Source organism: Chionomys nivalis, chromosome 13 (genome assembly GCF_950005125.1).
Source record: "Chionomys nivalis chromosome 13, mChiNiv1.1, whole genome shotgun sequence".
Taxonomy (NCBI): Eukaryota; Metazoa; Chordata; class Mammalia; order Rodentia; family Cricetidae; genus Chionomys; species Chionomys nivalis.
The window spans coordinates 13,800,124-14,376,839 of record NC_080098.1 but is presented as its reverse complement, the minus strand read 5'-3'; the positions used below and the strand labels follow the sequence as shown (position 1 = coordinate 14,376,839).

The following is a 576,716-nucleotide window of genomic DNA, read 5'->3' as shown; positions in this document are numbered from 1 at the left end:
TTGAGGGGAGGTTTTAAATGAAACACAGATCTCATAACTTTTCAAGTATCTCTAACTTAAGTTTCAGAAATCCTAAATAGCAACCACCCATATAAAACTCTTGTGGATAGAATGACAATTCAGGGAACAAAATACTCAGAGGCAAACTTCTTCAGTGGAGAAAGCAGCAGGCAAGAGTGAGGAAATAACGAAAAGAAGTCAAAGGGTTTGATATACAGGTCACAAATAAGTAAATATGATTGAAAAAATAGATTCTCTAAACATTGTATTCACTGTATTACCAAAATATCATAAATCGTATTTGTAGTAACAATAGTCAAATGGCAAATCTTCATGGAAGGAATAAACACATCATCCTTATCGTAGGCTGTTTGTGCTGATACAACACCATACCAGAATTGGGTATTTACAGGTAATAGAAATGTATTTTCTTGCAAAGCTGGATGCTGAGAAGTTCAATATTGAAGCACCATCAATTCTGTTGCCTGGCGATAGACCCAGGCTGTTGTGGAATATTAGTTTAACTAGGCAAAAATGTGTTACATTTGTTTATACTGTAGAATATTACTTGAACTATATGAAGGTGTGTTACATTTGTTTATGCTGCATTTGTTTAGTTACGTAAATATGTATTGTTTTTGTTATACCTTGCATGCCTAAGGTAACTGATTGGTCTAATAAAAAGCTGAATGGCCCATAGCTAGGCTAGAGAGGGGGAGGAGGGGCTGACAGGCAGAGAGAATATATAGGGGGAGAAATGTAGGAAAAGGGGAATGAAACAAATGAGGGAAAAAAATAGGGAGACACCCGGGACCAGCCAGGCAGCCACCAGCCAAAATACAGAGTAGGACATAGAAAAGGAAAGGTAAAATTCTCCATGGCAAAATGTAGATAAAGAGAAACAGGTTCATTTACGTTAAAGAAAGAAAACTAGCCAGAAACAAACAAAAGCTAAGGCTGAGCATTCACAGCTACATCTCCATGTCATGATGTGGGAGTTTCTCAGATGAAGCAGAGTGCTTGAGCCTGGCCATCACAGGGCAAAATGTCAAAAAGATGGAAAGGTCTGAAGGTTTCCTGCAGTCCTTAGAGTCTTACCTTACCCATGAGGATAGGGCCCTTAGGCTTAACTGTCTCTCTCCCTCTTCACACTGCTGCACTGGGGATCTGGAGAAGAAACATGAGCTTTAAAACCCTAGCAGTGATGGTTATTAGGTATTATACATTTTTGTTATAATGTCTGATACAATAAGAAGATAAGCATAACAATACACAAGAAATAGATACTTGGAGAATCACCAAGCAATGGGAAAGATGAATCTGTACAGAAGAAAGACAGCAATGTGAATTTATGAATATCTTCCCTATGTTGGAAAATGAGTTTGGGGTAACTTGTTACACAATATCACTTAATACATGATCCTGGAACCAAAAACTCATTTCACAAGGAGTGTAGGCTAATGTAAAAATCAGTTGAAGATGTATTATATTTATTTATGCTGTGGAACATTTGTTTAATGATGTAAAGATGTGTTGCATTCTTTTATGTTGCCTTTGCTTAGCTCTGTGAAGCTGTGTTAAGTTGTCAGTCTAAAACACCTGGTTGGTCTAATAAGGGGCTGAACTGCAAATTGCAAGGCAGGAGAAAGGACAGATGGGGCTGGGGCTGAAAGACGGAGAGAATAAATAGGAGGAGAGATCTGGGGAGATAAGATCTAGGAGCCAGAGAAGAAGGAGGACATCAGAGGCCAGCGGCCAGCTACACAACAACAGACAAGAGTAAGTGAAGAAAGGCATGGAAATAGAGATAAAAAGCCCAGAGGTAAAAGACAGACAGGATAATTTAAGAAAAGCTGGCTAGAAATAAGCCAAACTAAGGCTGGGCATTCATAAGTAAGAGTAAGCCTCAATGTATTTATTTGAGAGCTGGGTAGCAGCCCTCAAGAACAACAACAACTACTACTACACGTTATCATTGATATAAAATAGATTTCCTTTGATCCAAATCCGAATCCTAGCATCCTTGTGTCTAGAATATGTAGAAAAAGCATTTCAGTTACTTAAGATCATGTCTGTTCTGCCTCAGGTAATGACAGAACTTACAATTTTACAAAAACTTGGGAAATAAATAATTTCTGCTACTAGTATTATAAGATCTGAAATCTAGATGCATTAGTCAATTGACTTCTAGAACACAGGAATCTCCAAATATTTTTGAGTCTAACACTTAAATTTTATGAATTATTTTCTATTAAACATTCAAAATTTCTTGATATTGAGTAAAACAGCTACATCATCATGATCTAGTCATTTAAATATGAATGCCTTGTAAAAATAGGTAAACCTCATTTTATTTTATGGAGGAGAGGATTATGTCACTAATTTTTATAATGAAAATTGCAAGCATTGATTTCTATGCGGTTGTATGATGAGTACTCTGGTTTCCCCACTGCCGAGTACATAGAAGATCATTATATAGCAACTTTTCATCAATAGTTCACAGAAAATTTAATAAAAATCAATTTTCTTCTTCCAATACAAGAGATTTATGTGCTAAAACTTCTGAGGGAGCCCATCTCATATCACTGTAATTCAGTGTTTAAAGGAGTCATTTAAGAAAACAAATAATGTTTGAAATGACCAGAAGGATTTCATTGCATGTGGAAGCACTTGACACAGATCAAAACCAAAAGCTTTACATAAGACTAAAAAGAGTCAGTAATATTACAGGATAAAACATACATGCTCCTAAAGCCTTCTTTAAAATTAATTTCTGAGCAATCAGATCAAAGTACTCTGCATCATTCTTCAGTTACATGTTACTTTACAATATTTTCAATCCTTGGTTCTCGGCGTCTGTATACATTTCCTTAACAAAGGCTGAAATAACTGCTTGTTTATACCATTTCTTGAGGCCTACTGATAGGTTGTCAGCCGGCCTCTGTGCTGCTGCACCGAAAATAAATGACTACAGCAATGCTTTCTATTTCCTGTTTCTCGTCACATCCATCATAGTGAAGGCAAGAGCCCTTTCCTTCCTTTCCGTATGTGATCTTGGTAAAACCTTGGAGGGCAAGTGTTTGCTTCTCCACAAGATACACCTGGAAGACAGTGAAGTTCACAGTCGACACCTCTTCATAGCTTGAATTTCCTTACCCATCCATCTGTGTGGTGGACGTCTAGTACTTCCTGTGATAGGCACTACTTTATGCTTTGGACTACAATACTGACTGAAACTATGTGGTTTTTTGGTGCAGGAGAATTGTCTGTATTCTGCCAATCATGTATTTTAATAAAATGCTGATTGGCCAGGCAGGAAGTACAGGCAGGTCAACCAGACAGGAAGTAGAGGTGGTCGATGAGAACAGGAGAATGCTGGAAAGGAGGAAGCCCATTCCTCCCATTCCAGCCCAGACTCTGAAGAAACAAGATGTGAGCTGCCCTGCTGAGAAAGGTACCAAACTATGTGGCTAGCATAGATAAGAACAATGGGTTAATATAAGCTACAAGAGTTTACAAGAAGCCTGAACTAATGGGCCAATCAGTTTTATAATTTTATGGAGACCTCTGTGTGATTTTCTTTGGGGCTTGCCAGGTGTGGGGTACTGGGCAGGACATAAACCCCAACAAGCAGGCCCCCTCATGTTACAGTTTTTAAGATTTATGTATGTGCATGGGCATGCATATATGTGTAAGTAGACATACATGCACTGTATATTACATGTTATATATCAGGAAGGAAATATAAATTCTACAATAAATTCTATAAAGAAGAAAACAAAATGGAGTAATACTTTATCTTCTCTAAAGATATAAAATATCTGAGAATTATTACATTTGTTTTTCACAATAAAAGTGTGCCTGTGTGTGTGCCTGTGCACACATGCCGTAGCACATTGACGAAATCAGAGGACAACCCGTGAACATTGGTTCTATTCTACCACCTTGTGGGTTCTTAGAAGTGACTCAGGTTTTCAAACCTGGAGGTAAGTTCCTTTATCTGCTGAGTGACCTCATCAGTCCTCTAAAGGGCAATTATTAATTCTAGTGGAATGTTATTTTAAGCAAGATGTTAAATTGTTAAATGTTAAAACATACAAATAGAGCAAATGTTGCTAAATGAATAAGGAGGGAATTCCAAAGAGGGAAAAGCACCCAGGATACAGAAGTATCCAAAATCCACTGACATCTAATTTTCTAGTACCACCATTTCTCCCAACATTGATTCAATGTTGGACCCTGCTAGGCATTTTGAAAATAAAAGAAGCTGACAGGGCCTCTTCTCTAGCCAAGCAGTTGTATAAAACAGAAATAGGAGAGATTTGGAAAATAAGAATTCTTCAACTGTTTCATTACTCTTATCTTTTTTGCCTTTGACATCTTTTTATATTACAGAAAGGCCTTTTGAGAAAAAGTATAAAAAACTTTATCACTGGCTCTTATACTAGAGACAAAAAAAGAGTTCAGGTGAAAAGGATCCTGTGCTAAAATAAAGCTTAACCACATCAAAATGAAGATTTCAACAAAGATGTCATTTGAGGTGGAAAGTCACATGAAAATATACTTTCACTCCACTTAATTTTTTAATTAAATATTTTGGTGATTGGCACCAGAATGCAATGTATTTTGATCATATTTACCCCACTAGCTTTTCATCACCCTCTCCTTCCACCTCCCAAAGTAGTCTCCATCCCATGTTCACATCTTCCTCCCTCCAACAAACATGATTTCTTATTGAACACTTTTATACCACTGAGACTATTTTATTAATTTGCTCACATCTACTTGACACCCACTTTTTACATTTATGTGTTAGGGAGGACAAGGTGCATACTGTGTCATTCCTGTAGAGGTCAGAGGACAATTTGTGTATATCTGTTCTCTCTTTCCCACTACAAGGGTACCAGGATTAAATTCAGGTCTTCAGCCTTGGCACCAAGTGTTTTAGCCACCTAGCTGTCCCTAGCTCCTGTTTTGACCTAATGTCATTGTCACCTAAATGGAATCCAAGTAGTTTGGAAACATACAAGACATTTCACTGAAATGAATTAAAGAAAAGTTAGAACTTCTGCTGATATATATTCATTTAATATATAAATATTATTAAAATACACTTATAATATTCTGAATATGAAAACAACAGATATTAGAGTATACATTTTATGTAAAGATGAATTTATTTGGAAACTCACTCAAAACGTGTTGCTGGTTGATACACTACTTCAAATGTATGGTGACCAGTAAAATAGAAGGTTTCTTTATGCCTTAAAGTTATTTACAAAGTCCCCATCCCTTCATTGTTTGTACATTGACACAATGACCCTTCTGCCTCTACAAGTCTTTTGGATCTGGCAACAGACATATTTCCAGCTTCACAATGACTCTTTGTCATGCCGACCACTGTGCAGCAGGTACCCATCTACATCATTGTGTTGTCCACTGTGCAGGAGGTAACTATCTATGTATATCTCTACACATGAATAGTGCTGACCAATATAAAACAGTAGAAAGTATGGCCTGGATCCTGTAGAGACTTCTCAAGTGGACAAATGGTGTGTCTTACTCTACTTTTGTTTTCATGAGAGAATTCCTAGGCATATTTTTACTTTAAAAGCACAAAGTCTAGTGCAAACTCTCTCAACATGAAGTTCAGGGATTCCTGAGGGATCCTGTATATATTCAGAAGATGAATAGGTCTATAGAAATCTCATTAAGCATTTTATAGGATTGTATATTTATGTAATTCATTGGGGAGTCAATTGTAGTGAGTAGGGGCGGGCTGCGTCCCGCCACCCAGTTAGCTTTACCTGAAATAATTACACGGAAACTGTATTCTTTTAAACACTGCTTGGCCCATTAGTTTTAACCTCTTATTGGGTAGCTCTTTCATATTGATCTAACCCATTTCTAATATTTTGTGTAGCACCACGAGCTGGCTTACCAGGAAAGATCTTAACCTGTGTCTGTCTGGAGTGGGAGAATCATGGCGACTGCCTGACTCAGCTTCTTTCTCCCAGCATTCTGTCTGTTTACTCCGCCTACCTAATTTTCTGTCCTATCAAAGGCCAAGCAGTTTTCTTTATTAATTAACCAATGAAACAACAGATAGAAAGATGACCCTCCTCCATCAGTCAATTCATGGCTTTAATAAAATTTTCATAGGACCCAGGGACTCTCTAAAAGTTAATGGAATACAAGGAAGTTTTCAAAGACTGTATTTAAATATCTCCTTTCAACAAACTCAATTAACTAATAAATTAATGATGCTAAAGAATTAAAAATTAAAATGGATGATTCTGTACAATAAGGATAATAATATTGTTGAAATCTACACACCAGATAAGAACAAAGAAAACTGTAACTTAGGCCTTTACCTTCACCTCCTATTATGTTCTCTCCTTCTTCCTCTTCCTCCTTCCCTTCCTTCCTCTCTTTCTACTCCTATTTCTGTTTTTCTTTCTATCACCTTCCCACCTCTCCTCTTCCTTTTTTGTTTTTCTTCCTCTTTTTCACTCTCCCTTCTTTCTCTTGATTTAATTGAGGATCTTTTAGGTCTTGTTTGTCTCCCTTCTGTTTTTTTCAGTGGTTTCCCTAGAGTTTACAATTTACATTTGTTACTATTTAAGACCATTTTAAATAGCCCTGTATAACTTCACAGGAACTGCAGGTGCCTTCTGACAAAGTACCCTGAATTCTTCTACCTTTGTTTTGATCACATTGCTATTATTCATTTTATTTGTCCACATCCTATCACGACCCAGTATGTTAGGGCTACCATTACTCTGAACAGATGTCTATTAGAAAACTTAAGGATAATAGAATAATAGATTTCTATTTGATCTTCATATTTCTTCTCTAAGAAGAAACCCTTGACATGGGTTTGCATTTATGTCTATTAGTCATTTTCCATCACCAAGACAGAAAATAAGCAACAGGAATACCCGCATAAATTCTCAGGGTTTTAATCCATGATGTGCTGTTTCTTGTGCTTTGGGACCTGTAACAAGACCACATATCATGGTGGAAGTATATGACACAGAAACTTTATTGTCAGATTATGCTCTTTGTATCTGCAAACTAACAACTTCTAATCTGCTTATTCTTGACATCTAAAGTCAGAAGTAGATATGGGCATCATGGGTTCCTGCAGTGTAGAAAGACTGAAGACCTTCTCTACTCATTCTGCCCTAGGGCATTCACCATTGAAAGGTCCGCCTCTCTCTACCTTCTCTCTTCAGTGTCTCCCAACCTCAGATAGGCCCTGGGCTCATGCTATTGCAGAATGGCCAACACAAGCACTTAAGCAATCACACTAGCCATGAGGTAAATCCCACCACAGGGTTAATGCTTCTATTTCTACCCATTAGGCAGAGCTGCATAGGGAAAATAATGAGGAGGTTGAATGTACCTTAGTACTTTTCAGTTCTACTTTCAGCATCACCTTCCACAATGTTTGCTGACTGCATAACAACTTGGCATGCTTTCTTTTCTTTAAACTATTTATCATTTTTATTTATTTATTTATTATTATTACTATTATTAAAAATTTCCACCTCCTCCCCTTCTCCCATTTCCCTTCCCCATCCCTCTACTTCCCCTCCCCCTCCCTCTCCAGTCCAAAGAGCAGTCAGGGTTCCCTGCCCTGTGGGGAGACCAAGGTCCTCCCTCCTCCATCCAGGTCTAGGAAGGTGAGCATCCAAACAGACTAGGCTCCTACAAAGCCAGTAGGATCAAAACCAAGTGCCATTGTCCTTGGCTTCTCAGTCAGCACTCATTGTCAGCCACATTCAGAGAGTTCGGTTTGATCACATGCTCCATCAGTCCCAGTCCAGCTGGCCTTGGTGAGCTCCCATTAGATCAGCCCCAACATCTCAGTGGGTGGGTGCACCCCTCATGGTCCTGACTTCCTTGCTCATGTTCTCCCTCCTTCTGTTCCTCATTTGGACCCTGGGAGCTCAATCCAGTGCTCCAATGTGGGTCTCTGTCTCTATCTCCATCCATCGCCAGATGAAGGTTCTATGGTGATATGCAAGATATTCATCAGTATGGCAATAGGACAAGGCTATTTCAGGTTCCCTCTCCTCAGCTGCCCAAGGAACTAGCTAGGAACATCTCCTTGGACACCTGGGAACCCCTCTAGAGTCAAGTCTCTTGCCAACCCAAAATGGCTCCCTTAATTAAGATATATACTTAATTTTGCATGCAAATGTATGGAAATAGAAAACACTATCCTGAGTGAGGTAACCCAGACCCAAAAAAGATGAATATGGTATGTACTCACTCATAAATGGATTCTAGTCATAAATAAAGGATATTAAGCCTATAATTCGTGATCCTAGAGAAGCTAAATAAGAAGGTGAAACCAAAGAAAAACATAGTTATCCTCCTGGATATTAGAAGTAGACAAGATTGCCAGGTAAAAATTGGGAACTGAGGGGTGGGGTGGGGGTAAGGAAAGATGGGGAGAGAAAAGTGAGAAGGGGAGGATGGGGAGAGCTTGGGGGAATGGGAGGGTTGGGATGAAGGAAGGGTAGATATCATTTTTATTTTATGTGCATTGTTTTGTCTGCATAGGCACATTGCATGCATGCCTGCTGCCTATGGAGGCCAGAAAATGGCACCAGAACCCCTGGAATCAGATGGTTGTATGTCACCACGTTGGCAATGGGAATTGAAGTCAGGATTCTCTCGGAGAATAGCAAGTACTCTGACCACTGAGCAACCTTTACAGCCCCCAGCATACCTTCTCATTAAAATCCAAAGGGGCCACAAGGTCAAACAGTATTTGGGTTTCAAATATCTATTAGAATAGTTTTTCTACTTTTTTTCCTGAGATCAAATTCCTCCAATAGAAACAATTAAACAACATCAAAGAGCTTTGAAACTGCAAGTTCACAAGAAGGGGCATTTCAGAAAGCTTAAGGCTAAGTAAGACCTTGGGTATCAAAATCACTACAATGTTGCCAGCTGCCTGAAATCCAAACACAAGTCAATAGAATATAAGAGTTCAGGTAGGTGAAAAAGATACTCATGCATATTTAATTCAGACAGGTATTAACCAAAATCCACAGAGAATATCATAAGAATTCGGAGAAAGTAACAGTTGCTTTAATCTGAGGGAAATCAGTGCAATAGCACTCAAAAAGTTTTGAGACACCACTTAAGCTTCACTGGAACTTGTAGAAGAATATCAGGAATGTAAGAGAATTCTGAGGCGTAAGTCGAGAGGTAAGCCAGATTTTATTATTCTTGAAGTTCTTAGAAAATCTCAGACAAACTGGCTATGTCAGCTCCATAATTGAGTCTGCGTCTATAGACACCAGAAGAGTCGGGTGCATGATGGAAACATCCATTCCATTCAGGACCAGTCATGGTGACAAGGGCAGGACATTGTTCCCAGATGGCTGGCTAGCCTCATAACTTATTGCAGGTTTTCTAAGCCTTGTGGTTTTATCTGCACAGTGCCCATGTTCAAGGTGCTCTCGGTTCTTATGAACTCATTTTCATTTGTGCGTTAAGAAAATGGACTCTGAGAATGATTTCACAGAATCTGTTATAGAAATCACAGCCTCTTTAACCATTGGCGAAGCCTTTGCTAAGGCCCAAGGCTCTTGCTTTAGAGTTCTCTTTATTAAATATTAAATGGCCATAAATTTTTATTGCTATCTTTATAAGTCACAGCACCATCCCACGGTTATGTTTGGCTCTTTAAAAATATATGATTAATTCTGGATCTCTCATTCAGGAGTTTGTTATCCTTATCCCTATGTTATAGCTGAAATTTATAATGCTGATAGAAAAAGGAAACATTGCTTTGGTGTCTTTAAGATAAAAACCACTTTCCCTATAGAATCCTCTGATTTTTTTCCTTTAGTACATTGCATACTCTGCTACTGATACAAATAACTTTATTATAACCAAGACATAAGAACATGAGCCAGGTTGCCAGGGTATATTTACCATTATCCTTGCTTTTCCATGTCAATCACTGTATCCATTAAGTAAAAGCACCTAGTCCATGTCGGTTGCACATCATGGAGTTGCTTAGTTATGTTTCAAAGGTATTTAGCTATCTCATGTCTCATCCCATATATAGGTGAAGGACTGTGAGGAACATCTAAATCCAGCCTCTGGAGTCACATGATGTCAGCAGAAGCTAAGCTGTTTGTTCCCACACAGGACATACACACTTACTTGGTAGTTTTCTAACTCTTCATAGAAAGTATCTTTAACCTAGATAAGGAAGGAAAGTTGTCGTATTAAACTTCTTATATAAAATAATTTCTATGGAACAGATTTTGTAACATTGTGATAAATATTTAGATCTTCCTGCCCCCACAGTATCTTTCCTTCTGTCTTGAACTTTGGAACTTTGGTACCTCACATGGGTCAAATACAGAGGTGGCTTCCTAAAGCACCTACTTCAAATGACCAACACTTATTAGTTTAATATTAATTTAATATGAACACTCATTATTGGTTTAATTTTTATAATGATTCAGAGTCTTTAGTACCATTTGAATAAACCAGTCTGAGATATTTGAAACAGTTTGGGACCAACGCAAAACATTATCTCATTTAAACTTTTAAAAAAATGCCCTCCCAGAGAGAGATTTCAGAAGTATACATCATATACATCAAGTAGGCCCTGTTTCTATCATTTCTAGAAGTTTAATTTTTGTAAGTTCTCATTAAATAATACACATGAGATTTCCTAGTCTCACAAATGCAATGGGAACATTAGAAAACAAAATCCCACTGACCTCACTGACTTTCAGGTCTTTGCCTCCTTAAAACTGAGGACTTTCCCAGTCTCTTTTCAATGGCTTTGGCCTCAATCAACACAAGCACAAGTTGGTTTATGATGGTCCAGGCCAGGCAGAAGGCAAGGAAAAAGGTCTTGCAAACCTTCTCCCACAGGCCCCTGAAGCAGAAAGGAATGATATGATGTACTGTGGACTGAGAAGGAACATAGTGTTATAGCAGGAACCCGAGATCAGATGATTTTGGAGAACTTAGGTAAAAAGAAATGTTTTCAAAACAGGTTAAATTTCTATGCCAGAAACCAACTTCTCTGTTAAGAATTAGATATAAATGCTCTTCACAGGTTTTCAAATGACAGAAATGAGCATAAATGACACTGGCTTCCTTCAAGACAAGAGAGTCTGTGTTTGCTAAACCCAAGATCAAAAACATTCACACACTACAAAAAAATGTTTCACATGAAATATAATCCAGTAAATATGAAATCACCATAGACTTGTCCTTGTAGGACTTTATGATGTTATTGGCTATTTATTCATGCAGTTGCTTAGAAACAACAGGCTTAATTCAGTTTACAATTTAGCTTTGGCTGTTGAGAACACTTTCATTTAAAATTGGGCTTACCTTGAAAGAGTGGACCGTGGCCAGGTGTATTTGCTGAAAAGTGTCCATTGTAGCTTCTCACTTGCTGAACAGCCGGGCTCTAAAGACTGGCTTTTTTACCCATCCTCTTGGGTTCCCAGCCGCAAGGATTCCATTAACAGGGCTTTCTTATGGAGTAATTGAACTTTGTGTTTCTGTCTTTCTGTCTTTCTCTTCCTTCTTTCTTTTTTGTCATATCCTTCTTCTCTTGGCATTTGATTTGGTGACACAGGTGCAGTTAAATAGTCTTCAGGATATGGAAAAACTGATACATGATGGTCAGTTGTGTTTTAGATTTTTTACAAGACATGCCTAGATGTATTATACTAGCACCATTTTTTAAAACAGACTTTGAAAGTCTGTGTGATATAAGTTTCAAGTGACAGTCCAATGAAGCTACACCTTCAGCTAAAACGTATGAGGAAAAGCAATTCATCATCTACAGAGTCTATCAGTATGGGTGACTAAGAAAAAATCCTTCCCTTTCCAAGGGAAACCTTCCCTAAATGCACTGTTGTCTGCTCCAAACCTGTTCAATGCTTATGCATACCATCCCCAGACATGGAAGCTCTGTACAAATCTTTCTTTAACTCAGTACTTCAGGGCTATTATTCCATTAGACACCATTTCCAACCTCTGGGGTACATTTTGAAGAATTGAGTGATAAAGTTATTTTCCAAGAGACACATACTATAAAGTTGGCTGGCCTGTGAAATGCGTGTAATTCAAGCTTTGGGCTCCTGGACTGAAAGCTTATATGGTAAAAGGGTATCCTTCATAAAAAGTAGTTGCAGAGATAGGGCGTGGTTTAGTTGGTAGTGTGCTTGCTAGCGTAAATGAAGCCCTGAGTTCCATTCCCAACACTGGATAAACCCAGGTGGTTATGTGCAGTTCTGTAATCTAGACATTGGAGAGTAGAGGCAGAAGGTTCAGAAGTTCAAGGCCATCCTCAACAATATAGCAAGACTGAAACCAGCCTTGGCTACATGTATATGCTTGGCCATACAATAATTATAGAAATTTAATATTATGTAGTACAAGTATATTTTTATATAAGAGCCAAGGGTGGAAAAAATTTAGGAAGAAATATGTGTGGAAATTTTTCCAGCTTTACTGAGATAAGTTGACAGCTTAAACTTCTCAAACTTTTTAAAGTACCAATATTGTGAAATAATTACCATAATCAAAAAGTTAACATCCATTCCGACATGTAATTAACCTGTTTGTGTTTGTACGTGCATGGCAAGAATATATAAGATATGTGATGGGGGAAGGTCATTGGTTAATTAATAAAGAAACTGCTTGGCCCTCAGATCTCTTGGCAAATTCCCAATAAATAAAGCAGAATTGTTTTAATTGTTCATTCACTGTATCCTGTCATTATGTATCACTGATGGGAGGAACTTCCATCCTCGTCACACTTGTCTTCACACTATCTGAGAAAAGAACACCAAGCAATAGAACTGGATATCCCGGCATCTTCCAGCACAAGCATCTATGGATGAAGCAATGATCCTGGAGATATTCTCTGCAACCACAGGGCAGCTTGGGAAGCGAACAAGCAAATTTCAGGGAGCTTAAGGGAGGCCTGTGGGCTTTATCTCTGATGCGTGAAATCAGAGCATAAGCTGAGGGTAAATGACAGCAAAGTTTCTACCTCAAAGATAATTGGCTAAAACAATCTTCGAGTCTCTTGTCAACACTGTCAAGGAAAGGGGAAAGGTAAAAGGGGGAAATGAGGTTGGCAATGGTCAGGAAATGTAAAAAAAAAAATCTCTGAATTATAAATGTTTACTTTATGTCTTTTTTTATACCAGAAAAGAAAAGTAAGATGTTATAAAACAGGCCCTTACTGTACAATGTGTGGAAGAAAACAATATTTTGACATATACATGCATATACACATCCATAAAGAACTAGAAAAGAAGTGTGAAAAGAAATGTCTGGAGGCACTGCACCAAAATTCAGGACAATTGCTTTTTTTTTAATCATAGACTACCATGTGCACACAACACACACACACACACACACAGAGAGAGAGAGAGAGAGAGAGAGAGAGAGAGAGAGAGCTACCTTACCCTATACTAAATATTCGTACTCCAGGAAATAAGAGAGAAATAAATTCCCCAATGGGAAGCTTGGTTTGCAGAATTAGACCACAAAGGTAACACAAACATCTCTTGCTATGTAAATAGTTGTAGACTTCCTGGCACTGACTTCAGTTGCTGGGCATGTACAAGTCTTGCCTCCCAGCAAATTCCAGTTTGATACGTCTGTGCCTTACACATAGGTCTCCTCATCTTCCTTTGCACCTAATGCGGTGTTAATGACATAACAACTTAATACAGGATTAAGATGAACAGATTAAGTTCAATATAACAAGTGATAGGAAATAACAGGAAAGAGAAAATTATATATTTAGAAAAGAAAAATCCCACAGATAACCATCTTATCTCCTCTTTCCCACGCTCTGCTCTCAGAATCACAGTAATAATTTGACTTCTGCAATGTTTTGACCTAAAACATTCTAGGCATATACTCACAGAGACCTTCCTGGATCCACAAGTCCTGCCTCTCCTTCCTGACCATCCCATGCAAAGGACACACACTGTAACTACCGGGATAGTCTTTGGGAAATGTCTTAAGAACAGATAAATGGGAGATATTGAGTTAGAATTTCCAAGATCTCCTTCATCTTCCTTAGAATAATATTTAAAAACTTGCTAGAACTAGGTTGAAAATGTATGTGATCAGGAAATAAATTACTAAAGAAATAGAAAAATTTAAGAGTATAGGGGGAATCAGACTGGGTTTTACCAACTGTTGACAGTTCTCCATGGCATGAAAACTGATACCACCATCAATGTAGTTCTTGAGCGTTCTTGTGTCTTGCAATGCATCTTTATGTGTCTTGTTGTTTGGAAATAGATTCCTCATCCATAATAAAGTTAGTTCTCTTGTTTCTAATGATTTACACGCCTCACAGATTCTAAAAATTCATAAATTACAGCTAGTATTTGGAAATTCTTATACAAGTCAACACCATCTTAGATATGTGTTTATTGACCACTAGAGTTTGATCTTATGAATTACTTATTCATAATCATTACCAAATTTATTCTTTTACTTATTACATCTTAATTAATAGTACTGATATTAACTGTTTTGGAAACATTGTGATAAGCTAGGTCTGAAAACAGACTTCAAGGAAACAGTATTTTCCGGACCCGAGAAGACTGGTGTACATGTGGACTCACAGTCTGTGGCAGCAGGAACACAATCTGCACCAGCTCAAGTCAGACAAAATCCCAGCACAAAGAAGAGGAAAAGGACAGGAAGTCTCACCCAAAGATAAAAAGCTTTTTGCAATTGATAGCTACCGGGAGAGGGAAAATCTGTGTTCTTTGCTGGAATCTGACATTAGGTATACCAAACACACTTTAGAACATACCCCATGTTTAGAAAGTTATATAACACAAAACTGACCCCATTTTGTGTGTGTGTGTGTGTGTGTGTGCGCGCGCGCGCATTTGGTTTTCTGTTTGCTTGGTTGGTTTGATTTTGGTTTTCAAGAAGGAAAAAGAATATAAAGTTGCATAGAGAGGTTGCAATGATCTGAGAGGAGTTGGAGGGAATAATATGATTAAACTACATTGCTCAGAATTCAAAAATAAATATGAACATTAAAAGTAGTATATATGTTTATTTTATGGATTTTTATTGCACGAGTCTCTCATAATTACAGAGTACAGTGTACCTGACATTTTTTTTCTTTTTGATTTTTCTTCCCTTCATGTTTGTCCTGTAGTTTTACATTAGAGGAAGCCTTCTGTTGTACAGAGGTGGGGATGCTAGAACACTGTTGAAAGGATGAGGGGCAGTGAGTCAGATAAAATTCATCAGGAATTCCTTGACTTTTAATCAGCACAATAGCATTACTTTCATAAGCATGTCACAGTCAGTGTAGCAGGAGACAACCTCACAATACCACAAGCAGTTTGGGAAGTTCTCTGAAACCTTTAGGGACCCTCATTTAGATAAATCTTGATTCTTCATTTCACTGAAGAAACTAATTTCAGGGCAAGACAGAATAAGGTTGAAAGTTGGGTTAAGATTTATTTGTATTATTTTAATAATATGTATACGTGTGTCTATGTGTGAGTGTGTAGTCATGAGTGCAGGTACATTCACAGTCCAGAAGAAGATGTCAGATTCCCTGGAGCTGGAGTTACAGTTGCTGGTGAGATGTTCAACATGGATGCTAGGAACTGAGCTCAGGAGCTCAGGTCCTCTGAAATCACAGCAGGCGCTCTTAACCACTGAGCCATCTCTCCAGCCCCCTGAGTAGCAGTTCAATGAGAAGAAAGTTCAGTCTTTTTCAAGAAGAATATTAACAGAAAGAAAGGTATGCAAGAAAAGAATCAGATGCACCAGAGAGAGAGGATGTAGGTTTCTTAGAGCAGAGACACATTTAAGAGTCCATGTTGTGACTGCATATAGGAAGCTTTGGGAATGTCATTGCTCAGAGAGCTTTAAAGGGATCTTTTCCTTCTCTCTATTCCTCTATTTCATAATTGAGATCATAAGGTTGCTTCTTCATGGAATTATAACCTGATGTTTTAAAACCTGGAGCCAGTAGGTTGCAAAGGTAGTTATGCCATGTCCTTTTATGTGATGGGCTTCTGGAAGAAGAGAAAGACTTTAAGCAAGTGTCATTAACTGTGTTGGAATTCTTGATTCAACTAGTGAAAGTCCTCAGCCAGACTCTGGGGTGAGAAATCCTCTCCCTTCCCATGCATCCATAATTTTCCTTGTTTTCCTATCCTGTCTCATGTACATATGTCAATTTCTATGTCTTGCTTGAAACAACTGAAGAGATGATCTAAAAGTCATGTACTTTCCCCAAGTATATTAAGACAATGAAGATACTACTGAAGGCTCTAATACCTGCATCAACCCTTATCTTGTTACATTTAACTGTCTTCAGTTTTAAGTGAGTCTATTTATAAAATGTGGAAAAACAGTTATCTATTCAAAAACACCTTCCTTAACTTTATCTCCTTCTGGAACACAGTGTTTAACATGAGTTTATAGATCATTTACTTAGGTTTATACATGATATATTGATCCTTTGACATTTATTGTGAGAAAGTGCTCAAATGAAATTTCTCTTACACATTTTATTCAGCCCATGTGAAACTATATTATTTTTGTCTATTATCTGGTGACATCTAAAAGTCTTGTTAATGGGCACAAGCAGTACAGCAATCAGAAATAATTGCAACTTATAAAGTACCTTTTAGCAGTGTTATTTAAAGCAATTACAATTTCTGTATACAATATTTTGATTGGCTATTGTATTTGTCAGCTCATTAAAATTCCATTCACATTATATTCTCTGTATCAGAGTGAAATAATATACCAGGAAAAGACCTCAGGAACTGGTAGGTAGGAGGATATTGGAAGAGAGAAACTATTGCTCAGAGTTTCTCCGTAGCCATACTATCACAGTCGAGGAGTGAAAGCCTGGTCAGGGGTACTTCTTGCACAGGGGTGCAACTTATGAGGAGTTGCTGAGGAAAACTTGAAACTTCTGCATGTTTTACACATGAAAAGGTTCCAGTGATGCATGAGGGGTCAGGGAAACAAATGCCTTATGACAATGTGTTCAGGTATTCAGACACAGTGCTCTTATTCTTTATAGCATTAAAAAAAATACTGTTTTAAGTATTCTGAATGTAATACAATTATTCTCCTTTATTTATTCAAACAGAAATTCATGGTACCTCTAATCATAAAATTAGTACAGCAGATCTGTCTTTTATGTTCATCTCTATCTAAACAAAATCTTCCATACCCATGGGCCTACATTCAGTACAACATTTTTGTTGGGGTTCATTCTATTGCCAAGAATCCATGCTCTACTAAGATCTTGAAATATTTCATTGCTTAATCCCCATTCTATTTTATATAAATAGAAATATATTTGTGAGGGAATGACATTTTTAAAAAGTTTCCCATGTAGACTGTCCATAAATTACCTGATTTTTCATAAGTGAGTCTCCTCAGAGTGTGTTTTCCTGTTGAATATACTACACTTTTGTGAATCTTCATTGGAAACAGCAAATGGGGGTGAGGTGGTATCAAATATAAGAACCTAACAGCCTTCCCAAATCCATCTGTATTTCTGGCCAGTACTCTAGTTCTGAAGAAAAGACCATTCAATCCAGACACAGAAAAGAAAGAAAGCTGAAATGTTAGTGGCAATACCAGAAAATTAGCAAGGAAACACGCATTAGGCAACAACATGGTTTTGCTTCTTACAGGCTCCCAGGGGGGGTTATTTCAGTAAGAGGATCAAGATTTCCATTCAAGTAACTAGAAGAAAAGACATGCCATTTACTGGAGGGGAGCAAGTTTAGGGAGCAGAAAGAATTAAAAGTTCAGACCCTGGCATTCAGATTCTGAAGCTCCTTAATGGGTATGTCCTACAAGAGGAAGCTTGTAGCTGGCCAGTGGTTTTCAGGTGAGAAGATGAGAAAGGTGAAGAAGAGGAAACACAGTTATGATGGCTTGGGTCTGAGATATCTCACATTGTCCTGTGTTTTGAATGTTTGGTCCCCAGATTGTGGTGATATTTTGGGGGCCACGGAGTCTTTATAATGCTGGGGAAAGTAAGTCACTAAAGCCAGAAACCTGGAGACAAAGTCATCCCTAGATTTGGTTGATCTCTCTGTTTCCTGTCCACCACCTGTCTTTGCTGATAGTAGAGTATTGAAGTCACCTTCTGCTTTTATGTTGAGGTCGATGTATATCCTAACCTAGCAGTGTTTGTTTCGTGCAGTTGGGTGCACCAAGATCTGGCATGTTTGTGTTTAGAATCTTATACAGCCTCGATGGATTGTTCCCTTAATTAATACAAAGTGCTTGTCTTTAGTTTTTCTCCATCTGTTCCTTTTCCCGTGCCATTTCCTTTTCCTTTATTTTAGCCAAAGGTCAGATATCATGGGCAGGAATAAGAGAGAGCTAGAGGTATTTGAACATCTTTGTTGATAGTTACTCACAATAAATAAAGTCTGGAATAAATATAGGTGGTTATCAACACTGACTGGTAAAAAAATGGTATATATTACAAAGGAGTTTTATTTAGTCACAGAAAACAAATGTGATGTTCACAGGAAAATAAGTGAAAATGGATAATATATTAAGAAATATAAAACTCAGAAAGACCATGTTTCTATCATTTGCACAATGAATATGTGCCAATAAAATGTGTATAATTAAAAAGACATTGTAATGCTAGCCTCAGTGTCCCTCACTCATATGGAAAACTCTTTTTAGGACCTTAATCCTTTAGAACCCATGCCAAATACAGTTTCAAATGGGGCTACGATCTCATAAGGCCTTTGGAAGAGGATTCTTTGGGAATTCAAGTCAAGTCAGAATGACAAGTCAGAACTCAATAACAAATGAGCCTCAGCATGTTTGTGTTACCCATACTAAAACATGTGACAACTTAGGCATGGCATTGGTACCCATCAAACCAACATTCTTCTTAAAAATATTCATTACATTATTTATATGTGGATATGAACCCCACCCCCATGTACAAAGGCCAGAAGAAAGTGTTGGGTATCCTGGAGCTAGAGTTAGAGGTGGTTGTAAGGAGCCTGAAGTAGGTGCCAGAGACAAAACATAGGTCCTGTAAAAAAGCAACAATCACTCTTAACTGCTAAGTCATCTCCCCAGTCCCAAATCAGTGTCCTCTAGCATGTGCTAGAAGATAAAACATCTTCTTTTCTTAATTGCCTAAACCGATTATTTGCAGCCACAAACTTACTGATCTACAGAAACAGAAGCCCTGTGGTTCTATTTTCCTGAAAATGTACCTTAGGAACATAGTTATTGAATCATAGATCTAGTGTAACTAGGATGCAATCTTCTTATTTCCCCCCTTTTTTTTCAATGAACTTTAACCTGGTATAAAGGCACTCACCTATTATGTCAGCATTTGCAAGACTGATGCAGGTGGGTAGTAAGTTTGATGCCAGCAGGGGTTATGTAGGAAAACTGTCTCAAAAATAAAACAGTCTCACTCTGAACTTTAAAGAGTAGACATTAAAATAAAATTGATTTGGGTTTACGGGGGTGATGATCAAATATTCATACTCAGAGATAACTGTGGCCCATGGTCTGTGTTGAAGGCATCTCTTTGTAGTGTGCAGATCTAAACTTAGAAAAATATTATGGGTCCTTTTTTCACTGTGCTAGCATCTAACAGAACCATTTCACGTCCCTGGAAGCCCACTGCACTCCACACTCCTCTCTGCTTTCCTTTTGATGTAGTTCACAAAAGTATTTCTTACAGAAGTTATCACACTCTGGATATCTTTAGTGACAATTTATTACCTGGGGAGGACAAGTGACCAGTTGGACCAGTAATCAGCTCTTCACTGTGTGGATGGCTACATTAGAAGCTTCTAATTCAAGCTTATTGATGTGGACTATAGAATTTTACACTCACAATTGGGAAGGCAGCTAAATATAGCCAATCCCCCAGAGCTAAGGTCCAAGGGGAACAAAAATGATGATATTCAGTACTGACAAAGACTTGCCAATGGCATTAATCACCAGGCATGCAGAACAGGAAAACAGTACAAGACGAGACACCAACATCCGGCAAAGTCAAGTTAGCAATCACATTCGTTTTCATTTTACTGAAGTCTCTTAAAAGAAAGTGGGGCTTTTTCCCTTTTATTTATTTTTTTAAAAAAGAAAACAATCTTTTTTTCATTATTTATACCAATCCAAGTCCGCACTCCCTCCCCTCTTCTCATTCCCTCCACATACCCTCCCACTCCCTCCCCCATCTACAATCCTCAGAAAAGGAAAGGCACATTGCTTTGGGAAAGGTCCAAGGCCCTCCCTGCTATATCTAGACTGAGCAAGGTATCCATCCAAAGAGAATAGGTTCCCAAAAAGCCAGTACATGCAGTAGGGATAAATCCTGATGTCACTGCCAGTGGCCCTTCACACTGACCCATCCATGCAACTGTCAACCCAATCAGAGGGGTTAGTTTGGTCCTATGCTTGTTCCTTCCCAGTCTGGCTGGAGTCTGTGAGCTACTATTAGCTCAGGTAGACTATTTCAGTGGGTGACTCCTTCATGGTCTTGTCCTCTTTACTCATTCCTCCCACTCTTCAGCTGGACTTTGGGAGCTCAGTCCAATGCTTCCCTGTGGGTCTCTGCCTCTGTTTCTATCAGTTGCTGGGTGAAGGTTCTATGATGATATTTAAGATATTCATTAGTCTGACTACAGGGCAAGTCAAGATCGAACCTATTGCTTAGGGTCTTAGCTGGAGTCATCCTTGTGGATTCCTAGGAATTTCTCTACAGCCAGGTTTCTTGCTAACCTTATACTGGCTTCTTCAATCAAGATGTGTCTTTCCTTGCTCTCATCTCTGTCCTTCCTCTTTCTTGACTATCCCATTCCCCCAAGCTCTTCTCACTCCTCCCCTTCTCCCTTCCTCTTCCCCTCCCACCCCCTTTCTCCCCACACCCGCATGCTCCCAATTTTGTCAGGTAACCTTATCCGTTTTGACTTTCCAGGTATATATATATATTTTTTCTTAGTCTCTCTGGGTTTATGAATTATAGGCTCAATATTCTTTGTTTATAGATAGTATCCACTTATGAATGAGTACATACCATATTAATCTGTTTGAGTCTGGATTATCTCACTCAGGATAGTGTTTACTAATTCCATAAATTTGCATGAAAAATTCAAGATGTCATTGTTTTTACCACTGAGTAGTACTCTAATGTGTAAATGTTCCATATTTTCTTCATCCATTCTTCGGCTGAGGGGCATCAAGGTTGTTACCAGGTTCTGGCTATTACAAATAATGCTGCTATGAACATAGTTGAACAAATGCCTTTGTAGTATAATTGAGCATCTTTTGGGTATATGCCCAAGAGTGGTATTGCTTGGATCCTGGGGTAGGTGGATTCTAAATTTTCTAAGAAATTGCCATACTGATTTCCAAGGTTGTTGTACAAGTTTGCATTCCCACCAGCAATGGATAAGTGTTCCCCTTACTCCACATCTTCTCCAGCATAAGTTATCATTGGTGTTTTTGATCTTAGCCATTCTGACAGGTATTGGTATCTCAGAGTTGTTTTGATTTGCATTTCCCTGATGGCTAAGGATGTTGAACATTTCTTTAAGTGTCTTTCTGCTATTTGAGATTCTTCTGTTGAGAATTTTCTCTTTAGTTCTGTACCCCGTTTTTAAATTGATTTTTATTGAGCTCTACATTTTTCTCTGTTCCCACCCCTGTGTCTTCTCTCCCCTTCAACCCTCTCCCAAAGTCCCCATGCTTCCATTTTACTTATGAGATCTTGTCTTTTTCTACTTCCCATGTAGATTAGATCCATGTATGTCTCTTTTAGAGTCCTCATTGTAGTCTAGGTTCTCTGGAATTGTGATTTGTAGTCTGGTTTTCATTTTTTATGTTTTAAAACCACTTATGAGTGAATACATATGATAACTGTCTTTCTGAGTTGGGGTTACCTAACTCAAAATAATGTTTTCTAGCTCCATCCATTTGCCTGAAAATTTCAAGATGTCATTATTTTTTCGGCTACGTAGTACTCCATAGTGTAAATGTACCACATTTTCCTTATCTATTTTTCAGTTGAGGGGCATTTAGGTTGTTTTCAGGTTCTGGATATGACAAACAATGCTGCTATGAACATAGTTGAGCACACGCCCACGTAGTGTGATTGAGCATCCTTTGGGTATTTAACCAAAAGTGGTACTGCTGGGTCTTTAGGACGGTTGTTTCCTAATTTTCTGAGAAATCACCACACTGATAACCAAAGGGACTGTACCAGCTTGTACTCCCACCAGCAATGCAGGAGTGTTCCCTTTTTCCAACAACCTCTCCAACATAATTTGTCATCAGTGTTTTTGATTTTGGCCATTCTTACAGGTGTAAGATAAAATCTCAGAGTTGTTTTTATTTGCATTTTTCTGATAGATAAAGATATTGGGCATTTTCTTAAATGTCTTTCAGCCATTTTAGAGTCCTTCGTTGAGAGTTCACTGTTTAGGTCTGTACTCCATTTTTTAAATGTATTATTTGTTCTTTTGATGACCAATTTCTTGAGTTCTTTGTATATTTTGGAGATCAGACCTCTGTGTGATGTGGGATTGGTGAAATTTTTTCCCATTCTGTAGGCTGTCATTTTATCATGTTGGCTGCATCCTTTGCTTTACAGAAGATTTTCGGTTTCAGAAAGGTCCCATTTATTAATTGTTTCTGTCAGTGTCTGTGCTGCTTCAGTTATATTTAGGAAGTGGTCTCCTGTGTCAGTGCATTCAAGTGTAGTTCCAACTTTCTCTTCTAAGAGGTTCATGTGACTGGCTTTATGTTGAGGTCTTTGATCCATTTGGATGTGAGTTTTGATTATGGTGTTAGATATGGGTCTATTTTCATTCTTTTACATGTTGATATCCAGTTATTCCAGCACCATTTGTTATATATGTTTTTTCCATTTGATTTTTTTTTTGCTTCTTTGTCAAAAATCAGGTGTTCAAAAGTGTGTGGATTAATATCCAGGTCTTTGATTCAGTTCCATTAGTCCTCCTGTCTGTTTTTATGCCAATACCAGACTGTTTTCAGTACTGTAGCTCTGAAGTAGAGTTGGAAGTCAGGTATTGTACAGAATGTTTTGGCTCTCCTGGGATTTTTGCTTTTCCATATGAACTTGAGTACCATTCTTTTGAGGTCTTTGAAGAATTTTGCTGGGATTTTAATGGACATTGCATTGAATCTGTAGGTTGCTTTTGGTAAAATTGTCATTTTTACTATATTAATTCTACCTACCAAAGAGCATGGAATTTCTTTCCACTTTCTAGTGTCTTCTTCAATTTCTTTCTTCAAAGATTTAAAATTCTTGTCATACAAGTCTTCCACTTCATTGGTTAGAGTTACTCTGAGATATCTTATGCTATTTGTGGCTAATGTAAATAGTGATGTTTCTCTGATTTCTTTCTCAGACTATTTATCATCTGTGTACAAGAGGGCTACTGATTTTTTTGAGTTAATCTTGTATCCTGCTACATTACTAAAAGTATTTATGAGTTGTAGAGCTTCCTTGGTAGAATTTTTGGGGTCACATGTAAACTATCATATCATCAGCAAATAGTGAGAGTTTGACCTCTTCTTTTCCAATTTGTATCCCCTTGATCTCCTTTTTGGTGTCTTATTGCTCTAATTAGGACCTCAAGAACTATATTGAATAGATATGGAGATAGTGGACAACCTTGTTTTGTTGCTGATTTCAGTGGGATCACTGGGAGTTTCTCTCCGTTTAGTTTGATGTTGGCTGTTGGCTTGTTGTATATTGCCTTTGTTATGTTTAGGTATGTTCCTTGTATCCCTGATCTCTCCAAAACCTTTATCATGAAGGGATGTTGTATTTTGTTGAAAGCTTTTTCTGCATCTAATGAGATAATCATGTGGTTTTTATTTTTCAGTTTGTTTATATGGTGGATTATGTTGACAGATTTTCATATGTTGAACCATCCCTGTATCTCTGGGATGAAGCCAACTTGATCATAGTGGAGGATGGTTCTGATGTGTTCTTGGATTCGATTTGCCAGTATTTTATTGAGTATTTTTGCATCGACGTTCATGAGTGAAATTGGTCTGTAATTCTCTTTCTTAGAAATGTCTTTACGTGGTTTGAGTATCAGGGTAAATGTAGCCTCATCTAAAAAGTATTGGGCAATGTTCCTTCTGTTTCTATTATGTGGAACACTTTGAGGAGTATAGATATTAGCTCTTTTTGGAATTTCTGGTAGAATTCTGGACAAAAACCCTCTGGCCCTAGGATTTTTTGGGGGGGGGAGGTTTTTGATGACAGCTTCTATTTCCTTGCAGTTTATAGGTCTATTTAAATTGATCACCAGGTCTTGATTTAATTTTGTTATATGGTATCTATCTTGAAAATTGTCCATTTTTATGTTTTCCAATTTTGTAGAGTATAGGTTTTTCTGAATTTCCTCAGTGTCTGTCTGTTGTTATATCCCCATTTTCATTTCTGATATTGTTAATTTTGATGTTCTCTCTCTTCCTTTTGATTATTTTGGGTAAGGGTTTGCCTATCTTGTTGACTTTCTCAAAGAACTATCTCTTTGTTTCAATGATTCTATGTATTGTTTTCTTTGTTTCTATTTCATTGATTTCAGTCATCAATTTGATTATTTCTTATCTTCTACTCCTCTTGGCTGCATCTGCTTCTCTTTGTTCTAGAGTTTTCATGTGTGCTGTTAAGTCACTAGTTTGAGCTTTCTCCACTCTCTTTATGCGGGCACTTTAGCACTATGAACTTTCCTCTTAGCACTGCTTTTATAGTGTCACATATGTTTGGGTACATTGTGCTTGCATTTTCATTGAATTCTAGGAAGTCTTTAATTTTTTTATTTCTTCCTTGACCAAAGGGTGGTTCAGTAGTTCACTGCTTTAGTTCCATGAGTTGGAGGCTTTCTGAGAGTAGCATTGTGGCTAAATTCTAACTTTAATCCATGGTGATATGATAAGACACAGGGATTTACTCCATTTTTTGTATTTGTGGAGGTTTGCTTTGTTACCGAATATGATCAATTTTTCAGAAGGTTCCCTGGGGTGCTGAGAAGAAGGTATATTCTTTTGTGTTTTGGTGGGATGTTCTATAGTTCTTTTAAGTCCATTTGATTCATGACATCTGTTAGTTCTCTTATTTCTCTGTTAAGTTTCTGTCTGGTTGACCTGTCCTTTGGAGAGAGTGGAATGTTGTAGTCTCCTACTATTAGTGTGTGGGGTTTGATGTGCAATTTAAGTTTGATGTGAAAACACTTTAGAAGTGTTTTTTTACATATGTGGGTACTCTTGTATTAGGGGCATAGAAGTTCAGGATTGAGACTACATCTTGATGGATTGTTCTTATGAGTATAAAGTGTCCTTCTTCATCTCTTCTGACTGATTTTAATTGAAATCTATTTTGTTATCTATTAGTATAGCTACACCTGCTTGTTTCTTAGGTCTTCTTGATTGGAAAATCTTTTCCCAACCCTTAACTCTGATGTAGTGTCTGTCTTTGAGGTTGAGGTGTGTTTCTTGTAGTCAGCAGAAGGCTGTATCCAGTTTTTGTATCCACTTTCTTTGCCTGTGTCTTTTTATGGGTGAATTGAGTACATTGATGTAAGAGATATAATAACCAGTGGTTGTTAATTCCTGTTATTTTTCAGTAGTAGTGTTTGTGTGTTTCCCTTCTTTGGGTTTTGCGGGTGGGAGAGTTATCTGTTTCCTGTGTTTTTGTGACTGTAATTAGCATCCTTGGGTTGGGTTTTCCTTCTAGAATTTTCTGTAGGGCTGGGTTTGTGGATACATATTGTTTAAATCTGGTTTTGCATGGAATATCTTGTTTTTTCCATCAATGGAGATTGAAAGTTTTGCTGGGTATAGCAGTCTGGGATTGTATCCATGATCTCTTGGTGTCTGTAGCACATCAGCCCAGGACTTTCTGACTTTCATGGTTTCCACTGAGAAGTTGGGTATAATTCTGATAGGTCTAACTTTATATGTTACCCAATCTTTTTACTTTGCTGCTCTTAATATTCTTTCTTTATTCTGTATATTTTGCATTTTGATTATATATAGCAAGGGAACTTTTTATCCAGTCTATTTGATATTCTGTAAGCTTCTTATACCCTCACAGGGATATTTTTCTTTAGGTTGGGAAAGTTTTCCTCTATGATTTTTGTTGAATATATTTTCTGTGCCTTTGAGATGGAGTTCTTCTTCTACCCCTATTATTCTTAGGTTTGGTTTTTTCATGATGGCCCAGTTTTCCTGGATGCTTTGTGTTAAGAATTTGTTAAATTTAATATTTCCTTTGATCAATTAGTCTATTTCCTCTACAGTATCTTCAACACCTGAGATTCTCTCTTCCATCTCTTGTTTTCTGTTGGTTATACTTGCCTCTGTAGTTCCTTTTCATTTACACAGATTTTCCATATCCAAAATTCCCTCAGTTTGTGTTTCCTTTATTTCCTCTATTGCAGTATTCAATTTTTGAACTGTTTGCTTCACCTGTTTTCTTGGGTTTCTTTGAGGGATTTATTAATTTATTGATTTATTTAATTTCTTCCAATTTTTGGTTTGTCTTTTCCTCCATTTCTTTAAGGGAGTTTTAAATTTCCTCTTAAAGGTCTCCATCATTTTTATAAAGTAACATTTAAACTCATTTTCTTCTGTTTCTTCTGGGTTAGGATGATCAAATCTTCCTGTTGTGTGACCACTGGGCTCTGGTGTTACCATGGTGCTTTTTAGGTTGGATGAATTCTTGTATTGGCGCCTATCCATCTCTTCCTTCAAATGAGGCCAGCAGTGTCTTTGTATCTTGGTCCAATCCTTGCAGTTGCTGTCTGGGTGTGTTCAGGAATTTTTCTGGGTCTGTTATGTACTGTCAATGTCGTGTCTAAAGTAACCTCTGACCTCTCTATGTCAGCTCTCCTGGTCTTCTATCCTGGTTCACTCTCTTGATCCTTTCTCTTGGTCCCCTTAGTGTTGTAGCAAATTCTTGGTTCCCTTAGTATTATATAGCAAGCTCTTGATCCCCTCTGTATTGTAGCAAGCTGTTAGTCCCCTCAGAATTGTAGCAAGCTGTGTTTCAGAGTTCTGCCAAGGTTGCAGGAGGATAGGTGAACTTGGGGGAGGAATGAGACTAGTAGTTTGCAGTGTCAAGTGGATGGGGTTGGGTAATGGGGGAGCTTACCTGCAGGAAATCCTCCTGCTGCCTGGCTAGAAAAGCCAAGGGAGTTGGAGGAGGGGCCCAGGGTTTTGCCCCACTGTGGAGGTCCTAGAGAGGGGTGTCCCACTGTGTGGCTGTTCACTCACCTCTTAAGTCCCCTCAATATTCTAGCAAGCCCTGTTTCAAGGTCGGGCTTTTCTACAACCTACTTTGATCCCTTTAGTTGTGGAAAATTTTTCTGCAATCATATTCAAGGGATGCAGGAGCTTTTTATAAGATGCAGGTTAAATTAAATGGAAAAGATAGGTCAGTACTTCAGAGTACAGAAGTTCCCCAAATTGCTCAAGTTTGGAATATTCTGTGCCTTGTATTTTGAATATCATGCTTGCAAAAGACAGAGGGAAGAAAAGGCAAACTAAAACACAAGAGCTGGAAAAAATCAATAGGACACAAGCTTTTCAGACTAACACAAAACTAAGAACATAAAGGAGACACATTACTATGAACTGTTTGGACAGTCATGTATTCAGAATCAAGCTGAGTTCAAATCTAGCCCCAGTCAGTTAGTAACTGTGTGACTTTATCTAGTATGAAAAGCTTACTAAATCTTAAGACCTCCATATTTCTTCATCTATAAAATGAATAAAATAATAATTGCTAAGTTAGAGCAACCATAGAAAAAATTTGGCTCCTATAAATTAAGGCAAATACCTGAGCTATTTATTTTTGATGAAATGGAAAGCAACCTATTATTAGATAGCCTGTTAAGTTAGTGTGTATTTTCTTAATCTTTTTAATAGAAAAACTTCAATAATCTATTATCTCTTTATAGCACAGTATGTTTTGTGTAGGACTGATTGCTCATTGTGGCTTGATGAAAAATAACTTCACATTTTAAATTTGATTAAGCTATTCTGTTGCAATAAATAGGCAGCAGGTGGAGAAATAACAATTTGTCTGTCATTAGCAAAAATGCCTTTCACATCACAAACTTGAGATGTCTTTCATGGTTCTTTGCAAAAAATGGCCCCTGCAAGACATGACAATAATGCAAGTGCAGATATTTTGGAACTAACAGAACAGGAGGTTTAGACTTTAAGCTTTGGAAACAGAAAAGGCAAGCTGATAGCCATGTGCCCTTTTAACCACCTCTGTTTCCAGTGTTTGGATCTTAACCCAACTTTTCTAGAAGACAAACAAAGAGAGGTCTCACTGCAATTTTCTGAGAAACTAAAAAATCAGTTTCATGGCCCATCCATTCCTCCTTGTAGAAATGGTGACTGAGTAATAATTTTTCCACACCAACAATAAACTTTTAAAATTGATTAGGAGATCAAAGAGAACTTTGAGATAAAACAATAAAATTATTGTTCCTGAAGGAGCAAATATTTTACAAAGAACAAGCAAAGACATGCAAGTTAAGAGCAAAACATTTCTTATATTATTAACCAGAGCTCAAAACCCAGAAAAATTAATTTTAACAGTTTCTTTGACTTAAATCAAAGTATGTTTTAACATTATTTCAAACCCCTTTTCTTTGAATGTTGCTGTCATGGTACCTCATGTCACTAATTTGTTATTTAAGAAAACCCAACTTAAACTTGTACTGTTTCATACAAGTACAGATATAATAGGTGAGCTGACACATTGCCAGTCTGTCCAAAGTTGCATCTAATTGGTTGTTTACATGGTCTCCATGAGCATTCTTTTTACAACATTTTATTTTTGTACTTTAGAAATATTGGAAATGATGATACGCTGCAACTAGATGATTATGAACACAACCAAACTACTAGGCTAAATGATACTCATGATGAGAGTGGTAGTCTCTCATCACCGTGTGGCCAAGAGGCAGAGGAGAAAAAACTGCCTCAATCACATAGCTTTGAAATTCACTAAGGAAGACCACAGTGAACAAGGAAAAGAATGATGGTAGTATTTGAATCACAGCAAAATATTGCAGTCATGCTGAAGGATGTAGGAACCTTGGAAGACTGCCAAGAGGCAAGAATTTGCTCTGGTCTTGGGGGTAAGGGAGTGTTTTGCTGCTATGTGTGCACCATAAGGAAATTAGAAGAGATATTGGCAAATGAGATGAAAGGTCTTGACAATGGTGACAACTGCCTTATAGAATCAGATTTAGGAAGGTAATTTGAAGGTGAATCTGACAATCATGGGAAAAGAAGAGTCAATGATGACCCAAATTCATTTTTTACTAGAACATTTACAAAATGTTCTTACTGAAAGAATGTGTGTGGGGAAGGAATGAGTTCACATTCTGGGAGTCCAGATTTAACTTTTGAACATATTATAATTATCTTCATGGACATTCAATAAGTCTCAAGTGCTCACTTAAGTACAAAAGTTAGAAATCAGAATTATCTATTACATGTTGGACACATTAGCATATTGGCTGTATTTGAAACCATGTGACCAAGTTTTGTATGCAGCTCAGTGGTACAGTGCTTCCTTGCTCGTACGCAGTTCTAACTTCTATCTCTAGTAATGTAAAATAGATAAATAGGGTCACATTGTGATCTGATTACCCAAGAATGACTTCAGGTTGGAAAATAGACTCCACAGACAGATATAAGACTTTTAAATTTTTGGTTTTGCTTATTTTCACACTTTTTTTATGAAAAGAATATGGAAGTAACAGTTCTGGAGAAATGCCTATAAACTCCTTCCTTGGGAGTCACTAGGGAGAAACATGTCTTTGAAAACCACAGTGACCCTTCATAGAAAAATAGTGCTGACATAACTTAATAATCAAAATGCATCTTGTTTTCTACAGCCCCTGAGTTGATTTGAAGTGTGTGGTCACTACCCAGTCATATTGGTTCTTGGGGTCTCCTTTTCTCATTTGTAAAATCTATATTCTCTAAAGTTTTCTTCAGGCCTTTGATTCTGAGGACAAGCTGCATTAAATCCTATCAATTTCTGTGTTACATTTTAATGCTTTATTAGCATCACTGTTCTCTTGCACTTCATGATTCAGAAAAGCAGAAAAAGAAAATAAATGTGCTAGGTTTATAGTGTTGGTGCTAATTTTAGGATTAGACCTAGTAAGTGTCTATATGTTTATGGTTTTGTGCCCTGACTAATGATATCATCTCTTCCAGATTCCCTTCAGTCTCCAAACCTGGACCACATGATCCCCCCCTTAGGTCAGACAAGTTGAGATCTTTGATCCCTCAGTAGGCAGAATCTAACTTCCTTGTAAGCCGTGAAGAAATTCTAGAAAATGGATCATGGCCTTAAAATTAAGGGACAAAGGTGTTTGAAGGGAAAATTGAGGCAGGGAAAAAAGACAAGGGGAAAATTAAAAGATCAAGGAAAAGAAAAGAAGCCAGTCTCTCTGGAATTTGATGTTTTACAGCCTAGGAGTCAATAGTTTTGACAAAAAATTCACTGCAAAGATTTTCTACAATGAGATACCATGTTTTGTTATCAGAGATTTTTCAAGTAAAAACGATGAAGGATGCTTAAGACTTAGAGTATCTGACCTATGAGTTTAACCTTCCTTTCTAGCCTGTAAACCTATATGTTTCTGAGAATCTCGTAACTAAGGCGATAGATGTTGTTTACAGTAAAAGCTGTAAAAGTAAGTTTTAACTCCCTCGTGACTTAGTTGGGTAAGAATTGCTTTGATTTTCTTTGGGTTCACCTTCTTATTTAGCTTCTCTAGGATCATGAATTATAGGCTCAATGTCCTTTATTCATGGCTAGAAACCAAATATGAGTAAGTAAATCTCATATTCCTCTTTTTGGGTCTGGCTTACCTCACTCAGGATAGTGTTTTCTATTTCCATCCATTTGCATGCAAAATTCAAGAAGTCATTGTTTTTTACTGCTGAGTCATCCTCCTGGATATTAACCTTCATCAGGCGATGAAAGGAGACAGAGACAGAGACCCACATTGGAGCACCGGACTGAAATCCCAAGGTCCAAATCAGGGGCAGAAGGAGAGAGAGCACGAGCAAGGAACTCAGGACCGCGAGAGGTGCACCCACATACTGAGACAAGAGAGATGATCTATCAGGAACTCACCAAGGCCAGCTGGACTAGGTCTGAAAAAGCATGGGATAAAACCGGACTCGCTGAACATAGTGGACAATGAGTACTACTGAGAAGTCAAGAACAATGGCACTGGGTTTTGATCCTACTGCACGTACTGGCTTTGTGGGAGCCTAGGCAGTTTGGATGCTCACCTTACTAGACCTGGAAGGAGGTGGGAGGTCCTTGGACTTCCCACTGGGCAGGGAATCCTGACTTCTCTTCAGGCTGATGAGGGAGGGGGACTTGGTTGGGGGAGGGGGAGGGAAATGGGAGGCGGTGGCGGGGAGGAGGCAGAAATCTTTAATAAATAAATAAAAAAAAGAATTGCTTTGATGTTCAGGAGACCTGTGCTGTTATCTTATCAGTTTCAACTTCTATTCAACTTTGTTTCACCTTACAAACCACCATAGTGATCTCTTTTCCCTAAGGAAAAGGAAGGCCCATAGAAACTATTTGAACACTGTACCTTCAGAAGCTACTTAGCTTGTGCATGTCATTATTGTTAGGAGCTTGAACATGTGGCTCTTAAGAAGCCAACACCCACATTCAGGTAGTGATATTCCTTTCCTGAGCACATCTTCCTCTTTTCATTAACACCCGTACTTAAATGCACATTAAACTTTTTCTTAACAAAGTTCAACTTTTCTTTAAAAATCATTCTAATCTCTTATATTTCATTTTGTTGTATTTTATAATAGAATCTATTTCACTGTTCCTTGAGAGAGTTAATAAAATAGAGATGTAGACACTCATGCACAGCAAAAGAGAGAGAGAAGAGAGAGAGAGAGAGAGAGAGAGAGAGAGCATTACAACATACTGGAAAGAGGAGTAGGGAACAATGGCATGAGAGAGACAGTAACAGTTTGTCTAACCCAATGCCACTCCCCATGTTTTATTAATCATATTCAGTTTGAGTGAGTTCTCCCATTATCCTTCACCTAATTTTCTGAATGTTGGCACAGTTATAGATAATCCAACCAATTAATAAACTTGTGTTCCTTAACCTGGCACTCTGAGTCCAGAATTTAGAAACTCAACAGTTGTAACTATGATCTGTTCCTCTGCAGAACTTAATGTCTACACAATATTTTGTCCTGTAGCTTCTTTCATCAACAGCATGAAAACACAGAATTAGATGGACTACAACTCCAAAGGCAATTCTAAGTTGTGCTTTATTCTTATGAAGTATTCAGTACTGGTTAAAGCACCAGAGAATCAACATCCACTCCATCTCCTCCCTCAGCATCAGAACCAGAGGTTCCTGAGGTCTTGAGCAGAAGATCGATAAATGTAAAGAATGGTTCAAGTAAATTAATTGCAAAACTCATAAATATAATGTATTAATTCCTCTTTAAGAATCTGAGTTTTACAAAGCATGTTTAAGAAGGAATGAACAAAGTTAAGGTAGAATACATGCATAGCATATGTGCAGCCCTGGGCTGTATCCCTTTATACACACACAGACACACACATACACAGACATACACACACACACACACACACAATGAGGATTAACAGCAGGCAATTTGTTTCAAAGAATTTCTAATCCAGATCAACCTTTTATCTAAAAATACAAAGATTTTCTCTTTCACTTAGTCCCTACCTAGAGTGATTTAATATATGACCATCTACACACATATCTTTATGGTGATGTAATATGTGTTATTAAAGCAGAAACTATGAAAGAAAATATTAACTAACTGTACAATGGAAATAAATAAAGTTATTTCATATAATGGAATATTAAAATAGGCAGTCATCAGATATCAGACTTTGAAAATTATATAGTGCTATTAGTAAATGTTTTTGATAAAATGTTGACTGAGAAACAAATGTACAAAAACAATAAAACATGAGAGTCAGAGAAGTAGCTCTGTTGGAGAAGTGCTTACCTTGTAAGCATGAGCCCTTGAGCACTATCTTCAGAATTCACATTAAAAATGAATAAACCAGGAAAAGTGTAGTGGTGCACACTCAGTGGAGACAAGTAGATCCTTGGTGCTCACTGTCCAACCAGCCTGCCCTGCTTTGGGAACTCATGGCTACTAAGAAAAAAAGAAAGTAAGGTGAACAGCACTCAAGGAACAAAATCTAAGACTCTCTGGCCTTCATCTTTGTCAAATAAGTTTGTGTGTGTGTGTGCATGCATGCATGCGTGTGTGTGTGTGCATGCGTGTGTGTCACACACTCATGCTTTAAATAAAAATGAATGGGCATGGCACACACACATGAACACCCATGTCACATACATTTACATACATATACTTACAAAGCAACAGTATAATCTCCTTCCTTTGCAAAGAAATGTATATTTCAAGTCAATAATGATTTAAAAGCAAAAGATAAATCTATCTAAATGATGGAAATAAAATTTTTATTGTAGTATATATGTATTATTTTATATTGAGAAAATGTTACTTTGGATCAGAAGTGTAATATAATTTAAATAGTTGAATAATGTTGTAAATAGCACTATAGAGGTAACACGAACATTTTTACCTGTCATATTGTTTTATATTGTAGCATGCCTAATATATCTCTATTTACAGGTAAATGTGTTTTATGATTATGTTCACTCGGCTCATTTCCATGGAACCCTGACTTGGGTCAGCTGTCGTGTTTCATGGGTTGAGAAGAGTTGTTCTCAACCTTCCCAATGTTGTGACACTTTAGTGGAGTTCTTCGGGTTGTCGTTCTTAGGTGGCCTTGTGAAGGGATTAAATGTCCTACAGTTTGAGAACCTCTGGTCAAATGAATAAACTTCAATTCTTAATCACTTTACAGCAGACAACAGGTAATTTCTGTGTTTGTTCCTCAGTAAAACCAAACCAAAAGTTGAGAAATAAACAATTCAGACCCCATGAGACACAGATGTGGAAGGGACTGCAGAATCTCTTTCAGATACTGGAAACCGAAAGTTAATCTTTGCAAGCCCTCAGATTTCTTTCTCTTGTCTAATTCTGTTACATTGGGATACTAAATGAACATGATTTGATCTTCCTATGCTCTTATTTAGTTTTCTTTAGTTCAGGCATTTACTTCATGCTAGCCCTCTTCTTTTTCAAGTTTTAGGCCCCAATTTAATTTGAAGTGTGTAGGACTTAATAGATTCCTAGCTGATGTGGAAGGTGATGTATGCTGTAAATGTGTTTTATTGCCATCAGTTAATAAAGAAGTTGCTTTTGACCAATGGCTTAACAAAGTAAAGCCAGGATGAAAGAGATATAGGGAGAGAGTAGACGGAGTCAGAGAGAAGCCACCAGAAGAAAAAGATGTGAGCCATCAGCTGGAAACTTTGCCGGTAGGCCATAACCTCATGGTGCTGTACAGATTAATGGAGATGGGTTAGTTTCAGATATAAGAGCTAGCTAGAAATACGCTTAAGCTATTGGTCAAACAGTATTGCAAATAATATTGTTTCTGTGATTAGTTTTGGTCTGGGCATCTGGAAACAAACGAGCAGCCGCCCCAACAGCTAGCTGTAAAGAAAGCTGTAATTATGAGGTGATACCATGATGATCTCTTTACCAATGACTTTAGAAAAAAGCAAAGAGAGCTCACCTTGCAATTCTCAAACAGTTTCACTGAGATACTTTATCAGTTGTTCAAATTAACTGGCATGCCCTTTAGAACAACCCTTTATAATTAGAAATACACAGACAAGAGGAAGGGCAACTAATACCTTCCCTCCAGGAGGCTCTTAGGCAATTCTTAAATTTACAAGCAGGAATTTAAATAAGTAATAAATAAAATCAAATTCATCCCAATCTATCAAATAACTTCTTTGACATCATAAAAGTTAGCCAAATAAATCAGAATAATGGTACTTTGACAGAGCAAGACATTTATCTATTTCCAGAGGAACATTTTGGTCACACAACTTATAAATTGAAGGTGGAGATTCTCCATCCATCACTAAGATTTCCATCTTGTGACAGGGAAATAATTACTGTGTGCCCACCATGTTTGCAATCTTTTGGTTTGCCAGGACATGAAACAATGCGTTGATGCAGCCTTGGTATGCGGACAACACCTGCATGGTGGGCCAACACTTGCTTCCCACTAACAGCAGCTAGTTTTGCCCCAGCAAGGGTAGAATCTTTACCAGGAACTAATGCCTTGGCTTAGAAAAAGTTTCACTGAGCCTTCCCTCAAAGACGGAGGCCTCACATTGGCCTCTGCACATTCTAGCACATCCCTTTCCCACTAACTCATGCAGAAAAGATGTGCCTCTGAATATTTAAAAATAAATATATACAAACCAAAGAAACCAACAGGTCAGAAGCTCTAGACTGACCTCCAGTCTACCGTATCTCTAAAATTTAAAAATGGAATGTTTTCTGACCTAAAACCTTTAAGCATCTTTTAGCACTAAATGTGAATGTTTGAATAACTGAATAAGAGAGTTGAGCATCTACTTCTAAGATTTGCATACATCTGTGTGAAATTACATGTTATACATATATACACACAGGTATACGCCATAGTGAAAGGTGAACTCACCCAGACAGATAAGACTGACAATCAATTCAGACTGAAAAAGAAGCCAGGTCCCCATTGCTCATCAACTGTGGAGAGTGGATTCTGAAGTCAGCCATGTGACCTAACAGCAGTCTGTGCTTCTCCCGGGTCATGACAAACCTCTTTGTAAGTGACAACTGCTTCACCAACAGTGACACTCACAGGCACACTTCACTCAAGTGTTACCTACTCCTAGGCACACACAATTGCTAAATGCCTTCCCCTCACTACAGAACATTATTCCAAGTTCATCTTCTTGATTCAACCCCATCATCACAGGAGCAGCAAATAATCCAGAATGGCTTCCCACTGGTTTCTGGAAACACTGCTCAGAAAGAAGCCTTCCTAAGAGCCAGACTTTTCCAGGCCCCTTCCTCTTGGCACATTCCCCTCGTTCTTTTAAAGAGCCCACCCTCTAGGCAGTGAAGCCATGAATCTGATTTTATCAGGCTGCGGTTTTATCCCCAGTGGTTTGTGGCTAACTCATTAAGTCCACAAGTTGTAGGTCTTATTAAAAGTTGGCGAAGACTCTCATTACCTAACTCAATAATCGTGGACACATTTGAGACCACTTGATTTTCACATCTGAAGGTGTCTGTATCTCACAATTGCATGAGATTTATACTGAAGCTGATGCAATGATCTCTAGACTCCTGCCCCATATTCATTTGTTTAGTTTATTCATATCTGTATGTCTTGGTTTATTTTGGATGACTGGAGATTGAACCCAGTGCTTTGTGTGTGCTAGGTAAACAGTCTATTGCTGTATTACAACTCTAGGCCTCTTCTTAACTTTCTATTACAAGCTCTCATGAAGTTGTTCAGCCTAGCCTTGAGCTCACTAACCCTGAATGCACTCTATAGCCCAGACTAACTTTCAATTTGTGATATTTCTGCTTCAGACTCTCAAGTTGCTGGGCTTTTAGGTTTGTGACTACAAGCACAGATCTTGTCCACTCTAAGTCAACATTATCTCCTCTGTTCCAAGGTCAGGATTGCAAATTTGACTTGATCAGACTATCATTTTATTGATGTGGTGTGGGACAATGGTCTGTATTCTGTCAATTATATTTTAAATAAATGCTGATTGGCCAATAGCCAGGCAGGAAGTAGAGGTGGGGCAAGGATAACAGGAGAATTCTGGGAAGAGGAAAGCTTGGTCCACTGTCCTGGCCCAGCCACAGAGCAAGCAAGCTGTGACTGCCTTGCTGAAAAAAGTACTGAGCCGTGTGGCTAACACAGACAAGAATAATGGGCTAATATAAGTTATAAGAGTTAATAAGAAGCCTGGGCCAATCAGCATTTATAATTAATGTAAACCTTTGTGTTATTTCTTTGGGACTTAACAATTGTGGGAACCAGGCAGGACAGAAAACCTCAGACAACATTGGTGTAGGGTAAAAATGTATCCATACAGCTTATAATATATAAATATAAGTGTGTATAATATATGTATATATTTATATATTTATTTTTCCAGTTTGAAGGCAAATCATTAAAGTCAGGTAAATTAAAAGAAAATACTTACTGTTTAACTTCCCATTTTAATTTTAGTTATTTGATTATTTCTGAGAAGATAGTATACAGGAAATATGAATTTTAACTTAAAAAATACAAAGAACTCACAAAAATATGAAGCATTAAAAAAAGAAAATATACATATATGCAAAAATGAGAATAAAGAAAGAAAGGATTCTTGTGATTTCCATGTGAACTGATCTTGGAAAAGAGTTTCTGAAGAATGTTATCTTTTTCTGAAAAATCTTGATCATCTTTACAAAATAATGGTTATTGTTTTTTTGCTAATCGCTGCTTTCATGATTGTGTAAGTCATACCTGTAGCCCCATTTAACTGTGAGGTAACTTCCTTTGTCTTAGAATCAGGTAGGAGCAGAGAAGAGTAGATTAGCAGACTCTTGTTTTCTTTCAAACTCAAGCTCCCTGAGACGAGAGCCCTTTGATAATTTGTGTGCTATTTTTGGATCCACTTTCACTGTGCCACCGGCTGAAGCATAAAATGAGCTAAAATAAACTGAATTGAATGTAACTGAACTGAACTGAAGTGAAATAATGTGATTTCCACTAAGTCCAGTGCCTTTAGAACAGGGTAGAATTCCAGCATCTTCTTCCAAGGCCTCCCTAGTACAGTAGGCACCACACAAGCTGTGGTGGTTTGAATAGAAATGGCCTCCATAGGGTCAGATATTTAAATGCTTAGTCCTCAGGGAGTGGCACTATTTGAAAGGATTAGAAGAATTAGGAGGTGTAGCCTTACTAGAGTAGGTATAGTCTTGTTGGAAGAAGTATAACACTGGGGGTAGGCTTTAGGGTTTTAAAGTCTCTGCCAGGCCCAGGAACTAACTCTCTCTCTCTCTCTCTCTCTCTCTCTCTCTCTGCCTATAGATCAGGATGGAAAGCTCTCAGCTACTGCTCAGCACATTCCTGCATGCCACTATGGTCCTCTGAAACTGCAAGTCCCCAGTTAAATGCTTCCTTGCATATGAGCTGCATTGTCATGATATCCCTTCACAGCAACAGAATAGTGACCAAAGCACACCCCATCCCGAACTCTCCACACACCACTGTGGATTTTCACTAGCAGTCATCCACACCCCATGTAACCCAACTCTGACTTTCTGAACCTTGAAATCACCTGAATTACATTTAGAGACAGCTGTAAGATAATTGCCAGACTCCTAAAATAATTAAAATGTATTTGTTATTACTAACTGCAATGAGAAAATAAAATTTAAAAAACAAGGCAGGAAGAAATCAATGAATGTAAAGGCCTTGACTCCACATCATTAATTCCCATGGTTTACTGATTTACCTCCTATTTCTCTAATAGCTCTATACCTATATATCTTAGTTAAGGTTTCTATTGTTGCAATGAAACACCATGACCAGAAAGCAAGTTGGAGAAGAAAGAATTTATTTCTCTTACATTTCCACATTGTTGTTCACGACCAAAGGAAGTCAGGACAGGAACTCAAACAGGAGAGGATCCTTGAGGCAGGAGTTGATGCAGGGGCTATGGAGGGGTGCTTTTTAATGACTTGCTTCTCCTGGCTTGTTCAGCCTGTTTTCTTATAGAACCCAGGACCACCAGTTCAGGGATGGCCCCACCCACCATTGGCTATACCCTCTACCACTAATTAATAATAGAGAAAATGCCTTACACCTGGATCTCATGGAGGCATTTCCTCAGCTGAGTCTCCTTCCTGTCTGATGATTCTGTGTCAAGTTGACATATGAAACCAACCAGTACACTATCTAGTCACTCAACACATACTTCTACCTCACACACCATCCACCTGCCTCACCTTCCTCCATCTAGGTAGTATTATCTTACAATTTAATTGAAACAATCACTCTGTAATTCTGTGATGGTTAATCTGGATTGTCAACTGATGGAGGAAAGTCATTGGCTAATAAAGAAACTGCCTTGGCCCATTTGATTGCCCAGCCTTTAGGTGGGTGGAGTAAACAGAACAGAATGCTGGGAGGAAGAGGAATTGAGCTCATACACCTTAGCTCTGCTCTCTGGGGCAGACGCAATGAAGCTCTGACCCAGGATGGACGTAGGCTAGAATCTTCCCGGTAAGCGCACCTTGGGGTGCTACACAGATTATTAGAAATGGGCTAAATTAATATGTGAGAATTAGCCTAGAAGAGGCTAGATATAATGGGCCAGACAGTGTTTAAAAGAATACAGTTTGTGTGTTGTTATTCCGGGGCATAAGCTAGCCAGGCGGCGGCTCCCCACAGCCCGCAGTTCCCCACAACAGTCAACTTTATGGGATTTTAAATCACTATGGAAACAAATGTCTGGGCATATCTGAGGGATTTTTCTAGATTAAATTAACTGAGGGTGGAAGACTTTGGTGGTTTGAATGAGAATGGCTACCATAGGATCATGTATTTGAATGCTTAATTACCAGGGAGTGGAACTGTTCAGAAAGGATTAGAATGTGAGGAGGTGTGTCACTGAGCATGAGGGGTTTCAAAAGCCTAAGCCAGGCCCAGTGTCTTTCTCTTTGCCTTATGGCTATGGATCAGGATGTAAAGCTCTCACCTACTGCCCCAGTTCCATGCCTGTCTGTTTCCAGGCATGGTAACTATAAACTAATCCTCTAGTACTATAATCATGCTCCCAATTTAGTACTTTCCTTTATAAGAATTGCCCTGGTCATGGTGTCTCTTCACATCAGTAAGATGGTAACTAAGATAAAGACCCACCCTAAATGTGAGCAACACCACTGCATGAACTAGGATACAAGAAGAAAGTGAGCAGTGGCATTCAGTTTATCTGTTTCTTAACTGTGGGCACAATGTGACCAGCCAGGTGTCTCACACTGTTGCAGTCCTGACTTCATTATCATGATAGACTGTAACCTCAAACTGTAAGCCCAAATGACTCCCTTCCCTCCTTTTTCCCTTCTTTCCTTCCTTCTTTCCTTCCTTCCTTCTTTCCTTCTTTCCTTCCTTTTATTGCCTTTGTCAGGTATAGGTATGTTGTCATAGCAACTATAAAAGAAACTAATATAAATTACAAAGACAAGAATTAGTTCATGAGATAGTCTATAACAAAGTTAATAACACCTTTAAGTAATATTTAACAAAATAGAGTACATTATTGCTTGTACTATTTTAACTTTAAATATCTGAGAAGACAGGCATTTATCAGTAACTTCCCTCCAGGTGTCTTGATGTACCTAGGCATGTAACATATGCATAAAGCTGATAAAAATTGGACTTGTTTCTTAGCCATATAAACAACTTTCATGTAAATTTTCACTTGGGTTTCATAAGGCTGAAATGTTTTCTATCTATCTTCCATTATGGTTGCTATTAAGAGAGCACATTTATATTCCTGATTCATCAGGTAAATTGATACACAGAAGCAGAAAATCCTTTCACGTCATATGTGTGTGATGTTGTAGGCTCCAGGGTAGAAAGATGGAGCAGACTGAGTGATATCTGAAGATGCCCCAAGATGATGAAGCTTCCTGGAGACACAGTACAAAAACTAATTTACTTCTCTCACACAGCAGATCTGCAAATCATTCTTTCTTTACAAATCATTTTTGCTAGAAAACAATTTACTCACCAGAAGTCCAGATAATGCTCTAGATAACATTACCTGAGTGTTCTTCTTTTTCACAGAAATGCATTAAAAATAAATCTTAAAAGATTAGCTAAAAGATTAATGTCAGATTTCTTAAAGAAGAAATCACTTGGCCAGAATTTTAACTGAACAACATGTGTAACAGGTCTTTGGACTGCCAGCTCCTGAATAATGACACAGAGACCTTTTATTTATTATGAAAAGCTTGGTCATAGCCTAGACTTCTTCCCAATGAACTCTTAAAACTTAAATTATCCTGTTTATATTAATCTATGTTCTACCACGTGGCACATTACCTCTCCTCAGTACTATACGCCCAACTCCCTCTATGTCCACCTTCCTGTGCATCTAGCTTGTGAATCTCCTGCCTCAGATTTTTTCCCGAGAGTTCCTATCTCAGCCTGGAAGTTCTTCCTATCCTTTTCTGCATCACTGTGGGTCATTCAGTTCTTCATTAAACGGATCAGAAAGTGCCTTAGGCAGGTGAGGTAAAACAGAGACACAATTTTACACAGGGTACAAAAAGATTATCCCAACAAACATGGGCTTTGTTAGTGGCAATGATCTTTTATGCTGCCTTTTTCAATTTAATGCTTGAATAATTTTGTTTTGAGACTAATTGACATGGTTTCACTTGTGGAAATGAAGATTCTATCTCTTTTTAACTCTCTGAACTCAACTAATTTCCCAGTATCATGTGTATTTTGCTATAATATTGTTTAATACTTATCATATTATGTGTATGTGTTTACGTAAATATCAGGTGCTATGTAATCTAAAATAACCCTCTCTTCCTTGTTGAAAGATATTTTGGGTTTCCTTTGACTTAAGAATTACAATATTTCTGTTTAACTGTATGTTTTACTGGTTCAACTACAAACATTTCCCCAAGCATTTAAGTTTCTTCTCAGTTATCTCAAGTACATGAAGTGCTTACATTGCTTTCATCTCAATGACAGTGGTGCTAGCAGGCTGTGCCCTTATCCTAAGTCCCCCTCTACTGTAGGAAAGAGTCACTTTCAGGCTATGACTTGCCCGGAGTGACTCCATTTTACAGAACAGTGGTTTTCCTCATTTTGTGAACAAATATTGAAGCATAGTGATTCCTTCCTGCTTTGTGCCCATAAACAACTACCGTCTGTCCAATACAAACAAGAAGGCACAGGTTGACAAATAACTTATTTGTGAAAATAAAATACTACTGTCTGCAAACTTAACAATTAAATCAGGAACGTGCAGATATAATAAATGTATCAAAACAACATCAGAAAAAAATATTAACTTATCTAACATATCAGATCAATAAAGGATAAATGCCCCCCCCCCAACTTTACCTGGCTCATATAAAAAAGGGACTACTGACATAGAGGTGTGTGACAGTCACCAACCAACCTATCACCTCACCATCTGGGACTGATGGGTGACAAACTCCTTGATGTCCCGATGGCTTCCACTCACCAGGATTTCCATTTAACACGGCCCACTTGAATTACCATTCATATGGATCCAGCTTTCTGCCTTAAAACAGGCCTGCGCCTCAGAACAGCTCTGTGACTGACTTTGTTATATTAATACCCAACCACCTGCAGTGACTCCCTTTGAATCTGTATCAGCTTTCTTCTCTTACCTTCAGTAAGGTCTCCATAAGCCTTTATAGGCATTCTGTAACACACACATACACACACACACACACACACACACACCATGCCACTTTGTGAAGTATAATGTGTGATCAAAGATTAAATATTAGCAATTAAAATAGCAATTAAAATCTGTGGTTGCCAATGGCCATGTCTACCAAGTGCAATCAGTAGTCCTTAGAGAATTAAAGCAGAAAAATTGACATGGGTCACAAATTTATTATTATTCAATAAAAATCTGACGTTACACAAAGGCACAAATGTATTCATTTATGTTTCTGACATGACTTGCTCATTATTCTGACCTATCCAGTCTGAATAAGTCTTTTCTAGACCCCAGATGACTCTTAACCTACTTGGACCTGGGACTCCTGTTCTAACATCTGATCTTCACTGTTCATTTGCTCTTTCATTGTGGTGGAGCATATTCTCAGCAGCAATTTGGAAGTTAATTTTCCAAAATCTTAGTCTAAATATGTCTTTATTTTTAACTGTAAATGTTTCTCCCATGATGGTAAAGGCTTATCTCACTTGTTAAAGGTGGGAGGGTTGAGACGAAGCCCCGCTCTGCCATTCTCATCAACCTAAGGAGTTGCTCTGCTAGGAACTTTGGCTGGGGCCAAACAGATTTGTGGCTTCAATGCCAAAAGGAAATTCAAGACTATCCATTATGCTGAAGCAAAGTTGGAGGGTTAATTGAGTATATTTTAATATAGGCTTACATGTGAGGGTTTGGAGAAAAGGATGGTGCTCAGAAATACAATAAGATAGACCCAAGCAATGTAATTTGCTCTTCAAGGGAAAGTAGGAGACTGTAAGACAGACCCAAGCAAGGGCACACACTTTTTAAGGTGATATCACAGTTCATTGTCTTAGCAATAGACAGATAAACCATTTTGATGGCTCTCAAGGTTATACCTTGAATGGTTAAGAAACATCCCCTCCCCTGACACAATCTTTCACTCTCTTTTAATGAAGAGATAATACGGTAGTTCCAGGGGAGCCTTGGATGGAACTGGAATCTGATAAGGCAAAGAAAGAGGCACTAGGGGTTCACAAAGGTGTTTAGTATGTGCCTTTCTTTTCTCAAGGAGGTTTCTGGGGAGCATATTAGAAACCTGTATTTTCACAGTTGAAAAGGATAAAGACCTTACACAGGTGTTAACTGCACCAGACTTCTTGCTTCTCCGCAGGCAAGAAGCTTCCTATCAGATTCCTGCATGAGGGGCTCTTTTCTTTCTCCTGTCTCCAGAATTTCTCTTTTCTATCCTGCTACATATTGACTTCTTGCTTCTGATATTGTTTTGAAGTAATCTAATCCTTTCAGTGACTCTCCTGCTGCCTGGAGCATCTGGAAGCGTTCAGCACTTGTCTTGTCTCTTATGGTGGAAATTCACAATGAAGTATTTGGTACGGCTTTATTTTTATAGATTCAGCTGGACCACTCAATAGGCCTTTGTATAGAGGAACATAAAACCTATTTCCTTTCCTTGCATTCCTATTATGCTCAATTCTCTAAAAACATTTGGGGAGGGAGACATATCAAGCAATTCACCTCTTTAACAGACAGCTACTGGACATGCTACAAATCAATTCAGTTCTGACATTAACCAGTGTCAATGAAGACACCACAGATTATGGGCTTAGTCCCAGAGGACTGACTCCACTTCAGAGGCCAATCATTAGTAAGTCCCGGGTTACCCACAACTTCTGACCTGGCAAGAAATCAAAGGCTCCCATGCTCCCAGACAGGGCTTTGATGATTTGCTGGAGCTCATAGACTTAGGAGAGAGCTTTATTGATACCTAATTATCACAAAAGTTAACACTCAGGAATAGCCAGGAGACTATGAGGAAGGGACTTGACCCACCTTGGTTCTCCAGGTACACGAGCCTGCCAGCATTTCAACCCCAATGATCTCTAAAATCTGTTCTGTTTTGAGACTGTTGTTTTTTATGGAGTTTAAATCTTGCTCTAATTTACTTAGATTTGGTTGATCAAGTCATTGCCAGTTTAACATAGTGGGATTTTTATATTGGATCAACAAACTCATTGCCTAATCATAAAGCAAGACTGTGCACTTGAATCTGGTCAGCTTGAGTACAGACTAGGCAGTGACCAGAAACAGCTTTTGAAGAGAAATATACTTGATGATTCCATACATTTTTTTTTTGTTTAAAAAAGAGTGAAATGACTAGGTGTCCTGGAATTCTCTATGTAGACCAAGGGGTCTTTGAACACCCAGAGATCCATCTGCCTCTGCCTTTGGAGTGCTGGATTAAGAGTGTGTGCCACTATACCTGGCTCAAACTACCCTCCAGTAGTCATATTGAATATTTCTTTCCTCTTACATCTTTTGTTCCTTGAGCTCTTCTTGGTTCTCATATTTCTGTTTGAGCAGAATCTGTTCTTATTGCATAATATGATGTCTGGGCTTGTCTTCCTTCTAAAATAAGAGTGTTGTTTCTTTCCTGCCTGATCCTGGTTTCTCAGGCACTTTTTTTTTCCTCTGAATGTTTGGTCCATTTCCTTCTGAGAGACTTTTTTTCAGCAATATCACCAACAGAAGGAAACAGCTGGGCTGATCTCACTGTGAAGCCTGATGCCTTCCCTCCTTAGGGGCCTTTGTTCAGGTGTGACTTACACCACAACAGAAAAGAAATTCAGAGGGAGTCAGTTGATGGAAGTACTGTGATTTATTAAGTAAAGATAAGTACACACCCAAGGGGTAGGTGTGGTCCGCTCAAGAGAGTTGTGTTTAAATCTCTAAATAATAACTCTATTTGTATAATTTTGTCAGTTTTGAAGATAAACTTCAAAGATGAAAGTTTTAAAATTAATCAAAAACAAGAAAAGCTGGTTTACTTATTTTTCTTGGCTAAACACTTCTTCCCTTTGTAGTGTAAGATGGTTTGTGGGGTGAATTATTTCAGTTTATAACTGAGAGATGATGGTGAAATCAGGTAATATTCACATATATCTTGGCCATAAGCATGGTCCATGACCTATTTTAACATTCTTTTTTTCAGGATCTCTCAGAAAAGCAAGGATTGTGTCTGTGTGGGCAGTTCACACAGCAGCTTTTCCACTTGTGTCAAAATGCTTCTCTCTTGGTCACCAAGAGTGAGAAATATGTACCAGGTCCTGGTGCATCAGGGTCTTCTTTCTTTGCCTCTTGATTTTTCCTGACTCTATCCTGCTTTGGGATGACTAGTGATCTTAAGGCATTTACATTTTTCTTATAAACTTATTGTGCCACTATCCATATGACTACCCAATTCCTTCTTTGAGGACACAAAAATCTAGAAACCCATAGTTGTCCAACAAGCCTCAGTATCTGCCGATGACACTTTTATTTTCAACAGCATCTGCACCCACAATTTCTCCAAAAGTCTTTCCCTGAAACAATCTTCTGTATTCTCAGTCCTAGCAGAAATCTGATAGTGATTTATATTTGGATCTTAGAAATAGTTTACTAAAGTGACCCTGCTTTACAAATGTGTGGGCAGAAAACCATAAAAGGGTTGGGTTAAGAATACTGGCTGCTCTTCCAGAGGTCCTGAGTTCAATTCCCAAGCAACCACATGGTGGTTCACAACCATCTATAATGAGATATGGTGCTCTCTTCTGCCCTGAAGGCATACATACAGAAAGAACATTCATTGTACACATAATAAATAAACCTTAAATAAATAAATAAATCTTTAAAAAAGAAAAGAAACCACAAGAAACAGTACAGAATGTCGTGCTCTTGACACACATAAGCCCAAGAGACAAAGGCAGCAAAAGATTAGTTTAAAAAAAAAAACTGCAGGAGGAACCCCAAGATGCCAACTTATGAAGAGCTGTGACCTTCAGCAGGGAGATAACCCTGCTCCAAGGTAACCTCATGGCCACAGAGAAGTTGGAAGATAAATACACACTGAGTGAATTACTTTTTTGCATACGTGTTTGGTGTGCCTGCAGATGTGTGCACCTGTTGACATGTGTGTGGGTGTACATGTTTGTGTGGGTGTTGGTGCCTATATGAGTACATGCATGAGTCTGATATTGTATGCCTTCCTCAATTGCTGTCTGCCTTATACATTGAGACAGGTTCTTTTGATGAACCTAGAGACAAAAGACAACAGTGCCTCTTATGACACAGAGGAAGGATGGAGAATATAATTATAAGAGCAAAATATTTAGTACCTTTCTCCAGCTAGAAATTTTCAAAGCTATGTCAGCACTTATTCATTTTCTGAGAAGTTCATATATGTGTGCAATGTACTTTGATCATAGAACTCCTCCTACTCCTTTTCCAACCTTCCCAGACACCCTTTCCATAACCCCCTTCCAACCTCATGCCATCTCTTCATAGTCCACTGAGTCCCCAATGCTATCTGTATGCATATGGTGTAGTGCTACCCACACAAGCATGGGCACCTATAGTGGTCCTTTTCCCTGGAGAAGGCTGACTCCCTATACTAGCAAGGCACCTTTCAATGACAAAGCTCAACTAACAGTGAGACTTCCCAGACCTCTCCCTATCCATTCTGGAGTTTTCCAGGCTTGATCTTGTGTAGGTCTTATACAAATAACCACACATTCCATGAATTAATAAGTGCATAGTCCTGTCATGTTCATAGGTAGTGTCTCATAGCACTCCTCCTCAACTTTACAACTGGTCTCTCTCCTCTTCCAAAATGCTTCCTGAGCCATGTGGGAGGGATAGCATGTAGATGCCCCATTTAGGGATGAATTTTCCAGTGAGTCATTTTCTGCCTTGGACCAGTTGTGAGTGTCTGTATTAATCACTATCTGCTGCCAAAAAAGAAGCTCCTGTAGCGGTGGTGGTGGTGGTTGAGAGTTGCACTAATCTATGGGCGCAGAGATAAATATTTAGAAGGCACTTTGAACCTATATTTGCTTTGCAAAATAATAGTAGTAGGTGTAGTATGATTAATTAAAAACCCAGAGACAGAAATTTGGGTTCAACTTGAATGTCAGAAAAGCAAGTCAGCTACTGGCTTTTACCTCTACCTCAGTACGAAATGGCGATCCAGGAATCTCAGAATAAGACTATTAGTGAGGGCTGTCTCCTCCCATCTTATATTCCTCTCTACAGCCTGGTTTCTATGGCAAACTAGTGTGGCTGCTGGGATTAAAGGTGTGTGTTACTACTGCCTGGTCTGTAAGGTTGATCAGTATGACTCCTTTACTCTCTGAACTTCAGGCAAGTTTTATTTATTAAAATACAAATGAAGTATCAGTACAACTAGGTGCTTTCCTAGGATCTACGGTCTCCTCAAAAATGGGTTCTTGGTCATGTTAACAGTATGAATTGGTTCTGTGGAGTGGTCCTTAAATCTAAGCAGAAAGTTACTCCCATAAAATTCATGCCACTAACAAATCAATGGGCGTATCTTGCTGAGTTAGTTATGATTGTAGCTTTCCAGTTTCATAGTAGTGTAAAAATGTTGAGTTTTCTTTCTTAGTGCTCATATAATTCTTTCCAGCACTGTGAAAGCAAGTCAGTAGGGAGGAAGCTTCCACTTCAATACTAGCTTGATTTCTGCATATCCTGTGATCCGGTGTGTGTTCTCTTCAGCAGTAGGTTCCTGCCGTCTAGTTTTAGTGGGTGAGAGAACAATGGCAATAGACCTTTATTTCTCTTTCAAAGAAACAGGGCTTCTTTGGGCAACAACTCAAAGGACAATGTCCCACTCTTGGCACTGACTTTTTGTTTGATAATCATATCTTGGAGAGGCATTATCTCTCTCCATATAGAGTGAATCCATTTAAGCTTCTTGAAACTTTTGAAATAATATGTTTCCATATGACTTTGAGAAATGTCCTTAATGCCAGTTATCCCCACCCAACCTTACCCCACCACCTCTACCCTTCCATCACAACGCCTTCTCTACTTAACTTCACATTATCCCCTTTCCTCCTTTATACACCCCATGTTTTACTATCCTCCCTCCGTTCACTAGGACTTGTAAGGAGAAGAGGTTCACATGTAGAGTCAATTCACCCTATTGTAACAGTAATTAATAAGGCTTTGATTATGATTCCCTCTCTTACCCTTATAGACCCTGTACAGGTACATAGATCAGCAGAGTAACATAGATCATAGAACAGAGAGATACGTCTCATAACTAATAAAGAAATTGTAACTATAGAGACTCTCAGGCAATATCAACCATGACAATAAAATAGAACTATTTCTAAAGTGAACTTTGTTAAAGGCAAGAAAGACAACTGCCACATAACTGTGAAATGTGACTTTTTTTTAACAATGTGGGATTTTTACTGAAAAAACAAGAATGACTAGGTTAAGATAGAAATGCACATCACAGTCTAGATAGGGTGTCCAAAATACAAGAAAATAAAATTTTAATGGGAAATATATTTTTGGTCATCTACTAATTAACATTTGGAGAAGAATAAGTTTTATATACTTAATTTTATTCAGAAAATAAAACAATCTACCTAGTCACTTCACTATTTTTTAAACCAAAAAAATGTATGAAATTATCAAGTATATTTCAAGCTTATAGCTCCTCTCTTCAAAAGCTGTAGTCTGTACTCAAGGTGACCAGGTTCAAGAGCACAGTCTTGCTTTAAGACTAGACAATGAGTTTGTTGATCCAATATAAAAATCCACACTATGTTAAAGAATGAGATAGTCAGTATGAGACTGTGGAACTCATTCTTTAATCCACCAAAGTAGAAATACAATTCCTAAGGAGGTCCCAGAGAATATTATAAAAGCACCTAAGAAATATTTACTGCTAATTACTGAAGTGCTGTAGGCAAAATATTCTGTCCTGTCAGCCAGCTCCCAAATAACCACATAGATACTTATTATTAATTATAAATGTTTGACAGATAGCTTAGGCTTGTTTCTAACTAGGTCCTACATCTTAAATTAACCGATATCTTATCTACACTCTACCACGTGTAAGAATCTTTTTATTTCATCACAGCATATTCGTCTTGTTTCTACCAGCATCTCCTGGCAACTCTGCCCTTCTTCATCCTAGAATTCTTTCAGTCTGGCTCCCCCACTTAAACTCTTTCTGCATATTAATCCAATGGATGCAATACATCTTCACAGTGTACAAAAGGATTGTTTCATAGCAATGTACAGATAAAACAACTCAAAATCACAGCACCTGACTATCAGCTCCTGAAGTTGACTGGAAATGACCCAAACTCCAAGTTCATAACAGCAAAAAGATCACTCAGGATTCATAACCAATGTTTCTGTTAATTTTGGATCTATCCTACAAATATGTAACTTTTCTATTTTTTCCTAGAGTGGTGCTTTCAAAATGATTCAAGTTTATCACTTAGATCTTTCAAACATGTAAAAGCAATTCATAGACTACAGTAATAGATCTAAAACCTTTATTTCCTTCCCTGACCATTTTGTTTCCAAATGTAATCTCTCCTGAAAGATAGGAATTATTAGCTAAGTGAAAAATGGAAAATATAGCTGTTCAGAGATAATATGGCTGATAATAAAACTTGCCAATTTCACTCAAAGTTACTCAGGTAGCATTACAAAGCTTTTAGAGGAATAGAGGACATAGAGAAGTAACACTCAGATAATCATTCAGTGGCAGGTGAATGAAGAAGAGTCAGAAGAGGATGGGGAGGAAGACAAGGGAGGGAGAGAAAGGAGATGTGTTTTCTGTGATTTAAAATCACTGTGGTTAGCTAGTATAATTTCCTGCTTTCACAACACAGTATTTATTGTGCTTAAATTTCTGCACAAACACAAAACTCCTGGGTTCACATTGTGCCTTAATGTCACATTTCATCCATAAACCAAGAGTAACAGTGCAGATAGTAGCTTTTTACAGCTCAAGCATGCACCACTCAGGGCTAACCACAGCTTCTCTTTAAAACTTCTGTTTCGCCGGGCGGTGGTGGCGCACGCCTTTAATCCCAGCACTCGGGAGGCAGAGGCAGGCGGATCTCTGTGAGTTCGAGACCAGCCTGGTCTACAAGAGCTAGTTCCAGGACAGGCTCCAAAGCCACAGAGAAACTCTGTCTCGAAAAACCAAAAAAATAAAAAATAAAAAAAAAAAAACTTCTGTTTCAGCACATAGAACTCAAGACCATCTGTCTAGAGTTAGACCTTCCTCTTTAATATTTAGTAAGAAATGGATGCATCAAAACTCTATGGTATACTTAAGTAAGAAGAAGCTATGTGTCATCACAGCAGCAGCAGCAACAACAGTAGCAGCAGCAGCAGCAAAAATCATGATAATACATTTCAAAAGTTCCATTAAGAAAAGGACTTTCTTGACTAATTTTCTTCTCCAGTAAATTGCACGGGACCTGACTTACAATAGGTGCACAATGACACTTGATGACTGTATGTCACAGAACAGCAGTTGAGGTAGGCTTCCTAAGACCCTTATTCTGCAGCAAAATCAATAAACTGAAAAATAAGTTGAAAGAGAGGGAAAGATGGCAATAGAGACCTGATAACAATGTCTTATCACCATGACATCTACCTATAACTATCACTAAACTTTCAAGCACAGATTATACCCTGCCTTTTCACCAGAGGAAGGAGTTGGGGCATGCAATCAAAAGACATTTGGCAGAGCTCAAGAAAAACCACCGTGCAAATGACAAGCTGTAAAATACCAGGCCCGGGGAGCCCTTTAACCACCTGAGTTCTGTAGCAGGGGTTTATGGCCTAAAGTTTCTACTACTAAAATATGTACAAGTTAAATTTTTTCTTATGCTAATTTGCTTTCCAAGTTTTATCAGAGTCTTAGGAAACAGGGAAGCTTATCTGCCTTGCGGGAAAGGGGCTTAAGAAATATTATAACAACTTTTGTGCTAGAAGTGAAGGCAGATGGGCTCAGCCAAGGCAAGTTGCGTGAGGGTTATGTGAGGCTTGTCAACTGAAATACGACAAAGAAGGTGCATGTTCAAATGTCCCTTTCAAGAAACACCTATTCGTTTGTTAGTTAAGCTGTTTTCCTTCACTTAAGCCCAAACTACCTCATAAATTCTGTTTCTAAAAGTACGTCAAAATAGCACATTTTACATGAAGATTATTATGTAATAGATGAACAATTTTAAGTTATCAGCCTATATGAAATTATAAGACTGTCAGTTAAACTACACATATTTGAAGAATATTGTTAATTACTATTTTGGTTGTGAGCCTAACCTTTAATGGCTGACCTATCTCTCCATCTTAGTTAATTACTATTTTGGACAGATTAAAAAAATCTATTATAAACTTCCAAATAAATTTACAGTAAAATCAGTAATCTAGGAGTCAAAATGCTTGCCAGTCATCAATTCATAAAACTCACAAGGGAATTTATTTATAAAAGAAAGTATTAAATGTAGCAAAACTCTGTATTTTAAGAAGCTAAAAGAGTTTTATCATTGTCTACAGAGCTATTTTTATTTAAATGTCCAAGGAATTAATGAGATCAGTAAGTACAGGTGATGAGGGACATCTTAAAACATACTGGTGTCTTTTCAGTGACTATTGGTACAGTGAATAACTAAGACACAAACTAGAAAACACTCTACTCATATCCTGCCAGAAAGAGCATAAGTTAGCCCAGCTTTTAAATGGCACAGCTTGGTGGGAGAGCATTTCCCTAGTATGCATGAGAACCTGAGTTTAATCTTTACAACTATAAAAAAGGAAACATTAAATTTTAAAGAACTGACAACATTCATTCAATTATTCAACATAGAAGTCAAGAAAACTAATACACTTACCAGTTTTCTGTGAGAAATATACATGACATATCTTTGCTTCCAAGAATTTATGAACCAGCTAGAAGCGAAGAATATCAACCACACAATAGCTAAATATAAAACAATAATTTAATTGACATCACAAGAGCAATGCATTGTTATTTACAAACTGTTTGCATAATCACAATATTTCTCTTTCTTTGGGGCAGGTATATATAAAATCCAATTATTTTTATAGTTAACTCAATGCCAAGTACTGCATTATTGGGCTCGCACTACAATATAAATATTAACTTATTACAATACAAGATTCAGAACACAGTCAGACTCAGCAACACAAATAATTCAATAAAAGGAAAGGAATTCTTCATCTCAGAGCCATAAAAACCCTACAAGGGATTCATATTTCTTTTGGCAAGATGAATTTTCAGAAGGCTTAAACAGGCAAGTATAAAATTGATTCTGAATATGACAATAAATATTTTAATGAAATGATTAAGTGCTAATCACTGAGAAAATAAGTGATTCAGCATTCCTTTAGATTTGCCTCAGAACTTGGCTGTATGCGGCCCACAAGGAAAACTGATCACAGCAGATGCCTTCCTTTGGGCTGATCTCTCCAGCCCTGCCAGGTGCTCTGCTAGTATTCCATGACTATGAGTAGCCTTTTCCTTCCTGCACTGTTCTTCTCAAAACTCTACACATCTACTTGAAAGCTGCTCTGCGGAGTCACTGATCAATTACGTCACGTGTTACACTGGGAGACCTGCTCTTTCATTGCCCTGCTACTGTCATCAAAATCGACCACAGTAGATCACATTTTTCCCAGAATGCTCCTGTTAGCGGACCCTTGGTTTGGTTCTTTTCCAATCTCAGTGGGCCCTTTGCTAGTTCTTCGTCCTTCTCTACTCCTTACGTTGGGTACTCCAGGGCTCTGTGTCTGACCTCTTTTCTGCCTCCACTCACTCTTAAGGTGATCTCATCCCCTGTCTACAGTTTTCAATACCATGTGTGCATCTCCACCTGAGAATAAATATTACCTGCTCAAAAATAACTTCCTACCAATCTGATTCTCTCTATGTGATGCCCATGGCATTGTTGAACCCAAACTATCCAAACAAAAACATCTCACAGACATAGAGACTTCTTCAACATCACTGATGGAAGTCAGCCAACTACAACTGCATCACTTGGGTTTCCAGAGCAGATTCCAAATGGATTTCACCTCTCCTCTCTCAAAATCAGGAGTGTGATTACTTTCAAATACACACAGACTTGGGTTGACATGATACTCAACCAAAAAAATCATTGGTTTTCATCTGGATTGATACACTGCCCCCAAAAGGAGGCTCCCTGCTCTATTTTTGCATAGCCAGGAGGTTTCAAACATCAATCCTGCCATGTCATCCTTCTGTTCAAAACCCTGAAGTAACTCCATATTTGAGAACTGGAAATGTCCCCAAAACCCAAGGTGGAGTCAAGCCCCGAGGTGGCCTCTCTTGTAGCCATTATTCTTGTCCCTCACTAAGATGCAGAAATGTGTCCTCCTTGTGGATTTATACTTCACTTCATCATTGAATCTTCCTACTAAACATAGTGTAAAAGCAGTGTGGCGGTTTCTCAGGAAAGTCGGGTTCAACCTACCTCTTGACCCAGCAATACCACTATTGGGAATATACCCAAGAGATGCCCAAACATACAACAAAAGTATGTGCTCAACTATGTTCATAGCAGCATTGTTTGTAATAGCCAGAACCTGGAAACAACCTAGATGTCCTTCAATGGAAGAATGGATGAAGAAAGTATGGAATATATACATATTAGAGTACTACTCAGCAGTAAAAAACAATGACTTCTTGAATTTTGCATACAAATGGACGGAAATTGAAAACACTATCCTGAGTGAGGTAAGCCAGACCCAAAAAGAGGAACATGGGATGTACTCACTCATATTTGGTTTCTAGCCATAAATAAAGGACATTGAGACTATAATTCGTGACTCTAGAGAAGCTAAATAAGAAGGTGAACCCAAAGAAAAACATATAAGCATCCCCCTGAATATTAACCTTCATCAGGCGATGAAAGAAGACAGAGACAGAGACCAACATTGGAGCACTGGACTGAAGTCTCACGATCCAAAGGAGGAGCAGCAGGAGAGTGAGCACGAGCAAGGAACTCAGGACGGCGAGGGGTGCACCCACACACTGAGGCAATGGGGATGATCTATCGGGAACTCACCAAGGCCAGCTGGCCGGGGACTGAAAAAGCATGGGACAAAACCGGTCTCGCTGAACATAATGGACAATGAGGACTACTGAGAACTGAAGAACAATGGCAATGGGTTCTTGATCCTATTGCACGTAATGGCTTTGTGGGAGCCCAGGTAGTTTGGATGCTCACCTTAATAGACCTGGATGGAGGTGGGTGGTCCTTGGACCTCCCACAGGGCAGAGAAACCTGCTTGCTCTTTGGGCTGAGGAGGAAGGAAGACTTGATTGGGGGAGGGGGAGGGAATGGGAGGTGGTGGCGGGGAAGAGGCAGAAATCTTTAATAATTAAATTAATTAATTAATAAAAAAATCAGCAAGGAAAAAAAAAGAATTTTATTAAACGTCTTCTGTCTTCCTATCTCCTTATTATCTCTTTTACTCATTTGCCCACAATTATTATTAATTCTCTGACATATTTTAAATTTTATTTGTGCTTGTTTTTGTTGCCTTTTCTTTTAGACAGCACCCAATTACCCAATATAATGTGTACCACAAGTCTGTACTTAATAATTACTTGAGAAAATAATGAATAATTAACATTAGTCAGTGGCTCAGACCAAGGAGTCTCAGCCATCCTTGATTCTTCACTCTTCTATGAGCTATTCAATCCAGCAGAAACAATTCTATCATTCCTGGTTCTAGGATGTAGCTAAATTTATCTGGAATTAAACTTCTCTGTTGCTGAACTGTGAGCCAGGCACCATCTTCTATAGCAGGTGCCCAAACAGAGCAGCAACATTCCCTTCGGTTTCCCCATACCGCTGTTCTCCCGTACAGAACCCCTTCCACAAAACAGACGAAGAAACTTGTGGTCCTCCTTGGGCAGATATGAGCCCCATCCTATTTAGACTCAAATTCAAATCCTTCCAAGATTTTTGGGGCTTCTTAGGGTTTGAATCCTATTTCTGCAAAAAGAAAAAGTCACTTTTGCCTTCTTTGTCTTCACTAGTTGAGTTCTCTCTGGCAACACTGACATTCTAGAAATTACTCAAATAAGGCAAATTTAGTCCTGTCTCAAAGCCTTTAAACTTCTTCCTTATTCTTATGATTCCTAGAGATTTTCAGATCATCCCGTGGCTCACTCTCTTCTTTCACTGAATCCTTTCCTCAGATTACTACCTAAGTTTTTGCTGACCTGACCCCCTCTTTTTCTCAATGTTTCCCTTCTGCCTTGCTCCACTCTTCTTCATATTATGGAGATTACATGAAAACATTTTGTTACCCATTTATTTAATAATTCTTTTCTCCCAAATATAATCATTGTTAATATAAAACTTTATTCTGATGACTGCTCCAACATCACTACCTAGAAGCGTCCTGGCATAGAATATACACTCAATAAATAGTATATGAATAATTGAGAAATTAAATATGAAGGTAGTCATCCTAATTCTTTATCAGGATATATAAATAAATGGAAATGTAATACAACTTATTGGATTAGTAAATACAAGACTCTAAGCACCAGATTCAATGTCAGTCATCAGAATAAATTTGAGGTCACTCAAATAATCACTAGTGGATTCCAAATTTTATACAAGATAAATAGATATAATTTAATATTTAGGCATTAAACTTGCTAAATATATTTATAAAAATATATGACCTCTTTCTAAATATAGCCATGCTTGCCACTTCCATCCATCCACTACCTCATGTAGAAGTTCCTTGATATGCTCAGAGCATGCTTTGAGATTAGATCCACAAAGCATAATCACTTGACTAAGGTCCCATCTCCAGATGTCCAACCAAAAGATTTCCTTCTAGGTTTTCCCATTAAATATTGTTTTTCTCACAGATAATGTTTTAGCAAGTATTCATGACTGCAGGAGACAGGTCCATCCATGAATGGTAAGATTTTATTTATAAAGCTTTTATGTGTTTTATTTTCTTTAAATGTACCATCCATCCACCTAGGTCACAGGCAGGAAAATAATCATAGTGATGGGGATGGAGAAGTAAAAGAAAAGATATGTACAGACAGGTTATGTTTTTTGATCCTGTTTGGGGTTTAAATTTGGCAGTGTTTTCATCAATGCCAGTGTGTAGTGGAGCTTCCTTGAATAGCAATCTCCTTCCCCAGGCTCTATCTAAAGGAGAACCATGTGGAAATAATTACAGTGTACTTTATGCATACATGAATTGTTTTATTAGCAGAGCATAGAGACATCTTTGAGAGTGGACTAAAATCTCCACAGTGGCATATGCAGTAATCCCTGGGCTCTTTGCTAAATATTTGAGCGAACAGAGCATTGTTTATTTAGTTCTTCTGGTCCCCTGTGTGCATTCTTGGGATGAGGTTGTAGGTCTTCTGCTTGATATTAGGGACAGCCACAACCAAAACATCTGAAGTCTGCATTAGAGAAGCTACAAAATAATACTTAATGTCTTTTCTCCCTGGGATCCCTGGACTGTATCCAGTGTCCACTCTAGCTCCATGGGACATATTATGATGATCTTTGCCTTTCTGGCCTCATCCCTTAATGTGAACACTGCACAATTCTAACGTCATTTTATAACTGCTGGAAGGGGTGTTGATTTGAGGATTAAAGAGACTAAAATCATGTGTTCCCTCATAAAATGGTCTTTCACACAGCTGGGCCTGAGAGTCCCAGGTTGTCCCTGCTCCTTCTGTCTTCATTTGTAAATACCGTCCCCAGTTCAAAGTATCAAAAGAATGTTGTATCTTGCTTTGTTTCCCTTTAACAGAATTGTAAAGAACACCAGAGCTTTCAGAATCACAGAAAGTACTGGATGGATGTGAGATTCTCTAGTACATCTCTCATCTTGGGGCTGGATCATTATGAACACAGAGTGATAAGAGTATATTAAAATGCTAAAATTAAAACCATCACTTTAAAAGATACCTTTAAAATGAATACATAGATGAATGGAAAAGTAGATAGATGATAGATAGATAGATAGATAGATAGATAGATAGATAGATAGATGATAGATAGATGATAGATAGATAGATAGATAGATAGATAGATAGATAGATAGATAGATAGATAGATAGATAAGACGGAGAGGAAGAGGGAGAGGGAGAGGGAGAGGGAGAGGGAGAGGGAGAGGGAGAGGAGAGAGAGAGAGAGAGAGAGAGAGAGAGAGAGAGAGAGAGAGAGAGAGAGAGAGAGAGCCTGTTGGGAACTAAAATGGTCACATCCAAACTATTCAACCCATGTGATTGTTTTATAGCCTGGGTCTCTGAGAGAGTCATATCCATAATAGAAAAGTTCAAAACAGAAAACTTTTCATGAAAGAAAATTCTTGAACTGCTTATTTAACCAAGATGCTGGTAGTATTTTATCTTAAATCAGTGTTCATATTTCACATTAAATTCGGTGTGTACTTGGTATATTGCTCAGTGGTAAAGTTCTTGCCAAAGGAGCATGAGGACTTGAGTTCTAATCCCAGGAACACATGCAAAGATGAGCACGATAGAGAGCATCTGTAATCACAGTACTTCAATGCCAAGATGAGAGGGAGAGACAGGAGAATCTTCTGAAGCTTTCCGAGCAGTTAGGCTGATGTACTCAGTGGTTGGGAAACTATTTCCAACAAGATCGAAGATGAACACTGACACTCAAGGCTGTCTTCTGACTTTCAAATATAAACCCTTCCCCCTAAATAATTCTATAGCCACAACAGAGAGACAAACCAACAGATACAGAGAGACAGATGGAAAGACAGAGGCAAATACAGAGACTTTTTAAAATAGTCAATATGAAAGCTATGCTCGTGAACCATATTCGTGTGTTTGATTTTTGAGATGAGAACTTTTTGTTCAGTGGGGAGCATTCAAAGCCTCTGCCATGAGGTTTCCACAAGCCATTTCAAGAAGAATATGTAAATAAATGAGAGCATTGAAGCAGAAACATCAGGAAGATTAGAAGGTGGTCAGTCAAATTATGAATATGGAATTTTGCTAATGAACTTTCCAGATTATTTCTCAAAATAACAGTAGTATATTATTACTGTTATTTTGAGAAATTTCAAATTTTAAGAATTTAATGTTTTAAAGCTATCAATATAGAGATACGTAAGTAAATGAGTTTTTCTTTTACTCTGGATAAAAAACAGCTTTTTAGCACTAGCATTTCCATTTGATACATGACTAGTTTGTGTCTTAGGAGTGAAATAAGGGAAGAAAAGTTAACTAAGCTATTTGATTGGAACTAAGGATACTTCACTCTTAAGGTACTTTTAATGACATCCAGGTTTTCAGAAATTATAATGCATTTCATACTAACTTGTTTAAATTTCACCTTTTCTTGTTTCCTAAATCTAATATTCAAAACTGTAGTTACAAAGCTCCACCATTTTCTTTTCTGTGTCACGTCTGTATAAAAAATGGGTGGTAAAATCAAATCAATCAATACATGGGCAAATGAATTGAACAGACGACTCACAAAAGAAGAAGTAGAAATGGTTGTTATATGCATGAAAAATGTTCACTTTCGCTATCCATCAGAGAAGTGCAAATCAAAATGTCATTGAAATTCTATCTCCCCACAGAACAGAACGACTATCATCAGGAGAGAAAGAACAAATGCTGCCAGGATATGGGGGAGGGGTATCTGGGACACTTTTATTCATGCTAGAGGAACTGGAAATTAGTGTAACCAATATAGAAATCAGTTTGAAGTTCCCTAAGAAACTAAAGCTAGAAGTATCATGATTCAGCTCTCCTGCCCCTGGGTGTGTGCCTCAAGGAAGCTAGAGGTATCCCGATTCAACTATACTACCCCTGGGTGTGTGCCTCAAGGAAGAATCTAAGTCTGAAGACTACAGAGCTAATGCACACTCCCTTCACCATGCCACAATTCACAATGCTCAGACACGCTGTCAGCATGGACGTTTATCAACAAAGGGATGAGTAAAGAAAATGTGGTCTGTATACACAATAGAGTAAATAAAGAAGATGAAAATTATGTCATTTACAGAAAAAAATGAGTAGAATGATTAATCATTATATTAGGTGAAATAAGCTAGACTCAGAAAGAGGTTATCACATACTTTCTCTCATATTTGTGTCAGTGAAGGAGAACAGTTGGATGTAAGAGAAAGAAGCAAGAGGGGGAAACGGTGGTAAATATGAACAAAGCACTTGGAATAGATGTCTGGAAATGTCACGTCAAACCCATCATTTTAATGACAAATAGCTGTTTAGGCTTATAGATGCTACAGGACTACGGTGTACAAAGAGAATTTTGTAAGCTTTGTGTTAACTGGGAATAACTAACCATTCAAAGATCTTTTATAAAGCATTTAAACCCCTTCTTCTGTATGTTGGAAAGTTCTGTGATTTCACAGGGTACATGCACGTTTGTAGTTTATAACCCACTTCACCCAAGTTCATTGTTTCTGGTCATCTCACTGACCTACATATGCTGGCTAGATTTCCCGTTGGGGCACTAGAACCACAGAATTTCCCCCACATTGTCTACCCCCACCCCATATTTTCACAAAACAACTATTCACACAAAATAATGGGTGTGGAAATCTTTGCTGAACTTTTGAAAACAACAGACGTAGCAATGATGGCCTAATAATGTTCTTCAATATGCATACAGGCATGCAGATATGTGGATACATAAATACTAACATGCAAAAATGTATGCACACAGAAACCCCTCCACACAGCACACAGAAACCCCTCCACACAGCACACAGAGATTTGAAGTTAGACCAGCAGCACACATGATTTTTATTTTGTTTTCTTTCTAACTAAGGAAGAGGTTTGCATAGTTCACAAATAAAAGCCAATAATAAATCACTTAACTAATAGACCCTGCTTTGTCTACCCACCTACCAGATGTGATTATAAGCTATCTATATAATACTTTCAGAATTTATACAAGCAAATATAAGTTTATATACCTGTAACATGTTTTGTTGGTTGTGGTACTAAATATCAAAGCCTGGGCCTTATTGACTCAAGACAAGGACAGATCTACATTCCCGGGCAATATTTGTTTTTGTTTTGTTTTGTTTTTAGAGATAGGATCTCATCTTGTACCCCAGGCTGGATTTGAGCTAGATATCCTTCCATGTAACCTCTGGAGTGCTGGGATTATAGACACAAGTCAACATGCCCGACTCTAATACACTCTCTTAAACAGTATCGTACCGTAGACATGTTTCATATCCTTCTGTTTTTATTTAGTGGTCTATTCTGGATAACTTTCTCAGCATTGGATCCCAGGCTTCTCCACCCTTCCCTACTGATGCAATGCTCCATTATGCAGATGCACCATTGATTTTCAGCAATCTCCTATTACTGGACAATTTCCAGACACATTCAAAAGGAACATAGGTAATTTCCAGTCTCCTCTTATTATAAACACTGCTGTGATGAGTAATCTTTTATATTCTCCATTTTGCACGTACACAGTCACATTTGTAGGATAAATTCCCAGAAGTGGAATTGCTAGGTCAAGTGGTAAATGCATTCGTAATTTAAATAGATGCAAGCAAATCCTCTTTAATGCTGGCATTGTCTTGCACACCACTAGGTGCATTTGAGTGCCTGTTTCGTCACAGTCCAGGCAACAGTGTGTGCTGTAAAATTTTGGGATTTTTCAGTCACAGTGCACAGATTTCTAAGTGCAATTTTAATTTATATTCTTTTATTTAAATACTTATGTGAAATCCAGAAATACCATTCTGGCAAAATGTGATATTGAATAGATGGAAAGAAAGCTACAGAAGAAGAAGAATGATCATCATAAAGTCCATATGAGATAAAGGGGTGATTAAAAATAAATTAATAATAAAGACAGGAAATGAAAAAAACCACAGGATATATTGTTCTTGTTCAGTGAGGAGTAGTGTTTGATTTATTTTGCTTTGATGAGGCAACTTAGGCATTTCTAATGTATGAGTAAACAAGAAGACAAAAATAAGAATGATTGGAGCTGGAGAGTTGGTTCAGTGGTTAAGACACATAGTGCTTTTTCAGATGGCCTGGGTTCAATACCTAGTATCTACATGGTGACCCACAGCTGCCTGTAACTAGAGTTTCATTTTATGTAGTACTCTCTTCCGGCCTCTTGAGTGCTCCTGCATACATATGCTGTGCACAAACTTAGACAAAAACACATATACACATAAAGTAAATAACAGGAAGATAGATTATAGATAGAAATACTTTTTAAAGAATAATTCCTAAGCTCTGGTTTGGGAAATCTTAGTGATAATAATGTGTTTTGCTATAACAGATTAAGTAGAATAAAAGCAGATTTGGTGAAAGGGAGAACATAAAGTAAGTCAAGGAAATCAAGGAATCAAGACATCAGCTAGGTAATTTGAAGAAACTGAGATTGTCAGTGTATATATGTAATCCAGTCAAGGGGCTGGATATAAAATAGATGAAGAACAGAAGGCCCACATTCTAGCCATAACGAATATTAACATTTGAAAGTAAGGTAGAAGGATAACCACAGACAAAGCAAAATCCTACAAATGTAATCTCATAGGACCCCAAAGCACTGTTATAAAATCAAATAATGATCACCATGTCTCGTGTTGCTGAGAGCTTAAAAATGATGAGGACATATGTCAACAATATTGGGTGACTTAAAATTAATGATTTATACTGGTAAAAGAATAATTTTTGTGGATTGATGAGCAGACTAAAGATTCTATCTAAAGAGATAAGCAATGAAAGGGAGGTGAAGGAAAGGCATGATGTAAAATTATTTGAAAAGTTGGCCGTGGATAGAATCAAAGAAACATTAGATAATCATGGAAAGTTCTGATACTAATTTGTATGCTACCAGATGCAAAGGTTTATTATAAGGTTTATGAGTTTTCCTAATTTCTTCTTTGGCTTCAACTAGCAGGGCTTTATCTCTCCCTTCTTACACTACTGTCTTCAATTTGTCTAAGGAATAAACTTCCTGGCATAGTATAGTTGCTCAGGAAGAATCCATCCAAAGACTCATATGTTAAAGGCTTTTCTCCATTTGACACCACTGAAGAGTTGTAGGATTACAAGGGCACCAGCTTCTATTTTCCAGCAATGGATTAGTCCATTGAGTTCAATCACCTGGAGATTGAAGGAGTTGTTTAGAAGTGGGTCACTGGAGATGTGCATTGAGGGGACATCTTGTCACTTGGACACACATCTCGAATATCTCTACTTCCAGACTTCTAAGAAGTGAGCAGTGTTTGGATCACTTCCACCATTATATTTCTGCCTCACCACCAACCTAAAAGAAATGTCACCATCTCACAGTGGATGTAAACTTCTAGAACCATAATCAAAAACAAATCTTGTCCTTTGTAGTTGCTTATCACAGATACAAAACAATACCAGGGAGTGGTAGAGCATGCCTTTAATCCCAGCACTAGGGAGGCAGAGGCTGGCACATCTCTGTGAGTTTAAGGCCAGCCTGGTCTATAGAGCTAGTTCCAGGACAATCAGGGCTACTTAACAGTTGTATGTCTGGGGCAGACTGCAGGGTCACTGGCAGTGGAACAAGGATTTATCCCTACTGCTTGTACTGGCTTTTTGGAACCGATTCTCTTTGGAGGGATGGATACCTTGCTCAGCCTAGATATAGTAAAGAGGGCCTTGGTCCATCCTCAAAGCAATGTGCCTTAACCTCTCTGAGGAGTGCATGGGGGAGGTGGAGGGAATGGGAATAAAGGAGGGAGTGGGAATTGGGATTGGTATATGAAATGAAAAAGGGGGGGTTGTTTTTAAACAAATTAAAAAAGCAAACAAACAATAAACTCACTGGCTAACATAGCTTATGGTTGATCCTGATTTTTTGCAAAGTCAGTGAACTTTGGTATTTTACTTTTAATATATTGTATAAAAATAATGCTAGCATTGACTCCTTAGTGCTGCAGTAAGTTGAGGATTGTACAAAATTAACATAATAATACTAAAAGGTAGGACCAATTATGATTTTCCAATCTTATAAGTCAAGTAAATGAGTCTAAGTTTGCTCTCTATGTACGATTTAAAAAGAAATCAGCTATTCCAGAACCTCTATATAAAGACAGTATTTTTAGTCATTTAAAAACATATATATGGAACTAATCAGAATACTATATAGGGTAATAATAGTTTTTTTTTTATTTTCTATGTGTATGGATGTTTTGCTTGCATGCATGTCTGTGTACTGCCTGCTCACAGTGCCCATGCAGGCCAAAGGAGACGTCAGATTCTCTTGAACTGGAGTTATAGATGGTTGTGAGCCACTATGTGGGTGCTAGGAAGTGAAGCCAGCCTCTCTGGCTAAGCAGCCAGTGCTCTTAACTCCTGGTCTGTCTTTCCAGCCCCAATAATATTTTTAAAGATTTATTTAACTTTTAATTATATGTGCATGCATATCCTTTCTGTGTGGTTATATGCACACCTGAGTGCAGGTGACTGCTGGGGTCAGAAGAGACATCAGATGCCCTGGACCTGGAGATACGGGAAGTTGTGAGCCCCCTGATGGGAATACTGGGAACCAAACTTGGGTCCTCTGAAAGATCAATATGCACTCTTAACTACTGAATCATATCTCCAGCTCCAATAATACATTGTTTAAAAGGGAAGAATTGGAACCTAGAATTTCAGTCTATGCATCTCCCTTTGTCCATTTGTTTTTCCCCCATCCTGTCCCCTGAGGAAACCCTGATAAGATTTGACGGGAGTCTAGATTTATTGTACAGTGGGCCCAGCAGTGAATTTAATTTCTGAAGCCTGACTCGAATAATAACATTTAATATATTGATTTACATTTCACAATCACATCCAATTTAGCATGAATCTTTTCTCATCCAAATGTCTTGTTTTTGTATTTATAATTTTTAGTGGCAGGCTTCGTTGAACTAGTAAGGGCATGTCTCTAAATACAGGCTAGTATTTTTGACATTTTCAGTACAACTTTTCAGAAATGGATAGAGAAGCACGCTTCTTGGAACCAGTAATTTCCTTTTCTAGTAAACATTGTGCAGCAAAGGTTGGAGACATCACTTTCCAGCAAAATACAAGAACATCGAGCATTTTCTCCGGTCTTGTAATGATCATAGTGTGTCATCACAATCAGTATTGTCTAATTCAGAATCTGAAAACATAAAGGATTTTGTTAAACATTTTATTAGTTGAAAGTGTTGACAACATAGTATGAAATGATTTTCAGGAAAAAAATGAGTCACTGTCAATACAAGAATACCAGCACTAAATATTACTTTAAATATTCAGTTACTCAAAAGAAGAAAAATACCATATGCAAGTAGAAAAATGGATGAAAATAAATCTTTATTTCTAATTTCTTATCCCCAGCCATGCTTACTGAATGGTGAAGAATCATTTATCCATGTGCTCTTAGTAACCTCTGACAAGCGACCACATGCGGGTTGTCGCATGAACATGAATTTGGGAAACTTACTGCATCTATGAACAAACAAATTGATTGAAGCAGGGAAGGAAACCAGCCAACCAAATAATTAAAGAGGTTATTCCACTGCCTTAAGTACCTCAACTGTCTCAGAAAAAGTGGAACTTTTGCCAAAAAGTGTCCCCAAAATAATTACAAGTCCCTGTCCTACTTGAGTGCTGCTCATGGAATCTGATGAGAGTAAACTTCCCCTGGGCATCACAAAACAGAGAGAGCATATAGCTTTGATTGAAAGGTAGTCCAGGATCTAGGGTTCTTACTTATTTTTTCAGTGCTGTATTTGTGGGAGAGGGCACATGTTCATGTGTACGTAGGGACACATGTCTGTAATGGTGTACGTCATCTCAGGCATCGTTCATCGGGCGCCATCCATTTGGTTTTATGAGTCAGTTTCCTGTTGGCCTGGGATTTGCCAATTAAGCTAAGTGAGATGGTCAGTGGGCCCTGGGGATCTGCCGGTCTGTGCTTCTCCAGTGCTGTGACAATGAGCTTGTACCACTATATCACCTTTACCGTGGGTACTAAGGATTGAGCTAGGTCTTCCTGTGTGCATAGCACACACTTCACTAAGTTGTTTCCCCAGACCCGAGCTCAGATTTTATTAAACATATTTTCAGACCAGGTCAAGTGCAACTGACCTGACACCTGTGTAGTGCACAAGGGTCCTTCCCATTCTTTGGGCTATGCCACTGAATTAGAGAAACCTGATTGACTTCTTTTCCATCTGTGGGCACTGCTCATCTGCAGGGAAAGCTGCTGATTCCACGCTTCCCTTGTTTGCCTTTCTCCTGAACACCAGTGAATGTGCTGGTCAATGTCTACATTCTTGATAATCTTTACCCCGGATGTTAATCTTTGGAGAACGGAGAGAGTTCTTACACAGTTTCGTATAATTCCAGAAAAATGAGCATCTTTTCCCTGAGTTTTGAAAGGAAATATTATCATATAGGGCAAAAAACTAACCAATTGTCCAAGGCTCACAAATAAATCCTGTCAGGCAACTGTAACTGATACACTATTTGCTGCTTCTCATACAACTTTATCGCTATGATTTTCTCAGAGTCTTGAAGAAGGGAAGCATGCTCAAGTCACCATAGGCCAACACAAACATTGTAAAGCCAAGTGTTAATCCACACGCAAGACACTCAAAATCTTTCTTTTTAAAAAGACACATTTATTCAGCGTCAGGATCAGACTTTAACAATCAACAGCATAGATAAGAAAAAGGCCTACAGTAAAACCCTGTGTTAGAATGCTTTATACTTTCCGATGAACAGAAACTAAAATAACCTGTTATACAATTAGCTACAAATACAGTCCTGGAGGTTTTCTGCCCATACACGTGAGGATCTTCTAAAACATGTCTTCTTTGTAGCCAAGCACCACTGTGCTTGGCTGAGTTCACAAACCTGTTAATCTGTAGCTTCCCTGTCACTTCTCTGGCTTTCTTTTCCTGCTGAGCTGTGTGTCCTGGCTGTAATTAGAACCTCCTGCCATTCCCATAGCTGCTGCTTCTGCTGGAACCGCTATAGCCACCATGGTTTAGCAAAATACTGATCTCCACCACCAGAGGCCAGAGTTTCAGCCCTATGGTCCAACATTTGAAGACTGATTATTGTAATTGCCAAAATCTTTGTAGCTTCCACCACCTCCAAAGTTGTTTCCATCATACCAAATCCATTATAGCCATCCCCACTGCCACCATAGCCACCACCACCACAGATGCCACTGAAGCCACCATAACCACTGAAGATTCTCTGTCTAATAAAAATTGTCATTGCTGCCAAAACCGCCTCCACGACCACACCCAAAGCTTCTGGAACCACTTCTACCTCTTTGGCTGGATGAAGCACTAGCCAGCTCTTGCTTTGATAAGGGTTTTCTTACTTCACAGTTGTGGGCATTCACAATATGGTATTTCTGAATAACAGTCTTGTCTACAAAGTCACGGTCATTAATAATGACAAAAGCAAAACGTCTTTTCTCCACTGCCTGTCAGTCACAACTTCAATAACGTCTTTTTTCCCATAGTGATCAAAATAATCTTTCAGGTTATGTTCATCAGTGTCTACTTTAACACCACCAACAAAGATCTTTTTTACAGTTAAGTGGGCACCTGGTCTCTGAGACTCCTCTCTTGACACGGCGCTCTTAGATTCCACAGCTCTTCCATCCACCTTATGGGGTCTTGCATTCATAGTGGCATCCACTTGCTCAACAGTAGCATATATAACAAACCCAAAGCCCCCGGGTTGCTTGGTGTTTGGATCTCTCATAACCACAGAGTCTGTGAGTGTTTCCCATTGCTCCAAAATGGCTCCTCAGATTCTCGTCAGTTATTTCAAAGTTCAACCCTCCAAAGAAGAGCTTCCACAGCTTTTCTGGCTCCTTTAGAGACTTGGACATGATGGCAGGGAAATGAGAGTCTTCAGTGAGGCTTTCTCAGCCACAACTACAGGCAGAAAGGTTACTCTCAAAATCTTTAAAACTTGGTTCAAATTGCCAAACTCTTTTTAAGGCTACAATTACCCTGATACCCAAACTACATAAAGACGTTACTAAGAAAGAGAATTACAGACCAATCTCACTTATGAACATTGATGCAAAAATACTAAATAAAATATAGGCAAATTGAATCCAAGAACATATCAGAACCATCATCCACTCTGATCAAGTTGGCTTCATCCCAAAGATGTAGAAATGGTTCAACATATGAATATCTGTCAACGTAATCCACCATATAAACAAACTGGAAAATAAAAACCACATGATCATCTCATTAGATGTTAAAAGAGTTTTCAACAAAATACAACATCCCTTCATGATAAAGGTCTTGGAGAGAGCAGGGATATAAGGAACATACCTAAACATAATAAAGGCACTATACAGCAAGCCAACAGCCAACATCAAACAAAATGGAGAGAAACTCACAGCTGAAAGAAGGAACAAGACAAAGTTGTCCACTCTCTCCATATCAATTCAGTATAGTTATGAGGTCCTAGCTAGAACAATAAGACACCAAAAGGAGATGAAGGGGATACAAATCAGAAAAGAAGTCAAACTGTCACCATTTGCTGATGACATGATAGTTTACATAAATGACACCAAAAATTCTACCAAGGAACTTCTACAACTCATAAGTACTTTCAGTAATGTAGCAGGATACAAGATTAACTAAAAAAAAATCAGTAGCCCTCCTGTACACAGATGATAAATGGGCTGAGAAAGAAATCAGTGAAACATCACCCTTCACAATAGCCACAAATAGCATAAAATATCTTGAAGTAACTCTAACCAAGCAAGTGGAAGACTTGTATGACAAGAACATTAAATATTTGAAGAAAGAAGTTGAATAAGACACCAAAAAGTAGAAAGATCTCCCATGTTCTTGGGTAGGTAGAATTAACATAGTAAAAAATGGCAATCTTACCAAAAATAATTTACAGATTCAATTCAATGTCCATCAAAATCCCAGCAAAATTCTTCAAAGACCTTGAAAGAATAGTACTCAACTTCATATGGAAAGCAAAAAACAGGATAGCAAAAGCAATCCTGTGCAATAAGAGAGCCATCACAATTCCTGACTTCAAACTCTACTACAGAGCTACAGTACTAAAAACAGTCTGGTATTGGGATAAAAACAAACAGGAGGACCAATAGAACTGGATCAAAAACCCAGATATTAATCCACACACCTTCAAACACCTGATTTTTGACAAAGAAGCAAAGAATATCAAATGGAAAAAAAAATCACTGATGACAACTTTTGCTGGAGAGGTTGTGGGGTAAAGGGAACACTCCTGCATTGCTGGTGGGAGTGCAAGCTGGTACAGTCCCTTTGGTTACCAGTATGGCAATTTCTCAGAAAATTAGAAAACAACCTTCCTCAAGACCCAGTAATACCACTTTTGGGTATATATCCAAAGGATGTTCAACCGTACCACAAGAACATGTGCTCAACTACATTCACAGAAGAATTGTTTGTCATAGACAGAACCTGGAAACAACCTAAATGCCCCTTGACTGAAGAATGGATAAGAAAAATGTGGTACATTTACACAATGGAGTATTACACAGTAGAAAAAAATAACAACATCTTAAAATTTGCAGGCAAATGAATGGAGCTAGAAAACACCATTTTGAGTGAAATAACCCAGACCCAGAAAGACAATTATCACATGTACCAACTCGTAAGTGGTTTTTAATCATAAAGCAAAGAAAATCAGCCCACAAATCCCAGTGAACCCAGACAACAATGAGGACTCTAAGAGAGACATACATGGATCTTATCCACATGGGTAGTAGAAAAAGACAAGATCTCCTGAGTAAATTGGGAGCATGGGGACCATGGCAGGGAGTTAAAGGGGAGGGGAGAAGCAGGAAGGGAAGCAGAGAAAAATGTGGAGCTCAATAAAAATTAAAAAAAAATAAAAAACACTTGGTTCAATTACAAATCTATTCCTTAAAATTTCAGGAAAGATGGTGTTGACTTTATTTTATATTGATTCTGTACATTTGTCATATTTCAATTTTTTCATAAAGTAAGTACATTTCTTTTATCTTAAGTACAGCCTTCTTAAATATATGCCATTGTAAACTAGTAATTCCCTTCATCCATGGAAATAAAACGTCTCATATCTCAGATATTATAACAAGATATTAAGGCTTATGTAAAACCTATACACACCATCTGTGATCTGTGGATGACTTCATGTGATACAGACCCCGAACGTGGCTTGGTAGGTTTGTCCTCATCTGTACTTCTGTGATCTTTAGATGGCTTCATGTGGTATAGACCCTGAACATGGCTCAGTAGGCTTATCCTCATTTGTGCTCTGTGATCTGTGGATGGTTTCATGTAGTATAGACCATGAACATGGCTCACTATGTTTGTTCTCAGCATGCTTCACTTAGAAATAGGCCTATACTAATAGGGCTTAGTATATTTAAACAAAAAATGTTCCCATGAGCTATGAGTTTATCTTTCCTCCCTTCCTTCTTTCCTAACTGAGGTTCTCTCCTCTCAGATAAATTTATCTTATGTAAGGTGACTTAAGACTGCACACCCTCCTTTCATCATTCTCTTCTCTCTTTTCTCTCTACATTTCTCATTCCTTCCAAATATTTATAAAGTTTTTGGTATAAATCAATTAATATTTGGTACATACTAACTGTTTGATAATATTCCAAAACCTAATTTATAAGTGGGTTCCAACAAAAATATAAAACCTTGACCTTCTCCAAAGCAGAAAAACATCTTGAATCTTTGTTATAGAAAATGCATACATTTGTGAACATACCATACAGAGAGGGGGGGGGGGGAGAGAGAGAGAGACAGAGAGAGAGAGAGAGAAAGAGAGAGAATTAACTAGGGAATGTGTAGGAAGGTGTCTGATCATCACATAGCAATAATTTTGTTATTTGTGCCTTTTGTCACTATGACAAATACCTAAGAAAAACAACTTAATGGAAGAAAGATTTACTTTGGCTTATGGTTTCAGTCCATCACCAACTGCTTTTAAGCCTATGGAAAGCAGAAGTATCATGGAGGAAGGGCAGGGCAAAGGAAACATATTTACATGATAGCAGTCAGTGAGCAAAGTGTAGCAAGAAGGAGCCAGGGACAAATATACCCTTCAAGTGAACCACCCAGCAACCCTCTCTACCTAGTTCCCACTATCACAAATAGTTCACTCAAACACTGAATCCTTCAGTGGAAGAAATCATTAGCAGGCCAGAGTTCTCATGGTGTGATCATCCCTGAAATTGTCTAGCTGAAATGACACCCCCAGAGATCTGTCTTTCTAGGTTTTTGGGCATCTCTCAGTCAGGTTAACAAGAATGAAAGGACAGATAGCTTGACAGATTATGCAGCCTTGAAATTTCTTGTTCTTCTGTTTTCTTCCTCTTACCAACTTCTGGCTAGTACTACAGATCAGCATCTGCCCACTGGAGAACTTGAGGACAACAGAAAGGAATGTTTTCCTTCTAAAATAATAGCACAATTCTCGATTTCCTAAGAGAGATCCAGGAGTTGACCTAGGGATGGTGTGTGTGTGAGAGGCAGGGGAGATGGCATTCGTTAGCCATGTTCTGCTAATTATCACAAAGTGTGTGTTTGTTTGCCTTCCATACAAAATTTCTCTGTTGATAGTAATTAACTTAACCTTTGGAACTGTAGACCCAAAATATTCTGAAGATTTTCCTAATTCTTCTTTTTTCATTTTTTATTGATTTTTATTGAGTTCTACATTTTTCTCTGCTCCCCTTTCTGCTTCTCCCCTCCTCTTCATCCCTCTCCCAAGGTCCCCATGATCCCAATTTACTCAGGAGATCTTGTGTTTTTTCTACTTCCCATGTAGATTAAATTCATGTATGTCTTTCTTAGAGTCCTCATTGTTGTCTAGGTTCTCAGGGATTGTGATTTGTGGGCTAGTTTTCTTTGCCTTATGTTTAAAAACCAACTATGAGTGAGTACATGTGATAATTGTCCTTCTGGGTCTGGGTTACCCCACTCAAAATGATGTTTTCTAGCTCCATCCATTTGCCTGCAAAATTCAAGATGTCGTTATTTTTTTCTGCTGTGTACTACTCCATTGTGTAAATGTAGCACATTTTCCTTATCCATTCTTCATTCAAAGGGCAGTTATATTGTAGTACCGGAGGTTTTTAAGAATTCCAGTATTGATTCGGAATGATTTCAATTGATTGTAGTGATTTCAGTATGGGTTGAAAGTCATGTACCATTCTCTACTTTTACACTCCGTGTTAGGAAGTTCACTTAAATCATGTGTCCAAGTGGTTGGCAAATTTAGAAATACCATTGTTGTAAAATGTTTATAACAAGAAAATCTTCTCCTCTTAAAACTTCTCTGATTTCATATTTTTCCTTTTGAGCTTCTCCATTGTGACCATAGGATCCTCACGCTGACCCCTGAATTCATGTCATGGATTTCTGAACAATCCCTGGAACTATGAACATCAGTGGCTACTGCTCAATAATAAGTTTCCTTACATCATTGCAGTGTAACTGGCAAAGGTTTTACCTCTTCTTAGTCAGAGTAATCTCAGATCCTAAGAAAAGACTCAAGGGGGCTGGAGAGATGGCTCAGTGGTTAAGAGCACTGCCTGCTCTTCCAAAGGTTCTGAGTTCAATTCCCAGCAACCACATGGTGGCTCACAATCATCTGTAATGAGGTCTAGTGCACTCTTCTGGCCTGCAGACATACACACAGACAGAATATTGTTTACATAATAAATAAATATTTAAAAAAAAAAAAAGGAAAGACTCAAGGGCAAGCACCATAGATAGCAATGGATCTCTCATGAAGATGGTGGGAAACTAACCTTCTTCAGTCTACACTTCCTTATCTTGACCAAAGAATTTCCCATATCCCCAAGGACAAAAAATTATTCCAGCATTGAACTACATGTGAAACTAGGCCTTGAACTTACCTTCCACCAACAAGACCTAGTAAGTTGCACAGAATGAATTAAAAACATCTTGCAAGGTCGGGCGGTGGTGGCGCATGCCTTTAATCCCAGCACTCGGGAGGCAGAGGCAGGCGGATCTCTGGGAGTTCGAGGCCAGCCTGGTACAAGAGCTAGTTCCAGGACAGGCACCAAAGCAGCAGAGAAACCCTCTCTCGAAAAACAAAAACAAACAAAACAAAACAAAAAAAAATCTTGCAAGCCAAACAAAATATCATTTGATCCTTCTATCAATGTTATTTTGATTATTAATGCTTTCCTTGCATCTCTAAACCTTTTCTATTGGAAGGAGCTTCCCATAAAAGCAAAACAAATAAAGCAGTTCATGTTCTGCTGCGAGTTCTTCCAAAGCCTAGTTGATCAGCTTGTCATCAGGAGAAAGAAAAGAATAATTTACAGTCATGCTGAACACGAGAGAGCCAGTCTCAGCAGCTGCCAGCCCCTGCTTCATCCTGGTGTCTCCTCCAGGACACTCAATGACTTTTGAGTTTCCACTTAGGCATATAATGTTGGGAACGAGTGGATGAAGAATGAGGAGTGACATGATCACATTTTAAAATATTCTATTTTTTTATTTAAGGAGACAGAAAAGGGTCTAAGCAGAGACATAATTTTTGATCTTGATGAATTGTCACAATTACACAAGCTGACAACATGTTAGAAATGAATCTTCTTGGCACTGTTCAAGTGTGAAAAATTTACACACAAAATAAATGTTGGATTTGGAATTAGAATCCACTCTAGCAATCATTTTCCCCCTGGTTTAGTTAAACAACACTATAAGTCTCAGCACCTTCATTTGTAAAATAGAAACAATAATCGTAATCGTATCTCAGCATTGCTTTGTGTGCTACATGAACCTAGAAAAAATTTAACAGAGTGGATAATTAAAAGTAAAGCCTCAAATCTATTAGTTTCATATGAAAAAACCAAACATTAATAAATAAAATAGTCTGTGGATGAGAACAATGTTTCCATAAAGGTAAACACCAAATATTTAAAATCTGGATCAAAATTAACTTAAAGGATAATACACTTCATAGAGCATTCACCAAAGAATTATGGTTAAAAATACACTGAAGAAAAGTGTCAAGGTGACAGCTGTGTCCTAGAATTGTATACTAAGACATTAGACGAACCCCAAGAAGCTTTGAGATTAAACCTTGTTGCTTATTTCAAGAGATTATGGAAAAAAACATTCATGACTATCTCACAAATTTTCTAGCATTACTATGGGAGAGAAAAGAGCTCACTTGCAGTGTGGCAGCAGAAGGGAGATCTGCATGCACAGGGAGAGAAGTTTAGTAGCAAAATGTTTGCAGAGAGTGCTGAGCTCGACCTGTCTCACTATATCAAAACTACTTTCTGAGGATCTCCTTCATTTGGGAACATCCAGGTTATAAAGCAATGAACAAAACCAATGTCAAGAAGAGAAGACAGCCATCTGGGAAGCAGTGTTCCAAATGGCTTTTCACCATCAACTGGGGCAGTGACACGGATGGAAAGAAAATGACTCAAGACACCATAGGAAAGTGGAAATTCTTGAGGGTGGGATGCACACGGTATCTAGACAAGAAAGGTACATCTTGAAACCTAGGTAGTGTAGAGTGGGGCTGAATAGACAGCTCAATAACTAGGAACATGTGCTGCTCTTACAAAGGGATTAGGGCTCAGTTCCTAGTACCTCTGTGGCAACTTAAGACTATGAGCAACTCCAGCTCTTAGACATCCAGAACACTCTTCTGACCTTCACAAAACAAGTATGTGATCCACTTACATATATACAATCAAAACACTCAGACACATAAAATAAAAAGAGGTGATTCCTTTAAAAAGAAAGAATGTACAGTTACTAACTTGGGAGGCTGTATAGAAGGAAGGAAGTTTCTGGAACAGCGTACACCAATGAATGCTATGTGATAGAAAAGGTTCAGTTTATCTGAAGCCAGCATGGCCAAGAAGAAAGAAGAATCAATTACACAGTTTTTTATTTTCAATTAATGTAAAGGTATTAGAGTTTAAATATAAAATGTCTTCCAGAGACTTAGGTTGCAAATATTTAGTCCCCAGATGGTGGCACTATTTGGATACTCTAAAATCTTTAAGTGGTGGGAGCTAAATGAAGGAATTAGGTTATTGGGGAGAAGCCTTAGGGATATCTTACCCTGGCCCTTTCCTCTTATGCTAGGGATATCTTACCCTGGTCCTTTCCTCTTATGCTCTGCTTCTTGTCCATAGATGAAATAAAAAAGCTTCCACATTCCTCCTGCACTACCCTTTTCTGTCCAACTGTACAGAGATCAGCAATCAAGGACTGAAACCTCAGAAACCCTGAGTAAAAATCAAGCTTTCTTCCTACAAGTTGTTTTTATCAGCTGCTTATTTGGTCTAGAGTGATAACAAAAGTTAATAATACAAAAGGGCCTGGGACTCCTAGCTGAGAATTCAATTACAAGATTTTGTCTGGGTGTCGGATAAAATTTTTGACACAGCTCTTTGTTGACAAGCCAGTACTTGGATACTCTTGGTATTCATGAAACAGAAATATTGGTAAAATCAAATACAGAGAATGGTGAAAAAGCTTAATTTCTGTCTTCCTTTATTCCTTTTCTACCCTAATAATACCCTTAAGGTTTATGTGTTCTAGAAGAAGGTAAATTCATTCTCTTCCTAAACTGTCATGGGGTCCCCAAGCAGGGACAGTTTGCCTGCAGTTCAGCAGGTATTCTCTGCAGTCAGAGAAGACTTCCTGAACTACTGTCATCCAGCACAGAAATTAAGGGCTTATATTGGTGACATACAACCACATTTTCTCCCTTTGAGACGCTGTTAGACCAACTGCCTATTGTTCATTTATAAAAATGTCACCGGAAGCAGCATGCCTACTAGAGAAGGGGCATGTGAATGGGCTGAAGACTTTAAAGCTCTTCTCATTCCTTATGAATGGCAAACTAGTTCAAGGAAATGATTTGAGACCAATAATTACTGACATTAATCTTACCCACTTCCTGTGAGATCATAATTTTTAGATGTCTTGGGGCCCTGTGAGTGAGTTTCTAGACAGATTATAACAATCTAGATTGGAAAATGAAAAAATAAGAAAGATGAAAATAAAACAAAGCATATATAGTTATAGAACAGGAAAAGAAAAAAAAGGTGAATCATGGGTAGACTCTCTGTCACTAACATGGAGGCAAAGAGTTTATTTAAGCCATTATAAATTTGAATACCCAAAGAGCATACTGTTGAGTTGCCTAAAAGCAAATGGATTTTGAAGGCTAACACTTGAAATACAGTTTGAAGATTCAGGTTACCTTGATTCGAGATAATGACATAACTAATTTCTGTAGAGTGAGAAGATCCAGGAGTCTGTTATCTGGGAGCCCACACAGAAGAAGGAACTCCAAGAAACAATGTCATTGGAAGGAGAGAAGAAATCATCAACAGTATTAAATCACCAAGAGTGTTTCAGTGAGTCAAGGCATGAAAACACACTCATTGGATGTAGGAATGAGCAAGTGTTGGTGGACACAGTAAAGGAATGATTTTGGCAGAGTGGAAGGAGCAGAAGTTTGATTTCTGGGGCCTGAGAATAGACAGCATGCATGAAAATAGAGTTGAGAGTCACTGCCTGGGACTTGGGGATCCACTGGCAGAATAACTGGTTATGATTCTCTGAAATATGGAGGGATGACACACCACCTTTTGCTACCCAAGATGCAGAGTCAGGGATGGCAGGTTTTTTTTCCGCCAACACAGTAAGCCAGATCAAACCGAATTGCAAAAGTAACAGTTTTGAATACTTACCCCCATCCATGGGACCCTGCAAAATACTAGCCTCATTACACCCCCAAACTCATCTAGCCTCCTGCAACCTCAGTGCAACTCTGAAACACAACTTGCTACAATGCAGAGAGGACCAAGGGATGAGTGACCAGTCACCCAGCAGGACAACACCACTCTCTAGGACCTCCATAGTGAGGCAAAACCTTGGATCCTTCCCTCAACTGCCTTGGCTTCTCTACCCAAACAGCAGGAGAGCTTCCTGCAGGTAGGCTGCCCCAATACCTACTCCCATCCACCAGACCCTGCAAGCTACTAGCCTCATCCGACACCCAAACTTGCCTACCCTAGAACTCTAAAACACAACTTGCTACAATCCAAAGAGAACCAAGAGGTGAGTGACCAGCCACCTGGTGGGACACCCCACTCTCTAAGCCCTCCAAAGTGGGGCAAAATCTCAGGCCCCTCCCCACCTTCCTTGGCTTCCAGCTTCCTGCTGAGAAGTGTCTCCCTGAGGCACAGATATTGACAGTACAGCAGCAGACCAAGAAAAATTCCCAAAGACTCAGACAGCCACTGCAAGGATTGAACCAAGAAGCAAAGACCTGGCCAGCATCAACTGAAGGAAAAGATGGGTAGGTGCAAACGAAAGAATTCCTCCAACAACCTAAAAAGTAACATAACACTAGAACCCAGTGGTCATACAACAGGAAGACTTGATCATCCTAACCCAGAAGAAGCAGAAGAAAATTATTTTAAACATAACTTTATGAAGATAATGGAGGCATTTAAAGAAAAAATGAAAAACTTGCTTAAAGAAATGGGGGGAAAGACAGACAAAAAATTTGGAAGTAATTAATAAATCCCTCAAAGAAAACCAAGAAAAAACAGGTAAAACAAACAGTTTAAGACTTGAAGACTGAAATAGAGGCAATAAAAAAATACAAACCAAAGGAATTCTGGATATTGAAAATCTGGGTAAACAAACAAGAACTACAAAGGCAAGTATAAGCAACGGAATACAAGAGATGGAAGAGAGAATCTCAAGTGTTGAAGATACTATAGAGGAAATCGATACATTGGTCAAAGAAAACATTAAATTCAACACATTCTTACCACAAAACATACAGGAAATCTGTGACACCATGAAAAAAAAAACCAAGCCTAATAATAGGGATAGTAGAAGGAGAAGAACTCCATCTCAAAGGCATAGAAAATATATTCAACAAAATCATAGAAGAAAACTTTTCCAACCTAAAGAAGTATATCCCTATGAAGGTACAAGAAGCTTACAGAACACCAAATAAACTGGATCAAAAAAGTCTTCTTACCATATAATAATCAAAAAACAAAACATACAGAATAAAGAAAGAATAAAGAGATATAACAGAAAAGGTCAAGTAACATATAAAGGTATACCTATCAGAATTATAACCTACTTCTCAATGGAAACTATGAAAGCCAGAAGGTCCTAGGCAGATGTGCTATCAACACAAAGAGACCATGGATACAAGCCCAGACTACTATATCCAGGACAGCTTTCAATCACCATCAATGGAGAAAACACGATATTCCCATGACAAAACCAGATTTAAACAATACATATCCACAAACCCAACCCTACAGAAAGTATTAGAATGAGAACTCCAACCCAAGAAAGCTAATTGCACCCAAATAATCACAGGAAACAGATAACCTCCCACCAGTAAAACCCAACTTCCTGGGACCAGGATTTATCTAGCAATCACCAACCTCAGGTAAAGATCTGATGGGAGTAGGTCACCTCTTTCTTACTGAGGCTTTCTCCTTTCTGTTGCTGGAATGATGGATGAAATGGGGCTCTCTCACACAGAAAAGATACTCTTGCTCTAGATAATTCAATTTGTTTTGGGCTTTAGTAGCCTTATATAGGTTCCCTGGCACCTTCTATGCATTAGGGTTTTCTAGGCTATACCTTATCACAGACTGATTTTTTTATCCCAGATGCTAGTTACAGATTAGATTTATCAAATGGCATAGGTAAAGAACCTCAAATCCTTTCACATATTTGCTGTCCAAAGGAAAGGGATGCTTGTTTCAAAGCTAATATGAGTACATATAGAAATTGTGAAAGTCACATTCTTGAGTACATTTTAGTATGAGCAATAATAAAGATAAAGGAAGAAGAATAGAGGAGAGAAGAGAGAAGGACAAGGAAAAGAATGGAAAGGGGAATGGGAAGGGAGAGAAGAGGAAGGAAGGAGAGAAGAATCTTTGTTAGTTACTTTATTGTTGTGATAAAACACCATGATCAAGACGACCTATAGAAGGAATGGTTTATTTGCATTTACAGTTCCAAGGGGATAGAGTCCATCAGGCAGAGAATCATGACAGCAGGCAGGAATCATGGTAGAAGGAACAGCTGGGAGTTCACATCTCTCCAATGTGGCCTAAGCCTCCCCAAACAACATCTCCATCTGTGGACCAAGTATCCAAATGCCCAAGACTACTTTTTTTTTCTGAGACAGGGTTTCTCTGTAGCTTTGGAACCTGTCCTGGAACTAGCTCTTATAGACCAGGCTAGTCTTGAACTCAGAGATTTGCCTGGCTCTGCCTCCCAAGTGCTGGGATTAAAGGCATGCACCACCACCACCTGGCCCCAAGACTATTTCAAATTACTCTGTCTGTGGTGATATGGATTAGAATAAAATTGCCTGACCTAACCCCAAGCACATAACTTAGACTTACTCTCCCTTCCCCAAGATCTTAGGAACATATGTGCATGCGAATATAATTTCTCCTCCTCTACTCGTGGGCTGAATGTCTTAACTAAAGGTGGCCGAAAGCAAATTTGTCACAAACAGTAGAACCATTGCTAAGGCCCAGACTCTGTATCCTCCTTTCCTCTACAGTGAAATTCTAAAGCCAGACAGCTTGAAGGCCACAGCATTGACCACTGACAGTCTAAGAGAGCCAAACTCCAACCCTGCGCTTGCTGCTGGAGACCTCCTGTTTCCCTCAGGATGTTTTCTCGGCTGTGGAAGGAAAACACTGAGCTGTGAGAGTAATCACCATGTAAGTTTGGTAATGGTACCAGTTTTTCATATGATAGGCACTGAATTACTATTCATAAAATCTCTTAAGAAAATGAAAGAAATTAGAGAATGGTTTTTGTAGTTATCAAGTTTATCTGAGGATTGTTTTTTTTCCTCAATGCTGTGTTCTACTTCAAAGAGATAATAGTAGCCACTCTTGTGGTTGGGATATGCAGCACTCACCCTCCTCACACACAAAGAAGCTCATGTGTTAAAAGCAAGGTTGCCAGTTGATGATGATTTGGAGACATTGAATTATAAGGGCTCTGACTTCATTAATGGATTAATTCATTGAATCAGTCGCAGCGAAAGAAATTTTAGGAACCTACATCCCAGTTTGGAAGAAGTAGGCACTGGGGGAATGATATGGCTTATCTCAGACTCTCACTTTCTTCTACTTCCTTATTACCATGAGGGAAACATTTCTGCTGTCTCTGCAATGACTCCTGCCTTATCTCAAACCCAAAGCAATAGAGTCAGACAACCTCTGAAAAAAACTCTAAAACCATGCCTAAAATCTCTGAAATCATGAGCTGAAATGAGAATATTTCTCCTCGAGTAGTTTTCCTTGGGGATTTTGTCACAGTGATAGAAAGCTAACTAGCACATGCACTTCTGAGACTATCTCAAGAAGGTATGGGCAAGGTCTTTAGTTGTGGTCTCAAGACTGTAGCAATCTCTGTGGGGTCTTGTCATTGGAAGGATGCTTCAGTTTAAATGCCTACACAACTATGCAAGGCAGTAAATCAAGTGGGCCACATATAATACAACAGGGCACAGTGGCAACTTCAGGAAAGTAGACAGGAACTGGTTTTAATGTATACAAAATTTAGTTTTATTTGATTGTTACCTTCTAGGAATTCAGGTCTTGTGCTATTGAAATTTTTACTATAAAAGCAGTCAGAAATTGAGTTTCATGTAAAATCTCATTCTTTTTTAAATTTCTAGACAAATAGAAATATTAAAACTATCCCACTGACCTTTAAACAAAATTAGACAACCTCGGCAGAGTGAGTGAAAGACAACCACAGTCCAGACACGAGTGGGAGGCATTATGATGAGCAAATACATGGTGGTTTAGTAATGAGAAAGAAAGAGAGAGGGAGAGAGAGAGAGAGAGAGAGAGAGAGAGAGAAACAGACAGACAGACAGACAGACAGACAGAGCAGTTCATGTGCTGTGGAGAGAAGCAGAACTGAAAGAGCGAAGACAGTGAGGAACAACTGGCCTGTGGCCACTCTGGGCCATGTTGATGTTTCAGCCCAAGCTGCTGCTGGCCATCTCTGGGTCCATGGTCTTACTGCAGTTGGGATCTGTGTTGATGTCCATAGCCCATGTTGCCCTCAAAACCACACAGATGCCGGGAGTCTGGACTTCTGCCTGCCGTCCTGTTGGTGTCTGAGGATCGTGCCTCGACTGGAGCCATGCAGATCTGGGTGGCCTGCTCTGTCACCTGCGGCCATGGTGTCAGGGTTTGTGCTGCACCTGGGGTCTGTGTTGATGCCCATGGCCTATATTACTACCTGGGGCTGTACGAATCATTCATGTTGAAATCAGAGGGCCATGCTGAGCCAGGCCCACCCTTCACTGTCCCTGCCTGGCTGCTACAGTTGGAGAGCTGGCCTCACACTCGGAAGAGGTGACCCCATCCCTCTCTCTTAAGGGGGTTGGTCCCAATGGAAGCCCAGACTGACCAACTTAACTACCACTGAGGCCCACATCCAACGCTTTGAAACAGAACCAACGTCTACCCTAGCTATGACACGCTGGAACACATGAAGGGGCTGATGCTGTGAAACCATAGCCACGGGTTCTCCATGACTCAGGGCAATCACAGGATATCTGAGAGGAATTCTGGTGATGATGGTGTACCAGAAGTCAGAGGCCTTGAACCACCAACAACTCATTGCAATGAGCATTTGCAAGTAAAGCTGTTTGGACAAAAGGGTAGACTGTGACACACTGCAGTTCCCAACCCCACTAAGATGACTGAGGAGGTGATAGGCAGGAATGGACGACTGAAGTGTTGTGTTTTGTCTTGTTTAATTGCTATTTTTTCTGGGGGAGTCACTGCAAGGGCAAAGGGCAGATATGTAGACTAGGAAATGAGTGGGATTGGAGCATATGATGTGAAAGTCCCAAAGAATCAATAAAAAATCATGTTAAAAAATTAGACTTCAAGCTACTAATGTACAAACAACATTCTAGGATTATTTCTAGCTGATGATTCCAAACAGCACAGAAAGATATCCAAGTTTAATAAATGCACCCAAAAGACTCTAAAGTGTTCTGATGCCTCCATTTAGTTATTCAGCCTTGAAAGTCTTGGCATATAATGAGTTCTTGCTATATATTCTGTAATGAACAGATACACTGCAGCACTATTGAGTCCGGTCATTTTCAAGCATCTTTAGCATCGTGTTTAGTTTGCTATTTTTTTTTTCCTGGAAACAGACGGCTGACGGCAGTTGTTTGGTGGAACACTCAGGAACTACAGCAGTAAGACAGTAAAGATAATAGTAACTGGCGAGAGGAAAGAGGCCTCGGACAGGCCCTCTGTTCTGAAGCTGACCTGTGAAATCGTTAGGCAACACTTGTGAGAGCTGGCCAAATGAGTGCAGTCCCTCCATCTGCAGAGGAGTCAGGTCTAGACAGCACACCACAGCATCCATGCTTCCCAGCTCTCACTCAATCTGTGGAAATGCAGAGGGAAATTCCAGCTAAGGCACAGACAAGTCAGCTGCCCTGGTTATAAGTGGACTCAGCATCCTCCTTCCCTGTCTCACCTTCTCCATGGAAGCTTTCAAGAGCATCAATTCATCTGAGAAGGAATTCATGAAGGAGGCCTCAAAACCAGCTTCCCTTAATCTCCAGGAATCCCTGAGAAGCCCCACTGAGATGGTCTCTCCCTCATCAAGCTAGGGACCAGTACTTCTGTGTCATACTTCCCTCCTTAGCCATGAGAAACTCACCTCTCCCTCCTAACACGACTCTACTCTTGAAAGAGAGCCCCATGTCCTAGAAAACTGCTTATGTGCACACGTCACCTCTGAAAAGCATATTCTACAACAGGAGTGAATTGACCTGAGATTCATGGTCACGAGTTCTTTCATTTTAAATGATTCCTCCCTGTAGAGATAGTTCAGGCTTTCTTTCTCAGAAATCTGCACAGCACACTTGCCTTCCTCTTTGAAGAACAATATAATTATCGTGAAGGACAGAGAACAGCATGCAGATTAAAATCATAGGTTCTTGGGCTTTCTACAAACCTAGTGCTAAATTGAACTGCACTCAGATGCCCTTTAGCTCACCTTCTAAAATAAGCTTTTTTCAAAACTGGGAAGCTATCAAATCAGGTACATACCTGACTGAACTCTTCTCTTTTCACTTAACCACTTAGCTCCCGTGATTTATGCTAAGGAGCTCATTAAATTACCTTCTAACGTCTTTATTTTCCTCCAAAATTACCTCTTTGACTCTTCCACTGAGCTTCTTTGATATCTTGTTTGAACAGAGAATAATACACTGTAGCCACTATTAAGATTTAAAAATGAAACGTGCCTGGCTCCTTAGACTAGTCCAAGCATCACACCACACTTCAAAGACTCCTTACACAAAGTGAGGGCAGACTTCTAATGATCATACTTCTCTTCGATTCTTCCCTGCCCAACTCTGTGCCTCTCTGCATCTTCTTAGTCACCCAGTTAACCATCACACATACTCAGACCCTAAAAGCAAACCTTAGCAAGATATAAGAAATGCGATAGTGCTTGCTCATTATTTTTCTTAACAACATATATGGCTGCATGGCTGCTTATTACCATGCTGACTCAGCTAAAGCAAGTAGGTTAGGAAATGCTCAGCTACCTCATCAAGAAAGGGGCTTCAGAGCAGTACTAGAGAATGGAGACATCTTTATTGAAACACACTACAGATACACAGCCTTCTACAGTTACGTACTGTGGTTTCTAAGTAACCTGACACATAAGTAAGGGGAGTTAGATAACCTTTGATCAATTGTTAAAAGTAAAATGTGACACATAGCTCATAAATACATCTCTCCCCACTCCCGTGAAGCAGGCACATTTAACAAGAACTATAGAGGGCTGCCATCTTGTCTGTCAGATACAATGTTCTTGTACGTTTTTTGAAAAGGTAGAAAGTGATTGCTTATGTTTCTAAGGCTTGTTTTCTGCAAAATACCACCCAAAGGGATTGATCATTTAGATGGGATAGTTTTTTAATCTCCATAACACAACCATTTATGAATAATGTGGTTTCCAACTGTCACTGTCTCCAGTTTTCTAGAGAATCTGTTTACCTTCTAGAATAATGTTAGCAGAATCAACAATGCACATCCTTTCCCTATTCCTTGGTGAAGCCCTTTAACAAGAATCATTCAGTGAAGGACCACAGCAACAACTGCAGGCTGGTCCAGGATGAAGCATCTTCCCAACATTGTAATCTCTTTCCCATGTGGGCTGTGTGAGAAAGAAGTTTATTACTTAGAGGTGTGAGTTAGTCAGAAAATTCTCATGTCCTACATTTCAACCTTCATTAACAGTAGAGATTGACATCACTTTGGAGAGAAGAGTCACAGGCTCATCTGTGTAGCATCGTCTGTCTTAGTAACTGTCTCTGTTGCTGTGATTAAAATACTGTGACAAAAGCAACTTCTGGGGCATGGGGGTTATTTTGGATCATGGTACATTCCCACTCTCGTTTTTACATCTTTCTCAATTATTTTCTTTTGCTGTATTCATTAGCATCAACAGCTCATTAAAGCTATGTAAGTGGATGCCTTCTGAGTTTCCTGGTGAAGTGGTTGCCAGGCCTATTATCTGGAAATATGAGAACTCCTTTTTAAAGGAAGAGAGATGGAGATCAGTTCTTTTGTCTGACAAACTCACTTTACATGAAGGCATTCGTGAAATGGATGCTGCATATGGTGACATACTGTCTTGCTGGTGTGTCTTATATGCCACAGCTATAATCGGTACTTCTTATTTCCTTCTAAACTACTTTGTAAGAAATGGAATAGTAAAGTAAAATTTCATCTTGTCTCCTACAAATTATGAATAGAAAAATTTAACACATGAGGGAGCAAATCGGCAACCACATCTGCAATCAATACAGTAAATTAAAGAAAACTCTAGTGGCCCAGCTGGAAAAATACCAAGTGTGAGACTAAAGGATAAGGGACAAGTTTGTGTTGAATATGGAGTGCTAAGCATTGATGATCAATCCCGGGCACTATCTCCTCATTTTACCAAAAGGAGTCTAAAAGAATAAATAATAAATGTCAAGGCTACTGATGCCACAGTACACAGAAGCTATATAGAAAATCCATAAATCTGAAATGTACAACCTATAAAAGATAGTTCAGGAAAATTACCTTTTGATATATAAACTTACCCAGCCGGTATAAGGTGGAATACAGCTCGTAGTTCTCCAAAAAGCAAGAGATTGGAGGGGGAGGGGTGATATGGTCAAAATACATGATTCCTTGAAGAAACCATGTTTATGCAGTCAGACACGATACACAATGAATATGAGAACAAAAGAACCTTGAAATCTTTAATTATAACTCTAAAAGAAATAAAAATAAGTTTAAAATGGGTGTCAAAAACGTCCTATGCTCATCTTCATTTTATAATCATAGAAAACCATGAACTTGTCACCACAACAGATTACCATGGAAAGATAATAAGACTTAGACACTGGGCGAGCTCTCAAAAAGTAATCACTATAACCAGTGTCCTGAAGGAACCAGAATTCAAAAGATAATAAACTGAATAGTCTCCAATTATTTATATTTCTTTGTATTTTACTGAAACATTACAGAAAGTATGGGGCAAAGGAAAAATTAGAAGGGTCCAAGCTATGGGTTCATTTTGTTTTTCTCTATAAGCCTCTGAGGTAGAAACAAAGTTCAGAGGTATATATTTTTTAAGCATTTGAAAGTGTCAACTAACTATTTTCCTAAGAGGAATCCAGTGGCCTTGTTGCTTGCTTCAGATAGGTTCTGCTGATCCTAGTGGCTTTTCAATGTTGGTTTTTATTAGGATATCTAAAAGGTTTCCAGAAAAATTCACTAAGTGTGTAGATCATTGCTATTAACCAAGGACAGGAAGAGAAGGTTAACTGTTGAACTTACACCAGCCTCGCTACACTCCTGAGCAATGAGTTTGGGTGAAAGTAACTTGCTCCGGAAGATTTAAGTGATTTGGAGAAAATTTGGAAAAATACTAAGTTAGGCTATATTTCCCTCATAGAGACAAAAAAGAAAGGAAAACCCTCTCTTTTTTCTCAGTTTTGACATTGGTTGATTTAATTTTATTTTAATTAAAATTAAATTTAATGATCATATAGAGATAAAGATATATGGATAGGCTGACAATAAATAATATTTTTAGACTAAGAGGAAATGAATATTCATGTTAAAGTTTTGTTTAATTTTAAGTTATGTTTGAAAATTTTTCATTACTAAGTACTGGAGAAGAAAAAGCAGTTGAAAGAAAATAATAGGCCAGGCAGATGGATCAGAGGCTAAAATGCTTGTATACCAGTCTGAATGTGGATCTGCAGAACATACTATGTGAAGCCAGATACAGTAGTAGGGATCATGCAGTCTCTGTGTTTCTATGGCAAGAAGGGAAGTGGAAAGAGTGGAAACCCTAGATCACCACAGGCCCACCAGCTTGGCATACCCAGAGATTCTCTCTCAGAGTGGAAGGTGAAGACCAGCACTGACCTTCATACTTGAGCACACACACACACACACACACACACACACACACAGAAGGCAGAGAAGGCAGTGAGGGAGAGAGCGAGGTAATGCATGCATGCACGAGAGAGAGAGAGAGAGAGAGAGAGAGAGAGAGAGAATGATTACCAAAAAAAAAAAAGACAAACAAACAAAACAAAGGCTTATAAGGCTTATTTTGCCAACTACAAATCAAACCAGACAGCAACGAACTTTCCAATGAGTCTGCAGTGAATGATTGGCTTCTATCGCATGGGCATGTCAGACCAAGAAAACTGGTACCTAACTGAAGGGGATTTGGTAGCTATTCAAGGTCAATAAAGTGAACTAATGCTTATGAAGACTTAATATTATCCATTTGAAAGATATATTTCCTTTTGTTGTTGTTGGTTGGTTGGTTTTTTTGTCTTGTCTAATTTTTTTATTGATTTTTATTGAGTTCTACATTTTATTCTGCTCCCCTCTCTGCCTCTCCCCTCTCCTACAACCCTCTCCAAAAGTCCCAGTGCTCCCAATTTACTCAGGAGATCTTGTCTTTTTCTGTTTCCCATGTAGATTAGATCCATGTATGTCTTTCTTAGAGTCCTCATTGTTGTCTACGTTCTCTGGGATTGTGATTTGTGGGCTGATTTTCTTTGATTTATGTTTAAAAACCACTTATGAGTGAGTAACTGTGATAACCATCTTTCTGGGTCTGGGTTACCATACTCAAAATGATGATTTCTAGTTCCATCCATCCATTTTCCTGCAAATTTCAATATGTCATTTTTTTCTACTGTGTAGTACTCCATTGTATAAATGTGTCACATTTTCCTTATCCATTGGTGTAGGAGGTTCTTCTGTCTATTTGTTGCTTTCATTGGTTGAATAAAGAAACTGTCTTGACCTTTTGATAGGGCAGCACTTAGGTAGGTGGAGTAGACAGAACTGAATGCTGGGAAGAAGGGCAGACAGAGAGCCACCATGGAGCTCCCAGGTCAGACATGATGAATCTTTCCCAGTAAGCCACAACCTCATAGTGAACACAGATTATTAGAAAAGGGTTAAATCAAGATGTGAGAGTTAATGAACAAGAGGCTAGAGATAATGGGCTAGGTAGTGATTTAATTAATACAATTTCTGTGTGGTTATTTTGGGTGTAAACTAGCTGGGATGAAAAGTAGACCCTCCATCCTCCCTCCATCAACAATCCATTCTATAGTCAAGGGACATTTAGGTTGTTTCCAGGTTCTGGCTATGACAAACAATGCTGTTATGAACATAGTTGAGCACATGTAGCAATACAATACCACTTTTGGGTATATATCCAAATGATGTTCAACCATGCCGAAATATACATATCTTAACCTAACTGCAAAGACTACATCTTCAAAACACATGAAATATCCAGGAGACCTGATGATGTTGAAAGCTGAAAGAGGGCAGACAGATGAAGGTCAGTTAGGACTATAGGGGTGTCAACCACACTCATCCCCCAGGGACTTACATCTCAAAATCTCATTCTCTTGTCTCTTTACCAAGGAATGATGAATTCTATCATTTAAAAGTATGGCATACTGCCTCTCTCTGCTTGTCCCACCCAGCTTGCATCCAGAACCCTTCTCCCTTCTGCCCCCTTTCCTCTTTGGGCACATAACACCATCCAGCTCAATCTGTCTGGCGCTGGGGGCAAATACTCAGGGCAAGTAGGCAGGTGAGACTTCCTTTGTTTCACTGGCCTGCCTGCATCAAGCAAGGTACGCGCTTTGTTTACGAACTACCCAACCTGCACGGAGATCTGATCTCGGCACCAGGAGAGACAGCAGTGGGGTAAGTTTGTGACCAGTGGCGGCGGAAGCAGCCCTGGACAGGGAACTCTGAAGTTCCTCATCCCCCACCCTATACTCCCTGGGCTCCCTGCAGGGGCTCTACACCCTGCATACTGCCTCTCTCTTCTTGTCCCACCCAGCTTGCATCCAGAACCCTTCTTCTTTCTGCCCCCTTTCTTCTTTGGGCACATAACACCATCGAGCTCAGTCTGTCTGGCGCTGGGGGCAAATCCTCAGGGCAAGTAGGCAGGCGAGACTTCCTTTGTTTCACTGGCCTGCCTGCATCAAGCAAGGTAGGCGCTTTGTTTACGAACTACACAACCTGCACGGAGATCTGATCTTGGCACCAGGAGAGCCATCAGTGGGAGAGCTAATCTGGGTACCAGGAGAGCCGTCTTTGGGCACAGAGATCTGATATTGGTACCAGGAGAGACATCACTGGAGCACCAGGAGAGCTATCACTGCAGGGTGCCATCACTGGGAAGGTACATCAGTAGGCAAGGAGACCTGATCAGGTAAAAGAAGATCCATAGGGGAGCATTCGGAGAAAGAGATGGGCAGGCGCCAATGCAAGAATTCACCCAACAATCTGAAAAACTATATGAAACCAACAGAACCCAACGACCTCACAACAGGAGGACATGAACACCTTAATCATGAAGAAGTAGATAAAATTGACTTTATGAAAGTGATTGACGCCCTTAAACAGCATGTAAAAAATGCCCTTATAGAAATGGATGAGAAGTTTAACAGAAAGTTTGAAGAATTGAGCAAATCAGTGAATGATACCCTAGGAAACCAAAGAAAAACAATCAAACAGATAATGGAAACAGTTCAAGACTTAAAAACTGAAATGGAGGCAAAGAAGAAAACACAAACAGAAGGCCAGCTGGACAGGGAAAATCTAGGTAAATGAATAGAGACTACAGAAGCAAGCATAACCAACAGAATACAAGCGATAGAAGAAAAAATCTCAGATTCTGAAGATACCATAGAGAAAATAAACACGCTGATCAAAGAAAACAGCAAGGCCAACAAATTCTCATCACAAAACATTCAGGAAATATGGGACACAATAAAGAGACCAAACTTAAGAATAATAGGAATAGAAGAAGGAGAAGAAGCGCAGCTCAACGGTCCAGAAAATATATTTAATAAAATTATAGAAGAAAACTTTCCCAACCTAAAGAAAGATATACCTATGAAGGTTCAAGAAGCATACAGAACACCGAATAGGCTGGATCAAAAAAAAAAACATCCTCTCGCCATATAATAATCAAAACACAAAGCATACAGAATAAGAAAGAATACTAAGAGCAGCAAAGGAAAAAGGCCAAGTTACTTATAAAGGTAAACCTATCAGACTTACACCTGACTTCTCTATGGAAACCATGAAATCCAGAAGGTCCTGGATAGATGTACTGCAGAAACTAAGAGACCATGGATGCAAGCCCAGACTACTATACCCAGCCAAGCTTTCGTTCACTATAAATGGAGAAACCAAAATTTTCCAGGATAAAAACAAATTTAAACAATACGTAGCCACAAATCCAGCCTTACAGAAAGTAATAGAAGGAAAATCACTAATCAAGGAGTCCAACAATGACCACAATAACTCAGACATCTAGAGACCCTTTACCAGCGCAACTCAAAGAAGGGAAACACACAAAATCTACTACTAAAAAAGTGACCGGAGTTAACAACCACTGGTCATTAATATCACTTAATGTCAATGGACTCAACTCACCTATAAAAAGGCACAGACTAAGAGATTGGATACGAAAACAGGATCCAACATTCTGCTGTTTACAAGAAACACACCTCAACCACAAAGATAGGCACCTACTCAGAGTAAAGGGTTGGGATAAGGCTTATCAAGTAAATGGACCTAAGAAACAAGCAGGTGTGGCCATACTAATTTCTAAGAAAGTTGACTTCAAACTAAAATCAATCAAAAGAGATGGAGATGGACATTTTCTACTCATAACAGGAATAATTCATCAGGATGAAGTCTCAATCCTGAATATCTATGCCCCTAATATAAAAGCACCCACGTACGTAAAAGAAACATTGTTAAAACTCAAGGCAGCCATCAAACCGCACACATTAATAGTAGGAGACTTTAATACTCCTCTCTCACCAATGGACAGGTCAATCAGACAGAAACCTAACAGAGAAATAAGAGAATTAATGGAGGTAATGAATCAAATGGACTTAACAGACATCTATAGAATATTCCACCCAAATAGGAAAGAATATACCTTCTTCTCTGCAGCTCATGGAACCTTCTCAAAAATCGACCACATACTCGGTAACAAAGCAAACATCCACAGTTACAAAAAAAATATTAATAACCACCTGTATCTTATCAGATCACCATGGATTAAAGCTAGAATTCAGCAACAATGCTAACCCCAGAAAGCCTACAAACTCATGGAAACTGAATAGTCAACTACTGAACCATACCTGGATTAAGGAAGAAATAAAGAAAGAAATTAAAGTCTTCCTTGAAGACAATGAAAATAAAGAAACAACATACTCAAACCTATGGGACACTATGAAAGCAGTCCTGAGAGGAAAGTTCATAGCACTAACTGCCCACTTAAAGAAAACAGAGAAAGCACACATTGGAAACTTAACAGCCCACCTAAAAGCTCTAGAAAAAAAAGAAGCAGACTCACCTAGAAGGGGTAGAAGACTGGAAATAATCAAACTGAGGGCTGAAATCAACAAAATAGAAACACAGAAAACAATTGAAAGAATCAATGAATCAAAAAGCTGGTTCCTGGAGAAAATCAACAAGATTGATAAACCCCTATCCAAACTAATCAAACGGCAGAGAGAGAATTTGCAAATTAATAAGATCAGAAATGAAAAGGGGGACATAACCACAGACACAGAGGAAATTCAGAGAATCATTAGATCTTACTACAAAAGCCTGTATGCCACAAAACTGGAAAATGTAAAAGAAATGGACACTTTTTTAGATAAATACCATATACCAAAGTTAAACCAGGACCAGGTGAACAACCTAAATAGACCTGTTAGTCGTGAAGAATTAGAAGCTGTTATCAAAAACCTCCCTTCCAGAAAAAATCCAGGACCAGATTTCAATGCGGAATTCTACCAGAACTTCCAAGAAGACCTAATACCTATACTCCTTAATGTATTTCACAACATAGAAACAGAAGAGTCATTGCCAAATTCCTTTTATGAAGCTACAGTAACTCTGATACCAAAACCACACAAAGACCCAACCAAGAAAGAGAATTACAGGCCAATCTCACTCATGAACATCAACGCAAAAATCCTCAACAAAATTCTGGCAAACCGAATCCAAGAACACATTAGAAAAATTATCCATTATGATCAAGTAGGCTTCATCCCAGAGATGCAGGGCTGGTTCAACATACGCAAATCTATCAATGTAATCCATCATATAAATAAGCTGAAAGAAAAAAACCATATGATCGTTTCATTAGATGCTGAAAAAGCATTTGACAAAATTCAACATCCCTTTATGATAAAAGTCTTGGAGAGATTAGGGATACAAGGGTCATACCTAAATTTAATTAAAGCTATATACAGCAAGCCGACAGCTAATATCAAATTAAATGGAGAGAAACTTAAAGCCATCCCACTAAAATCAGGAACACGCCAAGGCTGTCCACTCTCTCAATACCTCTTCAATATAGTTCTCGAAGTTTTAGCAATAGCAATAAGACAACATAAGGGGATAAAGGGGATTCAAATTGGAAAGGAAGAAGTTAAACTTGCATTATTTGCAGATGATATGATAGTGTACATGAGCGACCCCAAAAACTCCACCAAAGAACTCCTACAGCTGATAAACGCCTTTAGTAATGTGGCAGGATACAAGATCAACTCCAAAAAATCAGTCGCCCTCTTATACACAAAGGATATGGAAGCAGAGAGGGAAATAAGAGAATCATCACCTTTCACGATAGCCACTAAAAGCATAAACTATCTTGGGGTAACTCTAACCAAGGAAGTGAAAGATCTATTTGACAAGAACTTTAAGGCATTGAAGAAAGAAATTGAAGAGGATACCAGAAAATGGAAGGATCTTCCTTGCTCTTGGATTGGGAGGATCAACATAGTAAAAATGGCAATTCTACCAAGGGCAATTTATAGATTCAATGCAATCCCCATTAAAATCCCATCAAAATTCTTCACAGATCTTGAAAGGACAATAATCAACTTTATATGGAGAAACAAAAAACCCAGGATAGCCAAAACAATCTTATACAATAAAGGAACTTCTGGAGGCATTACCATCCCTGACTTCAAACTCTATTACAGAGCTACAGTAATGAAAACAGCGTGGTACTGGCATAAAAACAGAGAAGTCGACCAATGGAATCGTATAGAAGACCCGGATTTTAACCCACAAACCTATGAACAACTGATTTTCGATAAAGGAGCTAAAAGTATACAATGGAAGAAAGAAAGCATCGTCAACAAATGGTGCTGGCACAGTTGGATGTCAACCTGTAGAAGAATGAAAATAGACCCATATCTATCACCATGCACAAAACTCAAGTCCAAATGGATCAAAGACCTCAATATCAATCTGAACACACTGAACCTGATAGAAGAGAAAATGGGAAGTACCCTACAACATATGGGCACAGGAGATCGCTTCCTATGTATAACCCCAGCAGCACAGACATTAAGGGCAACATTGAATAAATGGGACCTCCTGAAACTGAGAAGCTTCTGTAAAGCAAAGGACACTGTCATTAAGACAAAAAGGCAGCCTACTGACTGGGAGAAGATCTTCACCAACCCCGCAACAGACAAAGGTCTGATCTCCAAAATATATAAAGAACTCAAGAAACTAGACTTTAAAAGGATAATTAACCCAATTAAAAAATGGGGCACTGAACTGAACAGAGAATTCTCAACAGAAGAAGTTAAAATGGCCAAAAGATACTTAAGGTCATGCTCAACCTCCTTAGCGATCAGAGAAATGCAAATCAAAACAACTTTGAGATATCATCTTACACCTGTCAGAATGGCTAAAATCAAAAACACCAAGGATAGCCTTTGCTGGAGAGGTTGTGGAGAAAGGGGTACCCTCATCCATTGCTGGTGGGACTGCAAACTTGTGCAACCACTTTGGAAATCAGTGTGGCAGTTTCTCAGAAAAATTGGGATCAACCTACCCCTGGACCCAGCAATAGCACTCTTGGGAATATACCCAAGAGATGCCCTAGCATATGACAAAAGCATTTGTCCAACTATGTTCATAGCAGCATTATTTGTAATAGCCAGAACCTGGAAGCAACCTAGATGCCCTTCAATGGAAGAATGGATGAAGAAAGTGTGGAATATATACACATTAGAGTACTACTCTGCGGTAAAAAACAATGACTTCTCGAATTTTGCATGCAAATGGATGGAAATAGAAAATACGATCCTGAGTGAGGTAACCCAGACCCAAAAAGAAGATCATGGGATGTACTCACTCATAATTGGTTTCTAGCCATGGATAGGGGCCACTGAGTCTATAATTTGTGATCCTAAATAAGCTAAACAAGAGGGTAAACCCAAGGAAAAACATATAGATATCCTCCCAGCTATGGGAAATAGACAAGATTGATGGGGAAAAAATTGGAATCTTGGGGGTGGGGTGGGATGCGGATGAGGGGTGATGGGGAGAGAAAAGTGTGAAGGAGAGGATGAGGGGAACTGGGGGAATCGGGGTGATTGGGGATAAAGGAAGGTGGGATAGGGGAGCAGGGAAACTCATACCTTAGTTAAGGGAGCCACCTAAGGGTTTGCAAGAGACTTGAACTTGGAATGGCTACCAGATGCCCAGGGCAATGTCCCCAGTTAGTTCATTGGGGCACCTGAGGATAGGGAACCTGAAATGAACCTATCCTATAATCATACTGATGAATATCTTGCATATCACCATAGAACCTTCATCTAGCGATGGATGGAGATAGAGACAGAGACCCACACTGGAGCACCGGACTGAGCTCCCAAGGTTATAATGAGGAGCAGAAGGAGAGAGAACATGAACAAGGAAGTCAGGACCATGAGGGGTGCACCCAACCACTGAGACAGTGGGGCCGATCTATTGGGAGCTCACCATGGCCAGCTGGACTGCTAATGAAAAAACATGGGATAAAACTGGACTCTCTGAATGTGGCGGACAATGAGAGCTGACGAGAGGCCAAGGAGAATGGCACGGGAACTTTCTTCTGGCGATGGATCGAGAGAGAGACAGAGACCCAATTTGGAGCAATGGTCTGAGCTCTTAAGGTCCAAATGAGGAGCAGAAGGAGGGAGAACATGAGCAAGGAAATCAGGACCACGAGGCGTGCACCCACCCACTGTGACAGTGGAACTGATCTATTGGGAGCTCTCCAAGGCCAGCTGGACTGGGACTGAATAAGCATGGGTTGAAACTGGACTCTCTGAACATGGCGGACAATGAAGGCTGATGAGAAGCCAAGGACAATGGCACTAGGTTTCGATCCTAATACATGAACTGGCTTTGTGGGAGCTTAGCCTATTTGGATGCTCACCTTCCTGGACCTAGATAGAAGTGGGAGGACCTTGGTCTTCATGTAGGGCAGGGAATTTGGACTGCTCTTCAGTATCAAGAGGGAGGGGGAATGGACTGGGGGGAGGAGAAGAGGAGTGGGTATAGGGGGAGGGGAGTGGGGGTAGGGGCAATATGTGGGAGGAGGGGGAGGGAAATGGTAAACGGGGAGCAGTTGGAAATTTTAATTAAAAAAGAATAAAAAAAATGAAAAAAATAGTATTTGGTAGGGGCCACTGGGTTCAGAAAATGACATAAATTAAAACAAAACAAAACAACAACAAAAAACAAGGCTTGAGAAACCTCAAATGGACAAGTACCTCTTCAGGGAGCAAGGGCAAGACCTACTCCAAATTCAACTGTCTCTAGAACACAAAGTCCAAATGGGGTTATAAATTGAGCACAGGCCAAAAGTAGTGTGACTTTAAGTCTTCAAGATGGCTTTGCCTTATATTTCAACTTTTAGTCACTTGGGAATAAAAAAAGATTTGGGCACTGTGATGGTTTGAATGCATTTGGCCCCATAATCTCATAGGGAATGGCACTACTGGGAGGTATGGCTTTGTTGGAGGAAGTATGTCACTTTGGGGGTGGACTTTAAGGTTTCCTATGTGCAGGATATCACCCACTGTTTCAGTTGACTTCCTGTTGCCTGCAAGACATAAGATTCTCAGCTCCGGCACCACCTCTGCCCTCATGCCGCCATGGTCCCTGCAATGATGACAAAGGACCAAACCTCTAAAACAAGTCACCGCAATTCAATGTTTTCCTTTATAAGAGTTGCCAAGGTCATGGCATCTCTTCACAACAATAAAACCCTAACTGAGATAGGAATATTTATACAGATAGAGAAAAAACCAAATCCCACACATGTCAATTGTTTTCAATCTTATTGACCATAAAATCTCTTTGCACATTTAATAGCTGCTGTGAGCCCTACAAAGTGGTTTATATTCTTTAAATAATTACATTGGAAATTAAAGTAAAGAAGTATAAAGGTATTTATTTGCTTTTTACATATTTTTATTTTAGACATAGTAACATAAATACTATCTACAAAACAATGTATAGTCTTGGGAAAACAATGACATTCACCCATGAAAGAGAGTAGAGAAACAAATACTTTATAATTATGAAACTTATTTTGAACCTTGTAGTCTCTCCCAAAGGGCTTTGTCCCCTTATCCACACTTGCATTAGAACATTCCTTAGCAATGATCAGCCTAGGGAGGCTTCAAGTGCCCTACAAGTTGGTGGGTACTTCTTTCCTTTTCATTCTTGCTGATTCTCAGACTGGATTCAAGATGTGTGCCTACCTTGCTTATTATTGTGATGCCCAAACTCTGTCTCTCTTCAAGAATCCCAGAGCATTTAAGATATAATCCTTCTGAGATGTTATAAAATGGTTGTGATGATTTGGTGATGAGGAAATATACAAGATAAGGAAGTACAAAATAGATTATGGTAGATTATGATGCTGCCTACAGAAAAAAATGAATCAAGAATCAGAAGCCAAATTACATGCTAGGGGTAACTGGAGAGACTGATTTTAGGGCAGGTTTAGAAATGATTTCACTAAGAAGAAAGTATCCTGGCAAAGAAATTCAGAGATACAATGCTGCCTACTAGGCTTAATCCCCTGGGTTCTAACCACAGCATAGTTAAGAATGAAGAAAGAAGGGAAAGGAAGAAGGGAGGAAAGGAGGGAAAGATAAAAGGAGGGTAAAAGGGACAGAGGGAGGGAAATGGTTTAGGAGGGTCTTCTATCTAGGTGTTACTTTCATTGGTTAAATAAAGAGACTGCCTTGGCCTAGTTGATAGGGCAAACTCGGGTAGGCGGGGAAGACAGAACAGAATTCTGGGAGGAAGAAGACAGTGTGGCAGACGCCATGGCTCTCCTCTCTGAGATGGACGCTGGTTAGACTAATGCCGGTAAGCCACAGTCAAATAGCGATATACATTAATGGAGATGGGTTAACAAATATGTAAGAGTTAGCCAATAAGAAGTTAGAACTAATGAGCCAGGCAGCAATTTAATTAATACAGATCTCTGTGTGATTATTTTGGGCATAAGAAAGCTAGGAGGAATGGAACAAGGGGCCAGCACGCTCCATTTTACAACAGGAAAAAAAGACCTAATGGATGAAAAGAGATGTGATATTATTATAAGATAAAAACAAGAAAACAGTAAAAGACATCATTTGGCATGATGTATATATTACATAATAACAATTATTATCTATGTGAAATTTTCAAATTTCAGACTTTTGTAAAGATTGGTAATTTAATATTATCAATTGTTTTTGCATCATTAAAGAGTCATAATTTTACTTGGTTTGTTAATATAATATTTGTTTGTCTGTTTATTTGTTTATTGTGGTGTTAATGATCAACCCAGGGCCTAGTGAATGCTTAAGAAGTACTCTATCACTGAATTATAACCTCAGCCCAACAAATGTTCATGTATAAGAAACATTTCAAAAGGTTAAGGACCTAGCTTAATGAGTACAACATGAGGCACAAGAATTAGGACCTGAATTCTGATCCCGTGCATTCATGTAAAACCCAGACACACCAGTATATATGTATAACTTCAGCACTACAGTGGTGCAGGAAGTCCTTCTGTATATGTGTTGCTTTTATTGATCAATAAATAAAGAAGCAAATGGCTTAACAAAATATAGCCAGTCTAGAAAAGCTATAGAGAGAAATAAGGCCAGAAGAAGCCATGTAGCCCCACCAGAGAAGTCATACTGGATGTTGGACGGAACTTTTCCTGGTAAACCATAGTCAGGTAAATACACAGATTAATGGAGATGGGTTAGTTTAGGATATGAGTTAGCCGGAAAGATGCTTAAGTGATTGGCCAAGCAGTGATTTAATTAATATAATTTCTGAGTCTGAGCAACCAAGAAAGAACATGGGACCTCCAACAGAGTGGGGCAGAGACAGGTGGACCTTGGGGTCTTATCAGCCAACTTTCCTTCCTGCAAGAGGTACACAGGTCCTGTGCTCACAGATAAATTCTAGGGTAACCTAAAATGTTAGCACACAGGGTTGTTCCCTCAAGGGAAGGAATACTATACCTGTTATCCATCCAGAAACATGGGAGTGGACATGCATGTTAGCCGGATGACCTTTATACTATCTATAGCCAAAGAGGAGACAATATCATATCCTCCCCGAGACCCTTATTGTAAGCTTTCTTTTCTCAGTCAATCTACAGAACCTATTTACATAAAAGATATCTCATGTAGTCAATCTATGGAACCTGTCTTATGGAACATGTCACATACACTTTGCAAAGAGTTTTGATATAGTCACTTCCAATCTTTATTTAGCTTACTTTATTCCTCAAAGAGATTATATATGCTTTATTGTGCTGATGTGATTTAGTTCATGATCACCAGAAAAGTTTTTACAAAATGGTGCTGTGCTTAAATATTACGAAAAATTAACTACTCAAGGTCAGACTCTTAAAATTTGAGCCAAAACTGGCTACTTAGTTGTGTTGAACCAAACTGCTTTCCTGCCTCCCAATGATCATCACTCTGGTGCCATGGAAATCTTCAAGACCTCCACATCTATGCAAAACAATGAACTCTGGGTTCAGGGAGAAGGTATTGTAGAGACTGCCTCTACCACGAATCCTCCTGGGGCAAAGATAAACATGTACACATTCACTTCAAGGCAATTGTCCCCACTGTCTATCTCATGCCCTGAGAGAGTTCTACTTTATGGCCTAAAACACTATCTTTCAGACTTCTGCAAATCTCGTGTGAATTTTTCCATGAGATCACAGAGTTGAGGAGCTAAAGGATGTCAAGTGGTGACATCTTTTGGAGTTTCATTTAATTGCCATTGGATTGTCTTCATTCTCAACAGTATGGGTAACTTTCCTTCCACTGACAGGTAAGGCAATCAAAGCCTCTTTTGTTACGACAATATTAAAAGACTTTCATGCTTTTCCTATCATAAATCATATTATCAAGTCTGAAACTTGGAGCAAGATTTTACTCCTTAGTAAATTTCTCCACTGTGAGCGGTTCACCCTGCATGAGTCACCATGTAAAACCTTAATGCTGACCATTAAAAAGTCTGACTCTCAAATAGCGTAAGACCTTCTCACTAAAAATGAAAGTGGAAAGTGTTATTTGTATATTCTCAATCATTTTGACCTCTATATTAATTCAAATTCCTTCTAATACTCAAGAGTTCCTAGTCCTGGGTCTTAAATTTATATTCTGTATTCTTGTAGTGTCTTAATTTAAATTTTTCTCTTTGAATGGGCTGATGGATGGGTTGAAAAAGCTATTCACCTGCATTGTGCTTCCTGAAGATTTAAGAATCAGTACTCATATTTTTGGACATTCTCTAGTATCCTAAATTACTCAATTACTCAAATGTAAATAATGGAATGGTTTTACACTATGTCAACAATCTCCTTATCTGTTCTCCTTCCTTAAAGAAAGTCTCAAACTACCCAATACATACTTTAAATTTCCCATCTAACAGGCTGTCTCCAAGCTTGTGACCTAATTATCTGAAAAGGCATGATACCCTGGGATTTGTTTTAACTCCAGATAAAAGAGATCTTTTGACTGGTGTATTCCACCACCTACACCTTCCAATTTCCAGCATGAGAAGATGGCTTAGGGCTTTTTTTTTTTTAGACAAACAGATTAGTAGGGGTTTTGGGTTCCTGGATATGGGTTTCAGGTTTCTGGATTTGGCTTTGTGTCTAAGCCTCTGTGTGGCTCTTCTTAAGAATGCACTAGAGTACACTTAAGAATATACTTTTTAAAAAAGCACTACATTAAGAGCCCCTTTGCTAAAGGCTCTGTCTTCTGCTTAACAGGTGTTAAGTTTACACTCTGACCACAGCTTAACAGGTCTTTTTAACTGTGTGTTACTGAATGCCAAGGTATAGCTCTGAGAGTTCTCACCCAGGCTTTTGGTCAAGCTCACAAACTCTGAGTTGGATAAATACACACACACACACACACACACACAGAGGGGGAGGAAGGGAGAGAGAGAGAGAGAGAGAGAGAGAGAGAGAGAGAGAGAGAGAGAGAGAGAGAGAGAGAGAGCTTGGTTTGGAAGTCTAAAAGTCTTCTGGATGCACGAGATGAACATCCTCAGCATCTACAGGGTAAGGGATTATTATCAAGGTTACATGTTGACTGAATATTTATTATTACTCCAAAATCTGAAAAATTCAAAGCATGTCAATTCCACCATCCCATTCAGTGAATAGCTATTAAATTAGATTTCTGGATTTTCATGGAGGAAATGCTATGCTTATTATAATCCTAGCAGCGTAAACCTAGCAGTGTTCCTATTAGTCTTTAGGTCTTATATGTTTACCTGATTCCTTAATTTTATCTCCACCAGTTTACACATGATCTTCCTTCATGGAAATGTCTCTAAGACAAAATCTGGATTCCTTCAACAGTCTTCCAAGGCTTCAAGGTAAGCAAGAGTTGAGAAAAGTAAACCATTCTTCACCCATTTCAGTTGGAGATAGAATGATTAACTGAATGCTCATTCCCTAAAATAGTCATATGATTCAAGTTGGGGTGCGATGGGGTTGTTGGTGGCTATTTTGATGCAAGGATGGAGCCCCATTCATAATTAGCAGCTTCTAAAATGAAGAACTGCCACTACAGGACTCTAGTTGATGGTCAAAATAATGAGATCTGAATTCTATCTCTGGCTCTGAGTAGAGATGTGACATTTCAAGTCACCCAAGGAAAGTCATTAATAGACACCTAGGTTACCTTTTAAAATTACTAGCTTTTCTGGAGGCTATTAAATGCCAAGGACTTACTATTAGCCCCTCTAAAAGAGTCAATATAAATAGTCTATCCATCATCTGGACAGAGAAGAGTCATAGGAATAATGGTCTGCTCCAGAGGCTTAGAAACAGTATAAACTCTGCCTAAAATGTAGGTCATGCAACAGTCTCTGTGGTCATTTTCTCCCCTCAGTTCTTAAGAGTGTGCTCTTCTCTGCAATAACCCATCTTCTACAACAATGTGTGGTGTGTGTGTGTGTGTGTGTGTGTGTGTGTGTGTCGAAGTGTTCATCAGTCAGCAAAGGGAGCAAGAAGTTCTGTTTGTTCCATTGTTAGTCATCTGTCATCTCTAAGTCGTGTCCCCTCATCAATAAGGACTCCAACAGTTGCTATTGTGGCTGGTGTCATCACAACTCCGATGATTCTAATATCCAGACAGATTTCCTTCCATTTCTTTGTCCCTTTGTTCCTTAAACCCATTTCTCTTTTTTCTTCTCTTCAATTTTACTCATTCTCACCTCTAAGACCAGAGCTCAGATTTTATAATTCTCAATAATCCACCTTTTGGTAAATCAGTTTGAAGGGTCTCCTCTCTAACCCCACTAATTTTTCCTAGTTACTTTTCTCTAATTTTCTGGCTAGCCAGTCACAGACTCCACTGGCAGGTCCTCTTGTCACAGTGCCTCTCATGTCCTCACTTCTCTGGTTACCCTACTTAGTGTCCATGATCCTTTATTATACCCATTCTTCTATATAATCCTAAGGGAGAATAGTTCCTCTTTCTTTCTATTTTACTTTCTTATTAAAGGTTTAAATTTTGGGAAACTCTGGCTCTCTACTTATTCCATGTCTTTATGTATTGCTAAAACACAAAATCCCGTAAACCGACTTAGTTATATTCTTGGCCACTAACGTGTGGTATACTTTTGTGCTGTCCAATACACCTCATTTAGGCACCCATGATGCACTGCCTCTTCTCTCTTAAATATATGAATGCCTTCTCTTTAATTTTAGCTGTTAACCTTGATACCTTTTCTTCTGAGAAATATAATTACTTAGAAGAGAACTGTCTAATCTTTTCCCCAACTGTATACACTAAGCTATACCGTCTATACTCAGGCAATATGGTCCTTCTTTAAGAATGTCATTAGTAAAGGTCCCTTTGTTGATTTAGGTCAATTTCTTCATTTGAACTATTGGATGCTAACCCCTCTTGCCTATGCCAGGACGCACTGTTGACTGCTGGCCTCCATCCTGCCTACAGCCTTCACTCTTTTTTGTATTATTCTCATGAGCAGATGTGCATACTATAAAAATACCTGCCTTTACTGAAAACAAATCATTTCTTGAATGCATAATTCCCTTCCAGGTATTGCCTCATTTCTGAGAAATACATTACAGAGAAGATCCTCATAACATATTCCATTTTCCTTTATGAAGTTATCAGCAGCTTTGAGCATATATGCATTTACAATTAAATGTTCATTCCTTCTTGAATTTTTTCTACTTTCAATCCTCCCCTTCCCATTTAATCTTCCTCCAATGACTGTTCTATCTCCCACCTCAGTGAATCAACTCTGGTCGGAGCCACCAGTGATAACCTCAATTATTTCAAAACCATTGGTCCTTTTCAGTCTCTGTCTTTTTTGCTGAATAAGCAACATTTGGCAAGGTTTATCGCTGTTACTTGCTGTGAAGGCACTCCTAGAATTGCCTGCTGAAGCATCATTCTCTCTCGGTGTTCTACTGCACTGGCTGCTTCTACTCAGCCTTTTTTCTTTGTACTCTGTAGTGCCCCAGCACTAAAATCGGGGCTATCAGAGCTCTTTATCTATATCTACTCTCAGCATCATCAAGTCTCATGGATTCAAATGCAGTCTAGTTGGTAACAATTTTCAAATAGAGTCCACTCTAGCCCTTTTCTCTTTCCTCAATGTCTATGATCAGGTATGCCCTTTCCAATACTTTGTATCTAATAATCTTTCCCCCATGCTATCATCCCAGAACTGTGTGTGTCTTTATCTAGGTGTCAGCCTGAGATTTATCTAAAGGCACGTAATGAATAAAAGAATGAGATGCACTTACCCTGTTCGAGGGGATAAACTGAGAAGCATCATAAAGGGAGGGGGAAGTGAAATAGTTTTCTTTTTAAAAAACCCATCATGGAACATACTGATTCAGAAAACCATTGTCGGAAGCATGTAAGAACTGTCACAGCTGAGCTCTAGGGTCAGGCAGTATATCCTGAGAATGCATCCTTATCTGCTGATTCTTTCATTGCTTATCTTCATCCGCTAGCACATAAGCTTCCTAGGACAGGTACCTTACCAGCATTATCTATTGGTTTGATCCCAGCTCCTAGAAAATTACATGAAGCATAGTAAGCAATCAATAATAAAAAAAAATTGCTGGGAAGATCTCTAAGAGTCTAGACTCTTGTTTCATTATTTTAATCACCTTTATTGATTCTATGCAACAAAATAAACAGATTGATGTAGTGTAGATTTTGATGTATTTTGAACAGTGTATAAAAGTAAAAAACACATATATCGGGTATTGGACATTTCTGACTCCTCAGATTCCCATGCCCCTTTCTAGTCATTCTTTCAGGTGACTACCAAGCCAATTTCATTTTGCAATAGTTGGTGTGTACCTAGAGCTTCCTCTCCAGATCATGCATGTGTGCTCTGCTGTATTCGACTTTTTTCATTAGTCTTTGGGGTTTTAAATCTATGCATATTGTCATCTATATCTGGAGGTTATTCCTCTCTGTTATTGGTTATTACTTATCTGTTGGAACATATTTAAGTTTCTGGCTTGGAGCCCATAAGAATGAAGCAAAGATGACTTCTGGGTGTATGTTTCTATCTCTCCTGGGGTAATATATGTGGTAGATCAGGGTAGATGCACTTGCATAAGAAACAATCAAATCATTTCTACTTTTGTAACCTTGAATCAGTCTGAGAAGGTAACATTTGACTGACGTTCACAATGGTGTTTAATGCCTATAGTTTCTTTATGTTCTGTAACTTCGAGGGGCAGGAAGCAGTAACTAATTTAATGTGTATTTTCCTAATGGTTGATGGTGTTGATCATCATTTCATATCTTTACATGCCCTCTGTATATCTTATTGGCTGAGTGTCTGCTGTTCATGGTTAGATTGTTGGTCTTATGTCTTTGAGATGCAAGAGTTTGTCTAGCTAGCCAAGAAAATATGGTTTCTGTTAGTAAAAATTAGACTTAAATATTTTCAAAATAGAGTTATGAGTGTTTGAGATTTTCACTACTACTGAAAAGACTCACTTGTGTACATTTGTGTGCATATATGTCTGCATGTTTGTATGCATATACATTCTATGTATACATATACATATACATACATACAAAATGTGTGCACATATATTTTGCAACTACCTATCTGAATATAAATAAACTATCATGGGTTCACATCGGTGTCTCAAGTTCTAAGGTGGAATCAAAGAGATTATTCTTTTTTTTTCCCAAGTCAAGGTTTCTCTCTGTAGCCCTGGTTGTCCCAGAACTCACTCTGTAGACAAAACTGGCCTCACACTCAGAGATCCACGTGCCTCTTTCTTCCAAGTGCTGGGATTAAAGGCATGCGTACCACCACCCGGCCCACAGAGACTATTCTAAATCCTTTGTTTTCATATTGTATTTTTACTCTAACAGTAAAAAACTTGGACTTTCATGGTCTAACTTCAAACTATATATTAATTCAACAAGCATGCAAAAACATTTAAACATTAACATCTTATATCCCAATTTTCTGACCTATGTGAAAATTCTTGTAGTTTTATTTATTTAAATAATAAATAGCCTTTAGCCGGGCGATGGTGGCGCACGCCTTTAATCCCAGCACTCGGGAGGCAAAGGCAGGCGGATCTCTGTGAGTTCGAGACCAGCCTGGTCTACAGAGCTAGTTCCAGGACAGGCTCCAAAGCCACAGGGAAACCCTGTCTCGAAAAAAAAAAAAAAAAAAAAAAAATAGCCTTTAACAGTACTTTGCAATATACATATTAAAGGTCCATTTAAATATTTCTTGAAGCTAGGAGTACAGAGCGCCAAGCTTCCACAAGACTCTTGGTCTGCCTTTCTGACCTCGAGCAAGGTAAATAAAAACTAAAGTATATATCATTGTTAACTATTACATGTTTACTCTCTGTGGTTTTCATTTCTTTCTACATATTCTGGCTACAATCTGTGCTATACACATACAGACACACACACATACACACACACACACACACTTCAAAGAAATTTCTTAAGTATTTCTTGTGATTTAGGGCTACTACATAGAATGCTTTCATTTTCATTGTTAAAATGGACAGCACATATTGTACGTAGCCAATGGGTTTAAATTTGAAAAGAAAAGTAGGGAGGTATTGGTGGATTAGGAAAGAGTTAGGCGGAGGATCTATCTGTAAATATGATCAAAATATGTTGTTTAAACTCTCAGATAATTAATTAATAAAATAGTCATTCTTTTAAATGTCTTTCTTAATCTGGGTATGGTAGAACACACCTACAATCCCAGATTTTGGGAGGGTCTGGGGTCTGAGGAAGAATGATCATACATTTGAGGAGAAGCCTAAACATTCTTCATTTTTAAAGTTATCTGGGGTTTTTACCAGGTAAAGTGTTCTAAGTTAACAACTGGCTTTTGCCAAATGTGTGGTATTAGGGTGCTGGCCTACACTGCCAATAGGAAGAGGTCAGCTGTCATTTTTATTTTCTCTTTGTGGAGAGAAGTCTGCTTTAAACACTTTCAAAATCACATTTGGCTTCTAGACATTTGCCTCCAAGGATATGGTGTTCTGATGTGTCTCCATTTATTACCCATGGTATTCATCACACTTTAGTTCCTTCAGGTTGGTTATCTTTGGTTGTTACTTTTGATCAAATTTGGGCATTTTCAGTGGGTGATACTTCCAATCTTCTGTCCACCCTGCTACTCCACTTTGTCTAGAACTCTAATTGCACATCTGCCTTAGTGCTTCGTGCCAAGAAATTATTTTACTGTTTGCATGCATTTTTGTCACTGAGTCATCAATGGGTAACTTCTATAAATATGTTTACAGATCCATTCATGCTTTCTCCTGTACCCACCTGCCAAGTCAGTCCAGTGAATTCCTTCAGTTTCTTTCATCTGATTTCAGCTCTGAGATTTCTATCTGATTGCTTTGCATTTTCCACAGTTTCCTTCTGAAGTACTTTCTTGTCTGTTTTCTCTTTGTCTTCATTCTTCTCAAATATTCTCTAAACACCATGGGCACTTTGAACTCAGCTGGCTCTCACACTGGGCTATGAATATGAGCACCAGGAATCTAAGATGACTCTGCTTCCTGAATATCCTGAACTTCTTCACTGTCCCAGAAATGTTAGTTTACCATATTGTGTGTTGAACTGCATGGGACTTGTTTGCAGCTATTTTGGATTCTGATCACATTTACATTTGCGCTTTGAGGATGAGCTCAAGCCTCTCCCTCTAGTGGTGCTTTGTGGCCACACACTGGAGACTTCAACATTTCAAGTGGGCCAGACCTTGTAGACTTAAAGCTACTCTTTTAAGATTCTTAACATCTCAAGACTGTTGGAATGTTAACTCAAGAAGGCAAAAAATTGCAGGCTCAAATGCGGGAGATTTTAAGAATTTATAAATTTAAAATCACGGAAATGAAGGCTTTCATGTTTGTCTGTTGGGGGGGATGTGTATGTATGCAGTGTATGCACACATTCGTGCGCACAGGCAGAAACCACAGCAATAAAGACAATATTCACTTCTACCATACTATGCCTATTCCCTTGAGACAGTCTCTCTTACTGAACCTGGAACTAGGCTGGCAAACAGCAAGCCCTGGGAATCCTATGGTCCCTCTGTCCCCTCAAAGTTCGGGGTTACAGGTAAGAGCAGGTAACCTCTTCTTAGTTTTGTGTGGCTTGGGGTTTAAACTCGAGTCCTCATAATTGTGCTGCAAGTACTCTTACCCATAGAGCCATCTACCACCCCCATATTATTGTTTTGATTGGTCATTTTTATAAAAGCTTTAGGATCACAGAACAATTGAGCAGAAAGTTCTTTCTGTATATCCCTACCTCCTCCCTTCCCACACCACTTTTCTTAATATCAACATCATCCACCAAGGTAGCATATTTCTTACAGTTGCTGAACCTACATTTGCAAATCATTATTGCCAAATGTTCATAATTTATAGGACGCACTCTTACATTCTGTGGGTTTGAGTAGATGGACAGAGGTATGTTTCTTCTTTTAGAGGATCAAATACACTACTTTCATTACCCTGAAGCCCTCTGGGCTTTGTCTCCTCCTATCTTCCTCTCCCTAATCCCTGGCAAACACAGAACTTTTCGTTGTCTCCAGAGTTTTCAGTTTTCCATTTTTCCACCATGCTGCCACTGCTGCTATGGAGGCAAAGTGGTCCTGCAAAGAGAACAGTTTCATGGCAAGCCTCATCCCAAAGACTCTGGAACTGTCTGTATCAAAATCCGTCTTATAGATTGGTCAAAATCCAGTTGCTCTTCTCTGTATGGAGTAAAGATAGCAGGTTTTGGTGATAGGCCTTTTCCAGTCTCAGAAGCTCATTCCATAGAAGACAGTACGGCTTGCCCGCCCCATCCTTAACCTTCATATCTGTGGATTCAACAAGCTGAAAATCAAAGATAGGCAGAAATCCACATCTGCACTGATGCTGTGCGAGCAATTTCCTTCACCATTATCCCTTAAAAAATACAACAACTATGTACAGAGAATTTACATTGTATTTTAGGCTTCACAAGGCACACAGAGCCATGTACAGTTTTTAAGTGATAAGCATATATGTATTATACAAATACTGTACCATTTTATATAAGAAACTCGCATATGTACTTATTTTGGTAGCTGCAGGGATCCAAAATAAATTCCCTGTAGATATAGACAATTGTTTCTTCTTTCCCTTGCTTACCTAAGAAGTGTTATCTTTAAGGAATACAGTTCTTTTTATTTCCATCCCTAGGCAGATTTTGGATTTAAAGAAAATGATCACACTTGGCGTTGCTATCTGCTAATGTGTTTTATTGTGAGTATAGCTTTTGCACACACAGCTACATTCTAACCCAAAGTGAGAATAGGCTAAAAATTTAGCATAGGGAAGATGACATACAATTCACTCTTTGTGGCCTCATAAAATGACCAAGTATGCTTCAGTCATCACATCTATTTCCCCCAAAGGGAGAGAAAATGACATATGGTGCTCTTTCCAGAAACATAAAGAGGAATAAATGCCGCCTTGCACTCTAGTAATTGAAAAATAGCTTTGTTGTTACTGCTGACACCAGAAGTTCCCTATCATCTGTCTAAAGTAGACACCTCTATTGTTATGTATTAGAATAGCATTTACTATAAATGGACCTGCTTATAGACAGTAACTCTTTATAATCAAACTTTCATGACGATTTTGGAACAGTGAAGTGAAAATAAACACAGACACACAATGACTGGAATAAGCTCTCAAACTTTATGATCCATCTTGGTCAACATTCTCCTTCCTTAGCTTGCATTAGCATCATGGATTTCCATATAAATGCTGTGCTGTTATCAACCTAGCAGTCTATTTTACAAATGGATCAAGACACTTTATGGTTTAGAGATATTCTGCAAGAGACTGTTTTCTGTGTAATTTGCCAGTGTTAGAACCAACACTGGAGTATTGAGGGCCAATCACTCTCAACAAGGAAAATACAGGTTTTCATGATTGTCATAGATGGTGATTTTATTCCAGAATGTTTGTGTATACTATATGAATTATTTTCATAATTTGTTACTTTAAGTTTACAATTTTGTTGAGAATAAAGTTTGTATGTGTAGGTATTTTGATCTAGGAACTGAAGTAGACAGAATTTCCATCCTCAAAAGTTCACCATTTTAAATGGAAATTCTTGGCATAGGATAAAAAATATATATAAGAAAAGACACATTCTCTTAACTTTAGCTATTTATAAAAGTAGAGTCTTTTGCTTCAACTATTCCCCATTGATGTTCCATCCCAATCCAGGCATGCCTGCTTCTTCTCAGTAATCAGAATAGGAAGTGGGAGGGAGGGGCAGTACCAACACCTACATCCTAGATGAGAAACTTAATTTGAAAAGCCAAGTCTTTTCTCTTAATCTCCTGGTCCACACTTCAGTCTCTGAAAAGAGTTTAGTGGGAAGTCATACTGTGAATACTAACAACTCCGTTTGGATTTCTTTCCTAACCAAAGCTGAGCATGCATCTAAATGAAGGTTGTTGCCCAGAGAGATGTCCTCAATGGGGCAGTGAGACTTCTCACTGAGGCTAGAACCTTTGATGCCCCATCCAACAACAGCAATGGTGAGAACTTTGGTTATTGAAATCCTACATCAGAACATAATTTGTGTTTAGCAAAAAATGTCTTGATAGAACATGTGTAGACAGAAAGACAATTTGTGCTGTATGGCCTGTGACAGAATAAATTTATTTTAACTCACAATCACTGAAAGCAACATGTGTTACAACATAGTGGACTCTACTGCAAAATTTCATTTTCTACAAGAAAACTTGTTTTTCTTCATTTTATTCTGTTTCAGGTTTTGAGAATTCTTATTTCAAGTCAAGTATAATATACTGAATGTTGTGTCCCCTTCAAATGTGTGTGTGAAAACATAAATCATCAATGTGGTTGGATTTGTGGATAGAGTGTATGGAAGGAAATCAAGCCACAAGATAGGGTCTTCATGATAGAGACTGAGACCTAAGAATGAATCTCCTAGCTCCCTTCAGCCATGCAGGAACACAAGATGTCAGTCTGCAATGGAAGCAGGCCCTTGTGATGCACTGAATCTACTGGTACCTTGGTCTTGGACTGCCCACCCTTCAGAACATCGAGAAGTAAATATCTGTAGCCCATAAGCCCCACGCCCAGTCTATGGCATGGGCTCTGTTTGTTTGATTCATGCTAACCTGAATGGACTAAGCTTTCAGGAAGTGGTATAAAGAGCAGCTTGGAAAGCATCAGTCTATAACAAGTCAATAAGACAAAGACAAAACTGATCTTCTCAGAAGAAAGAAGAAAAGGGCATTTGAGAGTAAGAGGAGGAAAAATATTGGAGCCAAGGATCATTTTAGATTAGATGCTAGAGACACAGGCAGGTAGAAAATTTGAGTGACAGAATGCTAGAAAGCATCTAAGGAAAGGTTTATACTCTTTAAAGTCTCTGGGGAAAGGGACTAAAACAGTTCCCTCGACCACTACAAAACACGGCAGCTGGGCTGCTCCTGCAGTCTCATGCCTGCCACACTTTAGAAAGAGAGAATGAATGAGTTTGTTGTATTCGTAGGAGATGAAATGAAGGAGGTACCTATGACAGAACACAGAAAGCGTGCAAAACAAGCCATGCAAATTGTTAAATAGAAAGCTCACAGCCCCCAGGGACCATGTAATGACATCTTTTCTCTCACAGCATTCCCCCTTGGGAGGACATTTCAAGAAGACTGTAAAACTTGTACGGTAGAGGCAAGTCTCCATTTGTAATCTTGAAAGCTAGGGTTGATTGCCTACTGCATCCAGGATGACATCTTACCATGTTATTCAGAGACTAGCTAAGTGACAGGAGTAAGTTACAAGCTGGGAGGTCTGGGGTAGAGACTTTCACAGAAGCATCCTGCCTGTTGGCCTTTCTATTACAGTAGCTCACACCAACTGGAGACTTGCCTCCTTTTCTGCTTTGCTTAGGTCCTGCATACTTCAGAATCAGGTCACTGTTCCAGTCTTAAGAAGACAAATTCTGCATCCCTGCCTTTGAGCTCAAAGAAATAAATCAACAAGTCTTCGCTTGTATTGACATGTGTGTACTTTCTTAGGTAGAAGTTTGGCTTGTATACTTGGTTTCTAGATCTGACCAGAAAGAATCTCTTGGAGTCAATATTTATTCTTGTCTCCTTGGTCCCCAGTGCTGGTTTAACCCATACAGTATCTGCTTTCTAAATTGCTCTGGACCAAAGCAAGCCTACGATCCCTAGCTTTGCTCTCCCAGCTGGTGCGATTGAAAGGATTCCGATTGTTAGTGAATTCACTATCCAGGGAAACTGGAATGGACCCAGGTTACCAACTTGCCCATTGCTCCTTGGATACCAGTTAGCCTCGTCTCCGTGTTCATACGTTCCTTTCAGAATAAAGTTTTCCTAGACCTTCCACAGTTTGAGGATCGTCTGTGTCTGCCCGATTTCAATTACTATAACAAATACTGAGATACTCAATTTTTAAACAGAAAAGTCTCGCTTTGAAGGTTCCGGTCTATTACTGATGTTTCATGCTTAGGTCAACGGTGAAAGGCAACAGCATATCACAGCAGGAACACGCGCAGAGCAAAACACTAACGTCATGACCAGAAAATGAGGCCAGAATCCAAAAATCCTATTCTGGGGCATATTCTAAAGACTTAAATACATTCCACAATGCCCCACCTTTTAAAGGCTAAGCCACCTTCCCGCAGGAAACAATTCTTAACACATGAACCTTTGGGTTACCCAGAAGAACCAAACTACAGCGCCACCTACTGGAAAAATCTAAATCCCTTCACTCACACCAATTCTCTAGGCAACTCCCATCACCAGAAATTGTCACTCTGATTGACTTTGCATAACGCCCCTTTACCTCGCTGCAGGTTCTCTACAAAGATGCTTTTTTCACATTTCTTTGATGCAATCTGTTTTTATGCTACCATGAAATAATGCTTTTGAAAGAAACACACTGGCCAACACTGGATTAAAGCTTATGGCTGGCTCTCTGTAATATGATTTATCTTGAACACTGCTCACCATTCTATGCCTTGCATTTTTTTAAATACAAGTATATGTGAATTAATTTTAATTCAAGATGTCTCATATCTCCAATGTATTTAGAGACTATTAGACTCTTGGAAAGGGACTAAGCAATGGAAAATGATAAATATTTTACAACCATGTGATCAATCATACCCTCTGATCTGAGTGATCCACACAGGGTAGATGCTGAAAACTCTCTCTGTATCCCAGCTCCCATAGTTACCACCCAAGAAAGGTCTTTTCTGCCTCCCAAAAGTTGATCGCCAGTATTTAAAAGGAGACAACAACTCATTTTCTAAAACAAAGCTGTGAATTGTAATCTTTCTGTGTGTGTTTTAGTATGTGAGCATTCATGTGTGGGTGTCAATGCACCTGTGTATGTGAGTGTGAATGTATGTGTGCAGGCATGTGAGCCAGAACGCAACCTTAGGTGCTCTGCCTCAGTCACCATTTTCCCTATTGTTGGGCACAAAACCTCCCATTCACCTAAGTCTCATCAAGTAGAGGAAAGTGGGTGGTGAATGGAACTCTGGAATTCATTGGTTTCTATCTCCTCCACATTGGAATTGCAAGCACATGCCACCACACTGTGCTTTTTACTTGGATCTAGGGAATTGAACCCAGATCCCTTATGTTTGCATGGCAGGCACTTTACTGATTGAGCTATAGCCAACTCTTTTTTTTTTTAATTTGATAAGGAAAAGAAAAATCACTGGTGTTTTAAATTCCCTTCTCTAATCACAGGAGAAATTGAAATGGAATTTATAATGGTAAAACATGATTTTCCCCCAAAACTTCCTTTCAAAATTAAAGAGGCATATTACTGTCAATCTCACTTCAGCTCTCTTCCAAAAACAGCATCATAGTTCTCAAATACACTTCTGCGGGAGCCCCTGCTGCTTCAGTGTGATGAGTCTGTGCACCAGGCTCATTTCGGTGGCAGCAATAGAAACGCAAAGCATCATTCAACTACCAATAGGCAGTGGAATCTTTTCTGCTAATGTTGACTGCTGTTCATGTGTCAAAGCCACTTTCGTGAAGTGTGTGCTATTAAATTTGTCATAGGAAAATGAGTTTCAGTGTTGGGAACTATTTCTGAATCTTAAGAACAGGTGATAGAATTTCATATCAGTGCAAGTGTCTTTGGGGAATTCAACAGAATTAAAGGCATCATGGATTAAGGGTTTGTGTTTTCAACACACTTTTGTCTCTGAGGAAGCTTTGCAGCTTGTCAAAGCTTAACCTAAAAAAGACAAAGATAATAACCCAGGCAAAAGCCATGGCTTCATGGGACTTCTTCCCCACAAAGGTGTCTGGAATAAGATTTCTTCATCGGTCCCATGAAAGAAAGACAGGAAGAGCAGACATACAAAACAAAATTGGGTGTCCTTTCCTCTATTCAAATAAAGTATAGCAAGATGCACGTTAAGATTTCTCTACACAGAGACTTTTCGTAATTTTTGATATCTTGGCTGGTTGCTTCGAAAGTTCCCACAAGGTTAAATCTACCTTGATGAATTCACTACCACCCTAAGTGTGGTCTCGGGCTGGTAGGTTAAAAGGCTTGATTTTATTGAGTACACTGAAGTAGCTCTGACATCCCTCAGAGGCAAACTTGCCTTAATCAAGTTCACAGTGATTGAGAGCTTGTTTATTACTGTATAATGAGAACCAGGTATATGGGAAGCTGGGTTATTAGCGGGCTGCACAAAGAGCACAGAAGCTGAACACAGGCTCAGAAGGGAATCTCCCAGCGCATGCTACTGTGGCCTCTCGCACCATCCCAGGACCAGCTCTGGGTTGATCTCTACTATCAGCTGTTGTGCCAAAGTCTTGCCTACCTGGACAGTGCTTGCACGGCTCAGCATTGGTTTGGGTTAGGGTGAATTTTCTTTTGTCTTCACTTTCATTACTGGCTAACCCATTTGGCTTCTACATTTCAGAATAACATTTCAGGTTGTGTTTGTTAGCAACCACAGTAAGGAACCCTACTTATGACGTTCAACTTCCAAGTCCATATGATGGTTTTCAGTATATGCTGTGCATATACACAGGGCCTATCTACTACAACTCTCAGATACTCATAGCAGTAATTATATCAATTAATAATTTATAGAGAAATCACCCTAGAACCGATATTGAAGACTGCGGTGGTTTGAATAAGAGTGATCTTCAAAGGCTCATACACTTGAATGCTTAGCCATCAGGAAGTGATAGTACTTGAGAGGGATTAAGAGGCGTGGCCTTGTTGAAGTAGGTGTGGCCTTTGTGGAGGAAGTGTTTCACTGAGGGCAGGCTTTTGGGTTTCTGTGTAGGAAGATGGTTGTGAACATGTGTGTGTATCTACTCCTATGGGGGCCGGGGAACATGGGAAACTTGTGCTCATGTGAATGAGTGAATGAGAAGATTCTAAGACAACAAAGTCCTTAGCTCACTAAAGACCTTGGACAAAGAGCAGTTTGCCTAGAGGGTGTTGAGTTGAAAGATGGGGGACATGGAAATAAACGAACTTACCATAGCTTATGAGACACAGCTCAAGAAGTCCTTGCTAGAGTTTGAGTTTTACTCAGAATGAATAGGATGGTGACATTTTTTATGCTTTGAAAATTTACCTTCATCATCTACATGAAAACCAGGCTTGAAGGATCTGAAGTAGGAGTGTAGAGGCAACAGATGCATAGCTTTGGGGAGAACTGAAGGTGCCTTAGACTGATGCATGGTACTTAGAAGTAGTGTATTTAGGCTATAGTTTGAGTCCTGGATCCTAAGTGTGCAGTGTCTTCAACCTCGGAGAGCCAATAAAATCCTGCATCAATACTCTGTATTGCTTTGGGAGTCACTTGAACTACCATGACCACCATATGAAGGAACATTTCTCCAGCTTGCTACTGGTGGGGATCACAATCAGTTCAAGTAGCATTAGCTTTATTTAATATATATTATAGGGATATAGCCCCACCCATTGGGGGCGTGTTCGCCTCGGGCTAATGTTTACGGATAAATCTGCCGGGCGTGATCCCAGCAGCCTTTTCTTTTGCTCCGTTTTTCCTGTTCTCCGCGGGAACCTGTGGTCCTGTAAGTCTATTTCCTTATTAAAGCTGTATATATCTATATAATCTTCAGCTCGTGGTACTACACAGAATATTAAAAATGGGTTAGATCAATATGTAAGAGCTAGCCAATAAGAGGCTGGAACTAATGGGCCAGGCAGTGATTAAAAGAATACAGTTTCCGTGTAATTATTTTGGTTCATAAGCTAGCCATGTGGGTGGCTGGGTGCCGGGGACGCAGCCCCGCCGCACATATTACAACAATATATTAATATATAACATAAACATATATTAGAACATTAATATATATGTTATTAATATATAACGTGATATTATATTACATATATTGATACATTAATAACATAATAATACATTAGTGTATTAATATATAATGTGTACATTTACATGGACTGTGTATAATTTTAGTTAAATATAAAATAATATGATTCCTTGGGGCTATATCAATCTTGGTGTTATCTATCCCTTGTTCCTTCTTCTTTGTTGACCCCTCTCCATACAAGAATTAGATAATTCAAGCCGGATCTAACTGGAAAGGTTCCTTTCTGTGCTCTAGCTTCCCATGGTACCAGAAAACACTATGGAAGCTGCCAAAGGAGGAAAGAAATTGGTATTCCTACCCAGTTGCCACACCTGTGAACCACAGTAATGACTACTATGGCAGTGAACGATCCCTTAGTGGCACTTACATGGTGGGGGTAACCAGTAACTGTCTCATTGGACTTAAAGCCCACTCAATAGAAGGGAAAGCATGTCTGGGGCTAGACACCTAACCACCTTCTCAGGGTTAGTGAAGTCAAGAACATTAGAAAAGAATCTACTAGAGCAACTTTGAAAACCAGCGTAATTCTTTAATGTATATCCACAGCTGAGTACAGTTACCATCCCTCACCAAGGAAGCCTCTCTTTGCAACAAAGATGCCACCATAGAAAACCAAAACTGCATACAATGCAAAGATCAAAGGATCATGAGGAACCCAGCCCAAATGGATATATCTATATCAGAGCTCTGGCATTTATAGTTCAGGAAACATCACAGAAGAGGGGGAGAAAAGACTGTAAGAGCCGGATACCAGGAAGTCTGTGTGAAACAGTCTCACATTTGAGCAGTCTTGTTGATAAGACAGAGTTGTGGAGCCCAGTCCCAGTGGCTATTTCTATACATCTCAGGCTCAGGGAATACATCAGGAAAAGAGGAAGAAAGATTATGGGAGCCAGAGGACCAGAGGGTTTGCTGTAAGATTGTGTCTTATAGTAGCATAAGAAGCCATATCCATAAAGTCTCATTAATATGACCACCCAAACACAAGTGTAACAAGGATGATGCCAATGAACATGCCAAACTCGACAGCTTCTGCTTCTATGAGTAAAGAACATCACAGAAGGATAGAAAACATTCTCTCCTATAACATGACTGCATAAACAAAGTAATAATGGGGCCCCACCCTTAGGCAAATAACTAAAGGCAACTTATGACTATTACAAGAGGCAGTAGCAGAATGAGCTCTCTTGTTGCTTTTCTTGAAAGGAGCACTGTGGACAGGACCAGAGGCTGAGGACTCTATGTGAAACAAAAGAGAAGACCGAGCATGTGAGATTGGAGCTAAGGTTTCACGTGGATGATAACAGCTAAATGACCTAGCACTCCAAAGGAATTCCATGGGCAAAGTTATGTGAACTAGGTACTACATCTCAGCCAGATATTGGTGGACAAAAGTGAAAACCACAGGAATAAGACTTAAAGTATAATTTGGAGAATCTAGACATCAGAGCCCACACTAGACTTCTCACAATGGCTATGACAGTCACTGCAGAAGACATTGGGGAGTTGCTTCTGCAATATCTGCCATGAACAGGAATGACAAGCAAGTCCACAATGAGATATAAATCACTGTGTTATAAGGCATAAGAGAGGAATTGTGTTCAGAGCACCACATTCAATCCACCTAGAAATTGGCTTTTTTTCCCAGGAATTTGAAGAGAGACTATGTATGGGCAGGACAAGTGGTACAGGAAAAGCCAGAGCAAAACACAAGTACTTTTTTTACTAGTTGGGGGGTCAGTTGTGCCACAATGTGTCTATGGAGGTGAAAGGACAAAGAACAACTAAAACTTTGTAGCGTCGTTTCTCTCCCCCCACTTTTACCTTCCTGTGGGTTCTGAGCGTCCAGCTAAGGCCACCAGGCTTATGCAACGAGTGTCTTCACAAGTCTATGAGTTTTCTCATTATTGTCATTTTATTCCTAGGAAAGAGTGGCCAGAGGTAAAGGGAGAGAGTTTTCTTCTTCACTCTAACTGGCATTAATGAAGAGACTTAAATATAATCCTGGTGTCAATCACTATAAAGTCAAATCAAATTGGGAATACATGTGCAAACTCTGATTATCTGGGACATTTTAACTGGTGAGTTCACACCATTGTTGTTTAAAAATCAATTTCATGAGTGAGCGCCTATGTGCTAACACCCTCACCTTATCTCAGAAAGCAAAGATATGAATATATGATATGCCTGGAGAATTCTTAAGACTATGTCACGTGACTGCAGGATAAACAGCCCAGAAGAGAGCAGATAGACAGAAGCAGGGGGGCAGCATTCGGAAAGAAAGCAAATGGCTGGATGCCATAGCAGTGAGTAGACCAAACGTAAAGCTGAACCAGTAAAAACCAAAACAGCAATTTAAACATGTTTAAAAGCCCCATGGCACCCTTCCAACTTTTCTAACAAAGTAATTTGCCTTTATAATAGGAACTACCTCAGCTATGATTCTGTGAAGGTTGAATCTCAGGAAAAGTTGCTCAAGATCAAATAGGTTATGAAAGGAGAGACAAAATGATGCTAAAACTCTTGAATTCTATTTCCTTGTTCTCACTCAAATATTAAGTGATTGTGTGAGTCCTGTGCAAACTCCAAAAACCCAAGGTAAACTTAAAACTATGACACAGCATGAGATAGACGTCCTGTCTCTGAGTATAAGATAGACCTTCTTTCTCTGAGCACGAGAGAGACCTCCTTTCTCTGAGCATGAGGATAGTCCTCCTTTCTCTGAACATGAGATAGTCCTCCTTTATCTGAGCAGTACATAGACCCCTGTTTTCCATGTGAAAATTGCCTTTCCTCACCAGCAGTGATTTTTTTTCACCATTATAAATGATCCCCATATTCCACTGTGGCCAAACTCATGAGACTAGATTTGAACTGAATTTAATATCTTCTGACTAAAAATGGATTGTTGTTGTTGTTTTGAGGAACTTTTTTCTTTTTTACCTTGGATCCACTGGGTTTGGATACAGCTCCCTTGTGAGGAAGCACAATTGGAGGCTTACAGTTACACAAAGGGGTATGGGACAAGATGAGCCATGGTACCAGGGGGGCAGAAGAAAAGACTGTCACTCAAAGGGTGCTGGCTGTTTCTAGATGCATGCGTGGTATGGGTGGAAAGACAGAAAATATTGACCTGGAGCATGGATGTTCTTGGAATATTGCACTACTGAAAATGGACAGAACCCTGAGATCAAAACCCCTATAGAATACCAACCATCAAGAGTAGCCATCTTTGAGAAGAAATGCAGAAAGTGTGCTCATGAATTCTGCTTCAGTACTCCTACTACTTAAAAAGAAGAAAAAGCTCTTTTTGTATCTTTTCTTTGCAGATTAGAAGTAGTGTGTCCTATGTTAATCTCTGTAGATGGGTACTGTGAAAGCAAAGGTAACTGAAAACAGTATTAGCCACAAATGCCACCTCTCCCGATGCCAGGGGAACCTTCCCTCACCTGCTCTCTTCCATTAAAGCAGAAACAGAAACAGTTGCCATTCCTAGGGCTGGCAGGTTGCAAAGGTCCTATTGTGTCACACGGGGCTGTCCTAGTGCCTGCATACACACATCTTCCCAACAAAATAAGAGTGGTTGGTAACGCCTGTCCTGTGTGCCTGCCCTGTGTGCCTACATACACACATCTTCCCAACAAAATAAGAGTGGTTGGTAACGCCTGTCCTGTGTGCCTGCATACACACATCTTTCCAACAAAAGAAGAGTGGTTGGTAACACCTGCCCATCACAGCTGAAGATGGGGGCTTTCAGTGACCTGAGACATAGATAACCAAAGAAATCCCTATCATCTCTTCAAGGACCATGCCATTCCAGTGCTATTTCTTTTGTTTATTTGTTAATTTGTAATGCCCTGTGGGAAATTGATAAAATCTCTGGAATATGACAGAAAGCCCTGAGGCCTTTTTTCTTTGTTATTCTTTTGTTCTTACCTATATGCAAAGGTTTCTTAAAATGTCAAGAGCTTTTAAAATCTGTATGTATGTATGTCAGTCAGTTTCTACATGGGATAATGTAAGACGAAGTCTGGAACAGGACTCTCCAAAAGAACCAATAAAATGCAAATGAAATATTGAAATGAGATAGAGATCGACCCACCCAACCTTGCAGAGATGCCATGGATTTCTAACAAACAGTAATTGAAAGAGTAGACACTGACATCAGCATTGTTATAATATGGCGTGCCTTCCCCACAGCTCTATTTCAGTTGGCCATTAGGTAAATGTTATTCTCACTTCACAAATAATTCTATCTCAAATAAATACTGCAAACTTTCTATGGTTTGGTATGCTAAAGAGATGTGGGAAAGATTGAGCTCATTGTCAGTATTCTTTTGTTTTTCCCACAATTCCTAAATTTTTGAATACTGGCAAAATAATCCAGGAGGAACATAACAGCTTGGTCACAACTCCAGTAGCCAGTTTGTCTTTGAGACAAAATAACTTCTCAACTTCAGAATTCTGCCTTAAGTTAGCATCACTGGGTACGAAAAGAAGGAGGAGGATTGGGAGGAAGAAGAGGAGTAAGAGGAAGAAGAGAGAGGAGGAAAGAAAAAATTTTCAAGCTTCCATGCGCTACTTTTTTAATTGTTTTTTAGAAACTATTTGGTAACCATAAAATCCTCAAAAATGAAATTCTGAAAGTTCAAAGGAACTTTTGAAACCAGACACCAAAAAGACATTTTGAATCATCTAAAATTTTAAACAGCAATTTTTGAATCGTGCTCATTAATACATATCCTCTACTAAAAATTGAGCAGCCATGGTTGAACTAATGTTCAAGTGATCTAACAACCCAGAAGTCTGGGAATTTCTTGCTCTTTGCTTTCATCTCTGGGCAAAACTATGAGCTTTCATTAAAATGAAAATCAAGCTTGAATGAATAGATTGGACACACTCAAGCTGTGAACATCAACCGTTTGTAGCCACCCGGGGAAGATCTGTCTCTGTGGGATTTTCTAAGGGGGAGAACGGGGTAGATGGTTAGATGAGTGGACAGATGTTCAAAGAGACCTCAGGATGGCAAGACAACCTCTGCCAGTTCAGCCTCCTGAGAGACAAACAGAAAGGTTGGACAAATGCCCCGGAGCTACAGAAAAACATGTGAAGTATGGGCTTGTAAACAGGCAACTTAAAAGCAGTCAATAGTAAATCTTAGGAACAAAAACATCGGTGGAAAAGAAGGAAAAGTCAGGAGTTCATGTTTAGTGAATCTGTAACTACAATTGAGCTTCGAACAAGAAAGAACTGAAGCTCGAGACAGTTTCTCACATCTATTCATTCATCTCTGATACAAAGCAAAATAACTCAGTCTTCATGAAACCATGAATAAAAAATAATGTGTTCTCTGTCTTTGATCTTTGAAGAAATATAGGTAATGCTTTTCTACCTCCAATGACTTGCAAACGCATATGTAGAAATGCATGTATGTAAAGAATTGCTGGAAGGTTGTATGAAAACCAGCAAAAATGGAGAGAAGAAAGTCTCAGGGAACCTTTTAATTTTCTCACACATGACTTTCTTAGGGATCTTTCTCACTGAGTTTTCATACATTGGCCTTTAGTGTGCCTGAGTATACCAGCGGCATTCACAGTAAGTTCCCTTGAACAGAAAAACAAGTGACCATGACACATAAATATCATATATGTCACCCACCTAACTGGTATGACCATTTCACCCCTGCCTTCATGGAGTCTACATTTACAAAGTTTTGACTTGACTGACTATTGCTCAGAGGTAAGACGGATGGCTTAAACTCACCTCATACCTTGATCAGGCAGCAATGACATCAGTTGAAGATGGGTCACACTGAGTCACCTGGTGGCTTTCTTGGCCCCTTTGATGTCTTGCCTCTTGACTTTCTTTCATTTAACCTCACACTTTCCTTAACCAAATTCTGATGGTTTTCTGTCGGCTTAATGACTGAACATGAATCTACTGATATTTTCATTTTCCTCTGCAGCCCCACACCTGCCAGCCACTCAAGTCGTGGCCCTTGCTCTGCCACAGTGGTGATGCATAGGTTTAAACCAAGTCTTTATTGTTGTATTTAACAACAAAGACTGAGGAGTCAGATGTCGGGGTGTAAACCTGCCAGTTCAGAGAAGCCAACCAGCAACCAGCAACCTTGTTTTTTGGTCAGAGATCCAGTAAGAGAAGTATCTCTTCACTCATCCCAAAATCAAAAGGAAGGCCAGACTCAAGTCCCGGCCCTTCATTTCTGTCTTCTCTATTCAAATTGTTGGTCTCTCTACGGTCACTTCTGGTTAGCTAGTTGCTATCTCTGCCCACCCCCATTCAAGGTAAATTTTATTTAACAGTCTCAGAGTGTCACAGTGTTATCAAAATTCCCACAACAAAAATCTACTCGCAAATTATGTTTTACCAAAATAAATCTTTTAAACTTATCTGTTAATTGAGAAATAAAGGGATCAATTAATTGGTTTTTCTGGTCTCCTTGTTCCTTCGAGGTATTTATCAAGTGGGTTACTTGTTTCTCACTTTCTTAATTAAGCTGCTACGAATTTGTTAATATGCAGAGTCTTAGCTGCTCTTAATTGACCTAAGTTCCTGTTGCATCAAAAATAAATAAAGAGACTGGAACAAAGGCTTTGCAATTAAGAGTACTTGTTGCTTTTGCAGAGGGCCAGGGTTTTCTTCCCAGCGCCCACAGGGCAGCTCATAACCATTTGTAATGCCAGTTCCACGGGATCTGACACCCTCTTCTGGCCTCTACAGGCATTAGACATGCATGTGGTGCACAGAGATACAGGAAGGTAAAACATTCATACCCATTAAGATATGCTGAAAAATGAAATAAATAAATAGATAAACAAATAAATAAATTAAATATGCTTACATAAAAATCTACTGGTGAGTTCTGTAGACAACAATTTTGTCCACAATTTCCTCAAAGTATGATGATTCTAAATGCTACCCTGGTTAGTGGGCAAATTATCTTAAACCTACAGAGAATGTGGCACACCTCAGCAGCAACCTATCCCCTAGTGACCTTGGGGGGGCTTAGATAAGCCTCAAAAGCATCACTTCATTGAAAGGAGCAGGATTCAGAAGATTACAAATCATAGGACGTAATTTGCATGACAGACAGTCTAGAAAGTGCAAGACTACAGGAGCGAAGAGAAATCATCAATGCTTGCCAGAGGCTAGTGAAAGGACCAATCACATAGAAGCATGAAAATTTAAAGAATATTGGAACTGCTCTGTCTTTTAATTAATTATACAGCATGCATGCAATTATTCAACAGTGACATTTTCTATACACGGTGTATAGATTAAAAATAAAATCAATTAATGACTAAAATTTTCAAATGAAAAATACAGAATAATGGTGAGGTCACATGAAAGAAATATTGGTGTGGGAAGTCCTTCTGTATATGTGTTGCTTTTATTGGTTAATGAATAAAGAATCTGCCTTGGCCTATGATAGTGTAGAGTAGAGCTGGGCAGGGAAAACTAAACTGAATGCTGGGAGAAAGAAGGCAGAGTCAGGAGAAGCCATGGAGCCACCAAAGGAGAAAGATGCAAGCCACCAGTAAGCCACAAGCCTCGTGGCAAAATATAAAATAATGAAAATGGGTTAAATTAATATGTAAGAGCTAGCCAATAAGAAGCTAGAGCTAATAGGCCAAGCCATGATTTAATTAATAGTTTCTGTGTGGTTGTTTCGAATCTGGGTGGCTGGGAACAGATGTTTGGCTTCCTACAACAAAATATGATGCATTATGAATGTGAATTTATTGCATCCAGGTCTCCAGATTCAAAAACATTCCTAATGAAATCAAGAGGTTGCAAGGAAAATTAAAGAAGCACTTAACAGAATAAAGTAAATATAGTTTCTACCTTTTTCTATGTTTGTTCCCTAACAGTGTGTTCTAACAGCTTCATACAAGACTTTTATAAAGACAGGCAAATCTCAGTTATAAATGAGCATCCTCTCATGGCTTCTACCAAGGCAATGAGAAGTTATCATGCTGCTCCATCCATAGTTACCAGCAAAATACCATAGAATGGGAGCTGTGGGATGCCATCTTCCACGTAGGCACAATGTGACCAGGCATGCCATGCATATTATTTGTCCTTGTGAACATTTCTATTATTACACATAGAAGATGTGTACAAGTCTAGCTACCTTAGCTTTCTGTCATGGAGTGGGGAAAGGCTCATAAGACCTGTCCCCTCCCCAAGATTAATGGACAATCAACATTAATGGCTTCTGAGAAAGAAATAGAGATTTTATTTTTCTTTAGTGGTGTAGCTGCCTATAAGTTGCTCATACTTCTGTAAAGAAACTCTCACCTACTCTCCTGTATGTAATCCTAAATAAACATTTTTTTCTACCAAGTTTTACTTGAATGTACTTGTTTCTTTGAATCTATCTTTAGATTTTGTTTCTAGACATTTGTTATCTCTTCAGACGTTTATATAGTAAATAGAAACTAATTGTTCCCATTTCTGAAAGCTGGTTAGTCCAAGTCTAAGATGCCAAGCTGGGCTTGGTTTACAGGTCTGTAATCACAGCTACTTAGGAGGACAAGTTGGAAATTTTTAAATTAAAGGCATGAGCTACACAGAATGAGTTCAAGTATACCTTGGATAATTTAGTGAGAAATTTACTTCAAAAGTAAAAAGAGGGTTGTGGATTGAAGCTCATGCATAAGGTCTGAGGCCCCAATATGATTAAAGGGAACAAAAAACAGGATCCAACAGATTTGGTATCTGGTATGAGCTCTCTGTTCTTCAAAATGGCAGGTTCTTGCTATGTCCTGATGTGGTAGAAGAGGTGATCAACTTCTCTGGGGCCTTTTTCTGTAAAAGCACTACTATCATTCAAGTCACTTGCCTAAGGCCCCACCTCTTATATTATTGTTTTGGAGATTGGTTTTCAGTACATGAATTTAGAAGCTGATGACACAACCATCCAGTCTATAGCAAACGGTACAGAAATGTTACAACTAGCCATGGCTTTCTAAAGGAGACTCCGAAGACCTGCCAACTTTTAACTCTGGTCAGAATGAACTTTTCAGCTCCAGCTAAGAACATTAACAAGTGACCACAGGTGAATGAAGAGAGCTGGAAGCTCTGGGTGGACTTGTCCTCCTTGCTACAGAGCTGTCTAGGTGTTTTTAAACAGATGCTATCAATCTTCTGCATGCCGCCCTTCACATGACATTCTTCCCAGTCTCCTAGCTCATTGTCTTAGATGACAGTGGCCTTCAGTGAACCTCAGTACTCAACAGGGGGACTATTTTCAGTGCCATGGTTCTCATCATTGTTCCAGCTGGATTTAGAGGAGAAATGGCTTAAGGAAATATTTCAGGACTGGGGACTTAGCTTAGTGGTAGAGAACTGTGTAACATGAGTGAAACCCTACTGATGGGTGAGGGGGACAGGGATCAGTTCACACTAAAGCTTAAACAACTAAAGAACTCTTGGCCATTCTAGAGAGGGCTACTATTAAAATAGGGATCACTAAGTCAAAAGAAAAAATGAAAACTTACTTTAACATGGTTATTTTGAGTAAATTTAAACCTAGAGTTTCGTGCCCAAGAAAAATATATTTCAAGCCTAGTAAATCATAAAGATTAATAAATACAAAACAAGTTTAAAAGATGATTTTTCTATGATGGTATTAAATCAAAATATGAAATAACAGTATAACTACTGTTAAAAACAAATTATATATTTAGTGTATGTAAACAAAGCTCTGGACTGAATTAATCCCTGTTGTCCTCGGTTGTACCACTTCTGTAATTTTTCTGTTCTTGCTTTCCATCCTGACAACAACTACATAAACAATGGAGAGGAATTTACATGTTTCTTTCTTAACACTTGCAAATGAATGCACAGAACAAAACTGCAGCTTTTCTTTTGCATTCAGATCAGTGAAAACCTAGAGTAAACTGGTTGTGCAATTTTTCTTCAGACCTCTCATAAGTGCACTTGGCATTGTAATTTTTGCCCTCACTTAGACTATGCACAAATATGCCCTTCAAATTTTTATTAAGTTGAAACTTCATTAAGAAGAAAATATATAAATAATTACAAATTAAATACACATGCATACTCAAAAACACACACCCACACACAATACCAAAATGAAAAATGATCCCTGCTGCTAGTCAGGTATGGATTGAACAGAAAAGCAGCTACATTATTAACAAAACACCTATGAAGTCACAGAACAACTGCTAAATAACCAGTGAGTCTTTCTCTACACTTCTTGGGCTATTTGGCAATTCCCTCTCCTTTCTCGGTTTCCTCTCCTCTCTCCCATCTCCTAATGGAAGTTCTTCAAGAGACCCATGTGCTGAAAGACTCACCCAGCCTGAAAGTCACTTCCCTTTTGTCCTTGACTAGCTCTCCAAGGCTGCTGCAATGAAGTGTCTGAACTGGGTAACATCTCACAAGAACTCTGTGCCGTACTCCCCCTGATATCTCCAGGAGAGAATGCGTCCTTAGAAAACCTCCGGTGTGATGTTTGCTAGAGGCACTTATCGTACCATGCCTTATCTTCCAGGGGCTTCACTCTAGTCTCACAGACACCTTCTCCCACAGGGTCTTCACAGTCTCTTCCCTCTGAGCATGGCTGCCTCTGTGTCTTAGTTTCCCCTTCTTGCAAAGAAAAAAAAATCATTTGAGTTAGAACCCACTCAGATCACTAATTCTGACTCAATTACACCTGCAAAGATTCTATTTCCAAATGTAGTCACATCTTGAGATGAATTTTGAGGGGCTGGACCTTTCAGTGGGCACGGAAACAGCTCTCTCTATAGCCAACTCCTTTTGGAATCATTCATCACAAACACAGACACCAAGGTAGTGACTCACAAGTTCCTCTTTAGGTCCATTCTAGTCCTCCTTAACCTGTCCATTCCCCTTCATTGCTACTGCAAGCTGAGTTCCTGTAGATTGTGTTCCTGGTGGTCTTTGGCAGTTACACTACAAAGGCTATAATAGGATTTTTTTTTTAGAAGATTTACTTATTTTATTTTAAGCATATTGGTATGTTGTTTCTATGTATGTCTGTTGACCACATGAGTACAATTCCCATGGAGGCCAGAAGAGGACATCAGGGCCCCCAAATTGGAGTTACAGACCATTGTTAGCTGACATGTGGATGCTGGGATTTGAACCCGGGGCTTCTGGAAGAGCATCCAGTACTCTAAACCATTGAGCTACCTCTCTAGCCCTGTATCAGCAATTTAAAGTATCAGAGGTCAGTATATGTGCCATGCTTTGTGAAATTGTTCTACCAATCCCAACCTTAGCTCAGTACAACCATACACCCAACTTTCAGTTGGAAGCATCTCTATTGATCATTGTAAGTTACAAATATTTATATACTCCAATCATTTTAACTGTAGGACAAAGTTAAAACAGTGTCACATGTGGTGGGATGTTAAGCTCAGCACTGGCTGAAGCCTGGGGAGTTGCCCTGAAGGTCTCTCCTTGGCTGCTGGACTTACACTGAAGAAAACAGTTTCATGATGAGTCAGAATAAAGCGAAATTTGGGTGTGTTCAAAGCTAAAGAACACTGGAGTTCTAAGTGCAGGCAGACAGGCAAAGAGAAAGAGAGGGAGGGGGGAAGAAGGAGAGAGGGGGAGAAGAAGCAAGAGAACATTTAAGTGGTCCTAAGTTGATTGTATGACTTTAGAAACTGCATTGCTCATAGGTAATTTACAACAGGTTCAAAGGTTAAGCAAAGTTTTTAAAATAAAGTTTAAAAATGAAGTCAAACTATGAGCTGCTTTGTTAATCAAATAAAAAATTTCCCTTCATGGGCTGATGAGATGACTCAGCTGGTAAAGGCCTCTCTTGCAAAAAAAAAAAAAAAAAAAAAGACCTTAGTTTGATCCTGTAAACCACATAAAGATGGAAGCCATGCTCTCACCTCCACACATGCACTCTGACACATGCACACACGCACACAGATACACACAGTCACACATGCACACACACGCACAGAGAGAGGGAAATGATACATATACACACAATAATAGTAAAAATAATTAAATTAATTTCCCTGTGTAAATGAAACTGTAAGATGGTTTATAAGGTGCACTGCTCAGGGTTTGGAGTAGACAGGCATCTGGTAAATCCAGTCTCAAAGTTCACTTCCAGTTTTGCCTAGAGTAAGATTCATTCGTCATTTAGTATACCTGTTTGAGTTGCCTCTCAGAGAGAGGAGTATGTTTCTCGACTCAGTCTCCTGCAGAGTTACTTTATCTAGTCATTGTGTTAAAACACTTGGCTCTCAGTTTGTGAGAAAAGTCGATTAGATTATAGATGAGGGTCTGATGAGTGGCTTTCTTCTCCTCCCCACATCCTCTTCATCCCCCCACTTTCTTATCCTGCCTCTGTAGCACTCACCTGGATGGGAGAAGGATTAAACAAATCACACATTAGAGAAATAATAAAAATCGAAGAGATATATCTTATAATTTTGTTTCCTTCTGCCATTTCATTTTGAATAGTACTTAAATTTAGAAAACTGGGGGGGAGTTATGTTCAAGGATTTATAAAGTTAATTATAAAATTTAATTTCATTCATTTACTTGGTCAGGTGGAGGAATGAGAATAAATGGCATTTCAATATAATTCACTTCTAAAAACAACTTTATTATGCTTAATTTAAGCAGAATTGCCACTAGATTTTTCCTTACCCACCTTCAGTATAATTAAGTCCTCCTACTGAAGATTTAACATGGATTTTGAAAGGAATTGTTGGAGACTAGAATCAGATAGGAAACAATTCATCAGGTTGACAATGAGACAGCATTATGGTTTGTATCTAGAATGTTCCTCACAGGTTCATGGTCTGAGTACTTGGTCCTCAGGCTGTGGAGCTGCTTTGATGATTGTGGAGTCTTCAGAATAGAGGGAATAGAACACAAAAGTAGGTCACTGTGGTGAGCCTTGGAAAGTTGTACCTTCTCTGAGGCACAAACCTAGGCTCTGCTTTGTGCTCCCTCGTGAGAACAACAGCCAGTATACTTTCCCTTCCGTGCCTTCCCTGCCATGATGGTCTGAATTCTCTGAATTTATTAACTCAGATCTGTCTTTCTTCCTTTGTTTTGTCATGTGTGTTAGCCCCAGCAATATGAAAATTAACCAATATGGAGAATGACTGTGACTTTAAAAAATTCTCTTGAGATCCCGACTGGGCTGCTACACTGACTTCTCAGCTTTCCATAGATGCAGAAGGCAGCCCAGGCTCCAATGGTTGCTCTGACATTCTATAGATCAGAGATCACTGTAGAACTTAGTATTTTTATATTTTCCTCAAATTTTAATCTAGGCACTGACTTCATAGTGAGTTCTCATTTTTGTAAATAGAGATTGAACAATTAGCTTCAGCCTGAGCTGTGCTGAGTGAGAACTTCGTATGTGTGATTTGTTTAATCCTTCTCCCATCCAGGTGAGTGCTACAGAGGCAGGATATAATTCTTAGCATGCTTATTTTGCTTCTTGGCCTTGCAATGTCAGAACTGAGTCAATGCAAAAAATTATCAATGTCCATAGCCTGGGTATCTGGTCTGATTTTCTAGAAACTTCTCTTTCTTCTCTATTGATGTGGGAGTGTCATATCAATCTGTTGATTTCATCAATTAATTAGTAAAGAAACTGCTTGGCCTGATAGGTTAGAACATAGGTGGGTGGAGTAAACAGAACAGAATGCTGGGAGGAAGAGGAAGTGAGACAGATGCCATGCCTCTCCTCTCCAGGGCAGACATGATGAAGCAAGCCACCAGGTCAGACATGCTGAATCTTTCCCAATAAGACTGGTGCTACACAGATTACTAAATATGGGTTAGGCAAGATAAATCACCACCTCATGGTGCTACACACATTAATAGAAATGGGCCAAGCAGTGTTTATATGAATACAGTGTTGTTATTTTGGGGCATAAGCTAGCCAGGTGGCCAGGAACCGGACAGCAGGAACGCAGCTCCTTCTACACTCTATTAACCTTTTCTCCATGTCTTCTAATCTTATATTCTTTCATTTATTATATTTTTAAGACTATCAGCAATAACCATATATTAAGAAAATTGAAAATAAAAAATGGTTACTAGCTGGACTGTATCTGCTCTAAATTCAGGTGTCAAAGCTGTAACCCTTAGTTTTTCAAAAAGTGACTGGTTTTGGAGATAAGGATTCTGCAGATGTAATTAAATTAAAAGGGAACATTAGTGCAAGATCTAATATATTGGCTGCACCCTCATAAGTAGAGGTGATTAGAGCACTAATGATACAGACAGGGGCAGGCCCTTGAGGACACAGAGATGGGAGCCATCCACATGCCAAGAGAAGCCTCAGAAGAAAATAGCCCCCCCAACACTATTCTTGAACTTGTGGCCCCCGAAATCATGAGAAAGTAAATGTTTCTGTGTTAGTCATCAACCGTGTGGTATCTGTTATGACACTGTAGCATACAAATAAAGATGTGATCCTTACACTAAGGGGCTTGCAACTTAGTAGATGCCAGTAGAGAACAGAAAAGTAGAGTGTGATGATGTCTCTGACCCATGGCAGTATAAGAAAGAAAATTGCATGGGTTGAGGTTGAGTAGGAGACATCAGAGAAATCATCCTGAAGGAGAAATTACCAAGTCTTCAAGAGCAAAGAAAGAGCATCTCCCTTCCTCACATCTAAGATAATGACAGAGGCTAAGCACACAGGGTGTTTGAGAACAAGCAAGATGCTTCTTTTTTTGTTTTGTTTTGTTTTTGTTTTTGTTTGGGGGGTGTTTTGTTTTGTTTTGTTTTGTTTTTGCAAGATGCTTCTTTAAGAAAGTGTATAAGCAAAATGTGGATGGGAAGAGCTGGAGAGTAGAATGAAGGAAGGGTGCAATACAAAGCTGGCAGGTCTTGTTCCAGAGGATAGTGGAAACCAAAGGAAGACAAAACATGAGAGGGAGGGTCAACACAGAGGTGATGAAGTGTAGTGATCCTAAAGCAAATTGACCCACTACAGGACAGGAAACAGCCCAGAGGAGGGATATGGAGGTGTGAAGGAACCAGTGGTACCATGGAAAGACAGCCAGTTGGATTCCATCAATAAGGAAGGTGTAACTGGACATCACTGGCTAAGAACGGGAATACTTAGATTGTGTGTGGGAGTGGGGAGGCTGTGTTCTGACACACCTAAGCAGTGTGAAAGTTAATCAGGCCAGTGAAGCAGATGATTGAAGAGACAAGTCTCCAGTTCAGGATAAGTCAAAGACAAGCAGGATTCTAAGTGAAAGAATCTAGACACCAAAGGCCACGTATGGTGTGGTGCCATTGATACGAGACATCCAGGAGAGACAACTCCACAGTAATGTTAGGAACCTGAGGGATGGGGACTGAGAACGAATGCTAATAAGCATGTAGTTTCTTTCCAGACTGGGAAAAGTTCCTGAAATTACACAGAGTAATAACTGTATAACCATTGCAAACGATTTTATACTTTAACAGGGGATGATTTATATTTGTGAATTCACCTACAGTTAGTGCTATGTAGATTACATTTCAATAAAAATGGAATTATGGCTATAGAAAAAATTAGTAATGAAACAGACATGATTATTGAATTCGTAGACTTCAATAAGTCTTCCTAAAGAAAGTGTGGAGGGTTGTAGTGTGATTTTCCTGTAAAAACCTCAAGATGACCTTAAAAGAAACCAACATCAAAAAAACCATCCTTCTTATATCTTTTGGAGAATGTGAACTCTCAAAATGTCTTTTAAGCATTTCATAATTGATTATGAGAATCTTGGCTAACATGAGAGACAGCAGCATACAGAACCAGGCTTATAGCATCCAGCCCTCACTCTGCCCACAAACTTTGCCTGGTGCTTTTGGGGTTGTAATGTTCAGCTCAATGCACATGTCCATTTGTGGTTGGTAATTTGTCACCTAGTGTGCATCCTATTTTGATGCAATAATATATTCGTTTAATCATTGCTTAGGGGCTGTTATCACCTCCCTCCAAGACTAGGTGTTAAGAATCCTCATTGTTTATAATGATCCTCTAGATCCTGTTAAAAATGGGTTTTAAAAGACAGTGGGTGAGAACTAATTACACAACATAGAAATCCTGTAGCTAGACTTCTTAAGGCCGTAATTCTGGGAAACAAGTATTTATTATATGTACATTAAAACAGTGAATTTTTGCCCACCCACCATGCCTGGACATTGGACAATGTCTAAATACATTTTTAATTGACAAAGATCAGGTAACTGACATTCTCTATAGTGGTAGAAGCCAGAAAAGCAGTTACAAATCCTACAATACGCAGGACACTTACCCCTCATGAACTATTCAAACCACTGTATCCATAAGGGTAAAGTTGACACATACCAGCTGTAAAACAGAGACCATGAGTGTTTCAGGATACTACATGAGTTAGTCTAACATAATGGTTTGTTGTAATGAGACCAAATTGGGCCAAGACTTCCTCTAACTCTTTCCCACTCTTTCCAAACTTTTTCTTGAAAATGTTGACTTTCATTCTTAGTACTCCAAATTGGGAAGTCTAATGATGTGAATCTCAGCATTTGCTGCTGTGTCTCTATGCTCTTGCTCTCACGTTCTGTTTTTCCACGCACATCACAGATTGTAAAACACCAGGGTTGAGTCTGGCGGTGGTGATGCACGTCTTTAATCCCAGCACTCGGGAGGCAGAGGTGGATCTCTGTGAGTTCGAGGCCAGCCTGGTCTACAAGAGCTAGTTCCAGAACAGGAACCAAAAAAAAAAAAAAAAAAAAAAAGCTACGGAGAAACCCTGTCTCAAAAAATCAAAAAAAAAAAAAAAAAAAACCCACCAGGGTTGGAGTGTAGAGGAATTCGGAGGGCAGCTCCTCTTCTGCAGGCCAGCACAAGATCCTTCAACCTGGGCAGCCCAGTCTGCACACAGCAGACAGTGACAGTCCTAGGGTTTCTCCCCTCTAGTTGTTCAAATTTGAAAGTAGAGACGTTGGTCAACTGAATTTCTGCCTTGTCAAAGTTTGGCACATCTATAAAAATGTCACCTCATAATGCGAGTTTTACGTGAACAAGGAATCAGCCTAATTAATCTGGACTCTCTGACCTATAAAACTTCTTCCCAACAGAACTACCATAAAGCCTGTGGCAGACCAGGCTGCTTAGCTGTCTCACTGCCTTCCTCCTAGGACCCCTGACTCTCTGTTATTTCCTCCTTCTCAGTGAGGAAGACTGTGGAGAGTCATAAGCAGTCAGATGACAGAAATGAGCTCAGTTTCCTGTTCTGTGAAAAGAATCCATGCCCATGGTTTCTGCTCTTTGAAAGGAAGCAGCCTCTCTGCCTTCCAGTTCAGAACCCAAGGGGATGTGAATACAGTTCTCCAATTTTCTCTCAACTGGGACAAGCTGTGGTGTGAATGTTGACAGTTTTAAGATTGAAGTCAAACCCTTCTTGATGAGTGAGCTACATTTCTGAACTTCCATTCCTCTCCAGGACCATGTGACCGGAGCACTGTTGCCTTTGGGACAGAGTAACAGAAACATAGGTGGTGACATTGTCCAAAGAAGGAAAACGCGATTGCTGTAAGGGCTTTAAGCGCTCTGTGACATTTTTTTCTTTTTCTCTTTTGCTTTTTTGTTTTTCATTGTCCACATGACCAGGAGCTATTTAGCACATTGCTTTATAAATAAAAATTAAAAAAAAAATAATAGAAGATTCTGCTCACAGCAGGCATCATCAGGGCCCAAATAAACTGGAATTCAGTTGCTTATAAATATAAGCACACATGCACACATATGTATTCAAAAAGTTAGTTGCTAAATATATTTTAAGATAATCCAAATCCCCCGTGCCAGTTTATCTAAATGAATAACCTGACAAATATGAATACCTTTAGATGTGAAAAAATCCTGAGATTCCTTTTTACATTATTCAGTCATCATTCCAAAACCATTCTAGAAAATCTACCAGCTGCCATATATTCTGGTAAATTCTAGAAAGCAAAAGATAAAGTGATATAATCTCTGTCCATTAAGAGGATACCATTTTGCTTGGAAAACAAATGTAAAGTAAGTAATTACAGTTGTCCCTCTGTATCCATGGGTTCAATGTTCATGGACTCAATCATCTGTACACACAAAAAAAAATTGAAAAAGAAAATTGCTTACCAAGTGTAGACATGTTTTTCCTTGTGACTGTCCCTTTAAAAATATGCTATAAAACAATATTCGCTTGTGTTTGCACTGCATTGTGTAACATACAAGTCTAGAGAATATCTGAAGCACAAATTATTGCATGGTTTCTATGAAAGTGTTACATTTTACCTAAGAGACTTACGCATCTCTATATTTTAGTGTCTTGAAGAGAGAGTCTGGAAACATTTCCCATAGAAGCAATTGTATCGTGTGAAGGGGGGAGGGGTTAAAAATGAAATAAAACCTCTCAGCTACCTTCCCAGTTCACGTAATGAAGACTAGGGCACATCACATGGAACCAGTTTGCTTTCCAACAGGATCCATTTGCTTCTGCCAAAATGATCTGTGGCCACTGCTGTTACTCAGAACTTTACCCTGAAGCTGGAATTTGTTTCCCTTCCCTCCCATCAACAGTTGGCCTTCTAAATCCATCCCAAACATTATTTTTGTAGAAAATATTCCGTGAACACTGTTTTCCGTGTTACCTATATAGCCTTGGTTTTGTGTATTATGTTTTAGTCATATATTTGTCTTAGTCAGTGTTCTACTGCTGTGAAGAGACAACATGACCAAGACAACTCTTATAAAAGGAAGTGTTTAATTGAGGGCTTGCCTACAATTTTAGAGGTTTAGTCCATTATCATCATGGTGGGAACCATGGTGACACGCAAGCAGAAATGGTGCTGGTGCTGGAGATATAACTCAGGGCTGCATTTTGATCCGTTGGCCAAGAGAGGGATTCTGGACTTGGAATGCAATTTTGAAACCTCAAAGGCCACCCTTAGTGACACACTTCCTCCAACAAAGCCACGCCTCCTAATCCTTTCAAATAGTGCCACTCTTTGGTGACCAAGTATTAAAATATATCAGCCTATGGGGGGCGCATTCTTACTCCAACCACCACTACATTGTACAGTGCTATTTCATTTGTCCCTCCAGCTAAGTCTTGAATGCCTAACATAGACTATGAACAGTGAATGAATTCAGAAAATAAGGAAAAAAGGTGAGATGTCCTACAGCATTGAAGTTGTATCTAAAGGGTAGTGATGGGCTGGGGATGCTATTCAGTGGTGGAACACTTGCCTAACATGTCTGTCTCTAGGTTCAATTCCTAGTGGAAGGAAGAAAGGAAGGAAAGAAGGAAGGAAGGAATATTGGAATAGAAGGAAGAAAGAAACAGTAGGAAGAGAAAGAAAGGGACGGAGGAACCATGGGTCAGGGTATGTCTAGAATTCTATCTACTCTGAAGGATAATGGTTAGGACAGCTATTTCAATATATAAAGACACTATCCAAAGAAATATCTAAAGCATGGCAGGGTTTGTTTATTTGGATGTCAGAAAAGTGTCCTTTCTCCTACTTCCAGATGGGTGGACAGAAAGGAAGAGCTTTCAAGCAAGGTAGATGCAAGTACGAAACAGACCCTGCTTTTGTAAACCTTCACTAGATGCTATGGGCTGCATAAGCTGCCTTGCTAATATCTCATGAATACTCACAACAGCAAAGAGCAAATAGCATTCATAAGGGGCAGCACTTCTCTGGTGTAACCAGGCAAATGTGTGGGAAAAGTACTTATATACCATGCTCTGGACAGGTGGTTCTGATGAGGAACATTTCCAGCCCTTAAGGAGCATTTGGAAACGGCATTATAACACGGAGCTAATGGAGCCTAAGCACCTGACCACTGCAGGGCAATCCTTCTCTGGGAAACTTTGCCTTGCTGAGATGTCATGATGGGTCGAAAGAGCTCTTCAGTATTCAAAGTCAGGCTAAGGATTTGGAGCATTATTCTGTCGCGAATGGGAAATGTGGTCCTTGCTTCTCACTCCTCTACACAGTGCTGTGACGCCCGGCAAATCCCATCAGGGGCAGCCACAGAAGCAGAATTCTCACTTCTGCAGAAGTGGAGAGCAGAGAACGCTAGCCAACAACTTCTCTGGAAACTCGTAGTGTGATATTCCCTCGGCTCCAGAGCTGCTGTGTGAACACATGGAAGGAAGCTCCACAGAAGTCAGCCTCCACCCTCCTTAAGCTTTTCCGGAAGATGGAACTTGACCTTTGAAAGAAAAAAAAAAAAGTAAGAAACAGCTTGATTCCTACTTGAGATTTAAGACGTTTCATTGTTTTTGGAAAAGACTTCAGAAAAGCCAGGGTTCAAAAAAATGTATCATAACACAGGTGTTAGAAGCAGAACCCGGTTTCAGGGATGTCACACGGGGATGCAATGATTTTTGCCTTTGCGGTCAGTCCCACACGCCCTGCCAGGAAATGCAGTCCTGAACCTTCAAGTGAAAATTCCAACAATATTGCAGGCTTCTGCCTGACAGAAGAGCAGGGCTCTAAGGATGCTTCTGAGGGAACAGTAGGCTGAGCTTTGGCTGTCCACACAGCACTGAGTGTCTCCGGTCTCGGCACTTAATGGTGGAAAGTTGAAAAGCAATAGCTTTGCCCCTCTAACTTATGACTCAGAAAACAGGCGTGAACACGAGAAGCAAGAGGATAATTTAGTAATCTGATCACTTTGGTAGGCAAATTTATACCTCTGACTGGCCCTAATGGCCCATTTTTGGCGATGCTGAGAAGTAATATAAACCTCACACATCTGTACATTGCAGATACCTAATGTCCCATCTGGGGACCAAAAAATGGCAGGCACTTCATTCCGAACCTTAAACCACAGAGTCAAGTTTGCATTTGCCTAAATGACAGAATTCTGTTTTCAACTCTGTTCCTTCCTTCTCTGCATCACCTGCTGGTGCATATTTATTTACCTGGGTTTGGAAAAGAACTTTGAAAAGTTGGAAATGTCCTTTTATCCCCACCTGGATCCTGGTAACAGCAGCTGGCTCAGCCAGCTGCAAAATATCATGCACTAATGACTTGTGTTGGAGGAAGTAGGAGAGGATTATCTGATATGTCACATTTCCTTTTTAGGACTCTTTCAGTTACAGGCTTCTAATCTATTTGAAAACACCAATAACATTGTATTTCTGGGATTCTGGGTGTCACACACTGAGGACTCAATTCTTTGTTCAAAAGTTCAGAGCCAGAGAAGGACGTAAAGAAAGTGGACACTGGTTTGAATCCAACTGCTTAGTTACATTAAGATAAGCAAGAAAAATGTAGTTACATTTGAATTACAGATGCGCAGCATTTTAGCATCAAGTATTCCCATGCAATGTTTGTCTAAGTGCTATATGGCACCTACTTAGACTCAAAAAATTATTCATTGCACATCTGCAATTCAAATGAACTGATAGCTTGTATCTTTGTTTACTAAATCTGGTGACCCTTCTCGGGATAGAAAATGGATGAGCAGAGATAGCCATTCAATTCTCAAATTCCACTGCATTACAAATGAACAGTCACAGTGTTACTAATGACAGCAAAGTCACAGTGTTTCCAAATTTAGCTTGGAGGTAAATTTGGATATTTATATTTGAACTTGTGTGTGGAATTCACATTACTAAACATTGTCATGTGGCTACAGAAAATGTTGCAAATTTTGTTCATTGACTCTAGCCCCCCCCATTCGACTCTCTTCCAATTAACCGTGAAAGAAATAAATACAGCCTCCTCCTCAACCTAAGAGGAAGCAGAAGCCTAAGCTGGAGGCACCTGTTCACCAGCCTTTCCAGAATTTAAAGCTGAGTTAAATTCTTTAATTGTAAGTGGGAATTTTCCTCCACTTAAAGTCTGGTTCAAGTAGAGAAATAGGTTGTGAGTAGCTTGGGCATCAATAAGTATAGAGTACCACAACTGCCTGTATGAATTTGGAAGGAAAAGAATAAAAAATATCCTCGGGTACTTTGAAATTTCAATATCTTGCAGAAATGAAGTGTTAACTTTGGTCTTCAGCGATGCACCAAGTAGCTTTGTGCTTCTAAATAGAGCAGCAGTAAAAATTCTATCACCTACCAGAGACACAGTGCATTTCCTCTCTTATGTGCCAGTTGGTTTATAAGAATCACAGAACAGCATACATGAAAAGCAGCAAGCACTGTTTTGAAATCTTTCCAGAAAACTCTGAAGATGGACGCAAACATCAAGACATCAGGTTCATGAAGCAAGAGCGGTTATACCAGAACCCTGTATTGCTGCAGGTCCTGCCTCTTGAGCCTGGCAACTATAGCAGGTGCAAACCATAAGAATTGTTGTGTGTCTATAGTGAAGTGATATGCTTCCAAGACAATTAAACAGGATTAGATCCACAATGCTACCTAGACAGTATTTGCTAGCCGTGGTCCTCATGGTATATGGGACCAAGCCACATGTATGCCTCTGAAGGAAGCTGAACTAAAACTTGGAACTATTAAAACAAGGTTATGTGATGTACAAAACTGGATCCTGGGGATTTTGTGTAAACTATGATAGAAGAGTCACAGCCAGAGACTAGAAATGAGCGTGGGAGCAAGTGATCTAAAGCAATGGAACTAATACACTCCACAGATGCAGGGATGGCGTTTCCATCTCAGAGCCTTGACTGGCTCCTTACTGGGCAAGGGAATGGCTGGAAAAAATATTAGGCTTTAAAAATCCACCAAAGCAGAGTAGGGGTCAAAATGATGTGCCAGTGATTCAAATGCATACCTCAGCTTTATGAAATTCTGGAATTTAGTAAGGTTTTAGTGAATTACTAGATCCGTTATAGGTTCCTTTCTGAGCTGTCGGCACAAATATGAGGAACCCCACCTTCTGCCCTCAGTCTTTTAGTTTCAGGGGGACATGCAGCCATTTGAGAATTTGAGACACAACTTAAAAACGGACCTAAAGAGAGTCCTGTCATAAAGGGACCGGGGAGTTAAATTGGGAAGTTTGCTGTTAGCTTTGTCTGGGAAAATAAGGACAAATCGGTCCTCCGGGTTAGTTCTCAGAATTTATCAGCAGGGAGGTCTTGCTGGGTCTTCAACAGCCTGCTTGCAGAGACTGCGGTGTAGAAAATCCTAAAATAAAGTGATTTTACACTTTGACTTCCAACATTTAAAAACTAAAAATGTGGGGGCCTATGAAGCTGTGATAAAGTCCCACAACAAAGATCAGCTCCTCTCGCCCTAACACAGTGTAAGAAACATAGAGACAGCTTTGCGCATAATGGCCCGGGGGGAACTTTTGTAACATGAACTGGACTGATCAGTTTTCGTGTGCCGTTTGCACTCGTTGAGAGCAGTGGGGAGGACTGTGCTATCCCAGACTCGAGCAGGTTTATTTCAAGTGTCCTCTAAAACTCTTTCTTCTGGGTCAGGCTCTCTTCCTTCCCCCATGCCTCGATAACAGGGCAAAGGCGGAATAAAGAGCCAAGGGTATTAAAAAGCACTGCACCCTTGAGGACAGCTATAAGGTAACCCATTTCCAGCAGAGGTTACTGCTGTTTATCTTCCCGGCATAAAAAAACGCCTATGGTGGGATCCAGATGCTGGGAGCTCATCCACAAAGAGAAAGCTCTAAGCCTAGATGGATGCTTTTAGCCAAGCTTCCCCAGCTGTTTCTGTTAGAAACACCCAATTTGAGAAGCACCCAATTTGATAATGGTCTGCTATCAGCTACTTGCTCTTTTACTTGGAAGCGGCTCCTAAGGGGACACGCTGCTCCCCACCCAGGACTTTCAGTTACAGACTCCAGCTGGCTTCCTTTATGGGGCTATTCGAGTCAACTTTTGATTGTTGTTGTGTCTGGCTGGACGTTTGGCTTCCTATCTGCTTTTTAAACTATTTACTGCCTTCTCATTATTCATTTATTTTTGCTCGTTGTCTCCTAAACTCACTTATTCAAAACTGAAAATATAACTCTTGTAGATGTAGCTCATTCTCTATACACAATACCTCTGTGACTGGGGAGATGGCTTAGTCTGTAAACAATTTGCCGTGCAAGCATGAGGTTCTGAGTTCAGTCCTCCAAACCCACATAAAAGCCAAGCATGATAGTGCACACTTGTAATCCCAATGCTGAGGAGTCGGGGATAGGTAGATCCCCGGAGCTGAGAGGCTGGCTAGCAAGCGTCACCCTCTTGATGACCTTTTAGGCTACTGAGATACCCTGTCCTAAAGACAACAGAGGAAGTTGACTTCTGGCCTTCAAACATCTGCATGCATACAGAGGCAAGTACACCCACACACACACATTCATATGAACATGTACACACATGTGCATGAGGACACACACACACACAAATGGCCTTCATCTAAGGGAAGTGCTAATAAACTAGATCTGCTGATATTTCAGCATAAGGTGGAGGACAAGCAGAATCTCAGACCGATGGTACATCAAGGCCATGGGGAAGTAGACGGTGGAAACTTACAGGGGCCAGTGGGAGGCCAGATGTAAGAGGAAGACGTGACTGCAGAATTGTAGGCCCATATTTCTGTATGGCACAAGAGCCATAAGCCCGGTCTGAGGTGGTCACGAACTCTGCAGACAAGCGGTCTCTGTTTAACAATAGCCAGGATGTGCTGCTCCTAGTTTCTTTTGTTATAAATGTAGATTACCTGAGAAGAGATGTTGGCTGAAGCTGATGACTTAAGAGTTAGGAGTTTTGGTGCTTCCTTCCTTTGTAATTTGGAGGATGTCTTATAGAGATGCTAATTCATGGCCTACGTGACAGCTAGCATACAGGTAGATGCAGACGTGACTAAAAGCCCATTCACCTGCTTACCTAGGATACAGCCTAATGTGTTTTCCCGCTCATTTTATGTGATGATATATAAGGTGTTTGGAGAATAAAGGACAGATCTTTGGAGAGAGATCTTGCCCTTGAAGGAGGACCGTGTGAGCTGCATTGGTTTATTCCTTGCGACTCCGTTCCAGTCCAGTTAGGGAATCTGAGTTAGACCCACACGGCCTCCAACACAGAATGAAATGACTTTAGTAACTAACTGCCCACCAATGGATCCCAAGACGCTTAGAGACCTGGGCCACGTTCTTCAAAGCTCAGCTCGTAGATAATAGAACCTCCCTACCTGTTAGCCTAAGGAAAGAAAACTGGGAGCTTTGGCAGGCAATGTAAGTAAGTGGCAGTGGCCAAAAGAGAATGGAGTGGGTAGTAAAACATGATTGTGAGTTAAGAAAAATAGCTACAGTTCAGCCGACTGTGCCATTTGAGGGTCATACAACTCCCCGACACGTGCCAATAAGGACTTTACAAGTTTCTGGCATCACTATCCTTCTCCCAGGGTGAGTCTGGATTGAGATATAGAAACTCATCCAGCCATCCCTACTTACTACATTAATAAATATTCATGAAGTGCTTTATCGTAAGCCTTGCAAGCTCTCGCACTGTAGGGTAATACCATTAAACTATCCCTCAAGCCTTCTTCCCTAAAACGTATTATAATGTGCATTGTTTATGCCCTGTATGCTTTGTAGCTGAATTTCTTACCTGCAATGTTTATAGCTTGATTCTAAAAGGAGGTGCTGCCTCCTACTTGAGATCAAGATTGAATATGGAGTGATAAAGGACACTTGGGCTTCATGCAGAAAATATATCAATAAACCACTACCTCAAAGGATCTGCAGCACCTCCTCAGCGCCTCTCCACTTCTGATCTGTACTGAAGAGCTGCCTAATTGACTTTCCTTCTGGTAGACACAGAAAGGAATTTTTAATCAAATACAAGTCTACACAGCCACTTCACACAAGGAGTGGCATTAGATTTGTCTTTATAAAGGGTAAAATACATGCAAGAACTTGATATCATAAAAAATTTCACCCCCATCAACAAGAATATCACCAGCAAGAAATGTGCAAACTGAGGCACAGCTTAAACCTACATTTCCCCTGCTTGTTCCTTTGTTTGTGTCTCCTGTTTGAATCGTTCTTGCTAGTACTTTCTCTGGCATCCAGTGTTGTGTGTGTGCTCACCTGGTTTCCTTAAGTTACCATGTTGTGAAGACGAGGGAGTCTTCCTCTCTCCGTTTTTTCTTTTCAGAACTGATTCTGAGCAATAAATGGTCTCTGTGCCAAGTTTATTGAATGTGGTGTGTATTCATGCACGCCAACTGTGCCTGGCGTCTGTTTCGTTGCAGTTCACAAATAGTATTTCATGCCCACTGTACCCTGTGTCTTGCCTGGCTCTGTTTCAGCTACAGCACATTTGCTCACTGCTGTGAGGAACTCAGAAGAAGTCGATCCCAAGTCTGTAAACAGGTGGCATTAAGTCAGGACCCTTTGCATTTATTTTTAAATTTCATTTCTATGCTTCATTAGTCCAAGGTTTCCAGGTGGTTCTGCAGAAAAAAAATATTAGTTGACAGTGTTGTCTAGTGTAATTTTGACGGAGTGAAGATTCTTCTCCACCCCTTCAAAAAGGAGCGAAAGCATAAGAAGTGTTCTCAGTTCTCAGCAAGGAGAAGAGTAAAATGGAAAAATACTGGCCTTTCCTCTCACCCATTACTTTCGATTATTTCCCTTAGCTCTCGACATTTCCCAGTGCAGCAAGTTCTAGTCTCGCCATAGCCTCTCCAGCTGACCTGTCCGACCTCTGGCTGTCCCCTTGGAAGAGTCCAGATAAATGCACTCACCCTTCCACCACTAAAAAGTAAGGCCTCATCTCAGAATACTCCCTTAGTGGAAAATACTGAAAAGACTTATTAATCAGAAGCAATGGATCTCTAATGAAAGGATTTTAGGCATTGCTGGTAACTCTGAAGGAAACCTGTCTTGCAGCAGAAGGAAGTTTCCTTGAGCCTTTCAACTTCTTGATGTTTCTTAGTGATTAATATTTCTTGATGATTTAAAGTTTCTTTGATGTATCATTTCTCCAGAGTGTTATATATATTATAAAATACACAATGTAACAAAAAGAGGTGATGAAAACCTGCAGATTTCAGAAAGGTTAAGTGAGTTACACAAAGGTGTCGGCACTAGAAGTCACATCCGGTAGCAAATTCCACAATTCTTAGGACTTAGACCCTCTAAACCGACCACTGTGCTTTCTAAGGCAAAAGCAAAGAGGAAACACAACTGGCTACAGACTGACCGAGTTCATTAGGATAAAACACTTGTTCAAAAGGAACCACATTCAGACGGTTCTGATTCAGCTTTGCATGGGGTTTATCTGTATAAAACACAGAAGAATTAAACACTTAAATCTACACAGAATTGTACATTTCCCCAACATTCTTGACAACCACCCCAAATGGGAAACATCTCAAATGCCCATCAAACTGATAAACTGTGACCTGTGCAGTGGGTAGAACACTGTCCAGCAATAAAGTAAAAGAAAAGACACGTGAGTGCCCAAAATTGGCAACCTTGAAGCTGTTGTGATGATAAAAATACAAACATGAAGGCAAGTACAAGATACAGTTCATGAGTCTAGTCACATGAAATGCTAGAAAACGCAAAGTAATCAAGAGTGACCAAAACCATATTAGCAGGTGGCTGTAGACATGGAATAGTGAACTGTGCAGGTCAGGAGGAAGCTTTAACAATGATAGACATGGTCTGTATTCTAATCAGGGTAATGGTTTCCTGGGTATATACATCAGTCAAAACTTATTAAATTATATACTTTGAATGTTTTACTTAAAAAATAACTTCTAGAAACATTTTTTTCTTTTTTTTTTAATTCTTTTTTACTTAAAATTTCCAACTGCTCCCCGTTTCCCATTTCCCTCCCCCTCCTCCCACATATTGCCCCCTCCCCCCGCTCCCCTCCCCCTATCCCCACTCCACTTCTCCTCCCCCTAGTCCACTCCCCCTCCCTCTCGATACTGAAGAGCAGTCCAAATTCCCTGCTCTACATGAAGACCAAGGTCCTCCCACTTCTATCTAGGTCCAGGAAGGTGAGCATCCAAACAGGCTACGCTCCCACAAAGCCGGTTCATGTATTAGGATCGAAACCTAGTACCATTGTCCTTGGCTTCTCATCAGCCTTCATTGTCCGCCTTGTTCAGAGAGTCCAGTTTCAACCCATGCTTATTCAGTCCCAGTCCAGCTGGCCTTAGAGAGCTCCCAATAGATCAGTTCCACTGTCACAGTGGGTGGGTGCACCCCTCGTGGTCCTGATTTCCTTGCTCATGTTCTCCCTCCTTCTGCTCCTCATTTGGACCTTAAGAGCTCAGACGGTTGATCCAAATTGGGTCTCTGTCTCTCTCTCGATCCATCGCCAGATGAAAGTTCCTGTGCCATTCTCCTTGGCCTCTCGTCAGCTCTCATTGTCCACCACATTAAGAGAGTCCGGTTTTATCCCATGTTTTTTTCAGTAGCAGTCCAGCTGGCCTTGGTGAGCTCCCAATAGATCGGCCCCCCTGTCTCAGTGGTTGGGTGCACCCCTCATGGTCCTGACTTCCTTGTTCATGTTCTCTCTCCTTCTGCTCCTCATTATAACCTTGGGAGCTCAGTCCGGTGCTCCAGTGTGGGTCTCTGTCTCTATCTCCATCCATCGCTAGATGAAGGTTCTATGGCAATATGCAAGATATTCATCAGTATGATTATAGGATAGGTTCATTTCAGGTTCCCTATCCTCAGGTGCCCCAATGAGCTAACTGGGGACATTGCCCTGGGCTTCTGGTAGCCATTCCAGGTTCAAGTCTCTTGCCAACCCTTAGGTGGCTCCCTTAACTAAGGTATGAGTTTCCCTGCTCCCCCATCCAACCTTCCTTTACCGCCAATCACCCCGATTCCCCCAGTTCCCCTCATCCTCTCCTTCACACTTTTCTCTCCCCATCTCCCCTCATCCCCATCCCACCCCACCCCCCAAGATTCCCATTTTTTGCCCATCAATCTTGTCTATTTCCCATAGCTGGGAGGATATCTATATGTTTTTCCTTGGGTTTACCCTCTTGTTTAGCTTCTCTAGGATCACAAATTATAGACTCAGTGGCCCCTATCCATGGCTAGAAACCAATTATGAGTGAGTACATCCCATGATCTTCTTTTTGGGTCTGGGTTACCTCACTCAGGATCGTATTTTCTATTTCCATCCATTTGCATGCAAAATTCGAGAAGTCATTGTTTTTTACCGCAGAGTAGTACTCTAATGTATATATATTCCACACTTTCTTCATCCATTCTTCTATTGAAGGGCATCTAGGTTGCTTCCAGGTTCTGGCTATTACAAATAATGCTGCTATGAACATAGTTGGACAAATGCTTTTGTCATATGATAGGGCATCTCTTGGGTATATTCCCAAGAGTGCTATTGCTGGGTCCAGGGGTAGGTTGATCCCAATTTTTCTGAGAAACCGCCACACTGATTTCCAAAGTGGTTGCACAAGTTTGCAGTCCCACCAGCAATGGATGAGGGTACCCCTTTCTCCACAACCTCTCCAGCAAAGGCTATCCTTGGTGTTTTTGATTTTAGCCATTCTGACAGGTGTAAGATGATATCTCAAAGTTGTTTTGATTTGCATTTCTCTGATCGCTAAGGAGGTTGAGCATGACCTTAAGTATCTTTTGGCCATTTTAACTTCTTCTGATGAGAATTCTCTGTTCAGTTCAGTGCCCCATTTTTTAATTGGGTTAATTATCCTTTTAAAGTCTAGTTTCTTGAGTTCTTTATATATTTTGGAGATCAGACCTTTGTCTGTAGCGGGGTTGGTGAAGATCTTCTCCCAGTCAGTAGGCTGCCTTTTTGTCTTAATGACAGTGTCCTTTGCTTTACAGAAGCTTCTCAGTTTCAGGAGGTCCCATTTATTCAATGTTGCCCTTAATGTCTGTGCTGCTGGGGTTATACATAGGAAGCGATCTCCTGTGCCCATATGTTGTAGGGTACTTCCCATTTTCTCTTCTATCAGGTTCAGTGTGTTCAGATTGATATTGAGGTCTTTGATCCATTTGGACTTGAGTTTTGTGCATGGTGATAGATATGGGTCTATTTTCATTCTTCTACAGGTTGACATCCAATTGTGCCAGCACCATTTGTTGAAGATGCTTTCTTTCTTCCATTGTATACTTTTAGCTCCTTTATCGAAAATTAGTTGTTCATAGGTTTGTGGGTTAAAATCCGGGTCTTCTATACGATTCCATTGGTCGACTGCTCTGTTTTTATGCCAGTACCACGCTGTTTTCATTACTGTAGCTCTGTAATAGATTTTGAAGTCAGGGATGGTAATGCCTCCAGAAGTTCCTTTATTATATAAGATTATTTTGGCTATCCTGGGTTTTTTGTTTCTCCATATAAAGTTGATTATTGTCCTTTCAAGATCTGTGAAGAATTTTGATGGGATTTTAATGGGGATTGCATTGAATCTATAAATTGCCCTTGGTAGAATTGCCATTTTTACTATGTTGATCCTCCCAATCCAGGAGCAAGGGAGATCCTTCCATTTTCTGGTATCCTCTTCAATTTCTTTCTTCAATGCCTTAAAGTTCTTGTCAAATAGATCTTTCACTTCCTTGGTTAGAGTTACCCCAAGATAGTTTATGCTTTTTGTGGCTATCGTGAAAGGTGATGATTCTCTTATTTCCCTCTCTGCTTCCATATCCTTTGTGTATAAGAGGGCGACTGATTTTTTGGAGTTGATCTTGTATCCTGCCACATTACTAAAGGCGTTTATCAGCTGTAGGAGTTCTTTGGTGGAGTTTTTGGGGTCGCTCATGTACACTATCATATCATCTGCAAATAATGCAAGTTTAACTTCTTCCTTTCCAATTTGAATCCCCTTTATCCCCTTATGTTGTCTTATTGCTATTGCTAAAACTTCGAGAACTATATTGAAGAGGTATGGAGAGAGTGGACAGCCTTGGCGTGTTCCTGATTTTAGTGGGATGGCTTTAAGTTTCTCTCCATTTAATTTGATATTAGCTGTCGGCTTGCTGTATATAGCTTTAATTAAATTTAGGTATGACCCTTGTATCCCTATTCTCTCCAAGACTTTTATCATAAAGGGATGTTGAATTTTGTCAAATGCTTTTTCAGCGTCTAATGAAACGATCATTTGGTTTTTTTCTTTCAGTTTATTTATATGATGGATTACATTGATAGATTTGCGTATGTTAAACCAGCCCTGCATCTCTGGTATGAAGCCTACTTGATCATAATGGATAATTTTTCTAATGTGTTCTTGGATTCGGTTTGCCAGAATTTTGTTGAGGATTTTTGCGTTGACGTTCATGAGTGAGATTGGCCTGTAATTTTCTTTCTTGGTTGGGTCTTTGTGTGGTTTTGGTATCAGAGTTACTGTAGCTTCATAAAAGGAATTTGGCAATGACTCTTCTGTTTCTATATTGTGAAATACCTTAAGGAGTATAGGTATTAGGTCTTCTTGGAAGTTCTGGTAGAATTCCGCATTGAAACCATCTGGTCCTGGACTTTTTTTGGAAGGGAGGTTTTTGATAACTGCTTCTAATTCTTCACGACTAACAGGTCTATTTAGGTTGTTCACCTGGTCCTGGTTTAACTTTGGTATATGGTATTTATCTAAAAAAGTGTCCATTTCTTTTACATTTTCCAGTTTTGTGGCATACAGGCTTTTGTAGTAAGATCTAATGATTCTCTGAATTTCCTCTGTGTCTGTGGTTATGTCTCCCTTTTCATTTCTGATCTTATTAATTTGCAAATTCTCTCTCTGCCATTTGATTAGTTTGGATAGGGGTTTATCAATCTTGTTGATTTTCTCCAGGAACCAGCTTTTTGATTTATTGATTCTTACAATTGTTTTCTGTGTCTCTATTTTGTTGATTTCAGCCCTCAGTTTGATTATTTCCAGTCTTCTACCCCTTCTAGGTGAGTCTGCTTCTTTTTTTTCTAGAACTTTCAGGTGGGCTGTTAAGTCTCCAATGTGTGCTTTCTCTGTTTTCTTTAGGTGGGCAGTTAGTGCTATGAACTTTCCTCTCAGGACTGCTTTCATAGTGTCCCATAGGTTTGAGTATGTTGTTTCTTTATTTTCATTGTCTTCAAGGAAGACTTTAATTTCTTTCTTTATTTCTTCCTTAATCCAGGTATGGTTCAGTAGTTGACTATTCAGTTTCCATGAGTTTGTAGGCTTTCTGGGGGTAGCATTGTTGCTGAATTCTAGCTTTAATCCATGGTGATCTAATAAGATACAGGTGGTTATTAATATTTTTTTATAACTGTGAATGTTTGCTTTGTTACCGAGTATGTGGTCGATTTTTGAGAAGGTTCCATGAGCTGCAGAGAAGAAGGTATATTCTTTCCTATTTGGGTGGAATATTCTATAGATGTCTGTTAAGTCCATTTGATTCATTACCTCCATTAATTCTCTTATTTCTCTGTTAGGTTTCTGTCTGATTGACCTGTCCATTGGTGAGAGAGGAGTATTAAAGTCTCCTACTATTAATGTGTGCGGTTTGATGGCTGCCTTGAGTTTTAACAATGTTTCTTTTACGTACGTGGGTGCTTTTATATTAGGGGCATAGATATTCAGGATTGAGATTTCATCCTGATGAATTGTTTCTGTTATGAGTAGAAAATGTCCCTCTCCATCTCTTCTGATTGATTTAAGTTTGAAGTCAACTTTGTTAGAAATTAGTATGGCCACACCTGCTTGTTTCCTAGGTCCATTTACTTGATAAGCCTTATCCCAGCCCTTTACTCTGAGTAGGTGCCTGTCTTTGTGGTTGAGGTGTGTTTCTTGTAAACAGCAGAATGTTGGATCCTGTTTTCGTATCCAATCTCTTAGTCTGTGCCTTTTTATAGGTGAGTTGAGTCCATTGACATTAAGTGATATTAATGACCAGTGGTTGTTAACTCCGGTCATTTTTTTTAGTAGTAGATTTTGTGTGTTTCCCTTCTTTGAGATGTGCTGGTAAAGGGTTTCTAGATGTCTGAGTTACTGTGGTCATTGTTGGACTCCTTGATTAGTGATTTTCCTTCTATTACTTTCTGTAAGGCTGGATTTGTGGCTACGTATTGTTTAAATTTGTTTTTATCCTGGAAAATTTTGTTTTCTCCATTTATAGTGAACGAAAGCTTGGCTGGGTATAGTAGTCTGGGCTTGCATCCATGGTCTCTTAGTTTCTGCAGTACATCTATCCAGGACCTTCTGGCTTTCATGGTTTCCATAGAGAAGTCAGGTGTAAGTCTGATAGGTTTACCTTTATAAGTAACTTGGCCTTTTTCCTTTGCTGCTCTTAGTATTCTTTCTTTATTCTGTATGCTTTGTGTTTTGATTATTATATGGCGAGAGGATGTTTTTTTTTGATCCAGCCTATTCGGTGTTCTGTATGCTTCTTGAACCTTCATAGGTATATCTTTCTTTAGGTTGGGAAAGTTTTCTTCTATAATTTTATTAAATATATTTTCTGGACCGTTGAGCTGCGCTTCTTCTCCTTCTTCTATTCCTATTATTCTTAGGTTTGGTCTTTTTATTGTGTCCCATATTTCCTGAATGTTTTGTGATGAGAATTTGTTGGCCTTGCTGTTTTCTTTGATCAGCGTGTTTATTTTCTCTATGGTATCTTCAGAATCTGAGATTCTTTCTTCTATCTCTTGTATTCTGTTGGTTATGCTTGTTTCTGTAGTCTCTATTCGTTTACCTAGATTTTCCCTGTCCAGCTGGCCTTCTGTTTGTGTTTTCTTCTTTGCCTCCATTTCAGTTTTTAAGTCTTGAACTGTTTCCATTATTTGTTTGATTGTTTTTCCTTGGTTTCCTAGGGTATCATTCACTGATTTACTCAATTCTTCAAACTTTCTGTTATACTTCTCATCCATTTCTATAAGGGCATTTTTTACATGCTGTTTAAGGGCGTCAATCACTTTCATAAAGTCAATTTTATCTACTTCTTCATGATTAAGGTGTTCATGTCCTCCTGTTGTGAGGTCGCTGGGTTCTGGTGGTTTCATATAGTTTTTCAGATTGTTGGGTGAATTCTTGCATTGGCGCCTGCCCATCTCTTTCTCCGAATGCTCCCCTATGGATCTTCTTTTACCGGATCAGGTCTCCTTGCCTACTGATGTACTTTCCCAGTGATGGCACCCTGCAGTGATAGCTCTCCTGGTGCTCCAGTGATGTCTCTCCTGGAACCAATATCAGATCTCCGTGCCCAAAGACGGCTCTCCTGGTACCCAGATTAGCTCTCCCACTGATGGCTCTCCTGGTGCCAAGATCAGATCTCCGTGCAGGTTGGGTAGTTCGTAAACAAAGGCCTTACCTTGCTTGGTGCAGGCAGGCCAGTGAACCAAAGGAAGTCTCCTCTGCCTACTTGCCCTGAGGATTTGCCCCCAGAGCCAGACAGACTGAGCTGGATGGTGTTATGTGCCCAAAGAGGAAAGGGGGCAGAAGGAAGAAGGGTTCTGGATGCAAGCTGGGTGGGACAAGAAGAGAGAGGCAGTATGCGGGGTATAGAGCCCCTGCAGGGAGCCCAGGGAGTATAGGGAGGGGGGTGAGGAACTTCAGAGTTCCCTGTCCAGGGCTGCTTCCGCCGCCGCCAGTCAGGTCACAAACTCACCCCGCTGCTGTCTCTCCTGGTGCCTAGATCAGATCTCCGTGCAGGTTGGGTAGTTTGTAAACAAAGGCCTTACCTTGCTTGATGCAGGCAGGCTGGAGAGACAAAGGAAGTCTCGCCTGCCTACTTGCCCTGAGGATTTGCCCCCAGCGCCAGACAGACTGAGCTGGATGGTGTTATGTGCCCAAAGAGCTAGAAACATTTTTATAGAAAGTGAAAGCTGAAAGCAAGTCAAATGTCCATCAGCAAGCGAACAAATGCACAAGAGGTGACATATCCTTAACCAGGAAGGTCACACCCCTCAACAGTCAACAATAACAAAGCAGCTGTCTGTGTGGCACCAGTGAGTCTTAAAATGAGCATGTCAAGGAAATTCTACATGACAACATTAGCCACAGTGACAGAAAAAGTATCAAAAGTGTCCTGGAATGAGGGTTCAGTTGAGGGAACAGAAAGACTTGAAGATCATTGACTGGTGGGTTCATGAGTGTAGACTATGCCCAGACCTATTAAGCTGTACACTTAGATATTATGTATTTTATGTTAACAATATTCAATAAAATTGTTTAAAAATATGTTTTTCTATGCATATTCTAATTCTCCGCATACGTCATTATGTGGCAGCACTTGACATTTTGGTTGTGAGCCTAGCCTTCAATGACCACGCCATCTCTCTTGTGTGTAGCTGTGTATAATACGTGTGTGTGATGTGTATGTGCGCACATGTATGTGTGTGCAGGTGCACTGTACCACAAGCACATGTGGACATCAGAGAATAATCCCAGGTGTTGTCCTGACTTTCTACCTTGTTTGGTACTGTGGTGTATGCCCAATTAGATGGCTCTCGAGTTCCTAGGGATCCCCCATCTCTGTCTCCCATCTGCCTAGGAGCACTGTAATTATGGATGCATGCTTCTGTACCTGATTTTTGACACAGGTTCTGAAGATTTAAATTCTGATCCTCATACCTCCATGGTAAGCACTTATGCACTGTGAAGTCCTGTGTGACAGTTTGATGTTGTAACTCTCTACCATTGTCTACAAGCTCTGGTAAGGAGGGAGTTATGACACTTTAAATGTGCACCGGCTCGAGCATGGCCTGGCTTGTGAATAGCACTTGAACATTACTGCAGTTTCTGTTGGTAATGGTTAGCATTTCTGATGTCTTCTTGCCATTGTATATCATTTTCACCTGAGCACTTTGGGGCTGTTATAATAAAATACTATATTCTGTGTAACTTATGGACACCAATATTTATTTCTCACCAGTCTGGAGGCTTGGAATTCAAACATCAAGGTATTGCCATGCTGGATGTCCAGTGCAGGTTATGTTCTTGTTCATAGATGGCACTTTCTCAGTGATGGAAAAGACAGAACAGCCTTGGGGTGTCTTTCAGAAGAGCACTGATGCCTCTTGTGAAGCCCCCAATCTCATGACCTAATTATCTCTCAATAATTACCTTCCTAATATCAGTCACATTGGTGCTCAAATTTTAACATACCTACTTGCTGCATATTACTTACTATATCAGTTATAGTTAGATAGATAGCAAGACTGGAAGATACCACATTGTAGTTCATCACAGAGAGATCATGGCCTACTATGCCATAGTTGCTGATGTTAACTATATGGTTGGATCCAATTTGTAAAATTCGGTTTGTGTGAATATAAATACATATTAACTTGGAAGCCCAAAATGGCTTTGAAGAATAATTAATAGTAGTTTCATATTTGACATTGAAATTTTAATTGTAGCAGAGCTTTTCGGGAAAAATAAATAACTTGGAAAATTGAGAACAAGGTTACAATAAGTCAAAGGGATTAAGATAACATATTTAGAGGCAGGGGCTTGAGAGTTGGCTTAGCAACTAAGAACACTTACTATTTTTACAAAGGATGGGAATTAGGTTCCCAGCACCCACATGGCTCCTTACAACTCCAGTTCCAGAGGATGCAGCACCCTCTTCTGGTCTCTGTAGACACTGCATGCACATAGTGAGCATGCATGCAGGCAAATGCTCATATACATAAAATAAAATTAAATAGAATAAAATTTTTTGAAGATGATAGTTCTTATCTATAAAACCTACAATGATGTTTTCATTAGGCTAAGAATTGCTATAATGAAATACTATGGCCAAATTATGTTGGGGAAAAAAGGGGTTTTGTTTGTTTGTTTTGTTGTTTTGTTTTGGCTTACACTTGCACATCATAGACCATTACTGAAGAAAGTCATGACAAGAACTCAAGCAGGGCAGGAACCTGGAGCTGTTGCAGAGGCCATAGGGAGGGCTGCTTTCCAGCTGCTCTCTTAATGAAATCAAGACCACCACCTCAGGCATGACACCACCCAAACTGGGCCCTCCCATGTCAATCATTAAATAAGAAAATTCTTCTCAAGCAGGCCGTGCACCTCAACAGAGCAGCACAATAGAGCCAACCCCGTTAGTGCAGGTGTGTGTGAGTGAGGCCTGAATATATGAGCATGGGAGAGCCGTCCCGTTTCTCATCTGTTCTGTGGCAGCATGGGCAGGGGAAAGAACCCTTCCTCCTGTCCACCAATGCCTGGGGCAGGTGGGGGACCTGGTCCCGTGGTCACAAGAGTGGGAGAGCTATCCCAGATCCCCACCAGCTGCAACATTCGAGAGAGCAGCCTGTACCGCACAAGAGCAGCACACTATATCCAACCCTGTTAGCAGAGATGTGAGTGAACCAGCCCCAAAATCATGAGCATGGGACAGCTGTCCCCATTTCCCATCCTGCAGGCCAACCCTACAACTTCCCAGGCCCAGACCCAGGGTCTGCCCCAACATCCTCCTCTTCTATGATCTACTGAAGCACACGAAGAAACCTAACCCGCCCACCAAAAACTGCAGGATTTCCACAACACAGGTAGCCAATGCGACATCCAGGACGGGTCCTAGTGGGGGCCAGCAGAGAACCTGTAGGAATAGTAGAGACCAGGGGACTCGGACGGGACTCGAACTCCTAGCAAGGAACACTTGAAAGTAAAGATGCCTGGACCAAGGAGTATACGGTGTGACCTATTGGGTCGTACTGCGCATCCATGACGAGATTTTTAATTTCTTCCCTTTAAAAAAATATTGTTTTATTTTCTTCATATTTTTCTCTTGAATTTTGTTTTGTTTGGGAGGTTGCAAGGGTGGAGGGCAGATGTGAAGGGACAGGGAATGAATGGATACATAATATGAAAAACACATGGAATAAATAAATTTTATTAATTAAAAAAAGAAAGAAAGAAAATGTTCCTCGGGCTTGCCTACAGGCAGATCTCACGGAGGCATTTTCTCAACTGGGGCTCGTTCCTCTCAATGACTGTAGTTTGTGTCAAGTTAAAATAAAGTTATTCAGCCCAAGTGCTCTATTTCTTCAGGCATTCTTTGTCAAATGAGTTCCAGGAGAAAATGAAGAGGCCGTTGTTTGTAAGGAAAACACTGGTGGAATATATAAGTTGAGACATTAATATAACTTGAAAACTATTAAGTTGAGGCATTATCTCAAGATTGGTCCTAACATTTAACATGAAAGGAAGATACTATGGTACAGAGCATTTCTCAAAAGTACTTATCATACACAAACATTTCTTGGTTTAAAATGTTAAAGTCTACTTGGCTGATACTGAGACACATTTAAAGATAAAAGCCATGTGCACTAGTGAAGACGATGCAGTTTTTCAAGTCACAAGGCCCCGATGAAAATGCTAGCCAAACATTGATTCATTGTATGCATCTTTTTTTTTTTTTTTTTTTTTTTTTTTTGGTTTTTCGAGACAGGGTTTCTCTGTGGCTTTGGAGCCTGTCCTGGAACTAGCTCTTGTAGACCAGGCTGGTCATTGTATGCATCTTTATTCTGTAGCATCTTCCTCTGTAAAATGAAACAACAATGAGAAGAATGTATTCTCCTGGTGGCGTGTGGGAAATAAAGCACTATGCAAATCAGAGTTAATTAGATTAGGAAAAATTTCCTATCTGCTTAGTCCTTCTAATCTGTGCATCAAATAATTCAGTTTGGGGTCAGTAAACATTTCACACTAATTTTTATAATATATTTAAATTTCTAAGTCCTTAATACAAGTTTAAAGGTTAAAAATGTTGACATTGATTTATTTGTTTAGTGTGTGCAAACACGTGGAAGTCAGATGACAGCCTGGAGAGGACACTTCTCTCCTTTCACCATGAAGGTTCTAGGGGTTGAACCCAAGTTGCCAAACTAAGGAGCAAATGAGTACCTTAACCTGCTGAGCCATCCTGCTGGTCCCTGTTATGCAAATTTAAAAGCTATTTACCATAGCCAAGACAAGAAAGAAGGAAAATGTGCTCATTTTGGGACAACATGAAGTCAGAAAAAAGCTTAAGGCAGATTGCTGTGGGATGACCCTTCTGTAGGCTGTGAACATATGTTGCTTTCATTAGTTGATGATAAAAGTTGCTTTGGCATATAGCAAGGCAGAATATAGCAAGGTGGGAAAGCCAAACTGAATACAGGGAGAAAGAAGGAAGAGATGCAAGCCAGGTGACCAAGGAACAAGATGCCAGCAGACTGGTAAAAGCCATGGCCACGAGGCAATACACAGATTAATAGAAAATGTGTTAATTTAAATTTAAGAGCTAGTTTGCAATAAGTCTAAACTATAGGCCAAACAGTTTGTAATTAATATTAGGCCTCTGGGTGATTATTTAGAAGTGGTTGTGGGACAGGGCAGGACAGAAAAACCTCCATTTATAGCAGATTCAGACCCTGGAAAAGTAATGAATTAAATAAAGTTATATTTGCTTTTTATCTCCCATGAAACCTGTTTGTGCCCAGAATCTCTTCCTTTCTCATTTGGGTCATAATTCAGACCCAAATATCAGTGACAAATAAAGCTATATTTTATTTTTTTTAAAGTTTTAAGGAAAAGTATGTCCAGAAGTGATTTAAATATTATATTTAAAAGTTTAAGAAAATTACAAATATAATAAGATATTTTTAATACTCAGCCTGATTATGTGAAATCAATACTTATACGAAAACATGTTTGAATAAACACATCCTCTCCAAACATTAAAAGTTCCTGAAGAAAATGGTGAAATCTCATTTACTACTGAAGCTCTTGATTATCAGAAAATGCTCCTGCTTGGAAATCTTGTTTATTCCGAAGCCACAGAATAAGACAACTGAATTCAAACCACTCAGCTCTCTGTCATGTTGAATAACAACAGAAAACAAGAAAAAGCATATGTCATTGTTGTCAGAAGAGAACAACAAAGAGGTTCCTGAACATCAGCCTTGTCCTGCTTGCTGTGTTTTATACATACACATAGCTAACTCAAGTTTAAATGACTTAGATTCAACTCAACAAACTGAGATACTTAGGCCCTGCTTATTGGACTGCCTATCAGTAAACTATCCCTAAATGTATGAAAACTGCCTGTCGCTGCAAAGGTAGATTTGCTTTTTAAATCCATATGATAATCAAGTGGTAATCATCAACTGGTTAACTGATAGACTGATTTTGTCCCATGAGCAGATGACTTGTTTAAACTAGGATAATCTTAAGAATAAAGAGAAACCAAAACATAAGTATTAAAAGTAATTTTGGTTGAATATTATTTATGTTAAATAGACTTACAAAATGGCTTTAGCTTTAAGAAAATAAAATTATTCCTAAATGTTAATGCCCTAGGTGGATGGTGCATGCCTTTAATCCCAGTACATGTAGGGCAGAGACAGACAGATCTGGGTGAGTAGTTCAAGACTAGCCTGACCTAATAGTGAGCTCAGGGTCAGTAAGGGAATCATGGTGAGGCCTATCTCAAGGCAAACAAAGCAATAACATCATTAAATGGTCAGTGAGATGACTCAGTGTATCAGGACAGCTGCTGCCAAGTTTAACAACTGAGTTCAGTTCCCAGGATCTACTTAGTAAAATGAGAAGCCAGCTCCCAAAAGTTTTCCTCTTACTTCCACACATACAGTGTAGCACCTGCACACACACACACACACGCACACACACACTCACATAAAGAAACAAATGCTACAAATCTTTAAGTTAATGCTTTCTACATGATTATATGAATGTTCGAAAATAAACTCTGTATACATTTATCAGTTTAATTTTAAGACTTACCTTTTTAATTGATCTGCCGTGTGTGTAGATGCATGTGTGTATGGATGCCATGTGTGTGCAGGTTCTCACAGGCCAGAAGATGATGACACATCCCCAGGAGCTACAGTTACAAAAGATTGTGAGCTGCTTCTTGTGAGTGCTGGGAACCGAACTTGGGTCCTCCAGAAGAACAGGAAGTGCTCCTAACATCTGAGCCATCGCCTCAGGCACACCAGTTTCATCGTCACACTTGTCTACTTCGTCTGATAGTGTTTGCCACATCAGTTTCTTATCATTATTCCTTGTAAATCTGCATGTTTCCTTCCTTTTATTTGCAACTGATATGTATGTATTTAAACTCCATGTATATAGTATGCTCTTAGATCTTGTTTTTTGACATTGTCTAATTATTTCAATGTGTATTTAAAATAAACTCCATGCATATAGTATGTTCTTAGATCTTGTTTTTGACATTGTCTAATTATTTCAATCAATAATTGTAATTTTAATGTGTTTATATTTAACTTAAATATTGACATGATTGAGCTCAATTTTTTTTTACTTGTCTACTACTAATATTGTATTTTTCTCCTATTTTTTATTCTCCTTGTCTCAGGTTGCCTTCAGTAATCCACTTGAAGTTATCCATTGGGATTTTAGCATGTACTTTCAGATATCATTGGTATTTTCACTTGGTATTAGAATATAAATACTTGACAGCTTAGAATAGTCTACACACACACTTCACTAATTTCAAAGATAGTTTACTATTCTCCTTATCAATCTTCTCATGGTAATAAGACACCAGAAGCAATATGAAATTGTGCATAATGCAAGTACTGAGCAGAAATCTTCCTAAATAATGTAAGTTTTCCTTTCAATCACAAATTCTATATGCATTTACTCTATGTGTGAAAGAAAGAGAGACTCATTTGTCTTTGTGCAATGTTCACCATTCCCCAAGGTTGTTCTATACAGAACACCGCTTCTATTTCTCACAAGACCCAGTGGTCTTCTCCACTTTGTTTTGGGCTTACTCAGAACTGAGGAATTAATGAGTTAATTTGTGTGGACTTCATTAAATGTGCGCTGATAGGAGGCAGCAGTTAAGCTCTGAGAGACTCAAGTAATTACATCCACTTTGAGTATAATGAAACCAGCCGTGGTATTAGCTACTTCCTGAACTAAGTTGACAATAACCACCCCCTGGCCTCTAAATTTAGAACTGCTAGGTACTTCTGTTCTCTATAAAGGGCCTAAAAAGGGCTCCTAAAAAGGGCCGTCCTCTACCCTCTGGATAGGGATGTGAGAATTATGAATATAAGGAAGGGAGCTGCATCAGTTCTTAAACATGGCTTTCTAAGACTGAAACCAGCACTGAAGAGCACAAAGGAGGGAGAAGAAATGTTGCCTTGAGCTTTCCCTCTGGTTCGAGACAGCATTTGCTCATTCTCACCCTGTCCCAACCAGTTAGATTCTCTCTCTCAAAGACTTCAAGATATGACCAAAACACGCATCAATTTATCTTCCCTCTACAGTATCAAATGCATGGCTAAAAACAGGCTATGAATTTCACCTTCAAGATCAGGAAACAAATGACTCCATTTCTGGATTTTAGCCAGTGTCCCAATGCTGGTTCTAAAATGAATATAATAAAGGCCATGTTGTTCTAGCCAAGCTCTGTGGGCATCAGCAGGGTGAGTTAGCCAGTGGATCCTGATAAGTAATTTTTTTATGAAACAGAGAATTTAAAGTAACAGAAAATATGCCTCATTAAATATGAATATTGTTTCCTAAAACATTTATTTAAACTGTGTGTGTGATAGGTTGTAATATAAAGTGTGTTTAACATGATTAACAAACTTTTTAAGCTGCTACGTTGAATAACTCAAGATATTTATTGGAGGAAAGTAATACTATTTGATGGTCTGGGTATAAAAAAAGAAACTTATGCTCCAGGGAGTAATAAAATTAAAGCAGAATATGTAAGTTGCAAAAAACACTCTTTGGTTCAATGAAAGAATAATTCTTTCCCAATAACAAAATGAGGAAATGGGGGTTTTACTACAGAAGTAGCTAGTCCAGTGTCCCTGGGCAAACGCTGGGAACAGGCATTCTTTCAATGGGAACAGTGGGGTGGTGCCCTTTAGGGGTGTCATCTCAGCAATCATTTTTCTACACAAACCCTCAGATCCCCAACTTGATGATTTTTCCTATTGAGCTTTCAATTTTTAATGTATTATACATGTGTTTAAAAAAACAATTTTTACAACAGGGACCTTTTCCTGCACTTCCTTATAATGCCTCCTATTTTAAAATAGTACTTTCAGGGTTTGGGACTGAGCAATTTTGAAATAGCAAAAAGTAATGGCTTTAGATGATGCATAGTCCAATCTATTTTATTTCCCTTTCTTTATTGTTCAAAAAACCCCATGTTTTATAAAATGGACAAACCAAATAAAATAATGCCAAACATAGCAAGAAAGGGTTATAAAAATATCTCTGCTTTTCCATGGATGATTTCAGCATATTTTAAAGTGTGAAATATTTAAAATACAGACCTGGATCTAGTATCTGATTAATAAAAGTTGAACATCTAGATTTAAAACAGAAAAAAAATTGGGATAGGATAAAATTTCATCCTGAGTCTGACAAGCCCATTTGGTAAAGAAACATACAACTAGAGTACAGCTTGAATGTTATCACATGTTTCTATGTGAAGAAGGCTTTAAAAGAATGGTTGGCTACAAAGAAATAGGGTAGAAACACTGGTTATCTGGTCTACCTCCTTTTCAGCTCTCTAGTCATTTTTATTCTATTTAAATTCATAGTTCCTAATAGTCAAGAAAATTCAAATCATTCATGATCTACAGAGAACCTTATATGGTACTAGACTTTCTGCAAAACATATGGAAACAAATTTTACCCTTCCATGAAAAGCCATGGAAGATGTTCATATGGGCACAAGCTTTTAAAGGTCACCATTCATTTTTACTCTAAAACAACTTGAAAATTAAAGTGCAAAAATAAACTATGTCAATTGATTCTATAACCAGACAAAGCAGGTAGTCTTCTGTAGTTTTAGTCCTTGGTGTTAGAAAGAAGTCTAGACTAATTTATTCAGGCATGGAAGCCTACACATCTCCCTGGTGGAGATGCCCAAACAGCTACTCACTCCGGTTTGGCATACACAATCAAGTTTTCTTTGTAGTTTAGAAAGAAATTTGATGACATAATAAGCCATATCTTTGAAAGCTAGAATATTCTTAGTTTTGTTTAATTTGTTCAGCCAGATAGAAGAAGGTTGTGTTTCTGTCACATCAAAAACAGAATGTTGGTACAAGATCCACGGTTCCAGATAGCTCTACTATGGGAATCCTCATAACTAACTATAAGCCATTTTCTCCCCCATGTGTGTGACATCAGCCATGTGTCTTTGCCAACAGGCTCAGAGATTTTCAAGCCTCACAGACCTCCCTTCCTGTTACAGAATTTCATTATTTCTGTGATTTTAGTCTATTTTGTTTTGACGACTTCGTGTGTGTGTGTGTGTGTGTGTGTGTGTGTGTGTGTGTGTGTTGGTCATATTCACTTCCTATCCCCAATTAGCTTCTATTATTCCCCTCCCACTAATCCGTTTCCTCTGCCCAACTAGTTTGCCTTTACTTCTGTGTCTTTTTTGTTTAACCTACTAAATTATATGGGAATGAGGAGACAGCCACTGGACTCACGAACCAACAGCAACTGTGATTACCCAAACAAGACTGGGGTCTCCAAAGCTCTGCAATGGAAGGAGAGAGACTCACTAGGCCCATCCCTCCGTGAGAGGGTATTGGCAGGCAATGGTTGCTGCTGGAAAGGCTGCCATTTTGTTTTGTGAAGCAGCCACTGTTAAGTCATCTGGTATTTCCATAATTTTTATATTTTCTTATCTGTGCACTTGGCTCTTTTTCCCTGCAAGAAAAACACTGTTAGTTTAGTGGAACTTTCTGCCCTTGTGTTTCACGTGTCTCTAGCTCATTTAAGCCTCTGCTAATTGAGAGACACCTCTGGTGCCTCCTTGCAGTCAAGATTCCTTTCACAGCATTTGCCATTTTACATTCTTTTTTGATGGCCCTTAAACTTTCTGGTATCTTTTCAGAAAAAAAGTCCTTTTCATTTCTTTAAATCCCACAGTCAGCTCTTCGGGTCATGCGTACATTTGACTCTGGCTGCTCCCTGACTAATGAATCTTGCCAGGCCCTTGCCTCTCTAATCTCTTAGGCCTCAATAGGATTTTCTGAGGCTCAGGCTGAAGTAATGCAGGCCCACCCACTCGTCTTTGCTTTTTGTTCAGAGGAAGCAAGTCTGCTGTGTTTAATTATGCTGTCTCTTAGGGTACTCCCAAGTTCCTACTTCACTCATGAATTTTAACTCTTCTTTCTAAAGCACTAAGCTGCTTCCACATCTAAAACTCATTTCCAAGAGAACTTCTACTAAGTTTAACAACTTTCTTCTGCTTTCCACCAAAGCATGTTTATGCAGCAGCTCATGGGCTCTTGGGTTTTGTTTTGTTCTGTTTTTCTTAAATATAATTAAGATTTTCTGATTTTTCTATCTCGTCTACCTGTTAGTCTTAAATCTGAATAATTGCCACCATTCCATGATTGGCATAATTAATCCCATGTGTTTAATTTCTGACCATAATATATCATGTCAAAAGGAGAGGAGCAGGAATCAGTGGTTAGACGCTAGTCCAGGCATCCCTCTGCTCTTCCGCTGGGATAGACAGACATAGGCAGAGGTCCCTGTCTGAGGAGATAAGTCTGATTCCAGGACATTTCTGGTAGTGTGTCCTGGTAGTGCTCTCAAGATTAGAAGGCAGTTCTGAGTCAGATGCTTGGAGGAACAGAAGCAAATAATTAACTTTTCAGATTCCCACTTCCTGTTAGAATGAAAAGGTGCCATGGACTCAAAGTCTTGTCACAGTTAACTATTCTTACTTCCTTCAGTAGTAGATCAGCATCTCATATATTTATGAGAGGATTTTGATGTTTTAGGCACATTTGGGGTAAGAACAACTTCCCTGAGTTTTCCCATAGGAACCTTTATATTTCTGATACTTACTATGAAGTAAGCCACTTAAAAGACAGGAATATAATTCAAACCAACCAGTGGGACAGAATCCTTGTTATTCGGAGTAAGTTTTTTGTTTCTGCAAATACAAAAATCAATAATTATTGTGGCTAGTGCCAGAGAAAATGGGAAAAAAAGAGATGCTGCCTTCTGATTCTATGAGGTTCAAGGTAATCCAGAAAACCAGACACACACACACACACACACACACATGATCAATGTGTAGGATGAAATATACTAAGAACCTTCAGAATGCAGGCTGGAAAATATCAGAACTGTAGTTTCAGGCACTGAAAATTATTAATTAAAATAACTAACTCCAGAAATTTTATGACTGGCACCATAAGACAAAACTTTTGAAATATACTAAGAACCTTCAGAATGCAGGCTGGAAAATATCAGAACTGTAGTTTCAGGCACTGAAAATTATTAATTAAATAACTAACTCCAGAAATTGTATGACTGTCACCATAAGACAAAACTTTTCTAAATATAAAAGTGGGTCATCTTTTCCTCCAATCAGTAAGCTGCTTCAAGAAAGAGCTGGAGCAGCCGGGGGGTGGTGGCTCACGCCTTTAATCCCAGCACTTGGGAGGCACAGGCAGGAAGATCTCTGTGAGTTCGAGGCCAGCCTGGTCTACAAGAGCTAGTTCCAGGACAGGCACCAAAAACTACAGAGAAACCCTGTCTCAAAAATAAAAAAAAAAAAAAAAAAAAAAAAAAGACAAATAGAGTGAGGAGGATCTTTCCCCTCCCAAACCCCAACAATGGGAGTAACTCATACACAATGGAGACCTTGTGATACTCCATTGCTTGCCAGGAAGCAATCTTATCTGAAAGATTCCTTCACCATTCTCCATCATTCACCTCTGCAAATACACTTCTTCCCTTTAGATTGTTGTCATCTCTTCTATTAATCGATGACAAGACACCAATAGTTCAGACCTCAGCATATCTGCTTAGACCAGAAGACCAACTGGAAGGTGAAGAAAACACAACTCCTTCTTCTCAGATAAGCACCTTCTCCTTTGTTAACTTGTCTTTGATTCTAAGAAACTCTATGGCTTGAAAAAAAACCCTCTTAAAATCTTCATATGAAAGAGAATGAAAAAATACCAGTACCATTCACCAACCTGGAGCAATATATCCAGCTGTTATAGAACAAAGACAGAGAAATCTGCACTGAGTTGAAATTTCATTATCCCACCGGATATTAAAATCCTGATATCATGGTTGTAAACATTGTGATAACAAATACAGGCCTAAAAGCAATTGCTTCTTGGAACCCATCTTTAAAGATCATTTATAATTCAGTAATATCCCTACTACCCTGGCTGTTAATATTGATTAGCAGCCAACTGCATTAATCAACTGCATACAACAAAAAGCTGAGAAAGAAGCACAAACACAAGAAGAAGCCCAGAGCAACCTCAGCAGAACAGTTCATGCCAAAGGGAAAAATGCTTTATTTTTTGTAAACTTCTGTTTTCAGTAATAATAACAATGACAATAATAGTAAGGATATAATTTCAATAGAATGGAGACTTTACTTTTTTCTTGTAACTTTAGTGAGAAAACGCTGTGATGACATTCAAGCTGTAAGACAGAACTTTCTCAATGATTCCGACATGTATTTTTCATGCTGTGGAAGGCAAAATCCATCATTACTGAAGCCTGAACAATGATAAGTAATGTCCCACACTTCTTTAGGCTTGAGATGGGTGAAATATGGACTAGTCACTTAGGGGCTGCTGTGTATGCCTTTCTACAAAGTAAAATACAAGCAAATGAAGAAAAAGTCTATAAATACATTTCTGTTTGTGAAAAGTGACTAAGCATGTCCCCCACGACATCTTTCACAATGACTTCTAATGGCTACCACACAAATAGTTCAGCAAACCCTAGGATATCGATGTGTATAAAATCTAAACAATTCTATTGGCCATTATTATGAATTTATACTAGTTTTATCTTGACCAGCAAATTTCAATTATAGACCAGGAATCAAACATTACATTTTTATTTCTATAATGTTTAACTATGTGTATGTGTCTGTGTATAGTGAGGGAGAATTGTCTATATTCTGTCAATTAAATTTTAAATGAACACTGATTGGCTGATAGCCAGACCGGAAGTATAGGTGGGGAAAACAGACAGGAAGTAGAGGTATAGCAATGAGAACAGGAGTATTCTGGGAAGAAGGAATTTCTTCCCTGATTCCTTCCCAGACCACCGAAGAAGCAGGATGTGACCTGCCCCACTGAAAAAGGTATTGAGCCATGTGGCTAATATAGATAAGAACAATGGGTTAATATAAGTTACAAGAGCCAATACAAAGCTTGAGCTAATGGGCCAATCAGTTTATAAGTAATGCAGACTCTCTGTGTGATTTTCTTTGGGACCTAACAACTGTTAGAACTGGGCAGGACAGAAACTTCCAAAAAGCAAGCTCCTCATGTTACTTGTGTATAGGCATGTATGTAAGGATGAAGATGCCCATGGAGGGTAAAAGCATCAGACCCCACTAACACTAGAACTACAGGCAGTTGTAAGCATCCCAACATGGGTGCAGGAATCAAACTTGAGTCTTCTGCAAAAGCAGTAAGTGCTCTTAACAGCTCCCTCTCCAGCCCCAAGAATGAAGTCATTAGATCAACAGCAGTTGAGTCACCAGAATTCAAGGATGGCTGGTAACTGAGCACCACTTGTTCCTGTCACTAGGCTGTGTTCTGTGTTTGGTCTAGAAATGATTGTGATTTCCAACTGTTCCTTGTCTCAGAGTGGGCAGAATGCTATTTAAACAGAAAATACTGTCCACTTTCCACCCTATGTGATGAATAATGGGAAAGGAGAGCCTATTTGAAAGGAACTGACAAGGTGCTAGAAGGAAGCTGAAGAACATAGAATGTGGCATACAGTTCATTCAGCCTAGTAGACCAGGAGTCAGGAAGGAACTGCTCTCTCTATCTCTTCTTACTTCTGAACTCTTAGGGATTCTTCTAGTCTCTTCTGACCTCAGGGTACAAGGAGTCTTCTGTAATTTTCTAATCCAGTAATTTGATGACTTCTGACGACTCCACAGGAAAATAAAGTTAATAGCATTTTTGAAAACGTTAAGGAGTAGATTCTTTCCTTAGGACCAATGTCAAATTTATTTGCAATCTTTTCTTAAAAATCAACAGCAAAGGCAGTGGAGAAATGGCTCAATAGTCAAGAGCTTTAACTATTTCATTCCCAGCACCCACATGACAGTTCACTGCTGTCTATAAGTCCCAGGGGATCTGATACCTTCTGGTTTCCATGAACACCAGATATACATGTGGTGTACAGACATACATGCAGACAGAACGCCTAAATACATAAAGTAAATAAATTAAAGATTTTGAAAACCAACAGCAAAGAGGGGGCAGAAAGATTGCATGAGCTGGTGAATGCGAAAGGGCTGTGAAATGCTGGCTTCTGCATTGGCATGCACAAACCCAGAGCAACTGTGGTTGTTATCTGCACGAGATCAAGCCCCTCACAGTCACAGTATGTAGGGGGCCCTTTGAACTTGTCTCCTTGGACACTGGTGACTGACACTCACTGGATGAAGTCAACAGATGAGTCACTTGCTAGTGTCATCCTGATAGAAACAGAGAGAAATCTAGGAGCCTTTCTCTGTCTATGCTTTTATCTGAGAAAATGAACACAGACCTCAAGGACGTTTCTCTGGGCTAAATTTAACTTGAAAGGGACACTGTCCAGGGTTTGCCAAAGGTTAGGTGATTCTGACAGGAAGAAGTATTAAGTTCACACTGCACAAAAGTAAGGAAAATGCACTAGTAAAAATATATCAGGAAATTTTAAGCCAGAAATACCAGGAGCGTCTAAAGAAATTTGTGGTCGTTATTAGTTGTCCAGTGTTATGCAAAATAAGTACCATCAAGTTTTCAAAACAACACAGGCTTATTTTTCTTACGGTTTTTTTGGGCCAGAAACTAAATATGGCTTGTCTGCCATTGGGTTGAGTTGTGCCCTGTTGTTTTTTACTCTTTTTAGACTTTACTCTTCGGGGGCCTGTCACCCTGCTCCCAATAAATCATGCACATGGAGGCTTACTATTATATATAAATGCCCAGCCTTAGCTTGTCTTATTTCTAGTCAGCTTTTCTTAACGTAAATTACCCCCATCTACCTTTCGCCTCTGGGTGTTTACATTTCCTTATTTCTGCATATCTTACTTTTTTTCTTACTCCACGACAGCTATGTGGCTGGGTGGCTGGCCCCTTCTATTTCACTCCTTGATCTCTCTTCTCTCTTTCTTTTTTTTTAATGCTTTGAATATTAAGTACCTGTATACCTAGTAGTACCTGTATACCTAGTATATGTTCAAGACCTGGTGGCCCCAGTGAATTATCATACCAACACTTTGTGCTCATCATTAATGGTGGTGAACAGATTAGTTGAGGAAGAGTAAGCTAGTCCAAAGCTAGTCCACCTTCTGATAACTCATAACTGAGAAAATATTGCAGTTCTCAGGAAAGCATGTACAAGAAGACCAGGAAATGTTATGATTTTAACAGAGAGAATGACTGTTCCAGGTGGCCATTAAACACACATTCATTGGAAACCTGAGGAAAACTATATCTTTTATATAAATATCCTGCAACAAAATGATATGTACCCTCCAGATTTTCCTCATGAAATGTAATTATTAACATTGAGTTCAGTGTCAGACTGAATAGATTTTTCTGGGTCATGAGGCAAGCAATAACAGCTACTATTCAGGATATTTTTTTAAGTTCAAGATATCATTTTTATATTTTTCTGTACAGTGGTGTTTGGCCTGAATGTCTGTGTGAGGGAGTTGGAACTTGAACTGTCTATAGACAGTTATGAGCTGCCATGTGGGTGCTGGAAATTGAACTGGGGTCCTATGGAACAGCAGTCAATGCTCCAAACCACTGAGCCATCTCTCTAGTCCTTCCATATATAATTTTTAAGATCAACAATGTATTCTGTTTGTGGTTAGTAATATTAAAAATGAACACTTTAGACTTTAAAGCAAATAGTATTAAAAATTTTAACGCTGCAACTGCTCAATCATCTGGAAAAAATAACACAAAAGAAGTCATTTACATCTCGCTTTAAATAATGCAAGCCCTCTCATCCCGAGATGACAAATGGGTTATGAACAATGTCTCCGATAAACACTACACAATTACTCCCTGTTTGAATATAAAAATACATGCTGCACATGGGTCAATAGCCTTTCTGCCATCAGTGAAGGATGAGCGAAGCTAATTTCCACAGCACAGTGTGGATCTCTCCCGACTATCACTGAGTAACCGCCATGTGCTGGTTCTGTGAGTTTGCTGCCTAGCTGCTCTTGCAAATTGCAAAGCATTGTATTACTAGGACAGATTTGATTTCATATAATTTATGCTCAGCCTTGATTCTCCTGTTCATTCCTCCCTCAGATGCCTTCATTTTTTTTAATACTAAAGATCCTATAAGATATTTCAGCATATGTCCAGCAATCTCTGCAGATAGCACAAGCCTTCTATAGGATGGGATGCTTTTGAAGGACTAATCCTCAACCTTTCAACATTTTCCAAGCCATCATCTTACACCCTAATGCCACGTGCAGGAAGATGGGAGGTACATGTTTATTGCCAGGATTGCTCGGGTCTCAATAGCTTGATACCAGGGCATCCTCTGGCACCCATCACAGAGGTGATGGGGCTTGAGCTGCTACTCTTTACTGTTACCCATCTTTATCACCCCACATCCTTTCAGAGCATCCTCCATATTCAGGACAAACGCCTGGCAACCCATTATTTTGAAAGCTGAAAATTTACATTTAATGTTGGCTCATAGTAGAAGCTGGAAAGGAGCTAGTTCTCAAATCCATTTGTATCAATCAAAGATCTTGAAAGAAAACAGCAACAGCAAGAGAGAAAGAAGAGGTATTTATTTTAAAGGGTTGCCTTACACAATCACTGAAGTCAAAATTTCCAAAATCTGTAGTCAGCAAACAAACTGTAGTTGATAGTATAAGGGGCAGTCTGAAACCAGAGATAATGTTTCAGTTTCAATGGAAGACTAGATCACTACCCCAGCTCAAACAGCCAGGCAAAAAGGGATAGCCTTACTCTCAATATTATACTTTTAGATGGATAATAAATAGTACATGTTGATAGCAAACAATAGCTAACTGGCGTTAAGGCTTATTCAGCAGAAGGAAAACCATGCCTGGGACTGGAAACCTAAACCAGTTTCCTGGGTTAGTGATGTCATGGACATGAGAAAAGAATGCCACTTTGTTAGAGCAGCATAATTTCTTACTACATTCTAGATCTCATTCTTATACCCACAGAAGATTGTAACTATCACCCTTCAACAAAAAAGGCCTGTCTTTATAGCCAATCAAAACAATCACAGAAAACCCAAACTAGACGCAACACAGAGATTGTGAAAAAAACTCAGCCACAGTGGATGTGTCTACATCACAGCTCCTGCACCTATGGCTCAGAGTATACTGAAGGACCCAGAAAGACCCAGAATACCAGGGAGCCTTCTTTTAAACAGTCTCCTACAAATGGCTGCATAAACAAGACTGGAACACTGACAATATCGATAGATGTGATATTGCCCATAGATTTTTTTCCCCATAGATTCCAATTAGTTTGATGTAAAATGCCCAGTATAGATAGAAAAATGTTTGATTCGATATCTGCAAGCTCTTTGACTAAATAAGTTGACACATAATTAGCCACACTTTGATTTGGAGTCTAGACTGTAAATTAAAATCATTGGAGAAGTATTTTTTTGTGTCGAATTTGTACCCCAAGATAATTAGTAAAATGTAATTAAACCAGACAAAGCTACTTTTAAAGTACACATAAACAATTGCAATGTAAGTTCAAGGTTAAGAACCCTGCCCCCAAAATAAGTTGAAGTAGAACGGCCTTGTTCTCTGTGTAGTATACCATCTGCATGACCGTGGTGGCTAAAGCATTCATACACAAATTGCGTGGCGCTTCTGCTTTTGCTATGAATTGTAGATGACAGAAGAGGTATGCAGTTTAAGCAGCTGGAGGAACTGAAAGGCAAAGGTCCCAGCAGAGAAGTGCATGTTGCTGGCAGCCGTTGTGGCTGCTGTAGAGCAAAAGCCACATCATCGGCATTTGCCTTGGATGACTGATTCTTGAGTATTGTTCTTTGGAAAGGGCCTTCATCTCTGTGCCAGCCCTCTTCCAACTAGGAGGGGCATCAGCCCCTCAAATAAAGCTGTTTTCCTTTCAGCCAAATGCCCTGACCAATCCATTATGAATCCCATGTTAAGATTGATATTCCTCCCGCCTGTCCCTAATGTTTTCTTGTCTGTGTTTCTAATGTATTAATTGTTGTGCCTGAGTCCTAGGACCCCCCCCCCCCAAGAAGACTACCACAGAGCCACAATTCTGAATGTAAAAGCAAGGTTTCGTTTATTAAGTACAGGCTAGCACAGGTCCTCTGCCTCACAGTTTGACACAGCAGATGGAGGGAGAAGGACCCTGTCTACTATTGAAAGGATTTATAAAGCCAAATCCACAAAACAGTCACCATATTACAGTCTCAAACTACAAAATTATGTATTCTATATCATTATTGGTTAAAGATTAGGTAAAGCTCAGCTGTTAGTTCCTGATAGACTTATTATCTAAGGGGGATAGCAACGGTCCCCCTGGTTCCATCTTCCAGTCATCTACTGACCCTGTGCTAACCACAAAGGCTGGTTGAAATATTTCCAAGCTGATAGGGAAGTTGGGTGGTCAAAATTCTCTGTATGACTGCGGGTGGGGGAATGGGCTGCAGTCAGCAACTTTGTGTAACTTAGGTTTCTCCATTAGCTAATACTTTCCCTAAAGAGGGGTCCTGCAGCCTTCAGCTTATCCTGGGAACTGGGCTGTTGGCCTTCAGCTTTTCCTGGGGGCTGGGGTGTAGTTCAAAGTCCCAAAAGAGTCCAGCACAGAATGTCTTCCAGCCTTTCATCAGTCATCAGCTGCATTACATTAACAAGATAGATATGTAAATTAATCTGCTCTTATCATTTAGTTTTGAAAAATTTACCATTTTTTTCAGAGCTCCTGGTGCTCTGTCTTAGAACTTGAGCTGAGTTGTGAGAGAACAAACAGCCACATTCAGAATCCATCTCTACATCTTCTGACCACCAGTGCCAGAAGGAAATCCAGCTGTGCCAAGAACCAGTCTACAAAGCAAATGAACTGTTCTGTAATCCCAGTTCCTCAGGCTCAGATCCCTCCAAGTAAAATTATAGAAATTAAGGAACAGAAAAATGTCCCCATGGACCCCTTCCAAATTCCAAACCTATAGAACATATAAAATATATCTGTCTCTAGGTTTTCAAGAAATTTTAATATGATAGTAGTATCAGGGACATGAAGCATGACAATCATTTTCTGCATTGATGTCCATTAGTAAGATTCTGCTATTATTTGCCGAGTTACTGTTAAGGTATTCTGAGTGGGGAGACAACTCCAAGCAATATGCTTTATAGCACACTTCTAAAGAGACTGTTCACAGATTCCATCAATGAGAATATATTGAGTTCAATATCTTGACAACATAGCAAAAATATGCCTAGAAACCAAACTGGATGTCAATTAAAACTTAAGAGCTGACAAGATTGCTCAGTGGGCAAAGGCACTTGCTACCAAACCTAACAACCTGAATTCTACCCAAGGACTTACATGGAAAAAGATCTATGCTATCACACTGTCCTCTGACCTCCACACATGGTTTATGGCACAAACACAGAGACACAACACACACACACACACACACAGTACAGATAAGTAAAATGCAGCAAGAAGTCAAACTTATGTTACTTTAGCAATCTCTGAAATGAATTCTTTAGTGGATCTAATGTGTGCTAGATCATAAGAACGTTTTAATTACTTCTGATATTTGAATGACTACCACAAAATTGAAAATAGAGCAAGTAATAAAAGGAACCAACACCCTAGATTTCTGTGAGATATAACACTTTACAGAAAAATAATTTTGTTACTCTGAAATACTTTCTCTTTTATATTTTATTCCAACTTCAAAATAATAACACAACATCTCCCTTACAGGCTCAGCTTAGTGGGAAATGCAGAGATGTCGCTTGGGTTTTCCTGCTGACTTATTCAGTACATGAAGTCATAATTCTCCAGTCCTATTGAAGATAACTTTATAGAACACCTACTAGAAATAGGGCAGCAAGCCGGCTCCATTTCCTAGACTCTTCATTTCTCCACACAGTCACTTCTTTTTATAGAAATGAGAAGTGAAAAGGAATTGTCATGATCCAAATGCAGTGGTATAGCCACTGGACCGCTCCTAAGGCATAGGCACACTGCTGACTCTTTGAGGGTCCAGCCCCTGAAGTCAGCACTAGGATATGTGGGAAAATCCATGAATGAACAATGGTTTAGGAAGCATTCTTATTTATCTAATAATTAGGCCTTTTTATCTGAAGGAAAAAATAAACACAGATGCCTTCTCATGGTAACATCTCTTTTCCTTCATCTTAAATACTCTCTGAGAATTGTTCTGTCTCCACATTGCTACATAATTTTCACAACTTCCTAAGTAGCCCCAAGTAGTCTCTACTTAAAGGTCTGTTCAGTTCATTTCTTCTCTGCCCAGTTCTCCTCCTGCTGCTCTCTGCCCAGTTCTTCTTCTCTGTTCTTTTTGCCACACTCCGCTGTCTCTTCTCTGCACTAGCCCTATTCTCACAGCCAAGGTCTGGATAATTACAGGTTGTTTATCAAGGCCCTACCAACACTCAAAACATAAGTTAAGTTGCGCAATTTCTCTCAGGCTAGGAATGTCACAATGACCCACGCATATAGATCTAAGCTGGTGAGGGTATCCAGACAGAAAATGACACTGGAAATCAAGGCTTAACAATAACAATTACTATGCTGGACCTTGAGTGGTAAGGAGTATGTGCCAACTAAAGTTACTTAGAACTCTGGCTTTGAGTCAGTAAACAACACCTGCAGAAATGACCTTGTGTACGTGTCTCTAGGAGCAACCAGCCTGCTTTGAATCTGCCAACCTCTTGGCTACATGTGTCAAAGTCTGTCTTTGTAGCTGAGAATTCACCTAAGACAGTCTGAGTTATGAAAAATAGCCTAGTATTATTTCTGTTCATCAATATTATATAACTTAAGCAGAATCATCTTCTAAATCATCCACAGCTAAAGGTGTGCCCAATAGATAAAATGTATACATGAGATAAACACACAGGCAGTGGGAATACACCCAAAGCTGTTATTAGGGAAGAAATAAAATTCTTAGGAGAAAAATGAAGTGACTCCTGAGATAAATTACAAACAGGAACACCTGGTTTCCACAGCCAGTGACCCCACGGCTTTTCCAGGTGGGGCTCCGCACCAGGAAAATGTGGGTCTGATTGGTCAGCCTGCTGGACAGTAATTGTCACCTGCTGCATACTCCCACAGCAGCTCTCTACATAGTCACCTCTCTGGAAGCAATCAATGCAGACAAAAAATGCAGCTCTTTAAAAGAGCCTGCAACATGAGTCTGGGACTACCAAGGGAGTAGACCTGAGCCACAACTTCTACAGGTCTGGGTGAGAGTCTAGGACCTCTGAGAGAGAAGATTGGAGTCAGAGACCTCAGCGGGACCAAGCCCAAGACAGGGACATCCACAGGACTGGACCCAGACAAGGGACATTTGCAGAAACAGGACTGAGCCAGCGACCTAGGCAGGAGCAGGCCTGAGACAATGAACTCCACAGAAGCAGGTACAAGGAGCCAAACACTGAAAGAGTTGGCCTATGCCAGGACATCTGTGGGTCCAGACATGAGTCTGGGGCCTCTGAGGGACTAGACAGAAACCAGAGACCTCTGGAGGTATGGGGTACAAATCCAGAACTGCTGAGGGAGTAGGCCCCAGCCAGTACATCTCCTAGAGCAGGCTCTAGGCAGCAACCTTAGCAGAAAGAGCCCCAAGCAAGCAATCTCTGTGGGTGCAGGCCCAAACAACCCCTGGAATTGCAGAAAAAATAATTTTAGGAGAAAGTTTGAGATCCTTAAAGAAGAAATGAAAATTTACCTCAAAAAAATAGAAGGGAAGACAAAAAATTTGAAGACATCGACAAATCCCTTAAAGAAAACCAATAAAAAGAAATAAAACGTGAAACTATTCAAGACTTGAAAACTGAAATGGAAAAAATAAAGAAAACACAAGGTGAGGGAATTATAGAAACAGAAATCATGAGAAAATGATCAGGAACCACAAATGCAACCATAAACAGCAGAATACAAGACGTGGAAGAAAGAATCTCAGATGCTGAAGATACAATATAGGAAATAGACACATTGGTCAAAGAAACATTAAATCTAGCAAAAGCTTAACACAAAATATCCAGGAAATATGGGACACCATGAAAAGACCAAACTTAAGAATAATAGGTATAGAAGAAGGAGAAGTTCAACTCAAAAGCACAGAAAATATATTTAACAAAACCATAGAAGAAAACTTTTCCAACCTAAAGAAAGATATGCCTATGAAGATACAAGAAGTTTACAGAACAGCAAATAAACTGGATCATAAAAAGTCCCCTCAACACATAATAATCAAAACACTAAACATACACAATAAAGAAAGAATATTAAGAGCTGACAAGAAAAAAGGCCAAGTAACATATAGAGGCAGACCTATCAGAATTACACCTGACTTCTCAGTGAAAACAATGAAAGTAAGAAGGTCCTGTTCAAACATTATGCAAACATTAAGAGACCATGGATGCCAGCTCAGACAACTATACCCAGAAAAACTTTCAATCATCGTAGAAGGACAAAACAATCTCCACCCTACCACTCCCCCAAGCTGTTGCCAGTCTTTCCCTTCTCCCTTCCCTCTCCCCTTCTCTCCTTTCCCCCAACCTCATCCCCACCCCTACCCCAACCCCCATGCTCACAAATTTTACCCTGAAATCTTGTTTGCTTTCAATTTCCAGGAGGATCTATAAATATTTTTCTTCAGGTTCACCTTGTTATTTGGCTTCTCTGGGCTTGTGAACTATAGGCTTAATGACCTTGGTTTACGGCTAGAGTCCACAAATGAGTGAGTACATACCATATTTATCTTTTTGGGCCTGGGTTATCTCACTCAGCATAGTGTTTTCTATTTCTAAACATTTGCATGCAAAATTCAAGATGTCATTTTTTTTACCGCTGAGTAGAAATCTAATGCATATATTTTCCACACTTTCTTTATCCATTCTTCCATTGAGGGGCATCTAGGTTATTTCCAGGTTCTGGCTATTACAAATAATGCTGATATAAACGTAGTTGAACAAATGCTTTTGTAGTATGATTGGGCATCTCTTGGGTATATTCCCAAGTGTGGTATTGCTGGATCCTGGGGTAGATCGATCCCGAATTTCCTGAGAAACTGCCACACTGATTTCCAAAGTGGTTGCACAAGTTTGCATTCCCACCAGCAATGGATGAGTATTCTACTTACTCCACATCCTCTCCAGAAAAGGCTATCATTGGTGTTTTTGATTTTAGCCATTCTGACAGGTGTAAGATGGTATCTCAAAGTTGTTTTGATTTGCATTTCCCTGATCGCTAATGAAGTTGAACATAACCTTAAGTGTCTTGGCTGGTGAATATAGGAGCAGGGAAGAAGATACCTACATTAAGGGATCCATTTTAGGGTTGGCAAGAGACTTGGCTCTAGAGGGGATCCTAGGTGTCCATGGGGATGTCCCCAGCTAGGTCCTTGGACAGCAGGGGAGAAGGTACCTGAACAGTCTTTGCCCCACTATCACGCTGATGATTATCTCAAATATCACTATAGAAGCTTTGTCCAGCGACGGATGGAGATAGAGACAGAGACCCTCATCAGAGGAACAGACTGAGCTCCCAAGGTCCAGTTGAAAGGCAGAAGGAGGGAGAAGACAAGCAATGAAGTCAGGACTGCGAGGGGTTGGTCCACCAACGGAGGCAGTGTTCTAATGGGAGCTCACCAAATCCAGCTGGACTGGGTCTGAATGAGCATGTGATCAAACCGGACTCTCTGATTGTGGCTGTCAATGAGGACTGGGACTTGATAAAGGCACTGGGACTTGTTTTTATATCATGTTCTGGCTTTTTGGGCCCCTAGTCTATATGGATGCACAGCTCCCTAGGCCTGGATGTAGGGGGGTGGGTCTTGGACTTCCCACAGGACAGGGTTCCCTGCCCTCTCTCAAGCAGGGTGGGAGAGAGAGGAGGGGGTGTCAGGGAGCAGGGAGGAGGGAAGGAAGTGTAAATAATTGAATGGAGAAAGAAAGAAAGAAAGAAAGAAAGAAAGAAAGAAAGAAAGAAAGAAAGAAAAAAGAAAGAAGAAAACAGGACAAAACAAGATATTCCACGACAAAACCAGATTTAACCAATACCTAGCTGCTGGGAGCCGATTCGAGTGGCCACCATTACAAGATGGCGCTTGGCCCCAGCCTCGCTTGGTGGACAGCTCCATATTAGGCAATGCAGTGGAACCGTGCCTCTCACATGTGCAGTGACGATGATGTGCTTAGGGCCAATCCCATGGCCAGGAGCATCGGCAGGTGCGCATCGGCCAATCCAGGCACGACTCGTTCCCTTACCCCCTATATAAGCAGCCGCCGCTTGGCACTCAGGGGCCCCTCGCTTCTGCTCTCCCTTCAACCAAGAGGCTCCAATAAAGCGTGATTTGGGAAGAATCCTCGTCTGGTGGTCATCTTTTCCTGCTGGTCAGGGAGTTCGCCGCACCTAGCCACAAACCCAGCCCTACACAAAGTACTAGAAGGAAAACTCCAACCCAAGGTAGTTGGCTACATCAACAAAAACACAGACAATTGATGATCTCATAGCAGCAAATCCCAAAGAAGGGGAAAACACACAAAATAACATCATCAAAAACAAAAACTAAATTAACAGGAGATAGCAAATCACTGGTTATTAATATCCCTCAATATAAATGGACTCAACTCACCTACAAAAAGACACAGGCTAATAGACTGGATACAAAAGCAGACTCCATCCTTTTGTTGCATACAAGAAACACAGCTCAACCTCAAAGACAGACATTGCCTCAGAGTAAAGGATTAGGAAAAAAATTTCAATCAAATTGACCTAAGAAACAAGCTGATGTCACTATCCCAATATCTAACAAAACAGAACTCAAACTAAAATCAATCAAAAGAGATAAAGAAGGACATTTCATACTAGTCACAGGAAAAATACATCAAGAAGGAATCTCAATACTGAACATCTATGACCCAAATACAAGGGTACTCTCATATGTAAAAGAAACACTTCTAAAGGTTAAATCACACATTTAAACCCACACACTAATAGTGGGAGAATGCAACACTCCACTCTCATCACTGGACAGGTCTGTCAGACAAAATAATTAACAGAGAAATAAGGGTAATAACAGATGTTATGACTCAAATGGACTTAACAGACATCTATAGAACATTCCATCCAAACATAAAACAATATACCTTTTTCTCAGCACCTCATAGAACCTTCTCAAAAATTGATCACATACCAGGTAACAGAACAAGCCTTAACAGATACAAAAAAAAATGGAATAACCCAATGTATCATATCAGATCATCATAGCTTAAACTTAGAATTCAACAGCAACACTAATTCAAAAAAGCCCACAAACACATGGAAATTAAATAATGCTCACTTGAAGCATCAATGGATTATGAAAGAAATAAAGGAAGAAATTAAAGACTTCCTAAAATTCAATGAAAATGACCACACATCACACCTAAATTTATGGGACACAATGAACGTAGTGTTAAGAGAAAAGTTCACAGCACTAAATGCCTACATAAAGAAGCTGTAAAAATACCACACTAGTGAATTAACAGAACAATGAAAACTTTAGGACAAAAAGAAGCAAACTCACCCAGGAGAACTAGACGGCAAGAAATAATCAAATTGAGAGCTGAAATCAACAAAATAGATACAAAGAAAACAATACAAAAAATCAATGAGACAAAGAGTTGTTTCTTCGAGAAAATCAACAATATAAACAAACCTTTATCCAAACTAACCAAAGGCAGAGAGAGAATATCCAAATTGACAAAATCAGAAATGAAAAGGGGGACATAAGAACAGACATGGAGGAAATACAGAGAAACATTAGGTCATATTTCAAAAACCTGTACTCCACAAAATTGAAAAACTTAAAGGAAATGTACAACTTTCTGAATAAATATCACTTACCAAAATTAAATTAAGAGCATATAAGCAAATTAAACAGACCTATAAATGCTAAAGAAATAGAAACAGCCATCAAAAGTCTCCCAACCAAAATAAGCCCAGGACCAGAGGTTTAGGCTCAGAATTCTACAAGATTTTCAAAAAACTAACACCAATACTCCTCAAATTGTTCCACACACTAGAAAGAAAGAACATTCCCAAACTTTTTTCATGAGGCTACAATTGCCATGATACCCAAACCACAGAAAGACATTACTAAGAAAGAGGATTACAGACCAATCTCATTCATGAACATTAATGCAAAAATACTCAATAAAATATTGGCAAATTGAATCCAAGAACACATCAGAACCATCATCCACCATGATCAAGTTGGCTTCATCCCAGAGTTGCAAGGATGGTTCAAAAACAAAATTCTGTCAATGTAATCCACTATATAAACAAACTAAAAAATAAAAACCACATGATTATCTTATTAGATGCTGAAAAAGCTTTTGACAAAATGCAACACCCTTTCATGATAAAGATCTTGGAGAGATAAGGGATACAAGGAACATACCTAAACATAACAAAGGCAATATAGAGCAAGCCAACAGCCAACATTAAACTAAATGGAGAGAAACTCACAGCAATCCCACTGAAATCAGGAACAAGACAAAGTTGTCCACTCTTTCCATATTTATTCAATATAGTTCTTGAGGTCCTAGCTAAAGCAATAAGACAACAAAAGGAGATCAAGGGGATACAAATAAGAAAAGAACAATTCAAACTCTCACTATTTCCTGATAATGATAGTTTATATAAGTGACCCCAAAAATTCTACTAAGGAAATTCTACAACTCATAAACACTTTCAGTAATGTAGCAGGATATAAGATTAACTCAAAAATATCAGTACCCCTCTTTTACACATATGAAAAATGGGCTGAGAAAGAAATCAGAGCAATATCACCATTCATAATAGCCACAAATAGCACAAAATATTAAAAAGAGTATCTCTAACCAAACAGGTGGAAGATCTGTATGACAAGAACTTTAAATTAAATCTTTAAAGAAAGAAATTAAAGAAAACACCAGAAAATGGAAAGCTCGCCCATGTTCTTGGGTAGGTAGAATTAACATAGTAAAAATGGCAATCTTACCAAAAGCAATCTACAGATTCAATGTAATGCCCATAAAAATTCTAGCAAAATTCTTCACAGACCTCAAAAGAGCAAAACTCAACTTCATATGGAAAAACAAAAAACACAGAATAGGCAAAAAAAAAATCCTGTACAATAAAGGAACTTTTGGAGGCATCATAACTTCAAACTCTAATACAGAGCTACAGTATTGAAAACAGCCTGGTATTGGCATAGAAACAGACAGGAGGACCAATGGAACTGAACCAAAGACCCAGATATTAATCCACAGACCTAAAAATACCTGCTATTTTATAAAGAAGCAAAAAATATCAAATAGAAAAAGAAAGCATATTTAACAAATGGTACTGGCATAACTGAATATCAACATGTAGAAGAATGAAAATAGCCCATATCTATCACCATGCACAAAACTCAAGTCCAAAAGAATCAAAGACCTCAACATAAAGCTAGTAACACTGAAACTCATAGAAGAGGAAGTGGGAAGTATACTTGAACACATTGGCACAGGAGACCACTTCCTAAATATAACCCCAGTAGCACAGACATTGAGAGAAACAATTAATAAATGGGACCTCCTGAAATTGAAATACTTCTGTAAAGCAAAGGACACAGTCAACAAGACAAAACAGCAGCCTACAGAATGGGAAAAGATCTTCACCAACCCCACATCAGACAGAAGTCTGATCTTCAAAATAGTTAAAGAACTCAAGAAATTTGTCATCATAAGAACAAATAATCCAATATAAAATGGAGTACAGATCTAAACAGAGAACTCTCAACAGAAGAATCTAAAATGGTTGAAAGACACTTAAGGAAATGCTCAACATTCTTAGTCATAAGAGAAATGTAAATCAAAATGACTCTGAGATTTCATCTTACGCCTCTAAGAATGGCCAAGATCAAAAACACATATGGTAACTTATGCTGGAGAGGTTGTGGGGTAAAGGGAACACTCCTGCATTGCTGGTGGGAGTGCAAGCTGGTACAGTCCCTTTGACTATCAGTATGATGATTTCTCAGAAAATTAGGAAACAACCTTCCTCAAGACCCAGCAATACCACTTTTGGGTATATATCCAAAGGATGCTCAATTGTGCCACAAGGACATGTGCTCAACTATGTTCATAGCAGCATTGTTTGTCATAGCCAGAATCTGGAAACAACTTAAATGCCCCTCAACTGAAGAATGGATAAGGAAAATGTGGTACATTTATACAATGGAGTACAACATGACAGAAAAAAAATAACGACATCTTGAAATTTACAGACAAATGGATGGATCTAGAAAACATCATATCGAGTGAGGTAACCCAGACCCAGAAAGACAAATATCATATGTACTCACTCATAAGTGGTTTTTAGATATAAAGCAAAGAAAAATAGCTTACAAATCACAATTCCAGAGTACTCAGGCAACAATGAAGACCCTAAGAGAGACATACATGGATCTATTCTACATGGAAAGTAGGAAAAGACAAGATCTTCTGAGTAAATTGGGAGCATGGGGACCATGGGAAAGGGTTGAAAGGGAGGGAAGGGGAGGAGAGAGAAGAAGAAGGGGGCAGAGAAAAATGCATAGCTTAATAAAATCAATTAGAAGGAGGAGGAGGAGAAGAAGGAGGAGAAGGAGCAGGAGGAGGAGACTGAACAGCACATCCATCCAAATCAACCTTTGGATTCATGACTTTACAAGGTCTCCTCATTGTTTCCTTACACTGAAACAACAGACTGGCTATTTGGGTACTGGGCAAATCCATCTATTCCATTCCTGTCGTGTCATAGATGAACTGGTTCTGTGTTCATTTACAGTCTTCCTAAGCTAACAAACAAAAAAATTATATCACAGTATTTAAACTTTTAAACTATTGCTATCTACACACAGCTCAGAAACACAGCAAATTATTTGTCTGGTTGTCAAGTCATCTAGACTGAGAAATGCCTGAATTAGTAAAGCACATTCTGGGTATGTTCATGATGGTGTTTCCAGAGGACATTTGAACATGAGAACTGTGACCTGAAAAATGATTTATCCCCTGGATGGATTGCAAAGTTCAATGAACTACTGGAATATAGAAGTTCAATAAACTACTGGGGAATATAGAAGGTGGACTCTAATTGAAGAAAGTGAATCCCTGGTACATTCCTTTGGAGAGTGTACCCTGGTTTCTTCTGTTACTGCTTCCTGGCTGTTGTCAATGGAAGTTTTTGTCCTACCTGGTTCCACAGATATTCAGTACCAAGGAAACACACAGAAGCTTATATTAATTATAGATTTATATTAATTATAAATGGTTTAGCCTTTTAGTTCAGGCTTATTATTAACTAGCTCTTACAACTTAACCCATAGTTCTTATATGTTTAGCCACATGGCTTAGTACCTTTTTCCAATAAGGCATTTTTATCTTTCTTCCTCTGCATCACACCATTTCTCTGCCTTTCCTCTTCCCAGGATTCTCTTAGTATGGTCACCCTGCCTATACTTTCTGCCTGACTACTGACCAATCACAGTTTTATTAAACTAATGGGAGTGACAAAACTTTACAGTGTAAAAGAGCATTATCTCACAACATTTCCACTTTTATTCTTTTCAAAATGCTTTGTTTAGCATTTTTCCTGGCCATATTTATAACAACCTGTAACTGACACACTAAACAAAGACAAATATCCATAATATAATTTTTAGGAATGTGGGCATAGTTTTCTATGCTACTTCCCACTGTTTGGGGGCACTGGTAATCTTATGGGGACGCAAAGATAATTTAGGATTATGGTCAAGTCCTGACTGGAGTATTCTGTGAGGCTGGATCATCTCAGCCAACAATCTTGAGGTATCCTGGATATTGATGAAGAAACTACAGCAGAGGTGCTCTGAAATGTTGGCTCATCTGGCCCATCTGCTCCCACTGGAGATTCTTCAGGGAGTTTTTCTTGATCAAACCTTGCTTTTCTTAACCTAGAATAAATCCACAGCTTCTCATTTCCTGTAGAATCCAAAGCAAAACCTCTTTTCCAAAGTAAATCTTTTGATTTAAATTATAAAGTCAAAGCATTTTCAAAATATATAGGTTGGAATTATATATTTCCAAAATATATAATCCAGCAGCATTTATAATCAAATGTCTTTTAGGAGCTGTTGCTCCTTCCTCAGCAGTCAAACAATTCAGAGAAAGCACAATAATATCTAGTAGCATCTAGATTCTCTGTGTATTTTCCATGTTTATGTGACTTTTTTTCTTATTCTTTTTTTAAGAACACTATCCTTTTTCTTTTCTCTCCCAAGCCTATCTATATTTTTAATCACACAGCAAACTGTTTATAGTTTAGATAAAGGTGGTAAGAATGATTCTACTCCTTCATCCAATGTCAGGAGCCATTTTCCAGGGATGATGGTGGGGACCATTGTCCTGGGGATGTTTGCAGAGAGCCCCACACCCCAACTGTATTGGGAACTGTTTGTTGGCAGAGCCCACCCCACACCCAACTATCTTGAGAGCAATCTGTTAGCGGAACCTGCCCCACATTCCAACTATCTAGAGAACTGTTTGTGGTTGGAATCACAAAAGGAATGATTCCACTTGCATAGAGAACACTAGGTGTGTCGACTCGTGACCTCCTGACTGACGACTCGAGACCTCTTGACTGACTCGTGACCAAGCGTCAACTCGTAACCATTGCTGCAAGATCCCTTCCTGGCCTTGCCATGACCCTGCCCCCCATCCCAACCCAAATTCCTCATCCAGGGGCAATATAAGCCACAACCATTTCGCCAATAAAGTGAGGCCTTGACAACAGATCTTGCTTGGCCTCCTTCCTCTTTCCCGTCCATGTCTTTTCAGATAGCTCCTCTTCGGGGACCCTGGAATAACTGACCCGCCAGGTGGGTTACAACCCTAGAATAACAATCGCCAGGCAAGTTACAACCCTAGAATAACAGTCGCCAGGTGGGTTACAATCCAATTATTGTTTTTGTTCTAAACTGATGATTCTGAGATATTTAACTATGTCATTTTATTTAAATAAATGTATTCTTGCTTATAAGTCTGGTTGTTAACAAATATTATAAACACCAAGTTAAATTTTAAATTTACCTTTATTATTAAACCTTTTATAGGAGTTTCTATGCATATGTATATGTGTTCATATATGCACATGTACACATACACATGTGAGTGAACATGGATGTGTATAAATGCCGGAGGAATGTTGGATGCATTCTCTAGAATACTGTTCATCTCCTTTGGAGATCAGAGTGTCCCATTGTGTCCTGGAACTCACTAATTAATCCACATACACTAACTGGCCTGCAAGCTCCAGATATCATCCTGTTTTGATGTCCTTATTACTAAGATTGCAAGCAAATGACACTATGCCATTTTTTACATGTGTGTTAGGAATCAAATTCAGGTCTTTATGCCTTAAAAGCAAGCACTGTACAGACTGAGCTTTCTCTCTAACCCCAAATGATAAGGTTTTTAACTTCTGATCAAAACATTAAAAAAATCTAGGCTAATCAAACCTTAGACTTCTTAGCACTCAGGGACTTTGTTTATATCTATAAAATTACATTTACTGCATCTTGTGAGTAAGAAGCTACATTGAAGAGGGAAATGGAGGAATTGGTTTTCATTTTTATAAGTTTATTCTTTGACAAATTTGTACATATGTAAAATTCAGTCTCATTACTCTCTCCCCACATCCTTTTTTATCCTCTCCCATCCCTCCCAACACCTCCCTACTGGTCCCTTTCCCAGATTCATAACTTTGGAGTTAGTTCTGTGACCAATTAAGTTTAACCAGGGCCATCTTTTGGATTGTACCTCTGCACTGGATGCTGGTGAAGTCACCAGTGGGTACACAACTGAAAACAAGAACCCCTCCTTCCTGCATGTATCAGGAGCAAATGGTTATGCAGTGAGGCATAGGAACCCCTGAGTTCCTCTTCTATCCATGCCTGTTGGCAGCCCCAAGCTCATGCAGACTAGTGCAGGCATCCATTGCTGCTGTATTTTCAGGATGGAAATGGCTGTGCCGTGCTTAACAGATGGCATTTGGTGGCATTTCTTCTTCTCTTCCAGTTCTCAGATTATTTCCACTCCATCTTCCATGTTCTCTGAGCCTTAGAGAGTGTCCTGGTTAGTTGTGTTGTTAACCTGACACAACTGGGAAGAAAGAACCTCAATTGAAAAAGTGCCTTTTTCATAATGGCCTGTGTATTTGTCTGTGGGATTACTTGATTACTCATTGATTCAGAGACCTTTGCCAACTATGGGCAGAGCCATCCTTCAGCAGGTGGGTTTGGGCTGTGTAAGAAAGACAGCTGAATGTGAGCCTATGGGCAAACCAGTGAGCAGTGTCTCTCCATGATTCCTGCCTCTGCTCCTGAGTCCCGACCCTGATCTCCCTCATGGATGGACTGTGATAGGGATGTTTAAGCCACAAAAACCCTTTCCTCTCCAAGCTGCTTTTGGTTAGTGTTTTCATTTTAATAACAAAAAGCAAACTGGGATATAGAAGATGGTAAAAGTCTCTAATTGAGGGCTCATATCTCATGTCACTTGTTTTTAGCACCAGTACAACCATGATTTTCTCCATTAACTACCATTCATTGGAAAAGAGACTTTTCTGATGAAGGCTGCAAAGAGCATTTGTCTATGGGTATACACATAAATATTTAGAAGGTGGTTTGGTGATGTGTCAATTTAGTTAAACAACACCATTCAGTTCCCTGTAAAGTCTATGACCATGCCTCCATGAGATTTTTTTGGGTTTTGTTTTTGTTTGTTGTTTGTTTGTTTGTTTTTACCAAGTTTATAGTACCCGGCATGGATTCCCTCCTGTGAAGTAGATGGACCTCAAATCCAATCAGAGAGTGACTGGGTACCCCCACACCAGTGGTTCCTGTATTGCACAAATGGGCACCTTTTGCCTGGCAGGGTTATCTTAGAGTTCATAGGGTTTACAGCCACATAACACCATGGATTCCCTCCTCCAATAGAAGACTGCATAGCACCTTCTGTGGTTATGGAAGCTTCCAGGACTCACTTTTGCTCTGTTCATTACTGTAACAAATGGCTGCTATCACTTCTAATTGCTGTGGTTCTTCACCAGGTTTGTGTTTCTGAGTTTTCATGATTTGATTTGAGAGATAAATATATAAAATAGTATTTATCAAATTGATAACATCTGTCAAGCAGCTAATCTTATTCTGAAAAAAAAAAAAACCAACGTGTTTCAAATTTTCCAAGTATTTCTATGGGATGGAGATGACTTTCATGGGGCCATGCAAGTTATAGAACAAGACCTGGGCCTCTGCCAAGGCCACAGAGTTTATTTTTCTACTCTCAGAATATTGAAAGAAGCATTAACTTCAGTGTGGTGTTCACGATTAAGATACCTCAGCAGGCTTATTTGTATGGGCCTATATTCTACATTATTGACATGATTGATTGCTCATTTCATTTGGTTGGTGTGATATAAAGATTCTCATTAAAATGATCATTACTGGGAGTAGACAGAACTCAGCAGCAGAGTAGATGTGAGAAGCCCTGGGTTCAACCCTAGCACTCTCAAAAGAACAATTTCAATGAAATACTAATTGCTAAAGAGGAACACAAAAAGCAGCTGATTATGACTATTTTCATTTCATCTCTATGCATGCCTTATCTTTTCAGGTGCACATTTCAATAAATGTGCATGTAAAGGTGTTGGGAGTATTCTCATAAAGATATTTATTTACTGAGTAGTAAGGATGCCAGGATGTTCCTGAGCTGTCGAGCACATGGCCTAGGATTTCCTGATAGAAACAAACTATCTCTCTACAACTGTTCACAAAGAAACCACTCTAACTGAAGAAAAGAGGCATAGGAGAAGGTTAGAGGAAATTCCCACTAACTGACCACGGTGGTCATGGGAGAAAAGTAATGGAACTGGCTAAATGTGGCCAGATGTCTTACAAAGAGGAAAAGAACTTGCAAAAATAAAATGGATGCTTCAAGGTTCCAGTTTTAAAAAGCAAATATACTCTCTCAAATTGTGTCTTTGGAGACAGGGACAATGTGTAACAGATAGGCAGATGCAGGAAGCACAAAAAAGAAAACCACTAAATGTGCTCAGCAGTGTGTTACCATTCCAGACCTAAAGGGAAAGGGGGAAGAGAGGTCATGGGTCACGCAGGTAGAGAAAGCTACAAACTGGCCTCAGATGCAGTCACTATAGTGACTGCACTTAAAGGGAAGCCTAGACTCAGGAGTATGCTCTACTGCATCCTTCTTATCCGCTACTTTCTGTTGGCCACATCCAACCAGAAGCCAGAGGGCAAAGGAACATGTTAACACCTTTGAACAATCCAGATTCCTAGCTTAGGAAAAATATGGAATGAATCTGATTGGGCAGATGGAAGGTAGTCAGATGGGGGGGGGCTGGCTTTATAAAATCTCCACAGATGTAGGGAAGAGTTAGACTGTGCCTTGTCATGTGAAGCCATTTGTCAACTCAAAAGAGCAAGAGCAAGGCTACAGAGATTCTGATTGTTTGTTGAAGTAGATATCCTTCTCTGCAGAGCTCATAGAAAGGCTTTGCTTTTTTGAGAAACAATACAGAGGAAATGATAACCCACTTGTGCTTGGAGGAAGAACAATGATGCATTGTAAGCCCTTTACAGACTAGAAAGAGAACAATGTGTCAGAAAGGCAATGTTCCCACCATCTCCATTCATACACGAAGAAACGCTTCCAACCAAATTACCAGAGCAGAGAGGAATTTGTGCAATCATGTATTTAAAAGATAAAAATGTAGTTACCCAAAAACTAAAAATAACAATTGGGGAAAAACTTAAAGCAAACAATCAGACTACAAAGAGTGAACCATTTTCAATCAACCTTTAAACAATGTCAAATTTTAAAGGTTTTATTGTTTCATAGAGTTTAACTAAAGTCAGTTGGCACCAGCATTTCCCTCCCTCTCTCAGCTTGCTCGGCTAGACCATTTTCCTCATACTCTTCCTTAACCTACCTGCTTAGCCGCCTACTAGCAAGTCTTGACAGTAGAGGGAGCAGGACTTCTCTATGAAATATAATTTTCTCATGTAAAAAGATATATACATTATATATCTATATATATATATAGAGAGAGAGAGATTAGATAGATGATAGATGATTAGTAGATAAATGAGCGATACAAAGATAAATGATAGATGATAGATGGATGATAGTTGACATAGATTAGATAGATGACATAGATAGATAGATAGATAGATAGATAGATAGATAGATAGATAGATAGACAGGCAATAGATAGATATAGATGACAGATAGATGATAGATAGATAGATAGATAGATAGATAGATAGATAGATAGATAGATAGATGATAGACAGACAGATGATGATGATGATAGATAGATAGATAGATAGATAGATAGACAGATAGATAGATAACAGATGACAGACAGAGATAACATGTTATTCTCACCTAAGAACTAAAAAGTGCCTTGTAACATTCAGTTACACCATCATTAAAACCCTGTGAAGTAGGCACTTAAAAACTACTTTTGTTAAAATGTATCAAGTCCTCACTTGGGCCCATAGGATAACAAAGACATTTCTGCATTCCTTCATTCTGTCTTATTTGTCTGTCTGTCTTCTTTACTTTGTACAAAGATGCAGCCATAAGTCATTATCCTTAACTTTTCCTCGTGAAGCCCCTTGGATTTCAGGAATAGTGGAGAGAGGCAAGACAGACATTTCCCACATCAGTTGAAGACTATATCCAATATGGTGGAAGCAAAACCTTGGAGAAGTGATCACGATGGAGGTACCAGGCTTGTTACCTCAAGTGATGACAGATATAAGGACTTCTGCAGACCACTTTGCAGAAACAGGACTGAGACAAAGAATAATGAGGATCACACCTTGACCAGGTCAGTTTAATTCTCCCATTTCAGCTTAAAAGTCATGGCAGGACCCCAGAGACAGGCCTGAGGTCACTGACCTACCTCATTTTATCCTCCTCCTAATGTAGCCACAATGAACACATCTTTCCCCGCTTTTTATCATTATTTGCCTCTTTAGTTTGCACCTGGGGGAAAGGACAGGGACCTAAGCCTAGCCTGTCCAAGACTTTACCTTGCATACTCCGGTAACATCAAGAGGAAAAAAAACAAAATCAAAGCAGGACAGCTACATGCTGTAACGGCAGCACAGGGTCGAACCCCTTTCCTGGAATACCTTCTGGCTGCACTAGCCTGGCTGGATAGATTAACTTACCCAGGATGAAGTCACTTGGTTGCTATATATTTTCTTGGCTAAGGAGTTCCTAAAGTCTTTCCCCACATTTAGCATATTATTTTTTTCTATGATACTGCTACTGACAGTATTCCTAATTCAAAGTGTTGGGAACTTTTCCAACCTATGCAACAGGACAGTCCCTTTCAGTATTCCTCAGCACACCAGAACCTATGGCCGAGAAGATTCAGAACAAGAAACAGCTTGTTGGCTTTTAAAACTCCTCTTCCTAGCACATCCCAAACAATTTTGTCACTGGGATTTTCTTTACCCATATTCTTCCATATTTACATGGATTTCTCTATGGTACTTTTTCCAAAATAAAATTTTCAAAACGTAATCAAAAGTGGATTCAGAACCTGAAACTTTCCCAGGCACTTAGCATCCGAGAAAATATAAAACTTGGCAATGCCCAATCACCAGTGGTCTCTGACCCCAAAATGTCAGTCAGTTCTTGCTCTCTTGATTCCATAGCCAATTCAACTTGTATCCAAATATAACTCACTATTTATCAAAATCAAATTTGAATGTTGAAGGATTTTTTTGGTTGCTAACTTAAATTCATAACAGAAATCAAAATCTCAGGTAAAGAAAACACTATGAAGAAAAATTTCCATTATGGATTTTTTTATTAAATCAAGCTAGCTTACATGTTATATACTGTTAGTGGAGAATGCCTAATACCTGTTATTAATCTCAGTATTTCTCTGTCATGAACTAGGAGCTAATATAAAAGAAAATCACCCAGCAATATCACTTCAGAGAACGTGATATATATATTTCAGCAAAGTCCTGCCAAGGGAAGCAATAAGGACAGTGGAAATCATGACACACTACTGAGTTTCCATTCTCAGTCAGTTGTAGCCTGTGTGACACCATTTCTCTATCAATGGCCCTTGTTCATCACTTCTCAAACATTTTTTCATTTTGTATGGTCTATCCAGTGGCCCTTTCCTCATTGGAGTGTGCTGACACTTTGGTGAATATCAGTCAAAAAAAGTATAGAACTCTAGACTCTCTTCTAGTCTGTTGTTTATGGTAAGTTGTAATAATGTTATTGTCATTACCTGCAAATTTATTATTTGACAAGGCTATTTTGACTGGTTTAGAGTCTCTGTGTTTTTGCTCAATTTTTATGATCAGTGTGTTGGTTTCTGTCTCCAGAATATTATAAGTTGATTAGACTGAGATTATAATACATCTAAGATTCATTTTCACAGAATTGAGAAGCGCCCAATCCTTGAGCAAAAATATTTTATTGTTTGCAATAACAAAATTTTGGTGCTTTTGTTAAATTTATTCCTAAAATTTAAAGTTTTTAGGCCACTGAAAATGACTGCTAAGGTTTTGTTAATTTTTCTCATATTCATTCATTTCTGTGTCACACATTTTTCCCACTTGGAACTCCTTCTCATCTCCATAAAACGAAGTTCACCAATTCTCTAGAGTCCAGACTATAACTCCTTCCTCACAAGGATCACCCATCCTCCCAAGAGTACGTGATAGGATGCAACTGGTCCCATCTTTAAACTTCTTCCCTATAGCACTCCCTGTCTTTGAGTGCTTCCTCCTTTCTTCGAGAAATAAATTATTTGATGGAAAGCTCTCTGCCTAATTTTAGCCATACTGTCTCAGACCTAGGATATAGTGATATATAATATATGGTAAGTTAGAGTAAACCTTTTTATCTCCTTACGTACAGTAAACATATCTGTCCTATATCTGATCATGACTTTCTACCCTTAGGTTCTATCAAGTCAAAATTTTTCAATTCACCACAAGCCTTTACTCTCAATACAAAGCATCCTAATCTCAACAGCAAAGATATAAATACTCTTCCAGAGCTCTATAAATCTTTTTCCTTCAAAGAAGTTTCTAAACATCCATTTGACTGAGCCTACACCAAAGACATTTAACTACTTTTCTAGTTATATGGCAACAACACACTTACTGAACTATGTTTTTCATAAATTTTAACATAACTCAATGTTTATTTGTGGTGCCTATACATCGATAGATCCATATTTTATTATGGACAGAGGCAACTAACCTTTGATTTTTTTTTTTTTAACCTTAATGTACTAGACGATCAAAGTGTTTGGAGTTAATGGTGTTTCAAAGTCCTGTCAAGACCTGAAACTCAGGAAGGGAGCAAGACAATTGTAAAACAAACCAGGCCGCAGGAAGTGCTGCTTAATGCATGGCATCTGTCTGCTAAGCATGAGGTGGTCAGAGTGGGCTACAGTGAACCAAAATGGATTTTCAAATCTCAGCATGCTATCATTCAAGATGGGAAGATCTTGAGATTACTGCATCTTCTTTTAAAGTGTTTACTTTGAAAACACAATTGAAGAAAACTTGAAATAATTCTCTTCTGAGATGGAGTCTTAGCTAGGATACTTGATTTGGTATTAGGGGTCATTCTCCACAGACTTGCTCAGTTTCTATGCTGTCCACCTGTGTTGGTTGGAAGAAAAATGGCTCCGAAAGGGAATGGCACCATTAGGAGTTGTGGCCTTTGTTGAAGTAGGTGTGGTCTTGTTGGAGGAAGTATGTCATTGTGAAGGAGAGCTTTGAGGTCTCATACATGCTCAAGCCATGCCAAGTGAGACGGGTCACTTCCTGTTGCCTTCACATTGTAAAACTCTCCGCTACCTATCTGGCACCATGTCTGCCTGCACACTGCCATTTCCCATCATGATGATAATGGACTGAGCCTCTGACACTGTAAGCTCCCACCTCAGTTAAATGTTTTAATTTATAAGAGACACCATGGTCATGGTGTCTCTCACAGCAATAGAAACCCTAACTAAGACAATACTCATGATGGTCACAGTCTGGAAAGGTAACTACATCTTCCAAACAATGTGTTCATTTGAATGCATCCATGAGTGATAAACCTAGAATCACTAATAATGCATAGGTATCACATTAATAAAAATGAATTACTACTTCCTGGAGTTCTTTAACAGAGAAACAAGCTCTGAGTTCTCCACCTCCCCTCCCTTCACTCCCATCTTCTGCCATCCCATCAGTTTAGTGATTCTCAATCTGTGTCTGCCTGAATGCTGTCTAGTAAATCTGCCCCCTGCGTCCATGTCTGTGTCTGTGTCCATCTGTATATTCATATGTGTGTGTCCAAAAAGGAAAATTTTCACTGTATTTATGAAATGGTACAGACAGCATCACATGGAGAAGGAAAGAGGGTACCTCACAGAAATCTGTAACAGAGTTTTAGAAGGGATTAAGTTACTGACTCCAGACAACAAATAATGTAATGTAACAATGTAATGTAATGTAACAATGTAATAACGTAACAAATGTAAACAACATTACAAACAGACTTCTCAGACTATATCCATGTTATATCCAACTTTACAGTATATATTTGTTTTCTATGATGGCTTTCAACTTATTTACTCATTACGTCATTTATTACCATAACATACAGTCACAAATGCAATATTCTAGGTCAGGGGCATGGAAGAGTACATAATTTAAGATTACGACTATGCTTTAGCTTAGGTTGTGAGAGTTGATTACATGAGAAATCCAAGAAAAGTAAGGTAAAATTGGTTGTTACATTGTTCTAAAGGCAGCTTAATCAAACGGGCCGAGTACACAGCAGGATGGCAGTCTTAAATCTTAAGTGACCTCATGGTGTACCGCTAATTCTGGCATGGAGATCCGTCTAGTCTCGTAGAAAGTAAGAGACATTTTCATATATTGTATTACCACACCGAACATAAAATCGGCAGCCGAGACCTGGAACTAGGGTGGCCTGATCTGTATGAACAGCGGCAGTGACAGTCACAGAATGAGTTCCACCCACTTTGTCACTCACCAGCTGTTTCATCTTGAGACAAATAATTAAAATCTTGGTTGAGCAATTCTCGTAGCATAAATAAATCTTTGAAATCTATGGAGGAAGTTATATTCAGATACTCTCAATATCTGATATATATAATTATAGTCTGATACTAGCCAGGAGTATTAGATCAGACATGATTTTTCATTCACTTTTGTTTTATGTAACTATTCCTTAGCAGACTGGCTTAGGAAACACCAACCTATTCAGGTGCCACAGTCAAACAAATTGCCTGAGTTATCAGCTATGGAACATGTTATAATATTAATATTCATAAAGCAAATGAATATTTATGAACAAGAATTGGATCACAAAGGGCTCAGGTAGCTACACTTTCTAGGGATTGGTTATTGTCTTTGTAATTTGCAAATCAGAGGGAATTTTATGAATACGAACATTCCAGATATTTTTAGAACTGAAGTTACAACCAGTCAGAGCAAGCAGAAGAAAGCATATGGTTGTTAAATATGAACTGAAAGAAAGCAAGTAGATCCAGTGACATAAAACACTAAAAGGAAAAGATTTAGAGAAACAAAAATTAAGTCATCTTCTTATGCCAAGTTCTACACAGAAATCAAGTGTGTTTACCCCTTTGGGAAGGCAGAAAACCATGGCAGATAAAACAGACGTGAAGTCAATATCAGTATAGGCTAGGTCAGGCAGTGGTAGAGCACGCCTTTAATCCCAGCACTCGGGAAGCAGAGGCAGGCGGATCTCTGTGAGTTTGAGGCCAGCCTGGTATACAAGAGCTAGTTCCAGGACAGGCTCCAAAGCAACATACAACATAGAGAAACCCTGTTTTGAAAAACAAACAAACAAACAAACAAAAATCCTAGGCTAAAGCTGACCTCAGCTACTTACTATAGCTGTGGAAAAGGCTTATATCTACGCTGGAAAAGTAAAGGCAGACCTCTAGGCCAAGGTAACATCTAAACCAAGACCTAAAAGATTTGTAGAGGTTAACCAAAAAAAAGGAAAAGGAATTTCTAGATAGAAGGAACAACATCATTGGAGACCTAGATTGATGCACAGCATGCTGGAGATCCTGGCAACCTCTTCCTCTGAGAGGAATGCAGAGTTAAGGTAAGACAGTAGGAGCAAAGGAGGCTGGGAAGGAAACTAGATCTAAGAAGATGGCTTCATCCCATATTAAACTTTCAAGTTTGTCTCCATACCTGTGTGCTAAAGTTTGGCCCAAAACAACCTCCATCCAGGACAAAGCAGACTGGATGCTATTTGTTATAGACCCAGATTGTAACCTGACTAATGAGGGTCAGTCATCAGCTGCCAGATCTCCAGCCAACAAGAAGCCAAAAGTTGCCAAAAGGTGACCACATTATTAGGCGAAGGTTGACAGTGCCCTATCTGGTTGTTTATGTTGCTTCCCTCTCCCTGGCTATACATATAATCTGTACATGAGGAGATGCACGAGCAAGTCTGGATGGACTTGGCTGTGGCTTTCTGGAACTATTTGCTTGTTTCAATGAACTTTGTTAAATTTATTTTATCTCAGATTTTTCTTGGTCAGTGCAAAAGGCAAGAGCTTCTCAGCAGAAGGAAATGGAACCACTAGGTTTTGATCAAGGAGACAAGTTTGCTCTGAGGACTGTTAGGCAGGAGAGCAGGGAGAGGGAGGAGCCAAGAATGGGCTCCATTCTTGTGGATGAGGCAGACAAAGGAAGGAAAGCTAATGCTGAAATGTAAGCGAGGCACCCAACAGGCAAAACTATAAACAAAGCTCAACATCACTCTCGGATTCCCCAGCAACAGCTGCAGTGGCAGGAGAGGCAGAAAGAATCACAGAGAAATAAGCGGTCCTCGACAGCTCATCAAAATCCTTAAAGAGGAAAAATGCTGGCACCAACCCTGTGTGGAGTGCCACGAAAATTAAGTTGTGTCCGAAAAAGACTCTAGTCCAGGCATCTAGAGAATATTACAGCATTAAGTACCATTTTCTGAGCCAAATGTCTGCTCTGCCCTCTTACACAGCAGAGTCGTTAGGCCTGGAAAACTTTAGTTTCACCAGAGTGTTGCAATACCTAAAGGGTGGAAGTCATTGGAGGTAAGAGAAAACCTTCAGGGCGTGTTAGGCTCATCCGTCACGCAAAAACGACTCTCAACCCTTCCAAACAGCCATGACACAGTCTAGAGGGACTACAGTTTCCACGGGGTATGAGCTTTAAGGAAAGAGCATATTTTAAAGCCTGTGGAATTTTTTTCTCTCCTGTGACTTTTTGTTTTAACAATTTTAAGATTAAAAGTTTAGAAGTCCCCAAGCACCCTCAGATCATACTGCTTCCTTGATTATGTGTTTCAGAAACAACTGCCTTTGAAAATTTAGGAAGATTGCAAGGTGATCAGACTCTCCATCCTTTACTGTTTTGAATGACGTTTTTGCTGTAAATTCAAGGGAGGCTAGAAAACTTGAAGTCCAGCCCCAGGCACAGTCCCTGCACTATTTCTGAAGTGCATAGTTTCCTCTCTAGTGAGCTGCCCACAATTCTACCGTGGGTTTTGCATTTTGGTGCTCTTGAAGTTCCGTTATGTTTCCTGTTTATAACACTCAGGATTATGTGGTAGACGTGAACACCTTTATCGCAGGGCCATACCGTGAAGACACGCGCAGGTTTACTTCTTTCCCTGGTTCTGTGTACTTCTCTCGCTTCAGCTCTCACTCATGTTGCCCCAAGCTACAGTCCCATCAGATTACACGAGTTAAAAAGGCAAGTCATTCTTCAGTCAGCACAGATTCTGCAAAAAGTTTGGATGCAATAGTATGCATTTATGTATCTTCATATATATATATATATATATTTTTGTGTGTATGTTCATGTGTATATAGGTAATGCACATGTATATAGAGGATCATGTGCACATTTGTGTGTGTGAGTGTGTGTGTGTGTATGTATAGATAAGAAATCATTCTTCAGGAGTCTCCCCTCTTGTTTTTTGATACAGAGTCTACCATTGGGACCTTGGGTTTGTCAATTAGGCTAGAATGGCTGGCTAGTAATCTCCAAGGATTAGCACATCCCACTCCACTACCACTATCTATCCTATCCCCGTGCTGAGATTCTGGGCACATTTTGTCACATGCAGCTTTTAAATGGGTGTTAGGAATTGAACTCGGGTCTTTCACCAACTTTACCAACAGAGCCACCTCCCCAAACCTTAGTTGACACTTATAAAGCATAAAGTCACACTGAAGGAAGCATTATGTTTTACATTTAATGAGTTGGGGGAGAGGGTAGTTCAAACTTTATTGCTGTTTGATAGAATTAAAGCCGGGCAGTGGTGGTGCACGCCTTTAATCCCAGCACTTGGGAGGCAGAGGCAGATCTCTGTGAGTTCAAGACCAGCCTGGTCTACAAGAGCTAGTTACAGGACATGCTCCAAAACCACAGAGAAACCCTGTTTCGAAAAAGCAAAAAAGGTAGGTTGATCCCGAATTTCCTGAGAAACCGCCACACTGCTTTCCAAAGTGGTTGCACAAGTTTGCATTCCCACCAGCAATGGATGAGTGTACCCCTTTCTCCACAACCTCTCCAGCAGAGGCTATCATTGGTGTTTTTGATTTTAGCCATTCTGACAGGTGTAAGATGGTATCTTAAAGTTGTCTTGATTTGCATTTCCCTGATCGCTAGGGAAGTTGAGCATGACCTTAAATGTCTTTTGGCCATTCGAACTTCTTCGGTTGAGAATTCTCTGTTCAGCTCAGTGCCCCATTTTTTAATTGGGTTGATTAGCCCTTTACGGTCTACTTTCTTGAGTTCTCTATATATTTTGGAGATCAGACCTTTGTCAGTTGCGGAGTTGATGAAGATCTTCTCCCAGTCAGTGGGTTGCCTTTTTGTCTTAGTGACAGTGTCCTTTGCTTTACAGAAGCTTCTCAGTCTCAGGAGGTCCCAATTATTCAATGATGCCCTTAATGTCTGTGCTGCTGGGGTTGTACATAGGAAGTGTTCTCCTGTGCCCATGTGTTGTAGAGTACTTCCCACTTTCTCTTCTATCAGGTTCAGTGTGTTCGGACTGATATTGAGGTCTTTGATCCATTTGGACTTGAGTTTTGAGCATGGTGATAGATATGGATCTATTTTCATTCTTCTACAGGCTGACAACCAGTTTTGTCAGCACCATTTGTTAAAGATGCTCTCTTTTTTCCATTGTATACTTTTAGCTCCTTTATCAAAAATCAGGTGTTCATAGGTTTGTGGGTTAAAGCTAGGGTCTTCTATTTGATTCCTTTGGTCGACTTCTCTGTTTCTATGCCAATACCAAGCTGTTTTCAATACTGTAGCTCTGTAATAGAGTTTGAAGTCAGGGATGGTAATGCCTCCAGACGATCCTTTATTGTATAAGATTGTTTTGGCTATCCTGGGTTAGAGATGTCTTATCATACAACAAAAGTATATGTTCAACTATGTTCATAGCAGCATTGTTTGTAATAGCCAGAACCTGGAAACAACCTAGATGCCCTTCAATGGAGGAATGGATGAAGAAAGTATGGAATATATACATATTAGAGTACTATTCAGCAGTAAAAAACAATGACTTCTTGAATTTTGCATGCAAATGGACGGAAATAGAAAACACTATCCTGAGTGAGGTAAGCCAGACCCAAAAAGAGGAACATGGGATGTCCTCACTCATATTTGGTTTTCAGCCATAAATAAAGGACATTGAGCCTATAATTCATGATCCTAAAGAAGCTAACTAAGAAGGTGAACCCAAAGAAAAACATATAGGCATCCTCCTGAATATTAACCTTCATCAGGCGATGAAAGGAGATAGAGACCCACATTGGAGCACCGGACTGAAATCTCAGGGTCCAAATCAGGAGCAGAAGGAGAGAGAGCACGAGCAAGAAACTCAGGACCACGAGGGGTGCACCCACACACTGAGACAATGGGGATGTTCTATCATGAACTCACCAAGGCCAGCTGGCCTAGGTCTGAAAAAGCGTGGAATAAAACCGGACTCGCTGAACATAGCGGACAATGAGGACTACTGAGAACTCAAGAACAATGGCAATGGGTTTTTGATCCTACTGCACGTACTGGCTTTGTGGGAGCCTAGGCAGTTTGGATGCTCACCTTACTAGACCTGGATGGAGGTGGGTGGTCCTTGTACTTCCCACAGGGCAGGGAACCCTGATTGCTCTTCGGGCTGACGAGGGAGGGAGACTTGATTGGGGGAGGGGGAGGGAAATGGGAGGTGGTGATGGGGAGGAGGCAGAAATCTTTAATAAATAAATAAATAAATAAATAAATTTTTTTAAAAAAAGAATTAAATTAGGTAACAACCTAATTAAAGGTAATATTTGATTGCATATGTTAAAATTCATACAATAACTTTTTATCAGTGATCAGCAGTTTCTTCCCCTCACCTCTCATGCCCAGATGTGCTATCTCTATTGCATCTGGTAATCAGAGTCACACAGAAGACTCAAACCATGGGACGTGAGGATACACAGCTATTTCTAATGCCTCAGAGGCAAACCTCAACAAAACAATCAGCTCTTTAAAAATCCTCATTCATTAAAAAAAAAAAAACGGAGTCTGCAGTAAATCTACAAGCCAAGGACAGATCTACATTAGCAAAATGAGGCAGAGAATTAAAGCAATTATCTGAATAATTTATCATGAACCCTGGTTGAGTGACTGAAATGAGTATTTCAAGGAGAAAACGCATTTTTGGAAAAAGGCCTTTTGAAGATCCTCTCTCAGTTCACGGCATGTAGAACGGGAAACTGTTGTAATGATGAAGTCCATGTAGAAAGGGAAGCTGCTGTGTTTGCTGTGCTTTGAAAATGAAATTGCTGGAAAGTTACTGTGCATCAGAATCTGTGGAATTTCATCAACAAAAGTGAGGTGGGCCAAACATTTTATCTGCTAAGGCAGCGGTTCTCAACCTTCCTGATGCTGCAAACATTTAAGTACAATTCTTGCTATTGTAGTGACTGCAACCATAAAGTCATTTCATTGCTACTGTATAACTGTAATTTTGCTGCTGTTAGAAATCACTGATATAAATATTTGATACACAGACTATCTGATATGCGACCCATCTGGGCATCATGACCCACAGGTTGAGAACCACTGGGCAATTGATTCTTAAGTCTCATCATTCCTTTCCTGCATTTCACATGGAAGCAATCGAAGAGATTTCAAGTGTAACTCCTTCCCCTCACTCATCCTAGGGGAGAGAGACAGGGAGAGGTAAGAAGGTGCCTCAAGGGGGTAGGTAGCTCCATTTCCTTCTGTGCAAAACAAAACTTCTAACTTAAGGCATTGGCATTGCTGATCTATGATTGTTCTAAAGGAGGTGGAGGGATCCATGTCTTCTACACTTGCCAGAAGGTCAAAGGGCAAAGGGCCAGGGGTGGGATTCTTTCCAAGTCGATCCTCAGTAATAGCAGTTACGAGGCTTATCCCCAGACCCACATCTCCAGCATTATCTGAACACAATACAATGCAGGCTCACAGCCCACCCAGAGTTCACCAGCTGCATCAGAATCTGAACCAGCTCTAAAGAACACAAGTTTGTGAAGTACAGTCATCAAGGACACAGGGGTCTAAAGACCAAGGGAAGAAGTTTTAGCAAACTAGCAAGGTAGAAGAGAATGGATTTTGTAGCTTCGTAGACGGCTGCAAAATGCCTGCAGGAAGAAGCAAAAACTGTGCAAACAAACACCATTGAATTGTGAGCTCAGAACCTTGAACTCAGCCCCCGATGTTTCCAGCCAAGTGTCAGCACATCTGGACCACAAATGTGACTTCTCATAGCAAAATATCCAAAGGCCTCCTCATTGAACCATCACCTTAAGAAGGATACCTGGATCCCTATCGATAACTTCCCAAGAGACACAGCCCCTTCTACCCACAGACTGGCAATTTATACGGAGGATGATGAGCACCTTTAAACTATGGGTGGGAAGGATGGAGTGAATTGAGAATAGATGAGAAAGCCCTACTTTAAACCATTTCCTCTCCCAGGTTGAGCATGATGAAAACATGCTGTTTCCGCAGTACATATCATGTTAGCTTTGATTTAAATGTGCTATTGCTGTCATTAATTTAATTATTTTATTGACTGATCTCGCAGAGTTTGCGTCCTAAGGGCATATTATTTTATGAATAGAAAGCTCACTTCAAAATGAATGTACAGATTCCACATGTGCCTGCCTGAAACCTATTTCCTCTTGTTTTGTCCTCAGAGAAGATGGAACACAGCTGGCTGGCTTCTCCTGCTTGCACTCAAAGGGCATGACTAGGTCAGATGAACACACTTTTAGCTCTACAGCTACAAGGTCAAGGTTTCTTGCCAGTGATACCAATAAATAGCCCTTTATTGAGTGTTAGCTCGTATAGAGCATCATACTTTCAATACTACATCATAAGTCTATACCAGATTCAAATTCCCACTGGATTTTAGCCTCCTTTCCGTGTGTCTTACCATCAAACTGCCTATACCTTAATTCACGTACCTGTAAAAATGGCAAAGCTACCTGTAAGAGTTTTGCCGAGAATTTTATCCGAGGATTAAATGGCAGCACCCATGTAGGAGCAGCACCCGAGCAGGGGGATTCAGGATCCTCTAGCGCTTTAGCATCCGCTTACCATCTTCATGCCTTTACATAAGCTTGTGTGCAGGAACTGGAAGCAGGGCTGTGCCTTATACTGAAAAGCAAGGAGTCTCTTCTGACAACTTCCTATTGTGGTTGGGCTACTGCAGAATGTACTGAGCCAAGACTGTCAATCCATTTCATTATCTGTTGTTTATATGCACATGGGCTAGTAGGCAGTAGTTTCTGCTGCCGAAATGAATTACATTCTCGCTCATTTTTAAACTTGCCAAAGTTTCTACTTGAGTCCAAACCTATTAATTCTTCACAGAGTTGGCCTCATGCCCCATAATAGACCTTTTGGCAAGATTTTGCTAGAGTCAGAGGGGTTATATCACCCCCATGTACTCAGGTACCTCTTCACTCATCAACAACATGACAGTTTAGTATATTTGAATATTGGTTGCTCTATGAAGTCTAACTGCACTTTAACATAGTTAATTAATACTTCCAATGCCCCAGGATAAACTTCTAGACACCAGATGTGTGTGTTTAAATAATAATGGCCCCCACAGGCTCACACATGCTAAGGTTTAGTCACCAGGGAGTGGCAGTATCTGAAAGGATAAGAAGGATTAGAAGGTATGGCCTCTTGGAGAAAATGTGTCACTAGCAGTGGACTTTGAGGTCTTAAAAGCCCATGCCTAGCCTAATGTCTCTCTCTCGTGGCCTGTGGAGATCAGAATGTAGTTCTGAGCTACTGCTCCAGGTCTACGGGTGTCACCATGTCCTCACTATGAGGATAATGGACTAAATTTCTAAAACTGTAAGCCAGCCCCAATTAAATGTTTTCTTTTACAAGAGTCATGGTGCCTCTTCATAGCAACAGAACAGAGACTAAGACAGAGATTGGTGACAGGAAGCAAGCTATTGTTGTGAGAGGCATGACCACACTTTTGATGGAGGAATATGGAAGACTTTGAAACTTTGGACAAGAAAAGTGATTGAATGTTTAACCTGGGTTTAATGGGACATTCTAATAAGAGCATGGAAGACAGTAGTACTGAGAACAATGTAAATCATAGTGGCCCGGCTCAAGAGGGGAAAGAATGGTAATGGAATGGTAATGTATATTCTCTGTCATGGTCTATTGAAAGTATGTGATATGCGTTTTTTGATACTGATTTTACAAAGGGGTACAGTTGAGGTATTGCCATGAGTCTCAGAAGAATGTGAACTTTAGACATTTAGTCAGTGATGAGAAAATGAACTGAATGCATATTTGCATTATGATAGATTACAGGCCCGTATGGGATAGGGAGTGGGATGTGGTGGCTTGATAGGAATGGCCCTCATTGGCTCATAAATTTTAATGCTTAGTCACCAGGAAGTGCCACAATTTGAAAGGATTGAGAAGGATTAGGAGATGAGGCCTTTTTGGAGGAAGTGTGTTACTGGAGGTTAGCTTTGAGTTTTAAAAGCCCATGTCAAGCCCAACAGCTCTCTTGACTTGTGGGTCAGCATGTAGCACTCAGCTACTGCTTCAGCACCATGTGTGCTGCCATGCTCCCTGCTACTATGATGGCAGACTAAAGCTAGGAAACTGCACGCAAGCCCCTAATTAAATTTCTCTTATGAGAGGTGCCTTGGTCATGGTGCCTCTTCACAGCAATAAAACAGTGACTAAGATACCAGATGACCTTTCTAGTGGTTTAAAACTTAGAGTCACTGGAATGTTTAAGTACCAGCTATCCAGCACTCAGTGTGAGCTGTGCCTAACATTCTATGATAAAGATGATCTCATCTTTACAATAAATCAATGTTAAAAATCCCAATTCTACAGCTAAAGAGGGTCAGGGAAGCTAAGTGACTTACCCAGATCATGGAAATACTTAGAAAAACTGAGGTTCAACTCTGGAAGTCTCACTTGGATCTCCAGAAATGGCTCTACAGTGCTACCTACAGTTACCATGAAGACAATGTAGAAGAAAGCTTTACAGAGCTCTAGAGGACAAATGGCACATTCAGCATATCTCAGAGCTTTGCAAAAGTGCTTTGAGATGTTTAAGGGGGATGCCATTTGTTTGATTTAGCTGAATATCTAGTTTACTGTCGCTACTTCATAATAGCACAAAACAGTGGAAGGACAGCAGGCTCTTCTTTACAGTTCTCATTCAAAGTGACCAAGTATTGTTTCATATTTGGCAAAGATTAGCATATTTTGTTAGGCTGAAAGAATTTTTGGCTAACAGGTTTTGTTCGGATCTACAGTTGTTAACTATTAGAGATATTGAGAAGGATCAAATATTTGGGTAGATTGGAATATTTGACTGATGTCTGGGGTCAATAGATACTAAAAATCTCCAATCTCTACAAATGCAGTAGTGTCCAAAATTTCATGAGAATTTCATTTTGGCTCACTCCACAGGACATGTAATCTGTTGATGAATTTGTCCTTTCTCTTCTGAATGTACAATCTTACTGGTTTAGATTCTCTTTATCATTTACAGAGAAACCTAAATTAGCTGTTTTATTTAGAACGTTCCTTGAGCTGCTGGTGATAAAGATGAAAAATAACCATGCCTTTATTTCTTCTTCACATAAAGGAGCTCTAGAAGTGGTCTACTTAGAACTTGGATAACAGCTCCACCATGTCAACCCAGGCTCCATCTGTTTGCCTGCCAACCTTCCCAAGTATCTTCTGTTGTTAATAAAGTTTCTAGTTTGTTGTGGTTACTGGAACTTCAACCATCATGTTCACATCTTATATAGGGAGCAGGAAGAAGTTTCTCTAGATTCAAAAGAAGGCAAAAATACATCTTTTGGTCCTAAATAGTAAAAACCTGAGTTTCTTTTATTAGAAAGACTGAATGAATATTGACTAGTTGACCCAGAGCCTTTGTGAATTACTAAAAATCAAGAAGTTCCTTGCTTATCTGGAGCCTCTTTGGGTGAGTTAGAATGATGAATTCAGTATTTTAGATCAGAAAAAGATGAAAGCTAAGCCTACCAAATGCCTGCATTTTAAAGTTAAAGTATCTGTTGGCCAAAAAAGCCACAGGATTTGGTCAAGATAGTTCATGAGCCATAGACTTCAGTCTGGACATGGAGCCTTGGTATTTCCAACCTGGAGTAACCTGGAGCACAAAATACACCATGCACCCTATGAAGTTCATTTCACAGCCATGCTTCCTCCTTTTGTTGGAGTTTCAGGACATCAGTATGCAGGATTCCTTTCTTCCCATCCTATTGAGAAATGTGAGGAACACAAACAGAATGAGAGTAAATACTGACTTGGTGGTGGTAACAGTGACCAGGCTGTGTTGTTAGGAAACAGTAGCTGAAAAAAAAAAAAAAAAAAAAAAAAAAAAAACTTCTCTTTGTTCTGTAATCAATCACTCCAAAATACTGGATCCAGTGACTTGAACAGCCTTGGGCTTCTGCCACAGGCAAAACTTTGGAAGTGGACTGATAGAATGATACATAAGAACACTCCAGAACTCATGTCAGTACAGGAAGAGTGACTCAGAGAGGAAGAGGTGGCTGAGCCTCTTTGTTCCTTCCTTCCATCCTAAAAACTTCTCAACCCTGTAAGGTAAACACAGAGTTGTTGCATGATATTTTGGTTGTGTTCTGACAAATAAAGCTTGCTTAGAGTCAGAGGGTGGAGCTAGTCACTAGCTGATCTAAATTAACCATAAAGGTTTGGAGGACTATGGACAGAGAAGAGACAGGAAGTAGTAAGGCGGAGTAGAGAGATAATCTTGGCCCTTTGGACAGAGGAATGGTAGAGGTGACTGGTGACTGATCCCTGCTTCTCTGATCTTTCAGGTTTTTACCCAAATATCTGACTCCTGATTCTTTTATTGATAAAAATTAATTAGATTAACACTTCACAAAAGTAAGGAAGGACCAGGAATGACTAGCTAATAGATTCTTATGAATGGAACTTCCTCTTTTAAGAGCCAGAGAAGGACAAACCCCTCAATGCTTACAATATGTTCATACTATGTTTCTTCTCATAACATTCTAACACAGAAAACTCACTGTCCGCTCACTAACTTACTATGATTATGTGGCTTGCTCAAAGGCACTCAGTGTTGCTTAAAGCAAGTTAGAGACAAAATTAAAACTAGGGCTGAAGTGTCTGGAGCCACATTCCTGGATACTTTCTCTACACACTTCCACATGTCTGTAAGCGGTAACCAGAGAGGACACAAAATGCTCACTATCACCAGGAACCTCTGTTAAATGAATATAGTTCCGCTAATGCAACAAAAGTCCTTGAATGGAAGGGTTGATTTAGACTTTGGAATCAGCTAACAGGCTAGAAGGTAAACTCAAGCAATCTAGAATCATTTTTTAAGCTTTTTTTTATGTGCCAGACTATTATCGGTGCAACATGAAAAAAATGACTAACTTAAAGCTGTCAAGGCCTCATTGAAAACATTGAAAAACACAGACAAGCATGTGTGAACAGGGTGCTACAACAGAGATGGGTGGCTTTCCAAGAAGAAAGGACTCAAATGTAAAAGAGTTTATCTGATAATTGCAGGTCACTTAGCATGGCTATTTCGCAGGGTGCCGGTGACAGTAGCTGATGGCATAGAAAGGAATGACCTCTCCCAGGGTCACAGTACTGGCTAATGTTGTACCTACATTAGGCAAGCATTAAATATATCTCGGTGTGATGAGGTCGCAATAGATGCTTCTGAAGTCATCTGTCATCTGAATAAGATTATACTTACTCTTTTTGAAAATTATTTTCCTTTGAAGACAATTCAACTATTCCAACAAAAGAGGTGCTAAATAATTACTACCACAATCAGTATGCTTGTTGTTTGGATTGGTGCTTTTATTGTTGAGGGCTATCTAGAGGAACAGAACTGGTTAAATGAATATATATTAAAACGAGGATTTACAGATTGACATTGATGATGTTCTCTGGGTAATACTGTAGTTGTCTTCACCCTGAGGACTGAGAGTTGAGTAGCTTCTCAATCCACAAGGCTGGTTGTCTCCAGAGTCTCAGTCTAGAACTGAAAGCCTAGAGAGTTCTTGTAGAGCCAATGGTCTTCATTCAGTTCATGCTGAAAGACTAGAAGAAACTGGGTCCTGATGTGGACAAATAATGGGACCAGTAGCAAGAATAACTCATTAGCAAATGGCAAAAGCAAGCAATCAAACAAAGAGTAGTAGCTTTCTCCCCAACCTCCCTACATCTTGGGCCCTGCTAGAATGTGCCACTCATATTTAGGTTGGGTCTTTTAACTTCAGTGAACCTAACTAAAAATATCCCTTGTCAAACTGTCTCATGGGTGATTCCAGATTCTGTCAAGTTAATAATGTCAAGCATCCCAATGACCAAGCCAGTTGTTTTCCTGTATGTGAGCATACATATGAACTAGGGAGTGGAGCTTATTTGCTTCCTTCACGTGGACTCTTTTATTGAGTTTTAAGCATCTTGACCTTTGTTCGGGGCACTGACTCATTTCTGAAGGAGGCCAGCTGGAGTCTGACGGGAAGTCCAACAGCTTTGGCTCATTTGAATGCAGGAAACGAGACAGGTCGAATTGAAACCAGTATTGCCTCATTCATTTTGGGTCTCTTTTTCTAGGTTTAGAGTTCCCAAGATGGCCCTGTACTTTCTGTCTTTCTAAAACATTTAAGCCATAGCTGTGCTTTCAGAGCTCACAGGAGCAGGTGGTGTCTATTTTTCTGCAGCTATCCTCCTCTGACCTTTCCTAGGAGACCTGGAGACAACATGCTGATCTACCACCACCCTGGGAAAGCACAGTAAAAGCCACTAACACCCACACTAGTTGGAGCACCGTTACTGTTCCAGAGACTAGAGAGTGCCTTTTAATGGTACTTTTGGCACCTCTCATTTGCCAAGACTGTGGGCGTGCAAGGCAAATGCCCAGCTACCATGACTCCCCCCCCTCAACTCTTCAAGTTCATTTGGGCAAATCATCAGGGAGGCGCAGCCCTGTAGCTGATAATCCAGCTCCAAATCCATCAGACTAGATATAATCATGGGATCTTATTTGCCTGACATTCCCTTGAGTCAAGGGCATGCTTATTTTACAAACAGGAAATACAACGCAACTCCTATAACTGCTCTTTGTATAACATGGCTTCTAGGCTTTCTCGTATCTGCCTGGATAGATTCTGTTTTGCGACATCCTGTTCTAAGAAAAACAAAAATGTAAGAATCCAATTTGTTTCTCCATTACTGGAGGGCAGAATTAGAAGAGCCTTTTCTTTTTAATGGAAGAGGCATGGGAGACAAGCATTTAGTGATGTGCTGGGCTGTTCACATGCGTAACAGCTTCTAATCTTCATGTGGTGGCTAAAATGAGACAAGACTGCTCATAACAGGCAAAATCATTCTTTTGAAAATCATTCTATTGAAGCCTGGGCTGCCTGCTGGATTGCTCTGGGACCAGTTCTTCACAGCTCACCATTCTGGCGTGCCCGGCAAGTGGCATTGCATTAATAATCTGAGGAAGTGTTTAGAGCATTTCCTTCTAGGTGGTAACATTAAAAACAAGAGGAAAGACAGGGGCGAAGACACTGGTTCCACAGCTATACCTAACTGTAAATGTCCTGTTCTGTTGCTTGCCTTTGGCTCAAGCAAAAATTATTTTGCTCTGAAAGGAGAGGACATATTGGGAGGCCATTGGTTACGGTATCTGCCATAACTTACTCCACAGTATTGAACTCATTGAAAGAATAAGGAAAGTCATTTTCAAAATTTTACACAACTTACCTGAGGTCATTGAAGTGTGTATTTTCAAAGATTTTCTATTATAGTATATGTATATGCATGTGTCTCATTGTGTATGCACATGAGTACAGGTGCCTTCAGAGGGCAGAAAAGAGCATCAGGTCCCCTGGAGCTAAAGTTACATGTGGTTGTGAGCTGCCCAACTTGAGTGCTGGGAGAAAAACTCAGGTCCTCTGGAAGATCAGCCAGAAATCTTAACTGCTGATCCATCCCGCTAGCCCTATATCCTTGGATTTTCTTTGAATTATTTTATGCTATGTACTTATAGTAGATGAAATATGTAACCTTCATTTTATCTCCCAATGCCACCTTTTTTCCCACTGCCACTACTTCCTGCAGTGTGTACCTTCTGATCACTGCCATCACCTACTACTCAGATTCCCACTCTTTTCCTCATCCCTTTTCTGTTTATTCTCTATATAGCAGGAAAAGGAAGTGTAGTCCTCATCCTCACCAGGGAAAGTTCTCTTTGCAACACAGAGAGTATTACAGAAACCACAGCCAACGAAAACAGAGTTGTGCAGCCCAGTCCCGATATATGCATCTAGAATGTAACTCCCATACCTAAGACTCAAGGGTCATTGTGGATTTGGGAGTTTGTTATGAGACTGTCTCCTACAAATTGCAGAAGCTATGCCCATGAAGTCTCATGAAAATGACTGTCTCAACCTGATCTGGACAAGAACAAGAATATAGACATGCTAAAGAGGGAATGAAGCTCCTGAAGCCCCAGTGCTCACAAAGGAATGCTGAGAGTGGGAGGTGGGGTCTTCCCCAGAGAAGAGCACACTAGCGGGTTATTCAGTACCAAGTGCTCAGCCCTGAAAACACACATACAAGTAACATATAGATGGGCAGGTTATATTTATGTATTTAGGAATATGTGTGTTGACATTATATATGTTTGTAAAGACAATAAAAAGGGGGCCATGGGAAAGGGAGCAAGGGGTATGTGGGAGGAATAAGAGGAAAGAGATATAGTTATTATCTTAAAAAATATTAAAAGAAATAATCTAAAAACTCAAACAAATACTGTTACCACACCACCAAAAATATGTTGACAATGTCTCATCCTCTTCAGTTGAAGACCAACCCCAATGTGGTTATTAGGCCTTACGTAAACTGGCCCTGCCCATTTTTACAGCTTCCTAATAGAATTCTACTCCTCATACTCTACACAATGTTGGAATCTGTAGATGCTCTGTGTCTCCGTCTCAGAACCAATCCCATGCTTGTTTCTTCATATTTTAGAACTCAACTCAGAAAAGTATCCCTTAATACTTCAGGCTAGGTAAGTATCATATGTTCTCATGGCACACTGTACTCGTCTCTCTCAACTTTGAGCATAGCTTGCAAGTAGACATATCAAACGATAATGATTGGTTGATTAATCAATTTATAAATGGACAGATGATAGACAGTGATGAGGATGACTGAGAAATAGATGGTGTGGTAGTTTGAAGAAGAATGACCCCCAGAGGCTCAAATATTTGAATGCTTGGTCATTAACGAGTGGCACTATTAGGAGATGTGGCCTTGTTAGAACAAATGTGTCCTTGTTGGAGGAAGTGTGTCACTAGGGTTGAGCTTTGAGGTTTCAAAAGCTCATGCCAGGACTAGGCTCTTTCTCTTCTTTCTGCCTGCCAATTCAGGTATAGAACTCTCAGCTCCCTTTTCATGTCTGTCTACATGCTATCATGCTTCCTGATTTGATTACAATGCACTAAACCTCTAAACTGTAAGCCAGCCATCATTACGTTTTCCCCTATTACAGTTGTCATTGTCATGGTGTCATTTTGCAGCAACAGAAACCCTAAAAGACAGACAGATATAGATGATGTCTTAGTTAGGGTTTCTATTGCTGTGAAGAGATACTGTAACCATGGTAACTCTTTTATTGGGGGGAATTGAAACAGGGGTTCTGTGTGTAGCTCTGACTGTCCTGGAACTCACACTGGAGACCAGATTGTTCTTGAAATCACAGAGAAGGAGCTCTTAAGAGAAAAACATTTAATTAAGAAGGTTTGCTTACAATTTCATAGGTTAAGTTCATTATCATCATGGCAGGGAGCATGGTAACATGCAGGTGTTGAGAAGCAGCTGAGACTCCTACATCTTGCAGGTAACAAGAAGTCAAACGAGACATTTGGGTAGTATTTCGTGTATAAGAACCCTCAAAGCCTGCCTCCACGGTGACACACTTCCTCCAACAAGGCCATACCTGCTCCAACAAAGCCACACTTTCCGATAGTGTCTCTCTCTATGAGATTAAGGGGGCCAATTACATTCAAACTACCACAGATGATGATGATGAAGCTAGATAGATAGAAAAATATAAATAAAATATATTCACATGTCTCTGCTAGTTCATAAGCTGCCTGAAGAAAAGACCATTTTCTTTGCTTTAGTATCTCTAGAATTTGAAAACTAATCATAAGAAAGTTCAGTTTATAACTCCTAATTAATTATAACCAAATGAGCATTTCATAAAGATGGTTATTCATTCAAAAATACTAATTATTATCATGTTTTACACACTAGAAATACAAAAATAAGCTAGGTAATATGTATGCCTTTATAGGAATCATGGAAGGAAGGGTGAAGAGAAGAAAAGAGAGATAGATGGGTGGTAGGAATGGTCAAATGGGTCAAATAGAAGAAAGAGGAGGGGGTAAGAAAAAGGATACTTTGTTAAGTGCCATGAAAAAACATGTTCTTTCCATCCTCATGTTCTGCATAAGAACTCTTACACAATAAAAGAGGTCAGATTAGTGATGGGGTAGGCAGTATGTAGTTAGAGAGAATAGGCACAAAAGGGTCTCTAAGGAGGTAATTTTGAACAGAATTGAAGGATGCTAAAAGGCGATGAAATTATGGTAAGAATAAATGGCGTGAGAGGCAAAGAGAGGACCAGTGTAGCTAAAACTACAAGAACTCAATATTTAGACATGACACGTCAAACTACTGATAATAATTTGGCAATAGCCAAATTATTTTTTTACAGTTAATGTTACCCCAATGTAAAAAAAACAAGAAGAAAAAAGAGCAAAGTTAAAGACTACTATCTCTCATGAATAGAAATGCAGTTTTTCAGTATTATCAAATATTGCTAAAAATGTAACTCAGTGGTAGAGTGTTGGGCTGACATACGTAAATGCCTGGATTTGGAAAAAATGGAAAACATTTTCCAATCAAAATTCAGCAACATTTATAAAGATTGTATATCACAATCAAGCAGAATTTATTTGTATAGAATTTAAGTCTGGGTCAACAGGTAGGAAGCAATAAAATCTCCAATATTGACAAGACAAAAAGAGAGAAAATTGTGTAAATAATTGCAAAAGAAATACCTGGCATAATCCAACTCTAGTTTATAATTTAAAACATGAAAAATCAGATGTATGTGTGTGTGTAATTTGATAATGACCATCTACAGAATATCAAAAGTCAAGTCAATAATTACATTTACTGAAGAAAAGTTGAATACATTCATTTTAAGATAAAGGCTTAGGAGTTCATTCTTATTTCCCATATAGAAATAAATTTAGCCAACAAGAGAGGACATGAAAATGAAATAAGATGTCAACAGATGTTTGTGGACTGCATTCTGTTCACAAAAGGCTATATGCACAGAAAACTCAGGGAACCTACGAAAGCTCATGGAGCTTACTAAAAACTTCAGCAAGTTCTCCATTTGTAAGACTAATTTTACAGAAATCAATTAAATTTATATGTTCATGCACTGAGCATACTATTGGTGGCCTCAATAAAATAAAGATATAAATTCTTCTCCAAACTCATATGTTTGGAGAAAGATACCAGCAAGATGTTTTTGAGATCATAGCTGAGACTGCTCCAAGTATATACACAAAGAAAAAATAGAGGAACTAGAATAACAAAAGAAAAAATAGAATAATAGTAAACTAGGCAGAATCAGTCTACTCAAAACCTAAACTACTTAGATGGTTATAATAATCAAAACTCTGTAGTGTTCATCAAGGGTGGACATATAAATGAGTGGAAGAGATTGAAATGTTCCAAAAGCATCCCACTCAAGTATCCCAACTAATATTTGATGTAATTACAAAAGCAGTACAACATAGAAAGTGTAGTGTTTTCAACAAATAGATGATGCCACCCAAAGGAAAAACAGGGAGTTTTGACCTAAACCTCACACTTTACACAAAAATCAACTCAGAAATTAACCAGCAATTTAAAGTAAAACATGAAATTAAAAACCTTAAAACATCTAGAAAGAAGCAATGGGAGGAATCTTTGAGATCTAAGGGTGGACAGAATTTTTACAGTTGTCCCAAAATTATAATCCAGAACACCTAAAAACGATTAATTGTATATCATTGAGGTCAAAAACTTTTCATTCTATAAAAGACCTGCTAAAAGAATAATGGACAAGATATAGACCACAAGAAAATATGTGCACATTATTTATTTAATAAGGAATATATATATAGTATATATGTATGTAGTATATCTATGCATATATATTATGTATTATACATTATATATATGATAATGTGTGCTGTGCATTGTGTAAAATATGTTTTATATGTGTATTGTGTATAATATTATACATTCTGTTTATGCATGTTATATATTATATAGAATATATGAATATGTGTTATAAGCATATACATATAACAAACAACAGTCCAATTAGGCAATTATTCAAAGCAATGCCTAGAAATTTTACAAACTAAGATGAACAATGGCAGTGTTCTAATTTGTTCTCTATTGTCTGTGCTGAACACCATGACCAAACAGCTTGCCTGGAAAAAGAAAGGGTTTGTTCGACTTAAAGGTCACAGTCCATCATCAAGAGAAGCCAGGGCAATAGCTTAAGCAGGAACCTGGAAGCAGGAACTGAAGCAGATTCCGAGACAAACAGTACTTACTGGCTGGTATCCCCTGGCTTGCTTAGTTATCCTTCATATACAACCCAGGCCCAACTACCTAGGGATGACACTGCCCACAGTGGGCTGGGCCCTCCTGTATCAATCAGCAAGAAAATGCTCCACAGACAAATCTGATGGAGGCAATTCTCAGTCACGGTTACCTCTTCCATGATATGTCTAAGTGTGTGCTGAGTTGACAAAAATGTGACAGGTAGATACACACAAAGCCAAGTTTGACATCATCAGTACATAAGAAAATGCAAATTTAAATTATAGCTGAAAAATCGCTATCCATCTATTAAAAAAGCTGATTTAAAAGTAGTACAATACAAAATATTTAATAAAGCTGCAAAGAAACTATATTACTCATACAATGCTAGTGGGAATACAAAATGGTATAAATGCACAAAACTAGTTGGCAGCATTCTAAAAATTAAATTTACGACTATTATATTTTTAGGCATTTATTCCTATAAAGAAGCTTTATTTATAATAGATAAAACCCAGAAACATCTCAAATGCCTTTCAGTGAGTGAATTCATACACAATATGGCAAATCCATATCATGGAAAGCTGCTCGACCATCAAAAGGAGTGGTATGCTGACACACATACCATGACTTGATAAATCTCCAGTGAAACACTCTGAATACAAATAAACCATTGCAAGGACTGCTACATGAACACTTTCATTTACATAGCATTATTGTGATCGCAAAATTAATGGAGAAAAGATAAGCTATTATCAAGGGTTAAAGAGGCAGGAGGGAGGACAGGAGTAAGGGTAGGGGCAACATGAACCACCTTTGTGGTGTTGGCATACTCGGTATCTTGACAAAGTCAGTGTCTGTACCATGTTTGGTACATTTCATTAGGGTTCTGCAAGAGTATGGGAAGCTAAATTAAATTAATTTGAATCCATAATTGCTCCAAAACTAAAGCCTAATTTTAAAATATTTAAAAAATAAAGTTTACATTCAAATCAATGACACTTTTCTGGTCTTTGGGTTGATTCCATTCCAATAGGCTTGGCAATCCTTCATTCCAAAAATTTCAAATACTTGTCTTATTCTCTTTATTTTGAATGTTTGAATATTTATGCTCTGTTCTGATGCTTATTTTGATGAATAAGTGTTTTAAAACTCTAACTTGATTCTTTAAAATATACATATATTTTAAAATTAATTTTTTATCCATTTATCCATGCACTCTCTGGTGGTTTAGAGTATCTTTATAACCACCAACTTTTAAATATATAGGCAACAATTTTTCATTCTTATTACTTATGTTTCTAGATTCACTCAGAAGCTATTTTGCTAGATCCAGAGAATAATTCTTCATGATTTATTCAGGGCCTATTAAATCTGTAATGAAGTATGGAGAAATTAAGATATTTGCAATGCCTAATCTGTCCATCAGGACAAGGTTCCCTACTTAGCAACAGTCTTTTATTTGTTTAGAAAAATCTTTTAATTTACCTGCCAGACTTACACTTAGACTTGGATGCTCTTGTAACTAAAGTTATCTTCCCCAGTGCAGGTTGGGTGTCCACTTTCTTAGTTTTATAAATTCCGTGTTTCTAAACTAAGAACTTAAAAATCAAAGCCAAAAGTGAGGGGAAGGGAGGGATCAAGCTGAAAGATGGCTCAGTGGGTAAAGGTACTTGTCACCAAGCCCAATGGCTCAAATTTGATCCCTTGTTTCCTTATAATGAAAAGAAATAATTTATTCAAGTGAGTTATCCTCTGTCCAAACACACATGCACACACACAGCACACCATACATACACACGCATGTGTGCACGCACACACATATGTAAATAAAATGCTCATCATTTTCTTCATCTTTGAACTTGATGGAAATCACTCCATGCCACTCACAGCTGTATGCTGGTCAGTCATAGTTTTATTTTTATGCTTTCCCTTGTCTACCTAAACACTACAGCATTCAAAAGAGGCAATACAGGCCCTTCCCAAACGTCACTGCCAACTGGAAGAAAGGTCTTTCTTCCAGTCTAAGTACAGAGTTTCCAAATGGTTCCCAGGCATATGAGAATTTCTTCATGGCCATGTTTATGTAGCTCTCTTTCCATAGTGATATTGCAGTGTGTCACGGTTTGCTGCACATCTTCACAGCACACAGGCTGGGCATCCCACGTGTGCTTCGCTGGCTCAGTAACATCCTCTCACAGAAGATGAGGCTCCTTTGGAACACTCTGCCCTTAGTGACTCCACAGCTTCCAGCAGCCAACACATTCCTTTCAATGTGCTCATGAGACATCTGCTTAGGATTCATTCCACAACTGGACCAAACTTTGACCAAATGTGTTTGTCCACAGTCACTGGAGTCCTCTCTTCCTGAAAGCTCGTGGCTCTCACTTGTCATCAGTGCCTGTGTCCTCTTGTAGTACATGATTTTTCAAAGGCAACTCCCTGATTACATATCTACATTCCTTCAACACCCTGGGATGAAACTTGGCTGTACCTGAAGACATGACCTCATGGCACGAGTTAAAGCTGGCTCTCCTTTTCCATTAATTTTCAGCAACAGTTCTGTCATATAGTTCACACTATCATCTTAGAACTCTGAGACTTGCGGAAACCAGAAGCTGTACAAGTCTTTGTCATTATCAGGAAGACTCCTGTAATCCAACACAAAAAGCCAACTAACTACCTCTTGGCGTGTGGTCAATAATGGCATCCAGATTCATGATGGCTACTTCTATGGTCGGGATGCTTTTCCTGGTTCCCCTGTGTTACACTTTGGCACCTGTCTGTTCTCTCTCATCAGATGACCCCCATGTGCCATGCTGTTTGGAATGGCTCATCCTTCTGAATCCTCAGCTAGAACTTCTGAACTTGAACTTTGAACTTGAACTTCTGATGGTTTCTTCTTGGCACATGTATTGGAACTAACCCTCAGAGCTAAGGATACACTCTTTGGTCCCACTTCTTCTGGGTGAATAGTCCCACAATCAATCTTGAATTCCTCCACCTTCCAGTCTGAACTCTTCAAATCAGCATGCCAAACTGCTGCTTGAACAAATGCCCCACAGTCAGAGGAGCTGCTTCCTAGGGACATATTGCATCCTTCGACTCAGGTCAGTATTTAGACCACAACCCATCTCACGCCACTCTTCCCTGGTGAATTAGGAGCTGACAAGAGACCATGTATGCTTGTTTGGATCCATCATAAATGGAAACTTATCACATTGAAGTAATAAATACCTATGTATATGAAGTAAATAACAACTGTCTACCTACATATACTTTGGGGAGGCTCTGTTACTTCAATGGCTGCCCATTTCTACAAAACCTTTGCATCTTGCCAAAGCCAATAGCATCCTTGTTGAATCATGGGAATACATCACAGCTCCACTCCTGGTCTGTATTGAAGCAGAATTCTTCCCCAGATCTCCACCCCAGTGTACAGCCACTTAAATTGGGCATGATTCAGACCTGGAACATGGTGAACATCCCTTGTTCAGGCTGCATTACTTTAACCCCCAGGATCTGCCAGACCAGGCTATCCAGCACTTTATGAGTACCTCCATTCGAGTGGAAGTAAATCCACTTCCAGGTCAGTCAAATGACTTCCAAGCCGTTGACGGAAAGCTCTGTGTAAACGCAAGTGCTACTGCAAGGCTAATCAGTAGGGTATTAATTTCATTATTGCCTGCCAACCATTGTCAGTAAGGATTTCAGGAGCATAAAGTAGAATTAACTGGATTTTAATTAAATACTTTTATTGCATCCATATAATAAGAAATTTATTTGTAATCAGAATTTGTCATTCTAATTATGCACATATTCAATTTGCCTCTAATATGCTGTAGCCAGTAGAGCTCAGAAATAGAACACAGCTGCCCTCTTGTGTCACTTTCAGATAACTGAATCCATGCATGTTCTACTATCAGTGACCTGAGAAGTGATGCATTTTAAAAGGTCGACATGAACTACGGATCTTCCCCTTCGGAAGTTAATTTACAAAGTACAATACATAAAAATCTACAAAATTTCCCTATCATTTTAAACTGAACATATCAATATCTAATCCGCTCAGTATGAATCCTCCTCTCACCCAGACATCCAGAGCCTTAACATGCTGTCTTAGCATCTCATCATACTTTGCTAACAATTAACGTCCAATCTGTTCTTAATGAATGTGTGGGTCTTTAATAACCATTCCCTACCAGTCAATTAATGATTCCATAAAGAATGAAATGGAAGCAACTTCTCTTTCATAATATGAGCAACCTCCATGGAGAACCACTTGTGGTCTCTATATTAGTCTGGAGTCTCTGAAATAGAACCAATAGAATATGTGTAATTACAAACAGGAATTTACTTTATAAATAAATTGGTTTATGCAATTGGAGGCTAGATAGACCCACAACGGCTACATGGAATATGCTGGATCCATATTCTAAAGAGCCAGCAAAACCTATAGCTACTCAGTACATGAAGCCAGAAAGCCTTAGAACGAGAGAAATGATACAACCCCAGGTCAAGGATGAATGCCTAAAACCCCCATGGAGAACTGCCAGTATGGGCTCCGGTCTGGTGGCCACAGACAATGCTCACAGCTCTAGACACACCTGATCATGAAAAAATAGAGTTTGCTTTTGCCCACAGGTTTCTTCCTTCTTGCATTTTGCTCCATTCCAGGACTCAGTCTTTGGGACAGTTTTGCCCCTCACTGCTGCTCCACAAGCTAACCATCCTCCTAACCCTCCACCATAAAAGGCTAACATCCATCAGTTCACAGTAAACCAATCACTCAACATGGAAATAATATCTTATTAAAGCTATCTCATTAAAACGTAGACAATGAAGATAGTTTCTCGCCAGCATTCGTAAATAAAGGTTTTATTTCTTTGTAGTAAACAACAGCCTGTATATGCAAGTTATGAAAACAACTGCCTAGGTTACTTCACATAAACTTAAAGATCTCCTTTGCTTAAAACCACTGAATCTACACTTGCACTTGCTGACATCTGACTGGTGCTTAAAAATGGGATAAAGAGGCTGGGTATCTCTGTCTTCATATTGTGTTTGTCCACACTGCTGCTTTCACTTTTGGGTCAGATTCTACTGAACTCTATATGTAATTATGCTGATCATTTTTAAAATGTTTTGTTCAAACCATAATATATGAAGAAATTCACCTGCTGTCCATTGGAACTGATGTATAATTCCCTTCTCTCATCCTTGTGCCTTTTCAGTAGCTCAGTACCTAACATCCCTCAGCCTTAGTCTCACAAAAGACCTGGGTGTTTGTTCAAAATGATGATGTCAACAGCAAGAGAAACTCAGCCATTCTTAGGCTAAGTTGACTGTCCACTGACCTACAAAGTCAAGGCAAAAATAATAGCACACGAAAAGTAAGCATCTCCCAGAGCAAGCTCATGGCCAATGGAAAATTACCAAACTTCAGTCAACGTCAACAAAAATTAAAAGGAGGAGTTCTCCAGCCCCTTCCTCCATCAGTACTGAATCTTTTGGACTCCTCCTGACAAAATGGCTTTGCCTGTTGTGGTAGTTGGAATGTAATTGGTCCCCATAACCTCACAGAGAATGGCACTATTAGGAGGTGTGGCTTTGTTGGAGTAGGCACGGCCTTGTTGAAGGAAGTGTGTCATCGTGGAGGTCAGTTTTGAGGCTTTCTAAGCTCAGGATACCACCGGGTGTGTCAGTTGACCTCCTGTCTCCTGAAAGATATAGGACTCTCAGCTTTTCCTCTGGCTGCATGCTGCCATGCTCACTGCAATGATGACAATGCACTGAACCTCTGAAACTGTAAGCTAGCCCCAATTAAATGTTTTCTTTATAAGAGTTGTCCTGGTCATGGTGTCTCTTCACGGCAATAAAAACCCAAACTAAGACATCTGTATCCCATGATACTCAACTGGTCACATTTCTATGCCATGAGATCCCTGAAAAGGAAAACATAATCCAGCTAGCTGTAGTATCCTGACGATTCTGTGTTATTTCAAGAAATCTGAAAAGTTAGAAAGTCAGAAAATGAGACTGTGACTTTGAAACTATGCTCTGAATGTCTGGGCACCACCAGAAGTGCTCTAACTGTCCTCACTGAGGACAGCTATCAAAGGCAGCTGGCTTTCTGGGAACTTTCTCTTTGGTGATGCAGCTGTGCCACCGCGCCCCGGAACAGGAAAGGCATCTGTAGATGAGCAATCATTGTCCTCCCTGCTCCGGCTGGACTTCAGTGCAATGAGGTGCAGAGGTGGGGAGGATCTGAGAGGAGGTGGGGGAGGCGAAAACCATAATCACAATATTAAAAGCATTTTTTAAAAAATGTAAACGGAACTGGCTGTCGCAATACAAACATTGACACTTCAAAATTTGAGCTACTTTTCCATAAATACCAAAGATGTAGAGGCCCATAAATCACTTTATGTGCCACAGTATTGGAAGTCCAAAGTTCTTTCTAAAGGAAAAAATGTACATACCAGGAAATGTGTGTAAATACCAATAGGTGTTATCCATTAGGCATCGATTAAAGGAATCAAATGTGGCCAGTCAATGATTTCAGATGTAACACCTATAATATGTAAGTACCTTGTCAGGCTTTTAAAAGAGATCTATAATGTACATTCTTGCTAGAATTTAAAAAAAAAAAAAAGGACTATGACCTACCTTAGAGGAAGGTGGGAGTCCAGATAAACATCAACAGCTTTCTTGCATTGTGAATGACTTCCCCCTGCATTGCCCATTTAACACGCCATACCCCACTCATACTGTGTATTAGATGGAAATGACAGTTCCTGAATGAGGGAACTCTAAAGCAAGGTAGAAGCACATGTCAATCAATGCTTGTACTGCAGACAGTACTAGATAAGGTCAGGTCAACACATGCTTTCCAAAATGATATGGGGAGGTAGTGGCAGTGCAGGAAAACCCATGTAATAACTGATTACACCAAGAAGAAGGGACATCACACCTGTGAAGCTTTATTTGTATAATTTATCTAACACTGAGTGTTTTAGGAATGGAAGAAGTCATAATTAGAGTGATAAACATATGTGAACACACAAGTTCACACAGCATCTTCTTTCCACCAAAGATTCAATTTTATTAAACGTGAAAATATAAATGTGAAAATGTTTCATTGTTACTTAAATTTTGAGAGGAGACATGTACATATCTGCTACTGCCCATCAGTGCCTGGATCTCCACATATGTCCAGTGCTGCAAAGGACTTCAACTGTCAGCTCTTCACACAGCTCTCGGGGCTCAGCTCAAACCTTCCTGCTTTACTATGCTTTCCAAACCCTCCCTGCAGTCTACCCTTCACCCTTTGCAGCATGAAGAATTCTTAGTACTCTGGGATTCCCTTTCATGGCTCTTTAAACTATAATTAGAAGTAGTCAGAATTACAGAAATATGTAATTAGTTGCTTGCTATCAGACTCCCCTACTAATCTTAATGGTGGAAGAGAAAGTTCCTTTGGTCTTTGAATACACTGAACTCTGAAGAAGTAAACGCTGAATGAATAAATTCATTACTGCTAATTTATTCCCTTTTAATCCCTTAATTATCTTTTTGTTTGTTTGTTTTTGTAAATTTTTTTCGAGACAGAGTTACTTTGTAACTTTTGGCACTTGTCCTGGAACTAGCTTTTGTAGACCAGGCTGGCCTTGAACTCACAGAGATCCGCCTGCTTCTGTCTCCCAAGTGCTGGAATTAAACCAAGTGCTGGAATTGTGCCACCACCACCTGGCTTCAATTATCTCTTTTATTCAAGATCTGTCACTTAGTAATTATGGAAGTATGATTTCTTAATAAATGTCTTCTAACAATTCAGTTTCAATCCTATAGCTGGCTGTAACTGTTCCACACTTTGTCAAGCATTTAGAAACCAGTGATAGTGGCACAGTTGTTATGGAGGTAACCAACTACTTTTGCTCTTCGAGTAAATCTAAGGCTACTGCATACAAGGGAATACATGCATGGTACTGTAAACTCAGTCAATACCTCATGGTTGGAGACGACCATGCCACTCAGGTTTAGATAAATTCACATGGCACAAAATGTAGCCTAAATTGTTTATACCAATAGACAAATGCTACTGTAACCCTTACTCAGAGAAGCTTCTCTGTGCAGTGAAGGGAACTGAATGAAGAGACTCATGGAGGCTAAATATGCTTAGAGGACAAGGTCTACAGAGGACCTCACACAACCCATCTGGTCTCAAAGACCTTCTTCATCTTGTGGAAGAGAGAATGGAAAGAATGAACGAGCAGGATGATAGGGGAGAAATGCTGTCTCTAGGGCATGACACAGTCACTGGAAACATGATTTCACAGCGGGGCACAGCCACTGGACACACGATTTCACAGCAGGGCACGGCACAGCCACTGGAAACACGATTCACAACAGCCACGGTTGCCTGCACTGGGCCTGCAAAAGACTGGGCTTGTTGACAGCCAATCACGGGTAGGAGAGGATCTCTTGGGGTCGTAATCTTTCCTGAGGACCATTGGCAGCGAGTTACTATATTCAGTTGTGTGCCAAGCAGTGAGCCCACCAGTCTATGATGGACATTTCAGAATTCGTGGCCATACAAACTATCTTGGTTAAAGTCAATGGGTCACAGAACAAAACAAAAAGGGCATATCTCTAGGGAAAAGACCTGAAAGGGGGGCGGGCAGAGTGAAAGCTGACAAGAGGGCTGAGGCTGAGAGGAAATTGAATGCACCATACACGTGTATGAAACTGTCAAAACAAAAGTAATAAATAAAAAAGAAAAACCAACAAACAGAACAAATAAAGAAAAAATCACTATTATTCTCTAAATCCCCCAAATCCTGTCTTTGTTTGTATCTTCTAATAAAGTTAAATTCATTTGATATTAATTATTGACCCTTTCACAAGGCACAGGAAAACACAATTTAACTACTAACTACCGAGATTTTTTAACCTGGTGCACACCTATAATCCCCACACTTGGGAAATGGAGACAGGAGGATCATGAATTTGGGGATGAGCTACAGCTTATACCTTTCTGGGCTACAAAGTGAGTTCCAGGTCAGCCTGAGCTGTATAGAGAGACTTTAATTCAAACAAACACAAAGAAAAATAAAAATTCTACTGATTGTCTGCTATGTTCAGCAAGTCCGGTTTTATCCCATGCTGTTTTTAGACCCAGTCCAGCTGGCCTTGGTGAGTTCCTGATAGAACATCCCCATCCCATTCTGCTGAGAAGTCAAGAATAATGGCACTGGGTTTTGATCCTACTGCACGTACTGGCTTTGTGGGAGCCTAGGCTGTTTGGATGGTCACCTTACTAGACCTGGAAGGAGGTGGGAGATCCTTGGACTTCCCACAAGGCAGGGAACCCTGACTGCTCTTCAGGCTGCTGAGGGAGGGGGAGTTGGTTGAGAGAGGGGGAGGGAAATGGGAGGCGGTGGCGGGGAGGAGGCAGAAATCTTAAATAAATAAATAAATAAATAAATAAATAAATAAATAAATTCTACTGATTTTCAGTAGAATATTTAAAATATAACCAAAATTAAAGTTGAGATACAGTAAAATTTAAAGACAAAAAAAAAGTTGAAAGACAATAAAATACCAATATATGTGACATTCAACTGGTGATAATAATGTCCCATTTGCTACTGAGTGTTTAATTTTGGAGGACACCATGTACATCTTACCATCATTTAGTATGTGCTGGCTGATCACTCCATTTGCCAGATATGAGCCTCTAATCTGTGACAGAGGACCTATGTAAAGGCTTTGTTCATCAGACATCTGTGATGAGGCTGAGAGGCACACCTGGAACTCATCCCAGAGAATAGAAAGCTTCTGTGCAACACAGAAAGAAACACAGGGTTTGCCTCACTGGAGTGTTACAGATATATAGGGAGGAAAAAGGAGGTCACTCAGAGTGGGCTAACTTCCTGTAGAGTGGATGGAGCATGAAATGTAGCAGAAATCAGTTCTCTAAACAGTGGCTACCATGAACAAGAATCCACTACTGCCCATTACGCCACAGCTCCTGCCACCAGCAATCACCTCTTCAATTCTTCCTGTCCTCTCTTTGTGCTTTTCCTCATCCATACTTTCCAGTTATCCACAACTTATGCTTCTTCCTGACTTTTGTATCTTACAGTTTTCAATAGTATAACCAGGGGCCACCTTCTCTTTCTAGCAGAGTTTAAAATCAGACATATTTGGGATATCCAAGCTGATTGCCACTCTTAACCCTGATGGATGGACATGGTTCTTAGGCAGCCCTTGTGGTCACCTTGATCTAATCAGCTGTGGACAGAGACATGAGTTTACATGGGGCAGAATGTGGTAACCCACATGGAATGAGCACCAGTCTGGAACATGTGTCTTTGGTCAGCAACTACCCTGCGAAAAGGCCGAAAGTGTGGCTCTCATAAATCAGAAACTGGTCCACTGAAAGAGCAATCTCAAAGCTAATGTTAGGATGGGGAAGCATCCCCCTTTCTGAAATAAAGTAACAGATATTCAGATTTCACCCACTTCTCTATTTTCGACTATTAAAAAGCTGTAAAGATCAAAACTCCATGGTATAAACCCAAATCAGCAACTGGGCCCTTGTTCTGATACTGACTTTCAGTCTTTGAGCCCGTTCTCTCCTTTTCCCCTTTCCATCAGAATTCTACTGCTCATAGATAAAAATGCAATAGACAAAGGCCAAAAAATTCTGCTTAGAACTACAGAAAAAAAGTTGAACCTCACCCTTGGACTTGATCCAGTGCTCTACCATCACAAAACCCCTTGTGTAGAGCAGAAGCAGATTAAAAAAAAATAATAATAAAATTTTCCTTTTGTCTATTTTCCAGTATATTATATCTGAATGTTTTTTTAGAAATTTGTTTTGCAAAGTACTTGGGACTCTGCTACATCTCAATTATTCAATTAATTTCAATTAACTTCACAATTTTTAAAATTAGAATAATAAAATTATAAGCATAATTCATTTGGAACCTAAATTATTCTAGGACAGTTATTCATTTCCTCTGTGGCCCACATTTCAAAGAGTGTAATTATAACCATGAAATAACAAGTCTTAGAGGAAGGAAGGACAGTAAATTCTTCAAGTAAACAGATATCTGGGTTATTTATTTTATAATTTTAAATAACTTGAGTATGTTTGATTCATAATGCCATAGATATTCGATCCATACTTACAGAATGTGAAAAACAGAACATTCAAGATTTGGTAGAAGTGTTTACTCTTTGAGCAAATGCCATTTGCAAAGCTTCTTGATTGACCTGTTTTAAATTTGTCTGTCTACAAGATTTATCAGTCCACAGTTTGGAAGCACTATGTTAGAGACATTTACAAAAGTAAACGATCAAACCAAGATCCAATTTACTGAAATGTAGATGAGAGTAAAAATAGGAGCTTAACTAACTTTTCCATTCTGAGAATGGAAGTAATTATGATCTATGATAAAGAGTCATTCCTAGATGAAAAATCAGAGTATCCTCTGTGCTCTTTCCCTCCTCCAAGTCATTTCCTTCATCTTGCAGATACATGAAAACCAACACTAGACCAGTGAAGATTTTAGTTTTGAAAAAAGTTAACTAACAAGATGCATTGCAGCAGTACTTTGGTGTAAAATCAGAAAGACTGTGGGTTTAAAAAGCATATTATTATTACTTAAAACTGTATTAGTTTGGGGAAACACACTCTGCACAGCTTTTCAAAAACAAATGCACTATTTGCCATCACACATCTATCCTGTGACTGCATGAGAGTCATCATGAGGAACTCACAGGGCACTACCTGCACCCAATGACCTGTGCTCCAAAGAAACCATGGTGACAACCAAGAAGTCAAACACTTTTGTTACATTCTGTATTTATTTAAGCAAACCAAATGTGTTGATAGGAAATTAATGCATCATAAATCCTTTACAAACACATGTAGTAGACACAGAATACCAAGACCCTGAAGAGAGAATATGTGAGAACATAGTTCTATGAAAGCCACTGTCATTTTCCTCCTGGCGTCATTCAAGTAGTTTCAATAGATAGCAATCTGATTTCCACAAATGCTAATGGTTTTGGTGGCCTTGAAGGGATTTTGAGGGACTGCAGTGTAATGCATGGGAGGCCAGGCTTTCTGTGCTATTTCAATGCTGCTGTATATTATGAGGAGAAATCATTTCTTAGCACATGTTTACTGTGACAGCAATAAGATGTGAACTCATTTGCATAGGTTAGTCCTTTGACATCACAATGTGCCTCTGGTCCACCAAGGCTTAAAGATTCACAGTGTAGAGGAAAAAAAAACATGAATTAAAGCATTTCTACTAAAATATATTTTAATAGCTGGTGTTAACAATTTGCATAACAAAAGCCAAATTATACTAATAACCTTATATCATTCTATGATTCCCCTTCCAAGGAAAATCATTTACTGCTTCTTTCAAAATCATTATGCTCTCAAAGTTAGTACAGTTTTACAAATTAATCACCAACCACAATTGTACATATTTCAAAGCAAACAGAATCCAAAGTACACCATTCCAATTCGTGTTTTTATCACAGGTCAAAAGCCAACAGTTCCACAAATATCATGCCTGTTACACACTTGCAAAATGCTTAGCAATCCATTGGATGAACACAAAGGAAGGCGGCTGCATTGCAGTTTTCTCTCTCTCCTTTAAAGGAAACCATCTTTAACAATAATTGACAACAGTAATGTGTGTGCTATGCAACAGGATACCATACATCAGACACAGTAAGCATGTGGAATCCTGGGGATAGACTGGTCACAGACAGTTGGGGAGGATATTTTCCCAGGGAAGCATGAGGAGTCTAGCATCTTATGTGCCCTGGAATGATGATCACAGAATATACCCACAATGTCTTGACTCTTTTGGTCATCCGTTATTAACAGCTACTTGCCTGAAAAAGGGACCTAAGGGGCATGGAATCCTTCAGAGAGTTTTTCATTTTAGCATCTTAAATTAATTTACATAGCTTCCTACTCAACTAAAGCTTTCTCATCATGTTGTATTACCCCATACAAGTGCAATGCAGCCACATTCAGATTATCGGAGACAAACAGTTAACACAAGATCAAGTCATAAAGCTCATCATACGCAGTGAATTCAGCCTCATAATATAACTAATCTATCTCACCATAAATATTTTAAACCCCAAACTTAAACTTAATGCTTATATTTCTCAACTATATATAAATCCACAAGAAAAAAACCAACTTTTCAGAAAATGGAAGAAGTCAGTATTTTCTAAATTTCTAAACCTTAAGAAGGAAAATACAACCTGCAACATCTTTCATTTGGTGCATCCCACTTCTCACCACAAAAATAGCAATCATGTATCATAAAATATTGTTATAGAATATGCAGAAGCTTACTTGCTTGGTTTCCTTTCCAAGACCATAATGATAAACAAGTATAATCAAAAAGGCACCTATTTTGTATATATCTATATTAGAACATTAGTATAAACTATATCCACTGTATATAGGGCTGCATTATTAAAGATCACACTTATATTCTTTATTATTTCACTGAAAGCATTCCACTAGAGGTGGAGGAACCTGAACACTGGGTGTGTCATTTGTGGAAAAGGTTTTCCCAGCATTCCTGGAGTGTTATGAACCTCAGAACAAAGATCTGGAATGAAAGACTTTAGTAAAACTGGCCAAATGACATCATCATCTTGAAACAAAGGGCCTTGGTGAGAGAGGGACTGTTCTAATATCACCCATGCCCACACAGGGTGCTTGGGGAAATTGTGCTTAGACATTCCTAGATGCTCTGTGGAGGCTGAGATACATGGGAAGATGCAGGGGCTCCATGAAGAAGGACAACCAGATCGAAATTCCAAACTGGGTTTGCTGCACACATAGGAACACAATGAGGACATGAAGTATTCATTTTGTCACAGGTTAGAAATAGTAAGCTCTCTGGAGAAAAAGAAAGTTTTTTCAAATCTACTACAAAAGCTTACAACAAAAGCATTATATTCTGTTGTTAAACTTTTCTCAAGAGGAACATGAACCAAATACATTTGTCTCCAGAGTCCTTGAGAAGTATCTCAAGCATCTTCCTGTGCATCTGTCAGGCTTGAGAAACCACCGCATTTAGGAACAGGTGCACGCTCTCTGTGCTTGGCATTTAGTTTCCCTTAGCTTGATTTCTAAAGGGCTTGTTTTTAAATTCATCTTTAGCTGTCAGTGTTACACGTGAGATACTGGCTGCCAAACTCCAAGGGGGAGGGAGGCATGTGGAGAGTGTATAAAAAAAAAATAAAGTGTTTTCTAATGATGCTGAAAAAGATGGCATCTGGATATGACACATCTGGGCTCCTCTTTTCTGACGAGGTGGGTAACATCCTTACATGTGCTGGTAACAGTGTCACAAGTATCAAGAGCATACAATGTCTGGTTCTGCCTCAGTCTGTATTGAGAATAACTGCCCCTTATTGAGTCCAGATCAGATTTTAATTCAGAAAGACTTAAAATAGAAAACTCTTGCTATGCAAACATTATGTATAGCTCAACATTTAGGACACTTATTTCCAAAATACGGACCGACTTTCACATCCATCAAATCTGACTTTGAAATTGATGAGTGCCAAAAACGTGGGCCACTGAGCTGATACTTTGTGGAGACTAGCTGATGTCCAACATCATTTCAAAGTCGGCTTCGGTTGAGCTTCCTGCACACAATTATCAAAAATCATACCTTCCCTTCATTTAGCCTGAAGTTTTAATCAACAACGACTCTCTTTTTTAATAATCACAAACACACAGAAATGGTCTGCCTGGGGAAGCATAAAGACACATAACATAAACGAGCCAGCTTATCACTCTTGCTATTAGTTTTAAGATGCTTGTAAAATTATTGCAGGTGCAGTTTGGTTTTTTTAGGTGTGTTCAAGACATGAAAACAGTTGGGAAGGTTAATCATGACTGGTTATTCAAATGACAGAAAATTAGCTCAGCTCTTTATTTACAAAGCTATAAAAACCCTTTCCAGGGAAATCTCAGTTATTTTTTCTTTTCAATATTCTATCGGTATCACAGAAACACAGCTCAGTGTAATAAAACTTTTCTTTAAGGCAAATCTAATGAAACTACTGATTTTCAAAAGTATGAACTCACTTTCAAAGTTTTCAATAAATCAGCTTTGAGTTTGGCCTTATAAACATTTCATTCAAATGTTTTTCACTGGTGGGTGCTTTGTTAATTTCCTTGAACACATTGGGTGGATAGTCCCACAATCCCAGTATCTTCTCACAATTTTGTGACTGATCTCTCCTGTTTCACATCTCAAATGAATGCCACCCTGCTTCAAGTCACAGTAGGAGGCACCATGAGAAAAACAGAGTTTGATAAACATCAAATCCACTAACTTCGACTGCAGACTGCAGAGAAAATTTAAGATACAATAGTAATGGTTCTACTTGGGGCTCTGACTTATAAAAACCCTGAACATTCTCTCAAAACAAGACATCTATTTCTTTCTTAGTGAATCATCTGTTGGTTGCACCAAAAAAAAAAAAAAGAAAGAAAAATCTCTGATGATTTTCTTATCTAATCCTGAAAGTAAATGAAAACCAAGGTTGGGAAAGGAATCCTTTTTATAGATATACTTAGTGACTATATTTCCATCCCAGAGTCTGAAGACCAATTGTCAAAATATAAGATCAAATCGTTGAATTGTGGCGCAAACTTCTACTTACTGTTTTGTATTTTGCTTTCCCTCCGCTATACTGTATAGTCCATTTCCCCTTACAGAGAATGCTGTCCAATTCACTGCTCTTTTAAATCAATGGTAGTAGCATTAAGTGAGCAAAAGCTATCCAGTAAATACATAAGTCTTCTAATTTACTAGAGTATATGTGTATTTCCTCAGGCATGAGTCTTTCAAAGCTAGAGTTTAATACAGCAAGAAAGTCTCAAGCAACTTTTCAAAATGTTTTCTTATGAGCTGGCAACTATAACAAAGGGCAGGGCAAGATCAGCCACACTGCTGACTTTTATAACAAGGATGGGCAAGCAGCTGCCATGTTACGGAAGCTTAAGCCCACTAGACATGCAACAGGATAGAGGCTACTAGGGAAATAATACAGATGACATTGAACTTTGCCCTTTGCAGAGTAGCTGTGAAGTTACCGGTCCTGAAGGTCTGGGGACCTAAGCATGTGCTCTGTCCTACAGAATGTAAATGGAGATTGACTGCGCCATGAAACGCATGTGAAATACCAAGAAACACTGAGAAATATAGGCTATACCCTGAAACAATGAGAATTAACTAGATCCTGGGGAGCCTAGGGAAAGGGCAAGTTTCCTGCCTGCTCCCAAAGGCTACGGTCAATATGATTTTAACCAGATTCATTCTGCCACTGCTCCCATTTATTATATTAGGCAATTCTCACTTGAATTGAAAATTACCCAATGATTCAAAAGCTGAACAATTTTTAAATTATTGGCTGTGTTGCTAGACTATGAGAATTGGCTTCAGATGATTCCAGGTGACAGCTAAGAAGTTTCATACACTTGTTACATGTAAGGGACAATCAACATCTCTATTAAAGTCTACAAAAATACATTTCCCAGAAGGGTTGAATAGCCAACTAAATGAAACCACAAACACAATTAGCAGCACCAGGTCTCCAGACCTAATGGTTTTCTTTACAGGAATTACTATGGATGCTGCTATTTCCAGCCCAAAAGTCATTCCTTCCTCCTGGTACCTGTGTGTCTAATTGTCAAAGTAAGGGTACATTATTGTAAAATAATTGCCAAGTTATCTGAAAAGTATCTTCTATCTTTTAAAAAGATTGGGTTTAGAATACATCAGAATAAAGCTCAAAGGGCGAGGAGGAAGAATTAATTCACAAACTCAATATAATTTGCCGGGAGCATGCCCGTTCTCCCGGTTCTCTGCACAGTGCCATACATCCAGCCGTCATCAATCGGCTGCACGTTGACAATGTAGTCACCATCGCGGAAGGAGACCTCATCTTCATCCTGGGCACTGTAGTCGTACATGGCTCGGTAGGTCCTCTGAGAAAAGAAGAAGTGATTGGGTATTGCAGTCACAGGTACAAATCTGGGTCCCAACAAACCACCACACACATGATGAGCATGGAGGCTTATAGGCATTGCTACCTCTGGGCAGTTGCAAGCCACGGATGCCACCTAATTCTAGAAATCTCAAGTTTGTTCATCTAGAGAAGACAGATCTAAGATCAAAGCAATGATCCCAAAAGATGACACAATAATTCAGCCTTAAAAGACAACAATGAAATACAATAATTAAAATAGTGTGCTTGCCTAAAAATAGTCTTCGAAAAAGTAACACTGGGTCCCACACACAGAAAATCCCAGAAGCCTTAGAAATGTAGATTTTCCCCCATCCCTCATTCTTCAGATTAGCCCCTTCCCCTACTTAACAGCAAGCCCATAGTCCACTGGTTTTCTGTTAATGTCTCCCCCTTGTATAGAAAATGAACTTTTCTGATGTAAGTACTAAAAATTTTTGTTCCCAATTAAGAATATATAAAAGAAATAATTTACTTAAACTTTACATATTTCATATCACAGTGCCACAAATTTCCTATAGAAAGTCCTGATTTTTGATGTACATATAAGGAACATGTTGTTAAAGTGAAATTTTTTTTTAATTTTTTTAAAAGTATTTATTTATTATGTATACAATATTCTGTCTGTGTGTTTGTCTGAAGGCCAGAAGAGGGCGCCAGACCTCTTTACAGATGGTTGTGAGCCACCATGTGGATGCTGGGAATTGAACTCAGGACCTTTGGAAGAGCAGGCAATGCTCTTAACCACTGAGCCATCTCTCCAGCCCCCAAAGTGAAAATTTTTAAAGTGTGTTTTTCTCTTTGTTTTAGTTCAAGACTAATAGTTCATCTAATATTTATAGTCAGTAAATCTCAAAGGCAAAAATATTCATAGATTAAAGAGACTGAGGAAAGTGGCTGGCACACAAAGGACCTGAAAGCACTTGACTACCTTACAGAACATCACCTGCTTCTAAGTATTGAGAGATGCAACTTCAGCATGAAGTACCAAGTATGACCACAAAGCAATCATCCTTCTGAACTTCAACCAAATGCTAATAGGGGTGTTGTAAGGATACTGTCATTCATAGACTTTCAATTAAAATGCAGTAATTGCATGTGGTAATTGTATAGATTTGGGAGTATAACATGTCATCTCAATACCTGGATACTATGATTGTCGGAGTAACTGAGATATCTACTTACTATTTCTTTGTGTTAAAAACATTTAAATTAAATTAAAATAGCTATTTGGCCTATGTCCATTCGACTTCTGAGGCCATTGTGATGAACATGAAGTTTAACTCTTTAACCTGACTATGGCATACCTGTACCTCCTTAGGCCTGGATGAAGAGTATACCCAGGTCTTTCCAATCATGAAGTAAAAATTGGGACACTGTGGTGGTTTGAATGAGAAATGTTTTCCATAGGCTAAGGTATTTAAATATTTGATCTCCAGTCATGGCAAAATTTAAGACATATGTCCATGCTAGAGAAAATATGTCACTGAAAGTTGACATTAAGAGAATATAGACTTGCCCTAGTTCTTGATTACTTTTCTGCTTTGTTCTTACAGTTGACATGTGATGTCTTAACTTTGTGCTCTGGCCACCATGCCTCCTTGTTCTGGGCATGGGTTCTCATCCCTCTGGAGCCCACGCCCAGATAAACTCGTCCCTCTCTAAGTTGCTTTCGGTCACGGTGTTTCATCACCACAACATAAAAGCAACATAAAAAGGATCCTGCTGCTAAATGACCTGATTGTTTTATTGCTTGATGCAGTGTTTATTAGTGTGATTGTTTCTCATCACTTGACCTCAGCAATGGTTTTGTTTCCATTGAAAGACCTACACAGATAGCAATGTGTCAGGTTTTTTTTTTCCCCAATGCTGGGGGTTGAGCTCAGAATCTTACATTCTAGACAAGCATTCTGTCACCAAGCTCTCCTCACTCTGTCATCAAGCAGGATGGGTTGACATCAACACTTACTAGGTTGGGTGAATGCTGCATGGACCTCATGGATGACACGCTGGTCTGGTGCATGTACCCGTAGCCTTGGGAGTGACTCTGCTGGTAAGCTCCAGGAAGAACAGGAGCTGCACGAGGACACACACAAATCCCTGAGGTTAATGCCCAAATGCTCTGCCTAAACCCAAGTGACTTTGAGCACTAACAGTAAAACAAAATGTCTTCGGTGCCTATGAAATCTGAGAAACAACAGTACAGGCAATCTCTAGATTAGTCCAAATCTTGGTATTTAAGGAGATTAATTTAAAAATCTGTTTATTGCGCAGTTAACTATGTTCCTTTAAAGATCAATAATTCTTTAAGAATTTCATGCAAACGGTTTGTTTTGATCATAATCACATATACCCTTCCCAACTCCTCCCTCCAAACCACCTTTGAGTCTTCTTCTGTTTTTGTTTGTTTGTTTGCTTGCTTACTTACTTATTTTAACCCATCAATGCCAAGTTGTGCTGCCCCACTACTCTTGAGTGTGGTATACCTACCAGCAATCACACCATTAAAGGAAATGATCTCCCCCTCTCCCAGGAGCTCTCAAAATGTCAGTCAACTTTGTTTTTAAGATTTCTATTACTCTACTGTAGATGCTATGTTAAAAAAAATAGTTGAAACAAAAATTACGATATTCTTAACAAAAAAAAAAAACATGCTTACTAAAAACAAAAACTGTAAAAAAGTAAAAAGAATCCAATAAGTGAGGGTAAAATTTTTGACCTAATTTTATATTACCCCCTCCAACACTCAAAGGACATCATGGAAGAGTGGGCAGAAAGAGTTTAGGAACAGGAGGATGGAATAATGTATATGTATAAACTCACCATGGAGCTCCTTGTCTCCTTTGGTATGTCTATAACACAACCCCTACACCTAAGGCTCAGGGAATCCCCTGAACAATTGTAAAATCCAGAAGACAAGGACATATGCTGCTATATAGTGTAACATATGTAGGCATGCCAGGAAAGCTGGCATATACAATATAGTTATCTACACAAGACTGCATAATGATAATTCCAGTCTTCATGCCAATGCATATGGGGAAATTTCACAAGGTCCCATCATTAGATGAAGAGCTATAGGCCATCAATGGCTGTTGAAAATGGGAGATGAGTCTTCTTCAAGGACAAGCCCCTCTGGTCAACCATAAAAACACGTAAAAATGAGCAACACTAAGTGAATTCTCTCTCTCTCTCTCTCTCTCTCTCTCTCTCTCTCTCTCTCTCTCTCTCTGCATGTGTGTGTAAACCAATAACAATTATAAAAGAATCATAAGTTTGAGAGGGAGTGTTATGAGGATTAAACCAATCCAAAGCTTTCTCAGAGGCCCAGATGAAAGGGCAAAAGGAGCACTAGCTCTGCGTTCCTGCCCAGAAGTATACTTGACAAACTGTAGTATGGAGCCAGGGCCAGGGCCTTGAAAGAGTTAAGGGTTTTCGTACCTAGGAACCTGACTCTTCCCACAACTAAAAGGCTGTTGCTATCAGTCCCCAGGTCGCTGTGTGTTTGGTCAATAACACTAGAAATCCTGGGATCCCTTTGTGCAATATTGCTTGATTAGTTTATTGCTGACTCCACCCCCATGGCGTGGTAGCTTTCTGTTGACTCTGTCCTTTTCCCCTGCAGACAGTGTGGAAGATGCTGTGCTTCTTTCTAGGCTTTCAAGTAGGAGTCGTCTGCTCATGCAGACCTCTTGATTCCAGCTTTCCCTCTTCTTAATTCTCATCCCTGATCCTCCCCTTCAATTCCTCACAGTTTGGGACCCTTATTCCTGCATGTTTGGGTCAGCGTGGAGCAGGGACACAGAAAGCAACAGAGAGGAATTAAGGGAGGGTTTAAAATTATATGAATTCTTCAGCAAATAAAAATTTGAATGGTAAAAGATATGACATATACATTACACTCAGGAACTCACTGCCACTATGGTTACCCGAACAAGACCTGAACAAGACTTGGCCAGTCCTCATTTTACCATGGATGAAAGGAGATCATGAGGTCCCATCCCTCCACTAGTGGTTGTTGGCAGTTAATGGTTGCTTAGGGAAGTAGTGTCATTTTTCCCTAATGGTATGATACTGATAAGTTGCCCATGCATCAATAAATAACCCCAACCCATTCTCATGTGTCAACAACAATTAAACTTTATGCCCAGTGAGTTACACACACACATGCACACACACATACACATGCACACACACACAAACACACACACACGAAAATACAGAAGAAACTTGTTGGGAAAGTTTCAATGGGAGAAGGGAGAGGGATGAGAGAGGGCATGAGAACTGAAAATAACTAAAATTATTCATTATATATGCATATGAAACTATCAAAGAATAAAACAAAAAAAACAATCAGGAGTTTCTTAAGTACCATCCTCCTATGTTAAAATATATCAAAATGGTGTCCACTGAATTTTTACCATCTTCACCACTAATTAGGACAATCAGAAGACATAGTTTCTGAGCCAAGCATGGTGGTGATTGTTATGGGATATTTGCACACTGTGTGAAGATGTATTTGCTATGATTAGTGTAATAAAATGCTCAATAGCCCATAGCTAAGCAGGAGGTATAGGAGGAATCAAGGCGTGCATGCAGAAGACACCAGGAGATATGGAGAAGAAACAGGAGGTGCAAGATGGTAGAGAGGAAACAACACACAGTAGAACAGATTAATAGAAATGGGTTGATTTACATAATAAGAGCTAGTTAGGAATGAGCCTAAGCTATAGGCTGAGCTTTGATAATTAATTAATAAGAAGTATTGTGTCATTATTTGTGATCTGGCTGCCCAAATAAAATCCAACTGCAGTGCTTGCCTGTGACTCCATCACTGAGAAGGCTGAGGCAGAAGCACAATGAGTTTAAACCAACTCAAGCTGCACAGATTGTATTTAGGACGCTTGAGTCACAAAACAAGATTCTGACTCGAAAACAAGCAAGCAAACAACAAAAACAAAAATCCACTCAAACCAAAACATACAAGCAAACAAGACATCATTTATTTCTTGATGAGCTCGGATTTCTAGACAAACCACCTAAAACAGAGTACAGAAGCTATTAAAAAAAAGGTCTACAAACCCATAAAAAAAGCATATATTTGTATGTGAATTTCTCTATATGTCTGTATTTTTCATAAACCACATCAGTTTTAGCAAATTTGTATATTCATAGCAATATATTATCAACAATAATTTATAAAACAGCAACCAAACAAATTAGTTCCCAAAGCATAACCAGCGGCTCTCTTACTGATAGGGATTCCACATGTATCCATCTTTCTTGGCAGAAATTTCGGCAGAGGATGAGTGGAGCTTTCTTCATGAATAGCATCCAAAGCAATACGTCTGTATTTTTAAAGTATTTGTAAGCAAACTAGCTATCAGTGAAAGCATTTCAGTACTATGGTCTTCATTCTGGTTTGTATAATTATATACTTCATTAGAAAGAGATGTACAATACATGTGCTATTAAAACCATAATAGTTTGCCATTTTAGTTTAATCAAGTTGAGCATATACCTATAATAGGTTTATTTATTCAGGTCAATTTTTATAATAAAAGGAATGAACAGATATAATTCTCAGGTGTTGTGAGTTTAATATTTTATAAATGGCAAATGCATTCTAATGGTGCATGAAATCAATTCTTTAAAGAAGTTTAATGATTAGCAAATTAAAACCTGCAATACGTTCTCCAGATGACAATGATACTAAGTTGAATGGAGATTCTTTTTTAATAATTTGTGAGTGTATTTATATTATGTTATTATTATAAATTGCACTTAGTATCCAGGTAGGTCATCAAAGAGAGGTTGCCAAGATACCTACTTAGATTGCAATTACTATAAATTTACTAAACTATGATTAAACCACAAATCCTTCCAGAAAACAGTCCTGGTTAAGAATATCAACCCAATTTTCATACTTAATGTGAAGGGTTGTTAGGGATATTATCAAACTCTAATCACGAGGAAAAAAATAATAAAAATCACTCTAAATATCCAGGCTCTTACTCTTGCTAAGGAGGAGACTTTCCTGTGGGGGCAGAGGAAGCTGAGAGCAATGACTTCCCTCCTCAACCCCTGGCAGAAACTCCTCAATCACCATGTGGCTCACTGCTGTGGCTGCCACACAGTAAGTCTCTACAGCAATTCACAATAATTACGAGACTGTCTGCTAAGTTCCAGGCAGGCCACACAAAGGAATGACAAAACAATTGCCCTCTGGAAACCATGACGGCCCTGGGCAGCCAGCCCTTCAGTCAATTAGGGAGATGGTTCTGGATATGCATATAGGGCATGTCCGATTAAATACATAAATTAACGATGTAGACTGAAAAAAACCCTCAAAACTTGTTTTCACCATTTAGACAAGTAATTTCTTCATTAAATATTATTTGAATCTACTCATAATTTTAAAGATCATTTAGACATGTCTGTTCATTTACCTGAAAGAAAAGAAACTATATGCAAATCCATCACTATACCATTCAATTATAAACTTTAAGTTTTATGCAAGAAGTATACCCATCATAAAATATTTTGGGGAAATGTCTCAGGAAAGAACATTAGGAAAAAGTGTGCTATCCCTGAGTCTACAGTTCATAGTCTATACGCCACAATTCCAGCTTTGTGCCCATGTGTACTAGGACCACTGCTTCACAGTGCTCTCTACTTTTTGGAAAACAAAAACAAAAACAAAAAGTATGCATCCTCATGTATTCAGCTGCTCAGAACTGTCCTTCAAAGGGAACCAGCAACTTCTGTTAACACACTATGAAATTCGAGGCATCCAGTTTAGTTCTGGGTGTGTGGGGGTTACAAGCAGGGACAAGAGCTCAGGAAGAGCCACTGCAGGGCAAGTGTGTCTTCCAGCCCTGCGGTTTTCATCATGCCTTCACTGATTATCCTCATCTCTCTGATTCCTTAGTAGAAAGTTTCCATGGGGTTGTAAAGCTTTCCTATCTGCCTTATAACTACTGCACTAAAGGAGCTTCTAAATCCTACTAGAACTCCAAAACATCACTGAAAGCCCAAGGAAAACGACAAAGTAAAAATAAACAACAGTTCTTAAAAAGAGGCATGAGTATCATTCTGTATTGCTCTTACACTACAGGGATGCCTTTCTTGAAACCTAGGAAAACAAACAAAAAAATTAAAGGAGTGGCTTTAAAATTCCAGGTTGATAACTCAATGCAAGACCTACACAATGACAGCATGGGCTAACATCTCAATGTGGATAGGGGAAATCTCACAAGACCTCACCCCTAAATGAAGAGCTAAGGCTATTAGTGACTGCCAAGAGAATCAGACTAGCCAAGGATGAGTCCCTTGGTAGGTTAGCCAAACCCAAGTGGTCAGCTCTGAACAATACTTACGAGCAACACTAAACAAATTCAGAAGGGTGTGCGTATGTGTGTATATATACATATATATGCACACTAACTGGACTCAGAGGGTGCGAGGATGTGAGGGTATGTGATATATATGTATATATGTATATATGTGTGTGTATATATATATGCATATGTGTATATAGATATAGATGTGATGGAGGAGTTACTTTCATTTAATAAAGAAACTGCCTTGGCCCATTTATAGGCCAGCCCTTAGGTGGGTGGAGCAAACAGACAGAATGCTGGGAGAAAGAAGCCGAATCAGGGAGTTGCCATGATTCTCCCACTCCAGACAGACGCAGGTTAAGATCTTTCCTGGTAAGCCAGCTCATGGTACTACACAGTAAATTAGAAATGGGTTAGATCAATATGTAAGAGCTAGCGAATAAGAGGCTGGAACTAATGGGCCAGGCAGTGATTAAAAGAATACAGTTTCCGTGTAATTATTTCGGGTATAAAGCTAGCCGGGTGGCGGGACGCAGCACAGCCTGCTGCTCTCATTAGCCGCTCCTTCAACATAAATGTGTAACCATTATAACTAAAGAAGAGGAGATTATGAAATTGAGAGGTGGGGGAATCTATGGGAAGAACTGAAGAGAAGAAAGTGTGGGATAGAAACAATGTAAATACAATACTCATGTAAAAAAATTTTCAAAAACTAAATGTTTAAGAGAAAAAAACTCGGTGAAATATTACTATTCTTTGTTTGAGATTCCTTGCATTCTGTGCATGAGGTCTACACTTGCTATTACAAAAGCAAGATGCTAAGGTTAACTGCAACAAGCAAAGGCAACGTATAAAAATAAAAGAAACATGGTGGCCTTTTCTCAAGCTAGTGGTCAGCGTTCATTAAAATGAGGGCAGGTGAGTGTTCACATGATGCAGTACTTTCCGAACTCAGGGAGACTTACCTTCAGGGATTGTCATAACATTAATACTTCAAAACAAGTTTTCACTTTCCCAAGGCAACAACAAAACACAGAAGAGTGGACAACTTTATTTTATGTTGGTAAGATTTACCGACCAGAGATGTGGAAGTTGACCAAAGGACCAGTTCACACTCAATCTGGAACATAATACAATATTTGTAAAACCAAAATGTTTCTTCCTCTGTGCCATGAAGTTCTTCCATACATCACTTGTCTCAATAATTTCTAAATAAATGTTATTTTTTAATTTTTAGATTTATTCATGTGTATGAATACTTTGCCTAAACATTTATATATGCACCATTTGTGTGTTCGGTGCCCAGGAAGGCCAGAAATGGGTGTTGGATTCCCCTGGAACTGGAATTACAGGTGGTTGTAACTGTAACCTGTAATTTGGGTGCTGGGAATTCAACTGGGCCCTCCTCAAGAGCAATAAATAAACAATTGTTAATCTTATGTCCAATAAAATTGAAGGCTTGGCCGTTAAACTGGAAGGCTGGAGGAGGATCACCTTCTCCTGAGGAGAACACAAGACACTAAAGACAAAGCAGAGGTTTTGAAGACCTCTCCTGAGCAAAGGTTAGTAAATGTCCAAAGTCCAATTACTAAAGATGAATAAGGCTTTATTGGCTGTACACATGATGTGAACTGAGAATATAATTAGGGTTTTGTTTTCCTTCAGAGGCTCACTATTTCATAAATCCAGCACAATCAGGAAACTGTCCTTCAGAAATTTTCCAATAATGAGTTCAGGACACAACAGAATGAAATTGTTGTCATTATTTCTTTCCCCAACACTTCAGATTTATCAACTAATGCATGGTGAAGAATTTAATGAGATTGTGTTTTGGTTTGGGTTTCAGAACAATGTATCTCTATATTGACAATGAGAAAGCATTTCTGCGAAGAAAAAAGAATGAAGATTCTGCTTATTTGACCGTCTATTCATGAGCTAAGTTCTAAGATCCCTTTTATTAGGAGCAAGGTGGCTGAGACATTAGGACAAATCTTTTTTATAAAAATTGCCCCCTCCAAAATAAATGTAGTCCAATAGTGTGATCATTCTGGTTAAATAACTTTTGATTTATTACATTTATTCATTTATTTAATAGGTGCATGCCATGGGATGTTTAGAGGTCAGAGGATGACTTATGGATATCAGTTTTCTCTTTCCACTCTGTGGGACCCAGGTATTTAATTCAGATCATCAGGTCTGGCGGCAAGCACATTTACCCACAGATGATTCATCTCAGGACATCTCAAATAGCTTTTAAAGATATTTTTATTGTGTGGCACCTGAGTCCCCATAAACCACAAGTGGAACCTAAATCCACAAAGTTTATGCTCAAACCAACGGTGATATAAATTACATATCTGAGGGATCCCTTTGTTTTTTTTTTTTCTTTTTTATTATTTTTATTGTGCTATATATTTTTCTCCACTCCACTCCCTTCCTCTCCTCTCCCCTTCTACCCTCTCCCATGACCTCCATACTCCCAATTTACTCCAGAGATCTTGCCTTTTTCTACTTCCTATGTAGATCAATGTATGTTTCTCTTAGGGTCCTCTTTGTTGTCTAGGTTCACTGGGGTTGTGGATTGTAGGCTGGTTTTTCTTTGTTTGTGTCTAAAAGCCACTTATGAGTAAGTATATATTATATTTGTCTTTCCGGGTATGGGCTACCTCACACAATGTAGTTTTTTCTAGATCCATCCAATTTCCTGCAAATTTCAAAATGTCATTATTATTATTATTATTATTTTACCATGGAGTAGTACTCCATTGTGTAAATGTTTCACATTTTCTTTATCCCTTTGAATGCTAAGAAATTCTTTGCTTTTTCTGAAAGGCAGAAACAAGGCAGATGACCTCCAGGTTTTAGTTTGCTTGTTTTTTAGTGCCAAGTTCTGGAGACAACTACTTAAGAAACAGATTTTTCACGCAGTAACCCAGGAACTAATAAACATAAAACAAAAGGACATGATCTAGAATTTAGTTAAAACTGTCGAGTTTTGAAGGCATACCCAACCATCACTGTGGTAGAATAACTGCTCAAACTTGAAGAATATGTACAAATCTGCAGCCTGGGATGAAGCCACAGCGGACACCTGACCTTCATCTGCTGCACCTGCCTTTCCCTCCCTATGCCTGCTGGGACTAAAAATCCCACACACAAAACAATGACCACATGCTTTGCTCCCTGTCATGTAAGTCCGGACTCAAATCTGATTATCGTAAAACAAAAAATAATCACAGCAGATATGCCAAGGTTACTGAGAGTTTGGAAAGTTCAAGGGCACTGAGGTCTGAGGAGCAGAGACGATTCCAGAAATGATGCACTGAAGTTTGAAGAAGAGCAGTCTGTGATTCCTGCTGGAGGAAGATCAGGATGCGATGAAGAAAAAAGAAGGAGAACACTCCTAAGTGCTTATGATGAGGAGGGAGGCAGGCTAATCATGCTCTAAGACTGTACTCTGTCTATACTCGATTTATGTCGGGTGTTGGAGTAATGTTGGGGGATGAGCCCCATAAGCAATATGTGTATTGTTAGTGAGATGTTCCCAAACATGTCTGGAAGAAACTGTGGGGTCAGTAATCCATTCACTTGGGGGAAATCAAAGTCGGATCTCAGAAAGTGGTATTCCTTCTGAGGCAATGGCCTTTTAAAATTTCTTTTGGGCCATTTTGGACTCTGACGAGAAGACATAAAGAATGGAGAAGAAGATGGGGGGAGAGGGAGAGGAAGGGAGGTAAGGAGAAAGAAAGCATTATTTCTTGGTTTCTCATTCAGATTGCAATATCATACTATTTTATGCAGAAAAACTATCTGCCTAATATGCACTTGTACATTTGATAAGCTATACATACTGATTGCATAATGATGTGTTAATCTACTAATTGGGTTTTATATTATAAAGAAACAAAAATTCATTTTCTTATCAATTAATTTCATAACAGAAATTTGGTCTATCGGCCATCAATTCTTCAAAGTTATCTGGACATAAAATAAATATAACAAAAAATGACTTCACCAGGTGTGACAATGCACACCTAGAATGCCAGCACTCACTTTACCAGGTGACAATGTACACCTAGAATGCCAGCACTCACTTTACCAGATGTGACGATGCACACCTAGAATGCCAGTACTCACTTTACCAGGTGACAATGTACACCTAGAACACCAGTACTTAGGAAACTAACAAGGGAAGATCCTGAGTTACAGGGCATCAGGAGCTACATAGTCAGAAACGCTCTCAAAATTCAAAAAACATAAAACATCCTGACAGATACAAACAAACTTTACAAATTCAGTTTAGAAATAACACCCAAATTCAGTTTGGAAATAGCCATTGAGAGTCTCTAGTTGAAATAATTTTCTTTATAAAATTCTAGTCAGAAAGAAATTAGGTTGACAAGGATGAAACTGGGGTCATAGAGTTGGAATATGGCTGAAAGTAGAACTAAATTTATTTTTAAATGAAGGTGAATATTTCTAGAAGAATATGTACAAATCTGCAGCCTGGGATGAAGCCACAGCGGACACCTGACCTTCATCTGCTGCACCTGCCTTTCCCTCCCTATGCCTGCTGGGACTAAAAATCCCACACACAAAACAATGACCACATGCTTTGCTCCCTGTCATGTAAGTCCGGACTCAAATCTGATTATCGTAAAACAAAAAATAATCACAGCAGATATGCCAAGGTTACTGAGAGTTTGGAAAGTTCAAGGGCACTGAGGTCTGAGGAGCAGAGACGATTCCAGAAATGATGCACTGAAGTTTGAAGAAGAGCAACTTTCTTTTTTTTTTTTTTTTTTTTTTTTTTTGGTTTTTCGAGACAGGGTTTCTCTGTGGCTGTGGAGCCTGTCCTGGAACTAGCTCTTGTAGACCAGGCTGGTCTCGAACTCACAGAGATCCGCCTGCCTCTGCCTCCCAAGTGCTGGGATTAAAGGCGTGCGCCACCACCGCCCGGCTCAGAAACTTTCTTTTAAGAGCTAAATGTTTTTATACCTGAAGTCTACAAATATAGAAGTAAAATGACTAACATGAAGAAGGAGACTAACACACCTTTCATCTCACATCCTTGTGCGATGAACATCAGAACCTGCTGACGCTCACTTGTGTGACAGACACCAAGGTCCGGCTCATAGTGCACATAGGTCTTTAGCTGCACTAGCCTCACATATCCGCTACTTTGTACCATCTTGTCATCACAGTCTTTCTCTTCCTCTTCCTTCCCAGATTACCATAATGACCACTGCTTTCTTCCCTATTTGCGTGTATTTAATCTTTTTTACTAATAATTTAAACACAAATGAGATCATGTGATATTTTTCACAGTGTCCTGGCCTGTTTTACTTAATGCAGTGTCCACTGGCTCCGCCATGTTCTAGAAAATGAAAACACCCCTTTTTAAAGGCTGAATAATAATTCTTTTGTATTTTATTCTACATTTTCTTTCATGCATCCCTCGGAGAACATTAAGGTTGCTGCCTGAGTTGAAAATAAAATGCTGCATTCATCATGAGAATGCTTTATAAGGATCTGATTTTATTTTTTAAGGATATGTACCTAGAAAAGAGATTAGTGGATTTTACAGCAATTATTTATACTTTCTTGGAAACCTTCAAATTATTTTCTGTAATAGTCTACATGCCCCCCAAGAGTACGTGATTATTTCCTCTTCCAAAGAATTATTTTATAATACAGTAGACTATCTAATTTTAAAACTGTGCTCATGGATAGGAGATAATAACCTTGAACTAGGCTCCAAAATGTTAAAAACTCCTCAATAAATATCATGAAAAGACTTGGGAACCTCTGGGTAGCATTCACACTAAAAGACATTTGGAAATACAGCTTTGTGTTTATTACTTGCATATATTAGTAGCTTATTAGTAGTAGTAGTATGTTCTTGTATTTGATACTTCTGCTCCAAGTTTAACAGGAAGTGAATTAATGACATTGTCCTAGAAAACTGAAGGATCTTGCTGTCCTCACAGTCAGCCTCCTGTCCATCATCTCTTCTCACCATACTCCCCATTTTTTGTAAGATAGGTAAGTGACATTCTCATACCTCCACTGTCCCCACAGAGTTCATGGCCTCATAACAAACGAGAGCATAATGAGGAAATTCTGATGGGTGCTTCTACTTTGGGGCAGAGCATATGCCATGAGCAAAATAAAACAATGAGTTCAGAAGTAGTTACATGAAAGCAGAGTATTTATTGCCGAAATTATTCTCGATTTCTTGGTTATGGAAGGTTTGCTGTCTCAAGATTTGTAATAAACATAACCTCCAATGTTATGTTCCAGTAATCTATCTTAATATTTTTAAAATTATAAATAGTAGTATTGTTTCCAAATTCAAGCAAACTTTAATTAGAGAGTAATAATAATGTCAAGGTTTATCGATTTAACACATGCAGCAAAACTGCTATTTATATTCCAGGTCAAACTTTAAATTGAACATATTTATATATCCAGTGATATTTATTCATTATAAATATACCAGGTGACAATGTTAGGATAGAGATTATGTCCTAACTGAATTTGGATTCTGGGATAGAAAGTATGCAAATTTGTTACTTAAATGTCAAGACATAGGGCTGGAAAGATGGCTCAGTGGTTGAGAGCCCTGGCTGTTCTCCCAGAGCGCCCAGAACTGATTCCCAGGACCCACATGGTAGTTTACAACTATCTGCACCTCCTCTTCTCACCTCCCCTTTTCTGGCCTCCAGGGACAACCAGGCATGCAAGTGGTACACAGACAGAGACACAGACGAAAACATCCACAGACACATGCAGTGTATATGGGATGTATGACCAAAGAAGGTCTTTCTGATTGGTTGATTTTAATCGGATGACTGAAGTAAGCAAGAAATAAAATCACTGGAGGAAAGAGTGTTCTAGGCAAGGAGACCAGTAATTGGGAAGGCTAGAGGCAGGAGGATAAACAAGATGGCATGGCCAGGAGGGCTGCACGGTCAGAGGAAAAGAGGAAAATGAAGATGCAGTCAGAAGCAAGGCCCAGATCGTGCAGTGCCTTGTGGACTATAGTCTTTCGGTTTTCGTCTGTGAGACCAGGAGCCTTTGGAGTATTTGAAGCAAGAATCTATTGAGATCAAATACAGCTTTTGAAAGGGTATCTCTGACAGTGGGGTGAGCCCAGGGCAGAGCAATATGGCTAAAGATGGAATTAGAGAGAGCAGGAGCCTAGTTCTATAAGCTCAATGCAATCAGAGAGTAATTCTCAAAGTATAGTAGAAGAAATGAGAAGTATCTCACTGGTGTTATACATTATTTTGAAGACAAAGCCAGCCATCGGGTGAACCAAATGTGAATCGTGGGAGGAAGAAAGTTGGTAACATTGTCTCCAAGGTTTTGCCCAAAGTATTAAATAATCACATCATAGCTGAGCAGGGAAGTACAAAGAGAAAACAAGTAGGGTGAGGAGAGAAATTAGAAATGAGATTTTGTTTTCAGATGCGAGATTTAAGACGCCTGTTCTCCTGCAGGAGTCTGGGAGTTGTTCGAAAGGAAGGTGCTTTGTTTTCACCACACCTGCTCTCCATATAAACAACAATAGCATAAAGACAATACAGCTCGCAACAAACATTCACAATGCTGTTTCTGTACCATTTGCTCCTCTATCTAAAAAGCCTTTGGTAGGACTGAGATGCAACAAATGTGAACCACACTCTTAGTAAATCACTAAGCCTCAAAGGAGAGCCCAGCAAGTCTGGGTAGCTGCTCCTCCAAATAGCCTATCATCTACAGGTAAGCCCAAGAACCAGGGTAACATGCTGCTAGATCCCATCTCTGCCAAAGAGGCTCTGTGCTGCCCAAACTCTAGTTGGGCATCTACTAGACCCACAAAGGCCCTGGGCACAAGAGGTGACAAACCAGGTCCCCAGTGTGCTCCCTTATTATCCATGTCAGTGTTTCTGTCTCCAAATCACTTTATCTATTTTCTACTTGGTCAGTTCTAATCAGAGGCAATGCCTTCCAGAACACCAAGTATCTGGTACACCATCCAGAATATGGTGAGTTCATTGAAGACGATAACTGTATCTTTTCTTTGTGTGTTTCAGTATCTCACCCACATGGAAGAGACTAGATAAATGGCAATAGGCAGGCAAAGTTACTGTATCACCAAACCTTGAGGGCAACTCTCTTCTTAATTGGTGCAGTGCTTTGTTACACCTTGTGGACAAGTGGGTCAGAATTTCAGAAAACACTGAAAGCACTCTTAAAAATCTACTCTGTTTTAAGCACATAGATGGTACTGTACATACAGTTGGCCAGGCTGAGTTAAGCTCCATGAACCGCAGACATTTCCTTTGAGTCAGGGAAGGCGGAAAGGACTGGGGGAAAGTTCACAGGTTGGAAAGCTGAAAAGTCTGTTTTGGAAAGTGCACCTGTTTTTCATTCACCAGCACACCCCTATGCCCTTTGATGCTTGTAGAAGAAACAGAAAAACGAAAAATACCTGAAGCCAAACTGAGCACACGCTCATACCTGGGGCAGCGAAGAATAACTGTGGCAACAGAAAAAGGCAAATGAAGGAAAGCCAATGAAACACAAAGCAGTACCAGGAGGCAGATACACCACGTAGACAAACACAAGATCAAAGGAGACCATAAGGCGGGTGTCCGCCAGACGACATGTGTGTCAGACAAAAAGCAAGCAAAGGACAGCACTGGAAGGCAGTGGAGATGATTTCAGCTATTCAAGAATCAAAATAAAATTGGATGAAGTTTAAATAAAATCCTCCGTTATTGAATCAAAATAGCACAACAGAGATATTCAAGGAAAGCCCTTTAGTAACTTAATCCATCGAAGAACAGCCTGGCAAGCAAAGCGAGTTTCAGATAATCACAGAGAATGGAAATATTCAGCAATCAAAGCAAGATGGGCAACTGGCACGAAAGACCAGCCGACGCAACAAGAAAATAGAAAATTCAGAGAATTCTTTTGGGTTAACAATGAAATCCAAACGCTGCACTGCTCTTTAAGGAAACAAGACGACTGTCTAACCCTTTGTCCTAACCATCAGCATCTCCCCCTCTCTCCGAAGAGGGACCCCAGTAACTGCCCCCTCACAGCTGCCTAGCCACCTAGCTTGTAAAGCGGAACAGATGGCTTTGGAACATAAACACATTGTCATAGAGACAAGGAAAAGAGTTCACTGAAATTTATGGCACTTCGCTAAAGAAGCATGAAATATCTCAGAACACTTTTGTGCCTGCACTCTTGTCTGCTGTGCACAGGAAATCAGAGCCAGGGTCAGGACCCAAGGTTCAGAGTCCTGATATACAGCATGGCTTTGTCACATATGTCCCCTCTACAGCAGGGGATGACTGAATATATATAAAAGGACCATTTTCTAGGATATAACACATTGTAATCATATAAAGATCCTACACGCTCACAATTTAAAGGAATCAAGAAAATCTGGACGAACAAAAAGAGCATTTGAAATACATAAGAACATTTTCCATTTTCTTCATCCTCTAGCAAGTGTTAGAAAATGCATTTCAAATTCTGGGGACAGAGTTTAAACAAAGGCACATGATTGACTGTTGTTGCTAAAGACACTAATTATTTCCACCAAACAGTTGTCATCACCATCAAATCCTGTCATTCAATCAATCAGCTCCTCCTCACCAGAGCCCAGCACAGCATGCATTTCAAAGGTAATCCTACATTTCAAAGCCTCCAAGAGGTCAGGAATACTATCTCTTCCCTTCCTCTTCAGGAAAAGGGAGGGGGGATCCCTCTGGGAATGTTCCTACTTCAAGTTGTTTTCAGCTTTACTTCAATGTCATTAAAACATCAAGACATTGAAACAAAAGTGTGAATGTTCCCTTCCAGGCCTTCTACAAGAGAGTTTATTTCACAAAGATATTCAGTGTGTGCATGAGAATTTATGGAGATTAGAGATCAATGCAAGGTGTCTTCTTCAGTCACTTTCTACTTTATTTATGTATTTATTGGCTAGATTGATTGCCTAGAGAGCCCACAGATTCTTCCAGGCTCTGCTTCCTACCACTAAGATTACAGGCGTGTATCATCAAACCTAGATTTTGACATGTGTGCTGGGCATCTGAGTTCGGATGCTTCGTCCTTGTGCAGCAGGAACGTTACTCACTAGGAAATCTCCCCAACCCTGTGGCCCTTATTTTCTGGGTTCTTTTAGATTATGGAACCATTAGGATGCAAGCCTCCCTGGAGAAAGTGGGTCACTGGAGGAAACAGCTTTTGAGGGTTATGTCTTAACCCTGCTTTGTGGTCCAAGCTCTCTGTTTCCTGGTTAACCAAAATGTGAAGAGTCCTCGACACAAGATTCTGCCACCATGAATACCATTATGCTTTTCCTGCCATGGTGGGCTGTATAACCGCCTCTACCCTGAGTCACAATAAAACCTACTTCCTTTATATCACTTCTGCCAATCATTGGCTCAGATATGTTCTCAGAGCAGTGAGAGATGGAACACAAGCTGCACCAGGAAAAGCTCTGCATGGCAGACATGATAAGACGTTCTAATGAATGCATCGTGGAGAATGAATAAAGGACAAAAGGGCAGAATGATTCCAAAGAGGTTGGCTCTATGACTTGAGAAGTTGCAGCTATCACTTAGCAAATTGTAAGCCCAGGGGAGTAAAGATTTGAAAGGATATAGGGTAGTGTGATGGCTAACATTATGCCTTAAGTTTAAATTATTGCCGGGCGGTGGTGGCACACGCCTTTAATCCCAGCACTTGGGAGGCAGAGGCAGGCGGATCTCTGGGAGTTCGATGCCAGCCTGGTCTACAAGAGCTAGTTCCAGGACAGGCTCCAAAAATCCACAGAGAAACCCTGTCTCGAAAAAGCAAAAAAAAAAAAAAAAAAAAAAAAAAAAAAAAAAAAAAAAAAAAAAAAAAGTTTAAATTATTGTGCTTAAGATATCTATAAAATAAATATGTCTCTAACTTATAAGTTCCACTTATATATAATATACTCTTTATTAAGGAACACTTCCTAGTTTTCCAGGTAGGCACTGAGTTATGAAGACAGAGTTAAAATGTACAAGTAGAGATAATTTCCTGGAACGTTAGGGCTGTTGTTCATGTAAGGTAACAAGCCATGTGTTTTCATCTCTGGAAACAAGCTTGGTGGCCCCAGTTGCATAGGATGTACACTTGATGATATGTCGGTAGGAAATACATAAACAGGAAATACATCATGATGTATGCTTGCCACTAATTGCATAAAGGCAGAAAACACATAGCCTTGTGAGTTTTGCCTTGTAAATCCTTGACTAATGTAATTCAGGGCCATAATCTAAGTACAAGTCTCCAGTACATGTTCCTGGCTGGTATTTCATAAAATCTCTTATATATTCAAATTTACTTGTAATCAGACTAGCAAAACTCTAAATGACCTCAGACCCATAACCTTAGTCTGGTAGTTGAGGGTAGTTTTGAATACATGAAGTGTGAATGTCACTATTCACTTGAACACAGCCAAGGTGGATCTCACCAACTATGCTTTGCTTCACCTAAAATGAAGGAAATCAAGAACATATTCTTACGCATCATTAAGACTTCTCCAAGGAGCATAGATGCCTTTTAGTGTTGAATCTCCTGAGTTGATATCATCAAACTTTTACTACATTTTAACTTCTACTTTATACCTCAATGCCTACCTGGAAAACTAGGTATAGTGTCCCTAAATGAAGAGTATATTATCCTTGTAAGAGGTGCCTATAAACAGCAGAAACTTACAAATACCTCAAAAGAGTCCATTTGACATCACAGGCCTTCTTCAACCCAGTGAGCCTTCACTGCCTGTCAAAAATGCACCTTCTGCCACCTTGCTCAGAGTAGAAAATCCCTTCATTTTAAATAATGTTTCTGATCTGGGTGTGTGGTCAAGTGTCTACCTAGCAGGCAGGAAGCCCAAGATTCCATCCTGACACTAATCACTCACTAACAAGAGAATCACATAAGTAAGTGGACAGTGTGAACATGTATATGTATGTATGGTATATGTGCATGTGTGCATGCATGTCCTCATGTGTTTGGATGAACGTGTGCATGGAAGGACAAAGTTAACAACTGTAGTATTCCCCAATTACTCCTCACCTGAACCCAGAACTTACCAATATAGTCTAGCTAGCCATCCTGCTCCAAAGATTCCCTGTCCCTGCCTTCTCAGGCTGAAATCATGAAAGGCCACCATACTCACTGGGCACTAGTGTGGTTTCTGAGGAACCAAACTGTACTCATACTTTGCATGGCAAGTGGTTTGTCCACAGGACTCTCTCCAGACCATCAAAAAAATATTTTTAAACTTCTTCCAAAACCTACAATCTCAGTGAACAGGAGGATGAGGCAGAAAGATTACAAGCTATTTTCAGCTCTATTCTTTAAAATCTAATAGAAGCAAAAGAATATTGGTTGGTACTTTTTCTCAACGGAGACATCATCTCATTCAGTTCAACTTCAAATAGGAGTTGATCCTCTTTTTTAAATAGTTCAAGGGAAAGCACAACAGTGATTGGAAAGGCAAGAGGAGACTATGCACAGCTAATAGCAGTGGGTTTATAGCCTTGGGAGAGAAAAAGTAGTGACCCAGGCTAACCTGGGCATCTCTACTGCAGATGGGAGCTGAGGCTCCTGGAGTAAGCAGTTCCAAATTTTCTGTGTCTATGTGGAGTCAACCAAGGCCATATGTAGACTTGGAAGAGGGCTTTGGAATACTGCACCAGTGCACCCTCTGAATTTTAAATGTGGAGGTGACACTTCCATTTGAACAAGCAGATGTCATGGCCTCGCACTGCTCTGCTCAGTCAGAACCACTTTCCTTCCTTGAGGAAGTCTTCTCTAACATCAAGGCTAAACGGAATTGCCTGTCAACTGTCCTTTAGGCCCTGTCCCATCTGCACATATCACTGACTCTGCTTATAATTATGTAGGAGCATTTTTGTGCCTATTTAATATCCACTAAAGGCTATGCCCCTCTCTGCAGTAGATTCCTGTCTCATTTGCTCACCATGCGATGCATTACAGATCCAAGTTCTTGGCCGGTGCAGATGTATGTGTGATGAGTGATTGCTGTGTTGTTGTGCACACATGAAATATAAGAGTTACCACTGAAGCAAACATTCTGGGTGATGCTAAGTGTCACTGACCACACTTCTTCTTACATTTGCTTCTTGTGTTTATCTCATCAAGCATCAATGGTAGTGTGTGCATCCAGAACTTTAAAAGGCACTGAAGGAAGAGTCTGACCTCCCACCCAAAAAGAAGAAAAATCATTGAAGTAGTTACAGAAGCCTTCATGAATAAGCCAGACTCTAAAGAAAGCAAGCAATCAGCCTTTTGTCTACAATAAAGCAAAACCCATTCATAACTGTCTCTTTGGAGCTGCATAAAAGGGGCCCGAGGATAATCTTAAAGGCACTACAATCTAAACACTCAAAAGCGTGAGATAGGAGGACCACAAGATTGAAGCCTGTCTGAGTTTATATATAGCAAGATTCTGTCTTGGAAAAAGGATGAATAAAAGGAAGTCCTCCATCTCCAACAAATCCTCTAGCAATCTCAAACCAGGGTATGTTTAGAATTCAAGTATAAAGAGTATGATTGATTTTATGTTCATAATGTGTTATTGTGGTGAATACAGACAATGACTTGAAAACAAGAGCTGTCTGCAGAAATGATGTTTACTTCCCCTAGGTATTAGCTACTTAACTTCAAACTCCTACCTAGAAACTTCAGCAGTCTGATCTTTGACAAGACAACTCAGTATTTGAGCTGTCTCCTTGCCTTCCCAATGCATTGAGTCTTGTTATTAATAACAGCTTTATCAGCCACAGCCACCATGTAACATCCTAATGGAAGGCACTAAAAGTTCTACAAGCAATCCATTAGCTTTGATACAGAAAAGAAAAACCACATAAAAAGGAGAGGAATTTACAATAAAGTGATGATTATTACCAACAACAATATTTTTCTACTTAAAAAAAGAAATCTTACATCCCAAGTATTATATGCCATTTTTTGACAAGCTGTAACTCAATAAATATATATCAGTATTAAAACACACACCATTTTATAGCAATCTCTTAAACACTCAAGTGTTACTGTAAGATTGATTTTCTTCCCCTAATGGAAGCCATACAGAAACTACACAGAGCTGTGGTGTCTAAGACTGTGCATATCCATGACATACACACCAGTCATGTGCCCCGTAGCAAATCTCCCAGGACCCTTTGTTGTTATGGATCATTGTATGGACAACAGTGAAGCATGCCAAATTACAAATTAGTAGTTTTACATAAAAGATTCTTATCTTTCCAAACTTCAAATTAAAATTCCAAGTACACCCAAGCTGTGCAAAGGTGAAAGTGTGTACAAGACACTCTGGTGCACACCGGAGAGGTGAGTTAGTTTTAAATGGCTGTGGTTTGATACCTCCTTCGTCAGACGGCCTGGTTACCTCACTGCAGCAGGAAAAGCTAGGGAAGAGCTCAGAGATCTCCGACTTGTCATCTCCCAGACCTGTACCAAAAGTGCTGCTGGACTGGGAACGAGACAGATGTCTCTGGTACTGACTCGCCTTTTCTACATCAGAGGGAGAATATTCAACACATGAGTGCGTGACTTAGACAACAAAGCTTCACAGGGAAGCAAAACAGTTCCTGATTAAATAATAATCCCGAAGCTCTGCTATCCTAAGGTTCTGGAGACCCACCCCAGACTTATGGACTGCTTATGGACTGCTTATGGACCAGCAGAAGTATAGACTGCTTTACATACATACAGGACCTACAAGACATTTCTTCTCGCTTAGTCTGTAGGGATGGTTTGTTTTTTAAGAGACATAAGGGATAGGAGACAGACAATTACTAAGCAAACACTAGAAAAGTAAAAAAAAAAAAAAATTCATCTGCTTTAAATACTTGCTTTCAAGTAGCCCTGAGTACAAGGTATTTGTATCTTGTTTCTTTTGAGACTGTGAAATTAGATAGTAATTTTCAAACCATATTTGTTTAATGTGGCTTAAAAGTCTAAATGTTTGGTCATGCTGTAACTATACAAATCATTCATTTTTTTCCCTTTTAGTGATAGACATGTCACCCAAGCTCACAATCCAATAAGCCTCCATGGGGGAAAGGCATGTATAGAAATTCAGAGAGAAAAGCAACTTCTGAAAGTTTAATTGGAAAGCTTGCATGATGCTGTAGAGAACCCTTCCTGTTGGTCTATGTATAAGTTTTGAATCTTGACTCTAAAATACTATAATACTGTATTTCATGAAACAAATCTCCCTTCTGTCCCAGAAGCTCTTTGCAATCCAAATAACCAGGCCCGCATTCCCAGAAAGCCTATAGAATCATATTTACCAATAAAAGGCAAATGAAAGTATGCTCTAGACACAGTTTTAAAAGAATCTAGGAGAAACTGATGTAGGATTTATTTCCAAGTTTCTTCTATAAGTTTTGTTTTCATAAATAACTAATGTTATTCTAAAGTGACATAGTACATTTCTCGCATTTTCTGAATCCTCAGCTTTCAATCTCCACGGTATGTTTGCCACAGTGAAAGTCTATAATGCATCATCATTAACTTTCCAACAAAACCTAGGGAAAGAGAGAGGAACTCAAACAATACCAGAGAGCATATGGAGACTTCTAGACTGAATATTGTCCTCCAGGGGGTCAAGGTCGAAGATGGAGCCAGGATCTGTGCGCCATACTTTCAGGTCTTTCACCAAAAGGAAGAAACCAAGAGATGAAGAGGGAGCTTTGAAAAGTCAGCAAGAGAAACAGTCAAGCAAAGGCAACATGTTAAAAGTGACCCAGTGCACTTCAGAGCCAGAGAAATGGGGAGCAGTCCTCACTTTCATCCAATGTGAGCAGCCAGGTTTCTTCACTGCCCAGCATGAGAGTCTCTATGAAGCACCTACAGCTCAGTCCAAGGTACGTTCACACATGGCTGCCATGTTCAGTTCTCTAGCATCCCCAACCCCCAGAACACCTGTGCTTCACCCAAGGACAGGCAACATCTACTCAAGTTCCTGCCTGAGGACACCTGAGTTGTCATGGGAAATGACAGAAATGCTTTTGTTTAAGAGTGTCCTCTCCCTGTAACAGGAAAGAATGCTGGAAATGTAGACCAGTGGCAGGTCAGTTTTCATTCCAAGAAATGAAATCTGGGGTCAATGGGAACAAATAAAGCCATAGAGAACACATTTATTCCATAGAAAGGATTCCAACAAGGAACCATGAGGGATGGGGCATGAAGGCATGCACAAACGTGCTTTCTGCCCTCAATGAATCATAGATTAGTTACTTCTGTGTTCAGTTACCACACTGTCACCACAGTTTATATCTGAAGTGTCCCCACAAAGGTCCATGTATTGAAGACACCTTCCCTAGCTTGTGACATTTTTCAAAGTTGTAGAAACTTCAAGAGGGGATCCCTGGTGACAGGAAGTTAGGTAACTGGAGCTTTTAAGATCACCTTGGGACAAGCCCACCCAACTCTCCATTGTTTTCCAGTGGCTGCCTTTCTCTGTCGCACACTCTGACTGCCCTGCACTGCCCTGCCACAAGACCCAAAGCCAGAGAGCCAAAAGACAATGGGCTCAAACCTCATGCTGTCAGACAAATGAACACAATTCCTCTTTAAGTTGATTCCTCAAATATTTTGTTATAATGACAGACATATGACTAACAAACACAGTAGCCAATATGCCCTTTTTTTATTGTCGCTACAGGCAAAACTCAAGTTTAATAATTTCTGAATATATTTGTTGTCGCAATGCTTGGACCTAAGAGGGCTGTGCAGTGATACAAAACTGGGAAATAAATACCCAATTATGGAAGAAATAGGGGGAGCTTAAGATAGCATAATTAGAGAACTAAAAGCAAAGACTTTCTTCTCAATGGTATACTGTGAATATACACCAAGCACTATTCTCTGTTATGACCTAACTCATATCTACTACGATAGGCACTGCTCTTGTCATTATTTCATAGGTAAGGAACCTGAGACTAAGAAGGATTCATAGCCCCGCCAAGTTCATCCAGCTAGTAAACAGCAGCAGCAGAACTCCACAACAAAAATAGGAGCAGCATCAACTGTCTTGGTCTGCTCTCATCAGCAAATCTATGTACTTGTATTTCCATTCATGATGTAGACCCTGGCTCACTGGGACATTTAGTGTTGGTTAAAAGTATGTTGTTTTATGATCTTATAAGCAAGCCTTCATGGACACTGATTTTCCCCCATAAGAAAAAACAAACTGACTCCATTGAATTAATAATTTTAGTTATAAATCTATATTTTAAAAAATAGTGATAAGTGCTATTGAAAATACTATAAATACTAACTGAGAGCCCTGTCTAGACAGTTTCATCACTTTTAGCAATGATTTCACCATCATTCCTAGTCCCTCGTCTTTGTAGGACCCCAGGGTGAGATGAATCACACCACTCTGTCTTATGAGTTATTAGCACAAATCAATGGCACTCTACTTCTGCATCACTTGTACTGAAAACATCACAATTCATCCATCCATCTTACTATGACCCAGTAAGTAATCAACCTGGGGAAATGAGTGAAGCTATCAATAGCCTACAAAGAGGCCCAGAGTATTTCTTTGGAAAATACTCTGCTTCGCGTTGGTAAGGATCCTAGTCCCTCGGGGCTCTGATGTTAGTTTAGCACTCTCACTTTAGACTAAATGTTACTCTGTGAAATGTGTGCTTCCCCACCCGACCCACCTCTCCACGCCCTTTCACCGCTCTGACTCTCCAGCAGAAGTCCTTCCCTTAAAGAGGAAGGTAATCTAACAGTGAGGTTACTGAGAGCTATATACCGTGGTCGCCAAAACCTCTCTGACTGGGATGGCAACTTGTACAGTCAACTTGACAGAATCTAAAGCCTCCATGGAAACACATCCCTGGACACACCTGGCAGGGATTATCTTAATTAAGGTGGGGAGACCCATCCTAAATGCAGGTGTGCCATTCTATGCGTCACAGCCCTGAAATGGATGAAAGGGAGAGAGAGAGTGAGCTAAGCACAAGTGTTCAGCCCTCCCTGCTTCCTAGGCATGGACACAATGTGACCGACTGCCTGCAGCTGCTCCTGCCACAACTTCATGATCTATGCTGAGACTTCATGGCTCTCCTTTCCAGCCTGCTTCTACGTCAGCTTGATTCCTGCTGATAGCTCAAGCCACATTCCCTAGGGTGTCCCTAGACTGAATGTAATGTATCCCAGACCCAAAAAGAGGAGCATGGGATGTACTCACTCATAATTGGTTTCTAGCCATAAATAAAGGACATTGAGCATATAATTTGTGATCCTAGAGAAGCTAAATAAGAAAGTGAACCCAAAGAAAAACGTATAGTCATCCGCCTGGATAGGGGAAGTAGACAAGATTGCCGGGCAAAAACTGGGAATTTGAGGGTGAGGTGGCATGGGGCTAAGGGGAAATGGGGTGAGAAACGTGAGAAGGGGAGGATGGGAGGAGCTTGGGGGAATGGGATGGTTGGGATATAGGAAGGGTGGATACGGGAGCAGCGAAATATATATCCTAACTAAGGGAGCCTTCTTAGGGTTGGCAAGAGACTTAACTCTAGAGGGGTTCGCAGGTGTCCAGGGAGATGACCCCAGCTGGTACCTTGGGCAACTGAGGAGAGGGAACCTGAAATGACCCTATCCTATACTGATGAATATCTTGCATATCACCTTAAAACCTTCATCTGGCGTTGGATCGAGATAGAGACAGAGACCCAATTTGGAACAACCGTCTGAGCTCTTAAGGTCCAAATGAGGAGCAGAAGGAGGGAGAACATGAGCAAGGAAGTCAGGACCATGAGGGGTGCACCCACCCACTGTGACAGTGGAACTGATCTATTGGGAGCTCACCAAGGCCAGCTGGACTGGGACTGAATAAGCATGGGTTGAAACTGGACTCTCTGAACATGGCGGACAATGAAGGCTGATGAGAAGCCAAGGACAATGGCACTAGGTTTTGATCCTAATACATGAACTGGCTTTGTGGGAGCTTAGCCTGTTTGGATGCTCACCTTCCTGGACCTAGATAGAAGTGGGAGGACCTTGGTCTTCCCGCAGGGCAGGGAATTGGGACTACTCTTCAGTATCGAGTGGGAGGGGGAATGGAGTGGGGGGGAGGAGAAGAGGAGTGGGGATAGGGGGAGGGGGTGGGGGGAGGGGGCAATATGTGGGAGGATGGGGAGGGAAATGGGAAACGGGGAGGAGGCGGAAATTTTAATTAAAAAAGAATAAAATAAAATAAAAAAAAGAAAAAGACACAATGAAGAAAGGGCTCCTCTCTAAACAACCAGGCTTTCAGGTGGCCCCCAAATATCCTAGCTCAGAAACTCAGTTCAAAAATACAAGTGATTTGTGTGACAGAATGCCATCAGATTCTGTTTAACGACAAAAGAGCCTAAACGGGAAATAACTCTTCTGTCTCCCATGGGCACAATGTTTACGGTGTAACACTTTCACCCAGCAAGCACACAAGCTCCAGGAAGCAGAATGTTCAACCATTATAATCACTGCTCTCAGGGATGCTGCTGATGCTGTGTAGGATGCTACACAGAACTCTCGGAAATAGAAAGTACGGGCAATACAGAAATTCCTGGGTCCCTTTCAGCATGATGCCACAGCATTCTACCTGTGATCTAATTGGAATTTACCCAAACCTGTCAGGTCGGATGAATGTGGGCACAGTCTTTTGCCCATGCATACCCGCGAGAAGACCACACACTTACCCACAATGATCCCAGGTCTCCTATCCATCTCCACGACATGAGGCTGGACCCCTTTATAGGCAGCATCGCTCACAACCTGGGTGTTCTTCCTCGCCCGCTCCATCACAGGGTCATCCACAATGGGAGTGAAGCCTCGCCCCTTTGTCTTCTCAAAATCTTCATGATATTTGACCTGAAAAAGAAAAAAAGTATTATTAATTCAAACTGAAATTTCTCATTGTCTCACAAAATTTTTGCACAAATACCCCAAAAACAATGCCAGAAACCAAGCACTGATAATCTTATTTTTTAAACACTATAAATAACATCTTCTTTAAATGATATGGAAACCTATATATCAGTAAGCTATAAAAGACAATTAGTTAAAAACACTAGTTATTGCATAAAACACGCAGTTTGACTACGAATTGCTTTCCTTTTTTTCACCTGTAATATGCAATAGTGATTAGTCATTGGAGCATAAGTCTTCATGATGACAGTGCTGCTTAAAATTAGATTGAGAGAGTTATATATATTGTGTGAAATTTCATATATACTTATAAAAAATTGTATATTATAAAACATACATTCTTTTCATGTTCTGAAATTCAAAGAGGGCAATAATTGTTAAGACTAGCTTAAGCTAAACACTTTAAATGGATAAACTTAATGGTAAAAAATTGATACAACACTGCTTTTGAAACACACTCAAAAATATTCTTTATAATATGCAAATATACCAAAATAAGTCTTAAAGTTAAGTAAAAAACAAAGGCTAAATAAATGTCATTTATACATGTACTTATAATTATCAAGTTAGAAATAAAAACACACCAAAAATCTTCGAGGGGAAATTATTTTATTAGAGTGAATATTTTCATTACATTTCAGTGTGGTTATAACACCCTGCCCTAAGGGCTCATTCCCATGCCCATGTGATGTTAGTTGTCCAGATTAATAGTGAACTATGCCATCCAAACACAGGTCTTGTCATTCCTTAGTATGTTTTAGTCATGGAGACAATGATCTGTCGCATCCTACCATGGAAGCATGGTTTTGTGCTTCTTTAACATGTCTCAAAGCAGGTGTATCTAAGATCAGACATGATCTGCCTTTCATTTGCCTGTGGTCCTGCGTGTATTTCACCTGCAAAGGAAACAGCAGACATTCATATAACTGGATAACTATAATCTAAATGCTGCATAACATTTTAAAGCTTTTCAAATGGGTGAGTCACGTGCAACCTACTCAGAATTATTTCCCAGGTAGCTTTTCTTTTGGTGGATTACATTTTGTTCCAGAATAGTCACCTAGAATTACACTGTTGATGATTCCCTTAAAGTATTGTACAAAGGACTTAAGTCTGTCAAGAGCAAACAAACATGTGTGCCCAACAGTCAGGAAATGATCACAGTGGACCTGCTCAGCACTTTTAAACAGGGCAGATAAAACATGAAACAGAGTCCAGTCATATTTTCTGTTGCTAAGCAATGTTCTATTCTAAGAGTGCTGACAGAAGTACATGAGACGTCTTTCCAATTTCCTTTCTTTTTTCCCTCTCTAGAGACTGAGGAACACGAGGAACAGTTCTATGTTTTCTTCTGAGCAGTTAGAGCTTAGAGACAATTGATGCTGGATACGTCGAGTCTCTCTGGACAGGAATGCTATGAGAGAGCTGTCAACCATGAATCCCATATGCTGACCCCCAGGCACAAAAATCTGCCGGGTGTGCTGGGCTCAGGGCTCAGAGCTCTGGGCATTTCCAGGATTCTTGCCGTGGAGCCCTGGAACCCTACAATTCACTAAGGCAGTGCATACTCACTGTGAACCTTTTTCCTGATTTAGTTTTAGTGATATTAACTGCACTAACCCTTTTATCTTCTGAATTCTTATTTTGAATTACTCATTTTTACATGTTTTTGTAGAAAGCATTTAATAACTCATGTTAAGTGAAGTACATTAGTAAAATGACAATTTTTTAATTTATATATTAAAGACTTGGTCAGTTTCAAAGATATTGAATAAAATAGCATGATTCTTAGCTTAAATAAACTATCGATGTAGCCATCAGTCATATCTAGGAATATTAACAAGGGATTGCACAATAACGTAAATGTATATAGCGAGAGCTTTGGGGATTCATCTGTGATTGTATATGTGTTTATTGGAAATAGATTTTATTCATAAGACAATAAGCAACACAAGTAAATTGTAAAGGATACATTCTCTGCAATGGTCCAAAATGAATTAAAACCACTTGCCGAGCTAATATTTTCTTGATTCTTCTTTACTCTTTCCATTTCAGGAGTTATGCTTAAAGCCGTGGCCCTTCCCAGTTGACCTTTATAATAAACCTACCGTTTCAGAGAAGGAAAATAGAAGATTGTGAATCAGTTCAACAAAAAAAGGAATCACGTCATATTTAATTTTAAAGGACTAGCCAAGGACTGGAACTCATTAAGACAAAGGAGAGAGGGAGGAGCGGGAGGGGGAGGGGACTTAAAACGCTTTCATCTTCAAGATTCCATTTCATTTTGGCATAGCAGCAGACCTCTTCTCAATCAGTATGGCTAGGCTCGCATCTATCACCAGCGAGCCTGGAGTGAGCCTTTAATCCCAGATGGCTATGAGAAGAAATGCTTTGTGGATGTGACGAGTCTTGTTTGAATAGAACGGACTCGCATAGCTGTGTTTTCTGAGAAATTAACTGCAGTGGACTCTTGAAAGGATGTATTTGACAGGTGACCATGGCAACTCATGTAAAGGCATCATGCTTGTCTCCATGTCACCCCTCCTTCTCATTACCCACATCCCTTCTTCAGAATAATAGTCATATCAAGTACGACTGGGAAGAAATGAACATTTAGTCCTCCAAAAGAGAGCTCTTAGGAAAAGAATCAAATGATAATCTGCCTTTAACTCATAAACTGGTCATGGTTTGAGGCATAAAAGACTTCTTTGAAGATTAATCGATTTCTAAATTTCCTCTTCCAAGGAGCCCACTCTGTACGTTAATGAGATCCTCAAAGGATGCTCTCAGTGAACTGTGGGTGGGTTATATAAACAGAGGGATCTAGAGTACTCCACGAGTCTAAGTAAAAATGCTGCCTTGGGCCAAGTACCTACTAACTGCTCCATTTCACATGCTATAGGCAGTCGAGCACACATACTTCACCATTTCCCCCCAAAACATGGCAATAATCATCATGGGTGAGAGAAAGGGCCAGGAGGGGCCTGACAAACAAGAGCTCAGGCAGGTAGGAACTCTGCAGTCAGAGCACACTAGACTGCAGGACCAAGATGCCAGAAACTACCCCAGTCTTTGTAGCAACCACCAGCATGAAAGCAAGAGGAGGATGATACACCACAAACTGCAGGACAGTCATCACAATACAGCACTGCCCACGACAGCCCCTACGCCCTGACACCATCCCCTGAAGAAGCTGCCCATCAGCCGAGACTAGCAACTCTCTAATACAGTGGTTCTCAACCTTCCTAAAGTAGTAACCCTCGGTCGGATATAGCTTCTCATGCTATGGAAACCCCAAAACATAAAATTATTTCCTTGCTACTTCATAACTGTAGTTTTGCTATTGTTATGAACCATAATGTAAATAGCTGACATGCAGCATGTGTGATATGTCGGGGGTCACGACCCACAGGTTGAGAACCTGTGCTCTAATACAATTCCCTCATCTGAATATTGACACATTTGATATCATTAAATACAAATGATAAATACTGAGATGTTCCCACATTGCTGATATTCTTCTGGTTTTCTTTCACTCTCTTCAGCTCTGGTAGATCCGATATGGAAGTTGGCTGTTTTAGCTCTCCTTTGTATTTGACCTATAGAGGAGATAAAAGAATTTTAATAAATAGTATAAAGAGCTCCAAGTGATGACCATAAGGGTTGGGACTCAAGTCCACTCTTGCTTTTAACACAGTGACCTCCTATTGACTGAACTCAACTGATCAAGAAGAGCTGAATACGCTGCTTAAAAGGGGATCTTCAATAAGCAGCCTGTTTCATGCCACAGCTAGCTACAAACTTTACAAAGAAAAGCAATGGAGATAAGGGAACACCCTTTAAAAGAAACATCAGAATGGAGCCATGACAATAAACCAGAATGAAGGCCCCATGGCAGGTTGGAAAAGTGCTTTGGTCCGCTTCTGGCCTCCTAGTTCCCACCATTAAAACATCCCTGACGTCTTCCTCTACCTTCAGAGGTATAAAGATACACAATGTTCACTTTTACTTCCCTCCTCCACCTGAGAGAACTTAACTCTTACATTTGAAAGTCTTTCAAAATGCCAGTTTTGCAAGAAAGAGGCTATTCTCACTATTGAGGAAAGTTCCCAAAAAAAGTTTGACAAAAGGTAAAAGGTAATTACTTGGGGTTATGCTACAGAGATTTCTAAATTCCAGGAGGCCTAAGTTCAAGTCCCAGCTTTGCCCTTACTTGTCACAGATCCTTGGCATGTTTCTGACTCCTCAAAATTCAGTTTTCCACATCCACCCGTCAAAGAAATTAATAATGCTGAGCTCAGATGTTCACATACAACATTTAAAAAGGGATAAGCACAGAGCAGAGGTCCCCCTCGGTTAACTAGGACAACTTTATTGCAATGAATTATTAAATGCCTGGCTGGTGTCTCCCATTTCATTTATGAGGTGCCTTGCCTTGGCGCTGCATGGTAAGGGCCCATCAAGACAAGTCTTCTCTTGTCCTATCTCTAATATTGTTTCCCCCTCCTCTTTACTTCCCAGCTTCTTACCTAGATGCAATTTTAGATATTTAGGAGTATACTAAAGGTTTCAAGAGGAAAAGATATAGCTCTTATGACTCCTCGTGTCCCAGCAACCAGGACAGAGCCCTCTTGAGTAACAAAACAGGATGCAGACTTCTTGACGCACACAAGAATCATACTCTATGCCCTCCAATGTGCCACTGTGTGAAAGCATGCCCAAATGCACATGCTTTTGTCCACTGGTTCACAGAGCATCTTTTTGAAAAAGAAAAATGCATCCTGTTAGATAAAATATAAAACAGAATGACTTGCCGCACTCAGCTGCTCCTGGTTCCTCCTCACTCTCTCTATTTCTGGGGTCATGGTTACTGGAGTGGCCTTATAGTTTTGATCTTTATACTGGAGCTGAGGAACAAAGCATAAGATAGTTTAGAATCAGGGGAAATAAATGTGTACCACAGGAACATACTAAAGGAAATGTCACGTGCTATAGATCACTAATATTTTATTTTTTCTCCATGAACTAATAGTCATTTTTAAATTACTTAAAAATTTCATATAGTGTATTTTGATCATATTCTTCCCCTCCTCTAATGCCTCTCAAACATTTCCGCCTTCTTATCTTCAAATGTTTTGTCATTTTTCCCCTCAAAAAAGAAACAGACAAAAACCAAAAAGCAATAAAGACAAAAATACCAAAACAAAATAAAACAATTGCACACACATACACACAAAACGAACAACAACAACAAAAAAACAACAACAAACATTTCCATGTTTCTGTCATGTTGGCCAGTTACTTGTGGTCATGGAGTCTGACCTAAAATGTGCTTGATACTCCATTAGACAAAAATGATTCTCATATTCTCAGCAAGTATCAATTGGAAATAGCTTCTTGGGTAAGGATAAGGCTTTGTGTCCATTTTTCCAGATGTCATCTTGAGACCCTAGTCCCTAAGTTCTTCCTTGTCAAATATTCTAAACTATTCCTTTCATTGCTAATCTTTATATTATATAATTTATTGATTACTTCCTGATTTTGATTTCATCAATAATTAGGAATTATACCTACTGTGGGTTCACCAATTCTTGACATTAAAGTAATGTTCACTAAATTGCCATCTTATTCTTAAAATGATTTATTATCATTGTCATTTAGAAAGGAATCATGTTAAATGTAAAATAGACTCTTATCATCACTCAATGCATTGAGAACAAAGGTCACAAAGACCCCACGCCCGTACTGCAGTGGTGTACTATCTCTACTAACTTTCCTCACAGGAACCTCAGTTTCTTCCCTTACCAAGTTCTAATGTCAGAAGACCTGACAATTGGCCTAACACTACAGAAGACGACCTACTGCATACAGATCTTCTTTCTTAACCAAGGGCAGAAGACAGAGATGACTTCACCATCACAGTCAACTGCCCCAACAATTCCACATCTCAAGAAATAAAAGAGTACCAAATACAGAGCAAAGGGATGGTGTATCTGCTGAAAGTTTCTGATGGCCGAGGTCAAACTGGAAGAGAAAATTCTTTTGCAAGGAGCTGTGCAGTGTCAGTCAATGCATTTTCTGAATTTAAATTCAGCCTTAGGGCTTTATACAGACCTTGCACTCAAAATGCATACTCTTATGAATGAACATAAAAATGAAGAAAAATTTGAGAAGCCTGGAGAATAAATGGAAAGGGTTGGATTTCTTTCAATGTACCCTCTCCCTAAGGAGCAACGTTCTGTGCACAGTTGCAGGTAAGAGTTTAGGCAAGTTCTCAGTATGGAAATGATAGCGATACAATGAGAAATGCTTTATGCCATCTTTATTGGTAGAAATATCATTTATGTTAGAGCTGAACTGAAGATTTGTGGAGCCACATTGCTGAGAGGAAGGAACTACAATTGCTAGTGAATGAAACCCAGACAACAATTCAACAGGAGACTCCTGTCCTGATTCTCCTATTCATCAATTTGACACGTGACTTAAAGGCAATATCTCTTTAATACTCTAATCTCTGCTTTATAGAAAAGGACATTTCATAGGTGAAAGTCTATGAAAAGTGTATAATAAGTGAAGTCTAGAGAACTGGATTCAAACCTATCAGTACTCTATGGTCCATATTCCTCTCCATGACTTCAGCATTAACAAAACATCCTGAATTCTGCTGGTGGCCTGTATGACACACCATGCAAATTCTATAAGATCTATGCTATTATACACTTACTTTTCAAATGAAGTTAAGAGAGTATTGTTGTGGAATATTAGTTGAAGATGTGCTACATTTGTTTATGCTGTAGAACATTTAGTTAATGATGCAAAGATGTATTGCATTATTTTATGTTGCATTTGTTTAACTCTGTGAAGCTGTGTTCCTTTGCCTGTTTAAAACAACTGATTTGTCTAACAAAGAGCTGAATAGCCAACAGTGAGGCAGGAGAAAAGATAGGTTGGACTGGCAGGTAGAGAGAATAAATAGGAGAGGAAGATAAAGGATCAAGAATTGAGAAGAAGAGGAGGAGGACACCATGGGTCAGTTACCCAGCTACATAGCAAACCACAGAGTAAAAAGTAAAGAAAGGTATATAGAATAGAGGAAGATAAAAGTCCAGAAGCAAAAGGTAAATGAGACAATTTAAGTTAAGAAAAGCTGGCTAGAAACAAGCCTAGCTAAGGCTGGCATTCGTAAGAAAGAAAAAGACTCCTTGTACTTATTTGGGAGCTAGATGTTGGGCCCCCAAAGTGCCAAAAGAGTAAAAACAACCAACTACAGAGTATTGTTTCTATCATAAAGAGACCAGCAATACTTTTTTGGAAGAAGAAGCAAGGGGAAAATGTAGTTAAATAAAACAACTTGATCACCAGATCAAAAACTGAGCAATACTGGGACTGTTAACATATTCTTGAATGATCTATGAGTCACACTATAGGAATTCCCCACACTACAGTCTTATGCTTGGTTTTGCATCTCCTGTCCCACCATCACCTCCTGCCACCCTCCATCCCAATGCTCATCACATCAGTCCTCTCCTTTTAATAGGTTTGGGTTCAGAAAATATTAATTTTCCCTTCCAGGAAGATCGTCCCTCACGAAAGCCACATGAAATCATTCTTCTAAGTCTCTATAACAAGACTCCAGTGTTGTTCCTTTTCCAAGACCGTTCCTCTCCCACTGTGACATACTATTCATCCTCTGCATTTCCAGAACACTTTGCAAGAAGTATTATTGCTTATGGTTAAAAAAGATAATACTTGTCAAATATTAAAAAAAAAATAGTGACTAGTCAACAAATACAAATCATTGTGACAATATGTAAGACAATGCATAGCAGTAATGTATGCCCTGTTTCTCCTAGAGACTACCCACAGTCCCTTGTTGTAATGATAGTTCATTTGTATTTTAATAAATAAAGCTTGCCTGAAGATCAGAGAGTAAAACAGTCATTCTGGTCAGTCTTGTAGACCAGGCAGTGGTGACACACACCTTTAATCCCAGTAGCCACACTAGTTTGCCATAGAAACCAGGCGGTAGTGGTTCATGTCTTTAATCCCAGCACTAGAGAGGATTATAAAATGGGAGGAAACTGCTCATACACACAATCTCATTATGAGATTACTGGAGGCAGAATCGCCATTTTGGACTAAGATTGAGGTAAGAGCCAGTAGCTGTCTGTTTTGCTTTTCTGACCTTCAGGTTGAACCCCAATATCTGTCTCTGGGCTTTTATTAATTGTATTACACCTTGTAGTCTGTCTCACTTACTGAATCCCCCTGAGAGCAGAGTGGACATTCATTTTAAAAATATGCGAATATATTTTAAAAATAGCCGGGCGGTGGTGGCGCACGCCTTTAATCCCAGCACTTGGGAGGCAGAGGCAGGCGGATCTCTGTGAGTTCGAGACCAGCCTGGTCTACAAGAGCTAGTGCCAGGACAGGCTCCAAAACCACAGAGAAACCCTGTCTCGAAAAACCAAAAAAAAATATATATATATATGTCTAGGAGGCACATCGTGGAGGACACAAAGCAGTATGGAATGCCATCTCCACTTCCAAGGAAGGACAGCACAGTGGCACTCATTGTAATCAGACTTCACCTGTGCCGATGCTGTGCTCCCATCATGAGTGGTATTTTAATACCACAGAAAAGCACTGGAGGAAATACGACCACATTGCTGATGTTCTTCTGGTTTTCTTTAGCTTTCTTTAGCTTGGGAGGATCTGAAATGGCTGCTGCATGCGTAATTCCTTCTTTGTATTTCACCTGAATAATTTATTTTAAAATGTAGTTAATTTATTCTATCCAAAGCTTAAAATAGTTTAGAATTCTTCTATTGTTGCCACTGTATAATTGAATTTTTCTTCCAATATTATATTCCCTTTAGTAGGAAACAATTTCTTATATTTTCTCATGCTTTCTGGGTTCTTTATCCTGAATTACAAATAAATTCACATTTATCTATCACTATAGGTATCCTTTGGTTAATATAAACAAGCATTGCTTATAACCAAAAGCTTTATAATTAAGCATATATATATAATGCCTTAGAAATTATTGTAATATGATAATTTATTATTTTCTGTCTGAGAAACAGTTTTATTTATTAATGTGTTAATTAGAATTTAACATGTACTTAAAGGCAAAAATCAAATTGACTTAGCCTCAGAGTCTTGCAAATATTGACATCTGACTGAAAGCACAGATGTAATCAAATTGAACAAGAACAAAAGGAAATGTGGCTACAACAAAAGAGAAAGGGAAGAGGTTATGTGTCTTCATATCTTCTGCCAGCTGATGGCATTGTCCTGGGAATCTGGAAAACTTTTCCACATGGGGAGTAACTGGTCCAACTGGGGATTGCAGACTAGAATTATAGGCACCCTGGTTCTGGTTACCTGCAGGCACCACACTCCCCGGCCATGCAGCAGCCCACAGTCAAGTGCTCCCCGCCATGATGGACTGTAGTCCCTCAAACCATGAGCCAAAAAGAATCTTTGCTTTTTTAAGTGGCTTCTTGTCAGGTATTTGGTCATGCCACAGAAAGAAGTTGCTAACACACCCTGTATCCTGACACTCATTCCATCTATGAATTGCCCCTTCAGCTAGATCTATTTAGAGAAAAATCAACTGGAAAATAATAATGCATAGGGCAAGGAAACAAACAGGCAAGAGCTTCCCCTTCAGGTGGCATCTTTATAACTAAAATTCACAGAAGACAGGACCTGGGCAGAGAGAACCTACCTATGTAAGAACAAAGAATGCACACTGGAAATTAGCTGAGACTTAAATCTCCACCCAATTCATTTTAGAAATAACTCGGTAATGTTTAAAGCTGAAATCTAGGTCCCTCAAAAGTCTTAGATACCATCCACCTTAGAGTCTGTGGATTTAACACAAGTCAAGAGGCCAGTCTCAACCCAGACCCAAAATAGTTAAATGGAAAGTTCACTCAGACAGGTTTCCTCTAAATGAAATTCAAAATCAGATCTTAGCACAAAGAGCTAATAGCAAAAAGGCTTGTCTTCAGAGGTGGAAAATGTCGGGATGTTTAAATGTTAGAGAATCACCTCCTGGTTTGACAGATCGGGCTAATCTTGAAAGGCCAAGTTTCCATTTGAATATTAAGCAGAGGGTTATGGTTATGGTCCAACCTCAGAGAAACAGACCTATGCATTTATTGTTTGCTAGAAAAGACTCGGGGAGAAAAGATGACACACTGCACTGTTTTCTGTGACTTTTCTTAGGAGGAAAAGTCCAACATAACTAAAAGTGAACATTTTGTTTCTCAAGACTCTTTTTTTTTTCCCTCAAGACTCTTCATAAAAATACACAGTCATTTCCTGTAGAGGAATGAACTAGACATCGTACATACTGTTTAACATTTGTAACTGTGACAGTGATGGGTGCATTTCAAACACTGTCATTGCAGAGAGAAGGAATGACATTTTTCCCAAACTAACTTCTCTGCCAGAATCAAGTGGCGCCTGATTCAGATTCCCATTAAACAAATAAAATGTCATTCACCCTAACTCAGATGTCGGTCTCCAAGTCCTCTCTCTAGATACTATCCTCGGGACAGGACTTCCTTTATGGCACAAAGATTGACAGCACTCATGCGCTGCACAGTTTTTATAACTTTCCTTGGCACTCCTGGAATTGCTTTTCCAGTGGAAATCACCACCTAGTCACATGCTCGGAACACTACCTAATTCTAAGTTAGCCCCAATGCATGTCATGAAAGCAGTTCTATTTGGACGGTTTAAAGGAAAGTTCTAGAAGGTTGTATCTCCAAGACTAGAGGTGAAGAGATAGAGCAGGGAATGAATGCTAAGGAAAGAATCATTTTTCACATCCATGGCAAGAAACTAAACATATGAAATGCTCTCAAATGCAACCCCCTCCTGGATGGACAAGAATTATCTGTTGCTCGTGTCCAGCAGTAAATGGGAGAAATTGTCCCTACCTGCCATTCCCCAGAGTCAAAAACACCGTAGGGTAAGATCTTACAATTTATACTCAACCAATATAATTTTCTTTGCTGAGAAAGTAGAGGGGAAATAAGGCCAGAAAATAGAAATATGGCACAGAGCTGTGTCTGGGAAAAACTCAGAAGTGTGACTGACACAGGGCAAAAACGAGTTGGTGCTACATTTAAAAAAAAATCTATACCACTTCAGCTATCATATAAACATCCTGAGCCCTTTGATCATTTCATTGCGGGTACAATTCCTTTGCTCCAAGAGGTGGAAAAATATTCAAGGTGTCCTTTCTCTGTAAAATTTAATACAGCTAATATTCTGTTCCAAAAGATGAAACATAATCCTAGATTTTATTAAAATGGCCCATGTCTTCTTTCCGCTCCTCTAAGTGAAACGAAATGGAGCTTCAGGTTGAAGGGGAACAAAGCTGTCCTTTTATTTTGGAAGTTAGACCTTTGATGGTTGATGACATCATCTCTCAGGACCGTGAAGAATAAAAGATGAAAAGCAACCTGCTGAGAAAAGAACTGAAAACAGGCATGCAGCCCATGTTTGTGGGAAAGGATAATTAGTGCCATGAAGAACTTACTGAACTGATATTGTGCTGGGTTTTCTTCACCCGCTCAATCTCTGGAGTGTTCCTTAGGGCGGTGCCAGCTCCCACTCCTTCCTTGTAAGATATCTTCAGAGCGGGAAAAAGAAAATAAGAACCGTAAGGTTATTAGAATTCGAGTCCTAGATCTGCCTGTTACAGAGAAAGACTATTTCTCAGGTTTTACAGTAGTGTGAGTACTGGCTTTATTTATGAGGAGCAATGTTACATGAATCAAGGAAATAGCCCATTATTATAATAAATGCTGACTTTGATTTCCGATCTCACAACCTCTTAACTCAGTTAATACTTGTTCTAAGGCATGATGAGTACCTTAGCTAGGGGTAGATTATTTGCCCTAAGAATATAAATTGGCAATCTATAGTTTCCTGCTTTAAATATAAATATATGGCAGGACAGTCAAGGTTACACAGAGAAACCCTGTCTTGAAAAACTAAAATATAGATATAGATAATATAAATACATGACATTTGTGTATTTGAGAAAAATCAAAGGACATGTTAACAAAATTCATTCAGCTATTAGCCCCAAATAAGGGAGGTGTCACAGCACTGCTAATCTGCCAAATAGAAAAATCCCTCACTGTCTCACAGTGTCAGCCTTGACTCTTGTATTTTCCTCATCCTCCCCCTTGTTGAGTTATTCAAATTGCTCCAGAAATTCCTGACATCTACCCCTTCTAAGCACAAATCAAAACAAAACTAAAGTTCTCCAAGGAAAAACGGTGGCCCTAGTAAGTCCCATGAGGTCACAATGATCCCACCAGCAACACTGGCTAATCAATGGACAGACACCACAGGGCTGGAAGAGTAATATAAGACCTGAACTGAAAGAGATGAAAATCAGAAACATAAGGGGGCTGGAGAGATGGCTTAGAGGTTAAGAGCACTGATTGTTCTTCCAGAGGTCCTGAGTTCAATTCCCAGCAACCACATAGTGGCTCACAACAATCTTTAATGAAATCTGGTGCCCTCTTCTGGCCTGCAGGCACACATGCAGACAGAATACTGTAAACAATATAAATTTAAAAAGAGAAAGAAAGAAGAAAAGAAAAGAAAATCAGGAACATCACAGATCACAGGGATTGGTACTAGCCCTTTCTCTGACCTTCCAGTGGGAACTGCCCATCTCTTTGTACAGCCTGGCCCTTCTTAGGAAGATCCCAGACTCAACAGTCTACCTCTCTGGAGAATAAGAGTTGGCCAATTACTGAGAAAGTGGAGAGTATAGAAGTCCTCAAGCTTAAAGACACTTGCACTTAGTTGTATGACTGGGCCAATTCTACACTATTGCATTTGACTGTATGGTTCATTTGAAAATCCCATCACAAAATCCAGGTTTATACATTCATCAATTAGCAGAGGCCTATTTTCTTAACAGTACACAGGCAACTCCTGTTACAATAAAAGCAGGGAAGTTCATGGGTCGGTTTTAAACTAATGAGTCTCTAGGTATGCTGTCCGTGCAAATTCAGTGACAACCTGGAAGAAGATCCAGGTGTTTACGATCATCTTCACCGTAAAGTTAATGTGGAGCTAAGACTTTCCTCAGCTAAAATTCAGTCAACACCTGTCATTTGTGTCTAATACCAAATTTGGATTTGAAATTCCAAACAAATCTAACAACTGGAATTTATGAAAATAGTTTATTTTTATTTTGAAGAAATAAATTTGTGTGGCAAAAGAACGTAAGCAATTCAGGGGGAAAAATCAGATAATGAGGGAAAAGACATCCTAAAAAAAATAACAGTTTAGAAGTGGAGGGGCTGTTGCTGGGCTATAGTTGATTAGCAGAACTTTTACCTAACATGAACAAGGACCTCGATAAAATCCCCAGAGCTATAAGAATAGATGGTTGGATAGATAGATAGATAGATAGATAGATAGATAGATAGATAGATAGATAGATAGATAGATAGATATAGAGATATATAATTTCAACTGTAAAAAAAAAATACTGAGTGGGCATCTCTAACCAAAACTTCTGAAATTTAAACTTTCTGACGGCCAGCAAGTGGCAAGCTCCACACTTGTCCCCTGTGATGTTTCAGTCATAGCCCAGGTGCACTAAAAATAACACATGGAAATGTCTCAGGCTGTGAATACAAAGGTTCCACGAAGCCCAAATGACTTTGATGTTTAGACCTACATCTCATCCCCACTTTAACTTTTTGTACACATGCAAATATTCCGAGATCCAAACCAAAGCTGGAATTTGTCTAGCCCTAAGACCTTCGTACAGTAGCTACTCACATTGCTAATGTTCTGCTGCGTCGTCTTGATTCTCTGGATTTCAGGAGTGTCTACCACAATGGAGTACTTGGGAAGCATTTTCTCAGCTTTGTCTTTATACTTTTTCTAAAAATATAAAATTATTAAAAACTGAAATCTCTATGTGGAGGGAGGAGGAGCTATGGGGCCACCTCTAACTCTAGCACACCACACGGCTGTGACTTACAGCTTGAGAGTCAAAGTGGATGATGACATGATCACTAAATCCAGGGTGTGAGCACACTGTCTCTCAGCAGCCCCACTTCTGTGTAGGCTGTCATACTCACCCCACACCATTCAGAAACCCCAGAGAGACGAACTTCTATATCTTTTCTAAACTTGGGACCTTCTTCTGCGGTGACCCAACTTTCTATGTCTACCTTATTACAAGCTTCTGGATTGATGCCTTGTCTGCTGTTTTTGGTAAAGATCGGTGGCTAAGGAAAACATGCTACGATTTTCATGGTTAAGGTTTTTAAACATCTCAAGTTCCTCTCCAGTAGACGAGCTACAATGAGCTCCTTTAATAAAATCTGGGTTCGTCCTTCATACCAGGACATAATGTTATGATATAATTGACATTATTTCAATACCCAACACACACTCACTTCTTCAGTCAATCTCACAAACTGATATCACTATCAAATGTGGAAGTATAGGCACCAGCTAGGAAGCATGGGAAGGGAGACTCAATTCAAGCACCCCAGTTATTGAAGGCAACCATATGGCACAGAACCACTTGCTAAACAAAGCAAGTGTTGAAATGCAGCTGTTGTTACACCCTTCCTCACTGACTTGTGTGTCCATTTGCCCGCTTCATGTACTTGCCTGAGATTTATACTCAATTCATGTAGATTACAGCCAGCATCTCCAAGTTCATTGCCTTCATACAACATGAGGAACGAGGGACCAAACACCGTGGCTTTCGTGCTATCCCAACTGCTGCACAGTCCTAGGTAGGTGACTGAGGAGCAGACAGGCACCTCCCACATTTCTGCTCCACTGGCTTGGTCCCACCTTGACCCAGCCAATATTGACACTTTCTGCTTTGCTTTAACCAGAATTTGAACAAATGTATCCAATTTGGGTCAAAACTATTTTCAGCATATATTTCATTAGTCAAATTTAACTCCTTGCTTCTAGAACAATTTCATGTTTTCATTCTCCTCTATTACTTTTTTCTGCTAGGATGTATTTTCAAGGTAAATTTTATAGCAAAGACATGATTAAATAACGTGTATTTTCATCCAAGTCAGATTTTATAAGCACCTTGTTCTTTGTTTCTCTATAAATACTTTCTTTTTGGGATATTATCTTTCTCACTTTCAGATTTTCAAAAGAAGCAGTTTTTGTCTTTTCTTTCCTGTTGTCACCTGCTGGGCTCCTCTTCCCCCTTTTCATCAGTTCCTTCCTCTACACACACCTGCGTGTGTGTGTGTGTGTGCGTGCGCATGCGTGCGTGTGTGCGTGTGCGTGCATGTTTGCATGCGTGCGCACGTGTGTGTGTACGTGTGCGTGTGTGTGCGTGCGCGCGCGCGCGTGTGTGTGTTTAAATTCAGGTTCTTTATATGAAAGAAAACATGTAGTATTCATCATTCTGAGAATATTTCTGACCTTATTCACACCTATCTTTTTGAATTTTTTGAGACTATGTGACAGGTATATTTGGCAAATAAGTTTTACTAAGAAAACTTAGTCTTCTCCAAAATTTTAGCTAACATTATTGCTGACAATATATAATTTGCACTACTTCATTTAATTGAAGTCTATTTAAAATATTATTCATTGTGAAATGGAAATAAAAGATTTTTAGAATGATTTTTTTTCTGTTGTATGAACAAAGAATATTCAAGGCAAGTATGTAATGGAGTTAAAAATAAAAATAATGTCAAAATGTTCTTGGCCTCAAAAAGGGGGACTCTTGGCACTTCATAATGGCCACTCAATTGGATCTGTAGCCACTGTGCCTCTAGTAGCAACGGTAGTCAAGTTTGGTAGGGAAGGTCTCAAAAGAAAGCATCCTAACTTTGAAGGCAATGTCTCCAGAAAGATGTCAATCAAAAAGACTCAGGAAGCACACGGCGACCGGATTAGCATACATTACTGGAAGCATCTTCATCCTCTACCAACCTGGCTGTAGATGTCAGACGCCCTCTTGGCTCGAAGCATATCTGGGATGTCCATATTCACCTGCATCCCTTTCCCCTTGATTTCATTCTCTAAGTCTTTCCTATATTGCTTCTACAAAAACAGAAAATAACCTCAGTTATTTGTTTAACTTTCCAGGGCCATAGTACTATTTGTGTGTTTTAACAGAAAAGCGGCATTTCCGCTCCTCCAGGACCTTCACAGAAGACTCTCTGCTCACACCTTCCTTACCTGGCTGGCCATTTCAGATGCCCTCTTAGCTCTCCGAACATCCAGAGTGTCCACGGTGACCTGCATTCCTTTCCCTTTAATTTCTGTCTCCAGATCTCTTTTATAGTCTTTCTGTAGAGAATAAAACACACAGTACTCTGCAATCATTTCACAATGGTGTTGGAAAAACACATAATGTCACTTTGACATCAGGACTATATGTTTTGGAATTAAGTTAGACCTTCTTCCTTCATTTCTATATAAAAAGTATAATAGAAGTATGATGTGCAATAACATATTCATACAAAATCAGGAGGCTTTGTCTACTGAGCCGCAATAAAAAAAAAGTACAGAACTAGATTGGGGAAGCTTTTATATTATGATAAACTTGAAAATTTATTGGTAACTACAGAATTATATTGATGACTATCAAAGTCAATATAAAATTGTTGCTATTCTGGATTATTGCAACTTACTATACATACTTCCATTCTACACCACTGGGTTTATGGAACACTGGCCCAAGTCTCAGGACCCTAGGGACTTACGTAAATCATTCTACCCCGTCCTTGGTTCTACCTAGCTAGTTCAGGGATATGTGCACTTCCTTTACCATAAAGTATATCAGAAGAGCTTTGCTTTTTCTTCCTGGATATGAATGACAACAGATTCATCCTGTCTGGGCACGGAGTCAGGAAAGGAGACTGAACCATATTACCCTTAAGCAATCTAAACCTTTTCAGAATGACCAAGCACATTCTGAAAAAGGTGTCTCTAGGCAACTTCATCATTGTCTGAACAAAACACCTCTAAATTTGGAAGGTTTAAAACAGCAAATGATAACACCTTCATCCCAAACACATAAGTGTACCAAGAGCCCCAGTTTGCTAACGTCTCATGGGCCATAGAAAGCCTACAGACATGGTACAAGTTTGACTACTGGAGGACACTGGCCCAACAATTTAACACATGGACACTACTTTTAAACTCCACTTTGGATATTAAAAGTCAGTCACAAAATCCCAGACTTCAGTTGCAAAGGCTTCAAGAGCCTGTCAATTTGACAACATGAAACATAACTAAGACTATATGCAGATGAGCCACTTAGAGTACAACAATAGCAGCATCTCAGCATCTCCAAAATCTCTGTGGTCCATGTGGAGCACAGCTGGCTCCCCTAAGTCTATTTTCTCCTCAGTTGTCACCAACTAAATTCACGCTATCACACGCTATTATCCTAGCACATACAAACAACAACAACAACAACAAAATAAAAACAGAAAAATCTCAACTAGTGTACCAAAATAAGTGATTAAAATTCCCGACCTACTGAAAAAAAATGGGCTTACATGTCGCAAAAGCCTGCTACTAGGCAGATGGTGAAACTCATAGCTTATCCTTATTCCATAGTCCTTGCTCCAGAAGAATGCTTTCAGCTGGCTAGAGCAGCCATTCCAATGATAATAATGGGAATTATTATTATGAAAGCTCCCTTTTCTAGCCTTGAATCCCCACCCTGTTGCAATACACTATAATATGCTAAATTGAGCTAATGCTGGATGCAGCCTCTAAATCAAAATAAGAAAAACTCATAAAATTATGGCTGTTGTGATTTTAAAGGCATACATGAAGAGAGGAGGAACTGAGACATAATCTGGTCTAAGAATTCATTACAACTGTTGAAATCACACTATGCCCTACTCCATGCTACTCCGTATTGTATATTACTGGCTTTGGAGGCTCTGTTTTGGCCTCACATTCCATTATAGAAGACGCTACCTTTTGGCTGTGGCCCCTTGGTGGGCCCCAAAATACACCATCTACAGACATCAATTATCGGGCACACACTGATTAGTGGCTCATTTCTGGGACTAGAAAGGGAGACAGCCTACAAGTTTATTAGGAAAAATTTAAATTGGAGGCACATGTGTGTGCTAAAATCATACCAGGGAAACTCAAGAATTTATGGGGCACATCAGGTTGAGAAAAAATGCAGTGCTCACACCTGGCCCTCATAAGCAATGGATACCTAACACTGTGCTGGAGTGGCCCCAACAAGAATATAATTTCATACCTGGTGTGTGTCAATGAGCAAGGATCAAGGACACCCTGACCTGGCTCAGTTCCCCACTGTTTGACACAGGTACCCAGCTGCTTACTCATCTCCCTGTTCACCCCATCTGGACCTGTGCCTGGCCAGAACTGTTCCCTGAACCCCATCTGTTCCCTGCTCCTGACCCATTTCCACTCGGGACCCTGTTTTGCCTTTACACCTCGGGTTTCTGCAGCTTCACTCTCAGGTTTCAGCTCCAGCAGCAGTTGCTCCAGCAGATCGTTCTCCACGCCAATAGGGTTCATTTTGATCTACATTTTCATCTACACAGACTCTTCCTTAGCCCACTTCTAAGAGCTCTTGTACTCTGAATTCTGCCGCAACCTTTTTTACTTGTATTCATACATGTGTGTGAATGTGTATCTGCATACTCACGTATATTGCATGTGTGTGTAATGCATAAGAGTTAAGAGTAATCAAGATAGAATAGCAATTAGAATAAAAAAAAACTTTCATTTACTTTATCCAAGCTACCAAGGTGGGTGGGTTTTATTACTAATTATTGTCACTGAAACTACTAAACCTCATGAATTTGGCGTTATTCAATATATACTGGCATTGTGGAAAGACACAAGAATGTCCATCTGTGTTTCTGACATAGCTTACTCATGACAGCATCAGTTCTGGTAATGAACATGGTGCCTTAGTTTGGGGCAGGAAAATGTAAATGGATTTAGAATGGTGTCACAAGTAGTAATTGATAAGCAGAATCAATCTTGTCTGGTGCCATTTGAAGAGGCAAAGGAAATAAAAACAAGGGGAGAAATTATGGGTTATGATTAGGGCATGTCATGTTGAGATCTTATACACATGGACAACAGAACTTTCAACGGCTTCATGTTTACATCTACATTATAAAATATATAATTTTTTCTGAAAGAGTTAGGCAAACTATATGAAGTAATGAAAAAGAATCTGCAATAGTAAATGAAAACAAAACAAAGGAAATGATCCAGCATAACTGCATTTAAGGCTTATTTATGTCTCTGGATATGCAAGACCATGTTTGCCTATATATCATACATATAGATCTGGAAGTCTCAAACTTCCAAAGAGGGCCAATTATGCTGTAAAAGACACAGTATAAGAGTCACAGTAGCTTCCAGAGCAGCCCTAGTGAAGCCCCACTACCGAACTCTGAGATAAGTAAGTCACCTTCCTTAATCTGCTCCCCAGCTTTCTATATTACTCTCATAAAACTGCCAAATCCTAAACACTATCAAACTCCAGTGACTTGCTCGTACTTTCAGAATTACTGGGGAGGTTCAGGAAGCATGGAGCACAATCCCAGGTAACTCCCTAGAAAATATACGTATGGTCTGACCCCTACAGGTTTGTTATGCCCACATCTTCATAAGCATTGCATGAAGAGAAAGTGGCACAGAATGAATGTGCATGGTCATTCAAAATATATCATGTCATAACCCAAAAGCTGGCTTTAGAAATCTCAAGCGCAGATATAAAGTGACAAAGGATGTCTTCTAAACACATGGAAACAAAGATTGTACTCACATTAAAATCTCAACATGTGGTTTCTATGATTTTCTCAAAACACTGGAAACACAAATATGCCAAGCAGAATATAAACTAAACTACAGAAATAGACTACAACAGTATTTATCATACCCTAGACTAACACGCAAAGTATTGTAACACAGAAATGACGTGTCAGGGTGTGTGCCCATGCATGCATGTATCTGTGTGTACTCTATTAAAATGTCTCTTTCCAGGCTTTCTTTGATGTGCTTAAAGTCTGTGAGTGAAGTGGAAACTCTAAGTTTTCAAATAAACATCATGATTTGAAATAGTATCCATTCCAAACTGTCAAACCAGTGCGCAAAGCTCTGAGAGACTCCATGCACAAATCCAGTTGCTGATATGATTTGCCGAGTACATAGGAGTTTCAAGGTCTCACCTCACTGGCTATCTTGGCAGCTTTTTTGGCACGTTGTATTTCAAGAGTATCACTGTCAATTTGCATTCCCTTCCCTTTAATTTCCGATTCCAGGTCCTTCTTGTATTCTTTCTATAAAAGCAGCATTGAACACAATTTAGCCACACTGTGGACAACATATACTTGTAGTCAATGATTAAAAAAACTACTAAACATTTTTTTTTCCAGTGACCAAGAGAGGGCTGTGAGATGACTCAGTGGATAGAGCACTGGCTATACAAGCATTAGGATTAGAGTTTAGATCCCCCAGAAGCCACATAGACTAGACTAGATACATCAGTAAGCTCTAGGTTCAGCAGAGACCTTCAGTAAAGAGAAATCACAAAAGAAACTTAGCCTCTGGACACATACTATATATATGTGCAAAAACACATACATGAATGTACAACACACACACTTTAAGAATAAAGAAAAAAAGGTAAATAACCAAAGTCCAAGAGAACGGAATGTTTATTACTATGCATAATCCCCCAGAACTAAGTAATTTGGGGAATACGCATAATTAGAACCACTATTCGGACTGGAGATGTTTTTATACTGTTAAAGGGGCAATTGTTGAGTGAGAAGTTTCAAGAAGAGCTGTCGTGGAGCCTGAGATACAGATGGGTTCACACTATAGGAAGAAGATTGATAATGAGACCAGAGTGCTCAACAGCCAAGCCATGTGACACTACAGATGATTCCTAGTGGTCCTTCTTGTCTGTGAAACTGGGATAAGTGTTGCTCCATGAGAGATCCACAGTGAGGAAAATGAGGCAGCAAACACAGAGCCCATCATTAGTGGGACTTAGGAATAGAAAGATGGCTTTCTCTAGTCTCTGTTTCTATATGGCCAATCCAGTCCTTTTTTTTTTTTTTTTTTTTTGGATCTAAAGCATCATGGCTTGTTGTTATTCATACTACCATATTAGCACTCAATTGTCAACTGAACCCTACCATTTTAAGTATAAAGTAAACTCTCCAGATATAATTGACAAGCAATAACAAGACTGACTCCTCAATGTAGACTGAACATACTATCACAGCTAAAGAAGATTGCTCAGGCTACTGGCATTCTGCCCTGTTTCCATATAAATTTCAACTGTTTTTATCAATTTCTGTCAATTTCTGTGAAGAATGCAAACAGGAATGCTTTGACTTCTTTACCTATATGTATCACTTTTATTTCCCACTGTTATTTTATTGTTCGAGCCACACTTCAAGCACTGTATTGATTGGAGAGGAGACAATGTCCAGCTCTGTCTTGTTCCTGATTTTAATGGACTTGCTTTGAGGCTTTCTCTATTTAGCAGAAGTGCAATGGGTTTGATAGATATAGCAGCCTTTATTATGTTGAGATTTGTTCTCTCCAATCCTGTTGTGTCTAGGACTTTTATTATGAAAGGATGTTATACTTTGTCAAAAGAATTTTCTCTATCTACTAAGATGATCATATATTTTGTCTTTAAGTCCATTTACAAGTTTTATTACATTTATCAGTTTGCATGTGTTAATCTATCCCTGCATCTTTGAAATAAAGCAAACTTGGTCATGGTGAATATTATTCATGAGTACCTATGTTCAGTTTATTGCGATGTCTCCCTGTCAGCTCTAATTTTATTAATTTGGATATTCTCTTTATTGTAGCTAATTTGACTAAGTTTTGTCAATCTCATTTATCTTTTCCAAGAACCAACCTTCATGTTATTGCTTCGTCACAGTGTACTGTTGGCATATTTGTCTCTAGTTCTTTAATTTCTGCCCTGGTTTCAATTAGTTTTCCTATCTCCTGCTTCAGTTTGGTTTGTTCTTGTTTCTCCAAACCTTTTGAGTGCATTATTAAATTGTCTGTTTGAAGTTCATCTCATTGTTAATGTAAGCACTCAGAGCAATGTATTTTCTTTTAAAACTTTTTTCATTTTATCCCAGAGATTTTAGTAAGCTAAGTTTTCATTTTTATTTAATTCCCAGACATTTTCTGTTTCTTCCTTAATTTCCTCAAAAGGTCAAATACTTGACAACTGAGTCACTTGATCTCCATCAGTTTGCATATCCTCTGGTGTTTCTCTTGTTATTTATTTTTTGTTATTTTTGTTATTTGCTAACCAAACTTTACTTGACTGTAGTCAGATTGAATGCATGAAGCTACTTTAGTATTCCTAAATTTGTTGAGTTTTTTGTGTATTACTATATTTTAGAGAAACTTCTGTAGCATGCTGCCAAAAGCTGTGCCTTCTGCAATGTGTGGGAAGAATGTTCTGTGAATATCTATCATGGTCATTTGACCTATGATGCCGTTTAGCAGCAGTGTTTCTCTGATTATATTCTGTCCATTGGGGAAAATACATATTGAAGTCACTACTGTAACTGTGTCAGGGTTAATCTGTGACTTAATGCCTAGCAGTGTTTGCTTTATGAAATTGGGTGCAGCCAACATTGGTGGACATGTGTGTAGAATTATAATGTCCTCTTGATGCAGCGAAATGAAGTGACCTTTGTCTCCTCGGATTAGCTTGGGTTTGAGGTCATTTGTGTTAGTTCAGAACAGCTAGGTCTCCCTGTTTCCTGGTCCCATTTGCTTGGATTATTTTTTTTTCATCTTTCATTCTAGACAAGAAAGAGAGGTTTATTTCTTGTAGATACAAAAAAAGGTAGACACTATTTTCTAATTCTTTGGGCTCGTCTGTGTCTTTTCATTGGAGAATTGAACCAGAGTGGACAGTCCTGAAGCAGAAGAGACTGGGTTTCTTACCAGGTGTTGGCAGCCAATACAGTCAGGTACCTATAGCAGGGTTCTTAGGTCAGAGTGGGTGGGGTGGGACCAAAGTAGAGATAGCCAGGTCTCTCACCAGGTGCCAGAGGCCATGTGTGTGCCGGGTGCCTGAAGGAAGGTTCCTGGGTGCATGTGAAGATTTTTAACCAGAAAGGGTCTCATCAAAGCCACAATGTTATAGCAAAACCATGACAATACAAGGACTAGGAGACTGAAACTGCATCTCGGACACTTCATTTCTTCTTATAAAGTTCGTGTGTAATGAGAAACAACTACTTTCACTCCAAACAGAACTTTATTTAGCGACTGGCTGAAGACTAGAAACGTGTGTTTCTTAAGGAGCAAAACAGCACAAGCCGCTCAGTTGCAGCTGCTTCCAGGATAGGAGGCCACACCCGCCTCCGGTGGGGACCTTTTACTTCCCTTCCAAAAGCAAGCCAAATCTCACAGGAGTATCTTGCATATGACGCAGATTTCTCTAAACTGACCACTTTCTGCCCCCACAGCATATAGAAAGATTGTGAGGGAGAAGCTACCTCTGATTTGCTTCCTGGGAAAAGCCTATGACATGGCTGTTCACTATCATCTACACATGCGTGTGGTGTCATATGGAACCTTTGAGAAAGCTACAACGGTAAGGAAAGAAGTTGAAAACGCTCTCATTCTGACCAGCTAACAGAAGCCACTCACCTCGCTGACCATTTCAGACGCTCTCTTTGCTCTCTGAATATCAAGAACTTCTGAACTAAGTTCCATTCCTTTCCCTTTAATTTCATTTTCCAAATCTTTTTTATATTCTTTCTGCAAGACAAGAATAGAATATTTCATTTGAAGATATGTCAGCAGCTACTTTAACTCATATGCCAGTGTATGTGTCTTTTCGAGATCACAGACAGGAGAAAATATTGCTAGGAAGGAAGAAAATTAGATGCTGAACATTCCTGCCTTTCCCCATTGACGTTTAATTTTCTCCTCTATCAAACTCAAAGTGGCATTCACTTTTGCCCATGTTTCATCCTTTCTCCCAATATCTTTTGGCATCATACTGAACTTCTTTAAAAAGATATCTTCTCTTCAAGTGTTGGAAAAAATCTTAAGAATATATATGCTTCTATCGTTTGAAGTAATTTTGGAAATATCTATTTAATGTGAATTTCTAAAAGAACTGAGTGGAAAAGAATTACAAAGCCAAAGGTTGCTGTAGTCAGAGGTATTTTTAAGTTTGTATTTTATTCAAAGATCTGTTTTTAAAAGATCTGTCTTAATATCACATTTTTTTAATTTTTTAGATAGAGTCTCATAAAGCTCAGGCCGGCCTAGAAATCTCTACGGAGAGAAATATGACCTTGAAGTACTAATCTCTCTCCTCCTCCCTCCAGAGTGCTGGGGTTCTAGGTATGGACTGTCACAGCTGGTTTGTGTGTGCTGGGAGGGCAAGCACCCCAGCAGCTGAGCTACATCCCAGCCGTTGACACTATATTTTAAATAGACATGGCAGCTTTGCAGACCCTTCTTTATAAATTATTCCCTACTGAAAAACTGCTTATTTCCTTATTTACTTCCATTATAAAACAAGATCTTATTCCATCAAACAAGGTTTTATTTTATGACTATTTTGCTCAATAAAAATTATAACTCCCTTTGATAATCAGAGGTCAGATTCCAGTTAATTCTGCAGTTCCTGTCATGTCACATAACCCCTTCATAAATCATTAAATTAGCCTGATTTCCGATCAAACAATGGCTTTAGGGGACTTTGTCAAGCCTGCGTGTGATCTTGGAAGTAGCTCTCAGTCAAATGACCTTGATGAAAGTCACAGCCTTGCTACTAATTTGGTCGTGTGACCTTTAGGAGGCCTTTGAGTAACTCAGTCTCCATTTCCATCATGATAAAAGGAAATAAAATAAATGTTCTATTAAAACCAAAGGGCAATGGAGAAAAATCAGGCAAAATATTGGAGGAGCCAAAGGCCTTACATAAAACATACATTTTAAAATATAAAGTGATACTTTGGAGACTCTAAATGGCAATATAAAACCCTAAAGTATAGAGCACAGAATCCATTTACAATTAAGGGCTTATACGTAGAAATGTATAATTGTATTAAGAAACCAAATGGCTTTTTCCATTAGATATCTCTGTGTAACTAAGTAAAAGGTTGGCCGTTGTGAAGGAAGTACTTGTGAGTCTTCTAAAACCCATGTGTTGCAGTCTTTACTCCCTTGGACGTTAACTGGGTTTGATGAGGTTACAGGGTAGGGCCCATGATGAGACTAAAGGCTCCTTAGAAAACTATAACAGAGACCCCTTGTTACCTTTGATGTGGTGACAGTAGGGAAGCAGCCAGTGGCAAGCAAGAACAGGGCTCCCACCTGGAGCCAAATTCACCAGCACCTTGATTTGGGATTTGGTTTTTAGAACAAGGAGAACTGTCTGATTTGAAACCACTCAGTCTGTGATATTTTGTTCCACTAGCCTCAAGCTGCCCAATCCAATGAATAGTTTTGCCAGCCTCTTTACCTATTCAGTTCAGACATTCAGAATCCTAAGTCCAAATGCTATTAAGTGAATTTTGCTGTTTTAATTACAGGCAACTCATACCATTATTGTTCTGCATGCTTCCTTTGAAAGGATGAGGGTCATGTTTTCCCCATTAAGAAAGAAGAAAGGAGTAAAAGGAAAAGACTAAGCTCACTCGGTCACCTGCATGCACACGGTCGGGAGACCCAGCTCTGACGTGCACACCAAGAAGACAGTTGTAACGCGGAGCAGTAGCAGCGCTCTCCCATGTGTTTGTTCTCAGTTTCAAAGAAAATTTCAAGAATAAGAAGTGACAAAAACAAAACAAACAAACACACAGGGCAAGAGAATCCCACAGACGTTGTATAGCTACTCTAGAGAATCCCAGTAATTTCTGATGTCACTTAAATGGCAAAGGCCAGCTGTCACTTAACTTACTAAAAGTGGATGATGACAGGCCTCTAAATGGAAATCATGCTTCAATTCATTCCACTGCCTTAAGACATTTCTTTCAGAGGGATCATTTCTTTGATTCAAAAATTTAGAATAAGATGGGACTTCACCTTTATTTCTATATTCTACTTATGCATTATATTCTAGATTACATTAACATAAAATCATTCAAATGAGAATATCACAGTAGAATTAGAAGAGCTCTAAGTTAGCTTTGAGCCACTTGGAGGAAATGGATTAATTTTTAAAATGTTGATACACACGTATGTCTTGATTTATTAAAGTTAAGGATTTTAATATTCAACAAATTTAATATCTCAATTTTCAGCTAAACTTTAATTAAGATTTCAAGAAAAGTTCTGTGAAGATAAAAGCAAAGCACGGCAATAAATTCTTCTGCTCCACATGCTAACTCTGTAATTTTCCCCAACTAGAAGAGAAAGAATTTTTGAATAAATCACAGACTTTCCCGACTACCTCATTTCTGCTATCAAGGGTTGTGTTGCTACCAGAAAACTACCCAAAAAGCTAAAGTGATGGCTCAGCAGATCAGAGCCTGTACTGCTCTCGAGGATCTGACCTAGAGTCCCAGTTTGGGTGGCTCATACCTCTAGTTCTAGGCGACCTGAACACTTCTGGCCTCGCGACACTGCGCTTAGGTACACAAATTCACACGCGAACAGATAATTACAAATTAGAATTCAATTTTTTTAATTAAAGCTGGTTGTAGAATATATTTCATGATACTAAATTTATGAGAGTCAAGTTGTCAAAAATTTGATTTTCTCAGCCAGGCATGGTAGTATACTTTTTTAAACCCAGCACTCAGGAGGCAGAGGCCAGTGGATCTCTCAGAGCTCAAGGCCAGCCTGGTCTTAAAAGTTAGTTCCAGCACAAAGCTTAGCGTTTGCACACCAGATGTGCTAATCCCCAAGGTTTCCCCAAATGTGGAAAACTCAATTGCAAAATCTGTGGTAGTGGGGTACTGCATATATTCACCTCTCCCTAAATAAAAAAAAAATACCTATTATGGCTTATACAGTATAAAATTATATATAATTCTCTATGGTTGTATGGGAGAGAGAATCAAGCCTTCATTTAGTGTTTGTTTGTTTTTTTTTGTAAGAGCCAGCTGCCATGAAGCTATAAAACTCCCTACCCACAAAGCTTCTGAGCTAGAATCACAACACAAAAGCAGAAAACTTTTCAAGTTTTTACAGAACATATGGAGAATTTCTTCCTTCAACAGCAAACAGACATGATAATGTGTGCCTCCCTGCATTAAGAAAATGCAAAGCTCTGTTAGTGAAGGCCAGGATAAGACGTTCACACCCCAGATATGCAGCTGGCAGAAAACTGCTGAGTAGATGCTTCTGGAATCTCTTTTCCTGCTTTGTGATATCTAATATAAATGCACAAGGCCATACCTCTCTCATCAGGTTGGTGATGTACTTCACATGTAGAAATGCAGGAGTCTTGTCTAAATCCAGTGAGGACCTCCCTTTAATCTCCTTCTCAAAATCTTCTTTGTAAACTTTCTGTCAAATAAGACCACATTATAGTCAATATAGGGAACTCTAGTGAGGGTAAGGAAACCATGAGAACAAGCATTCAGTCTCAGAACCAAACTAGTGGTCTTCCATATAATTCCACCATCTTTATTATTTTTTAATAAACTTTGTTACAAAAAGCTTGCAAATAAATAAGAACAACCTTATACACCAAAATTAAGCAGTCAAAAAGAACAACAGAACAAAAATTCCAGTTTTGTCAATTACACAATGTAGGCAGAGTTTTCCTGTCAGGACCACTGGTCAGTTCTGTCCCACCAGCCAGCACCCAAATAACCACCCAGAGACTTAATATTAATTATAAATACCTGATTGATGGTTTTGGCTTATTACTAACTAGCTCTTACAACTTAAATTGACCCGTATTTTTATTTCTTTGGTTACTTCCACATGGCTTACTGCAAGACAATTCTACCAATGAAGAACAGCCACCAAGCAGCCTCTCCTGCATAGTGAAGGTACTGAGCATCTGTGATTAATATTGCTCCATTTATAGGAAGAATAAGACAGGCTCTCTATTGGATCATCTGATGACTTCACTCAAAGGAAGTTTGACTAATCCACTAGAAGAAAATCTGGTGGTGTAGAAGCCAGTTGAAACTCTCCAGAAGTATAAATGTTCAAGACCCATTATCCTTCTCAAAGTCAGTCTTTTGTGAGTCTGGGAGAACCAATTTTAAAATGGAATCAAATGAATGAGGAAGGGGTGGAATTGTTGCTTCTTGACTTGATCCTGGGAGTCCATGATTGAGCACTGACTCATCAAGTGTGAGGGCTGAAGTTCACATGAGAAACGAATGGAAGATGCCTATGGCGCTCCTGTTGGAGAAGAGCTACCTCTATAACAATCCTTGCCTTTCATAATCTTTGATTATGACTACAAATTCCAGCATTTGAGTTTCACACTTGAAAATCAATGACAACCATGTTTTATTTTTAAAGATTCATATATTTTTATTTTATGTGTTATGAGTGTTTTGGTTGCAATATATATGTGTATCATAGAGGCCAGAAGAGAGCACTGAATCCACTGGAACTGGAGTTAGATGTTTGTAAGATGCCATGTGGGTGTCGGATTCTGAACCTAAGTTTTCCACAAGAGCAGCAAGCACTCTTAACCACTAACCAACCTCTCCGACAATAATAACCCATGTTTTAAGATTATAAAGATAATCTCTTCAAATGGCAAATTATCTATTCATCTGAAATATTCAGTAAACAGGAGCCAGATTTTGCCAAATATTTTATTCAAAATACATCATAAAGATGATAAAATAGATGAATTGTTCCTAAGATTGTTACTCATGCAAAATGAGAAGCTATTTCTAGGTTCATTATGCATTTGTTACAAAGAAAAGTGATTGCACAAATAAGTGTATTCGCCAAAGCAGAAGGGAGATGAAGAGAAACACATCGCCTTCTCGTTTAGCGTTTGTCTTACATGTCGTCACTCAACCAGTAATGACAATACTATGAGAAAAACTGGAGTACATAGCTGTTCAGTAAGTCAATCAAGAAGCTTCACTAAAAGCATTTTGACTGAAAGAATCATAAATACACAAAAAGCAATTATGAGAAATTGTTCTTTTTTTCATGTAGAACTAATTGGGATAGAATGACTATACACCCAAACGCTGACATTTGACATTTCTAGGCCAATATATTTTATAAAGCATTCTTTATAGAGTAAAACAAAGTGTGTGTCTGCATTGACTTATATTAGCTATTTCACTTCAAAAAGCTCTTTTCTGGAGGAAAATCACTGCAGTGCATCATTGAGAAAGGATGGCTGAGATTGGAGGGCCCCAGTGCTCAGCCCGAAAGAATCAAAAACCTCTGTTAGGCTCTGTAGAGAGACACATTTGTGAAAACAGAAACAAAGAACTTCCCAAGGACATATTTAGAGATTTCTTCTAGAAAACACAGATTAATCCTATATCTAGGCACTAGATGAAACAAGACAAACACGATTAAAGGTTAGAACAAAAACATGAATGACTTTCTTTGAAATCAGGCTTTTCCAATCAGGTACCTCAAGGAATATAATCCAGGTTAGTTTTAAAAGCCAACTCTAAGATGGGATGATGTGGGATTCCCCTCTGTATGCTATGAATATGTTTTATTACCATTAGTTAATAAAGAATCCTCTTTGGCCTATGGCAAGGCAGATTAGAGCTTGGCAGGAAAACTAAATGAATTCAGGGAGAAAGAAGGTGGAATCAGGCAGATGCCATGTAGCTGCCAAAGAATAGAGATACTGGAACCTTAACGGTAGGTCACAGCCTTATGATGATACTAGATTAATAGAAGTAGGTTAATTTAAGATGTAAGAGCTAGCTAGAAATATGCCTGAGTCATTGGCCAAACAGTGTTGTAATTAGTACAGTTTTGTGTGATTATTCCAGTCTGGGTGGCCGGGAAGCGAATGTGCAGTCTCTGCTTATACAGGGGTTTTCTTCAGGTCTGTTTTTGTTCTTTCTATATCCAAAGGTACTTTAGTATATCATCTTGATCTAAAATTTTCAGAAATTTATTTCTCTAGCCTTGAGAATATCAATCTGACCCAAAGAACTCCCCTAATGGAAGCCTTGACTCTCATCAAGCCTTGCTGAGAACAGGCAAGACTGAAAAAAAATCTGAAGGGAAATAAAAAAAAAGGGAATCTAATCATCGGTGGCTATAATTAAAGGGACAACCTGTCTCACTAGTAGGAGGGAAAGAGAAAATAGGGTGAAGAAAGGGAGAGAGGTTATCATGAGAATGAGGAGCTAAAGTCCCAACTCTCCAAATTACTACTGTTTCTAATTTAGAAACGAGGCCTCGAAATATATTAACCATAAATGATGAGGTAGGTGTAGGTCTGTTGGTGAGATGAAAGTTAAGTAGTCAGGATACAAGAAAATTAAGATAATCCAAAGAAACAGCATGATAAAGGGTTTCCAGCCTGGGTCCCTGTCTCTGGTTGAGGATGCCAGGAGAGAGTGGCAGGCACTGGCAAGCTTAGGAAGCATGAAGAGGCTGTCAGGGGGCCGTGGGGTGTCTGTGAGGGTCCATGGAGGAGCAATGGGGATGATGTGAGGGACCACGAGGTAATTGTGAGTTTTACACACTGTTAAACTTCCAGACAACCGTGAAAGTCAAAATCTCTCCCTGGGCTATAGACCTGCAACAGCGGCCATGTACTTCCTACAAGATGGGAGAGCCGTTAAAATCCATGGCTAGCTCTGCAATGACAGATAATCTTGCAGTAGAAAGACTGTCCAGAAATGCTTCCTATACAGTTGTCTAAATGGAGAAATGAGGTTCCAGTATAGTCTGTCCTCTTAAGGTGAGCTTTTGTGAACTTCTAAGCTTGGACCAAATTTATCAGCTCTGCCAAGTCACCTAAAGAAGACAGCTTACTTAGTCACCACAGGTACTGACAGTTCTTTATCAAATTCAATAAAAGACTTAAGATATGACAGAGAAGGATAAATAATGTCCCTCTCCTCTTTGACTTAAGAAGAAATTAAACCAAGTGTGTCTAGTCTTATTGTCTGAAGGGCTTTCTTCCCAAAAGGATGGATTATAGCATCTCAAAGCAGATGGCAAACGAAAACATAACACTAAGCTGCAACTGTCTGACAGTACTTGTCATTGCCTCTGTCCATCAAAAGTTATAGCCCATTGGTAACCACAGAGGGTAGATACTGACTCCAGACAAAACTGTGCCTGGTGCCCTACGTGGAAAGAAAATGAAGGGATCAACTGGCCAGAGAAAATATAATTGTGGTGTTGTGTGGTTTTACTCTTTTGGCTTTTGAAGTACCCATGCCCTAATGAGCCAGTACTTCAAAAGCTATTGGCTCAATGAATTCACACAACACTGAAGAGTATCTGCCTATAGCAGCGTTATCCTCTCTTAGAAGCAAAGTAAACAAAACACATTCATGTATTTCCTGGGTAGGGGGTCAGTTAAATAAATTGACAGAGGAAGAAAGTACCAAGATTGTGACCAGGTACTAAAACACTGGTGACATTACCAGATGTGTGACTTTGAGATCGTTTACTTCAGCACATTACAAATGCATACATAGATGCATTCTCCCCAAGCCATTTGCTTAAGGACTAAAGAGCTGATGTAGGTGAGGCTCTTAGCAAGGCGGCAGGCACAAAATAAGGATTCAATTATTTAATTGTTGGTTCTTTTACCATTGTAGGGGGAGGTAAAAAAAAAAAAAAACAACCAAATCTTCATTTTTCAATTAATTTTAGATACTCAGTTTTACATCAATACAGTTTGAAAGTGTTGATTTATAGTCATGACCAATCTGAAAAAAAAGTGTAAGTGCTTTTCCATGGGTTGTGAGGGCAAAGAGGAGTTTGTCTGATTTAGCTATAGTTGTTGATCAGTAAACAAGCAGACGAATTCAGTGACCTCTGGCAGTGAGAGGCTACATCTAGAACACAGGTCCTGTCCTGCAGAGCTGTACTGAGTCTAATATGGGATCCTTGGGCCTCCCTGCAGAGCTGTGTTGGCTCTACAACAGGGGTCTTTGAACCTCCCCTGCAGGGCTGGGCTGAGTCTAGAACAGAGGTCCTTGAACCTCCTCTACAGAGCTGAGCTGGGTCTAGAACAGGAATCCTTGAACCTGCCATGCTGAGCTGGGCTGGGTCTAGATCAGGAGTCCTATAGCCTGCCCTGAAGAGCAATGCAGGGTCTAGAACACAGTTTCCAAGCCTTCCCCACAGAGCAGCGCTCTTGTCTGTAGATTCCACTCATCACCGGCTGATTCTTTTCTTTTTTTTTTGGTTTTTTCGAGACAGGGTTTCTCTGTGGTTTTGGAGCCTGTCCTGGAACTAGCTCTGTAGACCAGGCTGGTCTCGAACTCACAGAGATCCGCCTGCCTCTGCCTCCCGAGTGCTGGGATTAAAGGCGTGCGCCACCCTCGCCCGGCCGGCTGATTCTTTTCAAATGAGAAAATTTCAAGTACCCTTGAGTTTTTGGCAACAAGCCCAGTCCCCTACCTCACTCTGCATCTTCTGAGCCTCCTTTGAAGCCTGATACGATGGTGTCTCAACAAACTCAAGCATGGACTTCCCTTTATTTTTCTCATATTCTTCTCTGTATTTTACCTGCATGAAAGAAAAACATTAAAAGCATATAAAAATAACGGCTATATATAGTTCAGTGGCAAGCACATTCTTAGCAATGGCAAGGTCTTGGGTTCAAATCACAACAATAATAACAGTGATAACAACAACCAAAAGCCCAAGTATAAAGCAAAACACAATAAATATACCCAAAACTAATCATCTTATTTTGTGATATCAAGTTATTCCGGCAGTTTAGGGTGATGGATGAGTTCCAGTTAGTGACATACAAGAGAAAGGAAGAGGTTATATATAAAAATTCTTAAGGAAAAAAATTTATTTTAGCCCAACTACAAGGTATTTCGTGTCATGGGACTCTAAATGTGTTATATAGAGAACAAATAAAATATTTTGTCAGATAGGCAGAATACAAAAATATTTAATAAATATATGGGTTTATTTATGTCTGTACTCACACCCATACATATGTGGAGTAGAGAAGAATGAAGGAGTGGGGAGAGAGACCTCGGTGATAGTCTCCATGTCTATCAAAACATCATGAATAAGTTTAAAAAATGGATATGATAATCTTTCCTTCAAAAGAGGGAAAATGATCCTGGAAACTCCCAAGTTTTCCCATAGATATTAAGAAAACACATGTGGTTTCCTTGTATTTCACTATCCATTATTTAATATTATATTGTGAATTATTTGTTTTAATTAAAATTAGTTTCATCTCCATTCTATTTATAAAAGGAAGGAATTTTCTGTAGCTTCAGGTTTTTGTTTTTCTATTTTCTTTGTGTATGCATGCATATGTGTTTGTGTCTGTGGTGTATGTGTGTGGCGTGCACACGTTTGTGTGTGTAAGTGTGTGTACCTGTGACTGTGCCACAAAGGCCAGAAGAAGATGTAGGGTGTCCTGCCCTATCCCATCTCTCTTACTTCCTTGAGACAGACAGACGTGCATGTGGAATTAGAAATCCCCAGAAATCCTTCTGTCTTCTTTGCCCCCACACCACAATGTTACAGCTACAGGGGCAGGTGGTTGTAACTACTCCCAGCTTTTGACCTGGGTTCTAGTGATCTAGGGATGAGCTCAGATCCTTAATATTTGTATAGCAAGCACTCTTAGTGCCGAGCTATATCCCCAACCTGCCATCATCTATTTAAAAAAAAAAAAAAAGTTAAAAGTATATGTAAGCCATCATCATTTTAGCAATATTTTTGAACTGAGTTCATAGAGCTTTGATCACGACCCATTTCACTCAGAAATGTATTTTCATTAACTCTTGAGCTTTGTAATTGCTTGTTAAATTATTTAAGTTGATTTTTAATGATAATCGTAGAGAGTTCAACCCAAAAGAAATGTCCAGTACTTAAAACTTTGTAATGACAGGAAAACAACTTTTAAAATACCTATTTGTGACATAGTTTTGTTGTAGAAAATTTTAATTGATAAACAAGAGTGTTGCATAAATGATATCATACTATATTAGAATAAAATTTTGTGGGAGAAAATTAAAAGAAAATAAGAATTTATGGTGAGCATAGGGGTGCACATCTGTAAAGGGGTAAGAGGTGAGCTGCAAGTCAAGTTACATACAAACTTTTAGGTTGGCCTTATCTTGAAGAAGAAGAGAGGGGGAAGAGGGAAGGAGAAAGAAAGGGAGGAGAGAGAGAGAGAGAGAATGAAAACAGATTTAAAGACAAAATTTGTGCTTCCAAACTTTGGGGAGGGGGTGTTGAAGTATCAGCTGGACACACTAGAATATCGATGAGAGAATCCCTAGGTCAGGATGGCCTGTGGACCTGCCTGCAAGGAATTGTTTCATTTATGTTCATTGATGTGGGAAGAGACAGCCTAAAAGCGGGTGATTTTGTCCTAGGCTGTGTGAGAAAGGAGAAAGTGAGCTGAGCACAAGAATGCATGCATTACTCCGTTGTTCTCTCCTGTGGATGCAGCTGTGTAACTAGCTGCTTCAAATCCCCACCACCTTGGCGCCCCAACAATGATGGGCTGTAACCTGTGAACCCTCTTGAACTGCCTCATCACAGCGAGAGGAAGGGAAGCCCATAAGGAGAGTAGGTTACTTTCCTTGTGGAATTTATGTTCCACAGAATATATTTAGAAGTCATGTAAATGTTTATCTTAACAGATGCTAGAAATGGCATCTTTAGCAACTATTTAAACTTATAATAATAACTTAAAAACAGATCCTGAACTTAGAGTGTGCTAGGAAAAAAGAAAGTTTTAAGGATTTTTTTTAACAGAATACATAGGGTTTCAGAGTTAGAAGAAACATTAATTTAAAATACATTAGTAAGGATGTTTTCCCTTTTCAATAACACTTATAATTAAATGGAGAAATTATAATAAACCTTATACCCAGAAAATTAATTTCGTAGCTCAAAAATGTCAAATCAGCACACTGTAAAATTTTAAATCATCATGAGATTTGATCACAGTTTAATTAGTTCCTAGATTTAAACTTTTTAATTATATGAAGAACATATTTTTATGAAGCCACTTTAAGTTGAAACATAGTTCCAGCTCCCTGACCCAAAAGATAGAAGTCTAAGAAATTTTTTTCCTGAAGCAAAATTAATGTTCTCGGGCTCCACGCTTCCAAGAGCATGGCACTGAGCAACGGGCAGCTCCATGGTCCTGTAGGTCTGAGGGTAGCAGCACTCAGGGGGCTCACCTGACTCTGGAGGGTGGCATTGCCTTTATGATGTAGGTGCTCAGTGGCCTCGGCATCAAAGTGATACATCCCTTTGTTCTCTTCAAAATCCTTTTTATATTCCCACTGCAAAACAAACATGAAAGTTAGTTCCGAATAAAAGAGATTGGAGAGTAAAATTAAGACTTGGGAATATAACTGGGTTTGTGGTAGCTCTTGGGAGGCTGAGGCAGGAGGACTACCGTGAGTTCCAGGCAACCCTGGGCTACAGAGTGAGGGTGTCTCACAGCAATTCTTAGTAAAGCAAAGAACGTAGAAGCCAGCGGGAAGGAGGGGCAGTGCTGTTACAGAGCTGTGTCTACAGCAGCCAGCATGGAGGGAGTTCTAGAGCTAAGATACATGGGCAATACCAGATGGTCTCACTGTAGGAGGCCGTGAGAAGAGCACAGAAATAGTCAGGGATTGATTGTAAACATGATAAGGATAATCACGGGGTGGTAATGAAAAGCTAATGATGGGGTCCCATGGTTCATGAGCGGGCAAGGTGGGGTGAAATATAAACACTGCTTCTTATCCTAGGACATAGTGTTTAGTTGTGTCCATAAGGAGATAGAAACAAAAAGAAAGGAGAGAAAGGAAGCTAGAAACTAGAACCACGGCTGTAGAAAAAGACTTAGCCATGAGCAAGAATAAAAGTAATGAGGAGAAAAAGAAGCTGAGAAATAATTGAACTAATTTCAGAATTCCAAGGAAAGAATGGGAGCCTCGAGAAGAGGATCTGAAGGATATGAATACAATTCATTGATTATTTTTTGAGTTGAAGAAGTTGGATGTCTACTATTTAGACATACATGAGAAGGTAAATTTGGAAAAGACCAGAATGAGAAGAAATGACATTTTACTCTAGACCTGCAACAGTGAAACAAGATTTTCTTCTTGATTTCTAGCACTAGAGACCAGACGCTTAGTAATTAGTCCTACTTGGAAAAGACTTCTAAAAGCCAACAGTAGTCTCAGAGCTGCAAGGCTACAGAGACCTACAAAGGTAAAATCAGTTGCCATAGGTTCCAGGAAAAATGATATTCTGTGTAGAATGAAGGGAAGCAGATGCAGCTTTTGAAGGGCAGCCTACGAGAAGTGGCCAGAGAGACCTTAGGAGATGCTCTGAGGACAGGAGTGTCAAAGGGAAGAACACTTAGCATCAGGAACAGAGAGAAGGGAGATGCTGGTGGCCTGCCACAGAGCTGCTGCCCCACAGGGATAAAGTTCCAGAGGGAGCCTGGCTTCCAGCACTGAGGGAATGAGGATAGGTATCACTGAACTCTAACCAGAATGAAATACATTTGGAAAGCCCCAAAGGGAAGTCTTCACAATGTTCACACATTACATCTTGACTGAAGAGGACAACTAAATTTGGATTCCTCTGTGAATTTTAAGTTAAAACTAAATAAAAGCTAATTCAAGCAAATGGCAAAGTCCAGCCTGAATGATATATTAAGAAATTTTGCACTTTGTTTAGATATTCTTTTATAATATCTACTTATAAAATAAACGTAACTTCTATGTATTAAGGCAAAACACATTTTTTTATGGAATCAAAATCCAAAACTATTGAAATCTAGGGAATTATACTTGGAATAATGGATATATACTAAAAAGGGGCTAAAACCGAATCCTTGGAACTCTAATCTGCAAGTGAAATTTCTAATGCCCGGCTTGTTCCCTGTATTGAATAGTCTTTGTTGCCTCCTAGCGGAAGTTATGTAGAATAGCACAGTATATATTTTTAAATTTATATAAAGTTATGAGGAAATTGAAAGCTCCATTTTCTTCAAACACTTTATTATCTAAACAGGTTTTAAAATTACTCATTCTGCTCTACAGACGACACATTAAAATTTAAAAATTCTGATATAGATCAGGACATTTAGAGATGCTTATGAAAATAGCCATTTATAACAAGCTAGCACTGAACTTTGGCAAAATATCTAATGTGAAATTTCTTCTTCAATATTTTAATAAAATCCAGTCACCTTCTATGTCCAGAAAATTTCTATTCTCTTTATACAAATATTTAAAAGAAGACTATTCTAACTTACAACCAATTTAAAATAATATAGTCTCATACAATTTTAATATGTAAATCATTTGCAGAAAGTCAAACTCTCTGGCCCATGCAATCATTTCTGTGATATAGACTAAGACAGACCAGGGAGCTAAGCTCTGGGAACTGTGAATAAAATGAGCAACGTGACTTGGTTGGGGGCTGGGAGATGACAGAAATGGTGTATATTAAAGTCTGATTCTTTTTCTCCATCGTAAAACAAACATTGGCATTTTGAAAAGAAATCTTGCCTGTGAGAGGATTCCATCCTTCCTCATTTACAAATGAATCCCAAGGTCCCTGGAAGAGTTAGCCTGACTTTGGGTTTGGTACAGTATGGGACCAACACTGCCAGGAAGACAAAAGCTGGACACTGGAGACCGAAGAAAGCAGAGTGTACAGAGGGCAGGAAAATGAATATATGAATCATGGAAGAGCACAGAACTAGCACAGATGTGTCAGTGTGGCTAGGGTATGTGTGTCAGAGTGGCTAGGGTATGTGTGTCGGTGTGGCTAGGGTATGTGTGTCAGTCCGGTTAGGGTATGTATGTTGGTGGAAGGGTGAACATGGACAAGGCAGGACAATGCAATGTAAGCGTCCAGACACCAATGGTGAATTCTGAGTCTGTTAACATGGCTCCAATACTGGAAGCAGTAATATACTGCTTTTGACCCAAAGACCAGAACTTTTTAAGTATATTAAAACCTAATCTCTGCTCATGTGAAGCACTTGCATGCAGTGGACACCTCGAGAAGGCTGGTGGAGACAACGTGCAAGAGAGTAGACATACAAATAGCAAATGGTGTCTGCCAGCATAAACAACTGGAGCTCCTCTATGACTAAGGCTTAGAGATCTGATCTTGGGGCTTTACACTGAAGACCGTGGGCTCAGCTATTTAAAAGACTACCTTCACTTTTCCTCACACATATTTTTTCATCTGATCTGGGTTATTCTGTAAGTTAGGACGCTTTTAAGTGAATGGGTGATTATTGTTCAAAGAGGTGTAGAAATAATGGGGTCATTAGCATGTGGGATCTGGATATGTACAGAGTGGAGCCACCGGGGACCAAGGGTCATCATTTACAGGAACTAGTGAAGGCAGCATCCAGATGCACCAAAGGTGGACACAGTGTCCCAGAAGCTAGAGTTCTGAGGAACTGACCATGTGAATAGTAAACACAAATGTTTTCATCAGGACATAAAGCCCTCATTGCTGACTTGCAGATAACATGGAATCCATCTCAGGACTACACTCCTAGTGGCCATGCAATATAAGCTGGTGTGGGAGAATTGTCTGTGTTCTGTCAATCATGTTTTAAATAAATGCTGATTGGCCAGGCAGGAAATATAGGTGGGAAAACCAAACAGGAAGTAGAAATGATATAATGAGAACAGGAGAATTCTGGGAAGGAGAAAGTCGATTCCTCCCACTCCTGCCCAGATCACTGAAGCACTGAAAAAAGGTACTGAGTCACATGGCTAACATAGCTCAGAAAAATGGGTTAATCAAGATGTGAGAGTTAGCCAGTGAGAGGCTATAGCTAATGGGCCAATCAGCTTTATAACTTATAGAGACCTATGTGTGATTTTCTTTGGGGTTAAATAGTTGTGGGGTACTGGGCAGGACAAAAATCACAACAACAAGCAGGTACCCCGCTCATATTACAATAAGCATCTTCATGATTTCTTGTCAGAGAAAATATAGTTTAAGCCATGACAAATGTCTGCTACTGAAGACATTACATTTATGATACACTCGTATGTCTTTCATAACAGAAGATCACTGATTGCAAGGCATGAACATCAAGTGGCTTTATTCTGATAGAGATAAAGAAATAGAAAGAAGGAAGACAGAGTGGATGCTCGCTTATCAACAAGTATGCTTGTACTCATGGCATGTGAGGAGCTAGCAAGAGCCCACCTTGGGCCTCACTTTCTTCAGTGGACTAGCCATGTCCACTGCCCATGCTCCAGCAAATAACCTCCACCCCTGCTCTTCCAGACAGCCCTCGTTAAGCTCAGTGGGCCAAACACACACAGAGACATGAAAGGAGTGGCACATGTCGGCAAGAAGAAGGGGCTGAGCAGGAGATGGATGGGGGACAAGATAGGGTAATACAGAGTGAAAAGACTAAATGTATTTCGTACATGAACGAAACTGTCAATGGGTGAAGAGTAAGCTAAGAGAAAGAACTCTTTAAAGGGGGCCAGGACTGTGGGATTTGTACAAGCAGGTGGATACTTTTCAGTGAGTTAGCAGCTGGAAAGGAACAACACAGAAGGCATCTAATGAAGCAGGTAAGCCCGGGAGCAGAACTACACACATGTGCTCTACAATGGCCACCAGACGCACACTTACTCCACTGAGCATTTTGCTGGCTTTCAGAGCATGGTCTAAAAACAACAAATTTGGGATATCTGAAACGGGCTCGTGCATAGTTTTAACGTCTTTCTTGTACTTCACCTACAAAAATAACATGGAACAAAAAGCCATCTAGCAGAAGGAAACTGGTTTGTGTTGGCCTGATTGCCCTTTTCCCCCTCCTTACACTCAGGGTCCTGCTAGTGCAGAAGGATTTACAAGTAACCACTAGATGGTGCTGATTCACTACAGAATGAGTAAAATTGCTATTTAAGGACTTGAAAACATTTAAATTTCTTGTACTGTTTATATATTCCAAAACGGCGGTGTTAACACACTTATGGAATTATAGTAGAAACTCTACTTTTAGAAAATAAGGAGAATCACTGCTGTATTCTTTCCACACAGCTACAGAATTACTTCAGTTTTACTTTACTGTAATTTTAAGATTCTGCAGCTTTGCATTCTGTAGCTATGTAAATCTATTTTGTTTAAATTTAATATAGTAATAAGAATCAAATATCAGTATCAAGAGTATTAATCATGAGCTGTAAGCACAACACTTTTAAAAACACTTTGTATATGTGAAACAATCTTTACACCACCCTAATTGTCGAATGTTTTATCCCTATTTGACAGACGGGGAAACCGAGGCACAGACAGACTGAAGGCATAACAGGACTCTACATGACTGGATGGGATCACATTCAGGCCACCTGCCCCTCAGCCTTGAGCATTCGAGGCTCTGTTCTAGTTTCCTTTGAGATGAACGTGTCTACTCGCTTAACATCTCTGCATACATTCAGATCTTATCAGTCAGGAAAGGAATGATTCTGACATCCCTAGAGGTTCAGAAAGACAAAAACACCCACTGGAACGTGCAGAGACAAACCAAGACTGGTTATTGACCATAAATACTTTCTAAACATTAAGGAAAATGAAAAACGAGCCAGACCCAAGGAGACGTGGTAAGCCGAGCTGATGCCTCAGGGAGCAACCTCTCAATTTCCTGAGTGGAAAGGGTCTGTGCACATTTAAAGGATAGCAAGGTGATCTGTCTGTCAATGTTTTTGCTTTTATACAATGTCTCCTTCTAGTCGGAGTTTGAAATATCATTTCCTATCAAATGAATTCTTCTTACTTTTAAAAACATGAAAATGAATCTACAAAGACAGCACTTAACAGAACAAAACTGAATGAAATTGTGAACCTTTAGCAGCACAATGAATGACAAATTCTTTCTGACAAACCCCCACGTAACAGGTAGTGCTTTATAATAAACCCCATTTTGTGGCTATAATTATGAGTTAATTGTTGTCCTACCTAGTAATTTGTGATAACACACATCTCTTTCCGGCAAAACTCTATAATCTATTTCTACTCTTGATCAGACATAATAATTTTATTCATACCACAGTTCCTACTTATTAACTAATTAGTAATCAGTAACCATTAATAGCAAATTATAATAATATACTTTTCTGGGGGGAAAAAGCTTCAGGAAAATATGCTTCAGTGTTTTCAACTACAAATTACTTGGAAATTACATGATCTTGATTAAATATCAGTAATTACAACACAGTTAGTTCTAGGAAAACAAGACTCAGAAGATATTGAGAGCAATTTCTGTAGATTACCACTTACTTCACTTGCCAGGGCAGTGGCGAGCTGCTGCTGTCTGAAAGCAGCACTGTCCAGCGGGTTGTAGCAGTGGCTTTGCTCCCTCAGTGCGTGATCAAATTTTTCTTTATATTTAACCTGCCATAAAGGAAAAGGACAGACTGAATTAAGTCACATATTTTGGAGGGAAATAAAAAACACTTTGGGTTTTTGTTTAAGAGATCAAATAAAAACTACCTTTCAAATGAATAGTTACAAAATTTAAATTCCTGATATTCATTCCTCCTCCATAAAGCTTAATGGGGCATTTAGGAAAATTTAATGTGCTACTTGAATATTGGTCATGAATGCCACTAGGCATGAACTGGCATCGAATACTCTGCTCGTGAGAATTATGCATTTAAAATAGGAACGTTTCACATGTTGACTCCCATTTCTGTAGCGCTGGAACCCAGCATCAGTTAGAAGTGAGAGCACACATTTCTTAAGGTCTGCCACACTTAGAAAATGGGTCATTGGAACCAGAAATTGAACGGATTTTCCAGAGATAATTACTCCAAATAAAGAATACAGTTAGTATCCATATTCCATTTGTTCAAAGATTCATTTTAAAACTATACTTTCTGCAACATCCATATCTCAATTGTTCAAAGCCTAAGTTTTAGGAAGCAGATTTTCTATAACGTTCTATATCTGCTTACTGCCAGTCTAAGTTTTCTTTTGCTTTAATTCCTCAACTTATTCAGCAGAAAAAGTATGTTCAATGTTCAGTCTAAATTTTTCTTTCTTTAGTCATTAAACAACATGAAAAGGGTTATCAGCTTATACTTATAGTTATTCTTTCATGGATAAATAACAATATGGATGCATATTATAGACAAGAATGTGGGAACCAGTTCTCTCTCTGAATAGATAGAGAACACCTTAGCTACTCATATCTCACATGCTCTTGATGAATGCTGCCAGAAAGATCACACTCATATTTCAAAAGCAAAAACAAACTGCATTTCTATAATTTTGTGATGTTTCTAAAATACTGTACTTTTTGTTTTCTTGTAATATGCTCATAGAGCACATCTACCCACATGCCTTAAAGCTCTGACTTTCAGTAGTCCTTATTAAACAGAATTGGAAAATGACTCTTTTTGTGGCCCTGTTAGGGGCGGTGGTCTTCTTCAGGGATACCTGCCAGGTGTCTATGAGAGCGAGCTGGTAAAGCTTTGACGGGAATACAGCACTGCAAAAGTACCTTCTGCGTGTTCTATTTAAAAATCATTTTCTGATATTCGTGCTGCCTAATACATTTATTTTAAATAATTGGTAAGCACTTCCAAAAGGAAAAAATAATTTTAAATTAGCTTGTTTTTACATCTTGAAATCAGAGAAAAAGTTTAAATTTCCTAGACGACTTGAACTGGCATTCACTCAAGGATCCTTCTTACTCGGCCGTGTTCACATTTGCACTTCCCTTTCCAAGCCCGGCTTTCTTCTGCTCGGCCACTTTACAGGGACTGCTCTTGGACAGTGGCTGTGCAACTCTAACCAGCTGATGGGCTGTGCCACGCTGACGGGCATCAAGTTTCCTATCAATTGTTCCCGTTTGCTAACCTCAGCCAACTTGTTATGTAAGTGAGAAAGTAGGTCCTCTGCCTTTTGCCCCAGAGAGCCTGTCTGAGTTTCTTTCATTACTGTGATGAAATACGCCAACAACCAAGGGAACTTGGGAAAGAAAGAATTTCTTCCAGCTCACAGTTCCAAGTTGCAGTCCATCACTGCAAGAAGGCCACAGAGGCAGCCGCTAGAGACAGCTGCTCATGTATCATCCACGGGACAGCAGCAGAGAGCAAGGGATAAATGCATGCTCGCCCCTTAGCCCGCTTTCTCCATTTTATACGGTGCAAGACCCTCTGCTCATAGATTGATCCCACCCACAATCTTGATGGGTCTCCCCAATATCAGTAACATAATGAAGAAAATCCCCACAGAGACCCATCTCCCAAGTGTTTCCAGACTCTGTCAAGCTGATGACTAATAATAATAACCCCCACAGCACATTTCCTGCTGTCTTTGTACGCCAGGGAGTTGCCGCACAGTTACACCAAATGCAAAGATTGTGTAGGTTGGCGTGAGAAGCAAAAATGGTAGTTTATCTGTTTCTGAACCTGGCATTTCCTCTTCCAAGTAAATACATATTTCTTAGAAATAATTGTCAATCTCTTGCCCACATTCTGATAAGTATATTAAATATAATAATAAACAAAGTGCTGTAAGGTTGTTTGCATTCTAAACCTTGGTTGTCTGCGTTCTAAACCTTGGTTGTCTGTGTGATCTGATTTCAAAAGATGTGCATGAAACAAAAGCGTTTCCACTATTAACCAACGAACACAAAATAACTGCATTGTATAAAAGTACTTGGAGCAAACGCTGATGTACAGTTGGATCTTGCCTCACAGCTTCTCCATGATTTGCACATCCATGAATGAAGAGGATCTAGTGGCGTGTGGGGGTCAAATCTTTCACCTTCCAACTGTCTGCCTCACTAACTGAACAGACATGCTCGACATTCTGTTTCATTTTCAATCCCCAGTTCACAAGCTGACGTCTAGTTCCCTGTTCACACCCACAGCTCCCGAGAGGTCCCTGCAGTGCCGTGACTGTCACTGCTCGCTCAAGCATGGAACAAAGCAGGTACCTGCCAGTTATGAGACCACTGGAGGGGGGGAAACGAGTGTTGATTTTAAGATAAAATGTTACTCCTTCCACCCACCGCCACTGTTTTACAAAGAAATGAAGTTCTAGAAAGAAGTAATGAAGTTACCTTATTTACATTATGAGTATCACACATAGTGGCTCAGATTTCCATCACTTTCTAATAAATATATAGAATGATTTATTATGTAAAATCAAACTTCTGGCTGTTTTCTAAGGAATCTTGACTATAGCAAGACTTTAGAAAGTCTCCACTGTGACTGGTAAGCTATGACGGCAGAATTTAAACTAATTATCTAAGTGCCTCCAGACAGAGCAATGCCCCAGGAAGAGAGAGTTCTAAACACACGAGTTTCAGGCCTCAGGTGCTTGGCTCCCTCATGATGTTACCTATGCTCAGGTTCCCCTCGAGCCATCAAGGAGAGAAAAACATACCTTCAGCATAGCCATGAAAAGAGATGTTAGGAAAAAATAAAAAAATTTGAGGAGTGGACTTTATTACAGAAAACAAGGTACCATTCTTTCCAATCTTTGCTAAAATTGAACTGCAAGTGAACAAGGAAAACAGTGAAGAATTTAAAATAGAACTCATCACAGAAACAATTAAATATTAAGTCTGAATTTTAAGCAGAATGTTATCTGTGCCTCTTTCTTTCTCTTTCTCTCTATTTCTTTCCTTCTTTCTTCTTTCCTTCTTACTTTCTTTTCTGTTTTATTTGGGTCTGAGCACTAAACTCAGAGACTTATGTGCCTTTATTTTCTTTTCAAAATAATATAATCTCACCTTTGTATCAAGTGTTAAGAATCCAAATCCTTAAACAGACATCCACATGTTTATCAATACCATAATCTGTTTTATTGCATAAATTGAAAGCCCTAGACTACAGAACTTGCCATAGGGTCAGTCACCCAAGCCAATTTTCTAAACACAGACATAAATCCATCCAGGACTAATACAAACCACATCAAGAACTACACAGAAATGAACAGAGATCCATTCACATTGGCAACTTGGGATATGACATTTAAGCTAATGCTTGGCAGCGTGAGGAGATTGGCAGAGTGTGTGTTTCCAGGAAGGAAGAATGGGAGCATCTCCAAACCAATTAATACCCTTAACAGTTTAAGGATACTATTTATTACTAAATTTTCCAGATTGGTTCTTTTAAGTTTTAAATTCATTCTTATCAATACAAAAATGCAAATTTGTAACAAATATTAATTATTATATGCATACCATTACTCTGATGCTATAAAACTAAACCAAGAATTTAATCCTGCATACAAAATCATCCTGCAGACAAATTCCAAATATGAAGTTCAGATGATAGAGGGACGTAGTATCAAACTAACCTCACTTAGAACTTTAGAGTTGATGATTTTGGCAATCCATTTACATTTGAGGTGCAGATAAACTAGCATCTTTGTCTTGGCACATGAAATGTATTTTCCTAAAAATTTTAAACAACTACAAATAATGATACTATGTATCTTCCCAGTTTTCAAAGAGAAAGCTGCACCTGGAGAGATGGTTTCATCTAAGAATGGGTACTGCTCTTGCCAAGGACCAGACTTTCGTTCCCAGCAACGACATCAGGTGACTTGCAACCGCCCAGAACTCTAGCCATTGGCATTCTAATGTCTAGCCATTAGACACTTCTGGGCTCCTCTGGCTCCTGCACTCACACACACATGCACACACACATGCTCAGGTATGCACGTGCATACAAAGCACCTAAAATAAATATTTAAAAGAATTTAAGAAGGAAAGCTTATACCTATGAGATTAAAGCAATTGTTCTAGTTAGTATAATAGTTGAGTACACGTTTTTGTTGCTTGGCCTGAGTGAAATCCCACGGAACTCAGCAGACAGGCAAATGTGAGCGTCTCTCCCACACATAGTCGGCTGCGGTTTCCTCCCCATGCGTGCCTTGCCATTACACCGCAGCCCACTGCCGCGTCTTTGCCTTCTCACACACCCACTTCACCTCTTTTTCCTGCTTACTGAGTTCCTGAGCCCTTTCCAACAATGTATGTGTGTGCCTTTGCCAATGGCTTAGGGGTCAGTAAGTGTGTGACCTTCAACGTTACTAGTAAAAATAAGAAACTGCATTTTGGGCCTTGGTTCCAGGTTGATGCAGCTGAGCAGACACATAAAGCAAGCCATTCCAGGACTCCTATTCTCTGCTTCCCATCTTTCCCCTTTCAGAAACCTACAGACCATAAGACCAAAGAAGAAGAAAGCTGATAGGCACAAAAACTTGCAGTCTGCAACCGGTTTAAGCATCTGATCAGTTGGTGGCTACATAATCTGAAACTGAAAAAACATATTTCTAAAAACCCAAGGGGGTGGGGCATCAAATGGCAGCACTCTTGTGGACTGACTTTGAAATGTGAAAATACTCAGGCTGGAGTTTTCTTTAAGGACTTACAGAAAGGACCGGATGGAGTCACATTAAGGTGGCGTCTGAGTGAGTGCTACTGCTGTCTGTCGCTCTACCCCTATCTGTGAATTCATCTAAAAGAAAGGAGGAGGAGAAAAAGTTCCAAGTATCTACTTTAAAAAATAATTTTATGGAGTTGTGGGATCTGCGGGTCGGGTGTCCGTTTTAACAATGCAATCACAATTCTAATAAGCAGGTGCTCCTGCTGTCAAATCAGACTCACAGAAACAGAAAAAGAAAGCAGCATGTCTCAGGTCACTCAGCAAGCAAGCAACAGAACCACAGGGTCGTCTAGAAGGTCTTGCTCCACTGACAAGTTTCCTACTCACTGAAAGGGACCACACTGCTTCTGTACAATCTACTGTGTGGCTGATGGGAAATTTCTATCCACAGCAAAGAAAGGGAGGTACATAAAGTTAGGGCGGGGCCTAAATAAACAGCTCAGGAGGGTACTGGCTGTGAAGTTATAAGGGCCGGAGTTTGATCTGTGGAACTCACATCATGGAAGTTGTCCTCTGACCTCTACACAAGGTCTATGACACCCAACCCTCCCCCCACACACACACACATAAACCCAAAGCAAGTCCAAGCTCTCTTGCCTTCAGAACAAGCATCATTAGGGATGCTCATCTTAGCTATCTTAGGTCTTTCATAAGACTGTTGAGCATATCTTCAACCTCCTATGCCTTAGAGGCCTCCCAAGCCACAAAGCTGTTTCATAAGCAAAAGGCATGGCCAACTGTAAAACAATTAATGCAAGTCACAATTACATCCCTGCATCTCTCACACACATCCCTTCTCTCCGCCCCCCTCCTCCACTACAGCCATGAAGACTTCTAAGTGGTACATCGTTTCCTGTGTGGTTCTTGCAACCACTCCCAGCTGGCCCTTGGGAGTTTCATCTCTCCCAGAGGCCGGCCTTTCCTCTTGAACAGATTTCTCTCCCTTTCAACCCAGCCTAGTTCGAAACTATCACCTCCACAAAACCTTTCCAACAGCACATCCTTCTCCCCCACACTAGCGAGAGACAGAATGCTTATGGGTACAAATGACATTTCATTTTAGTACTGTTGGCATTTATTTTTCTCCTAATAAACCTGAGCGTCTTTCCACGTAGTTATTAGCCATTTATGTTTCCTCTTTGCAGAATCCTGTTCACCTCATTTCTCATTTTCTACTGAGCTCTTAGACAGCTTTGTTTCCACCTTAAAGAACTTGTGAGGGTACTGGAGAGATAGCACAGCAGCCCAGAACACTCACTGCTCTGGTAGGGGACCCAGGTTTGATTCCCCATGGTTACATGGTCCATCACAACCACCTATTACTCCAAGCCCAGTCATCTCATATCATCTTCTGACCTTCAGGGGCTTCTTTATATACACATGCACAGTATGTACATACACATACATATACAATGAAAAAGAGCTTAGGACAAAAATAGATATTAAAGTATATTATCATGTGTATTATAGATCTTTTGCAAATATTTTGAGATAATATTATTTGAAAAACTATTTCCAGTTTTTCCCTGCCTGTACAAATTCTATGATTGTTTTAATTTATTCGGTTATTTCACTTGATTCTCAGTTTTGAAAAGACTGTTTGGATTTGAATTGAAATTACATAGGGCCTTTAAAATTAATGTTGGAAGAAATAACATTATAGTGATATTGAGTATCAAGAATCTCAAACCAAGAGCCCAGAATATATTTTTAGACTTAAGATTTACTTTATATTTTTCTGTCATATTTTAGACTTTTATGTATTTATATTGCCCCATTTTGAAATATAAGAAGAGAATTCTTCCCCCAACTGAAAATTATAAACACATTTTAACCAAAGTTTGTTAGCATTACTACTGACTCCGTCACTTCCCCCTGAATAAACGCCCTTGTTGATTTACTTATTTGCTTGAGGGTTTTGAGACAGGGTCTCAGAATGTAGTCCAGGCTGGCCTTTGAGTCACACTCCTCCTGCCTCGGCCCCTTGGGAGCTGAAATGACAAGCGTGAGTCGCCACATGCAGCAGAGATTTTAATCTTCGTGCAATCATTGTGTCTGACTTTTCCATTAGAACCTCTGGATATCTGGTCTTGAGAAAGTACAAATCTTGTGTGCTATATAATGACCCCTGAATTTTACTATAATATTTTAGTGATTATGTTCCCACCTTTTGGGTTGTTCCTTGGCATTGGTTTGTTTGATTTCGGCTTTGCATTGCTTTGAGGTGGGGTCTCATTCTGTAGTGCAGCAAACCTTCTGCCTCAAGTCCTGAGTCCTGGGCTTGAATGTGGCAACACACTTGGCTTGCATTCATATGTTAATCTACCTGGGATTCATTTTTGTATAGGGTTAAAAATGTGGGCCCAATTTTCTTTCACCACAATGGGTGGCCAGTGACATTAGGACAACTTATTAACTGGTCTAACTTTCCCCACTGACTTGAGTCAATACTTTTACCATACATTAAATTCTTAGACATACAGGGATCTATTTCAGGAATGTCATTCTAGCGCACTGATTATTTTACCTCTCAATATATACTAACCCCACACTGACGTATTCAAATGGCTTCCTATTCTTTCTCCTTTGCTGATCTCTGTTCTCACGCTGCTAAAGGCTCTTTCAGGCAACTCATGTCCACAGAAACTTGAAATTCATTTCAGCCATATTCTTAATAATCCTTTTGGATCCTAATTGAAACTGAATGGCATTTATATGATAATTCTGGGAAAATTGAAATTTTAACCTGCTAAAGTCCCAATCTATTTGTATTTGAAGTTTGTGGACTCTTCAGGTCTCATATTCTGAAACCAGATTTCAAGGTTTTCTGTATTATCTCCTGTCTGTTTTATTTTCTAATTGAGGAAAAATGTTTTTAAATTGAGAAAATATTTTATTACTCAGTTAAAATTGTATGTGTGTCTATTTTGTGTATATGTGCATAAAAATATGACTTCCGATATCAGCTCTCACTATCTCTGGAAATACACCATGGCCAGACTCATTGAAACAGGCTCGGGTGTGAGCCCAGAGGAAAGAAAACTTGACTTTGTTCTGAAAATTAAACATTTTTTCCTCCGCTGAAATTTGTGATTATTGCAATCCTAGCTGAAGTAGCTTCAGAAACATTACCTCTGTTTATTCTTACAATTAAAGATATTATCTATTGGAAATATTTTCCATGCTCCTTGAAATAAAACCTCTGAATAAAACCACTGAAGGATGAGCATGCTGAAGGCTTACCTGACTAGAAAGCTTTGAGGCTTCCACTGCATGTTCAAAGTCTGGTCTTCCAATTACAGACGGTTCTTTATTTACTATGCCTTGCCCTTTCTTATATTCTGCCTAAAGTGAATAATGAGAAAATTTTAATATTTCTACTTCACATTACGTTAACATTAGTCAAAATAAAATATAATAGTCCCACGGCCCATTAAAAATATTTCATGTAGCAAGCTGAATACTAAAATAGTGACTGCTAAAGCAGAAATTTTTTTATAGCTACTTGAGTAAATTCAACTTTTAGCAGAATTACTTGTTTTAATCTAAGTAGTCAGTCATCATCATCTTTATATTTATTTCTAAAAACTACCAGGAACTTTTCTTGAGAGTTGAGACTCTGCATGCTTCACACAGATAGCATTTACTGTTTTGTCCATGGAAACAGGTATTAGCAGTTGAATTGAGTTAGTTTCTTTATTGATTTTTAAGAGGCGTGGACTATGCTAGTCCAATAGTTAGCTTTAACCGGGATGTTTGGTGCACTCAAGCGAAAGGGCATGAACTTGGAAGAGTACCCCAAAAGATACAACACAGCCATGGCATGCTGGGCATATTCTGAAGTAAATGCTGTTAGAAGAGAATCGGCAAATCACCAGCAACAGATGGGAAGAGGCCAAGCTGAGCTCCCTGGATGGGAGGAAGGTGAGAGATTAAGCGGGATCAGAAGCCTGACAAGTCTAGCTTCCAAGCTGAGCCGTCTGAATATGGCCATATACCCAGTAGTGCGCATACCTCTAAAAATATGCTAATTCTAGACAGAGTCGAGCCAAACATGGGAAATTCATGCACAACCCCCCAAATTTCCATAACCTAATGGATAATTCAGGGCAAAATCGAGATGTCATTAATTCAAATGATTTTATTATGTTAATTATATTAACCACCCAACCACCAATGATGTGCTCTCTCTCCCTTCAAAATAAAAAAGAAGTCGCATCTGCACAAGATTCAGAGAGATAAATTACATTGCTTATGATCTTGGAGATCTGAGTAGCCTTCTTGATATCTGGTCTCTCAAGTTCCGCAGTATACGTGTGGGTGTCCTGCACATCTTTTCTATAAGAAATCTGATGAAAGAGACAGTTTTGATTGGAAAAGAGAATAAATTAGTCATTTCATTTAGCTACCTTCACTTGTATAGAATTACTTCTCCTTGCCACAATACTTTAAGAGCACACTGACCTTATGTTACTTTTTCATGATTTTTGTGCAGATCATTTGTTTCACTTATATATTAACTCTTTGTACTATCCCATGTCTCATCAATTCTGAAATAGATATATACTATAAAATAGGGAGCAAACCAATCTGAAAGTTTTTTCTATATAGCGCTCTATGAAAATGTTTTGTTACCTAAGTGTGTATGCTGATAGCCTCGCATATACACAATATCCTTGGTCCCATCCATCTCACATCCATCCATCCAGGAGATGCAGACAAATACACATTATCACTCCCCCAGGGAGGGCAGGTGGTGAAGCAGCCTCCACCCTAGCGACTATACCCTTTTCTTCCTTCCCAACTGAACTTCTCGGCTATTCACGCCTGGGAGACACTTATCTCCTAACAGATTACACCATTGCTATGATCTAATTCTACCAAAGAAGGATAATTATATAAAGGAATCTTGTCGCTGGGAGTGCGTATTAGGCACAAACCAGTCACAGGATGAAAAGTAGAGATAAAAAGAGAGAAACAGACAAAAGTTAACAAATGTGAAGTACTTTGGGTCGTGTGGCTTCTTCCCGTCACCTTGACTGGCAGATGAGTGGAAAGATTAGAACACTACTACGGCGGCGCAGATGCACAACATCTCCTCATCACTGCTGCTCTGCGTCATGAAATCTGTAGTCCTAGCAGTCAGATGCACTTCTGTCTGGCAGTGTGGCCAGAGGCAGGCTGACTTGTCTATCAGAATGTACTCTGCCAAAGTTATAGTGCAAGGTATATGGTCATTTTTAAAATCTATTGTCTTTTCAGAACATAAAAGAGTATAATACAGACATGAATCACTGGGTCACCTATACAAACGGCACAACATAGTCCTTATGCTGACAGCAAACTTTCTGTAATGGCTCCCTATGGACTCTTCATTAAAGATTTACATCTCTGGGATCCACTTACAACCCTCTGTAGCAGAACGTTGGCAAGCGGGGCCTGAGTATCTGATTTCAATAAATTCCTAACTGATCACTACGATCCAGTATTGGTGATATTGCCTGCTTGTCATTTTCCTTTCACCTTTCAGAGTTTATAAAAGTTCCCACTGTATTTCCCATTTTTTCAAAGGCAATCACTGGGAGTATAAATAATCGGACATTAATACTTCAGTGGGTTTCCAGTGCACCATGTGACTTCCTTTCAGAGAAATGCGAAGCGTCTGCTTTATCCTTCATGAGCTTGCATTTGTCTTAATTCCAAGACTATCTTTTAAAACTACATTTACAATCATGAATCTGCCCGACAGGTGAACACAGCTCAGACACAATTAGTGTAATTTCATCAAGAACATCTCTTTACTTTGTCTCAAGCTTTGTCTTAACCAGTAATTTTAGTAGGTTTTATGCATACAAGTAGTAAAAGATATATAAAAATTCACTGAACACTGAATTATTTTGTGGGGTGAGTTTTAAATGTTCGGAACTCTTCGGGCAGGGCAATTTCACTGACTTCAAAACACTCATCTGCAAAGGACAACAGCTCAGTTCCAGCCTACACTGAGTTAAACACGAGCTATGTAAACAAAAACCTGTTCTCAGGTGAAAACAAACCGGAATTATTACCCACCTCCACGACTAACTGCTTCTACGTTTCTACGTTCATTGGAAAGCCACCAGGGGGGACATGGCTTTTTTGTCTAGAGAAGAATGGGGGGAAAGATGGAAACCCACACTTTTTGAAAAGAGCTACAACCTTTCAGAAACCCCAGCTTTACATGGGTTACCTAATTATATGCTGTTCTGCCTAATGACTGCGTGAAGAGAGGTGAGCGGTACAAAGGCGGCAGGAGCAGGATTGTGAATAGGGCCCTATCATCCATGTAAATTGCAAATTAGAGGCCAGCATATGCGACTCAAAACAAATATTAAGATTGACATGAGCTGCACATTCAAATAAGAGGACACCACGGAGCCGTGCAGGAGAAAAGCACAGCAGCTAGTTCACCATCTTCCATGGCAGTGCTGCGAGGGTAGTGCCACAGGAAAGGGAGGCTGCTGTCCAGGACACTCAGGAAGCAAGCTGCCAATCACACTGTCTGCTACAATGGCTGGCAATGTGGGGGATGGAAGTATGACCTCCTGTCATGCGTGTGCGTGTGCGTGTGTGTGTGTGTGTGTGTGTGTGTACAGGTGAAGATGGAAATCAGAGACCTCAGGTATTAGGTCCTCGGGTATCTCTACATTTTATTCTGAACAGTGTCTCTTATCGGCATGAAACTTCACCACACAGGCCAGACTAACTAGCTTGGGAGTAGCTGGGATCCGTCTGACTCCACCTCCCATTTTGGCATGCATCACTAGGATTACAGGTGTGTGCCATTACACTGGCTCTGTCTCTGGGTTCTGAGTGTCCATAATCTGGTTCTCACCACTGGGAGGTGAGTGCTTTACAGACTGCATCATGGCCCCCGCCCCCTAGCATTTCTTACATGGAAAGTGCTTTCCAGACTTTCAATGTGGTTAGGCAGTATTCACAAATGCAGTGGAGGCTTCCTACACCCAGGCTATCTGACCAAGTAGCACGCCCATTTAGAAACCATGACTAGGACTAACCAGGACTAGAGTCACCCACAGGGCCTGAAGAAGCGGGATAAGATGCCAGCCTTCTTTCCTCTGGGGTCAGCCGCTCCAGACATGACCAGTTGGAGATCGTAGCTGGCTCTTCAAGTCCTCACAGACACAGTCAGTCGGAACTGACACTGGATAGAACTGAACAGAACCAGTTATGGGGCAGGAGAGGGCTTCTTGTGAGGACGTGAGCGAGTCTGCATCCAACCTGCCTGAAGGAAGCTTAAGTTTTCTATTTATGGCTGGGGCCTCCAACTTCAATTATAACTATGCACCTTGGATTCAGCTGCAGATTAAAAATATTTGCAAAAGAAAATTGTGTCAATATCCCCTGAGCAATACAATACAACCACCATTAACCTATCATTTAAACATTATATTCAGTATGGTAAATTATCTAGAAGTTGCTTAAAATATGGGAGCAGATATACAAAACTCATATGCAAATAATACTGTCTTATATAAAGTACCTGAACATCTATGATTTTTTGTATGTACAAAAATCATAAGCCGTGGATACCAACGTAAGTCAGCAAACTTCCCATTTTTAGTTAAGTACATAGATGATTCATGTCACTAACCCTGGAGACATCCATTCAGGATTTTCTTCAGAGTCACATCTGTCCTTTATCACCTCCAATAAAGACATGGATTCCACCAACGGTCTGGCTCTGGATTTCGCCCGTCTCACTATGTCCAGCTCCCCCCTTGTCTCACACCTCCATGCACTTCTACTAGTCTCCATGCATTCTCTCCTTTCAGTATTTCTGTTTCTGCTGCATAAGGGCCATGTCTTTTGTGAGTTCCTTCATTCATGTGGTATGCTCAGTGTGTCACGTACTAGGCTAAATAGTTTATGTGTATGAACTCTTTAAATCCCTGTCCCTGTTGAGGATTGTCTAAGCTCAACTGGGCTGTAGCGACACTTCTTGCTAGGACTCGAACCATATCCTCCAACACCTCCTTTTTGTAGCTGTGGGTTAGAATGGGCTGATAATGGGAATACTCATGGGATTTTGAAAGCAGAAAGAAAACGAACGTTTGCTCTCGAAGTACAGGCAGACACGGATACAGGGAGTCACAACAGCTTCAGGATTATACAATGGTCATGTGAGACTCCCTGGTTGGGGAATTCACAAACTGAACAGAAGCAAAGCTGCCATGGATGGTCCTTGAAGAGAAGGTGAAGGATGCTCTTGGAGGGGAGAGAGAGGCTCAGATGGATGACGCCTGCAGAGGACAAACACCGTGTAAGCAGGCAGACTTGATGGTGACAAATCTAACTGGACCAAAGACAGCCACTCTGCTACTCTAGTGAAGATCTGAATAGTTCTTATGAGGGAAGCAAAACTAGACAAGAAAGAAGACTTCTTAGGTTGGTGGACGACAAATGCGTAGCACCGGCCTACAGAAAGTTAAAGGAGGCCAGAGTTTAATTGCTCTAAAGGAAACCTTCTATGACCATCAGAGATGCTGCTCTCAGAGTACCTATCTAACCACCAAACTAGCACATAGACTAGATACCACCAAACTAGCACATAGACTGAGATTGTTTATGTTTAAGCACGGCAGACTAAACACGGCACCTCGTACATACTAGCTAAACCACAGCCTCCTGAAAACCCCTCCTTACTCTCACTTAAACACTGTTTTCTCTGACAGAATATAAATTCTTTAAGTAGAGGTATGGTCTGATGCCATACAGCTGAGAGAAAATAACTTTGATTTTCTAAAAGACTGGATAAACTATAGTGATAGCTAGAACAATCTATCACTATTGTTGCCACTGATTATAAGTAATTAGATAGTTAATGAACATTTTCTTATTCACAATTTAATCTCATTACTACCACAGCCTTCTGAAGAATAGGTAATTCTAACGATGCTCTCTGAGAGATGAACCAAACATTAATGTACCTATTTTTAATGCTAAATCCTGAGTCATTGTTATTGTAAATCACAGGGAGAACCTCAGAAAGCCACAATCACTTTTCTAGTGTCATTTTACTGAATTATCTGCAAGCTTTTTCACTTTCTGATGGGACAGAAACTTAACAGCTGATAAGTTTTTATTAATCTTAAGACAGACAGTACATACATCATGCTTGGGAAAAACATTAAGTCTTAAACATAATTTCTCACACTGAGAATGTTTTAATGCACATTGAACTGATTAGCCATACAAATTTGGGGAAAGTGACCATTCCTGTCATACCACAAGCCATGTAACTCGGAAAAGTAAAACCGGCTACTTGAGATTCGCCCGACTTAGTGCAGAATGACCGGCCGGCTCCCGTCTCTGGAAGATTGATGAGACGGAATAATGGAACTGAGGTTTTCATTACAAGCCCATCTTTTGGGGGAAAAAAATCACAGGAGAAAAATACCTCCAGTTTCTCTAATTATATTAGAAAAATGTGCCAGGGGCACATCCCTTAAAATGTGAAAGGATTTAGATCAGCTGGTTTGAATCATTTTTTGATGATAGTATCAACAAGAGAGAGAGAATTTGCCTTTCTGACCTAATACACTCTTCATATTTATTTCCTAGTGACTTGACCCTTTAAAAATTGAACTTCTTTTTACTGACTTGAGTTAACTGTCATATCGCTTAAACGTTCAAGGCTGGAGGAAGCCAGATAGGCCTACTCTTTCATGAAGCAAGGAGCCCCTCTGTGGAGTTCTTCATGGATATCATCTCATTTAAAACTCAAGTTAACCCTTGGGTGTAAGTAGCACCGTTGCCCCCATTGAGAGATGTGAGAGCTGGGCTCTATAGAGAAGTAACCTGTCCATGGTCATCTGCGCTATTTGGCAAAAAACATTTCTGTCATGATCTACTGCCAAACTCCCTTTCTAATATGTGCTCTAGTGGAGACCATCATAAAAAGGGTTGTTTTTCATTTTCTGTGATTACTCAACTAAAATTTTGAGTTAGGCAAGAGATTACCACTGCCCACCCCCACCCCAAATACTGTTCTTCTTAGCGTTCTTAGTTGTTTGAAGGTGCGAATCCAGTTGAACCATCAGAATCTTTTGTTTTTTTTGGAAGATATTTAACTAGAAAAACTGAAAAAGGAAACTACTATTTAGCATCTTCACTGACGAGCATCCTAATAAGAGGTAGGGCAGGAAAAAAGGCAGCTATTCAGGCTCCAGAGGACTGCTGCCTACCCAGCCTCTTGGTTAACAGATCTGAGAAAAATGACGTATCTGTGTGGATCCATAAAAAGCTAACAAGCTGACTTTCACTATTTAGGATAATTCAATATTTATTTATTTTTATTATTATTTCCTCTCTCTGTGTCTCTCTGTCTCTGTGTGTGTATGTGTGTATGTGTGTGTGCATGTGTGTGTGTGTGTGTGTGTGTACCTATGCCATAGCATACATGTGGTGGTCAGACACAGTTCTCCCCTTTCCACCATGTAGGCCCCAGGATCTAACTCAGGTCATTGTCATCAAGTTTGGCAACAAGCCTTTCCCCACCATACCATCTCCCTAGATCCTAGCTTTTATTTGATATTAAGCCATTTATATCCAAAAGTAAAGCAACATTCCCCATTGCTGAAGAGTAATTCTACAGAATTCTACTAGGAGATTCTGTGTCACAGTTCTTCAGACTGAAGTTCCCGAGAGATTTTTATGTTTTATATCTGGTCCTAAAGCGGGAAGTGTATGTCCTAGTTCTCCTTGTGGCTTCCAAGGCCTGTGTTAAATTTCATATTGTAAGGACAGCAAATGTATTCTTCTGCGAGGCTTGGCTCAGGAAGAATATCAGCTATCTCAAGACAGAATACAAATATCATTTTCACTTTAAATCTGAGTAAATAGTCTTAAACAGTTTCTAAATCCTATTATATGTACAAACTTTGCATGTAAAGGTTGAGGCAAGTCGGCAGAGGGATGTAAGTCAACACATCTTTTTCCCATAAGTACACAGTGGCGAATGGAGGAGGAGGAGGCTTTAGGCTCCAGTCCCCCAAGCTCTCAATCACAGACCTTTTCAAGGAAAAGACAGAGTTAAAACAATAAGCCTGGATCTTATGATAAGGAACTTCAGTATTTGAACTTCAGTGAACAACAGAGTTAGACTGGGCTTCTGGGATCCATGGAACACTAGCCCCACCAGACCACCTTTTAACCTCCAGACTTGTATTTGAATTGAAGATTTCTTCAGTGTCAGACAGGGGAAATGCCAAGATCTGAACCGTTTTCTTCCCTACAGAGTACCTGAATGTTTAGATGATAAGCCATACTGCTCCCACCCTTTTAATTCCCAGGTAAAATCTTGACTAATTGCAAGTGGCCTTTCAGAGGGCAGCAGTGAAGAATGGAAAAGGTAGAATTGGGAGTTTGATTTCTTTGGTATGATTTCATTTGTATTACAAAATGTGACACAACACGGAGTTCTTTTAAGAACTGGAAATGACCAGCCTTGGCACAGTGCCTGCCATGTGGCTGAGCTGGGTAAGTGGTATTATGAATATTATAGTCCCTCTATAAGCAAACAACGCTTGAAACCCTCCCCTTAAAATACCACCCTGCTAACAATTGCAGACACTCAGCTTCTCCAGCTCCCACCAGCACTGAGGCGTCCATGAGGACACTTTGGCACTGGTGAGTGGCTTACATGCTTGGGTCATAATGTCAAGACTCACTATAATTTTCACTTAAACACTGACCTTCTGCAATTTAATACCATTTAATCGTGAACACTGCGCAAAAAAAACTGCTGTAGTGTTTGAGCCTAAAGCGTCTCCCACAGACTCTGTTTTGGATGCTTGGTGGCAAGTCTGAGGTGAGACGTGCCTTTCAGGCTATGGAACATTTAGGAAATGGGGCCTGACCAACAGAAGTAGATGGGTTGTGGTGGGATTTTGAATGTTAAGTCTTTCCCTGGATCCTGTCTAGATCTCTCTGCTTTCTGATCTGAGATCATATAAACACATCTTCTATTCCTGCCACCACAGATGCAGTCACTCCGGAACCACCAGTTCCCTTACAACGTGGGACTTCAGTTTCTCTAGAACCACAAATCAAATAACTCTTTCCTCCCCAAAGTTGCTTCTGACAACTATTTGGCCACAGTGATGAGGCCAGCAACTAGACCATGGATACTCCACCAGACTAGCCCCTAAAGGTGGTCAGCAAAAGAAACTGTTGGTTTTGAAGTAAAAGGTTCTGGGTTTATATAGACCTTACAAAGAGGACCACATGGTAGGGCAGATTTTGTGTGAGATGATGAGAAAACATCAGGAATGTCTCTAAGAAAGGGTGAAGGACATCTTGTCCCCACCTAGGACAGCAGGACAAATCAGTGCCCATACAAACCCACCAAGATCATAACCCTTTTTTTGGAGGCCAGAAAAGTCATAATTCTGGTATGATTTTAGCAGAATTTTCTGTTTCTAAGCCACAGTGATAATGATAATTGATAAAATGCGTGAAAGCCTTAAAGGACTTGGTAACTTCAAAGAAGGAATGTGTTATCTTCCTCTAGCTTCTTCCTGCTTGGCGCCTGCTCCTAACCTACTAGGAACCAGCTTTCGCAGTTCATATCTTATCTTCAATAATTTGAACCCCATAAACATAAGCACTCTAAAATAAAGTACAGCAGGGAACCCTAAAACTTTGTGATTGCTCTGGGGCCACTGATTACAGCTGGGTGTTCTTCCAGTGTCCCTGCCATTCTGGAGTAGAGACCACAAATTTCCACACCAATGTAAAGGAAATTCAGTAAGCACTGAGAACCAACCAGAATGGTCACAGAATCCACATGTGTCTTAGGCAAAACTTACAGTGCCCGAAACACCTCACAATTTAAAGGTATCCAACAAAGGGTTTAACGACAGTCATCAGAATAATTCAAATAAAAAAAATGTTAAAGTCCTTGTAACTAGTGTGCCATAATATTTTAATCTCAACAAAATAATCCTAAATCCATATTTTTCCAGAAAAAAAATGCAAAAAAAGAAAGGAAGGAAAGGAAGACAGGAAGGAAGGAAGGAAGGAAGGAAGGAAGGAAGGAAGGAGGGAGGGAGGGAGGGAGGGAGGGAGGGAGGGAGGGAGGACCACATGGTAGGGCAGATTTTGTGTGAGATGATGAGAAAACATCAGGAATGTCTCTAAGAAAGGGTGAAGGACATCTTGTCCCCACCTAGGACAGCAGGACAAATCAGTGCCCATACAAACCCACCAAGATCATAACCCTTTTTTTGGAGGCCAGAAAAGTCATAATTCTGGTATGATTTTAGCAGAAGGAAGGAAGGAGGGAGGGAGGGAGGGAGGGAAGAAGGAAGGAAGGAAGGAAGGAAGGAAAGAAAGAAAGAAAGAAAGAAAGAAAGAAAGAAAGAAAGAAAGAAAGAAAGAAAGAAAGAAAAAGAAAAGATGAGTGCTTACATTGCTCTGGTGTCTGTTGACCTCCATGGCATGTCTCACCTCCGGAGGCTCCTTCATGTGGGCATAATCCGAGAGCCCCTTCTCAGCATCATGCTTCTGCTTGTAGGCAACCTTCGAAAGCACATAAGGATTAGAGCCACTCAGGGGTGTGCTAAACACTGCTTTCAATTCCTCCTCCATGTTGGGCTGACAGTTAAATTTGCTGAGAGGCTGTAACAAGATAATGCTCTCATCCCAGTGCTGCAGTTCAGCTCCGGATCTCAAAAGTTGCAGTTTATCTCAAATACCCTCAAACGAAAGATTACAAACCTCAGTTTTATTCATCTGCCTTAAATCTTGGCAGCAGTCTGGGGAGATCCTCAACAACTGAGAACTTGCAGGGCTACAAACGTGCAAGGTTAAATTTAGAGGATGCAATTGACCAAGTGAAGGGCAGTAAGAATGTGTCGAAGTTTAAAGATTATTTTATTTATTAATTATTTTTAGCATGTGTGTGTGTGTCTGTGTGAGGATGTATGTGTATGGGTGCAGATGCCAGAAGAGGCCAGAGGCATCGGACGCTCCTGGAGCTGGATTTACCAGTGTTTATGAGTGCTGGGAATTGAACTCTAGTCCTCTGCAAAATCCATATGCCCTGTTAACCCTGAGCCGACTCTCCAGTGCCGTGAATTACTTTAGGTCATGAATTGTTTTTAAATGAAAGATTCTGATTCTGTGTAGACTCAAAGGATTGACTTATCTGATATGGCACATGATCTGATAATCATCATTAAATTTTCCAATTAAGAGAATATTTGACATACAGGCAAAATTCTCAGATAGGTCAAGTCTAGTCCTCCATATGGAATAGATCATCCCAATACTGTCCGTTGCTATGATTACCGGTTTGCTCTTTACTGGGCTGGAGATTGCATGTGAAAGATGCCTCAGAAGGTGACAGCCAGATCTGACAACATGGCCGGGAATAAAAGAAAGTCATACAGGAAATCTTTCCTTACTTTAGGCTTTTACAATCATCTTATTTCTTTGGCAATTTTTAATTGCTATTTGAGTAACCATCTATTGCCTGAAACACTCAACTTTCAACTCCCTGAATGTGCACATCCCACTACAACATCTGAAAAAAAAATCAGCATCAAAGAATCACCAATTCGTTACCAATTCACAACCAGTGACTAACAAATTAACAAGTAACTAAGAATATAAGAATGAATGCAAGCAATACCCAGAAGAAAAGCAAAAAGCAAATTCAATACACACTGAGTCTAATGATGATGAGCTTATCAAGTGACCTTGAAATTGCTTAACACTGGGAAATAGAAGCAAGCAAAAATAAGGATTAGGACAGTACTCCACAAGAAGAAACAGAGTGTCCTTTCAGTGAAACGAAGATAGTGAACTTAAGCAAGAATTTGTCACGAATATGAGCTCCTTGGAAGCCATTTTGATATCTCACTAATCTTTTAATATCCTGTGCTTATCAGAGTGACTAGCACAGAGAGAAATGCAATAAACTTTTAGTAAATAAATGAGTTTATCGGCATTCTCATGAAGCTACACTCCTCACAGGAGTTTATAGACAGAGCTGGCTGCCCACCTAACTATTAGTTCAGCAGTCAACAGGATTACAGTGCCGAGAAATAGGCTATTTTGTTGTTGTTTAGCAAACATTCATTTGTGAATCTTACCATTTTTAAAAGCTGTCTAGTACAGTTCTCAAGACTTCTGTGGCCTCTCTGGATCCACATTTAGGTTTTCTTGAAAACTTTTACTGCTAAAAGATCATTCAACTTGGGACATCACATGCTCTAAATACTGTAAGTTCTGTTGAAAATTGTTCTATTCACCAAACCCCCAAACCTGTGTCCCAGAGCTGGATCTGTGTAGCTGCAGCGAGAGAAGCTAGCTGATAAGACAGAGCTTCCGATGAGATAGCACAGCCTTCACTAGCTTCCAATCCTCCACACGTCCACATGGACTAAAGGGCTGGACTTCTGTACTTCCCCAGGGGCTCCCAAGATCCAACTCCCAATTAATCTACCTCCTTCCTAAGGTGCCTGAAATGATCTGACTCAATCTCATGAGAATTATATAATTAAATCCTAGTTATCGTTTTCCCACTGCCAGATGATATTAACACATCTCTAGGTCATTTTCCTTTTGCTGCCTGTGTGGGAATTTCTGATAATTAACATACTTAAGTCTGATTCGATCCTATGCACTCAGGTTCCTGTAACCAATCCTGTACATGTGGTTGATTCCCAAGACTCGCATGCAGCACTTCATAAGGTCCAGGTGTGATTCGTCTCGCTACAGTGTGTTTACTCGGAAAGATATGTAATTATGATGAACATCTTTACATTCTCAGCAATTAGTTACATGAGAAAACTCCACACAGGTTGACTGCCCATCATCACAATTACTTATGTTTTATATCGCACCTCTAAAGGAAGGGAGAGTTTAATGGGTGGCCAAGTCACTAAAACCATGAAAAACATTTATATTCTGCATTTTAGACGAATACCACCCTTGTGACTTCATAAACCTAAGGCATGCAGCCAATCATTTCATGAGTTATCATAGAAATGGTGACTCACCCAGGACAGTTTGAAAAAGTTCTCTTTCTTAGAGAGGCTGCATAATTTTCTACTTTCGGCTTTCAAATAGTCGTTTCGTTTACAGCTGCTACTGAGCAGAACTCTAAAACTGAGCTTGCGTCAAGTAGGAGGCAGCTGAGCTTTAATTTATCACAGCAATTTTCTCCCTTTAAATAGCTAATGGAAATGATGTCGATGATGCCAAGCTGGTAGTTTTTCTGATAAATTCAATTTTTAAAGGATCTGTCATTGTGTAATGTTTCACTTACTTCAAACCATTTCCTCCCCATTCGAGAACCCTCGGCGCTCTGTGGAGCTGCACCGTCAAATCAGAGCACACTGCTAACAGTTTCACATAGTCTACACAGTATGTGTGTCTGGTAAGATATTGGCATTTATTTCATGTATTTCACTTGATAGTAGATTTTTTAAAATTAGGATGCTATGTGCCCCAGGCTGGCCTAAAACTCACTATATTGCCAGGATGATCTTGAATGTTGGTCCTCCTAATTTCTCTCCTGAGTGCTGGGATTATGGGAAAATGCTTAGTTTTACTTCTAGTCGGTTTGCCCTCCCTGCCCCCGCCCTGTGTATGTTTGACATACAGTCTACTTTTAAGGTACCATTCAAGTGAATGTACTGTAGTTCCATACAACAGGGAGCTATGAACTGCAGACACAGAAACTTACGGCTATTGCTGACACAAACATACACTCCCACCAGCCTGCTCAGTGCCAGAGCCAGAGTTACCTACATGACTTCCATGATGCAGGGGTATTCGCCCTTGCCTGGAAACAGCCGTGCAGGCAAGAACCCTACCGATTTACAGCACACTCCATTCCATTCTCTTCTTGGGTTTGTTTAGGATCTTTGTTTATATATAGCTCAAAAAAGGTCTCCTATAAGTATTAGGACTCGTTTTCTCGAAAGTCTTCCTCCCAAGCATGTTCTGTAAGGAAGTGTGACCCTATCGCAAGCCAGAGACCAGGTGGAAGCAGCTGTTCTAGTGAGTCTGAGCCCCAAATATGCAGCAGAGCTCTTGCCGTGTAGACTCATTTTGACTTCAGAAGTGTAGGGAAACTTCTCCCTTAAAGAGAGCCAACATATAAGGCATTCTGAATGTGCTTTTTTCTCAAGTTCCTTATAGCAGATTCCAAACTCAAATATACTGCAGGCATTTTGTTTTCTTTATAGCACAGTCTGGCAAACCGACAATCTTGGGGTTCAGTGTTCAAGAGTATATGCAGCTTGATTTCAGAAAAGAGTTTGTTGAAGAGCTAGGAGGCAGTGGGACATAAAAGTAATCAGCGAGGCACTTGCTGTTTCAAGTCTAAGGATATCAGAACTACACACAGACACTCGCAGTAATACGAGTAAAAGGCTTTCTTGCCTTTTACTTCCAGGTAAATTCAGAATCAGTATCTTAACAGTAATAATATGGATACATGTGTATATATAAAGAAACATTATTACGTTGTGTCAGCCTTTGAAACAAGGCTTATGGGGAATCAGAGCTTTCCCTTAGAGCAGTCAGAAATTTATCACAGGGGACGTATTCATAACTTATGCCGAATACAGGTGTCCGTATGTTATCTATGATAGGAGAACATGGTAAAAATGTACATGGTAAATTATCCTAACAAAAATATGACAAATTCTAAAATATTTTCCGTGAATTATTTTTAATGTTAAGTGCTGCGTTATAAGGTTTGATGTGCCATAAGCTTACTAAGAAGGCGAGAAAACTCTTCTACTTAAAAAAAAAAAATAGAGTTCAAGTATCCTGTCTTAGTTTGAGTTTTTGTTGCTGCTATGAAACACCATGACCAAAGCAACTTGGGAAGAAAAGGGTTTATCTGTCTTACATTTCCACAGCACTGTTCAGGACAAGAACTCAAACAGGGCATGAACGTAAAAGCAGGAGCTGATGTAGAGGCCATGGAGGAGTGTTACTTACAGGCTTGCTCCCCATGACTCGCTCGGCCTGCTTTCTTATAGAAACTAGGACCACCAGCCCAGGATGGTCCCACCCACAAAGAGCCAGACCCTCCCCCATCAATCACTAATTAGGAAAATACCCTATGAGCTTGCTTACATCCCCATCTTATGAAAGCATTTTCTCCACTGAGATGTTGTCCTCTCAGAAAGCTTTAGCATGTATTTAGTTGACATAAAACTATCCAGCGCATATCCCAAACTGTCACTTCATAAGCGCAAACATAAGAGTGCATTCCTTCTCTTTCTTGTATAATTGTTACTTGTCCCACATCAAATGTTGTGTTGTAATTACATGCTTTGTTAAGCAGCCCATGTCATCAACAAATAGCTAAGTGACCAGATGTTGGCAGGGCAAGCAAAGGACACACTCGTCACAGTCAGCCATGCAGAATCTCACCATCATATATTTTTAGACTAGTCTTGCATAGCTGAGATAGACTCACTGCTCAACTGGGAACACAGTGCGTGCTTACATTTATAATAATGAATTACTTAAAGATGTCCTAAGAAGAGTTCTATGCTTAGTATTTTCCCAGAGTAATCCATTTGGAAATTATTTGAAATCCAAATCACCTTCTTCTTAAAGATAAAAAGAATCTAAAGAAGAAAAGTGAATTTGCTGTATTAAGGCACATGGCACATGGTTTCATAATACTAACATTTGAGAGGCCGATCTGAGAAAATCATGAATTCAAGTTCTCCTCAAGCTATATAGTGAGTGAGGGGGTCAACCTGGGTTACATTTGAGCCTATCTCAAAGTATTTTCTAACACAGAAGTATATTAATTGATAAGAAAGCAAGCAGTAGACATTGGAGGAGAGATGAGGTGCAGCATGTGCTGAGGACTCAGACCTTGAAGGTGATTAGGTACCTGTTGGTGGTCTGGCTCTGGTTTCTACTGGATGTGTGGCACAGAGAAAGCTACTAACCCTCTCTGTGCTTGTTTCTAAAACCCTATAATGGGAATACCTGGTGGAGTTGTTGGGAGGAACAAATGTACAAAAGTGGAAAGCACATAGAACACCACCTGGCCCAGCTAGCACATGTGTGTGATACAAACTTACACTACACATGAAGAGCACATAATATACAGAAGAGAGCCTATCCTTAGGAAGGAAACCAACATAGCCAACTGAATTCATAGTCCATATGTGTGAGGGACTGCTCCAAGTAGAGCAGGAAATGAGTCTGATGAGGCTCTTCCAGCTTAGAAGGACAGACAGAAGAAGATAAAACCACTATTGTCATCATCACCATCACCATTATCATCACCACCATTCATCATCAGATTGGGAAATGAAGAAAGCGATGAGCCAGAAAACATCAAAATATTCTAGTTTGAAATTCTGTAGCAAGAAATTCAAGAAATGGAGGACATTCAGAATGCCTTAGCTGCCAATCCCCTCTAAGGGAAACCCCCTCCCACTCCTGAACTCAAAGGGAGTTTTCACGAGGACAGTCCCTCCATTTTTCTTCAACTTAGAATCATGGAAACGGCTACTTTCACCTGATGGCAGCCCTAGGTACCGGCTGTAGATCTCCTGCAAGGAAAACACATGCCACAGAACAGAATACGGCGGAACACTGGTCTAGGAAGGGAGCGTGAGCCTGCGCATGCCCCAAATCCAACCGTCACTTGTTTCCCTGACTTTATAAACTCTACTGAAATGTTCTTGGCTTAGGGACCATACATTAAATAAGAGATTTACTTGAAGTAGCTATCAAAATCTCATCATGAAACTGTCTGAATGATACTGGAATCAGCTCTTTGAAGGACAAGGAGTGGGCCACGGAGAAGCAAAGACGTGGCCGGCAGACCTGATACTGAGGTTCCCTTCATTATCTGCCATTCCACCTGTGATAATTAGCAGTACAGACCAGTTGCTTCCGGTTCCATTTAGTATTTGATAACCAAGAAAAACAATGCTCATAAATGCCAAATACCAAATAACTTCTGTAAGGTTACAGATTTGAGTCACACCTCACTCTGAAGCTGGGATACTTCTCTTGCAAAGACACTGTCAATAGTGGCCGGCATATGCTTATACAGACAGTTGGAAAGATCCGCCTTAATGGTTCCTTTGTATTTTGCCTAAGATGGAAAAAAAGAAAAACATATATATGTATAAGCATTCGCTTTTTTCTCTGCTACTATGAATATAAAAGAAAGCTTGAGTTAGAAACATGATTGGTTTAAAAACCTGCAGGCTATTAAATTTATGTCAGTTAATCTGATGGGCACATTCTGAAAGATAAAAATAAATCCAGTGTATTGTGGCAAGAGCTTTAACTGTGATATGAAAGGATGGGGGAAGTCTGTGTTTCGATCTGTGTATTTCTGAAGTCTGTGAGTTGAGAGTACCACGTGTTTGGCCAGTGAACAAATGGTCTAGGAACAATGAGACCTTCTAGCCACAAAATACAAGTCATTAGAATTTACTGTCTAGAACCTAGAGGCAAACAATAGTGATAACTAGACCCTGAGAGGGCTGTGATGTTGGATAACAGGAACTCAGACAATTAGGTACAATGAATGTGTTCCTATGTTCTACAGAACTGCAGGGTGGCCATAGTTCACAACAAATTATTTTTTATTTTGTGAAAAACTGAAGAGGGGAGACAAAGGCTGCAGACTCAAAATAAGGACAAAGAGAAAGAAACATTAATTTCCTTGATTTGCTCAGGACCTATTGAAACATCACACTCAGTTCAGAAGGATGTACAATATTTTTCTGTCTGATAATGAAAAATTGTTTGTAGGAGAGAAAAAAAGCTAACTATCTGGTTCTTATCAAAATACACTGTACCAATGTATGGAATTATCAGATTAAATCCTCTAAACTTATACAATTAAATAATAATAACAATAGAAGTGTAAATGTATGGAATTGTCATTAAATCCTCTAAACTTACATAATTAAATAACAATAATAATAATAACTATAGGCAAGTGGTCTTTATTAAAACCTTGGCTTTCTTTGGCCACAGTGGAAGGTGGAGGCTCATTTACCTGTGAGTGTGTGTGTGTGTGTGTGTCTGTCTGTCTGTGTGTGTCTCTGTATGTTTGTGCACATGTGTGATTGTGCATGTGTTTGTACTTGTGTTTTTGTATGTGCTATGTGTGTCTGCATGTGTATGTCTCTGTGTGTTTGTGTGCATTTCTGTGTGGCTGTGGGTGTGAGAGAGTTTGTGTGTGTGTGCATGTTTGTGCATGTGTTTGTGTCTCTGTGTGTTTGTGTGTGTATGTTTGTGCATGTGTTGTGTGTCTGCGTCTGTGTGTGTGTGTCTTTAGCCTGCACTGATGATAAACAAGCTCTAACATTACTTGAGAAGACAAACAGCCAGTCACCATTTCCTCTTGGGAAAATTTGCTTTTAGAGAATGCGATAGGTCACCACTTGTAATTTTTTCTCTGCAGTTAGCTCCTTCAAGAAAATTAATCAATCATAAATTGAGAACACCAAGAATTTCTCTCTACATGATAAATAATGTAGCTAACACAAGGGAAAAATCACGTTTCTTCCTGCTCTGTGGATGAGACCTCAGTAAACCTCCCAGTCAGAGTTGCTTTGGGTGTTGATTGATGGAGCCTATCCTTCATAGGCCTTTTGTCCCCCAGCTAAAGATGCTGGTAATAATGACAGAAAATGGACTAGTTTTCTCAAAATTGTTCCACATTACTAGATAATCCCGAGCGTGGCACATTTATCTCTTTCCAACACAGCTTGCAAAACACTAGAGGTCAGTCATTTGCAATGTGCATTATTCGTTCTCTTTTTCAAGACCATTCACAGACTAATGCAAATCCTCAGCCTAGAGATTATGACACGGTGCTTCGGGATCCACTGTGGACTGTAGAAATGAACGCTCGCAGGAGAGGCTGTGCGGCTTTTCAGCTGGAAATAGAGTGTTTCCTTCGCTCTGCCTTCCTAAACATTACTCTCTCCAGCTGAGTCTTAGCCCACTCAAAAAGAGTTCATTTAAAATTATTTATCCAAGATGGCATGCTTGATGGATTTAGCTGACAAATTTACTTACTTCCAATATGGCATTCAATTATCTACCCGCAAAATATGTCCATTATGAAATGAATAACTTGATAATTCTAAAATTAGCCATGCCACCAGAATTTTCTCCTACATGAATAAAAATATTTATTTTCAAGAGTAATTCTACATAAAGCATAACTACAGTCAAAATACACATATACTGTATAAACATACACCAGTGAACTATAGTAAAATCAATGTACACATAGTAACTTGGTTCATAGTTAAATAATTTAGATATGACCAGTATTAAGTGTTTCATTCAAAATTATTCTCCAACTTTAATATAATATAAAAATATATTTTTATAATAATATAACACAGAAACACATTTATTGTACCTAATTGTCTGAGTTCCTGTTATCCAATATCACAGTCCTCCTAGTGTCTAGTTATCACTAAAATATAATATAAGCCATAATCCATTTGACAGCTTTTCAGACCTTACCTCAGAAATAAAAGCACCAATATTTTTTACATGGTTTAGCATAGGAGTATCAGTCACAAAGGTGCACTTGTCCTTGGACTTGTTATACTCTCCTTTATAATGGATCTGAAAAAGAGAATAATTAACACAAGGAGAAAGAACCAAGTGTAGTAACTTCTCTTAACAGAAAGTTAAACTACTCACGTCTACTTGATGAAGTAAAGACTGGAATAAAATAATCAAATCAAGGTATCTGGTCCATGGCTGTACAGGCGATGAGACACTGTGAGGGGGATTTGTGCTTTCAATATGAAAGCATCAGTCACCATTAAGTCTCAATGCTGGGGGCCTAGGGAAGAGACTCAGTGGGTGAAGGGTCTTGTTCGGCAAGTGTGGGGATCAGAACTCAAATCTCCAGAACCTAGGTAAAAGCCAGAAAAGTGGCTCAAGCATCTGCAACTCCAGCACTCCTGCAAGGAAGGCAGAGAGGACAGAATCCCCAGGAGCTCATGAACCAGAGGGTGGGTTAAGGGAAGACCTTTCCTAAAATCAAGGTGGAATGACCCATAGTCAACCTTGTCCTCTGACTTCCACAAACGTGCAATGACACACACCTACCTACACTTACACACACAAATGTACACATATACATCACTCACAGATATTCTCTCTCTCTCTTTCTCTCTCTCTCTCTCTCTCTCTCTCTCTCTCTCTCTCACACACACACACACACACACACACACACCACACACACACCACACACCACACCACACACACACACACACACAGATCAAACCTGGCCATATTAGCCACAGTCTGTGGCTTGAGACAGCTGTCTACCCCAAGGTAGGAAACAATAAATTCTCAGAAAAGATGGAAATATTGAGTTGCTGGGGAAGAAACTAAACAAATGAACGTTACTTTTAGGATCGTTACCTTTACAGGTTGGAGCAGATAAGGAGATTAAACTATTACTAATTAAGTCCCTAAAATCTGACTTCCCCAATTTATCAGCACCTTTTGTCTCCCTCCCATCCATCCCTGCCAAGAATGCAGGAGATACAGATCATTCCAGAATATCACTGTGCTAAGAGTGGGCAGATCCACCAGAGAAAGTCTTCAAGGGGCTTAGCTGAGCATGCTCAGTTTTCTCAAATTCACTGCTAAAATTAAATCACTTGCAGCTTCTTCGGGAGAAGCAGAATTATTCTTCTGTGGGGGTTATATTCCACATGATACACAAGCTCAAAAAGTATCAGGAAATATGGAGAAGGGTCATCAGCGTCTTCCTGTTATGTTAATTGCTGCACGATCTAAAAATTGGTTGGGGCAGATTTCAAAGAATTCATGAGGATGGAAGTAATTTGCTGAAATTTATATCTTTTTGTAATAAAGTCATGTTTATCTACACAAGACTATAAATACCTATGCTGGAAAAATGTCTCAATTCACATGATAAATTATATGGTTTTCCTAATTAGAATTCAGATGTGATGTTTCCTTGTACCCACTCCCCAGCTCTTAAGAGGGCATGATTAATATTGATGTAATGGACTAACATTCCATGGAGATTTTCCCATATGCAAATCTGATTTGAGGGGCCATACCTGACCTGTGGTGGAAACATACAAATACAGTAAGTAATTTCAAAATTCTGTATTTCACTGCTGTGTCTCATAGATATTAATGTCTACCATATTAAACACTTGCTTTATTCATGAAATCAACATGAAAACATATTTATCTTATCTGAGCACTAAATTACATTTTTTCTTCTCAAAGATTAGTCATAATTTAAGGTTCCTGCAAATCTCTCTCCTCGGTCACTAGTAATTAAATCGTTAATGGCAGGATGATAAATACCAGGCTATTTTGATCATAGGGGAAAAAAGTATCCCTGTTATATAATTAAGTGTGAGAAAAAAATAGCCTATCATTAGGCTTAAGTTTGGCTCATTATTTTTATCTTCTGCCACCATCTTCCCATCAGGATCACATTCTTCACCACAGTGGTATGTGCTTATGACTAGAGGGCCTCTGATAGAGCCTGACAGGGGCTAGATGCTGAGGACAGGCCCCAGGGATAAGGGTGAAGTATTTACTTCCTTTGTTCCGCAGGCAAATAGTTCAGCCTTGACTGTGAGGCTTCATGACCTTCTTTGATCTTTAGTAAAAGTTGGATGCATTTGCACCTTTAAATTCAAGTTGCATTTGAAAACTTAACGTAATTTGCCTATTGCTATTCATCTTATAAAATATACTACAAGTCACTCACACACACAGAGATACACACACAAACAAACACAGAGATATACACACACAAACTGTGATTGGGTCTAGGTTTCTTTTTCTTTTTTTTTTTTTTTTTTTTTTCTTTTTTTGGTTTTTCGAGACAGGGTTTCTCCGTAGCTTTGATGTCTGTCCCGGAACTAGCTCTTGTAGACCAGGCTGGCCTCAAACTCCCGGAGATCCTCCTGCCTCTGCCTCCCGAGTGCTGGGATTAAAGGCGTGCGCCACCACCGCCCGGCGGGTCTGGGTTTCTAATGAGTTTGTGTGTATAATTTCCAAAGAGTTTGCATACAATTCCTAATGAATTCTATATTTATATTAATAAGTAAATGTTTGTACGCTTTTAAACAATTAACTCTATTACATATTTGTAATATTCCTATGCTGGTGTGATAGGAAGTAATAAACAGATGATAACAATATCAGTCAACCATACAAAGTTTCATTCAGATATAGATCACCAAATGGATGACCATTTATAATCTTGTCTACAGGAAATAATATAAGATTGGCTCCATCTATATTGGTGAGATTCCCAACCATACCCCTTTACTCCTAACACACATACCTGAATGGAACTCAACCTCAATCCCAAAGGATGAACTGGTCTGAACAAGGCACAGTTGTACCATTTTCTTTGGCCCCTGATCAACCAGGGAGGGTGTCGGGACAAAGAAACAATAGGTCCATGACAAGAAACTCAATGCAACCTTCCCAGGAGAGCTCCTAACATTCTGGGCAGACAGGAGGAGCTCTGCACAGTCCCCTGACATGGCATGATTATGATTCTGTCTCCCCCCCCCCCCCCCCCCCCCCCCCCCCCCCCCCCCGTCACAAGGACAGCAGCAATGATGCCATTAGGTGATAAGCCAGAACACTGATGAGGGCAGAACAGGAGACAAGGAACCAGGGAGAATGAGAATGGCTACTGTATGGAGATGGAACCACCTACACCAAACTTTATATTGGAGAAAACACAACATCCCCTGCATTAAGCTCTTGCTATAACTTGCCACCCTCTGTCTCATAGAAAACACACAGTCCAGCTTATTTTCAAATTAAAGACAAAAGTAGGCAAAGTTGATGGTTGATGGTTTCATGGTCAATAAGATGTCCCAAACATTCACTTTACCCCTTGGCTTTTCCCACAATGTTGCCACTAAAATTAGGGGGAAATTAGTGCAGAGTTGCTTCCAGTTCCTGCCCATGGCTGTTTTGATGAGTGCAAGATTAGCTAATGGCTCACAGTGGATGACAGATGTGGAACTGTTTGTGACTATTTCTTTACATGCATGCTTATCTAGAAAGTCTTTGCACAAATGAAATTACATCCGTTGAATGTAAGCCTTGAGAGAAAGAGCTACAGTCTGATCACAGCTTGTGACCGGGAAGGTCATAACCAAGGTCACTCTCCCAGGTTTTCTAATACAGTCTGGGCTTTCTCTGGAGGAGCGGCCATGGGATTTAATGTCTTCAGCACTGGAAGGATTTGTCCACAGCAAACAAGTTTATTTGTCTGAAAAATTTGTCCCCACTCTCATGCAGGTGAATACCCTGCAATCTTTGAAATAAAATATTGTATTAGGCTGCATATTGAATTAGACTGAAGCCTAATTTGGTCTACACAAGGCTCATTCTGCCTCACTTAAATGAAATCTACCAAGGATTCTTTTTGCCCAGTATTTTTTTGTTAAGCCTACCTGTCTGAAAGTTGCTAGATCCACGATTCTAGGTACCCGATCTAGAAGACAAATCTAATTGATATGGAGAATTGATGAGGTGTTTGAAAACCAAGATCAACTACCAGAGAATTTAGTTAGGGAAACAGAAAGTGTTGTAGACTTAAAAGGAAAACAAAGAGGCTGCTGGGAGGCTAAACATCCTTCAGGGCAGAGACGTGAGCTGTACTGGGGAAACTCCATGATGTGGGCAGTTCAAATGCAAAGCAGAAACTAGATGAGAAAGACAAGAAAAGAAGAAAAAAACTAGAAAGAAAGGAGAGGGGTGATGGGGACAGGAAAGAAAAATGCTTTAGACAGACTCCCAAAAGAAGTCACTTGATGTGAAAACCTGACATTTCTCTCTGTGGAGGGTCACGCAGTGCAGCCTCCCAGGACTGACCGACCCCTCAAGCCCGTCTCACTTAACATTTCTCCATCCTGTCTAGATATAGACTAGATATAGCACTGTCTCCAGGGCTTCCAAGAACCACCACCCTCTCTCTCAGAGTGAAATGGCAAGCTCAAGAAATGAGTCTAGGACACTCTCAAAGGATGAGGAATGCCGTCCCTCAGAAGCTTACAATCATTCGAACTCCTATAAAAGACACCAGGCCTAAGCTATCAGCCACAGGTCAGAAACAGGACTGAAGATGACTGCTGTACACAGGTCCACGGAACTCTAAACGGAATTATGAGGAGCACCGGGAGCGGAACTAAATGTCATTTCACTCACAGTCCCGGGCAACCCTCAGCTAGACTGCAGGACATGGTTCTGATTGTGATACTGCTGTGAAGATGCATGAGGCTAGAAGAAACCCAAAGAGAAATTGGCCCAAAGGGGACATATGAAAGAACCCTGTGCAAAGAAACCCATGGCCCCCAGACCAGTGTCGGAACTGAAGCAGACCAGAAGGTGACTGCTCGCTCCACTTGAACCTTGAACCCACCAGTGCTAGGCGCGAGTCTGGGACTGTCACTCAATTTCCAGTTCGCACTGTGGGTTAGGACACATACATCTTACACAGAGGCGTGCTGTGCGTAACAAGATGAAAGTGTGTGTGGAATGCCTAGCATGCATGCGCCAAAAGGAAAGCTATCGGGATGTGTGCGTGGAATGCGTGGCACGCATGCGCCAAGGAGAAAAGCTATCAAAATGGCCAAGACTTGAAAGTCACCCTGATCTTGTTTCCATCCCAGGGAACTTGCCAGCTGAGTGACTGGATCCCCAGCATATAAGGGTTTCTACACACTTTACGGTGCATGGCTCTGCTACATCAGCAAACACCATGCAAACTCACTCAGTAACATCGCAAAATAAGATTGCCCTCAAAAAATAGGAAGCCGTGCCGGGCGGTGGTGGCGCAAGCCTTTAATCCCAGCACTTGGGAGGCAGAGGCAGGTGGATCTCTGTGAGTTTGAGGCCAGCCTGGTCTACAAGAGCTAGTTCCAGGACAGGAACCAAAAGCTACGGAGAAACCCTGTCTCGAAAAATCCAAAAAGAAAAAAAAGAAAAAAAAGCCGCAAGAAAACACAGATGCCCCTCCAGGACACAATGGGTTATAAAGTCCCACCAAATCATCTGAAGGTTCTTATTTTATGATGGCTGGAGAGTGGTGTCCTAGGTTAAATGTGAGGGACCAATCTAGCCCTGCATAATTAGAAACACTATACAATATATGCTTAAGCCTAATTTGGCGTGATAAAACATATATATATATATATATGTATGTATGTATAATTTTAACTCTGTGAGTGCTACATTCTAGACAACCAGCTAGCTATGCAACTATATAGAGGAGATCAAATTTCAAATTTAGAAATTGTATTGATTCAAAAGAAAAGTAATTGCAGATGTAAGGTGACTTCTTCTCCATAAAAATATTAATGACTTTGAATAAGAACGATTAACATTTACTTAGTGATACTTAACTATAACTTCTAGCAACATAAACACTAAATTTAGCACACTATTGATTTGTTTGTTTGCTTGTTTATTTACTTATTTATTTTGCAGTTGAGGGACTTTCAAGTACTAGACAGACACAGTGGTGTTCAACCATATCCTCAGCCCTGACCATCTGGTTTTAAAATGATTGGGTAAACCCTTCCTTTAATCTTTATTCTGGAAATTAGTATAATTTTTCAGAATCTTTATTAATCATGTAAAAATCCCAGACTGGGTATCTTACAAAATGCAGAATTCTGTGGTGAAATAGGACATCAGCACAATCCAGGCGCAACTTAAGGGACAATAATTGTGTTCTAAATATTTAAGTAGCACAGACATTTTGCCGTGAAACATAAATCTATAATAAGCACAAATCTCTCCCTTGTGTTTGATTTCACCTAAAGGGGAGAGGAGCGGCATGGAGTCTGCACTCACAAATTGATAAAAAAAAAAAAAAAAAAAAAAAGCACTGTGTCTCCTGCTAGAAGGCTCTGACATCGTCAATAAGTCATCCTACCCCAAAACAATAAATCACCTACCTAATTAAAGCTACAGTCCAGCAATAATTGCACTTAGTAAAAACAGCAAAGGTGGAAGAGGCACCGCCACCAGAGCTGGGTTTTAAATAATGACTTTGCTGTTACTAAGGCTAGCATGAGAGATGGTAATAAGCTTTACATGGGTATCCAGGATGAGAAATAACAGCAGAGCAAAGAGAAAGGGCTTCGTGTTCACCTCCGTGTTTTAATCTCTATGTGCCTCCACCCCCTTGCTTCTAAGATGGGGGAAAATAGGAGACCCAACCGCACAATTTACAACACCCGGCCCATAAGTCTTAACTGCCACTGGTGTCAAGGTCATTGCTGTCATTGTCACTTTCTTATTAGTACCATTTACAAAGAATTTTCACATGTGTTAAGTAACTTATGGTTATTACTAAGCAATAGCACAAATAAATGTTACTTTACAATTTAAGTACGTCACATCATGTCAGGAATAGGGGAGAAGTGTGCGCGTTTCCGCTGACTATCAAACATGGTCAAATGGATGTAAAAGTTGCATATGGAGTGGCTTAGAGTAGCTAGCATCTATGCAGTCATCACAGTAATGTAAAGAATAGATGCAGTATTTCCCATGTACATTTCATCTTAGAATTACAAACGTTATACTAACATTTCCATGGTTATTTATTGCTGATTTGACTCAGGCAAGTTGGTCTTGGAGAATTGGCCAATAAACTACCCTACTGACCAGGAAACAAACTTTGCATATTAAAGACAACATATGCAGTCAGTTTTTTACTCACTCCAGAATGCAGGCACAAAAACACTTCATTTTATAGAACTCCATGTTTTTTTCTGTCAGCAATTCTCTTATATTGTTTATGAGGACATGGTGGGGGAGGTTCTCATTCCTAGTGAGAAACAGTCTTCTTATGCATTTAGAATTCTACTTATGTACTTAAAATGTATGTTCACATGTTTACATTAAATAACTCTAGGGTATCCTTGGAATACCATATAAACTAGCTTCAGTTCCGAGAAACAAAAATCACAACAAAATGTTCCTATCCATTCATATTATCATGCGAACCAGGGTTTTTAATGTGCAGTTCCATTAACACACACACATACACACACACCCTATATTGCAAAAAAATGTTAGGTGCAATTAAAAGTACAAGCATATTCATGATTTAGAAAAATATTGCATTTGACAGAAATTTTGAAAGATCCTCAAAAAATTAAGCTTCATTCATTTAGAAGAAGGTCTTCCATTTTGAAAATCATTCACTTGGGGGTCCTTCCTGATGGAGAAGTTACTTTCATTTAATAAAGAAACTGCCTTGGCCCATTTATAGGCCAGCCCTTAGGTGGGTGGAGTAGACAGAACAGGATGCTGGGAGAAAGAAGCTGAGTCAAAGAGTCGCCATGATTCTCCCACTCCAGACAGACGCAGGTTAAGATCTTTCCTGGTAAGCCAGCTCGTGGTACTACACAGAATATTAGAAATGGGTTAGATCAATATATAAGAGCTAGCCAATAAGAGGCTGGAACTAATGGGCCAGGCAGCGATTAAAAGAATACAGTTTCCGTGTAATTATTTCGGGGCATAAGCTAGCCTTGCGGGCGGCTGGGTGCCGGGGACGCAGCCCCGCCGCTCCATATTTCAACACCTTCCAAGATGAATCCTGCTACTTTTAAAGTCTAGGGAGTTCTCAAACAGTATGAGTTTAATTTCAGCACCATGCAGACCAGGGTGATTGTACACTTTAGATGAGACAGGACCTGGATTGGGAATGAGGACAATGGGTGCAGCAGAAGTTTCCTGCTGATATGACCTTGGGGAAACCACCAAACATGTCTGGACTTAGTTCTCTGATCTAGAGATGACCTCAGGGTTTTCTCTCCAGCCCCGTGGCTCTGCACACAGCCATTCCTTGTGAACAAAGCAAATAAGACAAACTCTGTAAAGCCACTCACGTCACTAATGAGCTCGGTGCACTTTTTGGCCAGTTCCATGCTTAGGTCTTCAATAACAGGCTTAAGAAACACCTATGGAAAATAAAAGAGAGAAAAGAACTGTTTTTTTCTCCTTGTCTGTTAGAGGACTGCATTCTGTTCTTAATCAAATCTTTCTCACTCACCTTGTCCTCCTGCTTTTCTTCCTCCTCTACCTTTTCCTCTTCGGTCTCATCTTTTACATCCTCAAACACAGGCATCTTCATTTTGACCCTATCAAAATATTAATGCTTTAAAACTTGCTGTGCCTTTTCACAACCCACTACACCCTTGTGCTCCGAAGTCACTGGGGCACTGGAAGCAACAGGCCTGCCAGACTTTGTCCCTGGCTCATGTCACTCACTCTCCTTATCTCAATGGTGTGTCAGAGAACACGGAGGATGCTTGGGGTCTGCCGGGCCCAGCCTCTCCAGTGAAGACTTGCATCTTCTGAGGCAAAGCTCAGGTTGACAAACTTACAATCAGCATATTTGGATAATTTAAGACAGAAAATGTTTTTATGCTTCACTAACTCAATTCATCTAAAAAAACATGGCTTAAAGAGAACTGGAAGACTCTAGAAATCCACTCAGCTATAACACCCAAGATAACGTGGCCTAAAGCCTGCTATCTCAAAAATTTCTCAACTTGTTCTAAATAAAGCTTTCTCTGGAATGTCAGACATGGCTCTGTTTCCACAGGGAGAATCTGTACCATACAAAGTCATTTCATTAGCTTAAATTAAATGTTTTATGAGATTTTTAACATGCTTCTCCCATCCCCCAAAACTACTCACTTCATATTAGCTTATTAGAGGCTAATAATTTATTACAAAAAGCCCTTTGAACCACTTCAAAGAATCTATTCTGAGTTAATTATGACTGTTAATCTCAAATTAGGGAATACTGCATCACATTAATTGTAAACATCATTAAACATGAGAAGTTGAAGTTAATATATGTTGATATTTTACTTAAGACTTCTAGAAACATCACTACTTCAAAAATAATCATCCTCTCTGCATTTTTTCATTGTGTGAATTTTTGCAAACTCACTAGTCCTTTTATTTTTAGTCTCACTGTCTTCCACACTTGGAAAAGTGAGAAATTAAGCAACCATAGTTGTAGTGTGGCCTATCTCACTAGTTCTGTAATTAAGGAGATATTTCTCACAGCAAATCCTTTGTTGTCAAATCAGGCAATTCTAAAAATCTACCACTCATCATGTGTTAATCCAGCTGTTTAAATTTTAGGGTAAATTTGGTTTTTTAAAATATTATAGCTTATCAGTGATCAATGTTGGAAAAAAACCTATGGTGACTAATTAAGTTAATTATATAAAATAAATCTTTATCCAAAATAATACATCATTCTAAGTAACCAAGTATAATATGTATCTACTTTTTTATTATGTATCTACTTTTAAATTTATTTTAATAAACTATTATAACATTTTTCAAATAAAAGGAATAAAAAACACTGAAGCTAACCACACCTACTATCAATATATCCCACAATGTCTACGGAGATCGAATAGTCATTCTGAAGCTCCTGAGCTTCTCTTTACATCTTACACTTTAACTATTGAATATATATTTATGTACTTATTCTTATAAATTTTTAAAGAAAAATGCTCCAGCCTTACTAAACTGAAAATTCTAATGAGAAAGACATTCTGTCTCATGAGAAAGATATCATAAACAGATTATTTCTCAAATTATATTCCAAAGGGCAAAAAAATGCTTAAAAATGGTTGATAAAAGAAAAAAACAATGACCTAAAACAAATCCATTCTATTCTAGACCTGCCGGGAATTGCCACGTGGCACAGTGACTCACGCAGAGATCTGTGATGACCACCAATCAAAAGCCCTCCTCAGTTTGCTAAAGGTCTCATTTCCCAAACAAGAATCTGCTCTTCCTCATCTCACCCGTCTATTCTGCCCACCACTGTCTCTTAAGAGCATCTGCTGCCTTCGGTGCAATGTGACCGCGCCGCGGCACTGCTACTCCAACTGTTGGCTTTCCCATGAAACAGTTCTGAAGAGAGGTCGAATTAAAGACATCGCAGACACCACTTAACCAGCAAAATGCCAAAAACGTCCGCAGAATGCTAAATCAGGACCCCTTAGACAACAAACAGCCATGTCACAGCAGCCTACAGGAAATTCTTGTGCGTTCAGCTCATCCACGAGGAGAAAGTGTAAACTGTAACTGTCTCCCTCACGCCCTCTCCCAGAAGACTATGCTGATGTTCTGTAGACTCTACTGTGCTGCCTTCAAGGATGAAATACTTTCTATGGATGATCCATTTCTGGAAACGTTCCCTGCAAACCTCTAAAAAGCATATATATATAAAAAAAAAAAAAAAAAAAAAAAAAACCTCCTGCCAAAGCTGTCCAAATTGCACCTGTTAGCTTCCAGTTCCGATGACAATGCTCGTGCTGCGTTTGGTGACGTCTGTTCCCACGGTGGATAGCCTACATGAGTCCTGAGCAGTGTCCTTCTCCTTTCCCATCATGCTCTGAGTTCTTATTCACTCTTTACTGGGCTGCAAGAAAAAAATCAGTCAAACCTCAAACCTTAACGCACAAAAGTTTCAAAGACACAACCAAACAACACACATAATATGAACACTTTTTTTATCTTTTGAGAGGTTGGGATCAGAATTTTCCAGCTATTTTGGTCGATAGGAGCTAGAGAATCACAAGTTCAAGGCCAGTCCGAACTACAGAGCTCGTTTCAAGCCAGTCTGGGCAATTTAGTGAGACCTTGTCTTAAAATAAACATAAAAAGTAAAAAGATGACTAAGAACACATATGGGTTGTTATCAAACTGGCTTGGTTTCTACAAGTAGGTGTATAGCTGTGTGAGACCCTCTGTTGGGACCCAGTGTAGAAAACCAACACAAACCCCCAGCAAGTGTGCTTTCTTCCCAGAGGACACACTTAGGGCCAAGAACAACTAATGATCTGCTATGACGGAGCACTGGTCCAGAACCTACTGGAGCCCTGCTTCTTACACAATGACACTCTTGTGCTGGTTCTTTGCCTGCTGAAGGAGATACAGTGCTGAATAAAACATACCCTGGAAGGAAATTTAAAAAAAATTCAAAATTTGCTTGGTGAACTCTTTAATGGACTTTCTGGCAAGCCACATACATCATGACTTTTGATTTAATACGTCTTCTTTTCCTTCACATATGAGTGTAATATAAAATTCATGTCACGTTTCCTCTAAAAATTTTAAGCCCTGATTTTTATCATAGGCAAGCTTTCCTGCCAATAGGGCTAAAAAATGACTTGGGGGAATTAAAAAAGTATTCTTTGTATAGGTAGCGATTACATTTCAAAAATACTTATCCTCCCCCCGCCAAAAAAAACTAGTTTAATGTTGTATACTAATACACACTTTAACTAGTGGGTACCCCCAAAGGGAATATCTCTACAGTTGCTAAGCCCCTGTCTATTTTTATACACTTCACTGACATTGTCTATAGTTCTACTTTGGTCCTCTCTCCACAAAGTGATACAGAATGAGACCAACACGGGAGATCACATTCTTCATGGTGAAACCATGGAATTCCAAATCTGGCTCGATCATGCCTTCTACAGCAAATCCTTTAATCCTTTCCTGCCTCCAATTTGGCATAAATTAAAATGACACTTTAATAAAAGGAAATCACTTGAACTTCCAATCACTCTGTAAATGTGCATAGTTACAAGACAAGCAGAGTTATAAAAGGGTCTTATCCTTCCAAAGGATAAAGAGGGGTATCCCAGGCCCTGCAGTGGGAAGAAAGAGCTGATTTGTGTAATCAGAATTCTGATGTCTGCTGAACTTTGAATAGCTTGATGTTTACATATGAGTATTGACAAGCAAGAAATGACAATGTGAAGAGACACAGTCCCTGGCTGAGGAAACACATCTGTATTACAATACTGAGTGAGTCACACAGTACCTCCCTGTCCTGGGTATCCATCCCCAAGGTCACATGCAACCAGAGTCTTGTTTGTCAACAGATGTTCCACACTTATTCCATTCCTGTCTCCTTTCTTTTTTTTCCCTTTTCTTCCTTCCTTCCTTCCTTCCTTCCTTCCTTCCTTCCTTCCTTTCTTTCTGTTTTGTTTTTGTTTTTTGAGACAAGATTTCTCCATAGCTTTGGAGCCTGTCCTGGAACTAGTTCTTGTAGACCAGGCTGGCCTCGAACTCACAGAGGTCTGCCTGACTCTGCCTCCTGAGTGCTGGGATTAAAGGTGTGCACCACCACCACCTGGCTTCCTTTCTTTTTTTCTTAACAGAATGTGTTCTTTGCTTTTCTCCAATATGGAGACAATTCACTAACATATGAAAATCCCTAATAAAGCATCACAATAAATTACAGTTCAGTTCTGAGTTGGGATTGAAGACACCTTAAAATATGGTGCCTCGCGCTGCAGGATGTTTTAATTTACAGGCACTTGGGAATTAGCAGAAGCCGAGAGAGGCACTTCTTTTATTTATGCAAAGATTGGCTCTAGCAAAAGGGAGCATAGTTGGCTCGCATCATCTCCATCAACCAAAGAAGAAACCAAACACTCAAGCCCTAAACAAACTTTGTCTGAGTCAATTGTCTTTCTGAGTCCATTGATCTCCCCTAAAACTCATTTGCTCTTCCCTAAAACCACCTCCCTGACCTAGTTCTTTCTCACCTATTAAAGGGTATAATCCTTTAAACCTCATTTGGTTATTGGATCCTCTTTGTCACACAGTCTTCAACAAGAGTTCAATGGTTTGAATTATCTGAATACGACTTTTAACCAGAAAAGTTAGGCAAGATCAAACAGCTTTATTTTCACACAAAAAGAAGATGTGTGTACATATGTGTATATGCGTGTATGACAGCATATATATGTGTATGTGTGTATATGTACATATGTATGTGTGTAAGTATGTATGTTATGTATCCCCAGCTATTTGGAATGTGGCAGGAATAACTGTGAAAGACATTGACACTGACATTTTAGCAAATGTGAGTATCCTGTCTAGTGCTTCTTTGTAACTATTGTCTTTTCACTGTATTTAGGCTATTTTGTAATTTGCAAACTATTAAAAATTGATAACAATACAAAGGATCCTTATCTACAGAAATGCAAATTATCTTAGAGAACACAATTGATTATTGGCTTCACATCTATTTATAAATTCATTTCAGCATTCCTTATTATTTATGTATCTATGGTTCCACAAATCCACCTTTGAACCAATTGTAATATCTTACCAGTCCCCTCATTTATTAATACATTAAAATAGTTGAAATGTACATATTTTGTGTTTTATAAGAATCACATATTTTTAACAACATGTCACTTAACAGTTAGCATCTTCTATCCTCATCTCTTTAACATTTAGCAAAAAATAAGAAGGGCCCCTGATTATGAAGGGCAGCTACGAAAATGTTTAGCATGCATTGTAACCAGCCTCTCATTTTATTTTCAAGTCTGGCTTTGTTTTACTATTGGCAAGCGTTACATGTATGCACACATACATGTACGTACATTCACACATACCCCAAACAATAAATACACACTCAGGCAGAGTTAATCCATCACAGCTGCCAGCTCCTGCCTGAAAAGCATAAAAGGCTCCAATAAATGCAAAGACTTAATTATTTCTCACATCTGGAAAAACTTGAGCATGAGAATGGATTTATTGAAGAAGCTCTTCACTGGCTGTCAACACTCCATTCAGAGCCAGAGAGAGAGAAAGAGGGCGGGCTTAATCACTCTTGGCAATTCCTTAACGCACTCAGAAATAGATGCTCTACCAGTTAATTCATAACACAGTTTGTTTATATGATTTATAAATTTTATGGAAGCACAATAAAGCAAACAACTTCGTAGTAACTTAAAGAAAGTGTTTTTTCATGCCTGGGGACACTGTACATCAAATCGTGGAAATATGAAGTCTTCCCATGTAAGGAAGCAAAGGGACAGCTTTTGGAGCGGCATAAAGCATTTAGAGACCATCCATTAGAACAGTAAATGACATGCGCACAGGAAAGCTAGATGACATGGCACTTTTTCGGGAAAGTGTAATGCAGAAAATGTGGTTGGGGTTGTGTGAGTATAGAGCAAGGTGATCCACAGGGCAAACAATGAGAGGACAGGTCCGTGGGAGGAAAGGGCAGGTGAGGGAAGCAAGGTGAGGCAACAGAGGGAAGGTGTCCAGGGCCACTGCAAAGACTCACAAGTGAGAGATGAAGGGCTCAATGACACTGTTGAGGACAACAGGAGCCAGGACAGGAGAAGAGATGCAGCCACAGACCTCAGGGTAGAGTCCCATGGGGTCAGTGTATGGAGATCACCTATCCCAACACACACACACACCTAATACACACATACACCAAAAAAAAAAAAAAAAAACCTTAAGTTAGTGTGTGCCATGAACTTTTATTTATTTTGTTTTGTTTTTCAAGGCAGGGTTTCTCTGTATAACAGTCCTTGAATTCACAGGGATCTGCTTGCCTCTGCCTCCTAAATGCTGGGATTAAAGGTGTGCGCCACCACCGGCACATCAACATTTTATCAATAATACGGTTCCTGGTGAATTAACTGTGGGAGCAAGAGCTCTTTAGAAACTCTATTCTCCCTATGTGCCTTGAACTTAACTTTTACCCCTTCTTACTATCATTAGCCAAGTGAAATCACTCACTCCATAAAACCTACAGTGTAAATAAATATTTTCAAGTTTATTTGTCTACATGGGAAAATGGAGAACTTCATCTGCTCTGCTAAAAAAAGTGATATTTATTATGTTTGTACTTGAACCTTAAGCACCAAGTAGATGAAGTCTTGCTTCAATTTCCATGAAGTGATTTCATTTGAAATTAAAATAGAAGACAATATCAAAAATAAAATCTTAAAGTAATTCCCTCATTAAAGCACTCTGAAGGTGGGGATGATTTAAAACAATTAGTACCAACAACTAAGTACATAAAATAAATAATCAGTAGCCCTGAAGAGCAAGAACTAATTTACCTCACGCTGGTAGTTTCTCTCTCTCTCTCTCTCTCTCTCCCTCTCTCTCTCTCTCTCTCTCTCTCTGTCTCTCCTCTATTGTTTGTCTCAAGTGTTAATGTATAAGGAAAACGTTGTCAGTATTTTTTAAGCCATAATATTATTAATCACTGAGTAAAACTAATCGAGTCTACCCTCATTCTAATCCAGACTAGCCACACCTAAATTCACAGATTACATTTAAATAATGGCACCCTATTTCCATAAGACTAGACATTCTTAACCATTTTTTAATTTGATTGTATATGCCTTAATCTGAAAAGATACATTTAAGATTAACTTCTTAATAATTTCAGCATTCTAAGAGGCAAGCAATAAAATATCCAATTTATTTTAGCTTCCAGAACTATCTAAATCAGAATCCTCGGCATAGAAATGTATTTTTACTAAGCGTTTAAATTTTCATTATAATGATCTAAATTTTAAATGACAATTTAATTAAGTTCAGTAAAGGCATGGTTCCATAATTTCTTATTCTTGGTAAGAATGGTATTTAAAATATCAGAAATTTTCAGGATGTTCACTCTTAAATTCTCTACCTAAGTAGCAAAAAATTCAAATAATGAAATAGCTACCCTCCATTAATGCCCCCATTTTTAATTCATAAATCAAATTTTAAAACACATGAGCAATTTATTCACAGATAATAAGCAGCTAGATAAAACTTTTAAAGTCAAATTATAAAGCAAAGTCATTATAAACTATGAGACTTTGAGAGATGTTGATCACCATTTAGAGAACAGAAGTATTTCATAGAAATAGACCCTTCTTTAAAAACTAAATTATCAAATACTCCCCAGAAAAGATTTTGAACCGTGAGCGTTATAATTTCACAGCATATCCAAATTTTCTAATGGAGCCAACCAAATGGATACTTGAAAACTGCTGGAGTCATGAATAATATAGAAAAGAAATAAAGAACATTGACTCTCAAAATAACATCACAGAAAATGATTTGTGTTAGCCCTCACCCCAGCTCTGCTGAGAATTTTGAGAGATGACTTCTATGTGAATATGGAGGCGGACAGTGGAGAGTTCTCAGGCACCCTCTGCCCTCTCGGTGTATGTAAAATCTCACCTAATTCTCCCAGCGCTCACTCCACAGATGAAGACCCTGGAAGAGGCAGTGGTAATTCACCCAAATACTCACAATAAAAGATGCAAACCCAGGTCTTAACTGCTTCAATGTGTATAAGACCTGCTAGACCTACTAGACCTGCTAGACCTGCTAGACTGGACAGCAGTGAACATTCAGCGACTTTTATTCCTTTCTGGTGGTGATAGTATTATTTTCTGTCATCTCTCCCAATCTCCAACTTCAAAGAATTGTCATTATTGACGGTTATTTTAAAGAGAGTACTCTTCGTGGTATGGAGACAACTTGGTCCCTGTGATCTCTGATAACAAGACTGTGGGAATTAGAAGCGATGGCAAAAATAGACAACCATTTCGAAGATCCTTGGTCTGGCAAGAACCTAATTTGAGAAACTTTAATGCTTAATGATAAATATATTTCTAAACAGTAGTGGACCGGTAAGTGTTTAGCATTCATATCTCCTTGGTTTTAAATTTTTTTCAATAAGAAAATACATTTTTAATTTTTAAAAAGTTCAGTTCATTAGCCTAATGAGAGATGCACATGCCAAGCTGACAACCGCACATCACAATGATTAACAACGAGAGCCAATATATAACACCACACGGACCAAGAAATGCCAGTCAACCAGAGGCCATTCTTCTGAAGTTTATGTTTTATGCTTTTGGTGTTTCGTTTTTCCTTGCAGTACCGGAGATCCATCGACCTTAGGGCCTTATATATGCTAAGCAAGCACCTACCGCTGAGCTGTATGCACAGTCCTTTCGGAATGCTATTTTGAGACAGGGCCTCACATACTTACACGACTGACCTTAAACTTGTTATGTGGTGCTTATTGGCCTCCAAGTTGTGACTCTCTCGCCTTAAGCTAGATTTGATTAGGTAGGATTACAGATGTGAGCCAGGACACCTGGCTCCATCTTCCAGATTTGACCGTGGGCATTTTGAGGTATGCAAGCATAACTTGTTCCCATGACTTGCTCAGATCCTTTACATTCCACTCATGCAATACTCATAAATCCTAGAAAATACATACTCTCAGGAATGAAGCCCAAAAGGAGACTCAAGCCAGGCTCTCTTGTATGATTTTATCCCCTCACTATGCATACACATGGTTGTGTGCTCAACACTGTGAACGTACACAGCTGAAGTGTATTTGTAAAGATTCCCCTTGTACTGTGATTGTAAATCAAATTCTAAGCTTTGCACATGGCCACAGTTGTTCATACCTGTAATCCTGGAGCTGGAGAGGAAGAGGCAAGAAGTTTGTGCATTTGAGGCTACCTGGGCTCCATAGTGAGACTCCATCTCAAAACACCAAATCAAAATCAAAACAAACAACAACAAAATGAAAACTCAACACGCTAATGAAGTAAGGCATTTAGAAAGCCCGTTTCCAGAGCTAGCGTGTTGGACGGGTTATCTCACTCATCTGTAGTCCTAGCATTCGAGAAGCAGAGACAGGAGGTCATCTGCAGCCACATAGTGAGTTTGAAGCCTGCCAGGGCTACATGAAACTGATATCAAAAAGAAAAAAAAAAGTATCAAAATAGTTGTGGAAACACAACTACAAAGACCTTCTCAGAGCCTAGTTTTAAAATATACCCTGAACTCATGCACATGAAAAGTATACATAGCTTATATTCCACATGCATACAACAGAGATGTGTCCCCCAAAATAAGACTGATGACAGATGCATGCACACTTGGTGTTTCATACCTCTGTATTCAAAATCAAAATAAATCTAATTAGCCAGAGAGGAAGTTCTGATAGAGCCAAGAACCCTGCCTCGAAAGGCTTTTAAGCATTTATCTCCATGGAGATCTAATGGGGAGTTCCAGCTTGATTTTCAGAAAAAGTCACTGTCCAAGGATTTAAAGAGCTGCTATTTATCATAACATTCAATCTACTGCAAAAATTCCTGGCACTTTGACTCAGTATAAGAATATAAAGTTTTCATGTCTTCAAAAATAGGGACATAGTTATCCTATTAAGCATTAATGCTATCTTCCAACTTAATTAACATTGTCTCTTGAGGCTCGCATAATAATAATTTTATTATCCTTCAAGTGATATTTTAGTTAAATGATTTATATTAGTGTAAATGTGAAAACCAAAAATTACTTTGGAAAAATAAATGAGATGGCCCACACAACTATCTTTTATGTGAGCTCTGTTTGATGTTTTCAGAGGTATTATCATCCTACGAAAGGAATGTTTAAAAACTCTGGTTTCAACAACAAATCAATAACATTTATAGGTCTTAAATAAAAGATGTGTATTGGATTTTATGTATATGTACATACATACATAAATATTATGTTCAATATTAAATTCAAAATATCAATGTTTCAACTATGTATAAATTTGTTATGGTAAATAATTGCAGGAAATAGAAAAAATGAATGAAACTGAGCCTTCTCTTCAAGGCTTTCTAATGTAATGGCTTCTTCATATTCTCCAGTTGGCATTGTTCCAACTGCCACACAATGAGAAAACATAAAGATGCAATCTAAGCACAGAGTGCTGCGAGGGCTCAAAGAATGGAAGAAAACTATTAGGAAAATTCTAGTTTCATACACACATTATAATGATGACTCCGCTTTTCTAAACAGAGAAAGGAGCTCAGAAGACACTGCAGACATAGACAATGACACCACACACTGTGGCCACAAAAGAAGCAAGTTCAGCATGACATGGGGAAGATGTGGGCAGAAAGGACTCGTGAAAAGCAGACAATATGGCTTCAAATGTCAAGCAGGCATTTTTATCAATCATTCCATCATGACATACTATGTAGGTATTGGTATCCAAGTGCAATGTTAAAAAACTAATCTAGCACCAGGGTAGGGAGAACACATTGAAGGAATAGGAAAGAAAATCAGCGGGTATAGGCAAAGGATAGAGATCTAAGACAAGGACATTAAAGCTACTCAAGATGAAGATCTGAGACACTTTAAGGATGTATGAGACAAGGGGTAAAGAATGAAGGGAGAAAGGTAGGGCCGGGTGCTAAGAGCTGCTGTCAGTCAAAGGGGAAAGGAGCTCCAGAATAGGTGTGCTGAGGCTGAGGTGAGCTAAGGTGGAGCAACAGTTACTAGCTAACTTGTGAAGAGGAAGATACTACAGCATGAAACTGACTGGGAGAGTCACTGCCAAGTCTTCAAGTAGGTACACACAACCATTTCCAACAGCATTTCCTCAAGAAAAGTAATCCATCCTCAAAAGGAAACTGAGGCTTCTTCACACGCAACATAAGGTACCTCCTGAAACAAGATCCCTCCCAAGACAAGCAAACCCTCTCTCTTTTCAGTTTCTTACTGATTTCCAAGAACTAAGCATCAATAGAATATTTCCTTAAAAGTACTCATTGAGAAAACCATTATATAAATTATGAACTTAAAAAATAAAAAGGCATATTGTGTACACAAAGAGCTTTTAAAACCTTTCACATACCCTGATCGGCTATAAAAATGATAAATGTTCATAATTTACTGGGAAATAGCAAAAATGCATTTAAGCCAAGTGTTAAAAAAAGGTTTTTTAGAGACTGTTGAACTTTGTCAAATGCTTTTCCAGGGTCAGACTGCATATTTTATGAGTTTTTGATTCCTCTCAATAGCACATCAACTTTATTGTATTAACGACTTCTTCACATCAAACCACCCTTGCATTCTTGGGTGAAATGCTGATTGTGTATGATAGGCTTTTCCTTGAATGAACTTGAATGCAAGGATGTTTCAACACAAACAGATCAGTAAATGTAACATGTCACACTAATTTACCCAAGGAAAGAAATGAACTGATCATCTTAGAAGATGCCAAATGGGCCTTTCGCAAAGTCTAACATCTCTCCATGATGAAAGCCCTACGGACACTAGAAATAGAAAAGATGCAACTCAACATACCAGACCCAAAGTAGAGGGGCTTTTCAAAAAAGTAAAAGTGATCCAGCTATGCTACTTTGGGTATAAGAAAGGGAATAATCTTCATTTTTTTTTTTAAAAAAAAAAGGATAGTTGACCTTGTTAATAATAAGAGAAATGAACATTAAATATGAGGTTCTGTCTTGAAATTCTTGGAACAGTAGAAGTTCTAAAACTTCGAAGACACACTCTGTTCATAAGACTAGAGAAATGGGTCATAAAAAGAACAAATTTATGATATTTGCTAGAAAATAGATACAACACAAGATCTTATGTCTAATAAGCTAGAAGCAGAAAGACAAATATCTCATGTCTTCTCTCATATACACACATATATACATATGTATATATATGATATATGAATAACATTAGAGTAAAAGGGAGGCCAGAGAAGAGAGGAGACAGGGAGAGGAGAAAAGGAGAATGGGCACAGAAGAAAGAACAACGTTGGACGTGATCAAAGTACATGACACATCTGAAAGAAGTTATCTACGTTACACCCAATACTGTGTATTATAAAAATCTGCCAATAAAAGGGAAAGTCCAGAATAAAAACTTAAATGCTGGCAAAGCACTGCCATTTTCTATGTTCTCTGCACTATTTCCCCACAGCAGCAAGTCCACAGTCGCAGCGAGGATTTTATCTTCCTCACATGTCTACTGGTGTCACGTGATAATGAATGCACCATGCACGGCAGAGTGAGGCTAGAAGTGGAAGGTATTCAAGCAGCAAGTGTTTTATTTACTTTGGGCTGTACGCAGTTCTCCACACCGGTCACACATCTGCTGCTCTTTACTATGCATCAGACATTTCGTTGCTAATATGGAATCTAAGACACTGTGGACCTGGAAAACTTGCTGGGGGATGAGGTAGCATGCAAATTTTGATATCAAATTAATGACTGTTTTTCTCTTATGCTGGCCTCCTCCAAATTGTTCAATTTTTATTTCATTTTCAAAGTGTTTTCTTGGAGAGAAACAAAGGTCCTGTTAATATCTGAGGGGCAGGGGGCTGGAGAAATGGCTCAGTGGTTAAGAGCACCGCCTGCTCTTCTAAAGGTCCTGAGTTCAATTCCCAGCAACCACATGGTGGCTCACAACCATCTGTAATGAGATCTGGTGCCCTCTTCTGGCCTGCAGGCACAGTGCTGAGAATACTGTATATATAATATCTGAGGGGCAGATATTTATAACTTCTTAAAATCTGACAAAAGTAACTTAACTATGTTAAAAAGAAAGGCATTATTATGACTCAAATTGAGCATGATAAAGAAATAAGGATGAGAAGGTCTGTTAAAATAATGATATGGTAACAGTATCCAAAATAATATCTGCAGGACACAGCATCATGGGTAAAACAGATGCTGAGTAAACACAGGAATTACAATCCAAACACCGTCATTTATCCACTCTGTAGGGTGGGGTAAAGTCATTGAATTTCTCCAAGCCAAGTATTCTCCACTGAGAGCTGTGCAGCTACACAGACAGCATCTTAGATGGGCTTAACGGCGAGAAAATAATATATTTGAAGTGCACTCAAATCAGTGCTTCTAAGTAAGTGCTTAAGAAATATTATTGTTTCCACTTAACATGTTTGTAATAAAGCAACAGATCACGTATGGAAAAATCCCGAGATCGTGTGTTACCATACCAAATAATCTTAACACTCAAGAACTGGAGTGGCCGAGATAAGAAAACCAAGGGTGGGAGGCCAGCCTGAGCTACACAGCAAGAGCCTATCTCCAAAGTAGAAAAAGAGACAGAAAGAAAGGGAGGTTTGAGCAAAGAAAAGGTGAAATCCTGGAGATAATAAACAAAAGCAACGTCTTTGGGGTTAAATCACAGAATTCTGGCTTTTTTTTTCTCCCTTCCCAGTTCAAAAGTTTTAAGACTTAGATCTAAAGGTCAGTTTTTGTTTTTGTTATGGTTAAAATAAGTTAAATTATATAACATCCTAACTAGTCAAAACTAACAACTATTACACAGCAGGAGAAATTAAACTATCTGGACCAGGTCCTTGTTGAGAGCCTGGTTGCTGGTGCTTTTTGAGAAAAATCATAGCATCCTGAGAAAAATCATACGACACAGTAAGAACATACATTCTGGTCCCACTGATAATTCACTGGGAGATCTCAGATCAGTTCACACAACCTCGCTGAGCCCTTCCTCCTTCATTGTACAATGGACTAAAGGTAGCCTGCTCATGATATCTCAAAAATGCCCATTTGAACTAGACACTCCTATAATCGTGGGATCAGGCTGCTACTCCTCTTAAAAAGGCTTTGCTACACATGGTGCCCTCTCTGTCAGTAGAGCTGTGTGACACTGAGGCGTCCTCAGAATGGATGGACAGTTGGAAATAGGCCAGGGTGTGGTCACTGAAGCATGTGGCAGAGCAGACAGATTCCCAAAGATGTGATTATAGGGCACCGAAGGGAAAGGAATCAGTGGAACGGACTTCTTCGTGTCCTGTACCAAATGGATCTAAATGTAAAATACGAAACCATGGAAGAAAACACAGGGGAATTCATTTATGGTTTAAGAGTGAGAAAGCATCCCCAGCCCAAAGCCAAAGCCAAAGAGGGAACTAAACGCCATCTCAATATGGACAGAAGCTGGAGTCCCAGGAATAAACTTTGCAAATGGCCGTCTACCAGGAAAAAAAAAGTGATCCGACCTTTAAAATCACAAGAGCAATAAAAGCTGAAGCATACGGCCCCATTTTCACACCCTTTGAAAGAGCAGAAATTCCAAAACTTGATGACACACTATGTTACCAAGACTGAGGAGGAACAGATCATGTCATATATTACTGTTGGGAACACAAACAGCTCAGCCCAGTGACAGGGGGGGATTTGGCAATATCTACCAAAATTGCATATGCATTTGCTTTTTAACCCATCAGTCTCTCTCATAAAAATCAACCCCCAAGGGTATCATTCGGGCAAAAACATGGGATGATAAATGTACATTATTATTCATTGTAACACTAGTAATGGCAAAGGACTGGAAATGGCCCAAATGCCCATCAGCAAGGGACTGGTTGGAGAAACTACAGCCTAGCCACATAATGAAGCTGTCAGAGGCGCAAGGCAGACAGCCACATGCCTCAGGAGTGCTCTCCAGGAGCAGCAGGAAGAAGGAGGCAACTTTAGAAGGCTGCATCCTCCAACAGTCACACAGTACAAGAGGAGCACAGAGTGCATAACACACGGGCCTACACATCAGAAACAAAAAAGGCAGATGAATCAAAGGCAACAAAAAGGAAAAAACAAGACAATTTCCAAGGGAGCAGACTAGTATCTCTCCGGTGTCGTTCATGTCAGAACTTTGGTTCTGGAAATCAGGAAACATTTTGTAGATAAAACAGTATACAAAACATGCGAGTAAAATAACATTAAAGCAGCATTTAAATTAGCCAAAACAAGGAGCGTGGCCTCACAGAAGTAACACTTCTCAGCATCTGGTGTCCTGCAGTGTCTGAAGCACTGCCGGAGGCTTTTTCAAAATACTGCATTTTCCCTTTGAAAATTGCATGAATAAACTGTTCACTTTCAGGTATAGAAGGAATGGCATCCTACTAGCAATGGCTCCTAATCTAAATGATAGAAAGACTTTATCTGAGTCAGGGTCTCACTCTGGACACAAGGCTAGCCTTAAACTAGCAATCATCCTGAGTGCTGGGAGTACGGGTACACCATGGCCAGCAAACTATTTTTTATCTTTCTCTATAAACATACTGAGATGATCATAGACAAGGGGAATGCCTGTTTGTAATTCAGGACCCTAAATGTATCGAATAGGTAAGAAAATTTACCAAATTGGTTACTAACTCTGTTCCACGTGAAATTTTTCCAGTTGAAGGTAAACTCAGAAAAAAAAAAAGAGGAAACTACACACAAACACACACGAGGGAGAGAGAGAGAGAGAGAGAGGAGAGAGAGAGAGAGAGAGAGAGAGAGAGAGAGAGAGAGAGAGAGAGAGAGAGAGTCCACTGATTCTCTATTTGTTCCATCCCAGTTCTCCATCTTCTTTAGCCACTTGCTCCTTTTCCCAGGAGACTCCTAAATACTGTTCCCTCTCCCTTCAGCTTCTCGGAAGTCCAGCCCAGAGCCAGGAACAGGAGGTGAGGATAACAGCAAGAAGGACATTTTCTTCCACCTGCTTTGCTGGCTGTCCCGCAGTAGCTGAGTCCTCACAAGAGTGACAGCCCCTTCTCCAGGAATCCAGTCCTGAACACGGTTCACCCACACAGAGCTCGGGCTCTGGAATCCCTGGGCCCTTAGCCACTGGCACAACTCTATGAATGTCTCATACTTCCCCTTAGGTGAGGCTACTCACCTTCCAGCTATACTTGGACCAATGCATGCATATGTGTGCACACAAAAGCACGTTACCTATATACATGAGCCCAAACAAGCACACACCAGCATACACACAGACATGTGTACATGCATAAACATATGCACAGCTATACATACCCACATAGACACAAATTTACATTTTAATATGCATATAACTACACATAAGCACAACACATTTATAAATATACAAGGCTACATAAAAATATACATGAACGGGGTGGTGGTGAGGCTGTAATCAAGTCTGACTACAATCTAATTAAAAGCCATACCTTTCCCCCAAAATAAAGTAGACCATAGTTCCCTAAGTAGGTTCCCAAAATTGTTATGACTCTAAAATTTTATGGCTACAAATCAAATGTCTAGACATTGTGAGAGACCAAAACCCACAAACAAGCCACGGGTCACGAGACAGAGAGCACGTGTCTGAAGACCAGTCTACTGGGCAGGACAGGCTTTCCCCTCCACAGGAGGAAGGTGGAACCTGGGCCAAACAAGTCCTTGCATCTCAAGACTCTCTGTGCCAGTCAGCAAGACAGCTCAGTGAGTAAATACTTACCACCAAACCTGATGGCCTGAGTTCAGACCCACATGGCTGAAGGAGAGAATAACCCCAGCAAGCTGTCACCTGATCGTCACAGGCATGTGCATACATACCCACATAGAGAAAAAACCAAATAAGTAAATGAGGGGGAAAAAAAGATTCCCTGTGCCCCAACACCAAGATGGCCCCACCTACCTCAGACAATGGATGCGAGGCTCCAAATACAGTAAGTGCTTCTGCAGCATTAAAAGCAGGACAGGACCTCTCTATGTAAGAAGGATGTGTGCAGGGATACACCATAAATTCATACAGCGTTACTTTACTCCATAACCCCCTCCACACCAAAAAGCAAAGTCATTCACTTAAGAGCACTCAAGACTGAAATGAACCTTGACAGAAAAATCTAGTTTATTCCTTCTGATCAGCAGGGCTGTACCAACACCATCTTGGACAGATGGGTATTTTATTCTATTTTTAAAGACCTTTAAGGAAGGAAATTCTACGAACTCTCTTGGCAGCTGACATGCCAATACATTGTAGGGCAACAAATGAATGCACAGAGAGGTGAGGCGAGCTTCCAGAATGCACGGTATGTGCGTGCATGTGTGGAGCCCTGCCTTGCATTTTGAAATTTTGAAAATCCTAGCCATTCTGATTGCTCCTTTTCTTTTTAATTATAATTGGCCTCTCGCAAATCAGGTAGCTTAATGGATGGACTAGAAGAGAAAGCTTTATTCTGGTTAAAAAGGCAAACAATATTTGAATAGTGGCAAACAAAACGATGATCCCAACCCCACAGCAATAGAGAACTGGGGAAGAGTGGGGGTGGGGAAAGCAAAAGCACTTTCTGCCCAGCACATGGTCGATGCTTGAGCAACACCGTGAATGTTTAGTCAATATATTCAGAGAAGAATCACCTGACTCATCTCAGATTAATAAGAAATGATTTCTACATGGGCTATTTGAAGTGGCCAGAACACAGCTGATTTGAGGGTGAAGCCAGCCAAATCTGTACTCAATTCTCTTGCATGCTGACAGGCTATAACAACCTGATCTTGATCGACACAGGTGAACTCTGACTTCCTACTAGACCTAAGACCTTATCCTATCCAAGAACCAAGCAGAAAAAAAATGTGGAGACCAATACTGGGTGAACTGCAGCCTAGCTCCTCTCTAAGGCACTGTGTTCACAGGCCATATGAAGGTAATGTGCAAGCTTCCCTGGCCCCTGAACTAGGTTTCTAGCATCTGAAGAGTTATTTCTCCATATGGATCAATCCTTGAATACCCAGTAACTACAAATTTTAAATAGACTATTTTTAAATAGTACTATTTTGCTCCAAGGAGATATTTAGCAACACTGGGTAGAGACCAGAGACCCTGTCAGCCATCCCACAACATACAGAAGAGTGAATGGCCCACAATAAAGAATTATTTGGCCAAAGATGCCATTGATCCCAACATTGAGAAACTCTAGATTTGAATCCATTCTAAAATGCTTTCTTGAACCATGAAGTTTTTCATCTTAAAACTTTAGAAGAAGAAAGATAGGCATTTTTTCTCCATCCTCACCTTGATTACTAACTCATAAAATATTTACTAGATGCCAATAGCCCCTTACAAGGTGCACTGAATAAAGAAAACACAAAAATGCCCCTTTGTAAAGACATATAAATCAGTTGTACAAAAAAGTATGAAACTAAGGGTATCTTGTTGAAATAGTAAATCAGAGCCCCCATGTCCAGACCCACAACAACAACAACAAAACCCAGAAAGAGGCCAAGCACATAAATGACCTTAGTCACGTCTTGGGGAGGGGGGAGGGGCCCACATTTGTGTGCACATGTGTATGGGGTGTGCACAGTGAAGTCAGAAGTTGACATCAGTAGTCTCAGGCACTCTTCACCTTCTGTTGTGAGATAGGCTCTCTCACTGAACTGCAGAAGACCAATCCACCTACACACGCTTTCTGGTAAGCCCCAGGGCTCCCTTGTGTCCACTTCTTCAGCACAGGGATTATAGGTGTCTATCACCATGTCCAGCTTTTTACAAGGCCCTGGGTATCTGAACTCAAGTCTCACAGCAAGACCTTTGCTAACCAAACTGTCTCTCCAACCCAGTTTTAAGATCTTTCTGATTAAATGAGTCAGATTGAGAATGCACAGGGCCTCCCGAGATAAACCTAAAGTATTTTTTAAGTAAGATTCTTTTTCCTAAAGGAATGGAGTATGTGCAATTGAAGGGGTGTGGGTGGAGGCGGTTTGGTGTCGTATTCTTGCTGGAACACTGTAGCATTTTCCTCGTAGAATATATAAATGCTGGTTCAGCTTCGGGTCAGCCAAGAAGAGCTAACGCAACTGCAACCCAACTGAAGCACTAAAACTGAAGGTGTGAGAGCCCTGAACTACGTAACTTAACAGAAAATATGACCGAGATTCCCTGGCTCCTCTCTTCGTCCTCTTTTCCAGCTTCCTTCCCCACCGTGCCACTTACTCTAGGGCTACGACTAAGCCTAGAAACTATCTATCTAGCTCCTTTTTAAAAGAAGAAAATTTAAGTAATGTACATAAAACTTTAAAATACTTCTCCAGGCCTGGTTCCTAGGGTCTTTTTCCAGAGGCAGTCAATGTCACTATGTATCATATGTCTTCTGCTGCTACTCAAACACATATGTGCATATATATATATATATGGAACAGAAGTGGTCACATACAACACAGACCATTGCCTGCTTTTCTTTTACTGGTCAGTCTCCTTTCTTCTGTGGCTCATGTATGTGCAGACCTTTTGTATCAACGTTAAGACGGCTCCTCAGAGCATGGTACAAAGCCAATGCTTATTTTCCTCTCTCACAGATCTGGAGCCCTGTTCCCTACAAGCCTCTGCCTGGACCAGTTCTCTTCTGTCCATCACTGCACGTCTACACTTTGTCTAGCGAGTCTGTCTTCTTCCAGAGTGGCTCTTCTGATTTCCCTCATTTTGCCTAAAGCAATCTGGTTCGTGCTAAGTACCTTGCAGATACTAGCAAGAGTTTGGAAAGAAACTTTCACAAACTATGTTGAACCTACTAGTAGAATTCCAGAGATAGCAATCACAGAAGAGATTTCTAAAGTAGAATAGAGGCTGTTGAGATCACAGCATTCTGAGTTCACAGGGAACCAAATTGGCAATGGGGTCATGCAAGAAAATGCACACCCAGAAAGCTCATTTGAACTGACGATATTTTTAGCAGTGTTTCTTCTTCTAAGCACTACAGTAATATGAATAGAATAATCATAAGAATAGAATAGCCCTACTATTCAACAGCTCGCAGGTTATTCACAATCCTCTACTCAGCTGGGAGACTGGAAGGAGTGAACCTGTTGGCTATTCATGGGGGTCATTCATAAACAGGTACACCCTTAACGCACACCCTCGCCATTCTGACACCTGTTATTAGCAAATTGAGACAGATCAGTAAAGAACATTTTTGTTTAACTAAATTCTCCATTCTGCCTCCTATGAAATCCTATATACCATATAAAAATACCAGTATCTCCTCATCAGACATGTAAGACGTTGCCTGAGTGCCCACTAGCGTCGTTTGCTCCATCACAGATGGAAATGACTCTTCCCCTTTTACCAGGGGCAGATTGACACAGGCTTATTCTGAAATTATAGCCAGTCTGGGGGCAGAGCTGAAGAAAACACTAAGATCTTGTGGTAACACAGAGTTCTAGGCATGACTTTGCAGGTGAGGGGCATTTGCAACCCTCTAGGAAACCTGACTAATTTCCCTGAGAGGCCTTAAACAAAGGCATTATTTGATTAGATAAAATTCTCTGTCTTTTACAGTCCCTTCTCCTGCCAATCACCCCCCCCCCGTTTTTGCTTGCCTAAGGTAAGTGCCGGCACATAGAGAGTGTGCCCAATGCTCTGCCTATATACCTGTGTGAAAACCAGCCTGTTGGTCCCAAGACACTATAGTATCACCTATTATATTCTAGAGGCATATTACTATAGTACTTAGTTCAAGGAAAGAAATCTGTGTCTCGCTGGTTGAGTTAAGCTGGCAGGAACTGTTGGATGGGACCAGGAGAGCTGGGCAGGTAAACGGGGGTGGCATGAGGTCTTGCATTCTCAACAGTCTGGAACATTACTGCCAACTCTGCACCATTCAACTGAAAACTAGTGCTAAGTAGGCTGTGCTGACAATATTCAGGACAGAAGAGTGCAGATGGAGGGTAAGCACGGGTCAGCTTCAGTTTGTGATTAAAACAGACACATAGCCTATATTCCTGTCCATCAAGTGAAAGCTCCTGCTGAAGATCTAAACACACAGACAGAAGACACAGAGCCTCCTCTATTGAAAAAGCTCACAATGAGTGGTAAGAGTTCATGGGGGGAGTGGAAGCCACCACTAAATGAGAGCAAAGAGGGAAACTGGAAATGGTAACAGACTGAAGGAGCCATGGCAGTAGAAAGACAGGGAAGAGAGTCAGAAAATTCTGTGACATGACTGATGACTGCGGCTGCCGCTGAGTAGTAGAGGGGTCCGTGCTTTCTCCTGTGGCAACTGGATGTCTAGTGTGGGCACTTAACATGATAAGAAACTCAGAAGAGTAAGGGGAACGGGGATGGGGAAAGAGTTCATGTTTCAGATGTGCTGACCTTCAGATACCGAGAGGTCACGGAAGTTGATTACAAACTTTAACCTTTCTAAATTTATATTAACTTTAAATTATTTCTATAAGAACAAATAGATCTGTTCTCCCCTGGGATTTTACTGAAAGCTTGATTCTCCTAAGAACAAGAGAGAATATTGTCCAACATGGGGAAGTGCACAGCAGCAGGTGATGTTACTACACAGAGAGTGAAGACCATCAGCTAGGAATAAGGAGTAACATGAACGAATTGACTGCTCTTCAGGAGCACGACTGAGAATGAGGAGCCACCATTCAACCAAAGCAAAAGCAGTCGCAGCACGTACCACAAGGGCTGATGAGATGGTTCCGTCATTAAAGGCTAGGCCCACACCCAGCTCATCAAGTATCACAATAATCATGATTTCAGCCACATGAGTTAAAATCTCAACTACATCATGTAATGCCCTCTGTTCATGAAAACATAAAATGTCTTTAGAGAAAGGATGTACAGATGGCTTTAGTGCGGTGCCGGAGCCATGGCTCAGCCTAGCCGGCCACAGAGCCAGAATCCAATTTCCAATCTTATTGCCTTGAGACCCTACACAAATAATAGAAACTCTCGGGGGCCATGTTTTGCACTCTCTCCCAGCTCTTCCTTGGAAGTATGGTCATTTTTAGATGGGTATATTAAGTGTATACATAAAATGTGAGCTTTTCATCTTCTCAATAGAAATAGGGTGTGGAGGGGCTGGGGACTAATGTTGTTAATAAAGTGTCTCCCTAGCATGCCTAAGGCCGTGGGTTCAATCCCCAGTGCTAAATCAACCGAGTGAAATGACTCAGGCATTCAATTATAACACTTGGAAAGTGAAAGTAAAAGAAGTTCAAAGTCAACCCTGGCTACATAGAAAGCTTGAGGCTAGCCTGGACTACACCGACACTAGATTGAAAGAGAAAGATAAAAGACTGGAGGAAAGAAGGCCAATGTGATCTACATTTAAGTTTAACTTTGTTAGAAGTTGTTCTTAAAGAGAAAAAAATTAAGTCCAGTAAACTAATTTAGTAATATGTTTAAATTCAATCTGTTCAAATTAGTATCTTAATTTATATTAATTATTTTGAATATTATATTGAATTTTTGAATATTTGAAATTATAATGAATATAATTTATAGTAATATTGATATAGAATCAATATTAAATTATTAATCAAATAGTTTTTATATTTTAAAGATAACTCTGGAAAACTCAATATACAGTATGTCCCATCCTAGAAATAAAATTTTATCAGTACTACTTGAGGAGGATATAAAATGTATATTTAAATGATCCACAACAATATTTTTCCAATATCTGAATTGAGTATCGGTTTTTACTTTGAGTTCAGAAAAACTGAAGGTTTGGTTCTTTTCAAGTAGCCACTTTTATTTATTCATTCATTTATTTGTTTTTGTTTGTTTATTTATTTATTTTGGGTTTTTTGAGACAGGGTTTCTCTGTGTAACAGTCCTAGGTATCCTGGAACTAGCTCTTGTAGACAGGCTGTCCTCAGACTGACAAAGATCCACCTGCCTCTGTCTCCGGAGTGCTGGAATTAAAGGCAGGCACCACCACCACCCGGCTTCAGGTAACCACTTTTAAAGCACCACACATGGATACAGCAGCAAATCTGAACCACTTGGTGCTCAGTATTGAAACAAAGAAACACAGAAGCTGGGGATGCAGCTCCATGGCATACAGTTTGCCTAGAAGATCCAACTCCTGGGCTCTATCCCAGTACCAAACAAAGAAACAAATAAAAAGAATGGAGGAAGAGCCGGCAGGGGGGTGCTGGCACTTGCTTTGAAAACATGAAGACCTGAGTTCAAATCCCAAGCATGCATGTAAAAAGCCAGGTGCAGCTGTGCAAGCCTCTGTAAACCCAGTGCCACAGAGGACTGACACAGAAAGGTTGCTGGAGCTTGCCAGATACATAACAGATTCTGTAAGCGACCTGTCTCAAAAGTGATAGAACAGGACACTCAGTGTCCTCCTCTAGTCTGTTTGCATGCACAGGTACACACACACATACACACACACACACACACAACATACACACCAAAAGAGAGAGACGTTCTCTGAGAATCACCCTAGGCCAGTCTACATCACTTGTAGACAACTGATGCTCTTTATAGCAAAACCTCTCAAACACGTTGTCCCTCTTCATCATTTTGTTCATCATTTCCCATTCCAGCACCTCTTCTCTTGACCTCTGTTTCCAGTCCCATCCTAATTCTTGATCATCTCATTAGACTTTGCTCTATGTGTTCTCTTACCAGACCTCCCCCGGCTGGAGAACCCCTTTGTACCCTGACTCTGGCTCTCACCTCTGTTGACGCTCTCCCTGAGGGACTTAGTCTCCTTCCAGGCCTTTAAATACCATCTAGATGTTGCTGATTCCCGGGTCTACACCTCCTTTCCTGCCTTGTCCCTGGCTACTAGACATAAGAGTTTCATGGCTGCTTCTGCTTGGATGTACATATGCAACAAGTAAAACAGTCAAATGTTCTCACTTCTTCCTTCCCCCGTCTTCTTAATCTAAGTTAATTAACCAATTAACCATTCACTCAAATCAAAATTCTAGAAGAAGCTCCCCTACCCCTTCATCACCCACAGGTCTTTTTTCTCCGTGTTTTTGTTTACCCTGCACTCAACGTGCAACCTGAGTAGCCTTCTCTCCATTTTTATTGGCATTCTGCTGTGCTGGTCATGAAAGCCCCCTGTCACCTTGTCTCTCTTGCATCACACAATCCATTTTTTAAAGTATTAGCCCAGGTAATTATTTTGTAAATGAGAATCAAATTATGTCCCACATCTACTTGAAAACTTCCCATGGTTCTCATTGCCTTCAAGGCAATTGCAGCTCTTTATGTCACCTGTTTAGTTTCTCCTCTCAGAGTCCCATACCACTGTCCTCTTCCTCACTTTGACTTCCATCTGTGCCTTCAACACTGCCAACTCCTTCTTGAACTAGAGCTGTTACACTTGATACTCCTGCTTTGAGCCTAAATAGATGTCTTCTACTGAAAGGGAAACAAGGTGGACATGGTGCCACATGCCGACAATCCTAGCCCTTCAGAAACTGAGGTGATGACTTGTAAATTCAAGGCAGAGCCTGAAATGTCTGTTGGGACCTTGCCTCAGAAAAAGAAATTCTCTGCAATAAAATAAAGAGAGTCAAGTAAATCAAGAAAATGATCCTTATAAATGACTCTGTGCTTGAATGGCACACATGCGCATTTGTGATCAATGCAGAACCCTAATTAGAAACATCAGCTGGAAAATATGAAAATCTATGCCTATTTTATATTTGCATCGTTATAAACTATCCATGCCTGTTGCATAGAGTCACATTCATATTCTCTATGAAACACAAAAATTAAAATCCGCATTCACCAATGAATGATGGGAAAGAAGTTCTAGGGGACCTTGAAAAAACACATACAACTCTGTACAAACAATTGCTTTCAGATTCACATCTAAATAATCCACAATTCTCTCAACTCTTCTTCTCCCAGAAGAAAAGATGTGCCATCCAGCACTTCGGCTCAGAATAAATGCACCAGAATTCCCATGGAAAGATGCGGTTTAAGTATGACCAAAAAAAAAAAAAAAAAAAAAAAAAAAAAAAAAAAAAAAACCGTGATTCTCAGTCCCTTCCAAACAGCTTGTGGGTTTTAAATGCCTCAGATGCTGGAGGGGGGAGGGTGTAGGATCTTTAACACATCTTTCAGAATTGATTTTGTTTATTTTAGTCTACCATGAACTGTTAACGTAAGGGGCTGGAGATGTATCAGTATATAAATAAATAAGTTTATAAAGTTAAAAAAAAAACCACTTTGTTCTTGAACTTAATAAATTGACAAAGCAGAACTACAAGTATAAGAGATCAAAGTGAACCCCCTTTAGGCCGACGAAGATATAGGACAGAGAGCTGGAGATCAATGAGCAAGAGTATCAACCCTTGTCCTCTGTGGCAGCTCTAGGAAGGCTCTAGGCCTCCTAGAGAGAGGGCCCAGACATGGGGTTGGGGGTCTCAACCTGGGGAAAGTTCCTGTACCACAAGGCATAGAATTTACAGTCATTCACACAAAATTTTCATTGCTAACAGTTTGTTATTTGTGTGGCAGTTTATTAGAATGAATGTTTTAGTGAAAATTGTTACTTAGTGTAACATGCTGTTGAAATCCTATCACTGATAAAAAAAGGAGTTTCAATAGACTTTGTTTTTAACACCTACTAGATGCAGTTAAATAAAATAATTTTATTTGTAAATATTAATGGTTGTGCTATTTTTCTACATGCCTTTCCTAGCCAAGGAAATTTTTGGTAAAAAGTTGAAAAGTGTAACCTCGGCAATGACTAACTTTAGGGACTTATCCCCTGGCACAAATGTTCATGCATATGCATATTTTCATCACATATGCAGACAGATGCCTTTGCATTTATTTGAATACTTGCATAAATATTAATGTGTATAAATGCTTGCATGCAGAAACTCCATTTATGAAATATCCAACTGCATAAATTAGGAACATTAGATACTTGCTGCATTAACACTACATAAAATACATGCAATTTGCAGGACTGAAAAAAAAAGAAAAAAGAAAAAGCACAACCCGATGGAAGAAGCGTGATTCTCTGATTCTCTCAAGTCTGCCATGGCATAGGCAGGAACTAGGTTTTCTGTGAAATGTATGGGCCTTTTGATGACTCATAGTCCAATGCCTATGCAGACCCTTCTAATCTAAAATAAATATCTTTTGGGGGAGCAAATTTATAAATTGTTAAATGTGACTCCACATAGTACCTGTTTTTTAGTCACCAAATGACCCCAAAAGCCAACTTTTCATGATGATAAGACTCCAGAGTAATTGCTACAAACCATCATCTTCAAAACTTCTCTGAAAGATTGCCAAATAAAAGGTCGGGGTCAGGTGCAAGATCTCTTCCCCAGACTTATCAGTCAAGGAGGTTCTGAAGACCTCCAAAATAATGTAGGCTATTGTCATTGCTCTTGGTTGCCCACCAGAACTGGATGGTAAGACCCCATTGCTGAAGGTACCATACACTCTGGTTACAGGCCATGGAGAAATCAAGTTGGCACTGGCCAGGAAGCTTCCGCCCTGGTGACTAGTTTCTGTAATACTGGACGGTGATGCATAGCCTGCTGTGGGTGGGGTAGTCACCAGGTGGCCTACAGAGCTGCGAACACTGTGAGCTTCAATAAGGAGCAGCTTGGCAAGATAGTCTCATGGGTGCAAGAGTGGCGGGAATGCTGTGGGTAACCAACTGCTTTCGGATTGGGTTTAAATTCACTTCTACAGAGCAGATGCATACATCGTCCTGTAAATCTGGCCGAGAGCCAGTGGTCTGGGAGCTCATAGGCTCTGGATGAACCTAGAATTATTATTTGGCTGAATGGCCATGATATCAAACTGACATCTAAACTGGTATCTCTCTACACATAGATTAGTGTACATCTCAGACCACATCAAAAATTTTTTGTGCAACAGATGGCAGTTAATGCAGAAGCTCGTGAGTATAGAGAGATCAAGTTTCCAGGTGGTGCACAGCCACAGACGGGACAGTTTTTTTTTTATCACACTTCCTCCCGGGCTCAGGGACCATGCCAGAGGAAGGGATGGCAGAATCACAGAAAGCAGGCCTTTGGAAGGACTGCAACAAAACAGCATCTTCTGGACGGACAGGACTGTGGCACTCATAAGCCCTGCCCCTAGCTGAGGAGCCATCATATGTAGTTCATGGCTTCTCCAGGAGATTAGTTTTCCTTTAAAGATATGGCTCCTGGTAGGCTGACCCCATAGCTGATAGCCCTGTGTCCGTGGAGTTTATGGGCCACTGAAAACAAACTCAGTGAGTTGGAAAAGGGAAACAATAAGAACAGAAGGAACAGAAGTTGAGTCAGGAAGAGGGTGGGATGACTCTGAGAGGAGATATGGGAAGGAACAGGGGATAAAAATGATCAAAATCATTGCATCTACGTATGAAATTCTCAAAGAATTAAGAAATATATTGTAGTTTTTAAGTTACTTATACACCCTCGCATATCTGATTCATTCTCAGGAGGGCCAGACAAACATAAACTTTAAAAGTTATAAAAAGAAAATACAGTAAGTTCCCTGGTTTAGTCAATCTAAATCTATTATTTAACCACAGTTGGCGGTTGGTACCTTCTACCCATTCCCACCCATTATAAAATAGAGATATCTATTACTCTTGTCATTTCCTTGTGACCATTTGGTGTTTCTCAGCTCAGTGTACGTGCAGCTGAGTATACCATCAGTTTTACTATCTCTACTTTTGTGCCTGTTGTCTAAGTACAGTTGGACTTCTGAGGCATTTTCCCATTAACTGAAAAAAAAAAAAAAAACAAGAGAATCTGCATTTCGCATTTGAACCTTTTCTGCCTGATTTGTGATGTTACTGCAAAGTCTCACTGCTCCCCACAACCTGGACATTGGTTCACTTGTGACTCCACAGACTGGACATTGGTCTCATCTGTGACTGATCCAAGCTCGGCAATAAGACTGCCTCTGAAACCAACAGGAAAGAATTCTCCATCCTAACTGCTATTCCTGTACAGAGTGCCTGCTTCTCCCCGGAGAAGAACTCAAGTTCAGTTCTTAGAAAAATCTGTCTTGCATATTAGAACTTAAAAGTTCCTGGGGCTATTTTTGCCTTGGCAAGAAAGATCTACCTTCCATACAAGGGTATGCACATATCAGAACAGACTTCCTGTTCACTCTCACACACACATACACACACACACACACACACACACTACACATTTCTAGTTTGCTGTAGGAGTGAGTCCACACAACTGAATTCTAATCAGTGAAATATGGATGGACATGATGTAGTCAGCTAGCCAGGTCAGTGCCTCAACTCTTTCACAGTCCATGGCTCCTTCTCTTTTCTTGACCGCATGCTGGATGCAGTTCATCCAGTAGCCAGCAGAGGCACTAGACTGAAAAGGCCTAGATCTCTGAATGACAGAATGAAGTAGACTAGAGCCCTTTAGCCTCCCTCCCTGCAACCAACTCACTGGCCTGTGCGTGAGAAGTAAACCTTTACTGTGCTCTTAGGACTGCCTGTTTTAGTAAGTGCCTTCCTGGTTCTAAAAGGGTTGTTGTTATTGTGCACAGTGCACCTAATGTCTCACTAACATAAAGTATTAAATCGTTTTGCACTGATGTGACCACATAACAACTTAAAGGAAAAATAAAAACCCCGCAGTTTCTGAAGGATCAGTACAGCAATGTGGCAGGAGCATGTAATGGATGGCAACTGCTCACATCATAGAAGACAGGAAGGACAGAGACACAAGATACAGGATACAACTGGGAATAATAGACACTAAAGCTGACCACACAGAATGTTTTCTCTAGCTTAGCCCCTCCTCCTACGTTTCCAAACCCTCCCCCCAAATCACCACCATTTCAGGACCAAAGAGTCAAAGCATGAACTATGGGAAATATTTCAGATTCAATCCATAATATAGATGAATATTTAAGACATTATAAAATGTCTCATTTAGAAGCAAAATGAGAGGCAAGGAGATCCAGAAGTGTGAAAAATTGGTCAGGGCCTCACAAGAGTTTGGTTGGAAACGAATCTGGAAATAAAGTCACAGGTTATACACACTGAACAAAGGCATATATAGTTTTGTTAGTCTTTTAAGACACTCATATAAACAATGCCAATAACACCAGTATCCTCTCTAATGCTACAAGCTACATCCTCTAAGTCAAAGAACCATGGTCTAAGCAGTGTTCAATACTATAGGAGTGTTTTGAAAGTCTCTTAATAGGAACATCTATCATTGCCTATGAAATGTGGGTTTAGTATATAATATACTATGTAGGGATCCATAACAAATCACAAAACAAATTCATTTCTGGATGTGAAACAATAGAAAACTTGAATTTGCCCAAGAATGTGCTAAACATGATGGGCAGCACCTGTGAGCCAAGGTATTAAGACTAACATTCTCTAATGCTGCACATGACTGTCAGCAGATCTTTATCAAAGTAGCTAAGCACAGCATGGAAAAACCAGATGACAGACACCAAGACACAGTCAACCACCTCAGTGGATCCTGAAACATACTTACAATACACGGACTCCATAGCATCTATAACAATGCTGGGCAGTCAAAACCTAGCCTAGTGTGTCTCTTGTTTCTTTCCATTGTGTTTATTTGTTTGTCTGGACACTGCTGGGGATGAAAGTAGCAAGCTCATTGCATGCTAGGTACAGTACTATACCACTGAGCAACATTTTGGCAAAGAGTAATATGGAATCTACATGTTTTAATATAGTAGGAGCAGAATAAAATGCTATCAGTTGCCTTTTTAAAATTAAAGCAAAAACGAAAATTTTCTTTACTCATATCTTAAATAAGTCTGATATTTATTATAATACTTAGAGGGATACAAAGCACTATTAGGGCGTTATCTGAAAACAATCTTAAGATCCTGATCATGAACTGGGAAACAATTTGCTTGTGAACTTATAATAATACATGTTGTGCCAGACTGAACTAATAAGAATTTTTTTTTATCTAGAAAGCACCAGAAGCATTAGGTCAGCATGCTATTCTCATTAAAAATTGCCAACTTCTTTCAGCAGTGAGAAGTCTATAATGGATATTAGCCTCCAGGAAAACTTTACAGTATCGTTTAATGAAGATATTAAATATAAAATCATGATAATCAAAATAACATTGCTCCTAGGAAATCCAAATAAAATAAATGGGTGAAAATGGCAATAAGTTCAGAAAACAGAAATACTGCTGCTATTTCTGCAAATATAAAATGAAGTGGCTCCTGAGCACATTCCCATGCCAAACTCCTCAATTTTAGTTTCTTACATAATAACAAGTCTAACGTTACCACGCCAACTCTTTCACTTATATCCTAAGAGTAACTATTTAATTGTCATAAAAATCTTGCAAGGTAAGTATTTTACTTCCAGGTCATTTATGGATGGGGAAGCACCATGATGAAGTGAGTGCAGCGTGGTTTGTTCAAAGTCGGGTATTTTAGGGTGATGGGGGTACTTAGTGGAGATAGTGGAGGCTTTGTGTGGCAGTCCACATTTGTAACCCCAGCTACCTAGGAGGGTGAGAGAAGTCAGTCAGAAGCGCAAGTCTGAGCAGCTCGCCATGTTCTAGCCCTAAAATGGAGTTTTTAAAGGCTTGGAATGTTAGCTAAGTGATAGAGTATTTACCTAAGATATGTGAGGGCCCAGGTCTGATCTCTACCAGAGAGCAAAAAAGAAAAACTGAACTCAGGTCTGGCCAGTCTCTAAAAGCCACTTTAATGCCAAGTTGTCTTAGTTGGAAGTGGCGGGCAGTGATGATATAGCTGGGATGGGCAGATCCAAGGCTCCAGATGGCTTACGCTGAGAGCCCATGTCTTCTACATCCAGAATCACATAGTTACCTATGTCTCTTCCCACTTCATTGTACAGCTGTTTATCTGGTGTCACAGCAGCAATTAAGTGTGAGATGCAATCTGACAGACAGTTTCTTCTCTAGTCTACAAACATTCCAGAAAGGAGAAAGCCAGCTGCCTCTCCTTTGGCAAGCTCACATTCTATTCAAATAAATAATGCAGTGTTTCCTGTTTTAATTCTCTTTTAGGATTACTGCTTATGGTGGCTTCATTTTTGCCTGTTCTAATTATTCCCTAAAATCTTTTTCAAAATCTTACTGTAATTCAGCACTGTCAAATAGACTTAAGCACTCACCCACCTTAGGAATAAGGGGAGGTTGACCCTTTTTCAGCATTAGAGGTCATTTCAAATATTCTTGGCAACAACAAAACATTGAGAAGAAAACTGGATCTTTCACAAAACATCTTTTTTTTTCTTTTCATGTTATTAAGCCCCCATTTCAAAAATAGCATTTTGGGAGGCCTGGGAATTATTATCACCACTTTGCTCTCCATTTATGAACTGGAAGGATTCAAAGGAACAGCTAAGTGCAGCCTGATGACATACGTGCATCCTCCCCTCCCCCACCATGGCACACACATTTCCCTGGCTCTCTTCAACCAGACTAAACTGCTTTTCTCATGTGTCTCAATTATATTTTAATAAAATTACAAAAGGCCGAAAGGAAAGCCGGTTATCCCTCCTCCATGCTGGTGTCTCCACAGAGTGGGTTCAACTTCATATTTTCAGTGGAATGCCTTTCTTTGGAATCACACAAAGGGTTTCCCATCATGCTTTCATTGATCCTCCCAACTTAAAACAAGCATCAGATATCACCCTTCCCGTGTGAGATATGGGAGAAGACGGACATAGGGATTGAGATGCAGTGCCTGGCTGAAGTAGGCACTGTGCACAGTAGTAGTGACCTTGCCAACTTCCCCACACCGGAAGGAGCCATTTCTTCAGTCTTCCCCACATCTTACTACAAGGCAAAACTAACTTCCCTTGTTTTTAACTAGGATCAGGTACACAGTTCCCTGCACACGCCAAGTGAAGTTATTTGAAACTATTTAATTACTAGAATTTTGTTTATTTACATTCTGACTTTAGGAATCCAAACTAAAATGATCTTAAAGCGGTATCTTTATAAACAGGTCCCCAAAAGATATTCCCATCATCCCAGTCACAACAAGGACTGAGGGTCATGTCTGCAGCATCTCTGTCCTCTATGCTAATCTGTGATGGACGCTGCCTAGGAAGTCTGGTCTATGTTATAAGCAAGAGATAGCTAATGTCTGTGCCAAAGCCAACTGAAGTGCAGTTTGTCATCCAGCATTTGGAAATCGCATTCACAAGAACAAAAGTTTAGCTTGATCTATATGTTGGCATAATAATAGGTTTACAAGAACAGCCCACATTTCAGACACTTTAGTAAACTGAGGCTTCTCTCCACATTTGGTTGAGAAGGAATACAACCCTACATGGAATGTCAGATGCATACATATTTATGTGGGTTTACACTCTCAAACCTTCCAACCTGAGACTGTCTGGGACGCACACACTTGCATCACAGTCAGAGAGTAAATACATTGCCCTAATTACATACCGTCCAGACACCTTAGTTCAGTGTTTGTTGGTCAATTCTAAATCCATGCAATAAAATTGTCCAAGTTACTTTTTAAATATTTCTATGGCTTAAACACACAGATGTGAATAAAACATACATTTTTCCTTTTAGCTTTCAAAGCATACATTTACAAATACTAAGGCTATAATCACCCCAAGCTCAATTTTCAGGCCTAAGGAATCCCAGAATTCAACGGTAAGAATTACAGCAAAATCCAGCCCAGAAAGGGCCAAGTTATAGCAGTACTAGGTAATGGACTCCCAACATTAAAACAAATAGTGATCCTAAAATCTAAGTTGTTGCCCCAATAAAACGTTTTTAGTTATCCCTTCAGGATAAAATTAGCCTCTGCGGCACATAAACATACCGCACAGTCTCATTCCCGACTCCTGTAGGTGGGCAGTGCTCTGGTGCTCACCTATCCTCACCGAGACAGCTTCTGCTCACTCCTTAAGAACTCACGTCACAGCCTCATCTGTCACTTACCTATGGCCACCACCACACTCCAGGCTGGGGGAGGGCCCTTCTGCACTCTGAATCCCTACAGTCTCGCCTGTTTTCCAACCCCTGCCCCAGGCTGTGTTCTGTGATCCCAGCTGAGGACTGTGTATAGACCTTGCACCCACAACCCCTCACACAGTGCTAAGCACAGAACAGGAACCTTGCAATAAAATGGGTCAGGAAAGGTAATCATCCTGACGGAGAGGTAGGATTAAACCTTTTCATCATATCACATATAAACCTCACTGGAGATGCCAAGGGCAATGCAAAGCCTCCCTATATCCCAACACACTCGGGAATAGTTCACAGGGAGAGTCTAAGTGAATGACAGAAAAGTCAGTACCTACTGTTAAGAAATCTGAAACTTTGAAATATGACCCTAAGATCACCACGTGGCCTCCAAAAATGCCATTTAGGAATAACCAAATTTCTACATCAGCAAAAGACACTATCTTCGGTATTTGCCCTATGGCACAAGACTTCAGACAAAACACATAACATGGCTGCCAAAATCCTAGAAGAGAAATGCTGCATAGACAGTGATGAAAAATGAAATAACAAATATGAAACAATGCTAAAGTCTTACTGTGCAACCCATGCTGACCCCATTGTGATCCTCCTGCTTCTTCATCCCAAATGCTGGGCTGCAGAAGCCCATCCTCCTCCTCCTCTATGCAGACTCTATTAATAAGGGAAGACCTTAACTGGAATATTTAAAAAAAAAAAAAAAAGCTGTCCCACACACAGTGAGTCCTTCAGGAATCTTCCCTCCCATCTATTTAAATCCCAGAAAGAGAGGTACCAAAGACAGTGTTTGACGGACACAAACCTGAATTCTACACAGCCAAATGAGGAAGAAGAGGGCAATGCTGGGCAACCTTACAGACTGTATACACTTTGGTGGTACAAGAAGTCATCATGTTTTTACCAAAAGTCATACATTATTCCAAACGTGGGAACTGGATTTCTATGTGAACATAAGTTTTCACCATCTCACAAGGAAAATTTCTGCTGCTATGTCCAAAGAGTCATAGATGATGGTGAAGGCCTTTAATCCCGGAACTTCAGAGGCTAAGGCAAAAAGATCATGAGTTTGAGGCCAGTACATGTAACACAGAAAGACTCTATCTCAAAATGAAGAAAGAAGATAGAAGATAGATAGATAGATAGATAGATAGATAGATAGATAGATAGATAGATAGATAGATAGATAGATGATACATAGAAGATGATACATAGAAGATAGGCAGACAGATTATTTTATATAGCTAGGTAATCTATTCAATGGGTAAATGGATGGATGGATGGATGGATGGATGGATGGATGGATGGATGGACAGAAGCGGAAGCTTGTGTAGCTAGTACCTAGCCAAGTGGTTAGCCTTCATTCTTTCCCTAGGGGAAGACTTTTTAAGAGTTCTAGCTCTTGAGCTGGGTGGCATGTACAACATTCATTTTTTTACCACTGTACACTGTATACAAGTCTCTATATACCATTTTGAATGTGTAATACAGTTCATATTTTAAACAGGTATACGTTCTTAAAACCAGGAGACTGAAATCAAGTATTATAGACATAGAAATCCCAGTGGAATTTAACTAAGATGACACATTTATTCTTTTTTCCACAAGAAGGGATGCAGTTTTTGAGTTATTGATAAGATTTTGGAGAACTTGCAGTTTAACACTTTGGGTCCTTTTATGAATATACCTTCAAAGTATATTTCTGAATGACTACAAACTTCAGTAATATCTACCCATGAGACTCAAAAGTCATGTATTCAAAATAAATGGCAAATTAGATTAAAGGTCAGAACATGTCAGTGCTATTTCCAAGTCTCTGATGGAGTCTGGGGGATCCAGGCTAGCTCTCAAAGCACTGAACAAACACAGACCTCCATTTATTTAGGAGGGACTTTCACATCCTCATCCCCTCGTTTGCTAGGATGAGAGCAGGCCGGGGTATCTTATGAGGTCAGCAGAATGTTCCAAATAAGCATTAGTCCTGTCTGCTTTACTTTTAAGATTTATCTGTAGTGTGGGGAGGGGCGGTATGGGTGTGTGTGTGTATGTGTGTGTGTGTGCGTGCGTGCGTGTGCACTCACATGTACGTGCAAGCCTGTAAAGGCCAGATGAGGACATGGGATCCTTGAAGTTGGAGCGGTGAACTGAAGTCCAGTCCTCTGTAAGAGCAACAATCCTTGTTTATCTCTGAGTCACTTGTCTAGTCCCTGCCTCTGTCTCTTTGACTCTTCTCCTAGGACATTTTTTCATATACTAGTATCAATAATTTTATATATATGTATGTAGGTTGTCCTCTGACCTCTACACGTGTACTATGGCACATGAGCAACACACCTGTTTACGCACACGTGAACACACACACACACACAGAGAAATGTTAAACTAAAAACATACATTACATCCCCAGTAATAATAACCTGTGGCACCATCTGCAAACATTTGAAAGAGCTCCGATGGATTTAATAGCTGTTTATTATAATGGTGGTGTGCTTAGCCATTTGCAAGGCACAGTCGCAGACAAGTTCCCTAAACCATTCCCCACACAAGACACACACATATACACAAACACACATACACATAGATGCACAAACACACACAGATACACAACACACACACAGATGCACACACACACACACACACAGAAGCACAAGGTGCCGGGAGACAAGTGGGAATAATGTGCGGGGCAGATAGGATGAGGGCTCGCTCCATGGGCAGACTGAGGACACTCTCCGTATGTAACCCAAAATAGAGCTCACCAGATTCATACAGAAGAACAAAGACAACCTGACATACCTTTATTTTCACATTAGAGGGCAGGGTCCAGACTTTAGGTCTGCCACTGTTCTCCATGACCTTTGAATTTATCGCTTTGCTGAAGCACCATCACCTCTGCAGAATTTAGAATTTTTATCAGTTTTAATGTAGCCCTAAAAGCACAAATAGCAATGGAATCAAGTCTGGACGCCCTGTGAATAATTTCTGCATCAGTCCTACAGAGGCCAAGTATGCCGTATGTTTCTGACCTTTGGCATTAAGCCTGTGATCAGAATGTGCGATGTTAGCCCCTCTACTCTAAAGAACGGGGTGATGTGAACAACTGAGTTCCCTTAGTGACACCACAGACCTTTTATTCTGTAAGCACACAAAATATGGTTTTCCCCATTCAAGAAAGAGAGTAAATAGGGACTAACTCTTCAGAATACTTAGTAATTTAATGTCTCGAATGGCTTATCTGCCAGAAAATGAACGTGTTTACAGTCCATGCTCAGGGGTGGACTGGAGCAACTTTGGGAGAAAATGAGGGCAATAAATGGTTAACTGCCAGCAGCACACTCATGCTGCAGGGCACACAAAGGTTCACAGCAGTTGTTAGATTCATTTAGAGAAACTCAGTTTATTTCTCCAGCAGAGCTCTCGCCAGCCAATCTGTATTACAGCCCGCGGGAGCCTTAATATTCTCAGCAGGATCAAGATTCAGGCCACACTGATTCAGCCATTTAATCTTGCACGAGAACAATATTTGGCAGGAAAAGACCCCAAAGCACCGAGGGGATATCCCAGGGGTTCGTTGTCAGCACAGACTGGGCCAAAAACACTGAAGGTGGAAACCAAACGGCACAAACGAGTGCTGACATCTCCGACACCGGTTCCCCACGCAAATGCGCACGACGCAAATGCGCACGTACACCCCTCCCCCCTCACGCAGGGAAACACAGCATCCACACCTAGAGAGCTAATTCACTTATAAATATGTCTTTAAAGTGCAAAATGTTTTCTTAACGTCCTCAGACCTATTGTAAAAAACTCAAGATGTAAAAGTACTACTCTACAGACAGGAGGGGAAAATGAGACAAATGAAAAATATTCATAATTTGACTTTTCTAATTTTTTTCCTAATTTTTCATAAGCACAAAAGTAAACATAGAGAAAGTATGTACTGAATATTTGTATGTGTGAAAATACATATTATATTCTTTTAGCCATCATTACATTAACAAACTGACCAATACTTTTCCATAATTAAACATTTGTGCCATTTTATGAATAATAGTCTGATTTGGTTAAACGCTGTGTTTTGTTCTGTTGAGGAAATGTACATTTCCTGTTTCATACCCTTGCTAAGAAATTTAGGGGGTTTGATTTAGTTTGAAGTAGTTTTAGAAACTAACGCTGACAGGTAAACGGGAAATTGAGAAAATAGATACGGAAAAGTATTACTTTACAAGAGCAAACCACTTAACAAAAGTCGTGTGTGTGATATGTACATATGTGTTTGTGGTCGTACATGCTGTGTTCAAGCAGAGGGCAGAGGAGGACACTGAGCTCCGGCTCTGTCACTGTCCACCTCATTCCCTGGAGACAGGATTTCTCACTGAACCGGGAACTCCACTGGAGGCCAGCAAACCCCAGAAGTCTCTTCTCTCTGCTGCCCACAGTACTGGAGTTACAGGCATGCTCAACCACACCCAACCATTACAAGGAATCTGAGGATTTGCACAGCAAGTACTCTTACCTACTGAGCTATCTCCCCAGTCCTCCGGTAAAATCCTTTTGAAATAGTTTTTAAATAGTAAGGTCAAAAGTTCCATTTCTTCTTCTCCCAAACACGGCTGGTTCATCTCCTCATATTAACAGTGTGAGCCAGCATTATCCTCTACTCAGTATTAATTGCAGCTGTGTAGATACGTTGTCTAAGTTAGTGTAAAGTGTTGCTACAACAATTACATTTTAGCCTTCCAGAGACTATAAGCTTCCAGAGGTCAAGGGTCATGTCTATTTTATTTCTCATATTTCTTATCTTCTAACCTCATGTAAGACACTTGATTTGGGAAGGCAATTTCTACTTCTAACTCATTCTTTATAAACAAAGCACTTGTTTTAAAGGTTTCAAACATAAAATTAAAGTACAATAGGCCATGCCTACAGTCTCAGTTACTCAGGAAGGTGAGGCAGGAAGCCCATCTGAACACAGGGATTTGAGGTTAGCCTGAGCAACAAAGAGAGACCTTGATTCTAAATCCAAAACCAAGATAAACTTAACACAAAACCCAAGACAACAAAAACCTTGAACTTCATCTTGCTCTCAAAAATCTCACTACAATTTCACCGCCGGGCAGCGGTGGCACACACCTTTAATTCCAGCACTCGAGAGGCAGAGACAGGCGGATCTCTGTGAGTAAAAGGCCAACCTGGTCTACACAGAGAGGTCTAAGGCTGTTAAACAGAGAAACCTGTCCAATAAAAAAATAATAATAATAATAAATAGACAGACAGACAGATAGACCTAAACTTAAGTTAAATGGGGTCATAAGGGGAGAGCCTCAACCTCATTGGACCAATGCCCTTTAAGAAGAGGGGATGTCAGAGCTCCCCCCACACACCTGCATACAAAGAAAGCTCACATAAAGACACAAGGAGGAGACAGTGATCATTTAGAAGCCAGGAAGAAAATCCTCACCAGAGCCCAAACCCACTCAGCCTTGACCGAGCATGCCCAGGCTCTGGACCAGTGAGAAAATAAACTTCTGTTGTATGAAGCGTCCAGACTGTGGAATTTTGTGATATCAACTCATTATGGCCTGACTGTGATATATTCCTCCTATCTTGAGGCTACTGCATTCAAATACTCGATCCCCAGCTAGTAGGGCTGATCTGGAAGGTTATTGACATCTGGGGACACAGTAGCCAGCTGGCATACACACACCAACAAGGGCAGACCTTAAAAATAATAGATGCTTCTGGTTCTGACTGGAGCTCTCAGCTTCTTGAATTGCCAAGGTCTGAAGAAACCTATACTGTAAGAAGTTTCTACCACCATGGCATCAGATGCTCTCCTTGCCTTCCCCACGGTGATGGTGTGTAACCTCTGAACAAAATAAATCTTTTCTCCCTTCCGTTGTTTCTACGGGAATTGCCAGGGCGATGAGAAAACTGTATACAAGTGAAGTAAGATCTAATCTGTTGTAGGTTTTGTTGCGGAGTTTTTTTTGTTTTGTTTTGTTTTGTTTTTATTGGTGGTGGTGGTTTTGTTTATTTACTTATTTAATTTGACACTCTGGCCACAGTGTTCTAGAACAGGGGTAGTCCTCGCATTTTCAATATAATTAAATTCTTAGGTGACATAGTAGGAAGTCATTGACCATATTTTACTGAAGAAGTATTGCTATAATCATTCAATAAAACTATAGAAGCTGTCATATATTTAAGTAGCACACAGAGACACACAAAATAGGTATTATCAAGTAATATAAACAAGAATGACAAAATTCAAAGTAACTTGTAAAACTAAAGACCTTTCTAAATAGGAGTTTTGATAAGAAGGAATACTCAAAATACATTACTATTTTACAAAGTATTACTTCTTTTGGTTATTCAATACACACTGGGCTGGACTATATACCAAGTACCAGTGTGGCCACTGGATATCTTATACTCTGACAATTTTGTTGGCTTTTGGGACCTACTTCTCACACGAAGTCAGTCACCTTGCCCAGTCTTAATTCATAGGGAGGTGCTTAGTCTTACTGCAACTTGATATGCCATGTTTTGTTGGTATCCATGGGATGTCTGCCTTTTCCTAAATAGAAAAGGAGGAAGAGTGAATTGGAGAGTGGGAAGAGAGGGGAGAGGAGGGTAAGGGCTTGGAGGAGAGGAGGGGGGAAAAACAGCAGTCAATGAACTGATTAATTAATATTTTAAAAAGAAAGAACAGATTAGTCCTCCGTTTGCTGTAGCATTTATCCTAGGAAAGATTTTATGAGCCAGGACTGACAAGTATGTAGAAAGCCAAAGTGGTCCAAAATGGGGTAGGTGTCAATTTCTTTGTTCTCCAGTTTAGCACGGTGCTACATCACACCTTTCTAAATTCCAACGTGGGGCAGAGGAGAAAACGCCAGTGGTCCTGTGGAAGCCAGTGACAAGAACAGCAAGATAGAAAGCAAGGTCAGGAATGAAAAGAGAACCACTGAGCATGTGCACAGAAGAGGCAAGGAGCTTTCCCATCAGAAGCAAAAGTCCACGGAGCTCCATAAGATAGCCACCAAAGCTCCTAGTTTCAGCTCTTGCTAAACCGGTAGCCTCACTTTCCATGCAAAGTATTTTGCATTTTATCCTGAAGGTGGTAGGGAGCCACGGCTAGATTCCATGAGAAACCATGACACAAGCAAAAGTTCATTCATTTTAGGGATAATTTGCAAGAAACGCGTGGAGAACAGCCTGAAATGGAGCAAGAACAATCAAGACTACTCCAGAAACCCAACTAAGGGGCAGGGACATGTCCTGAATAAAGAAGACAATGTGCTGTGTATTCTTGGAGATTAAAAAACAATAAACAAAAGCGTACATAATCTTCATTCTCTTGAAGGTAAAGAAGCAAGATGATTAGGCACATAAAATACTAATTAGAACCAACATGAGAAATACAATGTGGAAATGACTGTAGAAAGTGGCTAAACTCTCTCCTCAGAGCACCCTAACTATCTCAGAGGTAAGGGAGATCACCACCTGCCTGGTGAGGGCACTTGGGGACCCAGGGGCCAGGACTTCATTTCCCAGTGGTGTCAGATTGGCTACTGACAATGAGGAATGACTCACAGGAAAGTCCACAACAGATTAGAGTCCAGGCCTAGAAGAAATGGGCAAACAGTGTTGACAAGCTGTGGAAGATAAGGCCGGAAATAGTTCAGGCAATTGTGGAAGGTCGTTAGAGTCCGATAAAGGACATAGGAGATTAGACTTCATTCTGCTTAGAGGGGAGTTCCAAAGGAGGATTGTTTAATGGTCACAGCAAGACCTTGACAAAGCAGATACTTTGGAAAGAGTCCTCTGACAACAGTGTTTGTGATACAATGGAAAGAGCAGGAGGAGCTTGGGAGGAGAAAAAATCAAGTATGGCGCTACGGCAGAAATGAGTCAGGGAGAGAGACTGGATGTGGAGAGACGGAAGCAAAAGAAATGGGGAGACAGACTTTCACAAAAGCAGCACCTCAGGACAGCTCTGGATCCTTCATCCGGCTCCAGGCAGAAGTCGCAGGTGCTAATTCCCATACTGTGGTGACTCTTCTCAAACTGCCCCTCAAGACAAGGCTATTTAGCAAGAACCCCTCTTCTGCCCATGCACAAGTAATTACTGGTCTGAGACATATTTGTTTCTTTAAGTGACTGTGGTTAAAAAATTGGGGATAAAAAGCAGAGATCTGCCTTTGAAGTCCTGCCCTACATGAAAAAATAAAGCAAAGCCAGGTGTGAGGGAGGCCATGGGCGGGAAAGGAAAGGCCAAAAGGTAATTTTCCATCTAGTTTTCTCAGGAAAGTAAGTATTCCTCACAGAGACCCTTCCCCTGAGGAGAGAGGTTATTTAGAGGGTCTAATTAAACAGTGTGTCAAAGTGTTCCGAGTGCACAAGCTATTCGTGAACATGTGTTAGGCATTATAAGAGAAGTATGTGCTGTTGTCCCACGGCTTTCTTTGACATGCTTGATCTCTGCCTTCAGAAAGCGCTACTGACCCACGGCTACGTCAGATTACATCAGAGTTACTAGTGCAGATGAGTTGGAGGTAAAATTCAGGCTGTTAAAGCAACGTAGAGGCTCACTCTAAAAATGCTTGCCTTCAAGGGCTTATTTCTTAGCTATCAACTTCATAACTAATTGATTATGTTAATAAAACTAGCAAAGGGTTGTAACAAAACACCACCCCGTTCTTCCTACACATTGGTGCACTGAACGCCTTAAAATCAATAGCCTTCATGTAAATTTTTACTTAATGATGCATGCTATATTTCTTATATAAGGAGGAAAATTAACCAAAAAAATCCATTTGTACGCTGCATGACTTTCTAATTTTTATCTTTCTCTCCTTTCAAAAACTACTTCGATGTTTGCTGTGTACAGAAAGAAAGCAAGTTACCCCGCATCCGTTGTTTGAATTCATCTAAGACCTAATTGCCTCCTACAGGATAATTTTGCCACGAGTTTACAATTAGCATGCATTTCTCATGCATGAGTTGACCCAATTACATAACAAATTTTACCTTTGGGGATTTCTCTTGACTGCTTGTCTTCTGCCTACCATACAACTCAATTTCACACTGTCAGCAGCTGAACATGGTTACAGTCAGTCTCTGTCAAAATGATTTATTTAAATTACAAACAGAGACCAAATCCCCAGATAATGGTCCCTACCCTCTCATGCGCACCCTCACATTCAGCTTAACTTTGAATCAAATCTTTTAATAGTCCATAGACACTGTATTCAATTATTTAGTTCCAATAATCCAATATTTCTGAAGCTAACTCATAAAGTCTCGGGGAACTAAATCAGCAGTGTCCTTGTGAGTTTATTAATGGGCGTATAATTTGTTTTACATTCTAAGTCAATGAAAATTTATGTGGCTATATCAAAAGAGTTAGAATTAATTACATTTCAGTATCAAATTACAGACAGCTTTTGAACTTAGCTTTTCTTGCAAAGCAAGCAAGCTTTTCTTATGAATGGGTATGCTGGGTTGCAAGCGGCAGAAAAAAAAAAGAGCATAGTTGCAAAACAGGATACATAATCAAAAGTGTAGGCACTCCCAGAGTAGGAGAAATAGTCGGGTAGGCAGTAGTGTAAGGGCACACGTGTAGGCACACAAAACTCTTCCCGCTGTGCATCAAGGACTGGCACAAACACAGGCAGATCTGATCATGGTAAACCTACTGTTTCCATCTGTCTGAGAAAGTCTAGGACTCTCTTATTGGTTTCTTTTTCTTTCCTCTTCATATGATATTTTTCTCCCACCTATGATAAACTAGAAAATAAACACCTAGCTTTTATCTACATCGTGAAGGCTATCAAAACCTCCTGGGGCTATAGTGTGCCATTTTATTTCCCAATTTATCCCTAGACTGTGTGAGGCAATGGAAAAGGCAGCTTCTATGTGGGCATGAGCAGGTGCAAGGAAATACATCCGTCATCTCTGGCAGGCCACACAGAGTTCCTGCGACGTGTGCTGAACACACTGCCTTGCCACCCTGTTGCGTGTACCCTGAACAAATGGATGCTGAACACACTGCCTTGCCACCCTGTTGTGTGTACCCTGAACGAATGGATGCTGAACACACTGCCTTGCCACCCTGTTGCGTGTACCCTGAATGAATGGATGCTGAACACATTACTTTGTCACCCTGTTGCATGTACCCTGAAGGCTCGCTCTATTTAGAGGTTGAAGGGTGGGAACCACCTGAAACCAGAGCTGTAACAGAAATCTCTACAAGAACGAGATTACATACGCTTTATGCTCCCCAAAGGCACAATATTCCTCTATTCGCTTCTGTACATGTACCTTCCTAAACTATGGTTAATAAACATGCAAAGATAGGTAAGAACTGGGGACAAAAGGAGCCATATGACAACTCAGTGACCTGAGGTGCTAAGACAGAACTTCCCACAAAGCTCCCCAGCAGCAGGCCGCTGCAGATAGACTTGAAATAAACCTGAACTTGTAAACATTGCCCTCTGTTAAATTTTTCAGCTGAATATCCTGACTTCCCATTTAAAAAAAAATCTCTAATCCCATGAAATTAACAAAGTCAGTCAAACTTCCTCTGATATGAACATCTTGAACTAAAATAAAGACATCATCAGAACATCACTGGGAAAGAAGAACGCTATTTTAAAAGCCCAGTTCTGCTTCTTTCCTATAGATAAGTAAATTCCAAACTCCAGCTCTTTTCTTGTCCTTTCTGATGTTATCCTGGGTAATGTGGCAGAAGCACTTTAAATGTCAGTACTTAATAAATCCCCCGTGTTCGCTAAGTTGTCATTATGGATATCAAAACAAAGGAGGCAGGGATAACCCATATTTACTCCTTTTTATTACTCAAAATTTGAAATTTAGGGTTCTTCTTTATCCCACACCCCTGTAACATTTGCAGACTGAGTGGGCATTTCCAAATGACTTCAATTCCTAGACAAATGAACGTGAGAGTGCCTGAAAATTTTTCATAACAGTGACAGACACACACAAGCAATCAAAAATGCCCACTCATCCATAACATATTACCCCAAACACCTCGGAGTTATTAAATTCACAGCTTCATGTCTTTATACTTTCCTCAGTCCAAAGGAGATTAACAGCAGTTTCAAAAGAGCCACTAAATATCCAAAGGTAAAATGAACTAGAAATATATTCTATAAAGCAGATCAAAAAGAAAAATATGGACTATAAGGATCACTCAGCTTCCCCCATCACCTGGGGTCGAATGGAAGACTCAACGCACAACCCTCATCTCTTCTGGTCACCAGGGTGAGCCCCACCCAACCATCTCTAGCAGGAAGATTCTAGAGTATTCCCAGTTTAGACACTTGCTCACTTATTTCTCTCAAAACAGAAATAACTCAGGTCCCACTCAAAATTATCTTTTGCCTGAATATTGTTCAGTGAGCTTAAATGAAAGTGGTCTGGAAAACTAGAATAACCAACATGGTGGTTTTCAGATCAACTTGGATTTTTAACAGTAAGAGACTCTGGAATAATGTGGAAAAACCCAGTGCAGAACGGAAGAAACCCATGAAGTTGTGGTCTGATAAATGAGAAATAAATTCACCAGACCTCAGAATATTCTGCAGCTTTCCTTCTTCAGAAGTAGGAGACCAGGATTTATCTCCAGTGCATGAACTGGCTTTTTGGAGCCCATTCCCTATACCTTGCTCAGCAGTGATGTGGGGGGAGGGGCTTGGTCCTGCCTCAACTTGATATGCCATGGGAGTCCCTACCTTTTCTGAGGAGTGAATGGGGGCTTGAGTGGGGGAAGTGTAGAGGCAGAGGGAGGAAGGGAGAGAAGAGAACTGTTTGGTATATAAAATGAAAAAAAAACTTTTCAATTAAAAAAAATTGAAGTAGAGTCTTAATAGAAATAATGTAAAATCTTTCCTTTACTATAATCCAGTCACTGATAGACCTCATTATGGTTAAATGAACAACTACTGCAATTACTACAATTGCTAACACCAAGAGCAATCAGAAGGGGAATGGCTTTAAGATATGGTCTGAATTGGATGCTTTTAAAGCTGACTACTCTCTGCCTCATTGTTGTTTGAACAGATTGCAATGTACATGACAATTAGAGATTAATACATACCTGCATCGTAAGGGGTTTGACATGATGAAGAATGAATCTGCAAATGACTTCTGGCATTGAATATAAAGTATATTCCTGCTAATGATAAAGTTTGGTGAAATGATCAGTTATTTTCTAATTACTTATGAACACAGACTTAATTTGAACATACATGAAAAGGCTTACCTTTGAAGGGGCTGCAATCCTCATGTTAGCTGTGATGTGGATGTCTTAAGTAGAGTTGTTTAGCTCCTTGAGGATTGAATTTCTATGCCAGTTGAACATTTGAGATAGAACTGTAGTGCGTACAACATTTTAAAGCTCTGAGCAGAACTATCCATGAAATACACCCATAGTTTGAGTTTCTAAGCAACAATAGTGTTTTGATTTGAGAAAAGAATGAATGGGAGAAAAATGAGGGTGATTATTTTTATGATTCTTTTTTGGCAGTCCAAAGAGTCATAAGAAAAACCAAACGATGGATATCATCAGATCTTAGAAGTCAACTTCTTCATTCTAAATGAAAAAGTCAATTCTAATATAAAATGTCCACATAAAGACCAAACAGGATAAACCTTAGGGAATGTGATGAAAAGGAAGGCCTCTTTCCAGCCTTGAAATAACATCTTAATCATCAAATATTCCTGTTCTTGAATTTTTGACAACTAACATTTTCTTAAATTACATGCTAAACTCTAGTTGAAATAGTATGTGTATGATATATATATATATATATATATATATATATGCATGTATCTCATGACTAAGCCCCCAAATCAGTAAATTTAAATGTATCTGCTAACTGTAAGCATTTCCAAAAATTAGGGCTATATTACTTTTAAGATCTACATACACAAGTATGTATATATACACACTTATAATACCTGTACAAGTGATAGCCACCATATCATGAAATAATGGTATGAGCTTTGCATGTTTGTTCACAACTATATCATACATGGCTGTCGATTTCCATTCTGGATATTCAACGTTAAACTACTCCTTTGCAGAGAAATACATTTTGACACATTTCATAAAATACCTTGGAAGAAATACAATCACAAATATGAACTACAAAAGTTAAGAATGAACTTTACTAAATACTAAATCCACATTCTAATGTGCCTTGGACTTCTGCCAGTCCCAATTTTTGTTATTTTGGAAAATACATTACTAAAAAGATATGACTTCCAAGTAGAAAGTAACTACATATACAAATGTTTATTTCTAAAATTAGATGTAACATATGATTAACAGATATCTAAAGTAAACACATAATTAGAAAAAAACAGATTTTTTAAATAGATGCAAACTATGTATTGACTTTATATGGTGATCTACAGGAAAAAAAACTGTCAGAATTTTTAATTACAAACATTTACTTTTGACCAAATTCAAAGGTTTGGAGATATTCAAACTATATGAAGAAAATACTGAATTATAACTGGCCGGCTGTAGAGAGATAACTGTGAGGAAATCTGAGGGCAAAGCTTTAATAGGTGAAGTTGGCACATTTTATGAGCAGACTGAATACCACTCAGCAATAGATACACTTCACACTCACGCTCCATTCCCATCCAGAGACACATCCCAGAGGCGCCCCGTATCGAGAAAAGCAGCACCTACGTTGCTGATTTGCTCCTGGGTCCTCTTCAGTCTCTGCAACTCAGGAGTATCCGTGACGATGCTGAAGCCCCTCCCTTTGCTTTCTTCAAAATCTCTTTTGTACTTGACCTGAAAAAAAAAGAAAATTCATATGTGTGTGCACATGTGTGTGTACATGTGTACATATACACACTCTCACATGAACAGAAAAAATAAATAGGAATCACAGATCCCACGCAGGATAGACAAGGGCCCCAGAAGCTGTTGGAATTGGAGACCATGCTACATGCCGACATGCCTACATGCATAGTCCAGCTCTCAGAAAGAATTATCCTGAGAGGCATGGGGGCGAGGAGAGGACTAAGCAGACAAGGAAGTTTGTGTTCCAGAAGCTTTCCCTGTGGCCTGTCTGGTCTTTAGGAGGCTACCTATTCTATGCATTCTGGTTTCATCTGTTCAACGATGATAACCATAGAAGCTATTTAACTCAAAAAGATCAGGGCCTAGTGAATGTGTGTGGCTAAATGGTACATGTATTTCACAACAGGTACTAGTGCCACCGTTGATGCTGCTATTTAAACTGTCGCTAGTGAAGGAGAAAGTAGAAAGAGGAATTAAATATTATATTTAATATTATAAATTAGTGCAAGGCCCATCTTGTCAGTGAAAAAAAAAAAAACAACATTTGGAACCTGGGCTGCCCCGAGTAGGAGAAACACGAATCAACAGTCAGCCGTGCCTGCATAAAGTCCCCTTCTATGTCATACAGCAGAGCATATGGGTACGATTACACTGTGCCGCACTGACAGATGTCGAGTAGATAAATACTTATAAAAATATTTATATAGAAGGCCACACCTCGGGATTAGAAGGTGTCTCACGTTGACCCTCGGTACTCTGTGTATGCTTGTGGGGGGGGGGCACAATTCTATAATCCCAGCAGTAAGAAGGTAAAGCAGGAAGACCAAGTGTTCCAGATCAGCCGGAATTACACAGTGAGATTCTGTCTTATTTTAAAAGGGACGGGGATGTAGCCTAGCAAGGTCAAACCCTGGGTTCAATCCCAGCACTCCAAGTAAATTAAGAGAAACAGACTCTTTTGTATCAAGACTAACAGGGGGCTGGGGGCTGGAACAACCTTGGATAAATCCTGCAAAATTTATCTCCTGTTGACCGCGCAGTGACAGTTCCTAACCCAGAGAAACACTTGTTTTGTTCATAACAACATACACTATTATCTTCTTGGGTTTTTTTTTATCTCAAATCAAGAACAAGGGAAACACATGTCCACAGCATGTAATCTCCATTTTGCATTCAGAACTAAAACCCTCAAGATAACAGCTAAATTATTACGTGTTTGTTGCAAATGTGGATCCCTACATAGGTTTGAAAGTTTTCTTAGTGGGACCATCTCACCAAATCACACTCAGGTTTATAGACTCAATCAAGAATCGTTACCCTTGAGGCTACTGAAAGATTTTCTTTGGCCAGCTGAGCTCCAAAGGAAAAAAAAAATTTAAAAAAACAAATGGAAAAATTTAGGAAATTCATCAGTTTCAACTTAGCAATATCTAATTTTCTCTCCATACTTTCCTTAATATTCTCCATAAATTCCTAAAAGTCCTAAGACCTTTACTTTAGCTCTTGCCATAAATAAATGATCCAATAAGCGGTTATATTGTTATTGCAGAGAAAATGCTGAGTGAGCTGGGCTTTCCACCTCACTCTCCCAGCATTCACGACGACCGGGCACGGGTCTGAAGACACACAGGCCCAAGGCACGGTCTCAGTCTATCAGTCTCCTAAGGGCGGCTGAGCAGCTTTGCTAGCAGTGAGAGACAGGCTAGCAAATACTGGAGATATTAGAAGATCACACTGTAATGACCACACTAAGCATGGAGCCCTTCCAGGAAAGCCGGTTTACCAGTCACACCCCTCCGTCCCACGGCAGCTCCAGAGAAAGCACCATATTTCATTCTTTCTGTCTGATGTTTGCCTTGAGTATGAATTTCCAGAGAAGGAAATAAAAGAGAAAATATCCTGGATACTGAAATGGTATGTTTGAAACTGATTATCATCCGGCAGCCCTCGCCACAGTCACAGGACTCCTACGAACAGTTTGGTTGGGGCCTGCCTACTCAAGTGACTTGTTTGGAAAGTGTGCAATCTTCTCTGTAAATGGTTCTCAGTGTTTTAGACGCCGTCTCTTCCTTTGTAATGATGTGGTACACTATCAACACCCACTCAAGCGCCGACCACCCAGCATTTGTTTACTAGATCCAGGGAGCCAGGGAGCCATTAGTCAGCTCTGTCTTCTGCACGGTCCCGCCGGCTTGCATCCTACCCAGCCGCAGAGCACCTGCAGAGGCTCATGGGAGTGGCTCAAAAAATGTTTCAAAAGAGGAAAGCCAAGGAGAAAAAGAGAGAAGAGAAACTGAGAGTGGGGGCTGCTAATCAGACCTAGAGATCAGAGAACCAGAGCCATCTCAGAAAAGGAAATAAAAGTGGCTTTCCACGGACCAGAATCTGCCAGAGGGCCGTGAAGAGGGATGTGAGCCAGGGCACTCAGCTGAACACGCAGATCGGATTTTGGAAATACCCACTACCACTGTGCGCTTATGAATTAACACAATGATTCGAGTGCTTATTGGCCTCATATCAGCAGCTTTCCCAGCCTCTCCCCAGTAAAATAAAAAAAAGAAGAAGAAATGCTTTTTCTTCCCTTGTGCTCAGCATTGGGTATAAAACTTTCACATCAGGTCTTTTGTCTATCAACTGTTTTTTTAAAAACAGTGTATTATGATGGCTGCTCACATAACAGCGGCCTCTAAGGAATGGCCTTCTCTGGACATCCCCCTTGACACTTTACTTCTTCAGTCACTTGTTCAAGTGTTGTTCCAGGGGTAGAACTTACAATGCACAGGTGCATACACCTTATACCTAGACATGAAATAAAAATCAGATGTAAAGCCTAAAGATTGATTCATGTGGATTCACTCATGGGCCAAGACATGTGATCTAGCCAGCGAACCTCCGCTTACAGAAAACTAAGTCACCCATTCTAAGTCCCTTCATCTTATTGCGGGTGTTTGACTAACAGCAGAAACTTGAGGCATCGAAGCAGAGGTAAATCCAGAGCACAAAAGGGTGTCATAGAAAGGGGATTCCAAACATGAGCTAACGAGGAATGCCAGGCATTCAAGGGGCCCATGGGTCATATCACATGAGCCAGGGCAGAAGGGCAAGCAGAAGGAGAGGGGAATTTAGCCTTAAAGCAGCTTGTTGGAAGATGCTTAAACTGTGTGCATATGTTTACTACTGATTGGTGTTCCTGTGTTTGTGACTTTATTTTTTTTTTATTTTTTATTATGTATACAATATTCTGTCTGTGTCTATGCCTGCAGGCCAGAAGAGGGCACCAGACCTCATTACAGATGGTTGTGAGCCACCATGTGGTTGCTGGGAATTGAACTCAGGACCCTTGAAAGAGCAGGCAATGCTCTTAACCTCTGAGCCATCTCTCCAACCCCGTGACTTCATTTTTGGTACAATAAGATCAACGACCAGTTCCACCAGCTTGAAGGACACCACAGAAGCATCACAGTCTGCTCACGGAAGGTTGTGAGGGATGTAACATCATAAGACTACATGCAAAAGTCTTAGATTGACCTGCAAAACATCCTCAGCGAGGCCGCGACTTGTGCGGCTCACTAGAATCCAAGACACTAAAAAATGTGGGCCATCTGCTTTGTTGGCGTGATGCTGTGAACACATTCGAAGTTTAATAACTTCCTCAAGATTGGTTACTGTTTGGTCTTGGTCTTGCATTTTTAAAGCCTAAAATGCAAAATATTGGTTCTCCTACAATACCCTGTGGGAATTAAACACTGCACAGGAAAATCTGATTGAAGGTGAAGTTAATTTTAACAAATACTAAGTCGAAGAATTGAGTTCAAAGGTAAATTTGCTTTTTAAAAATTAATACCATAATTTGTAAATGCATGGTTAATTAAATAAAATTAAAGATATAATTAACTTTTCAAAACATAATCAAAATTCATTAAAAGTAATTTCCATGAATTCTCATCTCCAAATTAGCCTTCCGTAGCATCACAGAGACACTTGGAGAGGTTTACAAATGTTTCAGGTTTCCATGTAATAACATCCAACTCTATCAGATTAGGGTATTCCTTTTTCAAAAACGAAGTCTGTATTACAAAACAAGTAATCTAAATATAAAATAACCTAAAATATATAATGTTTTCAGTAATTTTTTGTTTCAGCTTCATAATGATCATACACAAGACTCTTGACTATGTCTGAGTTCTCAGCAGAGACTCACTCAGCCAAGGACAAATTAGTCTTGTGGCCCAGCTGCACCCCTTACTGGCTATGGGACCTCACTGAGACTCTGCTTCCTCAAGCACAAAACAAGTATAATTGCAATAAAATACTGACAGCTCCTTGGTGTGTAAGTTAAATGAGATGGTGGTAATGCTGGGCATCCAGGAATGGCTGCTATGTGCCAAGCTCTGTACTGGTCACTTTACATATCGTGGGAATGCAGACTAGATAGGTACTGCATTCAGCAGGTGATGTGTAAGAAGCCCAGAGCACCCATCCCCATAGGCAAGTATTTACTCCATCCCGGCCATTAAACATCCAGGTGAAGTATGCAGCCATTTGGTGGGCACCGTGCCATCAGCAGCTGAGACCTCCTTCCATCCTCCTTTCTTCAAAAATAGAAATAAATAAATGCAGGAAACACAAATTTAAATGTTCTTTACATAGAGTCTCAGACATACACTGTTGAGTCAGGTAGGTACTTTGGCCCATTGTAGAGGAAAGGGAAGCTTGACTTCATGAAGCTAGCAAACGGCAGAAATCCCACCATCCTGGCAACCTCCCGCTGTATCTGAGAACTTTAAAAAATGCTGAAGTGGAAAATGTTAAACTGAATACAAATGAGATCTAACAACGTTCTGCACACAGGCAGAGATGGGTGTGCAAATTGCTGAGCGATTGTTTGAGGAGGGTGTCAGACAAGATGCATAGCTTAAAAGTTAGCCCCTTCGTTACCTAGGATAGATCCAATGGGGCCACAAAACGACAGGGAGAATCACTCGGAGTTGAGTGTAACCCAGCCTACATGTCAGCACAAAAGTCGTTCTTCTGTAACATGGTTGGTGGTGACAATCATCCACGTGTCCAATTAATGGTGACCACGTGTGTAGTATCAATGCCCAACATGTAGTACTGGTGAAAATGTTGATTCAAAGCAAATAAATAAACAAACAAACAAACAAGCCCACACTGACAAAGAAAACTGGTGCCTGAGTACACAAATCTTTTTAACTGTTTATCCTTTAGATAGCCACTCTCATATTAAAGATCTACGTGGGTTTTATAAACCAGGCTGGTCTCAAACTCACAGAGATTCGCCTGCCTCCACCTCCCGAGTGCTAGGATTAAAGGTGTGTGCCACCACCATCCGGCTAATTATGAGTTCTGAATGCCAACAGCTTAACCCACAGCACAGACTATTACCAAAATCAACTGAGCTGAGGCACTGTATATAGTTAAATGACTCACAGCACAGACTATTACAAAATCAATTGAACTGAGGTCTATGTTTAATTAAATGAAATACAAAATATTGCAACAAGAAACATTCTTAAGTGCCTATTTTGATGTATCAAGGCCTGGGATATGAGCAGTTTCCAGTTAGGAAATAGTTCATCCAGAAGTTAGGAACTTAGAACACAAGTTACCTTCCACTGTGATGAAGAAAGAAACCAGAGTAAACTGGGAACCAAGCAAATGCACACAAACCGTCGAATTAACACAAAATATCATAAGGAAAGTAACCTGTCCTTAGTCTCCAAGGGCTACAGGTGATGAAAGTGACAGATGAGTGTTCTACTCTCTTACATGCGCTTGCTCCTAACACACTGATAATAGCATTAACATGGCTCCTGACAGTCCTTCTGCACCTGCAGTGCTATGCTCCATCAGGCAAACATTTGTGTTTTCAAATATGGGGTGAGGGAGTCCCCAGAGTGAAAAATGAAAACCAATGAGAAGCAAACCTATTCTAAAATAAATATTCTTCCCATGTACACTGTACGTTAATGGTACTAGAAATGTTTCCATGTTTTCAATTTTAACCTCACTGATTGAGCTCAGCCGCCATTTTTAATCAAAAAAAAAAATTAAGACTATTCTCATTAAGTTGAAATTTGTTTACAATATACAAGAAGGAAATCTGACAGATGATTTGAAAGATGTCCTTTTTCTGTTCTTCCATGGAAAGGAAACTATTAAACATACTAGGAATTGTGGCCTCTCCATTTGTTGGATAACAGTGAAGGCTTCAGGCTGAAGACAGTGTCATCGTTAAGAAGCGTTAGCATGAGGTCTCCCTGCTATGTGATAGTCACTACCATTTATTAAGGGCTTTAAGGTAATAGACATTGTACCAGGTACTTCACAAACGATTTTGTTTAATCTTCAAAAAAAAATCACTCTGCAAAAGACCTATTTTGACATTCTTTTGTACATGAAATATATGGAAACCTATATGGGGTCCACCTAAAACCTATTCCCACATACTCCCTACTTCATCCACCCAGGGATTCTTAGGAATCAGCACTTTCTTCATGGCCTATGTCCTTAACCATGGGCTGACCCAGAGAACATCAAACTCAGTTTGAGTCTCCAAGTCCGGGAGACTAAAGATTGAGATACAGAGTGCAGAGGGAGATTCCCACTCTGGCAACTGAAACTCTAAGATATAAAACTCTGGAACTATCTATTGCCATGCTTGTCCCTGCCAGGGCCCACAGGGCTGGCTTTCATTCCACATCCTGTCTTGATGGCCTCTGACTCCTGGTGCTGCAGAAGTCCTGGAAGGCACATCGCTTCTCTAGAGTTTGGGACTCGTTACCTCTGAGCTATCATTTTGTTTTCTTTTGTTATGTGACAATAAGGACTGAATTTTGTATCACATTCAGCCAAAACTCCTAATAAAGAAAACAAGCCTACTGGCTACTATCCAAGGCCAGTACTGCCACCAAAGAAGTAGTAGAACCATGGATTGCAACTGAGACCTGCTGTCATCCCTAAAGTCTTTGCTCTCCCACCACATCTTTGCCAATTTGAAGACTGTGTAGAAGTCAGTGTATCCTTTAAAGGAAAATGAAGTTTTAACGAAAACAGACCAATATTTCTTTCAAAAGGCTTTCAACAAAATAAGGTTAAATGTTAGTTCTTTTAGAAGACTTTAAAATATTCTTAAAGAAAAAAAATATTCTTAAACAGTATAAACGAGATCAAGATCATAAGTAATTTTCCTATGAATTGTAGTCAATGTTACTGGTCAATGTTAATCATTCTTTAATGGCTACACATGCTACTAGTTAGATGCCCAGTAGGTGTGCAGCAAATGAGTATCTAAGATACGAGCCTCAAAATGAAACTCTGAAATGACTGCAGTCCTGAAAGTCTTTAAGTTAATTCAGTATTTCAACAGGGAAAAATTAGACACCAAATATAACTCGAGCAAATTCCAAGGCTTGAGAGTTAATCTTGTGAGACGAGCTACTAAACCAGTCTGTAGACTGATTGCTAACCTCTCTCAGCTGCCTGCCTGTGAACGTTCACATTTCATGACTCAGTAAGTACAGGGGATTCTAGGGGCGCTTGCAGTCTTCTCGTCTGTTTCAGAGAGGCCCCATCTAGGAGGGTCCATGGCGAGGACCTAGGTGAGTACATATCTAGGTAAATCTTCCAGAAGGGCTCAGAGGATTTCCTTTCCCTCTAGAATAAACATTGCAAGAAGCAATGGTTTGGGTTCGTTTTATTTGTTTTTGTTTGTTTTGCCTTATATTGTGGGAATACAGGAGAGCTGCATTGTATAGTTATAAAGAGAATGAAGAAAATGTGACCCTTAAGAGAAAAGAGGGTTCAGGTGGAGAGTATCATGAGAGCTTTTACTTCACTGAATAATCCTGATTTTGGAATGCCACTCTGCCCAGGCCCATGCACATCACACTCAGACATTTCCACGTTAAGTGAGAATACAGCTATTTGAGAAAGAGGAATACATTGGCGTTGCCAACAAGCCAGGTGGTCCCACTGTGTGGAAACCATCTGGTCTGAGTTTTCTCTTTGTCAGCACCATCAGTACATCAGTAGCAAGAGCTATTATGAGAATTGTGTGTATTCAGTCCTTTAAATAAACTCAAACAAAACTACCCTGAATGTAAATTTGTTATTTCTTTGAATTATGCTTTCAGGCTAGAGTGGAAATCGTATCGAGACAGATGAGTTATACTCTAAAACCCATCTTCACCACGTAGCATCACCAAACTGTATTGCATAAAGTTAGCAGTGCCTTCAGCCTAGCTCCAGCAGCGCCTGGAAGCTGTGTCAGCCTCTAGTGGGGTCACGTCCATCTAACCCACCACTCGCAAACTTGGAGAATTTTCTCCTGAGGTAGCTGCCAAAACAAATCAATATATTCAGTGTGTTCTGTCTAGGGTTTAGATATTGAGAGTGTTCGGATTTGGTACTTAATCAATTAAGGGCAAAGGGGCTCTAGGAAAGTTAGATCTAATTAATCAAAGATTCCACGGCTCCTTGTCCCATGGACATGACAAACTAATAACAGGAACTCACCAAGTCACCACCTGCAAGCTCCTGCCCTGACTGCAAAGCAGGAAGCAAGGGTGCTCTACAGAACATCTGGCTTTTTCCTGTCCCTAAAATAAGGGAGGCTGGCTTACTAAAAATGCAGGCTCTCCATGGCACACACATGTGTGAACGGATACTGGCATTAATAAACTCTGTATCCTAAGACCTTAATCTTAGCTTCAGCCCAAGATAAAGTTCCCAGGCCCAGATGTTTTTATCAGAATACTCAAAAGTCAGATCTCCCTAAATGCCAGCATCTCCCCTCCAAGGCAGGCCTCCATTTCAGTGCCCTTTAGATAGAAGCCAGAAGTCACCATGTCACATCCACTTAAGAAGGGACAAATTAAGAAGGTTAAAGTAGTGACCTCAAGTTAAAAGAGAAAGAGAGTGAGGCTGTGGAGATGGCGCTCCTCCTCCCAGCAGGTCATCCTCGTCCCCTTTCTCGGCACCACGGTTTGACTTGTCGGAACCGCTTTTCTTCATCGGCACCTGACATCTAAATCATCTGACAGGCACGTAACCTTATCAAATTTCTAGTTACAGTGCAAATAGAGGTAACAAACCATATCCACGGAAATGGGTAGCAGCCACACAAAGAGCTGGGGCTGCAGCCAAGAAGATGGCCACTCCAGGCCTGCTGGCCTGAAAGCCCCCAGCAAAGGGAGGAGGTCCGGGCAAGATAAAAGTTTCATTCCACAGAATCCAATCTCTGCTCCGATTCTCCTGCCGCCCGAGATCAAATCAAGCAAAAGGCTCCACATCAGGGTTGAAAAGCATCATGAAATCAATGGTGTTTATCCGCTCCAACTAGCACTTAAGCTTAAAAGGTAAATGTGACTGAGGCTTCCGAGTGATGTCTTTGAAAGCCCTGGGCCCACTAAGAACACAGTAACACAAAGAAAGAGCCGTGTTACAAAATACCATTTCCCAGTGTGGTATTGGTATGCAAAGATCAGCACAGCCTCAAACAGCTTCCTGCTAGTATCTGCACAGGACAAATGGGGAAAATAGCAGGTAATGGGTCACATAAAAACATCATCATTTGGCCAAAATTCATTATGGACATGAAAGAAACTGTCACAATAGTAATCACCATGAAGCATAATTAATATATGCTAATAAATGCATTTCTCAAAAATTACCCCATTTAAAAACATGGAATGGAACATAAACAACCTTGTGTGTGGTTATATGGACATGTGGAGGTCAGAGGTCAGTCATCATTGTTGGTCCTCAGGAGCTATCCATGTTGGCTTTTGAAGCAGGGTCTCTCACCGTGTCGGGAGCTCACAGATTGGGTTAGGCTGTCTGCCTAGCAAGCCATGGGGATCCGCCTGTATCTCCCCAACACTGGGATTGCAAGCATGTGTCGCCATGTCCACCTAGGTTTCAGGTGGGTCCTCACATTTACACAGCAAGCACTTCCCCAGATGACCTTTCTCCCCCACCCAATAAACCCTTTTTCATAATCTGTTTGTTCTTTCATGTAAATGCTCTGGCTTGCAAAATTTATGGAAACAAAAAATAGGGAATTAAATATTTTCTTAAAAAACATAATGAGCTAGGCAATCATCTAATTAAAGGGCAAACTCAAAATTAGATTTAACTTCATCCGACCATAAACATCTTGCTCTCCTAGTTGAGGCCTTTCAATTCCAGTCCCAGAAAAGGCTCAGTCAGGCTGAGATACTCACATCAGGACACCAAATCCTTTTAATTTTCTTAATGAAGACAGATCAGTAACAGCCGAAAGAGCACCACTTATTAGGATGAGGGCGTCACATCTCTGCTACCCTGCTTGTCAGGTCTCTTGGTACAAGTGACAAGGAGAGGGAATGAGACACTTAACAATCTCAAGAGATTGGAAAGTCTGGGTGTTACGACTGGGCTATACAATGCTCCCAGAGACTCCTGTATTTACAAGCTTGGTGGTCAGCTAGTAGCTTTATTTTGGGAAGTCATGGACCCTTCGGGACACGGCGACACAGTTCACTGGGGGCATATTATCCCTGCCCCTTCCTGTGATGCTGCCTGTCTCCTGGTTCAAGCATATGCAGGCCCATCACCATGTGGTCCTACTTGCCACCATGCCCTTCCCACCACAGATAGCTGAAATAAATAATCCCTGGGCCTGGGAGCCCCAATAAACCTTTGCTTCTTGAAAACTGCTTCTGCCATGTATTTGTCACAGTGAACCATTAATACAACAGGGACTTCAGAGCTCTGAGGAAGTGCTTGTGGGAGTGGAGACAGAGCACTTTCCATGGGCCTTATGGGAGCTACTCCTCTACAGGAAATTCAGCCACCTGTGTTAAAACTGGACTCTAGCAAGGGTGCTCTGAAGACAGGTTTTTTGTTCTTTTGTTGTTGTTGTTGTTCTGTTTTGGCTTTTTTTTTTTTTTTTGGCTAGGACTCTGAGACCTAGATGGACTGGTTTGAGCTTAGACAAATATCAAAGTGTTGACTGTTGGAAGAACTCAGATAAGCTTAGTTTGCAAGTCAAAGAGACTTAATGCCCATGCAGTACCTATCAAAACCACCGTCTTACTCTGCAAATGCTGGTCCAGAATCCCTGTGCCCTGAGAAGCATTGACTAGAAAAGATGCAAAGTTTAGATGCAGACCTTCAAAACCAAGGAGACATCCGAGAGAAGGGTGTCTGCCCCAAGTGTCATCAAAAGGCAACACGGGCTTCTTTGAAAGGGGAGGGGGCAGAGACAGAGAGATAGTGAAAACAATGCAGTCATTTTGCTGTTGGCTTCAGAAATACAAAAACGAAAATAAAAATAAAAGGAAAAACAACCCAGTCTGTGTTACTTCCTTCCGAACACTACAGCTTTTCACAATAAACACAAAACAGCTTGTTGCTTTTTAAGGTGGCAGGCACTCCTTGAGTACCCAGCATCCATCACCTTTTACTTGGGGAACATCTACTCTTTCATTGAAAATACTGTTCTCTCCAGAGAGAAATAATTTGAAACTAGCTAGAGCATTACATTTGCTTCTCAGTAACAGAAAAGCCAATCAGGGCTAGGGGATCCCAGGGGCACTGTTTCCCGGGCACCTCTCTTCCACAGGTCTGGCAGCTAGACAGATGCAGACTGAAGATGGAGCAGTCACCTTGCTACCACAAGGCAAGCCAGACTGAAAAGAAGACACAGGCCTGGGAGATGAGACATATCTGAACCCCTTTTGGCAGTCTTCCCCAAACACTAACTTCACTCCCGGACTCAGGCATCAGCGCCAACAACTCTGACGCTAGCTGGCGCTGAGATACCCGGCACTAGCAACGAGCAGTCCCAACTGGTTCATTCGTCTACATGCCATCAGCCCACAAATGTCCAAAAGGGCTTGGGAATCTTCTAGATTGCTTTCCTCTTGGTATCATTCCTTCCATGCTCCAGGCCAAGAGTTAACACAGCTGCTTGTGGTGGAAGTCTAGTTAGCACTCTAACCAGAAGAGTACTAACCAGAAGAGTACTAACCGGAAGAGTACTAACCAGAAGAATACTAACCAGAAGAGTACTAACCAGAAGAGTACTAACCGGAAGAGTACTAACCGGAAGAGTACTAACCGGAAGAGTACTAACCAGAAGAATACTAACCAGAAGAGTACTAACCAGAAGAGTACTAACCAGAAGAGTACTAACCGGAAGAGTACTAACCTGAAGAGTACTAACCGGAAGAATACTAACCGGAAGAGTACTAACCTGAAGAGTACTAACCGGAAGAATACTAACCGGAAGAATACTAACCGGAAGAATACTAGCCGGAAGAGTACTAACCGGAAGAGTACTAACCGGAAGAGTACTAACCTGAAGAGTACTAACCAGAAGAATACTAACCGGAAGAGTACTAACCGGAAGAGTACTAACCTGAAGAGTACTTGCATAAGGCTTGAGAAGGCAGTGCGCAGTTACAGAATCACAGAAATCACCATCAGCACCTCTGAAACATTTAGTTATATTGTTACTATTGTGTGTGATGCCTGCATTTCCACACATGTCATGGTGAGCATGCAGAGATCAGGGAACAATCCATTCTCTCCCTTCACTTTCTCAGCGGCTCCAGGATCAAATTCAGGACATCAGGCCTGTGAAATAAACACCTCAGCGTTGAGCCATCTCACTAATAATTTTTTAACGAATCCTCAGAATGAAGTCCTCTCCCCCAAACAACTGCACATAAATAAAATGTTGAAAGCAAGTGTATGGGTAGAAATGCAATTACTACTATTGATTGAAGTCATCACTTTTAGCAAAGGGGTCCTGACTTTTCTTTGTGAAATAGTTTAACCGAAGCAAGAATTCAGTTTTCTAGAGTTTTCTGGGGTGTCACTATTCAAGTTGCTGGCAATAGTGACATCAAAGCAAAATAAATGAAAATACAGCCAAACTACTATTTAAGGCAGTTTCCAGAAGTGGGATTTTGTAACAAGCCAAAAATAAGATAACTATGAATCAGCGGCATCTACTCATGATCCCCTGTTTCTGTGGAAAGATATTTTCTTCATTGTGCAAAATGTCTAAGCACGGGGACAGACAAGTGTCCTTTTGAATACATTGTCGTCACTTAGGACATTGACAAAGGTAATCAAAAATTCTTACTATTGGGCTTGGAATGCAGTTGGGTGGTGGGGTTCTTGTGGCTTTTTTAAGGCGCTTTGTTTTATTCCTAACACTGAAGAAGAAAGAGGAAAGGAGGGGAGTGAGGGGGAGTAGGGGAGAGAAGAGAGAAAAGAAGTTCTTGCTATGTACTTCCTCAAAACCATCTGTGTTAATTATCTTTGGATATTTTGTTCCTAACCAACTTAGAGTTTTGTTTTTCAACTACAGTTTTCTTTAGAAATGCCAATTAAGGGGGGCGGGGGGCACTGAAGAGATGGCTCAGTGCTTAAGAGAATTAACTGCTCTTCCAGACAATCAGAGTTCAATTCCCAGCACCCACTTGGCAGCTCACAACTGTCTGTAACTTAAGTTCTAGTTAATCTAGCTCCCCTCACACAGACCTACATGCAGGTCAAATACCAATGCACATAAAATAAAATTATTTTTTTTAAAAAAAGAAATGCCCATTAAAAATCCAGGCGTGAAGTACAAGCCTTCTTTGTTACACAGGAGGCTGAAGCAAGAGAATCATCTGTACCTGGGAGACTGGCAAAGGCCTTAGCAACATATTGATGTTCCATCTCCAAGGAAAGGAAGTAAGAGAAATATCCATTCAAAACAATAACAGATAAATTCTGATAGCAAGATGATCATGCCCAAGTTTTGCAGAGATCTGACTGTAAAGTGGATCACCGTACAACCTCAGATGCTCACTAGAACCTTCACCGGGGATCCAGTTCCCACAAAGAATAAAGAACAGGCTGAGCTCAGAAGCAGGCACAGTGGGCAACGGCCCTGCAGCTGAGAACATACACAGCCAGAGGGCAAGCAGTGAAAGCAGCTCAATTCAAAACCCTTCATGTGAGAGGTGATAAAATCACCAACCTTCTCCGGGGGTCTGGGAGGATGCAATACCTTATTATCTGCTCCATAAAAAGTTCCAGAGAATTCGAGAGGAGAGATGGTGAGAACAATTGCCCTGAGACTAAGTCTCCAGCCAACCCTGAGATCAATGAATGCCTACATGAAGGCAGAATATGCACCCACCTACATGTTGTTCAATTTGAATTTATTTGATTATTTTTGGGAGTGGTACAGGGCGCTTGCTGAAGAACCTCTGGCAGCTGTAACATCAAGCCTGGAAACCCACCCTCCTTCAGTGCTTCAGTTCTCCGCAGCCATAAACTTACCAGTTGCTATGAAATTGCAGAATTGCACCCAAAATATCTGTTCCTATGTATTTTCAGGTACCCAGTAATAAGCAGTTCCGTCTAATTGTGTATGGGCCACAGAAAATTTAAAGTAATTGGCCTGTCTAGGACCAGAATCCAAAATTTGGCTTCATTAGAATATGGCTAGGCCTGCAGAGCTACCCCCATCACAAACTAATGAGATATAGCTACTTCTGCCAGGTGTTTCAGGCTGCAGAGTCTACACGGGACACACAACACAGCAGGCAGACTATCACTATTCCTAAATGTATCAGACACGGTAAAACACTGTGAATGACTATAAGTTATACCTTAGTTAATCAACTCAAACAATCATTTGAAATACCTTGGGGAGCTGGCACTTAAAATTCTTCTACAGCAATTGCTTTCTTAAAGAGAAAGTAATTGACCCTAACTTATCTATTTAGTAAATCCACGTAGTTTATCAAGAGGTAAAAATATTAAACTGCCTACTCAGTAATTTACTTTTAATCAAAATCTATAAAAAGGAAAAAGAGCACTTTTTAATAATGAGGTTTTCCAGGCAAACATCCAAAAGCCAACAGAAAATTCAGATTTTTTTTAAAAAGGGGGTTCTTTAATCTTCTAAAACTTACAGTTATATTAAAAGCAAGTACACAAGGAACACTGAGTTTTAAAAAGTTAATATCAAGCATGTGTAAGCTACATTGATTTCTGATCTCTCTTTAAATAAAACCTCTGTGATAGTGTTTCAACTTAATAACAAAATCCTTCTTTCCAAGTCATCTGAAGAATGTAACTGTCAATTTATCTGATAGAATCCAAAGTACAAGACTAAATAAATTAATGGAATAGAATGTTTTTTGTGCGGAACAAGATAAGATATTGAACAAAAACTATTATTTCTAGAAAGAAGACAAACTACTTAAAGAAAATAGGGAGGGGGCTTTGCCACAAGAAGCATTTTGTTTAATCAGGATTTAATAATGAATTTTCCCCATAAAACTTTGAAATTGACTTTTAAGCTAGAAAAAAATATTATTTTAAAATATTTACATCTGAGAGAGAGAGAGAGAAGCAGATTCACAGAGAGACACAAAGAGCACACAGGCACACCACAACACACACGTGGAGGTCGTAGGACAACCTCTGATATTGGTGCCGAGAACTGCATTTTCCAGTCTAGCTGGCTGTGAGCTTCCACAAAGTCTCCTGTGTCTGCTTCCTACCTCGCAGAAGGAAGACTGGGATTCAGCTGCTGTGCTTCTCTATCTGACCTCATATGAGCTCTAAGAATCCAAATTCAAGTCGTCATGCATGTGCACAAGTGCTTTCCCCAGTGAGCCTCTCCCGAGGCCCACAGGGGAGTTCCATAAGCTGGGGTCGTTGTTTCATCCCACGGTTGTTTTCTTTGTGTATTGCTGTCACAAACATCTGGAGTCAATAAATTCATAAAGAGGTTTATTCGGTTCACAATTTGTAGATCCAAGAACAGGGATCTACCTTAGTTTGGCTCTGATGCGGGCCTGATGGATGCACCAATGTCATGATGGACAGCGTCACAGTGATGGACAGATATGCAGCAAGGAGAGAGAAGCACTTCCAGGAAAGTCAGGCAAGGAAGATGCTGGGTTTCACAGCCCATTTTTGTGGGAATTTAGCCAATCAGCCTGACCGGCTATAACTCCCTCCCATGCCAGTGCCCCCATTACCTAGCCATCTTTCCTGCCACTTCCTAAAGTCTCCACTATTGCGGAGTAGTCTTCAGCAAATAAACCTCTGCTGAACACACAAAAGAACATAACCAAACTATAACCACATACAAAAGAAAACCCAAAACATCCCCACCATTCATTTCTCAACACTTGCTCACTGCAACCCGCTTTTACCATACCATGTCACAATTAGTCTTTGTTTCATGCACGTTTACAAAACACCCCCACATGTCTAGAATTCCTTTGCATTCTGAAATAGATCTCAGCAAATCCATCTCTGTGGGCAAGGTTATCAAGGAAGGAAGGCTCTCAACCCTGTATAGGGACTTTGTCCAAACCAGAGTCTAGGACACTCTAATCATATTATCCCTGCGTGAAATAGCAGAGCACAGATCAACTTTATTACCATGAAATCTCAATCAAAGCTGCTAATTAAATTGCATACTAGCCAGCAATGTTTTCTCCTTAAATCCAACCTCCTCGGCTTGGTTAGTTAGTATAGTGGTATATTATTTGTGTTTTCATAAATAAAGCTTACCTGAAGATCAGAGGGCAGAGCAGCCATACGGGCCTAGGAGTGGTGGCACACATCTTTAATCCCAGGACTGGGGAGACAGAGGCAGGCAGATCTCTGTGAGTTCAAGGCCACCTTGGGATACACAAGATTGAATCTGTCTAAAAGAGAAACAGAACTCACACAAAGGTGATCCCGGCACTTGGGATCCCACGCCTTTAATCCCAGCACTAGGGAGATGGAGACAGGAGTGACATGACTGAGCAGAGAGAGGAATATAAACAGAGAGAGACGGGAACTCAGTGGAGTGTGGAGTGTAAAGATTCATGGAGACAGGATCTTACCCTGAGGATTTGGTAGAGATAAAAGGTCTCTCTAGTTCAGGTTGAACCTAGTATCTGTCTGTGGGTTTCTATTATTCATGCTACGAGTTAGAAACGCCTGCAAGTGCTTTGGATGAGGATACTTGTCAAGGATGAGAACCTGAGTTCAAACACCACCAACACGGGGCAGGGGCGGTGGGGGACTCTGCTGTTCTGGTTCACTCACACACACACACACACACACACTAGACACACACACACACACACACACAAAAGCAAGCAAACAGTCTCAGTATTTGGCCAGGCATGGTGACACACACATTTATTCCCAGCACTTGTGATGCAAAGGTAGGTAGATTTCTGTGAGTTAGAGGCCAGTCTTGTCTACAAAGTGAGTTCCAGGACAGCCAGGGCTGTTACACTGATAAACCCTGTCTTGAAAAACAAAAAAGAAAAAAGAAGGAAAGAAGCAACCAAAAAACTCACCTCCAAAACACATTCCACAGCCTACATGTACTCATCAATACTAAAGATAAAACATGCAGGATAAGGTGCAGCACTAATTGAATTGTTTAAAGTCTATGTAAACTATAATAAAAGTAATGTTTAAAAGAGAAAAGCATATATATCCCACATCTAAAAAGACCAGGGAGCAAATAAATTTGTGACTCATGAGATTCTTAGATGATGGGGTTTCTCATGATGCCATATCTTTATTTCCTTTTTTGCTTTGGTAATAAATAAGCATTTTAAATACACATCCCTTTAGGTTACGGGTATGTTCATATCCTGGACTTGGATCTGGTGGCGTTATGGACATGACGAGGCATTATGAACACTGCTGAAGGAAATGGACTCCATCAGAGGAAGTCAAGTACGACACGAGGGTTACCCCACAAAGACGGTAGTACATGGTACTTCACTGTCCTCTTGCAAAGTTCTGCTTCATGCAAAATTATGTCTCTGTATGTGTTTTTCCCAAATAAGCTCAATATGACCATCCAGCATCTTACCATATATATAATTCACATGTGGTGGATTGAAGAAAACACCCCCCAAAGGGAGTGGCACTATTAGGAGGTGTGGCCTTTTAGTACTAGGTGTGGTCTTGCTGGAGGAAGTGTGTCACTGTGGAGGCTAGCTTCAAGGTATCAAATATGCTCAAGATACTGCCCAATATCTCAATTCACTTCCTGTTGCCCGTAAGTTGTAAAACTCTAGCTACCTCTCCAGTTCCATGTCTCCCTGCACACTGCCATGTCCCACCATGATGATAATGGACTAAACCTCTGAAACTGTAAGCTGCCACCTCAATTAAATGTTTTCCTTTATAAGAGTTGCTGTGGTCATGGTATCTCTCACAACAATAGAAACCCTAAGACACCATGCAAAGCAATCCAACCATTCAAAGATGGGCTCAGCTGTTGTCAAGAGCCAGGTTAACCCACTAAGAAACAAATAGCAATTTTAAAATAGTACTAACAGTATGGGGAATTTCACATCTCATTGACTTCAACAAAATATTCAGGCTAAAAGTAATCCAAGAGAATGGTGACTCTCCCCTGCCAATCTCAGTGGACATTTGGGCTATAGCTTAATGGAGGCATCTTGCTACTATTTTAAAAGGCCATTTGGGTATCTCTCAGGAATTTTTGACTTTGTGATAACCCTGAGTGATGCCTAAAAAGGTCTGAACAACATGATCTCTAAAACCACCTTCAGAAAATAGGTTTTAACTGGGGATGTAGTTCGGTGGTAAAGAGTTTACCTAGAAAACAGGCCCAGGTTTCAGCCCCTGCGTTAAAAAAATGAATGAATGAATGAATGTGAATGACTAAAAATACTTTCTGTGACTCTCCAGCTATCTCAACATGTCAAAACACAAATGTGCGTACCCATAATTTACACACAGTTCTTGAGACAATTAAATCACAACAAGTACCCATAATTTACACACAGTTCTTGAGACAATTAAATCACAAGAAGTCAGCTTCTTCATTTCATATGTTTAGATACATGGCTTGAAATCTTGACTCTCTGGAGTATTAGTTTCACGATATAATCTAACCAAAACTTACTTGAACCTTAAAAGTGAATAAATGAGACCGACGATGTGAACATGTGTTCCTTCCAAGCACTGAAATAAAGACAGGGAGCAATCAATCAAGCACCTGCTTTATGTTTACAAAAAACTTCTTGTCTCAATCAATTACAATAATTATTATCAACTTCCCCCTTTTAAAAGGATGTTCCTGACTTACTGTCTTTGAGGTCCTCTTTTATTAAGCCCAATGTAACATTATTTATCTGTATTTAAAAATCCATTCCCCAGCCAGGCATGTAATCCCAGAACTTGGTAGCCTGAGGCAGGAGAATTCTGAGACTGAGGCCTAGCTACCTAAAGAGTTGAGGTCAGCCTGGGTACATATCTAGTTTAAGGGAAGCATGGGATACATACTGAGTCTCATTTTAAAAAAAAATCCTGATCATGTACTTCTTAGGTACTGGTTAGGCTAAATGCTTGTTAAACATCTGAAAGAATGATCTGCATTTTCTAGGACATTATACCATGTTGCTGTGTTTTGGATAATTTATTTACTGGGTCATTTTTGCTGTAGCTATAAGCAAGCATCCAAAATATACTAAGACTTTCATGCATGAGACATAATCTGCCTAAACTGTATGCTTTTCTTAAATGGTTTCTCTTGATGACCTCAGTGGTCATAAGTTGGGTCGCTTTTGCTATCTCTGAGCATTGCTGCTTCTCAGTCCTCCTTTTCTGTCCTCTAAGCTTTTGTGGGTACCAGCTGCTGTATTCTGTTCCCACCTTACCCTGCCTGTATTCAACGCACCCATTATAGGTCTTTATTGAACTCTGGCTCACTCGCAGCCCTCTATTCCACTTTCTCAGTTGCTTAGTGACCTTAGTATCACTGATGGGATGCAGTGCACCTCTCCACCCCTTGATATGGCCAAGTCCTTCCAAGTAGTCTATCTTCCACTCGGCACAGCCCCCACTCACAAGAGACACAATCTAGAGCATGTCCTTGATAGCTGCACTACCTCCCGAGTCTCTTTCAAGTCTACCAATCAGTGTCCAGCTTAATTCTCAACTTCCTCTTTTGATATTTTGGACTCAAACTGGAGCTAATAACCCACCAGTTCTACGCCCTGTTGTCTACATTCTGGTGTCTTTACTTCCCCAACATGCAGGAGACCCCTTCACTCCTAGCTTCATTTTCTGGGATCTAGCTTGCAGTCAGTCAACAATGGATCAAAAATACCAAGCACAAAATTCCAGAAAGAAACAAGGCTTAAGTTTTGAATCGTGAACCATTCTGAACAACATAAGAAATTGCAAAGCATATTACTCTGTCTCCCCCGAGCTGTGAACCATCCTTTCAGTCAGAAGGTCCAGCTTGTGTACATTACCCGCCCAATGGTCACTCAGTTGCCATGTGTGCTACCAGAGTATCTGCCATGATTCTGCTGTGCTTGTCCTTTGAGTAACCCTTAATTTGCTTCAGAATGGCCTCAGATTGCAAGAGAATATTATAAGCAATTTTATTACACTATATTGTTACAATTGCTCTTTATTATTATTAGTTGTTATTGCTAATTTATTCCTTATGTAATTTACATAAAGAATTTCATCACCAATCTATATGTGCAAGAGAAAAACACATAGTACACATAGGGGTCAGTACTATCTGAGATTCTTAAGGATCCACTGGCAGTCATAAAGACTATTGCAGAACTTACATCCCATGGTCCATAATTATGATCACTCAAATACCTTTAAATTATTGCTCTCCCACTCCCTCCCCTTCTCTCTTGTACTCTCCCAGCTAAACCCCAACCCACATAAGACCCCACCCTTTATTTCCCCCTGCATTACATCCTGAATGCCCACTATGCCAAAGAAAAACCCAGAGCCGGGCTCTCTGGTGTCCTTCTAATTTATGACCTTTCCAACTGCACTATCAGCCTTTCCTGGCAGCCTCACTCCTTGTCCCAAATTTATCGTTCTCACACTTCACAGTAAAATTATTTCTACGCTGTCCTTCCTCCTCCGTATCCTGCTCGCCCAGCCTTACTCATTCTCAACAAATAACTGTAACTTTTAATTCCCTGTGGCAAGAGAGATTACTCAAAGAAAAGAGATATCATTTTCTCACCAAAAATTTGACCGGTCCTTTGTTTTCTTTCTGGCCCAATCTGATGAATTGTCCTGAACCCTTAGCTAAAGTCAGCTCTTTCACTGAGTGCTGGGTCCCCGGCCCCTCTTCACCCCTCACCTCTCATCCCTATTGCCCTGTCATGAGCTCTGCTGCAAAATGAACCCCTGTCTTCTCCATGTCTTCCTCTACTGGGCACACCTCATTTACAGATCAACAAAACGTGTCCCTTAGAACACCGCCTTTACAGAAAACTCATTACAGCTCTTTACAGCAAACTCTTTATATAGTTACCCTACTCACAGCTTTGACGGCTGCTGGTCATGGTGACATTCCAAGGCAATGTTTGTCCTCCTAAAGCCACTCTTAGCCAAATACCCACTGAACCACATTGCTAAATTTGGTGATCAATTCTTAGTCATCAACATCTCGGAAGTCTTTTAACCAAATCAACCTCACCCTACTGAAATCAATTCCTTCATTTACCTGCAGCCCATAGCTTAAAAATCCCTTGCACACATTAGGAACTCAATAAATATCCTTGGAATGAATAAATGAATTGGTTTAATTTAAATTTACACTGCTCAGATGTTTCATACTAAATAATCTCAGTATGAAATTACGGTAAATGTCAAGGACATGATTGCTTTCAGAATTTTAGCTGCTAGAATCTAGGTTATCAGTTATTTAAATAAATGGCCAATTTTCTAAAGTGATGCATTTCATACAAATGAAAAGAAGATTTTTTCAATCATGGGAGGTGTATGCATAAGAAGTGCCTGTCCCTTGAGGAAGCCAGGAGTCAGTAAACTGCATTATTTCCCAAAAATAACCTTGTTCAAAAACATATTTTATTGCTCTATTGGTTACTTTCCTGTTGCTATGATAAAACACCATGACCAAAAGTAGTTTATGATGGAAAAAATTCTTTTGAGTCTAGAGGAATAGGAGTCCCTCACAGCAGGGAGGCATGGAAGCAAGCAAGCGGCAGGCATGGCAGTGGGAATGGGAGGTTGAGAGTTCACAGCCTCAGCCACAAGCACTAAAGTGCAAAGGGCAAACCGCAAACAGCAGTAGGAGGCTATATAACATCCAAGCCCAGCCCCTGTGGTGCCTTCTTCTGTCAAGGCTCCACCTACCAAAGGTTCCAGAAACTCCCCAGTGTCATCAACTGGGGCCAAATGTTCAAATCTCTAAGCCTTTGGGGGATTTCTTATTCAATCCATCACAAATGCCCATACTTGCAGCTTAGGGGAGAAATTTCTGCTTTTGCAGAAAGGGATTTCAGAAGATTATCATTCAAAACCATCTAAATGAGCAGTGTGTGAAAACGAAACTAACAGGAAGTGTGCAATCTCCATTGGCTGAAAAACTCAATGGGGAAGGTCAATTTTTCAAAATATTGATTTATGAATCCAATGCAACACCAAACAAGATCCCAACAGACTGGTTTTCAGAATTTCACAATTTATTTAACATATTGGTAAATGGAAACTACTAGCCTGGAGAGAAATGGGATATTAATATGATAGTGAGGCTATGGCAGAGGGACAGACACACTGACCAAGAGAAAGAAACAGAAAACCTGGCAATGTGACCACAGCTGCATAAATATTGCATGTGTGACCATTCTGCCTGCATGATTGTCCTTCTAGGGAAGATCGAATCAGGGGAATTGGTCAGTTCTTCAGAACAGGGGACTAAAGGGCTTAAGGAAGAACTATATAAGGAATTTGGACAATGTAACTGAGATGGTGGAATGATGTAGAATTCCCCTCTGTATGCTATGAATATGTTTTGTTACCATTGGTTGATAAAGAATCTGCATGAGCCGGGCGGTGGTGGTGCACGCCTTTAATCCCAGCACTCAGGAGGCAGAGGCAGGCGGATCTCTGTGAGTTTGAGACCAGCCTGGTCTACAGAGCTAGTTCCAGGACAGGCTCCAAAGCCACAGAGAAACCCTGTCTCAAAAAAAAAACCAAAAAAACAAAAGAATCTGCATCAGCAGGGCAGACTATAGCCAGGCTGGAAGAGATATATAGAGAGAGTAGGCAGTGTCAGAGAGATGCCATGTAGCTGCTGAAGGAGACAGACACCCAGAACTTTACCCAGTAAGCCACAGCATTATGACAATATACAGGTTAATAGAAATGGGTTAATTTAAGATGTAAGAGTTAGTTAATAAGAAGCCTGAGCTAGTAGGCCAAACAGTGTTGTAATTAATATAATTTCTGTGTGATTATTTGGGTCTGGATGGCTGGGAAAAGAACAAGCAGTCTCTGCCTACAGTAGAAAAAGCCAGTATGTTTTTAATTTCTTCTAATAGCATTTATAGCTCTTATTAACGACGAATTAACAGAACCTATGACTTCAATGGTGATAGAAAATCAGATGTTTTCTTATCACATTACAGTTGTTAATGGTACTTGGAAGTGTCGATCATACTACTCTGAAGTTATTACTTAGCATTTTGATAAAGAAGCCATATAAATATTCTAACTTCATTTTTTAATATTTGGATAGCTATATTTTAATATGTTGTATCTTTTGCAATTAAAAACATTTTCTCTCAGCTTTTGGGACATGGATCAGTAGGTAAAGGAGCTTGCTACACAAGCCTGGTGACCATTTAATCCCTGGAAACCATGTAAAGGGGGAAGGAGAGAACCAGCTCCATAAAGTTGTCCTCTGATCTCCACATGGTCATGTGTGCCATGGCATATGCACACATACGCAGATCATACACATGCAAGAGTGCACATGCACATAAACTATTATTAAAACTTGAATTGATTTTTTAAATCTTTCAAAAACCGCCAACAAATTTCATTAAACTGCCCAGAGGGCCATGACATGCAAAAAATTAACGTCTTGCATTTTGCCACACAAGAATACTTAATATTAAAGGCTGAATGTTTGTGGTCTTCCCAAATCTAAGGTAAAGCCTAATCTCCAATGTGCTGTGTGTTTGACGATAGCTAGGTCCTAGGAGTGGAGGCCTTGTAAGGGGATAGATGTCCTTGTAAGGGAATAGAACTCCTCTGTACGTGCATTCCTGAGTGAGCTTCTCTCTCCTTGCTCTCCCTCCCTCCCCCTCTCCCTCTCAAGCTTGACAACTTGAGTTTGATCCTTGGAACCTACAGTGGAAGGAGCAAATAGACTCCCAAAAGTTGTACTGGGACCTTCCTACATGTACCTTGACTCACCTGTAAACACACAAGCACGCACGCACAAGCACATGCACACATGTGTACACACACATAAACACATACACAAAATATTAATAAATGATTTTAATTACTAATCAAATGAAAAATGACTATTTTCTTTCACTGCTTCACTCCTAATGTAACTCACTCAATAATCTCTCTCCAGGAAAAAATACTTGCTACTTTTTAACCTCTGCTCATACAGAATTTCTTGATTCCTGATCACTCATCCTAACCAAGCCTGGTGGTACTTGGGAGGCTGAGGAGGCAGGATCTTTAGTTCAAGATCAGCCTGGACTATATAGTAAGATTCTGCGTCCAAACCAGAAAAAGGGAAACCAGATCATCTGTCCCTTCACCCCCTCTGCTCTCTTGCCCTGTTCTATCCTTTCCAGGTTCTATTCTTTCCCCTGCTCCAATCTGTTCCCATGACCCTCTTCTCTACCCACAAACCTGGGTCCTTTATTTTGCACATCACAATGGTTCTATCCACTAACCAACCTCAGTTCCACACAGCAAGCTAGCTAACATTTACATATCTCACACAAATTCTGATAGTTTTTTCTCTATGAGGACAGAGACTGGCTTAATGTAAAGACTGCATAAAAAGGGTACAGATATATCACGCTGATTCACCTAGCAATTCTGTGTGTAGCAGATGAAATATTCCTGTAGACTCAATTTCTATTACCTTAACAGGGAATTGAATCCCTGACTTAATGAAGAGTTTATACAGGAGATTTTTAGAGCTGCCTGTGTGATTGTCAGGCTCTAAAGAAGTCAAATGATGCCATCATGAGTTTGAGGGAAAAAAAGATTTTTTTTTAATTTAGTAGAGTTCTTTGTAAGCAGACAGTTTTAAACTTTGGGAGTTCTTTAGCTTAGTGTGGTAAACATTTGCATATTGTAAAACTGAGAAACTAAATCAAATTTATTATAAAAAAATTTGAGTGAATGGAAATTAAATCAGTGAGACTTTTATGCAAAACAAATTTTTTACTTGATATTTGCTTTCTCGGGATATTAAGAAAATGTGCAGTTGACAAATCATGACTGTAAGAGCAGAGATTTTTTTTAATTTGCTTTAGCTGATGTAATTTTAAAATGTAATTAGACAAAATACTTCCACTTTTGCTTTTTTTAAAACTAACATAGTATTAATAATAGCCAACAACTGTAGTTTTATAGTGGCTTTTTCCATGCCTTATGGCAAACTAATACTTGTAGAACACTCTTTCGAAGTGACATCATGTTGACATTTCAAGCATTGCTGGCCCAAAGTCTAAGCTGCAAACTCAGTTTTCAACCTCCCTTGCAGCTAGGACATACACCTGGGACCTAGACACCATTCTTAGATATACTCACAGAGTCCTTATTCCCTGAGGGATGGTGGGAAACAGGCCTCATGAGTAACCTCTGCTCTGTTGATGTGGGTACATGCTCTTGCCACAGGGGAAATTCCAGGACACAGACCCAGGGTCAACTGCATGCTCCATTGGCTGCTTTCATAGTGTCCCTGCGCCATGAATACACTGGGAGAGCCTGTCCCTGGCTGTTATCTTCCAGACCTAACTCACCCCCCCTCACTGCGCCCTCCGTTCTCAGGGACACCTACTTTCCACTACTAACTTCATTTTCTCCCTATATTAGCAGCAAAATCAATAGTATACAACTTAAAACTCTTAGGGTATTTTTAAGTCATTTAACTTTTTAAATATGGTCTAATGTTTTTAGAAGTATAGAATAAAAAATTAAATAACAATATATGATTTGCCTTTAAAAGTCATATTCATATAGTCTCTGGTCATGAAATGTTGTCAGCAAAGGATATCATCACTACACTGTGACCAAGAGAGGCTGTTAAGTTATAAGCAGCATTGATTTCTTGGTAGGATGATTTCCCAATTTGCTTTCCACTGTTGTGAAAAAACCATGACCAAAAGCAACTTGAGAGGTGGGGGAATATTTCTCTTTGGAGATACAGTTCGTCACTGAGCGAAGTCAGGGCAGGAACTCCAACAGGGCAGAAACTAGAAGCGAAAAACCATCAGAGGAACACACTGCTTGCTCTGTCTGGACCCTGCTTAAGTCAGCATTCTTACACAAGCCAGTAGCACCTGCCCAGGAACGGCACTGCGTACAGTGGGCGGGATCCTCCTCCATCAATCAACAGCCCAGAAGACTCCCCGCATACGGCCACAGCTCAATCTGACCCAGGCAGTTTCTCAACTGAGACTCCCTCTTCCCAGGCAATGCTTGGTTGTGTCAGTTTGTTAAAAACTAACCAGGACAGGCAAAATCAGGGCTGTAAAGACACTCGTAAACCTTACCTTCAAATGAAACTTGCAAAGGGGCATGAGGTTTTTGAGTATTCATACCACCCTTTCCATGATTATGATACAGAAAAAACCACCCCAGAGTCAGTGACTGACAATAGCTTCCACTTATTTTTCTTAATGATGGGTATGCAAATTAACCATTGTGTCTATTAGGTTCCACATTTCAGAGTAAGCTCATGTCTGCCCCACGTGTTTTCCTAGACCAGCAGCTACCCAGACCGTAGTCGTGCAGTAAGTGACAGGGTCTCCAGATGTCACACCACACACAGAAGAAACAGACGCAACGTCTGCTGGGATCATGTCTGCTCCAGGTCCACTGGCTGGCATGAGTCACATGACCATGGCCAACACGAATGGGGTGATAGTACCTCAACCAGTAGAGCATCCTACAAAGTCAAGAGGCATATGTCTAAAAAGGAGAAGTGATGGATTGGGGAAAAGCCTTGCGCTGGATTGCAGAAGTCACCCAACCCATATCTACAACGTACCACCCTAATTAGCTATTAAGGAGAAAATACGTTTGTTTATTATAACACAATGGGCTTAGACCGGCTACAGCCACATCAAGAACCGCACCGTTTATACAACATCATCACCTCACAGCACATGCTTAAATGTTACATTTCTCCAACTACCAAATTCTTCCCACCCTGTAATTTAATCTGCCTTTCAGGCTGGCGAGCTAAATCAAGTTTTCTCACATTTTGAATTACGTCGTCCTAAATGGAATACACCTTGTCACTGAGTCATTTATTTGATGTCATACTTAATTGCTCTCTTTAGTCCCTGCATGTGTAGTCAATTTATCAGACAAAATGTATTTGAACTTGAAACTGATTCCACAGAAAAGAGGCTAGAGGCCAAGTGCAGCTAAGGCGTCTCCAGAGGGATTCCTCAGTGAAGTCAATCCACGGCATCCAAAAGAGAATAATTGCATCTACTATACATAAATCTCCACCCTGGAAATCCCTGCAGTAATTGATGGCTATGAAGATGATTCAAATGTAATTAATTTAATGTCTTTTTGCTTTCAAAATTCAGACTAAGACATAATTTGTTTCATTGGCCAGGATCTAAGAAGCCGGATTTTTAATGCTATATCAGCTACCTCAGAAAAGTAATTAGGAGGTGGCCCGTTATTTATAGCCAGCTCTCCGATTAGTAACCACCAATACCCATGAGGACACTGGAAACCTTCACTTTGGACGCAAAGAACCAAGTTCAAAACAGGGCAAAATGTAAAAGAGAAATTGTCTTGGGGAAGAAAAGAAACAAAACAACGTACTCTCCTCTAAAAGCCACACAACACCTCCGAGGAACAGAGCAGGGGCCCAAGGTCAATAGAACCTGAAGGGCACTCTGACATCACAAAGATGATCTCAGGGAATAGGGACTGTGGCCAGTGCTATCTTACTGGGACAGGAACAGATTTCTAAAGACATCAGGTGTAAAGGTAGTTTCTTGGCCACCCTGCCAGTAAGAAGAATAAGCATAGAACCATAGCTGCCATTTTTGTGCAGAATTAAATCTGCCACATAAAAGGGAACAGGTCCCTGAGCTTGTTCAAGTCCTAAAAGTCAGAATTCTTCCATTTGGCATAATTATGAAGAGTTTTCAGCAACACTCAGGAATCCCAAAGAGCTGCTCTCTGGAACTGAGGAGAGAAATCCTTCAGCAAAACGGAGGGAAAGCAAAGAGAAGCCCCCAACTTCACTGTTCCTTACTTTGGTAAACTGCAGCTAATAACGACATACACCCAAACATTCCAGGAGGGGCTCTTATTTTCTTTTAATCACAAAAACTACTTTGATAGTTTATTCTTAAGCCATCCTTGCACTTTGGCTGATGCAGCTGTCTCTGAGGCTCCTGCAAACGCCATTCTGTTGGAAAATCGTCACTTCTGAGTGGAGGAGCTGGTGGCGCTGGGTGCTGTAGGCAGCGGGTCTCACTGCATCCCAAACGGAATACCCCCGAGCACTAATGATTCTTCTATGGCAATACTTGGTATTGCTGTTTTTAACCAGAAAGTTCTCCCCACTCCAAGGCGAGATTCCTTCCCACCACTAATCTCTGCCAGCAAGTTCCAGAGAACAGCGTGACCGACCAACTCCCACCTCAGGTGATTCCACGTGGCGGTATGGGGTCCCTCAGATTCATCATGAACCTGGAAACGCTGGAACCTTCTAGATGCTTCTTACATAGAAGGATGACCAGTCACTGTGATGTAGCACCCTGGCCCTGAGCCACAGGGTTGCCAGAAAATACCCAGGTGGTTGAAATTGTCTCTTTCCCAACCGAGTCTACATTACATAAAATATGCCACAAATAACTACATTTTCTCACATAACTAAGACTTGCTACTTGAAATGTCTTGAAGCATGAATATATTTTTGCTTGGATTATTCATCTAATAATGTCATTTTAAATCTTGCTCTTGGTTTAAGTCATTGAGCACAAAGGAAGATGTTAATATATCTTAATCATCGGTAGAATATCTTACAATTTGTCAAAGTAGCCTATAGATTTGAAAGGTAACTTTACTTATTGTTATTATTATTATTACCTTAAATTTTCACTAATTCAGCAATTTGTATGCATTTAAGTAGAATAAATAAATATATATCTTTGTGTTTCTTTTCTGAGAGAAGGTAACAGTATGTAGCTCCTACTAGCTTGAAACTCACTACATTGACCAGGCTGGCCTTGAACTCAGGGAGATCCTTCTGCTTCTGCTTCCCTGGTACTGGGATTAAGGGCAATAGGTCAGAATGCGTGATTTTTAAGGTTAGCTGAGGCTGGTTTCATGCACAGGATCCTCCTGCTTCTCTCAGCCCCTTCAGTATATCCCTCTGACATGGTTGCTTTTCAGTTGCTGTGCTTGAAACATCTAACATCAGGAACCTATTTGGATTCAGTTTTAGAAGGTGTAATCCATCCCAGTACAAAAGGTGTGGTGGCTCAGGCAACAGACACTGTGGTGATGGGCGCTCACTCTGTGCCAGATCAGGACATAGAGAAAGCACTGAAACGAGAGTCTTGGATGCAAGCTCCAAAGGTCCACCCTTGCAAGCACTAGGCTTCACCTCCTCAGAGTCCCACAGACTTCTAACTCACCACTACCCACATGAGAGCCCAAAACATGAGCCTGTGGGAGACATTTTCAGCTCCACCTCCATCTGCACCATAGGGTTGAAATAACTAAATACTGCCTGGATCACATCTGTCTGCTGGTCTCTCCTAAGTCCATGTTCAGATTGTCTCTTAAGGCCCTGAACTATTTATTTCTCAAGCATTTTTCATAATAGGTCAGAATGTCTAATCATCTGCAATGTCATATTTAAATCTTGCTATTCTTATAAATCAGAATTCCACAAACATTGAAAGTATCAGCAAGTAACACCTCTCACCCCACTTCCTTCTTCACTTCAGAAGGTGAAACACTGAAACACCTAAGCAGGCTGGTCATGAGCAGCCAATCCTGGTTATTGTCATGATCAGCCAATCCCGGCTCAGCTTTGTCACTTTAGATCATGTCCCTTTTAGCTAGGGATGTAGCTCAGTGACAGAGCACCTGCCTAATGTACACGAGCCCTCATATTCGATCTACATTGCTGAAAAAGTAAACAAGACAAAACAAAAACAAATAAGCAAAGTAAATAAATAAGAGCTTTTAACCTCCTCAAGTCTATTCCAATGAATCCTGGACTTCAATTCTTCAAAATGCTACCTCACGTGATCCATTCATGCACTGTTGCTACGGTAACCACATTTTGTAACTATGAACTCAATAACCCCTAAGCCACAGAACCAGTAGGAAAAAGAAGATATTTTATACCAAAATCTGAGTCTGTGCTCTTCTATTCAACCTTAAAGGTTCCACATCGAGTTTTTGAAGAGTACTTTTCCTCAGGAGGTCAGGTAAGTCAGCAGTTTCCAAATACTATTTCCAGAATGTTTCCTTGCTCTCATACTCACCCCACAGCACTCCCCAAGACACAGGAAACAGTCATCACTTGGAACTCTGACCAGTGATTCTAGGCACAGTGATGGGAGAATGTGTCCCAGAGGGACAGTCATTGCAGTGATGGCTGGAGTTAGGTACCAGGGTCTGTCCTAGAACTGCTACCTTCATACATTATCTACCAACTTCTCAATACCCCTGCAAAGTATCCAGAGCTACGCTGTAGTAAGTGGTAAGAGCAAATTTAAAGCCAAGTTTCCCTTACACTAAAACCTTCACTCTCCTTTTCAACCGTTCTAGGAAGTCAGGCTACATAAAGGCAAAATTTCCTGACCAAGATATTAAAGTGCATAAATTACCATCATTAAAATACTATATTTCCTAAAAATAGCAAGATAGCTGTACAGGGAGAGTTTTTATATGCCTCAGTTTCAAGATTAATAGCAAAGCTCAACGAATCTGAAACACAGCCTCGTCCCTGGAACACTAGCGCTAAGTGAAAAGTGCTATTTTTGTGCTAAAATTGTTCCCTGCTCCTTCACTCAATGGACGCCCCAGAAGAAACTCTGAGATGCATTGTGTGCAAGCAACCACTGCCATGGCCATTTTGAAAATCAGATGTTAATCTATTCTTTACCCATAAAATGTAGGGTTTTTATCCATAAGTCATAAAAATTTTCCTTTCAGACATCACTATTTCCATGCTAATACAGACACAACCTTAGGAATCTTCTGTAACTCAGTCCTCCTTGGCCTTCTCCTGCACAGCACTGTTTTGCATCTGCACAGAAGTCATTTGCACAAATAACTCCTAACGCCTTGAACCGATCTTGACCCTGACCACCCACTTACCTTTGCTCCTGCAAACATTTACAAATGTGGAGTTACGAAGACAGTGGGTCCAGCCTGACCCCTGGTCCTGTTAACTCCTAACACTTCCTAACAATAGTCCCAGCTATTCAGGTCTAGAAACTCAAAGGCGTCAGAAACATTAGACCAGAAATCTCTCCCAGGGGCACAACTTAGGGAGGCCTTGGGTAGGGAAGGGAATTTGTTAGACAACCTTGCCTTTGTTAGATAACCTCAATTCAGGCAAAATCAATACACAATCTTTATTTGAACAAAAATGGTGTACTTGCTCATGAACACAGCCCCCATGGAATTTCCCGCTATAAATGCTCTCCAATGGAGAGTTCAAAACCATCACTGCCTTCTCCGTTCCTGTGCAAGCACTCCTTAAAAGGAGGCCCCACAGACTGAGGGATGGCTCCATAGGTAGAGCAGTTTCCCCACAAGGATGAGGACCAGAGCTCTGAACCTTAAAACTCACAGAAAGCTAGGTGTACTGCAGCATACCTATAATCCCAGCACTCCTTTAAGCGAGATGGGAGATGGAGAGAGAAGAATCCCAGACTGGGCCATGCTCATGGGCCAAGTAGGCTGCTGTACAGAGAAGAAAATAAGAGAAAGCTTGGTCTCAAACAAGGTCAAGATGAGGGCTGGCCCTAAAGGTTTCACCTGACCTCCACACATATACTGCGGTACACAAACACCCACATAAGCACACATGAACACAAGTTTTAAAAAAATGGGTTGCCTCTTTTGGTATCTTCTCCCTTCCTTTCCTTTTCTTGGGTTATGCATATAGTAAGTGACTCCTGACTTTAGACCTCCCCCAGTGCAATCCACTTCCTACTAGATTCATCTTCCTGTAACATTGCTTCCAGCAAATCAGCTCCTTGTGCAAGATCCTGCACATCTCTGTACCTCATGTCCAAGCCAACCTCCTTAGTGTACTGCCAGTATCTTTACAAGAATCTCTTACTCCTTCTAGATTTACTGTACAGTCTCTACCCCATGGATGGCCAACCAACACATTTACCAAATCCCACTTCTTCCTGGAGTATACAGGGTCCATCCATTTCTCCTGACACCTGTCAATGCCCCATTGCCCCACTATGGCCCTCTCTCTCTAAAGAGTGTTATTTTCTGTTTAAAATTGTAAACACCCAAGTTTTTCTTGTAATTTGCAGTTATCTTCAATACTATTTGACACCAGCAGTGTTCAGAATGCAAGTGCACATACAGAGTGTGTCCAACTTGCAGGAGCACCTCTAATGCTACTGACTGTAGGTGAGTAACTATGTACTCATTGGGTAAATAACTATGTTAGTTTCCTCCTAGTTGACTTCACTGGACAACACTGGTACTAGCAAAATCAGAAACTAATATTTACCCTGCTTTAAATGTTAGAGTAGCAATGCCTTAACAAATACAGAATGAAATGTGCCGCTGAGTCTCAGAAGGGAACAATGGAGTTATGAGATAGGAAATCTGTTTACAATAAAAATAAACGCCTGAATAATTTAGGATTTCCACCTAATTCTCCAGCACACTATGTATTAAACTGCTAATCTGTCAGGCACTATGGTACATACCTCTAATCCCAGCACTTGGGGAGCAAGGGCAGAAGACCCACACATTCTTGGCCAGCCTGGACCACTGTGCTTGTTGGCTTTAATTGTCAAGTCAACACAATCTAGAATCACCTGGGAAGCATCCCAAAGAGGATTTGTCTAGATTAATTGGCCTGTAGGCATGCCCATGAGGGAACTGTCTAGATTAATTGACCTATACACATGTCCATGAGGAAACTGTCTAGATTATTTGGCCTGTAGGTATGTCCATAAGGGAACTGTCTAGATTAGTTTAACTTAGGTGGAAGACCCAGCTGAAAGTAACATCATTCCATGAATTTGTTTGCAGGGATCTCTCTAAGCCACAGTTTTCATGTTTAAAAATTAAGAACAATTGGACTGGGAAAATGGCTCAAAATAAAAGAACTTGCTTAGTTACTTTGATAACCTAAATCCATTCTCTGCAACCCATACAGAGACTGAAGGACAAGCTGACCCCACAATATACCATGACATACACAACCCTACACACTGCCAAGTCTTTACTTGGCTCCCAGAAAGTTGGCCTTACTATGGGCTATGAGGGAATGAAGAAAAGACAAACACACAGGCACACAGAAATAGCTTGACTTGGGAAGACTGGACTCTGATGGAGAACCCAAGAAGTTCACAGTTATTAAATACAGTTGAACAGAGAGACAAGCTTATTGCATACAATTGAATAAAGAGGCAGGTTATCATATGCAGTTGAACAGAAAGGTGGTTATTTCATGCAGATACAAAGGAGGCAGGGTTTTTGGTATACAGCTGGATGAAGGCAACAGGTTTAGCTAATCTTGGTAGGTGCTGTCTCTGTCGGGAGAACATAAATGTCCTGAAGGAAAGCTATGGCAGATATTTCTGCATACGCTGTCAACATTCACACTAAGACCAGAGAACAGGCTTTGTCATTTCCCTGACCCTAGCTTGGGAAAAGCTTTGCCATCTCCCCACTCCCCCATGTCTAAGGCTTTGAAGTCCTTGGCATGGCTGTGCCCATGTCAACAACACACATTTAGGACTTCACTCACTTGGTGCTTCCTACAATGGTATACACACACAATAATGATAAATAAAAACTTTTAAAAATTAAGAACAACAGGGCAGTGGTGGCACACACCTTTAATCCTAACACTTGGGAAGCAGAGACAGGCAGATCTCTGTGAGTTCGAGGCCAGCCTGGTCTACAAGAGCTAGTTCCAGGATAGGCTCCAAAGCTACAGAGAAACTTTGTCTTGAAAAAACCACGAAAAAAAAAAAAAGAACAACATGTTTATTTAAACAAGTTATATATGGCTTAAGGTGGATACTGGAGAAAATGCCCTTAGCAGGTGACTGGCTCATTTTTACTAAGTCCTATTTGATACGGATTCCACACATTCTTCATTCATTACTCTAAAATCTTTGGGGAACACAAAAGACAAGGTTTCAACACTTGCTGGAGTTTTCAAAAACAATAAGCTTGGGGAAGCCATGAGTTTCAGCTGCAACACAAAGAACGTGTGAGGAGGTGGAAGAAAGCAGGAGGGATGATGGAAGAATAAAAGGCAGCAAGCTATATCCATGCCTCATAGCTGACATGGTAATAAAAGCATGTATAGCATAGCAGATGGCTGTGATAGAAAATCGGAATTATAAGGAAACACAGCAATACTACTATCCTATCTGCACAGTACATTAAAAACCCAACTGGCTTTGTTTTTAATGCCTGAATCTGCCAACTCTGATGTCTCATAAAAGTCATAATAAAATTCATTTACTTCGATCATTCCACTTTACCTTTAAGTGACTCCTGTTCATCCACACAACCAGTCAAGGAGGCTATAGCAAAACTGAGACCGTAGGATGACATGAGACCCTTACAAGGTCCAGGAACCCGCGACAAGACAAAAGCCATCTGGACCCAATGAAAACAAACTGCATGAAGCCAAGTAAATAAACTCAAGCAAGCAATAATTCTTTTCCCAGACTTGTGTTTTGATATTATATTTCCACCTGCAAAGCCATTCTGACATGATGGGGTGGGGCTGTAAAGAAGGGAAGCAAGAATAAAAGGGTAGGGGAAGGTAGTGGGCTCTGAGGAGACTATTTCAACAATGGCTTAGTGTGCTCCAGTCCTGAGACCAAACCAGAGCCATGAGTGATGCTATTCTCTCCCAGCCCTAGCAGAAATGCATTCCACACTTGTTAGATGGTTTCTATATTTAGACTTGGACAAGTTAAAGTGCCATGCACACACATTCTGAGACAAGTCCCAAGCAATGTGGTACAATGGCCCCACAGTGTCTTATAAACGCTCCAACCGCCTCGGAGGCTGTGAACCTTGCTCCATTTATTCAAGCACAAATATGAACATTTCTCTTGTAATGTCTTTTTCCTTCCCATAGTAATTTGTACTCTAATTCAAATAAATGCAATTTCATCGTTGGTTCACCGTGCTGATGTCTGAGAAAAGACCACGTGATGCTAGCCTAATGGCTAAGGAATACAATGAAGATTCCACATGTCAATGAGCTCAAGCAGCACAGGCTCTTACTATTAAGTACTTCTTTCTCTTACAACTTCCTAGAGGAAGACAGCCTGTGGCAGTGTTGGAAGACTCTCTGTGAATCCCTCCAGTGAACTTCAGCAACAGGAATAGGGAAATGGGAAAAGGAAGCCAGACATTTACCAAACAGGTTTCTTACTGCTCTATTGCGAAACACTGGCCTAGCATAATCCATGGGGCAGGCAAAAGCTGGGTCCTAAACTACAGTTGAAAGGGGAGGTGTATTTCAGAGCTCAGGGATAACCATGTCAAGGTGGAAGTTTCCTGGCAAAATTCCCTCTCTGTCTGCAGGACTGTGAAATGGTATCTTCTGCAAATAGCAGAGAACGTCAAAGAGAGAGGCACTGTTCCTAAGAAGCAACTTATGGCCCCCAAACAAAAAAGCAACATTCTTAAATGATTTTCAGTAAACAAACAACTGGCAGGCATTGATTTGCCAAGTCCCACCCCCATCCTTCAGCCTCCACCCCCACTCCTTTTTTCCTCTCCCTTTCCTAGAATCTGTTCTTCTGGAATTTAAAAAGTGGAAGAAATCAGATTCACTGAAGAGGAACAGAAAATCAAAGGCAAGGATCACAGGAGAAGGAAGGTGGTGATGAGCTGACTGTGATGGCCATGGTTGAAAGCCAAGGGCAGAGGAAGCACCAGAAGCCTTCGGCATGGGAGTCTCAGGAAGAGAGAGCCAACCGTGAAGTATCAAAGCCAGGTCAGGAGTCTTCCTAGTTGCCCGAGATTCGGGTTGCCTATGAACCCCAGTGCAGATCTGGTCAGTTCTGATAGTTCTCACCTTTGTGGCAGAAAATGGTATTCCAAATGTCAGAGCTGAAAGTAGTCAAGAGGAAGGTAGTCTAAAGGCAGCTTCTGTGTTGCTGCCTCCCAGAGAAATAATCTCATAGCAGCTTCCCATCACATCCCATAAGAAGAAGCAGATAGACATTGTATCACATATATATCCCACAGAACAAGAACCCACAAGGTCTTAAGATTATGGTGGACACAGTTCCATGCCTAACTACGTACGTGATTTGCAGGGCAACACATGGAATTATTATAAATAATCCAGGGAAATAATCAAGTAAACACTGCGGTTGGTAGAGTCCAATTTTCAGTAATGGGGAGGTGGCTGACGCTGCACCCTATATGTAAACAGATGCCAGCAGCTCAATGTTCCATGGCAAAGTAATACACTTTGAAACCCAAGTCCTTTTTAGTCATCAATTGTTTCCTTTTCCAGCAAAAACTAAGGTAGCAATTTGATGTACCTGGTTTTCACTCCCACCACACCAAATACAATCCAAGAAGGTTCTCTAATTTTTCCAATAACAGTTATTTCTTCTTTTGGATTGACCTAATGCATACACCTTAATCACGGTGATTTCTTTGGTTTTCAGTGTGTTTATATTTTTTTTTAAGACATGAAAGGACCCTGTTCATTATAAATGTCAACTCTAAAGAGAAGTAGGTGTTCTTTAGACAAGAAGGAAATATCCCTGATGTGGGCAGGAGGGAGGTTTTTTTTTAATGTTGATATGGCATTGTTCTTTTAAAGGTTAATTTATAATAGTTACTAACATGAGTCATAAAAATGATTCAAAAATAATTGTAGCAGTTTTGTGTCCTATGCCAAAAAAAAGTTCTAAATTGCCTTTTACTTTGCAAGATAAATACTAGCACTGTCATCCAGTGGCTGTGTACCACATGCTATGCGGGACTCTGCAATGCTACGCTAGACTGTGTAAGGTTTACATGTCAAAGATCTGAGACACTTCCATAGACAAATTTTCAAAACTCGGAATCCTCAGAAATTAGATTCAAAAGCAGCTAAGCAAGTTTCATTCTCGACACACTTCAGAGCCCCTTCTCATTGAGGTTAAACCCAAAAGCCACACGTTGGGCCAGTGTGATGGTTCCAATAGCTTAGTCGTTATTTTCAGTACATAGCCACTCACTCCAAGTATCACTAATAACCAGTTCTCTCCAAAAAGCAGCTGCATCCATGTTTCTTAAATGTTGTTGTTGGGGGTAGGGGGTGTGGTGCATATGAGGAGGTCTAGGGTAACCCTAGGGCATCTCCTCCCAGGGTCTTTCCTGTGGCTTCTGTAGTTCTAGCTTTTCAAGGCCAGCTGCTCTGACAGCCTCTGGCCAAGTCTCCTGTCTCTGCCTGCTGTCTCACTCACAGCATTGCAGATACATGCTAATGCTTTTGGCATGAGCTCCAGGGGTTAAATGCAAGCTGCCTCACTTTGGGGCAAGTGCTCTTAGCCACTGAGACATCTCACCAGCCCCACCTCTGTTGTATCCCTACAGCTAAGTATCATATATCTGTGGAGCAGAGTTCCTTCACGGCATTTTCCCAACCCTTACTGAGAACCCCATCAGTTGCTATACTTTGAACTCTAAATGTCTTTCAAAAGAACACATGGGGAAGATTTCGATCCAGAAATGAAACCTCTAAAACTGTGAGGTAAAATACACCTTCTGCCTTTAAGGTGGTTCACTCAGGTATTCTGTTACAGTCATGAAAGTCTAACCGGTACATGGGCTGTTGTTACCGCTAGTTTCCCTCGTCCTCAGGAATACAGGCTCTCCCGACTGACCTCATTTGCCATCCAGCTGGCTGTCTTTCCTGTCTTGTTCCTCATCAGCTGTCTCCTGACAATTCAAAAGAACAAATGTCCATGGCCTCCAACCCCTCCCCAGCCCTACCAGTACTTGCTTACACGGCTTTTTGTTACAGAATCATGTCCTAACATGCATGTTGACGCTACTTTCTGAACTGTATTATTCTTCAGAAATAGAAATCATAGCTTTTCCTTCCTGTGTCTCTCCTAGCACCGAATCCGCAGCACTGAAACTAAGTCTTCTCAATCGATGGCTATTGATTGAAGATGATGTCATGGCTCTCTTGCATCGACTTGGGTTGTACATATCCTGCTGAGGAGATGAAAGGTTCTCAGACAGGACCTCTCAAATCAGAAAAGGATAAAGGCTGCCGTCTACACTGGGACAATGACACAGGAACTATAGGAAACGTGGTCCTGTAACAACTCTATGCAGATGAACAAGTCTTTCTTCATTGCTTTAAGACTTTAGGTAGATCTCCAAATTCTTGGAAATGTAAAAGAGGATGGAGCATACATTTCTGAAGAACACTTTTAGTTCTTATCTCTGCTATAGAAATTTATTCCTTTTTAAATGGAATTCAAAGAATAAAGAATCCGCCACCACCACCCAACCACCTGGTGGTAAAATCGGTATGACTTCTTGTTTTACTCTTATGGTTACAAACTACAAAATTGAATTTTAAAACTAACTTTTTTTCTTACATATAAGTGTATATATATCTGCTGCCTCAGTCATTTAAAGATATTGAAATTTGAGCTTCAGATTGCTGATTTTTTAAAAACCATGAGAGTCCGGATATGACCTATATTGGTTTCTTTGCCCTTCAAATGGAATTCTGTATATTTGGTGGCAATGCTGTCATCTGGGGGGGAAAATGTATCTTCAGAAGATCTCTTCTAAACTGCAAACATCATTTATGAATTAAACACTCAAAATTCAGAGACATTTCAAATACCAGAGCACTTTAAAGGAATCGTATGTTGTGTCAAAAACTTAAGTACCTCAGATCTAAATCCAAACATTCCTTCTCACCTTTCCATTCATTTTTCCTGGAATGGGAATGATAACGTACATTCTAAGAGGCATCTCTGGTGGCACATGGCCACAAGTATCTCACATCACAGTCCCACCTCAGTCTTTCAGATGCTGGCTGGTTTGATGTGGCAAAATCGTAAAACTCCACGTCACGTGGGAGAAGAAGTTCAAGGGCCTTGGGAAACTCTGAGAAATAATGCCAGAAGGTTCGTTATCTGGGATGAAATGCCATATAAATTGGTCCTCAGATATAAGCTTTTGGGTTCAGGCTTCACCCCAGCCCCTGGCATCTGTATATCCAAAGAGTCTGGAGTGTTCGGGCTGAAGTTCCATCCCAAGCCCCCTCCCCTGGGAGTTGCTTCAGTCCAGACTCCACCCCTGAGAAAGCCTATCAAATGATTATCCCTCCCCAGAGATGCTGAAGACCACTCCCACAGGGTATTTAAAATGCCTCCCAGAGAACAAACATGATTTTCCAGTCTTCCTTCCCCAGCTCCTCTCTGGGAGGCTGGAATGCCATCCAGAAGCATTGGGATTTTCCTAATTGGGTTTGATTCGGTGTGACTTGGATTACTGTCTCAGCAGAGAGGCTGATGGGGTGCAGAAACTTTTTATCATCAACACATGCAAACGTTACATTGGTACTCACTAACCATGCAGATTTCTGAGCCACACACTTAGCATGTCAGGGGCCAGGTTCATGAATACAGAACCATGGTAGGGATAGGCAGGAAACCTACTTAAACCCCAATCTAGAAAAACTTGTTTTTCATTCAAAATTCTCTCAGGATTATTCTCCCAAGGAGTATAGGCATTTCTATGGGAAAACTGAGAAATGGCAGCGGGTCATCTTGTAAAGGCAAAAGAAGGAAACTCCAGATCTCATTCCAAATAAATTCTTAGTTCTGATTGGCATAGCAGTAGTGCCACGCCCCATGCTAAGTCACACCCAACTGAATAAAGAGGAGATGAAAGGAAGCCTGATGCATCATTAACAAAACACTAAGTTCAAGTGCAGTCCTTGAAGCAGGTACACACACACACACACACACACATATGATGGGGGGATAGCACATCTCAGTTCTTTGAGTACTTTACAACACAAAAGTTCTATAAAAGACACTCAATGAAAACTTTTTAAATGCTGAGTAACTTTGGAGAAGAAACACACAGGGAATCCATCTAAGTAGTCATTGAGGAAATTTCACTCAAACTGGCCAATCTGAGCTGTACAGTGTTGTCATAGAGAAGGAGATAAAATGCTGAGATCTTAAACCTGTAGACCACATTTTTATACTATACAGGTGTGTATACCAATGCCATCTTTGCTAGTGATTTTATGTACAGAAAAAATTCCAGAGGTATAGAACTATAGGAAAAGAATATATATGTTCTTAAGTTTCAACTTTTGTCATTAGGTGGTTTTTCTTAAAGAGATAGTAGCATCCACATTTCCAAAAAAGTGAGAGTATTTTAAATGGTGCCTAGAAGGCGGGATATCTGTGATTTCCCTGTGGCAACATCTACAGCATGATACTAGGAAGGAACAAGCTACAAGTAGTTTAAAGGGGGTGAGGAGAGAAAAAGAACAGAAAGGATTTTTTCTAAACCAGGTCACACATCATGTCTTCTCTGGATTGATTTTCAAAGAGAATTGGCCATTCCAAGTAGGTAAAGGAAACTAGAGTTGTCTTTGGCTTCCTTCCAAAGGAAGGTAAACACATACACAGAGGATGAGAAGGGACAGCCAGAAGAGGAGCAGGAGAAGGGAACATTAGTGTAGGCAGGTTTGGGAACATATCTCTTGAGGGAACTCAGTAGACACACGGAAGCCAAGTATTGTGGGGCCAAGAAAGACTTTCAGCAAATGTAGATTAGACCAATAAATAATTGAAGCAGCTTTTCAGGGAATCAATTAAAGGAAATGCAGATGGGCCCTTCCGTGAGATTCCTTTGCTGGTAATGGTTTAAAATTGAGAATGCTGTGATTTTCTGCCATTTGTAATTAATGCCAAGGCAGAATTAAACAGGCAATCTATCCACCCACCTTTTAGGACGTGGCTAATTCTTCATTCTTGTAAGGCTCCTGATTTTTATGAAACCACTTTCCATTCTCTCTCCTTCGCTTCACACATTATCATCCTTATCATTAAATGTTATATTATAATTCTGACACTTAGATAGCGTGGTTATTGAATAATAGCCATTGAATTAATAAGATCACTTGCTGCTAGTTCACAATCTACTTGAAGGAACAAAAATTTAAAGTAGACTTTAAAAAAAAAAAAACATTAAGCACACAATTGCGTGTACTGGAAATCCAAGCAGTTAACAAACAAGAAGAGAAAGAATTTGGGGCCAGCCTAGGTTACACAGTGAGTTCAAATCTAGTATAAGAAACAGTAATCAAAAGCTGAGGGTGGGACCCAGTGGCAGAACACTTCCCTAGCACGCACAAGGCTCTGTTTTCTGTCCCCAACACTGAACATGAAAAAACGGACACTAACCAGGAAGGGACTCTTTCAGTTTATGCTTATAGATGGGTATCTGCCTGGTATAGGTAACATCCAATATTCAATAATTTGAATAAAAGTAGCTATGATGTGAAAGTTAGGAAAGAGTCCCATTACATGGTGTTTTGTCACAGCAATAGAAACGTAACTAAGACAAGTACCCAGCAGCAACTCCATCGAATTTAGTCATTAATGTCAGGAAAGAAGAGATGTACATGTTTTCTCAGTCTGTTCTGCATTTTCTGAGCAGCTAATTCTCTATGTCAACTTTATAGTACATGTGTGTGTACAGATTCATATATGAGCAAACATAGGAACACTTTATATGTGTATTATTTGCATATGTTCCTTTATGTATATTTTATATACATAATTATGACTTAAGTGACAAACCAGTGGAGAAAAAAACATTATAAAATTAAAAAAAAAAAACAGAAAATTACCAAATTCTCCCACACAAGAACTAACCAGCTCGCTCAAGGTGCTGAGTCTGGGTAGGAGCACTACGAGCCAGTATGGCTGCAGATAGACACTGAGTTGTAAGAGTCCTGGAAAGAATCTGTTCTTTGTCCAATAGTATAAAGGGACTTAAGCTTTGCTTCCAGTATGTGGTTTATAAACATAATACCCATTCTAGAAGAGAATTGTTTTAGACCTCAAAGGCTGTTCACTTAATTCAAAATAAGATGGAATTCTTTGTTTCAAACCATTCTTGACTTCTCTGCTTTACATAGAGAGTTTCAAATCCAACATACATATTTGTTTGGGTTTAAAAGAACTGTCTGCTGAAAAGCCACCTCTGTCACAGGAGATGCTTATTAGGTCCCTCTTAGAAGATAGTCCCGGGTCAGTCTGTCAATAGCAATTTCACATCAACAGGCAGAGTGTCAGGCAAATCAAATCCAGAAGCACTCTACTAGCTGGGATCAAATTTGTGTCCCCTTCATTTCTGATTTGCCATCATTTTGATACTTCTATCAGAAGGCAAGAGGGAAGAAAAGACGGAGAGGGGAAGGGAAGGAAGGGCAGAAGGAGGAAAGAAGGGAGGAAGGGAGGGAGGGAGGGAGGGAGGGAGGGAGGGAGGGAAGAAAATAGGAAAGGAAGTTTTAATTGCTCTCTTGAGACACTTTTGTAGGCAGAGACTGCTCGTTCATTTCCCAGCTACACAGACCCGATTATTCACAAAGAAACTATATTAATTACAACAGTTCGGCCTATTAACTCAGGTTACTTTTAACTAACTCTTACATCTTAAATTAACCAATTTCTATTCATCTGTGTATCACCACAAGGCTATGGCCTACCTGTAAGGTTCCAGAACGTCTCTCTCCTTCAGCAGCTACATGGTGTCTCTTTGACTCCTCCTACTCTCTCTCCATATATATATATATATATATATATATATATATATATATATATATTCCAGCCTGGCTGTATTCTGTCCTGTCATACTGTCATAGGCTAAAGTAGCTTTATTCATTAGCCAATAAAAGCAACACATATACAGAAGGACATCCCACATCAGACTTTATACTGAGCAACTGAGTTGAAAAGGTACAATCAGCCAGTACTTGTGATCTCAGCACTCAGAAGGCTGAGGCAGGAGGATATCAGGATTGCAGGCCAATCTGAGCTACATATTAAAACCCATATCTCAGAAAAAAATCAAAAATCAGTACAACCAATATTACTGGAAGGCCAAATAGAGATCTACTTCAGAAATAGCATATTAATTGTCCAAATGGAAGTTATTTTTTAAAAATAAACTTCTCCAATTTATGCTTTTTAAACAGCGTCAATGACAATTTCATTTTTAGTTACTGTTTGGTTGGCCATTGTACTCCTTCATGATTAGACAACATGTCCATATGTACCAGACAATTTGTAGGTAAGCAAATGCTGCTACTTTTGTCTAGTATTTTATTACATATCATATTATGTATAGCTAGATATAGATGATGTTGCCATAGATACAGATATAAATATTAAACATCCTGCTAGTAGCAAACATTATTGCCCTGTTCTGAGTTTATAGGAAGCTCCTATAACATATCACAACTAAAAATTGTAAATGTTTGACTTACTTAGAGATATTTTATTAGATAGTTATAAATGGTCTTCTGAAAAGTCATTGGTATCAAGAACGAGATATTCTAGTCCACTACTGAGCAACTTGGGCACATGATTGTGTAAGTTGGTATTTCTGATCCAAGCTATCTCTGACACATTTCAGCTTTTATTTGCCTGTTATTTTCACTGAAGATAGTTTACAAATTCATAATCTTACTCACAATCTTATTCTCAGTCCACAGGCATTTTCTCTCAGAGTCGTTAAATCCATTACCCTCATGTTTTTCTGCCCCTCTACCTCCTGGGTACCTTTTAAAATAAACATTTATGATACCATATAAATTTCTAACAATCTACATTGTTCATCAGGAGGATTACTGGTTTAAACATTTCATTTTTTCACTTGATAATACACTTTTGTATTGAAAACAATAAACATCTTCCATCCCCTACCTCGCCTCCACCCATGCCAGCTTCCTGAGCCCCCTTTTCACCCCTTCTGGTCTTCCTTCCTCTTCTCAATTGGAAAGACATTCTGAAACCAGTGAAAACTAACAACAAAGTTCTAACGAAAAGGGAAATGGTAGTTAGGTCAGATAATTTTTTGGTTAAACAATAGTAATTATACACACGTACATACTTTCTGAGAGGTGACGCTCAGCATCACATCTATCACAATCTGCTGTCTGTCCTTGGAGGCCTTTTCTGAGTTCAATATTGTGCTTCAGAATCAGGACAATCTGATTCCACCACAAGGCAAAGGTTTCAGAGAAAATTCCAAATTTTATGAATTCCAAAATTCCAAAATTATGTGAAGAAATTGTCAGTGAATCCCAGCAAACATCCTGGGCTTCTATCACAAGGTGCAGCTTCCATGGCCTTCAGATGGGAGATTCAGCTACTGGGAAAACAGCGTGGGTCTCATCCTGCCCAACATGCTTTTGGGGGGAGGCAGAAGTACTTCACTTTGTGGGGTTGTCTCTTTTGCTCTTGGCTTTTTCCTCTGCCTACCCGATATGTCTCCCCATCTCTCTCTGGTTCTGAAATATCAGGCACCAGAGAAAGAAGTCACATTTCGGTCCTTAGTTAATCTCTTTAATGATTAATGAATCTCTTAGCTAATTAATTAGGAGTATTAATTTGTGTGCCTACTAAGTAAGTGAAGGGAAATGCCACTGCACTAGCTTCGTGGGGTAAGGAAGCAAAGAAAGGGACTAGATTGAGATCTGTGGGCATTATACTTGGCCTAATCTTTGCGTGCAGTGAGTTACCTCAAGTATGGGCCTCAATACAGCAGTTTACTTATAGAATGAAAAGGGGAAAGGGAGCTATAGAACAAATAATAGCATTGTAGAGAGATAAAGAGATAAACCTTTTCATGGTGCTGTGAACTGAGCACAGAACCTCCGAGATGCTAAGCACACTTTTAGCACCAAGCTGTACTCCCGGACTTATATGGATACATTTTTCAGTGTACACATGCACTACATAATCAAAGACACTCAGGAGATAGAAAACAAACAGCATAAAGGATGGCAAACTGAAACAGCTAAGAGGCTTCCTAGAAGTAATCCAGTGAGTATAGTTATTCTGATTATCACCAATAGAAAATACTAACAATCTTGGGATGTATCTAGAAAAGTTGTAACTGGGTGTGTGGAACTGACTTAGAGAGGTGGTTGCTGTGCAGTCATGAGGACCTGAAGTTCATCCATAACACTCAGGCAAAAGAGTCTGGCATGGCTACACACAGGCCTGTAATACCAAGGCTGCTGGCGGAGGAAAGAGGAGAGCTGCCCCCAGCCTAGGCCGTGCTTCAGTGAGAGATCCTCTGTTGAAGAAATAAGGTAGAGGGTAACAGAGCAGTTTACCAATATCCTCTGGCCTTTGTGTGTGTCTACACACACACACACACATACACACACAATATACACACACACACAATATACACACACACACAATACACAAACAAGAAATAAAAATAAATGCCATAAACTATTTTGGATGTGAATTAGGAAAATTTAACAAATAAGTGAGAGTTCTGATGGTTCATATTCCTTCATCCTTGCTAAAATTCCTTTTGTCCCTGGTGGCATTTGTCTTCTCAGTTGCTGGGCATCCTACTGCATCCGATGTCGCCATGACTGTGGCTGTTGACCTCCCTTGGCACAGAAAGAACCTACCAATAATGTGCAGACTCTGGCCCTCCTTGACACACACCAAACTAACCTCCATGACCACCAACCCACTCCACTCACATAATCCTCCCTTGCATTCAGGAACATGCTACAGAAATGTCCCTTGGAGATGCCCTGGAGTATCCTCAATAGCTCTTCACATGGCACCCTGGAACTTGTGTGCCCTTCCCATATCACAGAGGATACTAAGGTACAAGTTCCGGTTCTCATGCTGCCCACCAACATGCAGAAGCCCGGGTCTGGTATTAAGGTGAGAAGACCTGGGCTACATCCTGTGGGGTGGTCCTTTGCTTTTAGATTTTTTTTTCTTCCATGTATCTTTCTCTGAGACTTCAGCCAGCACAATAAAAGCCATGATCAAAGCCTTCTTCCTATCTACCATAGCCAGAGAGAGACAGCTGGTTTCTTGCATGGGGACCAAATTCCTCCTTCACAAAGTGCCACTCCCTTTGCTCTCTTCTTTAGGGCTCTTAAGTATGAGATACTATGGTAGGACACAACTTAAGGGAGAGAAAGAACCGGACTCCAGGCCATGGGACTGACAGGTTTTGTAATTGTTCCTCAATGTCAGAAGGAAATTGGTTTTAAGATGACCTCCTGCCCACCTACTAACATCAAAATTCACAAGTACCTAAGTCCCCTACATAGGATGGTATGATACCAACACATCATCATCACCAACAGCATCGCATGGCATAGAAGTCATGGAATACTGTGTATTGTTTAGGGAATGGCGACAGGCTTTTTTGGTTGTTTTTGCTGTTGCTGCTATTGATGCTGCTGTTGTAAGCTAGAATATACTCAGTACAGATTTGATTTTCTCTTGCAAATATCTTTGACCTACAGGGTGAATCCATATGTACAGAATCCAAAGACATGGAAGAAGAAATGAGACAGGCTATCTGATTCGGGAACACTTAGTAGTGACCAAATAATCTGTAGCCTGCTCACCCAAGGCACATCCTCTACCAAGAGCTGCAGATGGGAAAAAACCATTGGTTGAACCGGGAGGTCATCAATGAACCAGTTTTGTTGGACTCTGGAAACAGACAGAAGGCCTATGCATTATTTGGGGGAGGCTAAAGAGTAAAGCACCACGCTGTTACAATTAAAGACTCCAAAACCTAGTCATAACACAGCACTTCAAAACATCTCGGCCATCCTTCTGTCTCTCACTATTGATACTGATATCTTTTGCATCATTTTAGTCAAGAGTAGAAGCAGAGATCTGACTTATGGGAAATTGTAGGGAATGGCAAAGCCTCAAAGGTTAGAGTTTACATCTGCTCAGCACTCTCCATTCCCTGGAGATATGCACTGCACCATTGGGGTCCCCTGGAGATATGCACTTGACCAATGGGCTCTCCTGGAGATATGTGCTCCACCAGTGGGGTCACTTGAAGATATGCGCTCCACCAGTGGGGTCCCCTGAAGATATACATTTCACCAATGGGGTCACTTGAAGATAGGCGCTCCACTAGTGGGGTCCCCGAAGATATGTGCTCCATCCATGAGGTCACACTTCCCCTTTGAAATTCCTATTCACATCCATCTCTTCCTAGATATGAGACAGAATCTCTCCCTATTTTCGTGGCCTCAAAACATTTAAGAGAAACACGCCAAAGTTTCTCTCCATGAACTTTTACCTCCACTTCTACATAAACAGAGACACAATGGGAAAGAAGCCCCACCACACTATGGGAACACAGCATCAAACAGTGAAAAATCTAAAACAGACAGGCAAAGCGGCCACAGTGAAATTCAAAGGAAAATGAAAACTAAAAAGCAACTATGAAAGGCTTGTTGTTCAAGATCCCCAGAACACAGTAGCCGCCAGCAGAAACCACCAAGGGAAGCTTCTCGTGTTTAGAAGTCTGGGTGGTTCAAGGAAACAAGGGATGTTTAAGAGGCTTCAAGGTAGTGAAGAGGAGTCAGCTGAGATGAGGAATTGGAGGGAAGGATGTATCCACACTTAGAATCAGGTTCTATGGTCAGCATGCAGCAAAGCAAAAATGGGATCAACGATGTGTTTCTCTAAAGAAAGGAAGCAGGCCTCTAATTCCTAAAAATTTCTTTAAAACATAATTAAACCAGGTGTGGAGAGGTGAGCTGCAGCTGGCCAACCAAGCATTATCATAGAAGTTCAACACCCAGCATCCACGTGAAGGTGAAAGGAGAGACTTGACACCACAAAGCTGTGTTCTGGCCTCTTGCACATGGCTCATGGCATGCACAGGCCCACAGATACACATACACAATAATAATACATTATTTTTAAGTGGTTGTTGTGACTCATGCCTGTAATGGCAGCATTTAAGGGGCAGAAGCAAAGACGCATGTGGATTTGAGGCTAGCCCAGACTACCTACGTCAAATAATAATAAATTCAATAATTAAAGGGCTGGGGAGATGGCTAAATGGGTAAAGTAATCATTGTACAAGCATGGGGACCTGAGTTCATATTCCTAGCACTCAGGTAAAAGCCAAACACAGGAGCACATTCTGTAACCCCAGCTCCGGGAGTCAAGGACAGGCAGTTCCCAGGAGCTTGTTGAAACCATGAACTTCAGGTTCAATGAGAGATCCTATCCCAGTCAATCAGCCAGCAAGGCAGAGAGCACCAGAGACCTCCAGTCTTCGTACACACACATACACATGAATAAGCAAACATACAAAAATTCATGTACGCAGACAGGCACATAGACACATAACATATAACCATAGCGATAAAATAACCTCAACTGTCTCTAAAGGCCATGTGACAATTACTATTTTCCCCTAGAAAGAAAACCAGTGCTTGGGGTGAAGCTCAGAGCCTTATGGATGTCTGGCAAGTACACTGCCACTGAGCCCCATCCCCAGAGCCCCATCACCAGAGCCCCATCCCCAGAACCCCATCCCCAGAGCCTAGTGAATGCCTCTCAAAATGCAACTGCTGCTGGAGAAAGGTCTTGTATTGGATAATCATTAGCAGTGTCCTCCTAGATGCTGGGATGACCAGTAGTTGAAGAAGACCCTCTAGAAATGGAACACGGAATGAAGAAGTATAGGAAGGCAGTGGGGCAAGCCATAGAAAGATGAGCAGCCACACTACCGCCTTTATGAGGCCCCTACTGAGGCTTCTGTTCAACGCATCTCTATTATGCTCACAAAGATGCTTATTGTGTTCTCTGGAAAAGCAACCATACTTTCTCCTGACCCTAACTGCTATTCCAAGATACCCGCTGTGATCCGTGTTTTCCAACACTCTGCAAAAGCTTGAAAGACTAAAGCAGAACCAGCAAGGACTATAAACCTCACAGGTTCCAGAATGATCTGTATCCTTCAGTCTTTTATGGTATCCATGATCATAAATTACACATCATCCATTAAAGAACACGGTGAGGACCAATCCCTATTGCTTCCAACAGGATTGCAAAGAGCTGAGCTGGTCCTGTCTGTGGGTAAGTAGAGAAACTGCTAATATTTCATCTTCATTTTGAGTAGCAGCTTTCAAATTTGTGCCCTCTAAACTCAGAGTCCCCCAAAGCCCTGGAAGTGGGAGATTAAAGAGAAGGGGGAGTTTGTCCTTACATGGTCTGGGTACTCAACCTTATTTTGTTCTCTTTCCAAGGGGGCAGAGGTGGGCAACCACTGAATAACTGTTTAAAGAATCATTCCCCTGGCAATAAATAAAAAGTCTATAGAATCTTGATCTGGAAAACTGACAATATTTCAACATTCTCTTTCTCAAAAAGAGTGTGGACCACACAGCCTGGAAAGAAGACATTCCCTGTTAAAATGGTGACCTCAGGGGACTTCCTCCAGACTTCCTCCTAAGAAGAGCTTGTCTTCTGGCTGGGGGTCTTAAACATTTAAGGTTTCTCCAAGTAACACATTCGGTTTCCAACTTTTGTTTGTAAGTTGGGTCTCTGGAATTTACAGCTCAATTTGTCTTTATTTTTTTTATTTTACTTATTGTGTGTGTGTGTGTGTGTGTGTGTACACAGGCTCATGTGCACACATGTTCATACATATGGAAGACATAGGATAACTTGGAGCACTTGGTTCTCTCCTTCTACTAAATTGGGATTGAACTCGGGTCCTTGGGCTTGGTGGCAAGTGCCTTTACCCACTGAACCATCTTTCACCAAGCCAGGGCACACTTTTTTTAGCCATAAAGAAGAAGAAAAGCTATTATGCTGGTCCCCATGTGAGCTATAAAAGCCTGACGCCCCACAGGCGAATTATAAGGCTAACCACTGAAGAAAGTTCCACTGTCTCTGCTTGCCGAATGGGTTCCTAAGCACCACTGATGCAATGTCTTTGAAGCAGTTCACCTTGTGATGTCAGATAAAGGGGAGCCAGTGATGATAAAAGGGCTTTCCTTCACTCTCTTCCTCCTGAAGGGCAGGTTCCGGGCACTCTACATCCACCATGGTTTGTGGCTGGCCAACTAATGCCCCCAGTTGTATGCAAGCTGGTGAATGCCTGCGAGCCACCGCTTTGCACAGTTCCAAGATGCTACTCGCGGTGTGCTTGTTTGCTTTCCAGCGTTTGATCTCGCTTTCTGATGACAACTTGGCACCTATAGAGCCCATAAATGCTGGAGGGGATGGAGTGGCAGTTAAAAATGCTCGCAGCGTTCATAATCCTCCCCAAAACAGTGGGGAGGGGAAGAAAAGAGAGATAAAAGGTAAAGGGATAATGACATATAGTTATTAATAACTGCCAAGATGGGACTGGAAAATCAAGTCCATTTTTCCCTTCTTTTTTTCCTCACTTGATAAATCAGCTAATGAACTGAAAGTAACTAGGATTAGAAGAACAATTCTAAAAGATTCCAGAATTTGAAGACTCAGAGCTATGAATCTATTTAATTCAGGTAACATCAAAAATTGCCAAAATAAGTATACAAAAAATTAATAGTCAGTTTTCTTCTCAACCGGTAAGCTGTTTAGAATTCCAGAGATCAAGACTCTAAGGAAATGGTCTGCTACAGAATCAAATAGTTTTAATAAGTTAAAACAGAATCAAACATGCCATTACTAAGAATTACAATTAGGGAAAGTATCTTTTTACTGTTTTATAAAAGAGAATGCACTGTTAACAGAAACGTAACCTCTCAAAAGTGCAGTGGTCCCCTCCTACTTCTAGTATACACAATTCCTTCTTTGCCTGCACGGGGCACCTCTCACACAGCAATGGTTTGCGTGTGCATGCTCTCTGGACAGGGCTAGGGTACTGGTTAAGACCTGAGGAGTACACAGATTAGGCTTAGTTCTAAGTTTGACCCCTTATTAGTGAAGCTCAGAAGGCCAAGTTAATAAAATCCTCCACTCAAATAAGGAAAACCACAGTTGCCTGTCTCAGAGGGCTGTTTAAGAGGTAATAAAAGGTTTGCAGTTATATGCTCAGAAAATAGCAAGGATGTTGATGAATTCAATGACTTTATATCCACAACACACTTCCCGACTCCTTGTACATATCAGGAATGGATTCATGTTTCCTGAACGGAGGTGAACTTCCCACATTGCCTGTCTGATGGCATGCCACCCTTTCTTTCAAGAAATCATACTTGAGCAAAATCTTTCAGAGAATCTGATGCCTTCAGTTGGTCACTGCCTGGGATCCCACAGTCCTCGTGCATACCTCTGTTGGTTCTAGTCCCACCCGCCTGGCAGCATTGTTCATGCTGCTTCCAAAGTTTGCCGCTTGCTACATGGGAGAGAAGGCATCCGCAACTGATCACCATGTCCAAAGAGAGTTGTGTGCTTGTGAAAGACAGTTATTGTTGCTATGAGATTCCTGCTCAGTCTTCAAGGCCCCATTTGCACCCAATGAGGAAAGGGTTAAAGCATTTTAAAAGTTTTTTAAAAAATTAATCTGTGAAGGTCTATGGCAGTGTTCTGGAGAGCACCTGCTATAAGAAGGGAAAAAGAGGAGAACTTATAAAGAAAAGAGATAGGTAATTAATAATCCTTGAAATGTGAGTTCTAGAGTTCTGTCCAAAAGTTGACAGTTTCTTAGAGTGAGATTGCTTCCACCATGGTTTATCCGCTCATTGGCGGGAGCTTGTGATTGCCTTCAGTCCCTTTATGTGGGACTTGGAACCACTTCTCAGTCCATTTGGTGACAGGAATAGGGCTCAATGTAGAATTCGTTGTTGGGTAATGCCATGAAAATTGGTTGGGAGCTAACGTATGATTCGTGTAAAATGCCAGGCCTGGTCTGCTAGACCATTCATCTCAAAACTGGGCACTGGCCAAGGGAAGACGCTGTTTTGTATTGGTACAGACATCCCTGCTTTACGATCCAGAGGATGCAGGTTCAGCCTGTGCTCATCACCAATACGCCTTTTCTTTCCGGGTTGGGGGTCATCAGATAATCATAGAGAACTAGCTCAACATATAGAAAACAGACATCAGTGCACCAATCAAACGCTTGCGGGAAATGTGGTTAATCCTCTCCTCAGTGTGAGGAGAGAGCTTGTGAGGACAGAGGGCCTGCACACGTGTGGAATGACTGACCTTAATTGATGATAAAGACTCAGAGAGAGGGATCGGTGTGGCTTGAATGGAAGAGAGAGCTTCATGCTCGTGGTTGGGTCTGAATGGGGCCTGGAAGGCTGAGCAGGAATCTCAGAGCAACACTGTCTTTCATCAGCACACAGCTCCCTTTAGACATGGTGACACGTTTTGTCAGTTGTGGACGGCTTCCGCTCAGCTGACAAGCCAGTACCCATTAGCTCCCTACCAAACGCATAACTTTGGAAATACAAACTGAAAAGGAGCCTGTGGCTTTGTGGAAGGCGGAGTTCATTCTCCCTACCCCAGACACTTGCAGCTGCCTCCTGACAGATAAACAAGGCAGACTGTCTTGCTTTACAGGAACACAAAGAACCCGGGCAGCTGATCCAAGGCCACAACTAATGAACCGCTCAAAAGATTTCTTCCCTCTTCTCTCTCCCTCGTTCTTCCTTCCTCCCTCCTAGGAACAGTTTTTACTACGTCACTGACCAATAATCATCCAAGAAGCTGCTCAGCACCTTCCTCTCCTCTGTCAGCCAAGGTAACGGCTTTGAAAGTGTGTCCTGCATTTTGCATTGAAATCGGGTGTCCCCGTAGAAAACCCTGCCACTCAAAACCCCGGTCCTAACCCGAGTGCTACAGCATATTGAAGGCAAGTTGGCATCTAAAATGGTTGACTGGGAGCCAATTGTGGCGCTCTAATCTTTGTTCGTGCTGTCAATGTGACATATGAAGGAATACGGAAAGAGTGACAGGAATGAAAGCAGCGCTAGACGCTGGTGTGAGATCCGCAGACAGGGTGTTAGCCCCACGTGAACGGCAGTTGGGTCAAGTTAACACCTTGTGTTTCCCCCACATTTGCAGCAGGGAACAGCTATTTGCAAAATGTTTTTTAAATATTTAGGACCAAATAAATCAGTATTGTTGGGAAACATTTACCCTGACCAGAAGTCATTTACTTGCCCTAGTCCCGTGGGAATAACGAAACTGAAAATATCGGGATGATCCGAGAGGGGGAGCAATACAGATGTTCAGCACTTCCGCCCCGAGTGCCCAGGCAGGCCTGCTGCCAGGCTGCACGCTGGACTGTGGCCGGCATGAGCAATACAATGGCGACATTCTCCGAAGAGTGGCTAAAGTCGGCCTCCTGCATGTTACCTGGCTCTGCAGTTCGCTCTGTTGCTTCAGGCGAAGGTTTTCAGGCGTGTCCGCCACCGTGGTGAAGGACTGCTTTGGGTAGTGTCTGTGAAGAAACATTTGAAAAGGACATGGTAAATCAAATGCCTTAATGCTTTAAAATGAACGATTTCACCCTTCTTTTCTGCCACACTAGAAGAGGGACTAGTACCCTTGGCTAAAGTCATGGCTGTCATTATTCTAGACCCCATCCTTTCTCAAAACCCTTTGTCACTAGTTTTTTTTTTTTCTTTCTCTCTCCTGAAACTTAAACCTCAGACCCTGTTCTGCTAGATCCTAGATAGTCCTACCAAGCACCAGATCATGCTTGTAACTCCCCGACTTTTATTGCGCTGGCCTTCAGCCCATCCATTACTCTAGCGTGTGGACCATCTTCCAGCCTTCAGCCAAATTTCCTTCAAAAGTGCCTTCACCTCGCTGTCTTTGTTCATCTCCTCTCCAGCTCTCAGCTCAGCTCTGCAACAGGCTTAAAGTTTCTTTCTAGAAGCTTATCTCTCCCAAGTCTCAATGACTTCCCATGGAAACATCTAGTCGGTATCTTTTAGTCCTCTTGCTTGGCCATCCCTCTATTTTCTATATTCCTTCTCAGTTTCCGTGTGTCTTGTGCCCCCACCCCCGCCCAATCCCAGCCTGGATGCTCCTTCCTCCAGTTACTTCTTTGCTATGGTCCTCTGAGGTCTTCTTTCATATACCCCACCTCAGGCACCTCACATGGGCTGTCCTCTGCTCAGTCCACACCACTACCTAGGAGATCTTAACCTGTTCCTGCAGTTTTTAGGGCCTGCTATTTATTGGTTTCGTTTCAACCCAGTTTTCAGATTCAGTGGCGTTTCCCTTTGAACATCCCACATCCACCACACACTCAGTCACGCTGTGACTAGGCCACTCCTCACCCCTCCCAGCCCTATAGCAAATGCCTCCTTAAATTGGGTATCTCGGGGTAACTTTAATACCTCATATATTAACCAACTGCCATCTCTATCTGATACACACACACACACGTGTGCAATACAATAATTGCTGCTCTTGCCCTTCTTATCTGAATTGTTGAAATAAATGATCCAAATGCAAATCTGGTTACTTTGTCAAGTAAAACTTTTCACTGGTGCAATAATGTCCTGCTGATCTTAGCATCAAGTCCAGGCTCCTGTCCTCCAAGGCCCCCGTCTCCAGCCCTCTCCAGAGCTCTTTCTCATTCCATGCTCTGGCAAGTTCACCCCTCTTGTTCCCATCTCCCTTGGAAATGCTATTCCTTTTGCCTGGAGCATCTGTCTGCTTCCTAGTCCATTTCCCTTGATAACTGTGATTATCTTTCATGTCTGGCCTCTGGGAAGCATCCCTGGCCTCCCAAGCTGGGTAAGAAGAGGCTCTGGGTGGACTTTCCTCCCCTTGCTATAGTGCCCCACATCCTCATTCATGTTTTCTGACTAGCCTCCCCTACCCACTCTGATGAAGGCTCTATTGCAGCAAGAACTGGCTGTCCTGTCCCTTGTCAGAGTACATTCCTGGCATGATCTCCATTCCTACTGGTTCCTGGCTCACAGTGTGAGCTCAGTAAATATTTGCCTGGGGTGGGGGACAAGAGTGCAGGAATACAATCAATAGAGTGACTTCTAATGTTCTCCAGCACCATAGGGTGACCGTGATTGACAACGATTAATTAGCTATTTCCAGATAGTAGAGAGGAAATGATAAATTTGTGTGGTGTGACAGATACACCAATGACCCTGAACTGATTGTTATACATTGTGTGCATGCATGGAAAGGCCATTTTGTACCTATAAATACATGTAACTTATTATGTGTCAATTAAAAATAAACATGACAAATATTCCAGACAGAAGAAATGGAGGAATGAAAAGGAAACGACCAAGCCTAAGAGATCGAGATAGGTGGCAGGAAAGGTCTGACCTGGCATGTGATATAGACATACATTGTCACACTTGGACAAACATGAAGCTTGCCCTTCGATGTGACCTTTAGGAGGTGGGAAAATGGTATTTCCTCCCTTCATGTAGGTAAACAAACACTGGCCCAGTGATGTGTTCCTCTCCACTCATAATGCATACACTCAGCTGAAACATACGGGGCACGTCTACCTAATGTGGCCCCATCTACACAAAACCCGCTCCTCCAAGAATGTGCTCCTTCCTCCCACCTCCCTGACCCCTTCTTTGTTGATGTTCAACTGGGTCTCTTTCTGTGGTTTCTCCAACTCTTTCCATGCCTTGTGGTTTTGAGTTCTACTTTCCTTACATAAGGTTCTTTTTACATCCCTGTCCCTGCGTCCTGGGAGAACACTGATGGAGGAATCCTATGTTAGCACAAATAAACTCTCTAGAGCCTGTTCAATGTGCACTAGCACTTATGAAATTTATAGTAAGTATTTTTGCAGCCTTGTGTAATGAAATACATGGCGGGAAGATCTATATTCACCTGTTAGCATCCTCCAATAATATAACATCCCACAGAGACCATGTTTCAGGAAACTGAAGTTAACCCCATAACTACTGGAATCACTTTAACTATTTTCTGTTAGCATTCTTCAAGAGCCTTTGTAATTTTCTTGCCTTCTCTGAGCACATACAAATCCAATTTACATTTTCCCATGACAGGTTGGAGCTGTGTTGATATCAGATCATGATAAAATATAATCATTCTTTCAAAGTTTGCAAAGACATTTGGCCTAAACGGTTCAAGTTCATTGTGTTTTTCCTGGCCTGATATGTCAAGAAATCATCTCTGTCTGGTCCTGAGTCCCTAGGGTCATCTTTCCTTCTCTTGACTTAGACTAAGAAAGTACACAGTCGTGTTGCAGATCGGCAGATTCATTGGCTCTAATAAGCATCTGCAGTAGATAAGGTGTCAGCCCGCCTGTTGACTCTCCTGCAAAGACTCCCTGGGGACCAGGCCTCTCTAAGGACAACTCTGGCACTGTGCTCCAGACAACAGACAGGTCAAGAAGAACAGCCACCTCCACTGGGATATGGATTAAATGTTGAACTTCAATAGACTTCATATGTAGCAACTGTTGATTGCCATTTTTAAGGACTGTAAAAAGAATTTACCAAGATTTTTCACCAATGTATTCTATGCTATGCCATGAAGTTTCACAGTTATCTGCAGGGTTAATCTGCAGGCTCTCTGTTTTTTGAATTGTGATAGAATGCACTCTTGCATGTGTGTGCTGTTAGCCAGCTCAGCCCCAGCTGCACCCACATGCAGGTGAACTCATTCAGGATGGGAAGGCATTCTTTACTAGGCAACTTCTCACCTGCCGATCACGTTCAGGTGAAAAATCGCATGAGCTTTTCAAGAACACGCTAATGTTTATACAAACTGCCTTCCTGCCTGTGCTCAGGGTTCCTGTTCATAAGGCAAAAATGATTTACTGGGTACCATGCACCCTCGCTGGCCACTCAGGCTTCTGATTTTGAAATATTTCACGAAAATAACCTATTCTTACCATTGGACTTTATAATGAGAAAATGGAATGGATTTGAACTTTAAAAATATATGCATATAAAGAAACATCACTTTTCTATGTCTGAACTTAGCAGCCCATATGAAGTCCTATTTAGAAAGGGGGTTCAAAAACAACTGAAAATGTGGGTGTTTTTTTTAGAAGACACAGTTTGCTAACCTGATTACAAAACAGCAGACTTCCTGACAGGTTGTGCAAAGTTACAGTTACATTTACAACTATAAAAAGATGCCAAGATATCACACTTTTTCCAATATCCTTTTCAATCCTGCCATTCAGGGATTTTTTTTCATAGTAGGTTAATCTATATATAACTTGCTCTAAAGACTGTGACAAAATGAAATTATCCAAAATCTCAGTGCGGAAAGAAAAGTCTACTCTATTTATTTACTTACTTATATGTGCATACATGCATATATGTATGTATAAGGCATGCATATGTGTGTTTATGCATGTGCATATGTGTGCCTATGGGGGAGGAAGTCAGACAGCCAGGGGTGTCCACTTTGTTCTTTGACACAGGATCTCTGGGTCTCATGAGTTAAGCTCGGCTAGCTGGCCAGTAAGTCCCAGGAACCCTGTCCCCATTTGTACAGCATTGGGATTACAAGCCCACACAACTGCACCCAGCTGCTTTTAAACACAGCCTCTGGGTCATCATCTCGGGTCCTTGTACTTACACGGCAAGCACTTGGCTGACTAAGCTCTCCCTCCAGCCTCCTCCTTTAGTCTTATAATCAAACTAATCATATTGAGGAAAAGAAAGTATTCATGTCAGAAAGGCCTATCACAGGTCATGGGTACTAACACAAATTTATTTATTAATTTTTTAAAATTTATTTATTTATTTATTATAGATTTCTGCCTCCTCCCCGCCACCACCTCCCATTTCCCTCCCCCTCCTCCAATCAACTCCCCCTCCCTCAGCAGCCCAAAGAGCAGTCAGGGTTCCCTGTCTTGTGGGAAGTTCAAGGATCTCCCACCTCCATCCAGGAGGTGAGCATCCAAACAGCCTAGGCTCCACAAAGCCAGTATGTGCAGTAGGATCAAAACCCAGTGCCATTGTTCTTGACTTCTCAGCAGCTCTCATTGTCTGCTATGTTCAGTGAGCCCGGTTTTATTCCATGCTTTTTTAGACCCAGTCCAGCTGGCCTTGGTGAGTTCCCGATAGAGCATCCCCATTGTCTCAGTGTGTGGGTGCACCCCTCACGGTCCTGAGTTCCTTGCTCGTGCTCTCTCTCCTTCTGCTCCTCATTTGGGCCTTGTGATTTCAGTCCGGTGCTCCAATGTGGGTCTCTGTCTCCTTTCATCGCCTGATGAAGGTTAATATCCAGGAGGATAACTATATGTTTTTCTTTGGGTTCACCTTCTTATTTTTAAACCTATAGATTTGACCATTAAAGTCAAAGAGATAGCAAATTTAAGAGTTTATGGTCTTTGAATAAAAATGCTATCAAGAACATATAGAAGAACCTCATGAGCTGAAACCACAAAGCTCAGAAGAAAAAAGTGTAATTACAGCACCAAGTGCATTGTATGAAGTGGTGTTAGCAAAGTCAGAGATGCCTCATTAATTTTTCCATACACACTAGATCTGAAAATACCATCAAGCGCTGGGTTTCTCAAGGTCATAACCATCGGAATTAACCCGACAATCTTGTCTGAAGCTAGAGTCTCATCTCCCAGTTTCCCACCATCCAGTCCTACTCCAGAAGAAAAGCAAGCCAGACACAAAATAAAAGTAAGAGGTTGGGCGAGCTTGCTGAGAACCCAGGAGAGAGAAACGAAGCATTCCAACCTCAAGGAGCGGCGGTGACACACAATGAATTTTCACTCCTTCAGTGTGGTGTGTTTAAATAGCTGTGAAAAGATCTCCCCAAAATTAATGTTTTTTTTTGCAAATAAAACAAATAAAATTTATTTGTCAAACTTATAAGAAGAAAGTTTTTGTCCTCTGCAATACTAGGAATGAGAACACAGGGTAAAGAGTACAGGGCGTGTGAAATGGATGCTCAGAGAGAAGCAAGAACCACATCTTTAAAGTAAGAACCATAACAATGAGCGAGGCAAGGGCTTCCAAGTGACACTTTGATCTTGGAGGTAGCTAGTGTCTGTCTAATTGGACTTGAGGCCGGCTCCTGAGAAGGAAATTCACGCCTCACACTGTAAATCTAGCCGACTTCCTGTAGCTGTTGAGGCCATGAACCCTAGAGGAGAATCAACTGCTGCCACTTTCCTAAGTCAGGCTGATTTTCAGCTGCATTCTAAGTATTTATCCTCACACCCACAGAAAAGCCGAGCCCCCACGCCTCACCGAATGAATTTGTGTTGGCAGCAGATAGAGACCGTTACAGAAATCTACAACCGGTCAAAATGAAGTGAAGAACCGGCTGCAGGGTGCCTAGCGGTGCCCAGTTGACACAACCTATACCATGACCCACGCCTAAGGCTCGGGGAACATTGTGGAAGGGATGTATGAAAGAGAGCAAGGGCCGGAGGACCATAGGTCATGTAGATCTCTTCGAATGATGCCAGGAGTCATAGCGAGTTTTCAGTCGCGTGTCTACTGCCAACAACGTTAGTGTTAATACCACTCTTTTCTCTTTGCTCGGCCACAGAGCGGCTTCACACCTCTGTGTATCAGCGCTTTCATCTATATAAGAGGAATACATATTCCTGACCATCTGTGAGGAGGCAGCTTGAATCGCATGACAAAGACCTAGAAAATGAAAGGAACTGTGGATGTGAGACAGTAGTAACCCACTTAGATTTATAAACCTAGGATCCTTCTGCTCGTAGTTAAGGCAAAGGCTGTGCTTCAATCCAATGGTCCTCAACCGCTGTCCCCAGAGGACAGTAACAACATGCAGAGTCTGGAGGGGTTTTGGTTGTCCCAATGAAAAAGTATGCTACCAGCATCTAGTGGGTAGAAGTCAAGAATATTGCAAAGCATCCTATAAGATGCCAGGCAGCCCCACCTCCCAAAACAGAACTCCTGTAAAAATTATCAATATGCCACATTTGACAAGTGGGTTAATAAAACTTTCATCTCTGTGACAAATACCATGAGTTGAAAGGGAGATTTATTTGGCTCACAGGTTCATAATAAGTCTTGGTCCATCATGATAAGGAGGCATGGAAGAGCCAAGCAGTTCACATCATCATGGCCGGGAAGTACAAAGACAATACCTGCACTCACAGACTTCATCTTTCTTTTTTTTCCACTCTTTATTCCATCTGGAACTCCAGCCTGCAGGATGGTGCTGCTCACATTCAGAGAAAGTCTCCCCACACTTAGTCAGTCCTCTCTGGAAATACCTTAGGACTACACCCGGTGGAGTGCTTTACTAACCTCCTGGGAGCTTCTCAGTCCAATCAATGGATCAACAACGTGAGCCATCCCATCATGTGTTGCCCCAACTCATCCTTGGGAACTAAGCATCGCTGGTGGTTCTACCAGGAGAAGACCTTACAGGCTCCCAGCTTGCTTCCCATGTCTTTTCCCTTTGATGACTGTGACTGCTGAATGTTCACAACAGATCATAGATTTAAAGAGCATAACTATGTATGTTGAGTCCTGGGAGACCTCCTAAACAATTATGGAACCATGGGATGGTCTTGATGACCCCTGACACAGACCCTTTGTGCCTGGCAAGATATCCTTCTTGAAAAAGTGTCTTAACGTATTTTCAAATAATATTTACTTTTTTAAAAAATTACAACTTTAATTCTTTAGAACATTTTTTAAAGCGGAAGTTATGATCTCGTATTACTAAGTTGACTTCTCGTCTCCACCTGTCTGAGTTACGGGAGTGGCCCCACCCTAGACCATCTTTCCGCTCTGAGTGGCTCCACCAAGAGGGTAATTTCACCCAAAGGACAAATCAACAACTGTTTCTGGCTACAGAGAGATGACGGGTTTATAGGTAATTTTGAATATTTTCCTCAAACCTGGGTAATTCTGCTTTTTAGAAATAATTCCTATCACTCAAAATAGCCTTTCAGGATAGGAAAGTAGCCCATTATAAATAAACAACCCTGGGGGAGATCACTTAGGAAGTTAATTAGGAAGGTGACATTTCAGAAAGAACGAAAATAATTAAAGAAAGACAATGCCAAAAAGTAGTTATGCGAGCAAATGTGTCCACATAAGTGCACAGATACACAGTGTGTCTACATAGGCACACAGGCACACACATACAGTATGTCCACATGTTCACAGAGATACACAGGGTGCCCACACACACAGGCACACAGTGTCAAGAACAAGAACAATGTCAACCATACACAATGTGTCTACATAGGCACACAGGTACACATGTACAGTATGTCCACATGTACACAGAGATATACAGTGTGCCCACACACACACAGGCACACAGTGTCAAGAATAAGGACAATGTCAACCATCTGAGAACTTGCTAAGACAAATCTAAGAGACTAGACAAGTTGAAAGTATGAAAATTAAAGTATTCAGAGGTCTTTCATAAGAAAAATTAGAATTTTATTAAGTTTCAGATTTTGCTTAAATATGTGTGATAAAACTTTATGGGTAGCCATAAGGAATAGAATTATCCTTCATAAATTCAAACTTCATGGAAGTGAAAAAAGAAAAATAAAATTTTAAAGCATCAATAGTCTTATTTAATACAATAAAAACTGAGAATGGAAGGAAGAAGTTACAACAAATAAACAGGACAGAAATTTAGAAGTTGAGGAAAATAATTCAATAACCATAAAAATGTAATTGGGAAATACTTGCCAGATAAAAATCTATTACTTCATATTTTTCATTCTACTATAAAACAGCTACACTAATATAAAAGAAAATTATTGGTGACAATAAAAGTTATAAGTGTTACACAGTGATAAAGATTGAATTCACCAATGGAAGTACATCCTAACAGTAAATAAGCCTAATATTAGCCTCAAACATGTTTAAATATCTGTGAACACATACATGACAAAGGAGAAAATGTAAAATTAATAAGGCAAGGGAAATTGGCAACAAAGAAAGATTCCAACATAATTCCCCCAATTATTACTAGGTCAAGAAAACAAATGCAAAATGGATAAAGATATTCAACATGGGAAGTACAGAACTCATGATAATCATGATAATGCCAGGCATGAGGCATTCAGGGCCTCAGGGTATAGGTCAGTGGTAGACCATTTGCTTAGCATATGAGACACCCTGAGTTTGATGCCCAGCACCACAAAAAGGAGGGGAGTATGTAATCCTAACATTGTGGCACTCGCCAATCAAAAAGGGTGTCTGACGTATCAGAGCAGGAATGGCTCCACACTGCTTTCCACAGCTCCTGTGGGTAAGGTTTGCACGGTCCCAGTGTGCCCTGCGGGAGGAGTCGCGACTCTGAATGATACTGACTTTTCACAGGATTCCATCCTGTCTGAATGTGCCTTGCCAAGACTGCATTCACAGCTAGGTGTAGCGAGAAGACGTCGTGGTGTGAACCTGGACTGGGAGTCAGAGGGGAATGAACAGAGATCAAAGGAGGAGGACAAGGCTGAGACACAGAGGGACCAAGAATCCCACGTGAACCATGAAAAGGCAGCTGATGCTATAGCTGCCTGGAGAAGGAGCCAGGCGGAGCCAGAGCCTCCCCTAGGAAAGGAAGTGGAATAAAGACAGCAGGAGGGCAGCAGGTGCCTGCAGAGCCATGGAGGCTGAACAGAAGCTGTGCCTACTCACCAAGGGATCGGAGGCCCGGGAAGTGTGGAAGATGGAGCAACTTCAGGCAGAAATATGAACCAGTGAAATTTACATCTATCCGGTGCTGTGTTCTCCAGAAAACAAAAATGTGAACAGATTTGTTTAAGGAAGGCCTCCTCAGATGCCTAGACGATCTGAACGCCAGCCAGCTCCAGGCTGCCGCAGCAGGAACAAGAAGCACTGGGCTGTGCGGCCTTTGCAAAAGCTTCATTGGCTGCCTCCAAGCACTCTTTCTCCACCTATCACTGTCTCACCCACCACAAGCCCAAAGTTAGAAGTCTGAACCCCGAAAGGAAGCCCGGGCTTCCTTCTCTTGTCCTCCAGGACAGGAGCATATTTGGACGCACTTATGTCTTCACTCTCCAGGAAGCATAAGCACAGTCCTTGCATCCGGTAGACTTTCTTAATTTGGAAACTATGAAGAATATTATTTGAGAAACTGAGAAAAATCCATAAGATTTTCTCCCTTAAAAGAAAAACTCTGTTCCTGGGACAAGCTGAGGAGTTGGCTCAGAGAATAAAATGCTTGCCTGTCAGCGTTAGGACATGAGTTTGGAACCTCAGAACCTGTGTGATAAGCATATTTCAATTTTCAGACAGTAGCCAGAGGGGAGGCAAAGAAGAGGGAAGCCTCAGAAGTGCCCAGGTCGGTTCTCCTATTGTCTGCAGAGGTGAACAAGAGAGCTGGTCTCAAACAATGTAGATGAGAACCAACTCCCAAATGTCATTGTCTGACCTCCACATGCATGCCATCACACAGTCCACACACAGAGACACACACACATACATACATACATACACAGACACTTCAACTTATACACACACACACACACACTCCACACACAGACATACATACACAGGCACTGCACACACATACACTACACACACACACACACACACACATCTCTTTTAAAGTTCTGGGGCTGGGGAGATGGTCCAACAATTAAGAGCAGTTACTGCTCTTGCAGAAGGCCTGGGCCTGGTCCCCAGCACCCATCTAACACCTCACAACTTTTTTAAGCTCCAGCTCCAGGGTTTCCCTGCCTTCTTCTCATCTCCACAGGCACTGCACTTACATGCACAACCCCACACTCAAACACACACATGCGCACATAATTAAAAATAAAAATATATTTTCTAAAGTTCCTAGGCAATTTTGTGAATAAGCTGGAAAAATAACCCCATTTGATTTTCTTTTCCAAGTGTATAAGTAAGACTGTATAAATAAAGTTCTCAAATTAAATGTGTGTAAGTGTGTCCTAGTGTGTATGTGGAGCTCAGAAGATTCTTGTGACAAGTACATTAACCATTCTTCACATTTCCATCAATAATATAATTTGAATAATGATAGAATAATTCCCCTACTTGCTAGGAAGAGGCTTTTTTTTTACAATTTTTTACAGTTTATTGTTTTAATTGAGTTATATATTTTCCCAACCTCGCTTCCTCCCCCTCCCTTTCCACACCCCCCCATCACCAACACACACAATTTACTAAGGAGATATTGTCTTTTTCTCCTTCCTTGGCAGATGCATGTATTTTACTCTTAAGGTCTTCTTTATTATCTAGGTTCTCTGGGTTTGAAAACTGTAGACTATTTTTTTTTTTTTGCTTAATGTATAAAAGCCACTTATGAGTAGGTACATATTATATTCGTCTTTCTTGGTTTGGGTTACATCACTCAGTATCATTTTTTTTTCTAGCTCTGTCCATTTGCCTGCAAATTTCAAGATGTCATTATTTTTTTTACCACCGAGTAGTACTCGATTGTGCAAATGTGCCACATTTTCTTTACCCATTCTTTTTTTTTTTGCGCCTTCTCCCCGCCACCACCTCCCATTTCCCTCCCCCTCCCCCATCAAGTCCCCCTCCCTCATCCTCCCTAAGAGTAATCCCGGTTCCCTGCCCTGTGGGAAGTCCAAGGACCACCCTCCTCCATCCAGGTCTAGTAAGGTGAGCATCCAAACTGCCTAGGCTCCCACAAAACCAGTATGTGCAGTAGGATCAAAAACCCATTGCCATTGTTCTTGCGTTCTCAGTAGTCCTCATTGTCCGCTATGTTCAGCGAGTCCGGTTTTATCCCATGCTTTTTCAGACCCAGGCCAGCTGGCCTTGGTGAGGTCCTGATAGAACATCCCCATTGTCTCAGTGAGTGGGTGCACCCCTCGCGGTCCTGAGTTCCTTGCTCGTGCTCTGTCTCCTTCAATGGAAGAATGGATGAAGAAAGTATGGAATATATACATTTTAGAGTACTACTCAGCAGTAAAAAACAATGACTTCCTGAATTTTGCAGGCAAATGGACAGAAATAGAAAACACTATCCTGAGTGAGGTTAGCCAGACCCAAAAAGAGGAACATGGGATGTACTCACTCATATTTGGTTTCTAGCCATGAATAGGGGACGTTGAGTCTATTATGCGTGATCCTAGAGAAGCTAATTAAGAAGGTGAACCCAAAGAAAAACATTTAGGCGATGAAAGGAGACAGAGACAAAGACCCACATTGGAGCACCGGACTGAAATCTCAAGGTCCAAATCAAGGAAGAGGCATTTTAACATAATATATATGATCAATATGGGCGGGCATCTCTCTATCTAATACAGCCACTGAAGGAGGAATGTGCTGGGGAGCCATTAGCACTACTCAACATTACCCAAAGATATATAATTCTAATCACAACATTTGCGGGAACTTCAGCTTCCACAGACTTCTTTCCCGTGTCCTCCTACGGCACTGACGGGCCGTCTATCCATGCATCTCCCTCCACATGGTAGAATTAAGTATGAGTCATGATCTCATATTAATTCTGCCACGAATCCGCCCCACAGCACCTCCAGAAACAACTCGCACAGAATGCCACTGGTTACAAAACATCAGTTTTATGACTTAAAAAAAAAGAATTAGAACAAGCAAATGGGGAATGCTGTTCAAAAAGGAGGCTTACGAGAGCTGCTGATAGATAACATGAAAGCGAAAAATGGATTATGATAATGGAGGCCTCATACATGAAATACAAGCCCCTGCAGAAAGGAGTTAGAGAATGCAAACCCTGGCTCTCCAAAGGGCAGTCAATAACCGTCTAACAATTCACCAAATTCTCTGTCTGGCTCGGAGGGTCAAACAACTTGCCACCTATTGATCTACGTGCACAGCGGGGCTCCATTGTAACTCCCCTGGGGCATTCAGAAAGGAAGGCATTATCAAAAGGATTACACAGTCAACCTGACCCACCACACTGGGAAATGCTTATCAGCTGCTGGAACTTGTCACCTAGATTTTGAATTATGGCAGAAAAGGCACATGCACACGCGCACACACACACACACACACACACACACACACACACACCCTCTACACGTTGGTTGAGGAAAAATATGGGCTTCTAGGGAAGACTCTTCCCTACATTGTCGCTAATATTGATCGTGGGAGCGTACAGACAGGGGAGTATGGAATATCAGTTAACGGCTCTGTTGAGTGCAGCCAAGAAAAGTAGGTGCAGAGCTGGGACTCAAGAGTCTAACATACGACTGGAGTCTGAATATATATTACAACAAAGCTTATAAGAAAAAATAGAAACATAGAAAATATGCTCTCATATGTATCCTTTTGTTGCAAATAATAATAAATACAGTGCTAACGGGAAAAAAAATAAAAGCAAAAGAGAAGAAATCATCAAAATTCTAGTTTTAAGAAGACACGTATGTAAAACTAGAAATGTAATTTTACTTTCAGCTACATCATTTCCATTAACATCTTCCGGTCTCAGAGACGAATCTGTGGATAAAGTTAACCAATGCAATTGCGGAGGGAAAACAATAATAATAACAAGAAGAAGATCCACCGCTGGAGTGATGTGTACTGAGCACATACACACTGCACACACTCAGAGCAGAACCACCCTCAGGCACAGCACTCTGCACAGAGCCCCAATGGACCCAGCGTTCCTCTGAACACAGTGACCCAGACAGCTGCTGACAAATGGCCCGGAACACAGCATGCCCCTCTGTGTGGCTCACAGAGTCCATTTATTGCAGAGTTTGTAAGAGGCTTGTTTCCTCACTTCTCAGCTATAAAAGCATATATTAACAAATCTAGTTCTCCTTAGCCATTGACTCCACTGCAGAATTAAAGAGTTCTCCTTGGGGAGTGTGGGAGACTGTCCAACACGCTTCAATTTGTTAGCTTCTAAAGCTGTGTATTAAATTTATTTTAATATGCTTTTTCCAGGATAAGCAAACTGAGGGAAGAAAGGAGGAAGTTAAAACAAAGCCAGTATCGTTTGCACCATTATGCGTTAAAGAAAATGAACTGATAATTATAGTCTGGTTAACTACTGTGCCCTTGACTGTTCGCTTTGTCCGGTCCACACAACTAGCTAAGCAAGCCATAGATATTCAAACCTAGGTACTCAAGGCAGAATCTAACTACAAAATGTATCAGTTCTTCTTTAAATGCACTTGTTCCTGGTCATTGATTGTATGATTACACTAAAACTCAATAGGTCATTATACTTCTCCTGGGTTCAGTGCCCCAGGGTAGGAAGAAAAATGTCCAGCCTTAACCTTTTTTATCGAAGGTTAATGACATGGAAAGAGAGAGAGAAAAAAAAAAGAGCTTTGTAGATGATCTGAAGTGAAAGGTCTGAACTAGGTGCCATGTTTCAAAAGGAACATATTTACTACCCTTCAAAACTCATCGTATATATTAGCTTCCAACTCAAACGGTAAAGCCAAGCACCTCCCATTCAAATCCAAGCTGAGATATTGCTAAATGTACCTTTCCAACTCTTAGACAAACACACACACACACACACACACACACACACACACACACATATACCTGTGAGGAAGAGAAAGGGAGAGGGAGGACATTGTTTAAAAGAATAAAAGCATTGAAAGTAGAAGGCAGGGACTAAAGACACAGTCACATAGAATCAGATTGGCGGGAAAGCCTGACAGAGGAAGACTCCAGAAATGTCACCAGGGCGACAGTGGCCAGGCTATTAAAAGAAGCACATCCTGGCCAGCTGACAAGAGAAGTCCTGCATGCTAATTATGGCTAAAGAAAGAAAGCCATCCACCTGTGGTGTCTGCATTCTAACCAGAGGTCTGGATAATAATGGTGACTGTGAAATGACAGAGACCTCACATCAGATGTTCAGGCATGAAGTGGAGGTACTTACTCCACAAAGGACAACCGTCCTTGCTTTGTTAAGGTTGTGTATGTTCCAAGAGCCTGAGGGTTCTCCATTCTGGCCCAGGAAGCTGCCTACCTGCATACCTAGCCATGTGCCTATTGAACCCCTGGAAAGGACGCCATCTGAATAGAAACTTATCCAAGACACTCTTGCTGCTTCATGCTTTGTTCCCCAAACTGAAAAGACTCTAATGACCCCCCCCCCACTCCAACCCTGATAAAGGAAATTCAGCAGCAAAAAGAAGCACAAAGATGTAAACAAGAGAGAGAAAGACAGGGGTAAACGGAACGTGGCTACCTTTGAAAGAAACTGCGCATGTTCAAGAATTGAGTAAACCATTCAAGAGGCTGTTCCAACCAACTCTTCCTGCTGAACATTGAAGGGCTCATAGCAGCAAAGCCAAATTATTAAAGGGAAAAATGCAAATCAAGACACCAAAAAACTTGCAGAAAAGTGAAACAAAAATAATTTGTGGAAACTAGTGGTTCACGTGGTGTGGAAGTGAGGGTGGAGACAGATTGCATGGGAGCCATAGAGAGTTTCTCGGAGCGATAAAGTATTCTAGGGGCTGGAGAGGTGGCTTACATAGTGAAGAGCCTGTTTCACAAGCATGAAGACCTGAGTTTTATCCCCAGCACCCATGTAAAAGCCTGGCCCAGCAGCATCCTGCCCCACAGGACACTGATTCATGAGACAGGCTGGCTAGTCAGCCCCAAGGTTCAGCGAGAGACCCTGCCTCAAAAAGTAAAATGATAAAGCAATTGAGGAAGATGCCCAATATCACTCTCAGAATGACAATAGTTGTCATTTAACCACGTTTGTCAAAACTCATATAGCCATATTCTAAACAATCTCATCCTTATGTGCTTTAAAAATATTTAACACTTCATCAATTAACTCTGTCTATGTGTGTGGCACATGTGGTAATCAGAGGACAACTAGCAAGAGCCAGTTCTCTCTTTTCCTATGCAAGTTCCCAGGATAGAATTTGACTTATCTGGCTTGGCAGCAAGCTCCTTTACCTGCTAAGCCACCTTGTAAGATTTAAATTTTTTAAATACTTGTATTGGGTTTTTTTTTCAAATATTTTCCTAATTAAATTTAACTGGCATAAAAAGAAATGGATTTTATTGTGACATTTTTGTGCGTATCTAAATGACTGGTAAAGTCAAATAAACAATAAAGAATAACAAATAAACAATCACACTGCAATCTTCGGGTTTAATTAGAGAGGAGAAAACTACAATGAACAAAACTATAAACAATATGAGAGAATAGATAAGAAATCTTCAATCAATTTGATCAGAAAATTGTGAATTAAAAACAGCAGTCAATAAAGAAATGTTTCCTTCTTTATCCCCAAAGAACCCAACAGAAAGAGAAACACCTTGTCAAACCTACTATAAGGAGTGTTCCACATTCCAAAGCAAAAACCTGAGAGGAGAAAGAAGAAGGAGTGGGGAAAGGAACAGAGCAATGGGAGTGGGGGCAGTTTAGCTACAACATTGGGATACTGACGATCTTCTGATCAACTAGACGGTGTCCATCTATGTTTCAGGTGAGATAGAGTTCCACCCCGCCTAACTATGAAGACGAAACCAAGACATTTCAACCAAGGAGAGACTCAAGCTTACAACTCACAAGCCCTGTGTTTAAAAATAATTCAATATAGGGCATTTTCTGTTCAAGAAAGAATTCCAATGGTACAAGTTCAATGTTGGCTAAAAGTGATCCAACATGGGGTTTTCAGAGCTTGAGCTAGTGTCTGTGTCTCACCTCACAGTTCAGTGCACACAACGTGTGGAAAATGAACATTTCCAGGACACTTCCTGTGATACTTTGTCTGTTCCATTGATGCCCAGTAAATGTCTCTTATTCTGGTCTATTCCCTTTCTTTTTGAAATACTGATTTTGACCTACTAAACCAATGCCAAAGCCACCATTAAAAAAAAAAAGACCTAAGCTGGAGAGAAGGCCCAGTGGTTTAGAGCACTAGCTGCTCTTTCAGAGGACCCAGGTTCAATCCCCAGCAGCCAACAATCCATAACTTCAGTCCTTCTTTTGGCTGCCACAGGCACTGTATGCACATGGTGCACAGACAAGAATTCAGGCAAAACATCCATACACTTAAAAATGAATAAATAGTTTTTTAAAAGACCTAATAATATATATATATATATATACACATTCACAATATATATACAGATACAAAATATATATATACAGACTATATATATATATATATATCTACAGAGACAGAGACAGAGACACAATAAAATAGATACACATAGTTAGTCATCAAGAATTTGAGAGCCCTCCTTCAGGCCCTCTCTTTGCTAGAAAAGTAGAATTAAGTATCCAATATTAGCCTTTAAATTGCATTTTCTACCATTACCATAGGATAATACTACTTTACAGCTCTATTAATTTAAAATATCTTGCACCTCTCTTTTAGTTTTATAATACATAGAAGTGAGTGTATTTTATCAGAGATGTTTGTTTGCTTGCTTGCTTTCTTGATTGTTTAGTTTGGTTTTGGTTTTTTGAGACACGTTTTCTCTGTAACAGCCTTAACTCTACTGGAGCTAGCTCTTGTAGAACAAGTTGGCCTCAAACTCACAAAGATTTGCCTGCTTCTGCCTCCCAAGCGATGGATTAAAGGTGTGTGCACCACAGCCTGGCCATCAGAGCTATTTTCAATAATGTTTTCTTTCCATATGATGAGTGATAAAGAGGAATAGGAAATGTTGCTAGGTACCACAACAGTGACAGAGGGGGAGAAATAGAATACAGGGACTTTGCTATGTGGGGTGCTCCTCTGTGGAAGAGGTTCCATGGTAGATGACTGTATGGCCAGAATATGCTTTTGAAACACCAACCAAGTTTTTTTCCTCCCTGTATATCTTCCCTGTCTCCAATTCTCTAACCTCTCTTTGCAAAGGCCACAGTCAAGGTAATGGAAGATTGGGCGTTGGGAAGCAATGGTTCCAGACAGGTGCTGTATCGTTTTTTCCTAATGTCCAAAGCCATGAAGAATCGTGAAGTGTCCTTGAGGAAAAACTACATAGAAAGAATATTTTCAGGACACTATTACTCAGAACAGGAAGTGAAAACAGAATATAGTGTGGGCTTATATCATACTAAAGAGTTCAGAGCCCCCAGGTCCAGGCAGAAAGTCCATCAACAGCACAAAGAAACAGAACCCAACAAATGCAGACTATACAGGGCTGGGAGCCTTCCAACACAGGAATGGAAATACAAAGGTATAAGGGACAGCTCAGGAGTGACCTCTATTGGTTCAAGATTGAGACCAGGCCATAAAATCAAGATGGGGTTCCTGTAAGATCCTGGCTGTACACAACCCCTGACAACATAGTTATATCACTGGGAAATGAGATAAGAAGACATTGACTTTCAGAAGTTGTCGTGAAATTTGAGTTATGAAAACTTAGGATAAGGATGGCTTGAATAAATATCATGGGAAAACAAAAGGCATTGTGGTACCCCTCTGTACCACACTAAACACTTCCCGTCATAGGTTTTCCTCCTAATGAGCCAAATTGCACATAAGATTCTGCTGTAAAGAGTATTTGGGCACTGTGGGATGGCTCAGCAGATAAGGGCACTTGACACCAAGTTTGATGACCTAAGTTCCATATCTGGGATCCAAGGTAGAAGGAAAAAACCAACTCCCAAAGTTGTCCTCTGACCTTCACAAGCACAGAGTAGCACATGCATGCACTTATACACACACACACACTTGCACATACACACATGTGCACACACACACCACTACCACCAACACCAACACCGCTGCCACCACCACTACCACCACCATCATCACATTGTTAAAAACGAGGGTTATTTGCATGATATATACTTTCAGTGCCATTTTTGTGTGATTCAATTTTGTAGGCTCAACTGACAGGCCAAATCCTGGAAAAAAAATAATTACTGTATAAATGTAAGGATTATAAGATCTTTAATTATTAAAATGGTAAACAACTATAGATACAACACAATAAAGAAAAGCTTCAGTGTCCTTAATCAATATTAAGAGTTTAAAGTAATCCTTAGATCAAAAGAGAATTGCTATTTGGAATCTCTGTTGCAGAAATTTTCTGTTACTTAGGCCGTACACATTCCCAACCATAAAATTAATTGCTAGACTGAAGTAAATGTTACACGTTAAAGAATTCTGATTTCAGATGAGGCATTGCTCGCTTATGAGATCCTCAAAGTTCAGACCAAAAATAATAACAATAAAATGAATGCTTTGCTCAATTGAAAAAAATCTTTGAGGACTTTTTTTCTAAATTTGCAAACTCTACATGAATGGGACCCAGATAGAGTATCCAGTCAATGAGAGGTGAATGATTGATGGGAGCGCCAACCTAAGCAAGGCAAACCTGCTAATAGATTCATAATTTGATAACCTTATTAAGATATGGTGGAAATTAAGAAGTGGAGCTAAAGGAAGCAATCACAGGGGTGTCTTCTAAAGAGATTGTTTTTTGCCAGCCCCTGACTGCCTCTCTGCTTCCTGCCTACCACGAGGTGAGCAGCTCTTCTTTGGTATATGCCTTGACCACGCCAGTCTGCTTCACAACAGCCTGAAGACAATGTAGCCAAATTGCCATGGACTGAAAACTGAAGCCATGAGCCAAGAGAAAACTTTCCTCTTTCGGGTTTTGTTTCTGTTTTCAGTGTTTAGTGTTGTCTTCAGGTACTTTGTCAGAGGAAAAAAAATGACTAGCATAAAGCACATTACTGTGCACACTCGGGGTGTTAGTTATAGCTATTGTGTCTATGGGAAACAACACTATGCAATAACATACTATGATGCAGCTCTTCCAACTCTGTCTTAGTCACTGTTCTTTTGCTGTGAAGAGGCACGATGACCAAGACAACTCTCACAAAGAAAAGTGTGGGGTTTAGTCTATAATCAACATGGTGGGGAGCATCACAGCGTACAGGTAAGTACTGGAGCAGTAGCTGAAAACTATATCCGGATCTGCAGGTAGAAAGAGAGACTGGGCTTGATTTGGGCTTTTAAAACCTCAAAGCCCACCCCAAAGTGAAACACTTCCTTAAACAAAGCAACATCTACTCCAACAAGACCACACCTCCTAACCTTTCTATTCCTTTCTAACAATTTCACACTCCCTAGTGACTAAGCATTCAAATATGAGTCTATGGGAAGGGGCATTCTTATTCAAGCCACTACAAAATTCAAATTTTAGGGTATTAGGTTGGAAGCTTGAACCTGCCCAGGGTTAATAGTATTTCTCACCATGATCCTTTGCTCCCCAGAGTATTCATTGTTAAATACTGACCAATATGCCTTTAGAGTCTTCTTGTAAAACACAAGGTCTTTGTTTTGTTGTTTTGTTTCTTTACTTGTTGAAATCTTTTTTGAGACCCATCTCACTATGTAGCTCAGGCTTGCCTCGTACTCATAACCTCCTACCTCAACCTCCTTAGGGGTGGGATTGTAAACATGTTCCACGACACCTAGCTGATTACAGAATCTAAGCTGTGCGGTTCTCTCTTTCCTCTGATAAGAATTACACATTAACTTTGATTAACAGAAGCAAATGTCTTTCACAAAGTCTTTACTTTTACTTAGAAAATTAAATCACCACATGAAAAGTAATTAAGCCGTTTAATTATGTCCTTTTGATAATATGGCCACGGTTGCTGTGAAATAAAAGAGGAGGCGAGAGAGAAAGGGGAAAGACTGCAGTGTACGCGAACAAGGAAGTAATATGTTCAAGATAGACTCCTCCCATAACCCACTCATAGAGCGGCCTCTTCAGAGTTTAGTCTGAAGAAGTATGTCTCTCCTGTGCTGGAAGTAATTGTATCTTTAGAAAGGGTCTGAGCTAACACCCATTCCTCAATGCATACTCTCACTCTTCCTTAGGATGCTACATTCAGCAGATGGTACAGGCATTTTTGATGTGTTTCTTCTTTCAATAAAATAGAGCAACATCAACCAGTTGTCACCCTCCAAAAAGACAGCCCTCAATGTAGATTAATTTAGAAGCAGCTTTGTCAGTATTTTGAAAGCCTATAATCTTACAAAACTCTAAGATCTTCAAGTGTACTTTCTACGCACAATAAACAGGATAATTAGCCCTCTTTCCTTGAGTCTTGAACATTCTCAATGAAGCGGGACAATTGGGAGACTCTATTCTTCACTTTTACAAAATAAGGTATTCGGGACTCATACTTGTGCATAGAGACAAACATGTGATGAAGGTAATGATCTTTTAAATTGTATTTATCAACTAAAATTTTAGTTCATTCAAGAGAGAATTATAGACAGGCGTATTTTCATGGCACCAGACTTTCAATGATGGGGTCTATGTCCTCATTAAAACATCCCTTAAACTGGAACACAAGGTCTCTCAAGCATTCATTCCTTCAACCAATAATTATCAGGTATCTAATAATAAAATTACTGCTTATTCAACATAGATGCTTCAGACTACACAATAACATATAGAACTGTGTAGCTGTCTTCTATTGTTGTCAATCAAATATAAAATAAAATTTAGAGTGGGAGGAAATAACTGTAAAGTGAGGTACACACCTCCTAATCACTAATCTTGATACTAAATGTGTGCATTACTATCAAAAGATCTTTCTACAGATTTCTCTTGATAAAGGAGATGTTTACATATACAAAAAAACTGATGCTAGATAAAATGATTTCAGACAAAGTTTCCTGTGTCCCATGAAAAACAGAGTCCATTTGATATTAATAAATAAAAAAGTTTTAAAAGAACAAAACAAACAACAGCAAAAAAATCTTACTCTGGCCGGGCGGTGGTGGCGCACGCCTTTAATCCCAGCACTTGGGAGGCAGAGGCAGGCGGATCTCTGTGAGTTCGAGACCAGCCTGGTCTACAAGAGCTAGTTCCAGGACAGGCTCCAAAAACCACAGAGAAACCCTGTCTCGAAAAACCAAAAAAAAAAAAAAAAATCTTACTCTGCATGTATTTGGGCAATGGGGGAATCAACAAATTTCAATAGAACTTTTCAGCAGTTCCCAGACTTACCCTCTCTTTCCAGGACATCTTCCACACCTAATGTTCTGTAGAGCACATCCTGAGAAATGTTGAATCACATAAAACTTTACTCAATGTATTTAAACAGAAAAGGAACAAATCCTTTCAAAGCTAAAAGGAAAATTACCATGACTGTTTACAAACTCTCCTCAGTCCTGAGGCTTTGTTGTTGTGGGATATTTGTACACTGTGTGAAGATAAGTCAGTGTGATTGGTTTAATAAAGGGCTGAATGGCCAACAGCTAGGCAGGAAGAGGTTAGGGAGGACTTCTGGGAACAGAGAGAACTCTGGGAAAAAGAAAAGTAGATTTGTCAGCCAGAGAGGGATCAGAAGGTGCAAAATGAAAGAAAGATTAACGCCACATGACATAATATAGATTAGTATAATAGGTTACTTTAGTTAAAAGAGCTAGTTGAAACAAGCCTAAGCTAAAGGCTGATCTTTCATAACTAGCAAGAAGCCTCTGTGTCATTATTTGAGAACTGGCAGTACAGAGAAAGACTTGTCTTTCCTTTGGTGTTTCTCCTCGCTGTGAGTTTCTCCTCACTGTGAGCTTCCCCACTCTTTACAGCCCTGCTCAAATGTTCCTGTCCCTTGAACTTCCCTGTGTCCCCTCAGCTGCACTCACTGCACCCCTGCAGCCCGCTCACCAAGCCCATTCTTTATCTCCATGCATTTGTGAGCTCCTTGCTGCTCATTTCCTGCATGCTTGCCTGGGGAGGAAAGGGAGCTTTCCAAACATGTTTAATGGATAAGGAAATGTCTCAACAACTGACTAACCAAAGGATGTCAGTAAACCCTCCATTGGAGACTGGTGAAAGGATGGGATTAGCCTGAGATACAGACAGTCTCAGAATGCTGCAGATGCCATCGCTAAAAGGAAGACTAAGCTTCCACTTTAAATATATCTGGCTTACCATAGGCATCTATAAATTGTTAAAATTAAACTTCATCTCTAAGATTGCTTATAATCATTTCGTTGACTCTGGCACAGCTTAAAAAGTTGGTGACATTTTATGGCATCTTAATTGTAGAGGCTACCTCAGTAAATTAAAAGAATCCAAAAGGGTAAAATCAGAGATTAAATCTGACCACTCACGTACTGAACAACTGGGAAATTGAATTTACACATTTAGAGAAAATGTTCCCTTTCCTTTATTTGTTTTGTACATGCTACAGCCTCCATCTGACAGCCGAAGCCATTGACAACGGAAGGCACACACACAACTCCAGTGGACTGCATGTGCACTCCTAAGGCACTGAAAAATTAGGAAATGTCCAATATCTTAAATGATCCGCTTTGATCCAGAAATGAAGGTGCTAGGTTGGGGCCACAGCCCAGCAGTACTACAAAAGCCTCAGTACTAGACAAAAAAGAGGAGGAGGAGGACTGGCAGGAGGAGGAAGAAGAGGAAGAGGAAGACTGTTTAAATAAAATGAAAGTTGTCCAATCAACTGAATAGTAAACAACAAACAGTGACAAAACACCCATATAATCAATTCTCAGAAAGAATTACTTTCCAAACAGCCAAAAGTCTATGAAAATATTGTCCAGTAGCTCTCACCACCAGCCAGCAAGGTAAACACACATTACAGCCCCCAAGGGATAGCACTTCTCAGAATGTCATCAAAACAACAAAGATTACACTGAAGAACTGGCTCCGCAGTTTAAAGCACTCACTGTTCCTGAAGAGGACCTGGGTTCAGTTTCAAAACTGCCCCTGCATCAGGCAGCTCAGAGACAACTGTGACCCTGGTTCCAGGAGATCTAGTGCCTTTTTCTTGTCTCCATAGGCACTGCACACAGTTGTGCACATACAGTCACTTAGAAATACACACAAACACACACACACAAACACACATCAACAAATCTTAATGGAAAACAAATAAGACAAAAAGTGTTGGCAAGGATATGGAGAGGGAGGAACCCAGGGGACTGTGAATTTGTTTACCTTTTATGGAAAACAGTATGGGAATTCCTCAAATCATTCAAAATAGAAAAAGCATTTGATCAGCAATCTCATCCCAGAGTCCACACCCAGACGAAATAAAGTGAACTTGTAAAACAGACACCCATACCACCATGTTTACTGCTGCACTGTTTGCGAGAGCGAGGTCTTAGAGTTGATCTAAGTGTCTATGGATGACACAAGATGGAATAAAGAAACCATGACACATGTCCTTAAGGAGGGACAACTAGCCATCAGCTACAACACAAATGAACCTGGGAGCCATTATGTCAGGAAAATAAGTCAAGAAAAGAAAGAAAAATACAGCAAGGTCTTATTTCTTATAGGGTAAGGAGGGAAATTGCAGCAGGTGAAGGGGTGGTGACCTGGGTGGTGGTGAGGGGTTAGAGCAACAGTGGTCGCCAGACACAGAGTGGAGACATTCTGGTGATCTACTCTATAGTGTGATGGCCACAGCTGAGAGCATCTTTATGCTTAGAAATTGCTAAGAAAATAGAAGTGCTTTCAGCACACCCTCAAAAAGTATTGAGTTAGAGCATGTGCCGAATATCTTGATCTAGCCCTTCACCAATGTGTGCATACACCACAGCATAAAGTTTAAGAAGAAAGGCAGACATGAGATTTCTCATTTGCACCATAAAATTGAGATCCAGTAGTGCTAGGTTATAAACACAGTATTTTCAACATTTTTTGCCTTCTTTCAATAACTGCATTTTTTACATTTCTCATGGCTGCAACCAAGTGCCTGACGGACAAACACCTTATGGAAGGAAGGATTTCTTCTAGCCCTGGCTTTCAGGAAATACAGTCCATCCTGGTGAGGAAGATGTGGCAGAGGGAGAAGCCTGGTTAGAAGCAGCAGGAGAGTGTGGTGAAACTTCTGGTGGTCTCTGGGCCTGGGAACCAGGCTTGGGCTGTATCTTCAAAGGCCCACACAGAGTGACCATGTCTGCCAGGCAGGCCCCTCATGCTATGGCTTCACATTTTCCAAAAACAGTGATCCCGACCAAGAGACAAGCATTCAAATACATGAGCCTGTAGAGAACAGTTCTGTTCCAAACCATAGCAATAACCAAAGGAGAAAATGTCTTTTTTTTTTTTTTTTTTTTTGTGGATGAGAAGGGCAGTAGAATTCAGCTCTAGTCCACGGTCTCTTAGAGCGTTGTATTCTCAACAGGATTAACAGGATTAAAATGTTGGCTGACAGCCAAGCGGCCTTTTCAGATACAATAGAAGTTGACCCCTGAGCCATAAACTTCAACTCTGGGAACGGATGACATGACATAGTTAGCTGCTTTTTCCTAATGCTCTCATTGCTTAAAATACCTTGTTGATTTACTCAAGAGCAAACACAGAAGATGACTCCATGTTCTACACATTGATTATGACTGTGAACAAACGCGCAACAGTTAAGAAATTCCTCGGTCAGATGTCTGCCAACACTTGAACCTGTCCCATCCGTTCTTGTAACTCTATGCCTACAGACGGGATCAAGTCAGACGGACCTGAAGATAGCAGAAATATCCATAGGAGTCAATGTTTTATTTCTGCAGAAAGGACTAGCAATATGTAACTTGTGGTTCCCCTAAATTCATTCAACCATAAGCTAATCTTATATTTAATGTCTCCCCAAATAAGGTTTTAAAATGCATTTTAAGTTCATTCTCCTTTGTCCCATTAATAAATTAAGTTACATAAATAAGTATTAATGAAGCATATATTCATAGCAGGGAATCCACCAATGTAATTAAGTGTCTAAAATAACTGCTACGTGAAAAAGAGTCTCCACCCTTATTTTACCACCAGCTAGCTGTGGTCAAGCTGTGCTTCCTCACGCAGAAGTCCCCTTTTCTCATACTGTAGAGAGGGCCCGCTGTCGCCCCTGCATACCTGAGTGGTATTGTCAAAGGTTTTCACTGGAATAAGTTATGAAGGAAGACATGAATTCCAAGTATTATTCACTCTACCAAGAGGATTAGCTCTCCACCATCCTCCCCCACCCCATCCCTTATGTTACGACTGTATAGATTGTAAATCTCCCTTGGTAGGACACGTAAGTACCACAGGGTAATTACATAACTGATAAATCCCAGAGTCTGCTCAACAAAGAACTTCTGCACGTCAAGAGCAATGCGTTGCAGTACAAAGGAAATGGCTTTACCAGACAAAAATTTCCACTGTGGCAGCTTCCCCAGGAAGAATGTCTTGTGCTGAATTCTCACCACATCCCTTGTCATTTGCATGGGCAATTTCTGTCTTGTTTTTCCTGCACACACTGCTCTGAAGGAGTGGGTACCCCATCAGTCACCGTGACAGCCCTACATTACAGATCAATGTAATTTGTTTATTGACTGCTGAATACCAAATTCCTCCACGGAAAGTCACATACCCACAACATGCTTGGAAAACATGTAAATACAGACACTTCCTGACAGCTCTTGACAGCTGCCCCATGCAAAATCTCCCAGAATGCATCTCTTCCTTCAAGACCACTCTACTGCTAGCCACAGTACATTTCTATAAAACATGAGACAACTGGGCAGAAACAATAGATTTAGTATCTCATGAGTTTTAAAACATAAAAGTGAGGAAAGTTATGAATGGTTCTTCAGAGAAATGGAGCCAGTAGGGTGAAGAGGGAGAGAGTCGGGGAAGAAGGGAGTAATGGAGAGACTGATGGATTTTAGGGCTATTATGATGACCAGGTCAGTAAGCTAGAGGTGCCTTCTGTGATCTCCAACCCAAAGCACATTATAGGCTAAATTCCTTCTCCATATCTCTTTTTTTTTTCTCTTAGCCCCTCCACATATTAAATGAGGGCAATATATTATACTCAAAGTCTTCAGATTTAATTTCATCTTTGAATGTATCTTCATTGTAATGCTTCAACCAGTGTTTGACCCAAAACTAAGTACTGTAGTCAAGGCAAAGTGATATATCAAATAAAGCATATCAGTTGCTTTTTCAGTACGGGGGTAGCTAATATGTTCATCCCACCCGTGGGATAGAACCTTCTACTTTGTGTTTTCTGAGAACAGGTTTTAGCAGTTTACCCAAGAGTTGGGAGGAGACTCGTGTAAACATATTCATTCCAGCTAAGCTCAGCACCAGTGTTGATGGTACAGTGCAAGATATTGCAATATTCCAGGACCACCATCAAAAATTTGCTTCTACTAACATGTCCCCTCCCTGATTGCACTGAAATATTTTCATACCTGTAAGATTCCTGTCTGGCCGGGCCGTGGTGGCACATGCCTTTAATCTTAGCACTTGGGAGGCAGAGGAAAGGGAATCTCTGAGTTCAAAGCCAATCTGGTCTACAGAGGAAGTTCTAGTTCTACACAAAGAAACCCAATTTTGAGCCCCGCTCAAAAAAAAAAAAAAAAAAAAAAAAGACTCCTGTCTGATGCCACTACGTCCAAAGTCTTCCCATGTTGCCAACTGAGTACCACCATGGTCATATTGTCCTATTGTCTACTTGCTTCTCCCCTCTACCTTGTTACTGCTCACTGCTCTCGCTCTTTTTTTTTTATTTATTTATTAAAGATTTCTGCCTCCTCCCCGCCACCACCTCCCATTTCCCTCCCCCTCCCCCAATCAACTCCCCCTCCCTCAGCAGCCCAAAGAGCAGTCAGGGTTCCCTGCCTTGTGGGAAGACCAAGGATCTCCCACCTCCTTCCAGGTCTAGTAAGGTGAGCATCCAAACAGCCTAGGCTCCACAAAGCCAGTACGTGCAGTAGGATCAAAACCCAGTGTCATTGTTCTTGACTTCTCAGCAGCCCTCATTGTCCACTATGTTCAGCGAGTCCGGTTTTATCCCATGCTTTTTCAGACCCAGTCCAGCTGGCCTTGGTGAGTTCCCGATAGAGCATCCCCATTGTCTCAGTGTGTGGGTGCACCCCTCATGGCCCTGAGTTCCTTCCTCGTGTTCTCTCTCCTTCTGCTCCTCATTTGGGCCTTGGGATTTCAGTCCGGTGCTCCAATGTGGGTTTCTGTTTCTGTCTCCCTTCATCGCCTGATGAAGGTTAATATTCAGGAGGATAACTATATGTTTTCCTTTGGGTTCACCTTCTTATTTAGCTTCTCTAGGATCACTAATTATAGGCTCAATGTCCTTTATTTATGGCTAGAAACCCATTATGAGTACATCCCATGTTCCTCTTTTTGGGTCTGGCTTACCTCACTCAGGATAGTGTTTTCTATTTCTGTCCATTTGCATGCAAAATTCAAGAAGTCATTGTTTTTTACTGCTGAGTAATACTCTAATATGTATATATTCCATACTTTCTTCATCCATTCTTCCATTGAAGGACATCTAGGTTGTTTCCAGGTTCTGGCTATTACAAACAATGCTGCTATGAACATAGTTGAGCATATACTTTTGTAGTATGATAGGGCATCTCTTGGGTATATTCCCAAGAGTGGTATTGCTGGGTCCTGGGGTAGGTTGATCCCAAATTTCCTGAGAAACTGCCACACTGATTTCCAAAGTGGTTGCACAAGTTTGCATTCCCACCAGCAATGAATGAGTGTACCCCTTTCTCCACATCCTCTCCAGCAAAGGCTATCGTTGGTGTTTTTGATTTTAGCCATTCTGACAAGTGTAAGATGGTATCTCAAAGTTGTTTTGATTTGCATTTCCCTGATCGCTAAGGAGGTCGAGCATGACCTTAAGTGTCTTTTGGCCACTTGAACTTCTTCTGTTGAGAATTCTCTGATCAGTTCAGTGCCCCATTTTTTAATTGGGTTAAACTGCTCTCGCTCTTGTCCCTCTCCTAGAATGTAACGTGTCCTTTGGACAAAGGTTGTGTGCTACATCTCTGGTCACTGAAGTGGGGAGGGAAGGTCACATCAAGGCAATGTGAACAACAGAAACAGTCCCTTTTTGCAACTGGAATATCTTACTTGTTAGAAAACTTCATCTGGCCTGAAGAATCCTTCTTCACAAGGCCTTGCTCCTTGGGAGTATGAGCTTTGCCATGTCATCCTCCCGGAGGGCAAAGTGAAGATTAGCAGGTACTGACAAGCAGAGAGCTCGAGTGGCCTTGGCAGAGCAGAGAGGCGAGGAGCTGATTCCTACCTAGAGTCCTTCCCAGTGTGAGTTCTAGATAAGTCAGTATGACGGGCCCCACTGTCTCGAGGCAGGGCACACACATTAGGGCTCTCTAATTGGAGTGCCACCTTCACTGGATGACACTGGATAAATACTGATACATTCTCACTTTCTGGCTATTTTTTTTCAATTCCAACTGAGACTACATGACTTCTGCTTGTAACTTTTTAAATTTTTCCTCAATTTAGTCATCTTTGGGGATAGTAACATCACTCCTCATAGTCTACATGTAAGACAGTCATGTTATTTCCCCTTGGACATTTGACAAGACTCAGGCACTATCTCTCTGACAGTGGCATCTTGGCCTGAAGATCTGAGCTATTTCCAGAGCACAGTGCTGCTTGTTACTTGAAAATGAAGCCTTTTGGCTTCTTTAGGATTCCCAAGTCTACACAACATCTTTCTCTGATTTAATGTGAAGTTAGCTGCTTCCTGGCTATCCACAAAGCTCTGTTCTTTTATTTTCTTTTCTTCATCTCACGTACAGATTGACTCAGAGTAACTTTCGAACTATTGGGACCAACCATATAGAGCAGGACTGTGGGGTATCTGAAGAAGCAAGGCAGAACAGTAATGGTGGCCAGCATCCCACCTCTTTCAAAACCTCCAATTCCAGCCATTTCCCAGGGTTCTTGTGAACTCGGGTCAAGTAGCATTCCTGTCTCCTAACCTTGATAATCTGTTATTTTGCTCTGGGGCTTTTTAACTATAGGAGTTTTGTTTCATTCCTACTTTATTTTGTTTCTTGTCGTTTTGTGACACGGGTCTCACTAAAGCTAGCCATCAGCTCATAATCCTCTTGCCTCAGCCTTCCAAGTAAGTGCTTAAATCAGTGTATATACTGTGGTAACTAACATTCTTCTTGTATTTTAATTAAAACTTATTTATAACTGACACAATAAAAGCATAAGACTTATATATAGTCATAGGATATAATTTTCTACTCTGTACATTTTTATTTTGTATAATATTTAAGTCAGGTTAGTCTCATCCCTCTCTTTATTTATCTTTTCTTTGGGGTAAACATCTTCAAATCATTTCTTTTAGCTTTTTGAAATATGCAGATTAGTGTTCTTTATAATCATGGTACATTATTATTACCCATAGTTCACCTAGTGTGGCCTAGCATGATGAGTTTCTGCTGTGGGGATTCATTCAGCCAATAGCCTTTTGAGTACCAGCCCATTAGGGCGTGGTCTGAGGTATTACGTGCGGATTGGTAAGTGCAGACCAAAAGCGTTGCTCGCTCTCTTTGGTGGTGGTCGGAGCTTTGCTCACAGCTTCCACCCCCCACAGAGCAGAGGACTGAGGCTCTACCTCATCCCTGCCAACCCTTCTCCTCCCTGCATCTTGGCCCGGTGCAATACAAGATGTGTAGTTTAGAGTTTTCTCAGAACAAAGAAACATGCAGTGATACTTAGTTTTAATTGATTCATTAGTTTTAATCTCATTTTCCACAGTTTTCCTTGGTATTTATTTTTGCCTGACATAGGTTCTCAGTATGTTCCTGAGGCTAGTCTAGTACCTGCTATTATATAGCCCAGGCTGGCCTCAAATTTACCATCCTCCCGGTCTAGCTTCTCAGGTACTAACATACAGGAGTGTGCCAATAAGCCTGATTTTTGTTTCTCATTTTTTAAAACTTGTGACTGTATCGCTAAGTGTCTCTGCTCTCCATAGTGCTAAGGGAAACATAAGACATTCTTAACAAGACTTGTTTCTGAATGTGGAGAATTTAGGAAGCTTTTCTCTTTCTTCCTTTCTTTGTTTAAGGTATTTATAATGACCATTATAGAGAGAAACAACAAAGCCATTTTCAAATATAAAAATAAATATATTCCTTTTCTCTTCTATAAAACCCCTCCAAGGACCCTCACGAAAATGATCTTGAGCCTGATGCCAGGCCAGAATTTACAATTTTGTTCTTTTTTTTTTTTTTTTTTTACAATTTTGTTCTTAAGAGTGTGACCTGAGGCTTGAACTAAATCAACAGGAAGAATCCTAATGGCCATGAATGATAGTCTGAACACTTTGGATATTGGGGGAAATGGGCAAAAAAAATGATGAAAATGGGAAGTTTCGTGTTTTGCTAATACTAATTACATATCCCCCGTATCTCTTCTCCCGCTCCTCTCCATCCACGTGCGTGTGTGAGTGCATGCATGTGTGTGTGCATGCACACGCACACACGCAGAAACAGAAAACAGAACCCAGGGCCTCATGTATGCTAGTCAAATGTTCTTCCACAGTGCTATATATACTCCAACATAACTCACACTTCTATTTCTAAATAAGCTTCCATCCTACGCATCATAACATCTTACCACACCTAATGAATTAGACCCACCACAAAAGAGTATTCACTAATATTTGCTCTTTTGATTTCTATTTATTTTGTTTGGGGGAGGAAATAAAAACGTGATCACTAAAGTAGAGCCAGGTAGACACATTTTGTGGTGTGTAGGTGACTAACTGGCACTGTCCTAAACACTCCAAGTCAACCACACTCCCTGACCATCACTGCCATGTCCTCTTGATCTGGCACACATAATCAGGTCAATCCCTCTGGGGCAGTGGCCAGTAGTTCAGGTCTGGGGGTTCTGTTTTGTTTTGTTTTTCCATCTCCAGAGCAAGCTCTTTCTGTTTGCTTTGACATGCAAGAAATTCAAAGAAGCTTCTTTAAAGTCATTTTCAATTCATATTTTGTATTTAAATTTCCTTGGCTGCAGATGAAAGGACAAACCACAGAACAAATGCATTTTTCCCAAATGTTCTAAGAATTCTGAAAAATGGTGGCAATGCCCAGTTCTGCCTGAAATCTCTATTAATGGCACTGAATACATTTTATTTTCTTGAAATCCTGCATTAAAAGAAATGCATAACTCAGCATTTGCTCCAAAACATATAATGAAATTACAGTTTCCAAAAGTGCCCAATGTGTCAGTGAACTTGAGAGCTGATTGCCCAGTGCTGCTGTGTAAACACCAAAGCCGGTTTGGAGTATCTTAGAACTACTTCATAAAATAGCGGCACTTTAAAGCCTTCTTACTTCTAGGTTGAAAATACAAGCGGTCAAAGTTCTGTTTCTCGTGGCAGGGTGGACTATTCTGAAGCAGGAAGAGCAGCCAGTTAATTTCTAAATCAATACAGCTTCTTCTACCTGGGAAACCACTGGAACTGAGGTGTTTGGGGGGTTCTGTTTTGTTTGGTGTTTGGTTGGTTGGTTGGTTGGTTGGTTGGTTGGTTGGTTGGTTGGTTGATTGGTTGAATTGGTTTGATTTGGTTTGGTTGGTTTTTTGGATTTTGGTTTTTGGCTTCTACTATTTTACAATTCCATGCTTTCTTAATTTTACCAGAAACAGTACAGCAAGTTATAACCTTGAGGTAAGGCTCCACGTTTGGAAGAAAGCCTAAGCAAATCTTTTAAAATCCATAATTTCAAGGAAAATATTGACAATTCTCAGTACTGGCAAGACGTCCCTGAGATCTCAAGAGACATTCTAAGACAACCAATGCTCAGAAGGTACTAATTGTCTCGATGGGTTAATCACACACTTACGGGAAACAGGGTTGGAGTAAGAGATCTGTGGAGCCAGTGCAGGTTCTTTGACCTTGGGGTCATCATTGCTTTGAAACACAAAAGCTCTAACACAGAGCCATCGAGTATGTAAATGAAAACCCACCCAGCTGCTTCACTAGCTCAGAGGAACTGCTCTTCCTCCATCTGCTCAAGAGCTCCATCACTCACTAATCCTGCTACTTGTCCATGTCACCCAACCTCCCCGGGTCTCAGTTTCTTACTGTACAGTGACAATGATAACATCATGTAGCCCACAGAACTGAAGGAGTATTTGTAAAGAGCCCTAGTGGGCCTGCCTCACAAGAGTTGTCTGTGTCCATGAACAGCCATGTGCACAGTTGTTTCTGCTACTCACTGAACGGTGAGTCGGCAGTGTCCGCTACTCTAACCAAATTGCCATCAAGCATCTTTTGAAAGAACTCATGACTCAGAGTGGATACACCAGAGAGACATACATTAAAATCAGTTAGGATGCCTCAGCCGGGCTGCCCTGAGGCTGTGTGCACAATGTTCTGTCTGTGTAGAAGCTTGATGGTCTCTGGGTATTTGTCTCAACGCAGACGAATAAACCAGGTTCAGAATGATCTGTGAATAGTAAGCAGTGTTAGAAGGGCAGGAGGAGGTGCCAAGCAGCTGTACCGAGTGATGCCATGTGCTAGACACCATTTCAGACACTCTAGCATCACAGTGTAGAGACCATTATCTGCTTTTCTCAGTAGAAAACAGTTTGTCATCTTGACGTTAGCAAGTAATGAGGGGTTCTGTGATGAGTAACATCCTCATGAGTCAACTTTCTGAGTCTTCCATACACAATGCTCCCTCTTTCATTCATAAAAAGGTTTTCAAAGATAAAGGGGAAACATACTCAATTCTAGAATACAGCCAGTTGTCAGATCAGGCAATCAGAATTTGTCAAACTTGTGAAAGGCTCTCTGTGAACAATGGGAAATGCACAGAGAGATTGTGACTGCCCTCTAGAAGTGTTGGATGCGGCAAGGAAATGTGTAGGAACAATAGGAACAAGCATGTGCTGCTGATGGGTGAATTAAGTACAATCACACTGGGAAAGCAAAATGACAATGCACTTAGCACTGTTACCGCTAAGTGTGTCATGAAGACCCCCAACTCCTGTGCATCTCCATCCACACTATCAAATCGAAAAGAAATACTACACACTATTAAAAAGGACAGTCATGATATACAATATTAAACAACGTAGGCAGACTTGATGCTGAGAGGATAGACATGGATCACAGAGGAAAGCGAGGCCCGATGTCATCCGCAGGCAGAGCGCTATGAAAGAAAGCAAGGAAACCCTGAACAGAAGTCGGGATGGCAGCTCCTCCAGAAGGGGATCAGATGGTTAGGGCGAGGTCCTGCAGCACCGGCATCTCCTTCTTGGTCTTGATGGCGAGTCCAAAGGTGTGAGTTTTATCACTTTCAATGAGCATCTAGTTTGCAGGACTTTTTTCCGAAGTATGATACATTTTTACAAAATATTTTTTAAACAGGTAAAAAAAAAAAACGCATCTGCTTCTACTGTTAAAAATCAATGAGTCTATGTGCAATCACTATAAAATAAGAGAAGATATTATAAAGGAAGAGACGGAAGGCTAGGAGTCTGTGAGTGTCCAGGCGCCAGGCAGAAAGCTGGGTGGGGTTTCAAAGGAACGTAGAAGCTGGAGGGCAGGACAGCCTCCTGGACAAGGTCACTGTTTGACTCCTACTGTGAGGGTGGACAGCATTTCTGAAAAAGTGCCAACAGGGGACCAAGTATGTCAGCTGTAGAAGACAGAGGTTGAAGTGGAGGCAGGAAAGAGACCCTGGGCTTCTCCAAGAACTAGCAGTCATTCAATTCTGTTTCTGCAGAAATAACAACTAGGTACCAGTCCCCAAATGTGCAATTCTGTGGAGTCCCCATCTTGTACCCTGTTTGCCTCTCCAAATAGTTGAGGAAACCAGACAGGCTTAAAGAGAGGCTTTCCCCAACACCAGAAGTTGTAACGTGCCCATAGTGTTTTACAAATGTCAAATCGTTTTTAGAGTCAACTGCGGTGTTATATATTTTCTCATAAATGTTGCTACTAATAAGTATTAAATAGTGCTATTTGCTAGACATAAACATTGTTAATGATGGTGACTAGGTAATGAACAGCACTGTCTTGGGAAGATAAATGCTGAGTCTTACTTCAACATCATAGCCCACAGTTCATCCCTTGTTAGACATGAGCCAGGCTAGGTCCAGCCAAGAGAAGCCTCACCCTTGATTCTACTAGAATCATCTAGATAGCCAAGGAAGACTGTGCCTGTACCTGTTATTGTTTTTACCATACAGCACATCTGTGACAGGTGCCATTTGCTGGGTGCCCACCCACCCCCAACCTACTTCCTCAGGACCCACATTACCCGTGCTGAGCACAAAGCAGGATGTCCTCTGGGGGATGTTGGATGAACTTTCCCAGGTGAAATGCTGCCACTGGGTACTAGCAGAAATAGAATTTACAAAATACCAGAGTGTTAAGTGCAAGGTCACATTTCAAAATTCTTTAAACATGTTCAGAGAAATGAAGCCACTTCCTAGCATCAAAGGGCAATTCAGTCAAGTATGGTACATCATGCCCGGAGTGCCAAGATTTAAAGATAAGAGGAAACACTGCAGGTCCCATGGCAAGTTCCCAGACAGTCGAATTACAAAGTTAGAAGACTCTGTCTCAGAAGCAAACAAATAACAACAAAACCAACCCTAAAGAGACAGTTCAGTGGTAGAGTGATTTCTGAGCATGCGCACAACCCTGGATTCAATCGATGATGTCACAAAAATTAACTATTTAATTAATATCTCTCTGGCAGCATCAAGTGGAAAAATAATATTCTTGTGATGATGGGATTCTCTGAGCATAGATATATGACTTAGTAAGTTTGTATTTCCTATCTAATAACCTAGATTCACGATCCCCTGGCTGGCTTTCACAGGGCTAAGGCAGGATGCTCTGTGCCTGCCCAGCATGTATCTACCTCCGGGCATTTCACTGAAGCTCAAGTCACTTGTGCTTGAGTTGAAATTATCCATTGCCATAATCCTCTAACTATTAACTGGGGAGAGAAAACAGGGTCATTTCAAATGTTTCATTGCATAGTTTAGAACACAAGCTCGCAGAAGTAATCGCATTCAAGCTAAAATAATACTAGTGACCAGCCACAGTTTATAATGCCTCAGATTAAGTCGAATAACAGCCAGACAATCCAAATTAGGGAGTCATCTTTGGTAGGCTTTCAACAGAAATACTAAGTTACATTTGAAATAACATTGCTATACAAAATTTCACTACAATACCATTTGGGCATCAGGACATTAATTTGTTATGCAACGTTTGAGTCCTGCCAGATGCAAATATTTCAAATCCCCGTGACACCGTCTTCCTTCCACTGGGGTCTGATTCGAGGTCATCTAAAAATAGCAGCTGGGGATGCTGCCAACTCTCCCAGGCAGTGCTAGGGAGGCGCTTTAAGGGGGCAGCAGTTACAGATTAAAGAGACAGGGCAGCTGGAGAAGCCTCGCCTAGTGAAGGGCAGAAGAGATCCCCAGCCTCACCTTCCCGCTGTGCTCAGCCTTCTCTACACTTGTACTTGGGCTGTACTCTCTCTTCTCGTTGCTGTTTCAGCACACCAACATACACCTCCTTCCTGCCTGTACAGAAACTCTGGCCTCAGATACTGCATAACTCTTTTCAAATTCCATTAGGATTTCTGAGCAGATATTGCCTTGTTGAAGAACCCCTTTCTGCCCACCCTGTGAAGATGAGGGGTGCACCTCGGCCTATAACCCAGTCAATTGAGAACAGAAAGTAAAGGATCCAGGGTGCAAGGCTAACTTTGGCTACTTGGTAAGCTCCAGGATAGCCTGGACTGTGTGAGTAGGACCCTTTCTCAAGAAGCAAAAGCAAGCATAGTAAACCAGGCAGTGGTGGCACACACTTTCAATCCCGGCACTCGGGAGGCAGAGGCAGGCAGATCTCTGTGAGCCTGAGGGCAGCCTGGTCTACAGAGTGAGTTCCGGGACAGGGTCCAAAGCTACACAGAGAAACCCTGTCTCGAAAAACAACAACAACAACAACAACAACAAAGCACAGCAATAAACATTTCCTTAAATTATATTTTCCTCCTATAGACAGCTGCGTGCTCAGTCTAACAGAGCTAATAAAGAATAGGCCACCAAACTCATGAGACCATTTAGCTGGTTTTGCCCTCTGCAGTGGTTGAGAATTCTAGCTGTGACCTCCTCTGGAGAGAAGAATCCAGATGTTGCTGGCCTTCATCTCCACACAGAGGGACACACGAGCATGTGACTGTGTGACTGATGTGCCTGCTTCCGAGTGACACTGAAATCATCACACTGACACTGACTTCTGTCCTTCCAGACTTGCAAAATGCAAAGCCAATTAAAAACCCAATGAAATCAGGCTGAAATATCTGAGCAGGCCTGGTGAGGATTCCGCTCTCCTATTACATACGCCTAGCAGCTGCACCGAGTATGAAAGTTTAGTTTTATCACAATGACTATATTCCCTGTGCCAAGTCTTCCCCTGTGGGGTTTCACCACATGCAAAGGGATGAAACAATACAGATAAAACTGATCACAACCCATCAGGGTGAGACAGCAGAAGTGGGGAGACGGAAGGAGGAGAAGGCAGCAGGGGAGAGTTAAATGATCAAAAGGGACTTAGTGCCTTCCATTTGTTCTCTTATCCAAAGGATGAAGGGTGGGGTCAGTTTTCTGATACCGTCACCGGTTTGTTACCACTATTCCAGCACCATTAGTACATGGAAGGGAATTCAGAGCTAACCTGGTTGGCATAGAGTTTAATTTTTTTGTAATGTTTTAAGCATTTAAATTGAGAGATAAGTACCCATAAAAAGGAACAGAGCAGTGAAAAGGTGGCCGAGCTGAGGACAAAAGGGTGAATTAGAACAGAGATTAGAACAAAGATCTGGAGTCAAATCTACACACACACAAAGTGATTCTGCCGGCTAGTTTATGTCAAGTTAACACAAGCTAGAGTTACTGTGGGAGGGGGAGCCCCAGCTGAGAAAATCCTCCATAAAACTGGGCAGTGGGCAAGCCTGTAGGACATTTCCTTAATTATTGACTGATGGGAGAGGGTTCACCCCATGTGGGTGGTCCTATCTCTGGACTGGTGGTCCTGAGTTCTATAGGAAAGCAGGTTGAGGAAACCATAAGGAGCAAGCCCATAAGCAGCACCCTCCGTGGCCTCTGCATCAGTTCCTGCCTCCAGGTTCCAGCCCTGCTTGAGTTCCTACCTTGACTGATGATGTGTGGAAGTGTAAGCCAGATAAACCTTTCTTCCCCAAGTTTCTTTTGGTCAGAGCGTTTCATCAGAACAATAGTAACCCTAATTAGGACGGTGCTACAATAGAAATGTGTCACAGGTACGTGCAGCCCGCAGGGTGTCAGCCTAAGACATTGCCTTGTGTGCTTAATTGTTCTTAAAAGTGACCCAGAAAAATGTGTGGTGCTTACATGGAACTCGACCACACACACACACACACACACACAGAGAGAGAGAGAGAGAGAGAGAGAGAGAGAGAGAGAGAGAGAGAGAGAGAGAGAGAGATGATCTTGCTCCATCACACCTTGACCCTTCCTTCTGAACTCCTGAGCTGCCTGTGAACATTAAGTCAGTCATGGCTAGTAATGTCAAGCTTTGAAATGTCCCTCACAAGTTCATTGTTTGAATACTTAGTCCTCTTCTGGTGACAACACTTTGGGAGGCCCTGGAACCTCTTGATCATGCAGAGACACACCCAGTGCCAAGCTAGCTCTCTCCATCTTGATCCCCAACAATATAAGAAAGCAGCATGGTGACACAAGTCCCCAAACTATACACCAAGTCTGCCCCCTGGGGGCCGCACCTACCGTGTGGACCACAGTCCGCAAACCATACACCAAATCTGCCCCCAGGGGCCGCACCTTCGGTATGGACTACAGTCCCCAAACCATACACCAAGTCTGCCCCCCAGGAGCCGCACCTACGGTATGGGCCACAGTTCCCAAACTATCGGTGAAAATAGGGCCATCCTCCTGAGAGCCAGCACTCACTCGCTCCCCATGTACCCTTGCGGAGGGTAGCACCTTCTCTCCTGGACACGACAAACTGCTTTCGCTTCTCTGTTAGCAAATGACTTTAGACACCTAAAATTTTAGACTGTAAGAATAGCATTTAATAAGTAGCAACGTGCCTCTCACGGTGGAAACATGACCAAGACCACCAAAGTTTTCCATTTAAACCCAGCACACTGGTATTACTTATATTTGCTTTTTAATTCTCACTGCAGAGCAGAAATGCATCTAAACATCTCTGGATTGGAGTTGGCTTTGAATGGGGCCAGGTGCGTGGGGGGGGGTGATTTTGTTTTTTAAGACTCAAAGCAGTGCTAGAGGTTCAAAATGAAACAAAACAAAAGGAAAAAGGACTGGCACTGACTTAAATGTCATGTACAGGCCAGAAAACAATTTGTATTCAAAATGAATTTTTTGGAAATACACATATATCTTTCCCTTTTGATTTTACGGACGTGTGAGGTTCTTCAAAACTTTCACGCTATTTTTGGATCTTACTGCAAAGTTGAGATAAGCAATGATTTTTATCAAGCAGGGTGTTTCCTTCTCAGACCAACCCATGTTAACAATGACAATAACAGTAAAGTCAACGGACAAGGGTGTAGACCAAGAAAACTCATGCTTTCATAGTGAGTGGGAGGGGTGAACTCAACATTAAAGGAAAAATTAACAATGCACATAGTCCCCATTGACGTCAAATTTCATTAGCCATTCAAAACAACTGAAGTTTCCCAACTAAATGTGCTCTGTGTCTTTAGTATTGATGGTTTATAAGTAATGGTTCTACAGACACATTTCCCAATTACTGTTTTGAAAACTGATGCAAGCCATGGGGTATTTTTGTTTTTGTTTTTATGTGCATGTCTATGTATAGTCACCATGTGCATGCCTGATGACCACAGAAATCGGAAGAGGGCGTCAGATCTCCCATAAGGAGAATTATAGATGATTGTGGGCTACCATGTGGGTGCTGGGAACTTAATCCAGGTCCTCTGCAAAAGCAGCTCCTAAGCCATCTCTCCAGCTTCCAGACTTATGGAAGTCCCCAAAGTGTTCACCATCATAGATACAATATCAAGTATGCTCTGCTCAACTCCCCACTGTGCTGGAACGTCAGATACTTAACTGCAGATACTATTGACTTGGGTGCTCCTGTGATTGGTGCCACAGAAATGTAAAGACAGACAACAAAAGAAATGGAAAATAAATGGCTTGTACTAACAAGAAAAAATGTGTTTTAGAACGAAATGGACAAAGGTATGGAGGGAAGAAGTGGGGAGAGGAGCTTGGGATCACATATTGGAGTAAATATTAGGCATTGGTTGTTCTCCCTAAAAATCTAACTCTGCCCAGTAAAGAGGCAGGGACATGTTTTTAGTGAGTAGATGTGTTTGTTACTCGACAGAACTGGAAAAAGAGTCCTCCAAGCACTTGGAAGCTAAGTATAAGTAAGAAGAGAAAAGAGATCCACAGTATATGCCTGAGTCATGAAATATCAACTTCCTTAGGGGTGTTTGGTATTTCAGTCATGAGCTTGACCACAATCTTCCATTTAATACACCTATGAATAAAAGTATCTTGTTTTCTGCAAATTGCAATGCTTTCAGAAAATACCAGATTAAAAGGAAGTATAAAGATACAAAAAATTAGGCACACAACCTTAATGCTTTTTAATAAATACGTAAGACAAAAGCAGGTGATTATGATAACTAGATAAATTAAGACAAAGGTGGGTGATTCATGCTAACTAGATGAATTAAGCACTTAGCACTACTCAAACAGTATTTGTATCAGAAGAATGTATTTGTTTCAGACAGAATTTCCTTATTTCTAAAATGTAGGTAGAAACTTCTAAAACACACTAATAGCTTAGCCCTCAGGAGAGGGTTTTTCCCTTTTAATTTGGTGTATATGCACACAGAACCTTTTACATGCTAAGCCCATGGATTGAACCGTAGTACATGCTCTACCACACATCTGGGCATCCAGCTCCCTAGCTCACAATTCTTAATGCAAAAGCTGGCCCATCAGTGTCTTCACACAAACCCAGTGGCATTTGCTGGGCACCTACTACATATGAAGAATGTCCCTTTCATATATGTCAGTCAGCATTAGCCTTTAATCCTGCAGCTAAAAAAAAAACCTGAGGCTCTGAGAAGAAGGGGCTAGTAATAGTGTATTACCCTGCTCGGTAGCAGTTTCCCTTGGCCGGCACATTATTCCTGGGACAGTCACAGAAAAGAAATTGCACTAGCTAAGAACATTAACAGAGGCGGGGTGATGGTTTCAACAAAAATCACATGTGACAGGCAGCCGCCGCACACCTCCATTCTACCTGGCTTATGTGGGGCTCCCCTCACTTTGTCCTGTTACCCCTTCATCCTCAATCCGCCCTCCTCTGAGACTAATAGTCCCGCCAACTCAGGGCCATCAATCTTTCCAAACCACCGTTACGCTGCATGGAAAATGGAAGGGGAAGAAAGGCGCAATCATGATTTGAGTCATTTCCATCCATTCTCACAGGCTTAGAGAGCTCATTTAGAGGCCCCTTATTTTCTCCTGTTATCTAATAAGGAATATAGACTTATTACGGGCATCATATTTCCTCTTCCATATAATTTAACAAAACAGGCATAGAACACAACTGCCTAGATTGTTGAAAAAAAAATTCTATTAGTAAACTTTTTGTAAACTCACTCCTAAATCAACAAATGTTCTATTTCTTTTAGACATGGAAACAACGCATGGTTTTTATGCATACTACTGATTATAAGCTAATATAAAACTGTAGAAACATAACAACGTTTAGTGCATGAAAGAGATCTGACTTGATGTGGAAAAGCCTGGAGTGGAATGACACACACATCCACTGAGAGAAGCATGGCTAAGATGCTAAATGGGGGGAAAATGAGACTCGTCCAGAAACACAAAGGCCAAAGCAAATAGCACTACTGATGAGGTAGTTTATTTTGAGACTCTGATTTCTCTTTTAAAAGCACCATTTTATACCCTTGTTTTACTTGCCCTTGCTAAAAACATAGCAACACAGAACAATGGAACAAGGCTCCTTAGAGTTCATGCCAGGTCGAGTGCATATTAAACCTTAGTTCTGATCCACCAAATCATTATTGTCTTACATTGATTTTTCTTGCATTGTGATCTTAACAGTTTGCAGTTTAATAGAATGTGTGTGTTTGTGGGCCATTTAAAGACACATTAGGACTATTTGTTCCACTTACAGAATACTTCAGAATAAACAAAAAAAATGTGTAAAGGCCTGTTGTTGAAAATAATTTGACTTTACTGTTACATAAATATATGATGGTTCTAAATGCTATTTTAAAATTTTAATTTTGTAATAAACTCTTTATATTTAGAGCCAAACTGTCACTCATTAAGAAACATGAGAAGAAATTTTAATGAATTAAATCCCCAACAACTGTCGTGATGTTGGAGAAAGCTGTCTCTGATCTTGGTTGGGGGAGGACTGTATAAAAGGAATGACAAAGAAAGTCGGTGTTTGTGACTAAGATAAACTGGGCTTTGAAAGTGCTAAGAGACTTGCAGAGAAGGGACCATAGCAAACAAAATCACAGGACGAAGGGATGGGAACTTGTGACCTACTGGAGAACTTACTATTCAAATGGAATCTGCGAGGATCAGTGAGACAGCTCAGTGGATGAAGGTGTGTATCGTTAAACCTGACATCCTGAGTTTGGTCTCTGGGACCCACATGACGGAATAAAGAAAGTTGTCCTTTGACTTCCACATACATGTGTATCTTGGCACACATGTGGGCATGCAAATGTACACACACTATATAATAAATAAATGTTTATTTAAATAATTTTTAAAATTATTTAAATGTCTATTAAAATAGAGTCTACTGCCTTATGAGTGGCTCAGATGTGTTATGAGTATCCTCCAAAGTCCACGAAGTGAAGGCTTGATCCCCTGGGAACAACATTGAAAGGTGCAATGGACCTTTTACAGTGATTGTGATGGAAGGTGTCAGGGATATGGGGCAGGCAGGGAGACAGACAGACCCCCGAAGGAGGCTGTAGGACTCTTCACATCCCCACCCCATTTTCTTCCATCAGACTGTACTCTTCTCACCAGGGTGCGGAACCCACATGCTTGAATTTGAACCTCAAGAACCAAAACAAACCTTTGCTTCATAAGTAACCTGTGTATTTCATTATAGTGGTGAGAAGCTGATTGACATGGGAAGCAATAAATACAGCCTCCCTCGAGCAAATGATCTAGAAGCTAAAAAGACTATTTTGAGTAGCTCTGAAATTCTCTACTAAGCAGGCAGCAGGACTAGGTGAGCTCCATGAGTCTGCTTTATATGGGTCTAGTCAAACACACTAAATACTTTTACCAAGTCAAGGAAGTGTAAGTCAATAGACTCGTTGATGAGAGGCATGTGTATGTTGAGACCCAGCATCCTTATTATTTATGACAGCATCAGTTTGATTTCGTCTTTGACATACACCCTAGTTCTTCTCATTTGACTGTGGGTGACACAACACCTGCTCTCTTTAGTCTTTGGCATCACAAATATTCCTGGAGACAAGTCTTTCTGCTGAGACAGCTGAAAAAGAAGCTTGAAACTCCTAAATTCCACAATAAAGAAAGTTGTGTCCCTCCCTGTGTTAATCCAAAATGAACTAAGAGATGGAGAAGGGCTGACACACAGTAATCACCCCGCATCTACCTGCAATTGGTCTGCAGCTATGGGAGCCAGATCAAGTCTTTTGTGCCTTAGCAAGTTTGTGTAGACTTGAAACCAACAAGCCTGGACCAATGTCAAAGGAGGAAGGCTGGATATTCATCTAACTCATTCGAAGTTTCAATATAAAAGCCTTGAAAGGGTTGGAGTACCACTGGGGAACTTTGACATTTTCTCATCACTTTGCCCTCATTGTGGCCTGGATTATGCTGGGTACATTTTTCTCCTCCTTTTCAGTCTTGGTTGCCCCTTGAGTCCCCACAAAGGAACCCCTTCATTTTTCTCCCTCTTCTAAGATGAAATAGGGACTTTCCAATGATCCTCAGCAATGCAGATGGTGAAAAGATGCCCGTACTTCTTCCTGGCATGGTACCCACAGCATCTTGTCGCATAAGCTGTAGTCAGTAGATTGACTGGAAACTTCCTCCAAGTGGGCAAAAACCAGAATTCCAGAAACTGTCCAGCGGTCCAGGTTAGGTGTTACAGGATCTCTGTCCGGGGCTCACCTCAAAGTGCTTGAGGGCTGTTAGCCTGCACACCCTGAGTCTCATCATGACACACATAAGCATTCTGCATTTCTGGGTATTTTTAAATCTTTAATTAGATTTTCCTACAAAACTTTAAAATATTGGTCTTTTTTTAAAAGTTTTAACACAACCTGCACACACCATGGTTACAGAAATCACATTGGTAATAATCCAAGCTTTCTCACGTTCTCTAGGACAGAAGACGACATGGGAGATAAATGCAGACTAACATTCATATCTGGGTCACTGTCTAATTTCATCTAATTATATTAATCACAGCATCCTCTTTTATAAAAGATTAAAATCGGTTTCCCAAGGGAATAAATCTTCTGCCAATTGCCCCTGATAGCAAGAGCTATGTGTAAACAGCCCCTGCTACGCACTCACAGCAGCTTAGGGGCAGCCCTGCTGGAGCCAAGCACAGCCACTCACAACAGAAAGGAAGCAACTGGTTTGCTGCCCGCGGTGCCACCTCCACACAAAGCCTCACACTTTGGGACAGGAAGAGAAGAATAATGCTATATCCACTGGTAGCTGCAGGGGTACTTTTCAGGAGGCAAAATGGCATTACTGGAGTTGGAATTTGGCCAGGACACTGGGGCTAAATACTGGGACTCTTAGGAAAAGTGCCCTGCAATTGTTAATGCCCTCGAGTCGTCGGGACCTCAGTTTTGTGTCTTCTATGAAAAGCAAAGCTGATTAGATCACTGAAGTCAATCTCGCGGTGGGCTTCGCTAGCCTCTGATTATCCAACTATGCTCTAATCACCACCAGATCGCCCTGGTTAAAATTAATGACAGATTAATGTGCTCGCCACGATATCAAAGCACCAAAATATATACCTCAATAATATAGCACATATATATTTTTTTCATTTGTTCCCCAGGGGATTAATTTAGAGCCCCAGCAATTCCTACTCGGACTGAATCACGCTGTTTTAAAGAGTACATAATATACCAATTATCCTATTGCCCTTATCTTTATGAGTCTCCAAAGGGTGGAGAACCTAAGTGGGGTGATTATTACATTTAATGCCACATCTCTGAAACCGCAGCCCTGTTTCAACAGACCATCTTTTTAAAAAGAAAATGAATTGCCCTGAACATTAAATCTTCTGTGTAATTTACCAAAAGAGTTACCCATAACAAGACTTCAAACACAATTATGCATCTCCTTTGCCTTACAGAAATCCGGCCCTATTTAGAATTCTTAAGGGAATGAGGAAATGCAATCTTCATTGAGGCAGTAGCAAAAATCATAAAAATTAGTATAACCATTACAGAACGCAGTATGGAGGCTCATCACAGAATTAAAAATGAAACATTTTAAACTGTCATGCAAGTCTATGAAAGAAAACACTTCTCATATAGTGCACATGAACTATATTCTTTAAAACATGGAAATGGGGATGGATAGATGATAGATAGATAGATAGATAGATAGATAGATAGATAGATAGATAGATAGATGATAGATAGATAGATGATAGACAGATAATGATAGATAGATATAGATAGATGATAGATAGATAGATAGATAGATAATAGATAGATAGTAGATAGATAGATGATAGTAGAGATAGATAGATACATAGATACATAGATACATAGATAGTAGATAGATAGTAGATAGATAGATAGTAGATAGATAGATAGTAGATAGATAGATAGATAGATAGATAGATAGATAGATAGGTAGATAGATAGATAGATAGATAGATAGATAGATAGATAGATAGATAGATAGATGATAGATGGTAGGTAGGTAGGTAGGTAGATAGATAGATAGATAGATAGATAGTAGATAGTAGATAGATTGATCGTAGATAGATAATAGATGATAGATAGATAGATAGATAGATAGATAGATAGATAGATGGAAAGATAGATCATTGCAAAATCAAGTAGCTGGGTTCTACCTTCCCCTGATCCCTCCACCTTCAAGATCTCAGAATGGAATTCTGGAATTAAAGGCAGGAAAAGTTGTAAGCCAGCCTGGACTCTGTCAAAAACAAAGCAGAAAAAGAAAACACACAAAGTTCTCCTCTCCCTTTATTTTCTAAAATTTTAGTTTAACTTGAGCCTTACAGAAAAAAAATTTTAAACTCCATAGTCACTTTGCTAAGTGAAGAAATTGGGGATTCCCTGGGGTTCTAACCCCAGGCTGCGCATTAAGATCACCTAGGCTACTTTCTAAAATACGAGTCTTTTGGCCCAGCCCCTAGAGATTCTGATTCAATTGTCTTGGGGTGGTGCCTCCACCCTCTGCTATTTATTAAAATTCCTCATGTGATTCTAATGACTGACCTGGGCTTCTTTTGGGTTCTTCTTTCCCCTGAGAACTGTCTCCCTTGGATTTAATTAACAATCGATTAACTAATACATCCAGTGCAGAGGACATGTTGACTTGCCACGGTTTTCCTGCAAACTGCCATGAACAGTGGCTAGCAAGATGGCTCAGCAGGTAAATGTGCTTGATGCCAAACCTGAATTGGATCCCTGGAACCCACATAATGGAAGGAGAGAATTAACTCCTGCAAGATGTCTTCTGATTTGTATATGCACTTAATGGTACATGCACGCAAACACACACACACACACACACACACCAAAGGTCAGAAGGCCAAGCTCAGGATTCAGTTTCTAGAGAAATGCAGAGAATTGACTTCATGCCTCACCCAGTTTCTTGTGAGTACCAGCAAACCTGTACACTTAATTCATGGCTCTCCCTATCTGTCTGCTTCTTTAAAAAAAAAAAATAGAATCACGTAATAGGATGACTGACATACAACAAAACAAGCCTCCACCCCCCCACCCCCCCACCAGGTGCCAGCTACCGTGCAGAGGGAACACGGGACAGAGTTGAAGCACGAGAAGATATGACTAGAACAGACAGTCCCACAACAGCTCAGATTCAGCCGTTAGGTCATTTCTCCCTAGTTACAGGCTCAGCAAAGCAAAAGGCAACCACCACAGGGCATGTTACACACTGCCTACTGGTGCGAAGACAAGAGGTGTGTGTCGTGTGGCCTTGAGAGATCACAGCATTTGCAAAGGCCGGCCATGACTTCTCTACAGGTTATGTGTTTCCAAGCACAAAGGAGGCCTTCATGTGTTCCAACCAATAACCTTCCTGCTTTCTTTCCCGAAGAAAAACAAGTCCTCCAACCTAATAGGTTTCCAAGCATCCTCTTAGCAAATACAAGGAAAATGGAAGAGATGCTAACACCACAAAATGCCTATGTTAGCTGTGATTTGGCTTTGGTACCAATCCATGTGACTTCCTTCTTCCAAACTTCTGTTTAAAATCTTCACCAAGTCAGGACTCCTCCCACTCTAAACCCAAAACCCAACCCAGTCCATATCCATTAGCATAAATATTCAAATTGAATTTTTTTTAAAAAAAAAGTGTAATTTTTAACTGTGTCCTTTTCTTTTTTGGCATGTTTATCCTATGTATCTCCAGTTCTCTTTATTAATCCCAGTGGGGCTAAAAATTCATAACATGCAGAAATCCCACCACCGGCTCTATGGGGTTCCTAGATGCTACCACTGTCCTGTTCTTAGGGGATGCTGTTAATGCAGACAGCCATGTTAGTTCATCTCTAGCTATGCTATTTCTCCTTTACTCGTTTAACTTCTTTCAGAACTACATAGAAAGAACAAAACCTAGGGGGGAAAATAAGATGAAAGAAGAATTTCTGTATTCTGAAATAAAAATGGCACCCACTTGGTTGAAATGCTGTGACATTCTTGCTTACAAATCAGAAAAGGGGCCTAGCAACAAACACAGCTGTCCCTCATCTTCATGACAGTGGCCTCAAGATCCCCCATGAACACCAAAATCCTTAGATACGTAAAGTCTTATTTTCAGATTTTCTCCGCACATTTTATCTCCTTACCATTACTTGGAATACCTAATACAATCCTATGTTCATAATTGTTCTATTATGTTGTTAAAGCACAACGATTTTTCAAAGCCTATAAATATTTACTATAGATGTCATTGTTTTTCCTGAATATTTTCAACCTATCATTGGTTGAACCTGCAGATATGGATCCCATGGGTGAGGGGTACTGGAAACATATTTATAATGCTAGAAGCAAAATTTCTCTCATCACCATTGAGCTGCTTATTTCTTTTTGGGTTTTTTTTGGGGGGGGGCAGTTCGAGACAGGGTTTCCCTGTGTAACAGTCCTAGCTATCCTGGAACTAGCTCTTGTAGACCAGGCTGGCCTTGAACCCACAGGGATTAACCTGCCTCTGCCTCTCTGCCTCTCTGCCTCTCTGCCTCTCTGCCTCTCTGCCTCTCTGCCTCTCTGCCTCTCTGCTTCTCTGCCTCTCTGCCTCTCTGCCTCTCTGCCTCTGCCTCTGCCTCTGCCTGCTGAAATTAAAGATGTGCACCACCATGGTCTGGCCGAGCTGCTGATTTCTTTAAAGTGGCTCAGAAGTGACTGAGATGTGCCACCAGCTTTGTCAGTACCCATAGTAACAAAAAAGACTTAGGAAGAGTGCCGCCGGGAATTGATGGCACTCTCAGGCAGTGACTCTGACTTTCTTCCACTAGCCTTTCTCAGTGAGGAGAAAGGTGTCAAGGTTGTTTTATCACAAGATCCCAAACCTTCCAGTAGAACAATGTAGTTGCCCAAAACTGAAAGACTGTGCCCCTGGTCCAGTGTCTATCTGGCTGGTGGGTTCCCTCATATCCCTTGCATTAGTAACCTCATTGACATCACAAACCACAAGATTTTTCCCAAACTACACTATCACCCTCCTCAATCACCAACCCGCTTATATAGAGAGCTCCCACAATTCAATAACAGAGTAGTTAACAGACCAGTCCATAGATGGGTAAAGACCTTGAACAGACATTTTTCCAAAGAGGAAGCAATTGGCCAAGGAACTAAGAAAAGAGGTTCAACAGACTGAGCATCAGTTAGATACAAATCAAGATGCACAACGTATGAGTATTTTTTTCAATACCAGTATTTTTTTTTAGTGGTGTTAGTGTAGAAATTGGTATGTGTGGGCTTTACATAACCCAGAACTTCACCTCTGGATCTATCCTCCCAAAAAAGCTGACAGTAGAAACTCAGATGCACTCTCACCTCTCACAGGTCTTCCATTCACCACAGCAGCCAAACTGTCAGGGCAGCAAGCTAATCACAGAGGGACAAACAGAGAAGCAAATGGTGGGGCACATGCATTGCTGAATGGCACCCATAAAAGTGGGGATTCAACATTTCAGCACACGTCAGCATGTTGAGAACATTATACACAATGAAGTCAGTCAGTTGTAATGGGACAGATGCCATTTTATTCTATGTGTATGAAATACCTGGAGTGGCCAAATTCATAGAGACTGTGGTGGGTAAGGAGTGGAGAAGGGAGAATGACAAGTCAGTGAGTTTTGTTTAAGTAAATGCTATTTATTTAAACATTTATGGAATGGTTGGTTTGAGGAAGTGGGTGTTCAACATTCTGGAGATCTACGGTGGTGCTGCCTACACCGCAGTTGGGATGTATTTAGTAGCACAGATGATCCATTTTTCAATGGCTAAAGTGATGCTATACTATTCCTGTTTTACCATAATAAAAATGGTATATATAAAAACAGCCAGCACAGATTTCAAAATGGTCTACATTATAATATTTGAAGTTAAAGGCGAGTAGTTGGCATCTATCTTGCCCCTGAGCAATACTGAAGGAAAAATATACCACATTTAATCCACTTTTCTTTAAAAAAAAAAAAAATGGAGCATGCCTTTAATCCCAGCACTTGGGAGGCAGAGGCAGGCGGATCTCTGGGCGTTCGAGGCCAGCCTGGTCTACAAGAGCTAGTTCCAGGACAGGCACCAAAGCTACAGAGAAAACCTGTTTAGAAAAAAAAAAGAGAGAGAGAGAGAGAGAGAGAAAAGTTTTCTCTCTCACTCACGCCTAAATGTTCTCCAACGCATGGTAAACTTTAAATTACTTTTGACAGCAAAAATAAAACTCTGTATGTATGTGTAGTATACCCAAGACCATATTTGTCTTTTGTGGTTGGTTTATTTAACTTAGCATTCTGCCATTTTTATAATTTCAACTCTGTGTCATTTTGCTCTCATACTTCCTCACACTCTGTACTTCACATCCATCTCATTCAGAAATCTCCCAGCCCTGGTCCCTCCACCATGCAGTGGGAGAAAATCTCCCACTAAGTTAACATTATTAGATCTACGAGAGCAACGACAAACTCAACAGACCTTTCGACAGCCCAAGTTAGGGCCCCAACACCATTAATGGCCTCAGGAAAATGCTTCAGCTCTTAGGAGAGCTGGACAAACAGGTCAAGTCCAAAGACACTGCAGAGCCAGGGCAGCAGCGAAGATGCTCTGCCTCCGTGCTATTCTGAAGAGGGAGTTTTGTGAGGAGTGGAGGCAGTGGATATAGAAAGAAGAGAATGCACTCTGTGGGAGGAAAAACACGACAGTCAAGACATTACGTTTATTCCGTCTGCATCCAGGTTCAGAGCTCTAATGAACACAGTGCCAAGTACAAAAGTACACTCCTCCCTTAGTCATGGAAGACTGACAGGGATGGAATAGTACTTGTTATATCCTAAAACTTTTTATCACTTCCTCTTATTTACAGTGTGTTTGAGAGCAACCAACCATATTGTCTTTAATATTATTACATGAGTTATAATGAAGTTATAAACAAAGGTTATAATAAGTGACTTTCTTCCCTAGAGGCTACTTCCCTCGCTACTACTGACCGGTGTTTACAGAAATGACCGTTCCGCACTTTCATCCAGGCTCACGCACCTTTTCAGACTTCCAGAGTCCTGGTGAACAGTCGCCTTCTTCTGTTTCTATGGACGACCTGAATACACACGAGCAAAGCCCTCTAGCCCTACAACATTCTCACTTGGGCGGCACTTCAAGGGCTTGGTTGTTTAAATGAACATTCATGCAAACCTTGCAACATTCCAGAAGGTTCACATTCCAGATCATTCCCTCTACAGGCATCCAAGGAAAATATTCTTGCTCTCGTTTTTTAGAGGAAAACGAGATGTGGGGATAAGGCCTTGGACAAAGCTTGCTTCTGCCTCAGGCCACTTGGTGGCACTGTTGCCTCCAGTTTGCTTCCTGCTCCAGGGGCTGGGTATGTCAACAGCCAGCCTTAACAAGCACACGTGACTCTTGCCCCATGAGGAACTTCATTAAGCCCTGGCAGCCTTAGAGAGACACCAAACATCTGTATTCCTTTGGCCTCCAGATCCGAATGGAAATCACCTGAGAAGAGCCTCCTCTCACCATACCCCCTTATTTTCTCTCCAGTTACAGAGAGCCAACGTTTCTATCCCAGCGCCTCCTGGCTAGGACCTTCCCTGTCAATTCTAGCCGGGGCCTCCCATGAAGCATGGCAGTCTTGGGTGCCACTCTTGACAGTGGTAACAACAGAAAAGGACTAGAGAGGGACATGGGATTTTTAAAAGTACCCGTATGCTGAGACTGTTTTTCAATACAACGGAAAATGCAACACGCTTATTTTATTTGGTAAATGCTTTCATTTAAACTTCCTAGTGTACCTTTGGGAGGATCCTGTTGTAGAGCCAAGGAAATTAGGGATCATGGGAGTTAAGTACCTTCTTAAAAGCAGGCTCCCGGAATATCTGGGAGTCCAACACCACACCACCCTCCCACAGCAAATCTTATTTAAAGGGCTCTCCATAAAGATCTATCCATGAGCCCAGCATTCCAGAATAGCAATAGAAGGGCGGGAGTAGGACAGCCTACCTTTCGTTAGGGCACGTGGCACTTACCTTCGCCGGACCCTCTCCTCCCTGCCCCATAAACACACACACTGGTTGTCATATTGCTTCATTTGCTCACTTTGATTCTCCTCCTTCGACGTGGCCAATGTCATTCATTTTAAAAAATTTTGGCTATATAAAAACTTAGAAGCTGGCTAGAAACAAGCCAAGCCGAAGCCAAGCATTCAGAAGAAAGAAGAAAGAAAGAAAGAAAGAAAGAAAGAAAGAAAGAAAGAAAGAAAGAAAGAAGGAAGGAAGGAAGGAAGGAAGGAAGGAAGGAAGGAAGGAAGGAAGGAAGGAAGGAAGGAAGAAAGAAAGAAAGAAAGAAAGAAAGAAAGAAAGAAAGAAAGAAAGAAAGAAAGAAAGAAAGAAAGAAAGAAAACTTGGAAAAAGCAATACACACTGACACATCATTGTTCAGGCCCCTGTGCCTCCTGGGGTGGCTCTGATTTTATTGTATGCTGATTACTCCTTTTCTCTCTAAAACATGAAATATTCCAGGAGGTTTGAGTGATGACCATAACTATATCAACATTTTTGCCTTCTTGCACAGAATGACATGTATTAAGATTCCTCAATAGGAAGAACAACATTGTCTGAACTAACTCCAAACACAAATTGACACCAGTGAAGTGGAAGACATGGGGAGATACTGCAGACAGCTGTGGTCTTACCATAAGCATTTAGTTTATAATGCTATAAAATGCATGACTGAAATATATATATATGAGTTCTATTTGTATATAGGCACATATATGTATTTACATACAAAAAAAGATGTCATCACTTCATACACAGACTCTTTGGGTTGTTATATACATATTCTTTTTTAAGAATTATTTTTATTATTTTTATTTTTGTGTGGACTGTGACTGCATGTATGAGTACAGGTGCTGTGGAGTCCAGAGGTACTGGAACCCCTGGAGCTAGAATTACATACAGTTGTAAGCTACTACACATGGATGCTGGAAACTAAACTCAGGTCCTCTGGAAGAGTAGCAAGTACTCTTAACCACTCAACTAACTCTTAGCCCATATTATTTACATATGCCATGATCCTGAGACAGCCAAAAACTCCACAAATTCCTCTTTTGATATTGTATTTAGTGCCTGAGACATACATTTTTCTATGTGGTGGTAAATTTCATATTTTGGGGGTGGATTTCAGTTAGGGGAACAGCTGAGTCATTTGGGAGTAAAGGTGCCACATATGCTAAAGGAAATTGCTTGAATTAAAGACAGGGTTCATTTACTGACTCACCCAACCTACAGAGAAGCAGGATAATATGAAGTCACCCTCCATCCCTAGGGCCCTGCAACCTCAAGGGGAAGACAAGCAGGTAAGCAAATACTTAGAATGAAGCTGTTTGCAAGGAGATCTGGACAGCTCTGGTTGTTCTGCCGCTGGGGGAAGCCATAATGGGCTTCTGAGCTGCCTTAAAGTGGACAGTTTAAAAGCAGGTCCAGGATAAGGTGGTACCAAACCCATCTGAGCAACAGAAATCTCAGCATCTACAATAATCTAGAATGGTCACCCAGATATTTAGAGTATCACATGTGTTACTTGAAAAATTACTATTTGACACATAGACCCATATCTTTCCTAGATCTATGCACTGAGAGGAACAATGACACCCTGATGACAAGTACCCCTAATGCTGGCTGTAAATGATATTCTTCACTCACAGGCACCTGGCAGTGATCTTTGGAAAAATGGTTAATTCCATGGATATAGGCAAGAAAAACATCAAATGAGCCAGGACATCATTTTTGCCAGAAAGCTGTGCTCAATCCAAAGAATAGGGAAATTGGGGACAAAGTCAAAAAAACTTACAGTGCCAGGTATGGACAGTTTAAAGATCAAAACAATGGGGAATTATCATTTCTTCAATAAAATTTTCATTTTAACATGCTAAAAGTAAATGGACAGTTAAGATAGATACACAGTTTCAGGGTGCTCTCAGCAGTTCTTAGTCATGCATAAGGCACGAACTCAGCTAATGGTGAACCTAAGAGAACTGGCTCCAATCAGAACCCGTGTCACTGGTCAGGCTGCGGCCAAAGAACACAGCACCACCGCCACAGTCTCCTTCTGCTGCTGCTTACCATGAAGGCAACAGGTCCACAGCCCAAACCGAGGACTGGGAACGGGCCTTTCAACAAGGCACCTAAGGAACTGGTGCAGGTCAGCAGGAATTCAAGAAGAGCACGCTCTTCAATCACGCTCAGCGCCTGATACCGGCAGGGACGTTCTGGGACGTTCTGGGATAGCTGCCCCCCTAGTTCTTTCTCCACCTGCCCTCGCTCACTCCCTCCCTCCCTCCCCCCTCTGTGTGTGTGTGTGTTTCCAGGCATGCACATGCCATGACAGGGGTGTGGAGGTCAGAGGGCAATCTCAGACATCAGTCCTCATCTTCCACCTAATTCGAGACAAGATCTCAGTTATTCATTGCTCACACTCCAGGTTAGCGGCCCCCATTTCACTGTAGGAGCACTGGAATTGCAGGTGTTTACGGCCATGCTTGGCTCGTATATGGGTTCTGGGAGATTAAAACTCATGTCTTTATGTGTGGACAGCAAGTACTTCACTGACTGAGCCACCTCTATAGTCCCCCAAAATATGCTGCTGTGTCTTAAGTTAGAGAAAGAGGAGAAGATGGTTTGACTCAGTAGACTGCTATTCCAGTTCTAATCTTGTACTAGTGAGTTGTCACATGAGGGGAAAAACATTTTGCCTATCGTATAGAATTTGAAAATATATTTATTTAAAAGGAAAAGTTACGGTTTACACAGAAGGGCCATTTTTGTTGTGGTGAGCCCAGGACCACACTACTCCTAGAAGCATTAACGTGTATAACAGGCTACCAGATCTCATGCAAAGATTATTTACAGGCCTGGGGAGGTGACTCACTCAGTAACCACCTTCTGCTCAAGCATAAGAACCTGGGTTTGATCCTTAGAACCCATCCACACCAAAGAAAACAAACCAACAAGCTGGGTGTGCTGGGAACAGAGGTACAGGTGACCCCTGTGGCTCACTGGCAGCCAGCCTGACTTACTTATCAAGTCCCGGACCAGAAAGAAACCCTCTATCAAAAAACCTGGTTCCTAATGAAAATCATCTGAGTCTGACCTCCACACACATGTTACACACATGCACAAGGTACACATATGCACAAGGACCCACAGACATAAATGTAGCACTTTAATAAAAACCCAGAGACAGATATTGGGTTCAACTTGAAGCTCTGAAAAGCAAAACAGCCAGCCACTGGTTCTTACCTCTACCTCAGTCCAAAATGGCAATCCTGCCTCCAGGAATTCTGGGAAGGAGACTGCATCTGGGAGCTGTCTCCTCTTTCCTTTAATTCCTCTCTAGGGCTGGGTTTAAAGAAGTGTATCACTACCACCCGGTTTCTATGGCAAACTAGTATGACTACTGGGAACAAAGGGGTGTGTGTCACCACTGCCTGGTCTGTAAGGCTGACCAGTGGGGCTGTTTTACTCTCTGATCTTCAGGCAAGTTTTACTTATTAAAATACAAATGAAATACTACTACACATATATACACATGTGAACACATGCTTGTGCATACATGCACAAAGTTTATTAAGGCATAAAAATACAAACTAAGTACGTGTTTATGGGTGTGGAGGGTATGGAAGGGCGGATGCTGGATGGTACACACAACCCTGGGGAAAGCAGCATTAACTTAAATTCAAGGTTTTGTAAAAAGGTTGTTAGAAGGAATTCTAGAACTCTTGTGTTTAGATGACCAGGGAATTTCTTAACCCTTCTTCCCAGGACAAATCCTGCAATTATTCCTGTACTGCAATTATCTGTTTAAGGGGTGCAGGGGACCCAAAACAGTTCATGAGATCTTCCTGAAGTATATACATGATGCTATAAGATAGAAGCTTTTTCTGCAGTGTGGTCACTCAGCAAAGGTCACCAGGCCTGTGTGACACGGAGGAGGGCAGTGCGAAAGCGAAGACAGAGGTCATATTGCCCCTGTGTGTCCAGAACGGCAACAGATACCCTGGATGTTTCCAAAGCCAGCATGCCAGTCGTTCCTGAAGCTCCCGTGTCCCCAGTCATGACTGACATGCCTGCTGCCTTAGGGAAGGGACAGGACCCTGGAATAAAGGAAGTGTGTGCGGGTCTTCAACCACCACATGTTTGGGAACTGCAGCTGCTTCTGCAGGCCTTCGAAATAAACCAGTCATGGAGAATCCAGAAAGAATATCAATTAAGTTCTGCATTCCTGAGATGGGAGTAGCCTTGAGCCTTCCTTGATTTTCTGTTTCCTTAATTTAACCACAAATGATGAGTTCTGTTCAAAGCTGGGTTTTATGGTCCAGGTGTTGAATGTAGCTACATCCATTGCAGCCTGGTCCATAAATTGTCTTACACATCCACCACTTTGTCTCCTCAGTTATCCTGGAACAGCTTTATGGGCAAGAATCTGTACTTCATTCTCTCACTGCAAATAGCTGATAAACAAAGTTGAATGGTTATGGTCACTTCAGGAGAAAATTAATGCTAAAGCAGTAGAGAAGAGAACAAAAGCCTGCTGAAATATTTTCCTAGAAATCTGCAGAATCCCAGAGAGACTTCGAAGAAATATTTAACGAATGAAATAACATTGTCCTCTCCTCCTGTTAGACGGGCAGAAATGCGCAAGTCAAAGCCGAAGGATGCTCACGCTAGCATGGGATGAGCCTGCTGGCCGCCAAAGCTGGACACAACCTTACCACCTGGCCTGGACATGGTTCTTGGTCAACTCATTAGGAAAGTTGGCTGGGAGGTCATGCATGACCAGTCCTGTCGCACATGAATGCTCCTCAGGAAAAGGACTGGTGGGAAGAACAGAAACACGTGAAAGGGCCCTGCCAATGCCCTCTCCTGCATTCCTTGGCAGTGTCTGTGTGCTTGTCACACTTGCTGTGCCCAAACAGCTTCTTCTGTGCTCCCAACCGGCAACGCTTGGAAGAAGAACTAGAGGTTTGGAAAGACTCTCTCAGATGTCTTGACTTTCAAGAAATAAATTGCTAGTGGCAATTTTATTTTTAATGTGACATCATGTGCTGCTCTCCAAAACCTCTATATCCTTTCCAAAGTGAGCCGCTCCTTTTTACGGTCACGTCCACGTCTCACTTTAGAGGCGCTATTTTCTCCCAGGAATAAGTTCTTAGTTAATATGTTTTATGAAACAATAACCACATTAACGGACATTGCTCAGCAGCACATTTTCATTTGAAAACCGTGAACACACACAAAGTCAATTAATACACTGAAGCCGTGCTTTCCATAAACACTAAGAAGTTTACCTTTGCTAAAATTAAATATTGTTCTACTATGAGCACAGCAAGGAAAATTAATACAAATGTAGAACTGCAGCAACCAGGAAGCAAAACAAAAGGTGATAAAATCATATATGTTGTTCTCTACAGGGTAGACAAGTCATTCAGCAATTCAGAAATACATACAAATATTCTAGATGTATTAGAACTTCTTCATAATTAAAATTGTCAATGCCCACACTCACATACTATTCAACAAAAAAATCTTTTTTTTTTTTTTTTTTTTTTTGGTTTTTTTCGAGACAGGGTTTCTCTGTGGTTTTAGAGCCTGTCCTGGAACTAGTTCTTGTAGACCAGGCTGGTCTCGAACTCACAGAGATCCGCCTGCCTCTGCCTCCCAAGTGCTGGGATTAAAGGCATGCACCACCACTGCCTGGCCTCAACAGAAAAATCTTGATGGTCAGTATTGAATGATAATTTAGCTTTGTGTTAATGACGAGAAGTACATTTATGTCTATATAATATATTTTAATCATATCTCTCCACCACTACCTCCCTCCAACATCTCCTAGTGACCCCACTCCATCATCCTCCAACTTTATGTCCTCATTTATTGTTGTTGTCCCTAGTAACCCTCTAAGTCCAGTTAGTGCTGCCCATTATACACCGGGGTGTGGGGGCCGTGTCCACTGAGGGATGAGAATGGATAATGGATGATAATGTGTGATTACCTACCACAATATTTCTTCAGTGAAATGTGTCTTTATCTGGAGAAGACAATAATCAACTTTATATGGAAAAACCAAAATCCCAGGATAGCCAAAAAAATCTTACACAATAAAGGATCGTCTGGAGGCATTACCATCCCTGACTTCAAACTCTATTACAGAGCTACAGTACTGAAAACGGCTTGGTACTGGCATAAAAACAGAGAAGTCGACCAATGGAATAGAATAGAAGACCCTGACTTTAGCCCACAAACCTATGAACACCTGATTTTCGATAAAGGAGCTAAAAGTATACAATGGAAAAAAGAGAGCATCTTCAACAAATTGTGCTGGCAAAACTGGAAGTCAATCTGTAGAAGAATGAAAATAGATCCATATCTATCACCATGCACAAAACTCAAGTCCAAATGGATTAAAGACCTCAATATCAGTCCAAACACACTGAACCTGATAGAAGAGAAAGTGGGAAGTACTCTACAACACATGGGCACAGGAGAACACTTCCTACATATAACCCCAGCAGCACAAACACTAAGGACATCATTGAATAAATGGGACCTCCTGAGACTGAGAAGCTTCTGTAAAGCAAAGGACACTGTCACTAAGACAGAAAGGCAACCCACTGACTGGGAGAAGATCTTCACCAACCCCGCAACTGACAAAGGTCTGATATCCAAAATATACAAAGAACTCAAGAAATTAGACCATAAAAGGTTAATCAATCCAATTATAAAATGGGGCACTGAGCTGAACAGAGACTTTTCAACAGAAGAAGTTCAAATGGCCAAAAGACACTTAAGATCATGCTCAACTTCCTTAGCAATCAGGGAAATGCAAATCAAGACAACATTAAGATACCATCTTACACCGGTCAGAATGGCTAAAATCAAAAACACCAATGATAGCCTCTGCTGGAGAGGTTGTGGAGAAAGGGGCACTCTCATCCATTGCTGGTGGGAATGCAAACTTGTGCAACCACTTTGGAAAGCAGTGTGGCGGTTTCTCAGGAAAGTCGGGTTCAACCTACCTCTCGACCCAGCAATACCACTATTGGGAATATACCCAAGAGATGCCCAAACATACAACACAAGTATATGCTCAACTATGTTCATAGCAGCATTGTTTGTAATAGCCAGAACCTGGAAACAACCTAGATGTCCTTCAATGGAAGAATGGATGAAGAAAGTATGGAATATATACATATTAGAGTACTACTCAGCAGTAAAAAACAATGACTTCTTGAATTTTGCATACAAATGGACGGAAATAGAAAACACTATCCTGAGTGAGGTAAGCCAGACCCAAAAAGAGGAACATGGGATGTACTCACTCATATTTGGTTTCTAGCCATAAATAAAGGACATTGAGACTATAATTCGTGATTCTAGAGAAGCTAAATAAGAAGGTGAACCCAAAGAAAAACATATAAACATCCCCCTGAATATTAACCTTCATCAGGCGATGAAAGAAGACAGAGACAGAGACCAACATTGGAGCACTGGACTGAAGTCTCACGATCCAAAGGAGGAGCAGAAGGAGAGTGAGCACGAGAAAGGAACTCAGGACTGCGAGGGGTGCACCCACACACTGAGGCAATGGGGATGTTCTATCGGGAACTCACCAAGGCCAACTGGCCGGGGTCTGAAAAAGCATGGGACAAAACCGGTCTCGCTGAACATAATGGACAATGAGGACTACTGAGAACTGAAGAACAATGGCAATGGGTTCTTGATCCTATTGCACGTAATGGCTTTGTGGGAGCCCAGGTAGTTTGGATGCTCACCTTAATAGACCTGGATGGAGGTGGGTGGTCCTTGGACCTCCCACAGGGCAGAGAAACCTGCTTGCTCTTTGGGCTGAGGAGGAAGGAAGACTTGATTGGGAGAGGGGGAGGGAATGGGAGGTGGTGGCGGGGAAGAGGCGGAAATCTTTAATAATTAAATAAATTAATTAATATAAAAAAACCCTGTACAAATGTTTTCAAATAACAGAATTGAGTGTTCTTCAGGTACACTGATATGGCTGACAAGCAAGAAAGACTAGGGCAGAGCTATGTATTCTCTACCATCATTATTAGTTCTATGCTGTTCATCATCAGGAATCACGGGAGATACAGCTCTTTTGCATTTGTGTTCAGACAGTGCCCAGAGTTATATACTACATATGAAACACTGCAGAATTGTGCAAGAAGAAATCAATGTCATGCCTGATTTCTAATTTCCTCCCCTTTATATCAAGATCCTGGAACTTCAGCAACACAATGCTGCTTCCATAGGGCTGCAAGTCAGTCTCCTCTCAAACACAGACATTATTCTTTACAACACTGAAGCCAAAGACGAACCAGGAGGATTTTGTTTTCTAACAATACAAAAGTCGAAATTGGACTTCTTGCATGAAGAGAAACCAAAGATGGTTACCAGTTTGCTGAAGAATCTATTCATATTCCTGGTGTCTGCCAGTAGGAAGAAAAGGAGCAACCTTTCCCTCATCAAATCCTCTGTCCCTGCACCTTCTGCACCACACAAACACACGGTCTGCTTCCACTTCCCAGCGCCTTAGTGTCCATGAACTGGGCTCAGCCTGGGAATCTATTCCTACCACCAAGCCAATCTCAACCTCCACAGTTACCTGCTAAACTATTCACATTCAGAAAAAACTATTAATCAAACAGAGTTCTCTTAACCTACCAACTCTTTTTTATGGAGAAGTTGCCTCTCTCTTTTGAGTCTATCTCCCACTATGTATGCACCACCTCTTAAAATACACACCTCAGAGAGTCATCGCCTATATTATTCTTTCTTTCTTCTCCAAGAGGCCAGACAGTTTGTATCTTCCTGTGTCCTTGATAAAAATGTGTTTGCTAAATTAGTTAATAAGTATATGTGTTTGTCAGCTCTCTGTCACTATAACAAATGTCTGGAAAAAACAGAAAGGCTTGGTCAGTCCCACAGTTCTTAAAGGTTTCAGTCAATGCTCAATTGGACCTTTGGATTTTGTGTCCATGGCGAAGCAGCATATCACATTGGATAGTGACGGCAGAAAAAGGCCATTTTGTCTCATAGTCGTGAAACAGATAGGACGAAAAGGAACCCCCCCAAAGAGCAAGTTCCCCAGCAGCCTAATGACCACTCACCAGCCTGGTCCCTGAAAGGTTCCACCACCTCCAAACGTGACAGCTAGGGATCAAGCCTCCAACACAAAAGCCTTTAGGAGACATTCAGTAGAAGTGTGCTTTCTGAAAGTTAAAGTTTAGCCTTTCTTTTAAATCTCATTTTCACCGTTTATGAAAATTTGTAAGATAAGCCTCTCCTACTGGGGTATCACATAGAATTAATATTTTTCTTGATGAACCAAGCACATTATCACTTTATAAAAGCCCGTTGAAGCCACCTTTTATCAATACACCTAGCACTGTGTGCTGGATATCCGAGTCCTCCCTGTGGCAAGATGTCATGAATCCTTGAACTGGCTTTTTATGTTCCCACCTCTCCTCCTTTTCTTCAGACTTTGTTTCCCCAGTTGTTGCTCGGACTGCCTCTGCTGCAGCACCAATCCCCATCCTAATCAACAGTCTTTAATCTGTTGAGCACAAAGGAATTTGATTACTAAGAGTATCTAAAACTGGGAAACTAAAACACACCCGATCAGGACTAGTGCCCACAGGGTAGTGGCATCTTAGGACTTCAGTATTTGGAACACATGACAATTAATCCCACCATTGGTGGTCTTAGAAATGACCTCTCTGGTTCTTTGATTTGCAACCCTGATCTGCACATAACTAAGATTTTATAAAAACGTAACTGCTTTAAAATGATCTATTATAGTCTGTCCCTAAAACAAAAATAAAATACTCACTTGAGTAATGAAAAGCAGAAGTTGTTTTAAACTGAATTAAGTGGTTCTTGGTACATTCTGAAATAAGTCCTCAATTTTTGTACCAATCTAATATTTGTAAAGCAGAACATAGTACTAAAATACTTTCTGTACAAATTACACATCCATCAGGATGGGCTCAATTATGCTGTGGAGACAAACTACCCCAAATGTTCCCTGACAATATGTTCTTCTCACTCAAATAAACATAGACCGTGAACCACCTATGGGGTAAGAACACACCCTGGGACTTGACTTCCTATGTCAGTACAGCCAGGCTCCAGCTGTGGGAAAGGGACAATGTACACTGCATCCTGCTGAGGAATGATTACTCAGCGTGACATCCTTCACCTGGCCTCATTTTATTCCCCAAAGTTAGTCTTATAAAGACTCTTAGCATAGCTATGTTGGAAGGTGAAGAAAGAAACCGAACTATGTGGTAAATTACAATGCAGTCTGCTACAGTTCCTGTAAATGGCAGGGTACCAGACATAGGCTACCCACACAGAACAATGACAGCACCCTTGCCCATCAAGGATGGATTGTGCCTCAGACTCTTACCATAATATTCTGGTACCCACTACCAACCAACAGATGTTAGTGAGATAAAGCTTGCCAGTCCTTCATTAATGAGCCCATGGGTCTAATCACTGAAGGTAAAGAAAGGCTCTATGCAAGAAATGCTGAGCTGGAGATGGATGAGAAGGAAGTAACACACGAAACTTGAGATGAGATGGAGTCATAATCACAGGCCATCCATGCTAGGCGCCCAGACTAGAGCAGTTACAAAAGTGAGGGAAGACTTGGGGCCAAAGGTGCTGATGGGGTCAGTTTGAGCAAGCCCAGGTATGTGGGGCTGAAGAAAGAAGAAAGAAAAGATGCCATTGGTCATCCCATTTCAGCAGCCTCTGATGATGCCACCAAGCGGGGTGCAGAAGGAAAGGTCTGCAGGTGACCACGAGGTCAGTCTAGTGAGACTGAAGAGGAGCCAGGAGTGGGTACTAGCTATCCAAAAGAGGGCCTAGGCTTCAGTAAGAGATCCAGGGTGGAGCCAAGCAGCCCAGCACTGCTTTGGTGAGTGGAGGAGTACACAGAAGTGAGGCCGAGACAGCCTGGGCTCTGCAGGAAGCCCCAACACCAGTGTTTTCATCATCACCACCACCGTCATCCCCTACCAGATACACAATCAAACGCTCCTCAGGATGAAAAAGTTCCCATTCGAGTTGAACCAGAATGAGCTAGAATGAGTTTTTCTAAAAACAAATTTTATGGTTCTAAGGTCAAAATTAACTTATTGTTCTGTGCCTTCTTGCAAATTTAAAAATGATTGCATGTCATCTTTTATAGCACAGCCGAAATGAAAAGCACAGACACTGTCCTATGCTGAGGTTTCTCAAATTCCTATTTCTGGCCAGCTCCACGGTTCATGGCCCAGACGCCCATTCACAATATAAATTGAACATGGCTAGAGTTATCCTCTCCATATTCCCTGCATGCACTGGGAACTCTAGGAAAATAAAATTTCTGTTCAGCCAAACACACTGTACTTAAGTTGCTATAGGCTTCACAGGGGTTTGCTTACAAAATAGTGCTTTTCACTCCAGGAATCACTACCCAAACATGAGCTCATACTGCAAACAAAACTACATTTATATTTTCTAAAACCATAAAGTCATGACCATTTATTTTTTCCTAAACTATCAAAATGGTTTTTATAACAAATAAATTAGTCACTCTTAACAATTCTTTTAATTTTAGTACTTAATCCACCCCCTGGCTTCTGTTAGAAGAAGCCTTATGGGGTCAGAGGTAAGCTTGCCAGAATTAGAAAACTGAGTTGTCTTCTGAGTATTTAATAATGACCCCAAGTTAAAAAGGTGATGTCACTGGTCCAGTGTTATAGTATGCGGTTGTACTTGTTAAGACTAACTTAATTCCTATTTGTTGTTGAACCTCAATTTTACCATTTCCTAAATGCACAGGAGTCACTCCTCGTCTGTGGGGAATACATTCCATGACCACAGTGTATGTCTGAAACCTCAGACAGTGAAAATCCTCTATACACTGTTTTTCCCATACATACACACCTATAATAAAGTTTAATTTACATACTGGGCACAATAAGAGTTAACAATGACAACTCAACTGTAGCAATATATCATTGTTATGGAATATTTGTTTACACTGTAAAGCCAAGGAGTCGTCTGATTGGTTTAATTAAGAGATGAATGGCCAATATCTAGGTAGGAAGAGGTTAGGCAGGACTTCCAGATACAGAGAGGACTCTGGGAAGAAGAAAGGCAAAGTCACCAGCCAGACACAGAGGGGAAAGAGGAGGTGCAAGATAGAAGAATGCCACGAGGCAAAACATACCTTAAGACTTATGAATTAACTTAAGCTATTAGTTGAGCTAGTTGAGACAAGCCAAAGATAAAGGCTAAGCTTTTACAATTAATAATAAGATTCTGGATCATTATTTGCTGGCTGGGGGTCCAAAGATAGTTCAACAAGACACCTTGTTATGTATGGCACCAAATATAGGGCACATATTTCCACATGGGACCTGAGAAAGCTTTTCTAAAAGTTCCAAAATACACAAACACAGAACCAGACACAGCTTCCTCGTCTTGCAGTCTCTCAAGTGGGCTGCAGCCTTGAGCCAGCCAGTGTCCTGTGCAGAGCCATGAGGCAGGTTTAAAGTTTGCCTTGTGGTCAGAAAACACAGCAGGCATACAGTAAAGTGCTCCAGACTGAGAAAACCTTCAAATAGATACAGTAAAAAAAAAATGAGTATAGACAGTCATAGAAAGTGCTTAAAAATAATAAAGTCTTTAAAGAGTGAGTAAAGTAATATTTAAAAAGCCACATAAGATGGAAAATAAACAGGGTGTCTGGATCCTGTATGGTACTTTGTTTACTTTGAATATTTTAAATGAAACAACCCAAAAAACAATAGGTGCTGAGAGACATTGTATCATGGAAACTGTCAAGTTAAAGTAACCTACACATTTTAAGAATATCTTCCCTTTAGAATGGGAGTCAAAAGATACGTTGCTTTGGGAGAAAGGTTATGTCTTTGTTTCCATAGGAAACAAACAGCTATGGTTCTCTTCAAAATTAATAAAAATCAGAATTGATGTGGGTAGACCTCCTGAAAATCTTGACTACAGACATGAAAAAAGAGACCAAGAAAGACTACAGGACAGGTGTCCTATATGATGACTTCTCTACTATGGGAACAGCTCTGAGACTGAATGAGACATGATAAAACTTGTTGGCTACAGAGTTCTTATAATTTATTATTGCATGAGATCCTTTCACATGAATGGATAGAAATTTATATTATAGTTTGGTTATACAATCAAAACAGACTCACAAAGTTGACAGATGCCCTTTACTTGCTCAAACGTAGAACAAAATATCATCTTTAGCTGACTTGTGTACAACATACATTCCATACTTACATCAGTGCAGATACATATGTTACCTTTAAAAGTCTATGTGTTTTCAGAAAGAAAGGACCAGACACCAATAAAGACAAGTATCCCAGGTGATCCAGCCTGAAAATGTCTCTGTTGCAGTTTCCTCAAGATTCTGCATACATAACAACTTCAAACAGCTAACTGAGATTGGCCAGCCTCACAGACTATCCAGTCAAGATTTCAGATAAGCTCTACACTTGCCCATCACACAGAGACCAAATTATTATTATCATTATTATGATTGTTGTTGTTGTTGATATACAGCTAGCTCTCCTAGGACTTGATCATTATCCAATTTTCTCAGGGTCTCCTTAAAATGCCATTGCTGCCAAATAGCAGGAAGCAGTGTAGAAAACATGACGCCCACATTCCCAAGAGGTAGGGTGGATGGGTTTTGGACATTTGGGTGTTTAGCATCATTTAGTGGGGTTGGTTATAATTGTTAATGATGATTGTCAGGGGAAAAAGCTGAACAAAGAAGAATAGATTCTGGGATCTTTTTCTGGAGGGAAAAGGGGGAATATAGACAGATTTCTGAAGGAATAAAAGAGTGGATTATTGAGTCTACTTTTGAACAACAACTAGTCTCAAATATTTTACATTGGTATGGATTTTATATATTGATACAAATTTAAGGTTATTTTGTGATATTGTGCATATGTTTCTACTCTTGCTTAAAGTATTATACCTATGTAGTTCATTTAAAAATGCAATGTAAAGTTTTAGTCTTTGAAAGCTATTTAGGATAATAAAGAAAGACAGGTTAGGTTAGTAGTTAGTCATCTATAACAATCAAACTTACAGTTTTGTTCAGTATGTTTTCAAGGACAAACAGATACATTTTAGTCTTCAAACACTTCAGATCTTACAGAATATGGCATTTAAGATGTTTTAATAACATATGGCTTTTCATGACAATGAGACACATATGATCCTGGCAGCACCAATTTACTTCAAAAAAGAATGATGGACATTGAAGAACTTCCACATCAATTTTGCTTTCAACATGGAAAAGGCTAGCCATTTGGGCAAGAAATTTCCCTTGTCTCAACTGCTGATGGTATATTGTAAAAATTAGACTAGCAGCACACAAAAAAAGGCAACTGTCAAACTTTGTCAAAACAAGGTAGGACAGTCCTTCAAAATTCCTGATTCACAGAAAAGTCTGTAAGATATTCTAGACCCATAGACCGAAGATGGATATCCCAACATTACAAATGAAACTTGGAGTGACTATCCAGAAAGTCATATGTCTCTGTCATTTCTTAGTTTTGCTCTGCACTTCCTGTTTACTCGGGTAATATAACCTTCTTGGATCTCTGATTGAGTTAAAGATGAGACAGTTATAGTTTTCCTTGTTACCAAATTCAAAAAAGAAACTTAAGAGATGTAAAGTTTATAAGGTTAAGAAACATAAAAGCTTAATTTGCTATCTAAGAAGATTTTAGGTCTAAAAAGATAGTTTTAGGATGGTAATACAAGTTATAACAAAAATGATCAGGTATAAAACTTTAAATTAATCAAGATAAATTAACAGAGTATTTTCTCCAAATATGCCAAATGCAAAGGACTGGACACTGTGGATGTGATTCTTACCTGACAATTGTTCTTATTGTATATAGTTTTACTATGTTAGAATTAAAACATTTCCTTTTTATTTAGACAGAAAGGGGGAAATGTTATGGAATATTTGTACTCTGTGTGTGTGAAGGTATATTGCTGTGATTAGTATAATAAAAAGATGAATGGTCAATAGCTAGGCAGGAGATAAAAGTAGGACTTCTGGGCAGAGAGAGAAAAGAGGAGGAGGAATCTAGGTGCATGAGAGAGATGCAAGGAGACACAGAGGAAGCAGGATATAACAGAACATAGATTAATAATAATGGGTTAATTTAAGTTAGAAGAGCTAGTGGGACAAGCCTAAGCTACTGGTCAAGCTTTCATAATTGATAAAAAGTCTATGTTTTTATCTGTGAGCTGGCAGTTGATGAAAATCTTACTACATATCATAATAAAATTTCCATATCATTTTGTCGTTTAGGACATTCTAAAGAAAAACAAAGGTCACTTGAATACAAGCACTGGACTATCATGGCAGCTAGCCTGATAAGTAATAAGCTACTATATCTGAAGTGTACACTGTGTAAATACACCAGACAAAGGGATAATTCCCCATCTAAGCAGGCTCATACAGGGCAAGATCTTATTTACCTGGAATCACCACAGTCTAAACTCTTAAGAATGAAAATGAAATTTTCCACTTAATAGTTTCAGACCTATTAGTTTCAGGTAGCAAAATCATAGGAAACAAACCTAAAACTAATGGGGACAGAGAAATGACTACACATCCCCTCAGATGCCCTGCAGACACTTCAGATGCAACGTGATAAAAATAATTGCGTCACTCTTTCCTCTCAAAAGATGTGGTCCTCTCCAAAGTCCCAACATTATCCACCCAGTTCATCCCAACTAAAAATCTAGATAGATTGGCTCCCTTTCTCTTTTCTACACCTCCAAAACCAGCTCCATCTTCTGACTCTCTTGAATTTGACCACATACTTCCTCTTCCTCTCACATCCTGGGCTCAGCTTCTGTAGTTTCTCTGCTGATTTACCTACAGGAGTCTTGGCTGGATACAAGGAAACAAGCTGATACTTTACAACTGGCTAAGAAGCCTTTAAATGCCTATGTGGGCTAGGATAAAGCTCAGTGGGTGAGTGATTGCTAGGCATCTTGAGGCACTAGGTACAATTTCAAGTTCTTTAAAAAATTATTAAATTAAAATAAAAAAATTAGTCTACAAAAGTGAGTCTATTACTGTTGAAGGGTGCCATCCTTACAGTTGCTCAGTTTTAACACTTTCCTGTGAGAATAAGAAAATCTTAAAGGTTTTTAATGTAGCTGTAGCATTTTAACAAATGAAAAGCAAAGACATAAAGAATCAAGAATCTTAGGTCTATTTTATATTTTTACACTACCATGAAATGAAGTATGGGGCTATCATGAATCTACATTATCAACCCAAAACAAAAACTTTCATTTCTTTATCCAATTAACTATCAGGCATCTTCAACTTCTCTGAAATATTTCCTAAATTCACTCACTGATCCCCATCTCTCCAACTGAGATTCCTATCTCATTCCTGAATTATGACTAAGAATATTAGTTTTTCTCATCTTGTATTTGCTAACAATATTTTTATCCATAACTAATTTAATCTGATGGCATGTCATTCTTTTAATTTGTTAAGGTCAATTTCAATTCTTTCCTATTTTACAGTATCAGAAACTCCATGAAATCTGAAAATTGGATGAGTTCTGATCTCTATTTTTAATCGAATTACCCACAGACATATTAAGCAGAACTGGTCCCTAGGTGCTACTGCTGGCCATGTAAACCTTTGACTATGGAAGCCACAACACATGTTCTATGGCTGTGACATCCACTCACCCACTCACACATCATTACTAGGCTCAGAGGAGAACACCAACTACACAGACTTAAGATACACATAGTCAGTATGGCCTCACTGCCTGCCAGAGTTACAGAGGAAGCAGCTAGATTTCTCTAATGTCATTGAGTTTGTGCAAAACTCAGTAGGTTGCTCTTTCTCTATAAATGACAGTAAATTAGTTAATGATTTGTTCTGCTATCTCCTCGGGTATTTGTGGTTAGTTTCATTTGTCTTTCCTTTCCACAGGCCCTCTCTCCTGACAGTGTGTGTGTGTGTGTTTTTTAAGTAGTCATGCTATTTAACAAAATTTAACTCTCTTTATTTCAATAAGTGAAGAAGAATAATAGTGGCTTGCCACCAGGGTAGCACCTGCGGGCTCCCCCAGCACTCAGCGTGCACCGTCTCCCCAGCACTCAGCGAGCATCACTAATACAAACAGTTTCCGCCCTTCAAAGACTTTTTAACTCTTTTTCTATTTTGACTGTCTTTAGTCTCATCAAAAGTGGGAACGGGTCCAGGTCCTTCACATCTGATATCTCTTATAAAGAGTGAATTGAGTAAGACATTAAAGCCCCTGTCTTTTCGCCAGTTTCTGTTATCAGTTTTCTAAGCCTGTCCATCAGGGACCCATGCCAAGCAATCGGTGAAATTATAACACAACAAAGTCTTTCCAGAACTTGAAGGAATGAGCCCATGTGTACAGGATCCAAGGTAGGCTCACGGTGTTTTTCTCTGATGTGGGGAAAGTTTATGACAGAAGAATGAGCAACATATGAATACATTTTTAGTTTAGCATGTTTGGATTTGGGTTCTTGGACCCACGTATAGCTACTAAAAGGGGGAAAATGCAACAAGGTTATCTTCTTTAATTAAAAAATAAGGCCACCCTTTGTCTCATTTTAAAGCCATTAAATTAAGATTCTTTATTTTCTAATATCTTCTCCTTTGACTATAGCTTTTTGGCAATTCTGAGGAGAACTATTTGGCAATGATGTACACCATAACACCAATGCCTACAAGTGCAGAAATACACGAGGCTTCACAGCAGAGGCTGGTATGTTAGACGGAACTTTGTAATCTCTCTGAGCTTGTTTATGTCTCTTCTACATTCACACAGCACATAAGAAGTCAGCGCCTCCAAGCCAAACTCATCAGCCCTTCTCTCCACACTGGGCAGAATCCACTGCTGTTCCCCCAGCTTCTAAACTCTAAACAAGCACTGAAGAATGTTTCCACGTTGCCACATTTGCTGAGAAGTCGAAACTGGAGAAAGAATGTACAACAAGATATGTTCAAATGTCTTAGGCGCATCCTCCAGGACTAAGGGATTTGATAGAGTCAATCAAGAAACAGCTCTGGGTGGCCAGTTCAGTTCTTACATCCACAAATGTCTATCATGATCAAATATTATCAAGTTCACCCACTGGAAGAAGACAAAATACTTTTCATAAAACGAATATACTTGTAAAAATGCCTCAACTGAGGTGCTAGACTTGTGGACCAGCTTCCTAAGACTGTAGCATGTATTGCTCACACTTCTTAAGCAAATGACCTTCCTTTACACAGAAATCTTTTCTTGTTTCATGGAACCTGCAAACATTTTGTTATTTCTCTGAAGGACTTTCCATAATAGAGTTTCTCCAGAAATCTTATTTCTCTGGGGTCTAATACATTAAGCATCACTGCTGGACTTCATTTATTTCTATGACTGGCTTGAAGTCAGTTTGAAATCTGTTCCTTCCTAGAAGTCAGTCTGGTAGTGGTGCCGATGCTACAACTCCATGGAAGGTTGTATCTATCTCAGATTCTTACCTTCATGTTGAAAGTACACATCACGGAACCAAAGAGAGCAGTTGGAATGAATGCACATGTGCACAGAGAGGCTAATAGTGTGTATATGCATGTGTATATATGTTCGTGTGTGTGAATATATACATGGATGACAGATAATGATGCTGGAAATCTTCCTCAATCAGCCAGATACTGATGCTGGGTATCTTCCTCAATCACTTTCTGCCTTATTTTTGTGAAATAGGGTCTTTCACTGAATCCTGAACTCACCAGTTCTGCTAAACCAGTGGCCAGCAAACCCCAAGGATCATCCTTTTTCATCCCCCTAGTGCTGGGATTACAGCATTGTATGCCCCCACACCTTATCTTTTATATGGTGGGGAATCCAAATTTAAGTCCTCATGAAGTAGCAAACACTTTACTGAGACATCTTCCCACCTGTAATTTAATTTTCTTAGAAGCCTCCACACTTTTTCAATAATGGCTATACTACTTTGCATCCCCATCAGCACTGTATAAGGAAGAGATCCCTTCTTGACACAGTCCCACCAATTCTTGCTATCTTTTCATTTTTTTTTATAGTAGTCATCCAGGTTGATGTGAAGTAACACCGTCTGTGATTTTGATTTGTATTTCACTGGTGGCAGCAACACTTACTATTCTCCATATATTTGCTGACCATTTGAACAACATGCTTATCCACAATAACCAAGACACAGATCAAGCTAAATGTCTATCAACAGATGAACAGATAAAGAAAATGTGGTACATACACACAACAGAGGATTGTTCAGACATAAAAAGGATAAAATTTATAGCAACATGGGTGAACCCAAAAGACATTTTATAATGAGAAATAAACCAGACACAGAAAGATACCACATGATCTCACTCAGTCCATTAATCAAAAAATGATCTCATGGTCGTAGAGTAGAATAATGATTACCAGGGGTTGGGATTGGGAGTAGATGAGAGGAGGCTGACTGATCCCCACAAACTGTTGGAGGAAGAGGCTGCTTGTTTGTTTCCCAGCCACCCAGCCTCCAAATAATCACACAGAAACTGTACTATTTAAATTGCTGCTTGGCCCATTATCTCTAGCTTCTTATTGACTAACTCTAACATATTAATTTAACCCATTTCTATTAATTTGTGTATCACCACATGGCTGTGGCTTACCAGCTAAAGTTCCAGCTTCTGTCTCCCGTGGAGCTACATGGCTTCTCCCTGACTCCACCTTCTTCCTCCTAGAATTCAGTTTAGTTTTCCCCGTCTAGCTAAGTTCTACCCTGTTATAGGCTCAAAGCAGTTTCTTTATTAGCCAGTGGTATTCACAGCACACAGAGGGGATTCCCACATCAACAAGTCAGACTTAGATAGGAGTGTTAAGCTCTCCTACTCCTCTGTATAGTATGATAAGAGTGACCGCAGTTAATAAATCTCATATGTGTCTGGTCATTTCAAAATGCTAGAAGAAGGGTGTTGAGTGGTCTTATCCAAAACAGATGGGAAATAGGGGCCTGAGACATGGCTTAGTAAGTAAGAGTTCTTGCTGTTCTTTTAGAGTACCTGGGTTCAGTTCCCAGCCCCTACATGCTGGTTCATTCATAACTCGAGTTCCAGATCTGATGCCTTAGTCCAAGCTCTGCAGGAACTGCACAACTGTGGTTCATGTATATATGTGGGCAAAACACTCACACATAAAATGAAATAAATAAATCTTAAACATTTTTTAAAGAGATAGAAAATATTTCACTTTATACTTTTTTGCTGTTCATTTGCTTTTTTCTTTTCTTTTTTGTGGTGCTGAGGCTAGAACTTGGGGCTTCCACCTCTGGAAGATGCTCCAAACTTCAAGACATAATAAATGCTTAACATGTCATATATGCTAATTATCTTGACTTCATTATTACACAATGTGTGCATAAACTGAAGAATCATATTGTATCCCAGGAATATATACAATTATGTACCAGTCATTTTGCACACGCATACACACATACACTCACACACACACACACACACACACACACACACACACATACACATACATTCCCCCTATAGAAATGCATACTAATACAGGAACTAAAGAAATTTTAAAACACTATCATTCAGCTATTTAGGAAAAAATAAATGACTGGGCTATGGTGGTACACTCCTTTAATCCAAGCACTCAGGAGGCAGAGGCAGGTGAATCTCTGAGTTGGAGATCAGCCTAGTCTATGGAACGAGTTTTGGGACAACCTGGACTACACAGAAAAACTTTGTATCAAAGAAAAACAAAAAACAAACAAACAACTCACCTTGTTAATAAGGCAAAAATAAATAAACAAAGTCTACTTGAACTCCGAACATAACTGAAATTATAAAACTCTCATCCTTTTTTAAAATTTATTATCATTAGAGAGTCATATATGGAAAGTACTTTTTACCTGTTTTTCTACTTCATTAATCCGACTTTCACTTTTCCCTCCCTCAGCCTGTCTTCCTTTTGCTGTTTCCCTCTTCCCTGCCCTCTCTTAACCCACAGCTTAATTTAGAGCTGGTTATAACATAATTAGATATAAAACTTTCCTCAAAAAAACTTAGTCAAGGACCAGAGAGAAAGTTGCACAGTTTTTTTTTAAAAAAAAGAAAAAAAAAAACCCCTCACAAGCCTGATGACCCAGGTTCAATTCCCAAAACCCACACAAGAAGCTGGCTACTGCGGGCTGCACCTGTCACCCCAGGGAGTCATCAGGAAACACATAAGCCAGCTGACCCGAATAACTCAACAAGAAAGCGGACTCTGCTTAAAATCAGGGTGGAAGAAAGCAACTGAGTCATAAAGTGTCGTCCTGTGACCGCCATGCCTATGTTACGGCACACACGGCCTGCACTCACACACAAACGTACATATATGCATACAATCCAAAAACAAAAATAAAAAACCTTAGTCAAGGGTAGAATCTTAGGTCAGCGTGAGAAAGTTGTTGAGAAGTTCTGAGACACTTAGGAACCTTCTAGAGCAACCTGGAATCGAGAGTGCATTTTTACTGGGCGTGCTTGCTTCCTCGCTTCAACCACTATCCCTTTCTGCTCTGTCCCTCCACTCCAGAACCATCTGCTGCGGTAGCAGCAGGAGACAGCAAAGTGCGACCAAGAACAAACATGTGATGGGGGAGAGGTAAAGACCGGAAACCGGAGCGGTGAGCACACTATGAAGAGGGGCGGAACTGGAGATTCGGCGGTGGTGACCAAGAGAAGGCTGAGGTTAACATGCTGTCATTGCGCAGTAGGGTCCCCAGGATGGAGCTTAAGCAGACACAAACTCAGCCCCTGAAACTGCCTCCTGGACGACAAGGGAGGCGTGAGATGCGGAAAGGTTCACTTTCTGTATTGAACCTCCTCTAAGGACCAATGTGGCCAGTGAGACTGCCCCTGGAGATTGTGTTGGTGTCTGTGGTCCATGCTGCTGCCCCAGGCCAGGATAAAGCCTGAGACCCATGTGGACATATGCAATCTATGACATGGCCTGATATCCTGGTGATGTTCCTAGGCTTTGCTGCCTCAGGGCACCATGCTGATGTGAGTGGCATGTGTGACCACCTGAGACCATATCAAAGCTCATGGCGCATGCAGCCACTGAGGGCCATGAGCGGGTCAGTGATCCTGATGCGGCCCAGGATGGATGTACACGGTATGGGCTGTCAGCTGAATTCATGCTAACGTTCATGAGAGCAGGAAAGCGCCCCTTGCCAGCCCACAGCACGGTAGTGCAGGCGGTGGTGTGGGTGCAGGAGAGCTGGCCCCAGCCCATTCCAGCCAGCCCACGGCTCTCCTCAGTTGATGGCTTCTGATGTGGATGCAGGCGGAGACAGACTCGTTCTCCCTTGGAGGGCTGGCCACTAGGAATTTGATCATGCTCCAATGAATATATGAGCAACATAAAGTGGACATTTTTGTGGGAGAAGGGGTCACAGAGGAGGGAAAGCCGGGAGGTTGGGCAGTCAGGGTACATAATGTGATATTTCAAAATTATCAATAAAATAGTAATTAAAAAACTATTTCTCAGCTTACATTTATTGAAATACACTTACATTTTCCCTCAGACTCCTCTACTTTGGCAATTCTCACCCACAAGTTTTCATTTTTTTATTGCTCCCAAATCAATTGTACAATCATTATTCACTGCATTCTCCTGAATGAAATGGACTTAGTGACTCTTGGGGCTTCCATTTCCAATAGCAATAGGCTGGTCCTGGTTTCCACGCTGCTTAAATGAGTCACGCAGTACACGGTCAGGCTCTGGACTCTGCTGGACTACACTGGTTATATTTATAAACAGGCTTCCAAGGAAAGCAGCAAGAACAAATGGAGAAGTGCAAAAGACATGGACACAGAAAGGCTAAGGCTGTGTCAGTCCCTGATGAAATTGGAGTGGAAGTTGCCCCAAAAGCAAGGGTTTCATTCCCAATAACTGAGATTTATTGGCATTTCCCTGAAACAAGACAGGGGCTGCCCAATGAAGGAAGACACTGGACTTTTTAAGGTCATTAGTAGACATGGCTGTATGAGAATAATGGCACGTACCAGTCACCTACAAACAAATTCTCTCCCTTGCTTAATGGTCTAGACAAGTGTCAAGCGTTAATTCACAGAGCCAGATAAAACCAACATCTGTGATATCTTTTGAATCTCAGCTTCTTCTGTAATCCCGGTAGCTACACACTGATAATGACAATGATCTAAATATGGACAGCTATTGCAGAAAGCAGAAAGCAGGAAGGGCCTGTCAGCTGAGAAGAAGGAAGGGAGGGAGGGGAGGGAGGGATGGAGGGAGGGGGGAGGGAGGGAGAGAGGGGGGGAGGGAGGGAAATAGATAGGTAGATAGATAGATAGATAGATAGATAGGTAGGTAGATAGATAGATAGATAGATAGATAGATAGATAGATAGATAGATAGATAGATAGATAGATAGAATGATAAGACAGATGAGGGTGGCTTGGCTGTGGGTTTTAAGAGTTATAGAGCTAACTCTGCAGGTTCCTCTTTGGTTAAGAGAACAAGTCACAGTTACACACACTAAAACATACACACACATAAATACCCTCACCGTCAGCCTCACACACTAACACACACACACATGAATGCCCTCACATACACCCGTCACAGACACACACACACACATGAATGTCCTCACATATACCCGTCACAGTCACACACACTAACACACACAAATGAATGCCCTCACATACATCCGTCAGCCGCACACACTAACACACACACATGTGAATGCCCTCACACACACTCAGAGGGTAGAGCGGAAAGGAGCCATTTCCATTCATTCACAGAAAAGACAATAACTCAGAACTATGGCTTCCCTCTTACAGTTTAGGACTCTTCAAGCACACATCAGGCGATCAATAAATGCTTACTGAAAATAAAGAACCAAATTTAATCACCCAATGATTACACAACACAGCCGCCTTTGGTTTCCAAACAGGATTGTGGAAGAATTTTCCAACCATTCTTTTATATTATTATTATTATTATTATTATTATTATTATTATTATTATTTTCTCATCTATTACATCCTGACTGCAGTCCCCGCCCCACCTTTCACCCCCACCTTCCCTCTCTCTCAGATCCTCCCTCCATCTCCCCTCAGAAAATAGTGGGCCTCCTAGGGACGTCAGCCAAACATGGCATAATATGCTACTATAAGACCAGGCACATACTATCAAATCAAGGCTTGATGAGGCAACCCAGTAGGAGGAAAGGGGTCCCATATAGACAAAAGAGCCAGGTACTGCCTGCGCTCCTGCTGTCAGGGGTCCCACAGGAACACCAGGCTACTCAGCCATAGCATATACACAGAGGACCTAGGTCAGACCTTCCAGGCTCCCAGATTGCTGTGAGTCCCCATGACTCAGCTGATTCTGTGGGCTGTGTTCTCACGCTGTCGCTGACCCCCTTGGTTCCTCGATCCTGCCTCCTCCCTGAGCTTAGCCTAATGCTTGACTGTGGGACTCTGTATCTGCTCCTGTCACTTGCTGGTGAAGTCTCTGGTCTCTTCGTTGAGGAGTCTGCTAGGCTGTGGTCCCAGAACACTCTGCAGGCAGTGGAAGCTGTAGGATTTTAGCTGGGTTGTGTCCCAGTTCCTCCACTTAAGGCCTTGCTTGGTTACAGAAGCTGGCCTGCTGGTTCAGCTCCATGTCCCCCACTACTAGGGGTCTTTGCTAGGGTCACCCTCTTAGTGTCCTTTGTATTAGGTATTACATCGTCCATGAAATGGGGGTGGACTGTAGCATGATTCCCTTTACTTCACAGTTGGTATCCAGTTACAAGTGAGTACATGCCATGCTTGTCTTTCTGGGTCTGGTTACCTCACTCAGGATGATTTTTCAAGTTCCAGCCATTTGCCTGCAAATTTCATGAAGCCATTGTGTTTGTTTGTTTGTTTTGGGGGTTTTGGGTTTTTGGTTTTGGCTTTTTTTTAACCACTGAGTAATACTCTATTGTGTAAATATACCATATTTTCTTTATCCATTCTTCAGTTGAGGGACATCTAGTCAACCATTCTCAAGCAGTAAGAAGAAGCTGTCTAGACATAAACGCAAGCATTGAAATAATTTCCTATCGCTCCATTCTCTTTTTCAGTAATCCCTTTCTTCCCACTCAGTCCATGAAGATGAATTCAAGTCACCTAGTCCCTCAGGACTGTTTCAGAAAAGCACAAATAACATATTATCAAAATAAAATGTATACGGAAAGTATCTGATAGACTCCCCTTGGACGGCTTCCTCCAAATCCTCTGATCAGTTGGCGACTTGAGTATTTGGCTTTCTCAAGCCAACTGCTTTAGCGAAGACGGCGAAGTGTCACAACCCTGCCATTTCCATACGTGTTAAGAAGGGCCTATCACATGACATGAACCCGCTGTAAAGCCAGGGTGGGGGATTCGGAGATCTTTGGTCCTTCCCTCCCTGCCTTCTCTCTCATCCTTCGCGTCCTCCCCCTGTCTGGTGCCAGCCTGCGTTCTGTCCCTTCACACCAGCCTGCCACCGCTATTCCTGCCATCTGGAGTCAGTTTTCAGGATCTCTGTCTCATCAACTCTAAAATATCATCTGAAAGCATATGTTCCCCACAGCTACCCCTTGCAATTTCCTCTCTGCTTTTATTTATTTCATCCTGACTTCCTTTTGCTCTGAAAAACTCATCTGATTCATTTTAGAAAACTGCTCTACAAAGGGCTAGGCCTGCCCGGGAGAGGAAAGGCGGTGGCCTCCCCGCCTGGAAATACATCACGGGAGTTCTCAGCACGTGGCCTTCATCTTATCTCCTAGCGAGATGGAGCAGGCCACTGGACAGTGAAGTTGAAATGGCCTCTGAGGCTGCCAAGTGTTATTCAGCAAATCCAACAGAGACGTGAACCTGGCCACTTCTTGAACACCTTTATTATAAACCATAACAACCAAAAAAAATTTTTAAGTATTTTTATCATTGTAAGCAAGAAGGCTGGGGAAAAAAATTAAGTATCCTTCAATCCTATTTGCTTCAAAGCATACCTAACAGGAGCTGTAGATTTACCTCCGTAATCAAGTGTTTGCCTAGCCAGCACAAAGGTCTGAGTTCCGGCCTCAGCACCAGAAATGAAAGGGGGGTTTGGGTGCTGTGAGAACCAAAACCTGGGCTAGAAACAAAACGAAAGGAAACAAATGAAATGAAAACAAGCCACCCTCTCTCCCAACACAGAGGGAACAAAATGTGCTTCAACAAATTCTGAACACAAATATCTTCAAAACTTCCCTTTCCAGAACGCCCAGCTATCTCATTGAATGGACTCTTACTCTCCCTAATTAACCTCTGTGCTGGTGGTGGTTACACCCTTTGAATTCCTCCCCAGAAGCATTTATTAGTCATGCGTGGGATGCTGGGCTCTGGACCATTCTCCACCATCCACCTGTTTTTCTGCGTGGGATACACGGCTCTGGACCGTTCTCCACCATCCGCCTGTTTCTTTTTGGTTTTGTTTTTTTGGTTTTTTGGTTTGGTTTGGTTTGGTTTTTGCATGGGATGCTCAGCTCTGGACCATGTGTTTTTCTGCACGGTGCCTCTGATTGTGTTTCTTTCACCTGATTTGCTTTTCTCTCTTTATTTCCCCTCAGCCCAGCAAAGAAGCTGAGAAATGAGGATCTCTCCAACTCTGCTCCATTGTCAGCTCAGCGGCTGCCGCACTTGTTCAGAGCTGGAAGAATCCATGTTGCTAAGCAACCCTTTTGCACCCCGTGTAAAAGATAAAAAGCAAGATGCCTGGTTCTAAGGACAAGGCATTCAGCTTCCTTGTGAACTCTGGGAGGCCCAAGCTCCAAGCATTGATGGAGGAATGTAGATTCTCTTAATGCAGGGCTTAGAGAAGAAACTTTGTAAATTATTTCTTTTGACGTTTAGATCTTTTCTGATTCTCACCAAATTAAATATTACCTGATGGGCAAAGGAATAGTGCATAAGCTCTTAGTTTGGGTTTCTGGGGACTAATTTTGTCACCTATATCCTGGCAGGACGGAGCTGCTTCTCTGCACGTCCATTCATGCCTCAGTTTCTTCCTTGTAAAAATGAAGATCAGCTGCTTCACAAAACCATAAGAAAAGGATTTTAATATCCCAACAGCATATTAATCAGCAATGACTTGGTCAGCATCAGTAGAATGGTGACCAACTCCCTGTGACCTTCCTCTTGGGTACTTGGGTTTTTGTTTCTGTTTTCATTTTTGTTTGTTTTCCAGAGGTTCTATCACCCTGCATCAGCCTCACATGGAACTTTCTGTAGTTCTCAGAGATGATGTTAGCAGTCAAAGAAGCAACTTCTCAGGGGGAAAAAAGTATCATCTTTATTTATATATCTGAAGCATGGTTGGACAGGAGTTGTTAATAGGGTGGACAGCTGGACCTGCCCTATCGTCACTGGGCTCAGGACCTCTGTGCTCCTTTCTGATGGAGGTGAAAAGTGAACGATTGGGGGGGGGGCAGTACAGTATCCCCAGTGCAGGAAACTCTCGGTAAAGTGCAAGACCTGAGCCCCTGCCCTATGGAGCTCCTTCCCCAAAGCCAGGACTACTACTCAGCCTACAACATCTGTTCTCAGCTCTTCTAAGGTAAGGCTTCAAGTTCAGCGCTAGATGCTCTCAAACAGAAGAAAAGATAAAGAAACCATGATATACATACATTAGTGAGTTTTATTCACCCATAAAGAAGAACAGAATTATATCATCTCCAGGAAAACAAATGAAGATGGAAATAATAATGTTGGACAAAACAAACCAGACCTAGACAAAATACAAATGTCACACCGTATCACTTTTATATCACTGGAGCAAAGTAACCAACAGAAGCCAGGGGAAAGATTTATTGGGGCTCATGGAATCAGAGAATCACTGCCTGTCATGACATGCCAGAGTGGCTCAGTGCAAGTAGACGGGAGCATACAGCAATCACTGTACACAAAGCGGCAGACAGGAAACAGAGCAAGGCCCAAACAAGGGGCTAGCATAACCTGCAGAAGCCCTCCCCTAGTGTCCTACTTCTACAGCCTTGAAAGCCCCTGCAAAACAGTGTCACCACGTGGGAAACGGGAACCAGTGTTCACAGCATGAGCCTGTCGGGAACACTTCAGATTTGAACCATAGGGTGTTTTCTGTGTGCAGATCTGTGTGTGTGTGTGTGTGTGTGTGTGTGTGTGTGTGTGTGTGTGATATGACATAAAAGTAGAAGGGAAACTTCCTGGGAAGAGGAAGGGGATGAATGGGAGGGGCCAAAACAAGAGAGGATAATGAAGAGTAATATGGTCAAAGCACACAATATTGAAGTATGAAGCCCGCAATTTTGTGCAATGAATGTATGCAATAGAACAAAACAAAAACAACTGCAGACCCAGGCCACTGGGAGCTTACATGGCCAAGCAACAGGTATGATCAAAACAGCTTTTTCCTATAAGGGACCTGAGAGGACCAGGGAAGATGACCCAGAAAACCCTACAAAATCATGTAAATCAAGGGCTTCACTTTAAGAACACCTGTGAAAGTTCCTAGGCTACTCATGACATGCATGTTTGAAAAGTTACCAAGTACCTGACAGATGTGATGTGTACCACTCTGGCAGTGTAATGGTAGAATCAGTAGTTGCACCCAGACTGAACAGTGGGGAGAACATGGGAGCAGTGACCCAAAAAGGGAGCTGAATTTTTGCTGTACGTGTTTTAAAATACAAAGAGTTTAGATATAGATTCTCTAATCACTGAACATATGCAGATGAGCAAAGAACCTAAGATATGCCCTCATACTTACAGAGCTCATGGTTGGATTAATCATGCATGAGATTTCCCCATCACACTGAGATGATTCTTACCCAATCTAAAACCAGTAGAGGGAGCTGCAAGAAGAAGATCTCCCTAAAGAAACTGAACAAATAAATACTTATGGCATTGGCATAAAATAAATGCAAATAAAAGAAAAAAATTAAAACCAACAGTCTAGCCAAGTGGTGGTGGCACATCCCTTTAATGTCAGCACTGGGGAGGCAGAGGCAAGTGGATCTCTGTGCGTTCGAGGCCAGCCTGTTCTACAGAGCTAGTTCCAGGATAGCCAGGAATACACAAAGAAAAACTCTGGCACCAAAGCCAAATGAGTTCCTCCTATAGGCTACCTTGGTCAAGGTGTTTTATCACAGCAATAGGAAAGTAACTAATACAGGACTCATGACCCCCTTTCTTTTCTCTCCTCCACCATTCCTGCCTCTGTCCCTATACAGATAGCTCACAGTTGTTTCTGTCCTGTCTTCTGACAAGATGGAAGAGTGGACGCTCCAGAGCCAGCCCTAGAGAATTGTCACAGTCATTTCTGCTTCTCTAGCCTAGTTTTGTTGTTTGTTGTTGCTTGTTTGTTTTTAAGACTGTCTTTGAAATTTCCTGCTTCATGGAAGAGTCTGCTGGATACTATGGGCCTGAAGGCCGAAGACAGATGCCCCAATGGTACAAAAGAACTTTGGGTGACTGTCCAGGCAGCGAGATGTCTCTGTCATTTCTAGAGTTTGAAGTTTCTTATTTCTTGTTTACTTAGGTAATATTACATCCTTCTGGAGTCTTTGATGCAGTTGAAGAATGGTTAGTTATAGTTATAGTTTTCCATTGTTATGATAAAAGATAAAATAGATATAAATATTGTAACTGTAATTCTTACTTTATAACTGTTTTGTTATATGTAATTTTACTATGTTAAAATGAAAGCCTTTCTTTTTTGTTTAAACAGAAAAAGGGGAAATGATGGAGAAGGGTCATCTTTCTATCTGTTGCTTTCATTGGTTAATTAATAAAGAAACTGCTTGGCCTCTGATAGGGTAGAATTAAGATAGGTGGAGAAAACAAAACAGAATGCTGGGAGAAAGGAGCTGAGTCAGTGAGTCGCCATGATTCTCCCACTCCCGACAGACGCAGGTTAAGATCTTTCCTGGTAAGCCAGCTCATGGTGCTACACAGAATATTAGAAATGGGTTAGATCAATATGTAAGAGTTAGCCAGTAAGAGGCTAGAACTAATGGGCCAAGCAGTTTTTAAAAGAATACAGTTTCCGTGTAATTATTTTAGGACATAAGCTAGCCAATGCGGGAGCCCGGGTGGCGGGATGCAGCCCGCCGCTCTGCACAACATACTTAAGCCTACCCAAATAGCATTACCAACTGCGGGCCAAGTATTCAACCATCTGAGCCTATGTGGCCATTCTCATTCAAGCTATCACAGGTCCCTAGAGACTTCAGAGCAAAGCAACAATGAGGGCTCGGGCTTAGACGCCAGAGAAAACACATCTGCCTTGCCTGAGCCATTGCTTGACTTCAATAACTTGTAACCAAGTTCAGATCCCCCAAAAAAGTATGGAATTCTCATAATTCATATTCTACCTCAGAAGTTTTCTCCACCCTGGGAAGTGTCAACCCTGCCAACAAAACAGTGTCCAAAGGAAACTTTAAATACGTTAAATAAGTAGGAGCCGTAAGGCGATCTGCCACTCTCAGTCCATCTTTCCATTGTACCAAGAAAGTGAAGTAGTTCTCATCTATAATTCAGATTAGGAAACATCATGCTTCCGAGCAGCCCGCATCTATTCACTGAGCACCGTTGTGTACAGGGACTTTTTCAAGACAGGGGAAGCCAAAAAGATGCCTAGGACAAGCTGCTCTTCTGGAACATTCTCATGGGGTGATCGTGAGATACTGCACTGTCTTAAAGGTTTATGCTAATGATAAGGTACTCTCTCGGACAAACCTCTTTACTGCTCTGTGATAAAGATCATCCCTAAGGTCTCACCTTCTCTAAACGCGTGAGGGTGCGCGCGCGCACACTCATGGTCTGTATACATGTTCATGTCAGTGCGTGCGTATGTGTGATGGCCAGAGGTTGACACCAAGTGTCCTCCCCAGTTTCACTCCATCTTATATTTTTCAGACAAGATCTCTCACTAAATCTAGATCACAACACTTTGTGTAGGCTGGCTGAAGAGTAAGTTCCAGGGACCAGGCTGCCTCTCCCCTCTCAAGTGCCAGGATTATAAGAATGTGTCAACAGTCAGCAGTTTGCACAGGAGTTTGGGATCCAAATCCAGGTCACTATGATTGCACTCTGGGCATTTCCGTGGAAAAGCCACCTCCCCGAGCCTGCCCATAACTATTAATACATTACCTAGGGGTCTCCAAGGCATAAATCAGCATCCTTGGCTCACATACAGTCTAACTTTATTGTCACTATTCAGCTTTTAGTTATAATGAGGTATGATTGGCATACAATATAATGCATATATTTAAAGTACACAATTTAACAAGTTTTGATATCTGTATTACCATAAAACTAATACCACAAACAAGATAATAAACATCTCCACATCTCAGGTCTCTTTGTAATCCATTCCTTTTCCTTTCCCATTAACCCAAGACCAGGGCTCCGCCGATATGCTATTTATTGCTATAGATGAACTTGTGTTTCTAGAATCTGTCTGAAATAGAATCATTTGGTATGTACACGTGACCAGCTCCTTTCACTCAGTACCATCACTTTGAGCTTAATTCCTGTTGTTGAATGAATTGAGTATTTTGTTGAGTATTTTGTTGTTAAGAAGTACTACATTGTTTGGAAATGCCAAAATCCAGTCACCTGTTGATGAACATTTAGGGGGCTTCCAGTTTGGATAATGAAAAAATAAAACTGGTATAGACACTGCCATGCAAATCTGTATTCACAGATATTTATATACATTTTTATTTCTCTGGGATAACCATCTTACAGTAGAATCTGATATTTTAGTTTCCACAAAAGTATTTTACATATTGTTTGTTCCAGGTATGTATTTCAGCAACAGTGTGAGAGCTCCAATTGCTTAGCATCCAGCCTCTGGTGTCCTCAACCTCCTCAACATCAACTGTGCTAACAGGGCTGCAATGGGACCCTAGTATGGCTTTATTCTGAGTATACCTTGTGACTGAGGAGGGTGGAAAGGATGTTTCCTCAGTCCTCCTGCCACTTTTGTTGGGTTTTGTTCTTACTATTGAGTTTTAATAGTGTATATGTGAAGATATTCTGATATATATTATCTGATATGTATCTTATATATCAGAATATATATCTGATATGTATATTATATATCAGAATATCTTCACATATAATCATCTTCTCCCAGTCTCTGGCTTTCCATTTCATTTTCTTATCAGTTTGGAAAGAAAAGGGCCTTGAGTTCCATAATGAACAGCTTATCTGTATTTCCTCTTGTGTGTGTGTGTGTGTGTGTGTGTGTGTGTGTGTGCTTGATCCGTCAAACTCATGATCACTAATACTTTATTCCAGAAGTTCAACTTTCTTCCCTACTTAATTCTACCTCTATTCACAATAGGCCAGTTCCATGGCCTATTGAATTCACTTGACATTTGGTAGAAATTCACTCTTTTGATGTTTCCTGCTTTCTCGCCACTCCTACCTTGTCCTGAGGACCACAGCTGTAAAATGACTTGAAATCAGCTACTGTAAGTGCCCAGGTCAGTTCTTTAAAAGTGTGTTTTCAAATCAGTATGTCAAACCGTAAGAAGTGAAATACCAAACAGAACGCCAATAGAAATTGTGTTCAGTCAGAGAGTTTAGATGGAACAGACCTCACATTTGAAATTCTCAAATAAAGGATGTTCAACTATGAAGTCAATGCAAATATTCCAATATCTGAAAAACCCTGACATCTAAACTATGTCTGCTCCCAGGCACTTTGAGTGGCAGATATTCTACATGTGATGCTGAGTCACAATTTTTGATGATATCACAAATTGTATGGTTTTTCAATTTCAAGTTCTAATTGTTTATTTCTAATGAGCAAAACCACAATTTTTTTAAGTATTGACCTTGAAACTCAAGTTTTTGTTCCAGTAACTTCTCATTGAATGGTTTGGTCTCTGGATAAAGCATATAATCGCTTTGTCTACAGACAGACTTTTCTTTCCCAGTCTTCATGATTTTCCCCACTTTCCCCACTGCAATGACAAGATTCTCTCATCTTATTTGAATACAGATGATGACAGGAAACATCTTCATCTTCCTCCTCATCTTAGGCAATATCTTCTGGTCCTTCACTATTAAATATGTTTTTATATTTTTCATAGATGTCCTCAACCAGGATAAAGAAGTTCCCTTCTAATTTTTAGCTTCCTGAGAGATTTTACCGGAAATTGGTGTTAGCTAGAGCTGAATGTTCTCTCTATGAACTGGGTACAGCTTTCCTACTTTGGCCCGCATTATGACTGGCTCTGATTGGCTTCCTTTTCTTGTCAATCCAACCTAGCAGTACTGCAATGAGCCCAGTCACCAATCACCAGGGAAACACACACCAAAGCTGCAATGAAAACTTACCTTACTCTAGTCAGGATTATCAAAAGGACAAGTGCTAACAAGAAGGCGTTATTAGAAATGTAAATTAATACAGTTATTGTTGAAAATTTCTAAGATCCCTCAAAAAAGCAGGGCTACTAAACTATCCTACAATCCCACTACTGGGTATAAATCCAAAGGAACTGAGATTGGTGGGTCAAAGAGGTATCTTCTACACTCTCAGGATTATTAAAGCACTGCTCTCCACAACCAACATCTAGAGCCCAAACTAAACATTCAGCAACAGGGGACTGAACAAAGAATATGTGGCATGTATACATAATGAAATATCATTCAGCCACAAAGAGGATGAAATATCATTATTTGCAGCATGGGAGGAACTGTTAACTATTAAATAAAAGAATCCAGACACACACGCACACACACGCACAAATCATGGTCTCTCACTCCTGTGGGGAATATAAAATGTTGACTTCATTGAAGCTAAGAGTAGTATGGTAGCTACCAAAGGCTATGGAACAGGATGTGACCAGTGTGTCTCAATGGGAGCAATTAGGAACAGCAAGGTTTAGTGTACATACAAGGGTGACTACAAACACTAAGGTACTGTTCTCTCTGCAAAAGCTAGAAGTTAAGAATCTTTAATGCTTTCCCTACCAAGACATAGTAAATATTTGAGGTAACAAATATGTTTGTTGAAATGTAGACATTAACACAGTAGACCTATGTGTCAAAGTAGCACATGGAACCCAGAGACACATGAAATTTTTGTAATCTATGTACCTGCTTAAAAATCAATTTAAATTTAAATATGCATTATGAATATTAATAATGAAATGGACTCTAGAGCCAGGCAACCTGGGCTCAGGAAGTAACTTGGCTACACACACCTTTGTGATTTTATATATGTGCTGTTTACCTCTGAGTCCACTTAGTTAAGCCAGCTTAACTGAGAAAAGACACACAGAACATTAACATTGTTCCTCATATAAAGTAATTACTCACGAGTTGCTAGTGTATTTATCATGACAATTTCCTCACACACCAAAACAACAACAGTGATCTAGTGCTAGCGTGGCTGACACAGCATCCTCAGGACTGTTGTCAGTTGAACCTGTGCCCACCACAGGCCACACTTGGGTAACCCCTGTCAGCCAGCTGAAGACGTCTCATCCACGAACAGACATGGATGTCACTTCTAAGTAATGGAATGCTTTCTTTCAACCTCATTGTCTTCCTGTCAAAATCGAAACATCCCATTTGCAGAAACTCTGGCCTGCCTCCCCTAGAAAGGACAAGATGTTCATTACTCTTACTCATTCAAGTCCTCCACACACACACTGTTTCATATTTACTGTAAGACAGAATTCTGAAAGCAAGGCATACTTAAAGATCTCAATTGAAATTATCTCAGGATAAAGGCTCAGCAAGGCATGCTGAGTGTTTCTCTACTTAATGTTCTGTTTACTTGAGTCAAGTTCTTGTTTGCTTTCTTCCGGCCTCTAGGGAAAGAGTTTCTAGCAACTGGTTACAGGGGCACAGAAGTGGGAGAAGTTCTGTTCCTTTGTTGAAAAGGCAGGTGTGCATTCCATGTGTTTAGACAATGCTGTAGAGACACTGTGGGAAGACGATCAAGCTCACCTACACGGCGGTGCTTTATTTGTCTAAATTGCATATACGTGGGACAACTCTTTTTTTTTTTTACTTATTTATTTATTTTTATTCTTTTTTAATTAAAATTTCCACCTGCTCCCCATTTCCCATTTCCCTCCCCTCCTCCCAAATATTGCCCTCCCCCCACTTCCCTCCCCCTATCCCCACTCCTCTTCTCCTCCCCCCACTCCATTCCATGAGGCCACTGCGGAAGCTTGTCTTTCTCGGCATATGTATTTTGTGGACTGATACAACACGGGGTGTTATAATTTCATACAACTGCATCCCAAACACAAAGGAGCTTCACACATCACAGCCATGGTTCACAAAATGTTCTCACACTCCTTTCCACACTAACTGTTACTCCAGTCTGGTGAGTTAGGGTTCTTAACAGGAAGGGTTAATGTTGTGGAAATGAGAGGACAAAGACTACAAGCCCTGCAGCAACTTTTTCTTCTCTAAAAATACTTAATTCTTGACCATCTCACTCAACCACATGTCAACATCCATGTTTGTGCATACCAAGTTTAACAGGCAAAGGAGTCCAGCTCAGCCTTATTCAGACAGTAATAGGATGCTGTGTTCTTATGAACCTGAGTTTAACAGTTCAAGGTTCTCATCCATGATCTCATCCTTAATTCAAAAGTTCTTTTCTCCAAATTTTTTTAATGTCAGATCTTCAGAAACAATGTAAATTAGTACAACAAAGATGCTTCTGACTAAATTCACCAATTGCCAACATTTGACCATATATGATTTATACACACACATACATATTCAGAGATAAATCAAATAATATGTATAATAGAGTTAATGTAATATATGTTATATTTAAAATACTGCATTCATATTTGTCATGTAATATACAAATATTAACATATAATATACTTTATATAATTCCTTTTGTATGTGCATATGTTTATATGTGTAGGAGTGTGATGTATGTGCACACGTGTGTAGATGCCAGATGAGGACCTCAGACGCCTTGTTCTATCACTCTCTGTTTTATTCCCCTGAGACAGGGACTCTCAGTGAATCTGAAGTTACTCTTGCAGCCACCAAGCCCCAGGGAAATGCTTCTCCCATGTTATCTCCTTAGCACAGACATAAACCTACAGACACAGAGCTGGAGTTATAGACATGCAGCCATGCCCAGCTTCTTATGTGGATTTTAGGATCTGAACTCAGGTCCTCAGCTTGTACAGCAAAAAAGCTTTTACCTACCTAGCCAACCCTCTGGCTCCATTTTAATAGTAACTATTACACACACGCACACACACACACATACACACACACATATATGTATATATGAACCATCTGAAAGTCAGTAGCAAGAACCATAACAGAATCATAAATACTTCAGTATAAATCTGCTATGATTTCAGCCATGAAGAGAAATGGAATCATGACATGTTCAGGGAAATAGATGGAGCTGGAGACCATTTTGTTAAGTGGAATAAGCCCGACTCAAAAATGCAAAAATCACTTATTTTGCCTCCTATGTGGAATCTATATTTAAATCCATGTGCGTAAGTGTGCATGCATGTAAGAAGAAAGGGACCATGGGAGGGGAGGAAGAGATATAAAGGGAACAGGCGGGAAGAAACGGGAGGGATAATAAAATACATGTGACATAAAAACACAAGAGAGGATTGGGAGAAGGAAGAGGACCAGCAAGAAGGAACAGGGAGGATGAGAAAGGGTAAGTGGAGAGGGGAATGAAAAGGAACAAAAACAATGGAATATACGCATGGCCGTGGCATAATAAAACTCATGTTTTGTGTGCTAACAAAATCTTCTAAACAAAAAAATTAAGTATATGAACAAGGATATTCTCTTATATATGCATAATTATTACACTCAATAAAGTTAGCATCAGTGCAATATCATGAGCTTGTGGTCTGTCTTGGAAGCCCCCTAGATGGCCCACATGTGCTAGAATGCAGTCAGGAATCACACGCCGCATTTAGATGTCAGCTCTCCTTCTTCTCCTTTACACAGAGCAGATCCCCATCCTCCGTGGTCTCTGATGACTGATACTGAAGAGTCATTCCTAGAATTGTTTCATTGTTTCCTCCTAGTGTGATTCAGGTTAAGCATCGTGGGCAGGGATGCTGCAGATGTGATGGGCAGGGAAAAACAGTTTGTTCCTCTTGATTTGATTGTGTCTTCAGGGGTTCTCCATTGTCAAGGTACCTCTTCCCTTGTGATTAAGCAGTCCAAGTTCTGAAACTCTGAGGGAAGTCTGTTCCCAACAATCTTTTCCCTTACTAATTTAAATAGGCCCTCATCATCCTTGCCTGAATCACTATGATGGTTTACTAATTACTGTACTGGCTATCACCATATTTGATCTTCCATCACTCTTCTGCATTTTAGCTGGCATTCTTCAAAGGTGTTTCATGGAAGTTAAAAATGCACAGGCCCCTCTATATAAGACTGCTATAAGTGAAAATCAGGTAGCTCCTGGTGACAGAGGGCTCTTCTGAGGAAGGGACAAGTCTGCAGTGAACACTGGGGCCAGTGACTTGCTGTGTAACAAGACACTGCTCTGTGATTGATCTGGTTCAAAGGGATTCTCGGTGAAGAATGTGGGTGTTTACCATGTTCTTTGCGTTAGGATGATGATGAGAGACTGGCAAAGGATCTAAAGGAGCTGCATTTTCAAGCTCCATATGATAACCTCTATCTTCCTCCCTGAAGCAGGAGACCTAGGAAAACCACACTGAGAAAATTGGATATGGCTGAAACTCAGACATTCCTAAAGGATGTTTGGCTCAGGCATGTTTTTAATAGTATCCATCAAGCACCGCCAAAATTGTATGTATGCTTTCATCTCATATAGCTTCAGTTCAAAGAAGAAAAGATATGTCTTTTCCATGCCTTTCTACCTCTCTTATGGAAATTTATTCTAAGCTTTGGTCACAATATCCCTTCTAACACTTATACTAAATATCTGAGAATTTATCCTGTCAAGTCAGGTGCTTTCAGAACCTAGCCCCTTTCTGTCAGTTTCATTTTATCAAAAATTGGGGCCAGGTCAAAAGAATATTTTAGTTTAACTCAACATCTCATGTCTTCAGTATTTAATACAGTAGTGTCATCTACTTTGGTACTACCGGTAGAAAGTAGCCCAGGGCACACAGTAGTCCATCTCACTAATGGAAAGTTACATAAAGTTCTGCTGGGAACCATAGCGCTAACAGCCAGTGTGTTTGCCAACCCAACAGTGCACCAGAAAAATGCAATGGTGGCTAGTTTTATGTCAAGTTGACACAAGACAAAGTCTTTTAAGATGAGGGAACCTCAATTAAGAAAATGCTGTCATAAAATTGAATTGTAGACAAATTTTCTTAATTAGTGATTGATGTGGAGGGCCATCCCATTGTGCGTAGTACCATCCCTGGCTCGGTGGTCCCGGATCTGTAAGAAAGCAGGCTGAGCAAGCCATGGAGACCAAGGCAGCATCCCTCCATGGCCTCTGCATCAGCTCCTGCCTCTACGTTACTGCCCTGTTTGAATTCCTGTCCTGACTTCCTTCAAAGATGGACTATGGTGTGTGCTTGTAAACCAAACAAACTTTTTCTCACCAACTTACTCTCTACTTTGATCATGGTGTTTCATCCCAACAATAGTAACCCTAACTAAGACAGCTGGCCAGTGAGATGGCTTATTGGGTAAAGGCACTTGCCACAAGCCTAACAACTGAATTTGATTCCCAGAAGAAAAAAAAGAATAAACTCCCAAAAGTTATCCTCTGACCTCTACACACTCACTGTGGTACCTGCACACCCACACACATACATCACACCAACACACATACACACACATACAAAATGTAAAATATCAAATTTAATAAGATTTCTTTATACATTGAATTGAGCTTTCCCAAAACATTGAAAGGCAAGTTCTGTTCATCAAAAGTTAATATGTCAGTACTGAGCAAGACAGCAGGTAATATATGTTCAAATATATTTGGAGATCAAGGGATGTGGAGGTTTCTCCTGCTGTGTCTGTCCTGAAACAGGTCTGTCTCAGAGCCAAAGTGCTACCATCTGTGTCTTCATCAAAGGGTCCCAAGAACATCAGTTCATTTCCTTCTCTCAGCCACATTTGCTTTGCACATCTGGGCTTCCTTGGTTAAACGTCTCTTCTACTCCTCCAGTCTATTCACAAGCTGGAAGAGAACAGCTGTAGCCACTGATAAACCACAAGGAACAGAATACACCAGTACAGCCAATGGTGAGGTTATAGCAGGCAAAACTGGGAAAGCTACTCAATGTCCTTGGGAGAGAAAGAATTTGTATTTAAAAGTCTAAATTTTGAGATGATGAGGAAATGTTTTGTGTCTGGGTCTGAAATTCTAAACAGATACTGATCTGTGTCCCAAGTAGAGATACCAGTTAAGAAGCGATCGATCAATCAATTTCCAAAGAAAAAGAAAAAAGATACCCACTTCCCCTCCCCCTGGCATTTCTGCACTGCTTGGTACTGTCTCTATTTTCTAATTTTCTCTCATTAGACTCACTCAGAGTCTTCTTCCTCCATCAAAAGTCAAACCTCATGTATCTTCTCTGTCACTTAGGGTCATAAAAGATACTCAATAAAACCATTTTGGCTGGATCTAATGACCAAAACTAGCTATAAAATACCTCATATGAGGTATTGCCAATGCTTGCCTAACACATTTCCTGGGAATGGAAACCTTCTACCAGGTGCACCCTTTGTGTCTTCGAAGTCAAAGGACATATTCACATTAAGTTAATGGATATTCTGTGGAAACCCCTAAAACCCGGTCATGTGCAGGGCACTATGCTCAGATGGAGTCCTTGGGAATCAGTCCTGACTCCTCTGGACCTTACAGCATGTCAATCTTCTTGTGAAAGACAAAAGAATTTGCACCTTGTCCAGTTTCAGAGCACTTCCATGTTTGTGAATATAAGTGCTTGGGATTCTACAACTTTCTTCCAGCATTGGTAAATAATCTAAATTTCTCAGCTAGGAATCATATAGTTTAGTACACTCACTACTTACATCATAGCTATACATAAAATCAGCATATTCTTAAAGTCCTTTATCATCAAGTTGATAAATACATTGAACCTATTAATAAAAATTTCATTAAATCTTTTATTTTACAGGAGTGGCAGCTCATGGTATACTGGCCTTTATTCCCCCCTGCTTAGTGTGTGTGTGTGTGTGTGTACACACACATGCATGTGAGTGCATATGCTTGTGTGCGCATGAACAGAGACCAGAGGTCAACACTGGGTGGCTTCCTTTACTGCCCTCCACATTATTCTTTGAGACAGTCTCTAAGAGAACCTGGACTCCACCCACTATTTGGCTAGACAGGCTAGCTAGTGGAGAACACCTTTCTCTGTGCCCAATTCTGGGAATACAGATGGGCACCAACACACTGGCTTTTACATAGGTTCTGGGAACCAAACTGAAGTCCTTATTCTTTTGCAATAAGCAATTTAACCCCTGAGCATCTGCCCAGCCCCTGCATCCCTTGTCTTCAGCTCACCTGCCATTTCCCATCCTTAATGCTCTTCTTCCTATCTCACTTCCTCTCCACTCTGATTATCCAAATTCTCCCTTCTGTTTTATGTTGGCATTCTCAACTCATCTAAATTATGCTGACTAAATTCATAATCTCCAAAATATACATATATTTGTGTATGTGCATACATATTCAATAATTTATTATGTAAATCTCAAATCGATTTAGGTTCAGTCTTCCTGTATTATCCTGTGACTATTTCAGGTAAGATTCTTCTCTTCCCCTCTCTCCTCTCCCTTCTGCCCTCTCCTCCTCTCTTTCCATTCATATTCTCATTCATTCTCACTCTTTTTTTCTCTCACCCTCCCTATCTCTCTATCTCAGAGCACATCAGTAAGATATAGTAAGCTATGGGGGAGCATACCCAGCTATTGTGGAATATTAGTTGAAGATGTGTTACATTTGTTTATACTATGGAATATTGGTTTAATGATGAAAAGATATGTTGCAGAATGAAGCCAGTCACCCAGCAACACAGCCAGCCACAAAGTAAGAAGGAAAGAAAAGATATAGAGAAGTAGGGAAAGGTAAGAGCACACAGGCAAAGGTAGATGGGATAATTAAGTCAAGAAAAGCTGGTTAGAAACAAGCCAAGCTAAGGTCAGGCATTCATAAGAAAGAATAAGCCTCCATGTGACTTATTTGGGATCTGGGTGGTGGGTCCCCAAAGAGTAAAGAGCCAAAAGAGCTAAGAATAAAATACAATCAACTACACACATCCATGGTGTATATTCGCGGGCACTCACCTTATACAATTTTATGCATTTTGGGAGGTTGGGAATGTGACTAAATTGTCTCTTAGTACGTACAGAGTCATAAATAATATATAGTTTAGCTATTTGATAAATGCTTCCAGATCATGGTACTATTAAACGAAATAAGTTCATTCTGTTCATAGCCAAACATCAGGAACAGTCTTATTTCCTGAAGAAAGATGAGGTAGCACTCTTAACATCCTGGCTTAACTGTTGCTGATACCACATTGCTGTCCTTCACAGCTTAAGATAACATCATTGACAGGGACCAGGAAGACAATCTCTGGGTTATGTGTTATTAATGCAGAAATAAAAATATCTAAGACATCAAAGCTAATAATACCTTGTCCATCAAAACTAATAATACCTACGACTCACGATAATCAGACTCAGGCCTTTCTTCCCCAGAGGGGTGATAAGGTCACCCAAAATGGCAGTTTGTCCCTGAACAGTGCAAAGACATTTTCAGGCCAGGAAACCACTTTTGGTTTGTTAAGATGACTCTGAATACATCCTACTACCCAACCACACCAGGAAACAAGATTTCAAACCAAATGGGGAATGCACAGTTTGGAAAAGTCATAATAATGATTAGAACCAAGAAGACCAAAATAAAAAGAGAACCCAGTCTTCACTGAAGAGCAGGCAGAAAGGGGTGTCAGGCAAGGCGGAGCAAAGAGACTATTTCTGAGGAAACTCATCTCAGAAAGAAGCCATAATATGGTGAGTCAAGGAGAGATGGTGTTACTGAGGGCAACATTTGTTGAGGAATAATTTTTTAACTATGTAAAGATGTGTTACATTTGGTTATGCTGCATTTGTTTAATTATATAAAGATACATTACATCTGTTTTACCTTGCCTGCCTAAGGCACCTGATTGGTCTACTAAAAAGCTGAATGGCCAATAGCTAGACAGTAGAGGGATGCAGGGCTGGCTGGCAGAGAAAATAAGTAGGAGGAGGAGAATAAATGGGAGGAGGAATCAAGGTGTGAATGGGGAGAACAAGGGAGAAAGAGAAGACACCAGGGGCCAGACAGACGCAGAGCAGGACATACAGAATTAAAGAAAGGTAAAAAAGCCCTAAGGCAAAATGTGGATGAAGAGAAACAGGTTAAGTTATAAGAACTAGTGGGACAAGCCTAAGATAAGGTCAAACATTCATAATTAATACTAGTCTCTGTGTCTTTATCTGAGAGCTGATTGGTGGCCCAAGAGAAAAGACTGCTGTAGACATTGGCATCTCTGACTCCTGTGGCTGCAGGAGTCTCCAGGTCTCCAGAAGCACATGTGCACACTCACAAAGACACACACATGCTAGCATGCACACACAACCTCTGCACAATGTCAACTTGAAACCAACACTTAATCCTCAACAAGGGCCCAAGCACTTAAAATGAAGTTAAAAGCTCTTTTTTCTTTTTACATTGTTAGACTTCTGCAAAAAAAATAAATAAATAAATAAAAATGACCACACCCTTTATAGGTAGGCAATAGTACTCTCAGAAGCCATGGGTTTTTTAATCAAGAAGCCCAGTACCAGGTACAAGATACTTCCCTATGAGTTGTTGGCAAGAGAGGTCTCAGAGGCTTCTAAATGCAGAAGTTTGTGCCATTGTTCTTAGCTGCCCACTACATAGTAAAACCCAGCTGTTGAGGATACAATGCAGTTTGATCACAGGACAGAGATATATCAAGATGGAACTAACATGAAGGTTCCCTCCCTATTTGACAGCATTTGTGAGATTAGACAGTGCTATATACACTGCTGGGGTAGAAAATTCACCAACAGTCTGTGTAGACCAAGTACCCACCAGCAAGATGTGCCCAATAGTGGTATGACTAATACTGGAGGCAACCAATCACTTTGTCTTTGACATAGAGGTCTGCTCTACGGAAAAGGACACACACTTTGTAACTATAAACCTGGTCAAAGGCCTTTGCCTGGGGAGGATATGGGCCCAAGAAGACACAGGGAAAGGGGATGTTTATTAAACTGTTTTACAAACCACTATCTTAAGCACTGAAGATACATTGTTGCGAATAGAAAGCAGAAACTGGGGAGGAGGCGCTTATTGAACTAGGCCATTCAAAGCATCTCCAGGGGATCGATCATCTGGCATCCATCCTACCATCTTCCTGCAAAATAAAGCCTTAATGTAGCATTAGTGCCAGGAATGAAGAAGCAGAAACTCTGAGCAGGAAAACAAAAGGGGCCACTGCTAGATGCAAACGCCTTGCGAGGCAGTGGAAGTTTTGCTTGCTTTCCATCAAAAACAGTTTGGTGGATTTGTGCCAAAATGAGAAATAAAAGCCGGCTTTTTCCTCCCTACACCATCCAGAGTTGCCTTTGAAGTCACATGTGCTCCACAGGGCACAGACAGAAACAGAACTCAGACTCTCTTAAAATCTTATTGAATACGGTGTGGAATGAGACTGACCTTCGGACATGTACAAAAAGTCATTTTCAGCTCCCTCTGAGCTACCCTGAGCTTCTCTACTCTGACCTGGAGTTTAAATCCTTCTTTCCCTCTGGTTATACCTTCTGGTCCCGGTGACAGCCTCAGGGACTTGGCCCAGTCGCCTGGATCTGACTCAGGCTCCACCTGGGTGGACCTGCTCCAACTCTTAGCTTGTAGGGACTAGGGGTGAATTTGCAGTCACCTGGCAAGCCTTGGCTAGCTTTTGCAGCCTTCTGGTAGCCCTGATCAGCTCCCCAGGAGACCATGGGCCTTTCTTAGCTGACCATTCTGCCTTAGCAGTCTAGAGGACAGTGTGCAGCTGTCCCTTATACAGGTCTGGAACTTGATAAAAGAGGAAAGAAAATACCGCATGTGGGGGAATGACAATGTCACAGTTTATGTGCAAATGCAGGGAAGCCCCTTATATAAATAAATATTTGGACAGACTCATTTTTTTTATCGAGACATTGGGCTTAGAGTAAGGGGCCACCCGGAATTAGTGCCACACAAATAGAAGCTAGAAGATCAGAGGGAAAAACAAAATATTTACATTCTTTAATGTGTTAACTCACCCACTGTAAGAACTCTAAATGGGAAAAAAAATCAAATGTCAGATGCTTGACATAAGAAATTTAATTATCAACTCTATCAGAATATGGGATCTTTACCCTAGAAGTGAGATTAGAACTGAATAGAATCTTAATGAACAACTAATCCAATAACTTAAGAAGAAATGGAAGCCCAGAAGCTAATGGTTCAGACTAATGGAGTAAAGAGCATGCAACCCACTTAGGAGTCTCCACTGACCAAACACAAGACAACTTTAAGACAGAAGAAAATAACTGTAATGGATTCAAATACCGAATCCATAAAATCCCTGGGTTTTTAGGGAGTTGACAGAATGTTGCTAACCAATCTTCCATCCCCAAAAGAAGAAATTACTCCATTGGCTGACCTCCAGCAGAGGCCACTGAGGCTCCCAAAATTGTTGGTTAAAATGGATATGTCTAGGACTGTGGGGTGTATCACGCTTTTCTTTCTTAAGCTTAATTCATAATAACCAATTAACTGGTGATGAAAAAATTGAACAGGTTGTATTTATGTATTTAAGAATATATAAAAATCCATGAATTTGAAAGAAAGCAAAAAGAGGACAAAGAAAGGTTCAGAGGACAGAAAGGGGAGAGAGAAGTGCTGTAACTATGTTATAAACCAAAAGCAATAAAAATTAAAATTTAAAAATTACAATATAAATGAATTTGAACAATCAGTGTGGGACAAATAACAGCATTTGGACATTTTTATAACTCCTGGAGAAAACCGCCAATATTTACAAGAACTACAGTAAGTGAAAGGCTGACATGAATTTTACAAAAAGACCCAAATGACTAGAACAAAGTGGACAAGGGCACAAGCAGATTAACAGCTAGTTTAAAGCCTGTGGTGTTTGAAGAGCCATTCGCAGGATGGGTGAGTCAAGTGACCCCATTCCCGTTCCCTGGTTGGTCAACACTGACTGCATTGTCAAAACAAATAAACAAATAAAAAAAAAAAACCTCTCCTGACTGTAAAGAATCATGTGTGTGGAATATATGTTATGAAAGAATAGAAGACTAAAACATCCCGTTTCATTCCATAGTAGCAGAATGGATGCTTTCATCTCACTGGGGACCTTGGCTGAAGTTGACCACATTAATCCCAACTCAACGATGCTAGCTGGGCATAGATGCTCACGTCTATCATCTCAGCACCTGGGAAACTGGGAGGAAGGGTTATAGTGAAATCTATCTCAATAAAGCAACAGCAATAATTTGAAAGAACAGAAATCATATAATGTCCACTAACAGACCACCAAGTAAACTAGAAATAGAAAATATAAAGATAACTGGCATGTGGCTCAGTTGATAGAGTGTTTGCTTCGGATCTGCAAAGCCCTGGTGCCCATCCCAGCAGCACATAAAACTAAGTGTAGTAAGGCACTTCTGTGATTCCAGCAGTGGAGTGATGGAAGCAGAAAGATCAAAAATCCAAGGTCATCCTTAGCTACTTAGCAAGTTCAAAGCCAGCCTGAGCGTCATCCTGTCTCAAAAAGAGAGTGAGGAGAAATTTCCCTTGCCTTCAGGATGGAAACCGGGAACTCTGTACAGAGCCAGCTAAGGGATCCTTGAAGCCTCCTCACACAGTGCAGTTGCTTCCTCTCAACTGCACTCTGTCTACAGCAGTGTACAAGTAACCGGCAGCACAACTTCACCTCTTCATCTCCTGACAAGGACTGCTATGCCGTGGGAAACTTGTAAAGAAACGTGTATGCTTTACCCCGTTTACATTTTGTCAAATTAACAACTGGACTCCTGCCTGGCGTCCAAGAGGATGGAGGTGGGGTTTTCTCTTCCTCTCCTGCATAAATGCTCCAGATTGGTCCGTGTCTTAATTAATGATCTTCCAACTCAGAAAGCACAAGGCTAAGTGTGTTCACTGGTAAATTCTGGTAAGCATTTGAAAGAGAAATACCAGTCTCCCGCATCTCTTTTCAGAGACTGAAAGCTGAAGAAATGCTTCCTAAATCATAGTGTGAGGCTAGCACCTTCCTAAAACAAAAACTGAGCAGCAACAGAGCAGCGTGTGTCCTCTGCAGCTGGATCTCAGGGGACGGCTACGGCACTCACTGTAGAGATCCTGCTTCTGCAAAAGCAAATACTCAGAAGCAACAGCAACAAACCTGGCTAGTGAAAAGCACAACCAAGGCCTAAACTAATGAAATATGGAGCGAGGTCGTTCACCGTTGTCTCTTGCCATACACGTAGAGCGGTGAGCTATACAGAGCATGACATGACCAACCTCAGGATTGAAATGGAAGTGCCATCTTCTTTCTCTCACTGAACTAGTCATTTCTTTCAGCCACTAAGTTCAAAAGAGGAAATAAAGGAAGGGGCTACATCAAAGCACCCCAAATGCCTGTCACCAAAACAGAGCCAGTAACAGTTCCCGCTATTGTTTTTTGAAGAAGTCGGAAGCAGAACAAGGGCTTGCTCCCAGCCCCTTCCAGAAAGACAGACAGCACATTCTTTTTGTTGTTGTTTCTTTAGTACATGTCTGTATTTACATTACGGTACTACACGTCAACCTAAAGTACACGATCCAGAGGATTTTGAATATTCCCCATGTCCCGTGGCATAGCCTCTGTGCAACTCCAGAACACGGAGCACCATCTGCGGTCACTCTCCATAGTCCTTTCTCCAGAGCCAGGGCCAAACCCTGATCTACTTTCTAGCCTGAGAATTCAATAAAATCATATAGGATATGGCTCTTTGTGTGATAGGATTTCGAGGAGTGAGCACCCTTCCATTATTTCCATGCACCATGCCTGTGTAGCCGCCACTCATTGATCAAGGGAACTGCCTCTGTTTTGTTTCACAGTTATGAACAATGCCGCCACGAGCATTCAAGAGCAAGCATTTGTACAAGCATGTTTTCAATTTGGGAGATATATGCCAGGCATTGGAAGTATTGGGTCATGTGTGAGTCTATGTTTCATTGACGTCTTGAGGGGCCAACATATGTTTTTCCAAGCAGCTGCACCACTCTCCATTCCCAGCAACAGTGCCCAAGGCTTCCAGCTTCTACACTTTCTCACCAACGTTTATTATTATTGTCCATCTTGTTTCTTTCTTTACTCTGTCCATCCTCGACACTGAAGTGATAGACACCTCCATGTAGTTTCAGTTTGCATTAATGACACTGGGCCTCTTTTTTTTTTTTTTTTTTTTTTTTTTGGGTTTGTTTCGAGACAGGGTTTCTCTGTAACTTTAGAGCCTATCCTAGAACTAGCTCTTGTAGACCAGGCTGGCCTTGAACTCACAGAGGTCCTCCTGCCTCTGCCTCCCAAGTGCTGGGATTAAAGGCGTGCGCCACCACCGCCTAGCTGAAGATTGAGCCTCTTTTTTAATGTGCTTCATGATCATCTGTGTGCCTGCCTTGGAGATACCTCTTTCACACTTTTGTCTGTTTTTAATTGTTTGTATTTTCTTTATTGAGAAATAACAGTCCTTTAAATGGAATACAAGCCCTTTCTCAGACATACAGTCTTCCAAGGGAGTCTTCCCACTTTCTTGCCACTGACCTCTGAAAGACAGGTATCCACTGAATGGAAATATTGATGATTGTTTTATTTATTTATTCAACTTCTGCTGTCATCTATAACTATTGCATAATCCAAGGTCACAGGATTTATGCATGTTTGTGTGTGTGTGTGTACTCGCGCGTGTGCCTGGGTGTGCGCATGCATGTGTGAATGCGTCTGTATGTGTTTCACCCTTGACATTCTCTACTTCTAGATCTCACCTTTACGTCTTTGACCCACTCTGAGCTAATTTTGTATGGTGTGAGGCTGAGGTCTAACTTCATTCCCTTGGCAGCATTCTCTCCTAACACCTTCAGGCTGATTTGGTGAAGCTGCAGCCTTCACACCATTTACCTCAGAGAAGGCACAGCTTCAAGGTAAGCTTGTGTTTAATGAAACAGAATTACTGCTTAAACCATGGGAGGGAGAAGGTACTTTCTAAGGGGTCCAGGTTCAATAGAGGTTCACTTTCTACAGCTGAGATGTACCTGTTCTAGCTTTTCTTTGATTCCAGACCTTCAGGGACAGTACACAGGGAGCCTGTGCTCTAGTCAGACTCCCTCTCTCTCAATCACGTTCCCTCTCTCCCAAGCCACATTCTCTCTCTCTCTCTCTTTCTCTCTCTCTCTCTCTCTCTCCCTCCGTCTCTCTCTCCCTAGTCAGGCACCATCTCTATTCTATTCTCAAGTCATGTGGCCTGGAATCAGATTATTCTCTATGTAACAGATTCTTCTCATCTTAAAACAATGATCTTAAACAGTAGCCTATGATCGTAGACTTAAAAGACTCATATGCATTAGCATAGGCAAGGCTCCCAGAGCAGCGCCTGGGACACCAAACACCCAGTATATGTGGGCTATTATTATCAGTAAAGGTCCCATCCTACTAATCCTAGGGGTACAGTTTCCAAAGAAACGTGTATCTCAAAATAAAGCAGCTCAGAGCTTGGATGGATGATATGGTTACTATGACAACACCTCCTTTTCTCCCAGGTGGTTTCCTCAAATACAGAACCTTAGTGCTCCCTAATCTGGGACCACACGATACTGACGGTCACCACTGACAAGTATACAAATCACTCAATATAGTATAGTCTTCACAAAGAACCAAAAGGTAAAAGTCAGCCCTGGTCCCTTGGCCTCTCATCTGCTCAGATCTCCCTCTAGCTGCTGTCCTCCAGATCTGAACTTTGGCTCAATACATTCCATTCAACCTCAGTAGAGTCTTCAAGAGGTATAGTCTTTCCCATTAACCTGGCTTGGTTTGACGACAATGGCTGCACTGCATCCTATCATATGCTGCTTTTGTAGACATAGCAAGAGTTCTTGACCTACTTTGGGAGCCAACACTTTCCACACGTTTTACACAAAGTCCAGTGGACTTTAGGGGGTGCCACCAGCACAGAGAGAAACTCACTTCCTCTATTGCTTTCCACAGACCAGAATATATGCCTAAGACAGAATTTAGGTAGGTACCCAACTTCCCATGTCACAAATACACACACTTAAATGTACCCCAGAAATGTAGCACTGGGTGGATTCTTTACAGTGTTTAGGTGTTATTACTTTCGGGTCCTTTAGCAGTAACGACAGGGACCCCTTTACAGAACTAGAGAATTCATACCTCTGTTTCATTTTTGTTATGGTTTGGTGTTTGGGTTGTTTGTTTTGTTTCTGATTGTTTGTTTGTTTTTACATGTTTTAAATTTTTAGAAAATCCTCTTCTACTCACATAACCATGCACGCTAAACAAGGATTGTCATTTATACTGTCAATCTCTAATGATCCCAGTTTAAATTTTCTTTTTAAAGATGGCTTCCTGCCAATTAGAAGCAGTACAGACTTTTCTGCCCGCTGCCCCAACTGTTCCCTCGGTTCCTGGGTCTTTAGTGTCCAAGATTACTTTTAATATTAGCATGTGCAAAGTGCAATTAGATAGGGAAATTTCCTGGAATCCAATCAGTTCAGGGCAATGACCCTGTCTGCCCAACTTCAGGATTTGGTAACCAGGAGAACACTGTCTCCTTCCTCCCAAAGGTACAGCTACTTAATCTACAGTGCTGTGGTGGCTTAAAATGGTCTGCACGCCTTCCAGGACTGGGGCCTCAGCTCCATGGAGAGTGCTGGGCTAGCATGCAGGCCCTGGGTAAGCTCCCCAGTGTGTAAGAAACAAAACAACAACCACCAAGCTTCTGCCTCGCTCTCTTTTCTACCTGCAAGCACACATCACTTGTATTTAACAGCCCAAAGCTGGTATGTTAGGCTTGCCCACTCACCTGACGAGCCTCAACAGAAGGCAACACTTGTCCAGGTTCTGGTACACGCTGTCCTCCCTGGACACTGCTTGTGAGTCATTCTAATTCAAACCCCACTTCCTCTGTAAAAAGTCCAGAGTCTGGGCCAAGACACAACAATGTGAACTCTACCTTAAGGGCCTGCCTCATTTAAGGGACCATTTTCTCCTTCCACATAGAACTCACTGAGAATATACTAGGGCCTTTCTAAGCTAATAAGGCAAGAAAACCATGGGGTAAGAGCGGAGGCTGGAGGTCCTATACCAGCAGGTCAGCCCACCCTCAAAAGATGCCTTCCCTTTCTCTGACACTTTCTTATCCTTTCTCTCCCACACAGCTGCTTTAAGATTTAATTTCTTCGATCTCAATAAGCAAACACACACACACACATATTTAAGCTGAGGATTAGTATAATTCTCAGTATTAGTAAATACTTTTTGACAAAAACTTTGCACTAAGAAGTTATTTCTCAGGTCAAGTGAGGATCCCTGTATCCAATCTCCTACAGCTAAACAGCATGAACCAAATAAACCAACCCTGCCCTCCACCTGAAAAATAAAGCTTACACTAGAGAAAAGGGGAGCTGGGAAGATGGTTTAGATGGTAAAGGGCCTAACATGCAGGCATGAGAACCTGAGTTGTTTCTCAGTGTCCACATGAAAGAGACAGACACAGCGGCACACGCTTGTCATCCATGCTGGGGAGGAGGGACAGGTGAAACCCAGGGGTTTTTCTGGCCAGTCAGCTAGACAAATCAGCAAGCCGAACTAGAGAGAGAGCCCTGTTTCAAACAACAAGGTGGATGGCACCTGAGAAACAATACCTAAGGTCTACTTCTGACTTATACATGCCCCCCACACACATACACATGCATGAGCGCACACACACAAAACCAGGGAGCAGCTCTAACAAACCAAACATACCCACAGAGCTTCTCTGATGTTGCTCTGCAGCATCACAGCACAGGAAGCTCTGCAGCTAGTGATGGGCAAATACAAGAAGGACTTTAGGCAGGGAAAGGAGTGACCACCTGGGTTGCTTGGGACTTGATATATTTTGAATCTGAAATATGTCTTGACATTCTGAGCACACCCCTCAACTTTTAGCACTAATTTGAAGGCTGTTGGGCCTTTAGAGCATGTTTGTTGGGTCTGCGAAGTAGATCACTAACAGTGTGCCTTTGAGGATTACTCCTTCCCTGGTTCTGGCCAGGGTCTTTGTTTCCTGATCTACCATGACGTGAGTGGTCCCTGCCACAGGATTCTGCTGCCATGAAGTCTGCCATGCTTTCCTGACCATGATGGACTACAGTCCTCTGAAACTGCAAGATTGATGGAGGAGGGTCATCTGTCTATGTGTTACTTTCATTGGTTAATAAAGAAACTGTCTTGGCTTTTGATAGGGCAGAATTTAGATAGGCGGAGTAGAGCAAACAGAATGCTGGGAGAAAGAAGGCAGTGAGTCAGACGCTATAGCTCTCCTCTCCAAGATAGACGCAGGTTAGGTTAAGATCCCTTCCGGTAAGCCACCACCTCATGATGCTACACACATTAATAGAAATGGGTTAATCAAGATGTGAGAGTTAACCAATAAGAGGCTAGAGCTAATGGGCCAAGCAGTGTTTAAAAGAATGCAGTTTGTGTGTTGTTATTTCGGGTGTAAAGCTAGCCGTGCATGAGCCAGGCGGGAACGCAGCCGGCTGCTCCTTCTACAAAATACAAAGTAAGTCTTTGCTCCCTGGGGTTGTTTATCTCAAAAATAAGAAAAGTGATTAACAAGAGGCTACCATGGTTTTCTGTGAGAGTCCCTTCCATCACAGGTTAGCCTGCTCTTCTAACCTCCAAGACATAGCAAGACAAGAAAAGAGGCCAGACACAAACAAAGAGGTCAAAAGAATAGGGCAGTTTTCTAGAACCTTTTAAACCTTAAGGTACATTGGTCAGATTAGACACAGTTCTCAGAGGAAAGCCCTTCTTTAATCAAAGTCAATGACTAACTGGGGAGCCAACACCCAGATAGCATTCTTAGCTGGTGACCCGATGGAAAACACTGCACCTAACTTTCCCAAAGTTTGTTGTGGAGACCATTGTTTTCTAACGAAATCTAAGTTCCAGGAGCACTGCATACATCCTGGATCAGACTCTGTAAAATTTAGGGGGGAAAATTGCTTTTAAGAAAGTGAAAAACGAATTCCAGAATCCAGTGACTGACATCCTGGCTGCTTCTTTTTCCAACTCTCACCTTCATAGCAAGTCAGGACCATAAGTTGGGGTAAAGTGATTAATGTGTCTCTGGGCTTCCCAAGTCTTCTCCTGCCTCCCCTTCTGATTTCCTTCTCTATCAGTTCCCATCTGTAGGTTGGGCCACACTCACCAGTACCTACCCCATTCTGAATGGTCTCTCTCTTCCAAAACCACCTGTATTTTCTCCTTCCCAACCATTATAGCTTTTGTTTAGACCATACATTACAGTTTACTTTGAGAAAAGCAATCTGGATAACTGCCGCCTAGGATAACCTGCTACAACTGCTTCCTCATCTTGGGAAGGAGTTGGTACCCAATTAATCAAATCAAACCATGATTGAACTAAGGACAGAGAATGAGAAAAAGAGGCACAAATTTTTAATTTAAAATAAATGGACCACCAACTATGCGTTTACTGTGATTTCAAAGTGGAGAAGATGTTTAGTGCTTAGATGCACAGCACTTAGAAGTGCCAAGGTTTAGAAGAGCCTAGAGTAGCCATTATCCATTAAGATGTCCGAGGGCGAGGTGGGGCAGCTTAGAAATGATGAGCGACAACGAAACCCAGCAAGGGAAGCAAATTAAGGAACAAGGGTTACAATTCTTTGAGCCTTCAGGTACTGCAGAGGCTACAGCGAGTTCAGGAACTGCCTGTCTGACCCTTATGAGAACTCTAAGGTAGATCTCACCCACAAAGGCTCTGAGAGCTTCAGTAACTCACCCAGGATCACAAAGCTAATAAACTGCAGAACTACAATTCAAACCTAGGTCCACTGACTCCAAACATGTGCTTGTAATAAGCACACTAACGTAAGGAAAGAGAAGCAGGGAAGAACAAAGGCTAGCGGAACAGAACATGCCCACCAAAGCACTGTGGCTGCTGTTACACAGGACACTGCGTAAGCAAAACGAAACGCAATTACCAAACATGAACGGCACAGCACAATAAAGAGCAGTCGCTATCCATGACTTCAAAACTGTTCGTGCACATGACCTCTTCCTACTTTGATTCTATCTGTTCTGTTGCGACTTGGCCTTCAGATCCACTTGAAAGCAGTTCAACAACAAAACTGAAAAGAGAACACAGCCATCGCTAGTCACAGTGTGTCCGTCGAGTCCTGAGGTTCAGAGCGGAGGCAGCTGTGGGAATTGTCATAATCAAGCCCCACAGCCCCGGGAGAGCTCGTCCTGGAAATCCAGAGTCAAGTTCTAGGAGCAATAATTCAAACTAGCATGAAGAAATCAGACAGACATTTCATCAGCGTGGGCTCTCAAGCTGTGGCTAAAGGTTTTGAAGGGAACTGTGAAACTCCGATGAGACAGGATAACTGGCCATATGATGCTGCCATGGCGGAAGAAATTCAGAGTGTAATCAAGCTGTGGAAGAGCTCGTTTGCATCCTGAGCAAGGGTGCATGGACATCTCCCCAAATCAGATGAAAGGAGGGCATAAACCCCTCAACCCAGAAGGTCAAGGTTCAGAATCCACAATTAAAGGGTACGGATTGTGATCTGTTGTCATGGCAATTATGCAAGGCTTAGCTTCACATTGCCACAGTGGTCAGAAACAGATCTATCTGTAGTTCAAAAGCAGAGTGGGACATAGCCCTCCTCTACCCCAAACCCCCACCAGAAAAACAAGCCTACAGTGGCACGGATATCATCCCCGTCACCTGAAGTATTAGCACCATAACCTCAACTTCCCTTCTAGGGCAGCTTTGATTCCCACAGTGAGCTTGTGTCTTAACGATGCTGGGAAGGATGAAGTTAAATATAGAGAAGATGCTGAAGTAAATAAATCCATAGTGTTAACAGCTTTGTGTGGAGCTCAGCAGTATCTTTATAACTTTGATGTTAATGTGTGTGGGCAGGGGCTAGGGGAATGATGCAGTGGCTAAGAGCCCCTGTTTTACAAACAGGAAGACCTAAGTCTGAACCCCCAGCAACCACATAAAAAGACTTGGAACCTTGGCATTGTTGTGAAGAGACAAGTAGACCCTAGGATATCTCTGGCAGCCAGCCTAACTTAAATACGCTTCTGTTTCTGTGAGAGACCCTGTCCCAAAGAATAAGGCAGGGAACCATACAAGAAGACATCCAACATCCTTCTGTGACTTCTGCATACATGTGCTTGTGAATGTACCACACATATTCCACACACACACACACACACAATATTACATCTTTAAGAATATGCAGGAGTACAATTGACTTTAGACTATGATTAAATAAAAGGCAAAATGTAAGTTTTGCTGTTTTTAGAATGTATAGGAGAACTGGGAATATGTAAGCTTAAATTTTAGTTTGAAAGAATTATTAAACTCATTAAGAAAGTGCTAGCTAAGATCTCCAGGTGTATTTAATTGGGCCTGTAAAGTGATTTAAAAGCAAATTGTATTTATTGACAAATACAACTTTAAATACTTTAAGGAAAAAAACATGAGTAAGCTGCAAAGCAGAGGGATCCATGGTGATTTAATCTGTATAATTGTAATTTATTAACCATTATTTAAAGTAAATATCTAAAAACTATTTGTTCTCATTTTACACATTACTTGCTAGATTTATAAATACGATAAGACATTTAAGGTAAATTAAGGGTGTATGATAAAAATAACTCTAGCTTTTAACTTTAATCAATCAATTTTAATTAAAAATTAGCAACTTAGATGTAGTATCAATTTTAGTCCCACCAAAAATGCCTATCCTAGATACAACCACAAGAAGAGATGAGACAAATATAAAATTATAATCAATCTACAAAAATACTGGTCTACAATTTTCAAAAATATCAGTTCTATAGGTAAAAGGATAGTTCCAGATTAAAGATGACCAAGGTACATGACAACCCAACAAGTAGCCTGACCTGTGTTTTTCTTTCACTAAAACTGGCATTATTGTTCATTTGGGGGAATCTGGGTGAAGCCTTTGAGCAGACGACACTCTGTTATCAATGTTTATTTCCCAATTTTGCAAAGTATAAAGAATGTCCATAAGAGAAAGCCTTTGTTTTTAGGATATACAGTGTGCTATATCGGAACTAAGAGACATTATCAGCATTCATCTCTATGGTTCAGGAGAAAACAGAGAAAATTACAAAAGTATTAAAACACATCATTTGGAAACTCTGGGTGAGAAGTCTATAAGAATTCCTTAGCTTTTTTTATATGTCTAGTATTGTCACAAAGCAATAGTTTGCTTTTTAAAAATTACCTTTAGACAACCATTACCCACCAATAGGGGACCATAAAAAAGATGAACAGCTAGAAGCGAGCATTTAAGAGAATACCACAGAGCTGAGTGGTACAAGAAAACCGTCACCTTCCTATTAGAAGGCTGAACTTAGCTAGACACGGTGCTCGTGGCCACAGTCTCACCACTCCAGAGGAGAAGCCGTGAGATCTGTGAGTTAAAGGCCACCTGGGCTACACAGCAAGACCCCAACAACAACAGCCGAGATTGAAACAGAGAGAAAATGTTCTCTATTTTAAACTCTAGACCAATCACCTCCCTTTAGATGAGGACTCTGATACCAAATAATGGGGCGCTCACAGCTAATGTCTAGCCCCAAGGCTCTCCCAGATCGTCACCCCATCCCAAAGCAACCCAGCCAGCAAAAGCCTTTCTTAAGTCTTCCCTTTGGCCTTGTACAAAGATTGTAGGTAGAAGGCGGGCCCCACCCCTTCCATCCACACATCAGCTCTCAGCCAGGCCAGGACTAACGGGCTTTGAATCACTCTTTGTAACGAGAAAAAAGACCTTATTCATTGGGGAAACTTGCAGGAACAGTAATTCTCTTAGCAATCTCCTTGGTAATATAACCCACTATTCTCAAGCATTCCCTGTTAGTGGAACTCCTGATACACAGTGAGCTGACCTAAAAGAGACCTTGCCCTTCTCTGAGACCAGGATCAGACAGAGCAAGCCAACAACCCAGTGATTCTTCCAGTTATACCGCTCCTCCCACCCCCACCCCCACCCCGCTGCTATTTCAGACTCATGTATTAGGAAGACCTGAGGCATCCCATGACCATAGCCATACAAACTCCAACATGTGACCATACACAGTGGGCTATGATAAGTCTATCATATAAATATATACATATATGAACTATATAACACTGAACTGATTAAACAGTGCTAAATTTGAGCCTTTGCATGTATGTGTTGTATTTAAAAATATAGAAATAAGTAACAATTGTCATTTCAATAATTCATCACATGTGATGAGCATAATTTATAGTTAAAAAGAGTGAAGCTTTCAAAAATGCACAAATGGAAGTAAAAATTCAAACAAACAAATACTTTTTAAGCACTTAGCACAAAGCAATGGTTCAATGAAAGAAATAAATGAATGAATAAACCTTCATCTTTAATGTGATAAGCTCTAAGGAACAGACAAATATCAGGAAGACACCAGACACCACCAAAATTCTTACTTGTAGGTGAAGACCACTCATTCAATCCTGGTCATCCTGACCCAAAAAATCACACAGAAACTGTATTAATTACAACATTGCTTGATCAATAGCTGAGGCTTCTTATTAACTAACTCTTACACCTTAAATTAACCTACTATTATTTTATATTTTAACACAAGGCTTGTGGTTTGCCGGTAAGATTATGGGGCATCTGTCTCCTTCAGCAGCTACATGGTGTCTCTCTGACTCTACCTACTCTCTCTATATATCTCTGTCTGGATTTTTCACCTGACTTTATTCTACTCTTCCATAGTCCCAAATCAGCTTCTTTATTAATCAATGGTAAGTAAGAGGTGCATGGACCTCTTACTCCTCTGGGAGTAGCAGCTACTCTCCAACTTCTTTGGCCCAATGAAAAATAAGATAATGAAATGAAAAAGTACATAAATGTTTCATATCCATGTATGGATGTATGTGTGTGCATATGTGTTCACATGTGAGCACGCACATATATCCCTTCAAATTACTAAAGAAGTGCTGTGCCTGAGAGCAGAGAATGAGGGCTAAAAAGCTAATCACAGAGGAAGTAAAAATGTCCAAAGCCATGGAAAGAAAGTCTTAAATAGGTCAAAGAATTAAAGTAATTCAGTCATTCAATTTTGGTTTTTATCTAGAAGATGGGTAAAATTTGAATAATGAACAAAACTGTGTTGCCATGTCTTTTTTATACATCTTGTTTTGGAAGGCAAATTGCTATTGACTGTTAGAACCAGGCAAAATCTCTTCCAATTGGCCCCCAGGAAAAATTCACATACATCAAGGACAAAGGTATCAAAAAAGAATCTTAACACATCATTATTTGGAAATGTATCATTAATTAAGAGATGGTTCGATCAATTATACAACATCTATATGGTGGAATATTGAACTTCCACTTAGAATAATTAAATAGATCTGTTCATATGTTCTGAAATGGAATATTATATAACCAGAGTAGGCCTTGGTGTACACAAGCTACTTGGGAAATATCAACTAAATAGGTAATACATATATACCTTCCCAAATCTCTTTAGGTGACCTTCCTTATCTAATTATTAGAATAACTCTAGGACCTGAACCACACAATGTAAAGAAGAGGAAGTTAAAGTTCACAGTCAGGGCTGGAGAGAGCTCTCTAAGGATTAAGCACAAGCATGAGGACTGGAGTCTGGATCACCCAAATTCACATAAACACTGGTGGGCATTGCTATGATACCAGCCCTCAGAAGGCAGAGACAGGAAACACCAGGAGCAAGCTGGTCAGCTAACCACAACAGCAAGTTCTGGGTTCATCTGAGAGTCTCTACCTTAAGGAATATGGTGGAAAGTGACTAAGGACAACTCCAACATCAGCCTAGGGCCTGATGCAAACATGTGTATACACATCTGTCCCCACATGAGAACAACATGTCCATATGGATGTATCACACACACACAAATAAATAAAATACAATAAAGGTCAAGGCAGTCATGTCCTACTCAAGATTGCACACCTCAGGCAAGGAGGCCAAATGAAAAAGCCCTGCTGGACAAGGCCCTTTGGTGGCCAGCATCCATTCTACCCAACCACAGGCTGCTGGATGCCCGCGGAGAGCCAGATGCTCCCTCACTCATTGCTTGCCGATACCACTGAATTTTCTGTCCTGCAAAGTCCTCAATTGGGTGAGGTCTGGCCTTCTGGGCAGCTGTGTAGGCCCTAACATCTAACAACAGGTCTAAAAGGAGGTCAGTCAACAACAGGTTGCCATGGAAACCCTAAGCGTGCCCCCCCCCCCCGGGAAATGGAGTGGGAAGGCAAAGAGGAACATTTGTTAACTGCCTGCTATGAGCCAGGCACGATGAATAGGAAACAACTCATCTGAGTCTTCCTTTACAAACCACCACAAGAGAAAGAAACTGCATTGTTCCAGAGAGTACAGGGCAGGCCTCCATCATCGTTTAATCTAGGTCGCTCATGACAGCACAGGAAGTCGGCTTCCCAGGTCATGTGCTCCCATCATCCCTTCCACGGCTGCACGTGCCAAGCGGCACACTCCTCATCGGCGTTCGGTCTGGTCACACAGCTGTGCCGCATAGCTGCCTCCAGGGCATGTGCTACCTGCTCATACCTGGAACGCGCCTTCCAGACGCATGAGACAAAGAGAAAGCACACATGCTGTCTGGAACAGGCTAGGGGACGGCCATGCACATGCTGGGGAGTCTCAGTAGGATAGTCTCCCTTCACCTTACCCGTGCCACTCGTCCTGAATTATCAGAAAACGGGAGTGGGGGAAGAGTGCTGCGTCTGAGCATCGTTTCCTTGCAACTTTCATCTTAATTACAGAAGCTCCTAGTAACCGTTGCTTAGTAACAAACACATTTGAAATAGATTTGTTGACTTATTATGAGATGCTCTGAAAAGACCTCAGAGTGAAATTTACTGATGGAGGGAGGGAAATGACAAAACCCTGGTAAAGTTAAAGTACATGTTTTTGATCACAATCGTCCTTACAAAGTTAGGTGTTCACAGAACCCACAGATAGGACTGAATTACCACAGCAGGGCATACGATATGTTGTTGTTTAATTTGCTACATTCGAAACATTTCCACCACACTTACCCAACTGGAAGGCTAGCAGAACTCTGTAGACAGAGATTAGAGCTCCCGTTAGTGTAAAATTATAAGTAGCAAAGCTCCCAGATTCCCCAGTCTGCAGCTTCCTTCTATTCGAGATTTCACAAGTGCCTGCAGCTTTGAGTGAGCTGTCAACCCAGAAGGAGAAGGCAGGGGAAGCTCTGCCTGTCTTTCTGAGGACATTTCCTTGGCACCTGCTAATAAGATCTGTAACCAAAGCAGAAATATAAATGCATCCTACACATGTCTATCCCAAAGCAAAAGCCCTACCCCACTCACTCTCCGTGCTGGGCCCACGGCCTCCTGGGATTGCTCCCCAGCCTTACCATCCGTGGCTCACCTCCTTCACCCCTAAGAGCGGCTGTCCTCAGCCAACACCTCAGAGGAGCTGCACTGGTAGGGCGACATCTCCCCAGCTCCCTGTGCCTTCCTGGCGTTCTCCTCTGACCCCTGGTTTTATTTTTCCTCACCTCCACTCCACCCTCTGACCACTGCAATCAAACTTTGCCCCATGATCCCGGTCTTGAGTCACTGGATCCCTTGATTTTAGGAAAAACCTACATTAAGATTAGTACAGATTCCACAATTCTGTTTTTCAGATCCATGTCTGTTTTGGAATTTGTAAGATGTACGTATGTACATATGTATGTATGTATATAGATAGATGATAGATAGATAGATATAGATAAACCTAGATGATATATATATATTATATAATGTATATATTATATACATTATAGGTATATATATACACCTAGATATTAAAGTAATGCTTCTATCACTGTGCTGTCCCAAGCACCTGCTTCAATAGCTCTCATACAGATGGCTACTTGACCTCTTTTTTTGTCATTTATTTGTTTGTGGTACGAGGTCTCCCTATGAAAACCAGGCTGGCTCTAAACTACAGCAGTCCTATGTATGTCAGCCTCCAAAGTGCTGGAGATACAGGTGGGCGCCATCATGCCTAGATAACTTCCTGTCTAAAACCAACCCACCGTCCCCAAACTTTTGCTTCCTGAAACTTCCCAATCTGGGACCCCCTTCCTCTATTGTGAAGCTATTGTCAGTCCATCCTCAGTGTTCCACGTCCTGCAGTAACCTCTCTTCCTGGTCTCCTCTCCATCAGTCCTACTTGCCCAAGAAACTCTTCAAGCTCAGCACAGCCCAGGTCCACCACACCTTATGGTGGAAGGACCAGCTCCCATGGAAGGAGGTAACTCATCATCCACTCAGCAGGTGCTCCCCAGGACATCCTATCTAGCTACCCAGAACAATTCAGACTAGCCATCTGACCACTTGGACTTGAGGCTATATGAATCTTTGGGTTGGTCTTGTTGAAGCCAACCAACATCCATTCATTCATGGGTTATTTCATAAAATGAAAGTTGATCTTGGTTTTGGTGATGGTTCAATGTGTTAAATACTTGACATATAAACATGAGGACCTGAGTTCGTATCCCCAGCACCCATGAAAAAGATGGGCATGGTAGCATAGGTGTATAACCCCAGTGCTGGAGAAGCAGAGACAAGAGAATCTCAGAGGTTTACTGGGATTCTAGACAAAACGATGAGTTACAGTTTAGCAAAGACGCTGTCTCAAGAGATAAGATGGAGAGCAGCATAAAAAGAAACCTGCTTTTGAACTTGGGTCTCCAAATACACACAAGGAAAAGCATGCTTGCACAGACACAAACACACATAGACACTTGACATTCATACACAGAATCATATAAAATATTAAAAATAAATATTTATAAGAATAAAATTTATCAACATGTCAGATATTGTTTTCAGGTCATGATGATAACATTAAAAAAGCAAGTTATTCCCTCAATTCATAAGAGTTCCCGAAATAAAGAGCTTAAAAAACACAGTGCTAAGAAAATATAGCATATAAGGTCCCAGGAATTCAGTGGAGAGAGGCTGAGGCATAGGTAAAGCGCACTTGTCCAGCATGTACAACACCCTGGGTTCATCTCCAGCACCGGAAACAATAACAGCAGTAATATTACAAAAGTACAGAGAAATCGCCAAGTCAGAAATCACGGGAGACGTTGCTGCTGAAGGCTGAGCTGTAGCGTGAAAAAGCATCCAGCAGGCAAAACTACCTGGGGGGCGGAGCCCAGGAAAGGGATCAGGTGCAAAGCCCTGGCTCCTCCTCAAATTATTTCCCAGCACCCTCACCCTTGGGAATCTCTCTCCTAAGTTATGTTTTGTTTTTCGCATATTGTCATTGACTTCTAAATTAAAGGGAGCCTCCCAGTGCCAAATCCTAGCAGTTTGGGGAAGATTTTGGCTAAAATGTAAAATGAGGGAGCCTAGATTTTCAAACACATATTTACAAAAATATTTTTCCATATTTCAATACCCTAGCTTATTTGCAGCTTGCAACTTTTATAAACTAGGGAGTTAGACCCAAGTATCTCACGCTTTCGCTGTTCATCATCTCCCAACAAATTCTGCACACAACAGCTGCTCCTACAAAACTGAATTTGCCACTTCCCCCAAAAAAGTCACTTTGATGTGAGATGGCTTTGCCTTGCTGCTAATATGTTACAACCAATTAAAACGGAAGCGGCGGCTCCCCGCGGAGGCTCATCCACCTACCTGAACAATCCCAACAGTGTCGGAAGGGAGGAAAAGTGAGGTCGTGCATGCCAGAGAACACGCCATACCACTCCCCAAACACTTGCACAACCAGGGGGAAGACAGGTGGGGAGGGACAGCAGAAACGAAAATGAGATGTGAAAACGACACAACAATTCACTGTGCAAATAAACTTCCATGTTTTAACATCAAAGACAAAGTCACTGTGAGTTCCTCGTTCACTTCTATATGGCCACTTTGTGCACCTCCTGAACAAAAAGCACATCCAAAGCCAACAGACTGACAACTAACCTATCGCATTTATTATTGGCCCCCAAATAAAAACTGTACTCAAATGTTTTCAAAGCTTCTTGAATTGTACAAGAAGATTAATAGGTGTGAAACTGTGCCAACTTCTTTGCGCTGACTGCCGAACAATGTTTCCTTGTCAAAATTCAATCCCACCAAGGTTATCCTCTCCCTTCAGAAGTTACCAGCCATTCCTTGGCCAAGTCAAGGAAGACTAATATGATCTCAAAAATACATAGTGTGTTAGGATGGCCTCCCAACTCCTGACCACTACTGGCAGGCACAGAAGGGGAGGATAGAATGAAAAATTCAAACTAGGAACGTCTATCATCCCTCAGGAATTTAACAGGTTCCCTCTGGAAACAATCTATGCCAGTGGTTCTCAGCCTGTGGGTCGCAACCCCTTCGTGGTTGGCCACAGCCCCTTTTACAGGGGTTGCCCACAGCTATCAGAAAACACAGATACTTACACTGGGATCCATAACAGCAGCAAAATTACAGTTATGAAATAGCAACGAAAATAATTTTATGGTTGGGAGTCACCACAGCATGAGGAGCTGTATTAAAGGGTCGCCGCATCAGGAAGGTTGACGTCTGCTGACTAAGCCAATATTCAGGAGATAAAAGGTACATTTCTGCACAAAAACAAAACACACATTGTGTCACTTCATTGCATGAACAAGGGTGACTTTACCACTGACGCGGATGGAAACCTCCTGTGTGGTTGTACTTCTAGAACCTCAATGTTTCCGACAGAGTTCCACCAAGATGTGGAGCCTTGCAATGACTCTGGGTCCGTTTTTATTATAAAATGCATTGTAATTTACACCAAATGCGATCATGATGACAAGCACATGACTATCCCTGAAGCACAGACACACGCAAAGCCCACTGTTGGACTTAATGTTCAGTAGCCTGAGTGGCCTTGATAAAAGTCTAAGTCACACACCATGGAAGTCCTCCGCTCAATGCCTGAACAGTTCCCACTCAGAGTTACCCCAATTCCATGGCCCAGCTTCTTAAACTGTGGGATATGACCTACATGGGGGTCACATGACAGAATGCTCAAGAACATAAAAGAAGACCCGGCAACAGTAAAGTGTTTCTGAAAGCAGATAACCAAACAGTATCTCAAAATAAAAAATGTGTTAATCAGAAACACTTCCGGCCTGCCCACCTGTGTTAGGTCAAACGTCTGGAAACACTTCCGGCCTGCCTGCCGGTGTTAGGTCACATGGCTGGAAACACTTCCGGCCTGCCCGATGTTAGGTCACATGGCTGCACCACAGCATTGATGCTGAACACACGCCATGCCCAATTCGCACTGCACGCACCATGTTGCCGTACAACAAACACCAAGGAGTGATTCTTCAAACTCGTTGGCTTGGATTCAAAGCTATTGTATGCTGTGAATTGCAAGTTTTCCTGTCCTTACAAAGCTATCTGTTTTTACAGAAACATAATGGTTTAATTACAGAAAACAAACACTAATATTTTCCTCAGCGAGTAAGTAATAAATAACACTATGTCTTTAAAAGGATTGTATTGTATTCTAATGGGAATGGGTGACTTTAAAAATTGCTATTTGAGTTTCTGACTTGAGCTTCATTTAAAAAAAAATTACTAAATGGAGCTAGGGATATATCCCAATCAGTAAGATGCTTGCCACAGAAGCATCCACATAAAAATCCAAGCATGGTGCCACATGCTTGCATGCCTTCTGCTAGGAAGGCAGAAACAAGCCAATCTGGGATGCCAGAATCTGACGGCCCAGCCAGCCTGGCCTTGTGGGTAAGTCCATGCAAGTGGGAGATCCTGTCACAAGAAAACAAGGTAGACAGCTCTTGAGTCATGATATCTAGGGCTGACCTCTAGCCTCCACATGCATCATACATATGTGTACCTGCACATACATGTACCTGCACACACATGTACCCACAAGACAAAAAAAATGAATTTTGTCTTCAGGATAGGACAGAAATTCCATCAATTTCTGAAATGGATCTGAGCGTTTCAAAATCAAAATATCAATCAATTTTGGAAAATGCTACAGATGGGCCAGTGAGCTGGATCAGCAGGTACATGGGCTTGCTGAGCAAGCCTGGCAACCTGAGTTCAATCTCAGAAGCCATGGGGAAGGCGAGAACCAAGTCCTGAGAGCTGTCCTCTAACATCTACACATGTGCCCTGACACGCACACACACTCACACACACACACACTCACACACACACTCACATAACACACATCATGCGTTCATATACACAACAGTAATACATTTTTAAAAATTGAAGGTAGTCTAGGTCCTGCCATATCAAATATTCCACCAACATTTAATTCTTTATGAGAAAATTAATAAGCATGTTTATTTCATTAGTACTAAAATTTGTCTTCCTCTTTAATAAACGGAAAAATCATAAGTACCAAGTAATTATTTTAAAATAAATCTCTTTTTGCACATTTTATTGTATGTATATGCACACATACGTGCGTGCATACATGCAGATGTGTGTATGTGCGTGTGTGTGCACACATGTGTGAAGAGGTGGCGACAACTTGCAGGAGTCAGCTCTCCCTTTCCATCACGTGAATTCTGGAAATCAAACTCAGGTCATCAAGCTTGGTGCAAGTGCCGATCTCTTCTAAGTCATCTTGCTGCCCCAGGATAAATTGATGACTTACTATCAGTGAACATTTGATCTGTAAACCTAACTTATGCGTCTGTATTCCTAGGACCACGAACATTTTCTCTGGCAAAAATGGGTCATGGGTGAGAACACTGAAGAAGCTGGTTCACAGGCCTTGCAGGCGCTCCTGCTCCATGGCCTCCTGCCCTCCATCAGCTGGCTGCTCTCACAGACTACGGTCACTCCCCTCTTCATACTGCCACAGGGACAAGTTCACAATTAAATCATATGCTATACAATAGGTTACAAATGTTAGTATATTAAAAGTTAAGTTCTTGAAGGAAAAAAAAAAAGGAGTATGCCCCACCGGGGGCTGGAGAGATGGTTTAGCAGCTAAGAGCACTGACTGCTCTTCCAGAGGACCCAGATTCAATTACCAGCACCCATATGGCAGCTCACAACTGTCTGTAACTCCAGTTCCGGTAATCCGATACCCTCACACAGACATACATGCAGGCAAAACACCAGTGCGCATAAAGTAAAGGAACTAAATTTTAAAAAAGTTTGCCCAGGCATTCTTTAGCAAACATCAAAGTCAAATTTAGAAAGTGAAGCACAAACTGAATAACACATAAACCAGGTCTAGTGACATATACACTTGCCCAATCTTAAATTAACTAATTTAAAAATAGCTTTTAGGGTAAACAAGATGCATTGGTCCTTGTTCTGTGTGCACAGGCCCCAACAGCACCCATATGTCTAGAAACCTACGATGTGCAACAGAGTGGAAGAAAGTACAACCAATTTTTTTTTTGAAACTTAAAATATAGCACGAGCTCTAAGTGTAAATGTTAGAGACAACGCACACACATTTCCTCAGTATCAACATCTCAACGTCATAAAAATAAATCTTCACAGCCAACCTTTTAAAAAAAATTAAGTTTAAACCTAACAGACAGGGAAAAAAAAAGAATTTCCTTCTCAAACTCTTATTCAAAATCTAAATCTTGTATGAAGCTTAAATACTCTGAAACTGCATTCCAATTTGGAAAATATACAGGAGTGCTTTTGAAATCTTGAGTACTGTGCATGCCTATAAAAATTGCACTTCAACTTCAAACTTCACACTCAGATCTCAGATAATCACTGTGCCGCTGCAGCTCAGTAACTGTGCCAACTGCAACACTCAAACAAATTACGAGAGGAAAATTAACGCAGCGCCCGGTTCTAGAAAGAACGCCAACGGCCAAGGGGACAGCCTGGGAAAAAAACAGTAAGATGGTCACCAGCACTCTAGCACAGAAAGAACTTGGCTAGCTTTGGGGGGGTTTAATTGCTGATTTGGGGACATGCAGTTTTTGATTGTTGTTGTTTGGGGTTTGGGAGCTTTGCTTTGTTTCATGACAGGGTCTCACCAACTAACCCACACTGTCCTCACCCTCCCAATCCTCCTGTCTAAAGGTTCCAAGAGCTGGATTGCAGGAATACGCCGCCACCGTTCCTGACCTGGCCAACTCTTTAGAAACATTCTGTTGCCTTTTTCTCTGCCTTTCATCAGGCCCTCCATAAAGGCTAAACCTCCATTGTGATTATAAAGGAGCCCCTGTGGCTGTATGGTAGCCTCAGACCAGACCCAGACCCCAAATTTCAGGAACAGAGGTTTTTAGAAAAGTTAAATATATGCATCGTGTCCCAAGTTCTGGCTGTTGGGGGGTAAAAATAGAAAACACCAATAGAATTATAAAGAAGAGTTCAGTCTGGAGACCTTTGTCTGTCTGGGAGAGGAGAAATGAAACTCTCTGGTAGGATTTGGCAGAGGAGCTACGCCCCGTCTTTACTGGCATGGACGACTTTCGTTTGGCATCTTTCTAGCGTGGTTGCAAGTGCAACACACACACACACACACACACAAAAAAAAAAAAAAACAGTACAAGTGCACTTTTGTACCGATGCACAAAGAGTAACCCACCACGACAAATCCAAGATAGAAACACGAGCGGTGCTTGGAAGGTTTTGAAAGGCTAAACCTGATGAAGAGGAAAGGGGTGTATGTGTTTGAGGGATTTATTTTCAAAGCAAGGGGTGGGGCAAGCTTGAGGAAGAAGAAAAACAGAACACACTGTTTTTCAAAACACACATTAACTCAATTGGTGGATAAGATTTCTATCTCACAACATTCACCTTGGAGCACTGGCTGACCAGAGAGCATGCCTACTAAAAACAAACCAGGATAGACCCGCTTCCTATCACAGGAGGCATCCACTCTGCGAGGCATTCCTTTCTCCCTGGAGCACACGCCTCTGGCATTACCCAAGTCAGTCAGTCAGCTTCACTGACTTGTTGAACGGCAGATGAAACACGTCGTGACTTACTAAAACAGTAAGTTTTAAGACAGAGACTCGAGCTGACAAAGTGTCATGATAAAATTAATAATTAAAATTTTAAATTGAAATATAAATCCCAAATTGGGGACTATTAAGATTATGAATCTCCCCACCAGAATCTTTACACTGAACTATGGCCAAGGTCACCATTGGATCTCCTTTCCCTCTTTTAAAAATCAAGAATGAGAGCTGTGCCATTTTTCATAAAATCCCAAGCCATATTTCTTCTTGCCTTTTTCATTTGAAACTGAAATTCATTTCCTTATAAATATTTTAATGCCATTCTCCCATGAGCAGGGACAATCCCAGGGCACACTCCCTTCATCACAGCCCAGGGCACACTCCATCACAGCCCAGGGCACACTCCCTCCATCACAGTCCAGGGCACACTCCATCACAGCCCAGGGCACACTCCATCACAGCCCAGGGCACACTCACTCCATCACAGCCCAGGGCACACTCACTCCATCACAGCCCAGGGCACACTCACTCCATCACAGCCCAGGGCACACTCACTCACTCCATCACAGCCCAGGGCACACTCACTCCATCACAGCTACAAGTCTAGGCAGCGGGGCTTGAAGCAGATGGTCCCATTAATTTAAAATTAGAAACAGGAAGCGGTGAGTGCTGGCATGCATCCTCAGCTCACTCTCCACCTTATACAGGCCAGGACCCTCACCCAGGAGATGGTCCCAGCTACAGGGAAGATGGGTATTCCCACGTCAATTATTGTAGTCAAGAAGATTGCTCTCGGGCTGGAGAGATGGCTCAGAGGTTAAGAGCATTGCCTGCTCTTCCAAAGGTCCTGAGTTCAATTCCCAGCAACCACATGGTGGCTCACAACCATCTGTAATGAGGTCTGGTGCCCTCTTCTGGCCTGCAGGCATACACACAGACAGAATATTGTATACATAATAAATAAATAAATTGTTTAAAAAAAAAAAAGAAGATTGCTCTCAGGCCAGCCTAATCTAGACAGTGCCTCACTGAGACTCCCTTTCAAGTTGACAACTGACATTAACCATCAGAGTGGCCAACTTGTAATACAGAGAAAACCTGCACTTCTCCATTTTTATGCCTTATAAAAGTGTGATTGGGGGTTAGAGAAATGGCTCAAGGGTTAAGAGGACCCGAGTTCGAGTCCCAGCACCCACATGCCAGCTCACAACTGCATGTAACTCCAGTGAGTGCCAGAAGATTTGACACCCTCACACAGATGTATATGCAGGTAAAGCACAATGCACATGAAACAAAAATAAATAATTTTTTAAAGTATAATTGAACCAGGCAGTAGTTGGTGTACATCTTTAATCTCAGCACTCTTGAGGCAGAGGCAGGCAGATCTCTGAGTTTGAGGCCATCCTGGTCTACAAGAGTGAGTTCCAGGGCCTGGAGAGATGGCTCAGAGGTAAGAGCACTGGCTCCTCTTTCAGAGGTTCAGGTTCAATTCCCAGCACCCACATGGCAGCTCACAACTGTCTGTAACTCCAGTCCCAGGGAATCTGACACCTTCACAACAATGCACATGTAATAAAACTAAATAAATTATTTTTTAAAAAAAAATTAAAAAAGAGTGAGTTCCAGGACTTCCAGAGCTATACAAAGAAACCTTATTTGGAAAAAAAAGTGTAATTGATATTAAAAAACAATATTAAATACTTTCTACAAATTCCCAAGTTTATTGTGTATATATTTATCATCACATCAAAGATGAAATTACTTATGCTTTGATTGACTTTTTCCTAAAGACCTTGTTATGAATTGTGTATATCTCCCTAACCTCCCCCCCAATAAAAATAATATGATGGAGTACTCTCTTCCATTACCCCCTCCAAAATATGCTGAGATCTTAACCACAAATATCTCAGAATGCGACCTTAAGTCCTTGCAGAAATAACTAAGTATACAGGCATAATGGCACAGGCCTAGAAAGCCAGCACTTAGGAAATGGAGGCAGAAGGATTGGTGTTCAAGGCCATTCTTTGCTACACCAAGTTCTAAGTCAGCCTGGGCTATCTACTCCCCTCGCAGGAAAGTAGGGGATGGGAGAATAAGAGAAAAGGGAAAAACGGAAGTAAGTGGAAATGAGGCCACCAGGGTAGGGCCTATGCCAACAAAGCTGCTGTCCTCATAAAACGGACTGACTGGGACCCACGTGCACACCAAGGGATAATGTGAAGATACAGGAGAATCTGGCCACCTGCAGGCCAAGGAAGGAGGCCCGGAACAACTTCCCATGCAGTCTCGAAAAGTATCCACCCTTTCCTCACACCCACCGTATCCCTCTAACATCAGGGATGACGAGACACTGTTTCTCCAGTAGAAGCACTGGTCCGTGCCTTTCCGCCACAAAAGCCTAACAAACTAGCACAGGTGCCTGAGAACTTTTGAAGTCTTCCCAAACCACCCATGCACTTACCCATGAAGAGTTTTGCCAGGAATTAATGTCACACTTATTAGGCTATGATTTCTACAATCTGTCTCTTCCCCGTTCTAAAAGTTAAATGGAAAATTCCCCCATCCCCAAAGCTCTCTCTTATGGCAGTTTCTCATAATGAATAGGCGATCCTAATCACAGCTAACGCCTCTATGGTGTCCACTCTGAACGGTTGGGCAGACGACAGTATTTATTCAGGGCACCAGAAGAGGTAAGGAGTATATCATCATCCACTGAGACTAGGTATTCTGCCTGGCAGAAGGGTGGCTGGGACATCATTTTACAGATCAAGGCACAAAAGAATGAAGGATCCTAGCCTCAGTGAGTCCCAAGATTCCCAGTGTCACCCCTTAGATCCCAGGATCAGAACCTGAAGAATGCTCCCAGATGCTTCAGTATGCTGCACCTAGGGAGTCAAACCTTTTACCGGCTGAAGAATGGCTTCATATTTTCTTCTTTCCTCTCCCACTTTGCCATGGCAGGGTTTAATATCAGGACTAAGGCCTCACAGAAGCTGGGTAAGTGGTCTACCACTGAATTATACCCCCAGCCCTACTTTAATTCCTTAATAACATTAATGCATTTTTAATGCAGTCATATGTAGTGATATTTTATTTATATTTTAATAAATAAAGCTTGCCTGAAGTTTAGAGAGTAAAACAGCCACACTGACCAGTCTTATAGACCACGCCACAATAACACACACCTTTAATCCCAGTAGCCACACTAGTTTGCCATAGAAACTGGCCAGTGCATGCCTTTAATCCCAGTGGTGCACACCTTTAATCCTAGAACTAGAGAGGAATATAAAACGGGAGGAGACAGCTCTCAATCACAGTCTCATTCTGAGATTCCTGGAGGCAGGATCACCATTTCAGACTAAGGTTGAGGTAAGAGACAGTAGCTGGCTGTTTTGTTTGTCAGAACTTCAGGTTGAACCCCAATTTCTCTGAGTCTATATTGGTGGTGCTTCGATCATTTGCTTCTTAGTTGAAAGGCTAAAGAATAGGAACCCCAGAAGCCCACTGTTGTCTGTCATTATTTATTATCACAATGCCATCCCCAAACTGTGGCTCATGTTTTCCAGCAGGGAATTGGAGCGGTCATTCCTCTTCCACCTTGAGCATGGAGCAAAGCTGGCCTGATATACAAAGCCCATCACACACACACACAAAACAACCTTCTCTCGGCGCGTAAGTGCTTTGAAAATTCCTTTGCCTTTGCCTGTCGGTTTCCCTGGATTGATCCTAACGCTAGCGCCCTCCTCTGCATGTGTAGCTGCCCACCCCCTCCGTGCCATACTGCTTGGTGCTCAGAAGCCTTCCAGCTCAGCCCTCTGTTGCCTTCTGCTTTGCTTCAACAGCTTAACCTCTCTTTTCCCTTTCTGAAATAATGGGTACTTTTTATTTCAACTTATTTTGTAAAGTCGTCTGTCCCACTGAGTCACAGCGTGAATCTGAAGTGCCCCCAAAGATCTGGGTGTCAAAGCTTGGCCCGGGTTTGGTACTTTCTGGTCAGGAAACCTTTAAAGAACTGGGGCCCTGTGGTGATCATTGGGGACATGGCTTCTTTTCAACTTTTTTCCTGGTTGTGGGGAAAAGCTCTGTTCTAGTCAACACCCTCTACCACAGTGCCTGTCTTGTCGCTGGCTCAGACATGAGTTGACCCTTCCAAAACAAAGTCAAAACAAGCCTTCTATCTGCATAAGATGCCTTAGCACAGGTGTTTCGTTACAGTACTGGAAAGCTGACTAACATACCTTCTTTTGTCTACTTGAGAAATCGTTATAAAAGGCCAATTGTGTGCCAATGGATACACAAAGCAACGTTCACAGGGCTCCTGTCCACTGAGCACAGACTTCCCAAGCCCAGGCCCCCTGACCACCAAAGCTTTTCCTCCTCCCCACACTATGCTTTTCCTGAAGACTGGGCGTGAGCTAACTGGGAAGTTTTCCTCTTATTTTTAACTTCAATAGAACTGAGACTCATTTATCTCAAAGTCACTGCTACTACCATCCTGCCACCTAGTTATCTACTTTCCAAATCAACTTGAAAGCAATGAAATTATAAAGAAAACAAAGCAAGAAACCAAGTGACATTGTGTTTCCACTTGCAGCTGATAGCTCACTGTGGCAATATGTTAAAAAGCAGGGGTTCTATTTCCAGTGTGGGCACCACCCTTGTGGCAGAGGCGCCTGTGTCCCTTCACTTCGTCCCCACCCCATTGTCTGTCATCATTTCACCTGCAAGTTCCTCCCTACACAGAGCTTCACCTCCCAGACATGTCACAATTTCGTCACCCTGTCTGCACTCTGTGCCTGCCCTACTTCCGGAGCTGGTGTGCTTTCACCGGTGTCTGTGTTGGTGCAGATGGGAGAGCATGAGTATCCCCCCCCTCCTTATCTCATCTAAGCATCACTTGATCTCTCCTGCATGTAGGTGCCTCTTTTATATGACCACCTGTCTTCTCCCACTGCAGAATTAATTTTTAAATCCTCTGTGACAATGTCTCCCTGTCTCCCAGCCCACCAGGACTTGGGAGAGAGAGGATGCCTGCTGTTAGATACAAGACTATTGGATCCCACCCAGAATAAATGTACTTAAAAAAAAAAAATTCTGAGACAGGGTTCCATGTCACCCAGGCTGGCCTTAAACTACTGACATAGCCAAGGCTAACCCTGATCCTTTGGGGTCCCAGGCATGTACCACCATGCTCAGATTACGTAGTGCTGGGGACCAAAGCGAGAATCCCAGCAGAGCCACATCACCAAGTCTGCCTTCTCTCCTTTGGGATCATAGATGTGCACTCCATACTCGGCTGGAATCAATATGCTTTTAAGTCCCCAAACGTGTTTACTCCTCATCTGCTGTGTCATCGCTGTATGAAGGAAGAGACAACATCTTCCAGACGGCCATTAAGTGGAACACTTCCAGGGCACAGACCACTCAACCTCTGGGTGCTCAGAAACGTAAGAGATACACAAATAAAGCAGCTCCAGACTCCCAGGCAATTAAACCCAGTGTTACATAAGAACCATTAAAAAAAGAAGAAGAGTACAGAGGCAAATCCTCTAAACAAGGATCTTTCTTTAGCAGCCTGAGAGGAAGAGCTGTGCTAATATGGTGTTTCTATTCCCGACAGGAATAACCCTTAATTATTATGTGCCTAAAGCATCTAGAAATTTTAAATAGAATTTCATGTAATGTTAAGAAAATCAGAGAACTATGTCACCGGCAGCAGGAAAGACCTTAAGCAGAGACAATGAGAGAGAATCAGAGAGGTTGGGGTGGGGGTGCACAGATCCCACTAAGTTGTCTACAGGGTTCTGAAAATGGAAAAGACAGAAAGTTTAATCAAGAAAATAAAATTGTTCCATAAAAGAATATTGGATGTTGGAGAATGTTTGCTGCATGAGGGCTTGGGCGTCAATCCCAGAACTCGAATGATAAAGCAAGGAGTGAGGACGCATGGGTGTGATCTGAGCACTAGAGAGATGGAGGCTGACAAGTTCCTGGGCCTCACTAGCTGAGCGACCTAACCTATGTGGCTGGTGAGAGACCCTGCCTCAGAATATGGTGGAATGTACCTGAAACAAAACTTCATGTGTGCGTGTGCACACATAAACAGACCCTTCATTCATGAGAGGATGGAGCCATTAATACTTGACCACATTAAGTTCTGGGGGGGGGGGGGGCGGGGAATAAACGTATTTCCAAGAAAAGCATACACATGATGTGTAAATGAACATATGTGGCCTTTTATCTAAAATTCATGGTTGATAGTTGCTGTTACTTGTCAATTTGGCAGAGTCTAGAATCTTACAAGAGATGGGTTTCTGGGTATGCCTGTGGGGGAATATTTTTACTACTTTAATGGGGTTGGGAAGACCTGCCCACTGTAGGTGGCACCATTCCCTAGCTAGGATCCTGAGCTGTGTGGGTCGGAAAAGAGCGGCAGCGTGTAGTTGCTGTTCTCTGCTTCCTGATTGTGGGTGGGCTAGGACCAGCTGCTTCACACCCCTGATGCCTTGATTTCTTCATTGTGGACTATACCCTGGAGCCGTGAGCCAAAATAAGCACTTTCTTTATAAAGTTCTTCTTGACCTTATCACATCAGCAGAAAGAATGCTAAGAGCCACACGGGATTTGCTTCTGAGGCTTTCTGAGGCTTTAGAAAAACAGTCACACAGCAAAGTCATTTTCACAAGCTACTTCCATAAACATTATTCTTGTCAGCCTTGTTCAAGAGTGCATCAGTGACGAACAATCTAACTGTACGTGGCAGCATTTCATCGCGTCAGAAGTGCTGGTTGCTATGCAGATCAAGTGTTATCAATTCAAGCAGGGCCAGTTCTAGAAAGGATTGACACATGGACTCTTATGGACAGAAGCATCTATGCCTTCTCATTGAGTCAGTTGTTGGCTAGCAGGGCCTGGAATAAAGCTGAACTACACTGTTCCGAGAGCCAAAAGCTCACCACCGTGTCACTGACAGAACTGGCTGGGCAATCTTCTCTATTAGATGTCGGGTGAACACACAGCAGATCCTTTAATACACAAAGGCAATTAGAACCACCCTGCCCTCGAGGACGCTTATAGAAAAGATTTCTTTATAAAAGATAAATATACAGAGTTCCTTTGAAGTTCTTCCCTTCACTGGGTTCTCCCAGAGAAGCAGTAAATTCGAGTGTGTGTGTGTGTGTGTGTGTGTGTGTGTGTGTGTGCGTTTCCTAACTTCTGTGAAGCAGCAAACTCAAGTGTGTGTGTTTGTGTGTGTGAGTGTGTGTGTGTTTTCTAACTTCTGTGAAGCAGAAAACTCGAGTGTGTGTGAGTGTGTGTGTTTCCTAACTTCTGTGAAGGAGCAAACTCGAGTGTGTGTGTGTGAGTGTGTGTGTGTGAGTGTGTGTGTGTGTGTGTGTGTGCTTCCTAACTCCTCTTAAGGGACTAACTACAGATAGTGATCCTCATGCTTTAACGAGATAAGGAGGTTTGTGATGTGCACAAAGGGTGCATTGATGGAGACAGGTGGAGCACAGCTACTGTATAGAAAGAAATTGAATTGACCTTTGTCTCTAGTTTCTGATAGGCATACCCCAAACACTTGGACTTTCTTAAGGAACTGGAGTGACTTCTGTCTTTCACGAACCCCTTGGGCAAAACTAAACTGTATGCTGTCAATACAGCTCAAAGTGGGCTGGTTATTCTAAAAGACCAAATAATTCATTTGAGTTTTGAGTAGGGTTATATCAACAACTTCCTCCAGAGAGTGGAGGGGGTTAGAGACTCAACAGTCACGTAGCAAATGACTCCATTAGTTGTACCTAAATAATGAAACTCCAAAAAACAGTCTGGACATCAGAGCCTGGTGGGGAGTCCTGGTTGCTGAACACATTAGTGTTGGGGGTGGAGGGACGTAACAGACCCTGGCTCCACAGAGCAAAAGCAGCGAATCACCGTGCCCAGTGTTCTCCCAGATTCTGGCCTATATGCCTTTTCACTGGATGACTTTGATTTGTAGTTTTTTTTTTCTCCCCTTGTGTTGTGTTTGCACATATGCATGTACAAGTGCACACACCCATACCTACGTGTATAGTAGCCAGAGGAGGGTGCTGGTCTGCTCCCCTGTTGCTCCAAGCTTTATTTCCTAGTCTTTCACGGAGCCCAGAGCTCACCATTGTTTGTTTAGGCTGGCAAGCAACCCCAGCAATCCTCCCTCATCACCACTCCCAACAGGCACATATATCTGGCTGTTTGCATGAGTGCTGGGATCTGAACTCAAGCCCTTGTGCTTATCAAGCAAACACCCACTGAGACATCTCTCCAGCCCCCTGGTTTGTATCTTTGATGATAAAAAGAAAATTTTCTTTCTAATTAATTTATTGGGGTTTCATCCAGTGTATTTTGATCATGCCTCTCCCAACTTCTTGCTGAGTTCTATGCCTCATCCAAACTAATTATCATATCTGAAAGAGTTGATGTCACTCTGAAATTTCCATCCAGTAGGTCAGGAATGTGGCTGGCAGAGAACTCCTTAACTGTGGCTGGAATCTTAAGAAGCCACCCTTCTTGTTAGGGACCAAGCCCTTCACTTGTGGAACGATGCCTACTCCAGTACTGCTTTGCAGTATTGCAACACTCATATTTGCCAGAAATGGCCCCTTAAACGTATAAGTCTCTTCCCATCGACCTGCCTTTCCTTGTCTCCATCTCCAAGCCCTGGCTGAGAAATCCCCAGTTTCCAGCTCAGCAGGAAATCCCCACAAATGAGGTCATCAAAGCAATTGCGGCACAAGATAAGCCTGAGAACGCATGGAGAAACTGAGGCAGCAGAACTACAGAGAAGCTGGGAAGAGGACACGGAGGGAGCTCATAGGCCAGCTCGCCTGACACACGGCAGTGAACAACGAAAGACCCTATATCAAGCAAAGTGGAATGAACATTGACACTCAAGTCTGCGACCTATTTCCTCCACATTCATATTACAGTATACACACAGCCGAAGATTTAAAAAAAAAAAAAAACCTATAATGAATGCACAGAGGGAAAGTCCAATAGTTGACTAAAAAATTCAGTGTACTTCACAAAGGTAGGCATAGCTTTGAAGATAAAAGTAACTCATACACAGAGTCATAAATAAGCAAGACTAAATGGTTAAATTTGGGTGTTTGATAAATTACGATAAAACCATCCTTAATCTTTGTTTACTCTTTACTATGTGCCCAAAATTTTGCTAAGTTAATTTTATTATTCTAGAAAATTCTTACTTCTAAGAGATAGTCTATAATTGTACCCATTCTGCAGGTGAAGCTATTAAGACTTCAGCTAAGAAACTCAATAAAGGCCTCAGAGCCAGTAGCCCAGTGTGGCTCGAGAGAAGTGGAGCAACAGAGAAACAGACAAAAGATGGTTGTGAGCATCTGTCAGACGCCCAGCCTGGAGGCAATGGAGTACCACCAGATGTGTCTCTATGAGCGCACTGTGGCCAGAATCACATACTGACAGGTAACTATGTGGTAGGAGAACCTGCTAAAGGACAATTAGACAAAGGTAAGGACAATGGGCAAACATGGCAAAGGCTGAACCCGGGAAGGGCCATGGGATGGCTATGCAGAGATAAACAAGGAGAGGTGATGGGATGCATGAAGCTCAAAAACCCGGAGAGACAGTGGGAGAGCGGCCTTGGAAGAATGACATACACTATCCAAGGCATCAAACCACCAAGAGCGCGTCAGTGGAGACTGGACACCAGGCTCACAGGAGCATGCTGATTTTACAGAGGCTCTGAGTTCCCTGCCTGTATCAGGTCGCTTACAACCAGCTCCAGGAGATATAGCGCCCTCTTCTGGCCTCCGCAGGCAACTGCACTCATGTGCACGTATCCACACATAGACACACACAATTAAAAATTACAAGTAAATCTCTTTTTAAATACTTGTGAGTAGAGCAGGCCTTCTCTCCTTAGAAAAAGATTGATCATCATTATTTTTAATTATGGTTACTGTGGGTGTATATGCATGTGAGGAGGCCAAAAGAAGGCATTGGATCTTCTAGAGTTAGCTACCAGTGGGAGCAGGCCTTCCCTATTGATGTGTGTACTGACTGAAAGCTTTGTACCTAGCCTGAATTTAATAGACATCATGTTCTTGATCAGTTAGTGGATCATGAAGTCACATTTAAGGATCACAATTATTAGCAGGCAACAATATGACATCCCCCTGCCATTCAGATCCGTAAGCCCCTGGCTGAGTATCATCACACTATTTCTCCAAGCTCGCTTGTTGGTTTGCATCTGCCTTTGATGAATAATGAGCATCCAGGGAGCTAATCAAGGATTCTTGTCTAAAAGTCTTTTTAAACGCCTGAGCTGAAGCAGGAACATAACAGACCACCAGCCTCGTTCTCAGTCCATGGGACTTAGGGATGCACACAGTGAACTGCTGCCTTCTGGCCCCTCCTAGACTTCAGTGGGAAAGAGCCAGCAGACTGTAGAAAGGTAAACAGAAGCTGAGCACCGCAAGGCCACTCCTTTCAGGGCTTCATCTAGAAAATGCAAAGCCAAATACAAACAAAACTAACGTCGGGTTTCCAGCTCCACAAGAAACAATCATGGACATTTAAGCCTGGCCTTTCACACACATCCTTCTCCACTGCTATGTCAGTGCCCCCATCCAGTCTTAACCAGGAAGAGCCATTGGGTTCCTTAGAGAAGTTTTGCTGGGTTCCAGCAGTAAACTTGAGCGCAGAAGGATCAATAACAATCCTTATTAATCAGGCTCTGAATTGTGCTGGGGACTCAACTCATAAATGTTACCCAAGATCCCACTTCTAGTGCTAAAAGCCCAGATCACACTAACCCCGCAGCAGAAACAGCAAATAAAACTCGCCCTCTTCCCTAGAGACTGCAAGGGGGCTCGGTGCACCAGAGGACAGGGTGCCTGTCGTGCACCCCAATGTCTGTCTTTCTTACTTCCTGACTTCCTTGGGAACCGCTTGGTAAAACATTCATCTGAAAATGTTTAAGGAAGACATACAACCATGTTCTCTTACTCCAGCCTCTGACACATAATCAATAAGTCCTCCAGCGTACACATCTATATCATGCATTGACCTTGCATTTCACCAAGACACAGAAGGTATTTCCTGTGCTCCGTCTCGGAATCTCTTCTAACCTCACATCATTCCATAACAAATGCATCACCCTAAAGAGACAGAAGGCACATATCAAAGACACCTTTTGGAAGTATTTTCAAATACGGAGGAATTCCATGAACAGTCTGTAAACACAATCCTCTGACATTTCCAAAGTTAATAAAATGAGTCAAATTTTGTCAATTCCTTAAGGAGGTGCCTGAGAATCAGAACATCTCACATATATTCTAGAACATTTCAGGGAATATAAAGTATATCCTCCTCTCCTTTTAAATCACCAAGAGGAAGAAGAGGAAAGATGGGCACACAAGAGGAGGAGGGGGAAAGATCTGCCATCCTTTAATATAAATGTTTATGTCTAGGAATAAAGAATTTTTCCCCTGAAGTACACAATGTCAAGGCAAGGCAAGGCATATTCTAATCGCTGCTCAGCAGAACTCCAGCATACCACAATGTCTTTCTTTCGAAGTTGTCACTTTTAAGACTGACATTTTCTCCAGTCTCTGAGAAATATTAGGTCATGTCACTAATTTCTTCTGATAAATAATAAGATGGACTGACATGCGGGTGACTGATAGGCGTCATTTGATGTGTTGACGCTCACAAACATCCTCCCGCCATTTCGTCTCTGTAAGGTCCCTGTTGAGGAGAAGACATTTCCCCCCCCCTTTACAAATTACAATGAAAACGCACAAACATGGATAAGGAATGTTTTCAGAATGCATCCCCAGGTACACCTGAACCTTTAAGCACCAACAGTGAATCCCACCACAGCCAAGCCTGGAATTCACAAGCCTAGCCCATCAATAAGGACATTTCACCCCTTTGCTATTCAGATTTGGAAAAAACCTTTCGGGCTCCTCAGAGCCTAGCTCACACCTTGCTCCTAGATTGTCCAACTTCTATTTGCCTTCCTAGGAGAAAACAGCGGGGCCCCATGCTGAATTAGGGATAAGCACAGAGGCAGCACTCAGAGAGGTTAGCATGATGACAGTCCCCAAGAAAGGCTTAATGCCAGCTAAACATCATCTCATCATCACAGGGCAGGTTCAAGGGACAAGCACGTCAGCAAAAAAGAACCCTCCCCTCCCCAAGTGGACACAAATGGAAAAGCATATAGATCCCACACAGCAAGGTATGTGTGTGCCACAGTTGATCTAGGGGTTAACGGTACCAGGTTGGCCCCAGGAAAAGTGTAGGGCTCGCATGATGGAAGCGTGTGAAAGCAACAGCTGAAGTCCATTAAAGGACCACTTCCAGGCCACAGACACCCTGTTCTTCACCGTACCCATGGCCAACGCTCAGTGCTCTCTGGAGTACAAGGCATAACTACAAACTAGCCTGTCTCAAACTTTTAGCACTCGAGTGCACGTTCATGTGTTCTTTATGTTTGAGACTTGTCTTTCTTCCAATTCTGGTTACAGGAATGGCATTCCACAGTGCAAAAACTGGTATGGGTGGGGCTAGTGGTGTGGCTTGGTGAGACAGTGCTTGCCTAGCATATATAGGGTCTCAGATCTGATCCCCAGCACCACGTACACACACACACACGTACACACACACACGGGCATGCACACACACACATACACGCACGCACACACACGGATGCACACACATGTACACGCACACGCACACATACACACACAGGTGCACACATACACGCACACATGCACATACACGCACATGGATGCACACACGTACACGCACACACGCTCACATGCACACACACTTCAATATGACTTTTTCTACTAGGGTAACTGCTATTATTTATGTGCTGTGCTTCTCCATCTTTCTGTACTTTTTCTTCACCCCTCAAAATCTCCCACGGTGAAAAGGGCACTATTTGTCTCAGAAGGTCAGTTATGTGCTGCTCCTAGCTTTCGCGATCTTCACCAGGTGCTGTGAGTTTGGTAGGTTATGGTTTAAATGTGTACCAACACACACACACACACACACACAGGTTTTTGTGTGTGAACACTTGGTCTCCTGCTGGTGGCGCTATTTTGGGAAGCTACTGAATCTTCATGAAGTTGGACAAATTGTCTAGATACAGGACATTAGGGGGTGGACCTTGAGAGCTACAGCCCCACCCGCTTTCTCACTCCACTTCTGGTCTGTCACCACCATGTGACTAACTACAAGCCCCCACTTCCATGTCTTCCCTACTGTGCTGGGCTGTGCCCTCTGGGACTGTGAGTCTAATAAACCTCTTCTCTCTGAAGTTACCACTTTCAGGCATTCTGCCCCACAATTAGAAAAGTAAATAATAATGTTATTACTGTTCTTGTTTTATAGAGGAAGAATAAACAATCTAAAGACTTGTTCTAGAAGACAAGATGGTGTCAGGATTCAAACCCATCAGTGTCAAGCTCCAAAGTGTCCATGACGGGCTGTGCAGGTCAGGAAAGCTTCAGCAACCACTGCTCACTAATAGTAGGGAACTCACAAATCCCCTTGAAATAGCCTGGTGCCACAGAGTGTTACAGGACCAAATTTGGAAGGTGCACACAGGGATGAGGAAAACAGGAGGTGGGATGGGCGTGGAGCTCAGGTCTGTCTTTCATTACTTTCCCTTTCCTGTCCTCTGATAACCTCAGAAAGAGAACTTACAAGGAGTTAGCACAGAGAAGAGCGAAGTGGGAACCAGAGTAGCCTTGGCCCAGATATGCACCCGCAGGACAGGCAGGCAGAAGCACACTGACCATTCTGGGTGGCTCTTAGAGCAGCGCCCAGCTCAGCATCTTCCAGGCTGGAGCTAGCCAATGAATATTCACAAGGGGAAATGCTAACGCAGCCAGAGAAAGAAAGCAAAGGCAACACACAGCTCCTGCTGTTTCATTTTCCAAAGTCTGACAAAATCATGTTAAGTGAGACTCTTTGGTGGGAGGGAATCTTATTGGAAAGATGACTAAATGTACTTAGCACAGATATCTGTGGGTTTGGGATTTTTTTTTGGTTTTTGTTTTCGGGTTGTTTTGTTTTGTTTTTACTTCACAATTAAAAATACATTTGACACAATCGGGACAAATGTTCACACACACACCCCCATTGCCCTACACATGAGCATTTGTGAGCGCGCGTGCACACACACACACACACACACACACACAAATCTGCAGAAGGAATGACTTGGGAAAATTATTGGCAAGGTCATATTAAACTATTGCTTCACTGACTGGTCCTTCCCTGGACCTACGATAATGGGACATTTGGTGGAAGAATATTAAAGGCCAGTCATTGATATTGCTACTCTAAGCAATAATGTCTTCTCAGAAAATTCTAAGAATGAATATTTTTTTTTGCAAACACATAATGAATGCAAATTTGACTTTCACACACAATAAATTAAATAATTTGACAAATGGCCTTGGGGTTTATAGTCTTCGTGTGGCATGTGGGGTATCAGAGTGTTTGTAGTTTAGCTTGGCATATAGTTCACGTATAAATACAAGCTGTGTTTTTTTGTCTAATCATCTCGGGTTATTTTCCCCGAACCTCTAAGCAGTAAGAACATTGCTCAGTCCTCTTTGCTTTGCAATTTCTAAGATACAGAAAATCCTGAATGTGCTAACCAAGAATCCACTGCCGGCTTATGAAATACAAAGGCTTATGAAAACATGGCACGTACTCAAGTAGACCAGTTTGTTTTTAAATATTTTAATAGTGTGCAGTGCTATGTTAGGAACTAAATGTGCATTGTGTCCAATCTCCTGTTGTGCATATACTCTATTCTGATCATCCTAACAAAAAGATCAAAATGTAAATACCATGTAAATTACATTTTATACATGTCCTCCTTTGCATGAAAGCAAACAGAATACTTATTTCTTCTCTAAGCACATGAAACTATAAATAAGCAACGCATCTAAACCCAAGAAGCATTCACTGCCTCATTCCATTAAAAAAAGATGCCCTCAGGTATCAATTACAAAGAAAATGCCTGGGCTTATGCTTGCAAATCTTAAGCACAACGTTAATATTTATTTCAAAGAGTCTCAAGCTAATTACATACGCTACTGTCTAAAAGAAAATACCACATAAGTACTCTGCCAGAAAACTCTCTTAAGAGACTATCCAAGCCACGAGAATTGACAGCAGAAATTGAATGCCTGACATTGAACTTGTAGTAGCCAGAAGAAGTTGGTGTTTTCCTAATGACTAAATGTAAGCTACGCACCCTGACTGGGCCCTAAAATAAGGCATGCACATGCTCGCACACACCCCACACACAAACTGAAAAAGATGATCTTAGGACAATGAAAGAAACGTAGGTTAAACTTGGGCCAAATATAAATGTTATCAATTTTATTTTCTTACACATGAAAATGGTTCTGTTGATTCTTGAAGAAAATATCTTTATTCTTAGTGCATGATATCATGTTTCATGATGAAATATGACAAGATAAGAAACTGGCCAATGGCCTGACAATATTTAAAAATTGTAGAGAATTAGATGTAGGAGAAAAGAATGAAGCAAAATTGGCCAAAAGTTTAATAAAAGTTGATTCCAGGTAAGAAACACACAGACGGTCAATGTAATCTGCCCTCCTGACCTGTGAGGGCCATACCTCACCTACTCACGGATGAAAACTACTGGGAAGTATGAATCTATGCTAAATGCGCGGCCTTTTTCCTGTCATCACTCCCTAAGCAATACAGCATGAGAACTATTTGCATGGCTTTTACATTGTGCTTGGATAAGTAATCTGGAGGTGACGTATCATATGTAGGAGGACAGGTGCAGGTAATATGCAAACATCCCTTTCTTCAAGGGCCTTGAGCATCTACCAATATTGCTAAAGAGAGAGGGGAGGGGTTGCTGGAACCTATACACCTCAGTTACTAAAGAAGGACTGTATTCTTCTTTTTAAGATATTTTTTTACATTTGAGCACATGTGTGTATCAACTACTGAACCACACTAGGTACAGATAAAATGTCGCTTTCCACGGACAGACAGAAAACACTTCATTTTCCTGAAGCTTAATTCATTCAAGAATCAATTTTCCACCACTGACCCAGAGAAATGATGGCTGCCCTTCTGTCTGAGACTACAGGGAACAGATGACTGACAAGCACCACCTGAATTAGAGCAGATGTATGGGATCCCCAGAAGGTAATCCACATGGACCGGGTCACATAGCAACACATGCCCTTAGAAAAAATATGGGCTGAAAACAACAGATACCTCTGAGCCTGGAAACATCATGGCGAACAGAACCCGCAACTCGTGGAGCCTTATTTTCTGGAGAAAGTATGCTAAGATAGGGTGCAAACTTGAGCGAAGTTAGACAAATACGAAACTTCAGCTCTCTCATTCACCCAGGAGAGATGAATTCTTACCTTCCTTTTAGCTGTTGAATAAAGTGAACTGCCAGGTTCAATAATGAGCCAAAGAACCCGGTGGTACTCTGACACTTCTAGTTGAGATTACTAACCAAGTGCTAGAGTCATCAGAAACAGAAAATCTGTAAATATTTAATTTAGAGGTATCTAAAATGAGTGAAAACTAATATTCAAGCCCAGAAATCTCACGGCGTGGTATTTCCTATTGATGGAGTTCTTTTGCCTTAGGGTCATAGTTCAAACTAGCTAGTCTTTCCCACCCTGTTCAGGTCTTGCAGCGCACTGTGAGGCTCTCATAGAACAGAGCTGCACTAAGCTAACGTGCTTCTTGTTTTTCCCTGTGTGCGTGTGTGCACGCGCACGCGCTCATTCACATGTGTGTTCCAATACATGTGGGTACATATATGTAAGCATGCATATGAAGGACAGAGGTCAACCATAGGTACCATTCCCAATCCTCAGGAGTTGTCTGCCTTGTTGGGTTTTGAAATGGGGTCTCTCATTTTCCTGGAGCTCAACATGTATGCCAGACTGGCTGGTCCGCAAGCCCCAGACCTGCCTCCTTCTTACCATGTCTTAATTTTCTGGTGAAAGAATTCAGGGCCTCAAGATTGTGTACAAGCACATAAGCCAGTAAGCCATCTCTCCAGCTTCCTTCCTCTCTTTTTTTCTATCTTTCTTTTTTTTAATTTCTTTTGTCACTCAATGTATCCATCTCTTTTGCAATTGTTATTCTCTCCTTTTTCCCTCTAAACCCTGAAGGCCCTTTTGGGGAACCCAAAAAGCATTGTTATGGATTGGGTTAAACTTCAGGCAGTAATGATGTAAGGGATCCTTTCTGATCCTGAATGGCTCGTAAAGCTGGGGCCATTAGGCCACAAGCTAAACAGTTCCAGGAAGGATGTCAATCTCCTTTCCCTAAAGAACAATTATCTTGTTTATGCATTATCAGCCCCTCATTCTCTTCTTGTTGCACCCAGTCTTTGATCTGGAACCAGCTGTTTGTCCTCCTTAAGGAAGCAGAAGACCACGGTCCCCAAAATCTCATTTTTGTCTTTAGATTTTCTCAGTACGGTATAGGGTTTGGGAGGGTTGAAAACAGATTAGGAGAATATCTGTGCACTATTTGTCCAAGGAAGCCCTGAATTCTCTTCAGTCCTTAAAATTCTAATTTTGTGGAAAGCATCTGTCTACCTGTGAGCCCTAACTAGACCAGAAAAAAATGCAAAGAAATGTTGAGGAATAATTGTTTAACTATGCAAAGATGTGTTACATTTGTTTAACTATATAAAGATATGTTGTATTTGTTTATATAAAGATGTGGTGTATTTGTTTATATAAAGATGTGGTGTATTTGTTTATATAAAGATATGTTGTATTTGTTTATATAAAGATGTGGTGTATTTGTTTATGTTGCAGAATATTTGTTCAGCTATGTAAAGATGTATTGCATTTGTTTAATTATGTGAAGCTGTGCTGCTGTTTTTCCTTGCCCGCCTCAGGCACCCGATTGGTCTAATAAAAAGCTGAATAGCCAATAGTAAGGGAGGAGGTACAAGCTTCTGGGCAGGGAGAGTGAGTAAGGGAACTTAGGCATGGGGGAAGAAAGAAAAAAGATGCCAGGGAGATGGGGGGGCAGTCAAATAGGAATGGAGGAAGTAGGAAAATAAAACATACAAAATGAATGAAAGGTAAAAAGCCCCAAGGCAAAACAGATGAATAGAAACAGTTCAAATTAAGTTAAAAGAGCTAGTGGGACAAACCTAAGGCCTAGAATTCATAATAAGTCTCTGTGTCTTTATTTGGGAGCTGTTTGGTGGCCCAAAGAAAATTCCAACTACAAAGAAAAAAATTATAATTCTCTGCCATACTGTATGTGTGTATATGAATGTATGTATATATGTATGTGTGTATGTATGTATGTATGTGTATGTATGTATGTGTGTATGTATGTGTATGTATGTATGTGTATGTATGTATTGTGTATGTATGTATGTGTGTATGTATGTGTATGTATGTATGTGAAACTTATGTGCACAGGCAAGGAAATTAGAGAATACCAGTTGTTACTCTCCACCTTCTTCCCTTGACACAGAGTCTCTCATGAAACCTGCATAGGTAGACAGCCAGCGAGTCCTGGTGATCCCCATTTCTACTCCCCAAACGCTGAGGTTACACGTGTTGATGCTTATGGCACAAGAGCCCTTACCCACTGAGCCTTCCCCCAGGACCAGATATTTTTAAAGTTCTGCATCAGATATCTGAGCACATCGTTTGTTCACCGACTCTCTGCTGACTGTTTCATACTCCCTGTCCAAAATGAAGACGGCCTGACCCTCAGTCTCCCAAAGACCTATATGGGGCTGCTTCAAACACTGGGAAGGAGCAGGTTCTGCCAATATTCCAGCTAGAATGTTGAAGTCATCCAGAGGTCTCTGAGCTATCTCTAGACCTGGCAATGACCATGGAAGAACTGGGAAGAGGGAGAATCCATGGTTAGGACTAAAAGCCCACAGTGAAGCCACTGTGTGACCAGAGGGATGCTCAGGAAAGTAAAGCAGCTCAGGTCCCAAGGCAACAAGAGAGCCCTTGGAGGTTCTGCCCAATATGGAGTCACTGCAGCCTCTGGAAGTGACCTGAGCCCCATTCTGAAGCTTAGCGCCTCCATTTAGTTTCATTGCCTGTTATGGAGGGGAGTAATATTAATGTTCCCCTTTACCCATGGGATGTTAGTAAAGATTAAATGACTCGGTATGCATAAAGTACTCTAAGCAAGGCCTGACTCATGGTAAACACTGTGCCAAGGCTAGCTAATATTGCCCAGAACATGCCCTCAGGGAAACCCTCAAATAAAGTGCCACTGCTTTATCTCCCCACCTACTACTGGGCAGCCGGAAGTACCTTGTCTGCTACAGAAGGTCTACAGCAGCAGATCTGATACTAACTAGGTAGGAGTCACCCTACAATTCTTTCTTTCCCTGCTCAAACCCCAGAATACCTGAAGCGGTGTCAGTGAAGACCAAACCAACAAGACTTCTTTCCCTAGCAACTAGGTTCAGGTATAAAATTGCAAGATAGCAACATCCTGCGATTAAAATGGAAATTGACATATGATTAAAATGGAAATCTGCCTGACATGCATGTCAGAGCCCACACATTCTCAGTGGGTAAGTTCTGGAGCTTCTGATAAACGTCCCTAAGTCTGAAATGCTGTGAACTTCAAAAGCTAACCTGGTGGAAAAGTCACACAAATTACCCTACACATTAGCAAGACATAAACACAGTGACCTTCGACGTAGTAAGTGACCATGGAGTCTGTGCATTAACAGGTCATGGGCCACCTGCACCCATCAAGTGGTACAGTGAGTCGATTCTTCAGAAGAGGCATGTCTACTAACTTAAGCTCTCCTGTTGGGCTACCGCTGGCACAGCACACTGGCAATACTCACGCGTTGCAATAGGGCTTCTTTTCATAGCCTTTGTAGTTGTTCATGTTGAGAGCCATCTTGCAGACCTCGCAGTGGAAGCATCCTTTATGCCAATGCTAAGAAGGAAAGAAAAACAAAAACAAATACTTAACACTTCATTGCAATACCAGTTCCGAACAGAAGACCAGAACAGGCAGGGAAGGCAGCCCTTATGATAACATTACCAGGAAATGTCCGTAAGTAGTAGCCCACATTTATGTTTCAGTTCAGTAAAGAACTCAGACAGCTATTAAAGTTCGTTTTTAAACTAATCCCACCACTAGACTCACAAAGGAAGAAATGCCAAGGGTCTGCCCATATTACAGCGGAAAAGGAACCCTGAAGTCAGTTAATGGAGAACTGGGGTGGGGGGGGGGACTTTAAAATGAAAGAGGATTTCTTTCCAAATGCCTAAATGTTGTGTTTGTAGGATTTTCAGGCACGTGTCCACCGGAAGTCAGACAACCCACAGTAGCAGCGGTGGCCTATGTAAACACCCCTGTCCCCATCCCCACCCAGCCTCTACTAAATTGCAAAACGCTGCTCTGTCTGAGAGATGGATTACTCTACAGAGGCGTTTGTAACACCAAACGCAAATTTCACAGGGACTGCCTACGGCTGGTTTCAATTGTCAGTCACCAGGGATCGCACTGGGTCTGTCTCACAGGCTGTTCAACTCCATCCACACCCAGGAAGGGCAGAGCTGCTGCGACCCGGCTAAAGCCACTTCCTCTGGAATTTACCCTGGTAGAGTAGGCGCCCGTGGGTCAGCTTGCTACACGGGCTGGGTCTTTCCTACAGGGGTTATTCTTAGCACTGCGGCAGTGGCGCCCCATGGCATATTAATTGTTATTTGCCTTTTCATAAAGCCGTTGTCACAAGAACTGTTAGGGACTGGATGAGATGAAGGTACCAAGGTCCGTGCAGTGCGGAGGGAGGTACAGACATGACGGGGGAGGGGACGCGGCTTGTTAAATGCCCCCCCCCCGTTCCCAGCCTGGCTCATGGGTGACTCAACCTGGCTGCTGGGTGTTCAACCTAGCCCCTAGGTTCTCAGCTTGGCTCCTGGTTGGCTCAGCCAAGCTATTGGATACCCAATTCTGGCTCTTCCGTGCTGGGGCTGCCATGAGTCCTTCAGGGCAACTGTGTGGATGTCGCGCACCCTACACCCGGGACAAAAGCCTTTCCTAATTCCAACACCCTTATTATTTGATCGTGGAGATCTCAGACACAACGGCTGGGGTCTTCCTTCAAGCATCCTCTCCCTGTGCCAAGACCCAGGAAACATACCAACCCACTCATCTTCCTAACCCAGGTGCCAAAACTTCTTAGAGCAGGTGCAGTCGGACGCCCGGCAGGTCCGGGCTGGCCAGGCGCCCCCTCGCTCACCTTATCCAGGCAATTGACTTTCTCCGTGGGATACACCACTTTTCCGCAGCGGGCGCACTGAGGATTCATTGTCGCGGTTCCCGCGGGCGGTGGCTGTTGCTGCGGCTGTGGTTAGGGGCTCCGGGGAGCCGCTGTGACATCCCCTGGAGAGCCCCGTGCCACCTCTGGGCAAGCTGAAGGGTTTCAAGCGCAGGCGAACTGGTCTGGTGGGATGCAAGGGGGCGCGGCGGGGCCTGGGGCCGGCCGCACTCTGCGACGCTGGCGCTCGGCTCCGGCTCGGGCTGTGCGCCGCTGGCTCTGCGTCGCTAGCGCTCCAGGTACCGGTGACTCACAACCACTCGCGCCCGCCCCTCGCGCTCGCTCACTCGCTCCCCCGCCTCCGCCGCCGCCGCCGCGCAGGCCAAACCCACCAGCGCGCTCCGACCCAAGGGGCAGAGAACCAGCCTGTCTGGCACTAGGGGGACAGAGGACGGAGCGGGGGGAGGGGATGCTAGGGACCCGGAGAACTCCGCACACAGCCACCCAATGAGGCCTGGGGAGCCAGCACCCACGCTGCAACAGCCTCGCGCGCCCAGGTGGGCGGCGGCGACACAGCGAGCCAGGCGGGGGAGGTCAGAGCTGGGAGTGATTGGAGTCCGGGAAAAGCTCAAACCCGCGCACTTCCAGCCCCCTTCCCCTCTCTTTTTCCCCAGCCGGATGCCCTCATCTCACTCCAGGGTGATGTCCCTGACACTCAGAGGTCGGCTAAGGATGTACCCAAGCTCCTTCTAAGGCTTAGGGGACCAGCTCTGCATGGTACCGCCCAGCACACTGACTGACTCCCTGCCTGCGACGAGCCTGGAGCTGAAGATGCTCGCCCGGAACTGGGAGGCTCGCGGGTACCGTGAGAGTCAAGTGTCCGGTACACCCCCTTGGGCCGCCTGACTCCAACCACCACTGGACAGAGAAAATGAGTCTATAGTGCCTGCCTGAAGTCCTCCGACCCAGGATGAGCTTTCTTGGTGCCCCCTAGTCGCCGTACTTTTTATACTTTTTATGTCACTGGAGAGCGATTGGTCATTATAGGCCAGAATCAAGCGTCTCTTGATTAATACAGTCGGTGTTCATTTTGTGTGTATACAATATATTGTTCTCCAATTAAGTAACACAGAGATCCGCGAAAAGTTCTTCTGAGCTCAGAGACGCAATTAAGGAGCCATCAACCAAACCAGAAGAGCCAGAAAATCAAGGGAAGGGTAGGATGGACCCAGACAAAACAGCAATGATTTTCCCTTTTAATGATAATCTCGAGATGACTGGATTCCGTTTATGAGAAGCAAACAAGGAGCCATGTTAACTATATTCTGCGCCTGACCCTGCCTCCTACTGGTTTTGTGGCCTTCTGCCAATGCTTGGTTTCTCTTTGACTCAATCTTCTCATCTCCAGAATGGGGCTGACAACAGAGTCACAGAACAGCTCTGACCCTTCTGAAGCGAGGATTATGAGTCAGCAGTCGGTAAGCGCTTCAACCTCCCTGGCCTCTGTAAGCACCAAGCAAATCGGCTCGGATTATCATAAATTGGTTGTAACAAACACATTCCTCTCCTAGCAAGGGGATTAAGATTCAGTCATGCCACTTAGCAACTTCTGTGACAAATATTTCTGTCACTTCAAGAAAAATCTGAGCTGTACCTTTTTGGAGACAACTCTTGATGGCCAAGCCTTACAGGCAGGCTGCACCATGAACACATTCAGAATAATACCCGGCTATTTGGCTTTTCCCAAGAGGTAACTTTTTTAAACATAGTCTCAAATCCAAGGGCTCTAACCACTCACTGCTGTGTCCACAGACCCACCTTCAAAGCAAATAAAAGGATGATTTTCTAGCAGAGAGCACCACTTATCCTCAAAGATCATTGCAGATGCCTTTGGGCAAAAGAGTATGTGTGTAATCTCCTGGAGGACGGAATTTTTTATTATTTTCTTTTAGCATTAGGTTTTTGGAACTGCAGATCATAAGATACAAATACCTTATTCTTCTTAAATACTGAGCACAGAATTAAGGAGTAAAATGATGGTGACGTTTATAGCTGATTAGTTTCCCTAAACAGTATAATTTCTTACAAAATCAGCCATCCATGACAGTGATTGACACACAGTAAGTACTAATTAGATGTTGACTGAAAGTTTAGATGAGACAAGTGCACACCTTAACACTGGAATTAGCTGTGATGTGTTTGGGTACTGCTTCCCTCTTGATTCTGTTCCTCTGACTCAAGCCAGCACCTAAGTTTCTTAATGCCATACCGAGAGAATGAAAATTCCATCTGTCTCTAAAGAAGACCACTTTCTTTCCGAAACCAAAGTCCTGAAACTTTGGCTTTAACCTGTCCTCTGGCTCTGCCTTCTTCCTTCAAGCAGATAAAATGATTTGATTGTTCCACCAGGGAGGCCTCTACCCTCACATTGCTTTAGCCCATCAACCCAGAAATTCTGCCTTGTGGTCACTGCATCCCAGCATGGCCACTTTCAGTCCTTTCTGCTGGCGTGGCCATAGAGGTAAAACATAATGGACCATTATTAATCACCTTCATAAAAGGGCTTCTGTACTTAGAAGTTAGATTATTTCTTTAGATAAAGTTCTCAGATATGTTCACTTTTCCCTATGGGGTCTTTTTATTTAAAAAAAAAAATCTGTCATAGACAATGATTATTTAAGCTATGCAATTGAACTCAAAATCCAACATTATAGAGAGTGATTAGTATTACCAAAGACTAAACAGTGGCTTTGACAAGCAGTTTCTTGGGCATAATTGTAGTAGATTATCCTAGTCCTGATTTTCTGTTTATTCTGCTTTTACTGTTATGTTAATGTCATCTCCCAACATGACATGACATAGCAATAAACTTCTAATAATGAAAAAAGATCTCAACAAATGACAGGACTGGCCAAATGAGCTCCAGATTCCACAACATCAAAGCATCTATAAATACAGAGCCTAGATGATGAGGGAGTCTACTCAAAACCTTCCTGACTTTGGAAAGAGAAGAAGGAAGGATGAATGCCAACCACTTGTCTTGCTCTTTATTTTAGGAGTCTCACTCCCAAAAGGACTGATGGCAAGTAAAATATTATCCTCCCTCTACCACCACCAAAATAAAAGTGATGTTTCCGCCCTGTGAATTTCTTACTTTACATGATGCTATGTTTTGGACAGAGAACCACACCACACCGTCAAGGCCAAGGCTTTGTCTCCAGCCTGTGGCCCCATTGGGAAGTAGAACCTTTAAGAAGTAGGGTCTAGTGAGAAATCGGTCATTTGGGTTTCAGTTAATTGTGTTATAGCAGAAGCAACAGAAAACTAAAAAGTATGTCTGTGGAAATGGTATCCTTTCTTTCGGCCACGGTGAGCTACAAATTCTAAAGGAATAGTTTGTAAGTATGGCTCGGAGTCTTTATGCACAGATGTAAAACGAAGTGGGTAAATACAACAGACATCCGTTCTCTTGCTTCCTTATAAAAAGATCTATTCACACAATTTACCTCAATTCATTAGATACAACATAAGTAGTACACATATCAGCGTGCTTCTCTGAAATCTCCCTGGATTTTCCTTTCCTTCTGTACCAAGCAATTCAATGGATAACAGTCTTATCTTTTCAGCAAATACCCTAAAATCAACCAGAGTGCCTCCCTAAACATAACCCAGCCATCAAATTCTACTGACTTTATCTCCAAAGAGTTCCTGGATCTGTCTCCATGCCTCTGAATTAGTGTAGCAAATTGTGTCTCCTGTGTATTTTTCTACAATGGTTCCCTAAATGCTTTATCATCACACAAGCTACAGAAGGAAATAGGGACCGGAGTTAGAAATGTCATCAACAGGACCAGACATCTGGCTCAGTCAGTGAAGTTCTGGATTCAAACCCCAGGACCACCAGATGTGGTGGCACACACCTTCAGTGCCACCACAAGGGAGGTGAAACCGGAGGATCGGCACAGCTGCATGGTGGATTTAAGGCTGCTTTGAGGCTACACAAGGCCCTGTCTCCACAAAGAAATATTAAGACTGGAGAGCTTTCCCAGAGCACTTGCTCTTCCAGTGCACCCAGGTCTCATTGCAGGCACCTACGTGGTAGCTCACAAACATCTGTAACTCCGGTTCCAAAGGATCCAACGCCCTCTTCTGACCTCTCTGGGCACCAGAAACTTACGTGGCACATAGACATACATGCATATAAACATCCATACATATAAAAAAATTTTTTTTAAAAGAAAGAAATGTCAGAGATAGAAAAATCCATACTTCTCCAGGTCTGATAAATGGCCCCCACCCCTGCCAATGCTGTATGATTTTTTGTTCGTTTGTTTTTTCGAGACATGGTTCTCTGTGTTGCTTGGGAGGCAGTCCCGGAACTAACTCAAGAGCTGTATGATTTTTTTTTAAATAAAATACGTTCATCAAAAGCACTAAACATAATGCCCAGTAAGAAGTTAATATTTGCTATAATCA

General features: G+C 40.4%; 1 protein-coding gene across 7 annotated transcripts; it reads right to left on the bottom strand.

The window, feature by feature from the left end:
• Positions 1-220,217: 220,217 nt before the first annotated feature.
• Positions 220,218-572,922, bottom strand: Nebl (nebulette). 7 transcript variants are annotated; one of them, XM_057787023.1, is made up of 28 exons: positions 376,688-376,922; positions 376,523-376,600; positions 333,549-333,689; positions 331,287-331,374; positions 331,123-331,194; positions 322,703-322,807; positions 320,187-320,297; positions 313,610-313,720; positions 304,387-304,488; positions 303,383-303,484; positions 295,008-295,121; positions 293,361-293,465; positions 288,917-289,021; positions 286,146-286,253; positions 280,995-281,105; positions 277,284-277,394; positions 273,803-273,913; positions 269,796-269,906; positions 269,547-269,657; positions 267,399-267,503; positions 265,123-265,215; positions 258,374-258,466; positions 257,066-257,158; positions 255,571-255,663; positions 254,351-254,455; positions 253,331-253,502; positions 228,164-228,270; positions 220,218-226,156 (listed from the first exon to the last, which is right to left on the bottom strand). In XM_057787023.1, exons 4-28 carry the CDS (start codon positions 331,365-331,367, stop codon positions 225,980-225,982), a joined length of 2,709 nt encoding a protein of 902 aa, XP_057643006.1. In that variant the 5' UTR covers positions 331,368-331,374; positions 333,549-333,689; positions 376,523-376,600; positions 376,688-376,922; the 3' UTR covers positions 220,218-225,979. The 7 variants fall into 7 exon arrangements, with proteins under 7 accessions (XP_057643006.1, XP_057643007.1, XP_057643009.1 ...); XM_057787024.1 differs by having other exon boundaries at positions 376,523-376,597; XM_057787026.1 differs by lacking the exon at positions 293,361-293,465.
• Between the last annotated feature and the right edge of the window lie 3,794 nt (positions 572,923-576,716).

Bases quoted from the DNA above. Each gene is read 5' to 3' on its own strand.
- Nebl (XM_057787023.1), bottom strand. From the start codon at position 331,367: ATGAAGATGCCTGTGTTTGAGGATGTAAAAGATGAGACCGAAGAGGAA. The intron at 293,466-295,007 runs GTAAGTGGTAAT...TTATTTTTGTAG, and splicing joins CCACTGCCCTGGCAAGTGAA to GTGAAGTACAAGAAAGACGT. The intron at 228,271-253,330 runs GTAAGTGTGTGG...GTCCTCGTGCAG, and splicing joins GAGACCTGGGATCATTGTGG to CTCCTGTTCTTCCTGGAGCT.